General features: G+C 41.2%; 5 protein-coding genes across 8 annotated transcripts; 2 read left to right on the forward strand and 3 right to left on the reverse strand.

The window, feature by feature from the left end:
- Positions 1-26,119: 26,119 nt before the first annotated feature.
- Positions 26,120-46,525, reverse strand: ccnl1a (cyclin L1a). The gene is made up of 11 exons (XM_060834819.1): positions 46,305-46,525; positions 46,097-46,171; positions 44,846-44,955; positions 37,745-37,865; positions 37,587-37,651; positions 33,647-33,746; positions 33,138-33,242; positions 32,869-33,010; positions 32,078-32,189; positions 31,687-31,779; positions 26,120-26,786 (listed from the first exon to the last, which is right to left on the reverse strand). The coding sequence occupies exons 1-11, from the start codon at positions 46,506-46,508 to the stop codon at positions 26,432-26,434; spliced, it is 1,482 nt and encodes a 493-aa protein (XP_060690802.1). The 5' UTR covers positions 46,509-46,525; the 3' UTR covers positions 26,120-26,431.
- Positions 46,526-57,102: 10,577 nt separating this feature from the next.
- On the reverse strand, positions 57,103-75,835 carry LOC132821336 (ankyrin repeat domain-containing protein 65-like). Its single transcript, XM_060833919.1, has 2 exons — positions 75,632-75,835; positions 57,103-57,537 (listed from the first exon to the last, which is right to left on the reverse strand). The coding sequence occupies exons 1-2, from the start codon at positions 75,770-75,772 to the stop codon at positions 57,106-57,108; spliced, it is 573 nt and encodes a 190-aa protein (XP_060689902.1). The 5' UTR covers positions 75,773-75,835; the 3' UTR covers positions 57,103-57,105.
- Positions 75,836-144,454: 68,619 nt separating this feature from the next.
- On the reverse strand, positions 144,455-408,865 carry veph1 (ventricular zone expressed PH domain-containing 1). 4 transcript variants are annotated; one of them, XM_060834168.1, is made up of 14 exons: positions 408,790-408,865; positions 380,929-381,235; positions 372,900-373,115; positions 359,244-359,418; positions 317,341-317,504; positions 304,284-304,493; positions 259,402-259,622; positions 225,997-226,206; positions 223,837-224,123; positions 211,178-211,317; positions 190,423-190,554; positions 168,245-168,362; positions 149,053-149,189; positions 144,455-145,700 (listed from the first exon to the last, which is right to left on the reverse strand). In XM_060834168.1, exons 2-14 carry the CDS (start codon positions 381,064-381,066, stop codon positions 145,464-145,466), a joined length of 2,385 nt encoding a protein of 794 aa, XP_060690151.1. In that variant the 5' UTR covers positions 381,067-381,235; positions 408,790-408,865; the 3' UTR covers positions 144,455-145,463. The 4 variants fall into 4 exon arrangements, with proteins under 4 accessions (XP_060690151.1, XP_060690149.1, XP_060690152.1 ...); XM_060834166.1 differs by having other exon boundaries at positions 223,837-224,228; XM_060834170.1 differs by having other exon boundaries at positions 145,634-145,700; positions 149,049-149,189; positions 223,837-224,228.
- LOC132821541 (pentraxin-related protein PTX3-like) lies at positions 320,848-333,548 on the forward strand. The gene is made up of 3 exons (XM_060834165.1): positions 320,848-321,215; positions 322,161-322,691; positions 332,189-333,548. The coding sequence occupies exons 1-3, from the start codon at positions 321,098-321,100 to the stop codon at positions 332,803-332,805; spliced, it is 1,266 nt and encodes a 421-aa protein (XP_060690148.1). The 5' UTR covers positions 320,848-321,097; the 3' UTR covers positions 332,806-333,548.
- Positions 408,866-430,684: 21,819 nt separating the features above from the next.
- LOC132821543 (lysosomal amino acid transporter 1 homolog) lies at positions 430,685-466,137 on the forward strand. The gene is made up of 7 exons (XM_060834171.1): positions 430,685-430,979; positions 439,575-439,704; positions 444,786-444,894; positions 457,279-457,397; positions 457,674-457,769; positions 458,612-458,797; positions 465,974-466,137. The coding sequence occupies exons 1-7, from the start codon at positions 430,789-430,791 to the stop codon at positions 466,103-466,105; spliced, it is 963 nt and encodes a 320-aa protein (XP_060690154.1). The 5' UTR covers positions 430,685-430,788; the 3' UTR covers positions 466,106-466,137.
- The last annotated feature ends 25,406 nt before the right edge of the window (positions 466,138-491,543 follow it).

Below are 491,543 nucleotides of genomic sequence, written 5' to 3' on the forward strand. Positions count from 1 at the left end.
CTCACAGTGCCAGGAACACGAGTTTGATTCCAGTCTCGGGTGACTGTCTGTGTGTAGTTTACACATTCTCCCAGTGTCTGCGTGGGCTTCCTCTAGGTGCTCTGGTTTCCTCCCACAATACAAAGATATGCAGGTGAGGTGAATTCCGCCTACTTGCAGAACGTTTCAGAGAACACCTCTGGGACACCCGGACCAACCAACCCAACCACCCTGTGGCTCAACACTTTAACTCCCCCTCCTACTCCACCAAGGATATGCAGGTCCTTGGACTCCTCCATCGCCAGACCATAACAACACGACAGTTGGAGGAAGAGCACCTCATCTTCCGCCTGGGAACCCTCCAACCACAAGGGATGAACTCAGATTTCTCCAGTTTCCTCATTTCCCCTCCCCCCACCTTGTCTCAGTCGAATCCCTCTAACTCAGCACCGCCCTCCTAACCTGCAATCTTCTTCCTGACCTCTCCACCCCCACCCCACTCCGGCCTATCACCCTCACCTTGACCTCCTTCCACCTATCACATCTCCATCGCCCCTCCCCAAGTCCCTCCTCCCTACCTGTTATCTTAGCCTACTGGACACCCTTTCCTCATTCCTGATGAAGGGCTTATGCTCGAAACGTTGAATTTCCTATTCCTTGGATGCTGCCTGACCTGCTGCGCTTTTCCAGCAACACATTTTCAGCTCTGATCTCCAGCATCTGCAGACCTCACTTTCTCCCCAGTGAGGTGAATTGGCCATGCTAAATTGCCCATCGTGTTCAGGGATGTGGAGGCTAGGTGCCTTAGTCAGGGGTAAATGTCAAGTAACAGGGTAGGTGAAGGGATCTGGTGGGTTACTCTTTGGAGGATTGGTGTGGACCTGTTGGGTCTAATGGCTTGTTTCCACACTGTAGGGATTCTATGATTCTATGATAATTTCTGAAAGAGGCAGTCAGAGATAAGAGGAAAGATGCCCTTCTCTCCGGAAGACCCAGAGTGAATATGCAGGAGATCTAGCTAGAGATGTGTGGTCCTCATCCTCATGTACTCATTAGAAACATCACTATGTACAGCAGAATCCCTGAAGAATTATTAGCTCACTGCTCCCTTCACAAAATCCTACAAATCCAGTGGCCAGATGGGCTTATTAATGTGACCATCCTCTCCTAGGTTGGCACATAATTAGTAGAGTTGATGGGGGAGCCAGTGGATATGGTTTATTTGGACTTTCAGAAGGTAGTTGACAGTTCTACTCAAGCGATTCATGTGTAAAAGTAAAGTTCATGGGATTGTGTTTAGTGTGTTGAGATGGGATAAAAATTTGTTAGTAAGTAGGAAACAAAGAATGGAATGAATAGTCTTTTTCTGAATGGCAGTAGTGACAAGTGAGTTATCACAGGGATCGGTACTAGGACTGCAGCTATTCACGATATATGGTAATAATTTAGAAGAGGGAACTAAATGGAATAGCTCCACATTTGCAGATGACACAATGCTGCGTGGAATGATGAACTGTGAAGCCCATAGATTTGCTAGCAGACAATTATATCTACTTAAGTTCCTTTCAGTCTTCTTCAGTAAACAATAACCAAAGAACTGTGGCTGTTGGAAATCAGAAACAAAATCAGCAATTGCTGACAAAACTGGCAAAATCTGTGGAGAGAAAGCAGAGTTTATGTTTCAGGTCCAGTGATTCTTCTACTGAACTTTAGAACAGTCATCTTCACCACTGGGTTCTATTAATAGATAGTAGTGCTGTCTGGAACAGCTCCAGACTAAGAGCTCATCCTCAGGCAGGTAGATTTCTAGGTCATCATCATATCTTGCGAATTGTATCAATTGAGAATAGGTTTATATAAATGGAGGTGATTGACCAGATAGTTAATTGAGCACACATAAGGAGATATTTATAGATAGAGAAGTTGATCAAAACCTCAAGTTGCTTTGATTTAAAGCAATTCTAAATTAAGACTTTAGTTTCTTCTTGCTTTAGCTTCTTCCTTCAACAATTGGCCATCAGGACTATAAACTCCCAGGTTCTCTGGAGACCCCAGTGCAGACATTTTCAGCTAATCTTCTTCATTATATCAGGTATCTGTTTCTGAACTCGTGCCAGTATGGGAGAGGTCAAGTAACAGTGTCACTCAGAAGGCAATTGTCCTTTTCTCTGTTTTGTTAAACTTTAAAAGAGAAGAGAAGAGTAGGTGCCAACAGTTAGTAGGTTAGGAGTTAGTTAGTAATATACCTTAATACTTGGTAGAATAGATCATTCAATAATGCAGTATTGCAGTGTTCCTCATGGATACCTTGTTCACAGTAAATATGGTGGCCTGTTTTAATGGAGAGAACTTTTCTTGCCCGTGCTTGCTCTTTTCTGGTGTGAGATAAATTGTCCTGCAAGAAGAAACTAAGTGTGTTACTGCGTGGCCTGATGGAACTTGTGAAAACTTGCCAGTCAGGATGAATAGTACTGCTGATGAAAGGAGGGACAAATGAAAGTGAGAGGTGTAAGGGGATTTATGTAGCAATATTGGAAGATTGAATAGTGTGTTACTATAGGAGAGAAATGGAAATTTGGAGAAGGTAGTTTTTAATGTTATGGGGAAACAGATGATGAATATTGTCATAACAAAAAAGCAAAGGGAAGCAGGAGGGGCCTTGTGGGACAGTGGTACAATCCCAACCTCTGAGCTAGGAGGTCTGAGCTCAAGTCCCATCTGCTGTAAATGTATGTAATAATCTTGCTGAAGAGGTTGAAAATACCCAAAGGAGTGTAATGCGTACTGTTGTAATCATCATCTCAATTGAATCTTTCTGGTTGGCTTCAGATCGAGTTGTCAATATATTTCAGGGCTATTGTAAATAATGAGCCTGTTGACAGCGTTATTTGGTCTGAGAAAGGAACAGTTAACTAAGTAACATTATATTGCACCGAAGAAATCTTTTTGGAAAGCCTTTGTGGTTTCCGACCAAACTATGGCACTACGGTCATGATTTTCAATAGGAGAAAGTAAGGACTGCAGATGCTGGAGACCAGAGTTGAAAAGTGTGGTGCTGGAAAAACACAGCAGGTCAGGCAGCATCCGAGGAGCAGGAGAGTCGACGTTTCAAGCATAAGCCCTTCTTCAGGAATGAGGCTGGTGTGCTAAGCGGGCTGAGATAAAAGGTAGGGAGGAGGGAATTTCAGGGAGGGGCGCTGGGAATACGATAGGTGGAAGGAGGTGAGGGTGAGGGTGAGGGTGATAGGCCGGAGAGGGGGTGGGGGCGGAGAGGTCGGGAAGAAGATTGCAGGTCAAGAGGGTGGTGCTGAATCCGAGGGCTGGGACTGAGATAAGGTGGGGGGAGGGGAAATGAGGAAGCTGGAGAAATCTACATTCATCCCATGTGGTTGGAGGGTTCCTAGGTGGAAAATGAGGCGCTCTTTTTCCGGGCGTCATGTGGCCAGGGTCTGGCGATGGAGGAGGCCAAGGACCTGCATACCCTTGGGGGAGTGGGAGGGGGAATGAAAGTGTTCAGCCAAGGGGTGTTTGGGTTGGTTGGAGCGGGTGTCCCAGAGGTGCTCCCTGAAACGCTCTGCAAGTAGGCGGCCTGTCTCCCCAGTGTAGAGGAGACCACGTCGGGTGCAGCGGATACAGTAAATGATGTGTGTGGAGGTGCAGGTGAATTTGCGACGGATATGGAAGGATCCATTGGAGCCTTGGAGGGAGGTGAGGGGGGAGGTATGGGCGCAAGTTTTGCACTTCTTGCGGTTGCAGGGGAAGGTACCGGGAGTGGAGGTTGTGGACCTGACGAGGGAGTTGCGGAGGGAGTGGTCTCTCCAGAACGCTGATAGGGGTGGGGAGGGAAATATATCTCTGGTGGTGGGGTCTATTTGGAGGTAGCGGAAATAACTGAGGATGATACAATGTATCCTGAGGTTGGTGGGGTGGGAGGTGAGGACCAGTGGGGTTCTGTCCTGGTGGCGATTGGAGGGACAGGGTTCAAGGGTGGAGGTGCGGGAGTGGAGGAGATGCGATGGAGGGCATCGTCGACCACGTCGGAGGGGAAATTGCGGTCTTTGAAGAAGAAGGCCATTTGGGTTGTTCAGTAGTGGAATTGGCCCTCTTGGGAGCAGATGAGGTGGAGGCGAGGGTATTAGAAATATGGGATGGCGTTTTTACAGGGGGCAGGGTGGGAGGAGGTGCGTAGCGCCAACCGACCGACTCCTACGAGCAGGTTGAACAGTTCATCCACTTTACTAACATCTTCCAACCCGACCTCAAATTTACCTGGACCGTCTCAGACTCCTCCCTCCCCTTCCTAGACCTCTCCATTTCAATCTCAGGCGACCGACTCAACACAGACGTTTACTACAAACCGACCGACTCCCACAGCTACCTAGATTACACCACAGGAAATGACATCACCAACCCAAGGAAACCCAAACATATAAGTAGAAAGAGGGCTACACCACCAGTGCTTCATTCAGAGACTCACTGAAGATGTTACCTAGTATGCTGACGAAATGTCTGAAAATGAACCTTCTAGATCAGCAAGCAAACTTACATATAGAACCTCAACCTGAGCTACAAATCTTCTCAAAATTCGTTAACAGATTATTCAAGCTCAATAGCAAAATATATCAAATGCTGAAGATCTGAAATACAAATGGAAAAGAGAGAAGTAACTTTACATTTTTCAGGTCAATGATCTTCCAGTTTATGTTAGTGGTGATGCTTCACATGCATTTCCTGCTTACATTCTTCATCTCACCCCATCCCTCTATAGCTTCCTTTCTCATTTTTATTTAGTTTCTCTTTAATTGCATTTAGATTTTAAATTGAGTAAATATTTGTGGCTCACAAACTACATTAGCTAAGGACAGATATAACCCTTATCTTATATTTATAAACTGTGCAGTGTTAAATTTCTTTAATTAGTTGTTTTTATCTAATTTAAGTAGCTTATCTTTAGTGATGTGTTGACAATACCACATGATAAAAAATCCTATGAGCTCAAATTCCTGATGTTGGACCTTTGACTGAATGACTATTTCCCTGATTAGGAGAGTTTCACAATTGTACCCACAAGGATTGCTGATTGGAAAATACAGATTGACAATCCACTGGTTCCTACCTATTTAAATTGACCAAAAAATGTCTTGTCGACTCTCTTGCTTTCTTCTTAAAATGGAAAAGACAAACATTACTAAGAACAAGAACCAGTAGGGAAATGCTGCTGAAAAGAACAGGGGAGCTGGTCTGAAATGCATGTGTTTCAATGCAAGAATTATAAAAGGCAAAGTAGATGAACTTAGAACTTTGGTTAGTACTTGGAACTATGACATTATTACAATTACAGAGACTTGGCTCAAAGAGGGTCAGGACTGGCAGCTGAATGTCCCAGGATTTAGATATTGGTAGAAAGGGAGGTAATAGAGGTGGGGGAGTTGCATTACTGGTAAAGGAGTATCTCATAGCTGTACCAGGGTAGGATACATCAGAGGACTCGAGCAGTGAGACAATAAGGGTAGAACTCAGGAATTGAAAAGGTAAAATCATAATGCTAGGCGTACACTATAGGCCTCCTAACAGCCAACAGGAGATCAAGGAGACAATATTTAGACAGATTTTGGAAAGATGTAAAACCAGCAGGGTTGTTGTGGTGGGTGATTTTAACTTCCCCAATATTGACTGGCACTCACAATATGCTAGGAGCTTGGATGGGGCAGAATTTGCAAACACCATTCATGAGGGTTTTTTGACACAAAATGTAAATGGCCCAACCAGGGAAGGAGTTACACTGGACCAAATTTTGGGAAATGGGCCTGGCCAGTTGAGTGAAGCTTCAGTGGGGGAGCACTTCAGGAGTAGTGACCATGATACTGTGAATTTTAAGATACTCATGGACAGGGGTATCAGCAGTCCTTATGTAAAGGTGTTAAATTGGGGGTAGGCAAACTACAACAATATTAAACAGGAACTGGAGAATGATGATTGGAGGTGGCTGTTTGAGGATAAATCCACATCGGACATGTGGGAGTATTTTGAATGGCAGTTGATACGAGTTCAGGAATGACATGTTCCTACGAGCATGAAGGATAGGTATGCCAAGTTACGTGAACCTTTGATGATCAGAAATGTTATAACCTTGGTTAAAAAGAAAAAAAGAAGCATACATACGGTCGAGGAGGATGGGAACTGACAAAGGCCTTAAAGTATATAAGGAAAGTAGAAAAGAACTTAAACAAGGAATAAGAAGAGCTAAATGGAGTCATGAAAAGTTATTAACAAACAAGATTAAGGAGAATCTCAAAACATTTTATATGCATATAAAAAGCAAGGGGATAGCCATGGAAAGGGTTGGCCCACTCACGAATAAAGGAGGGAATCTATGCGTGGAACCAGAAGATATAGGTGAGATAAATTAATACTTTCCATCGATATTCACCAAAAAGAAGGAATTCATGCAGGATGATCTCAGGGAAAGGAGTGTTGAGTTTTAAGCCAGTTTGCTACTAAAAAGGAAGAGGTGTTGTGCTTCTCTAAAAGTATTAAGGTCGGTAAATCCTGGGTCATGATGGGATCTAACCAGAATATTGAGGCAGGCAAGAGAATAAATTGCTGGAGCATTGACAGACATTGGTTAAGAAGGGTAGCAGGGGTAATCCTGGAAATTTCAGGCCTGTAAGTCTCACATTAGTGGAAGGGAAATTGTTGGAAAAGATTCCCAGGAATAAGATCTATCCACATTTAGAAGCAAACGGACTTATTAGCGATAGACAGCATGGGTTTGTGCAGGAGAGACTATGCCTCACTAACTTAATCAAGTTTTTTGAGGAGGTTACAAGGATGATTTGTAAAGGAAAAGTGGTTGATGCTGTCTATATGGACTTCAGTAAAGCCTTTGACAAGGTCTCTCATAGCAGACTGGTACAAAAGATTGAGTCACATGGCATTGGGTGAGCTAGCAAGATGGATACAGAAGTGGATTAGTCTTGGGAGACAGAGGATAGAGATGGAAAGATGCTTTTTGGAATGGAGGGTTGTGACCAGTAGTTTCCACAGAGATCAGTGCAGGGACCTCTGATGTTCGTGATCTACATAAATGATTTGGAGGAAAACGTAACTGGTCTAATTAGTAAGTTTGCATATGATACAAAGATTGGTGGAGTCCAGATAGTGAGGAAATTTGTCAGAAGATTAGCAGGATGTAGATCAGTTGGAAGTATGGGCAGAAAAACAGCAGATCGAGCTTAATTCAGACAAAGTGAGGTGATGCATTTTGGAAGATCAAGTACAGGTGGAAATTGTGCAGTGAGTGGCAGAACCTTTAGGAATATTGATATGGAGAGACATCTGCTTATGCAGGTCCACAGATCACTGAAGGTGGCAGTGCAGGTAGATAAGGTAGTTAAAAAGGCCTATGGCATGCTTGCCTTCATTGGAAGGAGCATTGAATATAAGGATAGACAAGTGATGCTGCAGCTTTATAGAGATTTAGTTCAGCTACACTTGGAATATTGTGTACATTTCTGGTCACCACATGACCAGAAGGATGCGGAGGAGGAGGTACAGAAAAGGTTTACCAGGATGTTGTTTGTATAGGGGATTTTATGAAGAAAGGTTATATAAACTGGGTTTGTTTTCACTGGAACACAGGGGGTTGATTGGTGACCTGATACAAGTTTATACGATTGTGAATGGCATGGATAGAGTGGAAAGTGAGAGGCTTTTTCCCAGGGTGGAAGGGCCAATTACTAGGGGACTCTGGCTGAAGGTGTAAGGGGAGACGTTTAAAAGAGATGTGCGAGGCAAGTTTTTCACAGAAAGGGTGAGGCGCACTGCCTGAGGAGGTGGTGGAAGCAGACACAATAGTAACATTTAAGATGCATCTGGATGAATATATGAACAGGAAGGGATTAGAGGGATAGGCAATTTTAGTATGGAAGGGCAAAATGTGGTGGCACAGGCCTGGAGGGCGGAAGGATCTATTCTTATGGTGGATCGCTCTTTGTTCTTCTGGTTCTAATGTACAAATACAATTGCTTGGTTAAACCTATTCAATAAATATCAACTTGAAACAGAGTTTAGTAATTAGTTCAATTAGTTAAAAGTGATGAAGGAACACTTTTAGAGAAAGGTGGGATTCACAATGGGTAGAGTATCTCCTTCCAACTCCATTTTGGTTGAAATCTTGTCCTCTCTTTCATCCTTCTCGTGTTATTATATTGTCCTTAATGGGCTCTGCATGTAAATTGAACAACTGGAAACACAGATGATTTAGTGGTGGTGGTTAATATGTGAAAATTGGCATGGGTGATTTGGTGGTGGAAAGTACAATTTGGTTGTGTGTGGTAGCATTACTGGATATAAAAATATATATAAAGTGATGCAGGAGGACTCTTTTGGTGTAGTGGTAGTGTTACTACCTTCAAGGCAGGCAATTTGGGTTTAAGCCTCAACTGCTCCAGAGGTGTATAGTAGTATTTCCGACCAGGTGGTTAGGGAAATATCTGAAGTTGTGCTGGCTATCTATTCACCAGTAGGACTATAATTCAACCTCAAATCTTTCCTGTAGCTACAAGCCAAAATGAATGAAATGAGCAAACCAGCTTAAAGCTTTATAAGTATGAGAAAACTAGTTTGCGAATACCTGGAGCACAATCCTTTGGCATACCAAGATTTTGGACCATGGAGTGATAAAGAATGGTTCTGTGATTGTGTCTTTCCAACTCCTGCAGTGTGCTCTTAGGATATTAGAAGCAGATTCTAAACCTATAAAAATGGAAAGAGGTTGGAATAACCATTTAAGGCAGCCCTTGTGCATCTCCTTGTGGACAGCTCATATCAGTATCATTGTGACCTGGCAATAAAGTGAGTTGTGTGCCTCGACATTGGGAATGTTACATTGCCCTGGGAGTTGGGAAATAAGACAAGTGAGGAAGTAACATTTAACAGGAATAGTAGAACATCTAAAACCTCATTATTGCCCTTTGAAGTTACTGACTTATAGCAGTGAACAGTTCAAAACATTTGACAGAATAATTCAAGCAACGATCACTGTCGATGGGCTGTGGAACATGAATATTCTGAATGACTTTTTTTGAAGAACTTTTTATCAATGTGGCATTGACAGTAATAGCCTTGGTTAGATTTTTTCCTAAGTATTCGTTATTAATAAAATTTGTAAAAGATAAATGACCATTTAAATTTTATATTACATGGCAATAAATGTCCAAACCAAATCGGTTTCTTCCAATATTGCATATTACTCACTACATTATTAATTACAGTTACCATTTAGATCACTCATTAGCTGGCAAATATACAGCCACAAGGTTGTTTTGTAACTTCCAGCTTCTTATGGCTGAAGAGCCTGAGGTAGCTGAGCTAAGTTTTAGTATGCCCTGTGTAGTTCTGAACTTTGGAATGTGCAACAGGGCAATTTTTTCACACAGAGAGTGGTGCGTATATGGAATGAGCTGCCAGAGGAAGTGGTGGAGGCTGGTACAATTGCAATATTTAAGGGGTATATGAATAGGAAGGTTTGGAAGATATGGGCCGGGTGCTGACAGGTGGCATTAGATTGGATTGGGACATCTGGTCGGCATGGATGGGTTGGACAGAAGGGTCTGTTTCCATGCTGTACATCTCTATGACTCTATGACAAATCTTTGCATTGGAAGCCAACCATGTTTCTGGCAGACAAAAGAGCTTTTTCACTGAGCTGATGATCCTTCAGCCAGAGTTGATGGCTATCTTTGTGTGCATTCCTGGTATCAGCCCACAGAGCACAAAGTTCTGCATCATAGGACTGTCCAGACAATAGCCTCAGTTAGAAATAATCTTTGCTTTACTTCAAAAATGTGCAATGATATATTAGGTAAAAACTATCAGTGAGAAGTATCTGACCTTTACAGATGAGCTGACAATGCCATAGAATAAATGATCTTAAGGAATATGAATTCCAAATCTAAATGGTTGACTCCTTCATGATGTTCTCTCTCTGAGTAATTGCACTCACCAGACTTGCTGATGAGAAATTCACAGACTGACAGCCCATGATGGACCAAAGATTAAGGCTTCTGGCCGGCTGTATCTCGACCCTCACTCTTTGGAAATATTTCATGCCAGGAAAAACTGATTAAGTTCTTAACTGCAGGAGGAATGATCGGTACTCAGATCAACAAGAAGTGATTTGATTTAGAGTGTGTTTTAATGGATAGATTCTATCAATATTTTCTAGGGTTTCTTTAAATATTGTTCTGTTTAAAGCAGTGCTAATGCATTGACCTAGTCCTGCCTTATTATGTATGCAGAATTGCTGCTGTCCTGAAATTAATGAAAATGGTTCCAGTCCCACCTTTTCTCCACCTTAGCTCCCCTTGTGCCCCTTTTTGTCATTTCCTTTAGTGCCTCAGTTCTCCTAATTCTCTGCAGGATGGGAAGAGGCAGAAAAGATGGATGGTGAAGAAACACTCCTTTCCACTTTCGCTTTACCCAGTTCAGATAATGATACTGTGCATACTTTTCAGGACTGAGTAGAAGCATGATCTGCACTCGTGAGCTAAAATGACCTCCACTCAAGGCAGGGAGAAAGGGTACCCTGGGTCATGTATCAGTGAGGTTGCATACTGATTCAATTACAGAGGATTTAGATGAGCAATTTCATGAGAATGGCCCAAAAAGGACTGATGGCTACACACAAATATCAGCTATGATTTTCAAGGAGCATGATATGACTGTCACCCCTTGACACAAAGCTTTTAGCTGAGTTTGGAGTCTAATTTTTCCAGTGTGGAGGGGATGATCAGCTCCATGAAAACTTACGCAGACTCAACCATGAGGCAGCAGCTGATGCCAGTTTCTACTGCAGCGTGGGCAAGAGTCACCCAACATCTGAAAAGTGCAGTGGGAGTACAGATAAAACACAAAGTCCCAGACTGTTGCATTGCAGCTTCAGAATGCTGCAAATATATAGAGGTCACTAGTGTTCAAAAGGATTTCACAGCTGAGCAGCAATCAGATTGATAAATGCTAGTGCTTCATGGAACACAAAACCTGCTGACCTCTCTCAGACCAACATTGTGCATCCTCTCATCAGTTGCACTTTGCCAGTGTGAGCACCTTTGCCTATCTGCCAGGCATGGCAGACTGCTGCCACCCATGTTGAGTTGTTTCTCTCTGAAACTATAATTTTGAGAGCTAGAGATCTTCAATGGCATCTATAAAATCAACTGCAGACACCCCCATCTCACCGTCCCCACCCCCCAACCCCCAATAAAAGTCTTCCATTAGTCACAAAGCTAAAGGTACACAGATGACAGGTGTTATGGAATTATGTGTTTTGATAGCTTGCATATGGAATGTTAGATGGTTTGTTTGAGAAAGTTGATTTGGAGTTACTGTTTTGTGGAAATCTTTATTTCAGCCATCGTGGCAAGGGAATGATGGTCAGTGACCAATGGAAGATACAGTATGGGACTGTTGAGAGTGGGGTATACAGTTCATGTTCACTGGCATCAATGACAAATGAATTGATCACAGACCTTCCAGCTGGAAAGTAGATGCCTTGGTTAACTTTTTTCCTTAACATATCACCATATACCCAGCAGCAGCTGGTGTGCTCATCTGAAGGTGAGATTGGAACAACAGACCATGATGAATTGTGACATGTGCGCTGAAACTGCTGCAGACTCTTCCAAAATGGTCCAGGAAGTGAAATCATTCATGAAGCACATCAATAGTCTGCTCGGTGGTATTTGGATATAGCAGCGTCACTCTCATTAAATGTGTACTGCCCACATGTTTGGGCTGTGCCCCAGAGTTATCCATTAGGAGCTCAGTAGATTATCTTTGTAGTTATGCCATGGACTGGTGTAATGGCCCAAATACTGATAATGCAGCAAACTGGTATTCAATAATAGCATTATCATAGTTGCTAGGATACCAGACCATAATGATGTGAAAGCCTTTCTGGTTGTGGTTTTTTTCCTGAATTTAGCTCTAATATTTGCGAGGCTACATGAGTATATTTATGGCACCCACGTGATGGGAATCCCTTTACCTTAGCAAAGTCATATGCATCCGCCATCTGCTTCTATCTGGCTAGAGAGAATAAAATGTACACCACTTCACTGGCCTGAAAGGGCCAATTTAGAACAAACTGAGAGATACTAGTGATGTCTTTTGCTCAAGCAGAAGACCTTCAGAATAGGAACAGAGGTAGCCATTCAGCCAATCAAGTGAGCCAATGAGATCGTGGTTGATCTGATAATCCTCAGATCTGATAATCCTCTGATAATCTGAAAACTCAATTTTCCCTCCTTTTCCCATACCCCTTGATTCTCTGATGGAAAATCTGTCTATCTCAGCCTTGAATATACATAAACGACCAATTCTTATTCCACTACTGCCTCAAGACCAATTTCACCCCCATATTGGTTAAAAACAAAAGCTGGGCACTGAGTAATTGATGAAATAAATATTTTTATTGATGTACCTTAAAGCCATTTTCATGATGCTTGCCTGTTATATATCTGGTAAAAAGCAAAACTTCCTGATTTAAATTGCAGACAATAAGAACACACTGCCACCTGGTGAAATATTGAAGTGGTTCTTCTGCAGCTGAACAGGAGTTAATGATCAATCTAAATGATAGTTTACACAAGCATCTGTATAAATAATACTGTATATAAACACTCACAATTGAAAATTGGCAATCATATATTGTTATGATCTCCTTAGTGATTGTTAATTGGAGAGAAATTTGAAATTCCTGTTGAAAGAATGAAGCCATAGGATTGCATAGTTTAAAACAAATGAATTCTGTTATACAAATATTAGGTAAAGTTAAGGGCTACTGAATAAACACTGTGTTGAGTATTGATATGTAACATTATAATGTACACATATACTTTAGACTAAACCATCAACTGAACAGTCCCATTTCCATTGTGACACCAACAGAAAGTGTTTGGTTCCTTATCAACTTCATGGATTATCCACTTCCTTGGAACCAACATCAAACTTTTTCATCTAAGGTCTCAGATTTCTCAACTCGACCATAATTCTGATGCAGCGACTCAAGCAGAGAATTAGAAGCACCTTTGGTTTCTAATAAATCAATGCTCCTGGTCCACAGCATTTGGGAATATGTTTTGTTTGTTTTCTGAACTTGGGGGTTTACACACCAATACAGTGCTTCCAGCTCCACACTTCCCAAGCTGAACACCTGTTTCTGTGAAGAAAACATGCAAGTAATCCTACACAAAATTGCAGTTAGCTACCACCTACCTCCATGACAATAATACCTGGGATGTTACAAACAGAAATTTAAAATCAATCGCCAAAAAAAAAACAGTACTTTGATTCCATGACCCATATGAACAACTTATAGCTCAAATGGAGTTAATAGTCCTTTTTCTAGATATGCTAGTCACGTAAAGAAGCCCTATTGTTTACAAAGATGCTTTTAGATTATTTGATTTGGGGACTACACAAATCATCTACATCCCTTATTTAAACAATGGCAGACTTCCTGTCCCTATCAAAAGCTTAGAGATCGGTCATCCTTGGTTCTATGCTTTCTCACTTCCAACACTAATCTGATTAAGCAATTATGGGTAAGGACGGCTACTTCGGCCATCTTGACATATCCATCTAAAACAATCGAGTCCCATACTGTGACATTTGACTGTTTTTGATGATCCTGGAAATTTAACTTCTTTTTTTAGATCCTGCATTATCCAGGTGATCACCATTTCTGTAAAATATTTCCAAATATTATTTTACCAATTCTAAATTTACCTTTAACTTGTTTGAACCCATGTTCATCTTTCTCATTTTGACAAGTCAAATGGAAAATTTATTTTTTCCATTTCCCTATCATGTATATCTTAATAAAGCAATTTTCCAGATGTCTCCTTTGAGATGTGAAAACCCACGTTTCTCCCAGTATTTTGAGGACATGAGGATAAATCATAAGGTTCTTCTCTGGAATGCCTCGAATAGCTGAATGTCTCCTCTTGGCATCATGGTAGCCCACAAAGCCATGAAAACAGCAGCTAATGAACCTAAGAGACTCTCTAAGACAACAAGCAAAACAAACGTCTTTTACAAAATACCTTGCAAGAACTGTAACAAACACTACATTGGACAAACAGGCAGAAAACTAGCGACCTGATACAAGAATATCAACTAGCCAGAAAAAGACATGACCTACTATCATTGGTATCCTTACATACAGATGAGGAAGGACCCAACTTTGACTGGGACAACACATCCATTCTAGGACAAACCAAACAAAGACACGCATTAGAATTCCTAGAGGCATGCATTCCAACTAGAACTCTATCAACAAACACATCGATTTGGATCGCATCTACCACCCTCTGAGAAAAAGAACACAAAATGACATCACCAACACAGGAAATGGCATCACCAACATGGGAAATGACATCACCAACCCAAGGAAACCTAAACATATAAATAGAAAGTGCGACATATCACACAGCGCTTCAGCGGAGGCTCAGTGATAATGTTACCTAGTATGGCGACGAAATATCTGAAAATGAACCTTCTGGCTCAGTGAGCAAACTTACGGCCATTACTTAGGTGTCTGGATTAATAATCAAATGATAATACCACTAGGCCATCACATCCCCTGATCCTCTGTTATAATACTAAAAATAGAGACCTGGAAAAGCATAGCTGCAACAATAAATTATATCAGTAAACCTTTTAGTTAGCAAAATTTGAGAAATCATTAGATATTGGAAAGATGCCAAATTGGAAATATTTTGGAAGATGCAACTCAATATAGACCAGAAATGACACAATATATGAATACAAGAGGGCTGGTGCAGGTAAATTTAAAATGTTCAGGGTGTATAGGTATATGTAGGAAGAGAAACATACTCCATGCTGAATAGTGTTGGAACTACTGGGGAACATCAAGGACAATAGACAATAGACAATAGGTGCAGGAGTAGGCCATTCTGCCCTTCGAGCCTGCACCACCATTCAATATGATCATGGCTGATCATCCTTAATCAGTATCCTGTTCCTGCCTTATCTCCATAACCCTTGATTCCACTATCCTTGAGAGCTCTATCCAAATTTCTTAAATGAATCCAGAGACTGGGCCTCCACTGCCCTCTGGGACACATTCCACACAGCCACCACTCTCTGGGTGAAGAAGTTTCTCCTCATCTCTGTCCTAAATGGTCTACCCTGTATTTTTAAGCTGTGTCCTCTGGTTCAGCACTCACCCATCAGTGGAAACATGCTTCCTGCCTCCAGAGTGTCCAATCCTTTAATAATCTTATATGTCTCAATCAAAACCCCTCTCAGTCTTCTAAACGCAAGGGTATATAAGCCCAGTCACTCCAGTCTTTCAACGTAAGGTAGTCCCGCCATTCCAGGAATTGACCTCGTGAACCTACGCTGCACTCCCTCAATAGCCAGAATGTCTTTCCTAAATTGATTCCATTAAGGTAGTAATCTGCCTTCCTGTTCTTGCCACCAAAGTGGATAACCATACATTTATCCACATCTGCCATGCATCTGACCACTCACCTAACCTGTCCAGGTCACCCTGTAATCTCCTAACATCCTCCTCACATTTTACCCTGCCACCCAGCTTAGTATCATCAGTACTGATCCCTGTGGTACCCCACTGGTCACTGCCTGCCATTCCGAAATGGAGCCATTTATCACTACTCTTTGTTTCCTATCAGCCAACCAACTTTCAATCCAAGTTAGTACTTTGCCCCCAATACCACGCATCCTAATTTTGCTGACTAACCTCCTACGTGGGACTTTATCAAAAGCTTTCTCCAGTACACTACATCTACTGGATCTCCCTCATCCATCTTCAGAGTTACATCCTCAAAAAATTCCAGAAGATTAGTCAAACATGATTTCCCCTTCATAAATCCATGCTGACTCTGACCTATCCTGTTACTACTATCCAGATGTGTCGTAATTTCATCCTTTATAATAGACTCCAGCATTTTTCCCACCATTAAGATCAGACTGACTGGTCTATGATTTCCTGTTTTTCTCTCTCCCACCTTTCTTGAAAAGTGGTATAACGTTAGCCACCCTCCAATCCATAGGAACTGATCCCGAATCTATCGAACTCTGGAAAATAATCACCAACGCATCCACGATTTCTTGAAACACCTCCTTCAGTACCCTGGGATGTAGACCTTCAGGCCCTGGGGACTTATCAACCTTCAGACCTAACAGCCTCTCCAACACCAATTCCTGGTAAATATAAATTTCCTTAAGTTCAAGTCCTTCAGCCACTGTTACCTCAGGGAGATTGCTTGTGTCTTTCCCAGTGAACACATGTCTGAAGTACCAATTCAATTCTTCTGCCATTTCTTTGTTCCCCATAATATATTCCCCTATTTCTGTCTTCAGGGCCCAATTTTAACCATTTTTTTGTCTTTCACATACCTAAAAAAGCTTTTACTATCCTCCTTTATATTTTTGGCCAGTTTACCTTCGTACCTCATTTTTTCTCTGCGTATTTCCTTCTTAGTAATCCTCTGTTGTTCTTTAAAAGCTTCCCAGTCCTCCATTTTCCAACTTCTCTTTGCTATGTTATACTTTTTCTCTTTTAACTTTATATGTTTCTTAACTTCAGCCACAGCCACCCATGCCTCCTCCTAGGATCTTTCTTCCTTTTTGGAATGAACTGATCCTGCAACTTCTGCATTATACACAGAAATATCTGCCATTGTTCCTCCACTGTCATCCCTGCTAAGGTATTGCACCATTGAACTTTGGCCAGCTCCTCCCTCATAGCTCCGTAGTTCCCTTCATTCAACAAAAATATTGTCACTTCCAATTGTACCCTCTCCCTCTCAAATTGCAGATTGAAGCTTATTGTATTATGGTCACTACTTCCCAATGGCTCCTTCACTTCGAGATCCCTGATCAATTCTGGTTCGTTGCACAATACCAGATCCAGAATGATCTTCTCCCTGGTTGGCTCTAGCACCAGCTGTTCTAAGAATCCATGTTGGAGGAACTCCACAAAGTCTCTTTCTTGAGTTCCAATACCATCCTGATTTACCCAGTCTACCTGCATGTTGAAATCCCCCATAACACCTGTAGTAGCATCTTTGCAACAGACCAATTTCAGCTCCTGATTCAACTTACATCCTACATCCAGACTACTGTTTGGGGGCCTGTAGATAACTCCCAAGCGGGTCTTTTTACCCTTAGTATTTCTCAGCTCTATCCACACTGACTCTACATCCCCTGATTCTAGGTCCCCCCGCGCAATGGACTGAATATCATCCCTTACCAACATGGCCACCCCACCCCCTCTGCCCGTCAGTTTGTCCTTATGATAGCACGTGTAGCCTTGAATATTTATTTCCCAGGCCCTGTCCACTTGAAGCCATGTCTCAGTTATCCCCACAATATCGTGTCTGCCAATTTCCAAAAGAGCCTCAAGCTCATCCATCTTATTTCTAATGCTTCGTGCATTCACGTATAGTATTTTTAATTTGTTACTGCCCTCACCGTTCCCATCAACTCCTATTTCACTCAATCTTACAACAGCATGATCCCTTTCTGAGTTTTCTGCTTCATTGATACAGTTGTCTTTCTTGACTTCCTTTGTTCTAACTTTCCCTTCAATTTCCTTCTTAAACATCCAGTTTGTCCCATCCCCCCCCCCCCCCCCGCTACTTAGTTTAAACATAGTTGTGTTGCAGTAGAAAACCTGCCTGCCAGAATGCTGGTCCCTAACCTATTAAGGTGCAAACCGTCTCTCTTGTATAATTTATGCTTACCACAAAACATTCCCCAGTGATTCAAGAATTTAAATCCTTGCTCCCTCCACCAGTTCCCCAGCCACACGTTCAAGTCCATTATCTCCCTGTTTCTGGCCTCACCAGCCCGAGGAACTGGAAGCAAACCGGAGATAACCACCCTGGATGTCCTGCTTTTCAGCTTTCTTCCTAGTCCTCCGAAGTCCTGCTGTAGTATGTTCCTCCTCTTCTTCCCCGCCGATATGTACCACCACCTCTGGCTCTTCACCTTCGTCCTTGAGGATTTCCTGCACTCTGTCTGTGATGTCTTTAACCCTGGCACCAAGAAGACAACACACCATCCTTAAGTCCTGCCTGCTGTCACAAAAACCCCGGTCAGTTCCTCTCACTATGGAGTCCCCGATTACCACGGCTCTGTGCGATGTTCGACTCTTTTGCTCTGTCTTCGCGCCAACTTTTGATTGACAGACCTAGCCGCCTCACGGACTGGCAGTGTCATCTATCTCTACTGTTTCCAAAAGATTCAACTTGTTCAAAGTTTGTGAGAAGATTTGTAGCTCGGGTGCTCGTTGTTGTGGTTCTGTTCGCCGAAATGGGAGTTTTTCTTGCAAATGTTTCGTCCCCTTTCTAGGTGACATCTTCAGTGCTTGGGAGCCTCCTATGAAGCGCTTCTGTGCTGATTCCTCCGGCATTAATACTGGTTTGAATCTGCCGCTTCCGGTTGTCAGTTGCTGTCCGTTGCAGTGGCCGGTATATAGGGTCTAGGTCGATGTGTCTGTTGATAGAATTCGTGGATGAGTGCCATGCTTCTAGGAATTCCCTGGCTGTTCTCTGTTTGGCCTGCCCTATAATAGTGGTGTTGTCCCAATCGAATCCCAAACACTACATAGGACAAACAGGAAGACAGCTAACAACCCACATCCACGAACATCAACTAGCCATGAAACGACACGACCAGCTATCCCTAGTAGCCATACACTCAGATGACAAACAACATGAATTCGATTGGGACAAGCCTCGAGGAATTCTCGTGCGTGGCATCATCCTTGTAAATCTTTTGTGAAACATTTCAAACTTCACACCATCCCTCTGATAGGAGGGAGATCAGAACTACACACAATATTCCAAACATGGCCTACAATGTCCTTTACAGCCACAACATAACCTCCCAACTCCTATACTCAATGCTCTGACCAATAGAGGAAAGCTTACCAAAGGCCTTCTTCGCTATCCTATCTGTCTGCGACTCCACTTTCAAGGAATTATGAACCTATACTCTAAGATCTCTTGTTCAGCAATACTCCCAAGGACCTTACCATTAAGGATATACTTCCTGCTCTGATTTGCTTTTCCAGAATGCAGCATCTTGCATTTTTCTAAATTAAACTCTATCAGCCACTCCTCAGCCCATTGGCCCATCTGATCAAAATCCTATTGTACTCTGAGGTAACCTTCTTCGCTGTTCACTACACCTCCAATTTTGCTGGCATCTGCAACTTACTAACAATACCTTCTATGTTCACATTCAAATCATTTATATAGCACTGATCCTTGTGGCACACCACTGGTCACAGGCCTCCAGTCTAAAAAGCAACCCTCGATCACCACTCTCTATCTTCTACTTTTGAACCAGTTCTGTATCCAAATGGCTAGTTTTCTGTGTATTCCATGAGATTTAATCTTGCTAACCAGTCTCCCATGTCGAATGCCTTACTGAAGTCTATATAGATCATGTCCACTGCTCTGCCCTCATCAATCTTCTTCGCTACTTCTTCAAAAAACTCCCAGTCAATTTTGAGAGACATGATTTCCCATGCACAAAGCCATGCTGACTATCTTGAATCAGTCCTTGCCTTTCCAAATACATGTAAATCCTGTCCCTCAGGATTCCCTTCAATAATTTGCCCATCACCGATGTCACTGGTCTATATTTCTCTGGCTTTTCCTTTCCATTTTTCTTAAATAGTGACACTATGTCAGCCAACCTCCAGTCTTCCGGCACCTCACCAAGGGGCCCAGTAATCACTTCCCTAGCTTCCCACAGAGATCATCTGATCAGATCCCAGACATTTATCCACTTTTATGTAATTCAAGATATCAAGCATCTCCTCCTCTGTAATATGGACATTTTTTTTCAAGATGTCACCATTTATTCCCCCAAATTGACAAAAGGTTCCACCATATCGAGTTCAGGAGTATTGACACAAAAGTCAACACCAAGTTATGTCCTTGACTTGATTACAGGCTCAAGAAAAAATGCTTAACCTATCTTGGCTGTGCTGTTCTGTGAAGTCTGGCAAGCTGCTGAAAAACTTCGTTAGACCTAAAGATATGTAGGAAAGTTAGTTGTGAAGAATACATACATGATATAGATAGGCTAAATGTGTGGATAAATATATAGCAAATGGAGTATCATGTGGGAAAATGTGAAATTATCAATTTTGGCAGAAAGAATAAAAAAACCATTATCTACTTGGTGAGAGATCACAGCTGTTAGATGCAGAGAGATCTGGGTATCCTGGCACATGAATCACAGTAGATTCATTTGCAGGTATAGATGTAGGTTTAACAAGGAAAGCTAATAGAACATTCTGTCTTATTGTGAGGGGAATTGAATATAAAAGTAGAGAAGTTATGTGTCAATTATACAGGGCATTGATGAGACTGCATCTGATATACTGTATACAGTATTAGTTACCATACTTATGGAAGAGTGTTAATGCATTTGAAACAGTTCAGAAAAGATTCACTAGATTGATGCCTGGAATAAACTGATTGACTTATGAGGAAAGGGTAGGCAAGCTAGGCCAGAACCTCTGGAGTTGAGAAGAGTCGGGTGACTTAATTGAAATATATAAAATCCTGAGAAGACTTGACTGGGTGGATGTAGAAAGGATATTTCCTCTATAGGAGAATGTAGAACTAGGGGGCCATGGTTTAAGGGATCACCAATTTAAGACATGAGAAAATTGTTCTGTGGATGCAGAATTTTAAAATATTTTTAAACCAGAGGGAGATAGATTCTTAGCTACTAAGGGGTGAAAGTAAATGTGGACTATGCAGAAATGTGGAATTGAAGTTAAAATCAGACCTTATTAAACAGTAGAGTATGTTTAAAGACATTGAGAAATCCTTCCACAGAATTTAATAAGGTCATTAGACCATCATTTCTAAAAACCTGCACTCAAGTTGAAGAAACAGCAGCTTATCAGCAGGTTGCATAGCTTTTGAATAATTACCTTTTCTCTGAGGGCTCTGCTTCAGTTTTCTCAAATGCTATTTTTTGATTTCCAGGGTCTCAGTTTTCAGTCTCATTAATTAGGTAATACGTCCATTAGTAACACTACATTTTGTATTTGTGTCAATGCATGGGGAATTTGGTCATACACAAAAACAGAATTAGAACATTAGTATGCCAATAATCATCACTGCTCTATCCAATATTTAGCTACAGTATATAAAAAAAACGACTCCCCCTTACTCATAGGACATTACTTCATCATCAAACTAATATGAACTTTTGAAAGGCACAGTATCCTCCTCCACAACATCTTCTACATTGGTAAAAGATTTTTATTTAATATTCTCTGATCCGATGGAACCTTTCCAGAATCTAGAGACTTCTTGAAAATTAACACCAATGCATCAACTAGCTTATGAATCACATCTTTCAAGCCCCTAAGATGATGTCCACCAGCACCTCAGGATTTGTCAGCTGCAACTGACATCAATTTGTACAGTATTACTTCTCTGGGGATTGTAATTTCAAGTCCCTCTCCTCTTTCTACCTCATGACCTTTAGCTATAAATGTTGTTTTTTGCATCCTGCATAAGGAAAGCAAAAATTAAATATTTTTTTTCCCCTGTTAAACTCCTCAGTCTCCTGAAAGGATCAGCACACTAATATTCCTTCTTTTTTAAAATGTTTATAGAAACTTGTTTTTACAAGTCTAGCTGGCTTCTTCTCATGCTCCCAATTTCTTGGATTGCCCTTTTTGCTTATATATATTCTTCTGAGTCATCTGATCTCACACTTAACTTCACGTGAATGTTTTTTTCTCATGCATAATGTTTTCCTTAACTTTAGTCAAGTCCAGATCGCAAGCCTATCCCTAGAATTTCTTTTTATAGCAAGAAGATACTTAGCCTGAAATACACTCTTAAATCTACCTGATGCCCTATCGAGCTCACAGGGAGTTCAAAATACCATTTCACTGCAGCTAGTATTGCAGTTGCTGCTGTATAGAGGTACCTTTACTGAGGTAATTAATTCAACGTCATTACACAAGTCTAACATAACCCACTTTTCATAGTTTCACACACACCTTCAGCAGGTGCACTATTCTGGCAACAATACGTGCAGCCAACTAGAACCTCCCACTCCCACTGCAAATTTTGGTCCAGGGCAGACCTCCAAAACCCTTGCAACACAATTGCCTGGACTCATGTTCAAAAACAGTATCAATCCCAATAACAATAAAATCCCCTACATGACATCCCTTTTTGCCTCTAATTTTATAGGTGCGTTCCTTCACCATAGTACCCATTAATCCTATACCTTATATACATCCTTAAGCTGGAAAAACCACAAAATTGTTGAGACAATTCCAAAAGTCAAGACTCCTCTGCTCTCGGTCTCCTCATCTGCAGCTGCATCCTGTTTCTGACCAATCAGATGACTTGAAGGGATGTGAGCACATCCTGGTTTTAAGTGTTCAAGTACCTACATCATAGAAACGTATAGCATGAAAACAGACCCTGCCACCCAACCCGTCCATGATATCCCAACCTAATCTAGTCCCACCTGCCAGCACCAGGCCCATACCCCTCCAAACCCTTCCTATTCATGTACCCATCCAAATGCCTCTTAAATGTTGCAATTGTACCAGCCTCCACCACATCCTCTGGCAGCTCATTCCATACACATACCACCCTCTGTGTGAAAAAGTTGCCCCTTAGGTCTCTTTTATATCTTTCCCTCTCACCCTAAACCTATGCCCACTATTCTGGACTCCCCGACCCCACGGAAAAGACTTTGCCTATTTACCCTATCCATGACCTTCATAATTTAGTAAACCTCTATAAGGTCACCCGTCAGCCTCTGACGCTCCAGGGAAAACAGCCCTAACCTGTTCAGCCTCTCCCTATAGCTCAAATCCTCCAACCCTGGCAACATCCTTGTAAATCTTTTCTGAACCCTTTCAAATTTCACAACATCTTTCCAATAGGAAGACCAGAATTGCAATATTCTAACAGTGACCTAACCAATGTCCTGTACAGCCGCAACATGACCTCCGAACTCCTGTACTCAATACGCTGATCAATAAAGGAAAGCATACCAAATGCCTTCTCCATGATGCTATCTACCTGCGACTCCACTTTCAAGGGGCTACGAACCTGCACTCCAAGGTCTCTTTGTTCAGCACCACTCCCTAGGACCTTACCATTAAGTGTATAAGTCCTGTAGAAAGAACATTACAGCACAGCAACAGGCCCTTCAGCCCTCCAAGCCTGCGTTGACCCATATAGACGTACAGCACAGAAACAGACCTTTCGGTCCAACTCGTCTATGCTGACCAGATATCCCAAGCCAATCTAGTCACACCTGCCAACACCCAGCCCATATGCCTCCAAACCCTTTCTATTCATATGCCCATCCAAATACCTTTTAGATGTTGCAATTGTACGAGCCTCCACCACTTCCTCTGGCAGCTCATTCCATACATGTACCACCCTCCATGTGAAACAGTTGCCACTTAGGTCTCTTTTATATCTTTCCCCTCTCACCCTAAACTTATGCCCTCTAGTTCTGGACTCCCCCACCCCAGGGAAAATAATTTGCCTCATCCCCTAACTAAATCTGCTACTTAGTGAATTTTGAGATTTGTAGTTCAGGTGGAGGTTCTGGATGTAGGTTTGCTCGCTGAGCTGCAAAGTTCATTTCTAGATGTTTCATCACCCTACCAGGTAACATCTTCAGTAGGCCTCAGGTGAAGCACTGCTGAGAAGTCCTGCTTTCTATTTATATGTTTTGGTTTCTTTGAGTTGGTGATGTCATTTCCTGTGGAGGAGTCACTTCCTTTTTCTCACAGGTGGTAGTTGGGGTCTAACTCAATGTTTGCTGAGTTACACTCCATCTACCACCTGGGAAGAACTGGAAGTGACTTCACCACAGGAAATGACATCACCAACCCAAAAATATGAATAGAAAGCAGGACTTACCACCAGTACTTCGCCTGAGGCCCACTGAAGATGTTACATAGTCGATGATGAAACATCTGGAAATGAACCTTCCAGCTCAGTGAGCAAACCCTACATCTAAAATCTGCTGCTTGTTTTCTCAGGATCTGTATCCTTTTGGTCCCTGCCCATTCATGGATCTGTCCAGATACATCTTAAATGAAACTTATCATTCCTGTTCCCACCAAGTCCTTTGACAGAGGCACTCACCATCCTCTGTGTAAGAACTTTCCATATATATCTCCCCTAAACAGTGGATCTTCAGCCCAATGACAGAGCTAAAGCTCATGCCTTCGGAGACAGTGATCATGATGGAATTTACTCTACAATTTGAGGGAGAGAAGATAAAATCAGAGGTAATAGTATTAAAACTGAATAAAGGCAACTACAGAGGCATGAGGGAGAAGCTGGTTAGAATCAGGAAAGACAGTGGAACAGCAATGGCAGGAGCTTCTAAGATTAATTCAGGACACAGCAGAGATTCATCCCAAGTGAGGCTGAAGGAACCAGGGCTAGCAGAAAAGCAAAAGAGAAAGCATAGAGAATGTGAAGGAGGGCAGAGGATTGGGAAGCTTACAAAGACCAACAGAGGTCAATAAAAATGGAGAAGATTAAATCAGGGTAAGCTTGCCAATAATAGAAAGGAATACTAAGTGCTTTTTAGATATATAAAAAGCAAAAGAGGCAAAAATGGACATTGGACCACTGGAAAATGACACTGGAGAGACAATAGCGGGGAACAAGAAAATGGCTGAGGAACTGAATAATTACTTTACGTGAGTCTTCATGGTGGAAGACAAGTTATGATCCCAAAATTAAAGAGTGAGAGGGCAAAGCTGAGCATGGTGGCCATCACTAAGGAGGTGCTGGATAAATCATCTGTACGAGATGGACTGCACCAGAGTCTCGAGCGAAATAGCTGGAGATAGTGGAGACGCTAGCGGTGATCTTTCAGCAATCACTAGAATCAGGGAGGGTCCCAGAGGATTAGAAAACCACTAACGTGGCATCCATTTAAAAAGGGATTAATGCAAAAGATGGAAAATTACAAATCTCTTAGCCTAACCTCAGTTGTGGATAAGATCCTGGAATCCATTGCTGAATACTTGGAAGTGTATGGTAAAATAGAACAAAGCCAGCATGGTTTCATCAAGGAGAGGTCATGTCTGACAAATCTGCTTGAATTCTTTGCGGAAGTAACGAGCAAGGTAGACCAAGGGAAGCCAATGGACATTATCTACCTGGGCTTCAAGGAAGCCTTTTGCAAAGTGCTGCACAGGAGGTGAGTTGAGTAAGGTTCCATGGTGTCGGAGGCAAGGTGCTAGATTGAATAGATGCTTTTTGCCAAACAGCCAACTGAGTGTGGGGATAAAAGAGTCCTTCTCAAGATGGCAACAGTGACAAATGGTGTTCCACAAGGCTCAGTTTAAGGACAACCTTTCTACATTAATAATTGAAATGAAAGAACCGAGGGCACTTTGGCTATATAGATAGGTAGAGGGACAGGTAGCATTGTGGAGAAGGGAAGGTTGCAGGAGGATCTGGACAGGTTAGGAGAGTGGACAAAAGTGGCAGATAGAGTACAACATGGAAAAGTGAGTATGCACTTTGGTAGGAAGAATAGGGACATGAGATATTGTCTGAATTTTCTCCCCTTTTTAGAAGTACCATGGGAGTTGTAGACCGAAATTGTCTCAAGGTAAACTTGCAGGTTGAGTCGAGTCAGGAAGACAAATGCAATGATGGCATTTATTTTGAGAGGGCTTTTAATATAAAAGCAGTCATGTACTCCTGAGGCTCTAGTCAGAACACGTGGAGTATTGTGTCCAGTTTTAGGCCTCATTACCAAGGATATACTGGCCCTGAAGCATGTTCAGAGGAGGTTCCTGAAAATTAACCCAGAAATGGAAAACCTAACATATGAGGAATGTTTGAGGACTCTGGGTTTACACTTGATGGAATTCGTTAACCAAACTTGTTTAAACTAGTTTAGACTTCAACTAAATCCAAGCAACAATACACAAGCTTTTCATTTTTTTTTATTTTCTGTAAAAAGTTGTATGACCACATGCAGACTAAAAACCAGTCTAACAAAGTAATCACCACAGTTTTAATAAATGAACTCATTTAAATATACCCAGTGTCCATTTTCATTGTATAAAAATAAGGTATACATCTACAGCAAACTCCTTTCAAATTCTGTAGAATAGAGAAAAGCTCTGCATACATAAATTTGTCCATGGTTAATTATACAGTCAAATAAAGTATCTTTGAAAATATGCAAAAATTTTTCCATTTGTTTTTCCATTAATGATCTTTGCATAAACCAAGTAACCTTTTAAACAAACCACTTATAAAAAGCATCATTTACAAGTCAATATTCTATACAGTGAAAGTAATTACATTTAGGTATTATAATTAAATTAACTTAGTATTTACCGACGATGCCTGCTATGTCCTGAGTGACTACTGCTATGATGTTTACTTTTATGGGATCTTTCATAAGAATGCGACCGCTCATGTCTGTCCCTATGATGCTCTTTTTCATGACGTCGTTTCTTTACAAGATCACAACGCTCCCTGGACTTACTACGGCTATGGGATCTACTATGTGATTTCTTCCTCTTGTGACCATGCCTTACAGAAATTTTTGTTTCCTCACTGCGATGAGATTTTGATTTGATGTGAGGTGATACATGATTGTGACGTCGACGAGGGGACATGCTGTGACTATGGGATCTGCTCCTTGATCGGGAACTGTAAGTCCCAGATCTACTTCTTCTATTGTAGCTAAAAGAAATTGGAAAAAAAAATTAAGAACATTGCGAAAACCATATAATCAGTGCCAATGAAAATATAAACTTAGCTTTATTAAGAGAAGAAAATATACTTCTAAATCCATCAAGAACAAGCGCAAACACACAACAGAATTTCTATTATGTCTTCCATAGCAATATATCTGGCCTCAAATAACTTAAACTTGAATAGGCAACAATCGAGAAAGGTTACAGATCACTACCCATCTTCACACTTCAGCTGTACATTAACTGGGCACTGACAAGGAGCTGTGATGCTCCTGCAAATCTTTTATCCGATGTTTCAATGACTTTAAATACTTAAGTATGAACACTGCTTGCTGAAAGTTATCCAAGCATGACACAATACAAAAGTCTGGATGACACCAAGTCCAAGGGTGGGGCCAGGAGGAAGAGAAGGAGTTTGGACATCATAATTAACCAGATTACTTGGCCAAAAAGGCATGGGATATTTGGTTACTACCACTACTACAACTTCATACCTTTGTTTATAATTTGATCAACAATTAAAGATTATTGGGGGCAGAGGTTTAACAGAAATTTAGAGATTAAATTCCCTACAATATGGAAACAGACCCTTCGGCCCAACAAGTCCATATTGCTCCTCCGAAGAATAACCCACCCAGACTCATTTCCTTACCCTATACTTACCCTGACTAATGCACCTAACAGTGGGCGGCACGGTGGCACAGTGGTTAGCACTGCTGCCTCACAGCGCCCGAGACCCGGGTTCAATTCCTGACTCAGGCGACTGACTGTGTGGAGTTTGCACGTTCTCCCCATGTCTCCGTGGGTTTCTTCCGGGTGCTCCGGTTTCCTCCCACAGCCCAAAGATGAGCAGGTCAGGTGAATTGGCCATGCTAAATTGCCTGTAGTGTTAGGTAAGGGGTAAATGTAGGGGTATTGGTTGGGTTGCGCTTCGACGGGTCGGTGTGGACTTGTTGGGCCGAAGGGCCTGTTTCCACACTAAGTAATCTAATCTGTAAGTAATCTAATCTAATTACGGACAATTTAGAATGGCCAATTCACCTGACCTGCACATCTTTGTACTGTGGGAGGAAATTGGAGCACCCAGAGGAAATCCACACAGACACGGCGAGAATGTGCAACCTCCACACAGACAGTTGCCCAAGGCTGGAATCAAACCTGGTTCGCTGGTGCTGTGTGGCAGTAGTGCTAACCACTGAGCCACCTCACAGATCTTGTACTAATTTTTTTTAAGAGGAAGCAGGAAAGAAGGATAAGGAAGTTCTTTCCTTTACTTCGCACCTAAGCACAGCTTACCATCACTGTAATCTTTTCCCTTCTCAATAACTCAGGATACTCAAACCTCACTTTCGCCATAGCCTTGGGAGAGGGCTAGGAACAGACAGTATGGGAAGGTATTTAATTGGGGGAGGGGAATTATACTGCTATTAGACACGAGCTGTGGAATATAAGTTGGGAATAATTGTTCTACAGGAGGTGAACAAAAGCACGGAGGCTGTTTAAGGAGCACTTGTTGCGAATGTTGGATAGCTTTGTGCCACTGATTCAGGCAAGGAATGGTAACGTAAAGGATGACAAGAGGAGCTTTTTTAGAAAAAGGAAGCTTACTAAGAAGGAACTGGTACAGCTTTAGAGGATTACAGGGTAGCTAGGAAAGAACTCAAAAATGGACTAAGGAAAGCTGGGAAGGGCATGAAAAAGCCTTGGCAGGAAGAATTAGGGAAAACTCAAAGACATTCTACACTTATCTGAGGAATAAGAAAACGATTAGAGATGGTTAAGCCCCTGGAGTCTTAAGAGGTAGGGAAGGTTCACTAGAAAAGGGGGACCATGTTGATAGCGAGGCCACAGTGGACCAGATTAATAGGCTTGAACAGACTGATATTACAAGTGGATATGCTGGAAATTCTAGGAAGCTTAGGGTGTAGGTTTGCTCACTGAGCTGTAGGTTTGATATCCAGATGTTTCATTACCTGGCTAGGTAACATCATCAGTGGCGACCTCCAAGTTGTCACCTGCTTTCTATTTATATCTTTCTCCTGGATGGGGTTCCTGGGATTTGTGGTGATGTCATTTGCTGTTCATTTTGTGAGGAGTTGATAGATGGCATCTAGATCTGTGTGTTTGTTTATGGCGTTGTGGTTGGAGTGTCAAGCCTCTGCGAATTCTCTGGCATGTCTTTGCTTAGCCTGTCCCAGGATAGATGTGTTGTCCCAGTTGAAATAGTGTTTTGTTTTCATCTGTGCATAGGGCTATGAGGGAGAGGGGATCGGGACTTTTTGTGGCTAGCTGGTGTTCATGTATCCTGGTGGCCAACTTTCTTTCTGTTTGTCCTACGTACTGTTTGTGGCAGTCCTTGCATGGAATTTTGTAGATGACGTTGGTTTTGTCCATGGATTGTACTGGGTCTTTTAAGTTTGTTAGTTTTTGTTTGAGAGTGTTGGTGGGTTTGTGGGCTATTAGGATTCCTTGGGGTCTTAGTAGTCTGGCTGTCATTTCTGAAACTTCTTTGATGTATGGTAAGGTGGTTAGGGTTTCTGGTTGTGTTTGGTCTGCTTGTCGTGGTTTGTTCTTGAGGAATCTGCACACTGTATTTTTTGAGTATCCGTTCTTGAATACGTTGCACAGGTGGTTCTTCTCTGTTTAACGAAGTTCGTCTGTGCTGCAGTGTGTGGTGGCTCGTTGGAATAGTGTTCTGATACAGCTTTGTTTGTGTGTGTTGGAATGGTTGCTGGTGTAGTTAAGTATTTGGTCAGTGTTTGTCCAACCTCAAACTGATCTACAAACCTTGCAATTCTAGGAAGCATCAAGCTAGATAAGACCCCAGAACTGGACCAGATATATCCAAGATTACTAAGGGAAGTGAGGAATGAGATTGCCGTGCCTCTGGTGATGATCTTTGCATCCTCACTCTCCACGGGAGTAGTACAGGTGACTGGAAGGAGGCAAATGTTCTCCCTCTGTTCAAGAAATGGAATAGTGAAATCCCTGGGAGTGAGAGACCAGTTAGTCTTATGTCTGTGGAAAGCAGTGTACTGGAAAGAATTCTGAGAAATACGATTTATGACATTTGGAAAAACATAGTTTGAATAAAGATAGTGAGCATGTCTTTGAAGGGGGCAGGTCGTGCCTCTCAAGCCTATTGAGTTCTTTGAGAATGTGACGAGACAAGTTGATGAAAATCAAGCAGTGGAAAAGCTTTATGGATTTCTGTAAGATATTTGATAAGATTCCCCATGGTAGGATCATTCGGAAAGTTAGGAGATATGGGATTTAGGGAAATTTGGCTATCTGGATACAGAATTGGCTGGCCGCAAGACGATAGTGAATGGTAGTGGATGGAAAGCATTCCACCTGGAGGTCAGTGACCAGTAGTGTCCCGCAGGGATCTGTTCTTGGGCCTCTGCTTTTTGTAGTTTTTATACATGAGTTGGAATAATAAGTGGAAGAGTATGTTAGTAAGTTTGCTGATGACACAAAGATTGGTAGTGTTGTACATAGTGTCAAGGACGATTGCAGGGTTCAAGACTTGACAGGGTGCAGAACTGGGCTGAGAAGTGGCAGATGGAATTCAATTTGGATAAATGTAAAGTGATTCATTTTGGAGGGTCGAATTTGAATGCTGAATACAAGGTTAAAACAGGATTCTTGGCAGCGTGGAGTAACAGCAGGATCTTAGGGTCCACGTCCATAGATTCCTCATACATTGCCACCCAAGTTGAGAGGGTTGTTAACAATACATATGGTGTTTTGGCTTTCATTAACAGGGAATTGAGTTTAAGAGCTGCAAGATTTTGCCGCAGCTCTTTTAAAACCCTGGTTAGACCACACTTGGAATATTGTGTCCAGTTCTGGTCGCCTCATTGTAGGAAGGATGTAGGTGCTGTAGAGAGGGTGCAGAGGAGATTTACTAGGATGCTGCCTGGACTGGAGGACTTGTCTTATGAAGACAGGTTGAATGAGCTAAGACTTTTCACACTGGAGAGAAGGAAAAGAGGTGACTTAATAGAGATGTACAAGGTAATGAGAGGCATAGATAAAGTAGATACTTTTCCGCAGAGTAGAAATGATCATCATGAGGGGTCATAATTTTAAGGCGATTGCAGGAAGTTAGAGTAGTGGAGTCAGAAACATTAGGTCAGGCAGCATCCATTTTGGATGCTGCCCTTTTCCAGCAACACATTTTCAGCTCTGATCTCCAGCATCTGCAGTCCTCACTTTCTCTTCAGAAACATTCAGGACATTTAAACAAATGCTGGACAAGCACGTGGACAGCAGCAAATTGAGGGGCATGCAGGTTAGGTTGACCTTAGATTAAGATAAATGGTCAGCACAACATCATGGGCCAAAGGGCCTGTACTGTCCTATGTTCTAAGCAATGCATCACGAGACCAACTAGTAATGCATTAAATTTCTGACATTCTACATTTCTCATCAGTATTTTGTGCTACACAGCAGAAATGTAACAGGTAGCCCATAACTGTTATTACCATTACCAATATGTTTGTGTAAAAGAGTAAGACTTGAGATTTGACATTAGAGCACATTTACATTAATCATGGAAGCTTAATTAGGCAAGCAGAATACAATTTCAAAATAAGAAGCAAAGTACATGAAGCAACTTGGTCCAATTATTCTCACTACCCCTGATTGGTTCTATATAAAATTATTTCCCTAGCACAGGATTACTGAATACTTTTCTATATAATGAATGCCAAAAAGTCATGGCATAACATATTAGCAATTAGATTCATGCATTTTAGATTCCATTTCTTAATCGTGTATTTCCAATAGGAGTTATAAAATGCTAGCCTTGGATGAAGGATTCTGCCAATATTACAAGCTACAAATTGCTTACATCCACTAAATCAGATACAAGTACTTACTGCCTTCGTGGTGAACGGGACCTTGATCTTGTCCGTGACCTTGAATGACTGGCACTCCTACTGTTTCGGCTTGGTTTACTTTCTTTTCTCAGCCTATATATTTTGGGCAACAAGAGTTTTGAAGTATTATGCTGACTTGATTGTGCTGATATCACATATATAAATATGACAATTTTGAGTAACAGCACCTCAATAACCAAAATTTGCAATAGTATGTAAAGAGTATGGGGGAGTGACACTAATCAATTAGCTCCTTCAAAGAATTGGGACGGGTGCTAATAGCCACTTATCCTCCAAGATTGAGATTGAGAATCGATCTCTCTCACTTTGGTCAACTTTTAATATTTAAAATCCCATTTCTAAAGAGAGAGTGAAATACTTAATTACTAACCCGTTGTATGGGCTTTTAGAGTTCAACTGACGGTCTTCAGACTCCTTTTTGATTGCTTTAGCATTCTGAATTCCAGGCGTCTTGTCTTCGGACTTAGCTTCTCTGGGTGAACCTAAACACAAAATCTGACTTAATTTGAAATTCTAAGCATTTTAGACAGCACATTAACTCTGAAGAATATTTAGGACTATAAGTAACTTAAAAGCAAAATAAAGTCTAAATATTTATTTAAAACTCAAACAACAAATGGACACCCATGTAAGTAAACTGTAAGTCAGCAGATCCAACAGAAAAGCCTGGGACTAGACAATTAGCCTGCCAGAATTCATTAGACTATGTCTGGATATTGCATCAATGCCCAGTACCTTAATACAGAAATCTGCCAGAGTGGTCAACTGATCCAAGTCTCTCTCCTGTATGGTATTAACACTTTGCAATGTAACTGAAGTGCCCTCTCCAGGTCACAAATACCAGAAAAATGGTCTCCCCATGAGGATGCATAGCCAATTGAAAGACAGTGTATTCTGTGGCAGGAAGGAGGATTTGGAGGGATATGGGCCAGGTGCTGGCAGTGGGACTAGATTGCGTTGGGATAACTAGTCGGCATGGACCAAAGAGTTTGCTTCCGCGCTGTATATCTCTATGACTCTAAGAACTTATACATTCAGTTTACTTTGCTTCTCATGTTGCTCTAGCAAACTGAAAAAGTGAGAAGCAAACTGGTACCAAAACAGCAAGCATGAAAAATTAGCATGTTTGCATAAACACTTGATTACATTTCACATACATACAGGGTTTAGAACCTGGAGAGAAGCCTCCCAAAGTGGAAAGTGCAGGAGTTCCATCAGGGTTCAATCCTTTGGCTTTTAATTTAGCTTCCTGTAATGCAACTTTCCTCTTCTCTACTTCTTTCTCCACATGCTCATAGTTAGGCTGTGAAGACATAATTTGCCACATTTTGAGAGAAACTAAAAGCTATCGGATTCAACACTCTACAATGGAGACCTCATTTTTTACCAATTATACCATTTTCTCAATACTAAAGTAGTGTTCAACTGACCTTCTTTCGGGTATAAAGTTTCAAAGTCGTGATGCAAATATCCTGGATTTCCTCTTCTTTTGCACCAAAAAGCACAAACCAATGAGGGCGATTTGGTAAAACAATCTGGAGTAAAGAAAAAATAAACTAAGGAATATAAAATACATTAACACATACAACACTCTGAATTACAAGTGTCTATTAGAGAAATTATTTACTGCAAACCATGGGGATTCTAACCATCTTATAATTTCCTTTACCGCAGGGAAAAACATCAAAGAGAAACATTTAGATTTATCAAGTTCCCATCTGGAAAGTATTAAGACTGAAAACAGGTACTTCTTTGCCTTCAGATTAGTGTGCAAAGTATCAGTATTTCATCAGGCACTCATTCAATTGGGTGTTCGAATTAGAGAGCGCGGATTCAAATTACTGTAGGCTGATTAAGCTTTAACCATCTAACTAATTTGGAGAATAAATTATGACTACTTCCAGGTGCTCTCTCTTTTATTTAGTCTCTCTGCACTTACTTGTAAAGCTCTAGCTGCAAGGTAGATGCATGCACATGCTACGGTTTCTGGCTTAAACCGGACAAATACACTTGTGCGCAGACTGTCATTCATGTAATTCCTGAAAGACATTAGAGATAAAATTCATTAGAAATTGATCAACTCCAAGTTTATAGAAGAAAGGAGACTTGTGGCATTGTTCTTTTTTCTTAGTTGAAACAATATGCCCTCTGATATATTAGAAGTCTGCGCTGAAGGTATTGAAATATAAAATAGAACTAAACAAACATTAAAAAGGTATTATTTGAAATATGGAACATACAATACAGACCACTATAAAGCCACATTTTGATTCTGAAAATACAACTTGAACAAATATTGTATGGAATTTTCCAAAATAGTCGACTGACATTCTCTGGCAGCTATCAAGGAAGAGCAATACTTAAACTAAAGTGAACCTCAACAATACAAGCATTCTGGAAATGGAACAATAAAAAAAACATAAATGTGCTCACACTTCATGGCTTCCCAGTGGAACAATGAATTACAACTACAAAATAAACTCCATGTTAAAAGGGACCATCTTGCACAACATTCACTACTTATTGAAGACGCATAATGGAACATCAAGATTAACTCACGTTTTTCTCAAGTTTCTTCAGTGGGAAAATGCATCATGAGAGACAACAGGGCACCATGCAAAGCACAAACAAAGTCAATCCTCAGTGTGGGGCTGTCAGAAGTAATTTAAGAAATGCAAAGAGCCTCTCCAAGAAAAAATTATGTTCAGTGCTCCTACTCCAATCCCTTACTGGAAAGATAAATAATTGCAAAGCTCCATTGAGATTATGACCTTGACGTTTATAATATACACTGCACAAATTCAAATTTTCAAAAATGTTCACTGGCCTTAGTGCCTTCCACTTGAGACCAAAGGGGTTTTCAGTTAATCATGCACTACAGTTGTGGGTATTATACCAATCCAGAAAGGACTACAGGGTTCGAAAGGCCTTCACTTTATTTCTAAAAACGTACTATCGTAAAAGATAAAAATGCCATCAAGACTCATCTAGCAGATCTGTTGCAAGTATTCCTTAGAAACGGTGGTATAACAAGACTTGTAAAGTGACCAGCTTTAACAAACTAGGCCATAAGCCTCGGTCATTGCAATTACCTAGAGTATACAATAAAAGCAGAAGGGATAAAGATGCTCACTACATCACAGCTACAGAACCAAAAGGCCTTGTTCTAAACATTTTAAAAACAGAAGACAACTGCTAGCTTTGGTCTGATATTACAACACAGACAGGAAACTCTCTGTTTCAATGTCCACAACTTTGCACATCTAAACATACAGATTGGGGGACACTCAGCCTTATCATGTACAAGCCCATTTCTTACATTTCACATTGTCTAAGCACAGGTTTTCTTTTAAGACTACCACTTTATCTGCTACTCAATGCTCATGTTAACCACTGATCGTGTCTGTGACCTGAACATGTGTTGTTTGTTACATTGGTGCAATGTAAACTTGCAGTATGCATTCTGCCTAGAGAAAGTTGACATGGTTTGATTAGCTTAAGTTATGGATTGAGATTATCGCAATAATATTAAATTTAACTTTTAAATATTAATTAATTTGTATTGTTTACAATGATCATAATGGCAACACTTGCGACCTCAAGCAAAACTTTATTAATTGAAAATACACCTTCAATCAATTGGGATCAATCATACCAAGGGAAAGGTCAAATCACAATTTATTACCTGAATTACCATTTAGGAAAATGTAGCAGCAAAAACAAAAAAAGTCTGTTAAGATTGAGAGAATGCTGTTCACCAGCATACATTTTGTATATTACATTCAACACTAACGCTGGGCAAAGTGATTTATTAATTGGGGGGAGGGGAAAAAAAAGAGAGGAATTAATCACTGTTGCGCAGAACATGATCTTTGTCAGAAAGAGTCATGATCATGAAGCTTTTCATTTTGTATACATCAGGACAGATAAAATACCAAATGGAGTAACGATTTAAGGGTAGCACAAGCTTTAGTGGTTAGTAGTGCTGCCGCAGTGTCAGGAATTCAGGTTCAATTCCAGTCTTGGGTGACCATCTGAATGGAGTTTGCAAGCTTACCACACCTGCGTGGGCTTTTGCCAGTTGCTCTAGTCCCCCGATTGCCCAAAGTAGTGCAGATTAGGAAGACTGGACTGGGTAAATGTAGCATTGTCGGTATAGACCAGGGCACTGGGTTTGAAGGAGTACCATTCAGACGGTCATATAAACATATGTAGCTTCAAGCAAATATAGTTGAGCCATATTGCTTGTGGAATTCAATATGTAATTGGTTGTTAGTGCAATTCTTGACACACTTAGGATTGGTGTGTTGCCCAAATGGATAATCACATCTTAAGTTGGACACTATGTTCAGTTTTGCAAGCACATGCTGGAGGAGTATGGTCAATAGTCTACTGAAGGGGTGCGCTGCTTGATACGATCCACCTGTAATTGATATACGTGATCCATATAACTGGCATCATATTGAAACTCAATTTTCCTTGTGCTAGGCAAACCATTTCTGACTTGACAGCAGTATGCTGTGAGAGAATATTACTCATATCGATATTATGTAAAATGACTAACATCACCTGTCAGTCATACCTCGTTCAAGTTTCTCATCCTCACAGAGTAATTTGATGTAGACTTGACAAGTCTAAAACACAGCAGCAGGAATCTCAGTCATTAACTTGCATGATACTCAGTGAGCAATTATCTCACTGTGATAAACGAAGACTGTTTTAAATCCAAGTTTCAACAACAAATAATCATGGTAAGCAAATGGCTTATTCTCCATTTGGAAGGTTTTGATAAGGCCAACTTTACAACATATGTCATACGTTGTCTCACAGCGTAAATGGCTATTCCCTTTGAAATTTGTTATCTTTTGTTGAGTGCAAGACAAATAGCTTCGATAGCACCTCCCATTTGTCAGACAAGGAAACTAGTGAAGAAATAATTTATCAACTTACAAACTATGTTAAATAATTAAAAGGTGACAGATGAAAGGTGAAAGGTGATAAAAACATTAGGAGCAATTGTATTAGAAATTTCATTTGTCAAACTCCTATAGCCATTTGGGCTTCCCCTCCAACCAGACATAGCTCAAGCAGTGAGCTAAAATTTAAATTCATATAGAAAACAACCAGAATTCTTGGTTGGAAGGTCTAATCAAGTTTAGATTGCAGCCTGTCAACAGTTTAAAACTAGCAATAATAAGAATGCTGTGAAATATTTCGAGTATGCTGTAGCATATAATGTGATTTAGGTCCTTCCCTTCAACATGCTTTAAAATTTCACATTCTAAAACTCAGTTGACTAGAAACATTAGATATATAATCTAAATTACTGAAAGTACATGATGAATATTCAGAAGTCAATACAAATCCTTCAAAACCCCGCCAGAACTAGATGATGTTGCCAGATGTTTTGTGACTACTTCAGTGAATAGCTGTCTCGGATGAGAGCTTGCACTGGATTGGCTGAAGGGGTAGCCAATCAAAGGCCATCCTTAGGTCATGAAGTTGAGAAGCAGTTCAGAGAGCAGAGTTCTTTGAGTTCTATGACTTACCATCATGGACTACCCTTTAATTAAAAAGAGTAGAAAAAAGAACAAAGTTAAATTGAGCTCTCCTTTGTGACACTGAACAAACAAGCCATGAAAACAGTATGCAGAAAATATGGTACCATGCTCATAAAATTTATAGTACAAATGTTCACCATTGAAAATATGATTCGTTACACTGAAATATGCACCCAGTTTTGTATGGATACAAAGGTTAGAATAGCAACTGTAAACTTTTTAGCTTTTTAAATTTGATATACATTACAGATCTTAAACATATTATTTCAATTCCACATACAGTTTCCATGGCTTTACAAAGTCAAAGAAGCAACTTACCAAGCTGTTTGCACAAGTGTTTGATTTCTTTCACACTCAAGCACTTGAAGATACATAAAGATTATCTAGAAAGGAGGGGAGAGGGGAGAAGTTATTTTTTAAAGAAAATCTTATACTTCTAGTTGTATTAAAGAAAAATTAAATATCTACCAGTTTACCTTGTGTGGATGCTTTACATGAACGCAAAATCCCAATTCCTTTAGTACTCGTCTTTCTGCTTTGATCACTTGGTTTTTGGTGTTAATGTAGTTTTGGTCAAGTATCAGTGGTGTTGGAGTCCTGGTTTAAAAAAATTAAAACTATTTGCAGTCTAAAACAGAAACACTTGCAATTAGTTTGTACTTCTAATACTCCTTAAAAACAAAAGGGACTTTTTCCTTTCCAACCAACCATCAGAAGAAACTCCTGTAACTGCCTCCAAAGCCTTGGTCTTGTGCTGTCCATTTCAAACTGAAAATTATGCAGCAAATATGCTGAACAGCCTGATTTGCAGTTACCACCAGCAATGAGGGAAATAATATGCTCAAGTAGTAGGGCCTACCTAATAAAATAATACTAATAAAATTGATTGGTGGTTAGTAATTTTTGTAATCATTTACTGATAAATACACAGTATATCTAAATAAATTCAAAACTAAACCACTTGCATTTTCTTAATTTTCATATTTTAATCAACACCATACTCATATGGTACAATAAATATCAAATCGTTGAAGACCTGCCAATTAGGATGCAATTCAAGTGCACAATGCAGACGTCATCCTGATCATAATCTCTTCACTTAACTTTATGCTGCTGTTCTTTCTTCTGATGCCAATCTGCTCAAAAAATACACAACCAGAAATGTTTTTCCAATGTTGTCATCTTAAACAGCAGAAAATACATATTTGTAAAACACTTCAAATTGAGAATGCTGTTTTTATTTTGTTTGCACATGATGTGCTGCATCATTCACTTCATGGTTGCTCCCAAGAAAATCAACTGTGTATTTTTTGACCAAACGTTTCCAAGTTACTTTTTAAAAATGTATCTGTTCACCTACAAGCTGCACCTGCCTAGCTTCAAATTTACATGATGTAGAGTTGCATTTGTTGACTTTAAGGCTTGATTGTTGTTCTTTTCAATCACACTTTCAAAAAGTTAGTTGAAACAGTTAACAGCGAGTACCGTTATACCAAACAGAGCTCCACAACTGACGCAATACAATAGCCATGGGCCATATAGCTTATGTTAGCTATTTTAAGGAAGTTAACTTAAAACTGTGTTTGAATCAATTGAGTTTGCAGACAAGGCATGTTCAATTTAAGTACCATGGCAATTCAACATGTGGCTATGGTAAAGCTCTCAGGATTTATTCAAAGACTCAAATATATCTGCTCTGAGGTCAACATTCCAGGCCTTAAATTGCAACAACCACATTTTATACCCGTCGTAGCCCCACAGATCTATTAGGTGCATCACTACTTTGGATGTAATTTTAGCATCTTATTTTCTGCAGATTCTGTAACACTATCACCCTTCTATCTCTAAACAAAGAATCTTTACAGTCTTCTGAGGAATTTTAATGCTCGGATGTATTCGTATGCACTAAAATCTTAAATTAGTACCAAATTAATTTTTGGTTTTAAAGTTACAAGTTGGATGGTCAATGAATCTAAACTGACTTTTCCAGGCTAGCATATTAGGAAGAATAATCAGCAGCCAAATAGCATTAGCAGATTTCAGGGCAGTCTCATTAACACACTGTCCAAGCAGTAACACTTCAGTTGGTAACGAAATATTACAGGTCAGGAAAATTACATTTTATAAACTTATACCCAAAATCTACATGAGGAGGTAAAGTAAAAAGTATCAAGACACGACATTCAAAGGCACTCAGGAAAGTTATTAAACAGAAAAAGCCACCAAAAAGATTACATACATTAGCAAGTTAGAAATCCAGGCCTTAGAAAGTTGTTCTCACTGAAACATTTGTTAATAGATTTTTTTTTAAATGCATAAAATGTAATGACCCATACATTTCTACATTATATAACTCCTCTGCAGGTTGCTTCTTCTATCCCTGAAATGTGACTCAGTCTCTTCTGCCCCAGCTGAAATTATAAGGAGGCAGAGGTGAGTACCGTTATCAACACTTGTCAAAATGGGTTTCTAACCGCTACTAAGGGATACTCCGACTAGCTATTCTATTTAATTCTAAGCACTCCGAGTCAGTAACTTGTAAAAGAAATAATTCGGTGAAAAGAAATCTTAATAGAATATGCATTTAGTCCCATTGACATTAGTTTGGACTTTTAGAAGTTTAAATAATTGATAAGTGAATCTAAGTTAAGTTCATAAAGACAAGTGTTTGAACAAGTTTCAGATACAAACTGTTAAACTGCAACAAAGTTTATCACAATTTAACTTTTCAAGATGAACAGTTTCACTACAGACTTGTTTCGAACAGTTCAACATTTACATAGGTCAATATGCAATTTTCCAAGTAGTACTGTCACTTAATTATTTCCCAGTCACCAATATGGAGCGGATATTCCAGATTTCCATAATCAATCTGCACCAGACTGATGAGTTTACATTATTTCTTCCTGACTAATTTAGTGTGTCTAATGTTGAAGACAGATGAAAATTACTACGTATGCGCAACATTGAGAAATACACACCAACAGCCCTGTGGTGTAATTTTAGTCTGAGCTCAGTAAGACAGCATTTGCAACAAGTGGATTTGGGAGAAATGCAAAAGGAAAAACAAAAGTACCAGCTTGGTTGAGTTCCTTCTTCTGATTATAGATTAATGTTGACAAATGTCTCACTTGTCTCTATAGCCAATTCACCAAAAATCACTACCTGAAGATAATCTAGCTGGGAGATATTATTCACAGATTCACTCCCCCAGAACTGAAGAAAATGAAAAATTCACAGCAAATATGCAACAGAAAGCTTTAAAATCAACTTTAAATAACAGTTGCACATTCAACCATCTAATAGTCACTACCTTAACAGCTTGCTTTGTCTTGCCAGTGCAAAGTTTTCCATTTATACAAAGTTGGAATGTGCAATCTATAATGGAAGCTAAGCTGCTGTGCAGTAATTGCAACCTCCCACAATTGGTGGGACACTTGTAACTTTTAATTTGTGTGCTTTTAATCTACATTGCAAATGATTTCTAATATCGTGTCGTAAAACTGTTATACATTCAAGTAGATTTAAATACACCTAAAGAGCATGGAAAGTACATCTATACATATACTTGTCTTATCCCTCAACCTTTTCCAAAACAGTCAGTTTGTCAAATGGTCCTGAGAAACCAACAGAAAAAATGTTGACACTTCAAATGCTGTTTACGTTCTTGTGTTGGATTAGAAATTAAGATTTTTTTCTAAATCCATGCAACATGTCTGTGCTGATGTATGGACATTACTAAAATCCAAGTCTAAAGATAATGCATTTAAATAAAACTGGTAGTGAAGGACACTACAAACTGACTCACCACAAATACTAATTTACCAATGAATACTGAGAATGTTAGATACTCTGGGAAAATAATCTTCCAAAATTTAATGAACTATAATGCCAATCTTGTCCCTATTTTGGTCGGAACTAGTTTAGTGACATTCCTATCTTCAGCCTTTTAAGTTTCTATACCATTACTTACCACCATTTTCAGGAAAATAGGTTAAGCTATTCCCATAATACTAATATAGCACTTCATTGCTCCCACTCTACCTATCCTATTGATAGGATCTTCCATACACTGGCTTACCAATTTGAAATTAAGCACTGTTTGATTTAGCACCATTTCTTCATTGGCTCAGTTAAGATTTTAACAATCAGAGATTCAATACTAAGTACAAATCTTTAAGATAATACAATTCAGGTATTATTCAGCAAATTCAGGTATACCTCTCTACATTATTGGGTTTTCATTGCTGGACAGTCTTTCTGCAGTTCTGACACTTTGCAAGTTTGGTGGTAGTGTAAGATAACTTAATTACTCACATTTGTTCTACATCCACGATCAAGTCTATTCAGTACTTATATACCTCAAAGTTACTCCTCACACTTCTATATTCCAGTGAAAACAATGGTTTTGGAGAATCCGGTGTTGGACTGGGGTGTACAAAGTTAAAAAATCACAACACCAGGTTACAGTCCAACAGATTTAACCTGGTTTTGTGATTTTTTAACTTTGTACACCCCAGTCCAACACCGGATTCTCCAAAACCATTGTTTTCACTGGAATATAGGAGAATCCGGTGTTGGACTGGGGTGTACAAAGTTAAAAAATCACAAAACCAGGTTAAATCTGTTGGACTATAACCTGGTGTTGTGATTTTTAACCAGTGAAAACAAGACTAGTTGCTTCAATCTTTTCCTGTAAGAGGGCCCATTACTTACAATATCAATCTGAACAAACTTCTTCTGAAGCACTACTACCCATTCACACCTGCTCTTAAAAAGACCGAAATTCCACAATATGGATGTTGTGATCTTATCAATATCCTATACAATGTAACATAACAGCCTTACTTTTACACTCAATTCCTCTTGCAATAAAGGACAGCTTTTCACTCACCTTCTTTATCATTTGCTGTACCTACAAATGAACTTTTGAGATACTGCACCTCTGAATTCTGCAGTTATTCACTATTTAAGTAATGTTATGCTTTATTCTTCCTGCCAAATTACTTCACATTTTTCCAGATTATACTCCATCTGCTCACTCATTAAATCCTGGCCGACCTGCATCTTTCTGATGACCTCTTCTGATGACCTCACAGTTGCTTAACTCGGTGAGTCACCTACTTCTATCCCTTCACTTCCCTTATCCAAATCATTGATATCAATTGTAAAAACAGAGACCCCTGCATAGATCCCTGCTGGACTCTTTACTTGTTAAAACTTGCCAGTTGGCATTAAATATACAAGCCAATTACAGTAAAGAAACTTCACAAGATTAACATTCCAAGCACAATCTACTTGCCATATTTTGGACACTTTTTGCTTCAATCATAAAGCAAGATGAACCCATCTACAGAAGTGCAAAAGCTAGAGCACATGTATGATGAATGACAGAACTGTCAAATTCTTAGCTGTCTACAAATTCAATCTTTACTCTCAAAACCAAGCACTAAAACCCAAGTTGTGTGTAAAGCAAGCATATTGGTCTGACTTCAGTACTTCACCAAACCAGTGTTTCATAGGCCATTTTAAGAAGTTAGTAGAAAAGGTGTTTCTAAGCTTTATATTTTTGAAGCATACTAATCTCCCTCTCATTCAGAATATATAACTAAAAAACCAAGGCAAAAATGTGATGGTACCACCTGGACAGCAAAGACAAAAAGCTGAGAACCAAGTACAGGAGTTCCTAGGTTTTAATGGTGTTGTGCCCAACCTTCCATAGCCCCCGATTCCAGTGACCCGTTCAAAGAGCACTGGTTCTCCATCGGGACCAAACGGCACTTCTTATTTTCACTGTTGCCATGTCGACAGCTTCATCTTTACGTACCATTCCACATCACCCAGTCTTTGGTAAATGTAGTTGGTCGCTGTTAGGTTGGTTGCAAGGGAAAAAAGAATAAAAGTCAATATTGCATTTTAACTTCATGCACATCAGTAAAAACGATCACAGTAAGAAGTAATCCGAGAACAATTTTTACATTCATGTTACTCAAGACAAATAGTTTTCTACAATGGCATTTTGCTTAAAGCTACAGTGAAATTGTGGTTAATCCCTTTTTTTGACTAAATGAAGAATTCATTCCGCTACATCACTTAATCAATAAATGTGGTGAAAAGGGAATTCACTTTCCCACCCCCGCAAAGTGACATAACAGTTGTAAAATTTAAACTTCTGATCAAACATAGCCTTTCAATTTCAACTATGCAAGACATCACTTGATCCATTATTCCATTTACAGTTCTACAGAATTAAAAATGTCACTAGCTTCAATTATACAGATATACAAATTCGCACAATGTAGCATTACTTCTTACAGCTCTTCACACTTGAGAAAGCCAATATTTGTAAATTATTTCTTGTTTTTCTGACACATGTGCAGAGGAATACAGTGGTAATGCATTCAGAGCAACTTTAAATAGACTCAAGTCTGATGATACCCTTCTGCACCCAGACTCATACTGCCCATTTTCTAGTTGTGCTCCTTTTTGCCAGTGTCTCCAGGCTGCCTTCTTCAGAGATGGGAAATAGCATCAGAATATTGCATCATGACTTATGAACACTTCAATGAAATCCAGACTGTTATTAGTTTGTTTCACTGGACTTCCTCTCATCTATTTGGCCAATTCTCAAAACTGTCATACTTCAGCCAGCAATTTTGCAAGCTAAGTGAAGGTACCTTTATATCTGGAGTTTCAGTCTCGGTTACAAAGAAACCAATGTCTGTCTGTTCCCTCCTTGCACTCACATTGTTATAACAAAATTCAAGGTCCCAGTGGCAGAACCCATACTTTAGATTGAGAACTGTTGATACTATACAAAAAGAGTGCAATCTTCAGAAGGAAACCCAGTCTCCCTCCAACAGCAACACTCCTATATAGTGCTAAAAGCAATTATACCTGATCACAACAGAACAAAGTTCAATTCACAACAATGACACATCATTCTTGCCCAACTTATTTCAGAATATTATGGCAAAAGATAAATATCCCCCTTTAACTTCAATTGATGTGCATCAGCTATGCATTTAACATGCAGTACGAATGTCAAATCTATTATGACTTCCCAGCTTATACTTTCTCATTTGTACTAAATGTGCTAGTATTTTATTCCCAATCCAAAATTATAAAATTTCCTTTGACCAGACAAACCATTGTTATTTTTGTTCTGAGTTCATGCTTGCTCCAATTTGTGTTCAAGGATTACAGAAATCACTTGCACTACAATTAGCCATTCGTTACCCATAGCTCAGGTAACAATCATTAGCAGGCTACTTGCCCATAATCTTAATACCAGTCCCAGAAATACTCCAACAGGAATAACTGGACAGTAATAAATTCTTCCTGATCATCCTTCCCCAAAACTTGTCACTGTGATTAAGTATAGTAACAATGACATAGGACCTGCTCTTTCAGCACCGATTCTGCTGATATGTATGACTGATTACATCACTACTTTCCCCACTTGGTCAACACTGAAGATCAGATACAAGTGATTAGGAGGTACGCTGAAAGCTTGGTCAAGTTAAGGAATGCTTTTTGAATATTAAAAAATACTGGACTTGAAGAAAAGGGCTTACCTTTTGCCTCTTAGCTGACGCAAATGGTGGAATACATTTATCACATCTCTCACACGACGAGGTGCTTCTTCAATTTTAGATGCAAGATTGATACAAGCCATTGCAACAATCTGAAAAGAAATCATTTTGCTTATCAGCTAAATCGTCCAGGATATTAATTTCTCAGTCAGTGGATTACTTTGCAATAGAAACTGCGTATCACTGAAAATGATCCTTTTAGGCCATCTCTCAAAGGCAAATTGATGTTTAGGCATCCAGATATCAACGAGTACTTTTTGCTCACTTCACAACTTAAGGCAACGTGAACCCTTTTCTTAAACCACAAAACTGGACGTTTGAGGAAGTGGGACAAAGGCATCTATAAATACTAGTTTACTGAAGTCAGTGCTTAGTTCCGCATCAGAAGAGTGAAGAACAAATTAGCCTCCTTCAATGAGAGGTAAAGTGCAGGCAAATGTTTTCTACTGTCTACATTGAGATTTTATGATTAAAATCAGAGGATCAATGATTAATGCAGAGATCATTGGCTCACTAACAGCAATTCACCTTGTTTCATACCCTAGTTGTTAATTTTGGCATGAAAATTGAATCTACTCTCATCACTCCCTCAAGCAGAGTGTATTTTCCCCTTTTCTGCTCTATTCCTAACTTAGGTGTCCAGAAGTGAATCTAGGGCAGGAAAGCATGAGATTAGAAGCACCTCTTCCCAAATTGTGATGGAAAATTTAAACTCAGTAAAACCCATTCCAAGTAACTAATGAAGACATCAATTGAAAACTGCAGAAACACCATGTCAGACAAGACCGCTGTGGTTACGTTATGAAGGCAATAAAGAGTTAAACAAGCCGGTCAGAATCAAATCTAACTGCATCGCTAATAGTCATTGCTGACGTTTAAAAGAGGAACAGAACCTGAAGTGTCAAACATATTTCACCTCAAGCCTAATCTTAACACCAAGAGTCCAACTCCACACATTTTCGGAGAACGTTTGGAATTTGAACTAGTGATCCTCACACAGTTCCCGATTGGGGGAAGGTGCCTCTTCCCCGTTGAACTGCAAACCACTTCCATTTTGGATGAAACACTCCGCCTGGCCTCCATTTCCCACAGGGTTCACTCGGAGCTGGGCTGAAACGATCAAATTCAAACCACCCAAACAGCGGAAGTGATCGGCCCGGCCCGGCCCGAGAGGACCCTCCTTCTCCCCTTCCCCAGCCCCCCCAGGCCAAGGGCCCCGCCCGCGGGACTCACCTCGAAACTGTGTTTGACGAAGGACTTGGAGAAGAAGAAACGCTGGAAGAGAACCTGGGCTGTCGCCATGGCCACCTGCGGGCGGGGAGAACACACAAAACGGGAGAGCGTTAGCGACCGGAGACGGGGGATAAAGCGCGGCCTCCGCGTCGCAGCCCGAGGCCGAGCCCGAGGCCGCCACTACCCAGCCAGCCATCCAGCCACCCACCTGCGGTAAACGCAGCAGGATCCCGGCCGACTGGATCAGTTCACAGCCCAGGATCCGCAGGTCAGTCTCCACCTCCAGGTCCAGGCCATCCTGCATAGACGGCGTGGGTGAGAGCTTCTCCTCGGGGATGAGGGAGTTGTCGATGGTGAGGAAGACGGCCGAATAAACCTTGTCTCCGATCAAAATCCCCTCGCCCGCCGCCATCTTGTCTCCAACAAAAAATAAAATGGGGAAGGAGCAGGCGCAGTGCGCGGCGCCTAACACCACCTCCCGACAGGACAAAGTGCTGTATCAACGATCCTCGGAATATAGATCTCCACAAAACACCCAAAAATCAACCAGGAAGACGCCTTGAAATCCACCTCGCAGACGCCCAACTGACGGGATCGCGCTTCTGATTTGTTCCATTTATCACAAATTCCAATTACATGAGGTGACTCTCCGGGTTTCGCAATGGTGACGGGGAAATGCCGTGACGTAATTTCGGGAAAGTCTCTGATCACTTCACCGCTGCGGAGGGAGCGAGGCCCGGGACTCCTTTCGCCAGCGCGCGCCACCGGGCTGACGTCAGCGACAGCTCCTCCATTGTGACGCACTGGTCGACGCGTATTGGCTGGCGCGCTGCGAAATGACAGTAGCACGTGTTTTCCTGGAATCCTGAGAGTGTTGCCCGCGGGCTGCGGGCGTATCAATGAAACTGCATGGTCCTATAAATGAACGCCTAGCAATGCAGGCAAAATCCAGTCACTGAAAACAACATCAAGCGCAGTGTTAACAGTGCTTTAATTCATTTCCTGCATGAATGAATACTTTGCAAACCAAAATTTGAGACCAACAGAAACCGAGACCCGTTGCAAGTAATAGTGGAGTGACTTTTATTTGATTGGCTCTTTTTTTCGATGAAAGTAAAACGAAACTGCTGGAAACACTGAAAAAGTCAGTCAACATCTGCACAGAATCTGCTCCTCATCTTCAGACAGCCAGTGCAGAAGCGGCTTTTACATGTGGCTTGCCTATGGTGTCCATCAACAAGCCCAGCTTTGGTATGGCCTGAGGGTGTAGGAATTGTGCTTGCCTGGAGTAAAAAAATGAGGTCTGCAGATGCTGGAGATCACAGTTGAAAATGTGTGGCTGGTTAGAGAGGTCACTGTTTGTTCAATATGTGCAGGAGGGTTTTCTGATACAATATGTAGGCAGGCCAACAAGGATTTGGTATTTGCCATATTGGATTTGGTACTGGGAAATGAACCCGGTCAGATGTTAGATTTGGAGGTAGGTGAGCACTTTGGTGATAGTGACCATAATTCGGTATTATTTACAACAGTAATGGGCAGGGACAGGTATATATTGCAGGGAAAGAGGTATAACTTAGGGAAAGGCAAAAATGATGTGATTAGGCAAGATTTAGGATGCATAGGATGGGGTAGGAAACTGCAGGGGTTGGACAATTTTGAAATTGGAAGCATTTTCAAATGCAGGTCATTGATACGTATAGCTGAAAATGTGTTGCTGGTCAAAGCACAGCAGGCCAGGCAGCATCTCAGGAATAGGGAATTCGACGTTTCGAGCATAAGCCCTTCATCAGGAATCTATACCTGTCAGGCAGAAAGGTTGTTGTTGAGAGAGGGACCCATGATTTACTAAAGAAGTTGAAGGTCTTGTCAAAGGAAGAAGAAGGCTAATGTGAGGATGAGGCATTACGGCTTAGTTATGTGGTCTTGAGAGTTATAAGTTAGCCAGGAAAGATTTAAAGAGAGGGCTAAGAAGAGCCAGGTGGGAACATGAGAAGTTCTTGGCAAATAGGATCAAGGAAAACCCTAAGGCCTTCTATACGTATATCAGGAATAAAAGAATGACTAAACTAAGATAGGGTAAAAAATGGGTTAAAAACCTACTGCGAATCCTCTTGCAAGGATGCCTTCCTTGAAGAAGCTCTCTTCCTCCCTCTACAAGGATTTCAGTGAGTCTTTCTCTCACTGCACCCCCCAGGTCATCTCCTCTGCACAGAAACTCTTACCTCCTTCCACCTATCACATCTCCATCGCCCCTCCCCCAAGTCCCTCCTCCCTACCTTTTATCTTAGGCTGCTTGGCACACTCTCCTCATTCCTGATGAAGGGCTTATGCCCGAAACGTCGAATTTCCTATTCCTTGGATGCTGCCTGACCTGCTGTGCTTTAACCAGCAACACATTTTCAATTGTGCTTGCCTGCCTCACTTTTGCAGCTTAGTCTGTGCCTAAGGCATCGTGCGAAAAACAACCCACCAGTGCAAGTGAGGCTTTTCACCTGTTTCCAGCATGGCAGCTGTCTGACTCCAAGAACAAGTCAATTACACATTTGATTAATCAAACCCAAAATGTCAAAGTTCTCATATTTCAGCATTAGAATGGTCTGTTTCTGCTAAACACTCGGGAAAATAGTTTACTAAATAAGATCAAGAATTTTATGTTTTGCTTCTCTCTGCTGGTTTGTCATAATTATGTATCATTTTCCAGTTTTACTGGTTTTTCCATTCAGGTAGGATCAAATATTCGAAGTTATAAAGATGAATTGGTGAAACCTCAGCAATTTAATTTCAACAATATTCTTCATTGAACTATTCCATTGTCATGGATGCTTTCATACCTCTGTCACTTCTTTGTCAGATTGTAATGTGCAGGTGGGGAATGAGACATACTGGTCCAACTCACCTTGTATACTTAAAAATGGAGGACCGATATGATTATGCTATTTCCAAGTATTACTGTTTTTATTAATTGGTTTGCCCCTTGGTAGTGATCAGCCTTGTGGTTCTGCCAATCTGTAGGGCTTGGATGTCTTCTTTGTGCTCTGCAATTGCAACTGGATGGCAATATTACAAATTGATCTTATACAGTAATTTTAATATAATAAAGCATCTCTTAAGTTCACAAGTTCACAAGCGGGTGGCACGGTGGCACAGTGGTTAGCACTACTACTCACAGCGCCTGAGACCCAGGTTCAATTCCTGACTCAGGCGACTGGCTGTGTGGAGTTTGCACGTTCTCCCCGTGTCTGCGTGGGTTTCCTCCCACAGTCCAAAGATGTGCGGGTCAGGTGAATTGGCCATGCTAAATTGCCCGTAGTGTTAGGTAAGGGGTAAATGTAGGGGTATGGGTGGGTTGCGCTTCGGCGGGTCGGTGTGGACTTGTTGGGCCGAAGGGCCTGTTTCCACACTGTAAGTAATCTAATCTAATCTTCTCTTCACTCCAAGTTGATGTTGTAGCCATTTTGCTTCAAACACCAGACTCCTCTCAAAAAGCCACATTACAACAGAGAATATCTCCCCAAAAAGCTATAAATTAAAAATGTAATCTTTAAAGCAACCTCAACTCTACCTGAATATCAGTGTACTGATTTTAAATTTTTTCAAAGTCTCCATAGGAAATGCTGGCATGCACAGTATAGTCACTAAGGGAAAATGTTGTGACTTAGGACTGAAAAGTAGATCATTTTAAAGTAACTATGCTGGTTGTTTTTTGCTTGTTTCCTTACCATGTCCTGAGCATTGGCCATTTTAGCGGGTGCTGTGTTCAACCTTTGTTGAGGACAGGTTAATGAGGCCAACAGGCATTTTCTGAGGATAGAACAACAGATTTAAAGTGGGAACCCAGAAGCAGGCTGCAGTAGCTGCTCCAGAGGGCTACACAGGCCCTCCTTTAATTCAAGTCATAGAGATGACTTGAAACTGGGGAGTTAAAACAGAAATATCCTGGTATTTTCCCAGACTGTGGGAACCATATCCCTCTATCATAAGTCACAGCATGAAATGAAAAATAAAGAGAAATGAAGGAGTTGAGGTTCAGTTAGCGGATACTCTATTTGATGTAATGGTGCTGGAAAAAACCTGAACAGACAGACGGTCAGACAAAAATGTTCATTCCTGAAGTGCTAAGAGACTTGCAACAGCAAAACAAGACAATAAAATATATATATGTGGATGCGTACTAAAAAGGAGGCAGAGAATATTCCGGAGGTTATTACCTGAAAGATAGAATCCTAAGACAGAGATGGAGACCACAGCAGGTTAGTGCAGAGGAGAAATGGGCCAAAGTACACCAGATTGTGTTGCCGCTAGCATACAGACAGAAGGTGTTACGGGTAGCACATGAACTACCTGTAGGAGGTCACCTTGGGGTGTGAAGGCCTCAGGTAAGGTACAAAAACATTTTTGTTGGCCTGGAATGCGCAAGGATGCTGTGCCGAATGTGTCATACATGACAAATGATAGGTAAGCTAGAGGCAGTAATAAAACCAGCACCCGTGTTGCAAATTCCCTCATTTGAAGAACCTTTCATGCAGGTTATAATTGACTGTGTAGGTCCCCTCCCGAGAACTAAAAGTGGGAACCAGTACTTGTTAACCATAATGGATGTGTCTAGCAGATTTCCAGAGGCAATTCTATTATGTAGTATCAAGGTAAAAAAAAGTAGTAGAGGAGTTAGTAGCTTTCTTCACTCAGTATGGGCTACCCAGAGAGATTCAGTCGGACCAAGGGTCAAATTTTACTGCTAGGCTGTTTAAGGAGGTGATGGATAGCTGAGGTATACAGCACTTTAAATCCAATCATCCTGAATCCCAGGCAGCTTTAGAGAAGTGGCATTAGACCTTGAAGACCACATTGAGAGCATACTGTCAGGATTACCCAACTGATTGGAATAAATGTATCCCACTCGTATTATTTGGGATTAGAGATGCCCCAAGTGAATCTACTCAGTTCAGTCCCTTCCAGTTAATATTCAGGTATGAAGTGAGAGGCCATTTGAAATTAATTGAAGAAAAATTGACAGGACCAAAGTTGGAGATCTCACACTTAGATTATGTATCAGAGGTGAGGGAGAGATTAAATAGCGTAGGTGAGTTAGCTAAACAGCACCTAAAGAGAGCACAGTGTAGAATGAAGCAGGTGGCAGGTAAGCTCGGATATTTTCCTGAGAGGGTTAACGTGTTAGTATTGTTACCAGTAATAGGAGATCCCTCCAAAGCCAGGTTTAGTGGTCCCTATCAAATTGAGAAAAAGTTGAGTCAAGTGAACTATCTAGTAAAGATGCTAGATAGAAAAATGGTATTGGGTATGTCATGTGAACATGTTGAAACCATTTTATACTAGAGAGAAAGAACTGGAGAAACAGGTGTTAGTTACTGCCCCACAGAGTGAGGAATCAAGTCCAGGTATTGCGGATTTTGAGGTGCCTCAAAATAGATTGACAACGTCCATGTGGAGTGGGATAGGTTAGTAAGCTATCTGTCTCAGCAGCAAAGATTTTTTACTGCAGTACAAGGACATACATAAGAATCAGATAGAGAGGACTAATGCCATTGTACATGAAGTAGATGTAGGGAATATTGCTCCGATAAAACAATACCCCTATCGGCTTAATCATTTCAAAGCCAGACAAGTCCAGATGGAGCTGGGGGCCATGCTCAATGAGGACATCATCGAACCAAACCAGAGTGAGTGAAGTTCACCGATCATCTTAGTTCCCAAACCAGATGGGACTCAATGATTCTGTGTGGATTATCGGAAGGTTAACGCTGTTACCAAATCAGACTCATATCCAGTTCCTAGATTGGAGGACCATATCGAGAAAGTCAGATAAGCCAGTTACATCACCAAGTGGACTTAGTGTGTGGTTGTTGGCAGGTACCTTTATCAGAGATGGCAAAAGAAATTTCTGCGTTTGTAACTCAAAATTGGTGATATCAGTTTAAAGTGATGCCCTTTAGAATGAAGAATGCACTCGCCACATTCCAAAGACTCACGAACAGAGTTTTGGCTGGATTAACAAACTGTGCAGTCTATTTGGATGATGTAGTGATCTTTAGTGAGTCCAGGAAAGATCACAAGGTACAGCTGGCAGAGCTCTTTGAACGACTACAAGAAGCAAACGTAAGTAAAACTGAATTTGTGAAAGCAGAGGTGACGTCCTTAGGACATAACATTGGTCATGGAAGGATGACCCCACGGAATGCAAAGACTAAGGCCATCGAGGAATTTCCACCACCAACCTCAAAGAAAGAGGTGCTTCGATTCTTAGGACTCAGCGGATTTTATCGGAAGTTTGTTCCAAACTTCAGCGTTGTATTGATAATATTAACTGATTTGCTGAAGGAGAACACAAAGTTTCGTTGGACAGAACAATGCCAGGAGGCATTCAACCATTTGAAATCAATATTAACCACCAAACCAGTTTTAGCTACACCAAACATTTCAAATCCTTTTAAAGTCACCATCAATGCTAGTGATATTGGAGTTGGAGCTGTACTCCTACAGGAAGATGAGGATGGGATTGAACTGCCAATCATCTTCCTGTAGGAGTACAGCTCCAACTCCAATATCACTAGCATTGATGGTGATTTTAAAAGGATTTGAAAGTTTGGTGTGGCTAAAACTGGTTTGGTGGTTAATATTAATTACTTTTCAAAGAAGATCAACATCCACCAAAGGAAAACTCCACAATCGAAAAAGAACTATTGAGTTTGGTATTGGCCTTACAACATTGTAATGTGTATGTCACGAACAATGCATCGGAGACGGTTGTGTATGCGGATCACAATCCTCTTACATTCTTAAAACACTTTAAAGACAAGAATATGAGACTGTTTCTTTGGAGTCTTATGTTACAGACTTCTAATTTAAAAATTGTACATGTTACGGGTCGTAAGAATGTAATCGCAGATGCATTATCATGGATTTAATGGATAAAGTTTAGATGAGATTTATATTTAATGTTATATAGATATATATAGTTAGATGGGATGAAGTGAATTTAGGTTAAAGTTATCGGTATATTAGGGTAATGTGTTTAAAGAATTGAAAAAAAAAAGCCAGCTTTTCATTCTGATTGTTCATTTTCTTCTTAAGCAGGGAGGTGTTATGAAGGTGTAAGGTGTACTGTACCTTTAAGGGAGTTAAAAGCTAGCAGAACTATCTGACAGTACCAAGCATTCTGAACAAGATACAATGAAACTTTTTGGTCCAGCAGCTAGAGTAGCTGGTTGCCTGGAGACAAAAATTTGCGGCGAATCAGTTTAAATTATATCCACCAAAAAATCTACTGACAATATTAAAAGGCAATGACACAATCCAATGCTTTGGGGGTATATGACGGGGAAAATTGAACAGTTGAGGGAGACCTGCCAAGCCACCAACATATGCAGACTGCCCAGAGAATATCTTTCTTAAAGGTACCTTTATCGATCAGTGACCTGTGAAACAGAAATCCCTAAGAAGAAGAAAAGAAGACAAAGGGAGATATAAAGAGAACATTCGACAGCTGGCCAGTTTTGAAATTTGAATTTTTGGTAAATCTTAATCGGGGGTTTTATCAGACTATTATTGTAGAAGAGAGAGATAAAAGATAGGTTAGAGAAAGGAGTTATAAGTAGTTGTTAGTTAATTATTCTCTGTTATACCTTAAGAAACAAAGTTTTTTTTACTTTAAGTAGTGACCTTTGGGATAGTTTTTGGCCTCTTGAATTTTCACAGATTACTGTATGGGTAAATCTTTTTTGTGTTGCTGGTTTAAATTAAGTGGGGCGTGAGTTTACCCGGTGTTGTAACACTACAACCTAAACATTAATACCAATGTTCAAATAATGTACATAATTATTCTAATCTGACCACCAGGTGGCTCTCCCTCGTCACCAAAAATGCTTTCTGCAATTTGTTTTGTTTGAAATGTTTTGATTCAATTTTTCTCTCAATGATTGATTTTTTAAATGAACTCGTTAAATGCTTAAATAAATGAGTGTCTGTTGAAAATTACTGTAATTATTAGCTTCTGAGGAACACTTTTGTAATCAGCACCACATCTATAGTAGGCAGGAAATGTGAAGCATACAAGTCTTGTGTGAAGAGCACACAGCTTTCCTGTGTGCTTTTTAGTAATTGAACTCCATACTGAAACTTTTTGGTCTCTCCTACTGAAAATGTCAAAGCAATGATCTTCTGTTGTGCAGGCCTTGGCATAACATTTACAGACTTTGTCTGTTTATAGACAAAACAGTAAAACACATGAAGTACAGGTTTGATATGAAAAAACATTGATGTGAAGATATCTATAATTTTGAAATTATTTATTAATCTTATTCTATATGTAAATACTTCACACATTTTGACCATTCTAAGCAAGTTACTGTAAATGAGAGAGCATCTTTTGTATTTTGGTGTTCTTGACCAAACCCTCCATCACTTGTTCAGTTTCTGCCCTTGTTCCATAGGAAACTATCATCAGCAACACATGTAACCTTTACTTGTACATCTCCAAATGTAACCTGATGATACCTGTTACCTTGCTGAGATGAGTATTTGTTAAAAGCCCTCTTGAAACTAGCTAAGCATGTTGGTAAATGGTAATACCATTGAATCTCAGAGGCAACCGTCTTAGGAGATGATCATTGCCTGACACCTACCCATCAGTGGGATGGTTACGCTAATGTTAGCAGTCAGATCCTGAAAACCTTGATCGATGGGAAGATGCACTTCAAATGCTAAAATAATCCAAGGGACTGTGGGAGCTGGAGATCTGAAACAAAACCAGAAATTGCTGTAAAAACTCAGCAGGTCTGGCAGCATTTGTGAGAAGAAAGCAGAGTTAACATTTTGGCTCCATTGATTCTTCACCAGAACCCAAATGCTAAGGCCTAGAACATAGTCCGTATTTATTCTATTTGTTTTATTTCATATTGCAGTCACAAGTACAATCTGGCTTTCCATCAAGGTGGGGACTTGAGTGATTCTTATTACTTCTCAGACAAGGATCTGCAGATTGTAGTGAAGCTATTGTGAGCTTTAATGATAATGCAGTGAAGCACATGATTGCTGATGCTGAAAATGAGGGCTGTTGACTTAAGCATCATACTTATTGGTTGCCAAAAATGTTCCTTGGGAGATAGCAGGGGTCAAGGGATTCTGGCTCCACTTTGCTACAGCCATGTGAAGCCTTCACAGTTGGTTCTTTGGGGAATTAGCACCTTCTCACTCACTCTCCATTCCTTTATTTCTCTCACATATAGAAACAGGAATTGCTGGAGAAACTCAGCAGGCCTGCGAGCATTCAGAGAGAAAGAACAACAGTTGGCCAGACAAAGGAATAGGTAAAGGTCAGCTTGGGAATATCAAATAGCTGCAAATGGGGATTCACTAATGTTTGGCAATGGGTTGTTTATGGGAGCAGCCGATGTGATGGCACGGCCTGTTACGTGGGGACCACTATTGCTGGGGGTTAGAGCTGAAGAGCAGAAGATGGGTTGGACATAGCTGACGGTCCTGTCAATTACAATGATGGGAAAATTGAGGAAGAAAGTGGACATTTCAGAGGCCCCCTTATAGAAACTGGCATCATCAGAACAGATGTAATGGAGATGGAGAAACTGGGAGAATGGAATAAAATCTTTACGGAAAGCAGGCTGTGAGGATCTAACGGTAGAAGTCAGTGGGTTTGTACTGATTATTGGTGGCCAACCTATCATTGGAACAGGAAACACATGTCGAGGAATGGAAGGGAAGAGTCAGAGATGGACCAGGTGAAGATGAGAATGGGTGAGAAAATTGGAAGCAAAATTGATAAACTTTTTCAATTCAGGATGAGAGAGGGAAGCAGCACCAATGATGTCATCGATATACTGGAGTGAGAGTTGTGGGTGGGGACCAGAATCCAGCTGGAACAAGGAATGTTCCATGTATCCCACAAAGAGACAGGTAAAACTGAGGCCCATGTGGGTACTCATGGCCACTCCTCTGCCATGAAGAAAATGAGGGGAATTAAAGACAAAGTTGTTCAAAATGACAAGTTTGGCCAGATGGAGGAAGGGGTGGGTTGGAGTGGGATGGGAGAGGTGGATGGGCACCACGGTACAGGACCTTTTTTTCCAGGAAGAAGCAGTGAGCCCTGAGACCATCCTGGTGGGAGACAGATGTTCAAAGTGATTGCATGTTCCTGGTAAAGAGGAAGCGCTGGAGTCTCAAACTGGAAATTCGGAAACTTGCATAAAGCGCCAGAAGACACATGGATGTAAGTGGGAAGGGACCGGACACGGGTGGAGGGTGAAAATCGAGTCAATGTGGCAAGAGATGGAGTTCTGTGGACCAGGAGCAGACAGAAACAATGGGTCTGCCTGTGCATGCGTATTTGTGGATTCTTGGAAAGAAGTAGAAGTGAGCCTTGCATGATTGGGAGACTATAAATTTGGAGGCAATCGGGGGAGATGACCAGATGAGATGAGATTGGTGACTGTTGTGGACACAGTGGCCTGGTGTTCCATTGTAGGGTCATGGTCCAAAGGGAGATAGGAGGAAGTATCTGAGAGCTGGTGCTTAACCTCCATAATGCAGAGGTCAGAATGCCAGACAACAACAGTACCACTCTTGTCAGAAGACTTAATAACAAGGTCAAGATTGGATCTGAGGGCATGGAGTTCACTCGATTCAGAGGAAAATAGAGGGATATCAGTTCAGAAATTCAGGACTGGACTTTGCATTGACTTACTGACTATCTTCACTATCCTCTTTGCCTTTGCTATCCACAGTCTCCAAAAGACAGAGGATCCATTTCCTTTCCCTTCATCAAATTTGACCTATTATTCTGATCCTTACTGTTGTGAATGGGTTTTACAGAAAGGACGATTAAAGTTAACATGATCCCCTCTCCCGATAGCAACAAGACAGCAACAATACAACATGTTGGTGTTGGGGATGCCACAACAACTCTAAATATGAATATGCAATTTATTTCTATTTATAAAAATAGCCCATTCACTTCATAATCTAAATATGCATTCTTATTGTTTTATACTTTGTTGTCTCAGGACATTAACAACCTTTTGGTGATTTCTCTCCATGGCAAGATTGGCTGTTGTTTCATTCCACTTGGTTTTGGCTAGCATATCAGCCCCATTACTAATCAACAGCCGTACAATATGACAGTGGCCTTTCTCTGCAGCCAGATGTAAAGGAGTCTTATCCATCCAGTTTCTGGCATGGACATCAGCTCCATGTTCAATTAGAGCTCCAGCCACTGTCACATGACCTTGGAAAGCAGCATGATGCAGAGGGGTCATTTGTAGTAGATCTCTACTGTCAATGAAAGCACCAAACTGCAACAACAGTTGAGCAGCAACTGTTCCACTTTCTGCAGCTCTGTGCAAAGGTGTGAGCTGGTTTCTATCTGAAGCATCCACTGTGGCATTTTGGTTTAGTAGCAGCTGCAAGATCTAAATGAAGAAAGGCAAAGAAATAATCGTTAAGTGCACATAATGTTACCAGGTGTCTCTTAGAAAATACAGATCACAGATATTTGAAGACTTGACTTTCAAGTGTTGCTTCCTTATTCAAATAATCAAACAGAATTAAAACACTTAAGTATTTTTGAGCAGAGCACTGAAGAGCCAAGATAAACTTACATCTGAAATAAGTTGGGGTGTTTGGTGGAATTTTGTTTTCATCTCCTTTGTATGGTAACTACTGCATAATATTTGGAATGCTGATTTTGAAAAGAATCACAGACTATCTTGCAGAACATTGTTATGATCTATCGAGACCATAATTTCCACACTTCACATAAATGTTTTAAAACTTATCTTCTTATAAAGTATTTATTTTGCCTATTGTATTATATAATTGGAATCTACAGTACTATTTAAATAAAAGTGAAGATGGCAGTCAATTTTCAGCATATTTTTAAGTATTAATCTCTCATAATTGATTACACAAAAGATTAACTTTTTTTGCAATGGAAATGCAGCAAATGCGATGTTGAACTGTCACGCTGCTTTTTAGCCTACATACAGTATTTAACAGACATCGCTGTTGACAGACATAGCAGCTGATTGGTGATTTTACATTTGTATAGATTCCCATAGAAACATTTGCAGGCAGTGAAGCAGGGAGGTCAGTCCAGACACCATCATCACAGCTCTTGAATCAGGTTCTGCTCTATATCCATATACAGCTGGTACAAGAACATTAAATGCCGACAGTGAACTTTCAGCTTTGCACTGCCTCCTGACTATTATCTTTCAACAATTAATATTGTGCGTTGATAGAAATCAAAAAAATCTGCATTTATAATTCCTGATTTAATTTACATTGAAAAGAGGGGTATTCAGTCAGATTGTCTGAGGAGTGGCAATCTTACATGGATTCATGTGAGAAGTGAGCTTACTATTTCTGTGAGGAGATTCTGATTGGGTATCCCTCAGAAGTGTGGAGAAGTGCCTTCATTCTGACAGTTCTCTTGTAACACAGACTGTGAGAGGAAGGCACACCATGGCTCCTTCTATAAGCAACCAGCTGCCATAGTTTTACATTTGAAATTTGAAAATCCTGGTAGCAACATTGACAGCTGCTGTCAAAGGGTAACTATATAAGAGTGGAAGGGACCCTCCTGGTTCAGTGGTAGTGTCCCTGTCTGTGACCAGGAGAGCTAGGTTCATGTCCCATCTACTCCTGTTTTGTGTCATAACATGACTGAAAGGATTGATTTTTTAAAAATCTAGAAGTCTATTTGGACGGAAGGGTGCGAGATGGGTCACACATAGGTGTCCAAGAAGGGTAGGTTGACTGGTGGGTAGGGTGCCAGACCACCTGGTAAGTAAGGTGCAGGCTGAGGTGGGGGAACTGTGCAGTGTGTCTAGGAGCAGGTAGGATGTGGTGGGCTGGAAAAATTGGGTCCAGAGCAGAATGGGTACAGGTCTAAGGTATTTGAGTCTAGCCGAAAGGTTTGTTGGGTTTGGGTTTTATCATGTCAGGTCTGTTGTAGTTGGGTGTGTATGAGGTAAGTATGGGGTTAATTGAATATATACTCAGGAGTTAGTCTATGCATCTAATGGTCTAACATTTTTTGAGTCACTATTTTACTTTATTTCAACAGAGCCATCCAAAGTCTTTGATTTTTATGGAGACTTTCAGACAGTTCCAGGCATTGAGGAATTGTCCACAGGAAGTCAGTTTTCAGGGAAATTCCTTTGGAGTTTCCTATGATGGGAATTCCACAGGATCCCCATGTGCAATACCTTAATGCACTTGCGTGGTGACTTTTGGTACATTCTCATTATTGTACACTTTTCACAGTCTGTGTATTTGAAGAGATGCACATTGCAATTAATATTCTGTTCCTGTAACAGTTATCAGACATTTTTTTTGTGTAACTTTATATAAGCAATAACCATTATAAAAGAGTCGACTAAATTAAATTAGGTTATTTAACATTAGCTGCTGATACACAGTTTTGGAATGGTCAAAACCTCTACTTTTTGTCATTTACATAAATGATTTGGATGTGAGCATAAGAGGTACAGTTAGTAAGTTTGCAGATGACACCAAAATTGGAGGTGTGGTGGACAGCGAAGCTTACCTCAGATTACAACAGGATCTTGACCAGATGGGCCAAATGGGCTGAGAAGTGACAGATGGAGTTTAATTCAAATAAATGCGAGGTGCTGTATTTTGGGAAAGCAAATCTTAGCAGGACTTATACACTTAATGGTAAGCTCCTAGGGAGTGTTGCTGAACAAAGAGACCTTGAAGTGCAGGTTCATAGCTCCTTGAAAGTGGAGTCACAGGTAGATAGAGGTTTACAAAATCATGAGAGGCATGGATAGGATAAATAGATAAAGACTTTTCCCTGGAGTGGGGGAGTCCAGAACTGGAGGGCAAAGGTTTAGGGTGAGAGGGGAAAGATATAAAAGAGACCTAAGGGGCAACTTTCACACAGAGGGTGGTAAGTGTATGGAATGAGCTGCCAGAGGAAGTGGTGGAGGCTGGTACAATTGCAACATTTAAGAGGCATTTGGTTGGGCATATGAATAGAAAGGGTTTAGAGGGATATGGGCCGGGTGCTGGCAGGTGGGACTAGATTGGGTTGGGATATCTGGTCGGCATGGAAGGGTTGGACCGAAGGGTCTGTTTCCATGCTGTACATCTCAATGACTCTATGTACATGTTCCAATTTATAAAACTGCTGCATAACCAAAATAAATAATATAATTTGGAATTTGGGGAAGACTGTAGAGTAAATACCTGGAAATCTATGCATATTGTCAGTACATATGGGTATAGACCAGCAGATCTAGACAATTCATTTCCTGTCTTTTTGAAGTCTGTTTTTTAACTTATCTAATTTCCAGGGATCAGAGTTGCTGAAGCCAAAAGAAGTCTGAAAATTATAGGACAAAGACACAAAGATCAGAAATATTTTGTGATCATTATAGCATGAAGAGCAAAGTGTAAAGAGCTGAAAATAATATCTCTTATAATTGCAGTGAAATGCCAATCCTTAAGATTTTTAATAAAATTGGGTGTAACTATGAAACTTTAAATGGTTAAAGAGATTAGATTAACTGTATTTGTCTATTTTCTATTATTGTAAAGTCTATTTGTAGAATGTCCTCAGCATTTCAACATTTCAACTTTTCATGCAAGGAGTATATTTAAAATTGGATGAAGTCTGTTCTCGCAGTAGAGCATAATCTGACTGGATTATCTACTTTAGACACAGAGAAGTCTCCTTAGTAGGGCAGATGTCACCACTCATGAGTTAAGTTTGCTTTCAGAAAAGTCTCTGTTCATTACCTGTCCCAATCATTCTAAGCAGCTAACATCCCAGGATACACATTCTTCTTTAGTTCCTTCAAATTTTATCTTTAATTTTGATTCTGAAGACAACTTCCAATTTCCATTAATAAATTAAGATCAAATTTCAACTTTTTAGTACAATGAATCAGAAATCAGATTGTCAGACATGCATAAAAATAAGTTTATTTTATGTATATAACAGGGCAAACGAAGACTGGAAATTTGATCATCTTCATTGTTAAAAATCACACAACACCAGGTTATAGTCCAACAGGTTTATTTGAAGCATTAACTTTCAGAGCGCTGCTCCTTCATCAGGTGGTTGTCTTCTTCATACTTGTCATTGCATTCCCATCCACTACCGTCACAACTTTATTTACTTCAAGGTAACAATCAACATCCCAAAGATTTCACAGTCTATTCACTAGTCTCATAAGACAGGACATTCCCAGGTTAAATTGTTGATCTCCGCTGAACTGATTGATCTTGGCTGAAATGACAGAATTATGCTACAGCCCACAATCAGCACTTTCAAATGTTAGTTTGATGCAACCATAGAAATGACCAGAGTCATATTCCATATCATCCTACTTATAATTTTAAATATCATTAGGCACATGACAATCCAATGTTTTAAAGATTCCGAAATTGAGAAAGACATACATCAGGATGGTGCCTTGATACGTCATAGAGTCATAGAGATGTACAGCATGGAAACAGACCCTTCGGTCCAACCTGTCCATGCCGACCAGATATCCCAACCCAATCTAGTCCCACCTGCCAACATCCGGCCCATATCCTTCCAAACCCTTCCTATTCATATAACCATCCAAATGCCTCTTAAAAATTGCAATTGTACCAGCCTCCACCACTTCCTCTGGCAGCTCATTCCAAATATGTACCATCCTCTGTGTGAAAGAATTGCCCCTTAGGTCTTTTTCATATCTTTCACCTCTCACCCTAAACCTATGTCCTCTAGTTCTGGACTCTCCCACCCCAGGGAAAAGACTTTCTAATAGGAAGGAGACCAGAATTGCATGCAATATTCCAACAGTGGCCTAACCAATGTCCTGTATAGCTGCAATATGACCTCACAACTCCTGTACTCAATACTCTGACCAATAAAGGAAAGCATACCAAACGCCTTCATCACTATTGCATCTACCTGTGATTCCACTTTCAAGGAACTATGAACCTGCACTCCAATGTCTCTTTGTTCAGCAATACTCCTAGGTACTTACCATGAAGTGTATAAGTCCAGCTAAGATTTGCTTTCCCAAAATGTAGTACCTTGCATTTATCTGAATTAAACTCCATCTGCCACTTCTCAGCCCATTGGCCCATCTGGTCGTGATTCTGTTATAATGTGAGGTAACCTTCTTCACTGTCTGGAGTGCTGGTTCATATCTCCTTAAAAGTGGAGTCACAGGTAGATACGATAGTGAAGAAGGCGTTTGGTATGCTTTCCTTTATTGGTCAGAGTATTGAGTACAAGAGTTGGGAGGTCATGTTGCAGCTATACAGGACATTGGTTAGGCCACTGTTGGAATATTACGTGCAATTCTGGTCTTCCTATTGGAAAGATGTTTCTGGACCACTTTACCATTTTTGGGCCAAGAGCAGCCAGCACATTCAGACTAAAGCTGTCCCAACACAGACTCATTTATTCATAGTCCCAAAATCAACTCTCACCCACACCCTATCCCTATACAGACTCTCACCCACACCCCATCCCCATACAGACTGTCACCCACACCACGTCCCCATACGGATTCTCTCCCATACCCCATCACAATGCTGATTCACACCTACACCTCGGCCCAATACAGACTCTCACCCACACCCCATCCCCATACAGACTCTCACCCACACCCCATCCCCATATGGACTCTCACTCACACCACATCCCCATACAGACTCACACCCACACCACATCCCCATACAGACTCACACCCACACCTCATCCCCATACAGACACTCACCCACATCCCCTCTCGATGCGGACTCTCATCCACACCCCGTCCCCATACAGACTCTCATCCACACCCCCTCCCCATATAGACTCTCACCCACACCACGTGCCCATACTGACTCTCACCCACACCCCATCCCGATACGGACTCACACCCACACCCCATCCCCATACCAACTCTCACCCACACCCCAGTCCCCATACCGACTCTCACCCACACCCCATCCCCATACAGACTCTCACCCACACCCCGTCCCCATACGGACTCTCACCCACACCCCGTCCCCATACAGACTCTCACCCACACCTCGTCCCCATACAGACTCTCACCCACACCCCACACCAGACAGACTCTCACCCACACCCCATCCCCACACAGACTCTCACCCACACCCCATCCCGATACGGACTCACACCCACACCCCATCCCCATACCAACTCTCACCCACACCCCATCCCCATACAGACTCTCACCCACACCCTGTCCCCATACCGACTCTCACCCACACCCCATCCCCATACGGACTCTCACCCACACCCCACACCAGACAGACTCTCACCCACACCCCATCCCCACACAGACTCTCACCCACACCCCATCCTGATACGGACTCACACCCACACCCATCCCCATACCAACTCTCACCCACAGCCCGTCCCCATACAGACTCTCACCCACACCACGTCCCCATATGGACCCTCACCCACACCCCGTCCCCATGCTGACTCACACCCACACCCCGTCCCCATACTGACTCCCACCCACACCCCATCCTCATACAGCCTCTCATCCACACCCCATCACCGTACTGATTCTCACCCACACCCTATCCCCATACCGACTCTCACCCACACCCCAACCCCGTACAGATTCTCATACACCTCGTCCCATACGTACTCTCACCCACACCCCACACTACACAGACTCTTACCCACACCCCTTCCCTATACAGACTCTAACCCGCACCTCAGCCGCATACGGACTCTTACCCACACCCCGTCCCCATACAGACTCTCACCCACACCCCATCCTCATACTGACACACCCACACCACGTCCCCATACACACTCTCACCCACAGTCCATTCCCATACAGACTCTCACCCACACCCCGCCCCTATACAGAATTTCACCCACACCCCATCCACATAGAGACTCTCACCCACACCACCTCCCCATACAGACTCACACCCACATCCCGTCCCCATACAGACTCACACCCACATCCCGTCCCCATACAGACTCACACCCACATCCCGTCCCCATACAGACTCTCACCCACACCACCTCCCCATATGGATTCTTACTCACACCCCATTCACATACAGATTCTCAGCCCCACCCCGTTTCCATACAGACTCTCACCCACACCCCTTCCCCATATGGATTCTTACTCACACCTCATCCCTATACAGACTCTCACCCACACCCCAGTCCCCATACAGATTCTCACCCACACCCCATCCCCATACGGACTCTCACCCACACACCATCCCCATACTAACTCTAACACACACCCCATCCCCATACAGACTCGCACCCACACACTGTCCATATTCAGACTCTCACGCACACCCCATCCCCATACGGACTCTCACCCACATCCCGTCCCCATACGGACTCTCACCCACACCAGCTCCCCATACAGACTCACACCCACACCCCGTCCCCATACAGACTCACACCCACACCCCATCCCCATACAGACTCTCACCCACACCATGCCCCCATATGGATTCTTACTCACACCCCATCCCTATACAGATTCTCACCCACACCCCATCCCCATACAGACTCTCACCCACACCCCATCCCCATACAGACTCTCACCCACACCCCATCCCCATACTGACTCACACCCACACCCTGTCCTCATATGGATTCTCACCCACACCCCATTCCTATGCAGGCTCACACTAAAGCCCTGCCCCCATATGGACTCTCATTCATACCCCATCCCCGTACAGATTTACACCCACACCCTGTCCCCATGCTGACTCTCACCCACATCCCATCCCCATATGGACTCTCACACACACCACGTCCCCATATGGAGTCTCACTCACACCACATCCCCATACGGACTCTCAATCACACCTCATCCCCAGACGGACTCTCACCCACACCCTGTTGCAGCACAGACAGTACAGAGTCTCACCTACGCTCTGTTACATTAGAGGCAGTGCACCACTCTTCAGCCTGTCCATAATCTTATTTGATCTTGGGCTTTCAGTTGTCTCTTTGTTGCTCCTTTTTCTCAATCAGCTTCTTGGCTTTGGTGCTCTGGAAGTTGGCGAATCACTGGGACTGTTTATCCAGGGTTGGGTCAGAGTGAATGAATAGGGGCACAGTTGTCTTCTTCATGTCAAGTGGATCAGTCAGAGTAACTGTGCATCAGTCTCCAAAGATAAGTTCTCTCTCTCCTACCTTTAATACTCCTCCAATGAAAGAATCTTCACAGAATCTCATTATTTAACATTAACTGTGGAGATGGACCTCAAATCCGAAAGTGAATTATGTTCTCTCTCATGTTGACATCAGTCCCACCTTAATGCACATTCATGCAAGGGGAAACACTAAATTATATGAGCAGGAGGTTGTGTGCCCCTGACAGAATATCCAGACTCTAACTTCTGGGTGACTTATTTGAAAGGAATCTGGACAACACCAGACTCTCTGCAATCCAGGGGCACCACTCAACTTCAGTTCATCATGGCCATGTTAGGGCTCTAACATCTCCCAGGAGATGTTAGAGACCGGAACAAAAGCGGCACCACACTTCATTAAAGCTGTCTTGAAGCATAAGTTTAAGGTGAGAGGAGAAAGGTATAAAAGAAATCTGAGGGGCAACTTTTTCACACAGAGGGTGGTGCATGTATGGAATAAGCTGCCAGGGGAAATGGTAAAGATAGGTCCAATTACAACATTTAAAAGTCATTTGGCTGGGTATATGAATAAGAAAGGTTTAGAGGGATATGGGCCAAATGCTGGCAAATGGGATTAGTTCAGTGTAGGCTACCTGGTTGGCATGGATGAGTTGGACTGAAGTGTCTGTTTCTATGCTGTATGACTGTGAGATCTATTGCAGGGTTTGTTTGAAAATGTATTAACAATCTTGAAATAAAAGGAATGGTTATCCAGGCTGCTTTTTAGCATGATGTGATGGTTGTGCAAGAGTGATCTGGGGATGTTAGCTTAGCAGTTCTAACAATAACAATAGAGGAAGGAGTTAAGGGGAAGTGAAAGCCAGTTAAGATAGTTGAACCATGGGAACCAGCAGACCAGAAGTTGAAAGTTAGATAATATAGAACATCTGCTGTGCCTGGATAGTTCAGTTTACTTATCAGTTTGTAAAACTCACTATGTAATGTCATGCTGGAATAATGTGGTCTATGATTCTGGCCTTGTAGTAAACTAGGAAGCTATAAACTACAAATATATGTTGCAAATTCTGTATCAATATTCTTCAGGTGACTGAGATGTTATTCAAGTTGTGTCTGAATCTGAGGCTCTCCAGGGTGTCCACTCCATTGTTAAAGTATGGATACGTTTATTCACTGGCTAGATGAGAGACCAAAGAAACTTGACCTCCTCCAGATGCTCCAACCCCTCAAGGGTGAAGGGGTGTGCCATTGTGCACAGAAAGGGGATAAAAGTGACAGATAGGTACTGTGGAAATGTCATCTCAGGGCAGTCTAGGGGTGACCTACTATACCACCTCCCAACTGCTAGGGACGTGTGAGGTGGTACCTCCCAAATTTCTCCAACAGGTTGGCACAGTGGCTCAGTAATACCTGAGGAAGGGCTTATGCCCGAAACATCGATTCTCCTGCTCCTCAGATGTTGCCTGACCTGCTGTGCTTTTCCAGTATCACACCCTTCACTCTGGCTCAGTGATTAGCATTACTGCCTTGCAGCGCCAGGGTCCTGAGTTCAATTCTAGCCTTGAATGACTGTCTGTGTGGAGTTTGCACATTCTTCCTGTGCTTACATGACTAGGCCAGTATGTATTGCCCATCCCAGAAGGCAGCTAAGAGTCAACCAGAGTGCTGTGTAGGCTAGACCAGGTAGTAATGGTGAGTTCTTTCCTTAAATGACATCAGTGAACCAAATGGGTCTTTCTCAACAATCAGCATTGGTTTCATGGTCATCATTAGACTCGTAATTCCACATTTTTAAACTGTGCTCAAATCCCACCATCTGCTGTGGCGGAATTCAAACCCAGGTCCCCAGAACATTCCGTGGGGCTTCGGATTAATAGTTTAGCAATAATCCCCAGGCCATCATGTCCCTTTACTGAATATTTAACTTTTCCTTGTAAACTACCATAGGAGGGATAGATCATCCTACACACTCACTCGTGGAGCAGCGCAAAGTGCATGGAGGTATCATTCTCTGTTGCATTCTTAGAGGAACATACCCTCTGGAAAGTGAGAAATTAAGCTAGAGGCTTAGATTGTGAGTCATATAAACACAACCTCCATGTAACCTGGCACAATTCCGTGCTGATGCTCTGACTGGAAAACTGAACAAGAGGATATTGATGCTAAGGGAACCAATTAAAATACAATTAATAGCGATCACAGTAACTTAGTGTTTCAATGGTAGAAAGCAAACATTCCCTTGAGGGTAGAAACACCTCTCCATTTTAATTGGCTCATAGTTCTGATTATCCACATTTAGAGTCAGGGAGGTCTGCAGCAGAGAAAAAGGCCCTTCGGCCCATTTAGCCTGTGAATGTCAAAACCAGCCATCTTATTATTCTAATCTCATTTCTCATTGGCCCATGGCTTTGGCATCACAAGTACACACTTGAATAAGTCTTAACTGAAGATGTCTGCCCTCTGCCACCCTTGCAGTGAGTCCCAGATTTCCACCACTGTCCGGGTGAATAAGATTGCCCTCACTTCACCTTTAAACCTTCTGCCCCTTAGTTTAAATCTATGTCCCTGGTCTATGATCCCACCCTTAAGGGGAAGAAATTTATTCCTGTTTACCCCATCATTTAAATATCTTAACCATGTCCCTTCTTACCCTCCTCTGTTCCAAGGAAAACAATCTCAGTCTGTTCAGTCTCCCTTCATATCTGAAACTCTCCAGCCCTCTCACTATCCTGGTAAATCCCCTCTGCATTCTCTCCAGTGCTATCACATCCCTCTAATAATGTGGATTCCAGAACTGCACACAATAATACAAAGTCATTTGTCCTCAAATATAGCCACTACCCGGTTCTCCTGAGGTTGGCTGATTCATCTCAGTACTGCTCAAGTTTCTTCAATAACCTCTTAACTAACTCCACAGAGGCTAGTATCCTGTCACCAAGTGACCCTTTATTTACACATGAACAATCCTTGGCTTTAGTACTGCTTCATTCATAGCCAGCTTTCAGAGTGCCAGTATCTCTGACACAGCCAGGACTGCCTGATTGAACCAGATGAATAGTTCCAATCAGGGAACTCATATTCCATGAGATCTAGCTGGCTAACCTTGTTACAATCACTGCATCATCATTGGCAAACATTCCCTCAGCAATACATTTGACATCCCTTCTTTCTCACCTAAGAAAACATATGACTTCTCAGCCATTTTTAAGTTCTCACCTTGTCACTGAGCTAGTTGTGTCATCACAATAACTATTCTGGAGGCTGTGTTTAGTGATCAGTGAAAAAATGAAATGGATAAGTTACATGTTTACCAATAAAAATAGCAAGCATAACTTTGGCACTGTTATTTCTGACTAATAGCAAAACTAGGTGGCAAGTATTCGCAGAAGTCAAGGCACAACAATTGGGTACTGAGGAATATTTGACAATTCTATTAAAATTTATAGACAGAATTTATATGAAAGGTGACTTCTAAACTTACATGAGTTATGGTCTGATTTTAAACATTTAGAAAGCTCGGTGGATGTTTTTTTGGAGAATATTTATGATGAAATTTAACAGACCATATGTAAGATTACAAAAGTTCTATTATGAGATTCCTAATTCAGTGTTTCCCTTTAAATTGTTGAACTGTGCTAAGATGTTGAACACGGACAGGCTCCTAATATTAACTTAAGTTTAACTTTCAGTAAGAAAACCTCTTGGAATATATATCAGAGGCTTATGGTAATGAGCATAGCAGCAGAAAATTCCTTTCATGATGTTGTGTGTAAAATAAACCATGCAGTAAGAGATGAAATGCTTCATGAAATCCGAGCAGACCAACCAAGTTACAAATTAACATTTGCGCAGCATGATCCATCTGAAGGACTCACTGCAAACTGTCGGAGGCTACAGACTGTATCGATTGCTTTTTTGGAAGAAATCCAAAAATTCCTTTAGTAGTGAGTGATCATTCCCCGGCTTGTGGAGTGATTACAATTAGCTCCACGTTTTCAGCCCTTATAATGCCCAGCAAGCAGAAAATATGTACTCCCTAATGCTGAGGGTTAGGAGAAATTACACAGAGTCTTACAGAATTCTATCAGGCCACTGTAAATACATTTGAATCAGGGGCCTTGCTATATATAAAAGAGAAAAAGAGAAAAGAGCTGGGTAGGATTGTAGGTAGTGATGGGTAAACAGCAATTTCATAGCATGGCAACTGAACTCGAAGGGTGCATTCTTTGAGTTTAATTGGCCTTGATCAGACATTTACAGAACTGGAACAAGTCATAGAAAGTAATGAGGCAAAATGCACTGCACATAAACATATTTTGGATAATTATGAAGACCAGATTATGGCAAATGAAAGGCTTACTGAATATTAATAATGTGATCTAAAGTCACAGGACAAAGCTATTTGTCCCAATGATAAACAACTGGAAATTGGCACCAAAATAACATGTACTATTGAAGGGACCAGTGAATGGAAGAATGCCACTGTCACAGGGAGAGCAGGGAAAGCGTGGCAAATACAAACATCATTAATTGTGCAAGGTGAGGGACAGGATCTATGGGATAAGAGATTTAGATTGGTAAAATGAGGTAAGGATGTGAAAGGCCAGAAAACGCAATACAAGACCTGGAAGTGAGCATAGCCCTATGGGAGAAAGAAACCTATCCTACTCTAGTTGTTCTCACTCATCTCATGTAAATCAATTAATAGAAAAATTACATTTCTGCAAAGTTTAAAGTTTGAAAGAGAAGTAATTTTGAAGCTACCTAACAAAATATACAATGTAGAAAGGAAACTGTGGAAATTAAAACTTGTTTGTGGGTTGAATAATGCAACTAGGGTATATCTTCTAAATTAGGTCCATTTTGCTGAAAGTCTGTTGCGTTCACCTTAAGGCGGACTGTGTAATGTTCGATATGTATCAGAAAGACTGGCAGCAACTTTTGTGATATATGTCAATGATTTTCTGTTGGAAGGTTCCACAGGCTTTGTGGGCCTCAGAATATATAGGGTTAGATAGTAACTGGAATAAATAAGAAGTAACTTTAAATCCACAGTCTTCCTTGGAAAGTATTAAACAGATCTTGATAAATCATTTAGATTCTCACAGAAACATAATTTTGCATCGCGAGGAGAAATCAGTTAAGAAGCTTGATTGGACAATTAAACAGGTTGTGCATCAAACTTCTCTTGATGCCTATCGTTGCATTTTGGAACTGAGTACATGTCACTTCTGAGAATGTCTTGAGAGCAAATAAAATATAAAAATATATTAAATTTAGAAAAAAGTACACAGTCAAGTTTTTAGCTGTTGGTTATCCCGAAGATAGGCAGGGTAGTGAGGGAAAAACCAACTTGACCTCATCCTCACAAATCTACTTGCCACTGATACATCTGACTATGACAAAATTGGGAACAGTGACTAACACATAGATCCTGTGCAGATAAATTATTATCTTCACATTGAGAATACATGTCATCTGGTGCAGGGCACTACCAGCGTATTAAATAGACTAGACTGCAAACAGATACAGTAACTCAAAACTGGGCTTCTGTGAAGTACTGTGCGTCAGCAGCAGTGGAATTGCACACCCACACAATCTGCTGCCACATGACCCAAAAAGTCTGCAACGCTACAATTACCATCAAGCTAGGGACTCATCACTTATTCAATGAAGATTGTAGGAGGGTGGGCCAGGAGCAGCACCAGCTTTAGCGAAAGATCAGATGTCAACCCAGTGAAGCTACAACACAGGCAAACAGTATTAACAGCAAGTGATAGACAGAAAAAGTGATTCAGAGCTGAAAATGTGTTGCTGGAAAAGCGCAGCAGGTCAGGCAGCATTCAAGGAACAGGAAATTTGACGTTTCGGGCATAAGCCCTTCTTCAGGAAAGAAGGGCTTATGCCCGAAACATCGAATCTCCTGTTCCTTGGATGCTGCCTGACCTGCTGCGCTTTTCCAGCAACACATTTTCAGCTCTGATCTCCAGCATCTGCAGACCTCACTTTCTCCTCGAAGATTTTAACCTACTGCGAATCCTCTTGCAAGAAAAAGTGATTCCACAATCAATGAATCAGATCTAAGCTCTGCAGTCCTGCCACATCTGGTCATCACAGTGATGATCAATAAACAACTCACTTGTGGAGCAGTCTCCATAAATATCCCCATCATCAATGATGGAAGAGCCCAGCACAGGGTAAAAGGTAAGGCAGAAGTGCTGATGGGATGGTCCATCTTGGTCTCCTCCAGTGGACCCCAGCATCACAGAAACCAGTCTCCAACTAATTCAATTCACTCCACTTGATATCAAGAAATGGCTGAAGAGTCTGACCCTTGACAACATTTTGGCAATAGTACTGAAGACATGTTCCAGAACATGCCATATACCTGGCCAAACTCTTCCAGTATAGCTACAATATTGACATTTACACTATAATGTGGAAAAAATGCCCAGGTATGTGCTGTACACAAAAGGAAGGACAAAGCCAACCTGGAAAATTGCTGCCCAACCCATGGTCTACTCTCAATCATCAGTAAAGTGATGGAGGATGTCATCTAAAATGTGATAAAGCAGCACTTGCTTAGCCATTACCTGTTCACTGACACTCAATTTAAGTTCTGCCTGGGCCATGTAGTTTCTAACCTCATTACAGTCTTGGTTATAATGTGAACAAAAGAGCTGAATTCCAGAGTTGAGGTGTGAGTGACAGCCCTTGACATCATGGCTGTATTCAACTTAGTGTGGCACCAAGCAGGTCAGTCATCTCAGCTCAAGAACATCTCCTCAGGGTAGTGTCCTGGGTCCAACTATCTTCAGCTACTTCATTAATGACCTCCCTCCATCATAAGGTTAGAAGTGGGGATGTTTGCTCATGATTGCACAATGTTCAGCACCATTCGTGACTCCTTGGATCTTGAGGCATTCTGCGTTCAGATGCAGCAACATATGGACAACGTCCAGGTTTGGGCTGACAAGTAGCAAGTAACATTAATGACACACAAGTGCCAGATAATGACCATGACCAAGAAGAGGGAATCTAATCATCACTCCTTAACATTCAACAACATTGCCATCATTATCAACATCCTGGGGTTACCATTGACAACAAACTGAATTGGACTATATAAATGCAGTGGCTACAAGAGCAGGTCAGACGCTAGGAATACTGCAATGAGTAACCCACCTCCTGACTCCCCATAGCCTGTCCACTATCTACAAGGCACAAGTAGTGTGATGGAATACTCCCTACTTGTTTGACTGATTACAGCTCCAACAAACTTCAAGATACTTGACACCATCCAGGTCAAAGCAGCCCACTTGTCTGGGACCACATCCACAAACATTCACTCTCTTTACCATCAGCAGTCAACAGCAATAGTGAGTACTATCTACAAGATGCAGTGTAGAGATCCACCAAGGCTCCTAAGACAGCACCTTCTAAAACCCATGAGCATTATAATCTAGGACAAAGGTGAAATATGCATGAGAACACTACTAGTTGCATGTTTCCAACCAAACCACTCTCCATCCTGACTTGGAAATATATCAATGTCTCTTAAGTTTCACTGGGTCAAAATCCAGTCTACCGACACCATGTGGATTGCAGTGGTTCAGGAGTCTGGCTGAATGATGCCTTGGAGTCCTGAATGCCACATGCATGCAGTCAATGGCCCTTTGTGCCTGAAGGAATCCAGCAGTGGCTGCAAATCTGATGATTCAGGTACAGCGGTCAACTGGGTAAATGACAAACTGGTCAAATTGTATTGCTTTCCTGTAAAGGATATCAGTTAACTCACATCTACATCAGGGGGATGCCACACATCAAGCAAGGAAACACTGATCTGTGAAGATATATCAGGATTTTGTTCCTTTATCAGGCTGCATGTGTTGGGTTAAAAACTGTCCAACAGCCACCTCTACAGTGTGAGGTCCATCTTTCATCATTCATGGTTTTCCACTTCCTCATTCTGCCGTGTGCAAGATTTTAACCTTGATCTTGACATTGCATTCCATGTATGTGACAATTAGTTCAAACAATTAGCTCTAATTCTTGGCAGCCTTCATTATCCTCTGCGATGCACCCCCATTTTGGAAATTACAGGTTGTGTAATGCTTTTATGAACAAAAATAGTATCTAATTCTCTTTTCAAAGTTACTAGAATCTGCTTCCAGAAAATTTTCAGTCCAAACTCCAGCACAGAGTCTATTTTTGTCTTTCTGTTTGTTTCTATACAATGATGTGGAGGTGCCAGTGTTGGACTGGAGTGGGCAAAGTTAAAAATCAATCAGGCAGAAGTTGGTACAGCAGATGCTGGAGATTAGAATCAAAATTAGAATGATGCTGAAAAAGTGACTAACACATAGAACCTGTGCAGATAAATTCTTATCTTCACATTGAGAATACATGTCATCTGTTGCAGGGCACTACCAGTGTATTAAATAGACTAGACAAAATTAGAATGATGCTGGAAAAGCACAGCAGGTCAGACAGCATCCGAGGAGCAGGAGAATCGACGCTTCGGGCAAAAGCCCTTCATCAGGAAAGGGTTTCTTGAAAGTTAAAAATCACACAATACCAGGTTATAGTCCAACAAGTTTATTTGGAAGTACAAGCTTTCAGAGCACTGGTCCTTCAGCAGCTACCTGACAAAGGAGCAGTGCTCTGAAAGCTTGCAGTTTCAATTAAACCTGTTGGACAATAATTTGGTGTTGTTTGATTCTTAATTTTCTATACAACAGCGCCACCTTCAGGCAAACTCTGCTCACAGCAACCTTTCCAGAAGCTGTAAATTCATGTCAACAGAAGACCATTTTTAAAATGGTTGTTCTGTACCTTAACCATATTTATTTGCTTTTGTTCTTTATCCCATGTAGATTTACTTAACAAAATCTGACTAATCTCATTCATGAAACTTTCAGTTGGCTCTGACACTTGGAGGACTGATATCCATGTTTGGGCTGATTAGCAAACAGCATCTCCCCCAAAAGAGGTACATTGTACCTCAAGGCACAGTGCACCTTGATATTCAATGGCATAACCATCACTGAATTTCCCACTGTCAAAATCCTGGGGGTTACTATTGGCCAGAAACTGAACTGGACTACAAATATAAATATGGCTAAAATAGCAGAGTAGACCAGAATCTGAGAATTCTGTAGCGAGGAACCCAACTCCAACTCCCAAAGTATGTCCACTATCTACGAAGCACAAGTCAGGAGTGTGATGGAATACTCTCCACTTGCCTGTTTGAGTGCAGCTCCAACAACACCCATCCTGGATAAAGTGAGCTGCTTTACTGGCACTATGTCCCTAAACATCTACATTCTCCACCACTAAAGCTCAACAGCAGCATTGTGTGCTATTTATAACATATACTGCTGAAATTCACAAAGGCACCTTGGATAGAACCTTCCAAACCCAAGACCACTAAGATCTAGACGGGCAAAGGCAGAAGATACATGGCAACACTACGATCACCTGTAAGTTCCACTTCAAGGCACTCACATTCTGACTTGGAAATATGACACAGTCCTTTCAAAGTCACTTGGTCAAAATCCTGGAACATTCTTTTCAATGGCACTGTGAACCTACCTACATCAAATAGACTGAAGCTCATCAACACCTTCTCTAGGACAACTGAGGGTAGGCATTACATGATGGTGCAGAAATCAACACCCACAGCCCATGAGTGAATAAAATAAGTTAAATTGGTTTACAATTTTTTGAAAATGGATTACATCACTCCTCAATCTTTTGAGTACAGGGGAAAAAATCCAAATTCATTCAATCTGTTTTTTAAACTCAACTCTTTGAGACATTGAGCAAGACTGCTAAAGTTGCGCTGCATGCCATTCTATTTCAATCAATCTTCCTCAATGCTTGGTGTCTTGTACCCATCATGTTCAAAAGCTCTTCACAAAATTCCCATTTTTACATAATTAAGCTGAATATTTACAGTCAAAATTCTTTTGACTGTAAATATTAAGCTTAATTATGTAAAACTGGGAAACATAGAGTTTTTTTTAGATTCTATTGAGTTTCAGATAAAGAAAACTCTATAAATAAATCCAAAAAAATATTTTCAGCAGGAATTATGTCTTTCTTACTCACTTACTTCCAGTTCAGAACATGAATTCATTTCTGGTCAAATTTATTGCACAGTTGAATTGTACCTAGGAACAATTTGAACTGCCCTTATCTTAATTAAGTAGACGTTGTACTATTAACATGATATAGCTGTGTGAACAAATCCATTTTCTCCTTTCCCATTCTCTGTCCTAATACTTTTAATTCATTCTGCAGCATTGTCTACAGGTATAGAAGGTCTCCTTCTCATTGCTCAACAACTATCAGATTTTTCCATCTGCCTCTTACCTCCTTATTTCCATTTGCAGCAGCTTTGTGCAGAGCGGTTTGGTTATTTTCATCCTTGGCATCTATGTCAGCTCCTTTCTTCAGTAAATAGGTGATGGCCTTGACATTTCCAGCCTCAACTGCGAGTTGTAGTGGAGTCATACCATAGTCTGTCTTCTCATCCACGGAAGATCCCTCCTTCAGCAGCAGTTCAATGAGGTCTATATGCCCATTCAAGCAGGCCCAGTGTAATGGGGTCCACTTATTGTTATCTTTAATGTCCACAGAGGCTCCATATTTTATTAAGAGCTGAGCAGTGCTTAAGTGACCAGTAGCTGCACTGCAGTGAAGTGGGCTTGCTCCACAGCGAGTTTGGGGCTCAAGAAGGGCACCACGGTGTAAGAGGTAATCCACTGCTTCGGTGTGTCCATTATCAGCAGCCCTATGCAGTGCTGTATAATAATACTTACTTCTGCTATTGATAGCAGCACGTCTATGAAGAAGATACTCAATCAAAGAAATATTTCCACAGAATGCAGCATGGTGTAGTGGAGTCCAGCCCGAATTATCCATGCAATCATCATTCAAAACAGCAGTCCTATGACAATTAAATTAATATCAGTATTTACTATGAAAGTCATTATACCCCCAAAAAACATGTGAATATTAACTTGAATGCATAAAAGGCTATAATCTGGAAGTAAAGATACCAAATAGATACCATAAACAATTAATATTAATCTATGAAAGTAAATCGAGGTAGTACATCCTGGCTAACTCACAATGAACTACAATTAGTATTCTCCATTATTACTAATATCAATCTCATGAACATACAAACATATGAATTTCAAGTAGACCATTTGGCCCATTGAGGCTACTCCACCACTCAAATAGATCATGGCAGATCTGATTACTCCACACTCCCAGCTACCTACAGTCATCGTTCACCTCCCTGCCTATAAAAAGTCAAGTTGCCTCTGCCTTAAAAATATTCTCTCTCCTGAGGAAACAATTGTTCCACATCGATGCTGACAAGACCTTAGATGTTTCAATCAAGACACCTCTTACCTTTCTAAACATCAGCTGATACAAGCCTAGCCTTCCCAATTTTTCCTCGTACCATACCAGGTATTAATCTGGTGAACCTTCTCTAAATGTTTCCAACACACTTATATCCTTAAGTAAAGATACACAGCATTCCAGAGACCTTTTTTAAACTATGACCTCTAGTTCCAGCCTCTCATATAAGTGGAATCATGTTGACGACAGCCACCAGTTAAGTCCCCTCAAGATATTATATTTTTCAATTAAGTCACCTCTAACTCTTCTAAGCTTCAGACAATATGCGGCTAGCCTGTCTAACCTTTCCTCAGAAAGCAATTTGCCTGGTAAAAATCCTTTGAATTGCTTTCAAAGCATTAACATTCTTCTGTAAGTATGGTGACCAGTGCTTTACACAGTATTCCAGGTGTATCTCATCAATATCCTGAAGCATAACTTCCCTACTTTTGTATTTAATTGCTCTTGCAACAAGCAATAACATGCTAGTAGCTTTTTCCAATTACTTGCGGTATCTACATAACGATCTTTTGCAATTCATGCACTAGGACACCCAGGAAACTATCTCAGAACTCTGTAATCTCTCACTGTTTAGCTATTATGCTTCTTTTTTATACTTCATGTCAGAAAAGAAAACTTTACATTTTCCCACATTATATTCCCTTTGCCAAATCTTTGCCCTATCACTTGACCAATCCTTTTGCAATCTAATGACAATTCATGACTTACTTTCCTTTCTATTTTTGTGCTATCAGCAAATTTAGCAACCATACCTTGTACCCCTTTATTCAAGTTGTGAACATGTATTAAGTTGAAGCCCCAGCACTGATTCCTGTTACAGACTACTTTGTTACATCTTGACAACCAGAAAATACCCATTTATGCCTCCTGTTTCTATTTGCTAGCCAAACTCCTAATCATGCTAAACATGTTACCCCACATCATGAGCTTTTATTTTCCACAATTCTCTTTGATGGGGATCCTTATCAATGCCTTCTGAAAGTTTGAATAAAGGGCAACTCCCTTTAGCTACTTCTTTAAAGAACGCCAATACACCAGTTAAACATAATTTTTCGTGGCAAAAACCTTGTTGACTCTGCTTGGGTTCTTAAACTTTCTCTAAATGCCCTGCTGCATCATGTATAGCTTTTAACATCCTCTTTATGACAGCTATTATGCTAAATGGCCTGTAGTTTCCTGCTTTCTATCTCAATGCCTTTTTTGACTAACACAATTACACGAACAGTTTTCCAATTGAATAGAAACTTTCTGAATCATGTTGATCAAGTAGAGTTGGAGAATTGTGATTACACATAATCAGAGCTTCCTTATATAGAATACAGAATAAAATTGTGGTGATGGTTCAAAAAGTACCTTCCTGCATTGGCCTGCGAATGAGCCACAATTAACAGGCAAGTTTCAGAAAGTTAACTGGAAATGGGCTCAGTTATCCTATTGGGAATCTAACGTCTGGTATGTTATAAAGAAAGTTAGATGCTGTGGTTATTCAGTGACACATTATCTGTTTGAAGAGAGTTCAACATACTTAGCAGAAAGTTGACATTGAGCTGTTGTGTCATGTTCTTCTTCCTGGTTTGCAACAGGAGTTTCTGCTTTCTGCCCAGACATTGGTGCCATGGTTGAGCAGGAAGGGTTATATTGCTCCTGCTGAGGTTGATTCACATCTGCAGGTTTGACATTCATGTTCATCCTGACTGAGCTGCAGGAGGAAATTGAATCATGTAACTCCATCCATTTCCACGTCATTTCTGAAAGGGCTGACATGGCAGATTCTGTAAAAAGAAATACTGTCTGATAATCAAGTATTGGCAAGAAAACAAGTAAGCAATAAAATGATTAGATTGGGGTTGGTTTAAAGAGATTTAATAAAAAAAGTCAGGTGGCCTTAAATGTAAAGTTAATTAATTGGAGCATTGTCTTTTATTGCCAATTTATCGCTTCTTTATTTTATATACATTTATTGAAAAATTTTTACTCTTGTAAAGAAAGAAAAGAAAAAGTTATAAAAGTACAAAAATACAGAAAACTAGAAATAATACCACATTATTATAATTATTGCAATGTTAACAATAAACAATCTACTACTCTTCAATTGTCTCATATTTATTTAACTAAACCTGACTTAAAATAAACTCAACTTAAATGAAATAGTATTAAATTAAATTGCAGTCCAGTAAAATTAAATTACATTACATTACACTCCACTACTCCACACACTGCACCTCCACTGATGCTCCCAACCACAGGAGCAACAGTTTCTTTACCTAGTAAATAATGGGAGGGTGAAGGCAATTTGTTTAAGACTTTGCCATTCACCACATATCTAGGCCTCCTTCCCCCCGGAGTCCCCGGACCACCATGTACGGCCCTTGTAGCTATATAAAGGCCCTAACCAGTACTGTCGATAGGTCTGTGTCTATGTAATTTATAAAATTGCTCTGTTCCATGGTGCACCATACTCATCAAATAATCTTGGGGACATGCTCCGTCACAGGTCTGCACCACCCCACAACATCTGGAGGTTTTTCTGATATCCAGTTCATGAGAATGGTTTTCCTCATACAGTGTGTAAGAATGTTAAATAACCTCTTCCCATGCTCACCCAGAGAGGGCATGTCTGGTAGGTCCAAAAGAATGGTCGCTAGTTCCGCCTTAAGCTCAATTCCCAGGATCTTCTCCAGCTCATTCACTGTGGCACCCCAATATTCTTGACTCTTGGCCAAAAGCAATATGTGAGGGTGCCTATGCTGATTTTACATTTGGGACATTCCAGAGAATATCCTTTGTTAAACTTTGCTAACCTCTCTGGTGCCATATGGATACAGTGAAGGATCTTCAATTGCATCACTTGTGCATTATTGTATATTGAAATTTCCTTCACATTCCCTCAGTTGTTATTCCATGTTTCCGATAAAGTTTCTTCCCCTAACTCCTGAATCCATATCCCTTAAAGTCTCTCAATAACCCTCAAGGCACTCCCCCTCTGCAGATGATATATGATACTAACCGAGAGAGCACTCCCACACCGAGCACTCTTCTTTCTATAACTAACTTGTAAGACAGAGTCAAGAGTGTGGTCTTCTTCTGTATATAATCCCTAACCTGGAAGTATTGGAAAAGATCCCTATTATGAATCCCGTATTTAATTGGTTGAAAGACATCAAGACCTCTCCCTCGAATAAATCTCCCAAACAGGAGATTCCCTTATTCTCACATGCTCTGAAGTTGGAGCCCATTGACCCCGGTCTAAATCCTAGGGGTCACCCACTAATGGGTGAATAGCAAAGTCTTAAGCAAATTGCCTTCACCCTCCCATTATCCTCCATGCTTTCACTGTATTTAAGATAATCGGGCTCTCCCAGTACTCAGCTACAGATCTCACATTACCATAAACAGTAAGTTGATGATGGCACATCTCGCCTGTGAGGCCTCAACATCAAGCCACATTTACCTTGAGTCCTTATGCATCCATTCATCCACATAAGCTAGTGGGGCATCTATTTGACATCTCTTCAGATCAGAGAAGTCCACCCCTCCATATCCTGTGGAAGTTGCAACTTGGTAAATTTAATTAGGGGGCGTCTATGGCACCAAATAAAGGATCCAAGCCAACCAGTAAATCTCCCAGCACCTGTTTGGGTAATAACAATGGGAGCATCCTCATAGGGTATAATAATGGAGAAGGAACATTCATTTTAATCAAGGCCATAAGGCCTAACCATGGTATTGGTTCCTCCTTTCACTGTTGCAAGTCCTGCTTTATTCTCTCAAACAATTGTACAAAGTTAGCTCTGTACAGCTGACGGAAGGGTAGGGATAATAAAAATTGTCAGGTAGAGAAAACCTTTCTGTGATCACCGAAAAGGAAACTGTGTTCCATCCTTCAGTTCCAGTATTTCTACCAATTCCTCCACGGGCATGACTTCTGACTTTGCAAGATTTATCCTGTATCCCGAGAAACTGCCGAATAATTTATTTTGTTGTATTAGCCGAGGTATGGACATTTCCGGGTTAGCCAAAAACAAAAGGACAACATCCACATAAAGAGTAATTTAGTGTTCCCCAATACCCACCTTGGTGCCACTATTTCAGGGTCCTTTCGGATGGCCTCTGCCAACGGCTCAATTACCAAGTTGAATGGCAGTGGCGAGAGAAGACATCCCTGTCAACTGCCTCTCCCCACATGAAAATTGCTCGACTTGACACCATTCATGATAACCACCATCTTGGGGTCACTATATAACACTGCCACCCACCTGGCGAAGGGCCTCCCTAGACCAAAGCGATCCAGAACATCAAAGAGACATGACCATTCCACCGATCAAAAGCCTTTTCTGCATCCAGGGAGACCACCAAGCTCGCAATCAATTTCTGCTGACATACTTGCACTTTGTTTAATACCCTCCTTATATCATTGGAAGAGCTGCAGTCCTTGATAAAACCCATCTGGTCCTCTTTTATCATAAGGGGCAATACCTCTTCCAACCTCAGAGCCAGCACCTTAGTTAAAATCTTTAATGAGATAGGTCTGCATGGCGTGCAATCCTTGGGGTCTTTCCCTTTCTTTATAATAAGGGAGATATTGGCCTTCCTCTGAGAGGGCAGAAGGCAGTCCTGGCTATACGAGTGATTATACATGTCCAGAGGTGGTTCAACTAACATGTGTGTAAACTCCTGGTAAAATTCACTCGGGAGCCCATATGGACCGGGTGCCTTGCATCCTTGGAGCTGCCTTACTGCCTCTTGCACCTCCTATCGTTAAGGGTGCATTTAAAAGGAAGGCCTGATCTGTGTTTATACCGGGGAGGTTCAGATTTTCAAAAAAGGATCCCACTCTCACTACTCCATCCCCACATCCCTCTCACCGGTATCACTCTGCATAGAATTCCTGAAATCTGGCTTTAATTTTTTCCAGCTCATAAGTAATGTTGCCAGTTCTCTCCCTAATAGACGCAATGGACTGTGGAGCACTTTTCTTCCGAGCCAGACAAAACAGGTATCTACCTCGCTTATCCTCATATTTGAACAGCACTTGCTTTGCAAAGGAGACCCTTCTCTTCGCCGCTTGTGTGAGCACTGAGTCCAGAGCAGCCCAGAGAGCTGTGACCAATTGTAATTTAACCACAGATGGCCTGGTATAATATGCCGACTCGGCTGCCTTCAGCTGGGCCTCGAGCATCTGCTACTGTTCTTCTCTCTGCCTCTTTCTCGTTGTAGGCTATGAAATAATCAGACCCCTTAAATATGCTTTGCTGGTCTCCTGGAGCACAGATGGATTACTGGCCATATCCCAATTGATGTCCCAAGAAGTCCTGAACACCCTTGTAATATACTCTACAAAGTTGCTATCCCTGAGCAGAAATGGATCCATGAGCCGTGTGTCTGCTCCACTACCTTTGGTCTTAACATCCAAGTACACTGCTGCATGGTCTGAAATAATTGTGTTCCCAGTCCTACATGCCAACACCAAGTCCAAATAAACTGACAAAACAAAGAACAAATAAACTCTTGTGTGACACTTGTGTGGGTTAGAGTAAAAGGTAAAATCCCTCCCATTAGGGTGAAGATCCCTCCACCCATCCACTAGCCCCAACTCTTCACACAAGTCCTTTAACTGTCCAGACTGCAGAAGTGTACTAGACAGATCCCTTGGCATCTTGTCTACCCCAGGGTCCATGGGATGAGCATCCTGTCTACCCCAGGGTCCATGAGATGAGCATCCTGTCTACCTAGGGTCCATGAGATGAGTATCCTGTCTACCCCAGGGTCCATGAGATGAGTATCCTGTCTACCCCAGGGTCCATGGGATGAGTATCCTGTCTACCCCAGGGTCCATGAGATGATTAAAGTCTCCTCCTATAAACATATGGCACACCTCAAAAGCCATTAATTTAGAGACTATGTCAACTGGATATTTGAGAGGATGAGCTGGGGGACAGTAAATGTTCAGGACGCCGAACTCTTCTCCCTGTAGCAGAGCCTTGAGGATGATGAACTGCCCATGCTCATCCTTGATTTAATCTATCACCTGAAATGGGAGATTCCTTCATACCAGTATGGCCACTCTCCTGTTTTTGGAGTTGAAGTAGAAGAAAAATACCCAATCGTATTCCCTCCTGCTGTAACTTCAGATGTTTCTGATTGTTAAATGCATCTCTTGCAATACAGTGATGCCAACACTTTTCTTCTTAAGATTTGCAAGCACCTTTTTCCTTTTAATGGGGGAATGGCTTCCCTTTATATTCCAGGTACATCACCTGAACAGATCACTAGCCATGACCCCACACTACAGCCTGCGGTCCCCCGAGAGAAAGAAGCCCATTCAACGCGTGGCGAGTGGAAAAACACAAACTTTATCAAATCTGAAAACTATTCTTACAAACACTACTAAAACTATTAAAACTGAGCAATTAACTAATACTCCTAACTTGAACAAATAAACACAAAAAATACAAATCTCGAGAGATCTGTGGCTCAGTGGATAGCACTGCTGCCCTCACAGCACCAGGGCCCAGGTTCGATTGCAGCCTCGGTGACTGGAAATTGCACATTCTCCCTGTGTCTGCGTTGGTTTCGTCCGGGTGCTCTGGTTTCATCCCACAATCCAAAGTGTGCAGGTTAGGTGAACTAGCCATGCTAAATTGACCATAGTTTTCAGGGATGTGTAGGTTAGGAGTAAATGTAGAGAAATGGGTTTTGGGGTGGGGTACCTTTCAGATGGTCAGTGTGGACTTGTAGGGCTGAGGCACCTGTTTCCACACTGTAGCGATTCTAAAAGAACATCTACCCCGCCTTGCCCATAGGGGGCATTCACTCCCAACCTTGTAGCCATTCTGGCACCTTTCAGTTAAGGCCGTGCCCCAAACCCAGGCAATGGAAAAAAACCCTGTTATTTACACTCCTGCAAGTTGGCATTGGATTCCCTCCCTTCCCCTACCATAGCTCAACCACCCCTCACCCAGAAAAACAGAACAGATAACTAACAAACAGATACAATATGAAACAAACCATGTTTTACACCAAGCCTATAAGGTCAGAAACTACAAAAGGGAAAGAACAAAGAAAGAGAAGATTAAAAAAATTATGCCATTGTTCACAAACATCTTTTCCCCTCGGTCCAAGTCTAGTATTTCAGCGAGTTCACAAATTCTTTTGTTTTTTCCGCTGAGTCAAAGTTATAGACAGACCCCCCATAATTAAAATGTAGTACTGCCGGGTACCTCAGAGAATATTGAATATTTAAGTCTGGATGTAGGTTTGCTCACTGAGCTGAGGGACCATTTCCAAAACAAACCTTCCAGCTCAGTGAGCAACTTACATCCAGAACCTCAACCTGAGCTACAAATCTTCTCAAAACTCGCTAATATTTAAATGTCTTAATTTTTTCTTAATATCATCAAAAGCCTTCGTCTTCTTAATTATGGTCCCAGAAAAGTCTTGAAAAAGCATTATTCTTGAACCTTTATATATACAGGTTTCTTCCCAGTCTTCTGAATGTTTCTATTATTAACTGCTTTTCTTTATAGTGCTGGAGTCACACTGGGACGGGGTGTAGGCGCTGCTCCAACCCGGACTTGTGCATCGTGATTCGGTGGGCCTGCTCCACACTCACCAGGCCTGATTTGATTTCCAGGCCCAGCAACTCCGGGAGCCACTTCTCCAGGAACTCGGCTAGGTTCTCGCTTTCTTCGGGCTCCAGAAGACTGACCACATGTAAGTTTTTTCTCCGACCTTGATTTACGAGGTCATCAACCTGCTCCAGCAAGGCCTGAACCTGGTCCTCCAAGGTTTGGATCTGCCCTTCACAGTTCTCCGTCACGGTCTCAGAAGCCGTGGTCCTTTGCTCGACACCTTCCATGCGTCGATCCAATGAATGAATCTTCTGCTCAGGCTTTTTCAGCATGGCAGAGATTGGTTCCAGTGCCGTTTCAATTTTTTGACAGAGTTTTGTGAACTCAGAGAGTAGGTGTTGCTGCTCCTCTGAGCTTAGAGGCACCACCACGGGGGTCGAAGCAGCAGCTTCAGGTGTACCTGACACAGTAGGGGAGTGCCCTTCCTGCTGTGCTCCTCTTGCTCCCTTTCCTTTATTTGCTTTCATGTCGACTTCAATATCTTCAGATCCAAATTTAAAAAGTTCTAGGTGTTCTGCCCACTTTAAAGTGATAATGGCAGGGTGACAGAACCCCACCTTGCCTCAGGTATGGCACAGAGCCCAATGCAGCAGGCTTTTCAGACTGCTACCATCTTGAATCTCCCAATCATTCCTTAAATATGTAGACCAATCATGTTGCTATGAGATGAACACGTTATTGAACATTGAAAGATAGATTTATGACAGATACTTAAAGATATACAATTACAATATATAGTCCATTCATGCTTGTCAAGAAAATATTTGCCTAGATAGTTAGCATCTTCAAAAAAGGAAATCTTAACAGTTGGTATATTGGAAGACCATGAATAATAATTGTATTGTAATTTCCAGTTATTGCTGCAAGTTAGATCACTATCCATGAGGATTGTTGATAAATATGTGATTTGAAAATAAGATGAACGATCCTTACCGTTGAATCACAAACCCCAACATAAATTGTGCTGTGCATTGTGTGAGTGTGCTCAACAATACTAGCTGAACCCAGAGATGTATTTTGTGGAGGAGGGGCTGTTCAGCACATCATCATGCCTGGCTGAGTGCCATTCGTTAATACTTTCACTTCCCAGTACTTAACTGTTGATAACAGTAGCTTTTTTTAAGTCTTTATTTCTGATGCAGTGATAGAAGTGAGAAAAGGTGTCTAGGAGCTCTTGGTGCAGCACTTGGGAATCGCATTTTAAGGAGCAGCAGCACAGGGCTGACTTCAATATTCCCTCTGAAGGCCATCAGAACAGCGAATGAGTGAGCCAGATGACTTGCAGGGAATTGGTTAATCAGCTCAATTCATTCAATACTGGATATAATATCTGAAATATTCACTGACTCTACAGGAACAACAAGGTAGAATTGCACAGCTCTGGCTTCCTTTGTTTCCAATATTTAACATTAAGTTTATATTTTTACATACCTTTCTTTCTGAAAAGAACCTACATCTTGAAACCCCTCTTATAAGCTTCCAAACTTTTGAATTAAAAAATACCTAAAACAGACAGGTCGCCGCTTTGGAATATTGTGAGCAATACTGGTCTCCTTCCTACTGGAAGGGTATTGTGAAACTTGAAAGGGTTCAGAAAAGATTTGCAAGGATGTTGCCAGTGTTGGAGGATTTGAGCTACAGGGAGAGGCTGAATAGGCTGAGGCTGTTTTCCCTGGACTGTCAGAGGCTGAGTGACCTTATAGAGGTTTATAAAATCATGAGTGACATTGATAATGTAAAAAGACGATGTCTTTTTCCTGGGGTGGGGGAGTCCAGAACTAGAGGGCATAGGTTTAGGGTGAGAGGGGAAAAATTTAAAAGGGACCGAAGGGGCAACTTTTCTATGCAGAGGGTGGTACATGCAGGGAATGAGCTGCCAGAGGAAGTGGTGGAGGCTGGTACAATTACAACATTTAAAAGGCATCTGGATGTGTTTATGAATAGGAAGGATTTATGGTCCAAGTGCTGACAAATGGGACTAGATTAGATGGGAATGCCTGGTCGGTATGGACGAGTTGGATTGAAAAGTCTGTTTCCGTGCTGTACATCTCTATTACTCTATGACTATTGTGAAGGGTGCTCTGAGGCCATGCCTGTGGTTACATTGATGGGAGGCAGCTCAAGGCCTGCCCCCTGGACCTTTGGGCACCTGGTCAGCAGGAGGACACTTTCAGGCAGCTGCCCTAGCTCTGATGCCTTCAAACGTCTGCAGGCCAATTGAAAAGTTGCAGTCAGTCTCTGACATTTAGCTATAACTGGCCATTTACTCAGCTTAAATGGCTACTAAACACTTGCGGGGTAATGCTGGCAAGCCAGCACACTAGTCAAATGTTTGCACCCACTCTGCTATGTGCTTGTCTCCATACGGGGATAATAATCCTGACCTTGTAATCATTTGGGAATATACCTTTTGTCTTTAATTGTCGCAAATTATGTCGAAGATCCTTTGGATACTGCAGTTTACAAAGTCAGGTAGTGAAAACCAGCTCAACAGATTGTGGGAATTTCTGAAAATCATCAATGTTGGAACAATTGTAAACTAAGAAATATCTCTAGTTAGGTTCGCTTGAGTTTAAAATCTCAGTGTGAGAATTATGTGTAAACATCCTACAGCTTAAGGAGGAGGTTAACTAAATCTGGACAAAATATACTAAGGAAAAGAAATAGATGCTGTTTGTCAATAGGAAATGATGATTCAAGTCCGAAAAATCAAAAATTGCTGGAAAAACTGACCAGGTCTGGCAGCATTTGTGGAGAGAAACCAGAGTTAACGTTTCCGGTCCAATAATCCTTCTTCAGAACTGGTGGTGGCTGGGAAAAGTCTGGTGTTTATGCAGAAGGTAGTATGGTGGAGGAGTAAGCAATAGATGGAGATAGAGCCCAAAGTGAGAGAAAAACAGTTGGACAGAAAAAGGAGTGGCTAATCATCAGCCTAGGAGAATCAAGAGTTATTAATGGGGACCACTAGAGGCTGACAATGGATTATGTTTGATAGCAGCCCATGTAATGACAAAGCCTGGTTTGGGGGGGTTGGGGTAAGGACATAGAAGAAGGTTCTCAAGCCCTAGAATTGTTGAACAGTACTAAATCCTGAAGGCTACAGAGTTCCCAAACAGACAAAGAGGTGTTATTCTTCCAACTTGAGCAGGGCTTCACTGGAGCACTGCAGCAAGCCTGAGACAAACATGCTGACCAGGGAACAGGATGGTGCATTGAAGTGGTAGGCAACCAGAAGCTCAGAGTCTTTTCTTTGCAGACAGATGTAAGTGTTCTGCAAAGTGGTCACCCAGTCTGTGCTTCATTTCCCCAATTTAGAGGAGATTACATTGTGAGCAGCGAATGCAGTCGACTAGATTGAGTGGTGCAGGTAAAATGCTGCTTCACCTGGAAGGTGTGTTTGGGACTTTGGATAGTGAGGAGGGAGGAAGATATTACACATTCTCCGACTGCAAGGGAAGGTGTCATGGGGGTTTTAGGAGTGAAGGAGGAGTGGAGCAGGGTGTCCTGGGAGAACGGTCCCTGTGGATTCCTGATGAAGGGCTTATGCTAGAAATGTCGACTCTCCCTTTCTTCGGATGCTGGCTGACCGCTGTGCTTTTCCAGCACCACACCTTTTGACAAGGGAGGGAAGGGGAATGTGTATCTGGTGGTGGCATCCTGGTGGACATTGTGGAAATGGCATATAATGATCCTCTGGATGTGGATGCTGGTGAGATGATAGATGATGATAAGAAAGACCCTATTGCTGTTGTGGAAAGGAAGAGAGAGGGTGAGGACAGAAGTGTGAGAGATAGGTCAGACCCAGCTGAGATTCCTATCAACTATGGTGCTAGGGAATCCAGAGGAAGAAGGTGGACATTTTGGAAGCCCCCTTGCCATGGGTTTTTAGTGGATAATGGGGGTAGACTATTGTTTACTTCTGTCTCATCCCCCCACCCAGTCTTCTGCATAAAACAAACCTTTTCCTAGCTACAATGTGAGGAGGGGTCATTGAGCCTGAAACAATAATGCTGATTTCTCTCCACAGATGCTGCCAGACTTACTGTGTTTTTCCAATAATTTCTGTTTTTGTTTCTGATGTCCAGCATCCACAGTTCTTTTGGTTTTTTGTTTAGTGCTGCCTTTGTCTGTCAGGTACTAAAAAGCAGATATCTACATGTCAGCTAAAGATAGTGATACAGTGGTGAGAAATCTTGAACAATGTCACACGCCATTATAGGGCAGTGTTCACTTAATTAGAAAAAGTGTAAAATAAGCCAGTTTGAAAGAAGCTGCCTTGTAGTTATCGGTAACCAATGGGTCAATAGTCTTTTCATGAGCTGTAGCCAGAAGTTCCAATGGTACTTTATCTCTCAGAGTAAGGGATATGTAGAGACATTTAGGAAAAGCAGATAGAAGTCACAGTCCATATTGAAAGTAAGGGAAATATGAATTCTTGCAAAAGATTGGTTTAATGGTGTGCAATTCTTTAATTTAAGTAATCTCAAGATTCACTTGGCACTATGTTGCAGGCCCATTAGTGAGGCAGACATGACACATCAACATTTGGATCAAGAACAAGTGCAGAGGGAAGGACATTATTTGTAGGACATCAGGAAGGTGGAAACAGTGCATAAGTCATGAAACTGAATTGGATCCATTGTCTCCATAGGGAATTATCTGAGATCTATTGAAGTAAGAAATGAGAGAGTTCAAGCTTTTAAGCTTTTGCTTGCTTGAAGAAAAGTCATTGATATTTTATGGCAGAGATTCATTAAGAAAATTATAATGGAAAAGTATAAATTGAAACCATTTTACACAAATTGTGAGACACAAATCAAATGTGCGTATCAATTTGTGATTTCTGAACACAAATCAAAATAAATGGTCATGGAACTCATAAATGGACTGCAGTACTAAACTTGTTACCGTGCAATAATTAGATTAACTCTGGTGAGTAACGTCAAAGTAAAAGGAAAACTAATGTAAAACCAGCCAAAATGCAAGGGATTTTCAAGTAATCCTCAATGATGGAACTAGAGAAAACTAAAAGTTTTAATTTCTGGATGGCAGATTTTGATGGGGATGGAACTAAGAAATATGGTTTAGCCTTCATCATCAGATAGGAAGGTACAGATGGAATATAATTAAGGGCCTCACAGCGCCAGAGACCCGGGTTCAATTCCCACCTCAGGCAACTGACTGTGTGGAGTTTGCACATTCTCCCCGTGTCTGCGTGGGTTTCCTCCGGGTGCTCTGGTTTCCTCCCACAGTCCAACAATGTGCAGGTTAGGTGAATTGGCCGTGCTAAATTGCCCATATTGTTAGATGAAGGGGTAAATGTAGGGGAATGGTGGGTTGCTTTTCGGAGGGTTGGTGTGGACTTGTTGGGCCAAAGGGCTTGTTTCCACACTGTAACTAATCTAATCTAATCAAACTGTAGAACAGGCATTCCATCAGATATTAGATGAGCTAGTAAATGAGTTTGAGCAACAGAAAGTGATGAGGCGATAGGACTAAAATAATCCTTCATTAAGTTTAAAGGTACAGATACAATTAGAAACAACACCACCAGCATTTTATTTATATCGTGCTTTAAATGCAATAAAATGTCCCAAAGCACTTCACATTGTGATAACCCAATGTTGAACCCCATAAGGACATATTAGGTCAGGTGACCAAAAGTTTGTTCAAACAGGCAAAAATGTTTCTTAATAGGTGGGAAGTGCGGTAAGGAGGCAGAGAGGTGTAGGAAGGGAATTCCAGAGCTTGGCATGCCGGACCAGCAATGGCAGAGAATTTATAATTGGGAATGGGCATGAGGCCAGAATTAGTACAGATCCTAAACCCCCTCCTCCCTTCCCCTCCAATCCCCCACCACACCCACACCATATTCACGTTATTTTTATGAGGGCAAATTCCTCGATATATGTTGTTTCAATATACATTGTACTTTTTACCAAGGATCCTCTGTATATGCTATATTGAATGGGACTGGAAGTGGAATTCATAACAAGTAGGATGAGTAGATTATGTGGCCCATTGACCTTGCTCTCCATTCACTGCAATTCAGGCTGATTCTAAGCTTCAACTCTATGTCTCCACATGCTCCACATGTCCCTTGATTCCCTGAGAGACCAAAAGTCTGCCCATCTTAATTTTAAATATATTCAACAATTATATGTAACTCCCTTGGATAGAGAATTCCAAGGATTGGCAACCTTTTCAGTGAAGAAACCTCTAACATCTTGGTTCAAAACAAACAACCCTTTATACTGAAACTCTACCCTCATATTAATGATTCCTCAGCCAGGCTAAACTATCTCCCCACGTCTAGTTGTCAAGTTCTTTCAGATCTTGTATGTTTTAATTAAATCATGTTTAATTCTTCTAAACTCCAGTGAACATGTATCCAATTTTAGTCAGCTTCAAATCACTGGACAACTTTCTCACACAGGGATCTACTGAAACATTGCTTTAAAACATCAAATGCAAATATATCCTTCCTTTTAAACACCAAAACTGTTCACAGTATTCCAGTTGTGGTCAAAGCTCTATGCAATTGTAACAAGACTTCTTTATTCCTACATTCCAATCTCCTTGCAATGCAGAGCAACATACCTTTTGCCCTCCTAAGTGCGTGCTAACGTCTTGTGCTCCACATACAAGTACACCCAAGTTTCTTTGAACATCAATACTGACAAGTTTCACGCCTTTAAAAAAAAGTATTCTGCTTTTCTATTCTTACAACCAAAGTGAATAACCTCACACTTAGTCATATACTCCAGCCGATAATTTGTATGGTTATTTTTGACATTTCTGTCTTCTTATTTTCTTAGCAATCATCGTAAGTAATTACTTATCTAATAATAGAACATTGCAAGTTGAATTTTGAAACTTAAAGAACTAAAGATACAGTTTACTGTGTGTTTCTAGTAAAAGTATGCCATTTCCATTTTGTATATTGTACATTTCTTTTCCATTACATGGTTAAATACAGTGAGAAATAATCAAGCTAATTTGTCCATTATGTCAACATAAAATATCAGATCTAAGCTGGTATTATTACTTTCTGTCAATTGACTTCATCTTGTTTTCAGTTTTAGTACAATCGAGAAAGGAAGATATAGTTTTACAACTCTCACTATTCACCTACACTTATCCTTGTTCCAAAAATCCAATTTAACACACAGGAAGCAAGTCAACTTGTAATGATACTAGTGAATGAACATTTACTTACCAATATATACAATTTTTCAAATAACAAGCGGTGCAAGTAAAGTCTAGCTTCCTGTTACAGACACTTCCTTTTAAATGAGCTGGGTAACAAAACCTCAAAACATAATTGCAACACAAAAGAGCAGTCTAAATTGACACCAAATTATTAAAAAAATGAGCTTAGTACTTGGAGGGAAGTTGAAAATGTACTAAAAGTCTGACCTTCAGCACAAGGCTCATGAACTTGGAAAGTGGATCAGTGCCCATTATGGTATATGAAATCAGTGGAACAATCATTGATACTTTCTGTAAAACAATGAGCAGTGTGCTTCATTGGCTTACAGTCCAGGTAATAAGGATAGAAATTTTCCCTCTCAAGTTCCAAGTCCAGAACTCTACAACAGACAATTTTTCACTGCATTTATCTTCTGTAGTTCGAAGAGCACTTACGATGCAGTATTTCTTAAACTTTTTCCCAACATGATTCTATTTTGATGCTTGAAAATTGTTGTAATTTTTTGAGAACTGTGAAAATGGGGCCAGGTGTGTGGGTGGGGAGAAGACCTGTGAGACCTGGATAGGGGTGGGGCTGGGTCTGATAGGGGGAAACAGAGTTCCATGGTGGCTATTGCTGCCTCGGGACCCTATAACTGCAACTCATAACCCCATTTGGTTTCCCAAGCTTTACTTTGGGAAGCTCTGTTTTGCTGTTCAAGATTCTGCCCTTAATTATAGTTGTCTCAATGTTGGAGTTCTTCTGTACAAGCAGCCCTTGGAAAGTTGTATTTGAAATCAAGAAAGCATTCACTTTAGAATTATCCAACTGGCTTCCCTTCAACTTGAAATGTAAACACAGAGCATTGCTACCTTATATTTTGAAATGCCTTCAATACTAATACTTAATTTTGTGAACTAAAGTGTCCTCTAAATTGCTGAATGACCTGAACAAAGTGAATGGCAGGATTTTCCAATCCATGCGATGGTTAGAGAATGGCGTGGTGGTGGTGGTGGTGGGAGGTGCTTGGTGAACCTTATTGGGTGAGAAGCCACAAAGCAGATTCCCATTGTCGACATAAACCTTGTAGATTAGGTTTTCCCCTTTTGATGGTGGATTGAGGATGTCATCATAAGGCGAACTGTATGCACTTACAACTCATTCCTTCCACAACCTGCTGGAATTTACTTCATTTTCCCAATAAATTTCGACCCATTCGAGAAACTCAGTCCTTCAGACAACTGGCTGCAAAACACAGGGGTGGAGCAGGTGAGTAGCACTTTATCCATCTCTGGGAATCCATTTGCTGCTTTCGCCATAGAGCAATGTGACTTTAATTGATGCTTGTAGCCACTTGTAATCTCATTTCTGTAAGTACAATCAATGCATCTAAATGAATCCAGGCACACTGCCTACTTATCTGTAAGCCCTACTGGCTCATGAGAAATGGGGGACAATTTACAACTCAAGGGCAGACTTTAATATATAGCAAATAGGGCTGCTTATAGCTGAACAGCATGGAATCAAACAGAAAGTCCAAATGTCATCAAATTGAGAAAGAAAGGAAATGGAGGTAGGTTATGCTTCAGTGTCTCTGAGTGTAGTGTCCTGTGGTGATTCTAGGGTGCTGCAGGGACTGTTGCCCATACTGAAGTTGACTTCTTATCTCGAGATCAGTCTGAGGGCTGGGGAACTGGAGGGAATGATAACATGTTGTACATGAAAGGTGAGGAACGAGGAGTATACAGTCATGTAAGAGTGGTTAAAGAATATTTGAATTTGAGTCTCTGCTTTGGAAGCTGGCCCTTCGGCCCAACAAGTCCACACTGACCTTGCCAAGAGCATCCCACCCAGACCAATTCCCCTACATTTACCCCTGACTCATGCACCTAACTTGTACACTATGGAAAATTTAATATGGCCAGTTCACCCTAACCTGCACATCTTTGGACGGTGGGAGGAAACCCACTCGGACACAGAGAGAATGTGCAAACTCCACACAGACAGTCGCCTGAGGCTGGAATCGAACCTGGGTCCCTGCTGCTGTGAGGCAGCAGTGCTAACCACTGAGCCACTGTTTATACAGTATGGTCAGCAGAGGCATTAGGACTTCATTGTCCTGGGCTCCAGGGGAAAGGCTGGGGATATCATTGGTGACAATAAATGCTTTGCATTGAGGAGTGAAGGATGTTGGGTCTGAGGAGCAGGGTGATACTTAAATGGCCCAATGAAGGAGGACAATGATTTAATTTTTGCCAGAAAATAATGTAGATACATTGCAAGTATATCAGGCTACATCAAACATCAGAACGGTGAAAGTATGCTGAGCTGTATGGTATTTATTTCTTTAACTTAAACTTCTGTGCTTTCAAAAGGATTTCTTCCTCCATTGCCTACCACTCCATCGAGATCAGGTCTGACATCTGCAATGGGGTTGGGGCGGGCCTGATGACTGGTGTGCACTGGTGACTGTAAAGAAATTGCTGGGCATCATCTTGGCATCAGGGCTCAGTCTCCTTGGCTTGATGGGTAGCTGATAATGTGCTCATCTGGGTAGCTGATGGGTAGCTGATAATGGCAGAGGGGAATTAGAGAGGCTGGGCATGGCTGGAATGTGCTGAGCTGAAGTTTCCCAGGGTGCCTGCTCATCACTTCTCCTCCAGCCTGCTATAGTACCATCCTGCCTCCCTGAGAGGAAAGGGCAACTGCAGAAGTGAAGCTGAACAGTGAGAGCTAGAGCAATGGAGTACAGGTCTGTGCCTATATCTGGCAAGCACTGACTCCAAGGTAGCCACCACCCTTTCCATGGAGGAAGCCAAGCACTTGCAATCAAGAGCCACCACTCTCAACAGGAGATGGACAGATTCTTCTGACCTTTGCTCCAAATTAGCAAGAGCCTCTGGCATTCCTGCCTGATGTTCCCCAGCCTGTCACTGCAGCCTGAGAATGTCAGTTATGACAAGGGGAAGGGGCTGTGCAGGGGCCTGGTTTCTGGCAGACATTGAGTGTCTGAAACCTTGAGTATTTCCTGCCCTTCTGGCTACAGACATACTCACCAGACAGTGCTAAAGGTACTCACAGAGGTGACCATCTCTGTGGTGATGGAGGGTGCAGCAGAACACCTTGCTGAGATGTCAAAGGCTTCATACATGGAGGGGCTTGTGTCCCACAGTCCAAAGATGCTCAGGTTAGGTGGATTGGTCATGCTAAATTGCCACATTTTGTTAAGCGATGTACATGCTAGGGAGGTTAAATACGGTAAATGTGGGATTACAGGGAGAGAGTGGGGTCCTTTTCAGAAGGTCAATGCAGACTTGATGGGGCCAAATAGAGTCATAGTGTTTCTATGATTCTGATTCAATGGACAAGGCTTCCAACAGGAGATGAGCTGAGTTGGGTAGTGTTATAAAAGGTGGATATAGGCAATCTTAATGATGGCTGAAAATGTGTTGCTGGAAAAGCACAGCACGTCAGGCAGCATCCAAGGAGCAGGAGAATCGATGTTTCGGGCATGAGCCCTTCTTCAGGAATCAGGCTCATGCCCGAAACATCGATTCTCCTGCTCCTTGGAGGCTGCCTGACCTGCTGCGCTTTTCCAGCAACACATTTTCAGTTCTGATCTCCAGCATCTGCAGTCCTCACTTTAATATTAATGATGGTTCAGATATGTAGTCACAATGTAAATTGTGTGTCAAAAACTACATCCAGGTTATGAACAGTCTTTTTATGTTAATTGTTTTACAATCTTTCCTTCCTGGCAGGATACATTTCTTCAGTTGAATTTATCGTTAGGCTCAAATCTCAACAAGGAGAGATTTTAAAAGATTCCAGCGCCTATAACTATAGACTTGGTCTTAAAATAAAATTTCATTCTCCTTCGGAGTTTTCAAAATAAAATACTTCTACAAAGGTATTTTATAACAGAAACAACTCACTTGAATTAACAAATACAAAGAATCTGATTTACAATTGCAGAATACTTTTAGTTATTTGTTTTGTGGATCAGATCTTGGGACATTAAATGTCAGCCAATAACATTTTAATAATTGCTTGCTATAACTTTATGCTAAGAATCCATTACCTGGATTACATTATAGTAATAGTTAAAATGTCATAAAGTACAGGCTAATTATAATCAATTCCTTAAGATTAATGGTTATACTAATGAATCCACCCAGATAATGCTGATCATATACATTTCATCTAGAAAGAAATGTAAGGTAACAATTTCTATTTAGAAATGTAACACAATTTTCTAAGCCACACAGAAGTAGCTATTCAGAATATTCAATTTTATATAAAAACACTGTGAAGTATTCAAATCCAACTAGAAAAAGACTCAAAGAATATAAAAAAATCTTTAAAAAACATATAATCCCAATATAAACTTAAAAACTGAGACAAGACACAAAATATCTATATGAAAAGATGGCCGATCAAGTAATAGAGTCTTAGAGATGTACAGCACAGAAACAGACGCTTCAGTCCAACCCTTGCTGACCAGACATCCTAACCTAATCTAGTCCCATTTGCCAACATTTGACCCATATCTCTCTAAACCCTTCCTATTCATATAGCTATCCAGATGTTTTTTAAATGTTGTAATTGTACCAGCCTCCACCACTTCCTCTGGCAGCTCATTCCATGCATGCACCACCCTCTGCATGAAAAAGGTACCCCTTAGGTCCCTTTTAAATCTTATCCCTCTCACTTTAAACCTATGCCCTCTAGTTCTGGACTCCTCCGCCCACAGAAAAGACCTTGGCTATTCACCCCATCCATGCCCCTCATGATTTCATAAACATCTATAAGGTCACCCCTCAGCTTCCTATGCTTCAGTGAAAATAGCCCCAACCTATTCAGCCTCACCCGATAGCTGAAATCCTCCAACTCTGGCAACATCATTGTATTCTTTTCTGAACCATTTCAAGTTTCACAAAATCCTCCCTTTAGGAGAGAGATCAGAACTGCTTGCAGTATTCCAAAAGTGACTGAATCAATGCCATGTACAGCTGCAACATGACATCCAACTCCTATACTTAATGCAGTGACTAATAAAGGAAAGTATACCAAATGCTTTCTTCACTATCCTATCTACTTTCAAGGAACTATGAACCTGCACTCCAAGGTCTCTTTGTTCAGCAACACTCCCCAGAGCCCTACCTTTAAGTGTATGAGTCCTGCCCTAACTTGCCTTTCCAAAATGCAGCACCTCATATTTATCTAAATTAAACTCCATCTGCCACTCCTTGGCCCATTGGTCCATCTCATCAAGATCCCGTTGTACTCTGAGGTAACCTTCTTCACTGTCTACTACACCTCCAATTTTGTTGTCATCCGCAAACTTACTAACTATACCTCCAATGTTCACATCCAAATAATTTATATAAACGATGAAAGGACCTCGCATCGATCCTTGTGGTACACCACTCATCACAGGCCTCATGTCTGAAAAGCAGCCCTCCATCACTACTGCCCTCTGTCTTCTACCTTTGAACCAGTTCTGAATCCAAATAGCTTCCTCTCTCTCTCTATTCCATGAGATCTAACCATGCTAACCCAGTCTACCATAAGGAACCTTGTCGAACGCCTTACTGAAGTCCATTTATGTCACATCCACTGCTCTGCCCTCATCAATTCTCTTTGTTACTTCTTCAAAAATCTCAATCAAGTTCATGATACATGATTTCCAACACACAAAGCCGTGTTGACTATCCCTAATCAGTTCTTGCCTTTCCAAATATATGTAAATCCTGTCCTCAAGATTTCCTCCAACAACTTGTCAGGCTCACCTAGTCTATAGTTCCCTGGCTTTTCCTTCCCACCTTTCTTAGATAGTGGCATCAATTTAACCAACCTCCAATCTTCAGGCATCTCGCCAGTGATTAATGATGCAAATATCTCAACAAGAGGCCCAGCAATCACTTCCTTAGCTTCCCAGAGTTCTAGGATACACCTGATCAGGTCCCGGGGATTTATCCACTTTTATGCATTTCTAATTTAAAAGCTGGCATTAATTAACTCCTATGTCTTACGGTTTTGTGTCACTTTGAAATGACACTGTACATCAGAAGGTTACATCAGAATCACTCCGAAGATGAGTCACTGGACCTGAAATGTTATTTCTACTTTTTATCCTCAGAGGCTGCCAGACCTGTTGAATTTCTCCAGCAATTTCTGTTTTTAATATCAGATCCTTGTTTATTGTGAGTTACGTGTGAATAAATCCATTGAAGAACTAACATCTGCTGCTGTCTTATTTGTTCTCAAGGTTCTTCTATTTATCTTTCCTGCACTTGTTTCCATGTTCTGGGTTTGGCAAAGTTTCAAATTCTGTGCTTGCTGTTTTTTTTTTCAAAGTGTGATCTCAATACTAATTTTCTTTAAGTTAACCACCTTTTACAAAAAGAAATCACAAACAGATTAAAATTAATGTTGCTACACTTCGAAGTGCATCTTTAACGACTGTTGTAAAAGCACATAAACTGCCCAGCGAAGTTGGCTGCTATGACCAGTGACTGGACTTGGCAGTAACCCTCCAACATTTTCTCAGAAATCAAAGTCATAGAGTCATAGAAAGTTTTGAGAAGATTTGTAGCTCAGGTTGAGGTTCTGCATGTAGGTTTGCTCGCTGAACTGGAAGGTTGATTTCCAGACATTTTGTCACCCTACTAGGTAACGTCTTCAGTCTCCCATGGGGTACCTTGTCAAAAGCCTTACTGAAGTCCAGATAGATCACATCTACCACTCTGCCCTCATCATTCCTTTGTTACTTCTTCAAAAAACTCAATCAAGTTTGTGAGACATGATTTCCCGCACACATAGCCATGTTGCCCAGCCCTAATCAGTCCTTGCCTTTCCAAATACATGTACAACAACTTGGAGGGTGGCATGGTGGCTCAGTGGCTAGCACTGCAGCCTCACAACACCACAGACCTAGGTTCGATTCCAGCCTCGGGCGACAGTATGTGGAGTGTGCATATTCTCCCTGTGTCTGCGTGGGTTTCCTCCGTGTGCTCTGGTTTCCTCCCACAATCCAAAGAAGTGCAGATCAGGTGAATTGGCCATCCTAAATTGCCCCAGTGTTCCATGCATTAGTCAGTGGGAAATGGGTCTGGGTGGGTTGCTCTTTCAAGGATCGGCGTGGACTGGTTGTGCCAAAGGGCCTGTTTCCACACTGTAGGGAATCTAATTTAAAAAAACTTACCCACCACTGACCTCAGGCTCACTGATCTATAGTTCCCTAGCTTGTCTTTACCACCCTTCTTAAACAGTGGCATTGTGTCAGCCAAACTCCAGTGTTCTGGCACCTCAGCTGTGACTATAAATGATACAAATATCTCAGTAAGAGGCCCAGCAATCAGTTCCCTAGCTTCCTACAGAGTTCTAGTGTACACCTGATCAGGTCCTGGGGATTTATCCACTTTTATGCATTTCAAGAAATCCAGCACTTCCTCCTCTGTAATATGGACATTTTTCAAGATGTCACCATCTATTTCCCTACAGTCTATATCTTCCAGGTCCTTTTCCACAGTAAATACTGATGCAAAATACTCGTTTAGTATCTGCTCCATCTCCTGCAGCTCCACACAAAGGCCGCCTTGCTGATTTTTAAAGGGCCCTATTCTCTCCTTAGTTATCTTTTTGTCCTTAATGTATTTGTAAATAAAACCCTTTGGATCCTCCTTAACTGTACTTGCCAAAGCTATCTCATGCCTCCATTTTGCCCTCCTGATTTCTCTCTTAATTATACTCCTACTGCCTTTATACCCTTCTAAGGATTCAATCGAACTATCCTGTCTATATCTGGCATATGCTTCCTTCTTTTTCTTAACCAAACCCTCAATTTCTTTAGTCATCCAGCATTCCCTACACCTACCAACTTTCACCCTGACAGATTAGATTAGATTACTTACAGTGTGGAAACAGGCCCTTCGGCCCAACAAGTCCACACCGACCCGCCGAAGTGCAACCCACCCATACCCCTACATTTACCCCTTACTTAACAGTACGGGCAATTTAGCATGGCCAATTCACCTGACCCACAGGTCTTTAGACTGTGGGAGGAAACCAGAGCACCCAGAGGAAACCCACGCAGACACGGGGAGAACGTGCAAACTCCACACAGTCAGTCGTCTGAGGCGGGAAATGAACCTGGGTTTCTGGCGCTGTGAGGCAGCAGTGCTAACCACTGTGCCACCGTGCTGCCCACAAACAGGTATATACTTTCTCTGAACTCCCGTTATCTCATTTCTAATGGCTTCCCATTTTCTAGCCGCCCTTTTACCTGCGACCATCCGCACCCAATCAGCTTTTGAAAGTTCTTGCTTAATACCGTCAAAATTGGCCTTCCTCCAATTTAGAACTTCAACTTTTAGATCTGGTCTATCCTTTTCACTATTTTAAAACAAATAGAATTATGGTCGCTGGCCCCAAAGTGCTCCCCCACTGACTCCTCAGTCACTTGCCCTGCCTTATTTCCCAAGAGTAGGTCAAGTTTTGCGCCTTCTCTGGTAGGTACATCTACACAATCAATGCCTCATGTAAACTGAGAATGGGAGCGGAATGTCAACTGTGGTGTTATAAACTTCCACAGAGACAGAATGTTTCTAAGGAAACTCTCTACTCCACCTAGCCCTCAAAATAAATTGCAACATTATTCCTATCCTGCAGGGAGGCATGTTAATGGCTCCAATTAACCTCTAAGTTGCTTCGTAGACAGTTGGTTATCTGCAATTCAAGCCTTGGTCTTAATGGTAACTTCCAAACCCCCTTTCCCACCCCTCACCACCCCCCCTCCCCCCCTACCCCTGGAGGCTTAGTCATTGAGTGCTAAACTTGACTGTTTTTTAACCATACAATTTTAAAATAGTAGTAATCAGTTTAAGGGTCAGAGCTGCTTCACAGAAGATCTGCTGATGATACAAAAACCCCTATGTTAGGGTTGTAAAGGAAAAGCCTGTAAAAAAAGCAGCTATCATCCTGCATTTTGCTCTCAGCAAGAAATCAACCTTCTTCTGTTGCAACAGGAAAGCAGAAGTTACATTTCAGCAATGTTCTTCTGGGAAATTTTAAAGAGAAGATACTATCTATGGCCCTTGAATGACTAGCCAGCCAACTAAACAGCTAACTACAAATTTTAACTTCTGGTCTCCATCTTAAAAGCAAGTACATTGATAAACCGGTATCCCTCAACAGTTTTGTACTTAAGTTGTTACGAATTGAATAATTTCTTTATTCTTATGGATTTGAACTTTCCTTGGTGCACCATTGTGTGTGAGATAAAACCATGTCTAGTATAACTTTATAACACTGTCATTGAGGTGTTCACAAGGTCATAAACTGTGGAAAATACACTGCAATGTTTAGAAAGAGTAGAAATTAAATTCTTGATATGTTTTTAGGATGGATGGTGAGAATATGGAGAGAGATTAGTTTTAAAACTCACAAATCTGTCTGTAATGCATTAGCTGTTGCATTCAATTGATTTTCTACTTCACAGTTCAGCCTTGGCAGTTGCCAGAGACAGCAATAGGGGGTAGAGAAAATGGCTTTAGTTTTCTAAATATTTCATTGTGAGAAATTTCTTGGATTTTGGGAAAGTAATTTTGTAATGGTGGAGGAGTTGACAGAAGTGGTGATAAGGGAGAGCAAGGTGTCAGTTGTTTATACATGTCAACTAACATAGTCCTTTTGGGATGTGTTGCTTTGAATAGCAATGAAGGGATGGATGATTGAGGGGCACCAAGGTGTGGGAGCTGGAAGTGAAATCATTGTCAGTTATTCTGCCTGCGATCAGTTCAATCAGAATGGAACCTGGAGAATGCAATGCTATTTATCTCCTGACATCAATTAGCAGCCATTGACACGCATCAACCCTGGATCAATTGACAAACTCTATCACCGCTCCCCCCACTTCCCCCATCAATTACCCAGCTCACCCTCAATTACTGTCCTCTCTCCCTCAAACAGTTGCTGAACTATCCTCCTGAACAATAGATAGTTCCTCTGGTTCAATGATAGCGTCCTTCTTTCTGAGCCAGGAGACCTGGATTCAAGTAAATAAAACAAAGACCTGTGAATGGTGGAGATCTCAAAAACAAAACAAGGACAGAAATTGCCGGAGAAATTCAGCAGGCCTGGAAGCAACTCTGGAGAGAAAACAGAGTTAACATTTTGAGTCCAGTGAGCCTTCTTCAGAACTCGAAGCAGCTAGGAAAAGGCACTAATGACAGTGGAATGGCGGAGAAGAGGAGTGAGTGAAAACCTGGAGGCCCCACCTGTTTTAGAGGGGTTGATAACATCTCTAAGCAGATTTATTAGAAAGCCACTTCTTCTGATCAATAACTGGCCTCTCCCTGAGGTCAACTACATACCTCTTACTCAGAGGAGAAAGAGGGGTGGGGAGGGGGAAGGAAGAGGGGACAAGTTTCTGTCAGAGCACATTGGATCTACTCAGCAAAACATGGATGTTGAATATACGAACAAGCATCAAGAATAAGCCACCCTGCCATTCAATAAGATCATGGTTGATCTGATTTGACCTCAGCTCTACATTCCTGCACAGCTCCAATAATTTTCATCCCCATGGTTATCAAGAATCTACCCCTACCTTAACAATATTTAATAATACTCTATCCCTTCAATTTGAGGAAAGGAATTCCAAAGATTCACAACCCTTTGAGGAAAACAATGTCTTCTCATCTCTGTTTTAAATGGAAGCCCCCTTATTTTTAAACTATGACCTCTACTTCTAGATCCTTGCACAAGAGGAAGCATTGATTTGACATCCACCTGGTCAAGTCTCCTGAGGATCTTATATTTTTCAATTAAGTCATTTCTGACATTTCCACATTCCACAGGGTACAGGCCTAGCATGTTTAGCCATTTCTCATGAGCCTTTGAGCTGGATGAGCAGAGAAAGGTGCTTTCAGCCTTTTGAGTTGCATTGCACATGAATGGAAAGGAGGTTGTAGGAGTTGATCTCTAATATGATGTCTCAGACCCATGGAAAGAAAGGACAACTGTGTGAGCAGCAGGCTGAACAGTTGACTGAGTGAATGCTGGCTTTCATCAATGATCTGGATATTCTGAATGAAGTTCGAAGCAAGATTAAATACAGCCTCAGTTCATCTGTTCAGCATCTTATGGATGTGGAGCAATACACTGCTTAGCTCTTTGATAGCCAGGAAATAAGGCTGGGCCAGGACAGTGAAGATTGATAAACCGCTCAAGGACATGGGATCACAGATACCACTTTTAAGTCCCCACTCTGTCCTCAATCAGAGCCTCACAAGTTGCGTCCTGTCCCAATGTCCATGTCTACCCCTGTGCAGGTAGTATTGACAGGCACATCATGGCTTCAAAACCCATAGGGTGCCAGCCAACAGCATCTCAGCAGGCAAAGCAGGGGATTGAGAACCTTCTAAAGCCAATATGGTTGCAATACATAGGAGAATAAGGAAGGGGAAAGGAAGGACTTGCAGTTATGCAAGAGTGTCTGCTTTGGAGTTGTCACATTTCTGTTTAATATTTATCAGCCATAAACTTGATTTCAAACCAGCATTGCTCCATTGTTGCTGTTTGTCTTGTAAAAACATGGTATGACAAGAACAAAACAGAGAGTGACGGAAGTCAGTGAGAGGGATGAATTTGCTGACAGAGGGATTGTTTTGTGTTGTGGACTGGGAGGCAAAGTGTGCTCAGAATTAGTGTGTAATAATTAATATAGATTGCAAATAATTGGATTCTGAGGACTGAACTCCATCAGTCCTGCCATTGGAGAGTAGCTCTTGTCTTCAAGAGGTCATTGTTGACCCTGTGTTGACGTGCAAAGATCATTGTAGGTGTGGACTGACAGGCGGCGAAAGAATCTGGGTAATGGAGGATACCCAGGTCTTCCAGGCTCACCATCACCTTCCCAGAAGGCCTTATGAAGGAGTCTTATGAAAAAATACTAAAAGAGAATATTGCTGATGTGCATGATGATGTTTTGTTGTTTGGATAGTAGCTGAACATAAATGGAGTGAAATCGCTATTGTCTTAAACACAGCTGGGCCATCAAGGAGGAGGAGGGGGGATTGCTTTGGTCATCACTTGTGTGCAGTCTGTGACTCCCAGAAAATTCATTAACTGCAGCATATACAAGGGTTCTCTCATTCTGACTGATCTCATCAGAGGATCTAAGTGATAGCCCTGGCAAACATGGCATCCATCACCAAGGAGTTATAATTCGACACATCAGGTTGTGAGTAACTATAAATATACAACCACCCGATGAAGGACCAGCACTCCTAAAGTTAGTGCTTCCAAATAAACCTGTTGGACTATAACCTGGTATTGTGTGATTTTTAACCTTGTTCACCGCAGTCCAACACCAGTACCTTCAATTCATCATAAATATCACATTCTTAGAGGGAGCCAGAGGCAAAGAAATTCAGGGCACACTGATCTTGACAGCAAGAGGCTGAAAATGTCAGCAAGCACCTGACAGAAAGATCTTCAGCTCCTGAGGGACTGCTGCTCAGCCATGTCTAGAAAGCTAATCCTCTGTCTTTATATCCTCTGTAAGACACATCCTTCCTACAAACCTCAGCTCTGTGTTCATTTCCCAAGTGCAGTGGAACAGCAGGTATTTGTGGAGAAATCTGCTTGTGCTGTTCCTGTTACTGTTACTGCGGCTCCTCCTCTTGTTCCCCATCTGAGTTTGAAGGTAGAGTGGCACATATGGTCCCATAGTGCTCTGAATGCTAACAACTAGGAAATGCAAATCTCTGCCAAAGCAATTACAATAGTTTCTCACAACAGATTTTGAATGATCTCAGGATAACAGTAACTGCACGCTTTTGGGGCTCCAAAATGCATGCCTAACTATTTGACAGGATTTTCCAGTTTGTGAGTCACACTGAAGTCCACGAAGGGTGTATAGATCAGCTTTTCAGAAGGCCTGCCTTCATTCTCCAACACAGTTGGAATTTTCTAATCTTCCAGGGCACCTCCATACTCTCACACATCTCTCATGCCATCCCATGTACCCTCTGACACTCCATGCTAATTCTATCCCTCCTAAGTATCATCTGTAGTCACTTAACAGTGTACATTTTTACATTGCTGTAGCAATGGGACTTAGAATCATGGAATCGCTACATTGTGGAAGGAGGCCATTTGGCCCATTGACTCAGTACTGATCCTCTAAAGAGCATCCCACCCAGATCCAGCCAACCACCCTGTGCCTGTAACCCCACATTTACAGTGGCTAACTCACTTAACCTTCACATTCCTTGACACATTGGAACAATTTAGCATGGCCAATCCACCTACCTGCACATCTTTGGACTGTGGGAGGAAACTGGAACATCCCATTGAAACCCACATGGACATGGGAAGAAAGTGCAGCCTCCAAACAGCCAGTTGCCCCAGGTTGGGTTCGAACCAAGGTCTCTAACACTGTGAGGCATCTGTGCTAACCACGGAGATACCGCACTGTTTATTTAAAAATCATTTGAAAATAAAAATTAGATGTCTAAAAATGTAATAAGTCAAACACATGGTAAATGATACTATAAATAAATTACTCCAGTACATAATGAGGTAATTGTTTAAATGCCTATTTGTTTATAAACCTAATAAGAAACTAAATTAAATACACATTCTGTTATTGCAGCCTTATTAAAAGTTTCAATTGTTTTTTGAATCAATCGACCACTTACAGAGCTGAAGCCATTATATTTATTTGAAACATTCATAATGGTGACAGCTGTCATAGCAAAAGATTCCAGCTGCATTGTCAGAAACTGAGAGATTCGAATGATGTCACCTTCCATTTCTGAGCTAAGTGATCATCAATTAGTGGAGGGGATAAAGCACAGAGATTTTGTTCAACTTTCAAAAGCAGATTATTTTAGAATATTCAAAGCCAATCAATTTAACTCACATCACAACACAGCAAAGAACGACAGGACATTTCTTTCACTTATTTTAACACATTATGGAACTTTTGACAATTGAAATAGTATAGTAACGTAAGACAACAGTTACAAAATGTTAGTCCACGCAAGAGTCAGCTTTTCTTTGCAGGACAGACCCATGATGAATCACTACATTCTAAACACACTTACATTTTAATAGAGATTCATAATAATATACGAAGTTGTTTAAACTTTTTATACTTATGTTTTGGAATGTTCTTGATTTCTTAGTCTGTTTCCCTTGTGGTCACACAGTCACCAGAAATGTGCAGTTGTAGGACTTACTAAAACCCACAGCAATACGTGAAAATAAAGTGTGGGAGGAGACACATCTTTTTTGTGGTCCTTACAATGGGTAGGCTCCTGACTTTAGAAGAGGCTCATGTGCATTTCGTACCCGAGGTGTTCCCGATCTGCTTAAAGGCCTCATGAAAGCAGAACAGGGTTGGAAAGGCACAGGAAATTTGTTCTACTGGTGAAAACCAAAACTAATTTCTGTGTTTTGTGACTTGATGCACACCGTCACTGTGAAACTAACTGCAGTCTTAAGCTCCAGAGCAATGCTGTCTAATGTCAGAATCTATCTACTCTGCATACTCTTTGTGCAGTCCTAATGCTTATGCTAACAGCTTCACTGAACTGACATCCATCAGAAGTGTTCATGTGAGGCACAAATACCAATTTTCACCTAAAACTGCAACCAAATTGAATTTTGCATCCTAGATCTGTAATGGGTCTTATTTTGGCAGTGACATTTTGACCTCTTCTTCAAATGTAAATAAATTGGTCACAGTTGGAGAATGGAGATGGAGTGTAATGTGAAGATACAATGTTAAACTATAACTTGTATCTGTGATCATATTATATTATGATAATTGGCAAGTGAGCCATTCCAGTTCAAGAAAGAGGTATGCCCGGAAGAGACAGGAAATTGCAGTAAGCTGAGAGGCAAAGAACCTTGGCTGAACCCAATTACTTTAAAAGGATGATATTTGTAGACATTTATATGCAAGTAACACTTGGTGCAATTTAAACAGCTGATGCTGCACATCTGACATTACTTTGTAAGAACTCACTGACAAAGATAAGTCTCATTCTCTTCAAATGACAGTGCAACTCTGAGGAAGATATCAAAAGTTTGTTTTTTAGCTGCTGATAGTCAAAAACATTCTCAGAAAATACATTGTACATTTCAAAAATGATAAAACTAAAGATTTGCTGTTTGGAGTGTTTGCGATAGATAGCATTTAGTCAATACTCATTCTCCAACACAAACAGTGCACAACAGGACCTTGCTGGAACTAAATACTGTGCCTATTAATCTCTCTGTGCACACAGAATCTGGGAAACAGAATTTAAACGCCTTTATGTTCACAAGGTTGTTGAGAAAATTGCTTTAACAAAAGTACACTTAAAAGTTGCCTTACTCCAAAAGATTGAGTTTTTCACGTATCTTCCAAAAAATTTCCTTTGCAATAAAATGGAATGATGTTTACATCATATGTATATTGCACAGTATTATGCTGGCCACTAAGACTAATTCATTCAAAATGAAATTAAAGTTAATAAACAATTCAAATTTTCAAAATGAAAGCAAATACCAGCACCATGAATTAAAGTAGTTTCTAAATTAGCAGTATTTTCTCTATTACTGCTGAAATAACACAATGATGGATATCATTTTTCCAATCTTGAATGTTACCAGCAAGTTTATATGCAAACAGAAAGCAAAGTATGTAAACAAAGATTTTTCTAGAAACAATTTGTAAAGGCACTTTTCTGTAATGCTATCCCTGTACCCTGAGACACTGTAATGCAGCTCAAGTAGAGAAGAAACAAAATCCTCAGATGGCTATAAAGGTCAGGAGTTTCAGGGTATCACCATTCACTTATTATGAGTCCATATTCTATTGCAAGCTGCTCATTTTATTAAAAATTCAACACCCAAAATTATCTGGCATATTGCAATGCATTGAAGACCTGATTATCCGGAATGATGCCAGCATATCCATCCTATGAGTTCTTCACAGCCCGGTTGTCTTTAAAATCTTTGCCCTTAATTCCACCTTAATGGTACGTATGGAATGAGCTGCCAGAGGATGTGGTGGAACCTGGTACAATTGCAACATTGAAGAGGCATTTGGATGGGTATATGAATAGGAAGGGTTTGGAGGGATACGGGCCGGGTACTGGCAGGTGGGACTAGATTGAGTTGGGATATCCGGTCGGCATGGACTGGTTGGACCGAAGGGTCTGTTTCCATGCTGTACATCTCTATGACTCTAACTACTGCCAGCAACATTTGATGCTCAAAGAGGCCAGCAAAACCAATGTGGAGATGTTGGCATGGTATCTCGGGCCAATCCCAGGTGTGTAGCAGGGTCAATAGTTGATTGTTTCTGATTTTGGTACAAGTCGGCTTTTTCTTTGAATTGGGCATCCAGATATGGTCATCTCTGGTGAGCTCTTTCACCTTCCCCACCGCTGGAAGGCCCTGGTGCAATTACTCCAGCATCTAGCATTGTACCTTTCCCCATAACAGACAGTCAATCTGTACCAACCACTCCCACTTCTGGGACATACATGGCTTGAGCTCCTGGTGGCTTCTGCTAGCCCTCCCTTTTAGAACCAAATCCATCACCTGGTTTAAAATGGGGCCATTTCTGGTGTCATTTTTCACTTGTGTTGCATCACCAGCATACTTTCTCATTGGGAGAATTAGGAAACTTTTAACCCACTGCTGGATTGCCCTTCCCTCAAGGGCAGACATAGGCCTATGTTTGCGCATTGCTCTGACTGCGTACAAGTGTGCCAAGAGGAGTGGGCGCACGTCTGAAGCTGACTCAACACCATTGATGGGATCCCAGTGTATGGATTGAAAGGGGACAGTGGTCTGTTAGCAGAATGGAGTGGAAACTGTATTTGTAGAGATAACATTTCCTCACACTTAGAAAGCTGCTGATGATTCCTTCTTCAATTTTGATGGGTTACACATTCAATTTAGGCATAACCCAAAATCTATGCATTCACCCTGAACTGCTAGGACATTCAACATAAATTCTTCATCGGAGATGTTTGATTCACTAACAGCATCCACATCTTCCCTGTGGCCTCCAGTATGGGCCTTCGTCCTCAGGCTTAGTTGATCTTCGTTTGGCAGGGATTTTTGTATACTGTTCTGTTTCTCCAGCTAGCTGTAGCAATGTGCCTGTTCAGTTAGCGTTCTTGAACTGGGCCTTCCTGACCAGTAGTCAGTCTCAGAGGTTCAAGATCTGCCAGTCCTGTGGCATTCTTGCTGCTGCCGGAGTTTTTTTTTGTGTGGCTGCCATTTTATGTACTTGGGTGCTAGGCCATAGCTGTATAGCTTCTTTGGTTGCTATCACCATTCACAGTAAAGAAGGCTTTTGGCATGCTTGCCTTCACACAGCACCATCATGTTACGGCCGTACAGGACATTGGTGAGGCTACTTTTGGAGTACTGTGTACAACTCACCCTTCTATAGGAAGGATATTGTTAGACAGGGCAGTCGGTCGGCATGGTGGCTCAGTGGTTAACAATGCTGTCTCACAGCACCGGGGTTCCAGGTTCAATTCCAGCCTCAGGTGACTGTCTGTGTGGAGTTTGCACTTTCTCTCTGTGTCTGGGAAGGTTTCCTTTGGGTGCTCTGGTTTCCTCCCACAGTTCAAAGATGTGAATTGGCCATGCTAAATTGCCCATAGAGCTACGTGCATTAGTCAGAGGGAAGTGGGTCTGGGTGGGTTACTCTTTGGAGGGTTGGTGTAGACTTGTTGCACCGAAGAGCTTGTTTCCACACTGTAGGGAATCTAATCTAGATTGGAAACAGTCCAGAAATGCTTCACAAGGATGTTACCAGGACAGGAGGGTTTGAGTTATAAGGAGAGGCTAGATAGGCTGGGACATTTCTTTCCCGTGGACAGTAAAAAGCTGAGGAGTGATCTTACAGAGATTTATAAAATCATTAAGGGTATAGATAAGGTGAATTTTAAACGTATTTTTCCCAGGGTGGGGGAGTTCAAAACTAGAGTTCATAAGTTTAAAGTGAGAGGTGAAAGATTTGAAAGGGACCTGAGAGGCAATTTCTTTCACCTAGAGGGTAGTGTATATGGGCAATGAACTGCCGGAGGAAGTAGTAGACGCAGGTATAGTTACAACATTTAAAAGTCATTTGGACAGGTACATGAATGGGAAAACTTTCAAGGGATATGGGCCAAATGCAGACAATTGGGATTAGTTTAGTTTGGGAAACCTGGTCACCATTAATGAGTTGGGCTGTATGATTCTACTTAGAATTTTCTCAGTCAGTATGCAATATTGGACAGTGTTATTTTGTAGGCCTCATCTAAAACATTTTCAAACTCAGTGTTCTGTGAGGTGCTGAAGAGGCACGGTGAATTGAGCCACTAATTCCCCTTCCAGTTGATTCCTCTTGTGAAATCTGAATCTTTCTGTGATTTGTAGGGGTTTTAGGGCATAGCGGTCCTCTAAAATATCAATTAACTCCTGGTGCATTTTGATTCCAAGTTGGCCTAGCTGGCAGGGCAAAATAAATTGAAGGCTTTACTGCCTACATTGCTGAGGAATACTGTTACCACCAATTCAACTGCAATTCTAGCCTATGGTGCAATTCCTTCTAGCCTTTAGTATGAGTGAAAGAAAATTCAGTAAGAAACAAGAAATAAAAAACAAAGAACTGCAGTTGGTGGAATCCTGAAACAAAAACAGAAATTGTGAGAGAAACTCAGCAGGTCCAGCAGCATCTTTGGCAAGAAAGCAGAGTTAATGTTTTGGGTTCAATGACCCTGATTGTAGATAGGAAAAAGTGGTATAAATGCTGAAGATGGAGTCAAGGGAGGGGGTGGGGGATTAAACGATAGGTAGAAATGGAGCTCACAGAGAGGGAACAGCAGTTGGGCAGCTAAAGGAATGGGTAAAGGTCAATCTGGGGAATCAATAGCTGTTAAAGGGGACCATCAATAGATGAAAGTGGGTTGGCTGTGCTGAAAGCAGCCCATGTCATGACAGGGCCTGGGGTGGATGGGTGGGTAAAGGATGTGGAAAGTGGTGCTTAGATTCTAAAATTATTGAACTTCATATTGAGTCCTGAAGGCTGCAGGGTCCCCGAATGGACAATGAGATGTCGTTCTTCCAGCTTGCTCTGAGTTTTGCTGCAGCACTGCAGCAAGGCAGAGACAGAGATGTTAGCCAGGGAACATGGTGGTGTGTTGAAATGGCAGACAAATGGAAGCTGGTGCTCATTTCTGCAGATGGAACGTAGCTGTTCTCCAAAGCGGTCACCCAGTCTATGCTTCGTTTCCTCAAAGTAGAGGAGAGCATATTGTGAACAGCGAATACAGTAGACTAGATTGAATAATGTGCAGGAAAAGTGCTGCTTCACCTGGAAGGTATGTCTGAGACCTTGGATAATGAGAAGGGAGGAGGTAAACAGACAGGTGGTCTGCAGGACAAGGTGTCAAGGGGCAATGGGCGAGGGGTCAAGGCTTGTTGGGAATGGAGGAGGAGTGGACTAGGGTGTTCCAGATGGAACAGTCCTTGCAGAAGGCTCATAAGGGAGGAGAGGGGGATCTGTGTTTAGTGGTGGTATCCTGCTGGAAGTGACGGAAATGGTGGCTCATGATCCTTTGGAGATAGACACTGGTGGGATGGCAGGTGAGGACCAGGGAGGCCCCTATTATTAATTTCCTTCAATAAACAGTGGAACACAATTACCATGAATTGAATTTTGGGGCCCATCTGAAATGTACTCACTGCCCATAACAGAAAATCCATGGCATTGATATTTTTTGAGTACTATTGCAATTTACTGTTTTTCTGTTGATTCAGTATCAAAACAAATGCTATAAACTCTGCAAAAACCAGCCTACAACTAGTCTTATAGAAAAGAGGGGTCACCTATTAGGTTCTCTGATATATCAGAACCTAAGAAGCCTTCTGCAGATCAAGACATAAGGGCTGTAAAAATGTTGAAAATTACAACCTTTCTGTTCCATATAAGCATTATTCAAATCCAGCAGGGGGAAGCAAAACCTAAAAGATGCTTTCTGGAATTTTTTCGAATGTCAAAATGTGGGTAACTGGAGCATTAGTTGATTAAAGGGTTTTTTTGGCAGAATTTCAATCAGGGTTTGCATTGTTAAGGAAGTAAACAGTTAAACTTTCTCAAACTTGAAGCAAACCCACTTTGAATTTGCCTTCTGTTAGTTTTGATGTAGACTGAAGAGGACTCAACAGGGTAGATGCTGAAAAGTTGTTTCTCCTTGTGAGAGAGTCTAGGACCACAGGGCATAATCTCAGAATAAGATACCACACATTTAAGACAGAGATGAGGAGATATTTCTTTTCTAACAGAGTTGTAAATCTGTAGAATTCTTTACCAGAGGGTTGTTAAGGCCCTCCAAGGCCCCAAGGGATCCTTCCATATCCGCCACAAGTTCACCTACACCTCCACACACATCATCTATTGCATCCGCTGCACCTGATGTGGCCTCCTCTACATTGGGGAGACGGGCCGCTTACTTGCGGAACGCTTCAGAGAACACCTCAGGGACGCCCGGACCAACCAACCCAACCACCCCGTGGCTCAACACTTTAACTCTCCCTCCCACTCCACCGAGGACATGCAGGTCCTTGGACTCCTCCACTGGCAAAACATAACAACACGACGGTTGGAGGAAGAACGCCTCATCTTCCGCCTGGGAACCCTCCAACCACAAGGGATGAACTCAGATTTCTCCAGTTTCCTCATTTCCCCTCCCCCCACCTTGTCTCAGTCGGTTCCCTCAACTCAGCACCGCCCTCCTAACCTGCAATCTTCTTCCTAACCTCTCCACCCCCACCCCACTCCGGCCTATCACCCTCACCTTGACCTCCTTCCACCTATCACATCTCCATCGCCCCTCCCCCAAGTCCCTCCTCCCTACCTTTTATCTTAGCCTGCCTGGCACCCTCTCCTCATTCCTGATGAAGGGCTTATGCCCGAAACGTCGAATTTCCTATTCCTTGGATGCTGCCTGACCTGATGCGCTTTAACCAGCAACACATTTTCAGTTGTTAAGGATGGGTCAATAAGTATTTACAAGGCTGAGGTTTTTAGATTAGTAAGTAAATCAAGGGTTATAGGAAAAAGGCAGGAAAGTTAAATTGACAATGATCAGACCAGCCCTGATCACATTGAATAGCCCAGCAATGTCAATGGGCTGAATGGCCTCCGTCTGCTCCTATAACTTATGGTTTATGGGAAAGAGAGACTGATGAGCCTGTTCCTTGGAAGTGGGTCATTTGTTTAATTATAAGACTGCATACATCATGTTGTATCTCTCTTCCAGTTTTAATCCTGATGGCCAATTCTCAGGCTTGGAAAATCTAGCAGCAAAATTAAGTTAGGATACCCATATAGAATAGCTCAGTGATTCTCCAGTCCAGCTTCCCTTCAGGCCCCTCAAACAAATCCATTCACCCTCCCATGTGATTGGATCCCACCCTGCAATGCGATGCCCTCCTGCTTTAATTGACAGCCCACAATCTCCCTCTCTCTCTACCACATCCCTCACCAGACCTATCAATCTTCCATTCTCCTTTGATCTCCTTCACCTTTTCCACAATTCTTTCCTTTTCTCCCCATATTCCAAACCTTCCTTTCTGCACCTCTTTACTCTTCACTGTGGTTTGATGCTAATGCCTTAGCCAGTTTGGTTGGTTCTCATTGGGAAATACTTTCCAAAAGTGCTAATCAGCAGCTGCTGTTAAAATTATCAGGATCTGAGGAGATTCCATTTTTCTGAATTACCTTATTGCATTACTGCTGCTTCCTCCCTGCAACCATCACCTCTTCCCCATCTTCTATGGGATCTTGGTGTCAGAGTATGTGATACTTCATGGTATTGTGATGTTGGCTGTGTAAAGGAATTGATCAAATTAATGTAAAAATTAAGGTGTTAACTAAATTAATAGAAGCTGATTTCGATTAACTGCGTCATATCCAGTATTTGAATAAGGAAAAAGAAGAATGGTATGGAAAAGCACATAATGTCCAGAATCTTGGGGTGCGGGGAATGGGGTGGGGAAAGGACAGCCTAACATGTGTGATGGAAATCAGAGGGCAGAATTATTTGAACCAGAACAATTCATGAAATGCACTTTTATTGACCGAATTGCATCAGAATGTTCTTACACATATTTGGTTACTTGTCAACTTGTTCAAATCAAAAATAAATTTTATTCATGAAGAAGTCATAAGTACATACAAATGTTCAAAATCAGTTCTGTACAGTGTTTGCAGAGAAAAACACAAACAAAACATTGGAATTTTGACATTTCTCAGAGCTTCTCTACAGTTGCAAAAACCAAAACCATCTTCTATTTATGCTTGAAACTTTTTTTGTTCAGTCTGAAGCAACAAGAGAATCTGATAATTTATTGGACCTTCTGTTATACTTTGGCTGAAAGACCTGGCATAATGGTCTTTCCCCACTGCACCTTGGTGGCAGCTGCCCTCAGCTTTAGTGTGTTCCTCAACACATAGCCTTGGACCTTGGAATGTGCCAGTCCACAACACTTGGTTGAGGTTAACTCTTTGTGCTGGAAGACCAACAGGTTTTAGACACACCAAAGAATGTTTTCCACAGAATTGATGGTCTTCCAGGCATAGTAAATGTTTGTTTAGTGTACATCTCAGGGAAAAGCAGTAGAGCACAATAGAGCTCCTGCGTCATCGAGCTGCTTGGCATGAAACTTGACAAAAACCACTGCGTCTCTCTCCAGACTTCCTTTACAAAAGTACATTCCAGCAGGTGTTGTGTGACAGTCTGTACTCTCCGCAGCCACTTCGAGGGCAGTGTGCGGTGGCGTAGAGAGTCCGGGCATACATGAGGATCTGATGGCTCTTCTCATCAACAGTCAAGTGACGTCTTACTGCCTGTTGGAAAGTTCTGGTGGAGGCATTCTGCCAAATGACTTTGACAGTCTGCAAAGGGAACAACCTCACTGAACTCACCTTTGTGATTCCTCTAGGGTCTTGAGGATGCAATGGTGCTGACCACTATCAGATGGACATGTGGTCAAAAGTGTGTTGCTTTGCAAATTTCTCCTTGAAGGCCAGGTGAACAAAATGAGCCTGCCTTTTTCTGCCATGGAGACATTACAAGGCAGCAACACAGATATGCTGACAGACCCTGTGACCTTAGGACAATTTTTACTAAAACTTCCCTTCAAGGAATTAAGAAGTCAATGTGAATAAATTATATTGCATGATGATTTTAGTTTTCTTCAAATGTATTTGATTGAATATCCAGTTATTTTTAAGATGCTTTCCAACACTGGATGAATCTTATTGGTGAAAGTGAGGACTGCACATGCTGGAGATCAGAGTCGAGAGAGTGGTGTTGGAAAAGCACAATAGGTCAGGCAGCATCCGAGGAGCTGGAAAATCAACGTTTCGAGCATAAGCCCTTCATCAGGAATTTGAAACATCAATTCTCCTGCTTCGTGGATGCTGCCTGACCTGGTGTGCTTTTGATTCTGAAACTTATAGGTGCTCGAGTAAGGTGGACTATGGTGAGATTCATAACAGAATCAGGCAAGAGCTGTCTTGATGCTGGAAACAATTTTCTGCATCTTTAATGTAGATGTAGGCAACAGTAGATTGTCATTGAAGCAGGATTAAGGCTGGTTATATACGTAATTAGTACCACAACTTGCCGTAACAATATTCAGCTTCCTATCTTGCTAACAAGATGGATTTTAAGAGTTCTCGACATGAAGGTCAGAGCAGGTTCCTGGTGATTTTAGCAGCCTCCATATTGATTAAACAGCATCTCAGGAACTGAGTCACAGTCACCAGTCACACACACCCCTTGTATATAGATATTGGCATCCATAATTTGCCAACTTCTCATAACCATTATGGCATTTGTCTGACTTACAGGCCATTTAGGAAGCACACTTGCAATTCAGCCAACAGCCATTGTAAGACTACAACAAGGAAACTCTGCACAGACACAGGCATGCAACGGAAATATTAGAATGGGCTGCTCTCTTAATGCTTGATCACTTAGTGCCTACCTGCATGCTCACAGCATCCATACCATGCTTCACACTGCTGAGCTCAGCCATGCCTGTTAATGCTGTTACACAATCAAGACAGTTTTCCTTGCTGCTCCACAGTCCTCAGTAAAGGGGGCATATATCTTGCTGTACGGCAATGTGTATGTCAATGTCACACCTGCACCAAGTACCAGCAGGTTACACAGTATGCACAACAAGCAAGAAACTATGTCTCAAAGAATTAGTGAACTAGTCCTCACCAGAGTCCATGGAATAACTACTTGAGAAGGTCACTGGCACTGACCAGTGCAGTTACCGGGTACCAGGCTGGACATATTGATGGGATGACTTCATGGTGCTATGCCCAGGGAAGAGAATATCCTTTCTATCATTGACCCTATCCAAGTCCAGTTGTAATGGTTTACTGAATTGTGATCCCTGTTTTTGCTCCTTAGGGGGCATTTTTCTCTGTTAGGGGTGACAACCATCGGCTCCAGAGATGTTCTTGGGAAGATCCTGGCTTGCAGTGACTGAAGTAGCTGGCCTTTAAATATGTGCCAGTGCCTTCAACCAGAGACAGTCCCGTCAGGAACAAAAATATCTTTCTCACTTGCTATATGTGAGTTACTGTGTCATTGACACATCTTACTTGCATAGCCAATGAGTCAGAAAGCATGTCATAGCACAAGATAACTCACTCCAGGTATTGGTGGGTATGATACCATCTAAGTATCTTGACATCATATTTTAACTCCATATGGAAACATTTTAGAATATTCACATTGTATTCTATCTGCCATTTTGTTGCTTATTCTCTTTACCTGTTCAAGTTCCCCAGAAGACCCTTTGCATCTTGCTAAAAAATTGACATTCACACCTAGCTGTGTGTATCGTCAGCAGGTTTGGAAATATTAGAATTAGTTGAATTAATTTTGTCAACACTGTCCTGTATAAATACATTTTAATATATATTAAGAAATGTTAAATATAATTAATGTTAAATATTTTGTCTTATGTTTAGGGCCATTCGGGTCTGATTGCTTGTTTAATTACAATCTTTTATATACAGGGTTACTATTCATACATTCATGGATTTATACAAGCTGAGAGTCTCCTCCATGAGATCACTCTCTAGACCTCTTGCCTTGTGACCGTTTATCTACATGACCTCATGAGTTTTTAGACTCATGCTGTTAACACATTACATCACAAAACAAAAATTCTACCATTTCAAATAATATAAAATTATTGACCAAAGCTCCTTAGGTGGCACCTTCCAAACCCATGACCACTACCACCTAGGATCCAAGGACATTGGAACACCACTATCTGCCAGTTACTCTCCAAACAACTCACCATCCTGACCATTTTGCCATTCCATCAATGTCACTGGATCAAAATCCTGGAGCTCCCTCTCTAACTGCATTTTCAGTATACCTAGCCAAATGGACTGCAGCAGTTCAAGAAGACAGCTCAACATCACAATTACAAATGGGTAATAAATGCTGGCTCAGCCAGTAAACCCGCATTCTCTGAATGAATTTAAAAGATGCAGACAAAGAAAATGAAGCCAGCAATGCACCTAAATCAGAAGGATTTCAATAGTTTAAACTGTGGGGCCAGTAGTTGACAGATGCATTTAATTGTGGCTACATGTTAATAGCTGGAACCAAAAGAGGAAGTATGTGTTAAGTGGTACAACATGTTGATCTCAAAGGACATCTTGGAGTTATGCAGAATAACTACAAAGCTGTCACCATAGTTCCTAGTTCCAGTTTTCTTTGAAAAAATTGCAAATGAAGTTTGAAATGAGATCTGGGTCATATTTGCAGGATAGAATATACATGTAAGGAATCTGTAAAGATACTCTTTATGGCACTGCTCAAGCTCCATCTAAAATAATATTATGTATTCTAGACAGCTCAGCCTGGGAAGGATATTACAACATATTGGAGACTAGAAATGGATACAAAAAAGAATGTTCTGGATATCTGTAATTTAAGTAATGAAGGAAAAATTAAGAAAGTTAAACTTGCATTGTTTGGTAAAAAGTCTGACATGGGTATTTTAAACAAAGTAAAGTTGCCATAGTCCCAGATGAACATGAGCTGTTCTCTCATTAGAGAGAGACAACTAATGATTTGCTTAACCTGAGAGTCACCAGGCCTTAGGCGAGGGGTGAGGTTGAGAAGGCAGGATGATCTCAGCCACACTGGCTGGAATGAGTTGTCTCATGCTGTGATACGCCTTCTGACTAAGGGGCTATGCAAGCAAGACATGTCTGTAACTCAGTGACTCACATGTGGCAAGTGATAAGAACATTTTTGGTCCTGACGGGACCATTTCTGGTTGAAGGCACTGGCACATATTTAAAGGCCAGCTGGATCCTACTTCAGTCACTGCAAGCCAAGAACTTCCAATGAACATTCTAAGAGTGTCTAGTTGTCACTCCTAACAGAAAGAAGTACCCCCTAAGAAGCAGAAACTGGGCTCCCAATTCAGTGATGCTTCATCATAACTGCTCTTGGACGGGGTCACTGATAGAAAGGATAACCTCTTCTCTGGGGATAGCACCAGGAGATTATCCCAACAAATATAACCAGCTGATCACTGTGTAAGTCAGTGGCAATGGCCCTCACAAACAAATACCACCACGGATTTTGGTAAGGATGACTGTCTTCAGAGTTTGAGAAGTAGCTGCTTGCTTGCTGCACATGCTATGTGTTTCCTGTGTTATTGGTACAGCTGTGAGATTGACATAGCAAGACGTATGGGTAAAAAAATGAGGTCTGCAGATGCTGGCGATCACAGTTGAAAATGTGTTGCTGGTTAAAGCACAGCAGGTCAGGCAGCATCCAAGGAATAGGAAATTCTACGTTTCGGGCATAAGCCCTTCCTGATGAAGGGCTTATGCCCGAAACGTCGAATTTCCTATTCCTTGGATGCTGCCTCACCTGCTGTGCTTTAACCAGCAACACATTTTCAACAATAGCAAGACGTACATTGCTTTGATAGAGGACTACTGCCCACAAGGCAAGCTGCCTGATTGTGTGACTGTACTAAGGGGCATGGCCCAGCACAGCAAGGCAAAACATGGCATGGATGCTGCAAGCATGCATAAAGTGATTGAATATTAAGTGAAGAAGTGAGCAGCTCTAGGATGCACCTTGGTTTAATCTTTTCATGGGGAATTCAACCAGCAAGGTTGGGTGCTAATGTGCATCACAAACTAACTGTCCAACTTACTGAGCTAATTGACCCCCTTTACTGACACCAGCATTGATGGATATGTTGAATATGAGCAGTTGATCTATGAAAAGACCCAAATAATATGGCTCTGCTGCTCTTCCATTCATGAGGGTTGTTTAAATATAAATTTTATTTTATAATGTAGAACTGGACAGATGAAAATGTTTTTTTATATTTTAATCAGTCATAGAACTAAAATCTTGCAAAGGTAGCCCTGAAAACAACTCATGACAGAGTGAATAGAAACTCCTGAAGTTGTCAGAGAAATAGACTCTGTGGATTCAAATCAAGTAGCCAATAAGTTCTCAACCCTGCTTTCTGGGAATGTCCTCAGAAGTGTGAATGAGCTGGGAAGCCGGCTCAATGCCATATTGAGTCAGAACTTCATCAAAATCAGCTTGTAATGCTATGTTTGCTTGTTGCTGGTGTAAGGGAAGGAATGTTGGAGCTTGCGAATATCATGGAATATTGCATTCTTTTCATATTTGGTCATGCTAATCTTTAGTCTTTTCATGTTGAGCAGAGACATAGGTCAATATAACTTACCAATGGCATTCGGTCAGGGCTGATGATACAGCAATGGTTAGCAGCTTCAGTATGAACAAATAAGAGGTTTATTTAAATAGTGTTGTACTTTGGTTCTTCAAGTTACAGAGAACTCTAATAATTTGATAGCAATGTGGGAAAACATCTGGGCAAACATGTTTTTAAATTGGTATGAATTCCATAGGAACAAAGGTAGACTTAGTTAAAAGTCTAATTTAGTAGAACCATAATTAACTGCAACAAAAATGAAACTATCAAAATGTTTGTAAACAACAGAAGTTATGGCTACACATTGGATAAAGCACTCAACAAGTAAGGAAAAGAGAAGCTATTTATCTCGCATAAGCCAATAAAATTCCCATTACATGGAGTTGTACTGAAATTTCTACACTATCTTATGAATTGTAGGAATTAGTGCGTGGGAGAGTATAAAAGAAAGATATGAAGCATTTGTATTGAGTATTTAGATTCATAATGGCCGAAGATGCTGAGCTCAGAACTGAAGCACTTATAACTTTATATGTAAAAGATCTAAGCTACACTGTACAACATTGCTTTTCTTTGTATGTGAATTACTGAAGTTGTTGCATAGAAGTGTATTTGTTCACATCAAATACAAGTGCAGTTTCCCAAATTGTACATATTACAAAGATTCACTTCATATTATTTGAAGTTCATCCAAAGCTGTGATGACTAAGCCACAAAGCTTATAAAGGAGACACACATCTCAGAAAGAATGGTGTGCCTCTTATGATATGACCTTTTCTGTTTTATTAGTTTTGGAGATGACAAGCAGGCTGTTGTTCAATAATTAGTTTTTTCCGATGTGTGGATAGGAATTTAAGAAAATGATCCATTGAAAGAGAAAGAAAATATTCTTTGCAATGCCATCTGTTCTGGCAATGTTAACTTTTCCACCACAGAGGTCAACTTTAAGAATGTGCGGTTTGTGAACTCCAGTCTTCAGCACTTGGTTCCAGTACATTGATTGGCAGGATCGTGGGTCTGCAAAGAGGTCAGTGTTACTAAAACACAGCCGAGATATTTGTGAAATTTAACCTCTTGTCAAAATAATTTAACTATCTCCAAAACTGATGTCATGAGTAAGATCACTTGAAGAACAGGCTTCTTTAGCTCCTCATGGAGGACTGCCAGAAAATGTACCAAAGAAAAGGAACAATTCTGCTTGAAGTTATTTGTTTTCAGTGAGAAAAGCTTGCATTTTCATAGGATTTTTAGTCGAGAACAATATTCCAAAGTGAACCCATAAATGCCATTACGTTATTAAAGAGAGGGAAAAAAAACCAGATGTGTCAGTTTAACAACAGTTGTAGGGATGTTGCTGAAGCTATCATCTGTCAGAGTAATTGAGCACATGGAAGAGTATCAGTTGTTTCAAAAGAGTCAGCATGGTGTCATGAAGAACGTAAGAAATATTGCGGAAGGAGGTCATTTGGACTGTTATGCCTGCTGTGGCATTCAATAAGATTAAGGCTGATCGGATTGTATCTATAAGACTATAAAATATAGGAATAGAATCAAGCCATTCAGCCCATCAGGTCTGCTCAACCAGTTGATTCTGGCTGATATGTTTCTCATCGCAATTCTCCTGCTTTCTCCCATAACCCTTGATCCCCTTACCAATCAAGAACCTGTACATTTCTGTCTTAAACACACTCAATGACCTGATCGCCATAGACTGATGTGGCAATGAGTTTCACAGGTTCACCTCCCTCAGGTGGAAGAAATTCCTCCTTATCTCAGTTCTAAAGAGTCATCGCCTCACTCCAAGGCTGTGTCCTTCGATGCTTCTTATTAGTGAAAATATCTCCTTCATGTCCACTCTATTCAGGCCTCTCAGTATTTTGTAAGTTTCAATCAGAATCCCTCATTCTTTTAAATTCCATCGAGTACAGACCCAGAGTCCTCATGTGAAAAGACCTTCTTCCCTGGGATTATTCTTGTAAACCTCCTCTGGGCTCCCTCCAATGCCAGCACATTCTTCCTTAGGTACCTGGCCCAAAACTGCTCCGAATATTCCAAATGTGAGTCAAGATTAGAGTGGGTGCTGGAAAAGCACAGCATGGCAGGCAGCATCCAAGGAGCAGGAAAATCGACATTTTGGGCAAAAGCCCTTCATCAAGAATGAAGCAGGGAGCCTAAGGGGTGGAAAGCTAAATGGGAAGGGGGTGGGGCTGAGGGAAAGGTAGCTGAGAGTGCAATAGGTGGATGGAGGTGGGGGTAAATGTGATAGGTCAGAGAGGAGGGTGGAATGAATGGGGGGAAGGAAGATTGACAGGTGAGATAGGTCATGATGTCGGTGCTGAGCTGGAAGATTGGAACTGGGGTAAGGTCGGGGGAGGGGAAATGAGAAAACTGGTGAAGTCCACATTGATACCATGGGGTTGAAGGGTCCCTAGGTGGAAGATGAGGTGTTCTTCCTCCAGCCGTTGGGTGGTGAGGGAGTGGCGATGGAGGAGGCCCAGGACCTGCATGTCCTCAGCAGAATGGGAGAGGGAGTTGAAATGTTCGGCCATGGGCCAGTGGGTTTGATTGGCATGGGTGTCCTGGAGATGTTCTCTTAAGTACTCTGCGAGAAGGCGTCCAGTCTCGTCAAAGTAGAGGAGCCAGGCGCCAACTCGAAGAAAACTCCTCCTATGACCCTTTGACCATGACCTTACTCCCATCATTCAAAACATCATCTCCTAGACCATCCACAACCTCATCACCTTAGGGGATCTCCAACCCACCCACATCTCCCTTCCAACCTCAGAATTCAGGATCCCCGCACCGCCCAATTCTACCTCCTTCCCAAAATTCACAAGTCTGACTACCCCGCCGACCCATGCCCGAAACGTCAATTCTCCTGCTCCTTGGATGTTGCCTGACCTGCTGCACTTTTCCAGCAACACATATTTTCAGCCCGGTCTACTGCTGCCCTACCTCCACCTACCTCGATACTGTCCTATTCCCCCCTAGTCCAGGTATTCTCCATACACGTTCAGGACACCACCCTTGCCCTCCACTTCCTCCAAGTCTTCCATTTCCTTGGACCCCAGCACCTCAAACTCACCATGGACATCCAATCCCTCTACACCTCCATCCGCCATGACCAGGGCCTCCAAACCCTCCATTTCTTCCTCCCCCGACGTCCCCACCAGTACCCTTCCACTGACACTATCATTCGTTTGTCTGAACTGGTCCTCACCCTTAGCAATTTCTCCTTCGAATCCTCCCACTTCCTCCAGATGAAAGGGGTAGCCATGGCCACCCACATGGGCCCCAGCTATGCCTGTCTCTTTGTTGGCTATGTAGAATAGTCCATCTTCCGTAGTTACACCGGCACCACTCCGCACCTTTTCCTCTGCCACATTGATGACTGCATCGGCGGCACCTAGTGCTCTCATGAGGAGGTTGAACAGTTCATCAGATTCACCAACACATTCCACCCCAACCTTAAATTCACCTGGACCATCTCTGACACCTCCCTCCCCTTCCTGGACCTCTCCATCTCCATCAATGATGACTGACTCAACACTGACATCTTTTACAAAGCCGCATCTTCTCCCTAGGGACCCTCAACCCCATGGTATCAATGTGAACTTCACCAGTTTCCTCATTTCCCCTCCCCACCTTATCCCAGTTCCAATCTTCCAGCTCAGCACCGACCTCATGACCTGTTCCACCTGTCAATCTTCCTTCCCACCTATTCCCTCCACCCTCCTCTCCAACCTATCACCTTTACCCCCACCTCCATCCACCTAGTGCACTCTCAGCAACCTTCCTCCCAGCCCCACTCCCTTCCCATTTATCTCTCCACCCCTTAGGCTCCCTGTTTCATTCCTGATGAAGGGCTTTTGCACGAAATGTCGATTCTCCTGCTCCTCGGATGCTGCCTGACCTGCTGTGCTTTTCCAGCATCACTCTAATCTTGACTCTCATTGCCAGCATCTGCAGTACCACATCTGCCTATATTTGAAATGTGGTCTGACCAGAGCCTTGTACCATCTCAATAGTACATTTCTGCTCTGTGATTCTAGCTCTCGTGAATTGAATGCTAACATTGTACTTGCCTTCCTATCTGCCAACTAAACTTACATATTAACCTTAAGAAAACCCTGAACTAAGACTTGTAAATTCCCTTGTGTTTTAGATTTTCAAATCTTTCCCTGTTTAAAAAATAGTCCGGCGCCTCTAATCTTTCAACCAAAGTGCGTAACCTCATACCTTCTGATATTGAATTCTATCTGCCATGTCTTTGCCTAACCTCCTAGCCTATCCAAATCCTTCTGCCTCCTTTCTTCCTTTAACAGTACTTGTCCCTCTACCTATCTTTGTGTCAAACTTAACAACAATGCCCTCAGTTTCTTCATCTAGATTGTTAATATGTAAAGCAGTGGTGTGACCCCAACATGGACCTCAGTGGAACCCAACACGTCACCAGCTTCCATCCTGAAAAAGACCCCCTTCTCCCTAAACTCTACCTTTTGCCAGTCAGCTAATCAGCAAACTGCAGAGTAAATTCTATTATATCATAGTCAGTGCCCCCTAAGGACTCATTCACCTTAAGCTCCCTTATCAAGTCCACCTCATTACACATCACCAAATCCAGAATTATCTGCTCCATAGTGGACTCTGCCACAAACTGCTCCAAAAATGTTTGCATAGAGATCCCACAAATTTAGTTGTGTGGGATCCGCTACTAACCTGATTTTCCTATCCCACCTGCACATTCAAGTCCTCATGATTATTATAATAGACTCTTTCTTCCATGTGTTTTCTATCTCCTGATTTCATTTCTACACCTCATCCTGACTACTACTAGGAGGCCTCTACGCAGCTCCAATGGTCCTTTACCTTTGCAATTCAGAGTTGAAAAGTGTGGCACTGGAAAACACAGCAGGTCAGGCAGCAGCTGAGCAGCAGGAGGATTGATGTTTCGGGCATGCGTCCTTCATCAGCAATGTGGGGGGGGGTCGAGAGATAGGAGGCTGAGAGATAAATAAGACGGTGGGAGTGGGGCTGGGGGGAAGGTAGCTGCGAAGGTGAGAGGTAGATGCAGGTGGGGGGTGATGGTGATAGGTAGGTGGGGAGGGTGGAGTGGATAGGTAGGAAGGAAGATGGACAGATAGGACAGTTCAAGTGGGCGGTGCTGAGTTGGAGAATTTGATCTGCGATAAGGTGACAGAAGGAGAGATGAGGAAACTGGTGAAATCAACATTGATGCCATGTATTTCGAGGGTCCCAAGATGGAAAATGAGGCATTCTTCCTCCAGGTGTCATGTTGGCTTGGATTTAGCAGTGGAGGAGACCCAGATCTTGCATGTCCTTGATGGAGTCGGAGGGGGAGTTGAAGTGCGTAGGATTTATACCTCTTGTGGCGGCAAGGGAATGTGCTGGGTGTGGAGGGTGAGTTAGTGGGGGATGTAGACTTAATGAGGGAGTTGCAGATGGAATGGTCTCTGCACAATGGTGAAAGGGTGGGGAGAGAAACGTCTCTCTAGTGGTGGGGTCTGACTGTAGCTGGTGGAAATGATGGATGGATAATGCACTATATCCAGAGATTAATGGGGTGGAAGGTGAGGACTGAGGTGTAGTCCAGGTAGCTGTGGGAGTTGGTGGCTTTGAAGAAGATGTCTTTGTTGAATCACTTGCTGAAGATGGAGACAGAGAGGTCCAGGAAGGGGAGGGAGGTGTCTGAGATGGTCCAGATGAACTTAAGAACCTACGCATTCTGCCTTTATATCACTTCTTGCTATTGACTTAATTTAATTTCTTTTAACAAGGCAAACCTACTCTCTTTGCCCATTTGCCTGTCCTATCAATAAGATGTGTATCCTGGGATATGTGGTTCTCAGTCCTGATCCCCTTGCAGCTATGTCTCTGTGATGCCCACAACATCATTCCCATCAAGTTCAATCTGCGCTACAAGCTTGTTACCTTGTTTCGTATACTACATGCATTTAACTACAACACCCTCAGTCCTGAATTGACTACCCTACATTCTCATAGTTGTCTCCATACATGCTGTGCCTTAAGTTAGATTCCATTCTCAGTCCTCTAATTGTTCTGAAAACTTTAATAACCTCTGCTGAGCCCTTCTCCCACTTAATTTGTTTTCAGTATTTTCCATGTAACTGACTCCAACCTTACTTTCAAGTTAAAACACGATTCACAGCCCTAGTTATGTGATTCACCAGAAACCTAGTCCCAGCATGATTCAGGTGGAGCCCAACACAAATAGGAAGAGCTCCCTCACTCCTCAGTGCTGGTGCCAACATCCCACTAATTCAAACCTGTTTCTCCAAAACCAATCTTTGATCCAGGCATTTAACTCATTAATCTCATTGATCCTGTGTCATCCTTAGCTCATGGCTCAGGCAGTCTGGATATTATCACCATTTTGGTTCTGTTTTTTTTAAAGTTAACCCTTTGCTGCTCAAATTCCCTCAGCAGAACCTCTTTCCTCTTTCTACCTATATTGTGGTCCCTATGTGGACCATGAAGGGTATGGAAGTTAGTCTGAACATCAAGGACAGAAGGGCTTGTCTGTCTTATACTGCTCCATGTTCTATGATAACTGGATCTTCCATTCCAAGTTCCTCTGCAGCCCAGATGAGATATCTTGTTTCTGGGCACGAGGCAGGCAACACATTCTTCGAGACTCTCGATCCCTACAGAGAACAGAATCTATTACCCTGAGGAAGAGCTCATGCTCAAAATGTCGATTCTCCTGCTCCTTGGATGCTGCTTGACTGGCTTTTCCAGCACCACACTTTTCAACTCTGATCTCTAGCATCTGCAGTCCATACTTTCTCCTCTCTGTTCCCCTGTCCATCTTATTAATGCACAATTTTCCTAACTACACCCCATAACCCTTTACAAGCAGCTACCATACAATTGAGCTGACATGAACTGCATATGAAATGGCTTAAGGGATGGAAGTGGTGGTGGTGTTGGGAGTTGCCCACAAAAGAAAACATGGAGGCTATAATCTAAAGGAAAACAGGATGTGTTGAATAAAAGCAATGTATAAATATGCAAAAACCTAAAAGGACAAGTCCAATCTTAGACCCTCAGGAGTCTTTAAGGCCAAGCTTCAAGAACTAATAAAAATGTTACAAGCAATGTAATTGTGTACAAAATGTGACTGGTTGCTTGGAGACCTCAGATGTGTCAACTGAGATAATGTCTAATAGTCTTACCAAAAGACAGAAGACAAAGAACTAGTTATTGCACATGGTCGAAATCAAGAGATAAGACCTTCTAAAACAAGCAGTGCCAACTGACCATGGGTGTTGTGATATAAACATGATGCCTACTAGTGGCTAAATGACCAAACACTGAGAACTGGACAATGAAGAGGTGCCATAAGCAAAAATAACACTTGATAATAGTGGAAGATTTATTGGTCCATATTTTCCACTGGTCAGGTAGAGATTATTCCAACATGGATGGGAGGTGCGCATGGGGACCCTGTGGAATTCCCATTGTAGAACGTACCAAAAAAAAGTGCCTGGGAAAATGAATTTTCTGTTTGGCTATTCCTCTATATCTGGAACCCTCTGAAAGGGTCTGTTTAAATCAGTGACTTTGGTAGGTCTGATAAAATGAAATAAAATAGTCATTAAACATTTAATAATATTAAAAATGTAGTTTAACTGCTGGAATAACAATTAATGTGCCCCGCAGTCAGAACACACACATGCTCAACTATACCTTCCCAGAACCCTGCAAATTCTCTAGACCCTGACCCTGACCCAGGATCTCCCCAAAGTCAAAGCATCGAGAAATCCTACAGAACTCCATGAGAGTCATCGAGGTATTACAAATTCCAGAGCAAAGGGCACAACAATCAGTGTGATGGCCAATGGAAAGACATAGAGTGTTACATTTCATTTTGCCAAATGTGTATAGTAATGATTTCCTCAAGATTTCCATGGGAAAGGCTTAAAATAGATTAGTTCAATTTTAGAAGGAAACCGTATTAAATCCAAGTTAAGGTGGATTGAAGTGGCAGATTATCTTTTGATCACAGCTGACTCAATGGTCATGACCCTGAGAAAGGATTGCTGCGATATACAGTTTCCTGGAAGAATTAGCACTGGTCTTCAGTTTGCGAATCTGGATTTCAGGGAGTTCTCTTTGGAGGAAGGCAACAACCAGTCATTGAGCAATGTGTGCACACAAGGAATCATTAATGTGGAGGAGGTTAAAAACCAATATATCAATTTTAGAACACAACCACAGGCCATATCCAATCTCTCATGGCTGGAAGGAGGTGGAATATGTTGAGCAAAACCACAGCAAAAAAGCAGCCAGAGGTGTTACATCTACAAGGACAGGGTACAAACTCAGTCAACGTTACAGCCAGAAAGTCCAGTTAAGAAACAGGAAATCAGAGATCATGGTCATCAGAGAAACAGATCAACCAAGATCGTTAATTGTCAGAAAACCTGAAGGGACTTTCAGGACGAATGGGATAGTGGCAATCTTACTCAAGCCAAGAAGTGAGGCAGAGCAAGGCTATCAAGGGAATTGGAACAGATTTGTGTGTACATCATTGGATATTTTAGAGTAATACAACTATACCAGACACAGTACAACACCATCACCCTGATTTTGAACTGAAAAAGACAGAATTTAATGTTTGGTCAGAGTTCCTGACTGTCTCAACCTGTGAGATTTGAACTTTGGGGTTGGAAGGGAGGAAGTGTTGGTGATAATAGTGAAAATAATGATCATGGTGCCTATCATGATGTCAATATTTTTAAATATGCATGAAAATAAAAGTAAACTACTGGAATAATGTAACTCAATTAGATTGAAGCTTGAGGTGGGATGTGGTATTGTGGAATTCATGGTAATTACATTGATGCAACTGATCACATAATTCTGACATCTGTAAGAGAGATGACACCATTCGAGAGTATGAATGTGGAGAGAGATATTACACAAGAGGACTGTATTTGATAGCCTACTGCGTACTGATGTAAGTAAAGGAATGTTACAGTACCTCAGGAGTTAAAGCATCTTACTCCAAATAAAGGGCCAACTGCATCAGGAACAATGTATATGCTGGTGGCCTCATCCCAAAAACACCGCAGACTGTTATCTCAGTGTAGGCAACTGTATTAGTCTAAAGCACTGGATAAAGCAGTTTTGATTTCTATAGTGAAGGAAAGATATATTTAGCCTGGAGAGGATGGAGGGGCCACATGGAGGCTCACATGCTGAACTCTTTAGAGAAATAAAAGTGATACTCATTGAAGCCAATAAGATTTTGAGAGCCCCAATGGTGTAAATAACTGAAAAGTTATTTTCTATGGCTGAGGAGTTTATAGGATAGATTACATATCTTTGGTCATTTCAGACTAATGTTAGGAGAAAATTCTTCTCTCAAAGGATTGCGAATCTTTGGAATTCTATAACCCTGGAGAGTTGTGAATGCTTTGCTGTTGAATATTCAGGAGAAAGTGAATATTCAGCTTGATTCAATTGGGAAGATGGTGGTTTAGTCATAATGTCATTGGACTAGTAATCCAGAGCTCTACACTACTAGCCTGGCCTCCTGGGTTTGAATCCAACTATAGCAGATTGTGAAATTTGAATTCAATAAAAGCTGGAATTAAAGAAGCTAGTCTAATGGTGACAATGAAAGCTTTGTTTGCTATTTTGTAAAAGAAAAAAGAGTCTTGTTCACTAATGTCCTGAGTGAAGGAAATCTTTGCTGCCCAGACTGGCCTACATTTGACTCCAGAGCCACAGAAATGTACTTGACTCTTGACTGCCCTCTGTAGTGGCAGAGAGAGCCAATCAGCTCACAGCTCAAGTGCAGTTAGGATCAGCAACAAAATGTTGGTACTGTTTAATTGACAATCCACATAATGTACCTGTCAAATAAAAGCAAATTACTGTGGAAGCTGGAAATATGAAATAAAAACAAAGTGCTGGAGAAACTGAGCAGTCTGAAAGCATCCATTGAAAGAGGAACAGAGATAACGTTTCGAGTCCAGTTTAAATTAGCTAAGGAAATGAAAGGAGCTGAATAATGACTTTTTTTTGTGCTGTTAACAGAGGGAAGAGAGATTGAGTGGAATAGTTTGTGAGCATGCACAGAGCAAAAGGCAAAAGCAGTGATAATGGTGGTAAAAAATAGTTAGAGATACATAATAGGTGTAAATATTAGTTGTGAGAAGGAGAAAACGCATTCACTCTGCCAAGAGCAAAACCAACAAGATATAAACAAGATATGACTGGAGGTGGAGAAAGTGGGAAATGCAGAAAAATGGAGGTCAGACACAGATACTGCCAGACCTGTTGAGTTTCTCCAGCACTTTGTTTTTATCTGTCCTTTAGCTGTTCTTACCAACATCCCATCTTTCAACCCTCTCTAAAACTCTGCTATTCTTTCCCCACAGCCCCATGTAGCTTAGTGTTTTATCATTGTTCAGTGCAGGACCATCACATACAGGAAAGAATTCAGTTGTCCCAAAAAATTCAGTTTTATTTACAAACACCAAAGAGAACAATATTTTAGTAGCTGCTTTTGAGCAACAGAGCAAAGAGAAAGAACGAAAATTGGTTTCTGAACAAGAGCAGTAAATCTCTCTCTCCTGGCCCTGTCAGCCTCTCTAAAGATGGGATTCGGTGAAGAGTTCAGGAAACAACTTCAACAAGAACTCAAAGATATCTAAATGCTTCACCACGTCTGAGGCTGCAAGTCCAGCATTAAAAAAGTCTACTGTCTCAGCATAAACGTTCAGCACCTGAAAGTCTCTAAGTACCTTTAAACAACATAACCTTCATTCTTCCTGTCTGACCTACTTTCTCCATTTTAAACTTACTACTTATGATACTGTGTGCAATTGATGCATTTTTATTCATTTTTGCGGGGTTAATTGGTAATAAACTTCCTTTTTCTTTCATTCAAGGAAATCTTGAAATTGAATCATTTATTTTAATCCAGTAACTTCATTTCTCATTGACATGTTAAATAGCTACTTGCTAAAAAGAAGTCAAAGTATTTGTTGTGACTGACCACGAGGAGATTAAAAAGGGAATCGAATCACCTTCCTCATCTGCTTGTAGCTAACGGCACAAATGATCCTTGTATACAATCTTGAAGAGATTGTCTGCTGGATGCATTTGGAGCACTTTTCCTTTTCCATTCTTCCAGGTTCTGCCAAATGTAACATTGACAATTTGTTCTACAGTTCTAATTAATTAATTGAGTCAGTTATCAAACCAAAACCTATTAAAAATACATGACTCATGTTCAAATACATGCTCTGTGTTCAGTTCAAGCTGCTGAGTTCCAAATTTTTGATTATTTCTTTAAAGTGGATAAACAAGCCAGCTTTAAAGTAATTAAAACAGACAACTTTGCTGGAACGCAGACTGTTTGGCACCTTTAAGACAACGTAGAACAGTAAAACCAATTCTGTTAAGTCAATCGGCTAGCAGGAATTCAAACTGAACTTCTATAAAGATAGCAAAAGCAAAATCTTAAATTGTTCCTTCAAACCAACATTGTACTTAAAAGTTAATTGCCTCATCAAAATCTAACAAGGTGCAAAAGCAGCTTGGCAGAAAGCCTGTCTCAGTGCACCAACACTGTTCAAATAAAACAAAAGACAAAGAAACAGCTAGGGACTGGCAATAAATGCTGGCCCAAGGATAGGCATGTCCCACAAGCGAATCAAGACAAAAATATGTAACTTCAGGTTTCAGATTTGTTTTTAAGCGCTTCGTTATTTGACTATTCACTAGGAGACTCTTAACCTCAGTTCAATCAAGATTTATTTTAAATTCGATCGCAAATTTGTTTTTTCACTTTTGTTTGAATTATTTCTGAAGAGTAGGACTTGCACAATCGGGGAAAAGAGCTCTGTAAATGCAATGTCAGTCAGCTGCTATACCTCATGGGGACACACTCAAAATCAAGCTTAACTATGTTCCAGTTAAAAATCACACAACACCAGGTTATAGAGCAACAGGTTTATTTGGAAGCACTAGCTTTTGGAGTGCTGATCCTTCATCAGGTGGTGGTGGAGAATCTTATTCTAAACCACCTGATGAAGGAGCAGTGCTCAGAAAGGTAGTGCTTCCAAATAAACCTGTTGGACTATAACTTGGTGCTGTGTGACTTTTAGTTTTGTACACCCCAGTCCAATAGTGACGTCTCCAAATCTTAACTATTTCACAGTTGTTACAAATGTTAACAACATTAACAAAGTTAACATAATTCTTCAACTTACCTGTCTTTTAGACCCAGGTACCTGTACTTGATGAGAATGACAATTTATTACAAAATAATTCTAACTACAGAGAAAAAAAATATGTACCATTAACACAGAACTCTACTAAGTAAGTTTCTAACTCACTTATAAAACTCTATACCACACACATACAGACGGACACAAAAAATGGCTGTTATTGGTGGAGGGAAAGATGTGGAAGGCAGTTAAGTCGGACATACTTTTACTGATCAGAAGCAGCTTCTCCAGACACATTCACTTGCCTGCAGGTGAGATAAAGTGACTGACTGGTTCACTCTTATGATGATACCTGACTTATTAATTAAAAATTATCATTTACTGTAACTTGCTGAGATATTTGTAACATTGATAGTCACAGGTGAGAGGCAAACGTGGTGCCACTGTTTAAGAAGGTAGTAAGGACAAGCCAGGGAACTATAGACCAGTGAGCCTGACCTCGGTGGTGGGCAAGTTGTTGGAGGGAATCCTGAGGGACAGGATGTACATGTATTTGGAAAAGCAAGGAATGATTCGATATAGTCAACATGGCTTTGTGCATGGGAAATCATGTCTCACAAACTTGATTGAGTTTTTGAAGAAGTAACAAAGAAGATTGGTGAGGGCAGAACAGTAGATGTGATCTATATGGACTTCACTAAGGTGTTTGAGAAAGTTCCCCATGGGAGACTGATTAGCAAGGTTAGATCTCATGGAATACAGGGAGAACTAGCCATTTGGATACAGAACTAGCTCAAAGGTAGAAGACAAAGGGTGGTGGTGGAGGGCTGTTTTTCAGACTGGAGGCCTGCGACCAGTGGAGTGCCACAAGGATTGGAGCTGGGCCCTCTTCTTTTTGTCATTTACATAAATGATTTGGATGCGAGCATAAGAGGTACAGTTAGTAAGTTTGCAGATGACACCAAAATGGGAGGTGTAGTGGACAGCGAAGAGGGTTACCTCAGATTACAACAGGATCTGGACCAGATGGGCCAATGGTCTGAGAAGTGGCAGATGGAGTTTAATTCAGATAAATGAGAGGTGCTACATTTTGGGAAAGCAAATCTTAGCAGGACTTATACACTTAATGGTAAGGTCCTAGGGACCTGAACAAAGAGACCTTGGAGTGCAGGTTCATAGCTCCTTGAATTTGGAGTCGCAGGTAGATAGGATAGTGAAGAAGGCGTTTGGTATGCTTTCCTTTATTGGTCAGAGTATTGAGTACAGGAGTTGTGAGGTCATGTTGCAGCTGTACAGAACATTGGTTAGGCCATTGTTGGAATATTGCATGCAATTCTGGTCTCCTTCCTATTGGAAAGATGTTGTGAAACTTGAAGGGTTCAGAAAAGATTTACAAGGATGTTGCCAGGGTTGGAGGATCTGAGCTGCAGGGAGAGGCTGAACAAGTGGGGGCTGTTTTCCCTAGAGCGTCAGAGGCTGCGGGAAGACCTTATAGAGGTTTACAAAATTATGAGGGGCATTGATAGGATAAATAGACCAAGTCTTTTCCCTGGAGTCGGGAAGTCCAGAACTAGACGGCATAGGTTTAGTGTGAGAGGGGAAGGATATAAAAGAGATCTAAGGGGCAACTTTTTCACGCAGAGGGTGGTACATGTATGGAATGAGCTGCCAGAGGAAGTGGTGGAGGCTGGTAATTTGCAACATTTAAGAGGCATTTGGATGGGTATATGAATAGGAAGGGTTTGGAGGGATATGGGCTGGGTGCTTGTAGGTGGGACTAGATTGGGTTGGGATATCTGGTCGGCATGGACAGGTTGGACTGTTTCCATGGTGTACATCTCTATGACTCTATGACTCTATGATGAGAGGAAACAAACTGGATATCTTCATTCTGCAGAAGAGTTTCTTTATTTCTGGAGGTCCAACTGGCTCTGGCCATCTTGGTCATACCTACAAGTTGTTCAGCTACCTGGGAGATAATCGTCCGACAGGTTAGAGACTTAAACAGTAGAGTTATATGTCAAGCTAGATTTTGTTTGTAATAGATAGTCATTCTTATTAATTACAGAAACCTGGTCTGTGCTTTCTGTCAAGGGAGCAGGGAGAAGGTCAGCACTCCACAGATCAATCAGCTATTTGTTGCTGGTTGAACCTCCTTTGCATAAATTCCCTGGAGGCTAGTCCATCTGCAACTAAACATCTGCCACAAATGTTCAACCAATGACGTAAACAGAACTTAAATTAAATGTTATCAGTTTGTTTTCAAGAAGTGCAGCAATCCTTCCACAATCTTTGGTTTTTAAAACACTCCCTTTCCTATTTCAGTCCACAGTGACTAATTTAAAAAAAGAAAAATCTTTATATGTCTTTACTGGAAATTGACCAGCAACTGCAAAATGTATCTACTATCAATCATATGAGGAAAAGACAAACATTCTGTAATTTCTACAAGACCTTGCATTCCAAAAACATCCATTTGAGTCTGTCCATACCTCATTGATGGAGGAGGTTAAGAAAATGCTATCTAAACGCAAGCACTTCTTTCTTACAGACAAAAGGGGTGGTTTGGAGGCAGAGGGAAGGAATTTACATATTTTACCTGCGTGTAACCACTTTTGTCATGTTTCCATCTTGTCAGTCTAATCGGAGTTAGAGAATAGCATATAATGGTTCTTTTCCTTCCATTCCCATGTCATTACATTTGCTGTCAGACCTTGGTCTATTGTTGACCCCTTCCTATTTCCCATCTACATAATGTACCACAATGAAATCATCTGAAAGTTTCTATACGTAAAAACATTAATGACAGCATTCATTTCTCATGATTAACATTTTCAACCCAGCTATTGTCTCTAAACTGTCTGACTGAAATTGCCTCCAACTAAGTAATAAAGGATCTGACCTATTGCTTTCAGACCCCACCATACTCTCTGTTCTCCAGCCAAGCTCCATCATCTTCCTCGCAATTGCATGACGCTCAGCCAGATTGTTTGCTACCTTGTCAGTGAAATGACTGTTTGACCACTTATCTACAACACCACTGATCTACAACACCACTGACACAACCAATTTCCATTTCTCAAACATCATTTGGCTCAACTCTGCCTCAGCCCACCTGCTGTTGCAAGCCCTTGGTCTTGCCTTTGTTACCTCAAATCTTGACTCTTCCAAGGCATTCCTTGCCAGCATTTACTCTGATTTTCTAACCATCTGAATGAAGCACGTTCATAGCAGTGACATTTGGATCCTTGTGCACAGAACATTGCAGCAACTGCACATGCATACTGCTTGGAGGGAATGTAGCTCCGAGCTGACCTCTCATGTTTTGTCTTATGTAACTTTGAGTTGATCCAATACTCCACAGCCTTTGTCCTAACTTACATCTATTCCTGTTCATCGATTACTTGTTTTTGCTAAATGCACATTGACTATTAAGCTGTGCCTCAATTTAAAAACTGAATTGCGGATTCTAAGAGATTTTTGCACAATTATTATTATTACTTGGTGCTCTATTATTACTTAACTAATCCTTCTTGAATAAATGCTGTTATATTACCCACTCTCCCTCACACAATTTGCTTATTTAAGGAGAGTCAAAAAACGTGCCAAAGCTTCTGTGAACTCCTTTCTGATTTCTTTCAGCAGCCTGAGGCTTAGTGACTTATCCACTAAGTCCCATTCATCTACATGCCTTTTGATCATGTTATCATGTTAAGCTGTCCAGTGTAAGCCATTGAAGTACTGTTTATCAACCCTGTGTCAAACTCCTTAAATCCTGTTGCAAAATCTTAAATACAATTCTATCTTTGTCAGAGAATATGAATGTTATTTTTGGCTCTTTTCCCAACCTTTCTTGAAGTTGTTCTACCCATTCTGTACAGTCGATCATCCTCATACCAGCGTGCAAACACATTTGCAACTTACAATTATTGCTCAATGCTTCACTGTCCACCTCAGATCCATCTAACATTATTTTATTTCTGCACCTGAGAACTCCATGTCCTCTGCTGCCAAGATCCTAAGCTTTGGAAATTCACTTCTCTACCTGTCTTAAGCTACTCCTTAAAAATGATCTATGGTCAAGTTTTTGGTCATCCGACTTCTGGAAAGTTGGCATGTCCATAAGGACCTTCACTAACTTTTACAAATGCACCACAGAAAACATTCTATTTGGGTGCATAATGGCCTGGTATGACAACTACTCTGCCCAGGACCATAAGAAACTACAGAAGGTTGTGTGCATAGCCCAGACCATCACAGAAGCCAACACCCCATCCATGGACTCCACTTACATTGCTCATTGCCACAGAAAGGCTGCCAACATCAAAGACCCCTCCAAGCCCGGTAACGCGGTCTTCCAACTTCTTCCGTCAGGCAGACGATACAGAAGCTTGAACACATGCACCAAGAAGTACAGCTTCTTCCCTGATGTTATTAGACCGCTGAATGGATTCTCTAACTTCGAGTAATGCTAAAAATCACACAGCACCAGGTTATAGTCCAACAGATTTATTTGGAAGTACAAGCTTTCGAAGCACTGCTCCTTCATCAGGTAGCTGGGGGTGGGGTGGAGGGACAGGGCAGAATCATAGGACACAGAATTTATAGTAAAAACATTAAAGTGTCATATAACTGATGTGGTGCGTAGAACAAACCTAAATTGCTGTTAAGTCTTAATCATTTACAATGGGTTGCAAGTTTCAATTCATTAATATGTAAATCCCAGAGTGTCTTTCAAGTCACATTCCTGAGATAACTTAAGGTTTTATTAAACAAAAGTGACATTCCAGGACAGACAATGTATTAAAGGTGTAAGGTTAGAGTCTGTCTATAATCCAACCTTGAGTCGGACTTTGGTTCTATTTCCAAAGTAGGAATTTATAAAATGTCACATGGACTGACTGCCTACAGATTGTGTGCTTTTTGCACAAAATATAATGTATCTACAAATACAAATCTGCAAATGCAAATTCACCACATAGACTTGGGGGTGCGTGTCTGCGTGCACGCACATGCATGTATGTGGAAGAGAGGGAGTGTGTATACTTGATAGAGTTTGTCCATGAGTGTGACGGAGTATATGCCTGTGAGAGGGTACACGCACACACACTCACTCCCTCACATGCTCGTACACATATACACACATTATATATACCTGTGGGTGAATTTGCATTGCAGATACATTCTATTTGACCTTGCTACTGCTGATCTTGCTTCTGTGCACCTCATGTTCAGCCGGAACCTTGTAGGTCTCACTCTGTCTAAGCACCCTATGATCTGTATGCCCTTGTTTGCCATGATTTGCCTATACTGCTCATAAAACAAAGCTTTTCATTGGACTTAATTACATGTAAATACAATAAATCAAATCAAATTATTTGACATTGAGATTTATGAAGGGGATGGATATTGTGGAAATTTGAAGCTCAGCATATATGTGGAAGTTACCCATAACAATGTGAATAATCTCACTGAGGGGTGATATGTAGGTCAGGAAGTGAAAAAAACCAACGTTAAACACTTACTGACTCCAAGAGCTGCTTGTGTATAGGTGGTCAGAGAAGTTGTGCTGGTTGTACATGATCAGGTGAGCTGGAATCACGTGATGGACTTCCCAACAGCTGAACAATCAAAACAATTGTTGAAGGAAACTTGCTAAAAAGTAACAACGACATGACTTTAGCACTTTGTGTCTTAGGCAGAAGTTAGACTGAAATGACAGGAATGGCATCTCCCAGGAGAGGTGGGCACTGAAGTGGATGGTAATAAAATGTTCAAATACGTTAGCTGAAAAATAACCTCACTAAAAGTCATGTTTATGTATTAATATTTGGTAGCAGTTACTTGAAAACAACATTAATTTTATCAACCATGTTTTAACCAAGTTATTTCTACTAGCTCTGAAGTGAAATCTACCAGCATTGTATTGAAATAGAAGTGAGAGTTCCTTTGACAAAGAAACAATTGTTCTTTCTTTAAGTAGGTCAGTGTGAAACGTACCTCATATCTGCCTGTTTCCCTTCATTCCAACTCAGAAGAGTGCTTTTATTATGTATGGCAGTAGTTTTAGAATTCCTCCTTTCATATACAAGGATACATCACAAAGAGGAACTTGAGTCAATAATGTAAATAAACTCAAAACTCTGTTGTTTACCAAGTACAGCTACTGTTGTAATATTTTTATTGCATTTCAAAGTGGAAATGATGATCTTTGGGGTCTGTTTGATAGACTTACAAATAATAGGCCTTTAGAACTTATACGTGCATTCCAGAGACTATGCCACACTGGGGGAGAAGGAATCTCTCTGGGGGTCTGAAGTAACAAATAAATTAGAACATTACAGCGTTTATATTTTATTACTGTGCAGTTCCACAATTGCAAAACCAGGACAGTGTTGACCCATTTCAAATATAATTCATTACTGTAATATAAATATCATGGGACCAATATTCAGTCCAATAAATGACTAAATTGGCATTGATGTCAGAAAGTAAAAAGTGATCAACGTAGGAAAAGAACATTGGGGTATATTACTGGAGACAATCCGCTCCAAATCATTTGTTGTTTGGCTGGATGACATACAACTAAAACATTAACTTCCTCATTTATTTCTTTCTGGATATCTTGTGACTATATGAAATAGTACATTAGTACATTTGGGGAATTAAAAAAAAGGCTGGTGAGTTATTCACGGATAAAAGGTTTTTGGTAGGCAGTCGATGTCAGGATGTAATTAAGGCCCACAAGTTTTAAAAACCCTGGTCCCAACTGATAACTCTGGATGAATATTTTACTTCTTGTTAGATCTTTGTTCTGCAAAGGATCTGAAATGAATTACTTCCAGTGTTCTGTTCTAAGAGGATACCATAATTACTGTTAATTTAAAAAGAAGTTGACAGGGTGGTTTGAGAAATGGGGACCTGAAACAGTCCTTATTTCAAGTTTTAGTGTTAGTCTCAGGTTAACAGATGGAAATAATAAATATTTAGCATCTTACTTAATGAACAACTCATAACCAATATTTTAGAAAATATTCAATCTCTTTTTTGATTGTGAACTGTCGAAACCTAAAACTATTTCAGACACCTACAAAGGCACTGTAGCTTTTGCAACATAAGTTATGTTTAGATGCACAGATTCCAAGGAGGGCAACATCAAAAATATTAGGTAGCATGTTTACATCATTCCACAACAACAAGTTTTTTGAATTTGAATTAGGGAATTTGATTATAAATATTACTCTGCACTTCCACCTTACCAATGGAAAAAGCGGTTTTTCGCACTGCATTTCACCTCATATAATGTTAATAGGATTCAAATAGATTGAAAAAGTGGATGTGCAAACATTACATATATCTGGGTAGTCACAAATGCAAAATCTTCCATGAACCAGTATAATCGAAAAGTGTAATGGAGGGTACTCTTTCCTATGAAAAATGTATATTCATTTTAAGCTTGGAACCAAGTGCAGTATTATTAATAAAATTAAAAGTAAGCTTGCAACAAAAAGGCAATCCTCCACCTACAGTGTTCAGATATTAAAACATTCCATAAAAATAATTTATAAAATATGGGAGCAATTTCATAGTTTTTTAATAAGTAAAACAGTTTTAAAATTAAATAACTTTTAAAACATGCCTTCTGATGTCTGTTTTCTGGAAAAAAAATGAATGCAATTTGAAAAGCCTTTTGGAGCCAGAGCAATTAGAGAACTGCTAAATTTTCAGGTCTGCGTTAAACATTTCCCAATCTTTTCTGTTACTTCAACCAATTCCGTTTAGGTTCTATTGATATAACTTATGGCAACAAAGTGGAAACACAACCTCAAAATCTTTGGATTGCTTATGGGAGTGATTAATGTCATTGACCCCAGGTCGATCTTTGGAACAGATTTGCATTTGTAACTCCTAACCAGTACAAATAAATCAATGACTTTAGACAATCTGTAGTCAGAAGACTTTGGAATGATGGTTTTCTTTTCCTATATTGATCTTAATGCATATTTAGGTTTTACATTTATAAAAACAAGTAAAGTCAATGATATGAACAATATGGTTCATATTAAATTTGATACAATTGGTAATGAAGATTACTTTACTGACAGTCAATGTTCTGGCCAACTCATACCTGAGGCTGTTATCTTTCAGAGTCATGTAACAAACCAGCAATGGACTAAATTTTCTATTAAATTAGTGAAATACTTTATATGAAAAAAAATTTAAAAGCCCTAGGGCATATTACATTATACTTTATCAATTGAGCAATGTATAACTAACTGGGCAAGAAATGTTATAGTTGAACTACAATATATTGCTAACTGGCTCTGTAAACTCCAAATATAATTTATGAAATTCATAAATCTCTATAATGACAACCCATCAGTAATGCTAATAATACTTGTCCATAAGCATCTATGAGTAGCACACTGGGGTAAATTCATGCAATTTGCCATTGGTAGCAGTAAATTACAAAGAATTCTAAAATCCTGAATTATCAATGCAAAAATATTTTAAAGTTAACATCCTTCAAAGACAGTGTGATGATTCCAACATGATCTTATTATGGTCGAGGAGTTGATGCTGAGTTTTTTTTAAAGAGATGATTATATGTAAGGTTTTGAAAGGCATAGTAGCAAATGCTTGGTTGGAAAGAACATTTACAAGCATGTTGCTAAGTGTATTTTCATATCCTGAACAGTATGTCATGAGGTGAGGAACCATTATTGAACCATGCCAATACTAACTTTCTTCAGTTATGACATTGCTTTGTTTTGCACAGATACATACTATCAATCACACAGGCAGACATCACTGGTGTGATTCAAATTACCTTATTCAACCGCAAAAGTGACTTAAGTGAAGTTTAGCCAAGTACAATGTGTCTGTTAGAAAAACAAATGTTTGTATATAAGTAAAATAAAAATTCTACACTTACTTTTACATTTATTTTGTAAATCAAAGCACATGAGCTTAGTTACACCCATTTCATCTAACACTTCTGAGTTATTAAGCATAGCATTGATTTCTTATTAATCATACAATCCTGATAGTGCAGAAGCAGGCCATTCAGCCTATCAAGTGCACAATGATCCTGCAAAGAGCATCCCACCCAGAACTACCTACCCCACCAAACCTTATTTCCTGTAATCCTGCATTCCCCATGACTAGTCCACCTAACCTATACTTCCCTGGGCACTATGGGAAACTTAGCATGGTCAATCCATCTAACCTGCATATCTTTGGACTGTGGGAGGAAACTGGATCACCCGGAAGGAACTCACACAGAAAGAAGGAGAACATGCAAACGCCATACAAATAGTCCCTCAAGGGTGAAATCGAACCCAGATCCCTGATGCTGTCAGGCAGCAGAGCTAACCACTGAGCCACCTTTGTGCTTCTTAATTAATGGTTACTTTAATATTTCCTTCTTGGTTAGAAACAATGAAGAGAGTGGGAGAACTTTTATTATAAAAAATATAATTTTTATAAAACCTATTTTAAATTGGAAAAGAAATGTTAAAGAGTCTTGAAAATAAACAAACATCATCTAAGGGAAAAGGTATTAGGAGAAAATGGATAGACACCACCTTGATGGTGAATTAATTCATGAAGTCTACATACAGGCATATAATGTAGAAAATAGGTGTTTAGGGAGACAATTTATAGCAGAAAAATTAGTATATTAATTTACTAGAATTGTTATAGAAAAGTGCATAATTTGGTGGATCCATTTTCCTGTTTCCAAAACTCCTTTTCCACTTGGACTCCATCTTCTAATCTCTTGTTTTCATTCGACCAGTTTATTGAGAACTGTTGACATTAAGGTTACCGTAATTTCTATATTTCTGCTCTATGTTTGCACAAGTGCCCTATCTTGCCATATCTTATCCATTATTCATGAGAGAAGTTGGAAAGACATTATCAGTAGTATACGGCTATATGATTTTAATCAATTCAGGTCCTGTGCTTACTCAAAATCCTCAGGCACTTTTTCAGCAGAAGCCACTAGGGGACAGTTGCAAACAGGAACTCTGGCTGAACTTCAATAGGGTTCAGCTTGCTCAGCCAGACATGGCATAGCATTTTAGATTTTCTGATTAGTATAGCTCAATAATAAACAGGTAGTTCTCCTAGAGCACCATAGTTGCATTCCGGCAAAACTTCACTTCATAAAATATTGCTTAATAGAGAAAAATGGGGCTTAAGGGAAAAATGGGGCTGGGACATACCAGAAAAAAAATCACTCACGATCGCTCAAAATTCACCCAAAAGCCTAACACAGCCTGAATGAAGGTTTAAATCATATTTATTAATTAAATAAAAGTAAATTTAAGACATTACATTGAAAAAATATTGCTAATGCAGGGACAGCGGGTCATCATCATCACTACCTTCAGGTGCAGTTTTGGTTGCAGAAGTGGATGGCTGTGGTTGATTGTCTTCTGATTGTCTCTTGTGAGATATGCAGGTACAAGAACAAATTAGAAAGGCAAATGATATGTATAAGTGTAATGCAGTCTTACAGGAAGTATACGGGGATTATACAGGAATTATATAAGAATATTCTTGTCTCAGAGGGAGAGCAATAAACATGCATTAGTTTAATTTTTGAGATGAAGCTGGTCAGTGTACTGTACTGTACCTCTCACATGCTCTGATGACAGCTGACATTGGCACATGCGCAGAACAAAGGGTGTGAAGAGATTGCCGCTGGAATCGTGCTATTGAGAACAGAGGTAAGTGTTCTCTAAAATACCATTGCCTATTTCTTCAGTGATATTACTGCTAAACCGTGCTGCTGAAACAGTCTTTATACGAGAATTACCTGTACCAGGGGATGCATCAAGCATTAAGCATTCAAAGAACAGAATGGAAATTATAGATAAAAATAAACTTACTTAAAATTAAGTGAAGGTGAAATACAGATTTATTAATAATTTTTAAATTCTTTTTACCATAATATGATAATAATAAAAGTACTCAAGGTGTCCCAGTAGCTTTCTATCAGGTGATTTTCAGCTTCACATGGTTTAAGCTGAAATGTTTTTAATAAATATTGTTAGCAGTTAGAGAAGATATTGAGTTCCTGGGAAACAGCAGAGTTACACTCTGCTATTTAATGAAATTGAATCAGACAACAAAATACAAGTTTATATCCTAACTTTGGCTGTTAACCTCTCTTTCATTATTAAGGATTTTGTTTTGCTCTCAGCTAGGCTTGTAGCTATGAGAATAGTGGACAACTATTAGGAATGAGAAAGAAAAAAAGACGTTTCAGTATATCAAAGATTAGCATTTACTACAACTATGGCATCACACCCAACTCTCTTGACAGAAATATAATTGCAATATTGCTTGTAGAAAAATGTATCTGAACTATATACAATAGTGCTCTTCTCTCCTTAAATTGTTTATCATATGTTTTTGAGAAGCCCATTTCAAATTCTACCATTTAAAGAAGAGAACCCTATTAGTTAGAACTTATCTACTACTATACCATAATATCAATTTGCCCCAAATCATTTAGTAACTGGTGTACTATTTTGAAGTGAATCACATCTATTGTAGCCAATTTACATGGAATAAAAACTACCAACAAGAAAGCAATGGATGAATCACGAGATTTGTTGGATAACTTCCCCTTTGGGATTATAATATTGTCATATTTCAGAAGTCAGACTTCTTCAAATTTGAACCCACCTGAGCAGCAGACCTCACTTAACAACTTATGGAGAAGATTATATTTCAGTTCTCAAGTGGCAACACAAATTATCTGAATAACTCTTCAGTGAGTCTTCAATTCACAAATTTCTGAATTGCAGTCCATCAAATAAACTAAGCTGAAGTTGCTGGGGAATTTCCTTGGGGTTGTTGCAACTGAGTTCAGATACTCTGCTGGATCTTGTTTACAATGTATTACTGGGGGATTCACTGCCTTTCAGGTGGATTAGGACGATCTGATAAATCTGCAGTAGGGTTTCAGGAACATCTGGTAAATCTACAGTGGGAGAGATCCAGAACATCTGTTAAATCTACAGTGGAGGATCAGGAACGTCTGAGTAATCTACAGTGGGGGATTGGGAATGTCTAATAAATCTACTTTGGGGGATCTGGAGGAGCTCAAAGGAAATTCTTCATCAATATCATTGAGACGCAATAAGTTTCCTTGTTTTCTTCAAATCAACATTCATGGATGTAGTAAAAATTATGCCATTCAAGATCAAAATTGAGGAATTGTTATGGTGACAGTAGTTATTGTTAAATAGAAATAGTTAGCAGATATTACTCTAGAAAGTCTCATAAAAGAAAGTGGAACTTTCAGCTAATGGTAAATTTCTACAACAAAATTGAATCTGATCAAGGTAAAATACATAAAAGATTAATATAACATATACCTCCTTCATAGCTCGTTTTTTTCCTGGAACTCAAATTCATCAATCTCTGATTATTTCAAATAATGTAACACTTGTGACATTGGATACTATCCATGCTATTTGACATGTCAACCTTTGTTAACCAAGGATTTCTTCAGGTCACCTGTAACCCATTTTGAGAGAAATCTATTCATACTTGTGTATTGCAATCAAAAAGTTGATTAGTTTATGTTATATATCATAGCTGAATTCCAGAAATGTAAAAGGAACCTAATTTACTGAGCCAAAACAAACTGAGTATCATATCTATAACATAGCACACAAACATCATGGCATATATTATTCTACAACGTGAAATTTTATTCCTGGTTAGATAAATCTGTGAAAAAAATGTCTTATTTTATATGATAAATCCACAAAGGGCCAAGAAAAGTCTCTTTTTGTTACTGAAACAAAACTAAACTAATGGTGAAATAAATACTAGCTGTATTTTCTGTACTCGTTTCCATTCTCTATTCTTCTACAATTATTCATCATTTTCCTCTATACCTGAGGTTTATTCATCATGTGTAAATTCAGAGTGAACATCAATGATCTTCATGATCATGGGACCAACCTAACTGGATTTGAACCTGAAACTGTCCATACCCAGGGTCATTGGGTGGACAAGTACATAGCAGATGATGTATAATATAGATAAATGTGAAATTATCCATATTGGTAGCAAAATAGGAAAGCAGGTTATTCTCTGAATGGTGATAGTTTGGGAAAGGGAGAGGTACAATGAGATCTGGGTGTCATTGTACACCAGTCACTGACAGCATGTAAGTGCAGCAGGTGACGAAAACTTTAGATGATATGCTTGCCTTCACAACACGAGGATTTGAGTCCATGAGCAGGGAAGTCTTGTTGCAATTGTAAAGGGCCTTGATGAGACTAAACCTGGAGTATTGTATTTTGGTCTGTTTATCTGAGGAAGGTTGAAATCAAAACATTGAATATTTTCAAGAAAGTGTTAGATATAACTCTTAGGGCTAAAGATATCAAAGAGTATGGGGAGAAAACAGAAACAGAATGCTGAGTTAGACGATCAGCCATGATTATACTGAATGATGGAGCAAGCTTGTAAGACTAAATGGCCTACTCTTTCTCCTAGCTTTGCTGTTTCTATAGTGTTATGTACGTGCTTTGTGTTCAGTAATCACAAAGTCAAGCCTTGTAAAGGCATATTTGTTAACTCTTGTTTTTCTATTAACTTAATCATTACACCATTTTCCAGACTTTTTCTTTGACGCTTCAAATGGGTATGCTAATTTGATATATCCTACACTTACACAGAACAGAGTTCCAGGTTTTTGTTCCATACTAGCACAAGTGCTATCTTTCAGATATCTCTTCAATGTAGATTCAGATGTTCTACATTGAAGTATGCCTGCAAGGTTGACGTAGTAATTCACCTTGATAGTTATTTCATTGCCAGCCATCCATTTGTCCAATGTGAATCAGATTTGTTCATAGGTATGTTGTTGCCTCTCTGCTTTCTCTTTGTTTTGCCTGAGCCACTGCAACATTGATACACTGTAACCACTCCTCGGCATTCTTCTCATCTCTTGCTTTGAAGACATATGTCTTGTTGTCTGTGAAGATTTCAAAGGCTCGAGGAAGGCTACGGTCTCTCCGCTTTTTAGTGATAACCTTTACACTTTGTACCTTGCTCAGTTCAATTGGACAATCATCTGGATCATCTTTCTGAAAGGTGAAGACACATAGCATATAATGTGACATTTGCAAATCTCCAGTTAGTTCCATTGAAATTATGTACAAGTAACAGTGATTGCCCGTGACATCAAGACAACATAGGATAGAATGGCATCAAAAAGCACAAGCAAACTTCAGCTCAATGGAAATCTGGGAAAAGTCTACACTGGTTGAAGTCATACCTAGAATGAAGAAAAATAGTTGTAATCAAAGTTTATGAGAAGATTTGTAGCTCGGGTGCTCGTTGTTGTGGTTCTGTTCGCCGAGCTGGGAATTTGTGTTGCAGATGTTTCATCCCCTGTCTAGGTGACATCCTCAGTGCTTGGGAGCCTCCTGTGAAGCATTTCTGTGATCTTTCCTCCGGCATTTGTAGTGGTTTGAATCTGCCACTTCCGGTTGTCAGTTCCAGCTGTCCATTGCAGTGGTCGATATATTGGGATCCAGGTCGATGTGCTTATTGATTGAATCTGTGGATGAGTGCCATGCCTTTAGGAATTCCCTGGCTGTTCTCTGTCTGGCTTGTCCTATAATAGTAGTGTTGTCCCAGTCGGATTCATGTTGCTTGTCATCTGCGTGTGTGGCTACTAAGGATAGCTGGTTGTGTCATTTCTACTGCACAAAATCCCATGCAAGGACTGCACAAATCACTACATAGAACAAACAGGAAGACAGCTAACGATCCGCATCCATGAACACCAACTAGCCATGAAACGACACGACCAGCTATCCTTAGTAGCCACACACGCAGATGACAAGCAACATGAATCCGACTGGGACAACACTACTATTATAGGACAAGCCAAACAGAAAACAGCCAGGGAATTCCTAAAGGCATGGCACTCATCCACAGATTCAATCAATAAGCACATCGATCTGGACCCCAATATACCGACCACTGCAACGGACAGCTGGAACTGACAACCGGAAGTGGCAGATTCAAACCACTACAAATGCCGGAGGAAAGATCACAGAAGCGCTTCACAGGAGGCTCCCAAGCACTGAGGATGTCACCTAGACAGGGGATGAAACGTCTGCAACACAAATTCCCAGCTCAGTGAACAGAACCACAACAATAGTTGTAATTACTAGAGACCAATCATCCCATGCCCAGGACATCACTGCAGGAGCTCCTCCAGGTAGTGCTCCAGCCAAACCATCTTCAGCTGTTTCACCAATGCTCATAAGATTTGAAATTGGGATGTTTTCTGATGAGTGCAATGATTGTTATCAATTGTGACCCCTCAAACACTGGTAGTTGGTGTCTGTGTGCAGTAGTCCTTGGACAACATTCAGCCTGGGACTAATAAGTGACAGTAAATTTTCATCCCGAAGTGCCAGGCAATGACTATGTCCATCAAGAGACAACCTAATGATCGTCTCTGACAGCCAATGGCATTACTGACATTGAATGCTGCAACATCAACAGACTGAATTATTATTGACCAGAAATTGAATTGGATCAACCTTATTAATTATTGTGAGTGTAAGAGCAGTTCAAAGGCTAGACATTTTGGGGGGAGTAATTTACCCCCTGATTTCCTAGAGCAGATCCACCATCTATATCAGAAGTATGATGGAACACTCTCCACTTTCTTGGATGAACACAGTTCTAACAACACTGCAGAGGCTTACAACCATCCAGGACTAAGCAGTCCCCTTGATTCGCCATGCCATTCACCACCATAAATGTTAATTTCCCCCACTAGCACACAATGTTAGCAATATGCATAATTTACATGATGCATTGCAGTGACTTACCAAGACTCCTTTGACAACTGTTCCAAACCTAATATTACCACCTAGAAGGACAAGGGCAGCAGATGTACCTCCACCCCTCCAAGTGACACACTATCCTGACTTGGAACTACATCACCAGGCCTTCACTGTTGTTTGGGTCAGAAACCTGGAATTATTTTACTAACAATGGGTGTACATAAACAGATGGAACTGCATAATTTCAAGAATGCGGCTCACTCCCACCTTCTCCAGGGTCATTAAGGAAGGGCTGTGCCTTGCCATTGACACTCATATCATATAAAGAATATATAAAAACAACAATTGTCTCTGAGTCATGCAGAGATTCTTGCAAAAGTGATAATGCCACTGGAGTATTAATAGAGAGACCCAGGTTAGTACTCTGGGTCACATGTTCAAATCCTACTTCAGCAGCTGGAATTTGACCTTAATTAACAAAACTTTATGTGAAAGCTAGACATAAGAACTATAATCAATTATTGTAAAACCCCATCTTGTTCATGAAAATTCTTTAGTGAAGGAAATTAGCTGTCCTTAATTGGTTTGGCCATCATATGACCTCAGATCCCCAACAATGTGGTTGACTCTTAACTGCCCTCTGAAATGGCTTAACATGGCACTCAGGTTAAGGACAATTTATAATAAACAAAAGATCAATTCTAACTGATTAGTGAATCCCATATTCTGTGAAAGAATAAAGAAAAAATTCAAATAATTCCAGTGGCTCAGCTTATCTGCTTTAATATTCAATAACTCATTGTCATATTTTGAGGGATGTAAAAGTGTTCAGTAAAATTTCCCATATCGTTTGCATCCATAAAATGCAAATTTACCATTTTCCCCTTTAATTCCTTACAACTGCTCAGGCAGTTATCAAATCTGGGCGAAAGCAATGTAAATCAAGTAAGGCTCTTTGTTTTTTTCAAGTAAAAAGTGAGGTCTGCAGATGCTGGAGATCAGAGCTGAAACTGTGTTGCTGGTTAAAGCACAGCAGGTTAGGCAGCATCCAAGGAACAGGAAATTCGACGTTTTGGGCCAGAGCCCTTCATCAGGAATGAAGGGCTCTGGCCCGGAACGTCTAATTTCCTGTTCCTTGGATGCTGCCTAACCTGCTGTGCTTTAACCAGCAACACAGTTTCAGCTCTTCGTTTTTTCATCCGACCCGCCCCCTAGATGTTGCCACCAGTGCTTTGTGTTTTATGTTTTAGGTGAACATTCCAATATTCTCCTATCTTGTTCAGTTTAGACCTTTTATTTGTTCCTTGATCTTATTTTCTTTTCTGTACCTGTATTTTATTTGCTTTAAATATTTTTCATGATTACTTTTCCATATTTACACTATACCAACTTAATTCCAGACACTTAAATATTCTGTTTGTGAATTCTTTTGATTATTGATCTGAAATGTTTAACTCAGTATATCTCTCCATTGATGCTGTCTGACTTGGAAGGCAATTCCAGCTATTATTTTAGATTTCTAGCACCCACAGAAGGTCACTCACATTAAACAAAATACAAATCAATGTGCAACTACCTATGATGCTTAGTTCCATTGACTTCATCTAACAAATGTTAATCATCTACCTACTGATTTTCCTTTGCAAAATAGAAGCTGATTCCCAGCCAGTGTGAAATAGCGGGTCTTCCATCTCTTTATGAATTTCCATCTCACTTGCTTTTCTTTGAGCTTGCCTTCGATGAGTGGTTGACCATCCTGGTTTACAACTGTTAAAGGAATATTAAACTAGAATGACCAATTATTGACATACTAACAAGCAAATATCATCGGCATGCTAATCTGCATTATTAATATACATTAGTCTGGATTTTGGAGTTACAAGAAATGTATGAACTAACCATTTATTACATACATAGCTGTTGGTAGGCCAGAGGAGTACTGGGACCTTGCTAAAAAGAGGAATCCACGGTATACTTTCCTAACCAGACTAAAGGATCTTCACTGAGACATATGGGGGTAAATTCTAACTGAAACACACAAACATAAATTCTAACTGAAATACACAAGCCTAAATTCTAACTGAGACACAAGAGGCAAATTTTGACTGAGACACATAGAGTAAATTTTAACTGAGACACATAGGGTAAATTTTAACTGAGACACACAGGGTAAATTTTAACTGAGACACATAAGGATGAATTTCAACAGCCAAAGTCAGGTCAAATGCTACAATTTGATAAATATGAAACTTGTCTACAATTCACTCACTGAGGTGGGACAAGGGGCACTAAGGAGCTTCGAGAAGACGTTAAGTGTCTTAACAGCATTGCTGGTCAGTCAGGAGCAAAAGTGCTTTCGCCCAAACAACAAACTCTCACCACTCCATATGCAACAAAACCTGAGGGTGGAATTTTCCCAGCCCCTGAAAAAACTTGGTTAATGGTGATTCAGTTTGGAAAATATTGCAAGAACAGAAAAATGAGATCCCTGACATGAACAAAAGGTACAAATTTCCACCAAGGCTTGAATGAAGAGATGGCAGTCTTGCTTGTGAGCAGGGAGGAGCTTATGTGCGTGCATAAACAATTCATAACCTATTCTTGCCTCATTAATATGCAGCCTGCTATTCTCCCATACTGTGGAGAGAAACCAGACAGTGACAATTCCCAACATGAAAGGAAGAGTGGGTACTGGGTGCTTCAGATCACTGCTTGCTTCTCTGGGCTTCCACTTTGGACAGCACTCCCCAACACCTCAGGTCACACTTTATGGGCAGCACCTATTTGCATCATTCATCCAGGAAAGTTGACATTAGATCTACACCAGCCTCACTGCATCATCATTACACATCTCCACTTCAATACTGCAGTTTGAAGTGCACTAACACCTTGCTTTGTAATGCTGCTGTCAGATCACATTGCATACAGGGACAGGCATACTTCACAGTAGAGTTCAGGGATTCTCAGTGCCCATTGCTATCTCCCTTCATGCTCACTTAATTTGTGTCTACTCAAATGCTCACAACATCTCTACTTTGCCTTGCTGTGCTGTTTTGCATTTTACTGCTTCATTCAAAACATTGTTTCAAACAAATGGTCATGGCTTGAAGTTCAGTAGTCCGAGTCATGTCAAGATGGACTGTATCCACTCAGGGGCTACCAGCAGAGTACATCAAGGGCATTGGCTGCTATCAGTTCAGGGGCTTGGATACATTATTGGGAGGTCCATAGCACTAGGCTGGGGTATGGTCCACAGCCAGTCCTGCAGGTCCAGTGTAACTCTCCAAGGATTTGTGAGAGGTCATTCGGGGAGTTAATGATTAATCATGGATGTACATTTAAAAGTCAAGGGTTTAGTTATTCAATAGTTGGAGTTGTCTTTCCAAGCCTACCTAGGGGTTTGTCCATGTCAGTGCAAGGGCTCTGTCCATTGAAAGTTGAAGGCAGTTAACAGGATACAGTGCTGTGGTGGTGAAGCTGGTGCAGAGAATTATGAGAATTGGAGGCACAATGCTCGGATACAGAAGGGATAATAATTATGAAGGGGGGCAAACTCAACATAGAAGAGTGGAAGATGATGGAGCAGGGTAAGTGGAGTTCACTGATGTTCATCACCTCTCAGGCTTTGACAGGGGAATATTGCATCAACTATATTTAGAATGATGAAGATGTATGCCTAGGGAGATGAGCAGATAAATAAATAGTTGGGTGGAAATATGGGGGAAGATCAAATCTGATGGGATTGACATGGAAGGTAGGACAGGAAGGTTCATGGAAGTCTGAAGGGCCACCTAGACTATCAGGCTGAGACTTCGACTCACCCTGCATAGTGCAACCTGTGCTGCCTTTCATTCGCATCCCAAGTATGCAATGGAAATGGAAAATGGCCACTACCACAACCAGAGCAGACAGTGTTATTCATTTTTTTCTCTGAAGTAGCGGAATTTGCCTTTGTGCAATTTGAGCCCCTCAGGACAATGGTATTAAACGCACAATCACACAGTACAGGTTAAAGATATCAATATTCACAGAATTCTGTACATGGATCTCATGCATTCATGGATGACAAAATGACCCATGCCATTATTATGTATGAGATTCTGCATTTCTTGGGGAATGTGAGAGGAGAGGGGTCAGGTTCCCGTTACTGCCAATGCACATACAGTCTGAGAGAGCGCATGTGCCGAAAGGCTTGAACAGCATCATTTGAATCAGGTCAATGATGTATAAGATCCATGTAGAGGTGTCCTGTTGTCCTTCTTGTCAGAGGTCTCCATGAGCTAAAACTGGAAATCGGACCCAAGAGGAAATTGGTCAAACTAAATTAACCAGCAGTCAGCAGGTCAAAGAAAACTAAGATCAAAGATGTTACAAATGTTCGGGGGAGCCAGTTAAAACCAGCCTGAGGGTTGTGTATTGGACAGGCATTGATCAGACTTTCTGGCACCCTGACTTCCAACCAGTACCTGAAGAAGTACACTTTACACTTCCCCAGCATGGCAACAGTGAAGGCTAGTGGAGCAGCTTTGAATCCCACTCATGACCCCATTGGCCAAAGGCCACAGAATAGTCTGGAAGGTCTGGGGCAAGGACAATAAAAACACACACCTGGAAGTCAGCGCCCAGTGAAAACTCACAGCAAGACTTATGGTGGAAGACTACGTGGCAACCCAAGAAGATTCACCCTGGCCTGTGACACCCACTTTTGTGGAAGACAGCCAGACATTGGAACTCCTACATTGGAGGGGAAAGAGATTCCAATTGGCCAAGCTCAAACACATGGATTGTTGCGAGTAATAGCCTTTCTCAGATGGATACAGCTAGATAGAAAGTAAATGTTGCAAGAACTTGGGAAATGCTCACATAGTGTTTTTAATAAGGAATATTTTGTTAATAAAATCAAGTTGAATGCAAACCGAATTCTGTGTCCCTTTATCTGCTTTGCCAACAAGAGCGCTTGGGTAAAGTGTTTTGAATGCGTAAACAAGTAATGGAAAACACGTTGTCATTAAAATGTTATTTAAATGCATGTGGTACATCTGCTGAACGTTCATATTACTGAACAGGTACTTTGTTTCTGAAATAAAAATAAAAAATGGCTGAGATACTCAGCAGTTCTTTCGCAGCTGTGGACGGAGCTGTAGACTTAATGATTTGAGTCCCAGGACTCTTCTTTAGAAATGGTAGTGCCCACGTAAGCTGATTGGAACTGTCCACAGTGCAACCAGACGCAGAAGGTGTGACTGTTTGTGTGGTCTTTACACTAAGAGTATCCACACCAATGGATGGGAAACACATCCAACTGGAAGCTCAGTGAGTCTCTATGCTGCATGATGAAGGTCAGAGAGAGCCACAGCATTGTGTCAAGTAAGAAGATGAGGACTCTCGCCAAAAGGGAACAGCGGTGACAGCCAGAACACTGCAGGCTGTACAACTCTCTGAACCTTATTCAAGGGAACTGAGTTGTGAGAAGTCATCTTTCACTCACTGTAAATGTTTCGATGCTGCAGGATCCCCTGTGTAATCCTAATTGCAAATGCACCTTAACAGTTTAATCTTTCTATGATTTTCCTGTTGTTTTGTATAAGTTAGGATCATCACCTGATGAAAACTTTCAAAACATCTCAAGCTCATTCATGAGGTAATTTCAGGCTAGTTTGGATCATATGGAAAGGACTGCTACCAATCAGACAGGATTAGAACATTGGGTAGCACTAATGATGGCTTTCATTGTTGTAGCAGTAGCTAGAATAACAGCCAGACACAGCTGATGATGAAGTGTGAACATATATTTACAAACGTGTTCAAGGTATTTACAATGAGGTTTTACCCATTCTACCAAGGTTCCCTGAGAAGGCTTTTCTTTAGTCTTTCTCTCACACTTTGACTAGGTACAGCTGGTGTGGAAGGAGCCTTCCCACATGGCCCTGACATGCAAGTGTGGTACTGCTGCGGTGCAGGTTCACCCTCTTCAGTTTGAATTCCCACAAGGCGGGGTGGTGCATGGAGTGGGGGAGGAGGGGGATAGGTGGGTGGGGTGGGGGTGGGGTGTTGGAGCTTACACATCTGCAGTGCCCTGACAGGAGACTTTTGATAGTGCTAGCAGCCACTAATCTGTCCACTGAGGCAGACAGGTAGCACACAACAGAGGCAGCACACTTGAGAATAGGGCCCCTCAAAGATCAGCAAGGCAGCCTTTGTGTGAAGCCACGGTAAAGGTAGGGGGATACTAAACGAGTATTTTGCATCAGTATTTACTGTGGAAAAGAATATGGAAGATATCGACTGTAGGGAAATAGATGGTGACACCTTGCAAAATGTCCAAATTACAGAGGAGGAAGTGCTGGATGTCTTGAAATGCTAAAGGTGGATAAATCCCCAGGAACTGATCAGGTGTACCCTAGAACTCTGTGGGAAGCTAGGGAAGTGGTTGCTGGGCCTCTTGCTGAGATACTTGCATCATCGATAGTCGCAGATGAAGTGCAGGAAGATTGGAGATTGGCTAACGTGGTGCCACTGTTTAAGAAGTGTGGTAAGGACAAGCCAGGGAACTATAGACCAGTGAGCCTGATGTCAGTGGGTCCTCTACTTTTTGACTTGGATGCGAACATAAGAGAAGAAAGTGAGGACTGCAGATGCTGGAGATAAGAGCTGAAGAATGTGTTGCTGGAAAAGTGCAGCAGGTCAGGCAGCATTCAAGGAGCAGGAGGATCAATGCTTCTTCAGGAATCTTTATCCTTGTAGTGGGAGGAAGAGAGTTTCTTCAAGGAAGGCACCCTTGCAAGAGAGGATTCGCAGTAAGTTAAAATCAATTAGGAGAAAGTGAGGACTGCAGATGCTGGAGATCAGAGCTTAAAAAAGTGTTGCTGGAAAAGCGCAGCAGGTCAGGCAGCATCCAAGGAGCTGGGGGTGAGAAGTTAACTATCAGGCACACCTCCAACAGCCTCACCCCCGTTATTGCAGGCAGTTTTATCATTGAATGAGAGAATGGGAGGGATAGATGAAAGTGGCCGGCATAACTGTTAGTGCTGTTGCAGGTGGGAGAAAGATGTGGGATGTTCTGAGTGACTGAGCTGGAAACACTGAGGGGACATAGAATTAGTGGGAATGGTGGGGGTGTGTGGTCGGGGGTGTTGGTTAGAGTTTGAAGGGGGAAGAGAGTTGGGTGAGAGAAACTGAGGAAAGTCACTGCAGTCAATAGTGAGAGTGGTGGAGCATGAGTCTTAGTGAGATGAGTGTGCAGTACAAATTTTGAGTGACTGTGAGGTAGCAAAGAGAAGATGGTGGATATTGTGGAGTGCAGCTTTTTGCAGCATTGCTGGGCAAACCTTTTAGACTATGGGCACTGGACTAAACAAGATAGAAAATTTGGACCATGCTGGCAGCATCTAATGCCATGGTTGCTTCTGGTGGTGCCAGGATAAGAGGATGGTTCACCATTATTCTGTCCAGCAGTACCTCACCAACCCCTTGGCAGTGATCCAAGGGGTGGCATGGTGGCTCAGTGGTTAGCACTGCTGCCTCACAACACCAGGGACCCTGGTTCGATTCCACCCTTGGGCGACTGTCTTTGTGGAGTTTGCACATTCTCCTGTGTCTGTGTGGATTTCCTCCCACAGTCCAAAGATGTGCAGGTCAGGTGAATTGGCCATGCTAAATTGCCCATTAGTCAGAGAGAAATGAGTCTTCAGAGGGTCAGTGTGGACTTATGGGGCCGAAGGGCCTGTTCCCACACTGTAGGGAATCTAATCTAAAACCTGCCTCTGTAGGTTATCTCTAGGATCATTCTTCCACAAGTCAGTTGTGGCGAATAACAAGAACCTGATGTAGCAGTTGTACAGCCGGGCTTTAAGTAGAGTGCCGATGGGACAAATCTTGGAAGTACTTTAACTGCTGTCCGAGCACAAGGCAGCATTAGGGTGGTACCACAGAATAGTCGTGCAGATATTGTGAGGTGAGCAGCAAAGAAGTGTGTGAAATAACTTACTAGAGATCACAGACAGAAACCCTCCATGAAAGACCCTGAAACTGATATTTTGTCACTTTTCAGGAAAATTCAGCCCTAGGACTCTTGCACTTTGAAATTTTGCCTATAAGAACTACCCAGGTGTAGGTAATATCCATTAATACTGAGATCATAGGCTTGGAAACAACAAAGCATCACATCAAGCAAAATAGAAAATGCAAAATAATGAGATTGAGTGAGCTTAAAAGTCAAAATTGAATAAAATACCTTATACTTAAATTGTTATTGTTTTAAATCTCCAACAGTAATTATAATGTCAAACAATGTAAACCAAAACTTAAATTCAGTTTTAAGCACCAAAGATTTTGTTTGATGGCAATTAGGACTTGAGATACCATTAAAATTTCATTTCTATTCCAAATGAAAAGACTGAACTCTTTCAGAAGAGGTTTGAGGGAATTAGAAATTCATGATGTTCCATTCCAAACCTGTGTGATAAACTTTTGTAACAGAGTTCCTGAAGGAGCAGGGCAATTTGGCAACACCTTCTCCATTTCTGAATTTAACCATGCAAAAGCATCTGTCTGAGGTTATGGATGGATTTACTCTTTAGTGATAGTGGACATGGATAAGCTTATTCTTTATAACATACAATCTGAGCCAATATATGCCTCACTGGAAACAAGTTTTTATAACTATTGCAGTATGTTAGAGCACAGGGTTGATGAACTGGAGATTTATTTCAACAGTCATATGGAAATTGTAACTAATTTCTTTCATGACCGTTGAGATTTATTTATCCTTAATGGAAACTCAAAGTTAAAAATCAAATGGTCATGGATTCTGCAATAATACAATAGGGAAATTCTGATTCCCAGAAATATTCTGAATTTGGAATATATTTAAGAAGCTAAAACAATTATGAAAGCTAGGGATGTTTTCAGTTAGGAATAGATGTGAAATGTACTCTTTGAGTTGCAAGGATATCATAAAGTAAAACATACATTTAACACAATTGTTAATTTCCTTGGTCAGATGCAACTGAATTTTACCAAAATCAGCAAAGTGTTAAACTCAGGATGTTTCATGGAGGGTTTCTCTTCAGGAGCTCCGGTGAGTTTTCTCACACAATTCTCCACTGCTCACCTCATTATGCATGTATTATGTCTCTACGTTCATATTACCTTTTATCAGCAACAGACGTAGTCACAACTACTGGGACCTAATGGGATTTCTGCCATGGTGCCATATTTAAAGCCCAGCTATACACCAGTTCAATCACTGTCAGCCATGAATACTCCTTTACAATGCACATAGTGGGAAAGTAATAATTAAGAAAGACGTCTAAGGGCACATAGGTACATGGTAAGACTGAATTGGAAATGGAATATCATGTTCACAAATATATTGCTGCTTCATATTGTCATTAGTCTGGTGGTCTGTCATTGTCACTGCAGCTACAGAATGAAGCTACACAGAATAGCCATCCTTTGTGCTATACCATGTTTGAACCCTCTTTAAGAGAGTGCTACTGTTTTCCCACATACCCAGCGCAGCATATCTTGTCATTGGTCAGGACTGACTATGACCCAATCTCTAACCAACCTGAAAAGACAGCCCCGAGAACTGAGTGGGCAGATCCTGATCTAATCTCTGCATAGCTCCCAAGTGACTTACTGCTAACTCCTTTTTTGACTGCACTGCTCCTGCAGGACTAACAATGGACCACTCCCACATGGTAATGACATTGAACCTCTGACTCTGACTGTCCCAAGCACCAACTAACCATGCGCAAGCCGCTAGACTGACATCAGATGATGTCTTAACTTACAGTGCCAATACCTCCAGACCAACAACAGTCTCCTTTGACTTGACTGAGGACTACTCTACTTACACTTGAGACATGGTCATCTGGTTGGAGTATATGCAATGTGTTTGTCAAGTATGCTGCTGGCATATGCTGTAGTCATAACATTGATGCAGTATATAGCAACATATCCATCTCCTTGACTGAACATTGCTCACTAATATGACAAGCTGCTTGCCTTTGTGTTTGTGCTAAAAGGCAAGACAAGCCAGTACAGTGAGCTGCTAACCTCTGAAAGATGCAACAATACACAGAAGGCTCAGCAAAGCAGAGATACTGTGAGAATCCAAGTTGGTGCAAAATGAGGGAGCACTGAGAGAGCAAGCAAAAAATCTTGAGATGCGCCCAGCTCCGATTTATGAGAAATGTGCCTGTCCCTGCACACAAAAGGGTCTGGCAGCAGCATTTCAAGGCAAGGATTAGGAATGAATAGGAAAACTGTTTTCAAAGAGAGTAGAAGATGGGCGATGATGGTGTGGTTATGTTCTATGCCAACTCTCGTGGGTGGGACAGTACAATTGTTTGCTACCCATGGAGCTATGTGGAGGTATTGGGGACTGATGGAGAAGATAGAGGCCAGCAGTGAGCCGGAGTCACCAGGTAGCTACTTTGACTTCATGTCAGAAATCATTGCCATCCAGTTTTCTTCTAGCTCATGGGAGAGTAGCAAACTGTGTATAAATGAGGCAACGATAGGTAATAATGAGCTGTTTGTGCATAGAACATAGAACATAGAACATAGAAGGATACAGCGCAGTACAGGCCCTTCGGCCCTCGATGTTGCGCCGACCGAATCCTACCTAACCTATACTAGCCCAATAACTTCCAAATGCCTATCCAATGCCCGCTTAAATGACCATAAAGAAGGAGAGTTCACCACTGATACGGGCAGGGCATTCCATGAACTCACAACCCGCTGTGTGAAGAATCTACCCCTAACATCTGTCCTATACCTACCACCCCTTAATTTAAAGCTATGTCCCCTAGTAACACCTGCCTCCATTAGCGGTAAAAGGTTCTTAGTATCTACCCTATCTAAACCCCTAATCATCTTATACACTTCTATCAGATCTCCCCTAAACCTTCTCTTCTCCAATGAGAACAGCCCCAAGTGCCTCAGCCTTTCCTCATAAGATTTTCCTACCATTCCAGGCAACATCCTGGTAAACCTCCTCTGCACTCGTTCTAAAGCTTCCACATCCTTCCTATAGTATGGCGACCAAAACTGCACACAATACTCCAGATGAGGCCGCACCAGAGTCTTATACAGTTGCAACATGACCTCAGGACTCCGGAACTCAATTCCTCTGCCAATAAAGCCCAGTACACCATATGCCTTCCTCACAGCACTATTTACCTGGGTGGCAACTTTCAGAGATCTGTGTACATGGACACCAAGATCCCTCTGCTCATCCACACTACCAAGTAGCCTACCATTAGCCCAGTAATCCATCATCTTGTTATTCCTACCAAAGTGAACGACTTCGCACTTAGCTACATTGAATTCCATTTGCCACATTTCCGCCCAGCTCTGCAACTTATCTATATCCCGCTGTAACCTACCACTTCCTTCCTCACTATCCACAACTCCACCGACTTTTGTGTCATCCGCAAACTTGCTTACCCAGCTTTCAAGTCCTTCCTCTAGATCATTTATAAAGATAACAAAAAGCAATGGTCCCAAAACAGATCCTTGTGGTACACCGCTAGTAACTGCACTCCAAGATGAACATAATCCATCAACTACTACCCTCTGTCTCCTTCCAGCCAGCCAATTCCTAATCCAAACCTCTAATGTATCCTCAATGCCATACCTCCGAAGTTTTAGCATTAGCCTACCATGGGGAACCTTATCGAACGCTTTACTAAAATCCATATACACAACATCTACTGCTTTACCCTCATCCACTTCCTTGGTCACCTTCTCGAAGAACTCAATAAGGTTTGTGAGGCACGACCTGCCCTTCACAAAACCATGCTGGCTATCCCTGATCACGTTATTCCTACCCAGATGTTCATAAATCTTATCCCTTACCATTCTCTCTAAGACTTTGCCCACCACTGAAGTCAGACTCACTGGCCTATAGTTGCTAGGGCTATCCCTACTCCCTTTCTTGAACAATGGGACCACATTCGCTATCCTCCAGTCCTCTGGTACTATTCCTGTTGACAACGACGACATAAAAATCCAGGCCAATGGCTCTGCTATCTCCTCCCTAGCTTCCCATAGGATCCTGGGGTAAATGCCATCAGGCCCAGGAGACTTATCTATATTCATCCTTTCCAATATTCCCAAAACCTCTTCCCTGCATATTTCCAGGGCATCCATTCTAATTATTTGTGATTCCATATTCACATCAGCAACAGTGTCCTGTTCCTGAGTGAATACTGATGAAAAGTACTGATTTAATGTCTCTCCAATCTCCTCCGCATAGGTGGGGACAACTTGCAGTTCAATTTTACAAGACAAAGAGTGGATTAATTTGCAGTTTATAAAATATAGCAATCTCCAAGTATAAATATCAAACTGTAATTGAGAAAAAGGCCTGTTCTTAAAAAGCCTTAAATATGATGAATATATTATATTGTGGACCTTAGAAAAGTTGATGTAAATGTCAGACTACAGTTGAAATCGTTGCATGTTTTATTAACTGGATGTGAAGTATTAAATTGGGATGTGTATACTTCCATAAATGGAGAATTTACACATATGTTACTCTGCAATTTTCTAAACTTGGAGTGGAATTATTATGATTTGGTTGTGTAAATTTTTTATCCAAATCATATTCAATGAGAACAATTCTCAAAATGTGGCTTGATTTATCTTGTGTTTTCGCATATTCCTCTTTGCACAGTTTTCTGTTTGGTTGGTATTTTAAAATTCAGTTGCTTCCATCATTGCCAGATTATATTATAAACTGATGATTACAGCAAAGCACCTAGTGTAACTAAACTATGTCAAATATAGATTATTCAACACACAAACATCTGTTATAATGAAAGGTTTCTTAAATGTCTTTTGTTGGACTATAGGGCAAAGTTTTACATGTCTCAAGTAGTGGCTTTGCAGATGGTAGGAGTCTGTAATACTCTCCAGGTGACCTTCCAACTGCCAGCCCCTTAGCCCAAACCAATCTTTGATGTTATGAAGGACAGGAGGAGCCTTGACAATTAATAGGCACTTTGGAGGATGGTAGGAAGGAGTCAAGGACAGAGTTGACACTCCAAGTTGCAGGGGAAGTTGAGCACGACACCCTACTCAAACCACAAGAGGGACAGAGGGGCCTTCCGTTATTGGCTTCCTTTCCTGATTGAAACCACCCACCCTCAAGTTCTGCACCCACTGACCGTTTTTTATGATCTCTGACCTCTCCACTAAGACCCTCAACCCCAGTACAACACCCTTCCAATAATTTATCCTGCCTTGGAGCTATTTCCACTGTGACACACCCCCGAGCATTCAGATGCATCCTGGTTTGTGGTTACCCTGGGACTACAGCACTGTCAGGCAAGCTCTATAAGGTGTGACTTCCTCACAAGTAAAGGGTCAAAGTCTCACCTACAGGAATTAATGTTCCTTGATGGGACAGCCAGTATCAGTAATGATGTGGTTGCGTTAATGTGTTGGAAGGCAAGGCAGGAAACTCTGCTAACTATTTCATTCTTCCCAGAATGTTTCTTTGTTAAGGGGGGACAGTTCTTTTCTTTCTTTGTCCTGAACCTACCATTGATTGAGATACAATCAGAAGCCTATAAATACTGGCGGAGGGAACCAGAGGGTTGTTGCAATTTGGAATCCCTTTAAAACTGGAGTTCTTTCTCATGTAGCAGGGATCTCATTTAACTTCTGTTACAACAGTCCCTTGCTTTTCCCCAAATGCAAACCATTTCTAATCATCAAGACAAAACAAAAAGGATGATGACAATCGAGGCCACAATGTACTATGAATTGATAGTACAAAGAACTATACGGCAGTATATGTACCCTATTATCAATGTAGTGTTAAGGAAAATAGAAGGTTTGCTTCCAAAAAGAATGAAAACTAACATTTGGATGAAGGTGGGGAAGTTGGGAATGGTTATCTAGATGCTATGTTTAACTGTCCCATGTCCATTTGCTTGAAGGATTCAAATGGGTGATTATCACGGTGTAGAATATTGGCCCTTAGAAATAGGTTAAATTTACAAGTTCTCAGTATGAGAGGATAGTACTCATCAGATGGCTGCCTCCTTCAGATGGAAGATAGACCAGGAAGAGAGGAAGAAAAACCAATGAACCCTTCCACTGCCTTTAGAACTTCAATTCGTCATAGATTGTATACTCTTCTGTCTGATGAACTAAGGTAGCTTATCTCATAATGATACCTATCTGCTGCTTCATAATGAACTTAAACTATTTGAAAATTCCTTATGAATGGTCAATGACCTATATTCACTAACTGTGATCATGAACCTTCAAATTCTAACAGGTGATTTTGGGTGATGCTAGAGTCCATTGAATTGAGGACTACAGATGATTTACAAAGTCCAGAGGACCAACTGCAGACTGTCTAGTCATTATAAATTAGCAGCTCATTGTCAGAAGCTGAAACATCCAAGCAGGAGTGAGGGTGTCTCCATTGCTTGTTGATGGACAAAGCAGGGATAAGTAAGAGAACAACATGAGTTCAATCAGACACATGTGGGAAAGCTGTGTCTCAGAAATTCTATGGGGTTGTAGCTGACTTTTTAAGTAGTGCCTCTGGTACCTTTGGTCACCTTTGGTAACTCATCATGGATTGTGGGGGTGGGGTGGTGGTGAGGGGTGTTAACATTCCATCCTCAATTCAACTCACACATAAGCCTGTGGAGACCAGACCACACTATGGAACCAGTCTAATGGGATTTCCCTCCCACCATCTGCATCCAGATGCAACACTAGCAACCATTGAAAGTTCAACTCAGGAAGTTTCCCTGGACAACTTCACAGCATTGGTTTACATTATTTTGATGTGGTTTATCTTTGAAATCTTAACTGTCTTCTTCCATTTACTGGCACACATATGGCTTTTGCTGCTTTTTGAAGGAATGTTATTAATGGCCTACAAATAACCCATTCACATAATTGACTTCATGTGTAACTTGGCCATGTTGTGGAGAAGAAGAACCACAGGGACTGGGAATACGGTTTTCTACAACAGGCAAACAAATGGAATTTGAATTTGAAAAAAAAATGTGGATGACTTAACAAGTTAAATACATTGGGCAAACCTCACAAATACAATGTAAAAGTCTCTATTGTTCATGTTTCCCTGACAATTTTGAACTAAGTATTGTCTTCTATTTTAATTAATTTATTTTTGCCATTTAATTCACCAATGCTTGTTTTTTTTAAAGCAAAAGGAGAAAATCTTATACAAACATACAAAAATAATTTCCATAAACCTGTGCACACTTAATGCCTTAAATATTCCTATTGGATGTATTTAGCATTTCCTGAAGACAACATGACTAATTAGAACACTGAAACATGACATTTAGTACTATTTGGTGATACAAGGACCATTCTTCTGCATTGTTTAGCATAGATAAACATCAGAGAGCAAACTCAGGTTTTTGTCTTCTTACTGCCCCATATGTGCCTAAAGTGAAGGTAGTAGGTATATTTAAACCACATTGTGTGTAAAATCAGCTTACTATGGTTGTTTGCTTTATAGATTTGACAGTGAACTTTGATAGTTTTCTTCAAACCTGTTGATCTTCCAGCTGAAGGAGTTGACCCCGACTGAGTGTTGCAGACTGGCACATTCCAAGGTTCAGGACTACGTGTTGAGGGACACGCTGAAGCTTGGGGCAACTGCCGTCAAGACACGGTGGGGAAAGACCACTGTGTAACATCTGCCTGCTTAAAGAAGAACAGGGGGCCCATGCAGTCATTTGGGCTCTGCTGACGCCTCAGCTAATTATATGGGCATGATTGAAAAATGTACAGACCTGTATAAAAAATGACAAATTCTGATCTGGGTATGTAAATGTTTACATATGTATGGCATGACCAACTGTACAGACCATCAAATTGTTTTATGAATAAAGTATATTTTTGAAATAAAAAAAACTTTGATAGTTTTCTTCAGCAAATTTTCTGATATTTTTCAGCTATTCAGAGATGTTATCACTATCTGTCGAGCAAGTGGGACCTGAACTTGTGCCTCCTTGCCCAGAAGTAGAGGCACCAAAAGTACTCTTTTCTCAGGAATCTTTTGATAAATAAATACAAACGGGAATCAGATGACACAGTCAGTATTCTTTATGCCATATCTATTTATCACTAATTCAAATGTTGGTAAAATGTTATAAACTCTGAAATAGGGAAGAAAAAGTTAATATTGATGGAGTTAAAGATAAAGTGCATGATAGCATTTGCTCAATTTTTTTCCTGGTAAGATGGGATACTTAACAGAATAGTTTTTGAGGTTGTTAATTCACCATTTAAACATAAACAGCCTGTGTAACCATATTGTTTATTGATACACAAACTGTAGATCAGGAGAACTGAAGGCCAGACAAGACAGTTGAGTCTAGATTAGAGTGGTGCTGGAAAAGCACAGCAGGTCAGGCAGCATCCGAGGAGCAGGAAAATCGACGTTTCAGGCAACAGCCCTTCATTAGGAATAGAGGCAGGGTGCCTGCAGAGTGGAGGGATAAATGAGAGAGGGGTGGGGGTGGGGAGAAAGTAGCATGGAGTACAATAGGTGAATGGGGGTGGGGATGGAGGTGATAGGTCAGAGAGGAAGGTGGAGGTGATAGGTGGAAAGGAAGATAGGCAGGTAGGACAGGTCATGAGGGCAGTGCTGAGCTGGAAGGTTGAAGCTGGGGTGAGGTGGGGGAAGGGGAAATGAGGAAACTGGTGAAATCCACATTGAAACCATGGGGTTGAAGTGTTCCGAGACGGAAGATGAGGCATTCTTCCTCTAGGCGTTGGGTAGTGAGGGAGCGGCGGTGGAGGAGGGTGGAGATGAGTTTGGTGGGGCAGGAGCATGCTGGTGACAGTTGAGTCACGAAGCAGACTAAGCTGAAGGTTATGATAACAAAGTTGAGAACTATGTGCTGTAAACTTCCGTCATTGAGAATTTCTTGGGGTAGCCAAGATCTTCCCCCTTCTGTGTTTGAATGAAACTTTTGCTTCCTCTCCTCAGTCAGGCCTGAGAGTGCTCACATTTTACTATAAAATCTTTTGAGAAGCTTCCAGCTATGCATTATATGGGGTCAATCTTTTGGCAAGTAACCCTAGCAGGAGCAACAATGGCACAAAAAAAGAGCAAACAAAGCTGCTAATAAAGGGAGGTAAGCCTCAAAGGAAGTTTTATCCTTCTGGCAGAGTTTAGCAGCCTTCACAGCACTCCTACAGATGTACGAGGATAGTACATCAGGGAGACTTTTTTCCAGAGACACTATCATTGAGCTGTCCGTTTTTGCAACAATACCTGCAAGCAATTACCCTGACAGCCTGTGTAGTCTAAATCATTTCAGTCCTGAATCTGCAGCAGTTAATTTGCGGTTTTCGTTAAGTGCATAATGGGTGTCATGTTTGCTAGAACAAATGGTATTATCATTTTTCTCATGGATGTAGTCTTCAGCTCAGACATAACATTTCTCTCCCTGCGTGAGGAGTTGGTTGTTGAAACTCCGCTCAAAGAATCCAGCTCAAGTGGGAACTGAAGCTTCAATTCTGAACTTTGGGTTGACATCTACTTTGTGACTTGCACCCCTGGAGATGTGGATGATCTCTCATCATTGATTACCTGAGACCACACGCGCATCACTTGGACAGGACTAACCATACTATCTAATAAGTGAGTTATAGCCAAAGAATGAATTATGATGTTGCTGCCTGTCAAACTGTTAATTAGTCTGTGAATCCTTGTACTACTCTGACATAACTCTGATGAAGAGTCAAGTAGATTCAAAATGTAAGCTTGCTTTCTCTCCATGGATGCTGCCTGGCCCACTGTGATCTCCAACATTTTTTGTTTTCAGTATAGATTCCAGAATCTGCAGTAATTTGCTCCTTATTTCACACACTGTTGATTTTTGCTTGATTGGCTGTTAAGTCCAGTTATACCACAGAAACCACTTTGAAACTCGTTTACAGGGACAAAGGCCAACCAGATCAGTGACATACTGCTTTCACACATGGATTGTTCTACCTTTGGAAATGGAGATAAGCTCAGTCATTGTGGAGCCAAAAACAAAGGGTACAATATTTAACACTAATATTATAGGTCAGAGACCAGGGGGACCTCTTATTTTAAACAGAGAGTCATCAAGGTGTGGAATATACTATTGGCAGCATTTGTTGATAAACTTGAGCAGTTAAACTTTTTGAGGCTAATGTTCAATGAAAGGTGACAGAAATCCTACCAGCATTGATGAACTAAATCTGATTATACCAATATTAAAAATGAATAAAATCTTTCACCATCAGAAAATTGATTTGTTCTCTGAGGTGGGGAGGGGGTGTAACTGAACCCAATATGTTAACTCTGATCTCTCTCCACAAATGCCGCCAGATGTGCTGAGTGTTACCAGCAATGTCCATTTTTGTCTCTGACTTCCAGCATCCACAGCTTTTTTTTTGTGTTTTCAAAATTGACAAAATCCTATTCCTGCGAACAAAAGATGCTGATGTATCAAGTTTATCACATGAAATTATTCAGCAAAGTAAAAAGGATTCAATTCAGGGCTGAAAATATTTACCAATAGGAGCCTTAGAAATATTTAAAGTCAATAGAGGCAGATATTCACAATTTAGAACTTCTGAGGACAGCAAAAACATTTCTGTATCATATGCGAACTATATGTGCTTCTTATTAAACTCTCTGAGTGTTACATTGATTCCTCAGCCCCTGGTTATTCAATAAAAGTTTACATACACAAGGACATTTCTCCTACATGGTGATCAAGGATGTTCAACACCTAATCTTCCTTTCAACATAATTTGTATTTCAGGAAGTGAAATGTCACTATGTAAATTAACTTAGAGAATCTTAGAATTCTATCTACAGTGATAATGAAGATACTCAACTTTTCAAACCAATGCTAACAGCGTGAAAGGATTATGTACTCAATCCCATTACATTCCATTTTTTAAAAAAAATCTATTCCTTTTCCATTCAAAAGATATTATGGATTCTGTTTTCACCACTATTTTTGAGCAGACAAACTGTGTATAGAAAAACTTGGTTGTTCTTTATTTGTTTTGTGATAAACATATATTAATATTGATCAGTTTATTGATTCATTGATCAGTGCAAATAACTTTTCTCAACAAAGGCAGCATGGTGCTCAGTGGTTAGCACCGCTGTTTCACAGTGCTGGGAACCTGGGGTTGATTCCACCCTCAGATGACTTGTCTGTGTGAAGTTTGCATATTCTTCCTGCATCTGAGATCTGAGTGAGTTTTCTCTGGGTGCTTTGATTCCCTTCCATAGTCCAAAGATGTACAGGTTAGTTGGATTGACCAGGCTAAATTGCCCTCAGTGTCCACGGATGTGCAGGCGACATGGATTAAACATGGGAAATGTAGGGTTAAAGGGATAGAGTTTCCATCTTGAGCTCTAATGGTTGAGTTTGCCCTGACCCAGGTGCATGGAGAGAGGTCTTTGGTGGGAGCCTCATGATATCTAAAACATAGAGAAGGTCAGTCAAGGGCAGTAATCCCTTCACCATTGCTGATACCTCAATCTCAGTAAAGTTTTGTCATTTGACAAGGTTTTGCATATGGGTATGTTGCACAGTGTTAAATCCTTAAGCTTCTGCTTATTGTTCTGTGTTACATAAATATTTTTCACTTCCACCACTCTCCCATCTAGGCCATTTTGCCTGTTGGGTCGGTGACCTTTTCAGTCATGACACATGGTAAGACAAGACTTAAAGCAGTCTTGTGAAAAATCTGTGAAACCGATGCAGCATTGATTTCAAGTCTACTTTGTGGTCTCTTGGTGGTTGGAAACAAGCTCCATTTGTTCGAAGGCCTGACAGATCACAAAGTGAACTGAACTGCTTCACCTGTATAGTCAATGATGTCTGCACGATGGGAAACCAACCCAAGCTGCAAACCTGAGACCAACATTGTGACTGGCCTCAGCTGTGAAGAAAGATGCACATTTGCTTGCCCCATCCTGACAAACAATGATAACCACAAAGCAGATAGGCACCACCTGCACCCTCCAACCCCAAACTTAAAATGAAGCATGGTGCGTCAGGTTACCAATGCAAATCAACACAAGTGTCTCAAATATTACAAAACGAACAGACCCATAACTCTCAAAGCCATCTGCCATCTGCAAATGATCATTTAACCAACAAAGGAATTGATTAAAAAAAATGGAATGGAACTTTTCATTGTGATACCCTCGCTCATAGAAATCATCTCCAAAGGAGCAAATGGAAAGTTTTAGAACAAGATCTTTGAAAAAATGCCTTTCACTTCAGCAAGAAAGCAGGTGAGAGTCTCACATTTAGATGTTTTTGTCTCCTCAATTGCAGGTTTCACTGGCAAGTTCTCAGAAGCTTGGGAAACCTGTGAACTCTCAAATTAAAGTCAAAACACCAGGTAAACTAGCTGCTAGCTGTTGATATATCTAAATTGTTAATTCCCTCTGAGAAGTTTTTTTGCATGCAGCATACCATGCTGCTGTTAAACGTAGAACTACATGGCTTGGAGCTGGATTCCCACCAGTTTACCAATGTTAGTGCTTTTAACCATGACACATTTGGTTTTTGAAGTTAAAATTATTCCCACCCCATATTTCCACCTTTTGTTTCCCCTTTTATAATTTTTTTGTCTAATTTGTCACTTTCCCCTACTCCATAACCTCTTAATGTTTTGAAAGTCTCCTTTCTGGTGCATTATTGAAAGCTTTCTGAAAATACGCTTCTTTTTTAAATGCAATTTTGCACATTTTTCAGGTAAGACTGAGGCACAATTCTCCATAATGTTGTTCTTACCTGTTGCCTTCTCAGGATTGTTGCACATGAAACACTGCCAGACTCCTGCTTTCTCACTGTAACCAAACAAGTCAAAAAACCTGACGTCCTCAAGATGCATCTGCAGTCTGTCCAGATCCTGTTTAAATATTTAATATTACAGTTTAGTATGTTAAATGCTTGTTTATAAAAATAACAAGGGCATCTTTAACAGTTTGCTTTCAGCTTGTTAATTCAGGAATTACTTGAACAATTTTCACAATTCTATTTCTTCTTTTTGAGGAGGAAAGAATCCATTCTTACTTATCACTTCATTTCTCATCAAACGTTTACAAGGTGAGCAACCAGCTTCAAGGGTTAAGCTGAAGCTCTGAATGGAAGATAAGCATCAATGGCCCAGACAAAAATCTGTGACATCATAAATCAGAATGTCTTAAACTGTTTCCCACTGTGACCCCATTTCGAGACATGAAAATTCTGGTGACCTTTCAATAAGAACTGGTGGAGTGAGGACCTTTTAGATTAGGTGCATTGCTGTTGTAAATGGATTTGAACTCTCTAGCATGTTGGCTCAGATTGTATGACACCAACATTTCAGCTTGTGATCTCATACGGGGATATTTTGCCATAAACTGTGTTTTCCATCTGGGAAACATCTTCGTGCAAACCCGATTACAACTGGAACAGCATTTAGAGGATGAATTAATTTTAAGAGTCCCAAGTCTGATATAACATTAAACAACTCTGCTTAAGTTACTGTAAAAACATTAAAGACTAAAATTTTAAATTGCTGAACAATATTATAGGGCAGCTGCACATTTCACATAAAGTGACTAGAAGTAATAGCTTTTCTGAGATCCTTCACAATTCTATCTCAATTCATATGAATAGGAAGGGTTGAGAGGGATATGGGTCAAGTGCTGGAAAATGGAACTAGATGAGGTTATGACATCTGATTGGCATCTATGACTTGGGCTGAAGAGTCTGTTTCCATGCTGCACATGTCTATGACTCTATGACAATTTAGACAATTTAGATCATGCTCTCCTGCAGACTTCATACTTTTTTTTGAATCAATAAATATTGTATAAACACTGGACCATTGGCAAAGTCTTTCAATGATCTGCCCTCATCCTTCTTGGCTGATGGTGAAACCTTTGACAAATCAAATGAATTCCTTCTATTGGGCCCACCTGTACAATCCTTGTTCTCAAGCAGTAGACAGCAAACAAGCATATGTTACAACTTTGCAATAAAAGGAAATTTCAAGTATTTCCATTACGTGACTGTATCAGCTCCAAGATATATTGCAGCAAGCCACCATAGCTCCTTTGACAGCATTTTTAAAACCCAAGAGGTTTACCGTTTAAAAGGACAAGGATAGCAGATACATTGGAACATCAACACCTACTTCTACTACAAGCCATTCAGCATCCTGACTTGGAATATATCACTGTTCCTTCACAGTCGCTGGATCAAAATCCTGGAATTCCCTCTCTAATGGTATTGTGGGCCAACCTACACCATGTTCACTGCTGTGGTTCAAGAAGGCAGCTCACCATCATCGTTTCAAGGGCAACTAGGGACAGGCAATAAATGCTGACCAGCCAACAATGCCCATGTTCCACTGTTGATTTAAAAATAATGCAGAATCAAGAAAGCACATTGAATGTTAGCCTCTATTACAAAGGGATTTGAGTAAGCAAGTTTTGCTACAAATTTACAGGAATCGATAAATTACATTTGGAGTATTGTCTACAGTTTTGGTCTCCTTAACTAAGGGAGGATATATTTACTTTGACTGTTTGGCAGTAAAACAAGATTGCTGAATGCAGCAAAATTGAATAGACTAGGTCTTTATTCCCCATAGTTTTGAATAAAAGGCTTGACTGAGATGAAGCTGGGAGGATAGTCCGAGCAAGTTTTGAGAAGATTTGTAGCTCAGGTGGATGTAGGTTTGCTCACTGAGCTGCAAGGTTCACTTTCAGATGTTTTGTCATCATACTAGGTAACATCATTAGTAAGCCTCTGGATGAAGCGCTGGTGGCATGGTCCACTTTCTATTTATGTATTTAGGTTTCATTTGGTTGGTTTGTCATTTCCTGTGATGACATCATTTCATGTAGTGATGTCATTTCCTGTTCTTTTTCTCATGGGGTGATAAATGGGATCCAAGTCAATGTGTTTGTTGATAGAGTTCCAGTTGGAATGCTATACTTCTAAGAATGTTCATGCTTGTCTCTGTTTGACTTGTTCTAGGATGGATGTGTCATCCTAGTTGAAGTGGTGTCCTCCCTTATCTGTATGTAAGGACACAGGTGAAAGTGGGTCATGTCTTTTTGTGGCTAGTTGATGTCCATGTATCTTGGTGGCTAGTTTTCTGTCTGTTTGTCCAATAATGTTTGTTACAGTTCTTGCAAGATATTTTGTAAATGACATAAGTTTCGTTTGTTGTCAGTATAGGGTTCTTCAAGTTCATTAGCTGCTGTTTTAGTGTGTTAGTGGGTTTGTGGGCTACCATGGTGCCAAGAGGTCTGAGTAGTCTGGCATTCAGTTCTGAGATGTCTTTGATGTAGAGGAGAGTTGCTCGGGTTTCTGGACATGTTTTGTCTGCTTGTTTGTATTTGTTGCTGAGAAATTGGCAGACTGTTCATTGGGTACTTGTTCTTTTTAAATACACCATATAGATGATTTTCCTCTGCTCTGCATAGTTCCTCTATGCTGCAGTGTATGGTGGCTTGTTGAAATAATATTCTAATGCAATTTCGTTTGTGGATGTTGGGATGATTGCTTCTGTAGTTCAGTATTTGGTCCGTATGTGTTGTTTTTCTGTAGATGCCAGTTTGAAGCTCCCCATTGGCTGTTTGCTCTACTGCGATATCAAGGAATCGGAGTTTGTTGTTGTTTTCCTCCTCCTTAGTGAATTTTATGCCAGTAAGGGTATTATTGATGGTCTTGAAGGTTTCCTCTAATTTGATTTGTGTAGTGATGACAAAAGTGTCATCCATGTAGCGGACCCAAAGTTTGGGTTGGATGGTTGGCAGAGCTGTTTGTTCGAGTCTCTGCATTATTGCTTTTGCCATTAACTCTGATATCGGAGATCCCATGGGAGTTCTGTCGGTTTGTCTGTCGGTTTTGTTGTTGAAGATGAAGTGGGTGGTAAGGCATAGGCACAGCAGCTTGACGATGTTGTCCTTACTAATGAGGTTGGTGGTGCTTGGTGCATGTGTCTTTGGTTCTTCTAATAATGTAGTCAGTGTTTCTTTGGCCAGGTTGATGTTGTTGGATGTAAACAGGGCTGTTACATTAAAGGATATCATTATTTTATCCTCTTCTTTCTTGGTGTCTTTGATGGGTCTTCAGGAATTCTTGGGTGGAGTGGAGTGAGTCTTCTACTAAGTGTTTTCGTTTTTGGTGTAGCTCCTTGAACAATCCCTAAGTTGGTGTTCCAGGTAGTGAGACCACAGATCTGAGGGGGGGCTCCTGGTTTGTGAACTTTTGGTAATCCGTAGAAGCATTGAATGTTGGATCCATCTGGTTTCATTTTTTGGAAGTCAGTCTTATTTATTTCTTCAGATTTCTAAAGTACCTTTGAGGCCTGTGATTTGGTGCTCTAGTTGTGGATAGTCTCTCTGGCTGAAGCAGGGATCAAACACGAACTTCCTTAGCACTTACTACTAAAGGGAAATGAATTCATCCAAATGATGGGAATTTTTGAAATTCTCTACCTGAGAAGATTTTGGATTCTCAGTCATTGAGTCAAAGATTGATAGATATTTAGATACTATAGCAGTGCCAAAGGATTCAGGGACAGGGCAGGAAGATGTAGCGGAGGTAGAAAATCACGAATGATCTTACTGAATGGAGAAGTAGGCACGAAGGACCAAATCCTATCCATGTTATTTACTGAATTTGGAGTTCAGTTTTCTCCCTGGATTTCAGGTCAGATGATCACTGCTATCACGCTAAACTTAATCGTGAATCCTAAAATTTGAGATGGAATGGAAATTGGCAGCATATATAAATGTTTGCTTTGACCACCAACTCCAAGTTTACAAAATAAACTCCTGCAGAAACTTTATTTGATAATTGCAATCGTGTTAAAGTGATTTAAGGTAAGCAGATATTGCTGTTAATCTTGTTGCCGAATTCAACTTAAATGTTCTCATTACTGTCTGTCACTCATTTGAATAGGCACAAAAGTTATGGTAGTATAGCAAATGATGAACAGTTTCTACAGTGAGCATGATTACACGCGTTTGTATTTAACGCATAAGTCAAGAGGCTTCGTAATGCCTTTATAGCCTCTGGCATCATGTAACCAAAGAAATGTAACTGCCAATTCACGAGTTACTCCTATATCTGACTGTAGAACAGTGTAGTCGACAGTGTAGTCATTCAAAGTGTTGATAAATTGGTTATGACATCACACAGCTCTTGCTGGAGCATGACCAATCAGTGGTGCAGCTCCGACCATGGCTATTCGTAATCACAGTTCTTAATTTTAATGTTTTTATGCCCTTTCTAATTAGCCATGCAAAATTGACAGAAAGGACCCTTTAAACTTGCAAAATGCTAAGTCTCTGCCAAGGTACTATGCACTGTACTATGTGAACTTTGGCACTGCGCAATATTGCAATGATCCAACCAACAAAGTTTATTTAATATTAACAATTTCCCAAGGGAACAGACATCATAGCACATACATCACCCATTTCTGCACTTGAGTCTGCCTCAGGCTAAGTGGTTAAAGTGAAGTCAGTACATGATGCCAACATGAGCATTCTCTAGTTGTTGTTGTCTGTTGGATGTTACAAGATCATATTAAATAGCTACTCCACAGAGATAGGGCTGAAATGGGAGTGACTGATTCTGGCTCTCCTCTTTGACCTTGCTCTGATAATCATTAGGCTTATGAAGCAATAAAGTATGCCTAAAGTTAAACCATAGTGACCACTTACTGTAGTGTTTAATGGTTTTTTTAAAAATCAACACTCACGAAGCTTAACACTTTCCAGGACAAAGTAGTCCACTTGATTGGCAACACATCCACAAGCACCCATTCCCTCTGTCACTGACATTCAGTTACAGCAGTGTGTACTGTCTTCCACTCTGGACTAGTGGGTCCTGAGGTGACTGAACAGGCTGCAGCTGGAACTGCACATCCTTCCACAAAGGAGTTAATTGGAGTTTAGAAAGGGAGTTGTGTGGGACTGAAATGCTCAGAGTTTCACCCACTCCTTCCACTGTTTGGTAATCTCCTAGGCTTTTTGGAGACCTTGAAATAGATGACATTTTTACAGTGGCTTCTTCTGTAGTTTGGAAGGTCTTGAGTAGGATATTTCCCTGAGTTGATGGGATATATACCGTTTTTTTCAGAGAGGCTTTGACCATGTCCTTGAAGTATATCCTTCCCCTCCTGGAAAGTGTTGCCATGACAAAGCTTGATGGAAATCTTGTATCAGATAAATGGATGATGGGCCCACCCACTGCATCCAATTGACAGTAACCAACACCTGGATGCTGGCCTGAAAGAGGACACTGAAATTGGGGGTGCCTTTCCTGTCACCATTGCTGCGATTATTCAAGAGATCTGAGGTGTCTGCTGTACATTGTTCAGGCCTACAGTGTGTACACAGGGGCAGGTAACTTATTGTTTTTTTAGATCATGAGCTTTGTACTGGTTTGAAGGTCTACATCATCAAGCACACTATTTGTCAGGTATTGTACTGTGTTGCCTGGCACATTGATGATTAAATTCAACATTAGAAACAATGTCTACAATCATTGAAAGGAGGCTCCAGGGATATAAGAATTCATCCATCTGGTCCGAAGCGTGCTGTGGATGATGATAGTCTGCAGTCAGTGTTGCAAGTTGGTTATAGAATGATAGAAGACCTTGTCTAACAGATGTTTATGAAAGGCCCAGTCTCTCATACATGTGAATGTGAAGAAGACAATTTGGAGCTCAGACTTAGTGTATATATACACATACATACACATGCCCTTACACACAAATATCATCTGTGCACTGCAGCATAATAAGCAGTTGGAATAGTCTTGATTTTGAACTGGAGCTGATACATACTGAGCAATGTCTTACCTATCCTGTAGAGAAGCTTCTTCCCACAGGAAGATTCAAGGATATGGGCTGCAGTAATGCACTAAGGAGGAGGAAAAAGAGGAGCATTGGCTCCAGCTTTAATTGGCTCCAGTTTGTACAATACATCAGGTCTGTAGTGAATCTACCCAGGAGGATCATAGTTTACATGTTACTGTGCAGCAGACAGGACAGTAATGAATTACTGAAAAGGGCCAAACTTGAGGAGGATGCCCCACAATCGCTCTGGGTTGACAGTGTCAGAGGACATTATGAAGTTGAAGGTGGTCATGGTCAAAGATTGTTGTCGCTGTCTGCACCTTTGGATTTGTCTTGCTCTGAAGATCATGCGCATTGTATCTTTTCATGGCTGGAAATGCATTTGGACTCTGGAAGAAGCTCCTCAGCCATTGGGAGAAGGTGACGGAAGAGGACTTTTGCAAGAACCTTCTACATGGCAGACAGTAGGGAGATCCCTTTGTAGTTAGCATAATCAATTATCCATTTTCTTGAAGATGGCCACAGTCACAGCAGTTTGGAGATCTGATGTGGAGAAATCTGGAGATTTCTTTTCTCCCTCCAGATGACAGAAATGAGGTTGAGTAATTGTGTCAAAAGTGCTTCTCTGTTGTATTTCAGTACTTCTGCAGGGATTCCAGCTGTGCCACTGGGTTATTCGGTCTGAGCTGTTGGATGGTTGCTTCAACTTCCCGTCTGATTGAGGTTTTGCTGAGATGGTGGAAAGTGCTTGAAAACACCCGCATCAAAGAGTGAAGCTCAGTTGTGAATCAGGGATCCACAAATTGTTCCTTCCAAATAATGCTGACTGCCTCTCAGTCTTTGATGACTTCTACAGTGTACTTAGCATTCAGAGTAATAGATCATCAAGTGCTCAGGCTTGTCTGCACTGAAGAATCTATGCATATGTCGGTGATTTGCTGCATTTCCTGTGTGTTTTCCACTCACCATCTTTTCTTTAGGCTATGGTTTATTTCATTTGACCTTGGCCTTCTCATGTTTTGCAGGCCTGCTTTCTTTCCTTTGGCTTTTGATTATGTTCCCAGTTCAAGAATGTCTTGTCAATGCAATTCAGTAGCTCCTGGATCTCTTATTTGTTCCTAATAGATCAGTGCTGATGTTTTCTGGTAGAGAAAACCAAAGTCTAGTGCTAATTGCGATAGATTGAAGGGCAGACCAGTCCACTGGACAATCTGTGGTTCCCGAAGAGGCCATGCTCTCCTCATTTTGTCAGAAGGATGATGACATTGCTGTTTGTCTTCCTTACACCTTCTTTGCCAAATCATACATTGGTGCTTCAATGTTGCATTGACCTGTGGAACCAATCTGAAGCCTATCTAACCTACACTATTCCATTTTCATCCATATGTTTATCCAATAACCATTTGAATGCCCTTAAAGTTGGTGAGTCTACTATTGTTGCAGGCAAGGCATTCCATGCCCCTACTACTCTCTGAGTAAAGAGATTGACTAGCATTGAAATCACAGACAGTATCAGTTTGTTTCCCTATGGGACCAGGAATAATGATTGATCAAGGTTGGAGTAGAATTCCTCTTTAGTCTCATCCATTGCTTCTATGGAGTGGTATATGTACTGATGACTGTGGCATGCAGCTTCTGGATTATGGTAAGCCAAAGTGATATGAGTCACTTGGTTATCCCACATGGAAGGCTCATTGAGATGAATAACTGGTTTCTTTTTTTTAAACAGCAAAATCAAAGCCATGGAATCATCAACCTTCTACAGATTTATTTCCTCTTCAGGAAAGTGCATCCACTGCCACGCTGTTCTTTGAGCTGACCTTGTGCCCACTACATTTTGCTGTAGGCAGCAATGTTAATGTCACAGCCTGGCATTTCCTGGCTTATGATAGTTGCAATGTTCAGGTGTGTGACTGCTGGGGCTGCCTGTTCCAGGTACATGTACATTTTCACAAACTTTACAGAATTCATTAAGTTTAACCTAACAAGTACAAAATGAATGATACTTAATAAAAATGATTTTCAACCAATCCACTTTGGAATACCAGCTTGCATTTCAGGTTGACTAGGCACATGTCTCTTGTCCTTTCCTGTTAACTTCTGTCTTTTCTGCTGCCCACTAACTCAAGGAGAAGCACTGTTAACCCTTCCTCATTCCTCATTCCTGTGTATTCACTAATTAGCTTTTCAATCCATGGCCTCGCAAAATAGTATATGTTCAATTCCTCACTGGTTTCTCTCAAAGTGATGATGATCCATTGATTTCACTTCCTTTTAGCCCAATTGATCCTTGAAATGACAATCACATCTCTTTTATCACAGTTTGTCTCTATTAACGTAATAACATCAATCTCTACTAAGATAATGTGATATCAGTCGAACAATTTATATGCCTGCTTAGAGTATGATGTGCCACCCATTTGTTTCTTCATATCATCCCAAACACTCCAATTGACATAAATAAATATTCTCTAAAACCCAATGGTGGCCTTTAATAATAGAACCATTGATGACCTCTCAAGAGCTGTTGTCAACTAAAGCAAATTAGAGTTCAAAACAGCCACACAAACTGACATAAATAGGTCTGTTACACATTATTACAAAACAAAACAATTTTATAATTTGTCTGTGCCTTTGAGTAAAAATATTTTACATCAAAGCATTTTCACATTTGTTAGCTGATGTTTACATTAGAGATATAAAAACAATAATAAACTATAAACTAATGATATTACTTCGGACATGGGTGATTATCTTGACTTTCTTACAACTCGCCACAACCAATCAAAAATAATCAAATTCTTCACCTGATTCAGTAAGGGGGTGGTAGATGACAGCTGAGTGGTATTAGCAATAGATTATTAATCCTGAGACCCAGGTTTGAATCCTGCCAAGGCAGATGGTGGAGTTTTAATTCCATTTTAAAAATCTGAAACTCACAGTCTAATAATGACCATGCAATAGTTGTCAACTGTCAGAAAAATCCATCTAATTCACTAATGTCCATTTGGAAGAAAATCTACCATCCTCACTGGTCGGGCCTACATGTAACTCAAGACCCACAGCAATCTAATTGGCTCATAATTATTGCCTGGGCAACTAGGGATGGGGAATAAATGCTGGCTTAGTCAGTGACACTCTCATCCCATGAAGGAATTAAAAAAAAGACAATATTACTGAAAACTCAATCAATCTTATAAGGTCATGATGGTTCAGGACCCACCCAAACTTCATATTGAGGGGACATAGATGCCAGGAGAAAGTGAGGACTGCAGATGCTGGAGATCAGAGCTGAAAATGTGTTGCTGGAAAAGTGCAGCAGGTCAGGCAGCATCCAAAGAGCAGGAAAATCAACATTTCGGGCATGAGCCCTTCTTCAGGAATGAGCTTCTTCGGGCATGAGCCCTTCCTGAAGAAGGGCTCATGCTTGAAACGTTGATTCTCCTGCTCTTTGGATGCTGCCTGACATAGATGCCAATTTGGAAGTTTATTTTTAATGTGGAATGGCTGCTGAACACAGACTACCTTGTTATGGGCAGAGTAAGATCTTTGTCCAATGGCAGGGGTAGCCAAAATCATTGGAGATCACACTCCACTGCACAGACTGGGATTGACACACACACATGTTATTGTCCCTAACTCAACCTCTATCCTAGCTGCTAGCAGTCTGACTTACTTGTTGATTGGCACTGAAGCGGAGTGGGTGGTCCATATCAAGCAGCCTTTGCATGATCAAGAAAAACTCATTGCTACCATAGCAAGAGGCTGCAAATCTTTAGAAGTTTCAAATCCTCTCCTTGTGCTGATGACACCATCTATAATTTCCTGACATAAAATTTCAAGTTCTGGGTTTCCCTTTCCTTCCTGTCCTCTCCTCTCTGTCACTGATTGATGTATAATTCTACATGTCAAGTAAAAATGCAAAGCTAAACTGACCTTTACTAATTTGTTAAATCTGGCTCAGCGTATAGTGTGTCCTATCTTAAGGCAAACAAGCTGTGGGTGCAACAAAGAATGTTAACCTACTGCCTGAAGAAAACCAAAAGCTGCAGTGAAATGATATGGGTTCCATTGCATTCATTTGCCTGGGTAATTTGCTCAATGTCAGCAAATTTCTTCTGCATTCTGACTTCACTTCTCATTACAGACACAGGAGTGACACATCAATCTGGATTTCTGCTCCAAGACCCTCATACTAGATGTATAAGTCAGTGAGCTGACAGAAGAAAATGTCTGGGTATTTGAACACTATGCAGTTTCAATAACTGTGTGCATTAAGAAAACATTTATTAACAGTGTTTTATTTTATTCCTGCTGGCAGTTTGATTCCAATAACCCCTTGGGCAAATTCTTCACCAACAGAGTGGTATCAATGCTGGTACCAATGAAATTCTGAGAGGGCATTTAGGAGACGAGAAGGAGCTAATCATGAAAGGATGCCAGGGTGCACAACCATCTCATCTCATCCATGGAGTTCAGGTCTTTTGTCCACATTTGGACAATGTTGTTTTCCATGTACAAAGACAGCAGGTTTTAGTGTCATACAATATGCCAAGCTGAATATCAGCTGTTGCATGAACAAATATTATTTAAAAGTTTTTTTGTTCAAACAGTAAATAAAGTGTGTTTTCTTGATAAGGGCTGCAATCCTTGCCCCCCCACCCCCATCCCGACATTCCATTCTCCAAATTTGTTTTACTCGCTACAGCTGTCTCATTGGGATTGTAAAGGAATTTACTAGAATTTTGGTTTCCCTCACCATTGATGGAAGTGACACAGGGAGGTAACTTCATATTATGGAAAAGAAAGGCTGCTAGCAGTGATTGTCATTTGTCTTAACAATAACATTATTTGGAACAACACAGAGTGAAGGAATTAGTTCATCAAAGAAACTGACAAGACATTTTTCTCCTGTAATAACATCTTAATTATCTGATTTATTCACATAGTTCTGCCTTTAAGTATGAAATCTAACCAAATTACTTGATCCTAATAGAGGAATTACAGAGTCTCAGTGTACAGAACATGTGCAAATTCTTGCCTCAAGAAAGTCTTAACTGTCTTTGTAAATTACACAAAGATGATAAAATAATATATGGTTGAGATATCTGCAGTAATTTGCTTTTATTATGGTTGAGATGAATTTATTTTTGTGCCATTATGGATCTTTATAAAACTTCATGCATGACTATATAAGTTTATGTCATGAGATATTTCAATTGTTCACTTATTCATAACTTTTTTTAAAGAATTCAGTTTCCTGAACTGGGAAACCTATTGGCAGTTGATATTAAAGAGCTGGCTGCTAAAGAACCCCTGGAGATAATACTGATGTAATCCAATATAAGCATTCGCTGAGTATCATCTGGAAATGTTCTAGGAACTGGCATAGATTCAAGAACATGGTGAAATGTTGCAAAATCAATAGTACTCAAAAGTTACCTTGTCCTTAAAAAGTAATTTGTGTTATGCAATCACTACATCTTTTAGAAGAAAAATCCCATTTTAGCACAACAGTACAAACTGTAATTAGTAAAATACAGGAAAAATATGAATCTACTAATATACCCATCTGTTTGCATGCAGTTTTGTACAGTTATTTTGTTAAATTTTCACTGCAAAAATAGTGTTTTTCTTCCTGAGTGAATTAGACTCTCATTTAATGCTTACATTTAATACTTTTGAATACTGTGACATTTTCAACCATAAAGAAGATAGAAGCTCTTCAATTGCTTGAAGCAATATCACAAGCATCTGATTATAAGTTGCACCACCTCTTATAATTTCTAAAATTAATCAAAATTTATGCAAATAAATTAGTTCCCTATATCAAATGCTTTACTTTCTCTTATCTCTGTACTGAGTAGATGCAAACTCAAGTTCTGACCATTAACCTTGTAAACAAATTAGTGAATTTGAAATGGGCCGGGAGATAAAGTCTGAAATATATATTTGCGGACCCAAACCTGCCTCCCAATCATCACTTCCAGCTTAAACTGAGGCTGGAAACTGGGTAGGTACCAACCCATTTCAAGCAGCAGGTTGAAGCTTTAAGTATGATGATACAACTGTGAACCTCATTGTCTTCGGGCCTGTAGCTTTGCTGTCAGCCAGGTTTCCTGGATGTCAGGTAACTTAGCAGCTTTATCTACACAGGATCAATAGATTTGGGAAATTAATGCCTTCACACATATCTCTGGGTGTTTGCTGGAGAAATCTCCCTATTAGGGCAATGGCAATAAGATGTTCTCTAAGGCCTCTGGATTTGATTCCCCATCCTACTCCTTGAGGCATCTGATTCCCCCTGGGCCTCCAATTCTCTCCCAGCTTTTAAATACCAATGTCCGCCAAGGACAAGACCAGCAATGAATTAAGAGCATAGAGTAAATTGGTTTGATCGAACAGCCATTACCAAGTTAAAAGCAAAATACTGTGGATGCTGGAAATCTAAAACAGAATCAGAATGTTGGAGAATCTCAGCAGATCTCATAGAATTTGTGGAGAGAGGAACAGATTTAATGTTTCGAGTCTGATATGACTCTTTTTCAGAACATTGAGAGATGTAGCTGACTTTTCAATGGTCTGTGGGAGCAAGTCCAGAGTGGAGAGCTGGGTCAGGAAAATGGAAATAAAATCATGTCAGCTGGTCACATGACTGTCTTCATAGAATATCCAGCATGTTGAGGTGAAGACAAAGATGGATATGTGCTTGCACAAGGTGGGTGAACAATGAAACCCATCAAGGGTACTATCCTGACAAATGGATTTTCCAGCTGACATACCCTCTAATGGTCATCTGCAAAAGAGTGGTGGCTTTCAGTGTCAGGTTTTGTAGACATCAGTATCTCTCGTCAATGTGGATGGCAACAGTCCAAAGCTCACCCACAAATGTCTTAGTGCCCATTACTGTGGGGTCGTTCCTCCTCATACCTGAAGGCCCTCACGCTTTAGCGCTCGTATTTACCTTTTCTGTGACTGGAAAAGGGGATGGTAGGTGCCTTCTCACCTCCTCATACTTCGTCAGTGTCCACCTCGGGTGGTGAGGTTGGCAACCTAAGACAGTTGAATACCATCCTAATGGATCCCAGCTACGGGTCCATTCACCTCAATTGGACAGAGTTCCAAGAGGTAGCCACTTTCTTGACCACATGGAGAACATCCATCCTTTTTCAGATAACCTCATTCCAATTTGAATGCATCAGTTGATCTGCCTCCACTACACACTCAGGCAGAGCATTCCAGACCTTAATGACTCATTGAGTGAAAAATAAATTTTTTCATATTGCTTTCACTCCTTTTGTCAATTTCTTTATATTTGCACGCCCTGGTTCTCAATCATTCATGAATGGGAACAGTTTCTTCCCATTTCTTCTGTACAGAACCCTCATGATTTTGAAGTTTAAGCTGAGAGGAGAAAGATTTAAGAGGGATCTGGGTTTTTGTTTTGCATGAGGTGATGCATTTATAGATTGACCTGCCAGAAGAAGTGAGAGAGACGGGTACCATTATGACAGTTAAAAGACATTTAGATAGGTACATGAACAGGAATGCTTTAGAGGGATATAGGCCAAACACAGGCAAATGGGACTAGCTCAGTTTAGAATACCTGGCTGGCATGGATGGTCAGACCGAAGGGTCTGTTTCCATGCTGTATGGCTCAATGACTACATCGAACATTTCTCTTCTCAGCCATCTCGTTTTCAAGGTAAACAATCCCAACTTCATAAGTCAAGTTCCTCATCCATTCTTGTGAATCTTTTCTGCACTCCTTCACATACTTCCTCAAGTGCGGCACCCAGAACTAGATGCAATATTTCAGCCAGGCAGAACCAATGCGACATATATGTCCGTCTTGCAACCTTTGCATTTGTACTCAATGTCCCTATTATAAATGCCTCAGATAATGTGTGCTTTGTTTACTATTCTGTCAGCCTGTTCAGTCACCTTCAATGATTTAGGTACATATGCATCCAGGACAAAGAGTCATAGAATCATAGAGATGGAAACAGACCCTTTGGTCCAACCTGTCCATGCCGACCAGATATCCCAACCCAATCTAGTCCCACCTGCCAGTATCCAGCCCATATCCCTCCAAATCCTTCCTATTCATATACCCATTCAAATGCCTTTTAAATGTTGCAATTGTACCAGCCTCCACCACTTCCTCTGGCAGTTCATTCCATACATGTACCACCCTCTGCATGAAAGAGTTGCCCCTTAGGTCTCTTTTATATCTTTCCGCTCTCACCCTGAACCTATGCCCTCTAGTTCTGGACTCCCCCACTCCAGGGAAAAGACTTTGTCTATTTCTCCTATCCATGCCCATCATAATTTTGTAAACCTCTATAAGATCACCTGCCCAGCCTCCGATGTTCCAGGGAAAACAGTTCCAGCCTGTTCAGCCTCTCCCTGTAGCTCAAATCCCCCAAGCCTGGAAACATCCTTGTCAATTTTTTCTGAACATTTTCAAGTTTCACAACATCTTTCCGATAGGGAGGAGACCAGAATTGCATGCAATATCCCAAGAGTGGCCTAACCAATGTCCTGTACAGCTGCAACATGACCTCCAAACTCCTGTACTCAATACTCTGACCGATAAAGGAAAGCATTCCAAACGCCTTCTTCACTATCCTATCTGTCTGAACTCCACTTTAAAGGAGCTATGAACCTGCACGCCAAGGTCTCTTTGTTCAGCAGCACTCCTTAGGATCTTACCATTAAGTGTATAAGTCCTGCTAAGATTTGCTTTCCCAAAATGCAGCACTTCGCTTCTATCTGAATTCAACTCCATCTGCCACTTCTCAGCTATTGGCCCATTTGATCAAGATCCTGTAGTAATCTGAGGTAATCCTCTTCGCTGTCCACAACATCTCCAATTTTGATGTCATCTGCAAACTTACTAACTGTACCTCTTATGCTCGCATCCAAGTCATTTATATAAATGACAAAAAGTAGAGGGCCCAGCACCGATCCTTGTGGCACACCACTGGTCACAGGCCTCCAGTCTGGAATAAAAACCCTCCATCACCACCCTCTGTCTTCTACCTTTGAGTTAGTTCTGTAGCCAAATGGCTAGTTCTCCCTGTATTCCGTGAGATTTAATCTTGCGAACCAGTCTCCCATGGGGAACCTTGTTGAACAATTTACTGAAGTTCATATAGATGACATCTACCACTCTGCCCTCATCAATGCTCTTTGTTACTTCTTCAAAAAACTCAATTAAATTTGTGAGACATGATTTCCCATGCATAAAGCCATGTTAACTCTCCCTAATCAATCCTTGCCTTTCCAAATACATGTACATCCTGTCCCTCAGGATTCCCTCCAACAACCTGCCCACCACCGACGTCAGGCTCACTGGTCTATAGTTCCCTGGCTTGTTCTTACCACCCTTCTTAAACAGTGGCACCATGTTAGCCAACCTCCAGTCTTCCGGCACCTCACCTGTGACTATCAATGATATAAATATCTCAGCAAGAGACCCAGCAATCACTTTCCTAGCTTCCCGCAGAGTTCTAATCAGGTCCTTGGGATTTATCCACCTTTATGTGTTTCAAGACATCCAGCACTTCTACCTCTGTAATATGGACATTTTGCAAGATGTCGCCATCTATTTCCCGACATGCAAAACTTCCATATCGTTTTCCACAGTAAACACTGATACAAAATACTCGTTTAGTATCTCCCCCATTTTACATGCTGCCCTTGCACCCACTTTTGATTTAAAGTCTTTACTTTAGATTTGTCCACATATTGCACTAACTTGTTTATGTCCTCTTGAAGTTGTACACTAGCTTCCTCACAGTTCATTATATCTCCCAAAGTTTATATCTTCCATAAACTTCACAATAATGGATTCTACACTGAAGTCTGGGTTACTAATATACATTAGGAAAAACAATGGTCCCAATACAGACTGATAAGGAACTCCATTACAAAGCTTCCTCTAGTTCACTACATAACAACTAGGCCCATCTTGTGGCACAGTGGCTTTGTCCCTACCCCTATACTGGGAGACCTAGGTTCTAAATCCTAACTGCTCCAGAGGTGTGTAATAACATCTCTAAACAGTTTGATTAGAAAATGGACTAAATTTTAAAAAAATTAATCACTACTCCGTTTCCTATCCCTCTGCCAGCTTTACATCCATGTTTCTACTGTTATTTTTATTTCAAGAGCTATAACTTTGCTCACAAATCTACTGCATAGTACTGCATCAAACACATTTTAGAAACACGTTTCATGATATAAACTGCATTGCTCTCATTAAATTAATTAATTAACTTTAATTAATCCTGTTTTCTTATGTAAAATTATATCTAATTTTCTTTATTTCCCTTCCAAACAACTCCTGTAAGTTAGTTATTATACAGGCCATGGTGAGGCCACACCTAGAATATTGTGTGCAGTTTTGGTCTCCTTTTCTGAGGGAGGATGCTCATTCTCCTGAAGGAGTGCAGCGAAGGTTTACCAGGTTGATTCCAAGGTTGACAAGACTCATGTATGAGGAGCGATCAATGAGGTTAGGATTATTTTCGTTGGAGTTTGGATGAATCGGAGGAACCTCATAGAAGCTAATAAAATTCTATCAGGACGAGACAGGTTAGATGCCAGGAGGATGTTCCCGATGATGGGTGTGACCAGAACCGGGGTCACAGTCTGAGGATTCGGAGTAGACCATTCAGGATGGAGATGAGGAGACAATTCTTCACCCAAAGAGTGGTGAGCCTGTGGAATTCATTACCACAGGAAGTAGTTGATGCCAAAGCATTGAATATATTCAAGAGGCAGCTAGATATAACACTTGGAGAGAATGGGATTAAAGGTTATGGGAGAAAGCAGGATTAGGTTATTGAGTTGGATGATCAGCCATGATTGCGATGAATGGTGGACCAGGCTTAAAGGGCCAAATGGCTTCCTCCAGCTCCTATCTTCTATGTTTCTATGTTTCTACTTTAAACTAGATTTCCTATTCAGAAAAGCCTGCTGGCTTTCTTTAATTAACTTGCAGCGGTCTGTTTAACTATTATTATTTTCCTGAATTACTGTTTCTAATGAGAAAGGACAATCCCTTAGAAGATAAAGATGGAAATTTAGTCTAAGTAGAGCTAAGAAATAACTAATGGAAGAGTTTACAGACTTTAACAGTATCTATTGTTTGGAACAAAACATATATCAATTAAAGGAGCATGTAACATGCATAATGCCAGAATTGTGAGGGCCATGAAACAGAATATAGATTGGGAAAACCAAATTGCAAAAGCAACTTACAATGCACTGGGACAGTTTTCCAAAATAATTTATTGAAGCATCGGCTGGGAAACTTTAATTAATCCTGTTTTCTTATGTAAAATTATATATAATTTTCTTAATTGAAAAAGATTCTCGGGGGAAAGAGTGGCCATAATTTTAATGAGGTTCTCAATCCACAAAATTATCTTTTTATTCCTACTGTTTTTAAATCTATAAATCAATATTCAATTCATGCTCATCTATTATCTCCAATCTCATGAACTTTAATCTTTTGTAATGACTTTGAAAACCCAAATATATTACATACATTGGTTTTTCATCATTTATCTGTTATCATAAACTTAATAACAAATTCAAATGTCTTCCCCACTACTGTTCTGTCTATGGACATTACGGGATATGGGGATCAGCTGGGAAATTGCAGTTGACATAAAAGATTAGAGCAGATTCCAGGTGCCTCGTACCCTCCTCCTGCTCTTATTTTGTATTTTCATATTGTTAAGGCAGCTTCATATTTAAGAATTTTTGTGGACTTGAGTTTGAAAGATTGCAGATACTTGAATCAGAGTTTTGTTTGAAAGAGGCTACCGAAAGGATATTGAAAAAAAGGCATTTTTTAGTAGTCACATGTCTTGTGATAACTTTCTGTAACTGGTACCTTCTGCCTGGTCTATGGCGCAAAGGATCGAGTTTCTCCTTTTGATATGGTTTCAAGTAGTTGGGAAGAAGCCTTCTGAGAGAAAGAATCTTCTCAGCTCAGTTCTCCTGTTCTGAAAAACAGCTCTTGCCGTGGGCCTAGCGTGGTATCTGGAAGCCTGGTCTACTTGCTCCTGCACCTTGGGGTTTATTGATATTTCCTGAATGAATACAAATGCATTTGTTCAGCAGCAAGAATTTTTTGCACCAGAATGTCAAACTACCAGCCATCTAAACAGCTCGAATCTCATCATTCTTGCTTTTGAGAACTAAAACTTATCAACTAAAAGGTTTTGTAATTTAAGTGAATCTGTGTAGAAATAAATAAACAATGAGCGGTGAATACTGGAGATCTGAAACAAAAACAAAACAGATTTGATAAAGAAACAACGGACTCAAAATATGAACTCTGGTTTTCTCCCCAAAGATGCTGCCAGATCTGCTGAGTTTCTCCAGCAATTTCTGATTTTGTCTGCAGAAATAAATCTTGTCTGTGTGTATGTGTGTCTGCACGTATGCGTGTGTATGTGTGTGTGCGTGCATGTGCATGTGGAGGGGGGAGCTGGGGATTAAATATTTAGAAAGGAAACCATTTATTAATTTAATATTGCCAAACTGTCTGTTAACCAATCCTCCATCTTTGTGGAATATGTTTGTTTTATGAATAAATCAAGAATTGGCTGTTTATTAAAGAAACCTGGTTAATGGATCTTCTTATTTTAAGTCTAATATATAGAGAGCATATGATTGCCCATATCCGAGATCTGGGTAAAACAGTTAATTTCATAATGTGATGAGAAATGTTATGACTAGAAAATTCAGTGCACTCTTCCCATCGCAGTCATAATATTATGCTCAGTTGGAAATGTTTTTGTCAAAAATTTGGTGCAATCCATAAGATTTTAGCAGAAAGAAGAACAACAATGTGATTAAAACCAAACATGCAGTGGGATGTTCATATACAATAGAAAATAAATTACATAGATTGACCCAAACTTAGGAAAGGTGGTAGTGGAGAAGGGGCTTTCAGATGCCTGGCTGTGGAGAATTTTTGTATTTGCATGCAAGGTTCACAAGATACCATTTGATTGTCTGGAAATCTGCTGTTCTCCACAATATGTTTTCAAAGCATAGATACAGGATGGATTCCAACAGGACCACTAATCCAGCTGATAGTCAGCATCTTTGCCTTACAGGAATTAAGAAGAATTACGTCAACTAATACGATCTAAATCATGGACAGTTATGGAAATCAAACATCTTGTTTAACTTATCTGGAGTGAGTCAGTTGGTGAAACATAAAGTACAAATAATCCTGAGAAGAGCCAGGCATGTCAATGATGAGCGAGAGAAATAGAGCAGACTCACAACACAAATTACTCCAGTGGTATTCTAGATCATAGTTGCACATAAATATTCTTTGAGGAACTGCCAGTGAGGCAATAACTGAATCCATTAAAATATAAAGCTGAATGAGTTTGTTACTTTTCTGTAAATAAAAAAGTGTGGATGCTGGAGATCTGAAACAAACAAAAACAAAAATTACTGGAGAAACTCAGTAGGTCTGGTAACATCTGTGCAGAGAAAAGAAAATTAACATTTTGAGTCCAGGGACCTTTCTTCAGAAGAAGCTTCTTCTTCAGCATTCTGAAGAAGGGTTATGGGACTTAATTTGTTAACTCTGATTAGAAGGTTCACTAGGATCATCCCCCATCTGGAGGGATTGTCTCTGAGCAAAGACCAAACATTCTATTCACTGGAGTTTAGAAGATTGAGATGTGATCTCATTGAAACGAAAGAATTCTTAAGAGGGTAAATGTTGAGAGTATGTTTTGCCTCACAGGAAAGTCTGGGACCAGATGGCCTAGCATCAGAATAAAGAAGTGTAAGTTTAAGGTTGAGATGAGGAGGAATTTCTTCACTCAGACGGTTGAGAGACTTTGGAATCATTTACTACAGAGAGCTGTGGGGGCAGAATCGTCATGTATATTTAAGGCTGTGGAAGATCATTTCTTGATCAAGAATCAAGGGTTACTGGAATCAAGGGTTACTGGAATATTGGATCAACCACGATCCTATTGAAAGGCAGAGCAGGGTCACGGAGCCATATAGCCTAATTCTGTTCCTATTTCTTATGGTCTTATTGTGGAAAATCAGAATTATACTTTGTATCTTTTTTAACACTGTTCAATGGCCTCATATATCCGTTTTGAGAAGAATTGAGGGCTTTGGCACCGGAGCCAAAAGTACAAGAATTAGGAGCAGGAATACCCTTTGAGCCTGCTCTGTCATTCAGTGCTCTGATGGCTGATCTTGGGCTTCATCTCCTGTTTTCATTCTGTTCCCCATATCCCTTGATTCTGAGAAACTGCACATTTGACTAACACAGCCTTAAACATATTAACAATGGAGCATTCACAACATTATAGGATGAGAATTCCAAACACTCACAACTGTGCGAAGAAATTACTCCTCATATTAATCCTAAATGATCATCCCCTTCCCTAAGACTGTGCCCAATGTTTTACATTCATCAGCAGCAGAAACAACCTCTCAATGGTAACACTGTCGAGCCCTATCAGAATTTTATATGTTTCAATTAAATAACCTATCATTCTTCCAAATTCCAGAGACTAAAGCCTCAATTTACAAAGTTCTTCAACACTGCTGGGTGCTGGCAGGTGGGACTAGATTGGGTTGGGATAGCTGGTCGGCCTGGATGAGTTGGACAGAAGGGTCTGTGTCTGTGCTGTACACCTCTATGACTCTATCAACTCTCTCATGTTTCTTGACTAATTTGGTGAACCTTTGCTGTACTGCCTCCAATGCAATTATATTCTTCCCTAAACTTGGAGACTAAAACTGCACACGGTATTCCAGGTATACCTAAATCTCTACAATTCAAACTGAACTGCCCCAATTCTCTACAGTAAAGGCCAAAACAACCTGTGCTTCCCAATTGTTTGCTGTGATGCTGCATGCTAACATTGACAGCCTTACATGAGCACATCTAGGTCTCTCTGAACGTCAACATTTTTAGGCTTCACACCTTTTGCAGATATTCTGCTCTTCTAATCTTCTCACCAATGTGAGTTACCTCTCACTTTCCTCCATTACACTCCCTCTGCCATCATGCTGCCTACTCACTTAACCTGTCCATATCTCCTTGCAGAATCTATGTCCTCCTTACAATTTGCATTTCCTCCTGAATAGGTATTGCCAATACAGCCAAATTCTTCAATTTTACCTCACAGTTAAACAGTGGTGGATCAGAGTTGAGGGCTTTGGTTTATTTTTCCCAAGTGATTAACCCAAGCTGGAGAACAATATGAATTATTTGTTTTTGCTTAATGGTCCCTGTCCATGTCAATCCCAACAAGTTCAGTCTGCCCAAATTCAGAACAAATTCCCTGCTCAGAATGAAAATGAACAATTTTTGGAATTTAAGGTACTCTTTCACATAAAAATTTATACTGAGGAAATTGGGGGATGTTCAAACGTTTTGCAGTAACTTTCTGTTGAAGAAATTCATCTTTCTTGAAGATTATTGCAGGATCTCTCTACGAGAGATCGTTCAACCATTCTCCAAATTTGATGGAAAACTGGCAGACATCCTGTAAACATCATGCCAAGCAATTGGTAGAACACCCAAAGAATTTCCTGGTTTATATATTGACAATTATATAAACCATACCGAATGTTTTAATTCCAAAACTGACAATAGAGAATGGGATGGCAGAGTAAAAAGGCAACTGTAAAATCGCCAGCGTCTCAGAGGACCATAGGGCTGCTCTCTCATTAGGCAGAGAAGACTGCTGGTCATTTAACCTGAGGGTCATCACATTTCAGCAGAAAGGAGAGGTTAGGAAGGCGAATCCTTCATGATAACCTCAGCCTGGGTGGGAATTGAACCCACGGTGTGGATATCACTCTACATCCCAAACTAGCTGTCCAGCCAACCGAGTTAATGATATGGCAGAGTATCGTTGACTATGTGTCCAATTCTGTAGTATTCGAGCTGTTAACTAATCTATTAGGAAGAATTCAGAATTAAACAAAATTCTACGTTTTAGTTACATTTTGAAATGTAAAAACATACAACTTTTATTTGAAAATTTGAAATCATAACATATTTTACATTCATATTCACCTTTTTATAATTAATTGCCTGAATCATCGCTGTTTCAAAGCTGTGTGTGCCCTTCAGCTGTGTCTTCTCCCACAGTGCTTTAAGAATTTGTACTGATTCATCATGGGAGGACAAAGGGTTTGCTGAACAGCTCTGCAACAGACAAGAAACCATAGGCACTGACTGATGATTGAGGCTCACACATTCAAAACTTTAGTTCAGTTTTAGATAGATGTGCTTGATTCTTATCAAAATGATTGTAGTCAGTTTAAGGCAAATAAATGGGAAGGTAATGTAATTTTTTTGGTAAATATTACATGCTTGGAAGAGTTATGCCTATTGCTGGCAAAAGAAAATTCTAATCAAAAAACATTGTTCACTGCCATTAGCCTGGGCAGAGTCTGTCATTAATAATTTCTTATGAAAATTGGTATAGAAATGTTCAAATAAATAATTTTAAAAATTCAAACTACCATTTGAATTACTTTGCTTTTTCTAAATTTACTTTGCAAAGAGCTGAGAGCTAAAGGAGCGAAAGTGAGTAGCAAAATATGGAAACACTGTAGAAAGGAGTACAGTGTACATTTTAGGGCAACAGTTTTCAAAACATTAATGACAATTGTATTATGTTTGTGTCTTATGGAGTGAAGGGTAAAGAAAATAAAAACAAGAAAAGCTTCTTTTCAAAATTTGTCATATTATCACCCTAGTTTTAGACTTGAGTCACTTTGAACTGATTAATTTTAATGAACTGATGCTTAGACAAAAAAAGATTAAGTTTTGCCATGTTTTGATGGGAAACATACCAGCGTAATACTTCAATGTGTAATTATTTTCATTTTAATGATTTACTAGCAGGATCTATTGCTTAACTCATAGTAAATTAGAGCCATAGAATCATGAGATTTACAGCACAGAAAAAGGCCCTTCGGCCTATCGTGTTCGTGCCAGTCAAAAACAACCACATAATTACCCTAATCCCATTTTCCAGCACTTCGTTGATAGGCTTCAACGCCTGGCTTTGCATGTGCACATCAAAATATTTCTTAAATGTCATAAGGGTTTTGCACCTACCACCCTTACAGGCAGTGAGTTCCAAATTCCCAGAACCCTCTGAGTGAAAATGGCTTTCTTCACATTTCCTCGAATTTCTCTATACCGTACCTTAAATCTATGTCCCTTGATCATTGATCCCTTCACTAAGGGGAAAGATTTTTTCCTGTCTACCCTGTTTATGCCCCTCATAATTTTATACAACTCAATCATCTCCCTGTTTGCCCATCAGTGGTGTGTGATGTCCCTCAGTGATTAGTGTTGGGACCACAATTGTTTGCAATTTCCATAGATGTTTAAAGCTGTGGACCAAGTGTTGACTGTCAAAGTTCACAGATGACACTAAAATGAGTGGTAGTACAAAGTGTGCAGAGGACACCGAAAGTCTGCAGAGGGATATTGACAGTTTAACTGAGTGGACAAGGGTCGGGCAGATGGAGTACAATATTGGTAAATGTGGAGTCATCTATTTTGGTAGGAATAAAAACAAAATGGACTATTATTTAAATGCTGAAAACTTGCAGCACGCTGCTGTGCAAAGGGACCTGGGTGACCTTGTGCATGAATCACAAAAAGTTGGTATGCAGGTACAGCAGGTAATTAACAAGGCAAATGGTTTCTTTCATCACAAAAGGGATGGAGTTTAAAAACACAGACCTTATGCTGCAGCTGGATAAGGTGCTGGTGAGGCCAAACCTGGAGTCCTGTGTACAATTTTGTCTCCTTACTTAAGAAAGAATGTACTGACACATGAGGGGTTACAGAGGAGGTTCACCAGGTTAATTCTGGAATTGAGATGATCGGCTTATGTGAAGAGATTGAGTCGACTGAGACTATACTCATTCGAGTTAGAAGAATGAGGGGATCTGATAGAAACATATAAAATAATGAAGGGAATAGATAAGATAGAAGCAGGGACGTTGTTTCCACTGGCGGGTGAAACTAGAATTTGGGAGCATAGCCTCACAATAAGGGGGAGCAAATTTAGGACTGAGTTGAGGAGGAACTTCTTTGTGCAAAGGGTTGTCAATCTGTGGAATTCTCTGAGGCTACCTCAATGAATGTTTTTAAGACAAAGATAGATGGATTTTTGAACAGTCAAGGAATTAAGCATCATAGGGTAGGGGAATGGGTCTGGGTGGGTTACTCTTCAGAGGGTTAGTGTGGACTTGTTGGGCCAAAGGGCCTGTTTCCTCACTGTAGGGATTCTATGATTCTATAAATGGTGGAACAGTTTCATTGCGCCAAATGGCCTACTCCTGCTTCTATTTCTTACATTCTCTCAATCTCCTCTGCTTGAAAGAAATCAATCCCAGTCTGTTCACTGTGTCTTCATAACTGAAACGCTCCAGCCCTTGTAACATCCTGATAAATCTGCTCTGAACCCTCTCTATTACATCCCTCTTATAATGTCGATTCCAGAACTACACATAATACTCTGCTGTGACCTAATCAATGTTTTCTACCGTGCCAGGGTTAACCCCCTGCTCTTAAACTCTATGCCTCCATGAATAAAGGCAAGCTTACCAAATGCCACCTTAACTGTTTTGGCCAACTTTCCTGATACCTTAAATGACTGTTGTACATGCATTCTAAGGTATCGCTGATCCTTGGTACTTCCAAGTGTACTACCATGAATCACGTATTCTCTTGCCTTGTTTGTGCTGACCAAGTGCATTACTTCACATTTTCCAAACTGAATTCTATTTGTCACTGATCAGCCCATCTGACCAGCCCATTTGTATCCTTTTGTAGTCTAAGGCTATCCATTTCATTAGTTACCACTCAGCAAATTTTTGTCATCTGTGAATTTCCTGATCAATCCTCCTAAATTCAAGTCTAAATCATTTATATAAACCACAAACTGCAAGGGTCCCAACAGTTACTCCTGTGGGATCCCAGTTGACACAGAATTCCAGTCAGAAAAACATTTGTCAGCCATTACTCTCTGCTTCCTATCACTCAGTCACTTGTGGATTCAATTTACTAAATTTTCTTGGATCCTATGGCCCCTTACCTCTGCTCTCAGTTTCCCATGTGGGACCGTATCAAAAGTCTCGCTGAAGTCTAACCAGACCACATCAAAAGCAGTGCCCTCATCTACACACCTGGTCACCTCTTCAAAAGATTGAATCAAATTGGTCAGACATGACCTCCCCTTAACAAAACCATGCTTACAGTTCTTGATTAATCCCACCCTCTCCAAATGCACATTAATTCTGGCCCTACGAATTGCTTCCAATTATTCCTAGCACCGTGATTACACTGGCCAGCCTACAAGATTCCTGGTTTATCTCTTTCTCCCTTCTTGAATAATGATACCACATTAACTGTCCTCTTGCTCTCTGACATATCACCTGTGGCTAGAGAGAAACTGAAAATTTTTGAAAGTATCCTTCTTCCCTCGCCTCACTCAACAGCCTGAGATCCATTTCATCTGGCCCTCGACATTGATCTACCACTCAGAACCTCCTTTCTTTTTGTGCTAAGTCTTTAATTATATTACAGATCTTCTCTCTATACCTATATGGTCTCTTTTGCTAGTGAATACCAACTCAAAGTATTTATTTAGAATCCTACCAATCTCCTTTGACTCTATGCACAAATTACCACTGGGGACATTAATGGGCACTACTCTTTCCCACATTATTCTTTTCCCCTAAGTATCAATGAGCACCTATATTTCAGATGGCCTTGTGCTTCAAGTCACAAAGTAGCAATGACCTTAGGTACATGGTGATTTAAGTGTGGAGAGTGACTTTTAAATTCCTGGGTCTGAGGCAGAAGAGAATGGAATCACATGAAGTGAATGCCAAGTTGAATAATACATTGCAGAAGTACAGTGTAATGTATCAGTGTTATTTTCTTGCTAAAATGTGCGCAAGATATTAACATAGAATAGTGTCTAAGTAAATGGAAGTAGAGGTAAAATCAAATTTAATGTGGAAGATCATCTTTTATTCTGGTCGTCAAGCTGCAGTTGAGAGTTTACGATGATGAAATGACAGTCTGTCTCTTCTTTACAACTGTGATAGCCAAGGTTATTTTCTCATGTTATAGATTTCATACATACTCACTCAGTACCAAGGTATTTTCTGTAGTTGGGGCAATTTCTATTAACACACAATTGGCTGACATTCTCTTCCTTAAATAGTGGAGCAGATTTTCAAATACATTATTTAGTGTTGAGGAAAGAGTATGCAATCAGTTTGACTACAATTAATCATGACTATAAATGTAAGGGTGGCATGATGGTCAGAAAATTTGCACACAAATATAATTTTTATTGCATAATTAGCAAATTTCCCATTGTATTGTTCATCATAGGCAAAAAACAATGATTTTTTTTACAAGGACAGAACATTATAACTCGGAGATGCCAACATTGGACTGGGGTAGAAAAAGTTAAATATCACACAATACCAGGTTGTAGTCCAACAGGTTCATTTGGAAGCACTAACTTTCGGAGCGTAGCTCCTTCATCAGGTGGCTGCTTCTGGAGAGTTCCTTCCAGGATAGTATGTAAAAAAAATGCTGGCACAGGCAAACTTCATCATTTGCTAATTATCATACAGAATAACATTGAAAGCAGAGAACTAGTGAGGGAGATAAACTGAATTATCCTGTGACACAAAACAGGCTACTTCAGTAAGAACACAAACAAAAGCTACTTGCCTTGTTGCAATTAATCACAAGACTGGTAAAGTTAATTACAGATGAGTTGGAATACTAAGATTACATGGAATTTATGTCATTAACTATGACAATGTACAGGATAAAGAAATGCCATGGATATAGGAACTGGTTCTGGTAATAATAACTAAGAGAAGCAGGAGTTCACATGGAAACAGATCATGATAGGAGTGGCATTTTCAAAAAAATATCACATGACGATAAAGGACCTGCAAGTTAAAACTAGTTAATTATCAATTACAATAAAAATGAGATCTGATTAAAAGTTAAGAATATGATCGGCATGATAAACGAGCCTGAACATGTAGCTCCAGGCTAGGATAACTGGTTCAATCAGGTTTAGACAAATGAGGAAATACAACATTTATGAGTAGCTGATATAATGTAAGAGCTGAAGTCCAGAAACAAGGTCAGAGTGGTTGCCTTTGACATCAAGGCAGCATTTTACCAAGCATGGCGTCAATGTGTCTGAACAAAACTGAAGTCAGTGAGAATCTGCTTGCTGGAATATCCAAAGGAAGAAGGTTATGACTATTGGAGGTCAATCATCTGCGACTGAGGATATCACTGCATGTATTCTTCAGCACAGTGTCCTACTGCCCAACCATCTTTGGTTGCTGCATCAATGACCCGTCCTTCAATATAAGATCAAATGTCTAGTTGTTCGCTGATAACTGCATTATGTTCAGCACCATTCATGACTCTTTAGACATTGAAGATGTCCTGCCAATATGTAGCAAGACCAGAATATAGGTCTAAGCATAGACTGATAAGTGGGAAGTAACACTAATGCCATCATTTCAAATCATAGAAAATTTATTAAACATCCCTTCACATTCAATAGCATTATTATTGTTGAATCCTGCATTATCAATATTGTAGAGGTTACCATTGATGAACCAGTGAAGTGGACCAGCTGTCAAATGACTGTATCTATGAGAGCCAGTCCAAGGGTAGAATGTGGCGAGTAACTCACCTCCTGTCTACCCAGTGCCTGTCCATCTCTGCAAGGTCGAGGTCAGAGGTGTCATGAAAAACCATCCACTTGTTTGGATGAGTGCAGCCAAAACAATAATCAAGAAATTCCACATATCCAGGGTGAAATGATACACTTGATTAGCACCTCATCCACTACTGACACAGTGGCAGTAATGTGCAGAAGATGCACTGCAGCAACTCACCAAGGCACCAACAGCACCTTCCAACCCTACAACCTTTACCACCTGAAAGGGGAAAGGGTAATAGGTGGATAGGAACCTCGCCACCTGCAAGTTTTCCTCCAAGTTACATACTACCCTGACTTGGAATTTTATTCCTTTTCCTTCACTGTTGCTGGATCATAATCCTGGCACTCCCTCCCTCAGAACAGCTTAGATGTTCCTCCACCACAAGGAATACAGCTGTTCAGAAAGATTGCTCACCAGCACCAGCATGGTGGCTCAGTGGTTAGCACTGTTGCCTCACAACACCAGGGTCCCACCTTTGATATCAGCCTCGGGTGACTGTGTGGAATATGCACATCCTCCCTGTGTCTGCATGGGTTTCCTCCCACAGTTCAAAGACGTGCAGGTCAGGTGAATTGGACATGCTGAATTGTCTGTAATGTTAGGCGCATTAGTCAGAGGGAAATGGATCTGGGTGGGTAACTATTCACAGGGTTGGTGTGGACTTGTTGGGCTGAAGGGCCTGTTTTCACACTGTTGGGAATCTAATCTAATCTTTGCTTGGGAAATTAGGAAAATTTTAGCCAGTGACACCCATATACCATGAACAAATTGAAAAGGGAATGGCAGTTAAAATTAATGAAAAAAAGTTTTCATTACAGGTGATGTTGGAATTGAGGCTTTTAGAATGCATATAGTTCCTTTAATTGCAAAGAGCTAAGAACTAATTGTTCAGTAAATATCTCAGGAACCAATGACATTCGCAGCTGTACCACAGTCATATGCTGAGTAAGAATGTATTAAACTACCATTCACACACTGCAACAAGAAATACACTTTAGACTCAAAATGTTGGCAAGGCATCAAGTATGAATATATCTAATTTATGGGAAGCTGAAAATCCTGCTGAGCATATGCTGTCAGGAACAACATCAGGTGGTGAGGTATATCCCTGGAAGTGGAGAATTGTTTTATAATCCACTCTGGGTGAACTTCATACAGTCTGGGAATTATATGCAGTGTGAGGAATTTGGGGAAAACAGAAGATGAGAAAATTATATTGGATCAGCTGGAATTCACAGCATAGAAAGAGCAGAGTTGTGTTCATCTTCCACTGGAGCCTCCTCTCAAACTCTGAATTTTTGAAATTCCTTTCTCCATCTTGTACTGATCTACCATTCCTTTAAAGGCATCTGATTTACCCCACCTACAACTCCACATTCCAGTCTCCGTCCAGAGTACTCTGTTCTTCTGAATACATTACTCAGTTCATAATTGACTGCATTATTTAGAGACCCCGTTTTTTGACTCTGTTGGGAAACGCCCTCTCTGTATTAACTGTCTTTATCCTTTTCATAATTTTAAAGCTCTCAGCCAATTTTAGAGAAGAGTCCCAGTTTGTGCAGCTTGGTTCCACTACTTTAGTTTTGATATCATCTTTGTAGATCCTTTCTACGTTTTCTTCAGTGACTCTATTTTAATATGCAAATTTATTCTATCACACTTCTGGTTGGGGCCTGGTGAATGGTGGATTTGCAAATTTTGAAATAGTAATTTGATGCTGTATCATTCCTATCCACATCTGTAGATTATGCAATCCGATGACTGTATAATATTGCCTTCCACTGTTTACTTATTAATCAAACTTGAAAGGGTTCAGAAATAATTTACAAGGATGTTGCCCGGGTTGGAAGATTTGAGCTTTAGGGAGAGGCTGAATAGGCTGGGGCTCCATCCCTGGAGCGATGGAGGCTGAGGGATGACATTATAAAGGTTTCATAAAATCATGAGGGGCATGGATAGGTTAAATAGACAGGGTCTTTTTCCTGGCATGGGGGAGTCCAGAATTAGTGGGCATAGGTTTAGGGAGAGAGGGGTAAGATTTAAAAGGGAAATAAGGGGCAACTTTTTCATGCAGAGGGTGGTGCGTGTATGGAATGAGCTGCCAGAAGAAATGGTGGTACAATTTCAACATTTAAAAGGCATTTAGATAGGTATATGAATAGGAAGGGTTTAGAGGGATATGCCTACTGCTCACAAATGGGACGAGATTACTTTAGCAAATCTGGTTGGCATGGACAAGTTGGATTGAAGGGTCTGTTTCCATGCTGTACACCTCTATGACTATATAGTTCTAACTGTGTTCCCTCTGTTCCTTCACATGCCAAGAATCCTGCCTTTAACTCTGTAATCTGCATTCAAATTTGACCTTCCAAAATGAATGACTTCACACTTTTCCAGGTTGAACTCCATCTGCCACTTCTCAGTCCAGTTCTGCATCCTGGCAGTCCCATTGCAAGCTACAACAGCCCTCCGCACTATCCACTACTCCACCAACCTTCGTGTCATCAACAAACTTACTAACTGAAGATGGATGAGGGAGATCCAGTAGATGTAATGCACCTGAACTTTCAGAAAGCTTTTGATAAAGACCCATATGGGAGGTTAATGAGCAAAATTAGGGCGCATGGTACTGGGGGCAAACTACTAACTTGGATTGAAAGTTGGTTGGCTTATAGGAAACAAAGAGTAGTGATAAACGGCTCCATTTTGGAATGGCAGGCAGTGACCAGTAGGGTACCACAGGGATCAGTGCTGGGACCGCAGCTTTTTAAAATATATGTTAATGATATAGAAGAATGTATTAGTAATAACATTAGCAAATGTGCTGATGATACTAAGCTGGGTGGCAGGGTGAAATGTGAGGAAGATGTTAGAAGATTACAGGGTGGCCTGGACAGGTTAGGTGAGTGGTCAGATGCACGGCAGATGCAGATTAATGTGGATAAATGTATGGTTATCCACTTTGGTGGCAAGAACAGGAAGGCAGATTACTACCTAAATGGAATCGATTTCGGTAAAGGGGCAGTACAGAGAGATCTGGGTGTTCTTGTACACCAGTCAATGAAGGTAAGCATGCAGATACAGCAGGTAGTGAAGAGGGCTAATAGCATGCTGGCCTTCATAACAAGAGGGATTGAGTATAGAAGCGAAGAGTTTCTTCTGCAGCTGTACAGGGCCCTGGTGTGACCACATGGAGTACTGTGTGCAGTTCTAGTCTCCAAATTTGAGGAAAGACATTCTGGCTATTGAGGGAGTGCAGTGTAGGTTCACGTGGTCAATTCCTGGAATGGCGGGACTACCTTTTGCTGAAAGACTGGAGCGACTGGGCTTGTACACCCTTGAGTTTTGAAGACTGAGAGGGATCTGATTGAGACATATAAGATTATTAAAGGATTGGACACTCTGGAGGCAGGAAACATGTTTCTGTTGATGAGTGAGTGCTGAACCAGAGGACACAGTTTAAAAATACGGGATAGATCATTTAGGACAGAGATGAGCAGAAACTTCTTCACACAGAGAGAGGTAGCTGTGTGGAATGCTCTGCCCCAGAGGGCAGTGGAGGCCCAGTCTCTGGATTCATTTAAGAAGGAGTTGGATAGAGCTCTCAAGGGTGGTGGAATCAAGGGTTATGGAGATAAGGCAGGAACAGGATACTGATTAAGGATGATCAGCCATGATCATATTGAATGGTGGTGCAGGCTCAAAAGGCAGAATGGCCGACTCCTGCACCTATTGTCTATAAATTACCGTTCCACTTCCTCATCCAAGTCATTAATAAAAATCACAAAGACCAGAGGTCCCAGAACCGATCCCTGCTGAACACCACTGGTCACCGAGCTCCAGGCTGAATGCTTTCCATCTGCTACCATCCTCTGTCTTCAAGAGCCAGCCAATTCTGTATCCCGACAGCCAATTTTCCCTGTATTCCATGCCTCCATAGTTTCTGAATGAGCCTACTATGGGGAAACCTATCAAACACCCTGCTAAAATCCATATACACCACATCCACTACTCTACCTTCATCAATATGTTTTGTCACATCCTCAAAGAATTTAATAAGACTTGTGGGGCATGATCTGCCCCTCACAAAACCATGCTGATTGTCTCTAATGAAACAAGCTTTTTCAAATAATGATAAATCCTGTCTCTCAGAATCCTTTCCATTAATTTGCCCACCACTGACATAAGACTGACTGGTCTGTAATTCCCTGGGTTTCCCTATTCCCTTTCTTGAGAAAGGGAATAACATTTGCCACTCTCCAATCATCTGGTACTACTACAATGGACAGTGAGGATGCAAGATCATTGCCAAAGGGACAGCAATCTCTTTCCTCGCTTTCCATAGTAACCCTGGGTACTTCCTGTCTGGCCCAGGGGACTTATCTATCCTCATGTTTTTCAAAATATCCTCCTTCTTAATATCAACCTGTTTGAGCATATCAACTTGTTTCATGCTGTTCTCACAAACAACAATGTCCCTCTCACTAGTGAATACTGAAGCAATGTATTCATTAAGGATCACCCCTACTTCCTCTGACTCCAGGCACAAGTTTCCTCCACTATCCCTGATCAGTGCTACCCTCACTTTGGCCATTCTCTTGTTTCTCACGTCAGTGTAGAATGCCTTGGAGTTTTCCTTATTCCCATCTGCCACAGCTTTCTCATGCCCCCTTCTAGCTCTCCTAAGTTCATTCGTCAGTTCCTTCCTGGCTACTTTGTAACCCTCTAGAGCCCTGTATGATCCTTGCTTCCTCAAACTTAAGTAGGCTTCTTTTTATGTCTTGACAAAATATTCCACATCTCTTGTTTTTCAAGGTTCCTTCACCCTACCATCCCTTCCTTGCCTCAGTGGGACAAGCCTATCCAGCACTCTCAGAAAGTGCTCCCTAAACAACCTCCACATTTCTGTCATGCGTTTACCTGAGAATGTCTGTTCTCAATTTTTGCTCCACAGTTCCTGTAATTCCGCTTGCCCCAATTAAATATTTTCCCATACCATCTGCTCCTAACCCTATCTATGACTATAGTAATGACCAAAGCGTTGTGATCACTATCACCAAAATGCTCTCTCACCGAGAGATCTGACACTTGATCTCATTCATTGCCAAGCACCAAATCCAATATAGCTCCCCTCTAGTCGGCCTTTCTACATATTGAGTCAGGAATTCTTCCTGAACACATGACAAAATCTGCTCTATCCAAACTATTTGCAATAATGACAACCCATGACAACAACCCTGGTACTTCTGCACCTTTCCAAAATCTGTCTCCCAATCTGCTCTTCAGTGTCTTTATTGCTATTGGTGGGGGGGGGGAGGGAGGGTCTGTAGAATACCCACAATAAAGTGACTGCTCCTTTCCTCTTTCTGACTTCTACCCATAATGACTCAGTAAGCAAACCCTCCTCACTGACCTCCCTTTCTGCAGCTGTGATACTATCCCTGATTAGCAATGCTACTCCCCCACCTCTTTTACCTCCCTCCCTATTCCTTTTGAAACATCTAATCTCTAGGACATTCAACAGCCATTCCTGTCCCTGTGACATCCAAGTCTCTATAATGGCCACAACAGCATAGCTCCAAGTACTGATTCATGCTCTAATTTCATCACCCTTATTCCTGATATTTCTTGCATTAAAATAGACATACTTCAACCCATCACACTGACTGCAACTTTACTCACTCAACTGTCTACCCTTCCTCGTAGACTCTCTGTACGCTGTATCTGCCTGTTAGCCCATCCTCTGATCAGTAGCTCTGGTTCCCATCCCCATGCCACACTAGTTTAAGCCCTCCCAAAGAGCTGTAGTAAACCTCCTATCCAGGATATTGATGCCACTCCAGTTCAGATGCAACCTGACCTCCTTGTACAGGTCCCACCTTCCTCAGAAGGTGTTCCAATGATCTACATACCTTAAGCCCTCCCTCCTACACCAGCTCTGAAGCCATGAGTTCAGTGCACTCAATATCTGTTCCTAGCCTCACTATTTTGTGACACTGGTAGCAATCCTGAGATTACTACTCCACACATCCTGCCTTTTAGCTTCCAACCTCGTGAGCTTAAGAGGTATAGTTACTATGTTTGCAGATGACACCAAAATTGAAGGTGTAGTGGTCAGCGAAGGTTACCTTGGATGACAATGGGATCTTGATCAGATGAGCCAATGGGCTGAGAAGTGGCAGATGGAGTTTAATTCAGATAAATGCGAGGTGTTGCATTTTGGGAAAGCAAATCTAAGCAGGACTTATGCACTTTAATGATAAGGTCCTAGGGAGTGTTGCTGACAAAGAGACCTTGGAGTACAGGTTCATAGCTCCTTGAAAGTAGAGTCACAGGTAAATAGGGTAGTGAAGGTGGTGTGTGGTATGCTTTTCTTTATTGGTCAGAGTATTGAGTACAGGAGTTGGAAGGTCATGTTGCAGTTGTACAGGACATTGTTTAGGCCACTTTTGGAATACAGAGAAACCTCGATTATCCGAATAATGGATTATCCAAAGATGATCTCAAGATCCAATAGAAACATTACATCAAAGAGGTGTTTCCAATACTGATCATGTCTTTTGCTTACAATGATTAAAAATGAACTTGGCTTACTGAAATGCTGCCAAGAACAGTCTGAGCATCATTGGGAGACCAGCCATTGTATCCAAATGACTGACTGCCCACCCTCTCCCACATTTTGCCTGGAGTTCTACACAGGGGTGTAGCCTAATCCCCCCCTTCCCCAGAGACTCATCCCCCAAAAGGCAGCAGTAGTCTTTACTGTTGGTGTCCAGTCTGGCTGTCCCAGGATGGGGTTGGGGCGCTAGTGGAGGTGGGGACGTGGTGGGAGTGGGGGCAGGGGTGGGGACGGGGGATAGATTGTTGGTGGGGAGGTGGTGTTGGACAGGATTGGGGGGTGGGTTGGCATGGGAGAGGACGTGGGCGTGATTGGATGGGTTTAGGGGCAGACGGGGGGACTGGGTTAGGGGTGGGTGGGGGTGGGGTGAGGTCAGGAGGGCGGGGCTGGGGGGATTGAGGGCAGGCGGTGTTGGAGGGATTGAGAACAGACATGGGGGGTGGTGTTGGATGCAGACTGACGGGATTTGGAGTGGAAGGGGGTGCAGTGTTGGACAGGGTTGGGAGTGGAGGGGGCGGTGTTGAACAGGGTTGGGAGTGGACGGGGGTGCGGTGTTGGAAAGGTTTGGGAGTGGACGGGGGTGGTGTTGGACAGGTTGGGGGTGGACGGGGGGGGGTGGTGTTGGACAGGGTTGGGGGTGGTCGGGGAGGTGGTGCTGGACAGGTTGGGGGTGGACGGGGGGTGGTGTTGGACAGGGTTGGGAGTAGACAGGGGGTGGTGTTGAACAGGGTTGGGAGTGGACAGGAGGGCAGTGTTGAACATGGTTGAGAGTGGACGGGGGGGGTGGTGTTGGACAGGGTTGGGAGTGAACGGGGAGGCGGTGTTGAACAGGGTTGGGAGTGGACGGGGGGGCTGTTGGACAGGGTTGGGAGTGGACGGGGAGGCGGTGTTGGACAGGTTGGGAGTGGACGGGGGGTGGTGTTGGACAGGGTTGGGAGTGGACGGGGGGGCAGTGTTGGACAGAGTTGGGAGTGGTCAGGAGGGCGATGTTAAACATGTTTGGGAGTGGATGGGGGGTGGTGTTGAAAATGGTTGAGAGTGGACGGGGGGGTGGTGTTGGACAGGGTTGGGAGTGGAAGGGGGGCGGTGTTGGACAGGTTGGGAGTGGACGGGGGGTGGTGTTGGACAGGGTTGGGAGTGGACGGGGAGGCGGTGTTGGACAGAGTTGGGAGTGGACGGGGGGGGCGGTGTTGGACAGAGTTGGGAGTGGTCAGGAGGGCGATGTTAAACATGTTTGGGAGTGGATGGGAGGTGGTGTTGAAAATGGTTGAGAGTGGACGGGGGGGTGGTGTTGGACAGGGTTGGGAGTAGACGGGGGGTGGTGTTGAACATGGTTGAGAGTGGACAGGGGCTGGTGTTGGACAGGGTTGGGAGTGGAAGGGGGGGCGGTGCTGAACAGGGTTGGGAGGGGACAGGGTGGTGGTGTTGGACAGGGTTGGGAGTGGACGGGGAGCAGTGTGGGAAAGGTTTGGAAGTGGACGGGGGTGGTGTTGGACAGGGTTGGGAGTGGACGGGGGCAGTGTTGGACAGGTTAGGAGTGGACGGGGGGGTGGTGTTGGACAGAGTTGGGGTGGACGGGGGGGTGGTGTTGGACAGGGTTGGGAGTGGACGGCGGGGTGGTGTTGAACAGGGTTGGGAGTGGACGGGGGGGTGGTGTTGCACAGGGTTGGGAGTGGATGGAGGTACGGTGTTGGAAAGGTTTGGAAGTGGACGGGGGGGTGGTGTTGGACAGGGTTGGGAGTGGACGGGGGTCGGTGTTGAAAATGGTTGAGAGTGGACGGGGGCTGGTGTTAGACAGGGTTGGGAGTGGAAGGGGGGGCGGTGTTGAACAGGGTTGGGAGTGGACCCGGAGGTGGTGCTGAACAGGGTTGGGAGGGGACAGGGAGGCGGTGTTGGACAGGGTTGGGAGTAGACGGTGGTGGGAGTGTTGAACAGGGTTGGGAGTGGACGGGGGGAGGTGTTGAAAATGGTTGGGAGTGGACGGGGGGCAGTGTTGGACAGGTTGGGAGTGGACAGGGGGGTGGTGTTGGACACGGTTGGGAGTGGACGGAGGTACGGTGTTGGAAAGGTTTGGAAGTGGACGGGGGGTGGTGTTGGACAGGTTGGGGATGGACGGGGGGGTGGTGTTGGACAGAGTTGGGGGTGGTAAGGAGGGCAGTGTTGAACATGGTTGAGAGTGGACGGGGGGCAATGTTGGACCAGGTTGGGAGTGAACGGGGAGGCGGTGTTGAACAGGGTTGGGAGTGGACGGGGAGGCGGTGTTGGACAGGGTTGGGAGTGGACGGGGAGGCGGTGTTGAACAGGGTTGGGAGTGGACGGAGGTACGGTGATGGAAAGGTTTGGAAGTGGACGGAGGGTGGTGTTGGACAAGGTTGGGAGTGGACGGGGGGGTGGTGTTGGACAGAGTTGGGAGTGGATGGGGGGTGGTGTTGGACCGGGTTGGGAGTGGATGGGGTGGTGGCTGAACAGGGTTGGGAGTGGATGGGGTGGTGGCTGAACAGGGTTGGTAGTGGACGGGGGTCGGTGTTGAAAATGGTTGAGAGTGGACGGGGGCTGGTGTTGGACAGGGTTGGGAGTGGACGGGGGTGGTGTTGGACAGGGTTGGGAATGGACGGGGGGGAGGTGTTGAAAATGGTTGGGAGTGGACGGGGGGGTGGTGTTGGACAGGGTTGGGAGTGGACGGAGGTACGGTGTTGGAAAGGTTTGGAAGTGGACGGGGGGTGGTGTTGGACAGGGTTGGGAGTGGACGGGGGGCAGTGTTGGACAGGTTGGGAGTGGACGGCTGGGTGGTGTTGGACAGGGTTGGGAGTGGACGGGGGGGTGGTGTTGGACAGGGTTGGGAGTGGACGGAGGTACAGTGTTGGAAAGGTTTGGAAGTGGACGGGGGGTGGTGTTGGACAGGTTGGGAGTGGACGGGGGGGTGGTGTTTGACAGGTTGGGGGTGGACGGGGGGGTGGTGTTGGACAGGGTTGGGGGTGGACGGGGGGATGGTGTTGGACAGGGTTGGGAGTGGACGGGGGGTGGTGTTGGACAGGGTTGGGAGTGGAAGGGGGGGCGGTGTTGAACATGGTTGGGAGTGGACCCGGAGGTGGTGCTGAACAGGGTTGGGAGGGGACAGGGTGGTGGTGTTGGACAGGGTTGGGAGTGGACAGGGTTTGGTTTTGGACCCGGTTGGGAGTGGACAGGAGGGTGGTGTTGAACAGGGTTGGGAGTGGATCCGGAGGCGGTGTTGAACTGGGTTGGGAGTGGACGGGTTGGGGGGTTTTGAACAGTGTTGGGAGTGGACGGGGGGCATGTTAAACAGGGGTGGGAGTGGACGGCGAGGCAGTGTTGGACAGGGTTGGGAGTGGACAGGGGTGTGGTATTGAACTGGGTTGGGAGTGGACCCGGAGGTGGAGTTGGACAGGGTTGGGAGTGGACAGGGGGGCTGGTGTTGGACACAGTTCGGAGTGGACGGGGAGCGGTGTTGGACAGGGTTGGGAATGGACGGGAGTTCGGTATTGTACAGGGTTGGGAGTGGATGGGGAGTTGGTGTTGGACAGGGTTGGGAGTGGACAGTGGGAATGTTGAACAGGATTGGGAGTGGACGGGGGCGGTGTTGAACAGGGTTGGGAGTGGATGGGGGGCAGTGTTGGACAGGGTTGGGAGTGGACGGGTGGTGGTGTTGAACAGGGTTGGGAGTGGACTGGTTGGGGTTGTTGAACAGGGTTGTGAGCGGACAGGGGTGCAGTGTTGAACAGGGTTGGGAGTGGATGGGGAGGCAGTGTTGGATGGGGTTGGGAGTGGACAGGTGGGCGATGTTGGACAGGGAGTGGATGGGGGGCAGTGCTGGACAGTGTAGGGAGTGGACGGGGGGGTGATGTTGGACAGGGTTGGGAGTGGACAGGGGATGATGTTCGACAGGGTTGGGAGGGGACGGGGAGGTGGTGTTGGACAGGATTGGGAGTGGACAGGGATTGGTGTTGGACAGGGTTGGGAATGGACGGGGATTGGTGTTGGACAGGGTTGGGAGTGGATGGGGAGTTGGTGTTGGACAGGGTTGGGAGTGGACAGTGGGAATGTTGAACAGGATTGGGAGTGGACGGGGCGGTGTTGAACAGGGTTGGGAGTGGATGGGGGGCAGTGTTGGACAGGTTGGGGGTGGACGGGGGGGTGGTGTTGGACAGGGTTGGGGGTGGACGGGGGGATGGTGTTGGACAGGGTTGGGAGTGGACGGGGGGTGGTGTTGGACAGGGTTGGGAGTGGAAGGGGGGGCGGTGTTGAACATGGTTGGGAGTGGACCCGGAGGTGGTGCTGAACAGGGTTGGGAGGGGACAGGGTGGTGGTGTTGGACAGGGTTGGGAGTGGACAGGGTTTGGTTGTGGACCCGGTTGGGAGTGGACAGGGTTTGGTTTTGGACCCGGTTGGGAGTGGACAGGAAGGTGGTGTTGAACAGGGTTGGGAGTGGATCCGGAGGCGGTGTTGAACTGGGTTGGGAGTGGACGGGTTGGGGGGTTTTGAACAGTGTTGGGAGTGGACGGGGGGGCATGTTAAACAGGGGTGGGAGTGGACGGCGAGGCAGTGTTGGACAGGGTTGGGAGTGGACAGGGGTGTGGTATTGAACTGGGTTGGGAGTGGACCCGGAGGTGGAGTTGGACAGGGTTGGGAGTGGACAGGGGGGCTGGTGTTGGACACAGTTCGGAGTGGACGGGGAGCGGTGTTGGACAGGGTTGGGAATGGACGGGAGTTCGGTATTGTACAGGGTTGGGAGTGGATGGGGAGTTGGTGTTGGACAGGGTTGAGAGTGGACAGTGGGAATGTTGAACAGGATTGGGAGTGGACGGGGGCGGTGTTGAACAGGGTTGGGAGTGGATGGGGGGCAGTGTTGGACAGGGTTGGGAGTGGACGGGTGGTGGTGTTGAACAGGGTTGGGAGTGGACTGGTTGGGGTTGTTGAACAGGGTTGTGAGCGGACAGGGGTGCAGTGTTGAACAGGGTTGGGAGTGGATGGGGAGGCAGTGTTGGATGGGGTTGGGAGTGGACAGGTGGGCGATGTTGGACAGGGAGTGGATGGGGGGCAGTGCTGGACAGTGTAGGGAGTGGACGGGGGGGTGATGTTGGACAGGGTTGGGAGTGGACGGGGAGGTGGTGTTGGACAGGATTGGGAGTGGACAGGGATTGGTGTTGGACAGGGTTGGGAATGGACGGGGATTGGTGTTGGACAGGGTTGGGAATGGACGGGGATTGGTGTTGGACAGGGTTGGGAGTGGACGGGGAGGTGGTGTTGGACAGGATTGGGAGTGGACAGGGATTGGTGTTGGACAGGATTGGGAGTGGACAGGGATTGGTGTTGGACAGGGTTGGGAATGGACGGGGATTGGTGTTGGACAGGGTTGGGAGTGGACGGGGGTGGCGGTTTTGAACAGTGTTGGGAGTGGACTTGGGGCAGTGTTGAACCAGTTTGTGAGTGGACGGGGGTTGGTGTTGGACCGGATTGGGAGTGGACGGGTTGGGGGGTGTTGAACAGGTTTGAGAGTGGATGGGGGGCGGTGTTGGACAGGGTTAGGAGTGGACTGGGGGTCGTGTTGAACAGGGTTGGGAGTGGATGGGGGGCGGTGTTAGACACAGTTGGGAGTGGACGGGGGGGGTGTTGAACAGGGTTGAGAGTGGATGGGAGGGCGGTGTTGGACAGGGTTGGGAGTGGACGAGGGTGGCGGTGTTGAACAGGGTTGAGAGTGGATGGGGGGGCGTTGTTGGACAGGGTTGGGAGTGGACGGGGGGGCAGTGTTGAACAGGGTTGGGAGTCGATGGGGGGGTGGTGTTGGACAGGGTTGGGAGTGGACGGGGAGGCAGTTGTGGATGAGGTTGGGAGTGGACGGGGGGTGGTGTTGGATAGGATTGGGAGTGGACGGGGGGGTAGTGTTGGATGGGGTTGTGGTCTGGGCCTGAAAGTGGGAACGGGGTTGGACGTGGTTGGGGGGGTTGGCACAGACAGGGGACCGGTCGCAGATGGGGGGGGGCTGGCGGTGTTGGATGGGATTGGGGGATGGGTGGAGGAAGGATGGGGTGTTGGAACGTGCGGGCGGGGCTGGAGGGCAGGCGGACAGGGGTGGGGCAGCAGCTCATGCACGGTGTGCTGCTACTTCATCTCCTGAACGGGGACTGGACTTAACAGAAAACCCCGAGCCCCAGAGGTAAGGCAATTAACCAAATAATCAGTTATCCGAATGAAATAGTGCCCACCCATCTCATTTGGATAATTGAGGTTTCTCTCTCCTGCCTGTAATTCTGGTCTCCTTCCAATTGGACAGATGTTGTGAAACTTGAATGGGTTCAGAAAAGATTTACAAGCATGTTGCCAGGTTTGGAGGATTTGAGCTTTAGGGAGAGGATGAATAGGCTGGGGCTGTTTTCCCTGGAGCATCAGAGGCTGAGGGGTGACTTTATAGAGGTTTATAAAAATCATGAGGGTCATGGAAAGGATAAATAGACAAAGTCTTTTCCGTGGGGTGTGGGAGTACAGGACTAGAGGCCATCGTTTTAGGGTGAGAGGGAAACGATATAAAAGAGACCTAAGGGGCAACATTTTCACGCAGAGAGTGGTGTATGTATGAAATGGCTGCCAGAGGAGTTGGTGGAGGCTGGTACAATTGCAACATTTAAAAGACGCCTGGATGGGTATATGAATGGGAAGGGTTTGGAGGGATATGGGCTGGGTGCTGGCAAGTGGGACTAGATTGGGTTGGGATATCAGGTCGGCGTGGACAAGTTGGATTGGAGGGTCTGTTTCTGTGCTGTACATGTCTATGACTCCCTGATTCTAACATCCTAGATTCACTTTTCAGGTCCTCATCCCTTTTCCTAGCTATGTCATTGGTATCAATATGTACCACAACTTCTGGCTGCTCACCCTTCCCCTTAAGAATCCTGTAGACTTGATACGAGACATACCTACCCTCGCACCCAGGAGACACCATCCCACCAGAAGTCTCATTTGTGACTACAGAATCTCCTGTCTATTCCTCTAACCATTGAATCCCGTATCATTATTGCTTCTCTATTCTCCCCGCTCCCCCTCCCCAACTTCCATTTTGAGCTACAGGGCCAGGTTCAGTGCCAGAGACCTGACTGCTGTGGCTTTCCCCCGGTAGGTCACATATCCCCCTCCCCTTCCCCCCACACACCACCCCAACACCACCACCCAACAGTATCCAAAGCAGTATACTTATTATTGAGGAAATGGCCGCAGTGGGTCCCTGCACTCTCTATCACCTTTCCCTCTCCTGACAGTCACCCAGTTCCCTTTATCCTCCCTATAACTCCACTCTAGCACCCCCTCAGCCTCACAAGTGATTCAGTTCCAGCTCGAATTCCCTGAGGCGGTCTGTGAGGAGCAGGAGTTGGGTGCACTTCTTGAAGGTGAAGTCATCAGGGACACTAGTGGTGACCCTTACCTCCCACATACTGCAAGAGGAGCATGCAGCTGCTGTAACTTCCATTCCCTCTGCTCTAAATTGCCAAAAAAGATAAAAAAGAAAACCTTACCAATCCTCCACACCGTCTTTTTTATTTGGCTACAGGAGAAGGACAGGTGGGAGATACTGCATGTATAGTGTTTTGGGTTTAGCCACTACCAGAATATATTAATTTACTTACCCAGCAGTTAATGTTAATATGATGTTTAGTCAGTGATAGGTCACAAGACTGCAGATTATCAATAACAACAGAACAGAAATGTACCACACATAAGAAAAACAACAAACAAAATTATCTAATTACAAAAAAAGCAAGATTTTTAAAACACACAGGAAAACAATGTTTCAACCTGTTTCCCAGCATTATTCTTTAGCCATTCAATCCGAGAGAAATCACATTCCTATTTCAACTTTAACCTGACAGTTTCATAGCTGAGGACTGTGGAAACATTTTGATGATTCCTTTCCCATGGACTTTTCACAAATCTGAGAGTCTGAAAACTTTCTCAACTTTAATAACCTGGAGATTTCCCAACTCCCCTACCTTGGAAGTTTCACAAAGTAAACCTTTCTGCTAGGTGATTGTTCATTGAAACCTTCCAGTAGAGAAACTCAACTTGCTTCTAAACTGAACCTAAAGTATTCTGAAATAAATTTAAAAAGCAAAAACTTGCTCAATCCCAGGTTTTTTAACAAAGCGAATCTATGTTACTGTACCTGTTATAAATGTAAAAGTTTACATCTTTCCATTAAGACCACAGTTACTTGCTTTCTGACAAATTACAAATCTCGTCATGGTTTGAAAGAACTCTCTGATCTTGATTGTTTTTATAAAAAAAGAAAGCCCTTCATATTAGCAATCTGCACCCATCTGTCTGTATTTTGAAATTAAATTGCAAAAATTAATATACAAATTATGCACACTTTATTACACTTGAAAATGGCTCTCACCTGTTGGAACAGGAACATAATGTAGATCCAGAGTTGGGGCTGTTCACTGTTGAGGGTGAAACTGGATTTGCTGTACAGGCAATAAAAACCTTTTTGCGGGCAACTGAACAGCAATTTAGCTACACATCTCCGAATGGAATCTGGGTAGAAATCATAACAAGTTGAACATGTTGGTGAGCAGAAAATTGTCACAAAACAAGAAAGTTTCAGGTAATTATGGTAACTTAGAATGCAACTGAAATTGTAGTATTAACTTGAATTACACTGAAGGTATGTAGCTTTTTAAATGATGACTTTCTTTCTTGTACCAATTCCAGAGATAAAAATCACACAACAGCTGGTTGTAGTACAACAGGTTTATTTGGAAGTACAAGCTTTCAGAGCGTTGCTTCTTTGCCAGGTAGCTAGTGGGGCAAGATCATAGGACACAGAATTTATGGTAAATGATCAAAGGGTCATACAACTGCGATGTATTGTACAAATCTAGATTGCTGTTTAGTCTTTAATCACTTGGATCAGGTTGCAGGTTTTGTTTCATTAAAATATAAATCCCAGAACTTCTTTCAGGTCACATTCCCAAGATAACTTATGGTTTTATAAAAATAGGTGACATCTCAGCTCAAACTTTGCATTAAAGCTGTGAGGTTAGAGTCTGTCTGTATTCCAACCTGAAGTCTGACTTGTTTTATTTCCAAAGTAGAAATTTATAAAATGTCACATTGACTGACTGCCTACAGCCATCAAGGACATTCGGCCTCGCAACTTTGGATGACTTGCCCTCCAAGGTGGACTTCAAGATAGGCAACAACGCAGAGTCACCAAGCAGAGGCTGATAGCCAAGTTCGGTACCATGAAGGTAGCCTCAACTAGGACCTTGGGTTCATGTCACTCTACAGATGACTCCACTACACTATACGCACACATACACACATTGTCTTACACATGATCACACTCTGACACTCACGCAGACCCTCTCTCAGACACACATGCCCTCACACTTGCGCACACATATTCTCTCTCTCTTACATGCACACATGTCCACAGGGTGAATTTACATTTGAAGATTTGTACTTGCATTCTATTTTGTTCAAAAGCACACAATCTGTAGGCAGTCAGTCCATGTGACATTACCTAAATTGTTTGATTTTAACTTTGTCTACAGATTGTGTGCTTTTTGAACAAAATTGATTGTATCAACAAAGACAAATCTGCAAATGCAAATTCACCCTACAGACTTCCAGGGATACTCTGAAAATGCTAACAGACAAATAGTAATTCTTCCACTGTTCAGCATTATCTTTCTGAACTGAAATTTTAAAACACTTCAAATTACCTTGAATAGTTGTCATCTTTAGACTTTGGGGTTAGTATTTGGTACGATCATCTGTAAGCTTGTCTTCCTATCAGTCTCAGTTTTAAGTTTATTTTCCAAGGTGCAGTTAAGGAAATTGACCAGTCTGCTCTTCACTCACTTTGGTTCATGTTCAAACTTCAAATTCATTCACTGAAACCTTTTTATCGAGATTACTAATTTTAAATGACATTTTGTATTTACAGATAGATTTAGCCTTCATGCCCAATTGCATTGCACAATCCTCCACTTTTGATTTCAACATTTTCTATTCTCATAGGTCTGATCATTTAGTGCTACGAGATCCTTTAAATGTTTCCATACTGCTAAAACGTTAGTTCCATAATCTCTCAGTCTCTTGCAAAGCTCTGAGCTCATAGGGATCTGGAACATCATTAGTTCCTCTGTAACAGAAGAAAAAGGTCTAATGAATCAGTTATTTGTTCCACTGTAGAATTTGTGCCAATAATTGCAAAATAGCTGCTCGTGATACTTTGATACGCTTATTTTGCAAGTCATCTGCCCAAGATCATATAGATTAGAATTGCCTTCTTGGAACTGAGTCAGAACGTGATGGGTTCAAATTTCACTCGAGAGACATCAGTACATAACTCAGCCTGATAATTCAGTGCTGCATTGTTGGTTGTGCCATTATTTCAGTGAGACATTGAACCAAGAGGCTGTGGTGGTGGTGGTGGTGGTGATTGGTGGGGGGGGGGGGGGGGGGGGGGTACGGTGGAGTTCCATTTGTGGAAAAGCACCTATGACAGTAAGTTGAAGAATAGAGGACCTTCACCCGTGTCCTGTCAAATATTCATACCATCACCAACATTAATAAGGACAGGTCATCAGCACATTATGGTCTTTTCTTATTAGAAAAGATTACTTGGTGTGGAAATAGGCCCTTCAGCCCAACAAGTCCACACCGACCTGCTGAAGCACAACCCACCCAGACCCATTCCCCTACACCTAATACTGTGGGTAATTTAGTATGGCCAATTCACCTAACCTGCACTTCTTTTGGAGGGTGGAAGGAAACCAGAGCACCCAGAGGAAACCCACACAGACACGGGGAGAATGTGTATACTCCGCACAGTCAGTCGACTGAGGTGGGAATTGAACGCAGGTCTCTGGTACTGTGAGGCAGCAGTGCTAACCACTGTACCACCGTGCCGCCATGGGAGCTTGCTGTACATACATTGACTGTTATACTTCATCCATTACAAAAGTGATTTCAAAATTATTAAGTTAAAAAGGAGTGATGCTCCTTCATCAGGCGATTGTGATGAATCACCTGATGAAGGAGTGTTGCTCTGAAAGCTAGTGTGCTTCCAATTAAACCTGTTGGACTATAACCTGGTGTTGTGTGATTTTTAACTTTGTATACCCCAGTCCAACACTGGCATCTCCAATTCAAAAGTATTGTTGGTTATAAAGTATTTTCAGAAGTCCTGAGGTCATGACAGGCTCTGTAAAAATCCAAGTTCTTTTTTATTCTTACCTACGACAGCACATTCCAAATCCACAAGCTTAACCACACAGAAGGCCAAGAACGGCAGATTCACGAGAACAGAATCACCCACCTGAAAGGTTTGTTCTGAGAAATACAGCACCCTGACTTGGAAATTTATCACAATTCTTTCACTGATAAGAGGTCAAAATCCTTCAATTCTCTTCTTACCAGCATCGTGGATGAATCTATCTACCAGGGACTGCAGTGTCATAGAGTCACAGAGCTGTACAGCGTGGAAACTGACTCTTCCATCCAACTTGTCCATGTTGACCAGATATCTTAAATTAATCTAGTCTCATTTGCCAGTATTTAGCCCATATCCTTCTAAACCCTTTCTATCATATACCTGTCCAGATTACATGGTAAACCAGCCTCCACCACTTCGTAAGAGTTAATAAGTTTGCAGATGACAGCAAAATTGGAGGTGTAGTGGACAGCAAAGAAGGTTACCTCAGATTAGAACAGAATCTTGACCAGATGGGTCAATGAGCTGAGAAGTGGCAGATGGAGTTTAATTCAGATAAATGTGAGGTGCCGCATTTTTGGAAAGAAAACCTTAGCAGGACTTATCCACTTAATGGTAAGGTCCTAGGGATGTTGCTGAACAAAGAGACCTTGGAGTACAGCTTCATAGCTCCTTGAAAGTGGAGTCACAAGTAGATACGATAGTGAAGGTGGTGTTTGGTATGCTTTCCTTTATTGGTCAGAGAATTGAGTACAGGAGTTGGGAGGCCATGTTGTGGCTGTACAGGTCATTGTTTAGGCCACTTTTGGAATATTACATGCAATTCTGGATGTTGTGAAATTTGAACGCGTTCAGAAAAGATCTACAAGGATATTGCCAGGGTTCGATGATATGAGCTATATGGAGAGGTTGAATAGGCTGAGGCTGTTGTCCCTGGAGCGTTGGAGGCTGAAGGGTGATCTTTTTTTTTAGATTTGATTCCCTACAGTGTGGAAATAGGCCCTTCAGCCCCACCAGTCCACACCATCCTCCAAAGGGTAACCCACCCAGACCCATTTCCACCTCTCACTCATGCACCTATCACAATGGGCAATTTAGTATGGCCAATCACCTGATTTGCACATCTTTGAACTGTGGGAGGAAATCAGAGCACCCAGAGGAAATCCACGCAGACATGGGGAGAATATGCAAACTCTACACAGACAGTCGCCCGAGGCTGGAATCGAACCTGCGACCCTGGTTCTGGTGAAGCAACAGTGCGAACTCTGAGCCACCATGCCGCCCCAGACATTTATAAAATTATGAGGGGCATGGATAGGGTAAACCACTTAGGGATGGCGTGGTGACTCACTGATTAGCACTGCTGCCTCACAGCACCAGTGTTCCAGGTTCAATTCCAGTCTTGGGCGACTGTCTGCGTGGAGTTTGCACATTCTCTGTGTGGGTTTCCTCTGAGTGCTCCGGTTTCCTCCCACAGTCCAAAGATGTACAGGTCAGCTGAACTGGCCATGCTAAATTGCCCATAGGTGCATTAGTCAGAGGGAAATGGGTCTGGGTGTGTTCCTCTTTGGAGTGTTGATTTGGGCTGAAGGGTCTGTTTCCACACTGTAGGGAATTTAATCTAAACAGACAAAGTCTTTTCCCTGGGGTGGGTGAGTACAGAACTAGAGGGCATAGGTTTCAGGTGAGAGGGGAAAGATATAAAAGAGACCTAAGGGGCAACTTTTTCACGCAGAGGGTGGTGTGCATGCGGAATGAGCTGCCATTGGAAGTGGTGGAGGCTATGACAATTGAAACATTTAAAATGCATCTGGATGTGTAAATGAATAGGAAGGGTTTAGAGGGAAATGGGCCCAAAGTGCTGTTAGGTGGGACTAGACTGGGTTGGGATATCTGGTTGGCATGGATGAATTGGACCGAAGGGTCTGAATCTGTGATGTATATCTCTATGACTCAATGACTCTGGAGATTTCATTCACAGACCAAATTGTCCCTTAAGTCCCTTTTAAATCTTTCTCCTCTCACCTTAAACCTATGCCCTCTAGTTTTGGATTTTGGCTTTTCACCCTATCCATACCTGTCATGATTCTACAAACCTTTATAAGTCACCCCTCAGCCTCTGCCTAATTCAACTCGCCCTTTCGCTCAAACCCTCCAAACCCAACAACACACTTGTAGATCTTTTCTGCACCTTCTCAAGTTTAACAACATCTTTCCTATGGCAGAGAGAGCAGAATTAACTGCAGTATTGCGAAAGTGACCTAAGCTATGGCCTGTACAGCTACAACATGACATTCCAACTCCGATACTCAATGCACTGACAAGTAAGGATAAGTGTACCAAATGCCTTCTTCACTACCCTGTTTACCTGTAACTCCACTTCAAGGAACAATGAACCTGTACTCCAAGGTCTGTTTGTTTGGCAACACTGTCCAGCACTCTACGATTTAATGTATAAGTCCTTCCAGAAGGCAGCCCACTACCACTTTCTCAAGGTTAATTTGAGATGGACAATAGGTCCTGACCCAGCCAGCAACACTCAAATATCATGGATGAGTGTATAAAATTACACAGACTGACTAAACACACTGCTATTTTAGAAGCCTGGTAAAGCAATATTCTAAAATATTGTTCCTAGCAATATGTCTCTCAGTATAGCAAGAAACTGCATTCTGGTGGATGATTTCCATTCAAAATGCACAATTATTTTTCTCTTCACAGATGTTATCCCACATTTCCAACTTACAGCTATATTCCCATTGTTTTCTTTTCCACCATATTTCAAATGGAGGTATTACACAAATGGTTTAAAAAACAATACTTCCAAATTATCTTATAATCTAAATATGTAATCTTTGCCAGTTTACTCCTGGTTGAATAAGTGATTTAAAATTAATTTGTAAAGTTTATTTGTCTGGGAAAACACAGCAATGCAATTGTTGAAATGTGACCCCATTTCTTAAGAAATAACTTCTAAAAAATGGTGAATGCAGTGAAAGAAAAAACTGCTCAAATAAGGGTTCAAACTTAATGAATGCATGTATTGTTTGGATGCTCAGTAATGATGCCTGGCTGATCTGAGTTTGGAGCCAATATTAGTAATTCTCCCTTGAGTGGATCCATATTTACATGTAGACTTCGTGCTTCCCAAAAGTCAATAGAAATTTCCATGAAAACAAAAATGAATTGTGTTGATTTCACATTTCTATTATTAGAATATGTGCAAAATGGACTTGAGGGACACTTTTCAGAAGAGTCATTTTTTAAAAATGGATTAACCAGGTTGCATAAAACACTTTACTGGAAATAACACAGAAAGCAACTCAACTCCATACCATTTCTGTTGGTGATCAGAATGTTTAAATTTATAGAAAGCAATTCCAGATTTATTTCATTCAAAATAAACTTTTGCATCATAAACATTTTTTAGTATTTTTAAAAATTGAATACTTCTTTTACTTCATTACTGTGCTTATGTTTTACAAAAGGGAAAATAAATTCTGGGAAATGTTCGTTCTGGAGTTCAGTTACTAGTGGTTTACCCCAAGGATCTGTTTCAGGGCCACTGTTGTTTGTCATTTTTATAAATGATTTAGATGAGGGCGTAGAAAGATGGGTAAGTAAATTTATGGATGACACTAAGGTCGGTGGAGTTGTGGATAGTACTGAAGGATGTTGCAGGTTACAGTGGACATAGATAAACTGCAGAGCTGGGCTGAGAGGTGGCAAATGGAGTTTAATGCAGAAAAGTATGAGGTGACTCACTCTGGAAGGAGCAACAGGAATAAAGAGTACTGGGAAAATGGTAAGATTCTTGGTAGTGTAGATGGGCAGAGAAATATCAGTGTCAATTTACATTAATCCTTGAAAGTTGCCAACAAGGTCGATAGGGTTGTTAAGAAGGCATATGGTGTGTTAGCTTTTATTGGTAGAGGGAATGAGTTTTGGAGCCACGAGGTTTTGCTGCAGCTGTACAAAATACTGGTGTGGCCGCACTTGGATTATTGTGTACAGTTCCAGTCATTGCATTATAGGAAGGAGGTGGAAGCTTTGGAAAGGGCTCAGAGGAGATTTACTAGGATGCCTGGTATGGAGGGAAGGTCCAATGAGGAATGGTGAAGGCCTCATTGATACCATGGGGTTGAAGGGTTCTGGGGCGGAAGATGAGACGTTCTTCCTCCAGGTATCAGGTGGCAAGGGAGTGGCAGTGGAGGAGGCCCAGGACCTGCATCTCCTCGGTGGAGTGGGTGAGGGAGTTGTTTGGCCATGGGGCGGTCAGGTTGGTTGGTGCGGGTGCCCTGGAGATGTTCTCTGAAGTGCTCTCTGATGTGGCCTTCTCTACATTAGGGAGACAGGACTCCTACTCGCAGAGCACTTCAACTCCCGCTCCACTCCAATCCCATGACATCAATGTGGACTTCACCAGTTTCCTCATTTCCCCTCTTCCCACCTTATCCCAGTTCCAACCTTTCAGCTCAGCACCGTCCTCATGACCTGTCCCTTCTGTCCATCTTCCTTCCTATCTGCTCCATCCTCCCCTCCAACCTATCACCTTTATCCCCAACCTCTATTCACCTATTGCACTCTCAGCTGCCTTCCCACAAGCCCAGCCCCTCCTCGCAATCACTTATCTCTCTCTATTACATGCTGCTTCCACTGTTTTGCATGTAAGTAGATGTGCTTCAACTTCACCTGTTTGGTACCTCATTTTTAGTTATACCTGATGGGTAGATCAGACAGCACATGGTCCAGTAGACTCTTTCATCTCATTGGCTCCCTCACACCTGCAGCTAGCCCAGTCTGGCAGCTATGTTCTTCAGGGTAGGTGCTATAAAGCCACTCAGTAACAGATATTGAAGTCCTCCACCCAGAGTACATTCATGTCCTTACTATCCTTGGTGCTTCTCCATGTGATGTTCAACATGGGGAGTACTGGTACATTAGCTGAGGTAGGGCAAAAGTTGTTACCAGCAACTGGCAAGATATTTGATTGCTGATGTTTGACCCATTTCCTTGAGTCTCTATGCTGTCTAGAATCAATGATGAGGACTTCCAGACCCATTCTCTCCTGACAGTATGCCAATGTGTCACCACCTCTGGTAGGTCTGTTGTTAGACCATTCAGCCCCTGGGGCCTGTTCCACCATTCAATGAGATCATGGCTGATCTGTGGCCGAAATCCATATACTTGCCTTTGGCTTATATTCCTTTATTCCTTCGATCAAAAAAAAATCTCAGATTTAAAATTAACAACTGATCTAGCATCAACTGCCGTTTCTGGAAGAGAGTACCAAACCTCTACCATCCTTTGTGCGCAGAAGTAGTTCCAAGATCTCTCCAGAATGGACTGACCTTAATTCTTAGACTATATTCTGAGTTCTAAAATCCCAACAAGTGGAAATAGTTTATCATTATCCACCCTGTCTTTTCCTATTAGTATCTTGAAGACTTTGATCAGAAGTCTTTAACCTTCTAAATTCAAGAGAAAACAGGCCTAATTGTATACTCTCTCCTCATGACTTAATCCCTTAAGTCCAGGTATCCTTCTGATTGGACAGGACATACCCAGGATACTTTCTGTAAGGTATGATTCTGAGACTGTCAAGCTATGCTTTCTTTGGTCTTTCAGACGGCTCTCCCAATTTTGGAAATTTCCTTAGATGTTAGTAAGGAAGACTTTGCAGGATCAAGAGGGTTGCATGCATTACCATTATTTCTAGTGCAGAGGTGGGTGGTCCTTCTGGGTTTACTTGGGTTTTGAACCCAATTCTGGATTACTTGTCCAATGACACTAGCACTGTGCCAATCTTCCCAGAGGAACATAAAGAAGCTGTTAGCATCAATGAAGTTTAGATCATTGAAGGCTAATTATTAACCTGGTTAGGAGATTGGCGGAGTGAAAGGAGTCAGAAAATAGAGATAATTGACAGGTACACTAAATGGCAGGGTGTGATTTGTGGTATCCCACAAATACAGTTGGAACTGTATTCATTAATGACTGAGAGACCAGGAAAGATAGATTCCTATTCAGGTTTGTTGATGACATGGTACAATCTGCAGTATGGACCAAAGTATAAATGACAAACACATCAAAAATTGGATAAATGGATAAAAGAAGCAAAGACTATGTAGTGTTAAGGAAATAGTGAAAAGCTAGAAATAATGAAGGTCCAAAGAGACTTTTGAGTCGATGTACATGGTTAAAATGTCATGGACAAATACAAAATTTAATCAAACTCACTGGGTTTCTTTGAAGACATCCTCCAAGCCCCAATCTCCTTATTGGAAGGAAAAGACAACATGGGAACTTATCACATTATCCAGATCTTGAACATAATATTGCCATTCCTTCACTACCATTACCACTCAAATTCCTGGAACTCTCTGCTCAACAGAACTGTGGATAAATTAATTCCAACTGGACAGCAGCAATTTTAGTCAGTGGTTCATCATTTTATAAGTGGCAATCAGCAATGGTTAACAAATTCTAGCCTCACCAGTGACACTCACATTTCGTAGTTGAAATTTGGAATTCTCTTCAGAAAACAGCAGTTGACATGAGAACAATTATTAATTTTAAATCTGTGGCTGATTTATTTTTGTTAATGGATGTTCTTGAGGAATATGGTCAAAACAGATAAGTTAAAGTAAGTGCTGATCAATCTTTTTCTTACTGAAGTTTGATTGGGGAAATGTCTTATCCCTTTTCTGACATATATTTTAAAAACAGCTCAAATTGTATCCTTTCGTGGCAAAAAGTAGTGCTTTTTGGCAAGAATTTATTCCAACAGCAAAATACAATTACAGCAAATGTCAAACGTTATATGGTACTTATTTTGATATGGTACACAGTATATGTAGCATATCCACTTCATTTGACATTTGCAGTCAAGTAAATATAAATTGAGTCCAGACCTACATCATTCATAACTAAATGAAAAGATCTATGATCACAAGTTTCTGATCAGGGAATGACAAAAATTATTTCATAGAACTGGAAAAGTAGTACCTTACATTGGAGAGAGAAAGGCTGCTGAAAATGCAGACAATTTAACAAATTGTGCAAATTGCTTGTTTTGTCATTTTTAACACCATTTCCCTCTCACTATGCCCCTGTCTGATATCTCAAGGATTGAAAAACTATTGTCGATATTTGACTGACTAGGCAACATAGAAGACTAAACAAGTAAACTGTTTTTCCTCTTGTACTGAAATGTTCAGTGTGTGCCTGGCAAAATCAGGAACTACCTCTGTGGAATAATGGGTAAAAAAGCATTTCAGAAAACTTTTAAAATGAAGCATGAAACAGGCTTGAGTTAAATTTACTTTTGCATGAAGCAATAGATTATCATGTTGATATCATGTTCAATGTTATGTGTGATTATAATTGGGGGGAAGAAATCATTGATAGAAACAAGTATCAACTATTCTTTTCTTGTTTGAAACAATTTAGTCAATTGTCTAAGCTCATCTACTTCTAAGGTTGGATTTGAATTCATGTAGTATATTTCACAGCCTGATGCAGTCCCAAATTACTGTCTCTCATTTACTTATGAAGTGGAGAGTTTGGATAGAGACAGAAAACAGGAAACTTCCAACTAGCTAGCTCTACATCTGTCATTAGGAAGAATCTGGAATCTCTTATTAAGGTAGATATTAATAGGGCATTTAGAAAATCTCTCCATAATCAGACAGAGTCAAAATAGTTTTGTGAAAGGGAAACCATGTTTGACTAACTCATTGAGACTTTGAGGAAATAACAGGCAGTGTGATTAAAGGTGAACCTGTTGGAAGGCTGCACTTAGATCTCCAGAATAATTTGACAAAATGACACATCAAAGGTTATTGCAATAAACAAGAGCCCATTGTGGAGGGGGTAACCTAAGAGTTGGATTATTTGAGGATTATTTAGCTTGCAGGAAGCAGAGTTTAAGGAAAAATGGCCCAGTTTCAAACTGACAAGATGTGATGATGGAATACCATATTGGTTAAAGATGGAACTATTCACTTACATTACTGACTTGATGAAGGAATCAAATGTATGATTGCAAAATGTGCTGATGACACAAAATAATGGGACAGTAAATTGTGAAGAGGACATTAGGGGTCTGAAAAGAGATATAAATAGGTAAAATATGTGGGCAGAAATTTGGCAGATAGTATAACATTTCAACTTGTATACTTGGTCAGGAAGAACTAGGAAGTAGTAAATTATTTAAATTAATAATCCACAGATCTCTGAGTATAAAGCAATCTAGGTATCTTCGTAAATAAATCCATAATGATAGTATTCAGTTGTAGCATGTGATTAAGACAACAAATAGAGTGTTGTTGCTTATTGCAAGAGAAATGAAACATAAAAGGAAGGATGGTTTTGCTGCGGTTTAGAGCGTATTGGTGAGACCACATCTGGAGTACAAAGAAAGGATGTGAATGCTTGACAGAGACAGAGGGAGAGAGAGAGAGACAGAGAGACAGAGAGAGAGAGAGAGAGAGAGAGAAAAGCTTTTATTTGTCATTTTTACCATATACAACTAATACAGTAAAAACAAGACAGCATTCCTCCAGGACCGAGGGTGGTACATGGACAGCAGAAACTACTCACTCGTACAAAGCATAAAATGCATAAGAAGTGCAAAACACACAAGATACATTGTAGTAGAAGAATGATAAATAATATACATTTTTCTGGCAGCAATTCAAAGTCGTGCAAAGAATTTCAGATGGGAAAGAGTCCATTCATACTGTGTTAAGGAGCCTGATGGCTTGGGGGAAGAAACTGTTACACAGTCTGGCCATGAGAGACTGAATGCTCAGGCATCTTCTACCAGAGGCATTTCACTCAAGTGATACTTGGAATAGGGGATTAATTTTTGAGGAAGGAATTGAAAACTGTACCTCTTTTCATTAGATTTGAGAAGCATAAAAGGCAATCTTATTGAGACATACAAGATTCTGCATGAACTTGACAAGATGGCAACGAAAAGGATGTTTCACCTTGCAGGAGAGACTGGAACTAGAGGACACCGTTTAAAAATTATATGTCTTCCACTTAAGATGGAGCTAAGGGAATGTTTCTTTTCCTCACAGGAGTCATGGTTGTTTGTAGGTGTCTTTGACAGAGTGCGTTTGAGGCAAAGTTAATGAATCCCTGTCAGGTAAACATTGCTAGACTCTTGACTGATGAGAGGTCAATAGTAATCAGAGGTACATGGGAATGTGCAGTTGAGGTCAGCCATGATCCTATTGGATGGTGGAGCAGGTATGAGTGGCAAATGGTCTGTCCCTGTTCCTAATTTACATATTAATATAAAGTCATTGGTTATTGACAAACAATCAAGACCCATAGATAATAATGTGATGAACTCCTTTTATTTTGTTATTTTGCTTACTGGAATAAATATTAGCCAGGAAGAAACCTTAGGTTCTTCAAATAGTACCCGTGGCATCTTATAGTCCATTGGAGAGATAGATAGAAATGAGATATAAACCGAAGAATCAGAATTTAGAGCTAGCAATTATTTTTTTAAAAGTTATGTAATTGGCATCTGCAAATATTTCAAAATAGAAGTGCAACCATGAAGCATGTGTTACATTTAAAAGAAGATAAATTAAAGATATTTATTTATTTCACACCTCATCGTGTCTCAAAGCTCTTAATCCAAATGACAGCGTTCCTGAAAACCCAGCCACATTTCACAGTTGACATGTCAGTTTAATCTTGGATTGATGCTTGTACTACCACATCTAATCTAAACACAGGAATGCTACCATTTGAGTTACGCTGACATAAATGTGATTAAAAGGAAGACTATTATTTGATTGGCTTACCTTCAATAATACATTGGTCTGGGACAGGGATCCTCTTCACTATTTCAAAATAAAATGCCTTCACTTCATCCATACTAGCTTTCAAACGCATATAGAGCTGATCCTGTTCTTCCATGCTACGTTTCAGACTTTCCGTATTAGTTTCCTGATAGGTACCATTGAAGATACCACAGGAATTTCTCGTTTCCTTCGCAGTAATATCAAAGTCAGAAAGAGAGAGTAACCGATGTTTATGTTCATCAAGTTCTGGACCCAAAAGTTGTTTAACGCTTCCTTCACTGAGTGATCTGTCTGAAAATGTGATGTCAGTCTTAATGTTTCCATTCTCACCTTCCTCATTTTCAGAGCTTATTGACTTTGTATACATTACATGAAGAGCAAGACTTTTCGACCTGCACTTTGAAGAGATTAAAGAAAGCACTGACTTTAACATGAACATTTTACTAGAAAGACTCCAAAACATAAAATACAAAATTTCAGATTTCTCAATAAACTAACAGTAATTACAACACAACAAGTAGCCTATGTATATATGTATATGAGTGTGCGTATAACTCTTTTGGTGCATTCCTAACCTAACTTAATGCTGGGAAGAACTGACTTGGTCTAACAGCTAGACTTGCATGATTCTGTGAAAATATTTTGTTGTTTGGTTCCAGAAAATTTGAAATCTAGAATGTGCGTTGTGAAAATGAGAGTAATATGGCAGGGTGTCCTCATTCTTTTCTTAATATTGTACTGACTCTCACTCATTCTTCAATGTTTCCAAGTTGATGTAGACCATGTTATGACTACCTTCTAGCAAACAAAATCTCAATTTTTAACTGGATACTGGTGATGGATTATTTTCATTAATTAAATTTATACAACTTCCACTCATCGTAAGCAAGTCCAGGAACTGCTGATTGCCAGACAGTTGTGAACAGATCCATAGCATTTTTCAACAAAAAATATTCAGAATAAAGGCTGACAGGTCTCTAGGACCTGATGGGATATGTCCTAGGATTTTGAAAGAAATAGCTACAGAGATGATGAAAGCCCTGGCAGAAATTTTCCAATAATCCTTAGGATCTGGAAAAGTCCTAGAGGATTAACAAACAAAAGTAACACCCTTATTCAAAAAGGGGAGGGGGACAAAAACAAGCAACTGTAGGTTTGTTATCCCATAGTATAGGTTAACATCAGTCAGTGGGAAAATGTTAGTCTGTTATAGAGGATATAAAGCAGAGCATTTAGGAACACTTGATAAAATCAAGCAGAGTTAGCAAGGCTTCATGAAGTGGAAATCATGCCTGATAAGATAAATTAGCATTCTTTAAGCAAGTTGCAACCAGAATAGATAACAGGGAACCAGCAGATGTACTATTTACATTTCCAAAATGCATTCAATGTGGCTACTTAATAAGATCAGATCACATAATGTTGGGGATAGCGTATTAAAATGGATAGGGAATTTTCTAATAATAGGTGACATAGCTGGAATGAAGTCAGCATTTTCTGGAATAGCAACCTGTAACCAGCAAAGTGCCACAGGCACAATCAACTGTATACAATATAAACGAATGATTTGCATGATGAATGTGAATGGATGGACGATCACCAAGTTTTCAGATCAGACAAAAATAAATGGGAAGGCAAGTAGTGTAGTTATGAAACTGTTCATCACATGGGTGATGATGTAAAATAGCAACACTTTTAGGAATGTGAGCTTGTATTTGCAATGAACTGTCACACATGCCACATATCTACCCTTAGAAGGTTTTTTTTAAATTTTCCTCATGTTATGGATGAAGGATGGTTCCAGCCTGCAGGACTTGACCTTGCAGAGCAAGGTCCTTAGATATGCCATGGTGGTGGAAATTGTGGAAGGTACCAGCAATGAAGATAGTATGACAATAGTGTTATGGAAGTGTGGTGCATACCTAATGAGCTGAGCAGCTAAAAATTGCATGGAAAAACCTACAAGGGATCATGGAAATAAACATTCCATGAAGCCCCCTGAAATTGTCACTCAGTCAAGTATTGGTAAAATTCAGCCCAGAGTTAACATTGTAAATGCATTACAGCTCTTGCTTATTTCCAAAGTTCTGTTTCTATTACTGTTAATGTTGGATAAGAGAATGTTTTCTTCAGAAATGCTTTTTCTGACGAGACTTTCACCTGTTAAATCGCATTGCTTTCCATTCTTCTCTTGATGCTTGTCCTAAGCTGTGCCGGCGAACACGGCTGGCATTGCTGCCCTCATGGGTCATCTTTCGCTCAAATGCCTGTCTTTTTATCTGGAGTGTCTGAGCTCCTGGATTTTCATTGATCATAGCTTCATTATTGTAGCAGTCTGCAGCAGCTTCCTTCTCCATATGGATCTCCGTTCTGTGGGAATACTCTAAGTTAGCAGGGGCGAAATTAACTTCGAGACATCTTACTTTGCTGTGCAGCCACAATGCTTCAATAAATAAAACATTAGAAATCTGGATTAATTGATTATCTCTCAGCACTAAAATTTGAAGTCACAGTACAATTGATTAGTAAAAGTGTTGCTCAACTTCACTTTAAAGTGTTGGTGCTTGTTAAAATAGATTGGACTGGATTTTCAATCTATTGCCCAGACCAGGACACTTGGACTTTTTCCAGGTCCTGGCTCAGATCTAGTCGTACCAGAAGCAATTTGGGCTTGGGTGATTATCCCAGGCAGATGGTAGCCAATCTCAGACCTGTCGTTGCCTGGACAAATGGAGCAGGCAAAAGAGCATAGGGTTAGCAGCTCCATGATCTGAACAAGTGCTCAAATGCTTTGATGTCAACTTTGTGTTACCAATTGAGCTTTCTCATTTCAACTCCCCCTCCCACTCCACCAAGGACATGCAGGTCCTTGGACTCCTCCATTGCCAGACCAGAGCAACACGATGGTTGGAGGAAGAGCGTCTCATCTTCCGCCTAGGAACCCTCCAACCACAAGGGATGAACTCAGATTTCTCCAGTTTCCTCATTTCCCCTCCCCCCACCTTGTCTCAGTCCCAATCCTGGAACTCAGCACCACTTTCCTAACCTGCAATCTTCTTCCTGACCTCTCCGCCTCCACCCTGGCCTCTCAATCTCACCTTAACCTCCTTCCACCTATCGCATTTCCAATGCCCCTCCCCTAAGTCCCTCCTCCCTACCTTTATCTTAGCCTGCTTGGTACACTCTCCTCATTCCTGAAGAAGGACTCATGCCTGAAATGTCAATTCTCCTGCTCCTTGGATGCTGCCTGACCTGCTGCGCTTTTCCAGCAACACATTTTCAGCTCTTATTTTAGCATCTCAACCATAATATGACACGTTTTGTTAGAGCTATCTTTCTTCAGTGCTGTATTGCAGCATTGGCTTCAACTACATGCTCAAGCCTCTAGTTTGGGAAATGAAATTACAACCTATTGACTTAAGAGGTGAAGGTTCTGTTACTGAGTCAAATCTAGCATACATTAAATTCTCCCGAAAAGTAATTTTCCATGAATCTGATGAGAATTGCGTGTGCATTTTGACAAGAAATATAAAACCACCACAAATATGTGTGCCAATTTCTCCTACAATTCTTACATGTGATGATTGTACATTTCCTCCTGGGTTTGTAGAAAGCCAAAGGTTATCCAACCGGGGAAGTGACTAACTGATGTGTTCTTAAACCACAATAAAACTTGGTGTTTTTTTCATGTCATAATCTATGGCTTAATTGTGTCTGCCAGTTAATTCCCAACTGAAAACAGCAAAATGGATAATTAGGGTGTTCAGATTAAACATATTTAAATGGAGAGTTACTGCTTAGGACTGAGAGAAATAAATAACAGCAACATTAAAGGCAATCCATAATTTATATGTCTGCTATATCTTCAGATGCTACAATGAACAAGTAAATTGTAAAAGTAGAAGTATTATGAAACAGAGAGAAATTTCTGTTTTCAGCTGCATCTTTTTTAGTGCCGGACAGGTTGAGGGACAGAGGATCAGATTTTGTGTATTTTGTATTTGCACATATTCTGTCTTCCAGTTTATCTGCTTTTGCTCCATAATTGCTTAACATTTGGGCCAAACTAGAATCTTTTACTTTGAAAATTAGGAGAACTTGGATGGATAGTGAGATTTCCAGTTGTGAATGGCATCGAATTAAGGTAGATAGGATAGTGAAGAAGGTGTTTGGTATGCTTGCCTTTATTGGTCAGAGTATTGAGTACAGGAGTTGGGAGGTCATGGTGCGGCTGTACAGGACATTGGTTAGGCCACTGTTGGAATATTGTGTGCAATTCTGGTCTCCTTCCTATTGGAAAGATGTTGTGAAACTTGAAAGGATTCAGAAAAGATTTACAAGGATGTTGCCAGGGTTGGAGGTTTGAGCTATAGGGAGAGACTGAACAGGCTGGGGCTATTTTCCTGGAGCGTCAGAGGCTGAGGGGTGACTGCATAGAGGTTTATACAATCATGAGGGGCATTAATAGGATAAATAGACAAAGTCTTTTCCCTGGGTGGGGGAGTCCAGAACTAGAGGGCATAGGTTTAGGGTGAGAGGGAAAAGACATAAAAGACACCTAAGGGGCAACATTTTCATGCAGAGGGTGGTACGTGTATGGAATGAGCTGCCAGAGGAAGTGGTGGAGGCTGGTACAATTGCAACATTTAAAAGGCATCTGGATGGATATATGAATAGGAAGGGTTTGGAGGGATATGGGCTAGGTGCTGGCAGGTTGGTCTAGATTGGGTTGGGATATCTGGTCAGCATGGACAAATTGGACTGAAGGGTCTGTTTCTGTGCCGTACATCCCTATGACTCTGTGACTCATAGACACAGAGAGCAGTGTTTTGAATGACCTCAGGTTTATGGAAGGTAGAATCTGGGAGACCAATCAGGTCTGTGCCAAATATCAAGGAAACAGGATTTCAACAGCAGATTATCGGAGGCAAGGAGGAAGTTAAAGGGTGAAGTAGATGATCTTATATGATACAATTATGAAGTTGCAAGCTCATCTCAATATCAAATATAATACCAAAACTGTAAATAGATTGGCTTAATATCAGCCAGCTGCCACGTAAAGGATTGGAGCCAGTAGGTAGGGAAAGAAAGTTACAAGTTGAGATTGAAAACAATGGTTTCAGAATTCCCAACAATTAACTGGGACAATTTTCTGCTCATCCAGCACTAGATGTCAGCTTTGCAGTCTGTTAATTTAGCAATAGTAGCGAAGTGAAGCAGTGAGCATACATGTAAAAGCTCAAACTATACCTTCAGATAATGTTACCAGGGGGCAGCGTGTAGATCATAGAATCCCTACAGTGTGGTAACAAGCCCTTCACCCCAACAAGTCCACACTGACCTTCCGAAGAGTAACCCAGTCAGACTCATTCCCTGACTCTATATTTATCCCTGACTCTATATTTACCCCTGACTAATGTACCTAATCTACACATCCATGAACACGATGGGCAATTTAGCATGGCCAACCCACCTACCTGCGCATCAGATTTGGATTGTGGGAGAAAACTGGAGCACCCAAAAGAAACCCACGCAGACACGGGGAGAATGTGCAAACTCCATACAGACAGTCACCCGAGGTTGGATTCGTACCCAGGTCCCTGGAGCTCTGAGTGAGCAGTGCTAACCGCTGAGCCACCGTGCTGCCTCCAGATGGGAAACAAAAGAGGGCAAAGCATAGATTCTTGGGAGACATCAGAAGTAATGGGTTGGAAGCAGGCATTGTCAGTATTTAATCTTGATTACATAGAAAGAATAGAACCAGGTGCAGACGGCAGGTTTAGAGGAGCCGAAAATGTGTTGCTGGAAAAGCGCAGCAGGTCAGGCAGCATCCAAGGAGCAGGAGAGTCGACGTTTCGGGCATGATTCCTTCTTCAGGAATTCTTCAGGCTCATGCCCGAAACATCGACTCTCCTGCTCCTCCTATGCTGCCTGACCTGCTGCACTTTTCCAGCAACACATTTTCAGCTCTGATCTCCAGCATCTGCAGTCCTCACTTCCTCCTCGGCAGGTTTAGAGGAGACAGGGACAAATCTGCAGAGAGAAAATTGAACAATATTCGATTTCAAGGGGCCCAGACAGTATTTTTGGTGGTCAGGAGCTTAGTGGGAAAAAGATTGAAGGTCTCAAAGACATGATGCCCTCAGAGAGGGCACAATGGGATGATAGAAGAGGAAAAGAAATATGCAAGTTCAGGACCAGACTTGGGTGTACATTCAGGAAACCTGGTACTCTCATGGAAGGGAATGAAATGGCATTGGCAGCTGAATGGATCATCACAATATTAGTCAAAGTCACTTGTTGTTAAAAATGTAGGTGGATGGGATAAGGGAGACAGTTTTAAAAAGATGGCTTGTTGTAGAGGAAAAGAAACCTCAGAGGGTCGATGAGTCAGAGCAGTGGGTGTGATCAAATATGAACTTCAGCAAGGCATTCAACAAGGTTCCACATGATAGACTGGTTAGTAATGTTAGATCACATGGAATAGAGGGAGAACTAGCTATTTGGATACAGAACTAGCTCAAAGGAAGAAAGCAGATGGAGTTTAATTTAGATAACTGTGAGGTATTGTATTTTGGAAAGGCAGATCAGCGCAGGACTTATATACTTAATGGTAAGGTGCTGGGGAGTGTTGCTGAAAAAAGTACACCTAGTTTCTTGAAAGTGGAGTAGCAGGTAGATGGGATAGTGAAAAAGACATTTGGTATGCTTTCCTTTATTGGTCAGAGCATTGAATAAGGAGTTGGAGGTCATGTTGTGGCTGTACAGGACATTGGTTCGGCCTTTTGGAATGCTGCATTCAATTCTAGTCTCCCTCCTACAGGAAGGATATTGTGAAACTTAGAAGGGTTCAGAAAAGATTTACAAGGATGCTGCCAGGGTTAGAGGGTTTGAGTTATAGGGCGAGGCAGATTAGGCTGGAACTGTTTTTCTTGGAGCATTGGAGGCTGAAGGGTGGCCTTATAGAGGTTTATAAAATGATGAGGGCCATGGATAGGATAAATAGACAAGGTCTTTCCATTGCGATGGGGGAGTCCAGACCTAGAGGGCATAGGATTCCGGTGAGAGGGGAAAGATATAAAATGGACCTAAGGGACATTTTCTCATGGAAAGGGTGGTGCGTCTCTGGAATGAGCTGCAAGAGGAAGTCATGGAGGCTGGTATAATTACAACATTTAAAAGGCTATTGGATGGATACATGAATAGGAAAGGTTTAGTGGGATATGGGCTAAGTGCTGGCAAATGTGACTTGATTAATTTAGGATATCTGGTCGGCATGGGCAAATTGGACTGAAGAAGGTAGCAAAGAGTACAATGGGTGAATGGGGTGGGATGAAGGTGATAGGTCAGAGAGGAGGGTGGAGTGGATAGGTGGAAAGGAAGATACGAAGGTAGGACAAGTCATGGGGGACAGTGCTGAACTGGAAGTTTGGAACTGGGGTGAGGTGAGGGAAGGAGAAAAGAGGTAACTGGTGAAGTCCACATTGATGCCCTGGGGTTGAAGTGTTCTGAGGCAGAAGATGAGGCATTCTTCCTCCAGGCGTCGGGTGGTGAGGGAGCTACGGTGAAGGAGGCCCAGGACCCCCATGTCCTTGGCTGAGTGGGAGGGGGAGTTGAAATATTGGGCCACAGGGCGGTGTGGTTGATTGGAGTGGGTGTCCCAGAGATGATCCCCAAAGCACTCTGCTAGGAGGCATCCAGTCTCCCCAGTCTAGAGGAGACCGCATCGGGAGCAACGGATACAATAAATGATATTGGTGGATGTGCAGGTAAAACTTTGATGGATGTGGAAGGCTCTTTAGGGCCTTGGATGGAGGTTAGGGAGGTAGTGTGGGCACAGGTTTTGTAATTCCTGTGGTGGCAGGGGAAGGTGCCAGGAAGGGAGGGTGGTTGTTGGGGGGCATGGACCTGACCAGGTAGTCATGGAGGGAACAGTTTTTGCAGAAGGCGGAAAGGGGCGGGGAGAAAAATATGTCCCTAGTGATGGAATCTGTTTGGAGGTGGTGGAAATGTTGACGGATGATTTGGTTTATGCGAAGCGTGGTAGGGTGGAAGGTGAGCACCATGGGGTTTCTGTCCATGTTATTGTTGGAGGGGTGGGGTCTGAGGGCGGAAGTGCGGGATGTGCTCGAGAAGTATTGGAGGGCATCTTCAACCACGTGGGAAGGTAAATTGCGGTCTCCAAAGAAGGAGGTCATCTGGTGTGTTCTGTGGTGGAACTGGTCCTCCTGGGAGAAGATACAGCGGAGGCGGAGGAATTGGGAATACGGGATGGCATTTTTGCAGGAGGAAGGGTGGGAAGAGGTGTAATCCAAGTAGCTGTGGGAGTTGTGGGTTTGTAAAAAATGTCGGTGTCAAGTCGGTCATCACTAATGGAGGTGGAGAGGTCCAGGAAGGGGAGGGAGGTGTCAGAGATGGTCCAGGTAAATTTAAGGTCAGGGTGGAATGTGTTGGTGAAGTTGATGAATTGCTCAACCTCCTCGCGGGAGCACGAGGTGGCGCCAATGCAGTCATCAATCTAGCGGAGGAAGAGGTGGGGAGTGGTGCCGGTGTAACCCCCTTACTTCCCTACATCTCCAGCATCTGCAGTCCTCACTTTCTCCTAGTATTATAATATCAGGCAATTTATCATTTGGTTTGCCTGTAAATTGAGAGTTAGCAACTATTCTCATCTATTGCCCACATGAGCATTCAAATGCAAAATCAGTGAATACTGAAGCCAATTTCAGTTAGAGTCATAGAGTTTAATTTAATTTTATTTAATTCCATTTCAGATCAGCAAATGGCGCAGAACAGGGATTAACCTTGGGGCCCATTGGCATGATATGATATTTAACTAATAAAGCATCTAACCAGCTCTTGTTCTAATGTAAGAAGGCCTAATAAACATAACTATTTCCATATCAAAGAAGGCCCATTGTTTTAAATAACATAGTCAACTTTAAACCAGAATCACTGGTGTCAGAAACGGTAACACTTTCCGCTGATATTTTGTTTGAGGCAAATGCCTGGTTTTAAATGTAAATGTGCTTTAAAACATGCAGCAAAATGCGTTTCCTCAACACTATTGTTGAATTTGGCATCCCCATCTCTTTTACTGTGGGAAGGATTTGAACTTGTCCTTCACCACATTTACATTCTGCACAAAACTGCGTGAAAACATGCAAGCAAAATGCCACAAAAAAAACCCAAAATCCATTTAAAGAAATACCAAAAATGGATTGATAAAAATACTTGCTTAGTATGTGAAAGACCACATTAAGAAAATGAGGAGCCAGGAATACTAGCCTAGTGACTATGCTACTGAACTAATGATCCAGAGATTGGAGATAAATCCCACCACAACAGCTATGGAATTAATTAAGTAAGTCTGGAAGAAAAGATTAGTGTTAGTGAGGGTGATAATTGAATGACTAGAATGTTGTTTGTTCATTAACATGTTCAAGGGAATAGAAAGGGTGGTTGCCTCCCCAGTTTAGTCCATATGTGACGGCAGACTTAGAGCATTATGGCTGGCTCTTAGTAGCCCACTGAAATTGAATCTCAAGCCACTCATTTGGGGAAGTGATAATCAAGTGCCATTAATGCTAGACTATTAATCCAGCGATTATTGTTGTGGGGACCAGGGTTTCAGTCCTGTCATGGCAGGTGGTAAAATTTGAATTCAATAAAAACCTGGGATTAAGTGTCTGATGTTTACTGTGAAATCATTGTCGATTGCCAGAAAAAAACCCATCTGTTTCACTAATACCATTTATGGAAGAAAAGTGCCATCCTACCAGAGTCGAAAAGTATGGCACTGGAAATGCACAGGAGGTCAGACAGCATCTGAGGAGCAAGAGAGTCGACGTTTTAGGCATAAGCCATTCCTGGATGCTGCCTGACCTGCTGTGCTTTTCCAACACCACGCTTTTCAACTCTGACTCTCCAGCATCTGCTGTCCTCACTTTCTGCTAGTTGTCATTCTTATCAGGTCTAGCCTACATGTGACTCCAGAATCACAGCAATGTGGTTCACTCTGAACTGCCCTCTGAACAGTTAAGGATGGACAATAAATTCTGGCCTACCTAGTGATACCCATATGCTGCGAATGAGTAGAAAAATAGTTCCAGCAACACACTGAACAAAATACAATAGGAATAAAACCATCTGGCATCATTTGAGGTGCCAGATTTGGATACAACGATAATTCATGAACCCAGATGACACTGCTGTGACCTCCTAAATAATACATGAAGACTTGTGTCAAAATTGGAAGTGTTTCACCGAATCACATTTTTCTGTTAACTTCTCACTCTCATCCATCACCATTCCTGGATATGTCCTTTCCCAACAAATGGGATAAATCTGTCCCATTGGCAACACAACTGTACATAATTGAAGGGGAACTCTGGAAGCCCTTAGCATTAACTCCAGCACCATACGGTTTCATGCATCAAGTCAAACGTGCCCAAAGAATGCTTGTGTGGATTACAACATTCCACCCTCCCTCAGCTGATATGTCAATACTCCTTCATGTTGAACAACACCACTCTAAAGAAGTATTGGGGGAAGCAAAAGCACAGAATGTACTCTGAGTGAGAGACTTTTCAATCCTCATTGCTAACAGTGATTCAGCAGCATAACCAGTGCCTAAGCTGGTTGAGTCCTCTAAGACATAATGGGCTTGTGGTGGAAGAACTAATAGGAGAGAAAAAACTTGTGTTTAACTTTGTTCTCACAAATATTTCCGCTTCAGTTTCATTTCTCTGTGGTAATATTGGTAAGAGTGACTATTGCAAAGTGCTGATGAAAATAAAGTCTCACCTTGACAGGGTGGACATACTCTCTCATGTTGTGCAACATACTACCTCCAAAGGGATCTGCCTTTGGAGGTAGTATGGGCTGAAGTCAGAAATAGGAAAGGTGCAGTCACCTTGTTGGGTGTTTACTATAGGCCCCCCAATAGCAGCAGAGATGTGGAGAATCAGATTGGGAAACAGATTTTGGAAAGGTGCAGAAGCCACAGGGTCGTAGTCATGGGCGACTTCAACTTCCCAAATATTGATTGGAAGCTCTTTAGATCAAGTAGATTGGATGGGTCGGTGTTTGTGCAGTGTGTCCAGGAAGCTTTTCTAACTCAGTATGTAGATTGTCCAACCAGAGGGGAGGCCATATTGGATTTGGTACTCGGTAATGAACCAGGACAAGTGATGGGCTTGTTAGTGGGTGAACATTTTGGTGATGGTGACCACAATTTTGTGACTTTCACCTTGGTTATGGAGAGAGATAGGTGCGCACAACAGGGTAGATTTTACAATTGGGGGAAGGGAAATTACGATGCTGTAAGACAGGATTTGAGGAGCATAAGTTGAGAGCATAGGCTGTCAGGGAAGGATGTGGTGGAAATGTGGAACTTTTTCAAGGAGCAGATACGACGTGTCCTTGATATGTATGTACCTATCAGGCAGGAAAGAAATGGTCGTGTGAGGGAGCCTTCGTTGACGAGGGAGGTTGAATATCTAGTAAAGAGGAAGAAGGAGGCTTACATAAGGTTGAGGAAACAGCGTTCAGACAGAGCGGTGGAGGGATACAGGATAGCCAGAAGGGACCTGAAGAAAGGGATTAGGAGAGTTAAGAGAGGGCATGAAAAATCCTTGGCGGATAGGATCAAGGATAACCCCAAGGCATTTTATGCGTATGCGAGAAACATGAGAATGACGAGAACGAGGGTAGGTCCGATCAAGGACAGTAGTGGGAGATTGTGTATTGAGTCGGAAGAGATAGGAGAGGTCTTGAACAATTACTTTTCTTCAGTATTTACGAACAAGAGGGACCGTATTGTTGAAGAGGAGAGTGTGAAACGGACTGGTAAGCTAGAAGAGATACTTGTTAGGAAGGAAGATGTGTTGGAAATTTTGAACAACTTGAGGATAGACAAGTCCCCCGGGCCTGACGGGATATATCCTAGGATTATGTGGGAATCAAGAGAGGAAATTGCAGTACCGTTGGCAATGATCTTTTCGTCTTCACTGTCAACAGGGGTGGTACCAGGGGACTGGAGAGTAGCGAATGTTGTGTCCCTGTTCAAAAAAGGGAATAGGGATAACCCCGGGAATTACAGGCCAGTTAGTCTTACTTCTGTGGTAGGCAAAGTAATGGAAAGGGTACTGAGGGATGGGATTTATGAGTATCTGGAAAGACACTGCTTGATTAGGGATAGCCAGCACGGATTTGTGAAGGGTAGGTCTTGCCTTACAAGTCTTATTGAATTCTTTGAGGAGGTGACCAAGCATGTGGATGAGGTAGAGCAGTGGATGTAGTGTACATGGATTTCAGTAAGGCATTTGATAAGGTTCCCCATGGTAGGCTTATGCGGAAAGACAGGAGACATGGGATAGAGGGAAACTTGGCCAATTGGATAGAAAACTGGCTAACCGGTCGAAGTCAGAGAGTGGTGGTAGATGGTAAATATTCAGCCTGGAGCCCATTTACAAGTGGAGTTCCGCAGGGATCAGTTCTGGGTCCTCTGCTGTTTGTAATTTTTATTAATGACTTGGAAGAGGGAGTCGAAGGGTGGGTCAGTAAATTTGCAGATGATACAAAGATTGGTGGAGTTGTGGACAGTGAGGAGGGCTTTTGTCGTTTGCAAAGGGACTTAGATATGATGCAGACCTGGGCTGAGGAGTGGCAGATGGAGTTCAACCCTGCCAAGTGTGAGGTTGTCCATTTTGGAAGAACAAATAAGAATATGGAATACAGGGTTAACGGTAGAGTTCTTATTCAGGTGGAGGAACAGAGGGATCTTGGGGTCTATATACATAGATCTTTGAAAGTTGCCACTCAGGTGGATAGAGCTTGTAAGAAGGCCTATGGTGTATTAGCGTTCATTAGCAGAGGGATTGAATTCTAGAGTCGTGAAGTGATGTTGCAGCTGTACAGGACTTTGTTTAGGCCACATTTGGAGTACTGTGTGCAGTTCTGGTCGCCTCACTTTAGGAAAGATGTGGAAGCTTTGGAGAGGGTGCAGAGAAGATTTACCAGGATGTTGCCTGGAATGGAGAATAGGTTGTACGAGGATAGGTTGAGAGTTCTCGGCCTTTTCTCATTGGAACGGCGAAGGATGAGGGGTGACTTGATAGAGGTTTATAAGATGATCAGAGGAATAGATAGAGTAGACAGTCAGAAACTTTTTCCCCGGGTGCAACAGAGTATTACAAGGGGACATAAATTTAAGGTGAAGGGTGGAAGGTATAGGGGAGATGTCAGGGGTGGGTTCTTTACCCAGAGATTGGTGGGGGCATGGAATGCGCTGCCCGTGGGAGTGGTAGAGTCAGAATCATTGGCGACCTTTTTAGATTAGATTACTTACAGTGTGGAAACAGGCCCTTCGGCCCAACAAGTCCACACCGACCCGCCGAAGCGCAACCCACCCATACCCCTACATATACCCCTTACCTAACACTACGGGCAATTTAGCATGGCCAATTCACCTGACCTGCACATCTTTGTGACTGTGGGAGGAAACCGGAGCACCCGGAGGAAACCCACGCAGACACGGGGAGAACGTGCAAACTCCACACAGTCAGTCGCCTGACGTGGGAATTGAACCCAGGTCCCTGGCGCTGTGAGGCAGCAGTGCTAACCACTGTACCACCGTGCCGCCATCAACGGCGATTGGATAGGTACATGGATGGGTGCTTAATCTAGGATAGATGTTCGGCACAACATCGTGGGCCGAAGGGCCTGTTCTGTGCTGTATTGTTCTATGTTCTATGTTCTATGTTCTACTATACCCAAACTGAATAAAATAGTTTCAGAAAAATACAAAATTGGCAACTGTGCAGCACTTTGGTCTAATATCTGCAGCTGAGTTATTATTTTGTTCCAATCTGTAACCCATAGCCCATTTCTCACTCTATAGTTGTCAGCAAGTCAGATGATAAATCCTGGTTCACTGAGGAATGGAGAACACCATGTCAAGAACAGTACTGGGAACATCTAAAAAAAGCAGTATCCACATAATGAAGATACACCATCAGATGACATGCATGTTAAACAGAGCAAGCAGCATGCTACATACAGAGTTAGGCAATCAATGTTTCAGGTCAAAGTTCTACAGTTCTGGTACATCCAATAATGAATGGTGGTGGACAATTAAATAATGAACTGGACAAGAAGGCTCTATAAACTTAACAGAGAAGTGCAGCATATCAGTGCAAAAGGAAAAGTTGAAGCATTTGCAAATGTTTTCAGCCAGAAGCACAGAACTGATTAATCATCTTGGCTTATCCTGAGGTGCCAACCATCACAGAAGTCAAACTTTAGTAGATTCAATTTACTCTATATGTTAGCTAGAAATAACAGATTACAAAAGCAATTCATTTTCTCTAGCTGTCATATTAAATATACATTTAAATTATGAGCTATCCTTTAATTTTGCTCCACTGTTCAAAAAATATTATGGTAGATCTGTTCATGTTCCAAATTTCATATTCCTATAACTCTCCAATACTCTTTGATTCCCTTTTCTAACAAGAATCTATTCACCTCTATTTTGAACATTTTCAGTAACCCTGCCTCCATGCCTTCTGAGGCAGAGTTCCAAAGACACACAACCTTCAGAGAAACAAATTCTGCCTCAACTATTTCTGAAAAGGTCACCCCACATGTTAAAATAGCACCCTCAGTTCTGGACACAGCCACACGAGTAAACATAGTCATTCAGGATCTTAAAAACTTGAACGAACAAAGAACGTACTGTATAGGAACAAGCCCTGTAGCCCATCAATACTAGACCAGCATATGATGCCTTTCTAAACTAAAAACCTTTTGCCTCTATGGCGTCCATGTCCCTCTATTCCCTGCCTATTCATATCTGTAGAGTTGCTTCTTAATTGTTGCTATTGTATCTACCTCCACCACCTCCTCTGGCAGCACATTCCAGGAACTTGCCCACCATCTGTGTAAAAGAAAACTGTCTCTAACATCTCCTTTAAACTTTTCTCCTTTTACCTTAACCCTATGACCCCTAATAATTGACACTTCTACCCTGTGAAAATGACTCCGACTTCCATTCTATTGACACCTCTCATAATTTTGTAAACTTCCAACAGGTTATCTCTCATCCTTTCTCATTCAAATGAAAACAAACCAGGTTCGTTCAATCCATGCCAGAAGGATCAGTGCTACTTTTCATAATTTATATAAATGATTTGAATGAAAGTCTAAAAGATATAGTTAGTAAGTTTGCAGATGACACCAAAATTGGAGGTGTAGTGGACAGCAAAGAAGGTTACCTCAGATTACAACAGGATCTTGGTCAGATGGGCCAATGGGCTGAGAAGTGGCAGATGGAGTTTAATTCAGAGGAATGCGAGGTGCTGCATTTTGGGAAAGCAAATCTTAGCAGGACTTATACACTTAATGGTAAGGTCCTAGGGAGTGTTGATGAACAAAGAGACCTTGGAGTGCAGGTTCATAGTTCGTTGAAAATGGAGTCACAGGTAGATAGGATAGTGAAGAAGGTATTTGGTACACTTTCTTTTATTGGTCAGAGTATTGAGTACAGGAGTGGTGAGGTCATGTTGTAACTGTACAGGACATTGGTTAGGCCACTGTTGGAATATTGCATGCAATTCTGGTCTCCTTCCTATTGGAAGGATGTTATGAAATGTGAAAGCGTTCAAAAAAGATTTACAAGGATGTTGCCAGAATTGGAGGTTTTGAGCTACAGGGAGAGGCTGAACAGGCTGGGGCTGTTTTCCCTGGAGTGTCAGAGGCTGAGGGGTGACCTTATAGAGGTATATAAAATCATGAGGGGCATGAATAGTATAAATAGACAAAGTCTTTTCTCTGGGTTGAGGGGAGTCGAGAACTAGAGGGCATAGGCTTAGGGTGAGAGGGGAAAGATATAAAAGGGACCTAAGGGGCAAATATTTCATGCAGAGGGTGGTACATGTATGGAATGAGCTGCCAGAGGAAGTGGTGGAGGCTGGTACAATTGCCATATTTGAAAGGCATCTAGATGGGTATATGAATAGGAAGGGTTTAGAGGGATATGGGCCGCATGCTAGCAAGTGGGACTAGATTGGTTTGGGATATTTGATCGGCATGGACAAATTGGACTGAAGGGCCTGTTTCCATGCTGTACATCTCTATGACTCTATGACTCTCCTCACAGCTAACACTCTCCAAACCAGGCAACATCCTGGTAAACCAATTATTTTCCCTGCCCAAAACCTCCACATCCTTCTAGTGGTCTGGTCACCAGAACTGTACACAATATTCCAAGTGTAACCTAACTAAAGTGTTATATAGCTGCAACATGACTTGTCAGCATGCCATATGCTTTCTTGACTATCTTATCCATTTATATTGCCACTTTCAGGGAACTGTAGACCTGTATACCTTGATCTCTCTGTATATCGATGCTAAGGGTTCTCTCATTTAATTTTCTTCCTGCATTCCAAAATGCATCTCATTGCGTTTGTCCAAATTAATTCCATCTGCCATTTCTCTGTTCAAGTCTCCAGCCTATATATATCCTGCTTTATCACTCCCACAGTCCAAAGATGTGCAGCTCAGGTGAGTTGGCCATGCTGTATTGCCAACAGTGTTAGGTGCATTAGTCAGAGGGGAAATGCGTCTGGGTGGGTTACTCTTCGGAGGGTCGGTGTGGACTTTTTGGGCTGAAGGACCTGTTTCCACACTGTAGGGAATCTAATCTAATCAATTCTCCTCACTATCTGCAGCTCTCCCCATCTTTGTGTCATCTGAAAACTTTCTAATCAGACCACCTATATTCTCCTCCAAATCAGTGATATATATTACAAATAAAAATCAAATCGACCTTCACTCTTCTAAAGATTAGTGGAAACAAACCAAACCTGTCCAAGCCTCCCTCATAAGACCACCCTTTATTCTCTGTATCAAACTAGTCAACCTCCACTCAACCTCCTTCAACGCATTTATATCATTCCTTAAATAAGGAGACCAATTGCACGCAGCATTCGTGATGTGGTATCACCAATTCCCTTTATCATGGAAGAATAAAATTATTACCATAATGTTAAGTTTGTCTGATAATAAAGATAGGCTTCCATTAGCCTTTTTAATCATGTACTGTAACTTCCCTCGAACTTTTGATAACTCATTCACTAGAATGTGTAGATCCAGCTGCACCTCAGAATTCTACAGCTGTTCACCATTTAAATAGTATACTGCTTCTTGAATTCTTCCTGTAAAAGTGAATAATTTCATATCTTCCCCATTATGCTTCTACTACTAGATTTTTGCCCGTACGTGTAACCTAGCCACATCTGTCTGCATCCATGTTATGTTAACTTCACAACATACTTTCCTGTCTTTCTTTGTATCATCTCCAAATTTAGCTGCCGTGGCTTTGATCCCTTTATCTCAGTCACTGATATAAACTGACAAAAGTTGACAGCCCAGCACAGACTGTAATGGGACTCCATTTGTCACATTATGCCAATTATGGAAAAATTCCAATTTATACAAATTCTGTCTTCTCCTAACCAGCCAGCCTTTTATCCATGCTAATATGTCACCCAAGCACCTACCATGCACAATAACCTTTCATGTGAAATCTTCTGGAAGTCCAATACAGAACATCAATGAATTATCTCTTAGCATGTTACTTCTTCAAAATTGTTTAAACATGATTTCCCTTTCACATGCTGATTTTTTCTGATTAACCTGAGCTTTTCCAAGTTATTCATCTCCATGCAGTAGAAATTGGATCATATTGAATCATCTTAAAACAGAGACATTAACAAAAGGTGGCATGGCGGCTCAGTGGTTAGCACTGTTGCCTCACAGCACCAGGGACCCAGGTTCAATTCCAGCCTTGGGTAACCGTCTGTGGGGAGTTTGTACGTTCTCCCTGTGTCTGCGTGAGTTTCCTCTGAGTGCTCCGGTTACCTCCCACAATCCAAAATATGTGCAGGTCAAGTGAACTGGCCATGCTAAATTGTCCATAGTGTTAGGTGTATTAGTCAGAGGGAAATAGGTCTGGGTTGGTTACCCTTCAGAGGGTCGGTATGGACTTGTTGGGCTGAAGGGTCTGTTTCCACACTGTAGGGAGTCTAATCTCAAGCCTCTTCTAACAAACTGGTTAATAGTAATTCACTTCAATTCATTTTAACACATCAGATAGAAACCATTTCCAGCAACTTGTTTTTGTTTCTGACATAACATGGAGTTGTGTGTGATTTTACTGCAACACCTCTGTTTATTTTCATATGAATCAAGTCTTGTATTCTGAATTTCTTTTCAAAAAGAAAGAATTACAAGTATCTGCTAAAGAAGTGTATATAGAATACAAGAATTAGGAGTAAGAGTAGACCATTTTACTTCTCAAGCCACTTTCTGCCATCATATCTAGCACACGGGAAGGTGATTATGGTTGCTGAATACCAGTCATCTCAGCCCCGAGAACCAAGATTTCATATTTCTCCCATTATGCTTTTACTACTAGATTTTTGCCCATACATGTAACCTATCTACATCTGTCTGCATCCATGTTATGTTAACTTCACAACATACTTTCCTGTCTTTCTTTGTATCATCTCCAAATTTAGCTGCCGTGCCTTCATCTAAGTCACTGATATAAACTGACAAAATTTGACAGCCCAGCATAAACTGTAATGGGACTCCATTTGTTACATTATGCCAATTATTCAGGAATTTGGAGGGCAATGTCCAAGTGCCCAACTACCTTCAACTGTGTCATCATTGACCTAGCCTGAACCATAACGGTGAAATATTTGTTCATTGTTTAGAATGGTCAGAAATAAAAACAAATTATGAGCAAGCCCAGTAACTCTATCCATGACGTGTGTTGGTTATGGGAAGATCTTAGAATCAAATTAAGATCCTGCCAAAAGTAGCACAGCAGGAGCTGTTTCCACTACCCCCAGCATCTCGGAATGTTAAAAAGGCAATGACAACTTTTTGGGAGAGAAAACAACAGTTCATTACTTACACATTTCTCTTTGCAAAATGGGGAGGGACTTTCCTTAACTGTTCAGTATTTGCGAGCTAATTAAAAGAGATTGTGGTTAACTGTGGAGAGGATGGTAAGCAACTTCAAGAGGACACAGACTTTTCAGATGAACTTCAAGTACTTGCCCATGCAGGAGAACTAAGTGATTAATGTGAAGACACAGGAAAAAAAAGAAAAGAAATATATACTAAATCGTTAGAATTTTCAAAAAAAGAGGAGCAGACAGCAATTTTAAATTCAAAGAGTGTAGTGCTGGAAAAGCACTGCCAGTCAGACAACATCCCAGGAGCAGGGTAATCGATGTTTCGGGCAGAAGCCCTTCATCAGGAATTCCTAATGAAGGACTTATGCCTGAAACATCAATTCTCCTGTTCCTCAGATGTTCCCTGACTGGCTGTGCTTTTCCAGCACCACACTCTTTGACTGTGATCTGCAGTCCTGACTTTCTCCTTGCAATTTTAAATTCAACTGTACAAATTTATAAAAGTGGAATGAAGCGATCAAGGTGATCACAAATCAAAAAATCTGTGTCCCAAGTTTTAAAAATAGCGACACTGAATGCAAAATAAGGAGATAATGTTAAACTTGAATAAACAATTGGTCCGGCTGTATTAGAATATTCTGTCCAGTTTTGGGCATTGTCCTTCAGGGTGTCAAGGCCATGGAAATGCTGCATGAGGAATTTGAGAGTTCGGACCAGCAATGACAGGTTTAGTTATGAAATAAAAAGGTGAACTGGATTGTCCATGAGAACAAGAATTATTAAGAGATCATGAGGCTGAAATTCTCAAATTTCAATGAATTTTGATAATAAATGAAAAATTATATCTATTGCACTGTAAATTGGTAATAATGTTGAAGTATGAAGGAAGAGGTTAGATTATTTTTTTTTCCCACAGATAACCATTAGGATATGGGATGATCTAGAAGACGCTGTGGCTGATACAGAATGCACAATACTTTTGAACAAGGGATTTGATAAAAAAAAGAAAATTGAGAGTATATTGAGAAAAAGTGTGCATAACTGGGACTATGAACAGCTCTTTAAACTGGTGAGCATGATAGAATATCAGTTTCATCTTTTGTTGTAAATGATTCATGCTTTTTTGATAAATAAATAGAAAACAATTTGAAACCTATTAGTTACTATAAGATTGCAATTAAGTATGGGGCTGTCAGGTATCCTTTCAATCATCTCATATGGTGATTATGGTTTGTTTTTCTTTCCAAGCTCCCTTTTCTTCTGGAGTGAGAATACTTCAATGACAATCACACTGGCACTATAGCCCCTCCATGGAGGTGATGAGGAAGGTGGCAAGAAGGGCGAATAATTGGGCAAATTGATCCCAGAGAGATACTTGTCTCTTTTCAATTAAGCACCAGACGTCCATGGGCAACCTTCAACATACCACCAAATAACGCCCTTGAATAGTTAATTAAACCTTCTTAAGGGTCTCAACTTGCCACCATCCCATTCACCTGCCTTGACTGCAGATAAAAATGAAGATTTCTTTCAGCCGGGCAACCTATCTGGTGGTGGGGAGGGGGGGCACCATTTGCCCTCATTTCAGGTAATTTGCCATCTACTTGCAGCCCCCTCCCTATAATTCTCCAGGTCCCACACTTCCCCTCCACCAGAAAAGCTTAACTTTCTCACCATTTCAGCCTCTTATGGCTTCACAGCCCAGGCATCTAGTGATGAGCTCTATGACACAGCAGCTACCAGCCTCTGACTGGCCATCAGTCTCAGTGGGGCAGGACATTAATGGCCAGACTCTTAAAGCTCACCAGTTATGTACCGATTGGTGCTTAACCCACCAAAGCCTTCTCACTGACAGGAGTGGGGACTTAGTCACCTTTACAGCCACCTGACCCTCACTTTGTGCATAAAATAAATATCAGGTAATATCTTCAGACAAGGAATATTTTAAATGCAGACAGAAGAAAACAAATGCTGTCATGATATAATCGCATGCAGTGACAAATCACTCATTACCCTGACTTGGAAATACATTGCTGTACCTTGAATGTTGCTGGGCCAAACTCCGAGAGCTTCCTCCCTAAAAGCACTGGGTGCTGTGGAATCTCGGTTCACCCAATGGATTGCAGTGATTCAAGAAAGCAGCTCACTACCATTGTCTCAACAGCAGTTAGGGATGGACAATAAATACTGGTCCATCAGTGGCAACCACAACCTCTGGATGAATAAAAGGTAACAACTATCTGGGAAAAAGACAGAGTATGCATAAATGCCTCCTTTTCTGATTAGGAAGATGTGACAAATGGAGTCCTTCAGGAGTCTCTGTTGGGGCCTCAGCTTTTTACAACTTGTATAAATTACTTAGATGTTGAGAATTACTTATAGAGAAAGGTGGTTACTGCAGATTTTAGTGTTTTATCACCCCTTCCAATTCCATTTTGATTTTGTCTTTTTCCTCTCCCTCACCTTTGATGTCTTTGCATTGTCCTTAATGGGCTCTGCATGTAAATTGACGAACTGGAAATAGATGATTCGATAGTCGTGGTTCATGGATGAAAACTGTTGAGTTGGTGGTGGAAATGCCTTTTGGTTGTGATTGACAGTACTTCTGGTTATTAAAAAAATGCAGGGATTGTCTCTGCCTCTGAGCCAGTTGGTCCAGGTTCATGTTCCACCGCTCCAGAGATGTGTTATAAAATTGCTGAACTAGTTGGTTAGAAAATACCTAAATGTGGTTAGTGAAAGCATCGTAGCTAAATTTGCAGATGACAAAAAAAGGTCAGAAGGTGTGTTATGAAGAGAATAAAGAGCGAAAACTGATATAAATAGGTTGAGTGAATGGGCAAACATCTGGCAGACGGTGTTTAATGTCACTTTGGCAGGAAGAGTGACAAAGCAGAGTATTATCTAAACAAAGAACAATTGCAGAATTTCAAAGTGCAGAGTGATCTCGGTGTTCCAGTACATGAATCACATTAATATGCAAATACAACATTCAGTTAAGAATGTCATCTTTTATTCTGAGCAGGTAGTACCCTATGACATGAAATGGTAAACATGTACTTATTGAAAGTGAGAACTGAAGATGCTGGAGAATCAGAGTTAAAAAGTGTGGCACAGCAGGTCATGCAGCATCCGAGGAGCAGGAGAGTCGCTGTTTCTATGCCCAAAATGTTGATTCTCTTGCTCCTCGGATGCTGCCTTATCTTCTGTGCTTTTCCAGCACCACATTTTTCAGCCCATGTACTTCTTGAAAGATAAGCAGGCACTTTCCTAGCAACCTGGCAATATTTATCCTTCAAGCATTATCATGAGCACTTTAATGTTTTGGATTGTAGTCCCTTTTATAATGTCGGAAATACAGCAGCTAATTTTCATACAGCTTTCACCAAGGCCCCAAACACTTCAAGGTGAATGAATATTGGCTAATACACCTGAAGAACCATTCTGCTCTTTTCAAATATGTACACCTGAGAGGACAGTGTGCCTCTCATGTGAAAATCATTACACTTACAATGCAACATTTGCGCTGTACCAACAAGTTGTTAGCTTTTGCAACAGTGCGCTGAAGTATAGCCAATGCTACATGGAAATGCACCCAAGTGAGGCTTGACTTCATGACCTTTTAACTCAGTTATGGGTATATTAACAAAATTAACAAATATATGAGCTAAAGTTGACACCTGAGAAAGTATAAGTGACCAATGTGCAACAGCATAGAAAACACCCTGTCTGCAAAGTAAGAAAAGCATGAAACACGGTTGCCAAAGCTTTGTGTTAAACATCTGTATGACTCGTGCAAATCATGCAAGTTAAAATGATTCTCAAAGGAGTCATTGTACTCCATTGTTTAACTGAAAAACAAACTAAAAACATATTTCAACTTCTGGTGGGGTTTGGTAAATATTATTAAAACCATTCAGAAAGGTCTGCAAGGATTGCTTTGAAGAAACTTGGGCACTGTGAAATGTCAAATGCCAGGTTCCAACATGGAAGAAAATAACACATTTGCATTTAATTAGCACCTTATATCAATTCAGAATGTCTCAAACAGCTTTACAGAAATTATTTCTGGAGCATAATGATTATCCTGTAGGCTAAGATGAACAACACAAAAAAGGATTGAGTTCTTAAACGATGCCAAACCCAAATCTTTGTGGAGGCAAAAGGCGACTGATGTCTTTAAAAAAAGAAATACCCCCTTTCTGGCATCCTCAATTTTTGCTAGCATGGGAAAGGGGACAGCTGCATTTTTGTGGGGATGGTTTGTGGATCTGATAAGGTAAAAGGTAATGATGCCTTTGTCCCAGAGAACCTTAGGGCTGTTCCCTTGTTATAAAGAAATAGTGAGAGTTTAACCTGAAAGTCACCATGCATCAAGTGAGGGCAAGATTGAGAAGGTAGGACAGACATGCTAACCTCATATGTGCAGAAATTGAATCTGTGCTATGGATGTTATTTTACATCAGAAACAAGCCATCTAGCCAATTGAGCTAACCGACTCTAGAGGGTCATAGTCTGAATTCTATAAAGGTACATTTAGGAGATCTTACCAAATGCCCACAAAGCAACTCATTCTCCCACTCACAAACCCCATGTAGCCTCACATGTCCTCCATGCCAACTCATGGTCTTTCCATGTCCATCCATCAAGTAATTGTTACGTACAGAACCAACAAATACCATGGTAACAATAGTATGCATAACACTGATCAGAAAAAGATACACATTCATAATGAATAAAGGAATTGGTGTCACTAAAAACTTATAAAAGTGTCAAACAGAACTAAATAACAGAAGCATTAAGTACTTCATGCCTCTTAAAATTATGCATATATTTAGTCATTGACAAAATCGATCTCAGTATAATAAATTTTAACCTCAGAAGATGTTAAACAATGTCAAGAGTGCTCTTCAGCAGCATAAACAAAGATTCTCAGGGGAAGTATTTTTATGATAGCTCATTAAGCATGATTGCCCCAGACTCAACAATAACCTGATGGTCAGTTTAAACACTAGCAGGGCAGCTCCAGACCTCATTCATCCATTTGCAGACAAGAGATTAATTCTAGAGATGAGGAGATGTGAGACTGCCTCAGACATCAAGGAAGCAAAGGAATAAATATGACTTAAGTATAAAATTGAAGTCAATGAGAATCAAGAAAAATCACTGGTTAGAGTCATATCTGACACATGGGAAGATGTTTGTGGTTGTGAGCAGCCAATTATCTCAGCTCCAGGACATCACTACAAAAGTTCTTTAACTTTTGCACGTTCTGCTGCTTCATACTCTATCATGAGGTGAGAAATGAGAGGCCTGACAATGACTGCACAGCAGTCAGTACCATTCCTAACTCCTCAGAACCTGAAACAGTCAGTGCTTATGTGCAACAAGATGTGGACATCAACATTCAGACTTAGGCAGATAAGCTAGAAGTTAACACAAGGATCAGGTAATGATTGTGTCGGTTGTAGGTGAGTGCAAGACAGAGAGAAGAGGAAAGGAAAAAAAGAGGATTTAACAGTCACTCACCTCTCAATCAAAAAGTATGATGCTGGAAAAGCACAGCAGGTCAGGCAACGTCCGAGGAGCAGGAGAGTCAACATTTCGTGCACAATGTTCGAGATGAAGGGCTTATGCCTGAAACATCAACTCTCCTGCTCCTCAGAAGCTGCCTGAATGGCTGTGCTTTTCCAACACCATACTTTTTGACTCTGATCTCCGGCATCTGCAGTCCTCACTTTCTCCTATTCACCTCTTAATGTCCATTGGCATTATCATAACTGGATACTCCATCATCAATGTTGTACAGGTTACCATTGATCAGAAATTTAACAACTATCCATTTTAGCCTTGGTTAAAAGAACAGGCTGGAGGCTAAGGATTCTGCAGAGAGCAACTCATTTTTTAAATTCTCAAAGGCTGACCCCATTTCAAAGACACAGCCCAGGTCTGTGAGGAAATTTTTTTCTATGTGCTTGGAAGGCCACCAATGTAATAATATCCAAGAAGGACACCACTTTGCCTGGGACAACATATATATCATGGGACAGGCAAAACAAAGACACGCATGAGAATTCTTAGCAGCATGACATTCTAACCAGAATTCCATCAATAAACATATCGATTTAGACCCTATTTACCTTCCCTTGAAAAAAAGAACCGGAAATTACAACACCCACCTTAAGAAACCAAGGCCTATATATAGACAGGCAGGACATACCATCACCAGTGCTTCATCAGAGACTCTCACTGATGATGTTACCTATTATGGTGACAAAAAATCTGAAATCAAACCTTCAAACTCAGCAAGCTAACTTATACACTTATCATCAACCTGAGCTACAAATCTTCTCAAAAATCGCTAACATCCAAGAAGTTTGACCATCTAGGACAAATCAACCAATTGAGTGATGTTCCATTCACCATGTTAAAGTTACATTTCCTTCACCACAGTCCTCATTCTTAGCAGTGAGTACCATCTGCATTGCACTGCAGCAATTTGTTAATCCTCCTTTGAAAGCACCTTCTAAAGCCACAACCCCTACCATTCTGAAGGACAAAGCCAACAGCTGCATGGGAGCAACACAAACTGCACAGTCTATCTCCAACCCCAACAAAGTCAGACACTATCCTGACTTGAAAATATTTTGTTGAGCTTTCACAGTTACTAGATGAGAACAACTTAGAACTCCCATTGTAAAAATTATTGCAAACTGCCAAAATATTTTGATAGGAATTGACTTACCACAGCCTTAACTTTAAGCTGCTGTTTCTTTACATGTAGCATGAAACTGGAATCGATTATTACACTGTTCAGAATTTCAATGATCTCCAGAGTAAGCTATTAAATTTGGCAAACATTTACTTTTATGCAATACTTACAATGTAAGTAAAATGGTTGTTGGCCATTTTCAGAGATTTATATCAAAGCCAAAATACTCTGAACAATACTCTCCAAATAGAACTATTGCATTTAGCCTTTTGATTAGATTAGATTCCCTACAGTATGGAAACAGGCCCTTTGGCCCAACAAGTCCACACCAACCCTCTGAAGAGTAACCCACCCAGACCCATTTCCCTCTGACTAATACACCTAACACTATGGGCAATTTAGAATGGCCAATTCACCTAACCTGCACATCTTTGGACTATGGGAGGAAACCAGAGCACCCGGAGGAAACCCACGCAGACACAGGGAGAATTTGCAAACTCCACACAGACAGTCATTCAAGGCTGGAATTGAACTGTGTCCCTGGTGCTGTGAAGCAACATTGCTAACCACTGAGCCACCATGCCACCAGTGTAATTAATTTCTGTCTGTCTCAATTGGCAAATTGAATATCTTTATAACGAGAAACCCGCTGCTTTAATTTTGCTTTCTGTTGTTTATCACAGAAAGAGCCAGGATTGTTCATAATTCAAGGCCGATAACATACCTACAATAATAGATAACAAATTCACAGAAAATATAAAGATCTGTGTAAAATTAAACTGTTTCCAATAAACTAACTTCCATAGTGTTTCAATTCCAGTTTGCTTAATAAATCACGCTTAGTTGCTTAAAAATCTGTAAACCAATAGTCAGTGCACTTATCTGACTATGATGGATCAAAGAAAATTGTGGATAGTATAATGGAAGTTAACCAGCCCATTACACTGATCAATATATCAGAATTTCTAACACTCCTGCACCTTGATGATTCCTATGTATGTTCCACCGTAGACAAAAGTGCAGCTGTTTCTTGATCCTTTGAGGCATATATCAAAGATTTACTGAACAGAAGCCCACAGAGTATTCAGAAATAGTATAAATGGGGTCTGCACGTTGCTGATAAACAAGCATGTCACAGCACAAGAGTTATGAAGTCTAATTTACAAGCAATTTATTTTTTAGCATCCCCACCAGGCATGAGTCATGGATCTGTTAAATACAAAAGCCATGTTTTTCTTGAAAAAAATCAAAAACAATATAGAAGTTGTTTTATTTAAGTTAAACTTCCTGTTGTACAGACTGGAATATTGCTGAGGTGCTAGATTCAATGGTCCGGTGATTAATTAATCTAGCTGACCTGAACGTGTCTATTCAGATAATATGTACTTGACATATAATAGAAATTAGTGCTGCAAATTTATGTTCTTATTTAAGTGCAGAAGGTAATAGTTTTGGATATGTTAGAGAGTGATACTTTTGCTGTAAAGTTTGTTTAATTGTATTTGATGTTAAATCCATAAATGGCACCAATAGTATAAACTTAAATTGATTTGATAAGGTAGCACTGTGAAGTAAAATGGCAAAATGATTTCCAAAATGATTTGTGATTCTCTATGTTATTATCAGGCTATGATAAAACCTTATTTCTACTGAAATCTTATGGTTGTATCCTGCTGGTGAGCTTCAACAGTCCAGCTCCACTTTACCTAACAAAGAGGCAGTGCTCCGAAAGCTTGTGATTTCAAATAAACCTGTTGGACTATAACCTGATGTTGTGTGACTTCTGACTTTGTCCACCCCACTCCATCACCAGCACCTTCTCATCATTTCAAAAGAGGATTCTTTATAAGTTATCTTCTCAAAGAAATATGGGTAATGATTATAAAGTTGTCGTTTGTATGGATGAAACTTTCCAGGTTCTGATCAGTGCTGGTTACAAAACTTCAAAGAATCATCAGCGATATTGAGGGAGGCCTTTCTTGACATCAAGACCTCAGACACAATTTCTAACTAAATCTTGGATGTCAAGATGTGATTCTCAATAATGAGTGGCAAAATACCTATAAATGAGGATTAATATTCATTATCACCTTCACTACTGCCAAATTTTGCTTCATTAAAATGCACTCTCTCAGTATCCCACCTGCTGGACAGAACCAGACACTGGGAATTCTCTGCATTACAGAAGCAGCAGTTACCTGGTGACAGCTTGGTCTTCTGGACCTGTGTCTCGGACCCTCGGCATCAATGTCTGAGACTATGCTCCACAGGCTTTATCTGCAGACATTCCACAGTCATTGATACTGGCATTCAACACATGCTAACCTCACTGTATCATCATGGCACTCCTCTGCTTACAGTATGCTGCTGCACTTTAATGAGGCATTGTGTAGTGCACTGGTACCTGCTGCATAGACACTTTGCACACAGAGACAGGCACCCAGCTCTTGGATCAAGCCAAGCGCATCTTAGGCCCACTTATTCACTTTCTTTGTGCTCACTCACTTTGTGTATACCTGAATGCTCACAGTATATCTTTCTTGAGAGTAGTGCTCCACCCCCTTAGCTGAACTTTAACAGCTTATATGTACTTCTGCAATGCATGCAGTTTAAATAAAGCCAGACAGCTTGACAGCTTACATTCGAGACACCGCCCATGCCCTCCACCTCCTCCAAGACTTCTGTTTCCCCGGCCGCCAACGCCTCATCTTCACCATGGATATCCAATCCCTCTACACCTCCATCCGCCATGACCAGGGACTCTAAGCCCTCCGTTTTTTCCTCTCCAGACATTCCCAACAGTACCCTTCCACCGACACTCTCATTCGTTTGGCCGAACTGGTCCTCACCCTTAACAATTTCTCCTTTGAATCCTCCCACTTCCTCCAGACCAAAGGGGTAGCCATGGGCACATGTATGGGCCTCAGCTCTGCCTGTCTCTTTGTTGGCTACGTAGAACAGTCGATCTTCCATAATTACACCAGTACCACTCCCCACCTCTTCCTCCGCTACATTGATGACTGCATTGGCGCCACTTCATGCTCCCGCGAGGAGGTTGAGCAATTCATCAACTTCACCAACACATTCCACCCTGACCTTAAATTTACCTGGACCATCTCTGACACCTCCCTCCCCTTCCTGGACCTCTCCATCTCCATTAATGACGACCAACTTGACACTGACATTTTTTACAAACCAATGACTCCCACAGCTACCTGGATTACACCTCTTCCCACCCTACCTCTTGCAAAAATGCCATCCCGTATTCCCAATTCCTCCGCCTCCACCGTATCTGCTCCCAGGAGGACCAGTTCCACCATAGAATACAACAGATGGTCTCCTTCTTTAGAGACCGCAATTTCCCTTCCCACGTGGTTAAAGATGCCCTCCAACGCATCTCGTCCACATCCCGCACCTTCGCCTTCAGACCCCACCCCTCCAACCGTAACAAGGACAGAACGCCCCTGGTGCTCACCTTCCACCCTACCAACCTTCGCATCAACCAAATCATCCGCCGACATTTCCGCCACCTCCAAAAAGACCCCACCACCAGGGATATATTTCCCTCCCCACTCCTTTCCGCCTTCCGCAAAGACCGTTCCCTCCGTGACTACCTGGTCAGGTCCACGCCTCCCCACAACCCACCCTCCCATCCTGGCACTTTCCCCTGCCACCGCAGGAACTGCAAAACCTGTGCCCACACCTCCTCCCTCACCTCCATCCAAGGTCCTCAAGGAGCCTTCCACATCCATCAAAGCTTTACCTGCACATCCACTAATATCATTTATTGTATCCGTTGCTCCCAATGCGGTCTCCTTTACATTGGGGAGACTGGGCGCCTCCTAGCAGAGCGCTTTAGGGAACATCTCCGAGACACCCGCACCAATCAAACATACTGCCCCGTGGCCCAACATTTCAACTCCCCCTCCCACTTTGCTGAGGACATGGAGGTCCTGGGCCTCCTTCACCGCTGCTCCCTCACCACCAGACGCCTGGAGGAAGAACGCCTCATCTTCTGCCTCGGAACACTTCAACCCGGGGCATCAATGTGGACTTCAACAGCTTCCTCATTTCCCCTTCCCCCACCTCACCTGAGTTCCAAACTTCCAGCTCAGCACTGTCCCCATGACTTGTCCAGACTTGTCCGACCTGCCTAGTTCCTTTTCTACCTATCCACTCCACCCTCTCCTCCCTGACCTATCACCTTCATCCTCTCCCCCACTCACCCATTGTACTCTATGCTACTTTCTCCCCATTCCCACCCTCCCCTAGCTTATCTCTCCATGCTTCAGGCTCACTGCCTTTATTCCTGATGAAGGGCTTTTGCCCGAAACGTCGATTTTGCTGCTCGTTGGATGCTGCCTGAACTGCTGTGCTCTTCCAGCACCACTGATCCAGAAGCTTGTCATCTGTCAAGGGGGTGGACACTTTTGCTAAAGGCCACAGTCCTACATCAATCTCTCACCTGCAGCATACACCAGCTGCATACATACCAATGCACTGTGTGTGCTTCAACCAAGTGGCTACATTTCCAAGTCAAAGAGGACTAGTTTTCAGTGCAGGGAGACACCCATTAGCCAAGGGCCCAGCAAAGTAAGTCAGGGGAAGATAGGTTGGGAAGCTGCAGAGTTATCATTCAGGGATCTGGTCAATCATCATTTAGAGCTGTCAAGTTGCTCAAGGGGTTGGGCCATGATCAGTCCCGGAAGTCCGTTTATAAAAAGTTAAGGAGTGTTAGTCAGAGAACACTATTGCAGCACAGAGGCTGTAGTACCTAGCTGAGAGATTAGAGTTAGAATATTGGGATGCATATGAGATTACAATACTGGAAGGGGTACCTTAATATATATGTGAGGGGGAGACAGTAATATAAGAGGGAAAAGGATCACATGGGAAGTGGAGTGGGGGGTGTTTATTGATTGTGAGCAGCACCCTGGCTTTGATGGTGGGACAGTACATGAACAGAACTAGCATGTGGCCAGTTGAAAACATTCATAGATGTGTTGCTCTGGGCATTCAGAAAGTGCAAATTCCAAGGGGTTGATAGAGAAGGCTGCCAGGAAAGAAATTTTTCTGTTGAGGGTTCACCAGATAGAGAGGGGGAGGCTGGAATTGAAATTCAGTCTTTGAGAAACAATTGTTGTTGCTTTCCATCGTGCTAGAATTAACAAGTATACATGTGGAGATTAAAAGGACTACAATCACATCTGGAGTGAGCAGTGTAAATGCTTTGTTCTGTGAGAAAGTGCGACTAATGCAAGTCCCTTCAAAGGGCCACAACATCACACAAACACTTGTACACTGTAAAATACACATCTAAATACTACCTGCTTTGTGAACCTTTGGCATCAGGCTTCTGGATGCAGTGCATGACATGTCGATGCAAGACTAAAAAAAATTCCATAATCCCCGTGATGAAATAGTAATGTTTGTCTAACTGGAAAGATTCTGCTGAGTTGCAATCATTTGCCATTTACCCATTAGATCCCAGTTGCTCACTTCACACCTCAGGCCATGAGGCATCTAGTGGCTCTAAAGATGGTAGGCTCTGTATCTTCAATGTTCCAGTTGTTGCTAGACAGAGACCCCTACTCAGTTTGTGGGGAGAAGTGAACATTTGTTTATCAAAGTAGAAACTTTTTTCCATTGCCATGTCACCCATGCCATCAATGTGCCCACAGGTTCTCCTCCTTCTCCATCTTCCATTCTGCCTCAATGCATTTCTGGGTTTCTCAACTGGGTGGAGGAAGCTTGGCCTACAGTGGAGTCCATTGGCTATGGAGGTTTGGTCGGACAGCTCCAGAGGTGTTTTTATCTTGAGGGGGGAAAACGGCTGAATGTACCCTGACCAGATAAAAGTGCATGCTCCTCAGCTTGAACATCCACGGGGCTCAGCCCCAGCCACTTTGGCAGTGTCCAGTTGGGAGACTTCTGTAGGGCTCCTCCTCTAGCTGGATACCTACTGGACCAACATCATCTTCTTATGAGCAAGGTGCATCTAGAGTTAGGGCACAGTCCCTCACGTCCCTGTTGCTTTGCCATTGGCGCTGAGCACCGGTGACTAGAGCGATGGAGCGCAGGTCTGTGTGCATATCAGAGTATTCTGGACAAGCCTGCCCAAGCCAGCTGTCAACCTGACCATGAAGGTAACAGAATCCCAAATGTGTTGCTGCAGTCCTGCAGCCTGCGTCAGAGTGCCCAGTTCCCTTGTCAAACCAGCCAGTTACTCTAGTGTCTGTTTGTGCTTTTCAACATCTTGGGTCTTCCCTTTCCTGAAGGGGAGCAGGTATCTGGTCTCTGACATGCCTCTGAGTGACCAGCAGCATTTCTTCCTCGGGCAGCTGCAGAGATCTTGCACTGATGTATTCACTGGAAGGGACTGTGACTCTCATCTAGAGAAAATACCCACCAAAGTGCCAGTGCCTGAGCTGGTGGAGATAGCTTGCAGTGCTTCCTCGGTAAAATTTCTCAGAGACGGAAGACGGTGTGTCTGGTGGGACAGTTCTTTTGACCCTGACTACCATGAACATCCTACTGGTGCATGCAGTAGACAAAACAGTGGAAATGTCAAGACCATGCGTTAGACATTGTGACATGTAAACAATATATTCTCAGTGGGGGTATTGGGATGGACAATACTCCTTACTAGGGTGCAGTATATAGATTTTTAAGATTTCCACAGGTATTCATCAGTGAGAACCAGAATCATCTCCTTGTTGAGGGTGAAGAGGTGAATAATTGGCACCCCACCATCTTTCCTGGCTCTCTCTGACCAATTATGGTCCATCTTTCCTTGTAATGAGACAAAGGAAAAGATTGAGTGAGAAAGAAGTGACTGGCATGTGTGTTAGTCCTAGTGCCAATGAAGGAATTGGTGAGGTGCCCTGAGTGAGTATGATGTGCTGGGACCATGCAGGATTAGTGGTGTGTAGGTGGAGTGGATGGTGGGCAGTGCGGTGGGTGAGAACTAGTGAGGGAAGATGTTTCACGCGGCAGTGGTAGAGCAGGTGGGACATGTATGGGAAAGAATGAGGGAGGGTTAGGTTTCAGAAATCAGATGGTGCCACTTACCTTGGTGGAGGGGTGAAGGTCTTTGTCTTTCTTGCTGACTGCTGGTGTCATGGCCTCGTCTGCTAGTCGTGAGGTAAGAATGCAACCTTCCTGTTCATCACCCCATCCAGGTTGCTGTTCATGGAAAGGGCTGCCAATGTTTCCTAGTCTGCCAAGTTCAGGGTGAATGTCTGCAACTATGTGGGTCAAACCCAGACTGTCAGTGTTCGACCGAGTGCTTTAAATATGACATGAGCTTTTCCTGGCAATGCATGAATTTCCAGTTTCAGTATATGAGAAATTCAAGCCAGTATTGGAAGAGAGAGGTGCCTTTAGGGCAGTTATTAGTGAGGTGAGTTTTGGATGGTGGTGCAATAAAATACACTCGGCTTCTCAGTCAGAAACTTCCTGTGAAACTCTATGCAGATCAAACTTTGCCAAAACATGAAAAGATGCAGCACAAAATTATTTGCTAATACAACTATAACCACTATTACAGTAAAAGGAAAACAAATGTTAACATTTTCAAATAATATGTATTCCCTCAGGTTCCACTTTATTCATACTTCAGTGATACTTGTATGTTTCCCAGTTAAAAATGGGAACATCAACATCCATCTGGCGACTTAAGTGTTTATAATTATGTGTAAAAGTTGCCAAAAAAACCACACGGCATGGAAATGAAAATTAATGAACAGTGGGGCGGCATGGTGGCTCAGTGGTTAGCACTGCTGCCTCACAGCGCCAGGGACCTGGGTTCAATTCCTGCCTCGGGCAACTGTCTGTGTGGAGTTTGAACATTCTCCCCGTGTCTGTGCGGGTTTCCTCCGGGTGGTCTGGTTTCCTCCTGCAGTCCAAAGATGTGTAGGTTAGGTGAATTGGCCATGCTAAATTGCCGGTAGTGTTAAGTGGATTAATCATGGGTAAATATAGGGAGTGGGTTTCTCTTTGGAGGGTCGGTGTGGACTTGTTGGGCCAAAGGGCCTGCTACCACACTGTAAATAATCTAATCTAAATAGTGATTAGATTACTAATTATTATTAGATTACACTGGGCGACTCTCTGTGTGGAATTTGCACAGTCTCCCCGTGTCTGCATGGGTTTCCTCTCACAGTCCAAAGATGTACAGGTTAGGTGAATTAGCCTTGCTGAATTGCCCAGATGTGTAGTGTAGGTATATTAATCTGAGGAAATGTAAAGTAATAATAGGGTAGTGGAATGGATCTAGGCGGGTTACTCTGTGGAGGGTCGGTGTGGACTTGTTGCGTCAAAGACCTGTTTCCACACTGTAGGGATTCTAATCAATGCTGCAAGATTTGATCAGAATTAATGATACAAAATCAATAGAACATAGTTTTAATTTTGTTTTTTCAATATTTCTTTCTTCTAGTAATACACCAATTGACATTTTTCAACTTGCTAGCTTGATAGGGAATTGTGTTCATCTTCCAATAAATACAGGTTCATCTTTACTTTCAATGGGACACTATATAGTCCTCATTATAAAGAAAGATCTTTATTGGGTAACCATTCAGTATTGCCTTTTCAAGATAACAGAGACCCATGCAGTTTATGTCTTTTTGATAAATATAACCTTGCAGTTTGATATCATCTATGCAATTTAATTTAACAAAATGCTTAAATATCTTCAAATTAACATTTTCTTCATTTAAGTATTTTTAGAAAATAACTCATGCATTTTCTTTCTAACAGACTTGAACTTTAGCAGAATAATTTTCAATTAGAAAATCTGAGGGAACTCAAATAAGTCAACAGGTTCTCAAGAGCAAATCCAAATTGCTGTTTTGTTTGTCTTCTAAATGTCAGACTGAAACTATACATCTCTATGTAGCTACATTTTCTTCAATTGTTCAACAGTTACTGAATTATTCAGCATCAGGCAGGTATTGAAACTGATGACTGTTTGCTTTGGTTAATTTGTTGAAAGTAGTTGTTGAAATAGTCATTGATGTATAGGATAGCTAGGACTAATAACTGAAATAAACACCAACTTTACTGACTTATAAATCTGCTGTGACCACCAAGAACAATCTAAATATAACAAAATCAAAACATATTCATACTCCTAAATTGTGCCATAATTTGCTCTGGCAGGGAACTAATTGACATTAGTTGGTTGCGCCCTTGTAAAATGAAAGTTATTTTTCTTTTATGACAAATTACCAAAGGTATGAACTAATAAACATGCAGCAAGGGAAAAGACACCTTGGACCTGAATGAATGGGAAAGCAACTGTACATTTCCTTAATTAATCAGATTGAAAGATGTGATATCAAATTAGTACAGAAAGAGAAGAGAGGGAAAGAAAATTTGGATTGAGAGAAAATGAGTTTTTATCCTAAATTGTGAACTAAATTCATCAACAACTGTAAGCTGAAGGAACGAGACTCCACATTTTTTGTGCCGGTAACATGGACTGACAATAATTAAGATATCACATCAGTAAAAAGACTAGACTAAGACAGAAATGAATTAGTCATCTTTCTATTACAGGTTTGTTTATAACTATTGTGAAAATGCAGAAACTTCACTTCCTTCAATACACTGCAGTAGTGAGGCAGACATAAAGATGTTGCCGTTTTCAAGAAGCTAATGATGGACAGGTGTAGTTTAGACAACAATTTTTGAATTTCCTTACTTACACTAACTGAATGTTGCTGTAATGAGTATTATTGCTTACTTTGACAGCAAATTATGACCCAATATGATGCAACTTAAATTTTGACAAATGTACCTAGAAAAAAAAACAGATAAAGAAACACTGGCAATATTTAGGAGAATAGAAGTTACCTCACTGTTGCAGCAATGTCTTTCTCAAGATGCTTAACAAGAAGCTTGGCAATTGCAGTAAAACTGTTACTCATGCAATAAATGTCCTTGCTCTGAGCACCTAGAATGTTGCCAAATGTGTCAGTGATGTTTTTAATCTCCAGGAGCAAGATGTGATGAAAACAGTGTTCCATATTTGCCAGCTGGGTCACCAGATAAACCAGACAGCTCCTTGCCTTTTCCTGAGGAAAATCATAGATACAATTTAACATGTGAGTTACAACATTTATAAACTAATAAGCGTTAACAAAAATAAAAATAAGCAAAGTAAACAGTCGCCAGGTTCAATACATGGTTGATGCTGAACGATTCTACCTTAGCAAAGGTACCAGAATCGGCCTCAAAACTACATGTTAATGAGCAGAATAGGGAATCGAATAGGTTAGTTATTACCCAATGACCCAGCTGAACATAATACAATTCAAAAGGACCTGGTTAAATTTTAAAAAAAGACAAAGGAATGTCAGATTGAATACAACCCAGTTACATCTAACACACTACAACGTTAGAATAATAAAATAGTTGTATGTTATAGATGTTGTCTGAGTGTGGCAGTCAGTTTATGGGCTGTCATGAATCCGAGCCGTCGGAGATGTCTGGCTGTCAGTTCCGAGACATTTTTTACGTATTGTAATGTGGCTAGTGAATTAGGGCATGGCACGTCCTCCTTGCATTGTTTGTCTGCTAGGCATCTGCGGATGAAGTTATGTGGATATCCTTTCTTGGCAAAGACTTTGTAGAGGCCTTTATTTTCTTCTCTTTGCAGGTCGGGAGCTTGTAGTCCTTTTGAACATGGTCCTAATGCAGCTTCTCTTGCATGTGTTCGGGTGGCTGCTGTTGTAGTTCAGGATCTGGTCAGTGTGTGGGGCTTTTTCTGTACACTCTTGTCGTGTATTCAATGTTCTTCACAGAACAATGTGAGGAGGATGTGTCATGACCTAACTCACTAACCACTCTACTTTAAATAACAAACCTCTCGAAACTGACAGCTAAACTTCTCCGTCCACTCAGGTTCATGACAGCCCATAAACCGACTGCCACGTTCAGACAACTCCTCACCAAGATAAAAGACCCTATACCCATCATGTACAAGACAAATGTAGTTTACAAGATTCCATGCAAAGACCGCAAGAAACACTAATATAGGACATTCCAGCAGATAACTAGCAATCCGTATCCATGAACACCATCTAGCCATTAAACGCCATGACCAGCTGTCCCTAGCAGCCGTACACACAGAGAACAAGGATCATAAGTACGACTGGGATAACACAACGATTATAGGACAAGCTACAAAGAGGGCATCCAGAGAATTTCTAGAAGCACAACACTCATCCATGGGCTCCATTACACACATTGATCTAGACCCAATGGACAGACCACTACAATGAACAACCAGAACTGGCAACTGGAAACAGCAACAACAGAATCAAATAAATTCCAGAAGACACAGTACAGCAGCGCTTCACCAGGGGTGCCAAAGCACTGAAGATGTCACCTAGACAGGGGACAAAGTGTCTGCAAACAACTTCTCAGCTCAGCATGAGTAACAAACCATGTCAAGAGTTGAGTGGAGCACTCTCCACTTGTGGCTCCAATAACACTCAAAAAGTTTGACACCATTCACAGCAAAGCAATCTGCTTGATTGGCACTACAAGCACAAACCTAACCAGTCATTCCTTCTAATCATGCACAGTTGCTCTGTGTGCGCCACCTACAATCATACCAAAGCTTTTCAACAGCACCTTCCAAACCTGCAACCTCTACACCTCCGAGGACAAGGCGAACAGAAAAATAAGAACACAAAGCACGTGCAAGTTTTCCTCCAAGTCACACAACATCCTGTCGTGGGTCTATAAATTTCTTTGCTTTCAGTGTCATGGGATCAAAACCTAGGAACTCTCCTCTAAGCAGTACTAGGCATTTAAGTGCACCAAATGGACGGAAGTGGTTTATGATGGGGGTCAGTATGTGGATGTATCTACTAGGGAAGGTGCAAATCTTGACCTATTCTTGGGAAATAAGTCAGCGCAGATGACTGCTGTGTCAGTGGAGGGGCACTTTGGTGCTGTATTATTTTTAAAATAATAGTAATGGAAAAAGAAAGACCAGATCTGAAAGTTGAAGTTATAAATTGGAGGAAGGCCAATTTTGATGGCATCAGGCAAGAACTTTGCAGGTAAAGGGACAGCAAGAAAATGGGAGGCCTTCAAAAATGAGATAACGAGAGCTCAGAGACAATATATTCCTGTTACGGTGAAAGGCAAGGCTGGTAGATGTCGGGAATGTTGGATGACGATAGAATTTGAGGTTTCAGTCAAGGAAAAGAAGGAAGCATATGTCACATAGAGACAACAGAGAGCCAGTGAATCCTGAGAAGAGTATAAAGACAGTAGGAGTATACTTAGAGGGAAATCAGGAGGGCAAAAAGGGGACATGAGGTAGCTTTGGCAAATAGGGTTAAAGAAAATCCAAAGAGTTTTTACAAATACATTAAGGACAAAAAGGTAATTAGGGAGATAATAGGACCCCTCAAAGATCAGCATGGTGGCCTTTGTGTGGAGCTGCAGGAGGTGGGGGAGATACTAAATGAGTACTTTTCATCAGTGTTTACTGTGGAGAAGCACGTGGAAGATACAGATAGTGGGGAAACAGATGGTGATATCTTGAAAATGTCCATATTACAGAGTAGCAGGTGCTGGATGTTGTACAACACATAAAGGTGGATAAATCCCCAGGACCAGATCAGGTATACCCTAGTACTCTGTGGGAAGCTAGGGAAATGATTGCTGGGCTCCTTGCTGAGATATGTGTATCATCGATAGTCCCAGACGAGATACCAGAAGACTGGAGGTTGGCTAACATGGTGCCACTATTTAAGAAAGGTGCTAAGGAAAAGCCATGGAACTACAGACCAGTGAGCTTGATGTCGGTGGTGGGGAGGTTTTTGGAGGGAATCCTGAGGACAGGTTTTACATGTATTTGGAAAGGCAAGGACTGATTAGGGATAGTCAACATGGCATTTTGCATGGAAAATCATGTCTCATTAACTTGATTGAATTTTTTGAAGAAGTAACAAAGAGGATTGATGAGGGCATAGCGGTGGACATGATCTATATGGACTTCACTAAGGCATTCAACAGAGTTCCTCATGGTAGTCTGGTTAGCAAGGTTAGATCTCTTGGAATCCAGGGAGAATTAGCCATTTGGATACAGAACTGGCTCAAAGGTGGTGGTGGAGGGTTGTTTTTCAGACTGGAGGCCTGTGACCAGTGGAGTGCCACAAGGATTGGTGCTGGGTCCATTAATTTTTATCATTTATATAAATTATTTTGATGTGAACATAGGAGGTATAAGTAAATTTGCAGATGACATGAAAATTGGAGGTGTATTGGACAGTGAAGAAGGTTACTTCAGAGTACAACAGGATCTTGATCAGATGGGGCAAAGGGCTGAGAAGTAGCAGATGGAGTTTAATTTAGATAAACGCAAGGTGCTGCATTTCGGAAAGGCAAATCAGGGCAGGCCTTATATACTTAATGGTAAGGGACTGGGGAGTGTTGCTGAACAAAGACACTTTGGAGTGCAGATTCATAGTTACGTGAAAGTGGAGTCACAGGTAGAAAGGATAGAGATGAAGGTATTTGGTATGTTTTCCTTTATTGGTCAGAGCATTGAGTATAGGAGTTGGAGGTCATGTTGCAGCTGCACAGCACATTGGTTAGGTCATTTTTGGAATATTGCATGCAATTTTAGTCTCCCTCCTATTGGAAGGATATTGTGAAACTTGAAAGATTTCAGAAAAGGTTTACAAAGATTTTGCCAAGGTTGGAAGTTTTGAGTTATTGGGAGAGGCTGAATAGGCTGGGGCTGTTTTCCCTGGAGTGTTGGAGGCTGAGGGGTGACCTTATAGAGCTTTATAAAGTCATGAGGCGTATGGATAGGGTAAATCGACAAAGTCTTTTTCCTGGGTTGGGGGAATCCAGAACTAGGGTGAGAGGGGAAAAAATTAAAATGGACCTAAGGGGCAATTTTTAGAGTGGTGCTGGAAATGCACAACAGGTCAGGCAGCATCCGAGCAGCAGGAAAATCGATGTTTTGGGCAAAAACCTTTCATCAGGAATGAGGCTGGGACCCTCGCGGTTGGAGAGATAAATGGGAAGAGGCAGGGCTGGGGCTGGCTCCCCAGTCCCACCACCCCCCCTCCCATTTATCTCTCCACCCCCCAGACTCCCAGCATCATTCCTGATGAAGGGTTTTTGCCCAAAAAGTTGATTTTCCTGCTCCTGAGATGCTGCCTGACCTGCTGTGCTTTTCCAGCACAATTCTTGACTCTAATCTCCAGCATCTGTAGATCCACTTCTGTCTAAGGAGCAATTTTGTCATGCAGAGGGTGGTACGAGTATGGAATGAGCTGCCAGAGGAAGTGGGAGAGGCTGGTACAATTACAACATTTAAAAGGCATCTGGATGGGTACATGAATAAGAAGGGTTTAGCGGGATATGGGCCAAGTGCTGGCAAACAGGACTGGATTAATTTAGGATATCTGGTCAGCATGAACAAGTTGGACCGAAGGGTCTGTTTTTATGCAGTACATCTCTGTGACTAACTACTATCTTGGCAAGGGCAATTGGGATGTGCAATACATATTCAACCAGTGTGTGATGTCCAAATCCCATGGATGAATTTTTTAAAAAATCTAAGACTTGAACTTTAAAATTTCAAATCTGCTAATCACAGACTTCCTCCAAATTTTCTCTGCTACATATTCTGTCTAATATTTAAAACAGATCATGCTGGGAACTGCTGCAGTTCTTCCAGATGGAAAAATGATACAATCAAACAGATAATCTAAGTAAGCTGCAACCAATTTGGATTCATCTCCAACTGAAAGTTTCAAAGACATACGTCTTTTTAAAGGATACGATTGAATGCTGTACACTTAATTGGATTAAGCTTTTGCTGAAAGTACTCAAATTGTTTCGGAAAAATCCAAAGCACGTTTTTCAATTGCTATTTACGTTCCAATAAAATTGCTTGGACTTCTGCATGAATAAAACATAAATTGAATAATATGCGAAGGGTAGAAGTTGAACATTTAAACAAAGTTAATAAAAGGTGATTTTAACTGCATATTTTTGCCCCAGCCTCTGGATAAGAAACTAGGTGCAGCCATAGTGCCAACTGGAGCTGCACATTGCAGCCATGAGGACATCTTAACCAATGCAGCCAAAACATTGAAATGCCTGATGGGCAATTACCTGACATCTGGAACCCTCCAATAAAGTCCCAAACTCTGAGTTAGAGTCAGAGGCTTCAGAAAGTTATACCTTGCTGATCTTAATAATTAGCCCAGAAAAGTTAGAGGAATTAAAATTTGCTGTAACTCCTGGCAAACTATAAATCTTACTCCCAACACATCACTGACTGACACATCTATCAAAATCCCCTCCCCTAGCATCAACATCTGACCAATCCCGTTCCTCTAACCTGATCTGACCAGACTTGTCCCCTGAGCCCCATGGACCCGACCACCTGCCCCCTGACCTGACTGGACTCACTGCAACCCCCCAACTCCCCCTATTCCTCCAGCTTATCTAAATCCCTGACCCACACCTCAACATTATAGCCATTTACCACCCAATCCACCGACTAATCTGTCACCATCCATCATTACCTACTCAATCCCTTGATTCACTTAGCTCTGTCATCCATTAACACTTAATAAGCTACACAAGTTACTGGTTACATTTTGACTCATTAAATAAGTGGCATTTAATCTTAAATGAAATAAATATCCTTACAATGAAGCATTAAACAAAATTTTCTTTTTTCAAAAAACAATTAATGAAAAGACATACAATACCTACAAATGCTACAATGTTCCTTTACATTTATCCTGCAGTGTTCATCACTACTGTGCCTGCTGATCCCTTACAAGGCAGTTCAGGTCTCTGGCATCATGCAGCTGTGACTTCACCTCCCTTGTACTCTGTCAAGGCCTACACAGCAACTTGTGATGGAGCCATCCCAGAACTGCCCAAAGCTAAGGGGCGTTGTTTGACAGATCTATTCCAGTGGACATTCTGGGAAACCATTTCTTAATGCACCCATTTTAAAAGTATACTGATGTTTTAGTCACTGTGTAGATGCTGTCAATTATACTCTCATGTATATTGAGAGCCACTGTCATTGCCTGGGATTAAATGTGACTCACTGAGGGCGAGGAGGCAGGGCAAGAAGAGAGTGGAACAAAAATAGAAATTGCTGGAAGAGCTCAGCATCTGTGGAAAGAAGTCAGAGTTAATGTTTTCGGGTTGAGGGACCCTTCCTCAGAACTGATAGAATGACCAGAAGAGAGTGGCAATGGTGTTTATTCTCGGACCCCATGTTCTCAATGTGTTGTGTTGGTTGACCAATTAGTAACAGGCAGTGGAATAGTTGACCCATTCACCAGCCAAGCACAGGGACTGAGGCAGTGTCTGGATCCTCACCGGGCATGATCAAAAGTGCTGGCATCATTTTAAAGACTCCAGAATGAAAATACATCTTAGGTCCTGCTTATCCACCAGCTTTGAGACCACCTCCAGAGCTGCCTCAGTGACGCAATTTCTCTTGTGGCTGGTCTCCTCCAGAGGTGCCTCAGAGATGCCATTTCTCTTGCGGCTGGTCTCCTCCAGAGCTGTCTCAGAGATGCTTGTGCAGCTGCTTCCAACACTGCCTCAGAGCTTCCCCTTTGGAATCTCCAGCCAGGAGTGGGAGAAAACCAAGAGATCAGTAAGGCAGGATGGGTCAAAGCTTCAAGAAGCAGTCACTTGCCATCATTGCAAGGGCAAGATCTGAAGTGGCCCTACATTTTAGTGATGGCTCACTGCATGTCCTCTTCCAAGTTACTTGGCAAGATGGGTCCTTATCCCCAAGGCCAGAAGGAAACCTCCCTCTCTAGTCAAGCAAACCTAGACAGAGGTCACAACGAAGGTCAGCAGTCATGGGATTGTTGTGGAGAACCTGGTTGCAATGCCACAGGTGAACAATACCTTCTCCACTTGGCTATGGTGAGTCCAAGCCTGTATTCCCCTCCTGGTCAGCAACTGGGTAAGTGTGAGTGTGCAACTGGGGTTCCCCTAATGTCGTGACTATGGAGTGAGGTTGCAGCATTTTGCCTGGAAAGATTGAATGGAGCTCTGTCAAGGGGTGGAGATCAATCATGATAAATTTTGCAAAGTCAACCCAGAGTAGCCCAATGACACATACATGCTTGTAGGCACAAAGGCTGCAGCTAACATGTCAGGTGCTTAGGCCTCTGTTTTTATCAGAGACTAATATTTCTTTTCAGTTTCTCCAAAGGGGAGACAGGCCAATAATGTAAAAGAAAGGGCTTGGACTGGTGCTGGAGTTCCTCTTTGAGACATCCATGGAGCAGAGACTCTCAGGCAGGCAGAACAACTCTCTCATTGCTGCTGAAGCTGAATGCATTTTCAGAAGAGAGTGAATGATTCAATGGGCATACCTGAAGTAATGCCCCTTTATCCTCTCGTGTACAGATAGAAAACTCAACATCAGCCAAGTCTGGAGACCAACAACTGGAAAGGACCCATCAATTCTCTTACAGGTCAACCACAGAAACATGAAAGCAATCATCTGCAAGGAACATTCATGCTCATCTGAGGTGGGAGGAGGCAGGCATCTCTGAGGAGCAGTGTCACATCACAATCCTGAAACCTTTATGAGCACAAATATCTTCATTTCAGTGCAGATACATTCACATTGAGTTTCAGGCTACAGCCCAGTGAGTGCACAACACACAGGCCTGACCAGCTGTAGGATGCTGTGACAGCCAAGGTCACTGGAAGTCAGAAACATGTGCATGTTGTGGCTCATGCTAAACTCTTGAAGTCATCCATAAGGCAACAGTTGCTGGACATTCCAAAGTTAATCCAAATGTTCCCCAAGCGGAAACCATGGATAAACCGGGAGATCTATTGCCTACTGAAGTCCAAGTGCATGGTATTCAAGTCAGATGACCCTGGCCTTTACAGGAAATCCAGATACACCTCGATAAGGCTGTTAGAGACAATACGTGACTAACTTAAGACCCAGATTAACCTCACTGACATTGCCATTTGTGGCAAAGCCTACGTGACATAACTGGCTACAAAGCAAAGCAGAATAGGATCGTGCACAGAACTACATTCCTCCCTGACACGCTTAATGCATTTTACACTCATTTTGAATGCAAGGTCAATGAAATGCTGTTACCTGCCCCAACAGCCTTGGATGGTTCTGTTCTTTCAGTCACTGCTGCAGTCATCAGCTTGGACATTTTGAGAAGGAATCCATGGAAAACAACAGGCCCGGATGGAGACTCCAGCGATGCACTTAGATCTTGCATGTACCAACTGGCCGGAGTATTTGCTGTCATCTTTAGCCTCTCCTTATTATGATCTGAAGTGCTTCAAGAAAACCACCATCATTCCTGTACCAAAGAAAAATCATGCAGTGTCCCTCAACCACTACCACCCGTTGGCTCTGATCTCCATCATTATGAAGTAGTGCGAGAGGTTAGTCATCTTCTTCCTGACCTCTCCGCCCCCACCCCACTCCGGCCTATCACCCTCACCTTGACCTCCTTCCACCTATCACATCTCCATCGCCCCTCCCCCAAGTCCCTCCTCACTACCTTTTATCTTAGCCTGCTGGACTCACTTTCCTCATTCCTGATGAAGGGCTTATGCCCGAAACGTCGAATTTCCTGTTCCTTGGATGCTGCCTGACCTGTTGTGCTTTTCCAGCAACACATTTTCAGCTCTGATCTCCAGCATCTGCAGACCTCACTTTCTCCTCGAGAGGTTAGTCATGGCTCACATCATCTCCAGGCTACCACACTGCCTTAATCCTTTGCAATTCGTCTACCGGCACAACTGGTCCATGGCAGATGCTATCTCCCTGGCCCTAAACTCATCCATGGAATATCTGGATAATAAGGATATTTATGTCAGGCTCCTATTTATTGACTACGGCTCTGCCTTCAACACTTTAATTCCAACTTAGTTACTCTTCAAACTCTGAGACCTAGGTCTCTGCTTCTCCCACTGCAACTAGATTCTTACTTTCTGACCCACAGACCGCAAGCAATAAGGAAAGGCAACAGCACCTCCACAATGACAATCCTGAACACTGGCTGCATACTCAGCTCCTTACTATACTCCCTATACACTCATAACTATGTGGCCAAATCTCATCCTAACTCCAACTACACATTCACTGAAAACACTCCCATTATAGGCCAGATCACAAACAATGACAAGACAAAATACAAGAAAGAGAAAGAGTGCTTGGTGACGTGGTGTAAAGATAACACTCTCTCCCTCAACATCAGCAAAATGAAAAAGCTGGTCTTCGACTTCAGGAAGCAAGGTGGAGGGCACGCCCCTGTCTGCATCAATGGTGCTGAGGTGGAGATGGTCAAGAACGTCAATCTCCGAGGAGTGAGAATCTCCAAGAACCTGTCCTGGTCCACCCACATTGATGTGATGGTCAAGAAGGCACAACAATGCCTCTACTTCCTCAGGAGGTTAAGGAAATTTGGCATGTCCATAAAGATTCTTCCCATTTTTATAGATGCACCATAGAAAGCATTCTGTCCAGATGATTCATGACTTGAAATGGCAATCGCTCTGCCCAAGACTGTAAGAAACTACAGAGAGAGTTGTGAACACAGCCCAGTTCATCATGCAAGCCAACCTTTCATCCATTGAATCCATCTATACTTGTCGCTGCCTCTGCAACAGCCAACATCATCCAAAACACCTCCCTGCCCTGTTACAATCCCTTCCAACCTCTTCCATCAGGCAGTAGGTACAAAACTTGAACCACACATACCAACAGGATCAAGTCCTGCTTCTTCCCTGCTGTTATTAGACATCTGAATGGACCTCTCAAACTTTAAATTTAATGTTGATCTTGCTTTTTATGCACCTCTCTGCAGCCGTAACATTGTATTCCTCGCTCTGTTCTATTATCCTGACGCACTTGTTATGGCATGTCCTGCTTGTACTGCTCGCAAAACAGAAGATACATGTGACAATAATAAATCAGCCAAATCAAAAACATTCACATGAGGTCAATGAAGATCTGATAGAGGTACTAGAAGATATGCACAGTCAGGCTTGGACAGTACAGGAGCCCACCCAGGCCCCAGCTTCTGCATTCTATCTCTTTTATACACATTGGCCTCCTCCACTGAGAGACCAGTGACTCTCTTGGAGAGCTAGATCCAGTAGGCCATCAGTGGCTGCTGGAAATATGCACAGACCCTTGTAATTATTGTCTTGTTGATAACCTCAAGGGAGTAGTGGCAATGGCAAGTCAATATGTAGAGACTCCAGCAAGTCCATATGCATCTCAGGTCGGCAGGGAGGGATAACTGTGCCTGACAAAAAGAGCAGGAGTGACTGCCTTGTGCTTTGGAGGATACCACCCAAGGTGCTTCTACTGTGAACAGTGACTCATCAGCCCCTCGTGAACTTTAAATTGTCACGACAGAGGGAGCTCCTGCATATGTATAGAAAACCCTGATCATGCTGGGCTCAGAGTGGAAACAAAGCAAGATGAAAGAGAAAACAGGGATGAGAGTTTAGGCAACATGCAGATGGGACTGTTGGGTGATGGTTGGCTTGGCGGGCAAGGAGAGAGGGAATGTGACAAGGGAAAATAAATGGACATCTTAAATTTTATTGATAATGAAGTCCTGACTCTTATCACACAGCTTGGAGGTTTGAAGATATACATGGACTGGACTGACATATTCACTGAGGAAAAAAAAACTCAGAGTTTGTCTCTTGATGATGAAAGGTCTTTTGCCTGTGCAGGTAACTCTTTATATCATCACAAATGATGCCAAACCTAAGTATTTTCAGTATTTTCTGGTACTTCAAATTCCCAACATCTACAAAATACTGATCTGGGGAATTCAGTCTGGGCTTGACAGAAAGTACTGGAGGAACTGGATGATGAGACTATGAATGAGATGTGGTATGAGATCAGAAAGTACTAAGGTGGAATGAGACAGCATTTGATGTGTTTAAAAGAAAGGTAAATGTATATAAAGGAGAGCTAGAACACCAGAATGATTCAGGAAGTTGGGCACATGGAAAACTGAGAACTAAAGATTGATTTGGGAGCACTGGGTTGGAAGTGGGGATTCTCATATAGGAATGCTGTAGGAGACTGGATTGTGGAATCAGTGGAAAAGGCTTGGGCATGGGACAAAAATCAATGTGGACTGTTGTGTGAAAGCACTGGAATCACTTACTGCAGGAGGATTGATCTTTAAGACCACAATGGAAGAAGAGGAGGAAATAAAATATTATGGGGGTTGGTAGCACTGAAAGAAATCTCAGATTACTGTATATATTCGATATCCAAATATATATTTGTGATTAACTGATTTGGCACAGACGTTATAATAAAAAGACTAAGTCACTTAAGGTAATATGCAATGAGCACATATTCCAAAATGAAGCAATAAACCTGGGCAGATACATAAAACAAATAAAAGAAACTTATGTGGCTGCCCGCATACTTTCATTCCAATGCAGCTACTTATGCCCCTGGCTGAATACTAGGTTTAAGTTGATACAAATCACCATCTGGAAGCAGTACATGAACTTGCAAACTCTAAACAACCAAACCTTTAATTCAGCCCCTTAACCCATTCAATCCCAGGTCCTAAAATGCAGCAGTGCACAAATCCTTAGCACAAACTAACACATGTAGCAAGAAATGCAAACTTTCACTGTTTAGTTTTTAATATTTCCAACTGAATTCAGCAAGAATCTAAGGATTACTTTACCCTGCTAAAGTCTTTCTGCTGTGCTCCAATGCTACAATGACACTGTAACTCTCAACTGACTCTGGTAAGAAGTGGAATAGTCATTTTTGGAGCAGGTAGTTTTACCAGTTCTTCGTTGTGACGGTGCATGAAAAATTCTCTTCAGTCCAGAATTAAACTATCTTTCAAAGTGGTCAGCTGATCCCTCAGTCTCAAACCAACCTGGAAATGATATCTGTGTTGACAGTATGGCTTTTCCCACTTGCACTCAAAACATTCCAGAAAGATCAACATGCAAATACAGATCAAGAAAGGCATTTGACTCAATAAATCCATGCTTTCACAGAAACAGACAAAACGTTCAAATGCCGCTAAAATAATTCCAAAGGTTTTACCTCCTTTACACTACCCAAGAGACTATTCTACTCATTAATCATTCTTTACAGGAGGAAGTCTTCCATTACATCAATCTTGAATTTGCGTTTTACAAGTTGGTATTTATAACCCCTCATTCTACAGTGATGGTTTCAAGTCGATAGAGCTCAACATGATTTCTTCTCCCCCACTCCCCCCCCAACACATGACTTCATATCTTAAATATTTATCCTTTCAAGCTGAAGAGTATGAATTTTTCAACATACCTGTGTTATACAGTAACTGACTCTGATCTTAACTAGTAAAAGAACAAAAATTTGTGAATTCACTTTACTGCAGGAAAACTGAGGCTTGAAATCATTTTATGAAAGAAGGATAATTAAGTGTACATTAAAGCTGAAACTATAGTTGAAATGTTTTTCACAAATCAACAACCGAATATTTATTATATATATTACTGTTCATGAATTTAAGCAAGAATAGTAATTTGTTATGCAAAATTTTCAAGGGTTACCCATGTAATTGCTTTGTTTTATGGGCTTCTAGGATGAAGGGCACTGCCTCAAATTTCCATAGTTCTTAGAAAGCACTTTGTATCATGCTTTTGGAGGGGAATATAGGGCTTATTATACTTATTTAACCATGCAATTTCTGAACATGCATCCCACAGGTATAGAGAGAGAGAGAGAGAGATGGCTCTTGTCCCTCCAGTGACTCAGTAGTGTCAGATTAGAATGGCAAACCTACCACAACCATTTCCAGGAGCTCTACCTAGATTAAATGCCAATCAGGATTCAGGTATCCCCCTCAGAGTTGCCAGCCAATTAGGCATTGGTTCCAGCATCACCACCAGTATCAGTGCCTCTGTTGGACAACAGATGACCTTATGAGGAGGATTGTCACTGGACCCAGAATATAGGTAAGTTAAGGGGAATGAGGGAGAAAGGAGTCTTCATTTTAAACAGTGCAGGCTAGGTATGCCTTTTTATGAATCTCTCCCTTGGTGATGTGATCACTAAGCATAAGAGACTGAGAATGTGGGATTTCACCTCACACCCCAACCCCAACCCCACTCCAGTCCATATGCATGCCTGCCAGGCTTTCACCTGTTAGTGTAAAAAAAAAACGCAGATGCTGGAATCCAAGGTAGACAAGCAAGAGGCTGGAAGAACAGAGCAAGCCAGGTAGCATCAGGAGATAGACAAGTCAGCGTTTCAGATATAGCCCTGGACAAAACGCTGATTTCTTCACCACTGATGCTGCCTGGCTTGCTGTGTTCTTCCAGCCTCCTGCTTGTCTACCCAGGCTTTCACCTGTGACTTTTCACTGTCTCCCCCCACAACACTTGTCTGCCAGCTGAATATCAAGGACTTCAATTGGCCTCCAGGTGTTAAGTCTATTCCTAATCCTCCTACCCTGGGCTTAATTTGGGGATAATACAGAGACATCAGACTTTCTTCTTCCCTCATGACAGGCTCCATCTCCATTCCTGGGGAAGTATTAAATTGTGCCCAATAAACCACCTACTCATTGACAGATGCTTTATGACCAACAAATGTAATTGTTTTATACCTACATTTAAAATCAAAATTTAAGCATTAATTCCAAAAAGAAGTTTATATCTTTAACAAGTTTAGCATTTTGTATTGGAATGATAGCCTTGTTGCGTAGTACCTTTTCATGATCTCTGGATGTCCCAAAGTAAAATGCAGCTAATCATATCCTTTGGTAATCATTTGACACTACAGAATTCAAACATTGTTAAACAAAATCACAGTTCATCAAAGCATACTGCTGAAAAAAGACAAACTTTGCTGAAGCTTTTCAGCTCGAATTCATCTGAACAATTTGCAAGAAAACAAAGTCAACGGAAAGAAATACCTTGATACAGTATGAGAGGAATGTGCTGATTGGTTGGCAAGTGAACTCTGATTAGCTAAGACTTTGCTATGAAGAATACACCAATTAATGATGATTGGCAGTTAACTGACAGGTTTTAATTAGTTTATAAACCAAGCAGGTTGAATGGGATTCGTCAATTTTGTTAAACATGTATAGCCCTGACAAATGCTTCAGCCAGTGGCCATCACCTATTTGGTTGAGTTAAAACAGGCACTGCGTGTGTGTGTGTGTGTGTGTGTGTGTGTGTGTGTGTGTGTGTGTGTATATGTATATGTATATGTTCATTCTGTCAGCAAATACTGGGCCTTGTAAACCAAAATGTGAAACTTCCAGTACACACATGTGCATCACACTGTGGGCCCAACTAACAATCATAAATTGGTTGCCAGCCAATTAGGCATTGGTTCCAGCATCACCAGCAGGATCAGTGCCTCTATTGGAACAACAGATGACCTTATGAGGAGGATTGTCACTGGACCCAGAATATAGGTAAGTTAAGGGGAATGAGGGAGAAAGGAGTCTTCATTTTAGCTCAAGACTATCAAGAAGTATTGTCCAATTGCTTCATCACATCTGATGTTGGACAATGTATTTTGAATTTACTAAGTGTGGGCTGCTTGGGCATAGTCAATACCTAGCTTATTGTGAGCAGTCAAAGGGATGTGCTAATTATTGCAATCCACCAATCATTGTGTTAAAAAGTTCCCAGTTCACCTTAGATTACCCTGGAAGGATGAGGTATCTCAATGGTTTGAATGACTGGTGAAGCTAACTGTTTACATTGTTATATGTAGAATGAGGGGTATTTACCACTAACAGGATGCTGCCATCCAACCAAAAGGCTGTTTTACACATCACACAAATGAGTCGTGTGGTAAAGGTGTTTAAATGCTTGTGTGATGTCAGGTATGTCCCAAAGACCAGCATATTGTATCAAACAGCATATCTCTTTGGTTGGTCACAACAAGCAAGTTGCTGACTTTACCTCACTAGCTCACACTTACATAAATCTAAGTTCCAATATTTGTTACAATTCTGCATTTGGACAATACTTGCTAGATAATCCTGAGTATTTGAAGAATTATGCCAACAACAGGTTTACTAACATCTGATATAACTCCACAGAGGCTGGTCTCCTGTTAACAATGTCTTCCTTTATTTACACGTGAACAGTCTTTGACTTATTACAGCCTCATTTTGAGTTAGGTACCAGAGTGTCAGTATCTCTGATACTCACCCTTTTTATCTGACAACCAGGGCCCCCTGAGTGGACCAGATGTACAGGCCTAATCAGAGAGCTCATTCTATGATGTCCACCTGGCTGACCTCATTACAATCACTACAACATCAGTTGGGCTCACAGTGTGGTGCACTTGTGCGTATTGGAAACTATGTATATTATGTTCTGTTTTCTGTGCAGAGAAGGAACATATACTCACGCTGCACCTAGAGTCAGAGTGTTTACAGCATGGCAAAAGGCACTTCAAACCTTTTGAGTCTGCACTAGTCATCAAAGCTATCTATTCTAATCTTATTTTCTAGTACTTGATTGGTAGCTACAACATTTCAGTTGCACATCTAAATAGTTCTTAAATGTCTTGACGGTTTGGGCAGTGAAAAACATTTTCCTTAAATCCTTTTGAAATTTCCTGCTCCTAATCTTAACTGTGCCCCCTGGTTTTTTATCCCTCTACAAAGGGGAAATGTTTCTCCCCAACTACCCTATCTATGCCTCTTAGTCAGGTCCCCCTCAAACTTCCCTGCTGTAAGGAAACCAACCCTAGATTATCTGGGATCTGAAGAAGGGTCCCTGGGTGAGAAATATTGACTCTGTTTTCTCTCGACAAATGCTGCCAGATTTGCTGAGGTTCTTGTGCAATTTCTGTTTTTGTTTCAGGTTTCAGATTTCCAGTAACAACAGTTCTTTGTGTTTTGCTCAGCCTATCTTATCTCTCTTCATAGCTGAATCACTCCAGCCAGGCAACATTCTGGTAAATCTCTTCTGTAACCTCTTTTAAGCAATCACCACCTTCCTACAGTATGGTGACCAGAACTACACACAGTACACCTGCTGTGGTCTAACTAACATTGTTCACAGTTCTATCTTAACTTCCTTGCTCTTGTTTTCAATATCTCGGCTCACAAAAGCAGTATTCTATATGCCTTCTTAACTACCTTATTTACCTGTCCTAATGCGATCACTGATTTATGATCCCTCTGAACCTCTGCACTTTCTGGTGTCCTACTGTCCGACATGAGTAGTCCATTGCCTCATCATTCCATTCAAAAGGCATCAGTTCACACCTTTAAGGATTAAGTTCCATTTGCCACTGTTCAGACCATCTGACAACCACCAATATTGTCCTGCAGTGGTAGGCTTTCCTCCTTGCTATTGGCCAATCCTCTAATTTTGATGATATCTGAAAACTTACTAATCATTCCACCCTCTTTCATGTTTAGATTACTAACGTACTCAACAACGGCACTGCGACTCAGCTCTGAACTTTGTAGTACACCGTTGAACACAGGCTTCTAGTCACTAAGCACTTTTTGATTATCACTCTGTTTCCTGCCTCTATATCAATTTTGGATTCAATTTGCCAAATTATTCTGGACTCCATGGCTTTTTAGCTTCTTAACCAGCCTGCCATGTGAGACCTTGTCAAAAGCCTTACTGATGTCCATGTACATCAAATGCACATCCCTCATCGATGCACCTAATCGCCTCCTTGGAAAAGACAATCAAATTTGTTAAACATGAACACCTCCCCCCCACCACCCCCTCATGCCCCCACAATCAACCCCGACAAAGCTATGCTGACTATCCTTGATGAATCTATGTGCTCCAAGTGGAGATTAATTCTGTCCCTTAGAGATTTATTTTTCTAATAGTTTTCCTGCCACAGATATCCGACTCACTGACCTGTAATTTCCCAGCTTAACTCTAGCATCCTTCATGAACAATCGGAGCACATTAGGTGTCCTTCAGTTTCAACTCAGCAAAATAGGCGACAGATATTTCTCAGGGTGATGCCCTGACTACAGTCAAAGTGCCTGGTGTAAAATCTAAACAAATCTTGGCAGTTAACCAATCGCTACCATTTTCCATAGCATTGCCTCCATTAATGAAAATCCACTTGTCAACCAGTCAGCACTCTCATCTCATATAGTATACATTTTTAGTTAAAAATCACATAACACCAGGTTATAGTCCAACAGGTTTAATTGGAAGCACTAGCTTTCAGAGCGCTGCTCCTTCACCAGGTGGTGAAGGAGCAGGGCTCCCGAAAGCTACTGCTTCCAATTAAACCTGTTGGATTATAACCTGGTGTTATGTGATTTTTAACTTTGTACACCCCAGTCCAACACCAGCATCTCCATAGTATAAATTTTGATTTTCTCCTTGAATTGGTATTCTGGTGAATTGTCCCTGATGAGTGCAAAATGAAAAATTTCAATAAAATGTGTCTTTTTTCAGGCAAAACTAAAATACAATACTTTGAAGTATGGCCACTGTTGGAAATGTAGCAGTTAACTTGTATACAAAGTCTCACAAGAAATAATGGCCACATAAACTATTGTAGGTTTTAATCGAGGGACAAATGTTAGCCAAGGGATCGAGAATTACTTTCCCTTTGGGTGCATTAAAAACTGCCAACGGCAACAGCAGTGAGTGCAGGAATTTCATGAATTTGGCCAGTCAATGCTGCTAATGACCTGAGATTATTGGAAAATGCAGTCTAAGTTCATTCACTAGCCATAGCAACACATAAGAATTAAACCTGTGACATGTAATTTAAAAATGTAGCATTATTTGCCAAAATTACAAATAGTGAATACCTAACAGATAAAAAGTAGTTTTTCTTCCCATACAAGAAAATTATATGTAACAATCTTTCACTGCTTCTTCATTATCCTTTCCCATGAATACAAAGTTAAATGTTTGTTGCATTAAGTTTGACAGGACTTTTGTGTGAAGCTAAACAGCAGTCCACCACTTTGTACAAACTATTTGCTGTGAGATTCAGATCGCCATCTGTTTCTAATATAGCTGCAAAATTGTGAAGGAGGATTGCATCCATTGCTAAGTGATTTTGATGGCACAGAAAAGAATATTTTAATATAATTATATTGCATGAACTATGTCACAAGAGGCATCTGACTGGTGAGATTTTTTTGAAATCCAAGATAATGTAAGGCATGTGGTTCTGTGTGCCACTGAGGGGAACACTTTCTCAACTCCATCTCTTACTGTCAGCACTACATTAACTTCAGCACCTAAACAGCCAGCCTGGTGCTGGGCTGCAGAGTTACCTATTCACTAAATCATTCCTCAGATTAAAGTTCTATTCTTTATGTTTTTATCCATTTCATTTTAATTCCTTCTTCCATTAGTTATGGAAAGGGCTGCTAAAGAGTTGAGATACCTTGTGAGTCTCGACAAAACCATTCTTCATTTTTTTACTTCAGTATTTTGCTTTAAATCATCTTGATATTTTTAAGACATGCATTTTCTTTTAAACAACCTCACCATTAGTTTGAGCTTTAGGTTTATGCAGATTTCTATTTAATATTATTCCAATGAGTTGGGAGAGGAAAATGTCTGTTTATTTCAATCTGTGTAAAACCAAATAGTAAGCATTATGTAAATTATTTAATAAGAAGAAAAATCTAAATTAAAATCTCTCCACTTGTATTTGACCAGATGTTATGAAAACTGTCCGCATGGGATTCTAATAAATCAGATAAAGTTTAACCAGATCAATTGTATTGTACTTTTTCAAAGGAAAGGTTAACTGTAGTCTTTTCTCTGCAGTCTTTTCACCAGGTAAAGTATATATACAGTTACTACAGTATTCACCAAGATGTATGAGACATATACAATCCGATTGAGTACTATGAGGCAAAAATACCCCAATATTATAAATAACTTTCTTTGTGACTTAAAACCAATTAACTAAAACCAACCAATCAACTGATTGAAAGGTTTGATCATTTACTAATCACTTCAAGAACTTCTTTGAAACTAGAGATCAGGAAATTGTGTAAATTGTTAGGTATTAACAGAGTTCTGTCTTACTCAGCTTCATGGGATAGAAGACAAAGGGACAAAATGGCTTCTTGCTCACATATTTCTGCTACCACAGTCTCCATTTTATGTTATATGTACTGAAAAAGAATCTTAAACCAATATTTTAGAACACTTGAACAGCAGCCTGTATTTAATTACAAAATTGCATAAAAACACCCACCAGCAAACACAGTATTCCAATCGGAATTTGTTCAAAGTGCCCATGGATGAGTTAAAAGGAGAACTGCATAGTTCACTAACAATTAACTGAGAGAAAGTAAAAAAAAACACAATGTGGCATTCAGGATTTACAATGATTAGAATCTCAACAAACCTCTTTATAACTTGGAACCATACTTAAAAGATTAAAAATTTAAACTTCTAAAGGAAGAAAATAAATTCAAAAAAATTTCCAGCAACACACTTATTGTGGGCATACTGTACTGTGTGGAGTTTGTACATTCTCCCCGTGTCTGTGTGGGTTTCTTCTGGGATCTCCAGATTCCTGTGGGTGTTCCAGTTTCCTCTTGCAGTCCGAAGATGAACAGGTTAGGTAGATTGGCCATGCTAAAATTTCTTGTAGTGTCCAGAGGTGTGTAAGCTATATGGATTAGCCAGAGTAAATGTGGGGGGTGGGGTTTGGGTGGGATGCTGTTTGGAGGGTCAGTGCAGATATGATGGGCCAAATGTCCCTTTTCTGAACTGTAGGAATTCTATGATTCAACAATGGGACCACTTCCAATGTACTTCAAAGAGAATGACTCCAGATATTGCATCAACCAGTGACTGAAGGTAGATACATTTTTTTTGTACCATCAAGCTTTCACATGGAAAACAAAGTCAAAGATAAAACTAGTATCAACAGGAAAAATTTCGACATAATTTAAAACTATGAAAATAACCCCCTTTTTAACTAAAGGTCTGGTTAAAACTGTTCCAACATATTTCAAAAGTGCCATCTGTTAATCAGAGTCTTTGTTCAAATCACAAGTCTTTATGTTCTTTGTTGCAATATTTGAGTATCATAGGTGTTCATAGAGAAATTGCAAGATAATTGAGAAGTTTTAGTTTTCTGTCCTTCAGCCAATTTTTCAGACACATGCTGTTACATTCCAGCCTCCTGAAGTTGTGTATCTGGCGTCGTGTAAGAGAAATTGTGAAACCCCTATTGTCATTTATCTATCCAATTGGCCACATATATAAAATATTTCTGGCTGGATTTCTCTTACTGAAATAATTTGCTTGTGTTGAACACCTGATTCCAATGACTGGACAGACTTCTTCCTCTTTTGGATGGGAAATCAGCAATTGCCATGTTAACAAAGACCAGCTGTTACAATCAGCCAAATTTGCCTGCTGCTGTTCCACATGAATACACAGCCCACTTTACAACATATCAGGAGTTAGAATCAAGCTCTGTCTCAGACATTTTTCATTTGTTTAAGATCTGTGGCAACATGTCCTGGAGATTTATCTACCTTGAAAATCATTAATTTTTATTCAGAATCACTGCCTTATCCATCATTATCCCATAACTTCCTTCATTACTGATTCCATTTTCATTTACAATAGCTGTATGAAGTGATTAATATTTCCACCATTTAACAGTACACAAAAATAGAAGCAGGACTAGACTATATGACCTGTCAAATCTGCTCCAACATTCAAAATGATCATAATAACCTTAGGGTTAACATCCATTTTCCACCCACTGTGTGATGAAAAATCATACAACATTTTTTGAAAACTTGGGTCTGAATTTTAACAAGTGTCAGATAAATATCAATTTTGTGGAACTTCATGGAGGGTTTCTCCCTGGGATCCCTAACATGTCACTTCACTCTAGAAATACAATGCTTCTTCAGTGCTGTGGGTGTGCTATTATGTGCTCACTAGCAACAGAAGTGTTTCCCAGTGCTGAGATCTGCTGGGATTTGTGCCACAACCACCATGTTTAAAGCCGGGCTGTGCACCAGTTCAAATGCTACAAGCCAAGAGTGAACAGCTTGGATAGACTGCCCCAGCAATGGCTGACAGAAACAAGTTGGTATCCTGATTTGCTGACAGTGACCTGATGTCCTGATGGATGCCATCCTCTTTTCTGTCCATTGGGAAAGGAGGCCACACCACCAGACCCAGACAGTCTGATCTGATAACCATCTGACTCAGCAAGAGTACATGCCACCCTCCTCTCTCTGCTACCTTTACCGTCACTCACTTTATACTACACATACCTCCTACCCAAGCTCATGGTGTACCACTTTCACTATTGGATGCAGCATCCTCCTTCAAAGGCACTCACCCTCCCTATTCCCTCAGACTACTAATCCTTCCTGGCCTCTGCACTTCCCACTCACTCAAGTGGCACACCGTCACCATCTTTCAACTTGCACCAACACTAACAGCTGTGCCGGCCACTGTGATCTTACTCAATCCCTCCCTTTGTCTTGCTGCAAGAGGAATGTCTCTTCTTCCTCAGGCAGCTGAGAAAATTTGGCATGATAGTGAATGCCCTTGCCAACTTTTATAGGTGCGCCATCGAGAGCATTATGTCTGGATGGATCACGACCTGGTATGGAAATCGTACCTTCAAGATCAGACATAGTCACGTCTCCATAGCTGGTGGGATAGAAATCCTCTGGTTCTCTGGCACTAAGTGGAAACCAGGCAGATGGCAGGAGAGTGCCCCATGTTGTTGACCATTAATAACACCAACAATATATACAAGCTGACTCAGGAGCAGATTTGCTGAAAATATTCAGGAATCAGGATCACAAGTTAGAGGAGTCCACTGACATTGTCAGTAGGGTGCTGGTTCTGACATCTCTCTCTCCAAGGACAGGTTGGTGCCCGAAATAACGACCCTGGTTCTGCACACTCAATGTCTCCCAGATTTGATTTTTTAATATGCATTCACAGGATGAGGGCATCACTATCAAGGCCAGCATTTGTTACCTTTCCCTAATTGCCCAGAGAGTAGTTAAGAGTCAACCACATTGCATTCTCTATTTGTCCAGATACAAGCATCCATGCATTCAATGGCATCTTCTGTTTGTGCTGTACCATAACAAACTCCCAGACCTTACCTGCCATGGGAGCCTCACATAGAGGGGATATCTGACAGCCTTGGTCAGTCTCAGTGAAACAAGCTGTTCCTTTGTAGATACAGTAGGCTTCATGACATGGTATTCAGACCATCACTTCTAAACAGAGTATAGTGCCACTTCTATCTGTGCAGCTCCCCAACAAACTTTCTGCTACTCCTTGGATAGGTTGTGCCTAACTTGTAGGACTGACTGCAACCCATTCCCTGGATTAAATTAATACGGAACCCTTGACTTGTTCAAGCCTCTGAATGGAGGTTGGACAGTACCCTCGACTGACTGTGCCCGTGGTCCCAAAATGTTAACTGCTCCCCTTTGATTTTAAGACCTTTTAATTATAGCACAATTCAATGTGCTTGGTGCACAGGCTGCTGGCACCTGGTACAGGTATGGCATTGATATCACATGATGCCATAAACCTTTATGTTTGCCACCTTCAGTGACCACTGCTGACAACCATGACAAACTTCCCCACTTTGTGCCTGTGCTTAAAGGCAAGGCAAGACAGAACTACTGTGAGGCTCTCAGCTCTGAGTCAGGTGTCTACATGCAAAATGACATGGCAAGGTAAGGGTGAGGAGCTGTGAGCATCCAGATCAGCACAAAGTGAGTGAATGCTAAGGAAGCAAGTGAAGGGCCCATTCCAATGAATGAGAAGGGCATCTGACCTAGTGTAAAACGTGGCCTAGCAGCAGCATTACAATGAAAAGTGTTGGTGAGATCCAAAGTGCAGTTTTGATGCAGTGAACTGTGTTGCCAGTGAGTTGGAGATGTGCCGTGATGACTGATGAGGCTGATGCTTGTCCGATTCCCACCGACTTGGACAAAGGATGCAGGCAGTCAGTGTCCATGGAGCATGACCTGAAATGTAGTGGAATTCTGACCAAATGGAGACCAAGAGGAGCAAAGAGCAAGCTGGAGACACCAAATACCCATTCAAACCTTCATGGTGAGAATTGCTGCTGTTTAGTTTCTCTCCACTATCTGGGAAAATAGTATACTGCTATAAATGAAGCATTCAAGACTTTTACCTCAGCCATGAAGGTTTCGGATACTGTTATACTAACATCATCTTTTTGCTCTGACTGAACTTGCACACACTGTCTGTCTTCAAGATTGTACTGTCTCACTGTGACATTGACTGTCTCACTGTGATATTGACTGTCTGTCATTAAGCAACAGCAGTTATATTTCTACTTTCATTTCTAATGTACCAGACAACTCTGTACTACTCTCAGACTCAAATATAAAACTAAAACAATGTCCTTCCCTTCTTAAAATACACCATTTGGAAATCCAAATCAAACTTGAAGCTATACATACTTTCTTCACTTTAGAATAAAGTGAAGGGTGGAGACTCTCCCAGTCCCTTAAAGACATGGTGAAAGCAGACAAAGGCAAAATGTTGCTTTGATGAAAAATGCAGAAGCAGAAAAACAGCTGAAAGCGGAGTATATAGAAAATCCATGTGTCTGCTCTGGAGGTGTTTAGAAGTTGCTAAGAAAATCCAGAAACCAATTACATATCAACTGAGCAAGAAACTTCGATGTGGAGACACATTGACTCTCACTAAGGCTTGCATATTTGTAGGGTTTTCACTGAGGGTAAAAGGGTCAAATATTTTTTTCAGTACCTCTATTAAGACTGTTCCAAATAATTGTAGTGTAACATAGTCACTGTTTTATTTACCTTTTGCAAATAATAGACTTCACTTTTATTTTAAAAAGTTCATCGATAGCCTCTTGTAGATATTTTCAGTTTCACCACATGATAAACAAATTTAAAGGTTTTTACGAGCCAGACTTCACTCAAGAATCTGACGAGTCCAGTATTACTGGCAGCTGAGATCATGACACATAACAGCCCAAACATTTGTCAATCCCAAGCCTTGAACATATTCAATGGTGGTGCATTCACAACCCTCTGGGGTAGAAAATTCCAAGGATTCATAACCCTTTGAGTGAAGTAATTTCTCCTCATCTCAGTCTTAATCATCATTTATCCTCTATAAATGCATTCCATCCTTCATCGGTGAACAGTCACACCCTCTTCCTCTATGCAGCTCCTCTATTATTTATCCGATGCTTACAAAAGATCCATTTCATTTTATATGATCTGCTAGATTTTTCAAGTCCAGTTTTAAATTTCCTGCATATTTGCAGATATTACAAGATTTTGTTTGGCATCATTAGTCTCATTTGATAAATTCCTTTTTGGTTTAGGTTATTATTATTTATTGCTCTTCACTTGTTATTGTTAAACTCAGAGATGAGCTGAAAATTACGATTAATCAAGCAACTAAAACATTTACTTAATAATAGTTGAAACTTAACACTGAATTTGTAATGAGTGAATGGAGTGAATTTTGTTGAGCTCTTCCTTTTAAACTATTCAGTTGTGAAATCTAAGTTCTTCATTCTTTTCTCAAAGATTCACCTTAATTTTTTTCTCTTAAATTAATAAACACAAAATAAAAACTACACTGCACGATAAATACTGCAGACAGCTAAATACTATTCGGTTCCTTTTCAAATGTATGTTGAATCCAGGTAAACTTTTACACAGCATATGCACTGAAGCCTACTTATTATATTGAAATTTTAGATGTGTGATTCAATGAAAGACTCTGAAGAAGAAATAGTTTGGAAATGTTGAGAGAAGTTCAAATATCTTGAATCCATTTGAGAGTAAGTTATGGGTTTTCTACTTGTTCACCACAGTGAAAATCTAAAGTTCTATTAGTTCATGTAAGGTCTCACGTGTACGTTGACAGAAATATGCTCAAGGGAGCTGAACATTTAACTGTGTCAGATTGCTATTTTCCACGTTACATTTTTCTGCAGGGCAATGAAATAGCAGCTGTTCAGTGGGGCAAGGAGGCATTACTTTTGCACTGAAATGAGATTTTGCACGAATGAAAAAAATCCTGTTTGTGATTGAAGTTGAACAAGAGACGTTATAATGGTTATTGACAAATTTATATTTTCATATGTAAAAGGATTTCCTAAATATTTACTGAGATAATTATCTTTAAGCATCGCAGCACAAGTAGCAACGTGAATAATCCAGTTTGGAAACAAAGCATTTCATTTGTCCAATCCAACAAATGAACTAAGGGGTTGAAGAAGTAAGGAACATAACTGGATGAAACACATAAATTTAAAAGAATCATCAATGACTTGGATTTACATTGTGTCTTTAATATAGTAACATGTCCCAACATTGTTCTGACGGTCGAAAATAAAGCAAAGAACTGTTGATGCTGGAGATCTGGAAAAAAAAACAAAAACAGAAGAAAACGCTGCAGGTCTGCCAGCACCTGAGAAGCTAAAGTTTCATGACTCTTCTTCGGAACTACATAGAGAAGGAAAGGAGTGGAAAAGGAGTGAGAAGATAAGTGGAGAGCAAGACCGGAGAGAGAGAAAAAAAGAATAGGCAGACAAAGAGATTGTTGATTGTAAGCCAGGAAGAGGAGAAGCTAGACGGGTGATAATGGCGACTATGAGAAGTTGAAAATGAGTTGACTATACTCAAAGCAACCAATTTCATGATAGGACCTGGGTTGTGGGGTAAACAGTTTGCAGAACACCTATAATCTGTTCCTAAAAATGACCCAAGCTTCCAGTTGCTTGCCGTGTTCACCACCATGTTCCTATGCCAACGTTTCTGTGTCAGGCCTACTACAGGTCTCCAGCAAGGCTCAACAAAAGCTCAAGGAAGAATTCCTGATCTTCCATCAAGATTCTTATAGTCTTCAGGACTCAACACTGAGTTTAATCATTTCAGAGCATGAAAGCCCCATTCCTGGTGTCTATTTTCTAATGTGTGAATTTATTATACAAGTCTGAATTTCTGGATGCTGACTCAATTGTTTAGTTTCACTGCATTTGGATGAAATGATAATTCCACTTTGAACATGTCTTGGATATCACAAAGGTTTCCCCAAACTTGCCTCAGTCTGTCATCACAGCAGCCATTGTAGGTCTGTATTTACTTTTTTTTTAATGCCATTTTAGTCTACTTGATGGAAGTTAAATATCAATAGTCTTGCATATTTGTGAAGGGCAGTGTTACTGGTAATATAACTGGAGTAGTAGTCCAGAGCTCCAGGTTAATATTTTAGGTACAAGCATTCAATATCCACCACGAAATCTGAATTAATTAAAATCTAGAATGAAAAGTTGGTCCAAAGATGACTGTGTAACCATTGTTAATTCTTGTAGAAGTTCATCTGGCTTTCTAATGCCCCTTAAGAAAGGAAATCCACCATCCTTACTTGATCTGACCTACACGTGAGTCCAGCTGCTCCAGACTTCAGCTGCAGCTGTACAAGACTCTGGTGTGGCCGCACTTGGAGTATTGTGAACAGTTCTGATCACCGCAATATAGGAAGGATGTGGAAGCTTTAGAAAGTGTTCAGAAGAGATTTACTAGGATATTGCCTGGTATGGAGGGAAGGTCTTACAAGGAAAGGCTGAGGGGCTTGAGGCTGTTTTCATTAGAGAGATGAAGGTTGAAAGGTGACTTAATTGAGATGTGTAGGAAATTAAAGGGTTCCATAGGTTGGACAGTGGGAGCCTTTTTTCCTTGGATGGCGATGGCTAGCCTGAGGGTTCATAGCTTTAAATTGAGGGTGATGGATATAGGACAGATGTCAGAGGTAGTTTCTTTACTCAGAGAGTAGTAGGAGCGTGGAAAGCATGGCCTGCAACAGTCGTAGACTCATCAACTTTAAGGGCATTTAAATGGTCATTGGATAGGCATATGGACAAGAATGGAATAATGTAGGTTAGATGGGCTTCAGATTGGTTCCACAGATCAGCGCAACATCGAGGGCCGAAGGGCCTAAACTGTGCTGCAGTGTTCTATGTTCTATGTTCTAGATTCACCACACTGTGAACTGGTGCACACAGCCAATCAGTTCTACAGCATTTAAGGAGGGACAACAGATGCTGACCTGGCCAGTGATGACAACATCTCATGCCAGAATAAAAATAAGTTATGGTTTATGGGGAAAAAAATAATAGTTTCTAGTTACCGTGAAGCTTGGAGTCATACAATTGGGGGATGTATGACTAGATTAATAATTGAAAGAACTGAGTTCACCTCTCAGCGTGGTGGTTAGAGGATTCAAATTCAATTTAAAAAGTCAAAAAACATTTTTAAGATAAACAGATACTAAAATGAAATTGGCGATGAAATAGTAAGACTGTCATACAAACCAAATATTTCACTGACATCTTTGGTGTATTGATCTGTTCCATGAATGGGTGAAACCTTGGTAATTAAATGAAGTTATTTGATGGTCTTCATCTCAAGTAAGGAGCAACAATAAAAATGACGTTGAAGTTATGTGAGAGCTGTACAGAGTTCTAGTTCGATTCCATTAAGTCTGCTATATTCAGTTCTGGGCACCATACGTCAGAAAGGATAGTTTGAGATATAATGCAGAATTATCAGAATTATACCAGGGATAAAAAGTTATAAATTATGAGGACGGGTCGTTTCAACCTTGGTTGCATTTGCTTCAATATATAAAGTATTATGCTCTCATTGAGCTGTTTATGTTGTCAAAGGATTGAAGAGGAGGAAACTATTTCCTCTGGAGGTAGAATCCAGAGTGGGGTGAAGCTTTAAAAACTAGGCAGGGATGCAAAGACTAGTGGGATAATCCCACACCCAGGCTGGGCTAATAAAGCAGTTAAAAACAGAGATTGTCAGCAGGTCTGACAGCATCTATCGAGAGAAAGCAGAGTCAAATTGCACAAACCTTTTATGTTTTTCACCAGCAGCCTGCTAAAATTCTCATAAGGCAGTGGCAAGATGCCAATTAACGGAGATTAATGCTTGATAAACTCCATAGCTCCACTATTCAAATGGATCATGGTTGATCCGACATTGCTCACATCTTCTTTCTGGCTCTTTCCCCATAATCCTTGATTCCCTTACAGATTAAGAATTCATCTATCTCAGCCTTAAATACACACAAGGACTCTGCCCCCATAGCTCTCTGTGACAAGGCGTTCCAAAGACACTCGGTCCTCAGAGAAGAAATTCCTCCTCATCTCAGTCTTAAATTGGTACCCTTTTACTCTGAGGCTATGCTCTCTGGTCCTAACCTCTCCCATGAGGGGAAACAATGTCTCAGCAAGTATCATGTCAAACCTCTGAAGAATCCTTTCTCTTTGCAAAGAGATCACCTCTTATTCTTCTAAACTCCAGCCAGTAGAATCACAAACTATGTGTCTTTCAATCTCTCCCTTCCAGGGATTACCCTCGTGAACCTTCTCTGAACTGCCTCCAATGAAATATTTCCTTAAATTAGGGGACCAAAACTGCTCACAGTCCTTCAGAAATGGCCCCACCAGCACTTTGTACAATAGCAGTAAGACTTGCCTACTCTTAAAGTGAAAACCCCTTGAAATAATGGCCAGCATTCCATTCACCTTCCTGATTATCTGCTGTCCCTGTGTGCAAACTTTCCCAAGTTCCTTTCCGTTGCTGCTTTCTGCAGTTCTCTCCACTTAAACGCAGTTCTACCTTCTAAAATGAACAACTTCACATTTTGTTGCATTATGATCTAGTTGTCAATTTAACACCCACTCACTTAACATATGAACATCTCTCTGTAAACCATTTGTATCCTTCTCATAACTTTCCCTTCCACTATTGTTTGTGTCATTTGCAAATTACAGTACGTTCAAGTCATGAATATATTTTGTAAACAGTTGCGGTCCCAGCACTGATCTCTGTGGAACTCCAGTGGACATGGGTCACTAACCTGAAAAAGAACCCTTTCTCCCCATTTGCTGTTTTCTGCATGAGTCAATTCTCTATTCATGTCAATATACTACTTTGGGCTCCTACTTTATGACTTAGCCTTTTGAGGTACCTTGTCGACCATCTTCTGGAATTCCACATGCAAACATTTACTGGTTCCCCTATATTCACTCTGGTTGAGATATCAATGAAAAACTTGAATAAATTAGTCAGACTTGATTTCCCTTTCATGAAGCCAGGCAAACACTTACTGGTTGATTAGATTATGATTTTTCAAATATTCTGTAATTAACTCCTTAATACTTGATTCCAATATTTTTCCAAGAATAGATGTTAGGCTAATCACTCTATAATTACCAACTTCTTGCCACCCTCCTTTTTTGAATAGGGCTGTCACATTAACAGTTTTACGATCCTCTTGTATTTCTTCAGAAAATCCACTATTTCCATAGCTTCTTCTTTTGGGATACAAACCACCAATGCTTTTAGCCATGAGTTTGTCTGATACTACTTCTCCAGTAAGGGTTGAAAGTACAACATACCTCATTTATACTCGTCACTCATGATACCAAACTTGCCAAACAAGCTCGACGTTAGGAATATTTGTCAAGGATACCAGGATGAGCACCCATCAGATTCACCTCGCTGCTTGCTCCAAATGACATCCATGTTAGAAACTGAAGACTAAAATGCTCCATGGGCAGTGGCCACATGCACCCCACATTCAAGGACATTGGCATCTGACAAGTGTCAGTCTCTAAGAACCCTCATGACAGATTTCAGACCCACTTAGAGGACTCTTCTGCATTTCAATGCTTCATCTCAGGCTGCACTGGCAACTATCATTGTTATGTTGCAAGAAACTCACTGTGTGGGCACACACCCAGCTCATGAACCATGTCTGGACCACAGTTGATGCCTGAGTTTTTAATTTGCTCTCAGTGTTCATTCACGTTGAACCTACCTCAATACCTGCCTTAAATAGTCTTGCCTTGCTTCTTTGTGTTTTGCCCCCTCAACCAGATAAACCAGACTCAAATTACTGTGGTCTTGCCATGCCATTTAGCACAAATACAAAGCTAGGAAGCTCATCATGATTGTCAGCGAGACTTAGTCAAATCAAAGACTTCACTCACGCTCCCAGTATAGTAAGTCAATGGCAGCTTCTGTTACCAGTCCAAGCCCTGCTCAGGGTAGTCAGAGCCAGGATCCTCTCCTAAGAGGTGAGGAGACAGGTAATGGACAACATACCACACATTTTTACTGTTTCTGGACTCTTTATGGACTGTTATCCGCATGGAATAAGAGAGGCGCAGATATTATGGAAGATAAAAGTGGATGGCGCAGTTATTACAATTGGTATAAGTGAGGTGGTGCTCCGAGAGAGTGAGTAAGCAGTGCAGAAGGCATTCCATGATAGTGTGGTCAGAGTTTGGGACCAGTGAGGGTGAGTTGGGAAGATGCTGCAGGCAATAAAATGGTAGAACAGGAGTCTTGCTGGAAAATGGCTACAATAGCAGAGATAAAGTTGACCAGAGATTAAGTGTCATCAGAAAGATGGTGACACTTAAGTTAGTAGAGTGGAGAAGACATTGACCTTCTTCCTACATTCATTCCTTCAGAATGTTTAGAGTGCTTTAACATTGGTGGTAACGTCAGACCAGGCTAGCATGGACTGATGTCATGTCCTCCACTGTTGGTCCTGGGGCTGGCTATAGGATGACCTTTAGGACCACATCTGCCATGCCCAGAGCAAACATCAGCAACCAGGCAGGGGAGTTTTGGACTGGTTACACATGTCCAGCTGCACAATGGTCTTCTAAAGATGGTGCGAGTAAATTCCGGTACATCCATTGAGTGACTGTTTGTTTCAGGATTGGCAGATGGTAAGATGGAGTGGGAATCAGATATGAGAGACGCCATGGTGTGGCAGAGGTAGGTAGTCAGGCGTGTTTGGAAGAATACAGGAAGAAATTCACTCGGCCTCAGTGTGAGAAACCCTCTAAAACAAATCTCAACACAAACCGAACTTAGTCAAAAAAGTAAGATTGATCCTTATATTTACAATAGTTCTCTCAGGTGGCCCACAGAAAAATACTCAGTTCTTGAGTTTCTTGGTACTTTGAAAATGTAAATTTTTCTACAAATCATGTGCAAGGTGCTGAAGTCGTAGCCAGGCTAGCATTTACTGACCATCCCTAAAGGCCATAAATTGTGTTACTTTGCAGTGGATTTCAGAGGGATGTTAAGCAACAGCTACACCACTGAATCTGGATTTACAAATGGGTCAGACTGAGTAATGGCGACCAATCTCCTTCCCTGCAGGATATCAGCAAACAAAGACGGGTTTGAAATTTCATGGTCACCATTACAGGGGTTACATTTTTTTCTATTCAGACTGATTTAATCAACTAAATATAAATTCACCAACTGCTGTAGTGGGATTTGAACTTGTATTTACAGATCATTAGTCCAGGCCTCTGAAATACTGGTCCAGTACCATAACTACTTTGCTACTGCTTCCTATTAATCATTCCATCAAGCCTTGGCAAATGGAAAACTATTTCATTACTGGCTGTACTAAAGAACAGGAAATATTCTTAATTCAACTCCATGTTATATTTAAAGAAACATATCAATGTCTTCATACAACACTGCCAAAGAGCATATGATACACCCGTATAAATGCCAATTTAAAAAAAAACATTACAAACAGATGTTTGATTTGCACATGGATTTCACTGATAGTGATTTGGAGTTAATTATTCTCAATAAACTTAACTGAATTTTGAGCTTACTGATATTCAGTTTACTAAACTGATGTATTTTTCTGTTGATATATTCCTGTCCATCAGTTATAAATAATCTTTCATAGTCAGTTTAGACTCCTGAACAGTATTTCTCCTCCAGATCACCTCAGTTATATAAGGGCTGATAAAACAAAGACATAGTTTCAAAATTAACTGCACAATATTGGCAACTGAATGGGAGATTTGAGCAAGAAGCTTAGGTCCTTGATGGCATGGCAACCAATAGTGGAATTATTGCACAAGGGTAGGAAGGGAAGGCAGAATACAGTACATAAATACTAGCTTCAGTGGAACAGGGAGGTTAGGAAGTGAGGGATGGTGGTGAGATGGAGAGTTGGGCTGGAGGAGATTCCAAAACTATAGCAGTGTCTGTCCATGGAAGGATTTAAACTCAAAAATGGGGCTATGATGTTCTTAATCACGGTGATATAAATGTTCAAAGTCAAAGGATCCACTATCATACAACTTTATGTTGTTTCAAATTCTGCAACAGATAGATACACAACCAAAGCTGTGTGTTCATCATAAAAGCAACTTCAGTGGGAATTTTATTGGAACAAAAATATTATTTAGAGTTTATAATTTTTTTTGTCTATTACTAGTGCATGCGCAATATGTGTGGGATATGGTGAGAGATAAACATCCTTGTTCACAGCATTAGGATGGGAAACATTGCAGCAAAGGAGTAAGAAAAATAGGTGAACCATATTATGTAAAATACAAAATAGATTGGTGGAAGTTGACAGAATCAATACATGAAATCCCTGGCAATAACAAAACAGGAGTTGGTCATCTCCACAAACTACAAAGAATATTTGTTTCAAGACAATGTATCAACATTCTTTTTTCACATGGACAATCTAGCAATGGCACAAACTGCCAAGGGAAAGACTCTCAGTTCAATTTGGAACATTTGAGAATCTTCTTTAGATTATTTCCATTTATTAGGAGATTTCATTATTAGGACTACAAGTTCAGAAGGTCATGGCTGGTTTAGCTAGTGTTACCCACAGTAATGTTGGTCAGGTACAGATATTCATTTATAAAGCAGATACAATTTGGATGTGCTCTTACATGCAGATACACTAAGCAATTGGAAGACAAATGAATGTTAGTCATTACTGAAATGGGGAAAAAAAAGTCTTGTGCCAATTGTACAGGATTTTGACGAAACTACACCTAAAGTCTCCATATATTAGGAAGGATATGCTTGCATTGGAGGTGGTACAACAGGAGTTCACTAAATTATTCAAAACAGATCCTAATGACTAAATGCGGAGTAAATTACACAGTGACTCTGCGGTGTTGAGAAGAATGAGAGTTATCTCATTGAGAATATAAGAATTCTGAAGAGCCTTGATAGGATAAGTGTTGTGAGACTGCTTCTACTGTTTGAAGAACCTAAAACACAGGAGCACAGTCTCAGGATGAGGAGTCTATCATTCAGGACTGAGATGAGCAGAACTTGGTTAAGTGATAACCATTTTACTGTTGATCTGGAATCATGTGGTAGGGAGTCACAGGTCAGGATCACAGATTTCCTTTTAAAAAGGATGTTAGTGAACCGAATGGCTTATTATGACAATCAATTATTGTTTTATGATCACCATGACTGAGAACAGTTTTACATTGCAGATTTAATTATTGAATTTAAATATCATCAGCTGCTACAGTGAGATTTGAATCCATGTCTTTAAATTACTAGCCCATTGTCATCCCCATCAATGAAATGGAATTGGTCTGAGCAAAACAAACAACAATTTTGAATGAGTCAAAGTTCAGAATAAGCTGTGAGGCTGAACAGAAAAGAGCTTTAGAATAGTCAAATCTGGAGGAGACAAAGACAAGGGCTGGGTTTTCATGAAGTTGAAAAGACTCCATGGAAGCATAAACATGCTGGCCAGGCCAAAGTACTGCATTTCTCAGTCCTGGCATCCTTAATTCTCACAAGTACAGGTTGAGGGTACAGATTGGTTCTGGTTGTGAGATGGTACCCTGCACTCTCCACCTGGCAGGTTCCACAACAGAGGTGTGCACATCCTAGTTCCACACAGTTTTCATCAAGTTGAGTGAGCTTTTAAAGTTTCTTGATGCTCACAACTCCTCAGAACTATAGTGAACCACAGACTGGATGAGAGAAACTTTTGATTAATGAGCTCAGAAGTCTTACTAATGGCTTCCTCCATTCAAGTTTATGTCCCTCCACTCAACCTCATTGTCCTGTCATAAATGAGGCTGGGTGAGTGTACCATGACTCTAATCCCATCACTCCACAGTTCTCCATCACAAAATAAAACACTTTTCCCAGTTACCAAGATGATCAATTAAATATCTTGTTTTTCTTAAGTTTTAAACTAAAAGATCTATCAACAAGTTTTCTTAATAAACACTGTTATTTACTACCAAAACAAAACATAGTCAATACACTTGCAATAACCGGTTAAAATAAAGTTAGTAATACAGACATGTCAATGCTTGTCCATTCAAATATCCTGGAAACATACACACCTTCTCCTCAGTAAGAGACGGAAAAAGAAAGATTTTTCCACAGACACCGGTCAGTAGTCTACTCTTGAAGGGTCTGAAGGGATTAATATTGCAGAATGCCTTAAGGACCACTCACATGATGATATCAAACAGGCTTGTTGGGGAAACAGCTTCAGATTTCAAAGGAAAAAGAGTGACCATCTTGTTCCTCTTCATAGTCTGTATAACAATGTCTATCATGTTTATCAATTTCATCTTTAATTTCCACCCTGTTCTCAACTTCATTTGTCCCATCTTAGACTCTTCCCTTCTTGACATCTCTCTTTCCATTTCTGGGGATAGGTTGGCCACCAATATCTACTATAAACCTACTGGCTCCCACCGTTACTATACATCCTTCACACCCTGCTTCCTATAAAGACCCTATTCCATTCTCCCAGTTCCTCCATCTCCATCACATCTATTCTGAAGATGCCAACTTTGTCAAGGGGCCTCTGAAATGCTCACCTTCTTCCTCAACCAAGGATTTCCCAGCACCATTGTTAACAGGGCCCTTAGCCGGGTCTGACCCATCTCCCACACTGTGGCCCTAACGCCTTCTCTTCCCCCTTGTCCTTACCTACCATCCCATCAACATCCACATCCAGAGGATCATCAGCTGCCACTGGGATGCTACTAGCAGACATATATTCCCCTTCCCTCTCTTCCTTTTTAGTCTTCCACAGGGACTGTTCATTGAGGATACCATGGTCCATTCTTCCTTCACCCCCAACAACTCTCCACCCCACCACCACAACCCCATGGCACCTTCCCTGTAACCACAGAAGGTATAATACCCACCCATTTAGCTCCTCTCTCCCCAGTGTCCAAGGGCCCAAACATAACTTCCAGGTGAAGCAGCACTTTACCTGCACTTCACACAAATCTAATCTGCTGTATTCGCTGCTTACCATGTGGTTTCCTCAACAGTGAGGAAGTGAAGCAGGGACTGGGTGACCACTTCACAGAACACCTATGTTCTGTCTGCAAAAAAGACCCTGAGCTTCCAGTTGCCTGCCACTTTAACACATCACCCTGTTCCCTTGCCAACACCTCTGCCTCAGGCTTGCTACAGTGATCCAGCAAGCTCAGCACAAGCTGGAAGAACAACACCTCATTTTCTGCTTGGGAACTCAACAGCCTTCTGGATTCAATACTGAATTCAACCACTTTAGGGCTTTAGCTTCTCCCATGTCCTGACCCAAACCCTCACACTCCAGACCTTGTGATCACATTGTCTATTATCACACACAACCCATTGTTAGCCACTAACAGTCCCTATTAATAGCTATTCATCCTTCTAGTTTGACCGTTATCCACTCCTTTTCTGTCCAACTGTTCTTCTCTTTCTTTGGGCTCTATTTCCACCTATCATTTATTCCTTACCCCATACCCCACCCATTTATTCTGCATAAAATATAACATTTTCCTGGCTACCATCAGTTCTGAGGAAGGGTGACTACACCCGAAATGTAAACGCTGCTTTCTCTCCACAGATACTGCCAGACCTGCTGAGCTTTTCCAGCACTTTTTGTTTCTGTTTTTGATTTCCAGCATCTGCAGTTCTTTATGTTTATATTAAATATAACCTGTACCTAGCCACTATCAGGCAAATGGACTTGGAAAAGTATGAAATAGGAACATGAATAATCAATTCGGTTCTTTTCTGTTATTCAAAAATGTCATGGTTGATCCATGTGCACTTTAGATTCCTCATTCTCATCCACTCCGGAGAACCCTTGATTTCCCCTGCCCAACAAAAATCTATCCAGCTTGGTCTTAAAACTACTCCATGACCACATTCTCACTGCCTTCTGAGGCAGGGTTCATCTGGATCTGGTGACTTGACAGCACACAGCTCGAGCATTTTGCTCAGTACCACTTCCACCGTGATTGTAATTTTGCTAAATTCCCTTCTTCCTTCTACTTCCTGATTTACTGAAATGTTTTTGTATCCTCTATAGTGAAGCCAGAGGCAAAATATTAGTTCATTTCATCTGCTACTTCTTCAGTATCTAATATTAACTGTCCATTCGTACTCTTTAGAGAACCAACACTCACTTTATTTCTTGTTTTCCTTTTTAAATACCTGTAGAAACTCTTGCTATCCAATTTTTCCATTTACATTCATCTAGCTTCCTCTCATTTTAAAATGCCTTCTTCTTGATTAACCTTTTAATCATTCTCTGCTGTTCTTTAATTTTCTGACCAATTATCTGATCTGTCATTCACCTTTGCAGAGTAATATTCTCTTTCCTTAAGTTTAATTATTTTCCTGTCTTCATTAGTTAGAGATGGATGCTTCTTATAAGAATTTTTTTATAGTAGGACTACGCTTATTCTGGGTATTCTGAAATAGCCTCTTGTGTCGCAATGGGGTGAAACTTTTGTTTTGGCTAACTGTCAGTTGTGTCAAGTTTTTGGAGGGCTTTTCATTACAAGAACGAGAGAGATTTCTCTCCCTATCTTACCAAAATCAGTGCACGAATTACCTACTACACCCCTATGGATTCTCTTTCCCACCCCATTCCCAGAACACCTCTTCACTCAGAGATATCCACCAGAACACCAGTCTTCCTTGAGCCCATGTCATTATTGAAAAGCTGCTATGTTACAAGCATTGGCAATCCAGTGTTATCCTTCACCAGCAAGGCATATCTTAATCATGATTGATACGCCCTCACATACACAACCCCATTATTTCACTCTAGTTATTTCTTGACAACCATGCCATACTACCTCACCTGCCCTTAGCTACAACCCATCTAAACAGATTGCTACTCTGTCCCCAGTGGCCCACTGTAGACCCACATCATGTCGTTGTTCAAAAGAACATCACAAATAGGCAACCAATCAGAAAAATGCAGATGTGGACTTTTGTTGACAGAATGCAAAAGGAACAAAAACACAGCCAAACAGAAGCTGAACATTTCCCCCATAATATCAACAGATTTAAGCATTATTAGCCAAAAAAAAATTAACAGTCAATGATTTTCTGCTGCACCCTACTCTCTTTTACTGGATCTGGGTATCAATGATGTTCTGTTAGGTTTATAGTACCCGATATAGTTTAGCTCTGTCAGAGACAATTTTGGCATCATCCACCCCAATGTCCTCATCCTCTCTGGAAGACTGCTCCCATTACCCCAGTTCTTCTGCATGCAGGATAACATCTCACGACAGTCCAATTGAAGACAGCACACCAAGATGCCTCTTCCATCATACTGTGATCTTTATTTCCTATAATACTATTTTCCTCTCTTACTTTGTCTCTACATGTGTATATCTCACATTTTTTCCACATTTTATCCATGACACACAATATTGGTTAAGATCCTCTCTCCTAGTTATGCAGATCATAAAAACACTTGCCGCAGATTGGTTCAGGTGTACATTATCCAAATGGTACATCCCCACTGGTGCCATTGGCCCACAAACAGGAACCCAGTTCTCCTGCAAGAGTCTTTGAGCCACATAGTTTTCTAATTTTATGAGTCTTTTGTCAATTTACATGCAGCCCAGGTAATAATCCAGAAGTTAAAACTTTTGAGGTTCTATTTTTCAATTTAGTGCCAGGCTCTTCAAACTTTCTGTACACAATCACTTTCCAAGGTCTACCTATGTTGATACCTACATGGGCTATAAACATGGGATCATGTTCCACCCACTACAAGCTCCATTCCAGCCCTGAATAAAGGGCCTGAACCCTTGCACTGAACAGGCAATGCACCTCTTTGCTGCAGAGAATGGTGTCAATCCCTCTCACTATAATATCACCTATGTCTAGCACAACAGCAAAAACATTCCTTGTTGCTTCCCCCACTTGAATAGCTTCTTGCGTTGCTGTGACATGGTCAGTTTGCTGCTGCATCCTGCAGTTCCCAGCCTAATCCAAAGAGCCCACGAACCTCAAGCCGATTGGTCAATTGCTGATGATGACATTCCTGCACTCCTACCCTCTGGGCCCCCTCACTTGCCTCATTCATGGTCACGTCATCTTGTCCCTGATCAAATAAGTTCAATTAGAAGATATTTTCCAAAGTGGTGTGAGTTCCTCTTAGTACAATGAACCCAGGTAATGTTACCCCTCCCTGATATGTAGCTTCCAATGGTATGTACTTAAATACAGCAGTTATTCAAAGAGAGTTTGTGTTTCAGGTGCATGGATCTTTAAAATATCATGAACAGGTGCACAAAATAATCAAGAAAACTAAAATGGAATGTTGATATTTATATCTAAAGGATTGGTCTATAAGAATGCAAAAGTTATGCTGCAATTATACAAAACCCTGGTTGATCTTACTTGGAGTGCTGTGAGTAGATCTGGCACCATACGTTAGGAAGGATATACTGGTTTTGGAGAGAGTATAAGGTAGATTTACAAGATTGATTCCTGGACTTCAGGAGTTAAGTTATGAGTAAAGATTATAAAAATTAGGCTTATTTTTTCTTGAATTTAGAAGGTTGAGGGATGATCTGATCAAAGTCTTCAAGATATTAACAGGAAAAGACAGGGTAGATAATGATAAACTATTTCCACTGGCTGTGCATTCTCGACCTAGGAGACATAGTCTGAGAACTAGTGGCAGATCATTCAAGAGAGGTGTCGCAAAGCATTTCTACACAGGAAGGGTGATACAGGTTTGGAACTCTCCTCCACAAATGGCAATGGATGCTGGATCAGTTGCTAATTTTAAGTCTGAGATTTCATTAAGAAAAGCTATTAAGGGATATGAGCCAAAGGCAGGTATATGGATTTAGACCACAGATCAGCCATGATCTTAAATGAATGGTGGAACATGGTCTAAGGGCTGAATTGCCTACTTCAGTTCCTAAGTTCTTATCTAAACATTTAAGGGGTGTAAAACATTCACCACTTACCAATGACTCATCATATAGTTAGTTCCTTTCTCTGCAGTAGAGCAAGGATCAAGTGTAATCACTTCTATTAATCTAGCAATAAACTGTGTCTTAATATAGAGACAGGTGCCTCTTCTCGTTGGATTAGCAATTGGTTTTCCTCTACCGTCACAGACCAAGCTTTGTAAGTTACTACTCCAAAAGGGGATGGCTGCAGCAGAACTACCCCACAGTTGTAAGCAATAGTGCAGACAGCCTCATATAATAAGATGGTTAGAAGTAAAGATTACTCAGATGACAATTACTTTGCTTGCATTTTTACAACTGGGACCAAGTTCGGAAGATCCATTTTCAGTACTCATCAGCCCTTTTGACTCTTATTATTTGCACCCCTAACCCCAAAATGAAAACTCACATTTGTTGTCAATTTTGCCTGGAGAATCTGGGAAATTTCTCAATTCCCACTACACACCTTGATGAAAATATAGTTCATAATGAAGGTTTCAATATTAGCTAAGTTGAGGGATATCTGGACATGGACAATGCAATCAGGCAGAAGTAAGCAGTCTTTGTGAAGAGAAGAATATAATGTCAAAACATCATCTCGGAGTTGAATAAGACTTTGAGGTTCTGAGTAGTCTGGTCTAGCTCAAGAAAGTTGCTAGGGAATAAACTGGAATCAATGGTAAGGATACTAGATTTGCAGCAAGGGTCAAAAATAGTGGCTAAATCTTCGCAATTCTGACCTTGAGGAAATTATATTCAAGTTTGGCTGTTGAACAAACGACCGAACACCTTGATCAGCTGGGGAAGTGGGCTGAGAAATGGCAGAGACGTTTCAGGGATCAAACCAGAGAAATGCTGAAAAGGTGGATGCTGGATGCCTTCAATTTACAAATGGAAGCTGAGCCCATGTCTGCCAATTATTTTTTTTCAGGGAGCAGCATATAGATGAACAAAAAGGAAGTGTCAAGGATAAATCCTAGAATGATGTAAAGTGAGCATCAGGGAGCAGGGAGAAAACCCATTGCTGGAAATGAAGGCATGAAATAATCTGCTATGCCTTTATCCATTGTACTAAAATAAAATGGGCTGAGGAGGTGAAAGAATTTACATGTAATTGTGCCTGAAAGTAACATGACTCTGATCAACAGTTCAGCATCATTAATTATAAAACATACACAGGGTGATGATCCATCAGCTTCAATTAGAAGATTACTCATATCGAAACCTTAGACACATTGCAAACGCTGAGATTTGGAAATATTAACCTCATTATGAAAATGATTTCCGACATGCAAACATAAATTGGATTATTGACAGTAACAGTCGGCTTGTTAGCAAACTACCTCAAAGTTGTATTAGCTTCCAACACATAAAATATCCTTAAATGGTCTGAGTCATGATCAAAAAACATTGCAACAGATTATATTCTTGAGGGGAGAAAATAAAAATACCGCAAACTGGATAGAGGCCAGGTGGCTCCAACAAAGTTCCTGTCTTAAATCAAAGTGAGATTGTATTTCATCTACAGAATTCTCAGAAACGATTGATGTACAACAAACTATTTTTCTGTATTTTGGCAGTTTTTTCAGAGCTGAATAATCATCAGTATGAAATAATCATTATGAATGAATTATGCTATTAAACGTAAGAGCATAAAACATGTCATAGAATCATGGAGTCATAACCACAGAATGTTTTATTCTAGGTTAAGGCAAAATAGCCAACATTTCATAGAAATAATTTAAATTACATCCATACAACCACAAGTGTAGAATGTAACAAAAATATGTAAAAAATTTCACTTGCATTTAATACACCAAAAATAACTAGTTTGCTACATACATCTATTTACACTTTCATTGGTTCATAACCTTGTTTCAACAAAATCTTTAACTATGATTCCTAATCCATCAAAATTCTCATGATTTTAATGTCATATATTAATGTGGAAAAACATACAACCTTGTAACAAATTGTAACATTTGTCCTGTCATGTATATGTATTAAATATGATACTCAATCATTTTCATTTTACTGTTAGGGTAACCCTCACCTGTATTTTTTTCTTTCTTTGGTCCTCCAATTACTCTTAATATGTTCCAGTATTTTAAACATTTATCCCTGTAAGGCCTATGCGTCTCTGCCAAGATTTTCTATAGGCTGTTCTTCCTTTCCATTTTACTAATAATTTGCTTATTAATCCACTTGGGGTCACCTTTGTTCGGTCTGAGGTTCTTGGTTTTGGGAAAACATTTATTCTGCATGCTCAACATTATAATAACAAACATATTTCATTTGTCTGGATCAGTGGTGCTGGATGAGCACAGCAGTTCAGGCAGCATCTGAGGAGCAGTAAAATTGACGTTTCGGGCAAAAGCCCTTCATCAGGAATAAAGGCAGAGAGCCTGAAGCGTGGAGAGATAAGCTAGAGGTGGGGAGAAAGTAGCATAGAGTACAATAGGTGATTGGGGGAGGGGATGAAGGTGAGCTTCAGGTTAGAGGAAATGATCTGGGAGTTGCAGTGGGAGAGGGACTCCCTGAGATTCTTGTAGCGAGAGGAGGAAAACTTCTTCAAGGCAGGCATCCTTGCAAGAGGATTCGCAGTAGGGTTAAAATCAACGAGGTAAAAACAATGATTGCAGATGCTGGAAACCAGATTCTGGATTAGTGGTGCTGGAAGAGCACAGCAGTTCAGGCAGCATCCGAGGAGCAGTAAAATCAACATTTCGGGCAAAAGCCCTTCATCAGGAATAAAGGTAGAGAGCCTGGAGTGTGTCATCTTCTGAATTGTTATTCAACCACCAGCGGCAATCTGCTTCCTCAAATTTAATATTATTTGTCCTTTTTCATGTATGTACTTAACTCCTTGCCTTGGGTATATTTGTTTCTCAGATCACATTAAACTTTATCATTTCATAGCTGATGTTCCTCAAGGGTGCTATGATTTGTACTGCATGTATATTTGTTCAGTATTTTACCATTGCCAGGTTGAGATATGCATTGCCTCTTGTGGTTGGGTTGAAAGGAGATCATGCATTACATTTGGCAACTCCGTCTTTACTCCCTGACACCACTGATGTCTTATACATTGGTTGATTTTGGTATTCTAATAAAGTAAATTTTCCTGTTCTCATATGCCTTTTCTATTGCTTCAGACAGCAAATGGTCTTCCTTCTTAAGCTGGCCTGAGGCTTAATAATGAGGCCTGTCTTTCCCTAATTGGATCCTTCGTATTTGTATGCCTCAACCCTACAACTTGAAATTCCACACACCCTCCAACTTGATTTCAATTACAAAGTCTGCTTTACTTCTGTGCCCAGCTCTAAATCATTTAACACATGCTATAAACAGCAATGGCTCCAGTGTCTGTGGAACATTGCCATGTCACTGCAACTGCACAATCACAACCATATCTTATTTTCTCTACTTCAACTAATTTATCAGTTCACCACAATGCCTTGTTTTTTATTTGATGCTTTCCTGACGTGCAGACTATTGATTGTGTATTAAAAATATAAAGAGTTCTGTTGAAAATTATGTATATATTATCCATCCTTGCTCTTTTGATCTATATCTGATTGTGGAATTTGACACTAATACTAAATGATTTAAAAAGGTGGTTAAATAAGTATTCAATTCCATAGTATTGCTTTCCTTCAAGTTAATTGGTAAAGAGTTGTAAAGTAAAAATGTTTTTGTATGAACCATAAGTTAATTCTACAAATCATCATACTTTGGTTCTGATTGCTGGACCAATTCAGACAGCCGACTTCGTTAGTAGGTATTGTTGATGATCTTTCAAAGTTCCCTATAATATAAACATGTAACTTTTACATGCTGCTTACAATACCCTTCCATAAACATGTTAGAATTTAGTATATTCAGCACATGTATCCCCCTTTTGGAAGCAGCTTTCTTGTATTCAAGTTCTTTACCTCAAATGGATAAATTAATCGATATAATTCTTAAGATATGTTTTGTTTGTATGAGATCATTATCCAATACAGCGCAGAATGGATCCAATCATAGTCAAAGGCAACTCATCTATCATTTGTTATGAGAATAAGAAACTACCCCGAGGTTATGTATTTAAAGCCATTGTACAGAAGTAGTATTTTATGAACAGGGTAGGCTTACCATAAAAATCAATTTAAATATTGAATTTAGTTAAAACAAATTCATCAGAATTACCTAATTTAAAATAGATTTTCTAAACTTCTACACAATATTGTGCCTCTATGCTTATTAAATGTTACTGGTACATTATTTTGACACTCTAAAGGTTGAATGTCTGAAATTCAGTATATACTGAATTTTTGGTGCCGCTTTTTGTTTGGCCTCAGTGGTATAAAGGTCAGTGCGCCAAACTACCACCATGCCTCCCTTGTCTGCGGGTTTGATGGTGAGGTTGGGATTGGAGCGGAGGGAGTGGAGGGCTGCACGTTCTGAGGGTGAGAGGTTGGAGTGGGTAAGAGGGGTGGACAGGTTGAGTCGGTTAATGTCACGGCGGCAGTTGGCTATAAAGAGGTCGAGGGCGGGTAGGAGGCCAGCACGGGGTGTCCAGGTGGATGGGGTGTGTTGGAGGAGGGAGAAGGGGTCGTCAGAGGGTGGGCGGGAGTCTTGGTTGTGAAAGTAGGCACGGAGGCGAAGGCGGCGGAAGAATTGTTCAATATCTCGGCGCGTGTTGAACTCATTAATCTGAGGGCGTAGGGGAATGAAGGTGAGGCCCCTGCTGAGGACTGATCTTTCATTCTCAGAGAGGGGGAGATCTGGAGGGATGGTGAAAATTCGGCATGGTTGGAAGCTAGGACCTGGTGTGGGACTGGAGCTGGGGCTGGGGACGGGGTTAGGGGCGGGGACAGAGATCGAAGTAGGGGCGGAGTTAGACGTGGTGACGTTGCTCGATGTGGGGGCGGAGTCAAGCATGGGGGCGGGGTCATGCGTCGTGACGGAAATAAGCGTGGGGGCGGGGTTACGTGTGGTGGCGAAAGTCGGTGTGGGGGCGGGGTTATGCATGGTGACGAAGGTTTGCGTGGGGGCGGGGTTACGTGAAGTGACGAAAGACGGCGTGGGGGCGGGGTTATGCGTGGTGACGAAGGTTTGCGTGGGGGCGGGGTTACGTGTAGTGACGAAAGACGGCGTGGGGGCGGGGAAACCTGAGGATTTGTGCTCCTGCAGGTTAGTGATGTCAGTGGGGGCGGAAGTGGCTGCGCCGACGGCAACCGGAGGGGCGGAAATGGTTGCGGCGATGGAGGAATGGTGGCCATTCCCGGTAGCCGCGTGGGTCGCGGGTCCGTCGGCGATCGTGGAAGCGGTTGTCTGTGCGGTGGTCACCGGGGCAGTTGTTGACTGAGTAGAATGCATGTATTTGTACCTTTAAAGATGTATGTCATGCAGAATAGATAAATTAACAAATGATCAATTCTAACTTTCACAATTTCTATTAGTAAATTAATTTAGATACACTAACACTCATGTCGTACTTTACATATATATATTAAAAAAAACTGTTTTCATGGGCAGAATCAAACTGCACATTGCTAAAAGCAAAATAAAATTTTTCACATGGACTTACCTCATTAATACAGCCAATGATCCCAAAAATCTTGGCAATTTGACCCAACAGATTTGGATAACTTTTGGCAATTTCCTTCAGCTTTTCAATGGAATTATCTAGGATAGATTGATTGAAAGCCACAAGGTCCACCAACATACTTATGACGTAGTCACTATAAATGGGTTCTTTCAGCTGCATAATCAAGGTTGGAATGGATTCATTTAAGACCTAGGGAACAGGAGGAAAATAGAATAATAATATAATTTCATCACAGTTTTCTTTTGTATCAAAAAAGTAACTAATTTTATTTGCAACTATACAAGAGGAGTAGCTTTTGGGCAGTTATTCAGGCTTTGTCATCCTGATAACTGTAATGTTGCACTGATACTGATAAAGGTCACAGGAAACCATTAAAGTGTCTGTCTAGCAGAAAGACCAGCAGGATGGAGGGAAGACAAATATGTAGGTCGACCTCAAAGGTCACTCAAATATAAGACTGGATTCTTGACAACCTCTTCCTGCCCTGACTACAACTTACTTTCCCAACTACATTTGTATTGTCAAAAAGTGTGGACAATTTAGAATGGGGAATAATGCGCAAGCCATTGCTAGGGACCATAATAAAGCTGAAGCTTTATTGCTGATCCTTCCAGTGGCAAACTACTTAGAATTGCTTCAGAAGTTGCAATAAAAATAATATGTTAATATATAATAATTAATTATGTTAATTGTTATGATTAGATTAGATTCCCTACACTGTGGAAACAGGCCCTTTGGCTCAACAAGTCCACACTGAGCCTCTGAAGAGTAACCCACCAAGATACATTTCCCTCTGACTAATGCACCTAACATTATGGGCAGTTTAGCACAGCCAATTCACCAGACCTGCACATCTTTGGACTGTGGGAGGAAACCAGAGCACTTGGAGGAAACCCACGCAGACATGGGGAGAACGTGCAATTCCACACAGACAGTTGCCTGAGGCTGGAATCAAACCTGGGACCCTGGCGCTGTGAGGCTGCAGTGCTAACTACTGAGCCACCATGTTATGTAATATATTATCCTTAATTTTGAAAATTAATTCTCAAAAGTTAAAATTTTGCCTCCCCGGTTTACATTTATTCTTCAACTGTCTCTGTTAATACTGACACTAAAGCTGCTTTAATATCTGAGTCAAATATGCATTTGTGCAGATATAAAGGACATCGCTCAGCTATTCTAATTTACTTCGGATATAGTACAAAAAGCAAGCTGCGCTCACTTATAAAAAGGCATTCTCTGGAATTTATATGGACAATCAGATGAAAGATGTTAGCTGTTGCAGTTCCGGATCCATCTAATAAGGTTAGATTTGGTTTAAACTTATATTCCTTACAACCCGTAGTTTCAAAAATAATACAATTTACTTTTCACTAACTGTTAAATAGTGATGATCAACCAACTATTCCACACTTGCGTAAATTAATTTAAAAAAAACACATCTGAGAATATTTTGGCAATCATATAAATAAAAATCATAGTGCCAAAGATTCCTGAAGTTCAAACTACCGGAATATGTCTGAAAAGACAATGTAATTATTTTCTCTCACAGTCAGCATGATTATTAATGAAATTCTGGAATGTAGAATTGGAATGCAACCTTTACAAAGAATTTGTTATCTGGAATTGAAATAGTACATACCAAAACAATGACCAGAGTCACAACCTCATCTGGAATGCAGAGACCAAAGTGCAAGAGGATATAAAATTAATCAATATTCCTCCAACATGTGGATTCAACATCCTGTTTCAGAGATTAAAGAGATTGCTTCCAGTTGTTCACAACTCGTTAAATTTTTTTTTCAATTCTTTGCCACTTGGAAAGAAATGGATAGGCTACTAGGATCTGCTGGTTTAATTATATACAGTGGCACTCTGGTCCAGATATTTGTGGGTGAGCAGATTCTACAGGGCTGGTAGAAACCTGAGGTAATAACCTCCCTGAGATGTTCCAATGCAGCCTATACCTGGCCTTTGTACAGAATAAAAACTAGAGGGCATAATTTTAAGCTGAAAGGAGAAAGATTTTAAAATGACCTGAGGGGCACCTTTTTTCACACAGAGGGTGGTTCACATGTGGGATGAATTGCCAGAGGAAGTAGTAGATGCAGGTACAGTGACAAACATTTAATACAAAGTTAATAAGTGTGAAGTAACTGTAAAAAGGATTATTACTTGAATGGTAAAAAGTTGCAGAGGGACCTAGGTGTCCTTGTACATGAATCAGGGAAAGTTGGTGTGCACGTACAACAGGTAATTAGGAAGGCAAATGGAATTTTGTCCTTCACTGTTAAAAGGTTTGAGTTTAAAAGCAGCTTATGTTACAGCTGTGTAGGTTGAGGGACCGAGGTATCCTTTTGCATGAATCACAGAAGGTTGGTGTGCAGGTACAACAGATAATTAGGAAGGCAAATGGAATTTTGACCTTCATTGCTAACGGGATTGAGTTTAAGAACAAGGAGGTTATGTTGCAGCTGTACAAGGTGCAGGTGAGGCCACACTGAGAGTCCTATGTGCAGTTTTGGTCTCCCAACTTGAGAAAGGATGTGCTGGCACTGGAGGGGTGCAGAGGAGGTTCACTAGGTTGATTCAGGAGTTGAAGGGCTGGCTTATGAGAAGAGGCTGAATTGATGGGGATTATATTCATTGGAATTTTGAAGAATGAGGGGAATATATAGAAACATATAAAATTATGGAGGGAATAGATAAGATAGAAGTAGAGAGGATGTTTCCACTGGCAGGTGAAACTGGGACAAGAGGGCACAGCCTCAACATTAAGGGGAGCAGACCGAGGACTGAATTGAGAAGAAATTTCCTCACCCAGAGGGTTGTGATTCTATGGAGTTCTTGCTCATTGAAGTAGCTGATGCTACTTCAGTAAAGATTTTTAAAGCTAAGATAGTTTTTTGTTAACAATAAAGGAATTAAGGGTTACGGTGAGAGGGCGGGTAAGTGGAGCTGAGGCCATGGAAAGATCAGCCATGAAAAGATCAGCTGTGATCTTATTGAATGGCAGAACAGGCTTGAACGGCCAGATGGCCTATTCCTGCTCTTAGTTCATATGTTGACATCATTGAGGTAGCAGCATTTCCAGAACAATAATTGGTAGGTACAAACACTTGTTGACCAATCAGTCAAACAGCATTTATAGAAAGTGTCATTGGGCTTCTTAAACTCATAGTAGAGCCAAAAATAATTTAATAATCTATTGATACCACCTATGTTGACACAAAAGAATTGTTTCATACTTTCAAGGAAGTCTGCAAATTTACAGGAGTCATGGAAATGTTTTCCATTCGTATCACCACAAAAAAGGAACTTCAGATGTAAAAAAAAATCTGCAGCTTTCCAAAAGTTGCAAATACTGACAACAAGAATGAGTGGTACAACTACTTGAGCCCTTTGAGGAGATATCAAGTGAAGTTATTCACGCAGCAAAACAGCCTGATGAAAAAATTAATGTAGCAGATTTGACTTTGATGCAAAGTGATGAGCCAACACAAGCTCAAGAACAACATTTCAATTCTTTGTTTTTCAAAGAGGAATGGTCAGTCCCAGGTGACAGGAATAATGTAATGTCAGCCAAAATCCTCTCATACTGCGATTTGAAAATGTGAGAATACCGACTTCACCAGGAAAATATCCACAGAGAGGAAATAAGGATGTCCAACCTTCTCATCAAGTTGAAGCAAATAATTTATTTTTTCAACTTAGATGTAACAAATTGCCTTTTTGGAAATTATCAACTTGAGTATTATTGGAAAACGTCACATTTTGATAAAACTTTTCATTTTGCACTTATCAGGACATTTTCGATAATAGTCAAGAGTGTGGTGCTGGAAAAGCACAGCAGCTCAGGCGGCATCCAAGAACCTGGAGAATCGATGTTTCGAGCACAAGCCCTTCATCAGGCTTAAGCCTTACTGTGCTTTTCCACCAGAACACTCTCGACTCTGATCTCCAGCATCTGCAGTCCTCACTTTCTCCCATTTTCAACAATACCAATGTAAAGGGGAACCACATGTTGTACTGCATGAGAAGATAATGGTGATTGATTGGAAAGTGCACCGTGGATGGTGATGGAATTGCCAAGAAGAATGAACAGTTAAGTAATGACTGCCAGTTAAAATTTTGTTAAAATTTCCATCAGGCAGATAGACATTGATTGAGCAAGGCACAATCCTGAGGATTGAACTAGAAAATAGCTGTCATCTATTTTGTTAAGTTGATGCAGGCACATGTTTTTATGTGTTCTTGGTTTACAATAGCCCTGTGTATTAATTTTTGGAATTTTCAGTACATATCAGTGTGTACTGCAAGCACAAGTGACAATCTTAAATGTCTCTCAGTGGTATTCTTAATGCACTCAGTTTTATATAGTAGATGTTACCTAATTGCAGAATAACATAGATCACTGTATTCTGTGTTTTCAATCACAGGCTAGTTTTGTCCAGTCAATATCTTGCCTGTTGCAAGCAGCCAAAAGGATATGGCCCACCAGTCTTTGGGATGTTTGGCCTACATATTAGTAACACATCAGCACTGAAATTCATATATCACAATACTCATTTACGTGATAGGCAGCACATCTCTTTAGCTTGAAACTGGATATTGTTAGTGGTGAACATATCAGAAACATACAACAGCTAGCAATGGCTATAATCCTGAGCTTTGTGCATGGGAAGCCATGTCTCATAAGTTTGATTGAGTTTTTTTGAAGAAATAACAGAGAGGATTGATGAGGGCACAGTGGTAGACATGATCTATATGGACTTTAGTAAGGGCGTTCGACAAGGTTCCCCATGGGACACTGGTTAGCAAGGTTAGATCTCATGGAATACAGGGTGTACTAACCAGTTGGATACAGAACTGGCTCAAAGGTAGAAGACAGAAGGTGGGGGTGCAGAGATGTTTTTCAGACTGGAGGCCTGTGAACAGTGGAGTGCGACAAGGATCAGTGCTGGGTCCACTACTTTTCACTATTTATATGAATGTGAGCATAAGAGGGATAGTTAGTAAGTTTGCAGATGTAGTGGACAGCAAAGATGATTACCTCAGATTACAGTGGGATATTGATCAGATGGGCCAATGCGCTGAGGAGTGGCAGATGGAGTTTAATTCAAATAAATGCGAGGGGCTGCATTTTGGAAAAGCAAATCTTAGCAGGACTTATACATTTAATGGTAAGGTCCTAGGGAGTGTTGCTGAACAAAGAGACCTTGGAGTGCAGGTTCATAGCTCCTTGAAAGAAGAGTTACAGGTAGACAGGATAGTGAAGAAGGTGTTTGCTATGCTTTCTTTTATTGGTCAGGGTATTGAATACACGAGTTGGGAGGTCATGTTGCGGCTGTACAGGACATTGTTTAGGCCACTTTTGGAATATTGCATGCAATTCTTCCTATCGGAAGGATGTTGTGAAACTTGAAAGGGTTCATAAAAGATCTACAAGGATGTTGCCGGAGCTGAAGGATTTGAGCTATACGGAGAAGCTGAACAGGCTAGGGCTGTTTTCCCTGGAGCATTGGAAGCTGAGGGGGTGACCTTATAGGAGTTTATAAAATCATGAGTGGCATGGATAGGATAAATAAACAAGGTAATAAAGGAAAGCATACCAAACGCCTTCTTTACTATCCTCTCTACCTGTGACTCCACTTTCAAGGAGCTATGAACCTGCACTCCAAGGTCTCTTTTTTCAGCAACACCCCCTAGGACCTTACCATTAAGTGTATAAATCCTGCTAAGATTTGCTTTCCCAAAATGCAGCACCTTGCATTTATCTAAATTAAACTCCAACTGTGACTTCTCCGCCCATTGGCCCATCTGATCAATATCCCGTTGTAGTCTGAGGTAATCTTCTTTGCTGTCCACTACACCTCCAATTTTGGTGTCATCTGCAAACTTACTAACTGTATCTCTTCTGCTTACATCCAAATCATTTATATAAATGATGAAAAGCAGTGCACCCAGCACCGATCCTCGTGGCACTCCACTGGTGACAGATCTCCAGTCTGAAAAACATCCTTGCACCACCACCCTCTGTCTTCTATCTTTCAGCCAGTTCTGTATCCAAATGACTAGTTATCTTTGTATTCCATGAAATCCAACTTTGCTAACCAGTTTCCCTAGGAGAACCTTGTTGAATCCCTTACAGAAGTCCATATAGATCACATCTACCGCTCTGCCCTCATCAATCCTCTTTATTACTTCTTCAAAAAACTCAGTCAAATTTGTGAGACATGATTTCCCATGCATAAAGCCATGTTGACTATCCCTAATCGGTCTTTGCCTTTCCAAATACATGTACATCTTGTCCCTCAGGATTCCCTCCAACAACTTGTCCACTACCGATGTCAGGCTGACTGGTCTATAGTTCCCTGGCTTTTCCTTACCACCTTTCTTAAACAGTGGAACCACGTTAGCCAGCCTCCAGTCTGCTGGCACCTCATCTGGGACAATCGATGATACAAATATCTCAGCAAGAGGCCCAGCAATCACTTCTCTACCTTCCCACAGAGTTCGAGGGTACACCTGATCAGGGCCTGGAGACTTATCCACTTTTAGGCATGTCAAGACATCCAGCACTCCCTCCTCTGTAATATGGACATTTTTCAAGATGTTACCATCCATTTCCCTACATTCTATATCTTCCATATCCTTTTCCATCTTAAATACTGATGCAAAATACTCGTTTAGTATTTCCCCCATTTCATGCAGCTGCACACAAAGGCCGCCTTGCTGATCTTTGAGGTGCCCTATTTTCTCCCTGGTTACCCTTTGTGTCCTTAATGTATTTGTAAAAACCCTTTGGATTCTCCTTAATTCTATTTTACAAAGCTATCTCATGTCCCCTTTTTGCCCCCTCCTGATTTCCCTCTTAAGTATACTCCCTTTATACTCTTCGAAGGAATCACTCGATCTATCCTGCCTATACCTTACATAGGCTTTCTTCTTTTTCTTGACCAAACCCTCAATTTCTGTAGTCATCCAGCATTCCCTATACCTACCAGCCTTTCCTTTCACCCTAACAGGTATATACTTTCTCTGGATTCTCGTTATCTCATTCCTGAAGGCTTCCCATATTTCAGCCGTCCTTTTACCTGTGAACATCTGCCCCCAATCAGCTTTTGAAAGCTCTTGCCTAATACCATCAAAATTGGCCTTTCTCCAATTTAGAACTTCAACTGTTAGATCTAGTCTATCCTTTTCCATCAATATTTTAAAACTAATAGAATTATGGTTGCTGGCCCCAAAGTGCTCCCCCACTGACACCTCAGTCACCTGCCCTGCCTAATTTCCCAAGAGTAAGTCAAGTTTTGCACCTTCTCTAGTAGGTACACCCACATACTGAATCAGAAAATTGTCTTGTACATGCTTAACAAATTCCTCTCCATCGAAACCCTTAACAGTATCGCAATAACTACTAGAAAGCTATTTTCTTTTTTGCTTTTACTCTAATTATCAGCTGTACAAAATGCTGACCACAGCTTTGAAAATTCTTTTAAATATTTTTAAAATTATTATCATTCTTAGACAGTTATAAGTCAATACATTTCCTTTTCATTGCAGACATGACATTACTGTTACCTATTTTTCTGCAACAGTAGGAACATGTCCAACCATACATATCTAATTTCACCATTAGAGTCCTTTCTAAACTACATCATTCTAATCATTTCCCTATAAACAATGTTTTGCTGCGACATTCTTTTTGGACATGATTTGGAGATGCGGGTGTTGGACTGTGGTGTACAAAGTTAAAAATCACACAACACCAGGTTATAGTCCAACAGGATTAATTGGAAGCACACTAGCTTTCGGAGCAGGATCGAGCCTCCACTATCACCTGAGGAAGGAGCGTCGCTCCGAAAGCTAGTGTACTTCCAATTAAACCTGTTGGACTATGACCTGGTGTTGTGTAATTCTTTTTGGAACTAGTGTTATTTCATCGAATAAAACTGTCCAGACCAGAGCATGAATTGATTCATTAATTCTATGCTATTTTTATTGAAGATTTGCAAACTGGCACTGCGATGTACAATCTACATTTTAGAAATGTTCAATTTCCACTCATTTTAACTTGTTGATAGCCATAAACTCTACATTAGAGCTGACCAACTACTTATAAATCTATTTTAATATTTTAATGTCAGACATGTGTGAGCTCTCATTATTTTGTCACACCGTTGATTCCACTTTCTAATAAAGTCTCCACAAGAATGCCAATCTTAATTCTTCCATCTTTCTTTGCTACACAGGTCCTAAAATTCTATTGGCAGCTGAACATTTTTCAAAGTAATAGTCAAAGATATTCCCTTCATTCAGGAGGATAATTGCACTATTGTTTTCAATGGTATTTTCAATCATGTGGACTGAAACGGAGTCTCTCTGGAGAAGCTGCTTATTGAAATCAAACCTAACAAGTCTTTTTTTTTATTTTTTCCTTCCTTTCTTAATAAATTTCTACCTTAATAATGGGCTAACTTTTCTCTCTACTTTCCGGAAGCCTTCTCTGGCAATGGATACTCCCGATATACCACAGTAACAAAGGCTTATTGGATCTTCTGATGAAGGATCAGAATTATCAATGACAGCAATCCAGAACTAAACTTTGCAACTTACTGAAATTTCCATGTCACTGGCAAGGCCAGCATTTTATTTTTGTCCACCTTCCCACAAACCAACTAGACACGAACAGACCAGATTAGTTTTCATGATAATTGATTATAGTTTCATTGCCACCATTACCGAGGCTAGCTTTCAATTCCAGATTTTATCCAATGAATTTAACTTCCACCAGCTGCTTTGGTGGTATATCGAACCCACATTTCTCAGGCATTAAACTGGGCCTTTGGATTGCTAGTTCAATGACATCACCATCACCAAACACCTCATACTCATCACAAGAAAATGTGAGTCCTTTTGAATCCTATACTCTAAGCTCATCCCTATTTCCACTTCTCCCACTCCTGGGTTGGATGTTGGAAGGTACTGTGATCTCCCTGCTACATACTTACCCATCAACACTAACTCCCTGCCCAATCCATCCGCAACGCAAACACCAGATTAACAATCCACCCATGACAAAACCAGTGAGCTGCCCGACAGCTATTTTACCAAAACGTTCACCTGAATTAGCTCATGACAATGCAAACTGAGGAGGAAACTGACTATAGGCAGCAACCACACCAACACCTCCCCCCGTCTTCACCCGCCCCCACCGCCCCCGCCCAAACAACCCCGCCAAAAGCAGTAGCATTTGTGGAATACAAGTGCAAAGGAATAATCATCTTTAATAAGAAAGAATTTAACATTGCCCCTTGACATTCAATGGCATGATCATTACTCAATACCCACAACCAACAGGTAAAAACAATGACTGCAGATGCTGGAAACCAGATTCTGGATTAGTGGTGCTGGAAGAGCACAGCAGTTCGGGCAGCACCCAAGAAGCAGTAAAATAGATGTTTCGGGCAAAAGCCCTTCATCAGGAATAAAGGCAGAGAGCCTGAAGTGTGGAGAGATAAGCTAGAGGAGGGTGGCGGGGGGAAGAAAGTAGCATAGAGTACAATATGCGAGTGGGGGAGGGGATGAAGGTGATAGGTTGGGGGCGGGGGGAGGGTGGAGTGGATAGGTGAAAAAGAAGATAGGCAGGTAGGACAAGTCATGGGGACAGTGCTGAGCTGGAAGTTTGGAACTAGGGTGAGGTGGGGGAAGGGGAAATGAGGAAACTGTTGAAGTCCACATTGATGTCCTGGGGTTGAAGTGTTCTGAGGCGGAAGATGAGGCGTTCTTCCTCCAGGCGTCTGGTGGTGAGGGAGCGGCGGTGAAGGAAATCCAGAACCTCCATGTCCTTGGCAGAGTGTGAGGGGGAGTTGAAATGTTGGGCCACAGGGCGGTGTGGTTGATTGGTGTGGGTGTCCTGGAGATGTTCCCTAAAGCGCTCTGCTAGGAGGCGTCCAGTCTCCCCACTGCAGAGGAGACTGCATCGGGAGCAATGGATACAATAAATGATATTAGTGGATGTACAGGTAAAACTTTGATGGATGTGGAAGGCTCTTTAGAGTCCTGGACGGAGGTGAGGGAGGAGGTGTGGGCGCAGGTTTTACAGTTCCTGCGGTGGCAGGGGAAGGTGCCAGGATGGGAGGGTGGGTTGTGGGGAGGGGGGGGGGAGGGCATTGACCTGACCAGGTAGTCACGGAGGGAACGGTCTTTGTGGAAGGCGGAAAGGGGTGGGGAGGGAAATATATCCCTGGTGGTGGGGTCTTTTTGGAGGTGGCGGAAATGTCGACGGATGATTTGGTTTATGCGAAGGTTGGTAAGGTGAGCACCAAGGGCGTTCTGTCCTTGTTAAGGTTGGAGAGGTGGGGTCTGAGGCGGAGTTGCAGGATGTGGACGAGATGTGTTGGAGGGCATCTTTAACCACGTGGGAAGGGAAATTGTGGTCTCTAAAGAAGGAGGCCATCTGGTGTGTTCTGTGGTGGATCTGGTCCTCCTGGGAGCAGATACAGCTGAGGCGGAGGAATTGGGAATACAGGATGGCATTTTTGCAAGAGGTAGGGTGGGGAAAGGAGTAATTCACGTAGCTGTGGGAGTTGGTGGGTTTGTAAGAAATGTCAGTGTCAAGTCGGTCATCATTAATGGAGATGGAGAGATCCAGGAAGGGGAGGGAGGTGTCAGAGATGGTCCAGGTAAATTTAAGGTCAGGGTGGAATGTGTTGGTGAAGTTGATGAATTGCTCAACGTCCTCGCAGGAGCACGAGGTGGCGCCAATGCAGTCATCAATGTAGCGGAGAAAGAGGTGGGGAGTGGTGCCGGTGTAATTATGGAAGATCAACTGTTCTACGTAGCCAACAAAGAGACAGGCATAGTTGGGGCCCAAACGTGTGCCCATGGCTACCCCTTTGGTCTGGAGGAAGTGGGAGGATTCAAAGGAGAAATTGTTTAGGGTGAGGACGAGTTTGGCCAAACGAATGAGAGTGTCGGTGGAAGGGTACTGTTGGGGACATCTGGAGAGGAAAAAACGGAGGGCTTGGAGGCCTTGGTCATGGCGGATGGAGGTGTAGAGGGATTGGATATCCATGATGAAGATGAGGCATTGGTCGTCGGGGAAATGGAAGTCTTGGAGGAGGTGGAGGGTGTGGGTGGTGTCTCGAACGTATGTGGGGAGTTCCTGGACTAGGGGGGATAGGACAGTGTAGAGGTAGGTAGAGATGAGTTCAGTGGGGCAGGAGCATGCTGAGACAATGGGTCAGCCAGGGTGGCCAGGCTTGGGGATCTTGGGAAGGAGGTAGAACCGGGCAGTGTGGGGTTCCCGGACTATGAGGTTGGAAGCTGTGGGTGGGAAATCTCCTGAGGTGAAGAGGTTCTATATTGTCTGGGAGATAATGGTTTGGTGATAGGGGGTGAGGTCATGGTCGAGGGGGCAGTAGGAAGAGGTGTCCTCAAGTTGGCATTTGGCTTCAGCGGTGTAGAGGTCAGTGAGCCAGACTACCACTGTGCCCCCTTAATCTGCTGGCTTGATGGTGAGGTTGGGATTGGAGCAGAGGGATTGGAGGGCTGCGCGTTGTGAGAGTGAGAGGTTGGAGTGGGGGAGGGGGGTAGACAGATTGAGGCGGTTAATGTCCCTGCGGCAGTTGGAAATGAAGAAGTCGAAGGCAGGTAATAGGCCAGCGCAGGGTGTCCAGGTGGATGCAGTGTGTTGGAGGTGGGTGAAGGGGTCCTTGGAAGGTGGGCAGGAATTCTGATTGTGAAAGTAAGCTCGGAGGCGGAACCGACGGAAGAATTGTTCAATGTCACGGCGTGTATTAAATTCATTGATGTGTGGACGGAGGGAGATGAAGGTGAGTCCTTTGCTGAGGACTGGATGAAGGTGAGTCCACCTCCACCACTCACCCATTGTACTCTATGCTACTTTCTCCCCACCCCCACCCTCCTCTAGCTTATCTCTCCACGCTTCAGGCTCTCTGCCTTTATTCCTGATGTAGGCCTTTTGCCCGAAACGTCGATTTTACTGCTCCTCGGATGCTGCCTGAACTGCTGTGCTCTTCCAGCACCACTAATCCAGAACCCACTACCAATATCCTGGGGCTACCATTGACCAGAAAGTGGGGAGAATATGACCTTGTGGTGCCTTCAACTGAGAGCCAGCCTCAAAGAAGAATTCCTCCTAATACCCAATAACAGTCAATCCAACAAAAGTTTTCAGTCCACTAACTTGGTCTGGGCCTCTCCCTATCATGTGTAAAATACGAGTTGAGGTTGGGGCAGATATAAGCATATTAAGTGGCAGTTGTGAACATTTAAGAACTTCAACAGGTTGGCAAATAGTTGGGCACAGGCAGCAGGAAGTTCACACTTTGCATTTTACAATCCCCTTCAATCACAGTCTTACATCATATAGTACTTTAAGAGGGTGTTTTAAAATTTATTCACAATTACGGTGTTTGCTAGCTATGCCAGGAATTATTGCCCATTCCTAGTTTTGTTTTTGAGAAGATGCTGGTGAGCTATCTTTTTGAAGTACTGTCATCCATGTGGTGTCCCACAGTGCTGTTCGGCGTAATTGTTGAAAAATAAAGAAAGATGGCAGCCAAGTTGGGGGCAACAATGTCCTGAAAACAGGAATGAGATAAATCATTAGAAGATGTACGCATGTCAACCGCTGTTCAATTGGTCGTATTCTTACCGCGGAATCAGATTTGTTGGTTCAAGTTCCACTCCAGAATGAAAACCAAGGCTGACATTTCAATGAAGTAAATGTTGCACTGTCAGAGATTCAGTCTTTTTGGGTAAGATGGTAAATGAGTGCCCACTAGCCTCTCAGGTGAGCAGTAGAGATTCTATGGCATAATCCCCTGGTGTCCTGGCCCAATATTTTATCCTAAAATCAACATGACAAAAAAAGCAATGTTCTGGGAATCCTGTGTGAGAGAATTTGTGCAATCTTGGTTACCTTGTTTCTAACAGTTTGGAAGTAGCTGTTTGGACCATTCAGGGATCTTAAAAGAATGAATTGAGCAGTTTAGAAGAGTTTTACCTGAGGACATTGCTTGGTAATTATTTGTAGAAGGCGGAGAAGGTGCTGCTGCTCAGATGGCTCCAGTTGCGACATCAGTTGGACGAGCTCTGTAATGTGGCAGTTAATTGGCTCAGGCTGCTTCTCATATACTGAAGGTAAAACACGGAGCAACAGAGAATTCCCTGTAAGCACAACATGAAAATAAAGGATTCAACAGTTTGTAAATCATCTGGAAATGATTCCTCAGTGTGCTTAAAGGAATTTGTGTTAAGTAACCAAAAGGTGATACTACTGTCAACATGTAAGGTATTACAGCCATGTTTAAGGAACCAAGGAACTGTTAATTTAGTTCTTTCTTTACTGAAAATAAATGTCTGAAAACCCTGAACCTAGCAAGAATACAGCACAACAGGTGATCTCCAAATTATTACAAGCAACATACCATTCATAAATTTAAACCATAACATAAGGAAATAATTACTGAACTAAATAGCGGGGCTTGCTTTATAACCACTTAACTCTTTCATAACAGAGATTGAATACAATTATACTTGCTACAAACAGTTTTTAAAATGAATTTGCTGTTTGACAGAATTTTATATGATAACATCACCCAACCATTTTTCTGTTTGCCTGTAGAAATTCAGATCCATGTCTTTGTTAAGTCTAAAGTTAATGTTTCTCATACACGTGGTCAGTCTCCTATATTCCATCTTTCATGAACCTCAGTTCATCCAAACCTCTGCTGCCCATATTTTAAGACACATCAAGTCCCATCTGCTTATCACTCATGTGCTGATGACCCATGTTAGCTCCTAGCTAATCACTGCCTTGGTTTTCACATTTTCATACTTACTTTCAAGCCGTTACATGGCTTTGATCCTTATTTGTATACTCTTCATTCTGACAATTCTCAGATATCTGCACCCTTCTCATTCTAGCTTCATGATCAACACTGATTTTAATGGCTCCATAGAACATAGAAAAATACAACACAGAACAGGCCCTTCGGCCCACGACGTTGTGCCGTAATTGATCCCAACATAAATAACCTAACCTATGCACCCCTCAATTCACTGGTGTCCATGTGCATGTCCAGCAGTCACTTAAATGTCCCTAATAACTCTGCTTCCACCACCACTGCTGGCAACACATTCCATGCATTCACAACTCTCTGGTTAAGAACCTACCCCTGAAGTCTCCTCTATACCTTTCTTCTAATATTCCAAAACTATGACCTCCCCGTGCCAGTCAATCCTGTTCTGGGGAAAAGTCTCTGGCTATTGATCACATTCACGCCTCGATGAATACCTTGATCAGGTCACTTCTCTTCCTCCTTCTCTCCAGAGAGAAAAGTCCCAGCCCAGTCAACCTCCCTTCCTAAGACAAGCCCTCCAGTCCCGGCAGCATCCCGACAAACCTTCCCTGCACACTCTTCAAAGCCTCTGTATTTTTCCTATAGTAGGGTGACCAGAGCTGGAGGAGAAAGTGAGGTCTGCAGATGCTGGAGATCAGAGCTGAAAATGTGTTGCTGGAAAAGCGCAGCAGGTCAGGCAGCATTCAAAAAGCAGGAGAATCGACGTTTCGGGCATGAGTCCTTCTTCCAGGGCTTCTGACCCTTGTGGCATGAGCCCTTGTGACCAGAACTGGACACAATATCCCAAGTGTGGTCTCATTAGGAACTTATAGAGCTGTAGCAAAACCTCGCAACTCTTAAACTCGATCTCCCTGTTCACGAAAGCCAAAACATCATATGCTTTCTTAACATCCCTATCCACTTGGGTGGCAAATTTGAGGGATCTATGTACTTGAACACCAAGATCCCTGTGTTCCTCCACACTGCCAAGAATCCTGTCTTTAACCCTATATTCAGCATTCAAGTTTGACCTTCCAAAATGCATCACTTCGCATTTATCCAGGTTCAACTCAATCTGCCATTTCTTAGTGCAGATTGCAGTGGTGCTGGAAAAGCACAGTAGGTCAGGCAGCATCTGAGGAGCAGGAAAATCGATGTTTCAGGCACAAGCCCTTCATCAGGAATGAATCCAGCACCATTCTAATCTAGACTCTTATCTCTAGCATCTGCAATTCTCACTTTTGCCAATTTCTCAGCCCAGCTCTGCATCTTGTCTCTGTTGTGCTGCAGCCTGCAATAGCCCTCAATACTATCAACGGTACATCCAACTCTTGTGCCATCTGCAAATTTACTAACCCACCTCTCAACCTTCTCATTCAAGGCAGAATACTTTCCATTTGCACCCACTCTCTGTCTTCTGTCAGCCAACCAATTCTGAATCCAGACAGCCAAATCTCCCTGCATCCTATACACCCTGATGTTATGAATGAGCTTACCATGAGGAAACTTATCAAATGCCTTGCTGAAGTCCACATACACCACATCCACTGCTCAACCTTCGTCAATCTGTCTCATTACCTCCTCAAAGAACTCAATAAGATTAGGTAGGCATGACCTGCCCCTCACAAAGCCATGCTGATTGCCTTTAATCACACTATGCTTTGCCAAACAGTCATAAGTCCTATCCCTCAGAATTCTTTCCAAAACCTTGTTGACCACAGACGTACGACTGACTGGTCTATAATTGCCAGGAATTTCCCTATTCCCCTTCTTGAAAAGAGGAACACCAATCGCCTCCTTCCAATCCTCCGGTATGACTCCTGTGGAGAGTGAGGAAGCAAACATCTTCGCCAATGGCTTAGCGACTTCCTTTCTCGCTTCCTGGAGCAGCCTAGGATAAATGTGGTCTGGCCCTGGGGACTTATCAATCCACTGTTCAGGGCTGCTCCTTCAGCTGTTTGTCCCTAAGGTTTGGCATTCCCTCACTAAACAATCTTATCTTGATATCTTTTTCCTATTTAGGAACCCCTTAAAAGTTCACATTAGCTGAGCTTTTTAATCGCTTGCCTTAAAGCTAATCATTTTATTTGATGCAGTGTCAAATTTTGTTTTATAACATTCTTATGAAGCTACTTTGGATGTCTTATTATGTTAAAGGTGCTATATCAATCCAAATTATTCCTGTTGCTATTGGGTTAAGGTCGTCAACTTGAATTCAAATACTTGGTTATTTCATCCAGTATCCAGAATGTAAGTCTGCATCTACATGCTCGTCTAACCTCATGCAATCTCTTTGAATACTTTCAATCTTTAGTCCGCTCCTCCTAATGTTTTACCTCCAACTGAGTTAGCAGATAAAATATATCTTAAAAATTGCTAAACATATTTGAGCTCTTTTTTTCATTAAACCTTTCAAAGCTACTTTAGAAATTGTACCTAACTACTTTCACATGGAAAAACTGTTTTAAAAAGATCTAATGAAATGCAGAAATAAATGCCCTTGCATTTTTGCACAGTCCTTCGGGACTTGCCCTGCTCTGCCTTCATACACATTCGTCACTTATTGCTACCACTTTATATTACAAAAATGCATTCCCTAGTGGTAGATCATTACATCTGGCTTGCAATCTCTACTTACCCCAGTGCTGGGCCCTTTCTTATATTCACCTACCCACATGTGCTCTTAAACCACAAGTTTAAGGGTTGTGTAATTCAACCTCTTTGTTGCGAAAGCAGAACTCTTGCTCATGTCATTGGTATAAAGCACATACTGCAAGGCTTTTGCATCACTCCTCACTCACTATTTATTAGGAACTTTTGGAGACTTGTGTTCAGTATCCTTTAGAGCTTGTACTGAAGGAGCCAAACCAATAGAACAGTGCCCTCATACTGCTAAATACTGAAAAGAACTTGGAAGAAATGGCTGCACTTAAAATAGTTCTTTGGATTCTACTCAGCTTGTCCCATACTTTGGCAGAGGATTATGAAGATTTACAGTATATTCATGGAATGGAAAACACAATCTCTGTTTTACCAGGTAAGAAATCTTTATAAGTGAATTGCAGAATTAAATAAATGATACTTTTCAATACTGATTACATTATCTTTAATATTGCTTTCTGCAGTTTTGCAGCAGTATTTTACCTGGTGAAATGGGAAGTTTGAAAGTAGATTACATTTAGCTTTTAGAGCAACATTTCACAAATCAAAATACTTGATGGTTGAACGATTTCCTTGCTTAAAAATGTAAGAATATGTTACTGATTATTAGAAAGATACCATGTGTAACAGCATGCAGTTTTATTTACACTAACTCCTACATGTTAGGCCATTGCTGCTAATGTCAGAATGAACTATTATAAAAATCCTTTTTAAAATCATTGAAAGATTATTAATATACTTGTTCTAGCTTTTTGCACGTGATTTTTGATAAGTGTGAATATTATTTTAATTCAAATTACTATCCAAGTGAATTCAACAATAAAGCATCTGTGTACACAAAATTCAAAAAACTACTGAGAGACTGTTGCTTCAGCAAAGATGCCATATTTCAGGCAGATGTTAAACCAAGTAATTACGGCCTTCCTTGGTGGATGCAAATATCAATATCTGGTCAATATCACATTGTAGATCTGAGCTGTATGCATATTGGCTGCAGCAGTGTGTGCAATATAGCAATAGCCACACTTTAAAAGTATATAGCTGACTGTGAAAAATTTAGAATGTCTTGAGATTGTAAAAAGTGCTATATAAATTCAGATCGTTTCTTCCTGTTTCCAACTGATTAAAAGACAATCAATTTAATTTTATTTGATATTTATTAGCATTGAAATAAAGCTCCAATGGGATTCTTATGCCAATTATCAAATTTAGCATAATTTCACAAAAAAATGCAATATCTAATTCAGTATGCATCTAGTGACATGAGACCTTCTGTGATTAATTACCAAATACTTATTTAATCTAAACTTATCTTCCCCAGATGGTTCCTGTAAATGCCAGAAAGAACTCACTAAATGGGATAAGCTATTTGTAATGCTGGAGGATTCCCAAATGAAACAGAACATCCTACAACAAACCATTGGAGAAGTGTGTGAGACAGAGTTGCAAAGTATACGTTCAGAAATGCATCAATTCATAGCTAATTTTGCAGGGACTTCCACAAATGCCATAGATAATGCAATTTTGCATATTACAACAGAAATGGACAAGAAATTGGCATACACATTGAAAGAAGTCAGCGAAACCAATGTAGAGATTGAGTCAGAGAAGAAAGATATACTTCATCAGCTTCTGTTGGTGAGTCAGGATCTGTCCAATAGACTCAAAAAGCTGGAGATGACTTGGCAAAAGGCAGTGGACATAAAGGATCAACGGCTGTCACTTGATGTTAAGAGAAGAGTTCCTGTAAAGTTGGACACCACTCTGAATTTCTTGGCAACTGAACAACGACAATCTAAAACTGAACTGACAGGATGTCCAAATTGGTCAGCGAAACACGTCTTACCATCAGGTATCCTTGCTCACTATTCCTTAATTATGTTCTCTGTTTTCTTTCTCTTTTTATTCACAACAATTATTCAGTCACTAGCATATTTAATACCTAAGAAACCGAAGCACAGTCCTTCCTATCTTCCAATATCTATGATTTTTTTGTGGGAAAAAAGACTCATCTATTCAGTAATTTGTGCTTCATAAATGTTACTGCAGAATTAAAAATATAATTCCACCTTGTTTGCTTGTTAAGCATTGAAAAGAAGAGAAATTATAGAATCATATTTATCTTGTTGGAAAGACGAAAGCACTCATACATTGTACAGCTGTAATCCTTTCTACTTTACCCCCCTTTAAATAAATGCTGGCATTGTATTTGCCTTAGATGAAGGAACTGAACATGTGGTTCCTAATTCTGCTGATAATACAAAGATACGTAAGAAAATAAATTTTGAAGAGGACATAAGGAGTCAGCAAGTAGATACAGATAACTGAGTGGACAAAATTCAGCAGATGGAATATGATGTTGAAGAATGAGAAACAGAAGAATAGAAAGGCGGGATATTATTTAAATGGTGAGAGGTTGAAGAAGTCTTCAGCACAGAGGGATCTATACATTGTAGCACATGATTTCAAAAAAACTACTTTGCAAGTGCAGCCAGTTATTAGGAAGCTAATGGAACATTTTTACTGATTGCAAGGAGCATGAAATATAATGTCAGCATACTTTGCTGCTGTTGTACAGTGCTTTGATGTAATTGCAGCTAAAGTACTGTGTACAGTTTCCCTCTCCTTATTTGTTTTTAAAAAGGAAATGATTGCATTAGAAGCAGTTCAGATTAGATTAAGTCAACTGATTTCTGTATTGAAGGGTTTATTTATGAGGAATGGTGGACAGATCTGTCCTGGCTTTGAAAAATGCAGGATGAATTTATTGAAAAATGTAATATGCTGGGAAACTTGACAGATAGGAGCCTGAGACGAGGTTTCTCTAATGACAGTGATTAGAGCTAGAGGATACACAGTTTTAAAATAAAGGAATTCCCATTTAAGGCTAAGGTGAGGAGTACAGAGGAACCTTGATTAGCCAGATGACACGGGCAGGTGTATTTTGCTCAGATAATCGAACGTTTGGATAATTGAATGTTCGGATAATTGAATGTTTGGATAATTGAATGACAAATAACAAAGTTCAGCCAAGCATCAGGACCTTGCGATTTTGTCCAAATAATCTGAAATGTGGATAATTGAATGTTGGATAATCCAGATTCCTCTGATTTCTTTTCTTTCAGATAGTCATTGGTCGATGGAAGTCTCTTCAGTCAAGAGCACTGGAGACAAAGCCATCAAATATTTTTAAGGCTGAGTTAAATAGAGTTTTGATAGACCAAAAGAGTCAAGGAGTTTAAAAGATAGATTGTAAAGCAGAGTTGAGTCCGCAATCAGATCAGTGATGATCTCGTCGAATGGTTGAGCAGATTTGAAGGGCTGAATGGCTTACTCCTTCTCCTTGTTTGTATACTGGTATGCCTCACTGGTTGTACCTGCATGTGAATGTTTTGTGATTCACAGACAAAGATACACCCATGTTCCTTTACATAGCAGCATTTTGCTGTGTCATTTAAATAAATAATCTGTTTCTCTATTCTTCCACCAGAGTTCAGTTTCCTGTATTGCACTCAGTTTGCCAATATTTTGTATACTCATTTCTCTCTCTGGATCACTTTCCAGACTCTTTGTATCTTCCTCACAACTTTCTTTTCAATCTATTTTTATATGATTAGCAAATGTGGCTATAGCACAGTGTGTCCTTTCATTCAGGTCATTAATATAGGTTAGAAATAGTTGAGGCCATGACACTGATACTTGCAGCACTCCAATAGTCAGTTTGCCAACTTGAAAATGATCTTATCTAATGCAGTAACCTTTATGTGGTACCTTATCAAATATCCTTAAGAAAGTGAAATGTACTGGGTCCACTTTATCTACACTGCTTATTACATCCTCAAAGGACTCCAATACATTTGGTTGACCATGATTTTCTTTTCACAAAACTACACCGATTCTGCAGGATTAAAAATGATTTTCTACGTGCCACGCTACTACCTCTTTAAAAAGGATTAAAGAAGTTTCCTAATGACAGATGTTAGAATAAAGGGCCAATAATTTCCTGATTCCTATCTCCATCCTTCTTTAAATTGTGCTCTTAGGTCTGTGAGTTTTTAATCTGCTTTCTAGAATCCAAGAAATTTTGGATTATAATCAATGCAACCACAATCTCCGCAATCACGCTTTTTTAAGACCCAAGTTTGCAATGATAGTGATTGCTTTCAGATTCTTTCTGCTCTTTGCCTCTTTATTTTCAAATTCTCATGGGATGGTAACCATGTCTCCTACTGTGAAAACAAATACTAACTATTTGCTCAAAAGTCTCTACCATTTCCTTGTTCACCATTATTAATTCCTATGGAGGTGATTGCTAGGCCCCTTGCTGAGATATTTGTATCATCGATAATAACAGGTGAGGTGCCAGAAGACTGGAGGTTGGCTAATGTGGTGCTATTATTCAATAAAAGGTAGTAAGGAAAAGCCAGAGAACCATATACCGGTGAGCCTGACGTCAGGAGTGGGCAAATTGTTGGAGGGAATCCTGAGGGACTGGATTTACATATATTTGGAAAGGCAAGCACTAATTAAGGATTGTCAGCATGGCTTTGTGCATGGGAAATCATGTCTCATGAACTTGAGTGAGTTTTTTGAAGAAGTAACAAAGAGGATTGATGAGGGCAGTGAGGTCGGTGTGATGTATATGGACTTCAGTAAGGCTTACGACAAGGTTCGTCATGGGAGACTGGTCAGCAAGGTTAGATCTCATGGAATACATGGAGAACTAGCCATTTGGATACAGAACTGGCTCAATGGTAGAAGACAGAGGTAGGGTCGAGGGTTGTTTTTCAGACTGGAGGCCTGTGACCAGTGGAGTGCCACAAGGATTGGGGCTGGGTCCATGACTTTCCATCATTTATATAAATGATTTGGATGTGAACATAGGAAGTATAGTTAGTAAATTTACAGATGACACCAACATTTGAGGTGTAGTGGACAGCAAAAATTACCTCAGAGTAAAATAGGATCTTGATCAGATGGGCCAATGGGGTGAGAAGTGGCCGATGGAGTTTAATTCAGATAAATGCAAGGTGCTGCATTTTGGGAAAGCAAACCTTAGCAGGACTTATACACTTAATGGTAAGGTCCTAGGGAGAGTTGCTGAACAAAGAGACCCTGAAGTGCAGGTTCATAGTTCCTTGAATATAGAGTTGCAGGTACATAGGATAGTGAAGAAGGTGTTTGGTATGCTTTCCTTTATTGGTCAGAGCATTGAGTATAGGAGTTGGGAGGTCATGTTGCGGCTGTACAGGACATTGGTTAGGCCACTGTTGGAATATTGTATGTAATTCTGGTCTCCTTCCTATCGGAAGGATGTTGGGAAACTTGAAAGGTTCAGAAAAGATTTACAAGGATGTTGCCAGGGTTGGAGGATTTGAGCAATAGCGAGAGTCTGAAAAGGCTTGGGCTGTTTTCTCTGGACTGTCGGAGACTGAGGGGTGACCTTATAAGGTTTATAAAATCATGAGGGGAATGGATAGGATAAACAGATCTTTTCCTTGAGATGGGGAAATCCAGAACTAGTGGGCATAGGTTTAGGGTGAGAGGGGAAAGATAAAAAAGGGATCTAAGGTGCAACTTTTTCATGCAGAAGGTGGTGGGTATGGAATGAGCTGCCAGAAGAAGTGGTGGCAGCTGGTGCAATTACAGCATTTCAAAGGCATCTGGATGGGTATATGAATAGGAAGAGTTTAGTGCCGGCAAATGGGACAAGATTAGATTTGGGTATCTGGTAGGCCTGGATGAGTTGGATCAAAGGATCTATTTCCATGCTGTACTTCTCTATGACTCTATCTAAGAAACCAGTGCTAACTTTAGCTACTCACTTGTTTTTTTTTGTACTTGTAGAACTTTCAATGTCTGTTGATTTTTCCAGCTAGTTTCCTCTCATTCCCCATTTTATACCACTACATTCTTTTTAATTAAATCATTCTTTGTTGGCTTTTAAACTTGTACAACCTTCTGATCTACTGCTCATAGTTCCAAATATGTACATCTTTACTTCAAATTTGATATAAGTTTTACTTCTTAGTTCACCATAGATAATGCAACTTTCTCAAAGTATGTTTCTTTTTCAATGAAGTAAATGTTTGAGAGTTGTAGAGTATATCCTAGAATTCTCTCTTCCAGCTTCTCTACCTCTCACTTTTAAGATTATTTTCCAATTTCACTTTAGCTAACTCTGGCTTATTACTTTCCCAGTTGTTTTGATTAGAGTTTAAGACACCAGCTTCAAAACCAATTTTCCCAGCCTCAAACTGAATGATAAATCCTACCACGTTATTATCGCTCTGATCCAAATGATTTCGTTATACTATGAGGTCATTAATTAATCCTGACTTAATACACATTCTTAGATTTAATGTAGCACGCTCCCTGGTTGGTTTCAGAACAGATTGTTCTAAAAAAACTGTCCTAAATTCAGTCCCTAACTCATCCTTCTTTTGCCAGTTCAATGTATCCAATCTATATGAAGATTAAGATCACCTTCAATTATTGGAGTAACTTCCTTACAAGCCCCCATTATTCCTTAATGTATTCTTTGGCCTACAATGTCAACTATTATCAGAGGGGTTATAAATCAATACTAGTGGCTTTTGTTCACCATTTCTCATCCTCAACTAAACCAATTCTACACTTTGATCCTTTGATCAAAGCTCATTTGTCAGTACTGTACTAACCTCATCCTTTATTAACAAAGTTACCTCACCTCCTTTTCCTCTTTTGTTGTCCTTGGAAAACATGAACTAATATTGAATATTAAGGCCCTAATAATGATCTCTTTGAATTCATGGGTGAAATCTTCCCAAACACAAACTGACTGGGATGATAGCAAGAAATTTGTAAGAAACAGGTCAGAAATGAAGCAAGGTCTCCCTTCACATTCATTGCTACAGGTAGCACCTTCATCCATAGTTCTAGATGCCTAGCCAAGATTCTCGCTCATAAGCAGCATGAGTTTATTAATGGGAATTAGTGCTTGTCATCTCCCTCATTATTATATATTCTCACCTCATTATTACGCAGACTGACATCCTCTCGCCTGCCCAATACAAGCTCAATACCATGAATCCTGGACACAAATGTCTGCACATGTACCTGGACACTCCAGTTTGCCCACTTGCTCTTCTGGTTCTCCTGGACACATGGCACCTTTGTCTTAAACCATGCACCATGGGCAGCAGTTGCATGCATCCTGTGTCCATGGAAGCTGGCTTCCAATAAGTGTCAGCCTCTCCACATCATCATCACATATCTCTGATCCACTTACAGTATGCTTCTGCACTGCGTGCTGCACCCTTAGTGCACAGTATTTGGAATGCTGCTACAAGGACAGTCACACAACTCATGGACTGTACCACCAACTCATGGACTGTATCAGGCTGCATCTCAGGACTCCTTGCTTGCATCTTAGCATTCACTTGTGCATACCTGGACACTCATAATATCTGCGTCTTGCCTTTTAATGCGTTGCCCCCTCAGCTGCACTTTAAAGCCTCTCAGTACTTCTGTATTGCCCTTGCAGTTTGGTACAGACACAGTCAGGGAATTTTTCATGTTTGTCCACAGTGACAGTCATCAGTCAAGAGGGTGGATGTACTTCTGAGGAGCACAGTGCTGCACTAAACGTGCAGCTGCACCATGTCGCAGTCACATACACAGCAAACAGACTGCATGTGATGCAACTAAACGGCAGTCTGAAAGTCTAAGGGGGCAGTCCCCAGTCTGATCCAGGAAGACTACCTTGATTTAGGGGTTCCTGATGCAGTGAATCAAGGGAAGCCTTTCATATCAGTCCACAGGCTTGGGCACAGTCAGGGGAGTGATGGTGAGGGGTCTGGATCTCTCCAGTCTTGAGGGTTCAGTACAACCGGCACGGAGAGTCACAGTCAGAAAGCTGTTCAGGTATTAATCAGGCAGCTGGTCACTTCATTCAGGGCAGACCCGCTAAGTTACTCAAGGGGATCAGTCACGTTCAGTCCTGTAGGTTTGTCACTATCATGGGCCACTGCCGCAATAGGGAAGATGGAGAAATTCATTGTGGGAATGGAATCATAATTCTGAGATGCAGAGGGGATTACCATACAGAAGGTACAACCCATATATAAGGGGAATACAGTTTAGCATTGGAAGGAAATCAGTTATGTAGGGAGTAGCTATCATTGACGGTAGACAGCATCCTGACTTCCAAGGGGGGAGCAGTGAACAATTGCATGATCTCCAGTCTGCAAAACAGAATTTCCCTTTCTCAGCCTTGCCAGGAGAAAATATCTACAAATATGCAGGTCAGCTCAAACTGCCATTGCTTCACAGGCCTGACATGGTAATTTGATAAGTCTGGGGCTCTTGGGGGCAGGAGTGAGGATTGGGGTAAAGGGGGCAAATGAAACGTCACATTGATTGGTTGGATAAGGACTTGGGAAAGTGCAACTTGGATTGATAGGGAAGACTATCAGAGAGGGGATGTTCACCTATTAGTTCATTAAGACAAAGTAGTGGAGCCTGAGACTCACTGAAATTGTGACCACTCTTGCTTTTGATTGTACTATGAGTAACACCTATGCGATAGAGATGAAAATGGTTGAGATCACACCCAGAGTGGGCAGGGTAAGTGTTCTGTGAGGAAGGAGTCCTCTATTTTGAGCAATGTGAGACTTTTAAAAAGGGCAACACCATTCCCCAGACACCCAAGGACTGAAGCTGAAACATACCGTGTGGATTAACACATTCTATGCAAACCTAAGACATTGATCTACTGAATGCAGTGCAAATACTTGTCTCAAGCATTCCTGACCATATCATATAAGATGATGATGAATTCCTACTAGTGCCTGTGATGAAATAACAATGTTTAACTACCAAGAAAGATGGAGCACAATTACCAAGCTGGCAACCATCTGCCTGCTCCTCACATCACACTTCCAGGATCTCAGTCTGCAAAACACGGCAAGAACTTTCCTTTCTCAGCCATGCCAAGGGAAAATACCTGCAAATATGCAGGTTAGCTCTGACTGCCATTGCTTGGCTTGTTGTGTGAACATGATGCCAATGTCAGGGATATCAGTATATTCCAGGAAGACTCCAGTCATGGTGAATGGGAGAATCAGGCTAGCATCAGACAAGAGGGGTGCAGAAAATAGTTAATAACTCAAGCTTGGGATGAGAGCATGAGAAAACTCACTAGGCTAGCAGACAGAAACCTTCCATGAAACATGTGGAAAATGGCATTTTGCCAAAATATGGAAACATTCAGTCCCAAATTCTTATACTGTTTATCATATCACCTTCATTTATTTCAATTTATGCTGTCAGTTCATGCATCATGAAATTAATGCTATGTGCATTAAAATAAGGAGCCCTTTCATTTTGCCTTTTTACTGCTTCCCTATGCTGAGTTTATTTCCTAGTGTTATGATCCCAGCTGATTATAACACAAAACATGTGAAAATAGGCTTGATTGAGGTTTTTTGGCTGTTTTGTTATCAATGGGGTTAGTCACTGAATGTATGCACATTATTTTAACGCAACAAAAATCTTTAGAAAAGTTTTTAAAAAACAAACATAAACAACAAACACTTTTCTGAACAATATCCCTTTATAGTCACTCAATCCCAGGGAAGTACCACTCCTATCTTAATCCAATAATTTCCTACTCAAATGACTGGTCAAATCAAAAATTATTATATTTGTTGTTCTACTTTATTAATTATTCCGAGCTGCTCTGACTTTCTCAGTAGCAACTCTTTCTTAGTCCTACCTGCATCATTAGCACCCATGTATTAGATTAGATTACTTACTGTATGGAAACAGGCCCTTCAGCCCAACATGTCCACACCGAACTTCCAAAGAGTAACCTACCCCCCCTACTTTTACCCCTTTGCCTAAGGCTAGAGGCAAATTAACGTGGCCAATTCACCTACCCTGCAAATTTTTTGGACTGTGGGAGGAAACCGGAGCACCCGGAGGAAACCCACACAGGCACAGGGAGAATGTGCAAACTCCACACAGACAGTTGCCCGAGGCAGGAATTGAACCTGGGTCTCTGGCGCTGTGAGGCAGCAGTGCTAACCACTGTGCCACCATGCAACCCGTGGACCATATTAATTTGATCTTTCTCCTTTCCACTCCAAATCATTTGCTAGTATGAGGGCAGGCAACACCACCTTCAGAAGTCACACTTTTGGCTGCAGAGAACAGCATCTACCCCATAGCTACACTGTTGTGTGCTACAACTACATACCTTTTAACTTCTCCACTTGAATGTGTCCCTGCACCACAGTGGTTGGATCACTAAGATAATCCTCCATGCAATCTCTGTTCTCATACACATAAGTAGCAAAAATCTTATACTTGCTGGACAGTTGGAAGAACTGAGACTCAATGTTACTTTCTGGATGCACATGCCTGCCTCACTTGTAGTCCCACCTTCCTGTTCCTGACTACAGATCAATTCTGAAGTACCTAGCTGAAGGGATGTGATTGTCTCCTGTAAACAATGTGCCCAAGTAAGTTTTCTCCTCTCTGATGCTTTGCAGTGGCTTAAGCTCTGATTCTAGCGCAATACCTTGGAGCCAAAGTTTCTCAAGCTGTAGATATATATTGGAGATGTCTTTGAAGTGTCTTTTAGCACCCATAAACTACAATTGCAACACACCATCCGCACTGCTATCTTTATTCTGATTCTCTTAACTAATTAGATTTGAAGTTTAGAAATATCACAACTATTTGGTTATATGAAGTAGTTTAAATATAAATTTAGTACAATATCTGTATCTCCCCAATACCAATTTAAACTTTTGTCTGTGTTTTAGGTGAAAAATATCTTGTATCTGATGAAATACTTATCTGCTCACATAAGCAAGTCCTTGAATACTTACCATATTATGGAGGGTTTAAAACAATGTCAGAGAGAATTTCTGAACAAGAGTCATACTGTATTCAAATCATTACCTCTGTTTATCTTTCCAAGATGCTATCAGACTTGCTGAGTTTTTCTAGCATTGTGTTTGTTTCAAATTTCCAGCTTTGACATTTTAACTTTAATTAAAGGAAGCACCTTCTCTTCCCTCTGCCCCATTGCCACCTGCACCAAATTTCCAAGTTAGTTCAGGTATATCACTAAGACTATGCTCATTCATAGATTAAACTAAAATCATCTCCAATGTCTCAAATTTTGATATTTTAAAATGTTTTTATATTTTATAACTTTTGAACATCAGTCCGAAAAAAAATTGGTGTTTGATCCTTCCATAAAATGTATTTGATCTTTGTTTAAAAGAATTGTACTCTTTAGCATAATACATGAACAAACACTGAAAGTATGTAATATTGTCTGCTATTGTCCTGCAGATTGTGATATGGCACTAATCTTCCCTATGCGCTCAAAGAAGATTTATGCAAGTGTTCATGCTGATGATATGACTCTAAGCTCATTTACGGCTTGCATATGGATAAAAGCTACTCATCTTTTGGACAAAACAATTGTGTTCTCCTATGGAACAAAGAGAAATCCCTATCAAATTCAGCTATACTTCAATCAGTCCTCTGCTGTGTTCTCTGTGCACAGTGACACAAGTAAAATTGTTGCTGACGATGTTGTCTCCCTTGGTGAGTGGGCACACATCTGTACAACATGGAGTGCTGAAGATGGAAATGCAACACTTTGGGTGAATGGAAAACTTGCAGCTGCTTCTTCAGGAATAGCTGTTGGCCACAATATCCCAAATGGAGGGCTACTGCAACTGGGTCAAGAAGGCAATGGTTGCTGCACTGGAGGCGGCTTTGACAAAAGTTTAGCCTTTACAGGAAAGTTGACTGGATTCAATATCTGGGACAGAATCATTTCCAAACATGAAATACAAGCCTTGACAAGTGGGGATGATTCGTGTAGCATTAGAGGGAATGTTGTTGGCTGGAGTGTCACAGAAATTCTGCCACATGGAGGAGCTGAATTTATTTACTATTAATTGAAATTGAGTTTTATTCCAAATTAACATGCTCAAAGAATGGATTCCAAATTGTTAACACTAATTCTATGATGTTTAATCATACCAAAAAAAAACAGATTTATATTACAAAGTCCTCTAGAGTGAACTCCAGGGTGAACTTTGTAATAAAAATCACCAACATTGGATGGAAATTTCAATCGCCTATTTACAATGGCATTAAGACATCTATGCCAGTCTGTTATCATTGATTTGATTTGCTTCATGATTCTTGTTTATATGCATCAATAGCGATGTTACAATATTGTCATCCCTAAAACCTGGACACATTGATTTTAAGATCCTATATTTATAACGCTTAAAAAAATGTTTCTTCTTGATACCCGGAGAAATCTGAAGAGACTCACTTGAGGTACAGTTTTCATAAAATTTAAATGAAAAATTACATTGAGACAGTTAACATGCTTAAATTCTTCTTCTTTACAATGTTGATTTAACTGTAATGCAAGTATGTGTATGGTTACATTCATTTAATGACAAATAATTCGTTAGCAAGACATATTAAAGGAAGAACCATTCTATAAAGGAAGGATATTGCTCAACAGATGCTAAACATGCAAGAAATAATAACTTTCTAAACTAAGTTACATTGCTTTAATATTCATACCAATTCTGTATTATACAGTAAAAGTCCTCTGATATCAGTCATCTAATTATTCTATCATAAAGAGTCTAATTTTATAATAAACTGCTGTTAAACAATACACCAGATTCTGTCTTGTGTATCTTTTCTTTGTATTTTTGTAAAACCATGTTGGCTGGTGGAGTATTTAAATGGACCATTCAAGTGAAAAAGTTAAGATGTTTTGTGGCAGTACAGACAATCATCAATTAATACAGCATAGATAAAAGCCATTCAGTCTATTACACCTTTGCCAGTTCTTTGAATTCATTGTGTAATTAGTGCCATGCCTCTCCATTTTCTCCACAACCTGGCATTTTTATTTTCAGTTATTTAATCAATTTCAAGTTGAAAATTATTATTGAATCAATTTCCACATGCTTTCAGGCAGTACATACTTGACAATGACAATTCATTGCATAGAAAATGTTTTCTTTATCACCTTTAACTCTTCAGTCAATAACTTTGTATCTTTGTCCTCCACTGATAATTTTGCCAGTGGAAACTATTTCTGTCTATATACTCCATTGAAGCCATTAATTAATCTAAATATCTTTATCAAATATTTCCTTAAAGTTCTTTGGCAAAGAGAATAATCTCAGGCCAGAGTAGTTCAGCAGTAACTGAAGACTTTCATCTCTGAGGCTACTCTAACAAAATTCCTTCATATTCCTGAGTCTTTGATATGTTTCCTAAAGTACAATGTCCAAAAATGATACAATATTCAAATCAAGACCCTAACCATTAAACGCCTCTATTTATAAAGTCCATGTATCTTTTTCAGAGTTAAGGTCTCTGAGCTCCTACATATCCTTCAAGTCTAACAAACTGTACATGTATGTAGTAGTCACTTGCAATGAAGGTGACACTTGTTCATGGCAAGAATCAGCACATGGAGTCATTTAACATGGAGAAACTGTTCTGCTGCAAGTACCACATGGTTCTGACTGAACAGAAATCTCTCCCACTCTTGCTGTCTGTCATAGATATTGCTCAACAGCTGCATAACCAATGAAAAGCAGTAATTTCGTAGCCTAAGTTACATTACTTTAATTTTCATACAAAGCCTGCGTTATAGAGTAAGAGTCACATATCATTATTCCATCATTGAGAGTATAATTTTATAATAAACTACTATTACACTATTCATCAGAATCTGAGGTTGACAATCCATATATCTGGCCATATTATAACACACCAGCCTTGGCCATTGATCCCTGAGGAGGGACTTCAACTCAGAGCATCTGGTCCAGAGGGAGGATACAATCACAGGCCAACTAGGCTGCCTGAACAGAAGGTGCAGTCATTTCTTTTAACTGCAGTAAGTTCTAAGTCTATGGATAACAGTTTGTACCGTTGACCTTTGACACTGAGTTAACAAATGTGTCACGACTGAAAGTACTAAGTGCTAGCCATAAATCTCTTCATGATGGGGAGCAGAAAGTCAAAGATAAAATCACTACTTTGTGGCCATTTTCAGAGCAAAGATCTGATAGTGTTTGGCTATGGATGCTACATAAAAAGGGCAAACAAGAAATAACATAATTTATGATGAGAATTCAAACCCTCAGAACAGCAATGTAATGTATGTTCCTAACAACTTGCAGTGTTGGATATTTGATAGCTTTAAGTATCCTAGAAATGGTGAGCAGGATTAATGTTGGTCTTGTCCATTGGCTGGAGAACTGGTGGGAGACGTCCTCACTTCTGTGAGGGAGGCGTAACCAAGTGAAGTGCCTGCCAGCAGTCAACTGGTCAGTGATGGGCTTATCTTGGGAGTAAAAATCGTCAGGATGGAAATCTCAACCTTCAAGCAGTGTCACCAAGAATGATGACTACTCCCAGCAATGCTACAAGGACAGCACTAGGGATCATCATTGGTTTCTTTACACAGGTCAATAAGGGTAGGATGGGGTCTGTAGCCTCAGAATCCCCCTCCAAATGGACTTCATGAAATATGAAAAAAAGACATTAAACACACGGACAAGTGCTACAAGTAAATGTCAACCTTTTGCAGAAATACACAGGAATTAAATGCAAACTGTGACTCAGCATGAGGGATTCAACATTATTTGAGTACTATCATGGGATAATGGTGTAGGGAAATGCCATAACCTGACACAGCCATGAGACTGATCACCTAATATCATAGGATTGGGACTTAGCTATTGTTACTATGAAAAGTTCCCATTGAGGAGGGAAATGGATAATTTATACCTTTGCCAATCTGGGTGGCATGTCATTTCCAAACAGCAGGAGAGTTGTTTATAATCACTGTGAACTGATCATGTCATCCAGACTATTTCTTTCACGGAAAAGCACTGCTTTGATTTATTGTTCATACTTGGCTGAATCATGTGTGAAATCCCACAAGGATGATTAGCTCCCAAAGATTCTGAACATTAGGAAAATGTTTGATTTTGCTGTGATATGTTTGATATGAATCACTATTAAGAGGGGAAAAATTGAAGGAACTTGGCTCCAGTTGGAAGAAGGGTCAGCATTGGTCAGTCTGACAGAACACTTGATAGATCAGCCATATTGGACATTGTAAGTATTCAGATAAGTCATAGTGATCTTGGTCTGGAGGGATCTAAAGTCAGAATGAGGCATAGGGATCATCAACCTGACTTGTACACCAATAGTTCTCATTGGGAGGACCAACCACATAGAGGATTGTCAGTTATCAGCCAAATCAGAGGTGTGCAGGGGCTAAGAGTTTAAGGTAACCCTAGGGTTACCAGCAAATCTGGGGAATTTGGGTCTAGATTAAGTAAGGTTTAGGACAGAAAGATGGGTTTTGCCTGTGGTTTTTTTTCTGTAAAGGGTTTATTTTCTTAAAAGGTCATGGTGACTTTGTGTGTTTCAGATGTAAGCAAGGTTGAGTCATGGAGAGTTTAAAATCAGACAGGCATATCAAGATGCCATATCATTTGGACCATTTTACAGATTTTGCATCAGGGCATGAGGAAGTTATTTTAGTAAAACAACATTTGTGGCTAGTCAAACCCTATGCAAACTTGTTTTTTTCAAGTAAATGCTGAAGTTGAAGAATTATTGTAAGGGAGGAATGGGAATGGAAAGCATTTATAAGGCACAGAAGGGGAGGGGCAGACAGGTCAGAAGCAAGGTAGGGGCTGTAATTTAAAGGGTCTCACATCTTCAGGCCCCGTCTTTCCGAGTGCCTGAGAGCAGCACAAGCAGGCAGCAAGTAAACCTGCTCAGGAGGCACTGGAAAGCCATGTGGTTCCAACTTAATCTAAGCACCAATGGGAAACAATGATGTACATTGTGGATGTGGGTTCCACACCTGCACTCAAAATGAAACAAAGAATCTGAGATCTTCCAAACTCAACATGAATTGGCAGCTGTCAAAACAATTGATCCAGTAGACGCATTGAATAATGCAGATAAGCACCTTGATCAAATCAAGCAATCCACCCAAAAGCTCCAACTATTCAAGTATTGCAGGTAGTACTGATTCTTATGGTCTGAGAGCCTCAAAGATATTCCTGTGGCTATAAGAGAACATTAGACATATGGGGATAAACTGACAGCCCGAGGTAGCATACTGTACAAGGGAAATCGAGTCATTATCCCAAACGGGTTGAGAGGAGAGATGCTAAAGCACATATATGTAAGCCTCTAAGCACTGGGTCAAGTCTGAGGAAGCAAGATATATGCTCTATTGGCCAAACATGAGCAATGAAATCAAGGAGCCAGTGCAAAGTTTCGAATGAGTACCGAGCTAGAGGAACCACTGATGACACATGCCATCTCAGACAGACCATTCATGAAGTTGAGAGTAGCACTCTTTACACTTTCAGGAACTTATTATCTTGTCACTGTAGACCATTATTCCGATTACTGGGAGGCGAAGCAGATGACCTCAATGACTAATGCCGAGATTGCTGAATGCCGAAAAGCACACTTCAGCTCTTTCAGTATTCATGATATTGTCACCAGTGACAATGGCCATCAGTCTACAAGTTGAGTTGCTTTATAAGCAATTGCAAAATTCAATTCCACAGATCATCTCGACACTAGTCCTCGCCAAATGGAAAAGCCAAAGAGGCAGTGAATATAGCCAAGGAATCAAAGAAATTGAGAAAAATCTCACACTCATGTATGTAAGGCAATCATTGAAGGGAGAATTACATCTACTGAAGGTATGGAATGAAATGCAGTCCAAAGACGAGTGATATGTTGCACATAAACAACTCTTTCAACTACAGAAAAAGGCTACTGCAGCTATAACGTAGCAACACTGAGGGATAAAATTAAGGTGAAACAGCAGAAAGCCAACTTTCCTTTCTTTCAAAACTGCTAAGCCAGTGCAGATTTAAGCATTGGAGAACTGATCAGAGTTCAAACCTTCAATGCGCTCAATAAAAGCCAGTCCAAATGGCACTTGGCAACCTGTTTAAAGCAGTTGTTCTCAACTAATCAATCAGACATACTTTATTCAACAGGTACATATGCCCCTCTAGAGAAACTGTTCCTCAGAAACAGACAGGTGAACAGGAAGAGGCAAATGCACCAGCTGCATACATCTGATCCAGAAATCCACAACAATAAAATAACAGAAACAGAAAAAACAAATACCACAGCAACAATTAATGGCACAGGTACCACAGCCCTGTGGTAACAACAACAATCAGATCAACAACAGCACATACATGTGCCATGAATAGACCAACATGATTTAACAACCATGTATGCAATGCACAAGCACCAGTTTAAATAATGCACTGTAAAGGCATGAAAACATTTGTGTATATATTTGATAACTTGGTTAACTCAAAACGTACATGTTAATACACTTATTTTTTTTCTCTTTTTGTCAGTAAGGGGGGATGTTTGGATTGAAATGCTGTCATTGAGAAATGTCCCTACTAGTCTGCAGTCATGTGACCTCTACAATAAGGCACACATGTGGTAAGCAGACATTTTAACCTCATGTCAATAAAGTCATGATGAGTCATGATGAACACAAGGCTATGTTGAGTCCTTGAAACCGTTTCAACATTTAAGAGCGATTTACCGCAATGTCTGAACTCACATTAAAATGCAATTTTGCAAACTGTGAATTGAAGGACAACACTGACTTTTCTAATCACTCATTAATGCCTTGTATTCAATGTCAATGATCTCAGCGATGATTGAACTCTCGTTTTTTGTCTTAACTAAATATAGATCCTTCAAAACTGATTGTGAATTATATTGGTTAACATTTATTAAATCAGCTGGATATATCACAGGACTTATACACTTAATGATAAGGTCCTAGGGAGTGTTGCTGAACAAAGAGCCCTTGAGTGCAGGTTCATAGCTCCTTGAAAGTGAAGTTGCAGGTAGATAGGATAATGAAGAAGGTGTTTGACACGCTTTCCTTTATTGGTCAGAGTATTGAGTACAGGAGTTGGGAGGTCATGTTGAGGCTGTACAGGACATTGATTAGGCCACTGTTGGAATATTGCATGCAATTCTGGTCTCCTTCCCATCAGAAAGTTGTGAAACTTGAAAGAGTTCTAAAAGATTTATAAGGATATTGCCAGGGTTGGAGGATTTGAGTTACAGGAAGATGCTGAACAGGCTGGGGCTTGTTTCCCTGCAGCGTCGGAGGCTGAGGGGTGACCTTATAGAGGTGTACAAAATTATGAGGGACATGGATAGGATAAGTAGACAAAGTCTTTTCCCTGGGGTCGGGGAGTCCAGAATTAGAGGGCATAGGTTTAGAGTGAGAGGGGAAAGATATAAAAGAGACCTAAGGGGCAACTTTTTCACACAGAGGGTGGTTCGTATATGGAATGAGGTGCCAGAGGAAGTGGTGGAGGCTGGGACAATTACAACATTTAAAAGGTATTTGGATGGGTATATGAATATGAAGGGTTTGGAGGGATATGGGCCAGGTGCTGAAAGGTGGTACTACATTGGGTTGGGATAGCTGGTTGGCATGGACGAGTTGGACTGAAGGGTCTGGTTCCATGCTGTACATCTCTATTATTCCATGACTCTATTGATAAAATCTTGACAGCAAGTACTATTAGCATGTCAATTATTGTTTCATATATTTTATTGAAATGGAATCTAATTTTATTTGCCCCATAAAACTTGAGTTTAACACGCTGATTCAGCATCTTGACAAAACAGAAACAGATCTTTGCATTCCTGTGAATCACTATGCAATTAGAAAGGTGAAATGAGCCTCCTGAAGTCAGATGTCAGGTAAGTGTAATGATTTAAATGTGTTCTTTGTGATGTTTCTATTCGTGTCATTAATGCAAGAGGAGAAAGATTCCTGATCAAGAGCTGTAATTGTGGAGTAAGATCATGACTGGATTGTTGCCAAAATGTACTCCACACCCATGTTAGTGTATTTCCCACAATTTTATACCCTTGCACTTATCTGACTGCCACCATGATTGACAAACTTTGCTGACCCTACAATTATGCTCACAAATTAGATTGTTGAGTCTCTGCCTACCACAGATTTTTGCATTGAACAACCACCTAGCTGCTGAGCAGATAACCTCAATTTTCAATCATATTAATCATGTTGAAGTTCCTGCCATCGTGTTTGATAGCGTCTTCAGGTCCCCAGGACTTTCAGTAACCTCTCAGCAATACATTTCTCCCCTGCCTTCCTGCAAATATTAAGATAATTGCACCCGATCTTTGTATCCACAGCATTTAAACTGCTAAGGTTTAAATTCTAAATACATACATAAAGGAAGATATATTTTGAGTAAACCCACTCATTTTTAATTTTCACAGAATATTGGAGTTGCCCTCAAAATGTGGCCCCTACAACACCAAAACACTAAAATATTAACTCAAAATACCAATGAATGAAGATGAAATTTAACTTTGTCACTAGTTGGGCACATCACATGGGGTATATTTTGTCACTACCACTTGGATAGTAATTGTGACAATCATCAAGGATTGAGATAAGGCTGACTGCGATAAATACAGATGGGTTTCCCTTTTGTCCTTCTCAGGAAAGGGCACTGTAAAGCTCCTTCTCAATTCCCTCCTTCCCATGATGTAATTTAAAATTGTCTTCAGCGTGCTAGCACAGCCCCCAGCCATCTGAGGAGCAGTGTGTTTGATGACATTGACCTCAAACTTGGCATCAATTTCATGATCTATAGGACAGCAATGTTACCAGCCCTTTTGTATGAGTCAGACACCATGGACAAGTTACAGCAGAACCCTTTGAGAAATACTACTTGCAATGTTTGTGTAAAATCCTGTAAACCTACTGGCATGAAGTACACTCCATTATCCTTTTTCAGGCCAACATCCTCAGTATGAAAGCATTAATCACTGTCAATCACCTGAATTGGGCAAACCACACTGTCTGCATTCCTGAAACAAGACATCAAATACAAATGCTCTATTCCAAACTTAATGACGACAACCAGTTACAAGCAGGACAAAGAAAACACTTCAAGAACATCCTTAAAGTTGTCCTGAAGAAGTTCAACATCTCCACAAACTCATGAGAATTTCTTGCCCAAGACCACACAAACCGAGAAAGTAGCATCTACAAAAGTATCAACTATCCTGAGTATCTCAGTCAGGTTAGGAAGCATCCAAGGAATAGGAAATATGACGTTTCGGGCATAAGCCCTTCATCATGCCCAAAATGTCGTATTTCCTATTCCTTGGATGCTGCCTAACCTGCTGTGCTTTAACCAGCAACACATTTTCAGCTGTGATCTCCAGCATCTGCAGACCTCATTTTTCATCTCAGTCAGGTCCAAATGGAGGTCAAGTGCAAACAGTGCGAGGAGCTTGTGAAAAATCTGAGCAGGTGAAGTTCAATGCACAGGGGAGGTGTAATGATTGGGTCCTAGCTGACCTTGTTAATTATGAGGTTCTTGATTGAGGTTGTTAATCTGGGCCAATCAGGAAAGTCTTGTCTGGCGTGTATAACCAGGAGATTTCTATTTTAATCTAATCCCTGCCCTCCCCTTCACTTTTTTGATCACTTAAGCATTGCCCGTTGTTGAGTAGGGCACTGCTTACCACTGGCCACTTGGGTGTTACTTTTTCTCCGGTGGTGGAATATGAGTAGGGATTTCTGCACTTGTTGTTCTTCACCGTGTCCTTCACCTGCACACACACGAACATGGATGCCGGAAAATAAATAAGCACTACTGCTCTTTGGCAGCAATGTCGGAGTTAGGGAAAAAAAAGAAAAAAGAAAAGACAAACAAGTATAACCATGAGAAATAAAAATCAGATTATTTTGTTGGTTCTGTGTACTGTTTTTCCTGTTGGTTAAAGGAGGCTTTTGTTTTTGGGACCCTGTTTCTTTGTAGTTTTTTTTACTGTTAACTGTTAATGTGCCATGTGTTTGTCAATTTGTATAACATCGAATTAACAAAGGCATAACCAGGAGATTGGAATATCCTCAGTTGAGGACTGATTATGAGCTGGATGGCCACAGCCAGTGTACTGTGCCTTAGTAAATAAAGGATAATTTGCTGACAGGACCCGGCTTCTGTGCAGTTACTTTGGGGGTAATGACTTTATAGTATTATTGCTGGACTATGAAACCAGAGACCCAGATTATGATTTGGAAACCAGGGTTTGAATCCAGACATGATGGACGAGGAAATTTGAATTCACTAAAAATCTGCAATTAAAAGTCTAATGATGACCATAAAAAAACACTGATTGCCAGGAGAAACACTTCCGACTCACTGATGTCCTTTAAGGAAGGAAACTGCTGTTCTTACCTGCTCTGGTCTACATGTGATATGTGATAGCAAGGTGATTGACAGTTAACTGCCCTCTGCATAATTAGGAATGGGCTATGAATGCTGGTCAAGCCAGTGAATGAAGCCCACATCCTGTGAATGGAGAAAAACAAAGTAGTGATGCATTTTGTTGAAAGAACATGGACAGACAGTATAAGGAATACTATTCTCAATGGGTGTAGGAGCAGAGCAACCTGTGTGTATATGTGCATATATCATTGAACATGGTGAGAAGGTGGAGAGAGTAGTTAATAAAGCATAAAGTATTATGGGCTTTATTAATAGGGACAAAGAGTTAAAGAGCAAGTAGGTGACATTGAACTTGTACCAGACACTTATAGAACATAGATCGTTACAGGGCCTGCACTGGACTTCGGCCCTCGATGTTACGCCAACCTGTGGAACCAATCTGAAGCCTATCTACCTTAAACTATTCCATTTTCATCCATATGTTTATCCAAAGACCATTTAAATGCCCCTAAAGTTGGCGAGTCTACTACTGTTGCAGGCAATGCTTGCCATGCCCTTCCTACCCTCTGAGTAAAGAACTTGTCAGACACCAGCTGCAGTACTGTATACAATTCTGCACAGCATATTATAGGAGAGATGTGAATGGATTGGGCAACATGCAGAAGAGGTTTACAAAACAATTTGGGGGATGGGGGGTGGAGTGAGACAATTCCTGAGGATTGATTAGGACAGTTTTCCTTGGAGAGAAGGGCAAGAGGGTGCTTGACAGAAGTTTTCACTAGATTGGGAGAAACTGTTCCCAGTTGTAAAAGATGATGAGTGAGAGGGCACAGATTTATAAAAAGAAGCAAGTGTACTTGGAGATAAAAAACCTTTTTAAGGAGTCATCTGAGTCTGCGATGCACAGCTGTTAAGTATGATGGAGACAGGATCAATTGAGGCTTTCAAGAGAATATTTGATCTTTACCTAATTGGGAAAAAATCCTAGGACATGGTGAAAACCTGGAGAAAGGCATATGGTTTGTTTGTTGAACTAGTACAGATTTAATAAATAGATTGGCTGCCTTCTGCACTGGAAATCCTCTGACACAGTATATCTCACCCACTGCACTCTTCAAGCACTTTCTGTGGCAGGGTGTGCTGATCCATTATTGAACTGTTCGGTTTACTCAAGATCTACAACTTTGCAGTGTAAGAAAGTCACCCTCAATCTGGAGGGACTGGCTCAGAAGCGGACAGTAACATGGCAGAGGAGATTATCCAGCTGCTGTAATCTTTGCGTTCAGGTGTGATCATGAAAAATGAAGTGGCTCATTTAATATGAAAAAGAAATTTGAATAAACAATAAATAACATCTGTAATATCATTATAGAATTTATAGAAATGGAATGTTAATTATTTACACTGGAATTAAAAGGCTTGTGTGAATTACTGTATAGAAAAGAATGCACATAGGAGTGATGAAATGAGTAGTAAGTTAATCAAATAGTTCAGATGGCAATCTCCCAAGTCTGATACTTGATCAGTTCATAGACATAATTTGACACCAAAATGCTTTTTTTAAAAAATTCACTTCACATTGTAATTTTGGTTTTAGGCAGTATGCAAAAGCAGCAGCAAATACTTTTCACAAACTGGTAAAGTTTCAATAAAGACAATGGAAAAAGGGGCTATCTGTTTTTAATAACCAAAGTCTAACTGCAGTCCTGAGATGTTTCCATCAGAAGCAATTTATTTTATAGGATCATCTTGTTGTTTTGGAATCAATTTTGGATTGACAGTTTTTCATTGCTTCATTTTTGCTGCTCTATTTATTGACTATCTTGACGGTGAAGATTTAAAACAATTAAAAATCCTGCATCAGTTGAACAAATCTAAATCACTGAGTAGATAACTGATGATGTCTATTGCCAGCACAACATAAACTTGAGATGAACATGTGCTGGAGGTTTAGAATCACAAATTAACAACCTTCTCAGGAGAGAATATAAGGTTAAATGGTTTGGGAACAGATTCAGGAGCAAAAACAAATTAAAAATGCTTAAGTAGAAAAAGAAGGACCTTTACTCTTAATCCAGCTAGTACTTGACCTGACTTTGGTCTGGCACAGAGACAAATATATAAACTGATCCATCTTAATACATCTACTGAGAAAGCTAAAATAAACTGATGTCAGCTATTAAAAAAGCTGAAATTCAAGAACAGCTCTGACTTAAGTTGACAAGCAGTTACATGGTATAGAGAACATGCCTTCATGAAAAGAAACACAAGAATGTGAAACCCTGAAATATAAACAGTAATATCCAAAGCACAAAATTGGCCAGGCATTTCGATAGTACTTTTTATGCACTATATACTCTTTCATTAATGGATCTTCAATACCACAAAAAAAGTGACATTTGAATTTTTAAAAGGCTTAGAATATTTTTAAAGAAATATTATTTCAATGGTTTGCTCCCAAAACCAGTTACTACTGCCTAATTTCACAAGACAGCCTTCACTCACAGAAAGATATTTCAGCTTTTGCCTTGTCGATGTGACCAGGTATTTTCCTCCTCACTAAACCCAATTTTATTTGTGCTCTTCTCACCTTGTTAGTCTTACATATTGTTAAATATTGTTACTTACCTCATCTTAAAGTTCATGCAGATGCTCTTTGTTCAGGAGAGGACATAAACTCCTCAACATCCATTTCTACTGTCTCCCTGCTTCAGATTCTTTCACTGTTTTCCTTCACTGTGTATATTTTCTTTTTCTTCAATCATCCACTCGAAGTTTTAATTGCCATTCATTTTCTTTTCTCTCATTATTATGTACTTCAGTCATTATCACCTATTCTACTACCACTTGCTATCATCAACTTTGCTCAATTCCTGCCCCATACCCAGCTACTTTTCTCTTTCTCATACCATTCTCTTGTTTTCCATTGATTTGCCAATTGCTTTCTTCTTGATTATTACACTCCATTTTTCTACATTAGTCATAAATTTTATCTTGTTGCCTATCCTCATGTCCATTCAACAATGCTTCCTTTGACAGTATCTTACAAAATTGTGACATTAACTAGCTAGAAGGATAAGAATAGCAAATGCATGGAAACAACAGTGCCTGCAAACTCTTTCCCAAGTCACACATCATACTTACTTACTTTGAACAATATTGCCGCATCTTCACTGTCACTGGGTTAAACTCCTGAAAATTCCTCACCAACAGCCTTCTGGGCACACCAATTTCACAAGAGCTGCATCAGTTCAAGAAATCAGCTCATCACTTCCTTCTCTAGACAGCAGTACTGTCAGCCAATGAACATATTTAAAAAAAAACACTCCTTCTACAGCCACCTCTGCTTTACCATCAAATCTAAATCAATCTCTGCTCAGTGCCTAATGCAACAGAAAGATCCTGCTCTACTTCTCAGTTTCATTCCAGCACCATTGTCTAATATTACTGCCTCTGCATATTGTAGGTGTAAATGCCTGTGAGATTCGGAGAATGTATACACACGTAAATCCAACTATGTGTGCAAGACATTTGCTGAGAGGAATAGTGAGCTTGGTTGACACATTAATGATCATATTCAGCAGAAGTGGGACACCAGTTAGGTGGCTTCACTGCTTGCATGAATAGCTGTGGAAGCCTTGTGATGCAAAATGTTGATTAGCATGAAAAATACAAAAATAATTAATTAAACCAATTTTTAAAATATTACTCTATAAAAATTATTTCACTATTTAACTTCGACATGCAACATCTCTCATGCTTTCGCCTTTAATTCTATGGAGTTCTATGGTCACATGTCCAATAAACTCTCATTTACAGTTCATCACCTGACTCCAGAAATTCATCTGAATATTACTTTCTGTCTCATAGTTCATTGCACAATACAACTTACTGGATTAAGAGACAAACAGAAAGTGACCAATTAAACCAAAAAAAAATGGAAGTAACAAAGTGAAGTAGAAACAATAAAGAATAATGCATTACAATAATGAAGACTTAAGGCAAACAAAAAGCACTACCAATCAACCATAATTGATATAACTTTATACCATCAACTAGAAGGTATATAAACCTAAGCATTCAAAACTGCTTAACCAGTGTTTTTGAGATTGCTTCAATCATTGCAAAAGGCCACATTTAACATTATTGGATACTGAGTTACAGAGCACATTCTAGTTACAAGTGGCATTCAGATACCATTACATTTCAGGATTTCCAGCAGCACTCAAATTACAGACTGCCCTGAAAGGAGTTTTGTTATTCATTCATGAGATGTGGGTGTCAGTGGTTGGGTGAATATTTGTTGCTCTTCCGTAGTGACCCTCGAGAAGCTGGTGGTGAGCTCTCTTCTTAAACCGTTACAGTCCTGTTTGTTTAGGTTCACCCACAATGACATGAGGGAGTGAATTTGAATTTTGACTGAACAATACTGAACAGACGCTGTACATTTCCAAGCTAGGATGGTGAGTGGCTGGAATGTGCTACACTCTGCTCCAACTACCCTCACCCTCAGTTCATTTATATATATACTACTTCTTTCAATGCCAGCTCCTCTTAGTCCTCATTACATCAATATTTCAGAAATCAATCTACCTCCTGATTAAACATTTTCAGGGATCTAGCCTCCACAACCCTCAGGGATAGAGAATTACAGACATTCACTATCCTCTGAGTGAAGAAATTCCTTCACTTCTCAGTTTTAAATAATTGTCCATTTATTAGAGTCATAGAGTACAGCATGGAAACAGACCCTTTGGTCCAGCCAGTCCATGCCGACCAGATATCCCAACCCAATCTAGTCCCACCTGCCAGCACCTGACCCATATCCCTCAAAACGCTTCCTATTCATGTACCCATCCAAATGCCTCTTAAGTGTTGCAATTGTACCAGCCTCCACCACTTCCTCTGGCAGCTCATTACATACTAGTAACACCCTCTGTGTGAAAGATTTGCCCCTTAGGTCTCTTTTATATCTTTCCCCTCTCACTCTAAACCTATGCTCTCTAGTCCTGGACTCCCCGACCCCAGGGAAAAGACTTTATCTATTTATCCTATCCATGTCCCTCATGATTTTGTAAACCTCTATAAGGTCGCCCCTCAGTCTCCGATGCTCCAGGGAAAACAGCCCCAGCCTGTTCAGCCTCTCCCTATAGCTCAAATCCTCCAACCCTGGCAACATCCTTGTAAATCTTTTCTGAACCCTTTCAAGTTTCCGATAGGAAGGAGACCAGAATTGCATGCAATATTCCAAAAGTGGCCTAACCAATGTCCTGTATAGCTGCAACATGACCTCCCAACTCCTGTACTCAATTCTCTGACCAATAAAGGAAAGCATACCAAATGCCTTCTTCACTATCCTATCTACCTGTGACTCCACTTTCAAGGAGCTATGAACCTGCACTCCAAGATCTCTTTGTTCAGCAACACTCCCTGGGACCTTACCATTAAGTGTATAAGTCCTGCTAAGATTTGCTTTCCCAAAATGCAGTACCTCGCATTTATCTGAATTAAACTCCATCTGCCACTTCTCAGCCCATTGGCCCATCTGGTCAAGCTCCTGTCGTAATCTGAGGTAAACCTCTTCGCTGTCCACTACACCTCCAATTTTGGTGTCAACTGCAAACTTACTAACTGTATCTCATTGATGTAAATGACAAAAAGTAGAGGACCCAGTGTGGCACTTCACTGGTCACAGGCCTCCAGTCTGGAGCCTCCAGGCCTCCACCACCACCCTCTATTTTCGACCATTGAGTCAGTTCTGTATCCAAATGGCTAGTTCTCCCTGTATCCTGTGAGATCTAACTTTGCTAATCAGTTTCCCATGGGGAGCCTTGTCGAATGCCTTACTGAAGTCCATATAAATCACATCTACCGCTCTGCCCTCATCAATCCTCTTTGTTACTTTTTCAAAATACTCAATCAAGTTTGTGAGACATGATTTCCTACGCACAAACCATGTTGACTATCCCTAATCAGATTCTGGATTAGTGGTGCTGGCTGTCCCCATGACTTGTCCGGACTTGTCCTACCTGCCTATCTCCTTTTCCACCTATCCTGTGTAATATGGACATTTGCAAGGTGTCATCATCTATTCGCCTATATCCTTTTCCACAGTAAATACTAATGCAAAATACTCGTTTCGTATCTCCCCCATTTTCTACGGCTCCTTTTCTAAGGCCACCTTGCTGATCATTGAGGGACCCTACTCTCCCTGTAGTTACCCTTGTGTCCTTAATGTATTTGTAAAACACTTTGGATTCTCCTTAATTATATTTGCCAAAGTTATCTCATGTCCCCTTTTTGCCCTCCTGATTTCCCTCTTATGTATACTCTTACTTCCTTTATACTCTTCCATGGATTTATTCGATCTATCCTGTCTATATCTTACATATACTTCCTTCTTTTTCTTAACCAAACTCTCAATTTCTTTCATCATCCAGCATTCCCTGTACCTACCACCCTGACAGGAATACACTTTGTCCGGATTCTCGTTATCTCATTTCTGAAGGCTTCCCATTTTCCAGTCGTCCCTTTACCTGCGAACATTTGCCCCCAATCGGCTTTCGAAAGTTCTTGCCTAATACCATCAAAATTGGCCTTTCTCCAATTTAGAACTTCAACTTCTATAATCATGTTCCCTGCTTTGAGGTTCCACACCTTCGGCCCAATGGAAACAACTCCTCAGCATCTATCCTCTTAATTCTCCTCAGAATCCTGTATGTCTTAGTTAGATTATTCATCATTCTTTTAAAATCCAACCTGTTTAGCCTTTCATGATAAGCTAATCCCTTCATCTCAGGAATCAGCCGAGTGAATCACTTTTGAACTGTCTCCCAGGACAGTATTTTCTTTTTTAAAAACAATGGGTGCTAAATCAATACATTGTAATTCAGGTCCAGCCACACCAACTGCACAAAACTTCCCTATTTTTTAAACTTCAACTCCTAGCAATAAAGGCTAAAATTCTATTTGCCTTCTCAATTACTTACTGCAGCTGCATACTAACCAGTCCTGTTTCAAGCACATGAATACTCATGCCTCTGTGCTGCACTTTTTTTTAAGTCTCTCTCCATTTGAATAATAGTCTTTCTTTTAATTCTTCCTACCAAAGTGCATGGCCTTAAGCTTTCCTACATTAAACCTCATCTGCCAAATTTCTGCCAACTTATAGAATATCTCTCTGTCCCTTGCAGATCACAATATGCCCTCTCTCCTATTTTTGCCCTGTCAGCAAATTTGAATACATTACACTCTGCCTACACCCTCCCCCTCCAGTTCACTTATTTGGGAAATACTTGAGACTCAAGGATTGACCCTTGTCACACTCCTTAGTTACATCTTTCTAATCTGAAAAAGACCCAATAATCCAGACTAAAACAAAACCAAGAACCCTGGATGCTGGAAACCTGACACAAAAAGTGAAATTGCTGGAGAAACTCAGCCAGTCAGGCAGCTTTTTTTTGGAGGAGAAAGTGAGGACTGCAGATGCTGGAGATCAGAGTTGAAGAGTGTGGAAAAGCACAGCCAGTCAGGCAGCATCCAAGGAGCAGGAGAATCTATGTTTCGAGCATAAACTCTTCATCAGGAAAGAAGAGGTGGCCCAATGAGGTTAAGTGATAAATTGGAGGGGGTGGGGCTTGAGGAAAGGTAGCTGGGATTGTGATAGGTATATGAAGGTAGAGGTGAAGCCGATAGGTCAGAGAGGAGGGTGGAGCGGATAGTGTGGGAATGAAGGTAGACATGTAGGACAGTTCAAAAGAGCTCTGCCGAGTTGCGAGGTTGAATCTATGATAAAGTGGGAGGAGGGGAAATGAGGAAACTGTTGAAATCCACATTGATCCCATGCAGTTGGAGGATCCCACGGCTGAAGATGAGGCGTTCTTCCTCTCGGCATTGGGTAGCTAGAGTTTGGTGGTGGAGGAGGGCCAGGACGTGCATATCCTTGGTAGAATGGGAGGGGGAGTTGAAGTGCTCTGCCACAGGGTGGTGGGTTTGTTTAGTGTGTGTGTGCCCCAGAAATTTTCTCTGAAACATTTTGCAAGTTGGCGCCCTGTCCCTCAAAGTAGAGGAGACCACATCAAAAGCAACAGACACAGTAGATTCCAATGCAGGAAGTTTAAAATCTGCCCCAACACCTTCCCCCCTCACCTCCATCCAAGGCACCAAAGGATCCTTCCACATCCTTCCATATCTGTACTTCCACACATGTCAACTATTGTGTCCATTACTCTCGAAGTGGTCTTCTCTACACTGGGGAAACAGGATGCCAACTTGCAGAATGTTTCAGAGAACATCTCTGGCACACATGCAACCAACTACTCCTCTGCCCTGTGGCAGAACACTAACTCCTCCTCCCACTCTGCCAAGTCTGGGGCCTCTTTCACCACCAAGCCCTCGTCACCCGAAGCCTGAAGGAAGACTCCTGCTTCGAACCTTTTTGGAGAGGAAGCAGAGTTAATGTTTCAGGTTCAGTGACCCTTCTGCAGAATTCAGATTTTTTTATTTGTTTTATTCACCAATCCTTAATCCGTGTGAACACACCATCCTGACAAGGTGAGCCCCCGTGTAGTGCAATAATTTTTTATTTGACACTTGATCGAGTGTCTGCTGAAATCCAAACATGCTACAGCTACCAGGTGCCCTTTGTCAACTTCACTTATTCTAACCTTAAAGAGCTGTAGCAAATTTATCAAATACATTTCCCTTTCACAAAACCACATTGATTGTATGTGACGATGTTAAATGTTTGGCTTTTTTTTCTTAATAATAGACTTCAGCATTGAATAGCTTTTCCAGCCTAATCTGGCTTAGTGGATAGTGAGAGAGGCATGAGACTAACATGAAACCTGGTAGGCCTTTCCCTGCAGTCTGGTGGCCTTGGAAAGGGGATGGGGGTGCCTCTATTCTGGGATCCAATGCCAATTGAAGGACCTCAATACATTCATTCTTCACTATTGCCACTATCCCTCCTGTCCTGCCAACATTCAGACCTCTACCCCAATTGCCTGGATCTGACTAGATCCTGCATTATCTTGACTGTGTTGCATCCACAATTGTTCATCTTCCCTGGTGTATTAGCAGTGGCCACTACTCCAAGTGGCACTGTGGGTACTCCAGAGCAGCCAGTGTTACAATTGACCAATAGCTCAATGAGGTAGAACTTGCTCCTGGAAAGGTTGAAAAATTAAAGTGTGCCAACCAATGGTAGGTTCAACTCTAACATTAAACCTGTGGTACAGGGTACCTATCCTTACATATAATCCAGCTTCGAATCTTGAAAATTCTCTATGTTCAAATAGATTGAATAGGAGGAAGTGCTGAACATATCTCATAGACATTCATAGAATCCCTACAGTGTGGAAGCAGGCCATTCAGCCCATCTCAAGAACATCCCACGCCCTCACCCTAGCCCTACACCACTGCATTTCCCAATACTAATTCAACTAGTCTGCAGATCTTCAGACTGTGGAAGGAAACCCAGGGAAAACGTGCCTGAGGTTGGAATCAAACCCTGGTCCCTGGTGCTGTGAGGCAGCAGTGCTAACTTCTGAGCTACCATGCCACATTATGTGCAAACTCCACACATGAAATACATTGATAATCAAACATTAAAGTTTGTCCATTCAATGTCAATGTCTCTTTACTGGTGAAATTTGTCTTATGTCACTCATCCCAAATAACCTCCCTGGTACTGAAAATTAACCTTTACAAATACAGAGGTGCTTTCCTTCAGATTGTTATAGAGTCATAGTAGACTCATAGATTCAGACAGCACGGAAACAGACCCTTTTGTCTAACCAGTCCATGTCGACCATAAACCCAAACTGTACTAGTCCCACCTGCTTGTGCTTGGCTCATATCCCTCCAGACATTTCTTATTCATGTAGTTATCCAAATATCTTTTAACCACTGTAACTGTACTTACACCTACCACTTCCTCTGGAAGTTCATTCTATATATAAACTACCCTCTACGTAAAACAGTTGCCCCTCATGTCTTTTTAAAATCTCTTTCCTCTCACCTTAAAAATATGCCGTCTAGTCTTAAAATCCTCCACCCTAGGGAAAAGATACCTTCTGTTCACCTTATCTATGTCCCTCATGGTTTTATAAACTTCTATAAGGCCACCCCTCAACCTCCTATGCTCCAGTGCAAAAAGTCCCAGCCTATCCAGCCTCTCCTTATAACTCAAACCCTCCATTGCCCACAACTTCCTAGTAAATCTCTTCTGAATCCTCTCCAGTTTAACAATATTCTTCCTATAATAGGGCAACCAGAACTGGACACAGGATTTGAGAAGAGGTCTCACCAACACCCTGTACAGCCTCAACATAACATCCCAACTCTTAGGCTCAAAGGTTTTAGCAATGAAGACAAGCATGCTAAAAATGCTGAATGTTTATTTTGAAATCACTATGTTGCTGATTGAATATTAAGTTTGATGTTCGACTCAACACTTTCTTGCTCAGAGAATGTACTTCACATGAACAATTTTGGAATTTGACTGGTTCAGGAGATTCATTGTCATTTGTCTTCCTCACACAGGACCTAGGTGCCCCAATATTGAGCATTGCACATTTTTAATAACTGGTTGTGGGAACTTTTACAGAGCCTGTGAGCAAGTAATATCAACATAGAATCTCTTCAGTGTGGAAGCAGGGCATTCAGCCCATTAAGTCCACACAGAACCTTGAAAGGGCATCCCACCCAGACCAACCCCCTACCATCTCCCTGAAACCCTGCATTTCCCATGGCTAATCCACCTAGTCTACACATCCCTGGACACTATGGGCAATTTAGCATGGCCAATCAGCCTAACCTGCACATCTTTGGACTGTGGGAGGAAATCCATGCAGACAAGGGGAGAACGCACAAACTCCATACAGTCACTTGAGGGGCGGTATCAAACCTGGGTCCCTGACACTGTGAGGCAGCAGTGCTAACAACTGAGCCACAGTGCCACTCTGAAGTATTTGTGTACTAAACATTGTTTGTCGCTAACGGTAAAGTTTAGCCCATTGGAATAATAGAGATGATTATCTGAGGCCAAATTCTTTCAAGCTTTGTTAAAACACAAGATTTAACAGTTCAACATTGTTCTTTTTTGAATGTAATTTTCTATAATGACGATTCCTCTGCAGTACTAATTGTAATCCAAATCCTCTTGAGAAATCTGGAGATTTTGTTTAACGCCAGAAGCGCAGTCTAACAAATAAACAAAATAAATCACTTTAATTTATGTAATGTCCTTCACATTCTCAGGAGGCCTAATAGTGGTCTCAGCTAATATCATAGAATCTCTACAGTGTGGAAACAGGCCATTCGGCACAACAAGTCCACACTGACCCAGTGAAGAGCATCCCACCCAGACCCACAGCCTACCTTATCCCTGAGTCTTTGCATTTCCCATGGCTAATGCATCCATCCTGCACATTCTGGGTAATTTAGTATGGCCAATCCACACATATTGTGCATGTTCGGACTTTGGGAGGACCGGAGCACCCACAGGAAACCCACCTAGACACTGGGAGAGTGTGTAAACTCCACACACACAGTCGCCCGAGGGTGGAATCAAACCCAGTCCCTGGCACTGTGAGGCAGCAATGCTAACCACTGAGCCACCGTGCTGCTCGTGCCACTGTCCAAAGCACAACACTGTTAGGTAGGCAACACAACGACCAATCGCACACCCGCAAGGTTTCACAAACAGCAAGAAAATAAACAACCGGTCAGTGAGGTTGATTGGAATTAGTTGAGACACACCTTTATAAACCCTTGTTTTAAGGAGCACGGAGTTTCAGGAAAGAGAGTGATGGGTACGTAAAGAGGAGAAAGAATTCCAGGAAAAGGAGAGAGAAAGAGCCTTCCAAAGGGAAAAAAACAGAGGGGGGTTTAATTCCCATGGGTCAGCCCTTAAGGGGCTGACTGGAGCTTGATCTGGCTGACTTTCTCACCATTGTAGACCACCACCATGTTAGTGCTGGGCGCACAAAATTCAGCCCAATACTCAGGTAGTGTATTAAAATTCCTGAAGCATAATGAGCAAATGCTGGTGAAGATCCAAACATGACAGATGACAAAAAACTGGAATTCAGAGGAAGGCCCTGGGATTTATAAATACAGATGCCCTCCTTGGGGCCAGATCCCAATACTAAAAGAGATTTAATTCTAATTGTCATAAAAGAAAAAAAAGTCTGTTACAATTGCTGCAGCTGGAATTATTTTGAAGATTGATGTGCATTTGGCTGAACGAATGTCTCTTTAGTGAATGCAAAATTGGAACATAATGCTTTTGTATTTCAGTTTGCCTGGCAAAATGGCATGTTTAAAATCAAAAAATGACACTTTTATAGGGTTGAAACCATCAGATATATACAAAGATTGAACAGCAGCATTTTTTTTTAAAAATCACTTCAGCAGCATTTTCTAATATGGCTCAGGATTTATATAACTACAGCCATTAAAATCAAGTCAGGCCGTCCAACGGAACACAATTTTGCCCTACAGAATTGTGAATGGCCTTTTCCCTGACTCTCTCAAAAAATATCCGCCAGTATGCAAGGACGAAACCATTATTCACAATCACTTTGGACAATGGACTCTCGCTAAGGAAGGAACACCTTAAGTAACGATCAAATTGTATCAAAACTCTAGGCCTAGGATCAACTTGCTATCACCATACTTGGTTAACTAGTCAGTTTGAGAGGAGAGATCATTAGCTGAGCAAACTAACCCTTTTTATGTTTTAAGAAACTGGTTTTCCATCAGCCCAGTGGAACAGGACGTGGCAAATGAAGAAGGTGGATCATAAGTGAGATCTGCTCTCTCTGTCCCTCGTTCTCTCTCACTCTGTCTACTCTGCAAACCCGAGTCCAGCGTGCTATCGATTAGTTATATCCCTTGGTCAGTATCTAAAAAATTAGCAGCTGCTAACTTCAGGAAACTAAACAGAATATTGACCAGCAAAATGTTTAAATCATCCTGTCACTGAATTCAAGAAGACAATTAATCCTGTCTGAAACTATCCAATCTATTAATCTAAAGAATCTGCATATAGTTGACTTGTTTTGATTTTTAAACTACTTTACCTATGCCGCCCCCAACCCTCACATTGTAAATTAATGCATGGAGTCTGAAATGCATTTGTGTGAGAAATTGGAGTATATTTATTATGTTTATCAGATAAGGTGATAAGTTCAATAAATATTATTCTCTTAGAGTCATGGAGTCATAGAGATGTACAGCATGGAAACAGACTCTTCAGTCCAACCTGTCCATGCCGACCAGATATTCCAACCCAACCTACCCCTACCTGCCAGCACGCGGCCCATATCCCTCCAAACCTTCCCATTCAAAGACCCATCCAAATGCCTCTTAAATGTTGCAATTGTACCAGCCCCCACCACTTCCTCTGGCAGCTCATTACATACCAGTAATACCCTCTGTATGAAAAAGTTGCCCCTTAGGTCTCTTTTATATCTTTCACCTCTCACCCTAAACCTATGCCCTCTAGTTCTGGACTCCCTGACCCCAGGGATAAGACTTTGTCTATTATCCTATCCATGCCCCGCCTGATTTTGTAAACCTCTATAAGGTCACCCCTCAATCTCCGACGCTCCAGGGAAAACAAAACAGCCCCAGCCTGTTCAGCCTCTCCCTATTTTGGTATCATCTGCAAACTTACTAACTGTACCTCTTATGCTCATATCCAAATCATTTATATAAATGACAAAAAGTAGAGGGCCCAGCACCGACCCTTGTGGCACACCACTGGTCACAGGCCTCCAGTCTGAAAAACAGTCCTCCACCACCACCCTTTGACCTTTGAGCCAGTCCTGTATCCAAATAGCTAGTTCTTCCTGTATCCTGTGAGATCTAACCCTGCTAACCAATCTCCCATGGGGAACCTTGTCAAATGCCTTACTTAAGTCCATGTGGATCACATCTACCACTCTGCTCTCATCAATCCTCTTTGTTACTTCTTCAACAAACTCAATCAAGTTTGTGAGACATGATTTCCCACGCACAAAGCCATGTTGACTATCCCTAATCAGGCCTTGCCTTTCCAAATACATGTACATCCTGTCCCTCAGGATTCCCTTCAACAATCTGCCCACCACCAACATCAGGCTCACTGGTCTATAGTTCCCTGGTTTGTCCTTACCACCCTTCTTAAACAGTGGCACCACGTTAGCCAACTTCCAGTCTTCCTGCACCTCACCTGCGACTATCGATGATACAATATCTTAGTAAGAGGCCCAGCAATCACTTCTTTAGTTTCCCAAGAGTTCTAGGGTACACCTGATCAGGTCCTGGGGATTTATCCACTTTTATGCATTTCAAGACATCCAGCACTTCCTCCTCTGTAATATGGACATTTTGCAAGGTGTCACCATCTATTTCCCTACATTCTATACCTTCCATATCCTTTTCCACAGTAAATGTTGATGCAAAATACTCGTTTAGTATCTCCCCCATTGTCTGCGGCTCCACACAAAGGCCGCCTTGCTGATCTTTGAGGGGCCGTATTCTCTCCTTCGTTACCCTTTTGTTCTTAATGATTCTCCTTAATTCTATTTGCCAAAGCTATCTCATGTCCCCTTTTTGCCCTCCTGATTTCCCTCTTAAGTATACTCCTACTGCCTTTATACTCTTCTAAGGTTTCACTCGATCTGTCCTGTGTATACCTTACATTTGCTTCCTTCTTTTTCTTAACCAAACTCTCAATTTCTTTATTCATCCAGCATTCCCTATACCTACGAGCCTTTCCTTTCACCCTAACAGGTATATGCTTTCTCTGGATTCTCGTTATCTCATTCCTGAAGGCTTCCCATTTTCCAGATGTCCCTTTACCTGCGAACATCTGCCCCAAATCAACTTTTGAAAGTTCTTGCCTAATAAGTCAAAATTGGCCTTTCTCCAATTTAGAACTGCAACTTTTAGACCTGGTCTATCCTTTTCCATCATTATTTTAAATCTAATTGAATTATGGTCGCTGGCCCCAAAATGCTCCCCCACTGACACCAGTCACATGCCCTACCTTATTTCCCAAGAGTAGGTCAAGTTTTTCATCTTCTCCAGTAGGTACATCCACATACTGAATCAGGAAATTTTCTTGTACACGCTTAACAAATTCCTCTCCATCTAAACCCTTAACACTATGGCAGTCCCAATCTATGTTTGGAAAGTTAAAATCCCCTACCATAGCTACTTATTATTCTTACAGATAGCTGAGATCTTCTGACAAATTTGTTTCTCAATTTCCCTCTGACTATTAGTGGGTCTACAATACAATCCCAATAAGGTGATCACCCCTTTCTCATTTCTCAGTTCCACCCAAATAACTTCCCTGGATGTATTTCTGGGAATATCCTCCCTCAGCACAGCTGTAATGCTATCCTTTATCAAAAACACCACTCCCCCTCCTCTGTTGCCTCCCTTTCTATCCTTCCTGTAGCATTTGTATCCTGGAATATTAAGCTGCCCATCCCTGAGCCACATGTCTGTAATTGCTATGATATCCCAGTCCCATGTTCCTAACCATGTCCTGAGTTCATCTGCCTTCCCCGATATGCCCCTTGTATTGAAATAAATGCAGTTTAACTAATTAGTCCTACCTTGTCCCTGTCTGCCCTGACTGTTTGACACTCTTCTGGTCTCAACTGTACCAGTCTCAGATTGACCACTGTCTCCCTGGGTCCTACTCCCCCCCACCTTACTAGTTCAAATTCTCCTGGGCAGCTCTAGCAAATTTCCCTACCAGTATATTAGTCCCCTTCCAATTTAGGTGCAATCTGTTCTCCTTGTACATGTCACTTCTCCTCAAAAGAGATTCCAAATATCCAAAAATGTGAATCCTTTTCCCATATACCAGCTCCTCAGCCATGCATTCATCTGCTCTATCTTCCTATTCCTGCCCTCACTAGCTCGTAGCACCGGGACTATTCCAGATATTACTACTCTTGAGGACCTCCTTTTTAAACTCCTGCCTAACTCTCTGTAATCATCCTTCAGAATCTCAACCTTTTCCCTTCCTATGTCGTTGGTTCCAATGTGGACAATGACCCCTTGCTGGCCCTTCTCCCCCTTGAGAACATTCTGCACCCTCTCTGAGATCCTGGCACCAGGGAAGCAATACACCATTCCAATTTTTCGCTGCTGGCCACAGAAACATCTGTCAGTACCTCGGATTAGAGAATCACCTAACACAATTGATCTCTTGGCACCCGACGTACCCGTCATTGCCGTAGAGCCAGTCTCAAAACCAGAAACTTGTCTGATCATGCGATGTTCCCCTGAGAATCTATCACCCCCTATATTTTCCAAAACAGCATACTTGTTTGAAAATGGGTATAGCCACAGAACACACCTGCACTAGGTGCCTACCTCTCTTACCTTTCCTGGAGTTAACCTGTCTATATGACTGTATCTGAGACTTTCCCCCCTTCCTATAATTGCCATCCATCACATACTGTTGCTGTTGGGAATTCCTCATTGCTTCTAATTGTCTCTCCAACTGATCCATTTGATCTGATAAGATTCGCATTTATTGCAGATATAATCCGTAGTAAAGCTTAAACTCGGTTCAAACTCCCAAATCTGACAAGAAGCATTGTCTTTTAAGAAAATCATAAGCAAATCTGATTGTGCATCTTTTACAGCACTTAAACAGTTAAATGCTCACTGAACTGGCAAATGTATTCTAAAGAACAGTTACCATCATAATGAGAATGGGATCAGATAGGGAGCTATTCAATCCATTCTCACCCGATCATATCTCTATATATTCTCTAGAACACTGGGAGAACTCCCTTGCTCATTTTTAAATGGTGCCATAGGGATTTTTAAGCCTCTAAGCAGGAAGAATAGGACACGATTCAATAACTTATGAAAATTGACAGTTCTAATTTTGCAACACTGTCTCAGTGCTGCATTGATAATCTGTCTAGTTCATGCAGTCAAATTCTCAAGGAACTTATAATTTGCACTTTGATTCTGAGGTATTCCCAGTAGCCGATATTGTTTTACCTTACCTTGAAGAATACTGTTTACAATGGTCACTGTGTGCTTTGCAAGAATCTCTGGTTTGCCAATAGCTGCAAGTGCTAAGTAGTTTGACATGTTTCGGGCGAGTTCCTTGTTGTCCATCTGCAGAAACTTTACTGCTACAGGAACAGCGAGAGCCATTACAGCTGGATTACTGTAATTCTGCTGAAACAAACAAAATACCTGAGTGGGAAATCATGGGATGATTAAAACTTAAATATTTTTATCAGCTTTAAACAAGACACAGAGTAATTGTCTCATGAAATAAATCAAAGTTTGGGAGCTAGCAGTACAAATGATACTTCCACTTTCATAAACTGATACAGTTGGTTATAGCCTATAGTTGCTCGTTTAAACAATTCAAAACAGTTATTTTGAACTACCTTGAATCTATTAAAACTATTTGTAAATGATGAAATAAAATGTCTGATCTAAATGGTGATTTCATAAATTTAGTGATGTCAACAAGTAGTGTATTAAAACTGCACACAAGACAGTCAAACTGCTGAATAAAGTGTTGCAGTTCTAGCTTTCAATTAGTTAATTACATAGATGCAATATGGTTTCTGCTTCATGAATCAGGATTTCGACATATTTTGAGCTCATAGGCTTGTAACTTCTGAGAAAGGGTCACCCGATCTGAAATTTTAACTTTGATTTCTCTCCTCAGATGCTGCCACACCCGCTGAGCTTTTCGAGCAATTTCTGTTTTCATAACTGAGCTTGGAGTTGCTTACTGTTCTGGTGTATCAAGCAAACTAGCTAACAAAGTCAAAACTCTGTAATTAAAAAAGGTAGTTCAAACAAACTAGTAGTTTTGGTGAAGTGATTGGGACTTCAGGTTATGAAATTCAGCTAATGAGGTAGTTTTAATGTTCCCTCATCAGAACCCATTGTGTTTTTATTGTAGACAGATCTGAATCATTTGCACCAAGTCAAGTCATAGTAGCTTCCAATAGTCTCCTTTGTTCAGAACTCGTGAAGTTGGTGCCTTGTCTACTGGTCCTTTGTGTCATCTTGCCTAGAATGTTCATACAAGTAGTGTTACATTCCAGGAGATAATGAGTTCATGTTTATTGTGATAACTACTGGACATTTCAGCAGTCAATTCACTCATTTATTATTTAATAGCAGCTTTTTTAGAGAATCCAGCAAAAAATTATTTAATAAGACATAATTTTGGGATTTCTCTGCTCCACTACTCGGTGATGTGCAATGTTGTGCAGGAATAAATTAAAAGAAACAACAATAAAGTAATTAGAAAACAGGCCTTTCGGCCCAGCAAGTCCACATCAACCCTTCAAAGAGTACCCCACCCAGACCATTCCCCTAGCCTATTATCCTAATTTACCCATGACTAATGCACCTAACCTACACATCCCTGAATATTATGGGCAATTTAACATGGTCAATTCACCTAACCTGCACATCCTTTGGATTGTGAGTGGAAATCGGAGCAAATCCAGACAAACATGGGGAGAATGTGCAAACTTCACATAGACAGTCAGCAGAAGGTGGAATCAAACCCAGGTTCCTACTGCTGTGAGGCAACAGTTGCTAACCACTGAGCCACCGTGCCACCCCATGCTGGCTCATTAGTTAGCGATGAGAAAGAAAACATAGAGAGAATGATAGGCATTTTAGAGACAGCTTTCACATCTTGTGAGGAGTACAGTCAATCATTTCCCCAGTCTATCGCACTCCGAGACCTAGGATTTAATAACATCATGGCACATTTCAAAAGACCGACTACCAAGTATTTCTATAATCTGTTCCAAGCATTTTGTAGACTCCTTGCTATTGGAATATGTCCAGGCAGTAAATGAATGTCCCACATGTGTTAGAGAACGCATGGCTTATTTTCAATTTTCTTAAAAGTCAAAGCCCTAATCTAAAGCTGCATACTCTTCACTTCCCAATAGACACATCATTCTTCTTTGAACTTTGTTTGCCTTAAATATAGCTCTGGCTGGAGCAAAAGATGCTTCTTCAACACTTTGGAAGTACATAACAAACTCATCACTGAGATGCCCAACTCTAAGAGTTAAATCAAGATTGCTTGTGGATACCTTTAATCACTCCATCTTGGGATTCTCTGTGGATTAACAGCATTTGCATTTCGATATTTTAAACATTTGTCCACCAGCAGAATAATAGATCTGTTTTTTGCTGAGTCTACAAGTCTTAAGTCTGATTCATTTGTCAATTAGTTTAATTGTGTGTCCTCTCATTACCGACTTTCAGTATCAGAAAGTTTTTCCTTAAGCAATTAACCAATATACTTCAAGATCCCAGATACCTCCATTAAATCTCCATGCCCCTACTCTATTGCTTGGCACTTACCCCCTAACAGTGGGAAGAAGCCAGAGCAAACCCACACAGAGATGGGGAGAATGGGGAAACTTCACACAGACAGTCACCCAAGGCAGGAACTGAACCCAGGTCCCTGAGGCTGTTAAGCCACCATGCCACCCCCTGAATTGCTGAAGTGTCACAAGACTCAAAATGTTAACTCTGCTTTCTCTCCAGAAATGCTGCCAAACCTGCTGAGTTTCTCCAGCAATTTCTGTTTTTGTTACACCACAAAATATTCCAATTAAGTTTCAAATTTTTAACAAAATAAACTAGTGGAAAAGCCAATTTATGGTATTATCGCTTGACACATCGGACACAATTAAAAATTACCACTTTTATTTCTGCTTGTTGTCAGTGCCAGAACAATGTTAGGAAAGCTCCAGAATAAAGTGGAGAAATAAGGTATTCATTGGCAAATTATTTCAGAAAGCCACATTTAAGAAGCAAACTGAAGAAAAATTAGGAGATAGCGCCCTCGAGGGGTAATTGTTAGAATTATCCACAAACATTGGCTTGATGTGAATAACCATAAAATAAAACAAGCAAATCATGCATCGAAAATATAATAAGAGCTCAACAATAGAATATCACTAGTGATATTATGATTTTTGATGGAAGGAGTATACATTGAAGGCTGCAAGCTGCCACTGAAGGAGAAGTACCTTCATTAAATTATTTGCTCAGGGAGATTAAAAAAATGAGTTCAAGGCACATTTTCACATAAAGACAGTTTTCCTCTCAATCACAAATTTAGTACAAAGAATATAACCAATCTTAACTCTTAAAGACATCAGTTAAAGAAAAATCGGCAGCTGGCTCAAATGTCCCTGTCAACATTATTCACAATGAACGCAGATTAAGCACATCAAGCTAACCATATTCCATCTACGTCTCCAGTGAGGTAAGCTCTATATAAGGTCTGGATCATTAGTGCTGGAAGAGCACAGCAGTTCAGGCAGCATCCAACGAGCAGCGAAATCGACGTTTCAGGCAAAAGCCCTTCATTAGGAATAAAGGCAATGAGCCTGAAGCATGGAGAGATAAGCTAGGGGAGGGTGGGGGTGGGGAGAGAGTAGCATAGAGTACAATGGGTGAATGGGTGAGGAGATGAAGGTGATAGCTCAGGGAGGAGAGGGTGGAGTGGATAGGTGGAAAAGGAGCTAGGCAGGTCAGACAAGGCCGGACAAGTCGTGGGGACAGTGCTGAGCTGGAAGTTTGAAACTAGGATGAGGTGGGGGAAGTGGAAATGAGGAAGCTGTTGAAGTCCACATTGATTCCCTGGGGTTGAAGTGTTCCGAGGCGGAAGATGAGGCGTTCTTCCTCCAGGCATCTGGTGGTGAGGGAACGGCGGTGAAGGAGGCCCAGGACCTCCATGTCCTCGGCAGAGTGGGAGGGGGAGTTGAAATGTTGGGCCACAGGGCGGTGTGGTTGATTGGTGCGGGTGTCATGGAGATGTTCCCTAAAGCGCTCTGCTAGGAGGCGCCCAGTCTCCCCAATGTAGAGGAGACCGCATCAGGAGCTACGGATACAATAATAATATTAGTGGATGTGCAGGTAAAACTTTGATGGATGTGGAAGGTTCCTTTAGGGCGTTGGATAGAGGTGAGGGAGGAGGGAGGAGACCTCTATATAAGGTCTGTCATGTGGTATTAATGTCATGGTAAGTTTTCTCATTCTACTGGGAAAGAGCTTAAGTGAACTCTGCAGGAGAATGGGAACTGAGAGTGTGCTGCTGGAAAAGCACAGCAGGTCATACAGCGTCCGAGGAGCAGCAGAATTGACGTTTTGGGCATAAGCCCTTCATCAAGAATCCTCTCGACTCTGATCTCCAGCATCTTCAGTCCTCACTTTCTCCTAAGGATTCAGAAAGGAGTAAGGTGGACGTGGAAGTGGGGGTAAACAACGGATATAAAATATACAGTAAATGAGTTTGGCTGTGCTTACTAATTATACATATCTTAACCCCTGAATATATTGAAGAAGGCAAATGAGCTAAGGATACAAAAGAGACACTTTGAAGTGTAACAACATGGGCATTTCTGAAGCATGGCTTAAAGCAAGGTTGAATTCTCTTTCAAGGATCTTTAGATGAGAGAGCTGAGGAACGATGATATACCAGAAATATTATTGACAGGAACCACTAGGGGAGATGTTGCTACATTGGCATGATCTCTGGATGATCACAGGCCGGGATAACGCCTTTGGATAATGAGTTCAAATCTCACCATGTGAGCAGCTGGTGGAAATTACATTAAATTTATAAAAAAACATTTTTTTAAACAAATTGAAAACTAATATCAATATATTTATGGAAGAAAATATCCTGCCTTTCCCTGGACTGTGATTATGTGAAATCCTGTGATTCCAGGCACACGTTTGACTCTTAATGGTCCACAACAAGGGATTAACAAGTGACTCAGTTGCTCTAAAATGCTGCAGAAAAGTTAACGAAAGGAGATGCACTAATTCTGACAAATGGAGAATTTTCAATTCTAACTTGTTCTAACTTGTTGATGGCAGACAGGTTTTGGGAAGTCAGGGGATGACCTGCTTTCTGCAGCTTTCCCAGTCACTGACCTGATCTTGAAACTACAACATTTATACAGCGAGCTGAGTAAAGTTTCTGGTCAATGGTAATCCCCAGAATGTTCAAGCAGCATTCAACAACAGTACTGCATCATGTCAAATGGAGATTGTTAGGTTTTCTCTTGTTGAAAATGGTCTTTGCCTGGTGCATGCGTGCCATGAAGATTATTTGCCCGAGCCTGAATGATGTCCAGGTCATCAGCAAATATCATCACCTCTTAATTTAAGATGGAGAATGCTGCTGATGTAGCATGTCAAGATGGTTGGAGCTTGACATTGTTGCAGGAACTCCAAAGGGCAATGTCCTGGGGATGAGATGCCTGGCCCCCAACAACTACAGCACAATCTTCCTTTTTGCTGGGTATGGCTATTAACAGTGGATTTGTGGTTGAGAAGGAAATTGCCTTGATGTGAAAATGTGCCTTGAACACTTATTTTAATCTATCTGAGCAGATAATTCAGTGGAGACACGTCTCCTTGAATTGACTTCAATTTTACTACATTGGACCAAGGTTGAAATGTAGTTTGGAACTGAGTGATGCTGGCGGAATCCAAACTGAGTATTGGTCAAAGGGTTACTGCTGTGTACATATAAATTGGTAACTTTCCCTACTTTTTTTGGAGGATAGAAGATAGCTGGATTATACTCCACATTTTCAGATAGATGCCAGCATTGCCACCGTATGCACACAGCTAGTCTTAGATCACAAGTCTTCTGTAGTATCAAATGTTGTTAGGACTTAGAACCTTTATTATATTCAATGCCAAGAGGCATTTCTTTGTTTCATACAAATTGAATTAAATTGGTCTAAGCCTGGCACCTTTGACCCTCCAGTAGAGGCTGATGTGGATCACTTCTGATCGAACATTCTTGCAAATGTTACAACCTTGAGACCAAAGGTTAGAAGCCATCAAAAATGGTCATATCTATGGATTTGGGTGAAGGAGATTATATGAACATTGGAATTGAATGAAAAAAAGGATGGGTAGAATAGTTAACTTTTAAACTAATTTTAGAAAATGAGGATTAATATAAAATCGAGAAGAAAAGAAGATATGTCATTGAAAAATTTGTTTCGCCCAGTTTTTAAGAGAGCATTTTGTGGCATTGAATGAGGAATGAAAGTGGCTTGGAGGAAGAGAATGTGTCAAGGTCTGAATTGAGCTATCAAGCCTTGACTTGATCTCCCTCAGTATGCTGTCGCAAACCCATATTATTCTGGAGTAGAGGCTTGCCCATCACATAGTATTCTTCTGGGGTCAAGTAATGAATGCAAATTCTGGATGTACATTTGATCATTGAGCTGGAAGGTTCATTTTCAGACTTTTCATCACCATACTTGATATGTATGTACCTGTCAGGCAGGAAAGAGATGGTCATGTGAGGGAACCTTGGTTGACGAGGGAAGTTGAATGTCTAGTAAAGAGGAAAAAGGAGGCTTACATAAGGTTGAGGAAACAGCGTTCAGACAGAGCAGTGGAGGGATACAGGATAGCCAGAAGGGAGCTGAAGGGATTAGAAGAGCTAAGAGAGGGCATGAAAAATCTTTGGCGGGTAGGATCAAGGATAACCCCAAGGCCTTTTATGCGTATGTGAGAAACATGAGAATGACAGGAACGAGGGTAGGTCTGATCAAGGACAGTAGTGGGAGACTGTGTATTGAGTTGGAAGAGATAGGAGAGGTCTTGAATGAGTACTTTTCTTCAGTATTTACAAATGAGTGGGACCGTATTGTTGAAGAGGAGAGTATGAAACGGACTGATAAGCTAGAGGAGATACTTGTTAGGAAGGAAGATGTGTTGGGCATTTTGAAAAACTTGAGGATAGACACGTCCCCTGAGCCTGACGGTATATATCCTAGGATTATGTGGGAAGCAAGAGAGGAAATTGCAGAGCTGTTGGCAATGATCTTTTCGTCTTCACTGTCAACGGGGGTGGTATCAGGGGACTGGAGAGTGGCGAATGTTGTGCCACTGTTCAAAAAAGGGAATAGGGATAACCCCGGGAATCACAGGCCAGTTAGTCTTACTTCAGTGGTAGGCAAAGTAATGGAAAGGTACTGAGGGATAGGATTTATGAGTATCTGGAAAGACACTGCTTGATTAGGGACAGCCAGCACGGATTTGTGAGGGGTAGGTCTTGCCTTATAAGTTTTAAAAAATTCTTTGAGGAGGTGACCAAGCATGTGGATGAGGGTAGAGCAGTAGATGTAGTGTACATGGATTTTAGTAAGGCATTTGATAAGGTTCCCCATGGTAGGCTTATGCGGAAAGTCAGGAGACATGGGATAGTGGGAAATTTGGCCAGTTGGATAGAGAACTGGCTAACCGGTCGAAGTCAGAGAGTGGTGGTAGATGGTAAACATTCAGCCTGGAGCCCAGTTACACGTGAAGTTCTGCAGGGATCAGTTCTGGGTCCTCTGCTGTTTGTAATTTTTATTAATGACTTGGAAGAGGGAGTCGAAGGGTGGGTCAGTAAATTTGCAGACGATACGAAGATTGGTGGAGTTGTGAATAGTGAGGAGGGCTGTTGTCGGCTGCAAAGGGACTTAGATATGATGCAGAGCTGGGCTGAGGAGTGGCAGATGGAGTTAAACCCTGTCAAGTATGAGGTTGTCCATTTTGGAAGGACAAATAAGAATGCGGAATACAGGGTTAACGATAGGGTTCTTAGTAAGGAGGAGGAGCAGAGGGATCTTGGGGTCTATGTTCATAGCTCTTTGAAAGTTGCCACTCAGGTGGATAGAGCTTGTAAGAAGGCCTATGGTGTATTAGTGTTCATTAGCAGAGGGATTGAATTCAAGAGTCGTGAGGTGATGTTGCAGCTGTACAGAACCTTGATAAGGCCACATTTGGAGTACTGTGTGCAGTTCTGGTCACCTCACTTTAGGAAAGATGTGGAAGCTTTGGAGAGGGTGCAGAGGAGATTTACCAGGATGTTGCCTGGAAGGGACAATAGGTCGTATGAGGTTAGGTTGAGAGTGCTAGGCCTTTTTGAGGGCCAAAGGGCCTTATCTGTGCTGTTTTGTTCTATGTTCTATGTTCTATACTAGGTAACATCACCTATGATCCTCTGGATGAAGCGCTGGTGGTATGGCCCACCTTTTATTTATGTGTTTAGGTTTCCTTGGGTGGGGGATGTCATTTCCAGTGTGACATCATTTCCTGTTCATTATTGCAGGGGTGGTAAATGGGATCCAAGTCAATGTGTTTGTTGACAACATTCCGGTTGGAATGCCATGAATCTAGGAATTCTTGTGCATGTCTCTGTTTGGCTTGTCCTAGGATGGATGTGTTCTCCCAGCTGAAGTGGTATCCTGCCTCACCTGTATGTAAGGATATTAGTGAGAGTGGGTCATGTCATTTTGTGGCCAGTTGATGTTCATGTTTCCTGGTGGCTGATTTCTGCCTGTTTGTCCAATGCAGTGTTTGTTACAGTTCTTGCACTGTAGTTTGGCATCTGTGCCTAAATTACAAAGTACAAACACTACATTGGACAAACAGGCAGAAAACTAGCCACCAGGATGCATGAACATCAATTAGTCACAAAAAGACATGATCCACTCTCACTAGTACCCTTACATACAAGTGAGGCAGGACAACACTTTGGTTGGGAGAACACATCCATCCTAGGACAAGTCAAACAGAGTCACACACGAGAATTCCTAGAAGCATGGAATTCCAATCAAAACTCTATCAACAAACACATTGACTTGGATCCTATTTACCACCTCCTGAGAACCAGAAATGGCATGACCACAGGGGATGACATCACCACAGGAAATGACATCACCAACCAAAGGAAACCTAAACACATAAATAGAATGTGCCACATCACCAGTGCTTCATCTGGAGACTCACTAATGATGTTACCTAGTGTAGTGACGAAACATCTGAAAATGAACCTTCCAGCTCAGCGAGCAAACCTATATCCAGAAGCTCAACCTGAGCTACAAATCTTCTCAAAACATGAATGCGAATGTTAACAATTACCAATTTTTTCAAATCCATTTTTTAATCTAGTTCTGCCAAACTAAGTATAACATTGTAGAAAAATGCTTCCTATTCCTAAATGCACATGTTCAAATAGCTACAGAGAGAATGGAGATCTGGTTATTAAAACTCTAAATGTCCTTAGAAAAAAATCATTAATAGAAATGCAGCAAAGCAAGGAGATAAATAAGGAAGTATACTGAGGGAATAATATTAACCACAGTGAAAGCTTTCTTAGATTTCCTGTGTTTAAAAGCACGATTGCTGCTAGGCAACAGGGGATTAGGATAATATGTTGTTTTAGGAACAAGCATTTAGATCAATTAGCACTTGAGTTTTCGAAGCTTTCAATAATAAGGTTAGTGTAAAAATTTGGAGATGCCAGCAATCCAGAAGAAACTCAAAAATATTACCTCTGTTTAAACAAAATGAACTAAGAAATCTCACCACTGGGAGCCAAGAATGAAAAATATTATCCATGGGAAAAACAGACTCAATGGGATCAGAGTCTCAAATTACACTTTACTGGACTGTTTGAACCAGTTGTACTTATGTCATAATGTTTGCTGAAGTTTAATGTAGTAATAATTTAACAAATCCGTCTAAAGTGGTATGCAGTGACGGATATGGGCAAAATCTGTAGCTCGATTAACATGCTGAGATTGCAGCTTAATTCAACAATGTGGCAAAGGCTGGGAAAGCAGAACTTTTGTTTTTGCTCTGTTTGTTCAGTTCATAAAACTGATTCCAAAAGGCAAAATTTAAGATTTATTGAATAGTTTTATATAAACATTTGGAAACTGTCAAAGGAATGATTGAGCACTATTGAGGTATTTTTGTTTATGGTAATATATATATATGTAGTTTATAACAGATTCTAAATACCTCAGTAATATGGACAAGAAACAAATAAATGATTAATCAGCTGAAGGCATCGGAGATGTGGATATATAAGAGGTTGTTCCACCTACCCTGTTCCTACTGCTCAGTGCATAACAAAGAGAGAAAGTTACAACATTTTGGTCACATCATTAGACTAGACATTAAACAGACACAATTATTGGATGGAAAATGTCAACAGAAAATGTGGAAGACAGAAACCAAGGAGAAAACAGATGATTATCTGAAGGTACAAAGATCCTTCACAGAATTTTTTGAAATACAATCCCTACAGTGTGGAAACAGGTCATTATGTTCAACGAGTCCATGTTGACCCTCCAAACAGTAACCCACCCAAATCCATTCCCCATTACTCTACATTTATTCCTGACTAATGCTCCTAACCTATATATCTCTTAACATTATGGACAATTTGGCATTATGGGAATGTTCCAGAACAGCAGAGGACAGGTAGAGCCATGTCGTCAACCTTCGGGGAAGATAACATTGCGAAGGCACAAAGCAATTTATCCAAGTCAGAAAACTTATTAATACACAGATGAGGATGGTTTGCCTTTCTATTTAAGAAAGGAAGAAGAGAGAATGGTCAGCTATTCTAACTTCAGTAGCAGACGTAATGGTGAATCTATTATTAGAGACAATGCAACAGGCCACATTGAAAATCATATGATGAAGTAGAGCTTCCTCAAACAGCCCTTCCAAACCTGCAACTCCTACCAACTGGAAGGCCAAAAGCAGCAGATGCATGGGAACACCTGTAAGTTCTCCTCTACAGCAAATGCCTAAAACTGTGTCACTGTTCCTTTGCTGTCAGTGGTAGAAAATCCTAGAACTTCCCTCCGAACAGCATAAGATGCATCGTCCAGTCATGTATGACAAGAAGTCAGTTCTGAAGGGCAAGTGGGATGCGTAGAAAAGCTGGCAAAGCCAACACCTACATCCCATGAACAAATTAAAAAAAGACATACATTTATAGATTTGACAAATCTGTTAGAATTTATGGGGAAATAACAAAGAAAAGTAATTTTAATATACATTCTAAAAAGCATTCAACACAAGTTGCTGTTAAGCAAGATCAGCATTAATGGGACTGTATTAAGGGTGGATGAATGTTGAATGAATGGAAATATTTGGGTTGGGAGCCTGTAACAGACAAGGTATCATAACGATCTGTACTTGGACGTTGGTTATGGACAATCTGTTTTCTTGACTTTAATGAATGCACAAATTCAAATTTCTTGATGATACATGATAGGGTGGGTAAGTAAGTGATGAGAGAGTGGATGAGCCTGCAGAGGGATATGGACAGTTTGCGTGCATGTTTAAAAACATTTTTGTTCGAATACAACATGGCAAAGGGTGAGGTTATCCTTTTTGGTAGGAAAAGCAAAGAAGCTGAAGTTTTTTTTTAAATGCTAACAGCCTGGGAAATCTGAGGGACCTGATGTCCTTGTACTTTCAGCACAGGAAATGAATATACAGGTGCAGAAAGCAATTAGGAAGGCAACTGATTTTTAGCTTCTTTTTCAAAGAGATTGGAGTACAACATGAAGAAGTTTCATGACAATAATCAGCGCATTTCATGAGACCACTTGAGCATGGTGGCTTTCAGCCTGGTCTCTTGGTGATCTGTCGCCCAGTCTCTTGGCCAGTGGTGAGTTGGCTTAGCGTGCGAGTGAAACCTGCCAGGGCATGTTTCTGAGGCGCTGAAGGAGATCAGAGAAGCCTAGGTTTCAGCACCAGTCATAGCATTTGTGCGGCAGCATCAAGAACATGTAGTTGAAGTCTCCCGGAGAGTGAGATAAGCGGACAACTCATCAAAGACTGTTGAAATTCTAGCTTATTCTTTTATTTTCCTAGTTTTAACTATAGAAAAAATATTTAATGTTAACTATGACCTTTTTTTATTTTTCTACTTATTCAATGAAGTAACTTTTTAATTCTCATTTCTCTTACTGCTTTGTACCCAAACTTGTTTGGTACCTGGGTACATTGGTATCTAAGATGGTATTGTGTGTGGCAATGGAGGGGCGATGGAGATGTGATAGGTGGAAGGAGGTCAAGGTGAGGGTGATTGGCCGGAGTGGGGTGGGGGCGGAGAGGTCAGGAAGAAGATTGCAGGTTAGGAAGGTGGTGCTCAGTTCGAGGGATTTGACTGAAACAAGGTGGAGGGAGGGGAAATGAGGAAACTGGAGAAATCTGAGTTCATCCTTTGTGGTTGGAGGGTTCTCAGGCGGAAGATGAGGCGCTCTTCCTCCAACCGTCGTGTTGTTATGGTCTGGCGATGGAGGAGTCCAAGGACCTGCATGTCCTTGGTGGAGTGGGAGGAGGGAATTAAAGTGTTGAGCCACGGGGTGGTTGGGTTGGTTGGTCCGGGTGTCACAGAGGTGTTCTCTGAAATGTTCCGCAAATAGACGGCCTTTCTCCCCAATATAGAGGAGGCCACATCGGGTGCAGCGGATGCAATAGATGATGTGTGTGGAGGTGTAGGTGAATTTGTGGTGGATATGGAAGGATCCCTTGGGGCCTAGGAGAGAAGTAAGGGAGGAGGTGTGGGCGCAAGTTTTGCATTTGCTGCGGTTGGAGGGGAAGGTGCCGGGAGTGGATGTTGGGTTGGTGGGGGGTGTGGATCTGACAAGGGAGTCACGGAGGGAGTGGTCTTTTCAGAATGCTGATAGGGGAAGGGAGGGAAATATATCCCTGGTGGTGGGGTCCGTTTGGAGGTGGCGGAAATGACGGCGGATGATACACTGTATATGGAGGTTGGTGGGGTGGTACGCTGTATATGGAGGTTGGTAGGGTGGTACGCTGTATATGGAGGTTGGTGGGGTGGTAGCTCAGCACTTTAACTCCCCCTCCCACTCCACCAAGGACATGCAGGTCCTTGGACTCCTCCATCGCCAGAGCTCAACACTTTAACTCCCCCTCCTACTCCACCAAGGACATGCAGGTCCTTGGACTCCTCCATCGCCAGACCATAACAACACCGCGGTTGGAGGAAGAGCACCTCATCTTCCGTCTAGGAACCCTCCAACCGCAAGGGATGAACTCAGATTTCTCCAGTTTCCTCATTTCCCCTCCCCCCACCTTGTCTCAGTCAAATCCCTCAAACTCAGCACCGCCTTCCTAACCTGCAATCTTCTTCCTGACCTCTCTGCCCCCACCCCACTCTGGCCTATCACCCTCACCTTGACCTCCTTCCACCTATCACATCTCCATCGCCCCTCCCCCAAGTCCCTCCTCCCTACCTTTTATCTTAGCCTGCTGGACACACTTTCCTCATTCCTGAAGAAGGGCTTATGCCCAAAACGTTGAATCTCCTGTTCCTTGGATGCTGCCTGACCTGCTGCGCTTTTCCAGCAACACATTTTCAGCTCTGATCTCCAGCATCTGCAGACCTCACTTTCTCCTTTGAAAAGGCTCAAGGCAATTTTAAGGCCATTCTCCTGAGCTGCCCTTCCTCACAAGCCTGCTGGACTGATGAGTCACTGTTGTTGCTAGAACACAGTTCAACTGCTAGAATTTGGCATCACTTCATGCAAAACTCTCTTAGGTGGTTTTGCAGAACCACCTAAGAATGTCCAATCTGCATTTCTAATCCCCATCCTCCAACCCCAGACTAGGAGATAAACTAGTTATGTTAAACTATATTAAAATGGAATATTTTTTTTAATTCGAGGTATTTAGTATTCAATACAGTTGTCAGAAAAAAATTCCATCAAACATTACTGTACTTTCAATATTATTATTTTCACTTAATTCAATGTATTCCTACCACATATCATTAAGTGATTGTGCACACAACTTACTTGAAAGATGCAACTCATTATATCAGAAACAATTTTAGCATGCGGAGTATCTTCATCCTTGCTGACTGGTTTCAGATTATGTTCTAAGCATGATTCCCACAATGTTACAAGAGCCTTCCCATGCTTCTCAATAGATTTTGTTTTCCTTATTGCAGTGGTGATCCGAGTAATGCAGATTTCTACCACTGCCTGATCGTTGACATTCTTCAGATAGTCCTAAAAAAGTGGAAAAACAAAATATTACATCATGTACATGAACTGCAAAATCTATTCATATTATTCTTTATCTGAATAATGCTGAAATTAAATCAGACAACACCAGCCTGGATACAAACTATACTCCTGGCCAGTGCTGTGGCGATGGGGTTAACCTAGTGCAGGTGAAGACAGATGCCCAACAGTGCAGGAAGAAGGCCAATGATCTTTGTGGTCCATAAGGATATGTGTTACAATCCTCTCTTTACTACCTTAGGCTCAGGATCACCACTCACTTTAATTCTGCCACATACACCTTATCAGGGCTAGTGGACTATAACTCTCACTATTACATGGATCATACACACTCAAGCACACACAACCATCTCATGCTCCCAAACAGTTAACTCTTTCTGTCCTCTGTGCTTCCTACTCACACTCTGGTGGCATGTCACCCACTCTGCTGCCTCCAAGTCATCACTAACTTCTCCTCTATCCACTTAACTCCTACTCTCTCATTTTTTTTACTTCATTCAAGGAAAACTGGCCCACACCCATAGCCTGATGTCTCCATGGTACCCCAACTGACAGACCTATAATCACCAAACTGGTTGCACTTGACCTACAGGACTGACTTTTGCCCAAACCCTAGACCGCATGGATGCTAACATGATGATGGATCAAAACTCCAGAGTATTCTGACAGTTTTTATTTTTAATCTCAAAGTACAATGTTTTAAAAGGGGTCTGCTATCGGAAAAAACAGTGGATTTAAATGCAGGAACTGTCTAGCAAAGTCCTGTGTGAAGTCAATGAAATGTCGCACATGTGAATTGTGATGGAAACTTCAAATAGGATGGAACTTGTTAAGAGATAACAAGAGGGCTAATTACAACTTCCCCTCCCCCAGAAAGCCACTTCTTGCAGACATGTTTGATTTATCCCCCAGGAATATACAAAACAAAAGTGTTAAAAGGCCAGCTCCAACTCTGGGGTAGCCGATTGGTGAGATTCTCGTGTGTACCAGCTTGTGTTCAGCTGTTAGCGTGTTGTGAAAATCGCATAGTTATCCCAATGCAAGGAAAAGAACGACCTTCCTCTTACTCAGAGTGCAGCAAGCTCCCAGTTAAACTGAGAGTTAGGCCAGAGAAATTCTAATCATTTTACAAAACCAAGAATTGGCTGTTCAACCATTAAATTCAATACTACCAATAACTTCTACTGTAATTGAGGCAAACGCACTCTTTGTAAACATTTCAAAGACTGATCTGTATGTCTGTTATTTTTAAAGCATTTTCCTCTTTTAAACTCAGCTTTATTTCTAATCTGTATTTTAGTATAGTGCATTGTTAATTCTTCTCAGGTTTAATTATTCATGACGTCACTCTTTTGTTAACACAAGTAAGACTGGTCAGATGGCTTCTTTTAAAAGGCAAATTAATGTTGTTTGGGGGAGAAAGGTATCCACCAGGGAATGAATCCTTTTTTAAATTAAACTTATTGCAACCAATCAAGAGGATAGGTGAATAAAAAAAACAGGAGTTAGTTCATCCCTCTCACACAGGAGTTTAACAGCTTAAGGAACCCAGTCTAGAGCCACAATGAATTGGGGAACCTTGTCCAAGGTCTGCTTGGAATAACACTTAGCCTTGGACTTTGGTAGGACCAAGTACTTGATTGATTGTGGCCATCTTCCTGGACTGCAATTGAATGAAGTCAGAAATTACACTTCAGCAGACACTTCACCTGAGGAAAGAGCAGCGCCCTGAAAGCGTGTGATCTTAGATAAACCTGTTGAACTACAACCTGGTGCCCTGTGATTTCCAACACCAGCATCTCCATATCATGCAATTGAATGAACCTTTTAACTATAAACTGAAAAATCCCCTAATTGACTGTAGTCCCCTCACAACCCACTAATGACTGCTAATGAGGCCATTTGTCTGAAGCACATGCAGTGTCTTTGTGGTGTTAACTACTGGCACATGTGTGACAATGACATAGCATAATGCCATACAGCAACACACTCAGCCCCAGTGCTCCCACCAGGACAAGTTGCCTGTTTCTCCATCTGTGCTAAAAGGCAATGCAAGCCTCAGAAGCTAGCAGCCTGTATCTGAGCATTAATGACCCTGTTATGATATGAAAATAATGACCTCTAGACACAGATTGAGAGTCAGTCAGTGCTAAAGTCAGTGAGTGTGCACTATGAAAACATTGGAAATATATAAAGGCAAACAGCGTCTGACAAAGCACAATGCGAGTGCTAAGAAAGCAAGCTGAAGGTGATAAGATATATCTTGTGCAGATCTTTTAAGATACATGTGCGTTCTTGCACACAAAGTGACCAAGCAGGACACAAGTCATAGGTATCCCTGCTTTCTGATGCATAGTACTGAGAGCCTGAAGTGATGTTTGAGTTAATCCAGGAGTAGGCATAATGATGTGGTGAGCTCGATGATTCACCAATGCCAAGTTTCATAAATGAAAGGTCAAGGATGGTGGTCATGGAAAATGCAGGGCTGCTGTTGTGAAGAAGCAGCTGTAGAATGGTTGGTGTGGGCACTTGGAGCTGCAGACACCAGCTATTTATGCCTAAATGCCCTGGAACTAAGTGGCTCACTAGAGGTTGCTGTGGATGACAGATTTCCTTCCCTAAAGGGAAGTGAACCAGATGGATTTTTATGATTCGTGACATAGTTGCCATTAATCTAGCTTTCAATTCCAGTATTTGATTGAATTCAAATTTCACTATTTACCATGTTGGGATTCAAACTAGATTAGCCTTGAGGTTTGGATGGCTAATCTAGTACCACTATGACACGAAAATAAACCCAAGAACTGTGCATGCTAGAAATCTGAAACATAAAAAGAAACTGCTGGAGAAACTCAGCAGGTTCTGGCAACATCTGTGAAGAAAAAGCAAAGTTAATATTTTGAGTCCAGTGACCTTTCTTCTGGAAGAAGCATTAATGACCCTGGTATCTGGTGCTGAGGAGGCCAAGCTAAAAAAGGCAGAGCAAGTAAAAATATGGAAGCTACAACAGTGAATGACAGGAACATGACCATGCTAAGCAGGGTATTGATATTTACAGACGTGAGTGAAAGCTGCAAAGGAATAGAGTTGATACGTAATACGGTATCATCTTGTTTGATCAGTAACAAGATTACTGTGTGCTCATGACTTACCTCCTCAAACCCTACTATATTTTCCTCACTATATTTTACTGGATTCTTTATAGTGAGCAAATAAAGTTTAAGCATGACAGACTTTCAGACCTGGAACTTTACAAAATACGTTGAGAATTGTATTATGAATAGGTCAGTCAGAAACATTGGGCTGAATATTTCATTTCTTTTGGCTAAATCTGAGTATTTTTAAAGCATTTGTCATTACAAGCCCAATGTAGTGACACTTTCTTACTAAACTCGCCTCTTTAGTTATCTACCATTACCCTGTGGTAACTTTCACATCTGATGTCCACCCCAGCTTACACGCAATTCTTTGTAAGTAGTCCTGTTTTCCAGGTTCATTTTTAGTTTAGCTGTGTGCATGACTGCCTGGCATGCCCTCCTGTACTCTTCATTGAAACGGGATTAATTCCCAGGCTTGATGACATATGCTGGGCCATGAGGTTACAGGTTGTGTCTGAGTACAATTCTATGCTGCTGATAGTCCGCAGCATCTCAAGGATGGCCAGACTCGAGTTGCTAGAAATGTTCGAAGTCTGTCTCATTTGTTACAGCGACAGTGCTACAAAACATGATGGGTATTCTCAATTTGAAGAGTAGACTTTTTTTACAAAAGGACTGTTTGGATGTTCAAACAGACTGGACTATGATCTCTTGCAAATACAAAGAAAACAAGGGACTGATGACCAGCATTCCTCTAAGCCACACCACTACTGGAGGTTTCCACATACACCAATCCATATGCCATCGCATTGGCTTCTTCTTCTACAAACGTTACTGAAAGATCTCGGAAAAGTGAAGTTGCTTATGAATCCTCATTCCACCACTGTCTTAGAATTATGTCCCAAACTACAGACACATTTTATGGTTTGCTTCTAAAGAACTCATAAGGACAATGGTTAAAAAAAATCAGTTTTGATTCTCCTGCAGCATGTTAGTGGGAGAGAATGTCTTTGTGTATAGCAGCTTAGGTTCAACCATTAGCATGCCATGGAGGTCACAGCTGAAAAATGATCCCTTGGTCACCCCTGTGTTACAGATGAAGAATGTCTTGCACTGAGTGCTAAAGGTCAGTTAGCCTACAGCCCGATTAAAGGGAAACAGGACAACAAAATGACTGTTTTTTACCCTGAATGTTGAAATTCAATCACTGTCAATAGGATCATAAATACAGAATCTCAACAAATCTGCAAAAACAACAACCATGAAACTGACAGCTTTTACAATTCATTCATAGGATGTGGGCAACACTGGCTGGGTCAGTATTTATCGCCAATCTCTAACTGGCTTTGAGAAGGTGGTGGTGAGCTACTAACTTCAATGCTATTTGTAAATTCCAGTGTAATGGCTGCACCATTCAACTATCTGCTTTGTAAGTAGTTGAAACTGACCTTTCGTTTTAGGACTCACATCTTATTTCTAATCTTGGAACAAACAGGGATGGTGATGGTGTGGTCTGGGATATTATATATAAAGTTAAAATTCTGTATGTTTATGTCAGGTTATTGTTTGAATAGTCTGAGACAGCTTTCGCAATTTTGACACTTCCTCCCATACATTAGTATGGAGGAATTTGCAGGGTGGGTTTGACTTTGTCCTTTCTATTGCTATGCTGTTGGCAAATGATCCATCTGTTTCACTCCTTGGAGACGTTTTAGCAGTTGACACAGCTATGCGGTTATTATGCCATTTCAGAGGGCAGTTAAATGTCAACCATTTTGCTAAAGATCTTCAGACATGTGTAGGTCAGGGAAAAACAGCAGATTTCCCTCTCAAAAGGATATTAGTGACTAGATGAGTTTTTACAACAACTGTTTCATAAACTCACATTCTGAAGCAGCTGGAATTTTTCACCCACAACCTAAGGACCACTGTCACTCATCATGATGTCTGGAACACGATCGCAACCAAAGTATGCTTTCAGTGACAGTTGAAGCTAGCTGGTCTATCTCCCAATACCAGGTTATAGTCCAACAGGTTTATTTGGAAGTACAAGCTTTCATCAGCTACTTAACAAAGGAACAGTGTGCCGAGAGCTTGTACTTCCAAATTAATCTGTTGGATTATAACCTGGTGTTTTATGACTTTTAACTGCGTCCACTTCAGTTCAACACCGACACTTCTACATCATATCTCCCAATAGTCTGAATATATATCACTGGTGACAATATAACCAGATTCTGCGAGAGGGAGGAGGTCTGTTCCCAGCTTTATCCATCATCTGTCTGGGATGTCTTGTGCCATCAATGGCTCTCTAACTTGCTTAACTTGGTACTCATTCAAAGCACCGAACTGGCTGATTGTGGGCAGCATGGTGGCACAGTGGTTAGCACTGCTGCCTCACAGTGCCAGAGACCCAGGTTCAATTCCTGTCTCAGGCGACTGACTGTGTGGAGTTTGCACATTTTCCCCGTGTCTGCGTGGGTTTCCTCTGGGTGCTCCAGTTTCCTCCCACAGTCCAAAAAATGTGTAGCTGAGATGAATTGGCTACGCTAAATTGCCCGTAGTGTTAGGTGTAGGGGAATGGGTCTGGGTGGGTGCGCTTCGGCGGATCAGTATGGACTTGTTGAGCTGAAGGGCCTGTTTTCACACTGTAAGTAATCTCAACTAATCTAGTCTTTGACCTAGGTTTGAACAGTACAGCACTTCTATTGCCTCCCACATACTCTATACTTTGTCCATTTGTAGCTGTCTGGACCTATCATATGCTTCCTTTTTCCTTTTGACTAAACTTACAATTTCCCTTGTCATCCATGGTTCCTGAATCCTGCCATTCATCTCCTTCAGTTTTGCAGAGACATGCATGCCCTGCACTTTAATCAACTGGTCTTCAAAAGCCTCCTACACACCAGTTGTAGGTTTTCCTCAGATAACTGCTCCCAATCCACATTCCTCAGTTCCTGTCGAATTTGGGTGTATTTGACTCTTGTTTGGATTAGAGTGGTGCTGGAAAAGTACAGCAGTTCAGGCAGCATCTGAGGAGCAGTAAAATCGATGTTTCGGGCAAAAGCCCTTCATCAGGAATACAGGCAGAGTGCCTGAAGGGTGGAGAGATAAATGAGAGGAGGGTGGGGGTGGGGAGAAAGTAGCATAGAGTACAATAGGTGAGTGGGGGTGATAGGTCAAAGAGGAGGGTGGAGTGGATAGGTGGAAAGGAAGATAGGCAGGTAAGGTAAGTCATGGGGACAGTGCTGAGCTGGAAGTTTGGAGCTGGGGTGAGGTGGGGGAAGGGGAAATGAGGAAACTGGTGAAGTCCACACTGATGCCCTGGGGTTGAAGTGTTCTGAGGCGGTAGATCTTCAACCCCAGGGCATCAGTGTGGACTTCACCAGTTTCCTCAGACACCTTATTGAATTCTTTGATGATGAGACAAAACGCATAGATGAAGGTACAGCAGAGGATATGATGTACACGGATTTTAGCAAGGCATTTGATAAGGTTCCCCATGGTCGGCTCATTCAGCAAGTAAAGAGGCATGGGATATAGGGAAATCTGGCTGTCTGGACAGAAGATAGAGGGTGGCGGTAGCTGGAAAGTAATCAGCCTGGAGCTAGGTGATGAGTGGAGTTCCGCAGGGATTGGTCTGGGGCCTCTGCTTTTTTGTGATTTTTATAAATTACTTGGATGAGGAAGTGGAAGGGTGGGTTAGTAAGTTTGCTAATGACATGAAGCTTGGTGGAGTGGTAGATAGCGAGGAATGCTGTTGTAGTTGCAACGGGACATTGATGGGATGCAGAACTGGGCTGATAATTGGCATATAGAATTCAACCTAGAAAAGTGTGAAGTGATTCACTTTGGAAGGTCAAATTTGAATGCAGAATGCAGTGTTAAACACAGGATTCTTGGCAGTGTGGATGAACAGAGGGATCTTGGGGTCCATGTCCATAGATCCCTCAAAGTTGCCACCCAAGTTGATAGGTTTGTCAAGAAGGCATAAGGTGTGTGGCTTTCATTAGCAGGGGGATTTAATTTAAAAGTTGTGAGGTTATGCTGCAGCTCTGTAGAGCCCTGGTGAGACCACACTTGAATGTTGTGTTCAGTTCTGGTTGACTCATGATAGGAAGAACGTGGAAGCTTTCGAGAGGATGCAGAGAGATTTACTAGGTTGCTGCCTGGACTGGAGGGCATAGCTTATGAATAAAGGTTGAGGAAACTAGGGTTTTCCTCATTGGAGCAAAGAATGATAAGAGGTGACTTGATAGAATTGTACAACGTGATGAGGCATAGATGGAGTTGATAGCCAGAGACTTTTTCACAGAGTAGAAATGGCTATCATGTGTGGGCATAATTTTAAGGTGATTGGTAGAAGGTTTAGGGGAGATGTCAGAGGTAGGTTCTTTACACAGAGAGTGGTGGATGGGTCGAATGCACTGCCAGCAGTGGTAGTAGTGTCAAATATATTAGGGGCATTTAAGCGACTCTTGGATAGACACATGGAAGATAGGTTAGTCTGATCCTAGTGTAGGGTAAAAGGTCGGCACACCAATGAGGGCCAAAGGTCCTGTACTGTGCTGTACTCTTCTATGTTCTATGTTCTAGCTGAAAAGCTGCGCTGTTGCATCAGCCTAGTTGTTGTAAATTAAATCAATATATAAACAGATAGATTCTAATATTGCATTTATGGTCTGTTTACTGACACTCACTGGTGAAGAAGATATTTCCTTTATTTGCTCAAGAGCTTCTGACAGACAATCTTCAATTTCAGTATCTTCCAGTGAGAAAAGATCTCCTGCACGAGATAAATCCCTCTGCCCTAGCACCACGATAAATAGTTGATGCATAGTGTGCAATTCCAATGTAGCGTAAAAGCTATATTCATGTGTATTCGACTGTTCAATTCATCGACAGCATGGACAAATTCTTCAAAGTTTAAGAGTCTGGACCAAATGCTTAAACCACTTGGTGCTCATATCTGCAAAGGTGACATCACTCCACTGTCCCATGCCCTATCTGAAAAAAAATGAATGACAGAATCAGATATCTGTTTTCATACACATAGCATATTCAGTTTGAATGCAAGCATTGAAGATTCCAATGAAATTTTGACAATTTGCTCAACCATATTACGAATCTTTTGAAACACAGATATTGCTGTAATTTAAAGAGAATCAGTAACTGAATTAATAGAGCAAGTTCCATAAGCAAAGTGATAAATGACCAGATATCTATGTCAAAAGTGTTGATAGGAATAACAGGAATTTCTTTTTGTTCTTGATCAAATAGTGCCATAGTACTTTTCACTTTGTCAAAGTCGGTAGGTGGACACTCAATAAATGTCCCATGTGCATGTTCAATTCCATGACAGAACCATCTGGTGAATGAAAGGTTCAACTTAGGTTTCATTTCAAACCAAATCAAAGGCCATAGGCCAGAGGCAAAGTTCATGTGGGAATTACTTAAATTCAGTGATTTAATTATAGTCTGAAATGTGATATTAGACTGGATTTGAGCAACATATTCAAAATGTCAGGGATGCCAGAACATTATAGTATAGTTGTGGTCAAAATTATCATCTGAATACCAACATCCAAATCTCTTATAGTTAGCACTATACACCTATCACTCACTATTTAAAGAACAAACAAACCTTTTGGTTCCCAAATGCCAATTTGATAAAACAAGCTCTGCAAGCTCAAATTGGTCCCTCCACATTTGCCAGTATTTGCTGTCTGATGTATCCAAGCAGACTAGTTGCTACTGAGAAGAGACAAACAAATGAAAATCCTCTCTGCCACCAAAGTTAGTTATATTACAAGTACCAGTCTTAGAAAGATACTGAGGCTAACTGGATTGTTAACTGCACCTCGCAGAGTGTGGTGAGACAGGAAAAACATGCATGTCTCCAAAAGGACAATTGGTACAAAGACATTTGATGAACTATAACTAAAGGAGTTATGTGGCAATGATTCAAAAAACTAAAACCTATTTGAAAAATAAATGTACACCACTTATGATTTGGCCTTGAACACAAGGATGGGCCAAAATGTCTTACTGCAAACATGTGATGCTCAAAGAGGCAAAGGTCTCACTGTATTTATGACACTGGGTTTATGTCAGTCTCTTCACTGCACATGGGACTGAGCAAGTTAGTAAGATGACCAAATGTTCAACATAACTCTAGTCATTTTGTTTTAAACCCCTAAAATACTCATTTTTCTTTAACAGTGCTACACACATTTGATACAATCATAGACAATACCACTTTTCTTTTTTCATATGGTCACTAAAATCGCAATACAAATTTCATTAAAGTCAACATAACTATCATTTATGCTTGATCAATGAGATTATGCTTTACCTATTTAAAAAAATGGGCAACATTTGTTTTTCCTACCATGAACCATTGTTCATTGCACAGCTATTCAAATGATTTTGGATACAGGAATTCTCTAATGAAAGCCCACCTCATCTGATATATATATTTCACCAAATAGAAAAGGTAATTATTGAATCTTAAAAGTTCATGTTGTAACAGTGTAAATTGTGTTTCATTCAAATTGTCTGCTGAAAGTATGTGAGTATATTTGCACTTGTTATTGGCACATTATTGAAAAATAAGAACAGCTTTTATAAAATGGAGTAACTGATACCATTATATATCACCAAAGGAATCTAGAGATTACAGTAAATATTATCCAGTTTCCAAATCACTGTTAACCCATTATTGATTAGTGTATCAGTATCATATAAAGTACTTAGTTTTAAGGAAGGAAACTCCAGTTTTGGAGCATGTAAGGTCCATCTGAACTAATCTTCTTTCAATTCAATAGCTTTCACTAAGCAAATTACCTGTTACCAAATTTGACATATCCCATTTATTGATGCTTAATTAGTTGCAAATAAATTGGAAAAAAATAAATTATTGCAACCCCAAAGCATTATGCTCAGTGTTTGTCCTAACCATTATAAATGTAGGGGAGAAAGTGAGGTCTGCAGATGCTTGAGTATCAGAGCTGAAAATGTGTTACTGGAAAAGCGCAGCAGGTCAGGCAGCATCCAAGGAATAGGAAATTCGACGTTTCGGGCATAAGCCCTTCTTCAGGAATGAGGAAAGTGTGTCCAACAGGCTAAGATAAAAGGCAGGGAGGAGGGACTTGGGGGAGGGGCGATGGAGATGTGACAGGTGGAAGGAGGTCAAGGTGAGGGTGATAGGCTGGAGTGGGGTGGGGGCGGAGAGGTCAGGAAGAAGATTGCAGGTTAGGAGGGCGGTGCTGAGTTCGAGGGATTTGACTGAGACAAGGTGGGGGGAGGGGAAATGAGTAAACTGGAGAAATCTGAGTTCATCCCTTGTGGTTGGAGGGTTCCCAGGCGGAAGATGAGGCGCTCTTCCTCCAATCGTCGTGTTGTTATGGTCTGGCGATGGAGGAGTCCAAGGACCTGCATGTCCTTGGTGGAGTGGGAGGGGGAGCTAAAGTGTTGAGCCACGGGGTGGTTGGGTTGGTTGGTCCGGGTGTCCCAGAGGTGTTCTCTGAAACGTTCTGCAAGTAGGCGGCCTGTCTCCCCAAGATAGAGGAGGCCACATCGGGTGCAACAGATGCAATAGATGATGTGTGTGGAGGTGCAGGTGAATTTGTGGCGGATATGGAAGGAATCCTTGGGGCCTTGGACAGAAGTAAGGGAGGAGGTGTGGCTGCAAGTTTTGCATTTCTTGCGGTTGCAAGGGAAGGTGCCGGGAGTGAAGGTTGGGTTGGTGGTGGGTGTGGACCTGACGAGGGAGTCACGGAGGGAGTGGTCTTTTCAGAACGCTGATAGGGGAGGGGAGGGAAATATATCCCTGGTGTTGGGGTCTGTTTGGAGGTGGCGGAAATGACGGCGGATGATACGCTGTATATGGAGGTTGATGGGGTGGTAGGTGAGAATCAGTGGGGTCCTGTCCTGGTGGCGGTTGGAGGGGCGGGGCTCAAGGGCAGAGGAGCGGGAAGTGGAGGAGATGCGGTGCAGGGCATCGTCGATCACGTCTGGGGGGAATCTGCGGTCCTTGAAGAAGGAGGCCATCTGATCTGCGGTCCTTGAAAAGGGAGGCCAGATGGCCTCCTTCTTCAAGGACCGCAGATTCCCCCCAGACGTGATCGACGATGCCCTGCACCGCATCTCCTCCACTTTCCGCTCCTCCGCCCTTGAGCCCTGCCCCTCCAACGCCATCAGGTCAGAACTCCACTGGTTCTCACCTACCACCCCACCAACCTTCATATATAGCGTATCATCCGCCGTCATTTCCACCACCTCCAAACGGACCCCAACACCAGGGATATATTTCCCTCCCCTCCCCTATCAGCATTCCGAAAAGACCACTCCCTTCGTGACTCCCTCGTCAGGTCCACACCCACCACCAACCCAACCTCCACTCCCGGCACCTTCCCCTGCAACCGCAAGAAATGCAAAACTTGCACTCACACCTCCTCTCTTACTTCTGTCCAAGGCCCCAAGGGATCTTTCCATATCCGCCACCAATTTACCTGCACCTCCACACACATCATCTATTTCATCTGCTGCACCCGATGTGGCCTCCTCTATCTTGGGGAGACAGGCCGCCTACTTGCAGAACGTTTCAGAGAACACCTCTGGGACACCCGGACCAACCAACCCAACCACCCCGTGGCTCAACACTTTAGCTCCCCCTCCCACTCCACCAAGGACATGCAGGTCCTTGGACTCCTCCATCGCCAGACCATAACAACATGACGGTTGGAGGAAGAGCGCCTCATCTTCCGCCTGAGAACCCTCCAACCACAAGGGATGAACTCAGATTTCTCCAGTTTCCTCATTTCCCCTCCCCCCACCTTGTCTCAATCGAATCCCTCGAACTCAGCACCACCTTCCTAACCTGCAATCTTCTTCCTGACCTCTCCGCCTCCACCCCACTCCGGCCTATCACCCTCACCTTGACCTCCTTCCACCTATCACATCTCCATCGCCCACTCCCCCAAGTCCCTCCTCCCTATCTTTTATCTTAGCCTGCTGGACACACTTTCCTCATTATAAACGTAGGGCATGTTATTGAAAAGCAACCTATGAGCATCAGCTAAACATAAGTTAATTGTCATATGAATATTTGTGAAGCTTAAATTACACATATTTCTGATTTATCCTCACAACAATTTTAAAGGGTTTCTGAATAATGATTTTTTTTTTGTTTCTCTAAAGAACAATTCCAACACAAGTGTAAGAGAAATCCAGATACTAAGTTATAAACCTGTGTTATCTTTCATCACATCTGATAAAATTTCAAACTGTTTCAAATATCCCTGAAGTTTTGCTGGCATCCATTATGAGAATTCTAAAGTAAATTCAAAGCATTGGATTCCTACGACTGTTATAATGGACCAACACGGCAATTACTATTCAACCCATCAGCATTAAACTGACAAACTCAGCAGGTAGGCATTTGAAAACTGCATCCTCTACACACAATGGTTTAACTGATATCATAAAATTCACCAGTGAGCTTGACCTTCATAATCATTAGCTATACCTAACAGAGTTAGAACAAAACACCTAGTGTAGTTATGTTACTAGTGCAGCAAAGTTTTTTCAAAAGTGAAAAAAAATCACCTCATGAAAAGACACATGGAATGTTTTCAATAAGGAATCATGGTAGACAACGGAATTACTATTCAATATTCACTTGAAATGTTATGTTACAAACAACATGCAAATGTAAATTTTAAATTATTGTTTTTCTTTGCCAGCTTATAGTGGGAAGTAGTTGCACCTTAATAGAAAGTGATTTTTTTTATGAAGGCAAATAGAGAAGATCAGTTTTATGGCATAAAATTCAATACAGTGTTGCAACAATACTGGGCTTGTGCTGTGTGTTTCGACTGGAGATGAAATACTTTAGAAAGAAGCCATTGGCCTTAGAATGTTCCATAAACACGGAATTCTTAAATGAAAGGTTATTCCAGTCAGGTTATGTTACCTGCCTATTAATTTTAAGGTTTATAAATATTATTATTTTAATCTGAATCAGTAAACAAGGGATGCTGAACTGAATTATTATAGAAAAAGGAAGGATGCCTAATGTATTGGTGGGTTATACAATGTTAGCTAACTAAAATTCAGCAATACTCATGTACATATTTGGGAGTCTCCTGGGATGGAATTATCTTAGACAGCGGTAGCAGCAGTCCATTTTACATACTATTGACTATTCTTTTCCATCCTGTGAAGTCATGAACATACAAATGTCTATATTCCCTGTTTATGGCTAAGCAGGTTTGCTTGCAATGGAGAGAAATATATGTTTGATGGGATGCTAGAAAAACTATTTTGTTTTAATGGAATAAACCCTAAACTTCTCACAGTGCCCTTGCTGTGGTTTTTCTGATGTTCATACAGATTCATCATTAGATTGCAACTTTTACAGACTTGTTTTCTTTACAAAGTTATTTTTTTCTGGACCTGTCAGTCTCATTCTCTCTGCTCTTCTACATTACTTTTGCCAGTGTTCTTTTCATACAACATAATCATTAGTCTCTCGCCTCTGTGATAGTAGTTAGTATTACAGTCCACATCAAACCGTACACTCTTCTGATTCTACTTAAGCACTTCATTCTTCCTTTGCCCTCGGGTTGGTGGTCATGCCTCACTTTCTGAAATTTCCTCCATAAACTCCTTAGTTTTGCCACTTTAAAGAAACTTTTTTAAAATTCATCTTTTTGACCAAGCTTTTGGTCACCCCTAATAGCTCCTTCAATTCGGTCTCCACTTTTTAAACTTTCCTTCAAGGTACTTTATGAATGCATCTTGCTGTCATTTTATTTCATACATAAAGATATAGAGCAAAGTTATGCCCACACAGGCTGAGATAGCGTTCATTCAAAATGTAGATTGGAAAAATTGAAAATTAAGCAAATCGAAAAATGAGCAGATTCCACTTAAATACAGCTATGCATAATTATCTTGTTAATGTGTTCCCTGTAAAATCAAATTCAGCACATCTACTAATATTACACCAATATGTAAAAACAAGACACATTTTTGACAAATTTTTTTGTTAATTATACTTGAATCAGTTTTTTAAATTCCCATTTTCCTCTTCCATTTTGTAATCTAACTTATTTGTAAAGACTAATTCCTTAAAATATTTTATGAAATAAGGTAAGAATTTCAGGAAGTGCAAGATCATGTATTAAAACACGCACAAAGTTAGTTGTGATCACAACTAACTCAGAACTGATCCTCAATTTAGAAAAGTTAATTTCTTTGCAACCCAAAGGATTGTTCATTGTCATGCTAAACTGTGAAGCTCATGTGAGCTTGCATTGGCTGGTTAACATTCTTTTAGAAAACCCAAAGTGACTACATTTTGATTGACTCTTCAATTTATTTGTCTTTTACATTCGAGCCAAACAATGTCAGTGGAAGTTAGATACAGTATCGAAGCAGAATGAAGTAAATTAAAGTTTGCAACTACTGAAAATTCTAATTCCCTATTGCTATTCTTTGCACCAAAAGAAACATGAGTAAGATAGAAATTTTGCTTTACCTGCATACTAGTCCCTGTAGGCGTACTTGTGATCCACTTACTCTGAAGGTTCCTGCTGTCTTTGTATTGTAACACTGTAGTCATGGTTATGAAGTAAAAAGCAATGGAAACTTTCTGTTGAAACCATGCACTTCCAGCAATCTATTTAACTGTTGTGAGCTAGGAATGCAAAGAATGCATGCTGTAAAATGCGCCTAAAATTGAGTCTTAAGTGGCACAGTCAGCTGGTTAGGCTTGATCTGAACAGAAACAACAACTGATCGGAATGAAGTTCTAATCAGGTTGTTGCGCAAAGCAGAGGGACAGTTTAGTCATCTGTGATACTGACAGTCCCTGTTCTGTATATGGCACTCCCCTTTAAAATGAGGCCAGTGAAAGAAACAGGACTCTTTTGTATCACGAAGGACCTATTAATTCCATGGAACAGAGACAGATGAAGGAAAAGCCACTCAGAGAATCTGCATTTGCAATAATTTGAAAACATTTCTATAAACCCTGAGCAGTGATAAATTTTAATGATGACTAGTTGCACTTTTCTATTAAACAAGAAACATGTTATTAAATTCCTTTCAACTTAGTATAATATTCGTGGAAAATACTAATAAACTACTCTATGATATGGATTACAAAGACAAAATAATTATTTTATGCAACTATAACCACGAGAACGCTACCATCATGAGAGGCTATGCTGTTTAATATAGCTATTTTAGTAATTTAAATTTAGCTGAATAATTTTATGAATGTATTCCTTTCAAAAATTGTGAAATTTAGGACCATATGTGAAGTGAAATAATCCTAGGAATAAAACTAGTAGCTATGTTAGGTACAGAGTGTAGAGATCATGCTTTTTGACATACTTTGAAGAGGATAGATAGAATAGAGATACCATCCAGATCCGGCTGCATGATGGGTGCTCTATGCTCAACTTCTAGGTCATATATAGTTATCCATGGGGCAGTGTAATGGAAAGGGGTTGCTGACAATCCTGTGAAACAGCACTTACAAATCAATAGCCTGCTCTCTGACACTCAGTTTGGATTTCCCCAGGGCCATTTAGCTCCTGACCTAATGACAGCTTTGGTGCAAATATGGACAAAGGACCTGCTTTCCAGAGGTGAGGTGAGGGTGACTGCCAGTGGCATCAAGGCTGTTTCTGACCGAGTAAAGTATTAAGGATTTCATGTAAACCTGAGATCAATGAGAATCCATAGGTAAACCCGACACTGGTTGGAGTAATACCTAGCACAAAAAATGGCTGTGAGACAATCCTGGACATCATTGTAGCAGTTCCTTATGCCAGTACCTTAGGTCAAACCAACTTTAGCTGCTTTATCAATTATCTTCCTTTTCACAAAATCAGAAGTGCAGAGGTTCACTGAACCCCCCACCATTAACATCTGTCAAGTCACTATTGACCAGAAATTTAAATAGACCAGCTGCATAAATACTAAGGATACAAGAGAGACTGAAGGCTGGGTGCGCTGTGGTATATAACTGACCTTCTGACTTCACAAGCTGTTCCACCATCTAGAAAGCACAGGTCAAGAATCTGACAGAATACCAAATGTGCTCCACCCCCACCACCAAGCACATATAAAAAAAGTCACATCGACGACACCACTGCATATTGTCATCAAGTGTTTATCTTTGTTGGGGGGGAGGGGGGGTGGGGTGGAACCAGCCAACACAACTTCACCCTAAAGCAAGTTCTAACCTACTGCAAGTGCCTGACCAAATACCTTCTTTACTGTAGCGTATCTCATGAAAACTGCAGCTCCTGGCTTACTGTCCAATCTGCCACATCACATGAACCATGCCTATTCTCCCACCTCCATTTTTTTAAAAAAAGGACATTTCCTTGTTCTCAAAGATTCTCCTCTTTCTAATTCCTTTCACCATTTTCCATCAGTTTTTCTTTGTTCCCGTGTTTCTGTCCTCTTTTGTTAGCTTCCTGTGCTTTCTCAGGATGCTCCTTTGTTTCTGTTTGCTGACTAAACCATTTATCGTGTGTTGACTCCTCCCTTTGTCTTGGCCTTTGGGTCAATGGGCTTGTTAAAAGAATTTGGTTCTTAACACATGCCCTTGCAAATAGCACAATTGTGGAAGTAATTTATTGGCTTCTTAACAGGAATGACACTTTAGGGAAGACTATGCAAAAAATGATAATGTTAGCTTGTGTGAAAAGTATGCGACAATCCACAGGTGATTTTAATCTAGGTATAGATCAGATGTACCAAATTAGCAAAGGTAGCCGAGAAGATGAATGCAGAGCAATTTTTGGAATGATTTCTTGGAGCAATACATTCTAGAGCCAAACAAAGAGCAAGTTATTTCAGACCTGGCAATTTGCAATTTACATTTAATAACATAGAACATACGGGCATTGCTGGCTGGGCCAGCCTTATTACCCATCCTGAATTGCCTTTCAGAGGTGGTGGAGAGCAACCTTCTTCATGCACTGCAGTCTACTTGGTATAGGTACCGTCAATACTGTTAGGGAGAAAATTCCAGGATTTGGCCCAGGGACACTGAAGTAATACAATGTAAATTCCAAGGCAGGATAGTAAGCGGTTGAAGGGGAAGTTTCAGGTGGCAGTTTTCCCATATATCTATTGATCGTGTCTTCCAAAATCACAACTACTTCTGTTTGGAAAGATGTGTGAAGGTGCCTTGGTTAAGTTCTGCAGTGAACCTTTTCGATGGTAAACACTAGTGATGAAGGGAGTGAATGTGTTTGGATATGGTGCCATTCAAGTGGGCTGACTTCTCCTGGATGGTGACAAACTTCTTAAGCATTATGGAGCTAGAGTGATCTAAGTGAGGAGTACAGTATTCCATCACATTCCTAACTTGTGCCTCTTAAATAGTGGACAGGCTTTGAGGAGAGAGAGGTGAGTTAATTGGTATAAAATTCTTAGCCTCTGACCTGCTCTTGTGTTGATATAGGTAGTCAAGTCCAGGTTTTGGTCAATGATAACTCCCAGGGTGTTGACAATAAAGGCATTCAGCAATGGTAGCTGCTAATTAAATGTCAAGGTACTATGATTATTTTCTCTCTTGTTGCATGTGGTCACCGTTGGTTCTTGTGTGATAGTAATGTTACTTGCCACTTGTCAGCCTAAACTTGGCTATAATCCAGATCTTGCTGCTCCTGCACATGGACTGCTTCAGTATCTCATGAGTTAGGAATGTGGTATACATTGTGTAGTCATCAGTGCACGTTCATCTCCACTTTTGATCTAATGCCGAAGAGAAGGTTAATAACAAAATAGCTGACGATGTTTGGGGCTCGGACAGTACCCTGGTGACCTCCGACCGAGATAACTGACTTTCAACAACTACCGTCTTCCTTTGAGCTAGATATAACTAAAACGATAGAACATAGAACATTATAGTGCGGTACGGGCCGTTCGGCTCTCAATGTTGCGCCGACCTGTGGAACCAACCTGAAGCCCATCAAAACTACACTATTCCATTCTCATTCATATGTCTATCCAATGACTACTTAAATGCCCTTAAAGTTGGCGAGTTTACTACTGTTGCAGGCAGTGCATTCCACACTCCTACTACTTCTGATATCTGTCCTATATCTATCACCCCTCAATTTAAAGCTATGTCCCCTCGTGCTAGCCAGTGCCATTCAAGGAAAAAGGCTCTCATTGTCCAACCTATCTAACCCTCTGATTAGCTTATATTTCTCAATTAAGCCACGTCTCAATTTTCTTCTCTCTAATGTAAACAGCTGTAAGTCCTTCAGCCATTCCTCATAAGACCTTCCTTCTTTACCAGGCAACATCTCCTCTGAACCCTTTCCAAAGCTTCCACATACTTCCTATAGTGCTGTGACCAGAACTGTATGCAATACTCCAAAATGTAGCCGCACCAGAGTTTTGAACAGCTGCAGCGTGATCTCATGTTTCCTAAACTCAATCCCTCTATCAATAAAAGCTAACACACCATATGTCTTCTTAACAATCCTATCAACTTTCAAGAATCTATGTACCTGGACACTGAATCTTACCATTAGCCCAGTAATCTGCATTCCTGTTACACCATCCAAAGTGAATCACCTCACGCTTTTCTATATTAAATTCCATTTGCCACCTCTCGGCCCAGCTCTGCAGCTTATCTATGTCTGTCTGGAACCTACAACATCCTTTGTTACTATCCACAACTCTACTGACCTTAGTGTCATCTGCAAATTTACTAACCTATCCTTCAAGCCTTCATCCAGGTAATTTATATAAATGAAAAACAGTGGACACAAAACAGATCCTTGCGTCACCCCACTATAAGTGAACTCCAGGATGAATATTTCCCATCAACCAACATCCTCTGTTTTCTTTCAATTTCTGATCCAAACTGCTTTCTCACCTTCAATCCCATACCTCTGCATTTTGTGTGATAGCCTCCCATGGGGAACCTTATCAAACGCCTTACTGAAGTCCATAAACACATCAACTGCTTTTCTCTCATCTCTCTGTTTGGTCACCTTCTCAAAAATAACTCAATAAGGTTGTGAGACATGCCCTACCCTTCAGAAAACCATTTTCACTGTCCCTAATCAACTTATTCCTCTTTAGATGATTATGAATCCTACCTCTTACAATCCTTTCCAATACTTTACCCACAGCTGAAGCAAGACTCACAGGTCTATAATTTCCAGGGTTGTCTCTACTCCCCGTCTTGAAAAAGGGAACAACATTTGCTATCCTCCAGACTTCTGGCACTATTCCTGTAGACAATGACGACATAAAGATTAAAGCCAAAGGCTCGGCAATCTCCTCCCTGGCTTCCCAGAGAATCCTAGGTTAAATCCCATCCAGCCCAGGGGATTCATCTATTTTTACACTTTCCACATTTGCTAACACCTTCTCCTAATGCACCTCAATCTCATCTAGTCTACTAACCTGTATCTCAGTATTCTCTTCGACCACATTGTCTTTTACTAGTGTGAATACTGATGAAAAGTATTCATTTAGTGCTTCTCCTACCTTCTCTGACTCCACGCGCTATGCTTGATTGGCCCTAATCTTAATCTAGTCATTCTTTTATTCCTGATATAGCTATAGAAAGCCTTAAGGGTTTTCTTGATCCTATCCACCAATGAATTCTCATGTCCCCTCCTGGCACTTCTTAGCTCTTTCTTTAGGTTTTTCCTGGCCAACTTGTAACTGTCAAGCACCCTAACTGAGCCATCACATCTCTTCCTTCCAACATAAGCTGCCTTCTTCCTCTTGACAAGAGATTCAATTTTCTTAGCAAACCACAGCTCCCGCACTCGACCTGCAGTAGCTGCTCCTTGAATAAGCTCTACATTTCAATTGAGCCCATCCCCTGCAGTTTCCTTCCCCATCCTTTGCATCCTAAATCTTGCATAATTGAATTGTAATTGCCTTTCCCCCAGCTATAACTCTTGTCCTTTGGTATATATCTACGGCTTTCCATCACTAAAGTAAACATAACCGAATTATGGTCACTATCACCTACCTCCAATTTTAACAGATGGCCAGGTTCATTACTCAGTACCAAATCTAACTTGGCCTCGCTCCTTGTTAGCCTGTCTACATCCTGTGTCAGGAAACCGTCCTGCACACATTGGACAAAAACTGACCCATCTAAAGTACTTGAACTATTTGGAAAGTTAAAGCCCCCACAACAACTACCCTGTCACTTTTGCTCCTATTGAGGATCAGCTTTGCTATCGTAGCCTTACATCTCTGGAACTATTTGGAGGTCTATACAAAACTCCCAACAGGGTAACCTCTCCTTTCCTGTTTTTAATCTCAGCCCATACTATCTTAGTAGACAAGTCCTTAAATGTCCTTTCTGCAACCGTAATATTGTCCTTGACTAACAGTGCCACACCACCCTCTCTTTTACTATTTTCTCTGTTATACTGAAACATCTAAATCCTGGAAGCTGCAATCCCTGTCCCTGCTCTATCCATGTCTTTGAAATGGCCACAACATTCAAATCCCAGGTACAAACCCATGCTGCAAGGTCACTCACCTTATTCCGGATGCTCCTGGCATTGAAGTAGACACACTTCAAACCAACGTCATGCCTGCCAGTGGCTTCTTGCAATCTTGAAATCTTAGTTCTCACTACTCTCATCCTCCCATATACTCAAACTACAGTTTTAGTTCCCATTCCTCTGCTGAATTAGTTTAAACCCACCTGAAGAGCATTAGCAAGTCTCCCCCCCCCACCAAGGATATCGATACCCCTCTGGTTCAGGTGAAGACCGTCCTGTTTGTAAAGGTCCCACCAATTCCAGAAACAGTTCCAATTATCCAGGAATCCAAAGCCATCCCTCCTGCACCATCCCTGTAGCCACATGTTCAACTCTCTCTCCCTATTCCTCACCTTACTAGCACGGACACAGGTAGCAAACCAAAGGTAACACCTCAGTTTGTTCGAGCTCTAAACTTCCACCCTAGTTTCCTGAATTTCTGCTTTAAATCCCAATCCCTCTCCCTCCCTGTGCCTATATGTACCAAGACTTGGGGCTGCACTCCCTCCCCTGCAGGGATCCCGAAAACACAATCAGAGACATCATGAACCCTGGCACCTGGGAGGCAACACACCAACCATGACTCTCTCTCATTCCCATAGAACCTCCTTTCTGTCTCCCTAACTATGGAGTGCCCAATGAATAATGCTCTGTTCCTCTTCCCCCTTCCCTTCTGAGCAACAGTGACAGACTCTGTGCCAGAGACCTGTGCCCTATTGCTTATACCTGGTAAGTAATCTCCCCCAACAGTATCCAAATGGTATACTTGTTGTTGAGGGGAATGGCCACAAGGGATCCCTGTACTGCCTGCTGGTTCCCTTTCCCTACTGATTCCCATTGCCTTTAATTTTGAGAGAGGTCCTTGACCCCACACTGAATCAAATGCCACTTTAATGTCAAGGCTAGGCTGGATTGGATTTGTCCTCCCTTCTTTGTACAGGAACATACCTGAGCAATTTTCCACATTTTCAGGTAGATGCCCGTGTTGCAACAGCTTGGTTTAGAGGCACAGTCAGTTCTGGAACATAAGTCTTCAATACTAATGCCAAAACGTTGTCAGGGTTTGTAATAATCTTTGCTGTATCTAGTGCCTCCAGCCATTTCTCAATACCACATCGAATTAATCAAACTGGCTGAAGACTAGCATCTGGGATATTGGGGAACCGTGAAGGATGCTGACGTTTATTTCCACTCCATATTTTTGACTGAACTTTGCTGCAAATGCTTCAATGTTATTCATCTTTTGCAGTGATGCACTGGGCTCCCCTATCATTGAAGATTGGGATATTTGTGGAGCCTTCTGCTTCAGTAAGTTCTTTAATTATAGAATACAGAAATGATCCAGAAAACTGAACAGATACATAAAAGAGCATAAAAGTATATAGCAGGCTGAGAGATTGGTGTGGCGATATCTTGGATGAGATTTTAAGGGTTAAAGGAAAACATATCGAATGCAAGCTTAATTCAGAACTGGACAGACAAAGGAAACATGAACTATTTAAATACACAAAGAGACAGAGCCATAATAACATATGTAGAGCAGAAACTCATTAATGTTGCAGAGATATAATTGCTGCGAATGGGGACGTGTTTTTATTTTCAGGGGACATGGTCACTGCACATGGGCACAACAGGAGTTTGATTAAACTACAATGGAAACCGGTTCTTTTAACTGAGGACTGGCCCAGCCTTCTAATGAAACATTGATACTACAATTGTCTTGAAATGTTTGTGATCATGTGACAAGGGTTATACTGCAATTTTATTCAGGATCCTGGCTGGCGAGCCACTGTAGTTGCTGCTGGTTTGCAGATTCAAGACAGCAAAAGAGTCCTACTTGACCTAAATTGAGCAAGAAAACTCAGAGGCCAGTACCAGGAGAGTGATGACCCTTTAAAAGTCCACCTACATCCAGTTTGGAACAGTTAAATTGTTTAGCATCATTCAAATCTGAACCAACCAAAATAAATGTCTGGTTAAATGGTCACCCTGTTGTAATGGAGGTTGATACCAGTGTGGCTGTATCAGTGACTGCAGAACAAGCATTTTACAAAATTCTTTCAGGATGCAACCCTTAAGTTTGCACAAGATGTCAGCCAGGCTGAGAACCTACTGTGGGGAACCGTTACAGATTAGGGAGTCCAATTTCGAATCCAGTCTCTTACAAGAAGCAGGTCATTCAATTGCCATTGATTGATGTAAAAGTAAAATTGGTTGAGGGAAATTCACCTCAACTGGCTGAACATTTTTCGATTAGAAAATGGCTGCCTGAGTGAGCTCCCATTTAAATACCAGTTTTTTTTTCAGGGAGGCCTAGGGACTATCAAAGGAGCCAAGGTCACCTTGTATGTTGACCAGGAAGCAATTCCATGATTCTGCAAGGCCAATGCAGTGCCATTTGCCTTATGGCCCGAAGTAGAGGCAGAAATCAGAAGGCTGGAAAGTGAAGGAATCATTAAACCAATCCAGTTTGCAGAACGAGCAGCACTGATCAGATTGACTTTGAAACCCGACGTGTTGGTTCGCCTTTGTGGTAATTTTAAGCAAATGGCAAAATGCTTTACACAGCTGGATAAATACCCAATCCCTAACATAGAGGATTTATATGCAAAGCTAGCATGGGGTGTAGTCTTTCACAAAGCTGAACATGAGCCACACGTACCTGCAATTGCAATTCGGTGAGGATTCCCAGAACAATGGTGCAATTAACACCCATTAGAGTTTGTACAAATGCACGAGTCTGCCGTTTGGGGTAATATCAGCCTATGGCCTTTTTCAACGAATGATGTAGAACATTTTATAATCCCCATTTATTGAGATCACATGCTAATAACAGGGGAGACCGATAAGGGGCACTTAGAGAACTTGGACATAGTAATTTGGCCAAATGCCTCAGAAGAGAAAGATGTATGTTCCAAACTTCTTAAGTGACCTACTTGGGGTGCAGAGTCAAGAAGACATTATCTATCATTGGAAGATCATGTAAGAGTGATCAAAAGTACCCCGGCACCCATGCCTGTACCGGAGCCTGGATCGTTCATTGGGCTGGTGCATTATTACGGAAAGTTCATACGTAACCTCGCCTCCATTCTGGCACCTTTGCATTTATTCCTAAAAAAACGGGTCAGCATCAGAAATGGTCACACAGCCAGACCGTGGCTTTCAGGGAATTGAAGAAATTGACATCATCCTGTCAGCTTTTGGCACACAATGATTCCAAGCGAGATCTAGTATTGACATGTAATGCCACACCTTATGACATCGAAGTAGTATGAGCTCACAGGTGGCCCAATGAAGTGGAATGCCCAAGGAGTATGCATTCAGGACTTTGGCAAAGGCAGAGCGCAAATACGCCTAGGTAGAGAAGGAAGCTGTGCTGGTCATATTTGGACTCAGGAAGGTCCACTCATACCTTTATGGAAGTAAATTTGTCATAACAACAGACCACAAACCCCTGCTAGGTCTACTTAAAGAGTACATGTAAGTGTGACCCATAGCTTCAGGCCGAATTCAGTGCTGGGCTCTAATATTAAGTGTGTATAATTACACGTTGGAACACTGTCCAGGAGGTCAAGTAACAAATGCGGATGCATTGATCTGCCTCTCAGAGGCAGATACATCACCAGTGTATTGCCACTGGATGAATCTGTTTTGGTTTTAAATTATCTGGATACATGTCCAGTCGACAATATACAACTTTGGATGCAGAAAGATGTGGTCCCGGCAAAAGTGAAACACCTGATGGTGATGTAGGTAACCAAAGGGCAGTCACAATCAGAATTGAAACCTTTGTGGACCCAGAGACACCAGATCACAGTAGGGAACAGCATATTATTATGGGGAGCAAGGGAGATTGTCTCGAGCAAAGGGTGCCACTACATACTGGTTGAACTCCACTAGGGGTCTCCAAAAAGATGTTGGTGAGAAATTATGTCGAGTGGCCAAGCTTTGATATAGATATAAGCCACTTTGTTGGGCTATGCCCAGAGTGGGAACAAGGACGAAAATTACAGGTAGCAGCTCCCCACATTTGGGGGAATGGCTGGGTAAACTTTGGACTTGGTTACATGTCACCTATGCAGATCTTTCATGGGTGCAATGTTCTTAGTCATTTCAGGCATTCACTCCAACTGGTTGGATGTGCATAGAGTTTATTTGTCAAACACTGGGATGATGATTGAAAAGCTGCAAACATCTTTCACAAGACACGATTTCTGGGCCATCATTTACCAGCAAGAAATTCAAGTATTTCCTCAAGGTGAATGGGATTTGACATATAAGGACAGCTCCACACAATCCAACATCCAATGGCCTGGCAGAAAGAGCAGATCAAACTTTGAAAACAGGCTACAGCTTCACTTGATGTCAAACTGTCCCGGTTCCTCTCTGATTATAGGACCACCCTTCATGCAAATATAGGGATAGCTCCAGCACAATTGCTCATGGGAAGAAGATTCTGCACCAGTTTATATCTGATCTACTGGGACCTGTGTGTAGAGGGTGAAACAGCATCAGGAATGCCAATGCCAGACACAAGACTCTGCAGTTTACTGCGGGGGACAAAGTTTGGCATAGGAATCACGGGAATGGCCCTGCAAAGTTAAGAGGCATGGTCAACACGAGGTCAGGACCGTGATGTATTAAGTTCGATTAGGATTGACGGTCCTGGGCAAGCATGTGGACTGTATGGAAGTTGCAAACTCACAAATGGAGCAACAGCAAAATGTGCCCTGCTCCGCAGAACAGTTGGAAAGCTGTTGGAAACCATGGGTTCTTCCACTCCATCAAGCGGTGAAGACAGCTCGAATCTGAGATGGATATGGCAGATTTCACTGCATTGATGCCTATGCTGCTGGAAGAAGAGAGTGAATTTCTCCCATATACTCCGGGGTGCAAAAGACAAGTTCCTGTTCATTGCACAGTGCCTGTATCCAATGCAAGATTGGAGGAATTTGACCCAGTGCTAAAATGCCTCAGGACTCAGAGGGAGAGGGATGTAGTGACCAAAACAAGGTCAGCCAGGTTGACCTCACAGAACAGAGGGCCCTGATTGGGGCTGTTAACCTGGACCAATCACGGAACCCTGTCTGACACAAATAAACAGGAATGTCAGAGGCCCTGTCACTCTGAAAGATGGTTCTGAGGGAGCTGGACCAGTGTCAAGGACTTCCCATGTGTAAATAAACAACGATTTGGTTATGGGATACCAGCTTCTGTAGAGTTATTTCAGTTTGCGACTTTAAAATAATATTTATCAACCAGTTTTAAGACTGCTCATGTGCCTTTTCCTCTGCTGTTCTAATCTAAGTATCAACAATGCCAATATAATGCTCAAAGTTTCTTCCCAACCATGTAATGAAAAGTCCTGCGAGATAAGGAGGTATAAATGAACAAAACTTGTCCATGGGAGAATAGTAGTGTGGTGCAGAGAGGTACAGTTTTTGTTTCATTAATGATGTCTAACAGAGTAATACTAGTTATAGCTGGTAGGGTGGGATGATTTTGACGATATTAGCCCCAGCCGGGCACCTAAAATGAGAAGGTTAGCGAGAGAGGAAAATGGAATAGTTGGAACTGCTGCTTATAAAGAATTTGTTACTGGTGTCTTGAGAACACAGTAAGAGACACGGAAGGTAGTTCTGAAATTTTAAGGAGGATTCAAGATTGGAATGAAAGCAGGAACGGACGAAGACAGAAGAACAGTGACGTTCTGAGTAGAAATTTGGACAAAGTATCCAAGAGAGGAGATATGAAATGTAACATGACTGAGCAACCAAAAGGGGAAGAGAGGGAGGGAAGGTGCTTCATACACACACAAATAACAGGTTTCATTCATAACAATATTACATCAAGTTGAACAGCATGAAATAATCCTTTACTAAGACAATACTGAAATGTACACAACATCTGTGAACTGTGATCAAAACAAAAATCTGAACATTAAAACTTTGAGGTTTCTTCAAGGCCACCATTTGCCAAGTATGTGGGCATGTTGGCTTGCACCATTGCTAACTGCCCTTGAGAAAGTGACTGAGAGCTGCCTTCTGGAACCATTGCAACCCTTGGGATGTGGGGACACCTACAATCCTGTTAGAGTTTTCCACTATTTCATCCAGCAGCAGTGAAAGAATGGAGATCAGTTGTAAGTTAGGATGGTGTGTAGCTTGGAGATTAACTTGCAGCTAGTGGCATTTCAATCCATAAGCTGTCTTTATTCTTGCAAGTGGTAGAGGCCACAGGGTTGGCAGATGCTGTAACACGGGTAAAAAATGAGGTCTGCAGATGCTGGAGATCACAGTTGAAAATGTGTTGCTGGTTAAAGCACAGCAGGTTAGGCAGCATCCAAGGAATAGGAAATTCGACGTTTCGGGCATAAGCCCTTCATCAGGATTCCTGATGAAGGGCTTATGCCCGAAACGTCGAATTTCCTATTCCTTGGATGCTGCCTAACCTTACTTCAGATGCTGTAACACACCTTATAGATGGTACACCATGTCTTGGTGATGAAGGAAATGAATGTTGAAAAGTGGTGAATGGGGTCCAATCAAGCAGGCTGCTTTAGCCTGGATGGTGTTGAGCTTTTCCAGTGGTGTTTGAGTTGCTTTCATCTGGGTAAGCTGAGTGTATTCCAGCACATCCTGACTTGTACCTTGTAGATGGTGGACAGATTTTGGGGAGTCAGGAGATGAGTAAATTGCTGTAGGATTCCAGTGTCTGACATCCTCTCATAGTCACATTATATTCAGGATATGGACCAGGATATGAGTTGTGAATGCAATCATCAATAAACGTCTACCCCAACTTCTGACCATATGAAGAGGGGAAGGTAATTGATGAAGCAACTGAAGATTGTTAGGCCTGGACACAACCTTGAAAAACAACTGCAGTAACATCCTGATTCTGAAATGGACAACCTCCCCGATTCCCATAGACTCCAGTTTTGCCACCCGCAGTGCTTCTTTGAAGTGGTTGTCAACATGGAAGAGTAATGATTGAGAGTAGTGCGGGCAGTGGGGTTGAGGTGCAATCGATGATAACCAGCAAGCGGTTTCCTTGCCCATGTTTGATCTCACACCCTGAAATTTCATGAGATCCAGAATCAATGTTGAGGATTCCCAGGACAACACGTTCCCAAATGCATACACTGCACTACCACCTCTGGAGTGTTTGTCCTACTTGTGGGACAAAACATATCCAGAGACGGTGATGGTCATGCCTGAGGAAATAGTATGGCAGGCTGTTCCTTCATTAATTTTAACATATCCCCTTCGTTGTTGTAAAGAGGACTTCGCAGGATTGACATTTTGCCATTATTGTTTCTGGTGCCTACATCAATGCTCAGTGATGTGACCAGTCACATTCTTTCCTTTAGACTTTGTAGCAGTTTGATACAACTGACTGGCTTGCTAGGCCTTTTCAGAGGGCAGATAAGTGTCAACCACTTTAATGGGACCAAGCCAGTTAAGAATAGTGGCTTTTCTTCCTTAAAAGGATAATAATAAACCAGGTAGCTTTTTATGATGTTCGACAGCTTTTACATTTTCATACTGAATTCAAGTTTCACTATGTGCTGTTGGGGAATTGAACTCATGACCCCTGAATGTTATCCTGGGGTCAATATGGATGTGTGCTCAGGATTTCATGCAAAATAATTGCTGAAGACCAAACAAGCAATATAATCCATCAATGACTTAAACAGGATCTATGTGGCTAGGATGAGATAGTATCAACAGAATAAAAACAAAATTCCCTTCAAAGTGATACCTCAATATTTGCAACAACAAACACAACGAGTTAGACCCCATCTACCACCCCCTGAGAAAAAGTACAGAAAATGACATCACCACAGGAAAATACATCACCAACCCAAAGAAACCCAAACATATAAATAGGAAGCAGGAATCATCAGCAGTGCTTTGCCCAGAGGCCCACTGAAGATGTTACCTAGTGGGGTGACAATACATTTAGAAATGAACCTTCCAGCTAAGCGAGATAACCTACATCCAGAACCTCAACCTGAGCTACAAGTCTTCTCAAAAATTTGGAACACTTATCTTCCTGTCCTTCAAAGATTAAAACTTCACTCGGTAATGCCCTTTAATTGCTCCGAACAAAATGTGACTGCAGACATGGGGAGAACGTGCAAACTCCACACAGTCAATCGCCTGAGGCAGGAATTGAACCCAGGACTCTAGCGCTGTGAGGCAGCAGTGCTAACCACTGTGCCACCCACTACTTCTGCATCTTTTTCTTCCTCCTGCAGCACAACAAAGACGAATGGAACAATAACGAAATTATCAAAATAATTTTTTTGTTTTAAATACCAAGTGGTTTTTGTGTTATATGGGCAGGTCCACTAGCTTCAATTAATTCTGGTCAACAGATTAATTCTGGATTTGCATGACCACAAGTGCCTCTATGTCTGAGCTTCTGAGTGCAAATTAACAGAACCTCCAAAATAAAGTCAGTTGGAAGAAAATCTCCTTTTGCATCTGGGGATTTCAGTTTTGTGGGCAAAGCCTCACTCAAGCAAAGTTAAAATGAATGGACTTAAATGTTCATGGATATTTGGCAGTGCTGAAGATCTTTTATGGTCCAACATTTGACTCTTTCATTAGCATTAAGCTGCTATCTGGATGGCAATCAGGTGGAAACTCAAAACCTGCATCAAAAATAGAAACACAAATCTCGCAAATGACAGGGTGAACTAATACAGCATTACCTACAATTCCACAGGTACAATAAAACCTTTCAAATGAAAATCACCACATAGAATTTGTTCCAGCACTCAACTCATCCCTGTTGTGTTTTTTTCACGTTAATTAAATATTTTGCTCTAAGAAATAGGCAAATGAACCATGAGTTATTACAGCAGTCACAACACAAACAACAAATTCCAAAAAAAACTGTCTAAAATTTTTGTAAAATATTACTTGTTACACCACCTTTAGAACAATTTACCATAATTGTTTTCACATACTTTCACCTGGTCATAAGTGTTTTATTTTATCTTTCTTTTTAAATATTTCTTTATGCTAATAGAATTATTTGTTGTCATTTATGATTGAAAGCAGATTTCGGAATTGATACATTAGGTCCCAAAACAGTCTAAAGGTCTAATGCTATATTTAGAAAATACCATAATTACGTTAAGCCTTGTTGTGTGGAGACAATGTACTCAATGTTTAGGCAGCCACTTTGTCAATTAGAATATCACCAAATATACAGGAAAATTATTTTTACTGGAGCAAAGATATGTTTTTTAAAATCAAATCACTGAGTACAGTTTCTGTTCAACAATAAGATGACAATCTCTTAAACTCTTTAATTTATAATTGGCCTGACCCAAATAGTATTATCTGAAGCCTCTAGTGTTATCAACGTGCAACATACAGAATCCCAATCTCACCCAAAAATAATCATAAACCACAGTGCTGTGCAATAATCTATTATTCTGCAATGTTGTTTTTTTTAAGCATTCAAACATCACACAGATTGTTTTATGGAACAATTTTATAAAATTTAGGTTTTTAATCAGAAAGGAAATGGAATGATACTGAATTTTAATAGGTCATTCAGTGGACTATTTTAAGTTGCTGCAAACATTTTGCTTAACAGACAGGAGGCTGGAAGAACACTGCAAGCCAGGCAGCATCAGGAGGTGGAAAAGTTGACGTTTCAGGTGTAATCCTTCTTCAGGACTGAGTACAGGGGGAGCTGCAGATAAAGGGGGTGGCGGGGACAGGGTGGTGAAGTGGGAATGGGTGAAGACAGTTGGAAGGTACGACCTGATTGGTCAATGGGAGGAATGAATCTGGTTGGTAGCAGGGAAGAGTGGAAGGGAAGTGTAGGGGCTGGGAAGTTAGATTATTTGAAATTGGCGAACTCATTTTTGAAACCTTCAGGCTGTAGGCTGCACAGACGGAAGATGAGGTGTTGTTCCTCCAATCTGCTGCGTGGTTTGTTGTGACAATGGAGGAGGCCAAGGATGGTCATGTCGGAAAGGGAGTGGAAAGGGGAATTGAAATGGATGGTGACTGGGAGGTCCGGTTAGCCCCTGTGGGCCTGGCTGAGATACTCGGTGAACCATTCCCTAAGTTTATGTTCGGTCTCCCCTATGTAGAGAAGACCACATGAGGAGCACATGTTGCAGTAAGCTAGGTTGGAACCACCTGATGAAGGAGCAGCACCCCAAAAATGCAGTGCTTCCAAATAAACCTGGTTAGACTATAACCTAGTGTTGTGTGGTTTTTAACTAGGTTGGAAGTGAGGCAGGTGAACCTCTGTCTCACCTGGAAGGACTCTTTGGGGCCCTGGATGGAGGTGAGGGAGGTGGTTACAGCAGGTTTTGCATCTTTTCCGGTTGCCGGGGGAGGTACCTGGGGTCGCGGAGGGGTTGGTGGGGAGAGTGGCACAAACCAAGGACAGTCGAAGGGAACAGTCCTTACGGAAGGCAGAGAGAAGTGGTGAGGGGAAGATGTGCTTGGTGGAGGGTTCTAGTTGGAGTTGGTGGAAGTGTTTAAGGTTGATGAGCTGGATGCAGAGACTGGTGAGATGGTTGGTGAGAAAAAGGGGCCGATATTTTTCTTGCTATTTATACCTCTAAAGCATCCCTCTACCCATTTAATTGTTCAAAGGAAAGGTAATCAAAGTAGCTTTATGCAATCATACTGTATTGAGAAAATATCACACTTTATAAGAAATTTAACCTTTCAATGAGCTAGTCAACCTGTCAAAATATTTTGATCAATCTATACTGATGTACAAAGTTAAAAATCACACAACACCAGGTTATAGTCCAACACGTTTAATTGGAAGCACACTAGCTTTCGGAGCAACGCTCCTTCATCAGGTAATGGTGGAGGGCTCGATCATAACAGAATTTATAGCAAATATTTACAGTGTGATGTAACTGAAATTATACATTGAAAAATTGATTGTTAAGCCTTTCATCTGTTAGAATACAGTGATAGTTTCACTTCTTTCATGTGTAAATCATGAAATCTTTTTTTAAAAAAGTTGCATTCTCGGGTTAGCTGTTAACAATGGTGATACCTAGACAATATGTTGAAGGTGTTAGCCCCCCATGATGCCAAGATGTTTAGATTGATTCTAATGTAAAAAGTGAGATAACGGAGTTTTACATAAATTCATGCAGTTTTTGAGCTCAGAGTTCTACATGAATGCATGCAGTTTTTGAGCAAAGTACAATGTAACCTTGCAAGTACAAATACACCCTACAAACTATATGTGTGCATGTGGATCTTTGTCTGTCTATGTGTGTGTCTGTCTGGGTTAGGGGTTGTGAGTGTGAGAAAGTGTATGTGTGTGTGTAGTGAGTGCAGCAGAGTGTCTTAAGTAGTGCATGTGTGAGTGTAGGAGTGTGTGTGTTTGTAAGGGTGTGTGTGGGTTTCTGTGTGCACGTCTGTGTGTATGTGTGTATAGGAGTACGTGTGTGTGTGTGTGTGTGTGTGTGTGTGTATCTGTGTGTATGTGTAGTGCAATGGTGATCACCTGTAATGTGGCATGAATCCAAGGTCCTGGTTGAGGCCCTCCCTATGGGTACCAAACTTAGCTATCAGCCTCTGCTCGGTCTATTGTTCTCTGCTGCCTGTCCCGAAATCCACCTTGGAGGATGGTCACCTGAAGGTCCGAGGCTGAATGTCCTGGACCACTGAAGTGTTCTCCAACTGGGAGGGAACACTCCTGTCTGTTGATTGTTGTGCGGTGTCCATTCATCCGTTGTCGTAGCTTTTGCTCGGTTTCCCCAATGTACTATGCCTCCGGGCATCATTGCCTGCAACGTATAAGATAGACAACGTTGGCTGAGTCACATGAGTACTTACCATGTACAAGGCGAGAGGTATCTCCACGTGTAATGGTGGTATCCATGTCCACAATCTGACACGTTTTGCAGCATCTATCATGACAGGGTTGTATGGAGTTGTCCTGAGAGCTGGGCAGCTTGCTACGAACAGTGATCTGTTTGAGGTTTGACAGTTATTTAAAGGCAAGTAGTGGAGGTGTGGGGAAGGTCTTGGTGAGGTGCTCATCCTCATTGATAATGTGTTTCAGGTCACAAAGAACATGCCGTAAGTTTTCAGCTCCTGGGAAATACTGAACAACAAAGGGTACCCTGTCGGTTTGCAGCACGTGTCTGTCTCCTGAGGAGGTCATTATGGTTCTCTTGCTGTGGCACGTCGGAACTGGCGGTCGATGGGTTGAGCATCGTACTCCATTCTTGTGAGGGTACGATGCTCAACTCATCGACCGCCAATTCTGACGTGCCACAGCAAGGGACCGTAATGACCTCATCAGGAGACAGACACGTGCTGCAAACCGACAGGGTACCCTTCGTTGTTCAGTATTTCCCAGGAGCTGAAAACTTACGGCATGTTCTTCGTGACCTGAAACACATTATCAGTGAGGATGAGCACCTCACCAAGACTTTCCCCACACCTCCACTACTTGCCTTTAAACAACTGCCAAACCTCAAACAGATCATTGTTTGTAGCAAGCTGCCCGGCTCTCAGGACAACTCCATACAACCCTGTCACGATAGACGCTGCAAGACGTGTCAGAGTGTGGACATAGATACCACCATTATGCATGGGGACACCTCCCACCTTGTACATGGCAGGTACTCATGTGACTCAGCCAACGTTGTCTATCTTATACATTGCAAGCAAGGATGCCCGAAGGCATGGTACATTGGGGAAACCGAGCAAAGGCTATGACAACGGATGAATGGGCACCGCACAACAATGAACAGACAGGAGGATTCCCTCCCAGTTGGGGAACACTTCAGTGGTCCAGGACATTCAGCCTTGGACCTTCGGGTGACTATCCTCCAAGGTGGACTTCGGGACAGGCTGCAGAGGAAAGTGGCCGAGCAGACGCTGATAGCTAAGTTCGGTACCCGTAGGGAGGGCCTTAACCAGGACGTTGGGTTCATGTCACATTACAGGTGACCACCATTGCACTATATAGACACACAGATACTCCTACACACACACACACACACACACTTTCTCACACTCACAACACCCACCCCAGACAGACACACAGACACAAAGACCCACATGCACACACACATTTTGTGGGGTGAATTTGTACTTTCAGGGTTACATTGTACTTTGCTCAAAAACTGCATGCATTCATGTAAAACTCTGTTATCTCACTTTTTACATTAGAATCAATCTAAACATCATGGCATAGACAGAGAACACAGGGGGCGAACACCTTCAATATATTGTCTAGCTATCACCATTGTTAACAGCTAACCTGAGAATGCAACTTTTTTAAAAAAAGGTTTTGTGATTTACACATGAAAGAAGTGAAACTATCATGGTATTCTAACAGATGAAAGGCCTAACAGACAATCAATTTTTCAATGTATAATTTCAGTACATCACACTGTAAATTTTTGCTATAAATTCTGTGTTACGATTGAGCCCTCCACTATCATCTGATGAAGGAGTGTCGCTCCGAAAGCTAGTGTGCTTTCAATTAAACCTGTTGGACGATAACCTGGTGTTGTGTGATTTTTAACTTTATACACCCCAGTCCAACAATAGCATCTCCAAATCATGTATACGGATGTATTAACACTACTGGAATGGTTTAGTAAATGCTGTCAGTTAACAATCATAGAATCTCTACAGTTCAAAGCAGGCCATTCAGCCTATTGACTCCACACTGACCCTCTGAAGAGCATCCCACACAGACCCATCCCACTACCTTAGTCCTGTAACCCTGTATTTCCATAAACTAATGCATCTCGTATGCTCACCACAAGCAATTTAGCATGGCCAATCTACCTAATCCGTGTATCTTGGACCGTGGGAGTATGTGCAAACTTGCAGCCTTGGGGTGGGATCGAACCTGGATCCCTGATGCTGTGAGGCAGCAGTGCTAACGACGGAGTCATCATGCAACCCAATAATGCTAGCACTCTGCAGAGAATAAAACAAGGATCATTGATAATAAGTTTTATTTTGCAAAATTATAAATAAAGACAGCCTCCGACAGCCATGGTGAGGTAGCATGGAGTATCTGTTGTTGAGATCAATGTAACCAATGGACCCCATAAGGGCTAGGGAGCGGGGCTACGGGCATTGAGGGTTTTTTTTAAAACTTAGAATGCAAACCTTTTTTTCTGCTTTACAAACAGGCGGCCCTTCTGCTTTAGTAAATTCCGGCTTCAGAGCAACTCAAATTTATCATTTAAAGGGTGCAGTCTTCGTTTTTTTTCTTCTCTTTCAAAGCACAACATTTAAAAAGTAATGATCAGACATGCACACAGAGCATTGACGCGCAATTTCCCCACCTTATCCCAGGCTTTTTGATGTCTGTCTTTGTGATATAATCTGTCAATGGTATGAAGGTCCAAACCGAATATCTGCTTTTATTCGCCACTTAGTAAGACAGAGATAGTTAAATTGACTGAACAGTTCAAGGACAGGTCGCTCTGGTATAACCGGTGTTTCGTCAACGCGCATTGGCTATAACGCGATTGACGAATCCTGGATAACGCGAACTTTCTCCCAAACGAGTATTGCGATCTCCTCCAGCACGAGTTTCCCTAGCGGTTTTCCACAGCGCGACGTTGCAAGAGCTGCTGTCGCATTATAGCAGAACGCTCTGAACTTAACTTGGGCATCTTAAGTCTCACACATTGGTATAAAACCGGGAGAAAGAAAAAAAAATCACGAAATGACAATTCGGAGGAACAGTATTTGAGAATCTGTAACGCAGCCAAATCCTTGTGAACATTACAAGAGTCACTGCATCCAATGTGACCCACCAGGAGGGTAATACTCGGGAAGACCACTGCACCAGGAAACACTGTGATCTTAAGTTATCACTTTTTATTTTTAAAATAATACTTCCCCAGTCCATATTATTTACTGGTCCGTAAGGTTTGAACAGGATATTTCAGTAAAATAGTAAAACAGGTGAAATGCTCTCGGAAAGCATTTGACTTTCAAGACTTACCTTCGTTTTTCGAAAACTCTAACATTTCGCGATTTTTATTTTGTTTCCTCTCAGCAGCAAACAGAATGGTCTGTCTATCTCAGTGTTTAATCTCCTCTGAATGGTGAAAGGTCCCAATTGACTCGGGACTGTCCCCAAACCAGCAGCGCCCCCGAGCGCCGGCGTGTCCCATTCACAGCCCAGCAGCGGCACACTCACTTCCCCACTTGGCTCCCGAGGGAGCTGCCGCCTCGGAGAGAATTAACATTACTATTTCAGGAAAAAAAGGAACGATACAGAATGGGTTTAAAGTTAAAAATCATACAACACCAGGTTATAGTCCAACAGGTTTAATTGGAAGCACACTAGCTTTCGGAGCGATGCTAGTGGAGGGCTCGATCGTAACACAGAATTTATAGCAAAAATTTGCAGTGTGATGTAAATGAAATTATACATTGAAACATTGGTTGTCTGTTAAGCCTTTCATCTGTTAGAATACAGTGATAGTTTCACTTCTTTCATGTGTAAATCACAAAAACTTTTTAAAAAAAAAGTTGCATTCTTGGGTTAGCTGTTAGCAATGGTGATAGCTAGACAAGATGTTGAAGGTGTTAGCCCCCAATGTTCTCTGTCTATGCCATGATGTTTAGATTGATTCTAATGTAAAAAGTGAGATAACAGAGTTTTACATAAATTCATGCAGTTTTTGAGCTCAGAGTTCTACATGAATGCATGCAGTTTTGAGCAAAGTACAATGTTACTCTGCAAGTACAAATTCACCCCACAAAATATATGTGTGCATGTGGGTCTTTGTCTATCTGTGTCTGTATGTCTGTCTGGGGGCGAGGTTGAGTGTGAGAAAGTGTGTGTGTGTGTAGTGAGTGCAGAATGTCTTAAGTTTGTGAGGGGGAGCATGTGTGAGTGTGGGGGAGTGTGTGTCTATAAGGGTGTGTGTGGGTGTCTGTGTGTACCTGTGTCTGTGTGTAAGTGAGAGTGTGTGTGTGTAGGAATATCTGTGTGTGTGTGTGTGTAGTGCAATGGTGATCACCTGTAATGTGACATGAACCCAAGGTCCCAGTTGAGGCCCTCCCTGTGGGCACCGAACTTAGCTATCAGCCTCTGTTCGGCCACTTATCTCTGCTGCCTGTCCTGAAGTTCACCTTGGAGGATGGTCACCTGAAGGTCCGAGGCTGAATGTCCTGGACCACTGAAGTGTTCCCCAACTGGGAGGGAACCCTCCTGTCTGTTCATTGTTGTGCAGTGCCCATTGCAGGCAAGGATGCCCGGAGGCAAGGTACATTGGGGAAATCGAGCAAAGGCTACGACAACGGATGAATGGGCACCGCACAACAATCAACAGACAGGAGGGTTCCCTCCCAGTTGGGGAACACTTCAGTGGTCCAGGACATTCAGCCTCGGACCTTCGGGTGACCATCCTCCAAGGTGGACTTCGGGACAGGCAGCAGAGAAAAATGGCCAAGCAGAGGCTGATAGCTAAGTTCGGTACCCATAGGGAGGGCCTCAACTGGGACCTTGGGTTCATGTCACATTACAGGTGATCACCATTGCACTACACACACACACACAGATATTCCTACACACACACACACTCTCACATACACACAGGTACACACAGATGCGCACACAGACCCCACAACACACCCTTATAGACACACACCATCCCACACTCACACATGCACCCCCTCACAGACTTAATACACTCTGCACTCACTGCACTCTCACACTCACAACCCCCTCCCCAGACAGACAGACAGACAGACAGACACACACACACACACATAGACAAAGACCCACATGCACACATATATTTTGTGGGGTGAATTTATATTTGCAGAATTACATTGTACTTTGCTCAAAAACTGCAAGCATTCATGTAGAACTGCATGAATTTATGTCAAACTCTGTTATCTCACTTTTTAGATTAGAATCAATCTAAACATCAGGTCATAGACAGAGAACACAGGGGACAAACACCTTCAACATATTGTCTAGCTATCACCATTGTTAACAGCTAACCCGAGAATGCAACTTTTTTAAAAAAAGGTTTTGTGATTTACACAAGAAGTGAAACTATCATGGTATTCCAACAGATGAAAGCTTAACAGACAATCAATGTTTCAATGTATAATTATTTTACACTGGAGTCCATATAGGGGTTCACTATGTGCTCTTGCAACTAAAATAGTTGGAAGACCACAAGCAATGAACATGTTTCGTTGAATCATCAGTCTGGTTTATTACAAAAAGAAATTCATACTGAACCAAGTATGGGTTAAATGGCAATGCATTCCTTAACGTAATGCTGATAATTAAACTTGATAACTTCAAACAAAAGTTAATGCAGCACAGTAGACAAATGCCTTACAGGAAATCTTAAATCCTTTCTCTACAACCTAATTATGTGTATTAATTAATTTTATTACCTGGGTGAATGGAAAGTGGAGGCGACAGAGTTGTTCATTAATTAATGAATTAAACAAAACCTATTGCAATTCTATTTCATTGCTAACACTCGAGGCTATAATGACTTTTTCAACAGAATATCCCACTGGATCAGCCATTACAGCCAACAGCTCTGCCATCTTTCCAAAAATGGCAAGCTTATCTGTGTTATCAAATACTTTTGAGTTGATGAGTGCCACACTGTAATAGTGAAAATAAACATTGGCGTCCTCTTTGAATTTCATACTCCCTTCAATAAGTAGATAAGAATTGTGGACACTGATTGCCTCAAGACATAGGAAATTATTTTAGAAACAGCAAATATGGCTCTATTTAAACAAAACAGAGAATTGATCCAACAATAGTTTCACTTAATGATAAGCAATTGAAATATTTTATAAGTTAAATTAAGGCTTAGGTTAAATATAATTATCAGAAGTAGATAGAGATTGCCACGAGTCAGTAAGAATTGTATCACCATTATACACAGGTAAGGGAGAAAGCACAATTTATTTTAAATTCAAATTGTCAAAACGTACTCAGACAAACTGCACAGCAGAATTGGACCTCACATGAATATGGACTAATGTTGACATCAACAGCAAAAACCTTTTTTTAAGAACTGGGAGAATACAGTCTGGTATGTTGAAACAGTATGATACTGTAATTCAAATTGACAAGATGCAGTGTAATGTTTTAAAGGCAATGATGGGATTCACATAATGTAGGTAGCTATCAGCCCATTATAAATCATAATTATTGACAGACTGTTAAATGCAATAATATATGAGAAACAAAATACTCATTTGGATCAATTCACAAAACCTTAAAGAATAATAATTAGTCCTGCAAAAAAAAATCACATTCCTGTGAAACATTACCTTGTTGGTCATGACAGTAATGGTAAGAGTGATCACAATTCTACTGCCTTAACCGTAGTTAAGTATATGTAAACTAGTCAGAGGGATAATTCCTCTATCTGTCGGACAGCTTTCAGCCTTTTAATACCATTCTGCTTTTATAGTGTGCAAAACATGATATCTTTCCTACCAACCTTTACAATTAGTATTACTCCATGTTCAGTTTCCTAACGTCCACATCTAAGATACTGGACAAACCCCCAAACCATGCTATGGGAGGAATGTATTGGTAATCAAGCCCTTTAATCCACCAGCCATACCATTAGTATACATTTGTTGATTTAATCACCAGAATGACCAATTGATTCCCTATTTACGCTACTATTATGGTGTAAGATGTCCATTATTGTATATATTTTTATAGAATAAATTGTAAAATAGTGATATATGGGGTTAGTTATTTTTCTTAGGGTTTTAAATAAATGGTTAGACATTCCTTCTGTAATAGTTACTTAATTCAATATGTGTCAAAGAACACAGACTCATTGGAGTGTTAATGGAAGGTTGTTTTTATTGTGGTCGTTTATGACAGGTGGGGTTAATATAGGAGGACATTAGTTTGTTTTATTATTCAGGAGAATCAAGGGTTGATTTTAGCTGAGAAAATGCTAAGATTGCAAGTTTTGGAGGTGGTTTTGGAAAAGAACTGATTGGGTTCTCTCCTGAAAAGGAGTATAAGGCAGTTCTGGGGAAATACAGTTATCTCAATGTCGAAGTTTAATTTGTGAATTATCAGGGATGTTTGGTTAAAAATTTGCAGTTTATTAAACCTGATAAAGTGTATGCTATCAGCTTTGTGTGCATTTATGCAAGAGGATTTGATAGTTTAGATGAAATAACTGATGAGAAATCAGTTAAATTGAACTCAAAGATTTGATATGGTGAGGTAATTTCATCAGATTTGAGTTTCTGTAATGGATTGTGCCATGAAACAAGATGAGACTTGGTTTTTGCTTTTTTAAGATCTTTTAAACTGTTTATCATTACATCAAGCTAGATAGTTCTCTTAATTTTCTTTTAAGCTTTTATATAATAAACCTATGTTATGTTTAAAAGAAAATCTGCAGTCGTTTATGACTATATTTTAGTGAATGATCACAGTAGTGCATTATGTTTTTAAAATATATGATCTGTCAGACCAGATTTTATTTCGGTCTGCCTTTGTCCAGTTATACATTACGTGCAATCATAGCACTGTCTAGAATGAAAGAAACTTCCCTCTGATCTCTTCTAATTAACTTAAAATAATCCATTAATTTAAGCCAAAATTTATTCTTAGACAAATGGCAAACATCTAGATTGCAATCTGGGAGTGAAGCTTAATCCCAAAGATAAATACGCTCATGTGAGGCAAAAGATAACATGCTCTCCAATAAGAATCTGTAAATAAAAGATAGAATTTTTGATTTGGAATTTTGTGCTTTCACGGTGGCTCAGTGGTTAGTGCTACCCACAGTGCTAGGGACCCAGGTTCGAGTCCAGCCTCAAATGACTGTGTGCAGTTCGCACATTCACCCTGTGTCTGAGAGAGTTTCCTCTGGGTGCTTCGGTTTCCTCTCACAGTCCAAAGCTGTGCGTTAGGTGAATTGGCCAGACTAAATTGCCCATAGTCTTCTGGGATGTGTAGTTAGGTGCATTAGTCAGGGGTAAAAATAGAATAGGGGAATGGGCCCAGGTGGATTACTCTTCGGAGGTTCAGTGTGGATGTGTTGGGGTGAAAGGCCTGTTTCCACACATGATTCATTCATCACATAAAAATCCTGGAATTCCTATCTTAAAGTCAAAAATCACACAACACTAGGCCATAATCCAACAGGTTTAATTGGAAGCACTATCTTTGTGCTGCTCCTTCGTGAGCAGCGCTCTGAAAGCTAGTGTTTCCAATTAAACCTGTTGGACTATAAGCTGGTGTTGTGTGATTTTTAACGTTGTACACCCCAGTCCAACACCGACATCTCCATATCACCCTAAAGTCATTATTGTACCCAAACCAGATGGACTGTGCATACACCAACGTGAAGTGTAAAGGCTCAACGCTCACCATCATGTGCTCAAGGACGGTTAAAGATGAGTAATGAATGATGGCCAAAAACATCTTTTAAAAATCATTCTTTAGTTAATTCTTCCCTTTAATGTGTAAACGGATTAGACTCGTGCTTCATTGCAGATAAGCTAAGGCAGGTTGAAGCTCCCAGTCTGCCAATGCAGTGGCGCTGTTAATGGAGCACACTAATATTGCGTGAGTGTTTCCCCAGCTTCAATCTACAGGTTCAGTAACTCCCCGACGCTGTGTTTTATTTTAGAATTGTTAGTGTCAAATTAAATGGTGATTTCAGAGTTTCCAGGTTTGGGAAAAACACACTATTTTTTTTAGCAGGAACAAGGGATGTAAAATGCTAGAAGGTGAGTACAACGTATCGTGATGGGAGCGATAAAGAGTGTATTTGTGAATGGATACAATTCACAATGAACAAGTGTAGAATCAATGGGCGGTCACCAATGAAAATTATTTCATTTATTTCCAATTATTCATTAAGTTATTTAGCTTTTTCCAATTAGATATATATGTATCATCTCATATCACATACAAATAAATATAGTTTCGAGTATCCCTTGTAATATAAAAACAAAAAAAAAATGCTGTTTGTGTAGTTAGTATGTTTAATGATTTTAAAACAACTTTTAATGGTTATTTCGGAGTGGGAAATTGAGCTGGACAAGATCTGACCACATCTTTAAAAGTGGTAAACTTTCCCAGCTGGCAATACTATTTTATTAAGGTCCAACTCAGTATTGTTTATATGCATACCGTAAAGCACAGTCGTGAATCATTATCTTACAGTCTGTTTCTGATTATTCAAGAAAGGCTAGAACAATCGCACAACTTGGAAATCCAGTTTGAGTAGCGCTGATAATTGACTTGTGCTCAAAATAGCCACTTCAAAAAAAAATAAAATGTGTAATTCTACCTCCACCCTCAGACATCAGAATGAACTCGGTAAAAACAAGGGCTGCAGATGCTAGAAACCAGAGTCTAGATTAGAGTGGTGCTGGAAAAGCACAGCAGGTCAGGCAGGAAAATCGACGTTTCGAGCAAAAGTCCTTCATCCGGAATTGAGGCAGGAAACCTGAAGAGTGGAGAGATAAATGAGAGGGGGCTGTGGATTAAGGGATGGCATTTTTGCAGGAGGTAATTTCTAATTCCTCCACCTCCACCATCTCTGGTCCCAGAAGGACCAGTTCCACCACAGAACACACCAGATGGCCTCCTTCTTTAGAGACCACAATTTCCCTTCCCATGTGGTTAAAGATGCCCTCCAATGCATCTCGTCCACATCTCGCACCTCAGACCCCACCCCTCCAACCGAAACAAGGACAGACCCCCCCCCCCCGGTGCTCCCCTTCCACCCTACCAACCTTCACATAAACCACATCATCCGACGACATTTCTGCCACCTCTAAAAAGACCCTACCATCAGGGATATATTTCCCTCCTCACCCATTTCCACTTTCCGTAAAGACCATTCCCTCTGTGACTACCTGGTCAGGTCCACATCCCCCAACAACCCACCCTCCCCTGCCACTGCAGGAATTGCAAAACCTGTGCCCACACCTCCTCCCTCACCTCCATCCAAGGCCCCAAAGGAGTCTTCCACATCCATCAAAGTTTTACCTGCCCATCCACCAATATCATTTATTGTATCCGTCGCTCCTGATGCAGTCTCTTCTACATTGGGGAGTCTGGACGCCCCCTAGCGTGCGCTTTAGGGAACATTTCCGGGACACACGCACCAATCAACCCCACCACCCTGTGGTCCAACATTTTAACTCCCCTTCCCACTCTGCCGAGGACATGCAGGTCTTGGGCCTCCTCCACCACCGCTCCCTCACTACCCAACGCGTGAAGGAAGAATGCTTCATCTTCTGCCTCAGAACACTTCAACCCCAGGGCATCAATGTGGACTTCGCCAGTTTCCTCATTTCCCCTTCCCCCACCTCACTCCAGTTCCAACCTTCCAGCTCAGCACCATCCCCATGACCTGTCCTACCTGCCTATCTTCCTTTCCACCTATCCATTCCATCCTTCTCTCTGACCTATCACCTCCATCCCCACCTCCATTTGCCTTTTGTACTCTATGCTACTTTGTCCCCACCCCCATCCCCCTCTCATTTATCTCTCCACTCTACGGGCACCCTGCCTCTATTCCTCTTGAAGGGCTCCTTGGATGCTGCCTGACCTGCTGTGCTTTTCCAGCACCACTCTAATCTAGACATCAGAATGAAGTGTGCACTTTCCCGGCTCAATGTTGGAAACACAAACGGCATCACTTCAGTGTCTCTTTGCCTCTACTACTTGACAGTGAAAGTTTTATTGTGGTCACACTCGGTGGAATCATTTGTAAATTTGACCCTCTGTGCAGCTTCAAACTGGACTATAAACCCATCATCTCCTAGATTGCTTAGACTTTTATTTTTTTTCTCATTGGCTTTGTCTCTAATGTTACAGATCTACCAACTACTGCCACTAAGTTTAACGATTCTTTATTGCTGACTTGCCATCATTCACTGATTTCAAGATATCCAACGTTTCCCTACAAGTATCCATTTTTGAATTCGATTATATTAACAATTACACTGATCCTTGCTGATCTATACTGTCTCTGATTTTCTTAAAGTATGAAATTGAATCTCCTTTTTTTTAAAATAAATTATTCTATATCAATCCCTGGGTGCAATCTTCTGCTGCTAGAGGGGGTAATTAGGATGGGATAAGGACACACCCAAACCGTGCCAACCACCACATTTAAGTTCTGGACCAGCAGGTGCATGATTGATCTTCCCAACCTGGCACCAGTGAGGCCCTTAGTGGCCAATGAAGGACCACTTAAGGATCCCACACCACCACTGGCTGCTCTTTTGCAGGCAACTTGTCACATCCAGAAGGGATCCTCAAAGACAGTCAGCTCCTGATGGAGGGACTGGACCGGGGCAGGAGTTTGCCTGCTGGGAGCTTAATGCTTTGCTCTTGCATCTAACCCCCACCTCCTTGATTCCCAACTTGAGAAAATCATTCCCCACAAATTAGTTATCCCTGTTCTGGGTCCTCAGTAACCCTGGGATTGTGGATGTACTTTTCCACCAGCAGGTACATCCCTCTGTGCTGCTGCTGCTAAGTATAAGAGTTATCCAGTCTCTGATTGGCAGTGTTCATTGGATGGGGCTTTTACCCAGGATTTTGATTCCAGGGATTGCCCACTGGTGAACTGGCCTCTGCTTGATTAGTGTGGTTCCCTGGGTTTTCTATATGAAAGGCAGCATGTCTCTCTCTCTCCTGCCTCAACAAGATCCCATTGCCTATCTTGTTGGTGTTCTCTGGCTCTGTGTGCCATCCTAACCACTATGTCTGACCAAAAACTGTTGATTCCCCTGGCTCCCCTTCGCTCCAGCATTGATCATGCTGTCAACTGCTTGAATCCTACAGAGTTTCTTCTATGGTATAAACCTCACCACCTTGCAACCTGTCTTCCATCTTTATAAAGCTTTCATGATCCTTTACTTTGATCAAGTTTTTGATTCCCCTTTCTAGTCAAATCCATAACTGATCCTCCAAAGAGCATTACACCCAGACATGCAGCATCCCTTTAACGTTGCATTTCCCATGGCTAATCCACTTAACCTACACATCCCAGGACATGATGAGCAATTTTGGCATGTCCAATCCACCTAACCTGCACACCTTTGGACTGTGGGACGAAACCAGAGGGAACCAACGCAGAGATAGGGAAAATATACAAACTTCATATAGACAGTCACCCGAGGCTAGAATTGAACCTGGTTCCCTTGCGTTGTGAGGCAGCAGTGTTAAACACTGAGCCATGATGATGCCCTTTAAAGTTTCAGCCTCTTTGGTCTGTCTGAGATGCTAATTTTTGGATCAAACATGAAATTGAGATCTCATCAACCATTTCAAGTCAATATTTTTTTAAAAGCTATAATTTGTAGCAGAGCAGTTAATTCTCTGTATGTAATCTATTTTTGTGATATATAGTTTATTACTGATTGTGGGGCATGCTGTATGCAGACTTGCTGCATGTATCCTGAATTACAATAATGACTGCACTTCAAAAACTTCATTACTTGTAAAATACTTTAGCATGCCCCAAGGTTGTGAGAGGTAATGTAGAAATACAAATTGTGCTAAATCATAAACTTGTAATTTTGAGACAAGAGTGCTACTATGGGACGGAAGTTGACATCCGGAGCAGTTGTTCGGACAGGTGAAGAAATGGGCCTTCATCTATCTGATTTAGTATTACTGTCACACATCACTTGCACATTGTTGGGCTTAAGTCACTCCCAATCTTGCAGTCTGTTGTATGCTGTAAATGCTGTAACTCCTGATGCCAATCAACCAGGAATTGGTGAGCATTTGTGTTCGCCCCACAGTGGGGCACTGGTATACATGGGAATCATCTGCTATATGTTAAAAACTTGATCATTCTCAAGCTCCCATTCCCTCTGCTGAATCCTGTGTTACACAATTCCTCCTAACAGAAAACTAGCTCATTGCCCCAAACTTATTTGTAGCATCTGTTTTAATGCCTTTTGTACTGGTTTGGTTCTTCAACTTTGTTAATTTTGAAATACTTTAGTAGTTCACCATACTTCAAATTTCTTAAGTTTCGTGTACAGCATTTAATACTGATTTGCTCATGATCGAGTTCGCAATGAATCCATTTTGTCAATTTGCTCTTTAAGATTGAAAACTTGATGTCTTACATTTTCCAAAGAAAAATTCCATTGCATTCAGTAAGATTTATGAACTGACTTTCATTGGTGAAAAACATGCAATTCATTTATTTTAGAATGAATGAGTCCATTTAAAATGATTAATTTTAAATTTTGACCATTCTTATAATGGATATGCTGCCCTGCTCAGACTGTTGTGACTTGTTCAATACAATTATACAAAATGAATTGACTGATCTTGAAATAACACCTCCAGATACTGTCTAAAAAGAGCTTGTAGCATTAACGTTCAGTGTTACTAACAGTTGACTGCATCTGCACTTGTGCTGGAAGTTCTCCCTCTAGTGTTGTAGCATCAAGAATACAGCCTTGTACTGAACTGCTTAAACATAACCTGCATATATTTATTGACTCTCTGTATTCTTGAAAAGCAAGTGTGTTGTTTATGCTGTTGAGTTGGAAAAACAGTTGAACAGTTGGCTTTGTAGAATAAGATGTTGCTGGTTGTTCCAAGTCATCAGCTGCCTAACTATTCAGGAATGACATCTGCTTGGTAACATAGTTTATGCCAGAAGTCTTCATGTGAATGAACATGCTGCTTCTTGACCCACATAACTTTGGGCACATGAGGCAGGACATTGTGCAATAGTGGGATCCATTGGGCAGATTTTGCTTCATTTACTTCCGTTTCTGCACCTATTCTGCCTTATTATAAGATGTTGGGTCTCAAAGCATGATGCAACTCAATGGATAAGTTGTCGTCATTCTGAATGATTGGGAGGACATTATTAGCAATCACTAAAGTTAGTGTTATTGCATATCGATGAGAGATTCACAGTGTTTTAGAAGCACTTTCCTTGATCTCCCCTGTTATGTTGACTATTTGAGAGTTGACAAATCAAGAGCTTTTGAGGGAGATGGTTTTAGTTTTCTGGACAATCCATCATAGTTTGTAATGCCTGATTACTTGTGAGCTAGCTTCAAGGACAGTAGATTTTGTTGAACAATTCTCCAACTGAAACTTGAGAATCTAGCAGAAACATTGCTTATGGAATTTCTCTAATGCTGTTACGTGTCACTGATACAGAGTGTAGTCCCGTTGCAGTGCAGATGTAAAATCACAACAACTGCTCTGACAACTATGACTTTTTTTGTGACTTGTAGAGATCCTTCTTGTCAAATACCTAATAGTTCCTCTAGTTTGCAGAAAGTTGAACAGACAAAGCTGATCTGTTGTTGGATCTCCTCAGTAGTGGCATTTTCATAGTGGAGGCTGCCAACTTATGCAAAGTACTCAAAATGTATGGGAGAAACTTCACAGAATCTTATCTAATTGAATTTGCAGAATATAATCCATGGAAATTTATAAACATAACTACACCAGAATTTCTTTTTAAACATCAGTTATTTCATTTTGGATTCATCTGTGGCAGAAATTTCCAGCACGTCTGCAAACTTATTCATTTCTGAACCACAACATTGAACATCTGATTGCTCTCAGGACCTGCTATATTGGACTTGTGAGTCCTCATATTACCAATAGAATAATTTATTGTGTATTTCATGAGTATGATTGTCTAATCTGTTACCAAACACCATTATCCTGTAAAATGTGGTGGAATATTGTGCACAAAAATCAGATTGTATTAAAAATAGGTTATATGACTGTCATAACATGGCCAACTCTTCAACGAGCTATATGATCAATCGAAATTGATTCACCCAATACGATGCTTACATTGATTTTAGTCAGACTTTAAGAGAGGATAAGTTGGGCATATTTGGAATGCACATCAAAATCATACAGCTATGACAGATGGACAGTGCCAGCCCACATCAGATCAGGCAGAGCCACTGGCAAATGCAGACACTTTTGCTTTTCCTTTTTTGTTGGTGCCTCACATCTGCACAATTTCTGAAACTATGCAGAAGTGTTGGTGTGGATGTAAGTTAAGAATTTCTCTCCACCGCCTACTGCACTTAGGTCTCTTGAAGTGTCTAACTTTATGTCTTTTCTCAGGGGTGAATATGGTTAGAATAGCACGGTGGCACAGTGGTTAGCACTGCTGCCTCACAGCGCCTGAAGACCGGGTTCAATTCCCGACTCAGGCGACTGACTGTGTGGAGTTTGCACGTTCTCCCCGTGTCTGCGTGGGTTTCCTCCGGGTGCTCCGGTTTCCTCCCACAGTCCAAAGATGTGCGGGTCAGGTGAATTGGCTATGCTAAATTGCCCGTAGTGTTAGGTAAGGGGTAATGTAGGGGTATGGGTGGGTTTCGCTTCGGCGGGTCGGTGTGGACTTGTTGGGCCGAAGGGCCTGTTTCCACACTGTAAGTCTAATCTAAGTCTAATCTAAAAAAAGACCATCTGGCTCCCCTGTTTCATTACACACACTGCATGCATTGCTATACAGATGGTTCAAATAATTTTTGAGAGTATTTCCTCTCACCTTTTATATTTATCCATCTGTTTAGGGCCTGTTCTATAATTCTATTTACTCCCTTGCCATCAATATCCAATTTTATTTTATTCATTCTTATGTTTTTTTTGTCTTGTTAACATTAGACTAATTATGTTTCCTGTAGAGCCCTCTCACCATTTTATGAGCTTAAAACCCTTCCCACCTCCTTATTAATGCTTTCTGTTTGGACAGGGGTCCCATTAGCAGAGATGGTTCCATTGGTCCATCGCCCCCGCCTCCCAGAATTGTTGCTACTGTTCCCCGAAATGGAAACTTGCATTCCCTCAATAGTCTGTTAGCCCTGTGTTAATTTTCCTGTTCTGTCTGCTCCTGTGCCAATTTGCCCATAACTTGAACTAATCTAAAGATTATTACTCTTGATTTCCTGCTTCATGTTTAGAGCCAAACTCCTGATAGTTTTTCAGAAGAAAGCCCTCTATTTTCATCGATATTGTTTGTTCTAACATGGATCATAGCAATGGGGTTTGCCCCTGCCCTTCCAAGTTCCTCTCCAGCCACCCTCCGATATCTCTTACCCCCGCACTGGGTAGACAACACTTCCATTATGATTCTCATTCATGGATGCAGAGGATACTTCTGTAATCTCCTCATCCCTTTCTCTCTCAGATGTGTCAAACTGACTCCAACTTATACTTCAGATCAACATCCCTAATTTGGAGAGGTTTGAGTTGGAGACATCTCCTAACAGTATGTTCGCTATCCACAACCTCAGACATTCTGCTGTCTGGGCACACAACCTGCTCTGCTCTGTCTCAGATTAACTTTACTTGTTTATTAAATCAGTGAAAATATTTATTCAGTGATTATTTGTCATAATATTAATTAATATAATGATTGAAATTTTAAATGTGACAATGTTTTTTGTGTAATTTCCAGGTTGTAGTTTAGAAGAAAATAATCCTCATCCAAACCAAACAATTACCTACTTGATGCCTTGTGACGTCTCTTCTAGCTTTTTATGGATGAATACACAATGGAGGTCACATGGCCACCATTGGTGCCTCTTCAGAATTCTATAAAATCTAATTTTGGATTGCTAGATCAGTCTCCTACGAGCTGGATTTACTGGAAATGTAATAGGTTGGATTGATAGAGGAGGTGAAGACCAGTGGTAATACCACTGGACTGTTAATCCAGAGACCCAGGTAACATTCCATAAGCCTGGGTTTGAATTCAACCATGGCAGATGGTGGAATTTGAATTCAATAAATATCTGGAATTAAGAATCTAATGATGACTTCAAATCCATTGCCAATTGTTGGACAAACCCATCTGGTTCACTTATATCATTTAAGGAAGGAAAATGCCATCCTTACCTAGTCTGGCCTGCATGTGACTCTAGACCCACAGCAATGAGGTTGACTGACTCTCAAGTGCCCTCTAGGCAATTAGGGATGGGCAATAAATGCTGGTAGCCAGTGACACCCTCATCCCGTTAAGGAATAAAGATCTGTACCTTCAGCGCTGTGAGGAATTTTGCTAATCAAAATATAAGGGAAATCTTCAGTGATCCACAAGATAAAACATGATATTTTTAGAATTATGCTCGAAAGTAACTGATACAAATGAAGTAAGTCAACAGGAATTAAGATGGACTAAAATATTCAAGTATTCATAACATTTAGATTTGGATGAAATGAGTGGCTGCACTTGGAATGGTTTTCTGGATTGAATATTGAAGACAAATAATGGGATGACTGCTACTTTTATCATTTGTTAAGCTCAGCAAAAAGTTAACAGCTTCCTTTATCTCTATTTTTTTTAAAGAAAACTAACTGCTTCATTCAGTTTACAATAAGTAATCCTTAATCTGTTCGTCGGTCCATATGTTTTTAGTCCAGGAGAAACCATGGCAGAAATGGCAGTAATAATTATTACTGAAATCTCCACATTATAGAAATATTTCCTATTGAGATTTCCTATATTTCCATCTTTAAACATTTACTACTGCTTTTTTTTCCATATACATTGTATGTAATTCAGAGACTTCGCAATTTTTTTAAAGTAGTGATAATCTGCATGTTTTCACAATAAATTTTTCTTCTTCGTATTTTTCACCCAGTGTCTAATTTAGTCAATACTTGCTTTTCAAATAAACTTGGATTCAACTGCATGCAATATGATTAATTGCTTAAAAATGAATCACTTGAAACACTGAAGAATTGGTTAGTCTTTCATTGTCAGCTGCACAATGTGCATTGATGTTATTACTCAGCACATTATACAATGTTCTGTACCTCAGTACTGGTTTCTATTTGTTTTTATTGCCCTCAGTTTAGCTGTCATTATTCACATTCAGCGTTCTTCAAATAAAATATTGTTTAAAATGAAAATGAAAAACATCTTAAAATGACAGGAAATGTCAAGTAAAGTTTGAATTTATATTTATGAAAATGAAGATCTGTCCAGCTTTACAGTTGAAACTATTAGGAGCTTCTGTCAGGTCTTTGAAAATTGAGGATGCAGTCTATCCGTTCAACATTATACAGCCTGCATTATGCTATCATTCATCACAGCTAAAATATTACAACACTTTTTAGACCACTTGTCTCTGATCATTTGATGTGAGGTTTATAATTCTACCTTTTGTGCAAATATTCTATATGGTTGATTGAGGAAAGTAGATTAATAGTTAATAGCCAATTTCAGTTCTGTAGATTAAAATTCCAATGCTAATTCAGTAATTTTACATCATGTTCAGGTGTTTCTCTTTATTATATTTTCCATATCTGTTCTTATTTACTGGTAGTAGTTAGGCTAACTAATGTTACTGTGCAAATATCAAAGGTGTATGAAAATCTCACATCAAAAGAAGAACTACAACTCAAAAAGGATAAGAAACAGGATTTTATAAGAATATTTGAATGCTTGAGTTGAAGCCTTTGTGATTTAAAATTGCAAATTTTAAGGATGCAGTGTTGTGCCAAGAAGCACTTTGATATGGATTGGTCCCCAGGCACTATAGGACCGACTACCTGTTGTATACGTCTTGTGACTTTTCCAAACAGTTTGAGACACTTTTGACAGCCAGACAATCCAATCCCATATTGCTGGTTTTAGATCCACAGTGTATTTCTGGGCTATTTTGTGCAGCTTGGAGAAGGGAGCAACAGTAGAATTTTCATAAGAATGTAAAATTGGCCACTCTGATTCTAATCACTCCCTGTGGCTAGTCACTGAGTAGCATCAGCAGGTATGATGGGATGAGATACACATAGGAGAGTAAATGTTAGGATCTGATCTCTCGTGAGTAGTTTAGGTTTGAATTTTAAGTTAATGCAGACGTCATGTAGTAATGAATAATCATGGAATATGTTGCAGTTGTGCTCAGAGTGTTCATAACCAGAACTGTGTAGTGAATTATGTTCATTACAGATAATAGGAGAAATCACTCCATGACCATCTTATAGCAATTTAAAAAGCACACAACACCAGGTTACAGTCCGACAGGTTTATTTGCAAGTACAAGCTTTTGGAGCGCTGTTCCTTCATCAGGTTGATAGTGGGACAGCATCATAGGACACAGAATTTATAGCACAAGGTCATAGTGTCATACAACTGATGTGATGTATGAAAAAAAAACCTGTAGGCAATCAGTTCATGTGACATTTTATAAATTCCTACTTTGGAAATATTTTGGTCTTTTACTATAAATTCTGTGTCCCGACGATCCTGCCCCACTTGTCACTTGATGAAGGAGCAGCTCTCCAAAAGTTTGTGCTTCAAAATAAATGTTTTGGACTATAACCTGGTGTTGTGTGATTTTTAACTTTGTCCACCCCAGTTCACCTCCACATTACCTTATAGACATTCTGAACCCTTGCTATCGTATGACTTGATGCCGCTGCTAGTAATGTAATCAGGTATCCTATTTGATTGATATTTTCCTTATACTGCAAAATGATGAGTGAATTTCTCTGATCTAACCCACTTGCAGAAATGATTTCAGCCTTTAGCTTCCTCCTTTGTTATTGAAAATATCTGGCATCTTTCATGCTGTAACAAATTTCAGGTCCTCTGATGGTCCAGTCAGTCAGAATAATGATAGTGATCCAACAGAATAGAATTCCCAGGGAAACTGTACAAAAGTTGATGGATGAAGCTTAGCTTGTTTGAATTGAACAGCCTGTCTATACTTATTATCTTGTCACGCAATATAATGAAAGAAAGCTGAGTACATATTTGGATCTATACCCCTTTGAGAGAGACGGAGGAGAGGAAAGAAATAACATAAGAAAAAAAATCAACATGTTGTATTAGCTTGTTTTACATCTAGCAACTGTAAACTTGGCAAGCCAAGCCATTGTATACATGTGATAATTGCTGTTGTATATTGATTTCCAACATAATGGCCTTGACTTTTGTTTATGGATGCTAAACAGTATATAGAAGAAAGCTTAGAAACATCAGGAAAAAATAAACAGCATTTCTAGCCCTTTCCAGTCTATCCTTTCTAGCTCATCTTCGGAGAAATAAATGGGCATATATTTTTTCATCCTTCAAATATATGAAAGGACAAATTCCTTTTATGACATTCAAAAATCCGATTGTATTTTCAAATAACTTTATTCTAAAGTAGAGCAGCAAAAGATGTTTTGGCATTCTTTGAAACCATCAACCATTTCTAGAAGATTAACGAGTCACTCTTCAGAACTGGAGTCCAAAAATTCAATAACTGAAAAGAACTGCGGTTGCTGGAAGTATAAAATGAAAACAGAAATTTCTGGAGAAACCCAGCAGGTCTGGCAACATCTGTGGAGCGAAAGCAGAGTTAATGTTTTGGGTCCAGCGACCCTTCTTTGGAAAACTTTAAGGCTGAGAGTAATGCTGAACTGCTGGAGTTGATGTCTTATAGATGAATTAAGGTTGCTCTAAGGTTTTAAAGGTCCTATGGTGTTATTTTAATGAGAAACACGGACTTGATTCCCCAGTGTGCTTGCCGATATTGATCCTTTAGTCAATGTCACAAAATCAAATGAACTGATCATTGCCATAACTATTTGTTTGTTGGAACCTTTTGTGTGCTAGTTGGCTATCATTTTTCTTAAATTACAACGGAGAGGTGACAGAAGTAGTTGATTTACCACTAATCACTTTAGGCTGTCTGATGGTTATGGAAGAAGTAATATAAAGTATTCTTATTTCCACACTTAGGAGACCTTGTCTAGGCTGATGAGACGTTAAGCACCTGCAAAAAAAACGGAAGAAAAGGATACCCAACATACAGGAGTGAGTCTGCAGGTCAGTCCTGGAACAACTGAATTGGAGGTTTTATTTTGAGTTGGTTGCAAAGAGGATTACTCACTGTGACACTACCCCATAAACTATGCATAGTAGAAGCAGGCAAAGGCAGCAGCTGACTAGTATTGTCCCTAACTGTTATCGTTTCTAGGATCATAGTATTACACAGGATTTCATGGGCTCCAGTCAGCCTTTGGCATCTTACATAAATCTTCTTCCATTCAGTCAAAAGCACAGTTGAGCTCAATTCTATATTCACTGTTTTATTTTCAACAAAATGAACTAAATAGTGCTGTTGTCCTTACCCCTCCCATTCCTCCTAATCCATGATATTCAGTCATATGTACTTCTATCAGCATCTGGTTGAGATTGACTGACTCAATGAAACATTTTCAAAAAAAAATGTGCAGAAGAAAAGGAATGCTCCACAGTCATTACTATGCAAGATGTTGTTTATAATTTTTATTACTTTCTCTCTAAATCTGTGCTGTTTGTTATCAATTAGCCAAGTGTAGTAAATAGAACTAGATTGACCTTGTAACTATGAGGTTCTTATCGGGATTGTTAACCTGAGCCAATGAGGGAAGCCATTCAGGAAAAAAAAAGTGATAACCTGATTAGACTCTCCTCAGTTCAGAACTGACTGAGCTGGCTGGCCATAGAGAGGACACTAGTAAATAAAGGGTGACTTAGTGATGGGACCCCCACCCCTGGAGATATTTCATCGAGATACAAGGCACCAGTGTCAAATTTGAGCCAAGTTCTGTTTAAATACTGGCATTGTCAAACAGGATTTATCTGATAGCAATCAGGAACAGGACCTCATGTTTTGATGTGTACTTTGGGCTAAAAATTGAGCTAAATCCTTGTGCCAACTCATGATCTTGCTCAGTCCATAAAAAAACTTATCCCCTTCCTGATTTATACGCCTTAAGGCTGCCTTTAATTTAGAATTATAATACTAATACAATTGGAAAATAAAAGCCTGTTTTTTGTGCAACAGAGGATTTCACAGAGTGAGTTACTAGCTGTTTAAAATGATGACGTAATGGGACAGGTCAAAGTAACAAGACATGGAAGTACTCAATGAATGGAAGAACACTAGGAAGCTCAGAGGAACAGAGTGATCTTTAGGGTTTTTTCATTCACAGTATGAGGTCATCACTGGCTATACCAGCACTTATTGCCCATCCCTAATTGCCCAGACCATGTAAGGATGGCAGTTTCCTTCCAGAGAGGACATTAGTGAATGATATGGGTTTTCCTGACAATTGAGTTATGGTCATCATTAGCCTCTTAATTCCAGATTTGTTTTATTGAATCCAGATTTCACCATCTACCATGGTGAGATTTGAATCTGGATCTTCAGAGCATTACATGGCTCCTGGATTAGTAGTCCAGTAATTGTCCCACTAGGCTATTGCCTCCCTAATTGTCCTCCACCCTGAAAGTGATGGTACTTGGGACACTTGCCTTTATCAGTTGTGACATTAGATTAGAGTCGATTCCTGACAGGATGGAAACAGACCCTTTGGCCCAAAAAGTCTACAACAACCCTCTAAAGAGGAACCCACCAGACACATTTCGATACCCTATAATTGCCACGACTTGGCAGTTTAGCACGGCCAATCCACCTAACCTTCCCACAATCCAAAGATGCGCAGAAACCCATGCAGATACTGGAAGAATGTGCAAACTACACGCAGACAGTTGCCTGAGGCAGAAATTGAACCCAGGTCCCTGGTGCTGTGAGGCAGCAGTGCTAACCACTGAGCCACCATGCTGCCTGTTAAGATTATATGAGCAGGGAGGTTATAGTGGAGCTGTACAAAATTGGTTGGCCACAGCTGGAGTACCATCTGTAGTGATGGTACTGGAGGGGGTGGAGAGGAAATTCACATGGATGTTGTCTTGTATGAAGAGAGGGTGAATAAGACCACACTGTTTTCATTGGAGCACAGAAAGTCCAATTGAGAGCAAAATATCAGTATGAATTGGAAATTGGTTGAGTGGCAGGAAACAGAGTTGGCGTAATGGGTATGTACGCAAAATGGCAGGACAAGACTAGTGATGTCCTACAGGGATCTGTGTTGTGGCCTCAACTTATTCACAATATCTGTTAATGCTTTGGACAATGGCATAAAAAGTTAAATATCCAAACTTGCTGATGACACATAATTGGGTAGACTTGTACACAGTAGTGATGACAACATAGAATGATATCAGGATATTAATAGATGAGGTGAATGGGCAAACCTTGATTTTTAATACAAGTACATTTGAGGTTAATCATTTCAGACAGGTATAGATCAGGATAGTTTTTTGGATGGCACAAAGTTAAATATAGGGAATGACTACTGAGATTTGGGGGGTTCAGGTACGTATCTCATTTAAAATGTCACACCGACAAGTGCAGAAAATAGTCAGCAAGGCCTATATCTAAAGGGCTGGAGTACAAGTATGCAGATGTAATGCTGCAGTTATAAAAATCTTTGGCTAGACCATATTTAGAGTACTGCATCACACCTTGGGAATGATGTTTTGGTCCTTGAGGGAGTTCAATGCAGGTTAACAAGGATGATATCTGGATTTTAGGAGTTAATTTGTGAGAAGAGATTACACACCATAAGGCCACTATTCTTGAGAATTTAGAAGGTTAAGAGGTGATGTAATTGAGGTCTTCAGGATATTATCAGGGAAATACATGATGGATAAAGATAAATTATTTCCGCAGGTTGCAGATCCTAGAACCAGGTGGCAAAGACTAGACTAAGAATTAGGAGCCAGGCCATTCAGGCAAGAAATTAGAAAGCACTTCTGCATGCAAAGAGCAGGAAAGGTTTGGAACTCCCTTTCTTAAAAGGCAATCAATGCTAATTCTTTTGTTAAATTGAAATCTGAATCAATTTTTTATTAAGCAGGGATCTCAAGAGGAATGGGCTCAAGGCAAGTATATGGAGTTAGGTCACAGATCAGCCATGATCTTATTGAATGATAGAACAGACACAGGGGCTGAACAGCCTACTCTTGTTCTTATCAGGAGAATCACGTTTCAGGCAAAAGCCCTTCAACAGCAAGGGCTTTTGCCCTAATTGTTGACTCTCCTGCTCCTCGGATGGTGCTGACCTGTTGTGCTTTCCAGCACCACACTCTTGACTCTAGTCTCCAGCATCTGCAGTCCTCACTTTTGGCTACTCTAGTTCTTATGTCAGCTGGAGGGGGATCTGACAGAGTTGTTTAAAATTGTGAGGGACATGCACAGAGTGGATAGAAAGTCACTGCCCTTCTGAGTTGAAAGGTCAATAACAATGGAGAATCATTTCAAGAGGAAAGAATTAGAGGGGATTTGAATTAAAATCATTTCATTAACAAGATACTGGGAATCTGGAATAAACTGCTGGGAAGGTAGTTGAGGTATGGAATCTCACAACCTTTTAAAAAGTACTTGGAAGAGCATTTAAATGCCATAAGCATTCAAGGCTATGGGCCAAGTGCTGGAATGTGGGACCATTGTAGAATTAGAGTGCTTTTTGTCAGTCCAGACTTGATGAATTGAAAGCCCTCATCTGTACTCTGTGATTCAACAATTCAGTGTTAGGCAAATAGAAATGCAGTGTTTCCAGTGACAGATGGTGTAAAATTATACAATTTAATATAAGACAAATAAGAAATTGCAGTGAAGGAATATTTTTAGACACAGTATTGAGGTGCTCTGGAGCCTACAATCAAAGTTATTGAATGAGTCAGCTGTGAGAAGGAAAGCAATATCAGAACATAGCAGTTATAAAGGAGTCAACCACATTAGAGTGAAAAATAAACATTTAAGTACAGACTAGTTGGGCCAATGTCCATTTTGTTATTGCTGTCTATGTAATTTTAAATTCTTCGCGAGGGGCTTTTAAACATTGGTGTTCATATCTGTGAGGTTAAACATCCTTTTCTGAATTTATGATGATTTTTCATGGAAATGATTCAAGTCCAAGTTAAATTTTAGATCTGAACTAATGCAAAGGCATTTTTTACAGGGTGACTCATGTTGAAACTGCAACAGGATCTGTTCAGCTGATAAGATCTCAGTGACTAACTATAAAGAAACAAGTTCCTCGAGCAAGGTTCAGGTTAAGGATAGTGCAGTCACCTATCTCCAGTTTACCAGTGTTTGTAGCATGAGAGTTTTACTCCAATTTTCAAGGAATTACCATGAATCCAATGTCACTGTGGGAAAGAATGGTATGTTATGCGGAAATGAAAGTTGGATATCTTCTGTGATGGAAGAATGTGTGCAGAATCTTTGGGAACTCTGGAGTGCAGTTCTTGGACTTGCCTCGATTTGCTGTTTTCTTTTTGCTTCTTTACCGTAAGTTTTAAAATAAATCCATACTTCTTTTAACCCTGATGTACATTTTTATGATTTCTATTGTGTTGATTTTACCTTGTACTCTAAAACCACGTTAGATTTATTGTACTCTGTGATTTAACTATAAAATTTGAAACATAAATTTCATGGAAAAGTAATCTGATTCGACAGTAACAATGGTTAGTATACAATAATAAATAGTTTCCAAAACAATAAAAGGTACCATGAATCTTGTATGTGCTTTATGCCTGAATGAGTTTTGAAGGATCTGAAAGAGCTTTTACAAATGTACCTCTGAATCGATGTCTGTAATTGTTATTATATGAGTTAAGTATTTTTAATGGTTTAATTATTATGTAATAAGCATTGAGTTAGTTAAGTGTAGTTTGGGCCTTAATTGTCATATAATAACTATGATGTTTACTTAAGTGTAATTTACTTCGTGCACCTTTAGGAATAGATTTTGTGGGATGTCTGGTCCTCAAAAGGTGGGCAACAAATTGCCACCTTAACCCCAGCCTGGTGATGTCAGTGGCATGTACACACATGGAGACTGCCCATGGCCTGTTGTGGACAGCGGGCATCAAGGGTAGCCGGAGCCATTTTCCTATTGTGACTAAAAAATTCCATGCTTAAAACAAAAGAGAAGGCAGAAATTTGTGGGACAAATGGATCTGGAAGTCCTGGTATATGAATCACTAAAAGCTATCTTGCAGGTATGGTGACCTGATTGGGGAAGCAAATAGAGTGTTGGCCTTTAATGCAAAGGGAGGGAAGAATAAAAGCAGGAAAGAGTTGCTCTAACTAGACAGGGTTTGAACTAATTGCATCTGGAGTGCTGTGTACAGTTTGATCTCCTTACGAAAGGAAGGTATGTGGAAGCAGTTCAGGGAATGTTCATTATGCTGATTCCTGAAATAATGCGGAGTTCGATGATGCAAGGTGGACTAGATTGGCCCTACACTCATAGAGGTTTAGAAGAATGAGAAGCAATTTTATTGAAACACAGCTGATTCTGAGGGCTTGTCAGAATAGTTGCTGGGATGATATCTTCTTCCCGTGTGGAGAATTCTGGAGCTTGGGAGCTGGGCACTGTTTGAAAATAGGGGCATCCTATTTTCAAAGATGGAAATGAAGAACAATATTCCCTGAGAGTCAGTAGACTTTAGAATTCTCCTACCCTGAGAGCAGTGGCGGCTGCAACATTGAATATATTCAAGGCTAAGTGAGACAAGCTTTTGATTGACAAGAAAGTTGAGAGTTAAGGGGGACAGTGAAGAAGATGGAGTGAAGTCACAGTCATATCGAAGATTTTATCAAATTTTGGAGTCGGCTGAAGGAGCCAAATGGCCTATTGCTGCTCCTGTTTCTTATGATCCTTTTGTGCTGTATTTCAGTGTAGCTCTGTAAGCACGAGGCACAATACTTAATCTTTTATTTAGATACTTAACAACTTTCAGGATTATGCATTGACATCAACAATCTCAGAATGTAACTTCTTCCATCAATTTGTCTTGCTTTATTTGCAGGTTGATTTTTATTGCCTTTTCTTTCTGTGCTATCAGATGGTTACAGTTCATCCTTCTGCCTTTCACACCTCCACAGATACTTTGTTTCCTTCTTTCATTTCATTACAACTCCCTTTGACCTTGTAACACCAATTCTAACATTATTTAATCTCTTCTCTTTTCCAACAATTTTCCTATTTCTGATTGAAGTTCCCAGACTTGCATGTGTGTGAAGCAGCTGTAAATAGTGATACAAGAGTTATTATCAACAACTACTACCTCCGATAAGAGATCTTTATTATGCCCTCTGATATCTAAATCTATTTTAACTCTATTGCCATCCAGTTCCTGTGATTTGCAGAGCCCTCTACCCACAAGTTACATTGTTCTCCTGGATCAATTAGAATACTGAAACAGTGAATCAAAGGCACACAATTGCATTGGATAACAACTTTTCCGGGAACCTAATAGTCACAAGCATGCAACTCAGACAAGTAAATCTTTTGGATACTCAAAAGCTGACATTGAGTTGTTGTATGAGTCAGTCAGAATCCGACAGGTTAAAGAACGTGACAAGATAAGCTTTGCCCATCAGAATATAAAGGACTGGTCAAGGAAGGAACAGACCAGCCTATTAGGATTGATTTAGCTCAGTTGGCTGGGCAACTAGTTTCTGAGACAGTGTGATGCCAACAACTGAGTTCAATTCCCACATCAGCTGAGGCTACCATAAAGGATTTTCCTGCTCAACCTCTCCCTTCACCTCAGACATAGTGAACCTCAGTTGAAACCACCGCCAAATGTTTCTCTCTAATGAGAGTACAGTCCTAGATCTGGTAGGAATATGGCAACGGATGTAGTAAGCTCAGTTGACTGGATGGCTGGTTTGTAATGCAGAGTAATACTAACCGTGTGTGGGTTCAATTCCTGCACTAGCTGAGGTTCCCATGAAGAACTCCCCTTCTTGATCTCTCCTCTCACCTGAGGCGGAGTGACTCTCCAGTTAAACCACCACCAGTTGTCTTTCTCTCTCTCTCTCTCTCTCTCTGTGATGAAATGTTGGACTATGGTGACTTTATCAGTTCTCCCATCTCCAGTGTATGCTTCAGTAATTGTTCTCCCTTCAAGCAGCATATTGTTAAAATAAATTCAGTTTTAAGTTAGGCCTGATTGTCTCTTGTGATATGGTTGTGTACCTTAGCTCCTAAGGAATATTTAATAAATCTATGTCTTGTTCATTAGGAATGAGCCTTACTACCAAAGAGTTTGTGTGGTCATCCTTCCCCATTTATTATCAGTAGCTCGGGCTGATATCAGCAGGAAGGATTGATGGAAATAAATCCAGACAAGGCATCACAGATGGTTTCAGCAGGAGGTTCATGTCCAGTGCTGGCCCTGTTGATACCATGTTTTGAAGACCAGCAGCAATGTATGTCCCATGTATGCCACAGAAGTGCATAGAATTGGCAAATTGTGATGCCCATCAGTGTCTGATGGTGATTCAGCACTCTCTTCCTACTTTGGCCCTGTCTGGTCCAGTTAATGTCCTCCTTTTAACCATGTGCAGCTTACCATATTTCAGCTGCATCAAGAGCACACTCCCATCCCATTCCTGTCCCATCCACCTCTCCCACCAGCACTATTTAACAGCATCACCTATCTACTTTTATTAGACCTTTGACTACATTGCTGTACCTCGAGTTGCTTGCAATATTGTGTCATTGGAGAAGTTGGCAAAAGCTCTTTCAGTTAATAGGGGGTAGTACTGTATCTTTGGAAGACCTTTGACCTCTGAGTGGCACTATTTGCTCCTTACGTTGTGGCTCTAGTTACAGTTCCTATCACGCTGCAACATCACAAGGAGACAGAGCAGAGGCAGCAAGGCAAAGAAGGCCTTTGTAGCAGGAGAAGAAGGGAGAATGCATCTGACATATCATTACTCAGGATAGGATGTCAGCGAGTAGCTTATCAGTCTCTACTCCCCTAAAAAGAAAACATAAGGCTATCATTGCTCCATATTGCCCATCCCATAATACAAATAGCAATGGTGAAGTGAAAGCTTTGAGCTACCTTTTGCAGCATTCAACACACAAAGTTATAATGAAATTATCCAGTCAAACTAACTCAGACAGATTTTGTTTAAATAACCCGAGGTGATGATGAGTGTACTATAATGAGCATTACTGTCCTGTTGGGCAAAGAAGTACAAAGTCAGAAAGGATTTCACTTCTAATTTTCACTGAGCCTCGACTGACATTGTTTACATTGAATGGAGAAACAATTGGGTTTGGTTTAAAGGTTTCTTTGATTTAGCGGTTTCCTGACCTTCAGTGTACAAGCTGGCATTGAAGACCAATCATGCAGTGAAGCGTCAGGCTACCAGTGTAGGTGGAGCTGTACTGCAGCCTGAATTGTAACCTTCAGAAAAGGAGAGCATCAAAGGGAATGGAAACAAAAATGGAAAAAAGATCAAACTTTTGGCTCAAGGAATTTTGTGTTACAGATCTCAAGAATATTCAAAACGACTAATGTCGTGAAAGAGAGCTTTTAGAAAAACACTGCATATAGTTCTTAACATAAAGTTTACTGACAAGGTTATCACCAAAACATCAGTTTGCTTAACTTGTTTCAAAGACAGATGGTAGTGCTATCATTAGAGCAGATACAAAATATTTCAAAGTTTAGTATTACGGCTGAGTCATGAAGTAAGATCTCTCTGTCCATGCCACCTAACTCTGTGACCTTGTTCTGAAAGTGTATGTGATGCTCTTTACCTTTTATTTTTAACAGTGCTGACATTATTGTTATGTTATTCTTATATGTGAAGTAATGATATTTACTTCACATGTTGTCATGTTACTTCTTTGTGTTCAATGCTTGTTTAAATGTCAAATGTCTTGCAAAAGATTTTGCAACTGTGCAAACTCACCTTTGTGCCTTGGAATATGTTTTACTTTTTGTATATTTTAGTTCTGTTACTATTTGTGGGAGCTTGGTATGTATGTTTTTTTTCATTTATTAGTGGGATATGGTTTCACTGGTTAGATCAGCAGTTAATGCCCAGCCTTAGTTGCCCTCAAGAAAGTAATGATGAACTGCCATCTTGAACTACTGCAATCCATGCGGAATAAGTTGATGCACAATGCCACTAGGGAGTGAATTCCATGAATTGTAACTTATGAAAGACTTGTTCTTATGAGCTGTGAAAAGAGACTTTTTAAAATATGAATTTAATGTACAAGTAGTGCAGCAAATTCAAATCAAGTAACTTGAACACTTTTTAAAATCTTTTTTGTTCCGGGAAGATGAGAAATATACAAATTGTATTGTGTAGATACCAGCTTTTGTCATAAATGCTTATCTCTGTTTATATTGATTGCTCCCTTTGCTGATTTGAATTTCCCATCACCAGAGAGGGTCAGAATAATTAATTATAATCCTGTTCAAGACATAGCATACAAGTCATAGTTTAAGTCACCTTCTATCAACTACTTCACCAGAACAGCTGTTCCTCATTCCATCACAGACAGACATAGCTGTCACTCTGATGGATTTATCTGATTAATCAGACAGCGTTGTGGCCAAATCTGACGCTATTGTCAGTGTATTCTTGAATATCAAATCTCTAGCCTTTTGAAATATATTTGCTTTGTCCTGAAGTTGGAAGAGTCTGTACCAAGTTAAATTTGATTCAAACGTTGCTTCCAGAAGTAATGCAGACCCAGAATAATGTATCAATGATGATACCCAAGTTCAAACAATGTATCAGTTTATTTACGTCAGAACAATGAGCCAGAACTCCAACTTATTTAAAGCTTGTGTGTGCCATTTCACCTGACATTGGAATGTGGTGTTGCTGCAAGTTGTGTCTACTATCTACCTGTTATCTCCCTGAGAAGGTGCTGATGGTCTATCTCTTTAAACTCCTCAGTTCTTGGAGTGATAGTGCTCCCACAGTGATATTAGGTTGGGACTTCCAAAATATTGTGATAATCTCAATTAATTAACGAGTACTGAGTCAAATCAATATCATTGAAAAATACTATTCTACATATAAATAACTGGACCCAAGAAAATTCTAATTTTTAGGTTATGGCAAGCTTAGAAACATAGAATGTAGAAGCAGGTTTGAAGGGCCGATCATCCAACTCAATAGGCCGTTCCTAATTTTTCCCTATATTCTTTGATCTTTAGCCCCAACTCTCTTTGAAATCACAGAATATTTTGGTCTCAACTACTTTATGTGGCAGAGAATTCCACAGGTTCACCAGTCTCCATTTGAAGAAATTTCTCCACATCTCAGTCCTAAATGGTTTACCCCCCAAACCCTTAGACTGCAATCTGTGGTTTTGTACTCCTTGTCCCCGCCCCCGCACCAATCGGGAACATTCTTCCTGCATCTACCTCATCTAGTCCTGTTCAAGTTCTAATGATTTCTACGAGATTCCCCGTCATTCTTCTAAACTCCAGGGAATATAATCTTAACCGATTCAACTTCTCCTCATCCATCAGTCCTACCAACCCAGGAGTTAGACTGGTAAACTGTTGTTATATTCCCTTAAGAGCAACATGATCCTTCCTCAGCTATACACCCTTCTTGAGATCCACACTCGCACACATTCACTCCCCCCAACTCGTACCTCCACACCCATATGTTCACACGCACACCACACGGACACCCCCACACTCTCTTAATGGTCCCCATTCATAGGAGCTGCTGAGATGATTCTTGTGTTGCACAGAACCTTGCTTCATGGTCTTCTTTCTCCAGAAGCTTTCACTTGTTTGCAGGAGGCAGAGGTTAACAGGTTCACATTTAAGAATGTCCCCGAATTCTGAATTTAAAGTCTTAGCTTACAGCCATTGCTGAAGTTAAATTAAACTGATTTTCTTCGGGCATAACCAGCTTTTTTGCAGCACAGAACAGAGACACCTCTATTCTGGGCTAGATGAGATTTGATATCCTTTCCCTATCTTGTTTGCAGCCTCAAGCTGTTTTGCTACCTGGGATCCAATCACATAGTTGTTGACAGGCAGAAGAAATTTGTTGATAACTCATCAGTAATTCACAGACCAATTGGCAATTTGCTGCTGACTGAATCTCCACTTATACTCCCTTGGCTCCATATCGTCTGCAGCGTTCTCTTACTACTGCTTGAACAAACAGTTGTGTAAACAGTACTTACAATGAGTTCCAAAATGTTAATCACTGGACCCAAAATGTTAACTCTGTCTTCCCTCCAGAGATACTGCCAGACCAGAGTTTCTCCAGCAATTTTTGCTTTTCCTTCAATAAGTGTCTGGATACACGCTTTCAGTAACCCATCAGCAATCCTTATTTTAAAGCAGTCCTTTTCTCTTTTTAGTCCACAATCAAAATACAGGAAAAATGAAAAGATATGTTCTTTACATAATGGACTGCCTAATTGGGATTTAGTTCTGACTGCTCCTTGGATGCTGCTTGAACTGCTGTGCTCTTCCAGCACCACTAATCCAGAGTCTGGTTTCCAGCACCTACAGTCATTGTTTTTACCCTTTATTCCAGGCTGTGGTAATATTTTCATTGTCAAGACCATTAAATTCTACCCTTTGACTAATTTTTTGGGGACAGATGGAGAGGCTCTACATATCTGTAGAGGCATCTATTATGTGTCTCTGATCTCAGACCTTGCCATTTTGCAGCGAAGGGAATGAGGTTGAGTTCAAACTTATACATCCATGGTTCACTGAGGTTACTATATTTGCTAAAGTACATTTGCCTGTGTCAGATAAGGTTTTAATCTGTGGGAAGTCCACACAACTTGCAGACTCTATAGCTTTAGGAGAAAGATGAGAGATTTCCTTGGGGAGGCAGAGGACCCTTTTGGAGAGGTGCAATCCATTTTTTTATATCATTCCAGCACACCTTTTGGAGCAGGGATTTAGGTCACAAGATTATGTGGGACATAATTGGGTTGATAGGACTAAAAGGGATCAATTACTGGTGGGCATACATTTAAGGTAAGGAGTGGATGGTTTAAAGAGGATTTAAGGAGAAATTGTTTCACCCAGAGGATGGTTGGTGTTGTGGTTCTGCTCGCCGAGCTGGAAGTTTTTGCTGCAAACGTTTCGTTCCCTGGCTAGGGAACATCATCAGTGCTGTTGGAGCCTCGTGTGAAGCGCTGCTTTGATGTTTCTTCCGGTATTTATATTGGTTTGTTCTTGTGGACCTTACCATCTGAAAGGGTGCTAGAGATGGGAAACATCACAACATTTAAGATGTATTTAGATTGGCATTTGAAATGTCATAGCACACAAGGCTACATGCCAGGAGCTGGGATTAGAATAGGCAGGTCCTTGATAGGCAACATTGTCAATGGTGGGCCAAAGAGCTTGTTTCTGTGCTGCTCTGATATTCTGACCCAAGGATTTTATAACCTATGGGAGAGGTAAGGCGCCTTTGGGATTGTTAAAAGTGAATGTTAATCTGTGTTTTAAAAAAACAATTGCAACAGTTGAGAAATCTGTCACAAGAGCTGTCAAAACTGTGCCAGAATTGAAAACTCCTGACATTTAACTATATCGGGAAAATAACTTGTTGCAGCATTTTTTTAAAAGTGAGATAGCGCTAGCAATTTAATTCTGCCTATTGACATAAGCATGAGGGCTGTCATTACTGAATGAATGCTGCATGAGAGAATTCATAATCTTTCATTATCACAAAGGGGTGACTGTCAGTTTATGGTTTGATTGACCGCTCCAAGTGGTTATAAACTCTTTTAAGATACTTGTTTTTATAAGGGGTTAAGGGACCTTAAATATAATTACTTTTTTCAAGTCAAGTATTGTTTTTAGTAGTGAATTTAACAAAAGATGCAACATTATTTAATTTCATATATGTTTCCTGAATTTTATCCATGATGATTTGGAATGGTAGATATAAGACCAAGGAGTAATGAAACAGTATTGCATACTTCCTTTAAGAAGTCTGTTTATGAGCATTGTCAACAACTTAGCATTGGAAGATTTATATATATTTTTAAAATGTCACACAAAGTTTTATTCTATAAAAATAAAATTGTACTGTGCCAATTTAATTGCTATTTAGGCAAATGTATGTGGCTTACAAGAATGAGAAGGTGGATCACGCGCTGTCAGTGGGATTTCTGCTTTGTTGGGTCTGTGGTGACATTACCAATTTTATTGGCTGCTATTTGACCAATCAGCTGCTTATCCAGGTAAATAAATTTGTGCTATTTGTGAGAACCATAGATATTGCATAGATTTTTAGATTTCCTATTATGCATTTTAAATATGTTAATCATAGAATCCCTATGGAATGGAAGCAGGTATTCCCTACCTGATCCCTATAACCCTGCATTCCCATAGCTAATCCACCTAAGCTATACATCTCTGAACACTACGGGCAATTTAGCATGACGAATCCACCTAATCTCCACATCTTTGGACTGTGGGAGGAAACCGGAGCAACACAATGGCTCAGTGGTTAGCACTGCTGCCTCACAACACCAGGGTCTCAGGTTTGATTCCAGCCTTGGGCAACCGTGTGTGTGGAGTTTGCACATTCTCCCAGTGTCTGTGTGTGTTTCCTCTGGGTGCCCGATTTCTTCCCACATTCCAAAGATGTGCAGGTCTGGTGAATTGGCTGTGCCAAATTGTCCATAGTGTTGGATGCATTAGTCAGCGGGAAATGGGTCTGGTTGGGTTACTCTTTGGAGGGTCAGTGTGGACTTGTTAGGCCGAAGGGCCTGTTTCCACACTGCAGGGAACCTAATCACCCAGAGCAAACTTACGCAGACTCAGGGAGAATATGCAAACCCCACCCAGACTGTATGATTAAAGAATATTCAAGGAGGGGAGACAGTATTCTGATTTTGTTCATTTTCTTCTCAACACACCAAAATGAATCGATGGTAGCTTAGTTCTGCAATTTCAGCAAACTAGCCATAAAATTGAATTAAAATGGTTTTTGCCAATTGGTAAGTAAACTTGCATTGAACAAATCTGATTGCAAGTTTACCATTAATTGTATAAGTCCTGTCCTTGTTCGTTTTACCAAAATACAAGACCGCTCATTTATCCAAATCAAATTCCATTTGTCAAAATGGTTAAAACAAGGGAGGTTTGAAATAAAAACAACTTGCAATCAGATTTGTTCAAAGCAAGTTTACTTACCAATTTAATTATGGCTAGTTTGCTGAAATTGCAGAACTAAGCTACCATCGATTCATTTTGGTGTGTTGAGAAGAAAATGAACAAAATCAGAATACTGTCTCCCCTCCTTGAATATTCTTTAATCATACAGTCTGGGTGGAGTTTGCATATTCTCCCTGAGTCTGCGTAAGTTTGCTCTGGGTGATTAGGTTCCCTGCAGTGTGGAAACAGGCCCTTCGGCCTAACAAGTCCACACTGACCCTCCAAAGAGTAACCCAGCCAGACCCATTTCCCGCTGACTAATGCATCCAACACTATGAACAATTTGGCACGGCCAATTCACCGGACCTGCACATCTTTGTAATGTGGGAAGAAACCGGGGCACCCAGAGGAAACCCACGCAGACACAGGGAAACCCAATTGGTCAGGATCTCTTCGTAATCTTCACTGTCCACTCTGCCACCAAGTTTGGTGTCATCTGCAAGCTTACTAACTGTGCCTCCTAAATTCTCAACCAAATCATTTATATAAATGACAAACAAAAGTAGACCCAGCACCAATCCCTGTGGAACACCACTGGTCACAGGCCTCCAGTCAGAAAACAACCCTCTACCACCATTCTGTTACCTACCCTCAAGCTAATTTTGTGTTAAATTCGCAATTCTTCCCTGAATCTGTTACTAATTGTTCTACCATCCAGACCTTTGTCAAAGGCTTCATGAAAGTGCATGTAAACAACACCTATCACTCTATCCTCATCAATCTTTTTGGTCACTTCCTCAAAATGCTCAATCAGGTTTATGAGACTCCATTTCCCTCCCACAATGCTATGCTGACTATCCTTAATCATTTCTTGCCTCTCCAAATGCATGTAAATCCTATCACTCAGAATCCCCTGCAACAACGTACCCACCACCGATGTCACACTTTCAGGTCTATAGTTCCTAGACTAGCCCTGAAACAGCCTTTCTTAAATTTAGATTAGATTAGATTACTTACAGTATGGAAACAGGCCCTTTGCCCCAACAAATCCACACCGACCCTCCGAAGAGCAACCCACCCAAGCCCATTCCCCTACATTTACTCCTTCACCTAACGCTACGGGCAATTTAGCATGGCCAATTCACCTAACCTGCACATCTTTGCACTGTGGGAGCAAACCGGAGCACCCGGAGGAAACCCATGCAGACACGGGGAGAATGTGCAAACTCCACACAGTTGCCCAAAGCAGGAATTGAACCCAGGTCTCTGGCGCTGTGAGGCAGCAGTGCTAACCACTGTGCCACCAACATTAGCTACCCTCCAATCCTCTGGCACCTCATCTGTGGTTATAGATTATACAAATATTCCTGCTAGGAGCTCCAAAATTTCTTCCCTAACTTTTCATAATGTCCTAGGATTTGATCATGTCCCTGGAAATTTATCCACCTTCATGTTTTCCATGACCTCCAGCACTTCTGCTTCTGTTCTGTAAACTGTTTTCAAAACATCAATATTTATTTCTATGAATTCTCTAGCCTCCATTTCTCCACAGTAAAACCTTATGCAAAATATTCATTTAGGATCTCTCCCATCTCCTGAGGTTCAACACATAGCTACCTCATTGATCTTTAAGGCCCCTATTCTCTACATAGTTGCTCTTTTGCTTTTAATGTACTTATAAAATTTCTTTGGCTTAGCCTTGGCAGATAAGGATAAGGATCTCACGTATCCCATTTTTGCCCTCCTGATTTTCCTCTTAAGAATGCCCCTACACCCTTTATAATCTTCAAGAGATTTGTTTGATCCCAGTTGTCTAGGTCTAATGTATGACTTTTTCTTCTTCTTGACCAGAACCTCAATATCTTTATTCATCCATTATTCTCTACTCTTACAGCCTTACTCTTCAGTCTAACAGGAACATAATGCCTCTGAACTCTCGTTATCACACTTTTGAAAGCCTCCAACTTGTCAGTTATCCCTTTACCTGTGAACAGTCTACTCCAAACAACTTTTGAAGATTCCTTTCTCATACCGTTAACATTTGTCTTACTCCAATTAAGAGTGTTAATGGCCTATCCATTTCTATAACTATTTTAAAACTAATAGAATTCTGATCATTAGTCCTAAAGTGATCCCAAAGTAACACTTCAGTCTCTTGCACTGCCTTGTTTCCCTTGAGGTCAAGTTTTGCTCCTTCTCTAGTAGGTATATTTAAGTATGAAAATTATCTTGAATTATCCAGTCCTATGTTTCCATGTACACCCTGAGTTCATCAGCCCTACATGCAAGACACCTTGCATTGAAAAAAATGTAGTTACCTCGTTCACTGACTTCCTCTCTGTTTTTACTAATTAATGTGTTCTTTTTTGATTCAGAACCATCCTCAGCTGCCTTTGTATTTTCACTGTTAATTAGGATCTCCCTTCCCCACCCACTAGTTTACAAGCTCCCAAAATCGAACTAACAAATCTCCCCTCCAGGATATTGGCCTCTTTCTGTTTGAGGTGAAGCCCATCCCTTTTGAGCAGGCCTTTTCAGTCCCAGAAGAGATTCCAATGATCTAAAAATCTGAATCCTTGCACGTTGCACCATCTCTTCAGCTATTGATTTATCTACTCTGTCTTTTTATTCCTACTCTTATTGGACTGTGATGCTAGGAGTAACCAGAGATTACTACCTTTTTGAGGTTCTGCTTTTTAACCCACTACCTGTATTCAATCTGCAAAGCCTCAACTTACACATTTTACCAATGTGTACAACCACTTCTGGCTTCTCACTATAACATTTGACAACATGCTTCAATTGTTTTGAGACATCCTTGACTCTAGCACCTGGAAGGCGATGTATTATCCTGGTTTCATGGTCATGGCTGCAAAATCTCCTGTCTGTGCCCAATCAGGAGAGTCCACTATCACAATTATTCTTTGAAATCTTGACAAATACTGCTTAACATAAGATTCATTCTTAGTGATCAAGATCTGACTGCCATTTGTACTTTCCTCAGAGAAACTATCTGCTTCAACAGTACCCAAAGCAGAAAGAGGAATAGCCACAGGAGATGTCTGAACAACATTCTTATTTTTCCTGACAGCCACCCATCTATCTGACTGACCCTGCAGTGAAACCATCTCTCTAAATCTACTAACCATCACACCCTGTGTCTCCTGTATGCCCTCAGTGACATTAAACCTCTAAAGAAAAAGCTCTTAAAAAAACCTTAGATATTAAAAAAAATACACTTCCTTACCCACAGACTTTAATATTAACCAATAAAAGAGAAAACAAAATCAAATTATAAAATTTTTTTTAAAAAAAGCACACAGCCTCCTCTTCAAATCTTCTATCAAACAGCTTTCAAATGTCTGGGTCTGAGAAAAGAAATACTGATCCCTGTCGTTAATCAAGCAGCTACAACGGCATTTTTTTCCCACATATTTTTGAACTATTAAAGTTGCACCAAAAAACAACTCTCTCCAGAGCCACCAACACTTGGCAAACACGTGGACAGGCCTCTCCCATAAACTCCTTATGAAAAGCAATTAGTTCTTTTTTTTTCTTTGCAAGATATTTTGGACTATAAAAGTTCCAAAAATAATTTTAAATGAAAAGTTTTTGCTCCCATTACATAAAAAAACCAGGGCAAATGACCAATTTTCCTTCTGAAGGAATAATCTCGTGTCTTATTCCTAGTAATTATCTGGTCACTGCTCAAGAGCAATGACAGAACATCTTAGCTAACTATTGCAACTGAGAAACTGTGAAAAACTCAATCTTAAATGGCTGGAGAAATCATTAAATATATTAACACTATTCAAATAAGAGATCCAGCAGTGAAACACAAAATACAGCTATATTCAAGATAGAATACCTCAATGCTTACATTCTAAACTTACAATAGATCCTTGATGCTGACAAAGATTGATGAAATTTCAGAAAATATAATACTTCATATGCTATGCATCATATTATAAGCATGTTTAAATATGGTGAGCTAAAACCACAAACTTTCTTTTTGTAATGCTCGCTTACATTACGTGATAGCATAATGAGTTATATAGTGGTAATGGATGTTCTAATTTCACTTTCTACAACTTATTTACATATGGACCCTTCTACTGGGAATTTGTAACAATTAACTTATAATGTGTTGTTTTCATTACAGATTGTTACAGCTAATTTTTATGTTACCCTTGACAATATGATGATCTCACAATTTGTCTATTATAAGCTGAAGAATAGGAAAGGCAGAAGCAAGCAATATTTTATTCGGTGTAAGTCTTATTATTTGGGTTCATATTTTTTAACTTACTTAAATAGGTATTTGTTGCATCTTTTTCCAACAATGTAGGCAGCTTTTGTGGATAGTGTTTCTGTTTGAATGCAAATGCCAATTCCAGATGGAATTTTAAATAACGTCCTCTCCCTTCTGAGTTACTGGTTCTTGGCATATCGCCAAGTGCAAAATCTGCCATGCGAAGTAATTGGACATTTAACTTTATAGAAACCTCAGTGTGTGTAAAAGAGGCAACTTGATGAAGTTTGGGTTAAAACCATTGAAAGTAAATTTATCATATAAGATATTTCTAACCAATGTCAATCCACCTCTGAGTAATCTGAAAATGCTGAAATATGAACAGATGAATGAGGAACAGGAGCAGGTCCTATGTCCCCTCAAGCTCCCTTCACTATTCAATAAGATTATGGTTGATCTGATTTCTCCACGTTCCCACCTATCCCCATAACTTTTCACATTCTTGTTTATCAAGGATGCATCAGAAGGCCTCTACATCACAAGTGGCCTCTTGCCGTTATTATTTCTCATCTCCACATAAACTGAACCTACGCCCTCATTTCCAGAACATAGTTCATCTCTTTCTATTGTGCTAGGACTATTGCTAATTAACAGAGCCACCCTTCGTGTTTTCCTAGCTTCCCATTCTTCATAAATGTCCTGTACCCTTCAATACTCAAGACCCAATCTAAGTTACTCTGTAGCCATGTCTGTGTAATGGGTATCAGATCATACTTATTTTTATTTAGATGACAAAGATATTGGAACACTGGAGGAAAGACAGAAATGAGTTACAAAGATGCAATCAAAATTGAAAGGATCACAGTGGATTGAGCAAAGGCTATTATAACATAAGAAATGGGAGCACAGAAAAATGCTACTGGGCCCATTGTTACTGAGCCAATCTTTGAAAAACAACTATCAAATTAATTCAACTATTTGCTTCTCTTCTATAGCTCTGCAAAATGTTCCCCTTTGTACATCTAACTCCCTTACAAAAGTAATGATTGAATCTGACTAGGTCTGTACTCGTTTGAGTTTAGAAGTTTGGAGAGCGATCCCATTGAAACATATAAGGCTTTGATGGGCTAGAGAGACTGGAGGCAGGAAGGAAGTTTCCCCTGACTGAGGCCCGGAGAACAAGGGATTGCAGTCTCAGGATAGGCAGCAATCCATTTTGGACATAAAGGAGGAATTTCTTTGCTCAGAGAGTGGTCAATTTGTGAAGTTCTCCAACACAGAAGGCTGTGGAGTTGAAGTGGCTAAATATGTTTAAGAAATAAATAGATTTCAAGAAGGACGGGGAGAAAAAAAGAGTATGGCATTGTAATAGAAGATCAGCCGTTGATCATGTTGAATGGAGCTGGCTTCATGGGCTGATTGGCCTTCGCATGTTCCTAGTTTCTATGACCCCTGGAGGAATTGCATTCCAGAAAGAAGGAAACTTTTCTCAAATCTGCTGTGTTTTTTTTCAGTTGTCTTCAGTTTGTGTATCAGTCACCGAAACACCAAGTTCTCATAATTTACTTGCTCAAATTCCCTCAGTTAGTAGTTTCATTCAGATTTAGGAGTTACTTTAAGAGAAGGCTAAAAATGAATCTGATAAATGTCTTCAAAATAATCAAAGAGTTTGATGGGCTGAATGTAATAAAGGATTTCCATGCTTTGGTGAGTCCAAGACAAGATGCATAAATATATGATAAGTACAATTACGACATAGGGTAAACCCCGCTGCTAATTTAAAACCCGCAACACAGAAAAAATTTGTCCCGTGCGGTAATCTGTGAAAATTCGAGAGGTCAAGAACTATTTAAAGTAAAAATTAACAACTTTTATTTCTTAAAATATAACAGAGAATGATTAACTAACAATTATTTACAACTCCTTCCTCTATCTTTTACCTTCCCCTTCTAAAATACTAGTCTGATAAAATCCTCAATTAAGATTTACAAAACAAAACTTCTTATCTCAAAACCAGGCAGCATTCAGTTTTCTCTGAATTCCTGTCTTCTTTTCTTCTTCTCAGGGATTCTGTTTCACAGGTCACTGATCGATAATGGTATCTTTAAGAGAGCTATTTGTTAGGCTGTCTTTACATGCTAGTAGCTTGTCAGTTCTCCTCTTAACAGTTCAATTTTCCCCGGTCTTATACACCCAAAGCATCGGATTGTGCCATTGGCTTTTAAGATTGTCAGTATACTAAATTCAAACTGGATTAGAGTTTGGTATTTGTTGGAGTTAATTTTAAACTGATTGGCCTAATTCAAATCTGTTTTGTTGTTTCCAGGCAACCCAGCTAATCTAGCTTTCGATCCAGTGTTACATTGTTTCTTATTGAGAACACATGGTACTGTCACTGCTAGCTTTTAACTCTCTTTAAGGTACAGTACACCCACATCCTCATAACAGTACCAACAAATAAAGTAAAAAACAACAAAATAATTTCTCTGTGTAGGGAGAATTGGGAGATCCCCACTACCTGGAATTATTTAAAATAGCATTCGTGCATTTAGAGTTGACGCATAATAAGGGAGAAGTGAATTGAGAGTTTGAAAGGCAGGATGGAAGAGGTGATTGGAGTGGGCATAAGTTTTATAAGGATGTAAAACGTAGGCGATTCAGCCCCTCAATCTTCTCCTGCTGTTCAACAAGATCATTGCTGATCTGTTCCAGTTCTCAACTCCACTTCCATTCTAGCTCATTACAGCTCTTAGTTTTTTGAAGTATTCAGAAATTATCTCCTTCCTCTTTAAATCCTTTCAGTGATCTAGCTTCCACAATACTCTGAGGTAAAGAATTCACCATCTTCTGGAAGAATAGATCCCCTTACATCTCACTTTCAAATGGGTGTCCCCTTATTCTGTCACTATATCCCTTAGTTCAAGATCCCTCTACTTGTGGAAAATCTTCTCAATGTCTACCCTGTCAAGTCACTCAGAATCTTGTATGTTTCAATAAGGTCATTCTTCTAAACTCTGATGAATAAAGGCCTAACTTGTTTAGCCTTTCTTGATAAATTAATCCCTTCATCCCAGGAATCAACCTAGTGAACCTCTTTTGAACCTCCTCCAATCCGTTCTTAAATAGACAGACCAAAATTGTACACAGAATTGCATCTGGCCTTACCAACAGCCAGTACAATTAATTCACATGGAGCACAGATGCAACACAAACAAGGTGTTGAACAGCATATGTTTCATGTAGTTCAATGTACTGAACCTTTGCTTTCTTTGCACTTTATCGTTACTCAGAAATAATCATTAGCAATTCCTTGTGTCAAGGGTGATTCTCATTGTCACTGGTTGGGCTTAAAGTTCAGAAATATATCACCACCTGCAAGTTCCCCTCTAAGTCTCACATCACATTAATTTTGAAAGATATCCGAGTTCATTGTTACAAGACCAAAAACCTAACAGCTCTGCAAACACATCAACACTGTATAAAATGTAGCAGTTCAAGAACTCATCTAACCACCACTTTCAGAAGAGCAGTTCGAGATGGGCAATAGACACAGGCTTTACCAGTGACACTCTCTTTCTATTTAAAAAATACTGTTTAAAAATATACACTGATTAGAGTTTCATTATGACTTGACTATGTTTCTGTTTTATTAACTATTAACTGTTAAATATTAACTGAATACCTCATATACCTCAACATTCAAATACATTGTTAAAAGTTTAATGCTGAATTTAACAAAAGGTTAGGGAAATATTTTTTCTGAGGGTGGATCATTATGTTTTGCATGTATCATGTTATGTAACAACATAGTGAATGTTACCAGCATGATGTGCCACAGAATGCTGTGCTACATCAAGGTCAGGCATTTTTGTGTTGCATTTAAAAATTCAGAATGCAGTGCAGATGGAGAATTTCTGGGTATGATGATCTTTTGGGTGGAAGCATTGTAAAAGCATCTTGCAATTGGAAATGTTTTCAATATATTTTATGCTGATAGGGCGGGCAAGACCCAACTGAAGTGCTGCATGGTGTCTAAGAAAAATACAATGACTCTGATTTTCCTATGGCCACTCAATTAGTTCTGTAGCAAACATGATAACTGTGCCTATGGACCTTAAGGCAGATTCTTAAGGTCCATAGCAGATTTTGGAGGAATTGCCTAGGAAATTGAAGATTTCACTAATAGGCCAATTCCCCAAACCGAGAGCCCTCTGAAAGTCTCTATTTAATTTGGAGAATTCAGAGAGTTTTGTTGTTGTTAAGCAAAATCATTACTCTGAAAAAGTTAGATTGTTAAAAACCTAGCCAAACTCCTGAGTAACCACTTAACGAACTGCCAGCCTTCTTCTTACACCCCAAAAACTGAGACCCACATCCCCAAGACTTTGTGACCCATACACTGCTCCCAGTCCTCCAAGACTCCATAGCCCTTTGTTGTGGGCCTGACCTCTCATGCGACTAGATCTCTGTTCCCCTGGCCACCAGACCTAACAGTGCCTGCTCCATCTCCCTAGCACACAACACACTCCCAGCCCCCCAAACTTCATCCCCAATTTGCATGCATTGGACTTGATGCCATATCCCCATTCACCTGACACCGCTCACTTCCCCTCACCCTACAGGACAACCTTAACCTGCCAAACCCAATACCTTCCACTCAGACCTAAATTAAAGACAACATCACCTACCTGGTCACTTGCCACCTTGCACCTGAGCACCCTTGCTTACCAAAACCCTATCCCATTGCACCGTACCTTCGACCCACATGGCTCTCTATTTAGAATGAGAAAATTGCTGAAGTGTGGAAAAAGGCTATTTGGCCCACTGAGTCTGCACCCACCTCTGAAGAGCATCTCATCCTATCCCTGTAACCCTGCGTTTACTGTGGATATTCTGCCAATCATGCACATCTCTGGACACTATGGGTAATTTACCATGGCCAATCCACCTAATCTGGACATCTTTGGACTGTGGAAGGAAACCAAGGCACGCGGAGGAAATCCATGCAAACCTGAGGAGAATGTGCATACTCCACACAGACAGTCACCTGAGGTTGGAATCAAACTTGAGTTCCTAACTCTGTCAGGCAGCAATGCTAACCATTGAGCCGTTGTACCACCCTGCCAACTACCCCTTACCAACTTGCACGGTGATCCCCTGACATCCTACCCCTACCCACTTGGTATTCAACCCTCTCAGCACCCTACCCTCAGACTTACCTTATATACATACCTTTTCATCAGAGCTGTCAATGTGGCTGGACCTTGAAGTGACAGAATATGGTAATTGACTGCTGTGAGAGTGTGTGGTTTCCCTTCTGATTGTTCTATACTCCAGGGACCTGTTAGAATGGTAGTATAAATCTGCATTTCAGAAGGAACTGTAATTGAAATCTCCTGCCAAAAAGGCAGCGCTGTTTCCTTTCATTTTAAAGACAAGGAGCAAAGTGTCAAGCTGCTTTTGCTTGCTATTCAGAAAATTTAGCCCAATATCACAGACAAATCCAAATACCTCATGGTAATTAAATCTCATTGTTAAGTCTTGTTTATTCAACATTCTATATTGATTATCAGGTGAATGTGTGGTTATCCTCACACATGGGTTAAATTTTTGGCTTAAATGAATTGCTTGGCTAGAACTGATTAAACAAATTAAATTCCAGAAGTAAATTATCATAAGGAACAATAGGGACATTGCAGCAAGGGCTATTTGTCTCAGGGCAGAAATTCTGCACTGAATTTTACTTATATCAGCTCAGTGTCAGTTTAGGAGAGTTTCATAGCAGGTTTCTCTCTGTGAGCTATCTCACAAAATTCTCTGCTACTCAGTTCACACACCTCCATGGTAAAGCGCTCCCTCTATTGTGCACTGACCAGCAATGGAAGTCCTTGCTGCTTGGATTTGAACCACCAACACCAAATTTGAAACCAAGCTGTGAACCAGGTCCAAAGCCAACAGTGAATAATAACTTTTTACATTGTTTGTGGGAAATGAAAAAGTAAAACAAGTATGACACTGCTAACACTTATACGAAAGTCAAAGATCACTGTCATAAATATATTTCCTCATTCCATCTGACCAACTGCTTGCTACAAGAATGAAGATAGAGGCTAAAATTCTTGATGCTGCACCATGTCAAAACTCTGACTGAAACAGCCATTCTTTCCCTAACACCAAGGACAACATAACATGTTGTTATTTTTCAACATATGTTGGAAAGCTTTCATGGTGGATATTCCAATTCACATTAGACCATTATGGACTTGAAGGAACCCACAAACAACATGGTGGCAACAGTGGACTACTGCCTCAACATACTGAGCAGTATAAATCAACACTATTTCTCAAGGGTTTCAACTGGAATAAATTAGAACATACTGTTTCAAGGGAAAGCGAAGAAAAATCCATGCTAGTGATCTGGTAAGCTTCTAGAGAAAAACATGCTGCTGATTGCTGGCAACAGTAAATTCAATAAACAATCCCTGAAAGAAGATCTTTTTTATTCTCTCCATGGGATGTGAGCATTGTTAGCTGGGTCATCATTTATTGTCCATCCCTAATTGCCCTGAAGGTGGTGGTGAATTGCCTTCTTGAACCGCTGCAGTCCATGTACTGTAGGCTCACCATGCTGTTACATGGGGAATTCCAGGAGTTTGACCTAACAACATGAAGGAACAGTGATATATTTTCAATTCAGGATGGTGACCGGGTGGGGGGGCGGGGAATGTACAGGTAATAATACTCCAACGTGTCTACTGCCCTTGTCTTTCTGTATGAAAATGGTTGTGGGTTTGGAATGTGCTGTCTGGGGAGCTTTGGTGATTTTATGCAGTCCATCTTTTTGATGGTATACACTGCTGCTATTGAGCGAGTCAGTGGTGGAGAGAGTGGATGCTTGTGGTGCAAATCAAGCATACAGCTTTGGCCTGGCTAGTGTCAAATTTCGTGAGTGTTGCTGGAGCTGCAATCATCCAGGCATTTGGGGAGTATGCCATCATCCTCCAGACTTGAGCTTTCCAGATGGTGGCCAGGCTTTAGAGCTCAGAAGGTCAGTTACTCACTGCAGTATTCCAAGCCTCTGACATGTGCTTGCAGCAACTCTATTTGTATGGTTAGTCCAGTTCAGTTGCTGGCCAATGCTAACCCCAAGAATGTTGATAGTGAGTGTTTCAGTGAAGACAATGCTATTGTGTGACAAGGGACAGTGGTTAGATTCTCTCAATGGAAATAATCATTGCATTTTTGTGGTGCAAATGTCACTCTTACCTCTTTTTAGTCCAAGCTTGGATATTGTCCAAGTCTTTCTGTATTTGGACATGGAGTTCTTCAGTATCTGAGGAGTTGCAAGTGGTGTTGAAAGATATCCAATATTGGTGAACACCCCCACGTCTGACCTTATGTGGAGCAGGAATAGGAACAGAAGAAACCTGCAGTTACATACTGGCTACATTACAAGGTCATTGTCTGTGGGATTCTAGATTTGAGCTGCCCAAACATTATGGCATCAAAACCAAAATTCCTCGTACAACACAGAAACCTTAACTATGCAACAATTGAGGCTGAAAGGGCAGTAAATAACAGCTACGTTTGGGTGTTGTCATCATAGCACACAAAAGGCAGGACTGGAAAACGTACACCAAGAAGGGAATGAAAGAAAAGTCTGCATATATTCTGGGAGAGGAGAGCTTTGGAAAACTCTAACCAAGCCACCTATAGCAGATAAGCATTGGGGGCTTTATAAACAAAAATACAACTTGATCTAACAGAGGACGTTTTTGGAAAATAGGAGGATGCGGCTGGAGTCCAAGTGAGCTTCCAAAGAATCGGAAATCTTCCTTCCAGCATCAAAGGCGGGAAAGCCTCTGTTACAGTCATGAGGTCTGGGAAAATGTTCCAGTACAGCAGCAAAGCTCAGGAGAATTGCTCTTACTATGGATTTTAAAAAATCTTTAGGGAAGACAAAATACCTGACCACATTAGGAAGCAATTTCAGATCTGGGTAGAACACAAATTTGAATTTCTGAAGAAGAGGATAACATAGAAATTCAAAGAGATTTTGAACACCGTTGACAATTATTTCAATATAAGTAATAAAATTCTGAAGCAAGTTAAATCCATTAAAAGACTGCCACATACAGGTAAATCCATACATGATTTCATTAATAATAAAAATTAATAATACTGACACCAAAATAGGAGGTATAATGGACAGTGGAAAAGATTATCTCAGAATAAAATTGCACCTTGATCAGGTAGGCCAAGGAGTGGCAGATGCAGTTTAATTTAGATAAATGTGGGTGTTTCATTTTGGTAAGGCAAACCAGGGTAGGACTTCTACAGTTAATGGCAGGCCCCGAGGAGTGTTGCTGAATAAAGAGATCTAGGGGTGTAGGTGCACAGTTCCTTGGAAGTGGTGTTGCAGATAGACAGGGTGGTGATCAAAGCATTTGACACACCTATCGAGTGTGGTGCTGGGACAGAACATCAGGTCAGGCAGCATTCGAGGAACAGGAGAATCGACGTTTCAGGCATAAGCCTTTCATCCCGATGAAGGGCTTATGACCGAAACATCGATTCTCCTCTCTTCAGATGCTGCCTGACCTGCTGTGCTTTTCCAGCACCACACTCTCGAGTCTGATCTCCAGCATCTGTAGTCCCCACTTTCTCCCACGTGGCACGCTTGGCTCCATTGGTCAGTGCATTGAGTTTAGGACTTGAGATGTTATTTTGTGGATGTATAGGACATTGGTGAGATCACTTTTAGAATACTGCATGCATTTCTGGTCACCCCCTTCTACCAGAAGGATGTTGTTAAACTTGAGACGGTACAGAAAAAAATTTACAAGGATGTAGCCAGGGTTGGAGGATTAGAGTTATGGGGAGAGGCTGAATAGGCTGAGCATATTTTCCCTGGAGCATCAGAGGATGAGGGGTGACCTTATAAAGGTTAATAAGATCATGAGGGCCATGAATAAAGTGAATAGCCAAGGTCTTTTTCCTAGCATAGAGGAGTCCAAAACTAGCGGGCATGATTTAAGTTGAGAGGGAAAAGATTTAAAAAGGATCTGAGGGGTGACTTCTTCATGCATGAATAGAGAAGGTTTAGAACAATATGGGCCAAATGCTAGCAAATGGAACAGATTGGAATACCTGATCAGTGTGGGGCTAAAGGGTTTGTTTCCATGTTGTATGACTCTATAGGTTAGTGGAGAGATGTGGTTATAGTGACTTGAATTCATAAGAAACCAAATTGTTGTTTGGTTTATTGATGAGCCTTTCTCAAATTTATTCTAGTTCAAAGAAGACCTAACTTTAGAGAAAGCCATTCAGATGGTAAGTGAAGCAGAGGTGCAGAAGCAAAACAGCTCACTCAGAAGAAGAGAAGATAAAAATTTGGTACAGGAGATCAATGGAATCTATTCATTTAAGATACAAACTCAAATCAGCTAGTGCAGCAGATAGAATGGACACCAATCAAGGAAAGTTTGATTCAATGCAGTTGAAGAAAGAAACCTCATGGGCATAATGAGCACCCAGCTTTTCACACCAGTTGCTTTTCTTACAAGAAAGTTGGTCACTTTCAGCAATCTGTCTTAAACAGGACATAGTCTCAATAGAGCAAAAGACAGAGGAGCTATCCAATGAAAACTTTAATTGGAGTAAAATTAGTTTCCAGTAGAAGTTAAATTCAAAATTTCCCAAGGAATATTAGTGACCTAGACCAAATGTTTTTGGCATACAAACATATATATCTATGGCCATCTCACAAATTCCAAGTTAGACATGAGCGAAAGTGTCACAAAGCCTTCGTTGAGAAAACTCTGCTTACAACAAGCAACAATCCAGCTACATGGTCTGGGGGTATCTCCAACATAAGAAATCCAATTACTAGAAAGGGGTTATGGACTTCACAGTCAAAACTTTTTACTCAGAGGTTAAGATCTCATATTAACAATAGTCTCATTCAAAAGGTAAAAGCGGTTAAACAACAAAAGATGAAGAAAAAGCTGGCAGTAACTTTCACTAGACTGTGTAAGCTCATGGTAGAATCCAAGCAAAAAAAAACAATATGTCCTAAAGTTATCCTGTAATTAAACGTTTTCTACCATAAATGGGATGGGCAGAGGTAATTGGCTATGTTTTCCATTGCATTCAAAACTGAAGAAATTTTAGATTCCAAATTGCAATAAGTTCATAATTAAGTGCAAACAAAAAGGCAATATTTACACCACCTACGTGACACAAATCAATAGAAGCTTTTGGAACTAAATGTAGTCAGATTGCAACATAGCGCAGTGGACAATTATTTATGATAATGTCAAGTCTGACATTAGTTGCTGATGTGGTTAAGAAGGAATCCGTTCATATCTGACATCCTCACCTTGCAAAAAAGACTTCTCAACAATGAAGGTTATCACATCAAACAAGAATGAATCTCCACATAAGTAAACTAGCTGGTTTCAACAATATTTCAATCACTGAATGGACAGGAGAAAACTCAAAAATGATGAAGAAGTTGAACTGTTAACTTCACCTACTTCAACTCAGGTCCGTAGTTGGAATGAGAACCAAATGCCACTGACACAAATTGAAGATGTGGTACAAAGAGTTTCATGGAAGATACCATTAAGAAAGGATTAACAATGAGCAAATATTGAAGTTTTTAAAAAAATGTCTGCTACAGCAAGGAGCAAAACTGACAGCTGTAAAGAACATAGGTACACCACTGAAATGTGATGAAAAGTGGAATGCATATTTGAATTTCAAAATAATGTGGACGTGTGGATCATATCAGGAGAAAGTGAGATCTGCAGATGCTGGAGATCAGAGCTGAAAATGTGTTTCTGGAATCCTGAAGAAGGGCTTATGCCCGAAACGTCGAATCTCCTGTTCCTTGGATGCTGCCTGACCTGCTGCGCTTTTCCAGCAACACATTTTCAGTGTGGATCATATCAGTCAAGTTTTTTGTAAAAGGTCAGAAACGCATTTGGATAGTGACCTAAATATGTTTGTTCCAAGAAGGCATGTGAATGGAGTGAATGCCTGGGCGAGCCCCTGCAACGGATAAAATGTTTACACCTTTGGGTTTATGAAAGGTAGAATAAACACATTAAGGCTATTAACTTAGTTTTGGCTTCAAAACAAATGATTCAAAGTTTTAGTTCAGAATGTAGAACAGTGTCTCCTAGCAGGTGAATCAAGTCTCTTCAGGAGAACCTGTCATCTCAGCATAAATGTTTTACTGTGGAGCTTCCAACTTGGGAGAGTTTGTATCAAATTCTTCAAGTTGTTTTATAACTAAGAATGTTTAGGCTATCAGAATTATGAGAGATTCATGCCAGTGAACCTGGAAAGGAATCTTAAAAACCAAATCTTAACAGCCCTGAAGGAGAGAAACTGGAAAGTGTTAAATAGAGATTTATTAAAAAACTGAGCCAAGAGTGTTTATTTTTGTCAGATTTAGTTTAATGGATGGTGTTGGGAAGCACATTGGAACTTTAGTTTTGATTTTCGTGGGTACCATCGCTCTATTTTCTATACGAACATAACTATTTTTTGTGAAATAAACTTAAGTTCTGTTATTAAAGAACATCTGTATCCTCACGTGAATATATTTCAGTGACTAACCGCCAGAATAGCCAAATGCAAAAATAAAAAAAAAATCAATTAAGTCAGGTTTCATGTTTGGATCTGATTTGTCCAATATTACTATCAGTTATGATCATAACCAGAGTCTTCCATGTAGCAAATGGAAGAGATTAAAGTCTCTTTAATCCAAGAGGGACCACAGGCCTGAGACCATCAGAAACACCAAGTTAATGAATTACCACTCTTCCGATTCCAAAGGGAACATGTTTTAAAGTAAAAGGTGTGTGGAGAGATGAGGTGGTGATAGATGTAAACAATATAATAACGACCAATATAATAATGATAACAATCAATTGTTTTGGGGGAAATGTTATAGCAGGGTCTAAAAGGTTCTGTAAGGGTTAGTACTCGGAACTCAGTAAGCACCATCCACTATGATGCTGTCATGGGGACTGGATGAAAGTAGAGTTTGTGGGAGATAGAGCTAGGGCTAGTGTACTGTTAACAGTCTGTGTAGCAGTGTGGTTCATGCTCATGTAACCTGAGACTGCATTCACACTGTATCTTAGGACATAGTGTCTGCCTTAGTACAGGAGTGTTTTGATCAATGGCACATGTACTTCTTTTCAATGGCCAGCAAGTTATTTTACCTCCCACATTCTATTTTTAATAGCTTATTTTTTTTCCTCCAACAGAGCAACAATGCCTCATTCATGTATTTGCCATGTGTATATATCTTACATCTATTCAACTGCTATGTTATGGAGATCTTTGTTTTCAACTTTTATAAGCCCTGGTATATTTTGTCTTTCAGCGATTTCCCTGTTGAAGTGGTTCTGTGTTTGCTGGGTTCTGTTATGTACAATTGCAATGATGACTATATTACATTTATTGAGAATATCTCACCATAATTGGAGTCATCCAGGACAAAGGGTTTGTGTTAACATTGGCCTCATTTTAATTCCATTCATTTGTTTTTAATGTACTCATGAAAGAAGATGCTATTTACTTAAAATTTCAAAAACTCAAGTAGCATTGTCAAAATTTTGCTTGTCATCTGCATATCTTTTGTATTTTATTCTGGAAATTTAAAAACATTAACTGTGAACAAATACTATGTTTTGTAGTTTCTAGTTTATTTAGATTTATAATATTCATTTAATTTTGTCGCAGATTATGTGTGAATTGTTTTATTTTACTGTTTTCCAGGGTACTTTTGACATTGTTGAATTCATGGGTTACATCAGTGGCTATGTGTCCTGCATATTTTATCTTGGCTCTCGTTTTCCACAGCTGTACAAAAATGTAAGAAATTTATTAAGTCTTGGCTTTTTGGTTTGTAAAAGTTGGCTTATTTCTGTTCAGAATCAGAAAAAAACACTATTTCCTTCCATTTTCATTCTTCCTGTATTGTCATCATGGTGTTGCCAAAGAACACAACAAGCATTTACTTATTACTTCTCTTTGGTGAGAAGCACAAGAATTCAAACTGCAACCCTGGAATTTGCTAACACATAAATAATATCCTCATAGTCCATGCAGTCAGCACATTGTGAATTATGAACCTTTCCACTTAGGGACTGAACTTCACAGAATCCATAGTGTGGAAGCTGGCCATCCGGCCCATTAAGTTCACACTAACCTTCTGATCAGCATCCAAACCTATCCCTGTAATCCTGCATTTCCATCGGCTAACCCATCTCGTCTATGCATCCCAGGACACTATGGGTCACTTAGCATGGTCAATCCACCTAACCTGCACATGTTCGGACAGCAGGAGGAAGCCAGAGCACCCAGAGGGAATCCATGCAGGCACAGAAGGAATACGCAAACTCCACATAGACAGCCACTCAAGGCTGGAACTGAACCCAGGTCCCTCACATTGTGAGGCAGCAGTACTAGCCACTGTGCCGTGACTTGTTGAAATCCATGTTACTGTAATTGGTCAAAAATCAGTTGTCTTGCTCTGATGGTGATATTGTACAATAATTTATTTTGCAATATGCAAATGTGGCTTGCCAGAGGGGTTCAATAACAACATTTTTATTGTTTAATATTTAAAGGAGCCTTTATTTCCTTGAGAATGGCTAGACTACAAGTTCACTGTATTAAACAAAGGCATGGTTTATATATTCTGATCATTGCAGTTCCAAAGGAAATCCACAGAAGGTACATCCTATTTGCTGTTTGCACTGGCAATGTTGGGTAATACAACTTACGGACTGAGTGTGGCAGTGAAAGTACCCGAAAACAAAGTATCAGCCAAAAAATACATCCTCCATCATCTGGCCTGGCTATTAGGTAGCTTTGGAGTACTGTTGGTGGATTTTTTTGTATCCTTTTCAATGTTAACCATTGCAATATACAGATGACATTTGTGTTAGTTATACCAGGGGCTAGCTTAAATGTCAATGAGAGAGAAAATCAATATTTTTTTGAAGTGTTTTCAATTTTGATGACCAAATGTTCAGATTGTTGAGAGATGTTAAGCTTTTTGAAGATTCCGGAGGTTTTTAATTCTATGTGATGCACTATTGAAATAGATTTGGAATTTGCGAAAAATCAGGGTGAAATTGATGCAAAATTTAGATGACACAGAGGTGAAGGTTAGAATGTAAAACTGCTGAGAAGCAGATGCTGATTTGGGAGTGAGGTTAAGAAAACATCTCTCTAATTCCATCTGCAGTATGCTCAAATTACTCAACCTACCTAAACCTTTTGCATGTCACTCCATCCTCCTCATGGTATACTTTCCCGTCTAAGTTTATATCCTCACCAGACAATGGACAATTATATGCCTAGTCCCCAGTCTAAATCATTTATCTCAGTTATAAAGTATAAGCCTAAGCTCTGACGTTGGCAATAGCTCACTGGTTAATGTCTCTTAAACTGATTATTACCCACTTATTTTGATTCAGTTTTCTATTTTTTAATTAATCCTTGATCCAATATATTACCCCAATTTGATGAACATTAATATTATGTTATTACCTCTTACCTGGTACCTTACGGAATTTATTTTGCAAATTTAAATATGTATCTATTAGATCCCCTTATCTATCCTATTAGTTGCAACCTCAAAAAATTCTAACAGATTTGTCAAGCATGATGTCCCTTTCATAAATCCATTTTAACTGTGCCTAATAATATTACATTTTTTAGGTGCACTGATACCAATTCCAGCTTTATCTGTTCTCTAATTAATGCTACTAAGTTAATCAATTTATATTTCTATATTTATCTTCTCCCTCCTTACAATCCTTTGATTCATGACAAAGCCAGAATGCCTTTGTGTTTTTTACGTGTAACAAAGTCACAAAGGGATCTTGACTCCCACCTGGAGAGCTGGCAGTACATTGTGTTGTCTCCTCCTCGCAACGCCAGTGGTATTAGGCACCAATCATGTAGTTGAGAGTTTGCTGGTGGGTCTTCCACTGGTTTCCAACCAAGGGAGTAGGATGTCCCACTTACTGAGAGCTGCCCGCCTTTTAGTGACTGAGTGTTGTTTTGCTTAGCAACACCATTGGAGAGGGAGTGCTGATGAGGAAAAGACACTTATATGGTGTTCAAATCTCCATGGAATCCTGGATTCCGCTAATTTGTGGAGGGAAGCAGTTTACAGTATTGGGGTTGCAATAAATAGGAGGCAAGGAAGTCAACAGAGTGTAGCTCTCAGCAAAGCCCTTACCCAATGCTAATTCCCTGGATCAAGGGAAGGCCTTTGAATAAGGGATCCTCCTTAGAGACCACAAACAACCCTTGTAACACCAGGTATTAATTGACCACTTAAGGGCCTTAATTGACACAAGATCAAAACACAGTTGTGGGTCTTCTGGCCACAGGAAGGATTGGGGCTGACAGGGTCCCTACATGCCACAGGCCGTTCCAATTAAGTAACATCCTCACTTCCAATGTCACCCTTAGGCAGATTTAATGCTCTCCCCTAAGTATCTGTTTAATGGGTAGAATGTTCCCAGCCTCTAAACGCCATGTGAAATAGTGAGCAAGTTAGAAAAATTCAGCAAGAGTGAGAAATTAGATTCTCCATGTCAAGAAATAAATGCTCAACATTTCCACTTCAGGTTTTAATGGCTAGGTGAGAATCTCACGAGTGAGTGGTAAGGGGCCAATTTGCATGAATTAACATATTATTCTTGCCTCACCTCATTTATGTGCAAGTTGCTGTATACTCAGGCAAGTGACAGAAACGAGCAGGTGCCATTTCCAATTTCAAAGTCAGATTGGTTACGTTGTCAGTATCTCCCCTGGGCCTATGTCATTCCCTGATATCTGAAGGCATGCTCCATAGAAGTAATCACCCGCATCCTCTGATTATAGAGTTGGCATTGGCAAAGTACTAGCTTCCCCACTTCATCATGACCCACCTCAGATGAGCATATAATGCAGGTTCAGTTCTTGAGTACTGCATTTTGCATCTCACTGTCATCTTGCATTGCAACGTTGCTGTGCACAGGGAAGGGCACCCATCTCATGTACTGGAACAGGATGTGTTGCTGATCTATTAGCTTGCTTTCTCAGCACTCACTCACTTTTCACCTAAGTGGACACTTACACATTTCTGCCTTCCTTTGCCTTTTTAGTGCATTATTGCTTCCTTCTAAACTCTCAGACTCTCAGCACATATGTCATGCCTTGCCCTTTAGCACACACAAAAAGCCAGGCAACTTATTGTGTCTGCCAGCAATGAACAGTCAAGTGGCTGGATGTGTTGCCCAATGGCACTATGTCATACCACACCTTGTATCAGCAACGAAAATGACAAACATACTGCATGTGTTTACCCAAACGTCAATGTTTCAATGTCTAAGGGCAGTAGTCTTTAGTCCAGTCAAGCGGGGCTGTCATCAGTCAGGGTGTACCCATAATGCTCCACTTGTATGCAATACAATGTCTTCAAGGGCAATTGATTAACCTGGCACTGCCAGAGTCCAGATTAATGACATGGGTATCGCAAAGTTCTCCATGTGTATCTTGTACAATAGCCAACTATGCAAAATATAAATCCTGGCCACAGCAGTATTGCTCAGGTGATTGATCATTACTAACTAATGCTAGTAATCTGTGTGAAGCAGACATGATGCAGATTACCTTTAACTTGTCTTCTGTTGGCCACAATTCCCCAACTAGAGGGCCCAGACATGTTGAGATGATCCAGGCTCACCCTCTTTTGGACAGGGGATCACTTGGCGGGGGGGAGGCCAGTATATGGTTCCACCTCCAGCTGGGTACCTATTGGTAACATCCTATCTCGTTGCGAGGGAGGGATCCTGGAGTGAGCTCATGGTCCTTCATTTCCCCTGTTGTTTTGCCATTGATGCTCTGCACAAATGATGCAGTTCAGATCTATGTGCATCTTCATCATCCAACAAATGTTCTGCTGGACCTGGATCTCCATGGCAGCTGCCAACAAGAAGACAGGCAGACACATACTTACCAGAGCCAGCACAGTGGTATGAAAATTGATGAACTACTCCAAGCTTTACTTCAGTTGACTGGATGTCTCTGACAATCCTATTGCTGCTCCTGAGTCAGTTCATGCATTTTCATCCAGGTTATTAATGGCCAACACCACGGGATTCTCTTCTGGCTGTGACTGAGCTATTTGCTGGGCTCAGGCAATCCTCTGAGCATAAATGAACTTCGATGTTTCTTCCTCAGGCAGCAGCAGAGATATGCTAGTGATGTGCTCACCAGAATGTGCTCCTGACTCTAGTGGAGTTAAAAGTGTCCACCGAGGTGCAAGTGTCTGAACTGGTGGAGGATACAACAGGTGACCTTGCTTCCTTTGCGGGGTTGGGGCTTTTCCTCACGGCGTGGAGGAGGAGATGTCGCCATTTGGGTTGATCTCTTGGAGGGCATGATTGTCTGGATGTCACTAGTGCATGCAAATGCCAAGAGGGAATGAGTTAAACAAAATGGGTGGAAGCTTGAGCATATTAAAGTAAGTTTACAGTGGTGATAAAGGAAGATCAATGCAGCTCATTCCAACACGTTGAATATTACTTGGCTGCGAGGATATGGAGATCTCAGCAAACACACAAGAGCAGCCTCTATCCTTTCTCACAAAGTCAAGGATCCTTTCCTCACATGGATGAGAATCAAATGCTAGACACTCCATTGCCTGTCTGGGCTCTCGCAGCCCTCTTTGACGGTTTTCTCCTGCAGTGAGATAAAGGGAGGGATTGAGTGAAAGCTGTTAGTGCTGATGCAGGAGGATGAAATGTGATGAGATGTCCTGAGTGATTGGGCAGCAAGTGCTGAGATCAGGAAACGTTATCGGTTTTGGGAGGGGAGGGAAAGGATGAGGTGTGGGACACCTGCTGAGGGAAGATGCTGCATGTAATATTGAGACTGGTAGACTATGAGATTTGACAGGAGGTGGATGGAGTAGTAGACTTAGTAAGTGCGAGGTAGTACTTACTCATACAGAGTACAAAAGGTCATTCACCTTCTTGTGATATGCTGTCCATTCCTCTGGATCGTGGAGATGGCACTGACAGGCCAGCGGCCTTTACTGCCACTCCTTTGGCAGCCCTGAGTGAAGAGGATGATCTTCCTGCCACCCCTTTCTCTCTGCCCTGTCCATGCCTAATTTATTGAGCAATATAGAATAGCGTGAAGAGACTCACTCAGCTCACAGAAATCTTTCATCAAACTGTGGAATTGTCACTTGTCAAATATTAGTAAAATTCAGCCCCGTGGCTCTGCTGTTTCCTTATTTCCAATTATAATCTATCCCATTCTGTTTTTAAGGTGCACACCTTTAATTTTGCTGATCTCTTCCTTTTTGCAGACTTATACAAGCTTAAGCAGTCTGTTTTTAATGTCTCGTGCATGTTCACTCTCAAAGTTTCCTTCTAATTTTTCAATTTCTTGGTCTTTCTTTGCTCAGGTGTGATGTCCTCTCATCCTTCAGCTTTTTACCACTTTTTGAAAATATATTAAGACTCTACTATAATCTAATTCTGTCTTTAAATTCTCTTATTGACCCCTGTTTGGACCATTTCTCCACTGGGGCTTTCATCCCTGAAGGAAATGTATAACCATTGCAAATTATAAATGAATTCTCTAAATATTTGCCATTGGCTATCTATCATTATATCTTTTAATCTAGTTTTCCAATCTATTTTGACCAACACACACTTGGGTAGTTTGTTCTCTTGAGCTTTATTGCTTTAGTTTTTTTATCTAAACCACCCTCAAACTTAATGAAAAAATTATCATAACCTAAGAAATCGGAACAGGAGTAGACATTTGGCTATTATTAACCCTATCTCATTGCACAGAACTGCATCTAATTAATTTGTTCCCTAGTTGGTTATTGACACATTAGTTTAGAAAACTAAATTAAATGCATTCCATAAGCTTTTCCATTACACTATTACTGCAAACTTGGTTTTCCTAGTCGATAGAAAAGTCAAGTCCCCTTGATCACGGTTTTATAATTGTTACTTGAGCATCTAACCTCTTGATTTATAATATGTCTTACATTACAATACTGTTAGGAACTTGTTATTTATTCCCACCATTGATTTCTGTCCCTTATTGTTTCATTAGTTCCACCTAAACTGATCCTCCACATTGATTTTTGGTGTTATTTTCTCCCTTTCTCATCTTCATCCCATGCTTTACTTTCAGGGCTGCCACTGCTTTAATTCTATGTCGTCTGGTTCTTCTCAAGATCGAATATTCTGCAATATTTACTTAGTGATGTTTCTTCACCCAGATGGCTGTTAGTTCAAAGTTCTCAATTTCTTTTTGTGCTATCATGAATACAATTTGTTTCAAATGTTTTGTACATAGAGATGTAATTTATTTAGCTTTAACTGTTTTCTACTCTTTCCTTCTATCATCTTAATCACAAATGCATTATTCTAATTTTTCGCTCTGTCTTTTCTTGACCTGCTGTGTTTACTTTTAGCCAAATCACTACTCTGTTGTACAGTCTTATCAAATCTTGACATTTATGATTTTATCCTTTCCCAAATCCTTCTAACCTTTCCTCTCTGCTGATCGTTCTTCTGTTTAATGCCCGAAATGGATCCTTCCCTCTCACAGCTAGAATCTTCTCCACGTGCAAGGAGGTATCCATAATCTAACACTCTGCAGGCAACACAACCTATGCAACTTCTTTCACAACTACAGAGAACTGTTGCCATTCACTGTGACTTCCTATACCTCAGTTTGAATGGCCTCTTGAACCAAAGCCATGGTCACTACCTTTCAGACATTTCCCTCATTCATACAGGCAGAAGGAACTTTGTGTTTGTTTGAGAAGGATAAAGGTTAAGGTTCCTTCGCCACTGTTTCTGGGCTTCCCTTACCTGTTTACAATGTTCCTGACCACTAGCCAGAATTGTACCACTGTCTCATTGAAAGAGTGTGATTTGCTTGAATGTCCTGACGTTCTGTGATGTTCTGCACATCAGACTCCAGTGAGGTAATTCTGAGTTGAAGTTAATCACAATTTTACTTCAAAACTAATCATCTCAGATTGCACTGCCATTCATAATCTCCCAGCAACTTGTTGGGCTGAAGGGCCTGTTTCCACACTGTAATCTAATCTAAAAACTGTTGCACACCAAGTACTGTAGAATCCCCATGTAACCTTGTTTTTCATTTTGTTAAAGTTTATTTGTTTACTCAATATAGCTTCTATGTTTTAGTCTTCAAACTAATTGTTTGTTCTAATTTAGGTAATAGCTAGTTAATATTTACCTTATTTATTAACTTAATCCTGCTGCCTTTTCTTGTGCTATGACCTAATTTAGTGATTTTTTTTCTACCTTGTCACAGACATAGTGTCCTTTTCAAAGCTTCATGCTCCATCTTGGCCAATCCCATGTCATATGCTCTCAGCCTCACATTTTTCCAAATATAGGTAACCTCTCGATTGTGAATGGATACCATTCATGAGTATGTTTGCAAGTTGGTAGGAACACAATGGAAGACAATAAAGAATAGTTGTTTGTAATTACAGGAAATGTTCATCAGATCATCAAAATTAATTTGAATACATTCCTGAATTGAATCTCAGGAATCAATCAGATGTCTATAAATTGGGGGCCACCTAAATATATACTTATTTCCATGCACATTACAATATCCTTTCTTTATACAGGTCATTAATGTACCTAGGGCATTTATTAACTTTCTTGGATAATGGCAGAAGTGTAGTGGAACTGCTTGACCTTTTGTACATCCCACATAGTTGACATAATCACTACATGCATCATGAGAAAAATGTAAAATCAAAATGCAATCACTGATGAAAACAGTAAAGTTTCAAAGTAAAGTTGAGTTTCTTTGATCAACATTTTAATTTCTACAATAGATTTGCTTTATATCATTCTGTGTGGAGTTGGTGTGTTTTATATAGTACATAGTTCTGATCATATCTTTATATGATCTGTTTCAAAATATTTTATACAAGTTTATAGGTTGCTGATCATAGATTTCCAATTATATCCTTAATAACCATACTACAGATTACTGCACAGTTTATTAGATATCGTAAACGAAGCAACTTCTCTCTCCATTCAATTCCAGAGGTGGCACCACTCCTTGATGAAGATGAAGAACAGCTGAACAACCTTTTCCAATTGCGCCAGTTTAAATAAAATAATTTCTGAATGATTATTTGTGAAATTGTTCCAGAAGTTGCTTCTATTACTTTAGACTTTAATTGAAAGATAATTTGTTTTAATATTTAATTATCTTACATTCGTAATCCATACCAGTATTATTAAAAACATTAGATCTCATTGATTTCATTGGTTCAGCATGTACCTTGTGATGAAGTCAAGTCTCAATCTAATGATCTAATTGCTTGGACTTTATTGCTTTCCTGATAAGATCCCTGTTGGTCAGTTCCAAGTGAAAGGTCACATGTTTTTCTTCGCTTGACCATATTGTTCACTTTCCACCATCCCCACACCACCCACCCATTAGCACCCCTCTACCCCTGTCCCATTCTCTCACCAAAAGTGAAGATAAAATTGCCTGATTCTAGGCCCAATGTCCCTTCCAATGTCCTGCCTGTCATTTTCAACAGAGCAGCTTGCATCAGTGTCTGTCTTGCAGGCATTTTGCTTTTCAATATCTGCCACCTCTATAAAGGCTTGTTAAATATCTTACCCTTCTTGCTGATCTAAAACATTATGATGTAGAAAAAAACACTCCTGATATTCAGAGGCATACTGATAAAGTTAGAACATCCATCAATTTCACAGGTTACTGTTTAAAATGGTTAACTGCATTTCTGCAAAGATGGGTATAGGGAGGCTTCAACTTTGAGAAATAAATGCTTACTATTTATCACTAAGTAATGTCAAGGGACATCCTAGGGTGTCCGCAGACTATAGCATGGAAATAGTACCATGATAGCTCTAATTTGTCTTCTAAATAATTTGTGACTTCACATTTGTCATTATTATTTAGGAATTTGTTTCTTTTAAATGTGTATTCATATGGTCAAGTACTACCCATGTTTATAGATTATTAAAACTATACAAGCATGCATTTTTCATAAATCATATTGCAATAATTAAACCTCCGTATATACAGGATGTTTACATGTGCTCCAGCTGATTGACAGATTTAAAGTTGTATTTCTAGATTCTTATTAGGTTTCATATAAATGTTCTCTGCAGCCTGCTTTCTGTACTGGTCAGTCACAATTTATTTTTCATTAATTCTTATATTTTGCACAGCACTACCAACTAATCCAGAATCCAATTTTGCATTTCAGAGACCATTTTTCAGCAGATTTAGACTTGCATGTAATGTGCGCTTTGCTACAGGATCATCTATAATATTAACTGGCTATTTTAATACCAAGTCTTAAATCTTTATTTAACTTTTTTCAATAACATATTCCAGAATCCAAATCAAACAACACAGTTCTAAATACAACTTCTATGTTGAATATCATAGAATATAAAGTCTACGGGAATCAAAAATGCCAAAGGCTCCATACCATGACTGTTAAACAACAAAACATATTTTGAAAAACTCTCATTATATTATACTGAGATGGTTATTTTTACATTGAGACTTTCTATTTAACTGAAAATTTAGATTCACGTGTATATTACAGGTTTATGATTTCTGGAAAGTGTGCAAGATTATTGCTTATTTGCAGGGTTATCTATCATTTTCAAATTGAACAATTAAAAATTAGCAGCCTTCAGTCCATTGCATCTCTATGGATTGAATCATATGTTTTTGTTCTGGCTTAGTCCAAATTGTATTGAGTATTTTGGAGGATTTCTCACCCAATCTTATCCAGTGTGCCTCATTAATAACCTATTCCACCTATGCTGTCCCTCATACCTGATTTCCACCCATCTTATCACACATCATTCCAGGGACAACTTGTTACTTAGCGGATATCATGGAGTTCACTGGCATCCCTTGCACTTGCACCATTTATCTTCAGTGGTGCACTCAAGCAAGTGCAGTGAGTCTGCTATCCTGCATAGTTGCTGCTGTTTGCTCTGGATGTGCAGGGTCCTGAAGCTGTTGCGCAATAGGAGTGATGCCTATGTAGGACATTGTCCTTCCCTTAGACCATTAGTAGAGGACACCACCAGACCATGCTAGGATGCCACCTGCATTAAAGCTGTCTTAGCTCTAGAGAAGTGTCCAGCACTATCAGAAAAAGGTAAATACCTTCTTCTTTGCTCCACCAGGGTAAGTTCCATCATCTCTCTATTACCTCACATTATTTCTGCCTTTACATCCACCTCCCACCAAAGCCCATGCTCTACTACTCTCATTATTGCCTGCAACATCTTTCCTAATTGGTCTCATTCACTCCAACCCCAGATGCCACTAACTCTGTATGCCCCCTGCAATATCTACTCACTCACTCAGGAAACCTCATCACTCACACCATCAGTGATAGCTGTACAATCTACTTTCATTTCCCATCATGCCTATTCCTTGTTCCAAGAGGAAGGCAGCCCAGAATGGTGCAGACAGAATCAAAAAGAGTAGCGTCAGCCTGTTCTTTGGCTTCCCAGCTCTTCGGAAAATATCCTGACTCTGATTACCCAGGGGAGGACATGAACTGTTATTTAGGCTGACTTTTTGTGCAGAAAATCCCAGAGTGAAAGATATTCCTCTTGACTTTACTGAGGCCTGTTGACAACTTGACAAGTTTCCTGGTTTTGTGTCTGCGTTAAACAGCAGAGCCACACAGCAGTCATACAAATAATATGAACTTGGTAGGCTTTGAATGAGTGAGTACTATGAGTGAATAACCCGGAGAAATAATCTGATCCACCTATAGTTGGCTGCATTACCCTGAGCTTGTAAGTGTTCTTGCTGCAGAGTTACAATGATAGCAAGGTGTAGAAACATCCTGTCGGTGGATCGGAATTGTGCCATGAAGATTGTTATAGGCTGCCACATTTTGAATTTCGATGCTGGTGGATATTGGGTTGTGTATGGTTGATGCCCATGGAGCATTCCATGAGATGGTGGTGCCCAGTCTCCAACATGGAGGTCAACTGGAGCAAGCAGTGAGCTGAATTCGACAGGTACGCACTTGTTTCATTCGTTGTCAGGTTTTCTTGACATGGAACCTGTTTACTAAGTTTGGTAAGGTGGAAGGCAGAAAATTAATGAGGTGAGTTGTGGCATTCATAAGGTGTTTATACAGCATTAACTCCTATTAATTGGCATCTTGCCATTGCCTAGTGAGAATCTCCTTGTGGAAAGCATATCAAGGTGGAATGACATGATTGCAGCGAGCTGAGCCTCACTACACTCGTCAGTTGGTTCTGCCACACATCTCACTGCAGCCCACATTGCTCTATCCCTCTAAGATTCCAGTTTAAGAATTTTTTTTTGTGAGGGAAAGCTATAACTAATCCCACCAATGCGTTCTCCCTCTCTGTAACTATATATCTTCCTGGACTTCGATATTTTTAAGGAAAAGATGCATTGGCCTTATATCAATTAATACTTGAAGCAAAGCATTTTGGTCTGTAATTTACTGTGTGCTGAGCTTTTGGGGCATGATGACTGTAATTTGTGAGCTGGCAAGATCCATTGAAATAGCGATTAGCAGCACACAAAATAGGTACTAACTGTCTTTCACTTGAATACTTCAACCCAGTGACTCCTGTGCTCTCCTGGTCGCCACAGCACACAAAATGAAACTAAGCAACTTATACCAGCAGCATATGGGGGAACAACTCTTCTGTTTTTAAAGATAGTCTGCCCCTCTTAAAGGGAAACAACACTGAATTAAAGGAGGCTATTACAAAATAATATTGCTGCAATTGTAAATAAATAAAATGGAATGCCTGGGCAGAGGATTCTTTAGGATGAGTGAATCAGTGTTGAAGGCCTTAGTACTGGAGCTTGACAGGAAATGCAATCCTATATTTCTGCAGGGCAGCTGAGGCATTCCCAAAAGGAATTGGTGACCCCTAAACGTGTCTGGATGGCAATTTCAGGGTGCTTCATACAGCATTTCTCTCTGAGCTCTAATAAGCTATCTCATGCAATTCTCCACTGCTCGTCTCACTATGTACATTGTGATTCTGCAGGGCAAGCTTGTGCTACAGTATGTTCACCAGCAGTAAAAGTACAACCACCAACAGCACCTCTGACATTTCTGCCAATGTCATATTTAAAGCACAAAATAGCCAAGCTGGTAGCTGGGTGAACACAGCAAGCCAGGCAGCATCAGGAGGTGGAGAAATCGACGTTTCAGATGTAGCCCTTCAGGACTGGGGGCATCAGGTCAATCATGGTCAGCCATGAATAGCCCTTTCACAGTGCATGTGGTAGGAGAGAAGAGAAAAAAGAACAATGTCTAGGAGTATGTGGCATGGACGATTCTTCACTGGAAATAAAATATCACTTCACTTTCATAAATATTTCACTGCGTTGTAACATCACCTATCTGGTTAACTATGGTCATAACTGTAACAGCATTCACCTAGTTATATAGGCTCCCTGTTCTTATCACTATGCCATGTCAGAACCCTGTTTGAGGGAGTGTTACTGTTTCCTTAATAGTGAGCATTATGTTTTGTAAAACATTTAACTATTGAAACATGACCTTTTATTGAACAACTGGAAAAAATATGGGAAAACAAACCTAAAAAGAAGCTGCATTTCCTTCTGTGAAAGAAAAGGAACCAAGGCAGCTCCCAGGGTACCTGGCACAGACTTCTGAGGTGTGGTACTGATAATCACAGAAAACTTGTACATTCATTGAGTGGAACTCTTTTGTTGATTAAATTAGCTGTGTCATGTTATGGTGTCCTTGACAAGACGTAAATATAGTCTATAGCACTCTACACCTAGGGATTATTAGTAAAGTCTGCTGTTCAGGCTGCAGCATTGAATGTGTCATAGAAACAAGATTAAACAATATAATCTGGCTTCTACATCAGGAACAGTCTTAATACATCTGAGGTTTGAGAGAGATCGCACAGGTCTGAGTGGCTCCTTGGAAGTAGCCAGTTGCATAAACATTTAAGGCGGATGTCACCAGGATAGGATGGCCAGCTGCCCCTTCAGGTTACAGATCCAGCTCCAGCAGGTCCTGGAATAGCCCTAGTCTGTGGCAGCAATGTGCCTTACTTTTCGCAAGGAAGTAGCATTGAGAAAATTAGTCTGTGGGCACCATTACCTCTGCATCCTGATAGAACCTGCATCTGGAGCTGCTCAGCAGAGGTTGCTGCTGGTCCTGCACATTTGTTCTAATTCAGTTTCACTGCACCAAGGCCAGAATGACATTAATCTCTTCTGTGGTTTGATCCATTGGTAACAGATCCAAGAACCTGTGTTGGGGTTATAAGATACAGAACAGTTCCTTGGTAGTATGATCTTCTAACATTTGCATGACACTTAGACAGTATCGCCCTCTGTACTGTGGGATATGAAGGATTCCATGGAAGGAGGAACATGGAAATCCTGTTCTTTGGACGTTTTCTATAGTGGATCATATTCTGATGAAAGCAGCCCAATTCATGCAAATACTGTAGGATATTGTAAATGCTGCATGATTGTTGAAACCTTGTTCCCCAACACGATCAATCTTTATTTCATAAGAAAGGCAGTATTATACTTAAGAGCATATTGGCAAATACATTACAGTTCAGGGTGAGAAGAATCCAGTTCCTTGCCCTTGTGCAGCCCATGAGACTCTGGATTGTTTGGTGAAGTATAGTCTGCAGATGACACTTTTAAGATTGTTAATTAATTATTTTTAATTAAGATTAAAATCTTAATTAAAAAAACTTAAAAGTGATTTTAATCTTAATCTTTTAAAATTACTTTACAGAGATGGCTGAGATCAATGTTATGACCAAGGTTGCTTGAGTAATGACAAATGTTATGGTCAAGGTTGCTTGAAATAGAAGCAGGAGTAGGCCATTTGGCCCCTCAAGCCTATCCTGCCATTCAACAAGACTGTTCTGTCCATGCCTCAACTCCTCTTTCATGCCATTTCAGGATAGACATTAACTCCCTGATATTTCAAAGAGCTATCTACTTCCTTTTGAAACATCTTCAGTGACCCAGCCCCCACAACTCTCTGGGAGAGAATTCCCAACTTTCCCTATCCTCTGAGAGAAGAAATTCCTTCACACTTCAGTTTTAAACAAGTGTCCCCTTATTCTGTTACTGTGTTTCTCAGTTCAAGATTCTCCCACTAGTGGAAAGCCTCCTCAGAATCTTGTATGTTTCAGTAAGATCACCCCTCATTCTTATAAACTCTAATGAATAAAGACTGAACCTTTTTAGCTGTTCTTAATAAGTCAACTCTTTCAGTCCAGTAATCATCCTAGTGAAACTCTTCTGATGAGCCTCCAATGTCAACACATCCTTTCTTAAATATGCGGACCAAAACTGTACAGAGCAATGCCACCAACAGCCTGTGTAGTTGTAACAATAGTAGTTGTAGTTGTAAGTTCCCTGTTGACCTCATCAGTTCTGAGTTTCCACATGTTCCCACCCGACTCTTTCATTTAAGTCTTTATCTCCCAACATTACCCGTTGAGCTCCAGGCCTTCAATTTACTTATGCCAACATTGATGCCAATAATCTGTTATCATTGGTTTGGTCCCATCATAATTATCATCCTGTCTGTATTCCCTGTTGGGAATTGACTTCCTAACTTCCCTACCTATGTTACAACCTACCCCCACCCACAACCCCCCCTCCACTCGCTTCCCACTGACTTTCAGTGAAGAGACACCAAGGATAGACAATGGTGTACCCCTGTGACTGATTCGGAAGGATAATGCTGATTAGTGAGTGACCAGACCTCTGACTGAGTTCTGTGCAGCTCCTTAATTGACTTTAACTTAGTCCACCTAATTGTATTGTACCTGCAGACTGACCGTGGCCCATTCCCCAAACCTTGACTGCTCAGAGTGATCGATTGAGTCCACATTCCTAGTACACCACTCTTGACTGGTGTGGGCTCCATGACATGACAAAGGACTACTCCCTTTAGACTTTATGAGATACCCATTTGTCCAAAGCAATACAGTGTTTTTGTCACCTCAGCTTTTGGCGCATGCTGTGGTTGTAACATTGACATAGCACAGTGCCTTACAGCAACGTGTCCAATCCCTTGACTGATCACTGCTAGCAGCCATGACATCTGTCAGGTTTTGTGTCTGTGCTAAAAGGCAAGGAAAGACAAAAGTATCATGATCCTGTAGGTTCTGAATGAGGTAGCAAAGTGCAAAAAGACAAGGCAATGCAGAGATGCTCACGCATTTAAGTAGGTATAAAGTGAGTAAGCAATGCGAAGGCAATTAAAGAGTACTAAGGTGCACTCTACCTGAGATACAAAATGGCTTGGCAACAGCATATCAGTGAAAGGTATTGAGGGACTCCAAAGTAAAGCATTAAAGTGAATGAAAAGTGACTTAAACTGAATTAAGTACATATTAATGCGTTATAAGTACCTGATGCTGTGGACGCTGGTATGTATTGAATACTAATCGTGAATGGGAGTGTAGGTACTTGCTGGATCATGGCCCCAAGAAGTTGGCCAACATGGAGGCCTGGGCTAGCAAGTGGAGAGCTGCAGCTGCCAGGTTCACATTCAGACTTCCATGTTAGGGTCTATCACTGTCGAGTTTTTCCCTCTGCTGTGCGAGAGGATGGCAAACTGAGGTACAAATTAGCATATAAATGAGGTGAGAATAGGTAATAATGAAACATAAATGTAATCATGTACGTTTCTCAGCAGTCACTAGCAAAATTCTTAATTCATTGTTCAAACCTTCGGTGGAAAATTGGACTTTTTGATTCTTGACACCAAGTATCTAGTTTTACCAATCCCAACATATTTTCCCAATGGACTCGCCATTAGCTAAATTATTCAGGGACTGGGAGAATTCTGCTCATTCTCTTGATGGGCTCTTACAACTCTCAGCACCAGCTTTAAGGGGCAACAGTGAAATGTGGTCCTGCTTGCTAAGTCGTGATTCTAATGTTGCAGATTTTGCAAAGTCATCGACCTGAAATGCTAACTCTGTTTCTCTATTTGCTGCATCTGTCTAAAGTGCTGATTATTCTTGCTGCTGTTTCTTGAACTGTTTAAATGCCTATATGTACAACACCTAAAGTTTTATCATGGAAGTGTCTCTTTAATAAGTTGAGCTGAAATAGATGGACATGCATTGCCATGCCCACTCCCACTAAATGGTTTGAAAGCCTGGAAATCAGATACAAGTGCAGTGGCAGGTTAAAGAAAAACTGCTGACAAGTCAACTGCTGAAACTCTTGGTTCCTCACTCTGTGACCATTCTCTAACTACCAACAAGTTGGACAGTTAAAATCCAGCCCAATGGTTTCATTTGAATTTGTTCTGCCAAACTGTTCCATTTACTTTGACTCCATTTTCACTTTTATTTGTGTAATTATCAGCAGTGGGTCAGCTGGTAGCACTTTGATTCAGAAGATTGTGGACTCAAATCTGGTTCCAATGAACCATGGAGCAAAAGTCTAGGCTGATGCTCCAGTACAATACCGAAACAGTGTTGCACAGAGATAAACAATATTTTACTTAAAATCCCATCACTATGAGCACCATATGTTATGTTTTCCTGTCCTTTTATGATAGCCACATGAATACACATATGTGCACCTTAAAGGGACCATTTCTTGTGGTTAGCCAGTTTTGTTACCTGGGTATAAGTTTTAACTGCACCTGTACAACTTTGAGAGAATGCTGTTTCAGGGCTCTGTCTTTCAGGATAGGGTGTTAAATTGAGTGTCACTCTGTCATCTCAGCTCAACTGGTCGATATTACGTTGCTTCAAAAAGTACCTTGTTGTTGTAACATGTTTTGGGACAGTCTGTAGTCACAAAAGACAAGAGATAAAAACAAGTATTTGCTTTAAGCACATTTCACACCCAAATCATTAACTTATTCTGACTGGTCTCCTACACATCTTGTAGTGCACAACGATGTTAATGCGATACCAGTTAATTTAACTTTGTGAGAATATCTTGAATGTACGGGGCTATGATGCAGTTGTTTGAAATTTAGTCAAAATTAAAACATTCTTTTATTTGGTTTTGTAAACTGATGAATGTGACCAGACAGAATATAATCATAGGCCTGGATTTTCCAATAGCCAGATTACTGTTCCCACAGCAAAACTGGTAGTAACACAGAGACCTATCAGCCTAACCACTTGGCAGCTAATTCCCTCTATCCACTTAGAGCCCTAGCCTCCTCGCATCCTACTTTCTTGGCATTGCCTCCCTATCCATCTGGATCTTTATCCACCTGGCATCCTATATGCCACCTACCTGGCATATTACCCACCTGGTACCTATCACACTGGCATCCTACCTATTTGAAACCCGACGTAATAGGTACCCTACTTACCTGGCAGGTTACCCAATACCTATTTGGCACCTTATCTACCTGGCATTCTGCCCCTACTTACCTGGTATTCTTCTCTCCCAGCATCCAGATCTTACACTTTCCTATATGTACATAGTCTTTCACAGGAACTGTCAAAGTGGCTGTATGTGATTGTCAAACTGATAACTCACAGAATGCAATAACTGACTGCTATATAAAAGGAGAAAGTGAGGACTGCAGATGCTGGAGATCAGAGCTTAAAAATGTGTTGCTGGAAAAGCGCAGCAGGTCAGGCAGCATCAAAGGAACAGGAGAATCGACATTTTGGGCATAAGTCCTTCTTCAGGAATGCCTGAAGAATGGCTTATGCCCAAAAAGTCGATTCTCCTGTTCCTTTGATGCTGCCTGACCTGCTGCGCTTTTCCAGCAACACATTTTTATGCTATGAAAAAGGAGCATTTTGCCTTCCCCTGACTGTTCTGCATTATGAGGGAACTGTCAAAATGGAAATACAGCATAGGGTTCCTTCAGAAACATAATCAGAATCTCCTGTCAGAAATGCAGATGTTTTATGTTATGTAAATCAAAATGGTGTGGCAATCTATGTGAATATGCCACTTGGAAAATCTGGCCCATAGACTGATTTTAGCACTGATGAAGGCTACTCAGCCATTGTGTTCATACTGGTATACTGGAAGAGTAACTCATCTAGTCACATACATAGAATTGCTAGTGTAACAATATCAGATTTTTTTTTCATTTATAGGCTATGGATATCAGTAGATAAGCCAGCATTTATTTCCCATCCCAAATTGGCATTTATAAGATAATTTTGAAATGCCTTCTTGAACTGCTGCAGCTCTTGGAGTGTAGGGACATCCACAATGTTTTTAGGGAGGGAGCACCAAGATTCTAACCTAACAACATTAAGGCCATGATGGTATTATTTCAAGTCAAGTTGATGTGTGGTTTCAAGAGTTACTAGCAGGTGATGGTATTTCCATGCATTTTTTGCCCATGTCTATGTCTTAGGGGGTAGAGGTCACAAGTTTGGAAGGTGCTATCAAAGGAACCTTGGTGGGTTGCTTCAATGGTGTCTAGTACATTGAACTCACTGCTGACAGAGTGCACTGATGATGGAGAAGGTGAATGTAGAAGATGGTGAATGGATGTGAAACAAGCAGGCATTTTTGATTTGGATTGTATCGAGCTTCTTGAATATTGTTGGAGCTGCACTCATCTAGGCAAGGGAGAAGTATTCCATCACAATCCTGACTTGTGTCTTGTAGATGGGGACACAGGAGGTAAGTTGAATTCCTAGACTCTGACCTACTCTTGTAGCCACAGTATTTATTTGGCTGGTCCAATTCTGGTTCTCATCAATGATAACCCCTAGCAAGTTGATAGTGGAGGAATTCAGTGACGGTAATTTCATTAGTTGTTAAGAGGCAACGGTTAGATCTGTTTTTTTGTTTATGAAAGGGTTCAAAAAAGATTTACAAGGATGTTGCCAGGGTTGGAGGATTTGAGCAATTGGTAGAGGCAGGGGCTATTTTCCCTGGAGCGTCAGAGGCTGAGGGGTGACCTTATAGAGGTTTACAAAATTATGAGGGGCATGGATCAGGTAAATAGACAAAGTCTTTTCTCTGGGGTTGAGGAGTCCAGAACAAGAAGGCACAGGTTTAGGGTGAGAGGGGAAAGATATAAAAGAGACCTATGGGGCAACTTTTTCACACTGAGGGTGGTACGAGATACCAGAGGAAGTGGTGGATGCTGGTACAATTGCAACATTTAAAAGGCATTTGGATCAGTATAGGAATAGGAAGTGTTTTGGAGGGATATGGGCCAGAAGCTGGCAGGTGGGACTAGATTGGGTTGGGATATTTGTTTGGCATGGACGGGTTGGACCGAAGGGTCTGTTTCCATGCTGTACATCTCTATGACTCTATGGTAGTTGCCTGCCCTTTGTGTGGCATGAATGTTATTTGCCTCTTTTCAGCCCTAAAGCTGGATGTTAGAATTGTTCTGTGTATAATAAAAATCCTGTGGAAAATGAAAACTATTACAAATATTTACTTTTTATTTTGGAAAGCCACAAGTTAAATGATTTTACAAATTACACATTTTCTTCACTCAAATTCTGCTATATGTACAGAAGGTAAAAACAATGACTGCAGATGCTGGAAACCAGATTTTGGATTAGGTCTGCTGGAAGAGCACAGCAGTTCAGGCAGCATCTGAGGAGCAGCAAAATCGACGTTTCAGGCAAAAACCCTGAATGGCTTTTGCCCGAAACGTCGATTTTGCTGCTCTTCGGATGCTGCCTGAACTGCTGCGCTCTTCCAGCACCACTAATCCAATATATGTACAGAACCTGAGTAGGAATGAATTAAAATGTGGACTTTATGGTTTAATCTCAAAACCAGTATTTGGAAGCCATAGTGTTAAATTATTTATCCTTCCTTAAATCATTTTCCAATTTCCCAATTATTAATCATATGCTGTCTAAAATTCAGCAAGTAAGTAATTTTAGATTACCTCTTGCTATCACTGCTACTTGTAAAATATCAGATAAATCATGGTTAGGCATTTATGACCTACATTTTGGAAAGTGAAATTGTTAAAGTCAATAGGACACATTAGATTCAAGAATAAAAAACTGTATAACCAATAATAAAATATTAATGATGCAGAAATAACAGACTTGCCATTTGATCTCTAAGCTACTATAAACTCTTAATGTAATTAATTGATCCAGTGAAGATATGACATGGAAGGAAAGGCCTTGCTAAATTATAGAATATGAGCCTCAAATATTCCAGTTTGGAGCATTATAAATTTTATTAAGAACAATTATGAAAAAAGACTTCAACATGTATTTTTAAATTTAAACTGTTGTAAGTCACTGACCTTTGTACATCGATTGTAATCTTAGCCCCAAGGAAAGACCGTAGGCTGACTTTTACAGTACTGTAGAACTGAAGAAATTTTTTAACAATTTAAACTTTTCCACATATTTTTGGGAGTGGTTGTCTCCAATGTAAAATGAATACTTACATAAATGATATATTATCAATGATGTGAAATTTGCTGCAAAGCTGATAATACATTTAATAGATGCATCTGTTCTATTTTAAAGTGAAAACAGTTTTCAAGTACTGAAGATAGAGGCCACTTTCCAATTTTTTTCATATATAACTTAAAATATGAAAGTTGCTGCCTATGTGTTTAGTTCTTTTGTATGCCATGTGTTGCTGGGATTCAGTTCTGTTTTATCAACAACATTTTTTGAATATGCCTGGCTTTTACATTGATTCATTTCCAGAAATTAAAATACTCTTGTACAAGTATTTCTTTTTTCCAGCACTCCTGGTGAACACATTTTTCTTTTAGCATATCCTATGTTAAAGATGAGGTTTTATGATGTGTGACATGATCTTTAAATTGAATTAGTGATTACAATACCATTGCAGGTGGTTAAAGCAGTAGTCTTTCAGAATGGATGACAATGTAATTTGATGCTAAAATGTCCAGGGTGATTTGCTACTGCTAAACAATAATGTACCCCTGTGACGACAGCCTGTACTTGTGGGTGATCATATCAACATAGCAATTTGCACTGAACAGTTTGGTCCAAAAATATCAAATTCATGTTTCCAGTAACTGCACACAAAAGACATACCATGTGAAGTTATGGGATACTGATATCACTGTAACATTAATACAACTATTTTTGTAATGTACATTTCTTTGTAGGCATTCCACATAGAACAGTTGTAATCTCAGCTCATGAAATGATGTTTTACACTTCCTTACAAAAAAAATCAGGGAAGTTATTCAAACATATTGCAGATACAGATATTAGTTAAATGGATTTAAGATTTTCTGCAACTGTACGCATGCTAAACTTCTTTGGATTAGAACATATTTTAAATATTTAACATTTAAAATTCTGTTTATGTTTCAAGACTAACACATTATCAACATTTTTGAAATGTCAAAAATGTGTTTGAATGTCAGAAAAGGAATTTAACTGGATATTTCAGATATTTATCATTAATACTGACCTTTAAGAAAAGTACAAAATGACTCAGCAGCTTTTGATAAGACGTGAAGAATTAAATTCGGTCACACCTCTAGCACAAACCAGTGTCAATATTCAGCATCCTATTTTCGAAAAATAGATTAGGTACTGTATGCTTGAAAAAGGTGGGTCCACATTCCCAAGAAAGATTTATTTATCCTTCTTCATTATTTCTCTAACTGAACTAACTTCTGAACACTTCCCTGATCCTTTTTGTGTTAATGGTTCTTCCTTAAATAAACACCTTAACTTAAAACAGTAGTCACAGAACCAGTCTTTAACAGAATTCGCTCTGAACTCCAATCTTAAGCTTGTGCACAACGTCAGTTAGACTGAGAACCTATACAGGGGAACTCTTTAAGATTAATACTACAACTTCAGTTCCAATCTGATATGAGAAGCAGCTAGTTCAGTTACCACAAACTGTAGTAAAGGGATAGCTCCAGCAGAGTTGCTAATAGGGAGAAGACTGCGCATCAAGTTAAATCTGATTTTCCTGGACCTGGGCAGAGGGTGAAATGGCATCAGGAACACTCATGCCTAACTCAAAACTCCGGGTCGAGAGTGAGGCCCTGGAAAAGCACAGCAGGTCAGGTAGCATCCGGTGAGCAGGAGAATTAATGTTTCGGGTATAAGTCCTTCATCAGGAATGAGGTTTTTGGGCCGGGTGGCGGGGGGGGGGGGAGCTCAAGAGATAAATGGGAGGATGTGGGGCTGGGGGAAGGTAGCAGAGAATGTGATAGGTAGATGAAGGTTTGGTGGAAGTGATAGGTCAGAGAGGAGGTTGGAGTAGATAGGTGGGAAGGAAGATGGACAGGGAGGACCAGTCAAGAGGGTCGTGCCGAGTTGGAGCTTTGGGCCTGGGATAAGGTTGGGGAAGGGGAAATGAGGAAACTGGTGTGGTTGAGGTGTTCTTCCTCCAGGCGTCAGGTAGTAAGGGTTTGTCGATGGAGGAGGCCCAGGACTTGTATGTCCTAGGTGGAGTACGAGGGGGAGTTAAAGTGTTCAGTTGGTGGGGTTGTTTGGTATGGGTTTCCCAGGGATGTTCTCTGAAACGGTCCACAAATCTTCCTAATGTAGAGGAGACCACATTGGGTGCAACGGATCCAGGAGATCATCTTTTGGATGTGGAAGGATCCTTCAGGGTCTTGGATGGAGGTGAAGGTGGAATTTAGGTCCGAATTGTGCTGGTCTGAATGTAGTCCAGAGTCCGTGCAGGATTAGTTGGTTCCGTCAGCAGGCACTGAAGAAGGAGGTGTGGCTGTGGTGGTGAGTCTGCTTCAGGACATGGCTGAAAAGCTTCAGGCAGAAGAGATGCCCTGAGGGGGTTCAGTGAGAGAGAGAGAGACTTACTGAGATCCTGTAAACAGAGGAGGAGAACTTATTCAAGGTAGGTATCCTTGCAGAGGTTTTGCAGTAGGTTTGAAATCAACTAGGAGAAAGTGAGGACTGCAGACGCTGGAGATCAGAGTCGAGAAAGTCGTGCTGGAAAAGCACAACAGGTCAAGCAGCATCCAAGGAGCAGGAGAATCAACATTTTGAGCATAAGACCTTCATCAGGAATGAGGCTTGTGGGCCGGTGGCTGAGAGATAAATGGAAGGGGTGTGAGGCTGCGAGGAAGGTAGTCAGGTCCAAATTGCGCTGGTGTGAATGTAGTCCAGAGACCATACGGGATCAGTTGGTTCCATAGATAGGCACTGAGGACGGACGTGTGGCTCTGGTCATGAATCTGCTTCAGCTCTGGTCCAAATTGTGCTAGTCTGAATGTTGTCTCGAATCCATGAGAGATCAGTTAGTTCCATAGGCACTCCACCCCCCCACCCCCCACCCCCCACCTTCATCTACCTGTCACAATCCCTGCTGCCTTACCCCCAGCCCCCCACCCACCCCCTCCCATTTAACTCTCAGACACCTGGCCCACAAACCTCATTCCTGATGAAGGGCTTATGCCCAAAATGTCGATTCTCCTGCTCCTCGGATACTGCCTGCCCTGCTGTGCTTTTCCCCCCACTCTTGACTCTGATCTCCAGCAACTGCAGTCCTCACTTTCTCCTCCTGACACAAAACCCTGCCAAATGAGTGAGACAGATTACATCAGGGAATGAAGTTTAGTGTCAGAACCACGGAAACGACACTACCTGGGTAAGAGGCATGGTTGACGTGTGGTCAGGTCCAGTGATGTATAAAGTTCAGGTGGGTGCAACATTCCTGAACAAGCACGTGGACCATATGAAAGCTGCAAACTTGCAAACAGTGCAAGAATGACACAAGCCCAGCTCCTCGCTACTTTTCATACTGTTTTGGAACCCATGGGTTCTCCTTCCCTGTCAAGCATTGAAGATGCCTTGGAATCTGAGATGTATACTGCGAATGTCACCATCTCAACACCTTTACCACCTGAAGTTGAGAATGAGTTTCTTCTGAAGTGCTCGGGGACCAGAGGTGAGCGTCTGTGGGTTACACACCATCTGTATTAGAGGTAGAGTTGGAGGAACCTGACCCAGTGCTAAAATGCCCCAGGAGGGGCTACTGTAAAAAAAGGCCAATGTCCTCGAACTCAGAGAAGAAGGGGTATCGTGTTTGTAATGAGGTCAGCTGGGTGGTTTGGAGCTATTCATCAAGTCTAATCAGGAAGCTCTGGCTGACAGATATAAAAAGAGTGTCAGGCATCCTGTTCACTCTGAGAACTGGTTCTGATGGAGCCGGATCACTGTCAAGTACTCTTCACGTGTATGTAATGGGATGGTGTTGAGATGTCAACCTCTGCAGAGTTATTTCACTGACATCTCTCATCTGCTGAATACCAGTAGTTGCCTGTAGCCAATTTTTACTCAAATTGGCTGATTCATGCAATTGTAATCTAATGTAAACTCAAAAATCAGGCATTGATTTCAGTGATCTACAGAACGAATTGCATTTACTGCTATTTTGCAAGATTCTGGTATTTATAAATATTTATTTTTACAACTGGCCCTGCACTGGGCAACGTGTACTGTTGATTTATTCCCTGATAGAGAGAGAGTTAGGGTCAGCAAATAAAAGGGTCATAATGGACTGTTCATGATTTCTGTATTATTGCATGAAGGCAACATGTATTAATTTAAATTAGTTGAACATGATATCACTACATATTAATTTGCTGTGAAATAAAACCACTTGTTTTTACTGTTCTTGCCTTGCTAAATTCTTTTCTGCCTTTGAAAAGTTTGAAGAAGAGGACATAGACACAATTATGAAAGACACTGATATATAGTTACATTTACAAAGGGTTATCATTGTTTCACCAGGACAACACCATAATGCATTTACCTTTGGAGCAATATCAGAACATTCCCCCTGTAAGATACTAAAACTACTAAAAGGAGTGACTAACAGCCCCACAAGAATAGTTCAATTTTGACCCAAGCATGCAACAATAATTGAGCTCTTCCTTCATAATCATGTGATCATTTACACTTTAAATTCTCCATGAGAAGAGAGATACTCTATCCATATCATATTACTAATGCTGATTCTCACACGGGATTCATAGATTAATGTAGTTTTCAATTGTTCTACTAATGTATACTGCAAACATCAGTTTGGACTGTAGACAAGAATCCACATATTCTGTTTCTCTCTTTCTCTTAATTAATGATTCTCTTTTTCATTAATCCCTCTTACACCTGACCATTGTAAATCACCATATCAATTATATTATTGCTGATCTATGCAAAACAATCTTAGTCCGGAATGTTGCAGTGACATTAAGCAACTAATTTCATTGTTTTAGTAGACTGCTTCATAATTTTGGCCAAATGTAAAACATACTGCCAAGTTTCTCATTGTATTACAAGATTACATTTACCCAACATAGGGATAATTCTCACTCAATCCTACTTGGCTTTTCTCCTGCTATTGGTGAGTTTTGTTCTTTCATCTGAACCTTTCCCTGAAACTAACTTTTGGTTCATCTTTTATAGTCCAACTTCATATTCTAGTTATAGAAATTTACAAGATTTACAGGTAGGAGAAAGTGAGGACTGCAGATGCTGGAGATCAGAGCTGAAAATGTGTTGCTGGAAAAGCGCAACAGGTATTCAACAAGTATTACAGGCATTACAGGTATTCAACCCAACATACCTTGTACCAGCTTCTGATGTCTTAGTCACTTTCCATTCCCATTATCCTTTTGCCTAACGTATTCATCAAACTTCCTTTTGGAATTCAGCTTTCACTATTGTCTCGGTAGGGCACCCGACAAGCTCATAACAGTCCCAGTATGAAGGAAATCCAGACAAATGCGAGGTGATGAATTTTTGAAAATGCAATTCCAGGGCAAACTATACAGTGAATTGAAAAGTGCTCGGGAAATTCGATGTACAGAGAGATCTGGGTGTTCAGGTCCATTGTTCCCTGAAGGTGGCAACGCAGGTCAGTAGAGTGGTCAAGACGGCATATGGCATGCTTTCCTTCATCAGATGGGGTATTGAGTACAAGAGTTGGCAGGTCATGTTTCAATTGTATAAGACTTTAGTTGAGCCACATTTGGAATACTGCATAGAGTTCGGGTCACCACATTACTAAAAGAATGTGGATGCTTTGGAGAGGGTGCAGAGGAGGTTCACCGGGATGTTGCCAGGAATGGAGGGTGTTAGCTATGAGGAGAGGTTACTAGATTAGGATTATTTTCAGTGGAAAGAAGGCGGTTGAGGGGGTAGCTGATTGAGGCCTACAAAATCGTGAGAGGTGTTGACAGGGTGGCTAGCAAGAAACTTTTTCCCAGAGTGGAGGACTCAATTACTAGGGGTCATAAGTTCATAGTGAGGGGGGAAAAGTTTAGGGGAGATATACGGGGCATGTTCTTTACGCAGAGGGTGGTGGGTGCCTGGAATGCGTTGCCAATGGAGGTGGTAGGGGCGGGAATGATAGAGTCATTTAAGATGTATCTAGACAGATACATGAATGGGCAGGGAGCAAAGGGATACAGATCCTCTGAAAATAGACAGCAGGTTTAGATAGAGGATATGTATCAGTGCAGGCTTGGAGGGCTGAAGGGCCTGTTGCTGCACCGTAATGTTCTTTGTTCTTTACTCTTTCAATGATCTAACTTTAAGTCCTTGGAATTACCAACTGATCAACTTGGAAATAGTTTGTTTTCAGAAAAATTGTTTGTAACAATTCAAGAAGATTTTCATTAGAAGAAGGACATTAAAAAAAGATTGAAAAGAGACTCAGTTCCTGCAGCTTTGCCAAATTAAAGGCTCTCATGCCTGATATCTCTTCTGCATTCTTCCTCTGGCCTTATCATCATTCCTGAAGTAAGGTGCCAGAACTAAATGCAATACTTTAACTTGTCTCACTAATGACTTACGTCTGTTTCGTGTTAACCTTTTGCTATGTCCTTCATGTCCAATTTATAAAACATAAGACTTTGTATCAAAAACAGAAGTTGTTGGAAAAGTTCAGCAGCTCTGGCAGTACCTGTGCAGAGAAATTAGAGTTAATGTTTCTGGCTTCTTCAGAACCAATGGTAGCTCAGAAAATGTCGGTTATATGCAGAAGATAGGGTTTGTGGGGGCGAGGGTAAGGAGTAAACAATACGTAGGGCTAGAGCTCAAAGAGAGAGAAGAACAGTTGGACAGACAAAGGAGTGGATAGCGATCTGGCTCGGTGACTGAATAGCTGTTAATGGAGACTGTTAGTGGCTAGGAGACAGTGAGCACTTCAGATGTTGGAGAGTCAGAATAGATACAGTGTAGCGCTGGAAAAGCACTGCAGGTCAGGCAGCATCTGAGGAGCATCACCTCACACCATCACAGATCCAACCCTCCAACAATGCCCTCTTGATCTGTCCATCTTTCTTTCCACCCATCCGCTCCACCCTTCCCACCGATCTATCACATCCACCTATTGCAATCCCATCCACCTTTCCCCCCATTCTCACTTCTCTTACCCTATTTATTTCTCAGCCCCTTTTCTCCTCCCTGATGAAGAATCCTGTCTTGTCAATTCTCCTGTTCCTCAGATGCTGTCTGACCAGCTGTGCTTTTTCTAGCACCACACTCTATCTTGACTGTCAGTGGCTAACAATAGGTAGTAAGTAATTGCAGACTTTGTGATGACAAGGCCTGGTGTATGGGACAGGGGGCTAGGACAAGGGGAAGTTCAGGCCCTAGAATTTATTGAACTCAATATTGAGTCCAGAGGGCTGCAAGGTCCCCAAGCAGAAAATGAGGTGTTGTTCTTCCAGCTTCCCTGGAACACTGCCGCAAGCCTGAGACAGGGAAAAGGGTGGTGTGTTAAAGTGTCAGGCAACTGGAAACTCAGGGTCTTTTTTGAAACGCATAAAAGTGGATAAATCCCCTGGACCTGATCAAGTGTACCCTAGAACTCTATGGAAAGCTAGCGTAGTGATTGCTGGGCCTCTTGCTGAGATATTTGTATCATCGATAGTCAAAGGTGAGGTGCCGGAAGACTGGAGATTGGCTAATGTGGTGCCACTGTTTAAGAAGGGTGGTAAGGACAAGCCAGGGAACTATAGACCAGTGAGTCTGACTTCAATGGTAGGCAGGTTGTTGGAGGGAATCCTGAGGGACAGGATGTACACGTATTTGGAAAGACAAGGACTGATTAGGGACAGTCAACATGGCTTTGTGCGTAGGAAATCATAGCTGAAAAATGTGTTGCTGGAAAAGCGCAGCAGGTCAGGTAGCATCCAAGGAGCAGGAGAATTGACATTTCGGGCATAAGCCCTTCTTCAGGAAACATCGATTCTCCTGCTTCTTGGATGCTGCATGACCTGCTGCACTTTTCCAGCAACACATTTTTCAGCTCTGATCTCCAGCATCTGCAGTCCTCACTTTCTCCACGTGGGAAATCATGTCTCACAAACTTGATTGAGTTTTTTGAGGATGTAACAAAGAGGAGTGATGAGGGCAGAGCGGTAGATGTGATCTATATGGACTTCAGTAAGACATTTGACAAGGTTCCCCATGGAAGACTGATGGCAAGGTTAGATCTCATGGAATACAGGGAGAACTAGCCATTTGAATACAGAACTGGCTCAAAGGTAGAAGAAAGAGGATGGTGATGGAGGGTTGTTTTTCAGACTGGAGGCCTGTGACCAGTGGAGTGCCACAAGGATAGATGCTGGGTCCTCTACTTATTGTCATTTACAAAAATGATTTGGATGCGAGCATAAGAGGTACAGTTAGTAAGTTTGCAGATGACACCAAAATTGGAGGTGTAGTGGAGAGTGAAGAGTGTTACCTCAGATTACAACAGGATATTGATCAGATGGGCCAATGGGCTGAGAAATGGCAGATGGAGTTTAATTCAGATAAATGCGAGGTGCTGCATTGTGGGAAAGCAAGTCTTAGCAGGACTTATACATTTAATGGTAAGGTCCTAGGGAGTGTTGCTGAATAAAGAGATCTTGGAGTGCAGGTTCATAGCTCCTTGAAAGTGGAGTTACAGGTAGATAAGATAGTGAAGAAGACGTTTGGTATGCTTTCCTTTGTTGATCAGAGTATTGAGTGCAGGAGTTGGGAGGTCGTGTTACGGCTGTACAGGACATTGGTTAGGCCACTGTTGGAATATTGCGTGCAATTCTGGTCTCCTTCCTATCGGAAAAATGTTGTGAAACTTGAAAGGGTTCAGAAAAGATTTACAAGGACATTGCCAGAGTTGGAGGATTTGAGCTATAGGGAGAGGCTGAACAGGCTGGGGATGTTTTCCCTGGAGCATCAGAGGCTGAGGGGTGACATTATAGAGGTTTACAAAATTATGAGGGGCATGGATAGGATAAATAGGTAAAGTCTTTTCCCTGGAGTCGGGGAGTCTAGAACTAAAGGGCATAGGTTTAGGATGAGTGGGGAAAGATATAAAAGAGACCTATGGAGCAACTTTTCACACAGAGGGTGGTACTTGTATGGAATGAGCTGCCAGAGGAAGTAATGGAGGCTGGTACAATTGCAACATTTAAGAGGCAATTGGATGGGTATATGAATAGGAAGGGTTTGGAGGGATAAGAGCCGGGTGCTGGCAGGTGGGACTAAATTGGGTTGGGATATCTGGTTCGCATGTACGAGCTGAACCAAAGGGTCTGTTTCCATGCTGCACATCTCTATGACTCTATGTTCTGCAAAGCAGTCACCCAGTCTACACTTCGTTTCTTCAATGTTGAGGAGACCACATTGTGAGCAGCAAATGCAGTAGACTAGACTGTGTGAAGTTCAGGTACAGTGCTGCTTCACCTGGAATGGTGTGTTTTGGACTTTGGATACTAATGGATGGGTGATACACCTTCAGTGATTGCAGGGGAAGGTGCTGTATGGGGATGTTAGGAGTGAAGAAAGAGTGAACCAAGGTGTCCTGGAGGGAATGGTCCCTGCAGAAGATGGACAAAGGAAGGAGAATATGGGCCTGGTGAAGGCATTCAGCTGGAGATGGTGGAAATAGACTTCTGGATGTGGATGCTGGTGGGATGGTAGGTAAGGACATGGGGAACTCTATCATTGCTGCGGGTGGGAAGAGAGTGTGTCGAGGGTAGAATTGTGGGAGATGGGTCAGTTCCAGTTGAGAGCCCTGTCAACAATAGTTAAGGAAGGAGGTTCCCTTGTCGAAGTTAGCCCTATCAGAATATATGTGATGGAGACAGAGAACTTGGAGAATGGAATTGAATCTTTTTAGGAAGCATGGTATGAAAAATGTATAGTTCAGGTAACTGTGGGACTTGGTGGGTTTATAGTGGATATAAGTGGCCAGTTTATCCCGAGAAATGGAAACAGAGTTTTCAAGGAAAAGAAGGGAGGAGTCAGAGATAGACCATGGTGGGATGGAAATTGAAAGCGAAATTGATGAACTTTTTCAATTCCAGAAGAGAGAGGGAAACAGCACTGATGATATCATCAATTTATTGGAAAGAGAGTTGTAGGTGGGGCTCAGAATAGGGCTGGAACATACCCCAGGCAGGCCTACTTGGGGTCCATGTAGTTACCCAGGGCCATCCCTCTGACCTGCAGAAAATGATAGGAATTAAAAGAGAAGTTGTTGAGGGTGAGAACGAGCTCGGCCAAGCAATGGAGGGCAGTGGTGAGTGGAGATGGTTCAGACCTATGTTCCAGGAAGAAGTGGAGTCCCCTGAGACCATCCTGTTGAGGGATGGACATATAACGGAGCTGGACCTGCAAATTAGAAATTCCAAAACTGACATAAAGTGTCAGAGGAATTGCAGATGTAAGTGGCAGGGACTGCACCAGAGAGGAAAAACTGAGTCAAGGGTAGGAAGCGATGAATTCTGTGGGGCAGCAGCAGGGTCTGCCTGGGCAGTCCTGTTTGTGGATTTTCAGAAGAAAGTAGAAGTGAGTTATATGGGGGCTGGGGAACTATCAGCTTGGAGGCAGTTGGGGGAGATCACCAGATGAAATGAGGTCAGTGACCATAGTTGATAGAATGCCGTAATATTCCATGGTGGTCATGGTTCAGGGGGAAATTGGAGAGGTATCCGAGAGCTGGCACTGCATGTAGAAATCAGTACTTCAGACTTATTGGCACGCTTAGTAACAAAGTCAGGGTGGGATCCAAGTGCACAGAGTGTAGTCAGTTCAAAGGGAGACAGGTTGCGGTAGATGAGGGAAGCAAATAAATTGAAGTGACCAATGTCACATTGACATTGTTTGTTTCTGATTTACAGCAGCTGCAGTTCTTTTGGTGTTTATATAGGACTTTGTATGCCTTTTTACAGTTTTATCAACTTGTTTCCCCATTTTAAAGATTTATCTTTCTGAATCCCTTAGTCTGTATTGTGCTCCTCAACTCCTTTTCATGTTGTACCATTATTTGCTCTTCATTTGTTCTTCCTCTCAAAATGTATCACTTTATATTTATCTGCATTAAATTTATTCTTGTCTTTCTTTCCAAACTCATCTTCCTGCAAGAAGTTCGTTTGCAATTCTCTTGCCAATTAATCACATTTTGAATCGTGTTACAGGTATTTACAAATTCTCAAATTTGCCATTTCAGACCTTTTATTCCCGCTCTGGCTGAGGTCACATGCGGACCCAGCCTTTGCACCCATGTCCCTCACTTGAGGCGTGGTGACCCAGGTTAAACTACCACACTTGACTCTCTGTTAAGGGTGTTAAACCATATGGTCCCCTGGGACGACGGCAACTTTACCTTATATGTCATGAGTTAGTATGGCATGCAACCTTTCACCTGAATGGTGATTTTACTTATTTTGAATGTACAGCAACAAATCAGAGATACTGGAGTTGATGGTCATCCTGTTTTTAAAGATGCCCTTGTTCTTACCTTCAACATGTGCCCACAGTAGTCATTCCTTCCCTTCATCTTTGATACATGTGACATGCTAAAAATACCAATTCCTTTGCTTCATTTTGAATCATCAAGAAATGTAAAACATATGAAAAATGCAGCCATATATGTTCCATTGCTACTGATAAAGTAGACTCATTTGCATTTGCTTCTCATGTTCAGTATTTTATATTTTTTAAAAAATCTGCAAAATAGATTGTAATAAAGTACAGTAGATATAAAATGATTACTTTGGTCAAAATTTACAGTAAAAAGGCAGATTAAGTTCAAACACATTCATTTTATTAGTTGGCGAATGTAAAGTGTGGCATAGAGGTTAGCACTGCTACCTCACAGGGAACCTCACTGGGTTTGATTCCATCCTCAGGTAACTGGATGTGTGGAGTTTGTACATTATCCCTGAGTCTGCATGGTTTTCTGCCAGTTTCCATCTACAGTCCAAACATGTGCAGGCTAGATTAGATTCCCTACAGTATGGAAACAGGCCATTTGGCCCAACAAGTCCACACCAACTCTCTGGAGACTAACCCAGCCAGACTCCTTCGCCATATTTACCCCTGACTAATACACCTAATACTATGGGCAATCTAGCATGGCCAATTCACCCTGACCCACACATCTTTGGAATGTGGGAGGAAACCAGAGCACCTGGAGGAAACCCACGCAGACACAGGGAGAATGTACAAACTCCACACAGGTAGTTGCCCAAGGCAGGAATTGAATCCAGGGCCTAGGTACTGTGAGGCAGCAGTGTAAATCACTAATCCACCATGCCATCCATATGGTAGGTGGATTGGCTTTGCTAAATTGCCAATAGTATCCAGGGATATGCAAGCTAGGTGGATTAGTTAATTAGAATTGTAGGGTTACAGGTACAGGGTGGGGGGAGGTGGGTCTGGGTGGGATGCTTTCTGGAGGTTCAGCGTGGACTCAATGGGCTCAATGGCCCGCTTCCAAACTAGGGATTCTATGATTTATGTGGCCATAGTAACAGTGAGAAATTCTTTCAGCAGTTTCAAAGACCTGTAAAGACTGTGCATGGCTTTTTTTTCCCAATCAAGCTTTGTAAAGAAGTATCAAAAGCTGGAAATGCACTGTTATCGACCCTTAAAACAAATAAGGTTCATCATCAAATCAACATTTCCACACAACTCTGAACACAGGGAGGTCTGTGTGAGAATTTCTTCCATGCACAAAAATGGCATTCTCTTTCTGAACTTCAGTCAAATATTGAGTTTTCCATTCTGGATATTTACTTATCCTGGCATCACATCCTGGCCATTCACAGATGTTGATATATGTAGATTTCCAACAAGGTTGGAAAAATCAGCCCGAGAACTTGGCACAGGTGCTCTTTCAACTTCTCAACCTTGCAATGTAGCATATAATAGGAAGGAGAATTTCCGAGTTTGACTTCGGCCTTTGTACGTTTGCAAATACATCTTTGGCCGGTTTCCTTCACCCCGACAACGTTTATTCAAAAATACTGGAGCAGTTATCACATTTTCCGTGAAAGCAAAATCAATTTTGCTCCTCTTACAAGAAAGACGAAATCAGAACACGACTGCTCCCACCAACATCAACTGTTTGACCTGGTTTGACCGCGACAAGACGTTGCAACACTGTCCTGATGACCGAGTCGCAGACGCCTTCCCTCTGCCTCTCTCCATATAGATGTTTGCAGACATACATGAGGTATTTCCATCATCTTCTGCTTTCTTTTTCATTAAAGCAGGATTAAGTCCTTTCATTGTGCCCTCTTTAGGAGTGAAAATTCTGTAACCTACGGCA

The sequence above is a fragment of the Hemiscyllium ocellatum genome, chromosome 13 (genome assembly GCF_020745735.1).
Source record: "Hemiscyllium ocellatum isolate sHemOce1 chromosome 13, sHemOce1.pat.X.cur, whole genome shotgun sequence".
Lineage (NCBI taxonomy): Eukaryota > Metazoa > Chordata > Chondrichthyes > Orectolobiformes > Hemiscylliidae > Hemiscyllium > Hemiscyllium ocellatum.

Coding starts and splice junctions, on each gene's coding strand:
- LOC132821541 (XM_060834165.1), top strand. CDS start 321,098: ATGGCTGCACTTAAAATAGTTCTTTGGATTCTACTCAGCTTGTCCCAT. Junction 321,216..322,160: donor CACAATCTCTGTTTTACCAG/GTAAGAAATCTT, acceptor TATCTTCCCCAG/ATGGTTCCTGTAAATGCCAG. Junction 322,692..332,188: donor GAAACACGTCTTACCATCAG/GTATCCTTGCTC, acceptor ATTGTCCTGCAG/ATTGTGATATGGCACTAATC.
- LOC132821543 (XM_060834171.1), top strand. CDS start 430,789: ATGAGAGTTTTACTCCAATTTTCAAGGAATTACCATGAATCCAATGTC. Junction 439,705..444,785: donor CCAATCAGCTGCTTATCCAG/GTAAATAAATTT, acceptor TTTTCATTACAG/ATTGTTACAGCTAATTTTTA. Junction 457,398..457,673: donor GGAGTCATCCAGGACAAAGG/GTTTGTGTTAAC, acceptor ACTGTTTTCCAG/GGTACTTTTGACATTGTTGA.
- ccnl1a (XM_060834819.1), bottom strand. CDS start 46,508: ATGGCGGCGGGCGAGGGGATTTTGATCGGAGACAAGGTTTATTCGGCC. Junction 31,780..32,077: donor TCTAAAAGCCCATACAACGG/GTTAGTAATTAA, acceptor CAAAATATATAG/GCTGAGAAAAGAAAGTAAAC. Junction 26,787..31,686: donor TCCCGTTCACCACGAAGGCA/GTAAGTACTTGT, acceptor AATTTCTTTTAG/CTACAATAGAAGAAGTAGAT.
- LOC132821336 (XM_060833919.1), bottom strand. CDS start 75,772: ATGACTCCACTACAACTCGCAGTTGAGGCTGGAAATGTCAAGGCCATC. Junction 57,538..75,631: donor CTGCAAATGGAAATAAGGAG/GTAAGAGGCAGA, acceptor TTCTTCATTTAG/ATCTTGCAGCTGCTACTAAA.
- veph1 (XM_060834166.1), bottom strand. CDS start 381,066: ATGCATCAACTATTTATCGTGGTGCTAGGGCAGAGGGATTTATCTCGT. Junction 317,505..359,243: donor TGTAAACAGTATTCTTCAAG/GTAAGGTAAAAC, acceptor TTGTGCTTACAG/GGAATTCTCTGTTGCTCCGT. Junction 168,363..190,422: donor AGGCAATTAATTATAAAAAG/GTGAATATGAAT, acceptor ATATTTAAACAG/GATCTGGACAGACTGCAGAT.